The sequence below is a fragment of the Ylistrum balloti genome, unplaced genomic scaffold (genome assembly GCF_031769215.1).
Source record: "Ylistrum balloti isolate Yb309-2 unplaced genomic scaffold, AGI_CSIRO_Ybal_v1 Utg371552, whole genome shotgun sequence".
NCBI classification, from domain to species: Eukaryota; Metazoa; Mollusca; class Bivalvia; order Pectinida; family Pectinidae; genus Ylistrum; species Ylistrum balloti.
This window is the reverse complement of record NW_026782798.1, coordinates 114-541,540: the sequence shown is the minus strand read 5'-3', so window position 1 is coordinate 541,540 and position 541,427 is coordinate 114. Positions and strand designations below refer to the sequence as shown.

The window sequence follows — 541,427 nt, the reverse complement described above, 5'->3', positions numbered from 1 at the left end:
AGGGAACACTCTATCGCTAGCGCAGTACGGTATTTTTGCCTGAGCAGCTGTCATTTATAACGGCTATAAATGCTACATTACGACAGTTCCATAATTATGTTTACATCTTCTTCACATGTTACTGTCTGACCGATAATAACTTGATTTAATCTAAAATGAATATCATTATCGGCAGTGTAATCCGTCAAACGGAACAGCCATTTTGACTGTGAACCATCGCCGTTTCCACGTTCGTAATGATGAGTCTGAACATCACTTAGAAAACTGAAATTACATATTCAGTTCATATCGCGGCAATGATGGGCTATAGTGCAAATTAATTTGAAATAAATGGTTACACCCAACCATGGTCTGTTACATGATTTTAAGATCATTTTTTTTTAACTTTTGGTAAAACGCAATAAAAAAGAACCATCGAAAAAAGGTATTTGCGTTTATTGTCTAACGTTTAAGTGACAGATACACACGCAAGTCATTTCTGATTACATATATAGGTATATGACATTTATATCGCACGAGGACCATGCACTTTGCGACACAAAATGAGTTAGTAAAAGGTTAAGTTTACAATGCCTGCTTAGGAAGGAACAGCTAACACAGACTAATCTTCAACATAAATGCATGGCAGCTGAATGACAAAATCTACAGTTTCTGAATTGTGTGAAATAAACATTACTCCCAGATGAATTCAGTAATTTACAAATAAATTTCGTCAATACCACGCAACCATATGCAAAATCCAACCACCTTGCAAATCGAATCACCTTATATGAATCATTTTGAATGTTTTCTTGCTTGTTTTTAACAAACCCATATCGTGTCATCGATTCTTTTTATTGCACAAAAAAATAGAGGACTACGCTCTATGAAATATATTTGTCGCAAGACTTCTATTCTCGATTTCAGACTTAGTCATTATTTATTTACAATTATGGTTGAATAAAACAGCAAGCATTAGATCGTTTAATGATTAACAAATAAAATTGGCCACAAATGTAGCTCATTACATTAAATCAAACGCGTTTAGTAGAATATCAGACGTCATTGCGAAATGACCAAGTCCATTTCCCTATTAGACTTGCTGGAACGAAGGCAAAAACAAAACAAATGGTGAATACATCAGGATTTGTGGTGAAAAAACTCTAAAGAAAGGCAACATGAAGTAAGGAAAACTAACACAAAACGACGGGGATTAAGGAAGAGGCAAAACAAAAAGGAAAGCAACAACAGCTATTGCAGATATATATATACATATAAAGCAAAGGGAACAGAACTACATTACACTGAATAACACTGATACCTGTTTCAACTATGAATCAATTGTATATGTTCTCGCTCTTTCATCACAAATCGGTTTTCAATAAGGGTATTGCCTGTTACTGATATCACACCAATCCAATCCTTATTATCGAACGTTTGAAGAAGGTCAACAGGAAAAACCGCGTAACCATTGGCCGAGGTAAAATCTTTCCATCACAACTCTTTGATCACAATGATCTCACCATTTCAGAATTAAAAGAGAAAGGGTTGCTCTTTCGTTCCACAATTATCTAGAATCTTCACATTTTGTCCCCAAATCACTGACATGAACCGAATATTTGTTTCAGCTTTCGATGAAAAACATCACCGTTAATCAAACCTGTTATATTTTCCAATAAACCATTTCCGGTATATTTTCCATGTAAAGTTCTAAAAACTTATTATAGCCGAGTGAACACAAGCCATACCTCAAAGGATATCTGTTGTGGAATATTGTCAGACTGTGCCTATAGGCAACGAAACGTCGAAATCCTGAACCAGCCGCTGTACTACCTCGCCAAACTCGGTACTACTGGCAAAGGTCGTTATGCCGTTCCTGTTTGGTCTCGATATAATACATGTAATCTAGCTGTGTGTTACGAATGCCTTGCCCCATTACCTATTGGAATCTGAATGCTGCCAACAACGGTCTAAGCGTGAGTTCATTGATGATTACATAAAGGCCCATTCTCATTGATAAATGCATATAAAACCAGTTTACCGATGATTTTGTATCGAACGGAACTATATACAATAGGAAATCTACGCTGATGTAACGTTATCGACTAGGTAGCGAACAACGGTCCGAGAGTAACGGTATGGTGGACTGTCCGTGTGGTATAGTGTATCAGTAGATCTAGGGTGATCGGAACACAACCAGACACTTATGGCGTGGAGTATATATAACTACAGTTATTTTGACGTTTGTCAGGATACTACTGTGTATCAAATGAACGAAAAAATACAGTAAGGTTTTCCATTGCTTTCGGTTTTGACTTTCTGATGGAAACAAAATATTCAGTTTTCTATAAAAAAAAAAAACTGAATCTATTGACACATGCTAATTCTGACCAGTTTCATTTCGTGCCAAACATAGTTTCCCGTTGTTGGCAAAAAATAGGAATGGCAGTGACTATTTCTAAATCAAAGGCCAAACACCTAACTTGACAATGAGGAAATCGGAGTAGAATGACAAGAAATAACGAAGACAAAGGAAAAAGAGCGCAAGGACAACGGACAACACAAAATGATCGTAGTCGATCGATTACAAACTCAAAGCAGACAACATGACGGAATCATATACAACACAAATAGTTTTCAAAACATTTCAAAAGGTTGAAGGTTAATTTTTTATATAAAAATGTAGCCATGATGACAACATTGTGATACTTGTCAATGGGCCGGAACTCCTCTGATGTGTATCACTGAAACACGAATGGCATTCGAGGAGCAGCGAGGTTTAAAGTATCAGGTTCGATATAGCTATATATATTTCTGTTGATCAGTTATAATGTTATGCATACATAGTGCAAAAGTTCTATTTCAACTGCATTACAAAGAAATATCACATGGAAATAGCTATATTTGACTAATAGAAAAATGTCAAGTTTAATTTGAGCATGTATCTTGATCTCTGTATTGTTACACTATAAAGTAGCAGCGGTCTTAATAGCTGTGGCGAAATTATCAGCTGTTTTACAACTATTTGAAAATGCAATAAAGAATAAAAAGCTGACAAACATGTGACACCACACACACGTGATAAATGCACGTGGTGACCTTAATACGTGTGCAAGAAGAAGGCAACGCACGTGTTCGCAACCCCACACCACATGATATACTGTTTCATGCTTTGTTATATATTAGTTTTAGCGTTTATTTGATAACGCTGCCGTAACTGACTAATGAGACGTTTCGCCATACCCCATATATATCACCAGTAAAAATAGGCAGGCCAGCCACACGAGGTCATTTCACCGAAAAGTCATATAAAAATAGAGGTCAAATGCTGTGTAACACGATGAAGATGCTGTTCGAAAGACGCACATGTCTGATTAATCTTTGGTAGTTTTGTTTATTTTTACGCTTTCATTTCTTCGTTTATTTTGAGGGGGTGGGGTGGAATCCCAGGATGGGGTTGGATGGAGGCTGGATTTAGGTCAATATTTCGAATCTTTTAATTCATTGTATACTTTGTAGAGGAGGAATTTGTCAATTCATTCTGATATCTTTTAAGTGATTAATCGTTTTTTCCCTTTAAAACATGAATAAAAACCATTTGCATGAAACAAATGGACAAATGCATATATTATGAATATATCAACATGGCTTTGGGCGCCATTCTATCTTCCTGTAGACTGTTATCATATTTACGATAGGACAACTATGAAATGGTTAAAGTGAATACATTTCAAATATGTCTTTACTTTGTAATCTTGAAAATAGGCACTTCTCAAACAGTGCTAATATTTAGTTGGTTTAAATAGTTTAACTCCAATATTGATATATTTTACGTAAGACTCCTTACCTCAGATATTTGAAACAACGCCATATGGAGTCCTTATTAAAGTATAAGTTTACCAATCACTCTCACTAAAGACTGCAGAAATCTGAATACGCCTTTTTGTCCGGTCTACGCTGTAACTATATAGATGCTAGTGAAAACTCACCTGGCGAGACGCTACTGCTTTGTTTTCTACCTGTATTCGACCTACTTGTTCTACTACAGGTAAATAAACACACTTGTAAAACTCCTTGAGATAAACATACTGTGCTAATCCGAATGTCAAGTTAGACGAGGCTAAAAAACACTTCTCCGCCCCTATATTTCCGTGTAAAGTGGTTATCAACCACGCACGGGATGAAAACTAGGACACACAAAAACAACGAAAAAGTCACGTCTGGTGAGGTCACGGGTGTACATACTGATACCGTGTATACGCACGGTGTACTATCTGATAGCCCAATCTTTGTCGGAAAGTTGAACAGGACCTTCTGGCGGTTTATCTATTTCTCATGAATTCACTTACTGACCCGACTTGGAAACATGTACATATGTATATATACAATATCATACAGGTTACCGGTGTATATATACAACATATAACTGTCGGAAGCAGTCAATTAACTTTTTTTTTAAATATCCGTTGAACATGCACCAAGTTCCAGGTTTCACTAAGTATGATAAAATCGACCGCTGGTCTATTTCAACTTCAAATCAAAATGTTAGATAACACAAAAATAGTTCTGGGGCCTCAACAGTATTATCAGATATAAGTGTTGTCGAAGTTTTGTTGTGCAGCATTATCAATTAAAAAAAATCGAACATGATCGTGTGAACCTTTATAAAGTACAGAAAATATTCTTTCATGACAGATGTGACATTTGTTTGACTGTAAGTGCCACATCTCGCTTGACAATAACGACGTCATAATCATAACCATAGAAACAGTGGTAATGCACTCGATGAAAATTACGAACACTTTCTTTTCATTTGAGTTAAACATGATCCACCGAAAATAACATCTGAAAAAGCTTGCATGATTATCTTTAAACAACTCATGTATCAATCATATCAACTATAACTGCCATATAAAATTGTTTCGTATGGTTAAGTTATATTAGTGAGTAGATTACATTCGTCTCAAGAGTTGCTTTGTTGGCATTTATATAGTGTGTAAACGAAGTGTTGTTTAACATGACCATAATGTCATACACTTTTAATTGTGAAACAAGCAGACTTGTATCATAATGGGGTTCAATGGATTATCGCTACTAGTGGGTTTTAACCACAGGCAGACAATTGTACATACGTTTCTGATTAGTGACGGGGAAAAGTACAGGCGAAGAAGGGAGTGGGGAGAGGGTGGTGGAAGGCCATGGTGATCATAACTGACATGTATGGCACTGATTGGGGGCGATACACAGCCCAGAAAAAACCAGATACGTTACATCATTGGAATTCACTGCCTCCCCCAAAAATCCGAAAACGCCAGTGCCCTCACCTCCAGTACCGCCACCATATGTACGGACAAGGTACCTCGAGGAAGCAATAGTGCAGATTGTGTGAAGGTACAGAGAACACGTGGACGACAGATTGAGTATACCATGTATAATCAGAGTATTGTTGAACCCGTGGTTGACATTTTTCAATTAAGTTGATAAATACCAATGTGGTGTCGTGGCACCGCTGTTGTATACAATGCTTGTATTGATTGTGTGATGCAATAACAGCTCCGTATCCCTGGCACAAGGACAAAAATCTCATACTTTTACAATCGTACCAGACGGAAACAAAATATCGTACATTTTGTAAAAACCATCAGAGACAATGAATGCAAGTTGATAATGAAGGGAAACGACACTGCGTACTTTTCAGACATTCTTTAACTGGTCGTACGTGACATATGAAATATGTCTAAAAACCTGACAAGCTGACAGGTGCGATTTGTACATGTTTTAAACCAGACACAGAGAAAGAGGAAACGTTATTTTAATCCAGACATGCAGAGAAAACTCCCATCTGCCTTAAACGAGAACAGACGTGTCTAAAAGCAGACACGACGTATCTGATACCACACGTAGTGGGGGAATGATGAGTCTAATACTAGACTTATAAAAATAGAACTACTTGTCTTAAACCAAAGACACAAATACAAACAACATTACATGATAGACGGTAACTTGACTCTTGTCAGCGAACACAATTATATTTGCTCGCTATTGAGCCAAGAAACCCTCATTACTAAATATCTAATCTCTCTAAAGACGAAATGTAAGCCTCAAATAATCATACTGTTGACTTGATTAATATACGGACATTCCTCGTTTATATTGGATTCCAATACTTTAAAGTTCCGTCAGCTCAGGGTTACGGTCTTATTGTGATGTTGTATGCTCCATAATTAGAACTAACGGACTGAGAAAGATCAATCTTGAACATCCGCTCAAGGGGAAAGGATTCTTCTATATATCGTTAATAACACTGTCGATCAGATCTTTCGAGATACTATTGGCATACTCATTCAAACGATCTCTTTCTTTACCGACTTGCTTATTTGGTACTCTCTTTTGGAAGAGCTTTTTAAAACAAGCAAAGAAATAGATAAACACGTCAGAAATGAAAACCATAGACACGACATAACTTCTACGTCGATTATAACTGAAATCGCAACGAATAATGGTAGATTTCCCTTAGTCTGGACAGGTGTATGCACATGTCCAACTGTGTGAGATTCCCTTGTCCCACCCAACGATTGCGACTGTGGGATTCAGTTTCATAGCTATGTCGACACGTCATCCGTGCAAAGAACTATATAAGGGTAGACGAAAAATAACCATCGGCGAGCCGTGTGATTAGTAACTTAATAATCCCCCCCCCCCTCGGTTGCTATCTCAATTTCATATCTCAAATGAGTGAACTATGTTATCATTCACTTTGTGAAATTTCCGTTTTTAGATAGTAATAATTCTGCTTCCCAATCAATCGAGTTATAACATCAGTCGTGGTATAGGGTATTCCTTTATGATTGATTCCTTCGTCGAAAGTCTAAGACCTGAACGGCGATAGAAACAGAAATCACTGTCCCTAATTAGGACAGTAAATACCCCGAAATTGTCTATGTAAGTGGAACTTTCTTGAAACCAGAAAGGCAAACAATGGGCAATTTACCTTCGGTGAACCGAAAAAATAAGAATAAAGAAGACAGTGTGTATTGTTTCTGCTTGAACTTAATTAGAATTTCAGTACTGAGTATACCAGGTCACTCCACAATACATACCAATTTCCGTTAAAGTACATTTTGTGGTAAAAAATCCATTAACCAGTGCAAAATGAAGTTTGCTCCTTGAAATGTTCCCGTGAACCGTGCCCCTGTTAAGGTAAAGAGAATAATAAAAATGCACCACCAACAATTTAAAAAATAATAACGATAAAAAAAATTCTAACAGTATAAAATATTACACGTCAAGTTGACAGAAAAATGTTAATATAATTTTCGTATTCACCTCATAAGCTGCTAAATAGCCTTTCAGAAATCCAGTAAGTATCAGAATAATGAATCTCGTCCCGACTGCTTACAATTCAGTGTAAACTTATATCATGGTGTTATCGACCAAATCTGACACTCTATTTTTTAATGCCGCAGTTCGTGTATAAAACAGTTTAGATTTTTTTCTACCTAGTACGCAATAGTCATGGCACACGTCAATCAAGCGGTAACAATACCGAGCGGGAAAGACAGGTAACAGCTACATGTTCAAGTGACACGCAGAACGAAAAACAAATGTATTTAAACTGGATTGGAGTACTGACCTATTATGTTGGGCGCAATCATTTGAACTGCGATTTAAGTGTGATTAAAGGCCATTTTAAAAATAAATTGTTGACGTATAAATTATTTATTTTTGTCTAAAATAAGAAATATATGATACATTTAAGTCTGTATGTGGACTTAAGTATTTAATATTATTAACATATTGGTCATAAGAATTTCTATACAGCAAGTTCTATTATTTTTTTTCTTTTCTGCTAAGGTAAGGCTGCAGATGAGAGTAAATATAGTAAAAGTGAGTCCTTATCTCGATGAAGTAGAATATATGGTTAACAGCTGTGTTCTGGTATATCTTCGATATGTCGAAGTCAAATACTACGTTTCCCTGATACCAACTGCAATGTATCTCACAGTACAGTGGTGTGTCAATGTTTTAAAACTGTTCATGCCAGTATGAATGAAACGTAAGTCGGTTACATAAATCATAAAGGTCGTTCGGTGGTCAGGATGTACTAATTTAAGACATGTCCACATGTTATACAAGACTGGAAGAGAAGCGTCCATTGTCCTATGAACGCAACTCTCTACATTGATACAGGTAGTATGATGTCATACAGCACAATGACTTTTATACACAATATCTACATATGTGTATACTGTTATAGTGAATAGTTTCTATATCTCTAGACAAAATATCCAGTGTTGTTGTAACGAGAATATCGCTATATTTTGACAACATACTCATAAAATTTTCCTCGAGGTTTTAAATGAATAGTAAACTTACTCCTATGGGTGTTGTATCTTATGAAAATAAATTGCGACTAACACCTGTGATCGTAAAGTATGATGTCCAACTCAACATCTGATTGAAATATTTTAAGCACGTTCTAGAGCATCTCTATGATCTTACATATATATTTTGTTAAAAAAAGACTTGATATATGGAAAAAAAAGAGACGGTAATTGATAGAATAACATACTCACCTGTTACATGCTGCAGTTTCCGTATGATTTAACTCTTTAAAAATGAATGACGTTTTGAGTCACTGAGTCCGGTATTTCCCATGCAGTTCACCCATTAAATAGACTGACCTCAAAGGTTTTAAAGGGAGACGACCGACAACCCTATAGAGGCCTCGGCAAACAACAGAACAGGGAATTTAAGGACATACAAAAGACTAAATAGACGATAATACAACAAAGCCACTCCACGTTTTGGTCCATAATTCACATGTAAACGAGACGGATGGAAATGTCAGCCGCTAAACTATACCGGGGCCCACAGAGGGGGGAATTCTGGCTCCGATTTCAAGCACATCAATTACTTTGAAAGTGATTGTGAAAAGATACTGTCGTTGGGCTAAATTAGTGAAATGTTAAGCTGAATGAATGTGACAGGCAAATGTGGTCGAAACATTTACCACAAGTCGCTGTATGCTACAAGGTCACGGCAAAGGTCAGACAACGTCACAGCGTTTCCCTAACTCACGAAATCTTCTATTTCATAAAAAAAGGCACGGAAGTCGCTGTATTTTCTGCTGAAATATCAATTTCATACATATTCAATATATACACCGCGGAATGTTGACCTACACAATCTTTATGTACCAACATAACGCGAGACAGAAATGCGCCACATTTTTGCTACATTTATTAATATATATACATTGTTTTTGTATATTGATAATTTCCGATAATTGATTAAAACTGAATAGAATATTCCCATTGATCTAGAAGCTTTAATTCCAAAATCTTAAAAGATTATATTCCCGGCAAATTCTGCTGTTCTGGAGGGCGGTTACAATACACATGTAAACTATGTATTTTCAAGTAGACATCTAGAATAGTGATATACCATTTGGTCTCTTTTACTCGCCATGAAAGACATTTATCGTAATGAATATTCAGTGATTTATAGAATGGCGAGATGAAATTTTAGATATATGTACATAGATTTTAAATCTTTTGAATATGCATCAATTTTGGTCTATAAATATCATACAAAACATAGCTGCATGTTCATGTTACATGACTGAATAATGAATCGATATGTAGCCGACAAAGACTAAAAATCAATCAACTTTAATTTCATAAAATATCCTGCAGTGAAAGTCCGGAAATATTACAGACAATTGTCCATGTATGTCTGTGAAAGAAATATGACTACAGAAAATCAAGGCTTTGAGGAGCAGCTTTATCTCGTGCTTACCTTTTCAGCAATACCTAGAGAGAACATTTATAACATATATCAAATATTGATCGATCTCTGCACAAGAGAGATGATGATTACATGGCCTTTTACTTTCTTCTTTTATCACCTGAGCTAGTCTACTGGCACGCGCCGGTATGACATATACACACCTTTAATTAGACAAGCACTAGTATCACAATGCAAATAGCACGCAACGTCTTCTTTGTTATCAATGACCTAAGACATTTCATTCACCACGAATTCACAAAGTCGTTGTCTATTGTATGTAATATCAGTGCGAACGAATTGGGTCCGATCATGTGTTTGTTTACAAGAGTGTATGGGCAGCAACATTGCTGTGGGCAGACTTCTATCTCCAATACTCAAAACTCAGTAGATGATAAACCAAAGGAACTTTATGGAATATTTGATCTTTACAACTCTTGTTATCTATGAAAACATAGTACTTCTACACAAAAGTGAACAAAACATTTGGGAGAATATATATTAGCTCTCGGTTCTTTCCCGTGAAGTCTCGACTTACCCACATCGAAGTATTCCATTTCTAACATTCACTATGTCCAATTGTGATTTTCATTAATTTCAACACGAGTTCATTTCCTGGGAAAATCGAAGCCAACTAAACACAAGACAGCACTGGTTTCCTTTTTTAAAAAAAATGCACGGAATAACGGGAAGGGATGCCGGTGAGCAAATCAAAGCCGTCGTTACATTGACAATTACAATTTAATTTTTAATTCTATCTCAGGATTGAAAAAGGGCCTTTATCGATCCGTTCCTGTGCTCAATGCGTTTGTAATTACTGATGAAACGTCTTCCGCAGCTCTTCGGCAGAACAAGACTTCCGCTTCTATGCGTACACTGTGACAGAAGTGGCTAGGCAAACAAGACACATGATATCTGATAATAACACGGAATTATCCCGACTTGGAATCATGCAGGAAAAGTACAAACATAGAAGCAAGGCACGCTCTCACGTGCTTTTAAAATTGTATACGTGTCAACTCGCTGGCATGATCCAAGTGTGGAAATACAATCTTGTGCAGATAGGACGGGAGGGTGTGGAGATGGAGGACTGGAATACTTCAGTCAACCACACAATTCATCTCGCAATGTTTAGGTGTAAAGACATGTTCCTACGTTTTCATAGTAAATAAGTGATTTTTATAACAGATTCACCATCAATACGCCAGGTTACGTAGCCTATTTCTCAACATAAGTGACACATTAAGGCTAACAATAAGTAAACAAACAAATAGAAAAAAAAATTCTTGCATTTCATTATTATAATTCCTCTAGTTAAATTACCAGAATATTTCAACGCTGATCTTCTCAGTTATATTTATAAAAATACGATTGAATGTAATGTAAAATTCAATTCCATAAAAGGAAATGTGATAAGTAAACATTAAACCGCGGGAACGATTCATCCATGCGTGATGACAGTAATTTTTCCATGAGCCAGACATTAGACCGTCTACCTTGACCATATATACTTCTGATATGGTATGGATTAAACACCAATTTCCCTCGGAATTCCTGGCGTCGGGCACTCCGCCGGAAACATCTCGTATCGTGTCCATTTATAGACAGTCCCCACATACCTAACGACTAATTACCAGCAAAATCCGTCTGCTGACCGCCATCATTCTGTTCAGCATGCAGACACGCAATTACAGACAGCTTTTTATTAAAACACTTTGTCAGCTCGAGAAACATTCAAAGAAAATGAAAAATTTATCTTTAAACATTTAATTCTTACCCATGTATCGAAGTTACTGTATTGATCAGATTGAGAATAAAGTAGACCGGGTTGTATGTCCAGGTCCATTTTATGGCTATTTAACATTAGTGCTAGTTCTCAACAGGGACTGCAAGCTCGCCGGGAATTATCTTTGGCCCAATGTACCTGGTCAATACGCCTGTCTACCTTATTACAAGTAATATACACTCACGATACAGAACCGTTCCCTAGTGGCGGTTCCCTGGACACGTAATGTACGATGCTGCATAGGATCTGGAGGTCAATAAGATCAGATAGAACCGTATGATCAGATTGAAGAATTGGTGGGTGAAGTTGTATACATATCCATAAAAGCCATGAAACACTTCTATAAAGATTCTCAAGGAATGTGTCATTGATATTGCATGTACTTGAGCTTCCAATCGAGACATTCAGAAGCAAGAAACGAGAGATACTCTGTTTTCTCGAAAAACTGTGGAGCCTCGTGATTGTCTAATATGATGCCTTTTGCATTGATTGCTGTGCTATATCGTTCATACAACCGGTGAGATCAGTGATGTTATGAAACTTCTTTAAATTATTTAAAATAACTCTTTTTGACATTGAAATGGCCACAGATACTGGAGTTGTGTTCACATAGGAATACGACTCCATAGTCTTAACAAAACAATCAAATTTCGGAAAAGTTGTGGTTGTCACTACTTTTAAACCATTCAAGATACACGAATCGACAAATAAATAACAGCATCAATGCAGTTTTGAAATAAATATTTACTGACTTACTTGTGCACTAATTTACATCCCTATGTTATCCTGTCAACCATAAAAAGGTTAAATCTAAATTTCCCGGTACACAATCTTCACAGAAATGGGTCTATACACTTTTGTAAACATGGCGTTGATTGTCCCAACTTTTGAAAATTCGGCGTTGATTGGCTCGCTAAATTCAGAAGACCAATTTCCATTTTTGCTAAAATGTCAGCTTTATTAACTCTGTTGTACCGGGAGTAAACTTTACATGTATATATACCAAAATAAAAGGGATATATCTATCTGTTGATGTAGACTATCCCTAGTGCTATATCTTAGATGGTATAGTAACAATGGCAAGTTTCCTCGAAATCATGTCATTGCTCAAGGTCGATGGAATTGCATACCATGATCGTTTGATTAGTTTGTTAGAGGCGAGACAAGTGTCTGTGGAAATACAGCTGTATCATTACTTCATCGCATATTAATGTATTTGCAGGCATTATTGCGAAATCAAATTACACGAAAAACAAATAGTTATTGCAGTATAGCACAAATTTTGAGACAAGCCAAATAGACTCATTGGATGTATTAAAATTAAGTAGAACGAATGAAAACAGAATAATGAACATGTAAGAAAGCAATAAACCAGTTCCATTGATTTCTTGATAGCATCTCCTCTTTCGTCTACTTTAATCGGCTATATTGGAAAAGTTTTTCATGTCCCATCGCATGATGAACATACATTTCTCAAAGACCATGTCCCGTCACCAATTTGAAGACAGCATAACGCATTAGCAGGTCACGTTATCCTTGCTAAGTTTTAAACAGAGGACCCCAGGGAGTCACTGCCAAAAAAAGAATAGATGCTTACGCGCTGATAGGAAGAGAGGTGGAAACTCACATTCCGAAGGGAAATTCTTATGGTGATGAGTCCAGAAGTCACAGTATCTTTTTTGTTCTGTGGTTAAGTGAGTATAGATCAATCTAAACCATCTGATGGTCAGGCATCCCTGACATGTCGCGGCAAGACATACACACGACATAGCCTTTAGGTAACCTCAACCAATGAAAAATAGATTAAAGCTACAAATAGCTTCCAATCCCCAACTATAACAGTTTCTTGATAACAATCCAAACTATTGATCGATGATGTACATTTGTACGCATAAAGACCATACCGATAAAGGTAGTCACGTGATTATTACATGTGATTACATCCAAAAGTGATATTCAATTTGTTGTTTGGGACTTTCGTTAAAATGAATGACTAATTCAAAGGCTTATTTTTGTATTCAATCACTTGCTCAACGGAAAAGCAATTTCGTCTAGATTTGGTTGAAATTTAATTAACATGATTCATAAACGAAATAAGATGTCAAGGAAATTAAAAAAAAGACGACATGTTAGATGCTCTTGATTGGATTCCTATTCGCTAATCGTAAACCGCAGCACAACTTTTACCTATAGACGATTGTATCTCAAGACATATTGTTGAACGAGGGATAGAAAATATCTTTAACATTTTAAAGTGTGAAAATTAATTTCCGTGAAAACCTATAGGAAAATTAAAGATATAATGAAACTGTCACCTCTGATATACATATTTGTTGAAAGACATTTAATAAAGTTTCCGGAATTCTTTAAATTAAACATTTCATTTATACTTATTCACTGGCGACATTTTGTGGAGTCTACTGCTCAATTTCATCAACGTTATGAAATAGATTTTGTTTATCTATTTCAAAAAGGCGTTTCCTCAGTGCTTTTCTATTTTTTTTTTTTTTTTGATAAGAAACCTTATTATGCAATATTGAAAATAGGGAGAGAATAAGACTAGCTAAAAGATGTGTCCTTTAGCTGACAGAACGATATTGCAGACGGATAATATGATGTATGAACTAAATAAAGCAATTGTAGAGGACATAAAACGAAGCCTTGTCACAACCAAGCATGTAATAATTATGCGGATCAGAGAGTAATTCTTTACCGAGATCTAAATTATTTTATTCCACTAGACCTGCAGATAATGGTAATGATAACTTCTCTAATGAAGATAATGTTAAAAAATTGTCAAATCACTCAGCAATATATACTTATCTCTAGCAGATTGTGATATCTCTCTCTCTCCTGTTCTTTCATTCAATGTTAAATATCTCTCCTCACTCAAGCCCACTAGTAGTGAGAATTCAAAGAAGGACCCGGATGTCAGGAGAAAGTTGGATAAGGTACGGGATGTGATGAACTTTAGAATAGCTTGTCATTATGCATTTTGTCAAACCAAACTTAAAGGGAAAGGGCTTGATATAAGTTGGAAAACGTGTGCCTAATCCCATTGATTTTTTTCAATAAAATATGTTTAAATCAAAACCAAGCACAAAGACTTTTGTTAGCATCGAAAATTCTTCATCGCAAGATATGCTGTATGTAATTAACATTTGTTAGCATCGAAAGTTCTTCATCGCAAGATATGCTGTATGTAATTAATATATGGAAATGATGGAATATTTGTTTCTAGCCGAAATGCTATCAATTTTGTTAAACTATTGCACACACAGCCGAGATCATTACAAAATAACAGCTGAAAGAAGGTTTTCCTATCCAAGTAAAAATATTAAATTACACTTTTTAGAGCAATAAATGTGCTGTTCTTATGTCCAAAATCACGTACCGCCGAAAATGTTCTATTTCTTGAAATAAGTACAAAGCTGTTTAATATATATTGTTCTAATTTCATAAGAAGTCAATAAAAAGCTTCGTGCTATCCATACCAGTTTACACAGTATGCTGTTTTCATGTGATGACAGTATAAAAACACACGTGCCTTTAACTGTTGTGAGAGCGCAAAACCAGAAACAAACCGACAAGCCAACAAACAAACAAACAGATAGATATTATGATCAGGCAACATGCTAGAATATCGCGATACGCGTGCCTTTTTGTGTTGATGTCGACCGATCCATTATTACTCGCTTCACCCCTGTATATATAGGGGCGAAGCGAGTAATATATATATATAGAAAGATTTGTTATTTCGGTATGTTTTATATCAATGCTTTGTTTAAAAACCAAGGCATTGTTTATTTTCCATTATACTAGCATCTCTGTTTTTGTTCTGAAAAAAAAACCTCATCTGTTTCACCCAATAACGTTAGAATGGATCTTAAATCACATCTCACCGCAGTTCAGTTTGACAAGTGAACGACCAATTTGTACAAATCAGAGAAGTAAAAATAGTTAATTCAAGGCCAGCTATCTTCTGCTTTAATGGAATCTTTGGTTTTTATGTCGGAGTTATGACCCTATCTCACTTCGACCAGACGACTTCGTCAGTCAGGGCACGTCATCGCCGGGCTACCCTAAAACACAGGGGTTCGTTAGGTCCACACAAATAATGCTATTTCGTCGACTAAAATTTATAATATTTTAAACTGGAGTTCTTCATGAATGATTGCGTAAGGTACCTTATGGCAAAAAGTTATATAATCCATGCAAATAATTTTATTCAATATGATATTTTTTTTAAAAATAGAGTTGGTATTGATATAGCCATACAAAATCCCTGTGCAAATACCAAACATCCGTCTGTCTGCCTTATCAACCGACATGCTACAGCGTTGCAATGATCAGATATCCAGAACTTGTTTCAATGACATATCAAAGACCGAGGATTCCGAAATAAAAACAAAAAATGAGCGATGAATCTGATGGTTTATATATATATTTATAAATACATGTATGACTGTTTTGAACAATCACGAAATCTTCACACGAAATCAATCAAGACATTTTCTAATTTTATTTCGGTATCTTTCTGATATCAAAGAGAGAATTTCTTTCTTTTTTTTTCATCGCGAGATTCAGCAGGTGTTAGTCTTTCAATGACATGAGCAGCTCGTACTTGTTCAAGTTCGTGATTTCAGATCATCTGACGCTATCTATCTTCAGAATTGTAGTGAAAACGAAGATAAAACTGCATGAGTTTCTGTCTGTCACCTCTCACCTACCGATAAAATATTTGTGCAAATATGCGACTGTCTTAATTACATTTCTGAAGGAATGGCGGCCATGACATCAACGTCGACATTCCTCTCTGATACCGACCATGAAATAAAGATAAACTTTGAACAACTGAGGACAAAAATAGAAAACATTAAACAGTTTTTCTTTTACAAGCTAATCTAAAAAGGACAACTCAAATCATTTACAATCCTGAAAAAAAGTCGAAACATGCGACGAAGAGCAACAGGAATCCTATGTCTACAATGTGTTACAGTTATTTAAAAAGAAATAAACAAAACTTCCCTGTCACTTTGATAAAATCCTATTACATTATATTTAGATCTATTTATCTTCACCAATTTGTGTTTCGGTCGGTAGCAATGAAATTTTGTTGACAATATGACTAATTTGTTTATATCATAATCATGAACATGGGATGTATCTTCGTCCGTATGACGATATCTATTCCTCTGGATGAAGTGTCATTTCATGTAAAGAGAGAATCTCTGCGTGTTAGTGAAATGTTATTGCGTGTGAACGTATACAGATTCATTTATGAGCCTGATCTCTGCAACGCAACACGTACTTTCAAGCGTGGTCTTTCAAGCGATTGTGTATAACTTTTACAGCCCGAATAACAAACAGGTCTTTAATTTTGATTGCCCTGATAACTCATTATATAATATTCTATTTACAGAAACATGTTGCATGATTACATATACATGCAATGCGCTACAACGGAAATATTTTTCGAAACATTTTTGCTCTAATCGATTGATTGAGTGAGTGATTGATGAATTGATTAATCTGTCTTATCTAAGTGTCGATGACCATTTGCACATAATTATAGAACATTTCACTCCTGTGAGGGTGAAATAAAGGTATTTCCATTCGAATAAGCAAAAGATTAGGTAAGCAAACACAACGGTTAAGATCCACTTATCGCTTTATGACGTCACGTAAACAAAACAATGTATTAGTATAACAACAAATTGGATGCATATTAAAATGCCAGAACGGTTCATCCCCTTCGGTGTTCCTATCCAGAGTAACTGTTAACTGATGCAGTTATATTTTGTATGGCGTCGTAAAATGTGCTTAAAGTTATCCATTATTGAATAATCAGATTCTCATATTTGCAAACCCGTGAAACAAACTAATAAAAAACATTCTTTAAGTGTGGCATTACTGATATCTTTAATTGTCGATTAAAATGTATTGTGGACATATAAATCTCCATTCTTGATATTCCAGGGGATACGATCTCTTTCGCTCTCTGCACCTCTGGAACCATCCTCGATATTCTACAGGTTACGATCACCTTCGCTCTCGGCACCTCTGGAACAAGTCATGGCAGTATTGCAGATTAGATGTGCAATATCTTGTGGATAAGATGAAAAACTAGTTTTATTCTTTGATGTACATCAAACGAAAATCGGGGTCGCATAACAGTATATTGCAATGGCTTTGAAGTTGGTTGTTGCTCTTTTGTAATCTTCAAGAGGAGCGTATCAGCAGAGATCGAAAGTGATCGTAACCCCTGGAGTATCGAGGATGAAAAATTACACCATCGCATTAAATTTTGCCATTTCTCGTCTAGCTTGTTTTCTTTTCATACAACATGGAAGTCACATAATCTAAACAAGTCACAAAAACATTGCTAAATCCTTCAATTTCACTCTAATATCTTTAAATGACAAAAAAAAAAAAAAAAATCCTTGACCATGCTTTCGTGTATACCCACCAGAATGGGAATCTGGGACACGAGAGTCTTTCAGCCTCTGCTTCATTATCGTTTTTATTTTAGCTTAATTACCTTGATCTTTTCATCCTCCTACTTTCTCTAGATAACAACACCCTTACTTACTATAGTTGATTCGATATTCAAGAGCTTGATTTCCGTGCAATATGTCGATAGCTGACAGATAAACCAATAGCACATGGTTTTGACAGATGCAGGTAGATTGTAGGGAAGTTTAATGATCGTCATCATGATCTCATTGAGAAACATTCTCTTTCCATGTATGGTATGAAGTTTAACGTAAGTAACAAGTATACCTAGTGGTTCCGTTGTTGCCAACCTTGTTCTCATTTGGAGACGTAACATTACTCACTCCTGAACACCTGGTCTTACTGGATTTTTGTTTTATACAGGAGTCTCTGTTTAGATAAAATTTTACTCTAGTTTTAATAAAATTGATTTTGGATTATGATTTTGTTGACATGTTGGTATTTTTCCTAATTTTTTTTATTGGTCATGATTTACATGACGGATGTCGTCGATGAAGCAGAAGTTCGGCTCCTGTTTTCCCTACATTGTCATATGTTTTAATCTTTATTTAGTTCAGATTTTGTTTCGTCGAATATGAGTTTGAATTAAGATTCCGTTGACATATATGTCTTTTCTTTGTCGTTTTTTGTATGTTTCGTCTAATTAGAAGGCATATATTCAAACCTTGTCGTGCACACACATAATACTCTTACTAGCAGGTTGCCAGCTGAAAGCTTTACAAATGCTTTGTCTTTGATGCCGTTTGTCCTCGAAATGTACATATATACTTAGATTTGTTTTAACAAAATTGGTCACACGATGACGTCATAGGCATTGTCAAAATAAAGAATGGAGTTATAACTTCAATCACAATAACGTTAAAAAAAATACATCCTAGAGATTGTTTTTTCCAACCAAAATCCAGGAAATGAAATGATACAATTTCTTGGATAACATAATTTTCAATGTGCCTATTTTCCCGGCTTTATAGAGCCTTACGTAAATCATAATATAATATCACAGTAGTAGGAAAATAGTCAACATAATCAAAATAAACTTGGCACAATGTAAATGTACAGGGTGATGAACATCATTGTGTGTAGGGCACAATGTCGGTAAATGTACAGGGTGATGAACATCATTGTATATAGGGGCACAATGTTGGTAAATGTACAGGGTGATGAACATCATTGTATATAGGGGCACAATGTCGATATATGTACAGGGTGATGAACATCATTGTATATAGGGGCACAATGTTGGTAAATGTCCAGGGTGATGAACATCATTGTATATAGGGGCACAATGTCGGTAAATGTACAGGGTGATGAACATCATTGTATATAGGGCACAATGTCGGTAAATGTACAGGGTGATGAACATCATTGTATATAGGGGCACAATGTCGGTAAATGTACAGGGTGATGAACATAATTGTATATAGGGGCACAATGTCGGTAAATGTACAGGGTGATGAACATCATTGTATATAGGGCACAATGTCGGTAAATGTACAGGGTGATGAACATCATTGTATGTAGGGGCACAGTGTCGGTAAATGTACAGGGTGATGAACATCATTGTGTGTAGGGGCACAATGTCGATAAATGTACAGGGTGATGAACATCATTGTATATAGGGCACAATGTCGGTAAATGTACAGGGTGATGAACATCATTGTATATAGGGCACAATGTCGGTAAATGTACAGGGTGATGACACATCATTGTATGTATAGGGCACAATGTCGGTAAATGTACAGGGTGATGAACATCATTGTATATAGGGGCACAGTGTCGGTAAATGTACAGGGTGATGAACATCATTGTATATAGGGGCACAATGTCGGTAAATGTACAGGGTGATGAACATCATTGTAAATAGGACACAATGTCGGTAAATGTACAGGGTGATGAACATCATTGTATATAGGGGCACAATGTCGGTAAATGTACAGGGTGATGAACACCATTGTGTGTAGGGACACAATGTCGGTAAATGTACAGGGTGGTGGACACCATTGTGTGTAGGGACACAATGTCGGTAAATGTACAGGGTGATGAACATCATTGTATATAGGGGCACAATGTCGGTAAATGTACAGGGTGATGAACATCATTGTATATAGGGGCACAATGTCGGTAAATGTACAGTATATAGGGTGTCGTGATGAACATCATTGTATATAGGGCACAATGTCGGTAAATGTACAGGGTGATGAACATCATTGTGTGTAGGGGCACAATGTCGGTAAATGTACAGGGTGATGAACATCATTGTGTGTAGGGACACAATGTCGGTAAATGTACAGGGTGATGAACATCATTGTATGTAGGGGCACAGTGTCGGTAAATGTACAGGGTGGTCGACACCATTGTGTGTAGGGACACAATGTCGATAAATGTACAGGATGATGAACATCATTGTATATAGGGGCACAATGTCGGTAAATGTACAGGGTGATGAACATCATTGTATATAGGGACACAATGTCGGTAAATGTACAGGGTGATGAACATCATTGTATATAGGGACACAATGTCGGTAAATGTACAGGGTGATGAACATCATTGTATATAGGGGCACAATGTCGGTAAATGTACAGGGTGATGAACATCATTGTATATAGGGGCACAATGTCGGTAAATGTACAGGGTGATGAACATCATTGTATATAGGGGCACAATGTCGGTAAATGTACAGGGTGATGAACATCATTGTATATAGGGGCACAATGTCGGTAAATGTACAGGGTGATGAACATCATTGTATATAGGGGCACAATGTTGGTAAATGTACAGGGTGGTGGACATCATTGTATGTAGGGCACAATGTCGGTAAATGTACAGGGTGATGAACATCATTGTATATAGGGGCACAATGTCGGTAAATGTCCAGGGTGATGAACATCATTGTATATAGGGCACAATGTTGGTAAATGTACAGGGTGTGATAGGGGCACAATGTCGGTATCATTGTATGTACAGGGTGATGTCATTGGTAGGGGCAATGTACAGGGTGATGAACATCATTGTATGTAGGGGCACAATGTCGGTAAATGTACAGGGTGATGAACATGATTGTGTGTAGGGGCACAATGTCGGTAAATGTACAGGGTGATGAACATGATTGTGTGTAGGGGCACAATGTCGGTAAATGTACAGGGTGATGAACATCATTGTATATAGGGGCACAATGTCGGTAAATGTACAGGGTGATGAACATCATTGTGTGTAGGGACACAATGTCGGTAAATGTACAGGGTGATGAACATCATTGTGTGTAGGGACACAATGTCGGTAAATGTACAGGGTGATGAACATCATTGTGTGTAGGGACACAATGTCGGTAAATGTACAGGGTGATGAACATCATTGTATATAGGGGCACAATGTCGGTAAATGTACAGGGTGATGAACATCATTGTATATAGGGCACAATGTCGGTAAATGTACAGGGTGATGAACATCATTGTGTGTAGGGGCACAATGTCGGTAAATGTACAGGGTGATGAACATCATTGTATGTAGGGGCACAGTGTCGGTAAATGTACAGGGTGATGAACATCATTGTGTGTAGGGGCACAATGTCGGTAAATGTACAGGGTGATGAACATCATTGTGTGTAGGGACACAATGTCGGTAAATGTACAGGGTGATGAACATCATTGTATATAGGGCACAATGTCAATGAATGTACAGGGTGGTGATCATCATTGTATATAGGGGCACAATGTCGGTAAATGTACAGGGTGATGAACATCATTGTGTGTATAGGGCACAAAATGTACAGGGTGAAACATCATTGTATATAGGGTGATAAATGTACAGGGTGATCATCATTGTATATAGGGGCACAATGTCGGTAAATGTACAGGGTGATGAACATAATTGTATATAGGGCACAATGTCGGTAAATGTACAGGGTGATGAACATCATTGTATATAGGGGCACAATGTCGGTAAATGTACAGGGTGATGAACATCATTGTATATAGGGGCACAATGTCGGTAAATGTACAGGGTGATGAACATCATTGTATATAGGGCACAATGTCGGTAAATGTACAGGGTGATGAACATCATTGTATATAGGGCACAATGTCGGTAAATGTACAGGGTGATGAACATCATTGTATATAGGGGCACAATGTCGGTAAATGTACAGGGTGATGAACATCATTGTATATAGGGGCACAATGTCGGTAAATGTACAGGGTGATGAACATCATTGTATATAGTACAGTGTCGGCACAGGGTGATGAACATCATTGTATATATGGGCACAATGTCGGTAAATGTACAGGGTGATGAACATCATTGTGTGTAGGGACACAATGTCGGTAAATGTACAGGGTGATGAACATCATTGTGTGTAGGGGCACAATGTCGATATATGTACAGGATGATGAACATCATTGTATATAGGGGCACAATGTCGATATATGTACAGGATGATGAACATCATTGTGTGTAGGGGCACAATGTCGATATATGTACAGGGTGATGAACATCATTGTATATAGGGGCATCATATGTGTGATAACATCATTGTGTGTAGGGACACAATGTCGGTATATGTACAGGGTGATGAACATCATTGTGTGTAGGGACACAATGTCGGTAAATGTACAGGGTGATGAACACTATTATGTATCGCGAACAAACAATATATTCCCATGAATCCGCAGATTTACCACACATGAAGACACACTCAATGAAGACCGTATCAATAGTATGAATATTCAAGACGCAAGACTTGAAAGACATTGCGACACAAAATCAATTATTATCTTGTCACAGTCTGAAGAAAGATAAGCATTTGATGGAAGAAAGTGGCTGCCATTTGTAATTCCTGTTGGCTCGAGCAGTCGTGTACAGCTTTTCGCCCCCAACTTATCACTTACGTGCCATGTCTAATTATCGTCAAACCAAACTCTCGTGTTGTAATGCAACTTAACTCAATTATTCCCAAAGAATATTCATTTATTCTCGAATTTGTGTTTTTATTCTTAAACCAATTTCCCTCTGTCACTTCTGCTTTGCGAAATAAAGGGTTATGCAATTTCAGCACTTAAGATAGCTCTGTTGTTCGCCATGATCCGATGAGTCAAACCATTCTCGTCCAATTTTCATCCCCCTAGAGGATCGGCTGACACCAAGCTAGACATGAAATAACGATTTGTAGATTTTGTTTAGGAATATGATGGACAGCTGATGTAACTCTCGGAACAATATTATAGTCGTGGGGATACAATAGTAGTAAAACGGAGACGGTTCCTAAAATACGGATTAAGCAGCAATGCAGTTTAACTTGTATTTATGTCTGTGTTTTTGCTTTTTGTTTCAGATGATATGTTGTAGCAGATGTTGCTTGGCGACAGTCTGAGAGTATGTTGAGGTCCTGTATTTGTGATATTGATGAAATCCCTCAAAGCAAATTTGGAATATACTGCATTAAATTTTTTTCTAAAGTTTTAATTCTAGTGAAATTATTTAATGTAACAGCAAATTCATATTTCAGGACACTGAAAAATACACCCAAAAGCGTAATGTTCCACATAAAATAAAGTTTTATATATACATATGTTCATGGCATATAATTCACAAAGTGATAACATTAATGTAAGGCCGTATGTCCGTACTAGTATAAACATGTATTCATTTATTCACAATTAATTTCATCAAGTATTAAGACACAAACAAAACTAACACAATTTTCCGGCTGAAATTTTACAGTCTCACTAATGCGGTCAATTTATGAAATCGACAACATCCCGTATTGTTTCTATTTTAAATTTGGAATGGTAAAAATCTTAATTTTGTCTCCGAGCAACCAAGACACGGTAACAAAGTCTCGTGCGTTTTTGTTAACAACAGCGACGCCGCCAATCAATATGAAACATGCATCTTTTATAAGAACGACAAGACAAAGCCTGGTCTCACGTGCGCCACTTTTAGCACGTGACGTAACAAGACAATAATGGCAGCAGACGACAGCCAGGACGCACAAAAATCTAAGGAAATTGGATCGATTTTTTTTCAAATGTATTTCCAATTCTCTAAAAAAAATTTTATTGGAGGGGGAATGATGTCGATATTTTCGAGAATGGAACAAAATAGCAAAAACGGTTATCAGGTCATTATATATTTTGTGACTAGTCTGTATTTCACACCAAAAGGCTTTAAAATTATCTAAACATTTCCATAAGTAAATTTATAATATATAGAGACCATCATAACCAACACGAGGGAATCATAATTTATATTTGACAAACTGCTGACTCTGTATGACTGTCGAGGGCCTGGCCGAGGCATCCTGAACAGGTCTTGTGATGCATTTGTAATCTTAAAGTATTTTTTAAACTTTCCAGAAGTATAATAATACATCGTTGTTAATTTAATCACACCATCACAATCCAGTTGTGTTATTTTGTGTAATTTCTCCTTTTACGAAAGAACCATCAACTTCAGTCCCAGTTTGTGCCAGTTTGTGTCTCGTGGGAGACAAGTATAATAGTATGACTACTTTTGTGAAAACTGTGCAACTTCGCTATACAATAATATGGTTAAGTGTCTGCGGTAAATATCGAATCACATTTTGAAACGCATGTCTCTCTTAAAGTTATTCTTTGGAATAAATCCTTTTTTGTAACACATTCACTTCGGTCAATGTCTGTTATTACAAGACAGTGTAAGTATAACAAACAGAGGCCTAATTTTGATCAGTTTCAGAAGTCTGAGGTAATATTTCGTTCAGAAATGCACTCTCCTTTTATAATCAATTTTAATTTTTTTCGACTGCATTTTCCTTTGTGTAACACGCGGCGTGCTGCATTTTGACTACAATTTACATTTTCCTTGAAATATCTATATATCTGTTATACATGTAGTGGTATTCCTTCCAATATTCCAATAACATCTTTATCCTCTAACTACCCAGAATCGTTAATCTATCTCATAACATTAAAGTTTCCAGTTTACAGATAGGGTGATTATTCCAAATTATCTGAACAGTAAAATATTCGTATCTAGTGTTCACAATAGAGACCTGGGCCCGTATTCATGAAACCGTACTCATGCTCAAGCATGAAATTTATGCTCAAGCCTTATGTCTTGTTTAAGTTAAAAAATAATAAATAAAGCTGATTTTGCCAAAGATTAAAAAAAATATGAAAGGATTTCAAGTCAAAGTTATAATGAATGTTTATATTTGACATTTGTATTATTTGATATGATTTAGGAGAATTATCAAAAAGTTTGCTTGAGCACAAAATGTATGCTTGAGCATGAAAATAGCTTCATGAATACGAGCCCTGCAGGTTTTCTACTGAATGGAAACATGTCAAACTTAAACAGAAAAGTTTGGAAATTTATCTTTATTTAATAGACCAACACTTTGAAATGGTTTACCAGACAATGTTAGGCAGTGAAAAACCTGAATAGTTTTAAATTTGAATGCAAAAAAGAGATGTCCAACTTTTAAACATAAAAACTCCTTTGTCTGGAAGTTTTAGAAGATCTCATCATCGTAACAGTATTTCATTATTGTATTTTAAGTAACTCGTAATTCCTGCTATGTGTGTAATATGTTTTATACACATTCACGATGCAATAACTTATTTCATTTAAACGTTTTCTGAAATGTATCTCACTGTGTTATTTATATTTGTCAGTGATGTTTCAGTTTTATTGACTGTAAATATTGTACATTTCTTATTTCACTTATAAGAAGATTATTGTAAAATCGAAATGTCATTGACTATGAACAAAGTCTTTCATGCGTACATAGCTAACAGACAACCGGCAATACTAGCGAACATCAAACATATATAGCTTCATATCGCACAAGCGAATGGAAATTCATAACAGTTCCCCAAAGTCTTGGATAAAAATATTGACATTGGTAAGAAGCATCTCTTAAATATTGAATTAATTGAGATATTTAAACACCACGATTTTGTGAAGCAGAATTGTTGCTAACAGGAAATGAATAGGGAAATTGAAATCGATTATCAACAGCATGATGGAAAGTTATCCGTGTTTGGTTTCATTCCTAGTTGATATAGGCAGCTGATGTAGAAGAGCCGGTGGTGTCCTTGATTCCCAATACTGTTGGGATTATACAATGGGCATGATTTATAAATTTCTTGTTATTTAACTACGAAGGTAATGTAAAAATACATGTGATCTGTTCTGAAAAGATTTTTCAATAAATTCGGCACAAGTCGACAAAGAGACGAATATAGCCTTGCTAATAGTCTTTTTGAAGATATTACCAACAAACTCTACAAAGATGTTGTCACCAGAAACTCGATCATTGTTATGATTTCGTCCTCTGTTTATTTCTTTTTGACTTATAACGAACTTATCAGTATATTTACAACCATTAATTTGTACCTCTGTTTACCTTTCTTTAAAAAATACCCCAAAAAAAACCGAAAAACAAAATGTTCGTGAAACCTAAAGTCCTTTTTTTCAGTTTGTAATAGGGGTGTGGTAGCATACAGAGTGGAAAAGACAATTGATCTTAAAGAATTTTTTTCAGGAGGTGGTGATCAAGATAGGTCCATGATACTGCAAGTAAGAAGAAGTCCATTCCTGGATATAAATGGTACCATAGAAATGGGTCCATTTAGTACAGGTCATTTTTTTGTATCTAAATAAACAAACAACGTCAATCTTATGAAAGAAGAATTTAATTACATACACTTTTTGGCATCAATCTGATTAAAACACATATCTTAATTTACCACTCCAATACTTTCTTTAATGAATGGAAAATATTGGAGTGGTAAATTATGATCTGTATTCTAATCAGATTGTTTTTGACATAATACTCATGTATCATTACTATCTTTGTCATTAACACAACATCCACATTCCTTTGAGGTAACTTTCACACATTATTACATATTATAATCATTCTTGATAAATGACAAAATATTGACAAAGAAGCTAACAAGATGGAATGATAAAGGGCACAAAGAAAAATAAATGACACACTTATCCATGGACTTTAATCTAATTTAGATGTCAGACTTCTTGGTAACAAATCTATTGATTAACTTACTATGACAAAATATGAATTTGATTGTGACATTTTTGTTTTCATGAAGAATTTCATAGCAGTTCCAATTCTCGATGACATACTTTGAAAAGCAGCTTAAATATGGACAAGATATTGCCTACATGGTAATTTCCTATTAGAATATATTTTGATTTTCAAATTAATAGTTATGCTATCTGATCAGATAATTTCTAAAATGAAATCAATTTTGGAATAAACATAACATTGTATTTTCCAAAACTTACATAAAGATTATATTTTATTTAATATTATGAAAAAGGAAAACACAAACATGATATATCACTCAATCATAACTACAATTACACACACCTTGTTACCTTATATCTCAAGCAGGATACAAAAGGATATGTTTTACCATTGTCATATCATGAACAATGGGAAAAATGCATAATTTACGATGTTTCTTTACTTCTTAATGTAGAGCGTTCATATTGTTTTGGTGTGTACACAGATGTAAGCCTTTCTTATGGGTTATATTTTTTCTGTACATTCCAAAATAACAAAATAACTGAAATTCAGTTTTGTTCTGAGTGTACTACTGGTTGGTGGAACACTCTACCTTAACAAGAAAATATAAGTTTTGCTGCAAAAAAAATATATGCATCTGCATTCTTTATTTTAACTTTTATCATTTCCTTTTCAAACTTCCAGATTCACTTACACTGTGCAAAACTGTAAGCAAGAAATAGTACTTAGAGTTGATGATAAATTCACTGATGAAAAATCTTCAATACATAAATCTGGATGAAAAAACAAAGTTGTGCGGCTAACTTTGGCATTTCGGTATATAATCACCAGTAGCTCATCACAGTGATTGTTCCAGGTTGTTCAGGAGAGGCTGTAACCAGTTTGGTTTCACTGACCCACATCAAATGTAGGCGGGTAGGGTTTCTATGCACCATATTCAACAGTTTTCCAGTCTGGAAAAGAATACAGACTTTTTCTTAATCATCTGTATCTAATAAGATTTGAAATATGTGTCTGTAGTGTGGTAACAATTAAATGTCATATTTAATCTGCAGTTCTAAATGTCATGTCTAGCCTGAAGTGTAGTCGTAAAAGTCATATCATATCCAGCCTGGAGTGTAGTCCTTAATGTCATATCTAGTCTGAAGTGTCATCCTTAATGTCAGGTCTAGTCTGAAGTGTCGTCCTTAATGTCATGTCTAGTCTGAAGTGTGGTCCTTTATATCATATCATAAATAGTCTGAAGTGTGGTCCTTAATGTCATGTCTAACTTGAAGTGTAGTCCTTAATGTCATGTCTAACCTGAGGTGTAGTTCTTAATGTCATGTGTAGTCTGAAGTGTAGTCCTTAATGTCATATCTAGATTGTAGTGTAGTCCTTAATGTAATATCTAGCTGGGTTGAAGTGTAGTCCCTAATGTCATATATAGTTTTTAGTGTAGTCCTTCATGTTATATCTAACCTGAAGTGTAGTCCTTAATGTCATGTGTAGTCTGAAGTGTAGTCCTTAATGTCATACCTAGTCTTATGTTTAGTCCTTAATGTCATATTGAGTCAGTACTCTAGTCTTTAACATCATATCTTACCTGAATTGTAGTGAAGTCCTTAATGTTATATCTAGTCTGTAGTGTAGTCCTTAATGTCATGTGTAGTCTGAAGTGTAGTCCTTAATGTCATATATAGTTTGTAGTGTAGTCCTTCATGTTATATCTAACCTGTAGTGAAGTCCTTAATGTCATATCTAGTTTGTATTATGGTAATAAATGTCTTATCCAGCTTGTAGTATAGTACCTAATGTTATATCTAGCATGTAGCACTGGACAAAATGTTATATCTAGACAAACAATGTACATCTGTAGTACCAAATGTCATATGTAGCCTGTTGTACCAAAATGTTGGTTTTTCAGACAAAACTATGCTATTGTAAATTTGTTAGTGAGTATCACACCTACCCTGTAGTCCCAGATAGCAATTTTTTTCTGGTCACCTCCACTGACCAATCGCTGACCATTGATATGGAGGCATCGTACAACACCCAAATGACCTGTTAGCACATGTAGACATTTCCCTAAAACAAAGATAGGACTATTCAGTATCATAATACCTAAAAGTAACTGGTGAAACTCGTCCACAAGGAATAAAATATACTACCTACTTATGGTGTGAAGCTGGTTAATGTTGAAAACATTCCTAAATGTGGTCTTGTTACCTAAAAGTTTTCCCACATAGACTAGTGGTTAGTGTAAGGGAAGTGGGAAAGTGGGTTGAACAAACAAACAAATGAATCAGATTCTACAATGTGCCACCTATCACAGCAGAAATGATTTTCTTAATACCTTTTCACAAATTTCTGGTTGGGAAAATCTCTTAATCCAAAAGTGAAAATGCACTACAGTTGGCAAGTCTGTATAAACATTCTGGAACAAACTCTGTCATCTAATAGTTTAAGAGAAAATATTTTAGGAATTTTGACATGTTGCTGCAGAGAAAGATGTTTACAGAAAAAGAAAATATCTCACATAGGAATTAGCAATCCTTTAAGCATATTTTTAACTTTCACAGTGACTGAGATACAATAAGTCATGCAGCATGTTCTCATGCAACATCTCACATTATGTTTTGTAACTGTCTTACAACAGGCAACATTTCTGGTAAAAACATTTTGAACACGGGCATGATTTGTGTTTTGAGATTCAGGGGATATTTCCTTCTAGCATGGTACAAATCTTGTGTATATATTTCACAACTAAACAAAGTGTGTTTTAAAATTCACAATGCAAATAAAAAAAACCCAGACAGAAACAAAGAATACAGTTTTTTTAAGGAACCATACCACAGTTTTTGCATTGTTCTGTTATAGATGTATAAGTAAGTAGGAGAGACTGACATTTGATTTGCTGGAGCAAACGTCCATCTAAAACTCTGTGCAACTTTGATTTCTGCAATCTACTTCAGTTAATATCCTTACCATAAAATGACCAGTTTTGAGATATTTAGGAGATAATATGTGCTGGCTAGAGTTTTGATAACTCTGACTTTGCTTTCAATACCTCATAATAATCACTTTTTGTCAAAGGAGGGGTATGAACAACGGACGCTTTTACTTTCTGCATCTTTTTCAGTTACTAGAAAACCTGATAACATTTTCTACACTGTGTTGACAGCTAATAAATATGATGGAATGATTTTACCATCAGCATTTTAGTACATGGTAGAAATAACTACAAAATCAACACATCCTGAATATATATTTTACTAATCACTGAAGTTAAGAAATAGAAGCTCTCCCAAATGATGAAATAAAAGCTGATTATGTTGATGGAAATCTATGGGGAAATCTTAGTTGTACAAGTTATATCAATTTGATGTTCATTTATTGGGCATTCCTTGTATCCCATAATACTACCGTTTATATATGTTTCCTTTTAAGTCTACAGGCCACCTGGTTAGATATGATTTAATTCTGGGCTTATTAAAATCATTTAAAAAAGAAAACCAAATTTATTTTATTTTCTAATCCACAAGGTCTGGAAAAGATATCAAAATTGTTCTCTATTCTCTTTTATGTTTTCTCAAGTTAAAAAATAATTGGATAAAATCTCTACACTTTTAAAGCACAAAGTAGAAAATATTTCTGAAGCGTGCATGTACAACCTTGTTTTAGTGAAAACGGAGTCAAAAGTATGGTACACCTCCAGTCAGTGTGTGTAAAATTAATTGATAATTATTGAACCCGTGGGAAACTCTGATTTAAGCAACACAATCAACAACAGGAAAAAATCATGGAGATCACTGTTTCATGTCAAACATGAAGGCAATGCAATGTCAAGGTCAAAATTTAAATGTTTTAGTAATTAAATGTCACCGTGACCTGCTGTAATGTTGATGATAGTGAAGTACATCTAATCATGGAATTCTGTGAAATTGTATGCAGCTAAATGTGAGGTCTAGCTACTACATGTAATTAGTATAACCTACATGTGGACACACAGATGAATTAAAGAACAAACAGACATCAAATGCGTCTTATCACATTGAAAAGGACACAAAAAACTGCTACTAATAAGAAAACAGAGAAGAATACAAAAATGATTTTCTAACCCCATTAAGCTAACAGTGCTTTAAACAAGATGAAACAGTGACAAAAACACATGGAATTTAAGCATAACATTACATTCTCCCCATTCATAGATTTTATCAATTCTTGTGAATGGGTATGAAACCTTAATACTGGTTTGTATCTGTTACTATATCACACCTGAATAAAGTATTGTTATCCAAATCAAAAATATTAAAAGGACATGGTGACAACTATTACAAAAATTATTAAAGTTTTTGTCTGTTTCATTTCCTACACACAGAATCTGAGAAGTAGATGTTAACAGAAAATAAGCTTTGATATTGTTACTACAAACAAACTAGACTCACTTGACATAAGAATATCTCCTATTTTACACTTGGCACAACTTCATCCGAGGAAATGAGGGTGATCAATTTCGGCCACTAGCAAACAATTTTTGGGAAACATTGTTGTGGTCTTCACTTTGTTTTGATCAGAATGCTCGAAACAATCTTGATGTGATAATTTGTGGGTGGAAATGCAATACCACAGCACACACTGCTGCTAAGTAAGATTTAACAATTTCATTTATTTTCTAGTGAAAATAACAACAAAAATTATTATGAATGAAATCATCTGATTATTTATTCTATGTCATTAAGCAACGTGTTGAATTTACACAAAGAAGTTATCAGAACAGATTCTAAACATATAATTGTCTCCCTTGTAGAAATGATATTTTAGAAAAGGTGTAGATTGCAATGACATACAAAACTTCACCAAACTTTTTCTGATTTTTCATTTTGCACATTCAGGTGCAACGGAATTCATCACTTTCAATATAAGGGAATAACATATTCCACTTGATCAATCAATTAAAACTCCCATAACAGCTTCCTTTCTATGTAAATCTTAAGATGTTAATATCACACACTTAATGGTTTGTCCATCTTCTAAAACAATTATCATAAATGAAAGCATGTTCAAATATCATGAATATAAATTTGCATTTAATAATGGCACTTATCTATCAATTTATTCTTTGTGATCATAATTCTATATATAGAGACTCCTGAAAAAGTACAAGTAGAATAAGACCAGACATTCCAGAAAAGTAAACATCTTCTGCTTCATCGCCGTCACCCTCCATGTAAATCTTGGTCAATCACAATAAGTAATGTCCTTTTCCCAAATTAGCACAAGTTAAAAACAGCGGAACCACCAGGCAAACTAAAAGGCTTCAAACATTTCTAGCTTCATATCACATACACACAGAATTTGAAATTTTCACAAAGACATCATTACAACAACCATCAAATTTCCAAATTATCTTCATTGACCTGTATCTCTTGAAACCCTGTGTTGTGAGTTTATCTCAAAGGCTGTTGACACCTCTCATGAAAATTGCCATTTTGGAAAAGCAAAGATGGAAGTATTCATATATCTAGAAATTATATCTAAGTTTTATTTCCAACAGCAGAGTACCCAGTAAACAATTTATTGTATTTTGAGAATCTGTTATTGTAGAGAGAAGAATTGTTTTCATTCTGTAATACCTCATGCAACATATAACAAATTCCTGTGGACATACCGCCAATATGAAACAGGAATCAGCTTGTTTTCAAAAGCAACCAACATTGTCATGTTGAAAAACTTAAATACGGTAGATGTTCCAAATTTTGGAAGTTAAAAAAACTCTGCTGTGAAAAAGCCCACAACATATTTTCTTTTTCAGACTTCTGAATATTTTTTTTTTTTTTTTTTGAAAATCAGCTCAGTATAATTTGTTCAGTAATCACTGTAGTACAATCAGAGTACATAAATGAGCATAAATATATAAGGTTTGTGGAAAGCAATAACTGATTGAGTTCAGCAATGTGTACCAGTGAATTTTAAAAAATTTGAACTAAAAACATTTGCTCAAGTGACCCTTGCAAAATAATTATGTCATGTAATATAGAAGACATGATATAAAGTGGTATTAACTGAAATTTTTGGAAAATTGACTGCTTCTTAGCAGAGATCTATGACAAAGCTTTTACAATATATATACTGTATAATTTCACTTGAAATTATTTTGATGTTTAAAAATTCTATCAAATATAGTCATTTTCTAGTATTTTTCCAAAACACAGACAATTAAGTTCAGATTTCTGAGATTCGCTTGTGCACAATTCTATCAAAACTTTGTTTATTTACAACTTACAATAACCACTCTTATAGGACCAGAGGGAAGCATGCCTAAAGAAAACGCACGTTGCTGGGCAAATGATCCAATACCGTTTTACACCCATTCTGGGAATCGAACCCTGGACCAAACTAAGATACCTAGGTGAATTAAACACAAGAGAGTGTTACCACTTCCCAACCTGACAACCCTGTTGTGTACAATTGCATGCTTACATTAATATACAATAACTGAATGTTAGTTTATGTATCAAAGCATCTTGATACTTTTTTTATTTTTATTTTTTATATTTTCAGAAACTTACCGTACAACATACCTAAAATTACTAACATGGGGAGGGTTGAAAAAAGAAGTTTAAATGAGAATATCACTACCTGTCAATCATCCTGTCCCAAGGGATGGGGCATCCTTAGCTTATGACCCCCTGAGGGCTGTAGATATAAGTGGGGGTTGGACATGGCCAATTTATCTCTAATGAGGCTACTCTACCGCTCTTAAGCAGTAATGACAGCACTAGACTTACATATGTATGTAATTCTGCCCAGCAGAAGATGCAGTATGACGTCTGCTTCCGTAACAATACACATATGTTTCATTAGCTTGAAAGTCATCTGGTTTTGTAGTGCAAATAGAGTATTTAAATAGTGCAGCAGTGACATGAGTTTGTACAATATGGCTATTCACAAGGGGGTCTGGGACAGACAGAAAAAAAACCAACAGATTTAACAGTGGTGAAAAAAATGTATGTAAAATAGCTACCAACAAGGGGAGCAGATTTAAAAACAGTAAAAACAATGAAACATCTATCTGAACAAGACATGTGCTGAAAATATAATCAGCAAAACGCTGTGAACACAGGAACCAAGCGGTGCTGATAGATGTATGGATCATGTTTTAGAGAATAACACTGATTCCTGCAACATGAATAACAAATTATCGTATTGTTTCATAGCTTTTTCTTATTCTTCTAGCTGTGTTATTTGAACTTTTATACAAGGTAGTAAGTGTGTTTTAAATATCTTAAAATCTTTCCAGAATTTCATACAAAAGTTCCATACATCTTGTTTTTACTTCAAGCTATGTATTTTTACTTTAAGCTATATAATGAAACATATCTATCCAGTGAAAGGTTTGAAATGAAAAAAAAAAACAAAAATTAAAAAAAAAGATTGCATAATTATGTTTTTATGAAATTATGTAAATTCAATCAACTGGTAAAGAATTGAACTGAAAATCAAATTTTATTGTCTCAGGAAGTCTCCTTTTGAAATACACAATTTTAATATGGGTAATTTCAGTCTTTGAAATTATCACAAATAAAATACTGTGAAAATTTGTCTCTAAATTTACCATTATATGAATTTCAGTGAATCAAAAACCTATTCAACTTACTGTTAAATATCAAATGGATTATTTTTTCAAATAATCATTAATCTTTAATTTCAATATTGCATCAAATCACAGGGTACACATTTGTTCTTTTATTTTAATCTTCGTTTCAAATGAAGTGAAAGATAATTAAGGAAAAAACCCAAAAACAAAAAAATGGAATGTTTTCACTGAAATCAATTTAATGGCATATGTTTTTAACAAAAATTAAAAAAAGATTGTAGTATTATCAAGGTTTCTGCATGAAAGAGTCGTAACATTACATGGTAAAATCTTAGTCATCATGATGTTTGACATTTATGGTGATGTATCATGTACCCAATCTGTAAATTTAATTCCGGAGATTTATCCTTGCTTCTATCTTAAACTATATACTGTGTAAAGATGGCTTCCTAAGCAGAACCTTCTGCTTCTAATTCTGATAGAAAGTTTCTTTGAATAAACATTTCCTTTCTTTCGTCAGAGGACTTTTAAAAAATTTACATCTCTTGTATATATACTAAAATCAAGTGTAAAACCTGCACACTATGTTCTTTGTATTATGCTGTGTAATGCATGTTTACAGTTAAAAGTGCCTGCTGGGAAATATTATGATATTTTTGCTCCATAAAAATACATTATGAATATTCTGCTGTGATATTTACATAAAACTTAGTCATGCAGTAGAAATAAAGATAACTTTCTTGATACAAAAACAATCAAAAAGTGCACATGTTCTAATACATACAATTTTCTCTGTCAAAATTATCTGCAGACAGAAAGCAAAAGAAGAAAATTTTTTAAGTTATTAAAACACAATTTGTATTTTAAACATACTTCTCTCCTAAAACAACTGCAGGGGTATATGTTATTTCTAATGGTATGTCAGGGATAACACAGGAGGGAACCTACTGCTAATGCTTAAGGAGGGGGAAAGGGTAGGGAGGGGGAGGAGGAGGAGTTCCTGGCCTTTCTCGGGAGGAACACATGTCTAATTTATACATGCCAAACACAGCTGATTTACATGAAGGAACTGTCAGATTATTTGCCTTCATCAGGAAACCATTCAGACACCCTTGTGTCCTGCTATATATGTCTCCCCTACTATTTATAATGGTCCAATTTTATTTCACTAATCTATTGTGATGTATTGATAAGATAATGAAACCAGATCATTCCCCCCCCCCCCCCCCCCCCCCCCCAACTTTTTTTTTCAAAATTTCTGTAGTTATAAGAATTATCATATGTTACCAGAAACAGGAGACTAAGGAGGCCTGCATCGCTCACCTGGCAAATTCAGCTTTCAAGTCATTTAACAAAAAAAAATTTCTGAAATAATATCCTTATTGGGTCCCAGCCTTGTGGTCAAACAGTAGTCGTATCTTAAGCCCCTGGTGGCTAAGAGCAATTACTTAAAGTTAGTTCCTCTTCACCCAAGAATGCTCAATAGTTTGGACCAGATGAGCAAAAAAGTCTAATTCAAACTGGTGTAGTTTATAATTGTTCTTAAAACCTGATTAAACATTACCAAACTAATATTCAGCAAATAAGCTCATTCCTGGTAAAGTGTAACAAATCAATCCATTTAATTCATTGTTCAATAAAATCACCACTACATATCATTTTATTGTCCTGTAATAAACCAACCTCCTCACTTTGAGTCAAAAGTGATGTTTGTTACCTTGGCATGCACACGTCCAAGTGTCTAAAGGTACATGATCACATACCTAAGTGTCTCAGTAAGATCAATATATCCTATATTACAAGTCCATGACTTATTCTGCATCTGAGTGAGACAGCTTACCTTGTTCATTTTTACCTGTGTGATTAAGACAGTAAGATAATACTGATTTACCAAAATGATCCCAGAGAGTCAGATACTGGTGATATTAGTTCAGTTAAAACATAGTAAGATTCTTACCTGAGTGAGACCACAGTCAGATGGTACTGATTTACCTGAGTGAGACCACAGTCAGATAGTAATGTTTTACCTGAGTGCGGACACAGTCGGATGGTACTGTCATACCTGAGTGTGACCACAATCAGATGGTACTGACTTACCTGAGTGAGACCGCAGGTGGATGGTACTGACTTACCTGAGTGAGACCACAGGTGGATGGTACTGACTTACCTGAGTGAGACCACAGGCGAATGGTACTGACACCTGAGTGAAGCCACAGGCGGATGGTACTGACTTACATGAGTGAGTCAACATTCAGACAGTATCAACTTACCTGAGTGAGACCACAACTGGATGGTACTGACTTACCTGAGTGAGACCACAGGCCGATGGTACTGACTTACATGAGTGAGACCACAGGTGGATGGTACTGACTTACCTGAGTGAGACCACAGGTGGATGGTACTGACTTACCTGAGTGAGACCACAGGCGAATGGTACTGACATACCTGAGTGAAGCCACAGGCCGATGGTACTGACTTACATGAGTGAGTCAACATTCAGACAGTACCAACTTACCTGAGTGAGACCACAACCGAATGGTACTGACTTACCTGAGTGAGACCACAGGCGGATGGTACTGACTTACCTGAGTGAGACAACATTCAGACTGTACCAACTTACCTGAGTGAGACCACAACCAGATGGTACTGACTTACCTGAGTGAGACCAGAGGCGGATGGTACCGACTTACCTGAGTGAGACCAGAGGCGGATGGTACCGACTTACCTGAGAGAGACCACAGGCGGATGGTACTGACTTACCTGAGTGTGACCACAGGCAAATGGTACTGACTTACCTGGGTGAGACCACAGTCAGATAGTACTGTCTTACCTGAGTGTGACCACAGGCGGATGGTACTTAATTGAGTGAGACCACAAGCGGAAGGTACTGACTTACCTGAATCAGACCACAGTCAGATAATACTGTCTTACCTGAGTGCGGCCACAGTCAGATTGTACTGACTTATCTGAGTGTGACCACAGTCAGTTGGTACTGACTTACCTGAGTGAGACCACAGGCAGATGGTACTGACTTACCTGAGTGAGACAACAGTCAGACTGTACCAACTTACCTGAGTGAGACCACAACTGGATGGTACTGACTTACCTGAGTGAGACCACAGGCAGGTGGTACTGACTTACCTGAGTGAGACCACAGTCAGATTGTACTGTCTTACCTGAGTGAGACAACATTCAGACTGTACCAACTTACCTGAGTGAGACCACAACTGGATGGTACTGACTTACCTGAGTGAGACCACAGGCAGGTGGTACTGACTTACCTGAGTGAGACCACAGTCAGATTGTACTGTCTTACCTGAGTGAGACAACATTCAGACTGTACCAACTTACCTGAGTGAGACCACAACTGGATGGTACTGACTTACCTGAGTGAGACCACAGGCGGGTGGTAATGACTTACCTGAGTGAGACCACAGTCAGATAGTACTGTCTTACCTGAGTGAGACCACAGGCGGATGGTACTTACTTACCTGAGTGAGACCACAATCAGATAGTAATGACTTACCTGAGTGAGACCACAGGCAGATGGTACTGACTTACCTGAGTGAGACCACAGGCGGATGGTACTGACTTACCTGAGTGAGACCACAGGCGGATGGTACTATCTTGGGACCCTGAGGCGATCAGCTCCTTATTATATACCAAGCAGTACTGTACAAACATAAACAAACAACTGTCATAGCAATGAATTAATACAGAACACTTTCACCATGTCAATATAACAGCAAGACTTTTGAAAACTTCTGCAATAACATTTGTTGGTCTAAATCAATGTATTGTATTTGATTTACATTAAGTATTGGCTACCATAAATATTGACTGCTACAAAATACATTTTATTTCCTAATCTGAAAAGACTTTGAATATGACAAAAAAATTCTAAAACCTATTTAAATATCAGATCTGTATTCACTACAATATATAAAGTAAGACTCATTAGAGATTGGTACAGACACAAACAAATCTCATTTGATTTTCAACTAACAATAACAGAATGCCCAGGAGCTTTATGGTCTATGTAAAGTAATCCATATCTGCAATACATGGGTATTCTACCTTCAATGTTTTATCTTTCCTAGGTTTTAATATGAAATTGTGCAGGTTGGAGGTTTGATACCATTCTCTATCTTTCCTCTATAATTGAATTGCTCAGTTATCTACCAGAGGCATAGTACTCCATGAAGACAGACAACATTTGTTTACAGAAGGTTGTCTATTTCAAAAGATACTGCAAACATTGATAACAAAATACCCAAAACACCAGTATATTGTAAGTACATTTAAAATTTTTCATGCATTTTATGCTATCACAGCCTATTCAGCACAGGAAAGCTGTGTGCTTGCATTTGTTTGTTCATTATCTTTTTTTTTTTATCTCTGATGTATTTAAATATATAAAAAGTATCTATGCAAAAGTTAGACTAGCTGTAGGGAAATAATCTGACTCTAAATTCAAAAATCATATTTCACTGATATAACAAAACAAAAATTTAAAAAAATAAAATAAAAAAATGAAAAGCAACATAAAAAATTATCATTTCAATGGTATATACATGCATAAATCAAAGATTTTTTTTCTACATTTTAACAATTGAACAGGGGGTAATTTTTTTAAGAAGAAACAAAGAAAAATTAGATGACTACAAATCACTGATACATGTGCAGTTGTTATCAACATAAAGCTTTTACAAGCTCTTACCACTTCTCCAGAATGCCCTTCTAATGTATGGCTGCACTCCCCTGTTTCTGTACTCCAAATTCTAAGAGTACAATCAGCACTACCACTAACGGTTATTTTGTCATCAAACTGACAACAACTGACAACTGAAACAAATTCAAGGGACATAATTCAGGGGAGACAATCCAGTAGGTGTACTTTTGTTTGCGTGATTTGGGTATGTAGTGATTATTACAATGAAATTTTAAAATAAAACCCAATATCATCCAATACAGATATTACAATATATTCAGGGCAAGGTGTCTCATCCAATATTCAGGTGATTAGGTACATGTATTAATTATACAGAAAATAAAAAAAAAACATTCAATGTTAGTTACATTGTACACTTTATTTTCAATCGACCAAGACTGATTAAAAAAAACATACTTGTACATGTTACCCTAAAGCATGAAATAAATTTATATTCAAATGTTGCAATTTGGTCTGTGATCAACAATGATCTCACAGTATAAGCAGAGGGAACTGTAAAACTTCATTCGGTGAACAAAGTCTCAGAATCTAATAGTGAAATATATAGTACAACTCTGACATTTGTACAGCTGAGGCATTTATAGCAGGTCTTATCTGGAAATTTGTTAAAATTTAAAAATAATTCTGTACCTACAAAATATACATCCTATTATATACATGTATATTAACCGAAATATTCAACTTAATTTCATTCTTCTTTTTTTTGTTCACATGTTCGCAGACAACATGCACATGTGTTACTGGTGTGTTGGAGGTGTGGGAGGTAGGGAAAAGGGGTTTCAGAAATACTCAGAAGCATGCAAGAGTTATTCCCCTTGTTATAGGAAAATGTGTTTCGTCTCCAAATACAGTGGTCATTGTTAATTGATACTTTGACACCTAAGTGCATTCACATCATGAGAATCAAGTTTTTTCAGTAGCAATTTAAAGTTGATATCTTGTGATATCTTGAACATGTTTAATAATTTACTTTCTGAAATAAATTTCAAGTTTCTTTAAAATAAAATTGTATTGTTTTTTTTATGGTGTCTTCACCTTTTTCTGAGTTTATTTATTTAAATTGATCTAAATCTACATTACATCTGGGTTTGTTGATGAAGCAGGAGAGCATCTCTGATTCTCCTTATATTTGCATGTTTAAATGTTTCTTGTGATTATATTTTGCTCTGGTGTTTTCAATCAAAATTTTGTATTACAATTTTGTTTACATCATATATCAATGTATTCCTCTTGTCTTGAGTATGAAACATATCAATTGAATAAGTAGAAAACAATATTATATTAATTTCAAACACACTATATACCTTCTTCATGTCCTTCAAACTTATGGAGCTGTTTCTCTTTTATTATGTCCCACATAAACATGGTTTTATCCCAGGACCCGGTGAGAACATAGTTACCATGGCAACACAAACACTGGAAATACAGGCATTACAAAACAAACAACAGCATGAATTTGGTGTAAAATACATAACAAAGAAAAGGTGTGGTACAACATGTCTTGTAAATCTATTGATTATAGGAAATCTTTTCTGAAAGCTTAATTCCACAGACTCAAACAGAACGAGACATAAGTACATCTATATGCATGCAAATACCTATAGTATCAAAGTTTAACATAGAAGTAAAAGATTCAAAGCTTAATAAGCAATGCAAAAACAGCAAATAAATGTTTGTTTCAATTTCATTTAAATTTAAATATTAATTTTATCAGATATCTTTTCAGAAAAAAAAAACACATTCTCTAACTTATCATATGACAGAGTATTTCAGCTCTGTCTTATTTACAATTTGCCAGAAAAAGAACAACAATGTATACACACTGAGTTATAATGTTGTGGATTCATTAAGGCCATTGACATGTTCACATATACATGTGTTCTTGCAATCATAAGGTCACACCACTAGCATTACTCATCACTCACGAAAAAAATGTTTTAAAATCATTATCAACAAAGATAAAAAAAGAAAAAATGAGTATGAAAGTAAAAACAAAGTTATTTTGTTACAATTCTGTTGTAAATACATATGTTGTAAAGGTAATGGAAATTATCTAAGTTGTGTCCTTAGCGGTGATACAACACTTAATCCCATATCTATAGACCATCAAGTGGAGCAGCCACTTTGACAGTGTACCAGTGTTAATTCTACACCAACAATAATTATGTCATAATGATCACAGATTGGTTGTCATTTATGTTACTGTAGATTTAAGTTTATATAGCAGCACTGTTGTTGAAATATGTACAGTATTATACAATCATCAATTTGTAGATGTAAATGGACCTCCCACATTATGTTCAGCAAAGTAATCACCAGCTACTGCATAGAGACCTGTCTTAAAAGGACTTAGACTGACTGTTAACAGGGTCATAGATCAGGCAAACAAATAAATATTGGTTCTGTCAACTCACTTACTATGGAATTCAAAAATAAAATAACAGCATACAAGAATTGAATGAATTAATGGGAAACAGAATTTTGTGTAATCTATCATGCAAAGAGTGAATGTTGCAAAAATATGATTCACAGATTCACAACTACAAAAGCAGGCCTAAAATACATGCAGTAGAGAGGATAGAATGAAATCTGAATACATGGAATATATATATAAGAGATTAGAATTTCTGCCTTAATACATTACTACATCTGTTAAAGGAATTGCGGTCAGTTCCATAACAAAGTTCCATAACTTATTGGTAATTTGTACTCCATAAAAAATGTAATTATAAATAAATTGCCAATAGAAGACAAGTACCTCAATTTCATCTGTATGATCCTTGAAGACACACTTCAATTGTCGATCGGGTAGAGACCACACTCTTACCGTCCTGAAAAAATTCAGATAAATCAACTGTTTACAGCACAAAAACATCTTCATTAGTGTCATAACATTTTCAGTAATAAGCTATGTTCAGAAAACATAATCATTAAATTATCTGTCAGAATTGTGACTGGCTGAGTTCTTACTATTTTGTATATTACATCATTATTTATGAATTTTCCGTTATCACTTCTTCCAATAACATTAATCATGATATCACAATAAATCTATGTGGGAGACAATATGTCAACATTTTCTATTTTAAGAGTAGAAAGTTACTTTTTATGAATATCTGAGTTCATTCAAAAGCATTAAAAAGAAATCATCTTCTTTAGTTGATTCAGTTGTCTGATACTAGTCCTAGCTGATCTTTCATTCATTACATATATAAATGTCCAGATTCTAGAGATGGTATGTTTATTTGTTATTATCTCCAATCTCCAACACATGATCATTGAGATTACAACTTTCAAGACATGTAACTTACAGGTATCACCATTTTTTTTTAGTTGATCACATGTAAAGTTTGACAGTGAAAAAAAAAAATATATATATATATATATATACATCCTCAATGATCCAAGGAGTGAGCTCAATAAAAATATGTTCTTGGTAATAGCTTATTAAGAATGTAACCTTTACTTGGATTTAGAAGTATAATCATTGTTTTTTTATCTTTTCGATTTTATAAGTTTGAAAATTTTTAATCTTAAGTAGTCAGAAATAACTTGTAAGTCAATAGTTTTTACAAAAAAGAATCTAATTTACATATGCCTTTCAGCTAATACATATAATGGCAGTCCTGCCTGCTAGCCCCTTCAAAATGTTATCTGTATTGATATAACAAACAACAAGAAAGTAAAAGTCAACTTAGTTTGATTAAAAACAGGGTTTCTGTATTCAGATATCACTGGTGAGTTTTAGTGACTTACTTGTCGGTAGCAGCACTGATCAGGTAACTATTACCCACAATGCCTAAGTGTTCAACACTTCCTGCATGTCCCATCAGCGTAAAGATGACCTGACCACTAACTATATCAATAACACGTATAGCACTGTCCGAACAGCCAGTGATGGCTGTGTTACCCTGTAAAAAGGTCATGTCAAGGTTAGAGACAGAAAAAGGGTTAAAATGTTTTCAAGTTCGTTAATACATTTAACTTAAGAGGGGAACATATTTAAAGTAATGTTTGAAGTAATGTTTAAAGTAATGTTTAAAGTGCAATTTTAGGTATATGATATAAATAAACTGTCCTTGAGGGCAGAAGTACTTCAACCAGAGTTTTGAGGTCTGAGGGGGATTTTTTTGTTTACCCTGCATGTCAATTACATATGTAAATTGTTCACATCATGAAATTCTGAATCGTGATCAAGGATGTTTTTGGTAAATTAGCTTTAACTTACAATGAATAATCACTTAGAAAAAAACACAATACACTTATAAAGTGCCTGGTTTAATCTGAAAATAAATGAAAACAATATACATTGTAATCAACTATAAAGGGACTAACAAAACATACACCTGGTATGTAAACCCCTTATAAAAAACAATCTTGTACCATAGCCAAGTGACTACTATTACTAATTTCTACTGAAACTGCAACTTGTGTGGGACATGGTGGGCCTATTACCTGGAATGGGCTTATTAATGGATAAAAACCACATTGACCTATCTGACAAAAACGAAATTAACCAACCTGACTATTAGGTTAACCATGTATATTACATATACATAAATTGAGCTTCTTATTCTATGCTAAAAGCATTATGACATGTTCAGAATCAGAATATGACCCAGCCCAAGTATGATTTATTTGAGTACTGCATGATTAAGCTACATGTAAATACAGTTTGAGTAATGATATAACCTACCCTGAGTACAAGTGCATTGATGCTATCAGAATGCATGTGAAGAGTTTTCACTTCTGTACATGTGGCTAGATCCCAGACTATGAATAGTTTATCATCACTCCCGCTCACAATACTTGTACCTATAAACATAGAATTACATCAAAAAACATGATAAACAAAATTTTACAGGTTCTAATATTTTCAGATGACAATTATATTATAAGCTGTAAATAATTCCTTTACTTGATTCACTCACTATATAGGTAACTTGAATCAAGTCTATTGCATTATAGTTATCACTAATCCACTTAATTTTGTTACTTAGGGAGTAAATCCAGTCTAGCTTTGAATCACATGTTCACATGTATGAGTGTATTATGATACATAAATACATGTTTATTTTCTTTTCTTACCATTACAGGCAATTGCAGACACTTTTTGTTTATGACCTCGTAGAATGGGGCCAACTGTGTAACGTCCTTTAGCCCAGTTTTTTGACAAGTGTTGTACTCGTAAAAATATGTCTTTCCATTTACACAGGGGAGATAATCTAGTATCCTCTGGAACTGAAACAATCAATTTACATATTGGTGATGAATAACCAAGCAATGCTCTTCCTTGTTATGGCATTTACGAACAGTATAAATGACAGAGCTTTGCACACAAATATAATTTTGCACAGCAGCACAATTCTTGCTTTAAAAATCAGTCATTTATGGTAAATAATAAACATCAACAATACGATTCAATGCTTTTATATGTATGTTGATATCTTATGCAGATTAAACCAATACCTTAATCAAAACTTTTTTCATTACCAACTGTACAGTCCATCCAGAGGAGCAGACATTTTGAGCAGTGTTATTTCTATATCAAAAGATGATGTCATAATGATCTTGCTTTGGTTTTCATTTATGTTACTGTAAACTGTAATAATTGTAATTGAAATAAATTTCTATTAAGTTTATGTATAAGTGGCACTGTTGTGCAAAGATGCACTTCTATATAAAATATATGTACTTATTATTGTACAGTTTTGATATAATCATCAATATGTACATGCAAATGAACGAAAGACAATATGGTATATGTACACCCCTGGTATTATAGAAATAACAATAATATAAAATGTGCATGCAGTGAGAACTTGATAAAAAAAAAGGGGTGAATCTTACTGAACAATTTGAAGATAGGTGAGGTAAGAGAGACATTAGTATCTTTCTGTGGCAGTGAGCATGCTTTGATGATTTCATTGTTGACTCCATACCTCAGCCATCCTTTTATCATACACTCATGTAACCTGTTGAGATCAATATTGTATAGTATATTGTAAAACAATAGTATCATATCACATACATGTAGTAAGTTAACAACAACTAAGTTATTATAAGTCTGTGTTATGTTCTTGTTATGTTATAGTTTTACTGCACTCTGTTGTGAAACATCGGCCCTTTAATGCCCTATGGTGATACTACACTGCTGAACATTTTAGTCTTTCATAATATAGAACGTTTTTCAGCATTGATTTATACGTAAATAGTTTTACATCATTTAGATATCAACTATTTAAAGCATACTTGCATAAAATCCCTTCATTTTTTTCTTTTCATGTGATCTTAAAAGAATGAGGTATTACAAAACATTTTCTTATGTATTGCAGGGATTTAAGTGGAAATATACATTGATGTTCGAAAAACATGTATAAAGTACAAAATATAAGCTATATAAAAATTTAGTGTTTCAGTTTTGAGCTATGTTGATAATTTGGAACAATACTTTATCATCACTTTTACCTAGTATTTACATTGCAAATGCAATAAACACTGGTATTTAAAGTTTACCATATAGAATCTTTATTTGCTGCCTCTCTCCAACTAACAGATACTTTAGAAAACCTTCCAATATCCTTTACATTGAGGAAGGATATGATTTTCTCCACCAGTTCCTGGGGTAACTCTTCTGTGAGATCCATCATTTGGTGGACTTCATCTTAAAATTTCCCATGATATGTCTCGTCTCCCTGTGTCAACAAATTTGAAAAAAAATAACATCGAAAAGTTACACATAATTATGAGTAGTAAATTTACAAACAGAACATAATCAAATGTGTAGCAGAATCGGACTGGGTCACACTGATCTGTTCTTTTTACATAAGAGGAACATGTAAATTTGATCCTGCAGTAAGCCCAAGTTCCCAACCCCAAATTTGTGGCTCAAATAAGGGCAATGATTTCCACTGAAACGGTAACAGATGTGGTTTGGCTTATTACTAGTCAATTATAAGCTTATTAACAAACACATAGAGTTTTACCTGTTTTTACACATACTGATTTAAGAAATTTCATTCAATTGTAATTAAGTATTCTCTTCAAATAATGATTACCCATTATATTCCACATGTTTATTTCTTTAAATCATTTGGACTCAAAGTATTTAGACAAAGGCAAATTGATAGTGACAGCATACATATTTTGTTAGAAGAACGTTAAAAACCAATTATGTCATGAGAAAAGAGGGAGGTGAGAACAAAATATCAGGAATCAGTTATTTGCTTAGTGTCTTGCTATTGTGGATTAAACATATCAAAAAAGATATGTATACTTTCAGATACAACGACCATGTTTTGGCAGAGAATTGATATCAATGCTCCATTTCCAAAATTTTGACGAGTCGTATTGCTAAGATACAGTGGGTTCTAAAAGAATAGTAAGTACCACAGGAAAATCATGAATCCAGGATCCTTGTATTAAGTTCAAAAATCATTGCGATGTCTTTGTTCAAAGTTATGTAATTCTGACTGTTGCACGTGATGTTGACAATAGTCTAGTCTTTGGATGAAATGCATAAAGTTACAGAATATGAAATGCAACGTGCGACATTATATTATACCATGGACTGTATATGAAGCAAGTTGAAATTTTGTATTGCTAACTGCAGGCAGTCATCTGGTTATCGTCATTGTGCTAAGAGAACTTCTAAGTCAAAAAGTGTAACCAATGACGCGGGAAGAACAGGAAATGGCGAACTTCGTAAAGGGGGATAACTGTAGTTTGACAAACCGGAAGTTTCGTGGCAGTGTCAAAAACTGACAGGATTTGATGTCTGAAAATCTGATTAATGTGATTTGTGATTGATTACGTGTTTTGAACGCATTTTGGATTATTCAGGTAAGATGTATTCATAGCAATATCACTAAAAAAATACTCGATATAGTGGAATTAACGACCAGTCATTTCAAGTTGCGAGTTGATGACTGCAGAAGTATCATCAGTGATATTGGCTCGTGTTATACTGTAGTACATCTGTAACAGGTGCATTGACAGGCTATACACAAAAACAATGACCTTGGCTACTGTTGAGGTGATGGGCATCGATGGCCACGTATATAGGAGTGGCGGGTTGACCACTGCAATATGGCCTGGTACATTGTACAAGTACTGGAGCACTGGCAAATCTAGTAAATTTAAAAGTGACAAAATATTAGCAAATTGATGCAATAATATTAGGTTATTCAGATTGTTAACTAAATAAATATATCTGCTCTTTTTTCAACAAGCTCAGGTTTAAATACATTTCGGCATGGGCCCTGTTTCCATGGACATAGAATCTGTTCGAAGTCTGTTATTTCTAAAACTGGCGATAGTTGTCTTGGACTTTTGACAATAACATTTTAGCAGTGTATATATATTGGTAAACACTGGATGGTCCAAGGATGAATGTGTAGCAAACTTTCTAAGTGACCTCTCCTTGGTCCTGAGGCTGGTTGTGTATGATCAAATGAATCCAAGTTTGTTATCACCATTTGTTGAGAAACACTTAATCTTTCTTAAATTATGAAAATTTCCAAATTTTCTCAATAGTTACATTTCACTCAGATGTAGATGATCTTTTGGGAATGATCAGAATAACAAAATGGCAGATAATCAAACTGTAGTCAGTCAACCTATGAATAATTGTAGACTTTGAGTTGTAATGTTTCAATCGATCGCTATTTCCTTAGTAGTAAGAAATTTTTCTCTCTGACATTTTATATGAAGATGCCTTATAGTTTAGCATAATTAATTATCAGAGAACTGAATAGGAGAAAACATGACCAAGAGGTGGCCATCTTGGATTTTGGTGGTTTAAGTTTGTTATTGCTATCTAATTCTTGAGAAGAATTATTTAATCATTCTGATAACATAATGAATTATTACTTTTTGCACCTATATATAGCTCTGCAATATTGTTACAAACTGGAAAAATAGCTGACAAGGGCAAATTTCAAGTTATTTATCTTCGTAGAACAATGATAAAGATGATACAATAGTTGGAGCCAAGTTCTTGTTAAATATGATGGTATTAATTTTAACTTTGATCATGTAATTATTTCAGTTTAACAATATGATGCGATCTCATATTATTTCATGAATTAACCAGGGTTGTGAAGGCTCAGTCAGTAGAGCAATTGCCTATGCAATCTCTGATGGAAATCAGAGGTGTGGGGTTTGACACTCTGTGGCTATCCAGGGTGGTTTGTATTTCTCAGGAAACCGAGAAACAGATCAATCTGTGCACACATGACTGATAACTTGATGCTTTACGCTATGACATGCAAAGATCCTCCCACATGTTATTCAGTTAGGAAGACACCAGCAATTACAAGGAGGCCCTGCCAGACTTAGTTCATAACTGTTAAACTCGGTATACAAACAAACATGAACTATATCTGGTAGTGGTAACATATGTGTAAATTATCAATCTTGTCAAATTGTGCTATATTATACAGGTCTTGATGCACTCACACTCTCTGACTAATGTAATATCATATAGGATCTTGAATCAGTGTTTACTTCAAATTAGATTTTATGAAACTAATCTTAAAAAATTTCATTTTGCAATCTTTGCAATCGGAATTGAAACTTCAAGACACATCTATAAAATGACAACAAATAGAAGATAAGTTTTTGTCATGTAACTCAAAATCAGATGTAAGCAGTCATTTTGTTGTGTCATTTACAATACAAGATGCAACATCAATGTCCATATTATGACCTCGCAACCAATTTCTGACTCGCACAGCCAATGAAAAACGATCCAGGGTTTATAACACTAGTGACTTATATACTAAATAACACATGCAGTGAACTCACAGGAAAACAGTGCACAGAGAACTCGAAAAGATCCCTGTCAATATTTCATTTTATGTATATATTAGACCACACTATGAAAATCGGGGAAATCCTATGCTGTATGTAAACTTTGAAATAACATCACTAAATCAATAAGCATCAATGTTTCAGGTAGTGCTGCATCATATTGATAATACCACTTTGTTTTCGTTATACTGTTATCAGCATAATTTTCTTTGTTTGAATTCATGATCAGCTATAGGCAGCATGTACTGTATAATGTGTACTGGTATTTTATGTTCTGGAATATTGAAGGTAATGTTAAAGTTAATGCAAATATTGTTTGTTATTAACTTGTATTTTTTACATTGTACATGTATGTACATGTGTCCATAGGCTAATAATAATTGCTGATCAATAAGTATGATGATGTTGTATTAAAGCAGACAAATTAGGGTCGATAGCAGCTGTATGCTTGGCAAGTTAACATTCATATTTGAGAATTTACAGTTCTCAAGAGATTTTCCGTAAAGCCTGTTAGACTGGAGCTCCTTGGTAGCTGGTCGTAAGTGTCAGAACACATGTCTTAGTACGTGATGATTTTGAATTAATACTCTAAAATAATATTAATGAAAGTTGTCTTGTAATAACAATTGGTGCATAAGGTTTTGTTGAACGAGGTATTAAATAGGCAGGAGAATATTTGGATTAGAGAAAAAAAATCTGCATGTAAATGTTCTTATCAAAATTAATTCTATAGGTAGGTTGATTTTGTTGTTCGAAATTTAAAAGGTAAAACATATCTTTGAGGAATAAATTTGTCAAGATTTATTCAAAGGAAAATAGAATTATGTTAAATTGAGATATATGTGTATACATGCAAAAGGATCACCTTGTAATGTTACATTAGTATTGTGTAAAAATTATGACAACTTTTTGTTGTGTTAATTTCAGATGTTTTCAGCTTTGTTTGCTTTCTGACCTTCACAAAAACGATGAACTGGAATTCAACATTCAATATCATGAGCCGATAACAGCCATATTGATGAAACATTTCCAAGACAACAAATCATCTACCATGCATAAAAGAGTGACATCTGACGTATCCCTAACAACCTTGTCTCTGCAGGCATGCCCAGTAAGTAATCTGTGTTTTAATTGCATATGCACTGTACACAAACAAGGAGATTTACTGGAGATGAATTCCAATCTGTTCATGATCAGGAAGTGTCTGATGTATCAAAAATTTTTATTACTGATTCGTGTTAAGAATCAATGAAATTGTGTAGAAATGAAAAGTAATATTTCATAAAATATAGGTTTATCTGTGTATTGATAAAGTAGATTACTGTAGATATAGACTACACATAAATACTTCTATTGGTTTTTTATTTATAAGAACTTGATAATAGATTCATTGTGTAGTCTTCAACGAGAATTTGATGTAAAAAAAGGAAAAGGTTTTTATCATAAAGGACACATTTTTTGTCCTCATGATGTAAAAAGTAATCATCAGTTTCTCAGCTTTAAGCCTGTTCATATGTGAATCTTGGTGGTATTATATACATACTATCTGTATAAAAAAATGATGACTATGATGAATCATGTTACTGAGTAATTAGACATTGATATGAGTTTAAATTACTGAGTATGTTGTAAGGATTTCTCTGCTGTGTGGTACCCAAATCCAGTACATACTCAGGATAATCATTAAAAGGCACAACAGAATTAACTTCTTACCTCTTGTTGCCTTGTTTTCCTTTAATTTGATATTAAGTTTGTTTTCAAATGAGAACAAGTGTGTTGAAGATGAAATTAAGAAATAACTTCTGAATTATATATACCTATCATTGTGTTCTTTATAGAAATGTTATTTGGCCTTTCCTACAGTTGTGTTGTATTTATTTAACAGGACTGTGGGTGTACTTGTAGAGGATGTTTTTCTAGCCACTCAAGGTAAACCTGATGTTTATTATCTTTAAATATCCAAATTTAGATTATGTTTTATAAAGAAGAATTTTGAAAATTAAAAAATCCTCTTTGTGATATGCAGTCCATGTGAAACATATTCAGTTTTGATGACATTGAAAGTTAGCAATTTTTTTTCCATTTATATAATTGGTCAGCTTTTTTTCTGTAGAAAGCATTACTTTTGTAACTTGGCATTGTAGGGTCAGACAGGATTTTCAAAGACTGAAATGTGGTACTTATATATAACAAACAGATCATGAAGAACTAGCCTTGAAAAACTTGGGAATTTATGTAAAAAGGGTGCACCACATGGTGAATTGGAGGATTTTCAGAAAAAGTGATTCCTTATGTATTGTATATTAAAAATTATCAATATGTAAATCATGTAACCAATATTTATATACAGATATTGACAGCTGATATGTATATTATAGATTTCTAAATCATTTTATCATTAAAGTTAACAGAACTGGAAGATGTGATGTGAAAGATGGATTTTATTTTTTCTACAAGTTTCAACATGACAGTTTTCTCTGCTAAGAAATGTGTCACATTTGAAATGAACACACCCACACAAATACCTCATTGTTTTAATGTAAATTTATAACAGACAGATAGGCTTAGAAGGAGCCTCAGTTTGCCCAGCAGATGAGCAACACAGGTAACAGTACATCTAGAGGGACTTTTTTTGGTGCTTTTAACACCTTCCAGCCTCATGTGTACAAATTAAACTAAAAACAGTTTGATATCCTGAGTGCACTTAGTAGATCCTTCAGATGATGTAGTGGAGGGATCCTTCAAACTTTCAATATATATTCTATACACATGTATTAGAAACTCTTTTCTTGCTTTCATAAACCATGTATTGATTATCTATCCTATATACCTTCACAAAACAGTCTTAACTCTTTTTTTACAATACATTTAGATCAAATACTCTATCTGTTCTGCAACAAGTCCTTTGGACTGCCATATAATATTTGCATCAAAAGTAAAACTGGAAAAAAAATTAGGATGGGCTTATTGACAGCCAATTAGCAAATGATGTAAAAAATTCATATAGTTAAAAAATAGGAACTTTATCTTATTAAATCTCATGTAAAGATCATTTCAAAGTGAATGTACAGTCCATGTGTATTCAATCTTTCCTCATTTTTGGAATGTTTTTCAGATGTTGCTAATTTTAATAACTTTTTTCTCCCAATAATGATCTGAATTATATAACAAAAAACAATGAAATAAAAAAAATCCAGAATTCCTTTAAAAAGATATTGTCAATTTTACAACTTACTTAATGCAACAATAACTGTTCCTAATATGTGTTATAATCAATAGTAGATAGTTTAGTGTGTATGCTTATGAAATTAAAAAATTAAATTATTAATTAAAAAAACTTGTGTTTTATACATGTATCATGGAGTTGTACATTATGGAAACAAAGCACTCTTATAGATATAAAGTGAAGTGGCTAGTATATACTTTGTGTGTGCTGTAGATTATTCCAAGTCAGCACTTTTATTGCAATAAGGTTTAGCTGGTACTGTATACCAGAGCTGTAATCTATGCCTTGAGAGACTTTTTTTTGACAAACTGTACATTGCTAATCTCTATAGCCGTTCAGAAGCAAGCTTGTATATATAATATGAATTTATTTAGATAACATTTCAGTGATAATCAATACACTAATATCATTCAGTCTTGTATCATAGTTTCAGTGATATGCCATCAAATGCTTTCAAATCTTATTGTGAAATATCAAACCGTAGACCTATGACATTAAGTTGGTGCACATGGCTATGATGTATGTATTGATGGTGCATACATGTACAAGTTTTTATGATATAGAAAAAGAATTATTCAGTGGTCCGATATAAAAACTGCCATACCAAGTACACATATATTGTACAGGCAATCACACCGTATTGATAAATAACTCCTAAAGAAAAGTACATTCAGTTATTCACTTTATACATCAGCTCAGTAATATAAACATGAATTGCTTTAGGCCAAACAGATAAGAATGTGTGTTTCAACTTTCTGATATATAATCAATAAGTTCATTGTATATGCATGTCAGACTCTAGACAATTTATCAGGACATTTGTATCCAAGATGGATCTATTACTTCATGTAGCCATAAAAATCTTGCAGAGATCTGATGTCTTGATACATTCTTTTGGAACATGACATTCTACAATGTATTTCTTCAATCTTGAACATTTATTTGAATCTATTTTTCTGTAAGCCCAGGGGTTGTCACAAATTACTTCCTACAAAGTCCAGGTGTGTACTGATTACAGGACAACGAAATAGCTTCTGATTATAATTGTTCTGATCATTATCCAGTGTGGATGGGCTTATTAACAGACACAGGCTTATTCTCAGATTACCATTATATTGATAAATGATAAAACAGATGAAAAGCCATTGTTTAAATTATGATATTGATTTATGAATGAAAAAACGAAACTTTACACACACATGTATATTTTGTCATGGTTTTTATGCGATTTCATGTCACTTTCTGGTGATATGTCACTTGATGTTGAAACTAGATGAGGAAAACTCACACACTGAAACATATCAATTTAATACAGTTATTGATTTTATGTTAGATATATGTTTATGTCACTTATAAATATATCCAACAGGTTTCCTAGATGTATATAGATAGCTGCATGTAATGATCAAATCCGATTAATATGCCTCATGAATGAAGCAAGGAAATAGGTTTAAAAAACTGGGTTGATTTCACGGGTTTTGATGGAAAGCTGACCAACAAACAACACAATGATATTAGATGTATATATATTAGGGAAAAGGGAACTCATAGTTGATAGATAGGGTAACAGTTTAACATGTATTATACATATTTGACCTGTTAGAATTATAGAATCACCATTGTAACAATTCATACCACCGACATATTAAGGAAAAGAAAGAATAATTATGAATTTTGAAGCAAATTTATTATTTTGATAAAAGAGTTAAAAACCTGGATCATTTTATATATTTCGACTGAGAATTAATTTGATTGAGAACAATACTGCTTATCTTACATTAGCAAAACTCATTGCCCTAATAGAATGTTTAGAAATTTATTATCTGCATGTAGCAAAAATATCAAATGTATTTACATGATAAGTTCAGCATTGGCAGTGATAAGTACATTTGGTGTTGTGTATTGGAATATGAGACAATTCTTGTAACATTTTTCCATGAATATGTGAACCATAATTTGATATATACAATAATGAATCTGTTCCAGTCTGGATCTTCACCAGGAGATTGAGGCCCTGGAGAGTCAGTTAAGGAGGAGTAACAACCATATCTCACAGATAGAACATGAAATAATAGACAGTAAACAGATGGCAGAGTATGAGGTACTCAAACTCACCGACGAGCTTGCCAAACTCCGTGACCGATACGACAGGTAAAAATCATGCATAGGATATATTATCTGGTACAACGTGCTGCACAAAAGAAGACTCACCTATTTATAAATTTATACTCTGTCCTTTACTTATTCTGTCTGTACAACCATCTGTTCTTCAAAGTATTCACTACCTGCACATTCTGTGTCACCCTAATCTATAGTATGGTCCCTATTTCCCAGTCTGAAGTTTAATTTGTTACTGAACTACTTTCTAATCTGAGACACCTCTTAGTTATGGCCCTTTGTTGACATTATCCATCATATTTTCTTTTGTCCAGAGATTTTTTTTGTATTGCAACCTATATATATATCTATCCAGTTTTGTATTTGTGTACCATTTTGAGATATAATGTTGAAATACACAGTGCTTTCCCTTGTTTTGTCTTCATACAAAAGTACTCAGTAGGAAAGAGACTTAACTACATTTCATACTTTTCAGTTTTTTTATTTTGTATTTTGTTTTTTATCCAGTTTCTCTTAACTTGTTCCATTTCTTTAATTGATTTATGAAATTGTTAGGTTTAATCACATTGTATCATTTGTTCATTTAGATAACGCTTTCAATTCATGATAATCAGTTTCTTCATTTAATGTGTTGCAGGTTGTATGAAAGTCATAAAAGGTTGCAGAAAGTGAACCACGGATTGGAAGATAAACTCTTAAAAGTGGTAAAAATCTGACTTTGCATTTTATTTAACAATATTTCTTCAGTAAGCTGTTGGTCTTTTCATTTAAAACACTGATTCTATTGAGTTCAGTTGACTGCTTGTGTGAATATTTACCTCAATCGCTTTAACACTATTGCTATCAGAGCATGTCCTCTTCTCTTCATCTATGTACTGTAAATCACTATTTGAGCGAGTATTTAATTTCATGAAAGGTAAATGACTATCTTAGTTGTGAATACATGATTTAGAGGGTACCACACTACGAAAGTCATTTACTTACAAGGACAATATCAGCTAAAGTATATTGGTGAGGGATTTGAATTCGTGTACGATGCTGTTCATGAATAAATGCGAAATATATTCCCTTTGAAATAAAAAGATTTACAGTTATAAATTTACATCAGCTATGAATAGAATTAACTGAATTTAGTAAGCTACATAGGTTTTTAGTAAATGTTTTGTTTTGAATAAAATATTATGAAATCAAATTGTTACATAAGCAGAATTTAAAAAAATGCTGACAGAATGGATTTTGACATTTAAGTATTTTGGAAAAATTTAATTAAAAAGAAGAGGAGCAACTCGATTTTTTTAAAAATGTTGTCCTCATCATTTATTTAAAATGGATGGATTTGTGTGAAAGAATTTCTTCAACTAAATAGTGAACGTTTATTCAGATACATACCTTGTATAAGAACATTTGAAAATACCTGTTTAAATGCAGTTAGATACTCAAAAAATAATAGATGTTTTTTGTTACTTTGTAGGTCAATGGGTTTGAAGGGGATAAGATTGGTCTTCAGAAAGAAGTAGCCCTTATGACCTCCAAACTTGTTGAAGCTAAATCTCTCATCTGTGAACTGGAGGAGGAAAATGTGAGTACAGTGCCGCAGGTGGTTATGTATATAACGCTTGTTCAGTTCTATTGTGCAGATTTTATCATTTTTTTTGTGGTTCAGTGTGTTTTATGTCCGAAATTTTGAATTAACCCCAATACCATTTGGCAAGGATTTATTTTTCACTGATATCTTTAATATGGATCAAACAAAAACAAGATGAGAATGCTGACTGTATTGTATCTCAAACTCTCAAAGTGGATGAACAGAAAGGTATAAATATAGCAAAAAATTACATTGGTACTATTGAAAAAGTACAGTGAGAGTAATGTCTTTTTTAAGGATTGGTCTCTTCTGTTTCATGGTCAATCATTTCTATTGTCTCTCATTTCTGTTGATAGCCTTATGGGTAGTCTTTTAGAAACAAGTTACATTCTCCTCAATGTCTCAGTAATATTTTATTTCAGGTTCTTAAAAACATTATTTTTTCTCGGAAATTTGTTGGCTAAACTCTACATTTTAAATTGTCTGTAATTCATAGCAATTCAATTATCATGTTTACTACAAATTTTAATTAAATTTTAAATCCATCCCTAATGGCTGACTTTGTTATATACAATATGATTATGATACATTTCAGGAGCAGACCAGAAAAGACTGTAATTATGCTGTCCAGCTATTGCAGTGTAAACCTTCAAACTTTGTAGCCCACAAGCTAAATACGGTTTGTATCACAACATTTCACTGGGGTGTGGAAATGAAACTCAGGACAAAGTTCACTATTATTTTCATTTTAGTACTCCAACACAAAAACGTACAAAGGCAAAAAACCGTTAACGTATACAGTAAAACACGGATACTTCGAAGTGGATGGGACCAAGTAAAAATTTGACTAATCCTATCTGATGGTTTAACTTAGACATGTTTCTATGAACAGTGACATTGTGCATCAAAGGTTGGTCCTATTTTCCTCAGCTGTTTACTGGATACATGTCTCATAGACAGTAATGAATAAGTAATGAATAAATAAAAATATTTTGTAATTTTAAACACTAACAATATCTTTTATTTAGATAAACAGTTAGTAGTATGAATTTGAAACAAAAAATGTAATGCGAAACACTCGCCATTGAATTGCAGCACACGTGTGGATACACACCCACTTTCATATGCATAACTTAGTGAAATTGATACCTAAAGTGATACAAATATTGTACTAACATTGATATCTGTAAAAGTAACAAGTCCCATTAACAATATTTTAAAATAAAACTCAGTAAGTATGTACTGATGAACATTCTACATTGACATAACATCGATAGCAATGAGCTTACGAGGTGGGGCTCAGAAAATGTGAAGGCTGTGGCAATGTCACTGAAGCATAACTTTACATTGTAAGAGCTTAACCATAAAATAGAGAACAATTTGCTATTTAAAGAAAAATATTTGAAAAAATAGACATTCAAGGTATAAGTCGTTTAGTGTTTGTAGATATTTATCAAACTACATATTATTTGTATACATCTGTCTTTACGTGATGTGACCGTAATTTGCTAATAACTTCTTGTTTAAGAAATTTTAAAGAATGTTGTCAGGAATGTATGTGTGTTAATGTAACCTCACATCACATCATAGTTCTTGAAATCATGAAATGTTTCTTATCTTCAAAATTCTTTCATCATAGCTTCCAATGGAACTTCAGGAAAGAGTCAAAAGTCACATGACAAGAGAAGAAATCATTAATTGTGAGGACGCTCCGCAGAACGAATCAGCGAAATTGATTCGTGTGCCTATGCAGACATTCCCGCCTACAGCAATGGTGTATTCCATTAACAATAGTTCTCAGAAGTCAAACAAAGACATGAACAGAAACTCAACAGATTCAGTGCCAATGAATCTCATAGCCAAGGTCCTCACGCAGCCGGAGTCTAAACGTAAACCACGGCGAATGTACATATGTCTAAGATGTAAACTGGACGTTGTTGTGCATGACAAGGAAGTCCAAGTGTCCATGGGTCGGGAGATTAACAGTTCAAATGGTGGTTCTGGAAGTCTACGAGTCCACAAACTACCTAGTCGGATACGAACAAATTCCACAGAAACAGAAATATGAATTAGAGAGTGCCATCTTGTAAAAATCAATTCAATGACTTTTGTATGTTACAGGAGTTGAAGTCATTAATTTCAAAATTCAGCATAGTTTATTGTATGTTACATAGTTTCTCCTGTCTTGTTTTTACAGCAGCCTTTGACTGCATCAGCTGTGATTATATTAGTTAATATTTCTGTTTTTATGTCCCTCTCCACAGCATTCTTAAAGGACTCATAGATTTACCCATGTCCGTCCCTGACCTCGATCCCGACCCCGACCCCGACCCCGAAGATCTTTTGACAATTTCTTTGCAAGTTAATCAACAATGAAACTTATACACATAGGAGTGAGTTTTTTTTTTCCAATACAAATAACAGTAAATGTTGATACAGATAAATGGCAAAATATGACATCTATATAACAATTACACAGTTTGCTTTCTATAAAGTTTAACAGCAAGCCAGTTGAATGCATTCTCCTTTTTCTCTCTGACTATTGGCATTCACATAATCAATATACAGTCTTTTCTGCATGAAATGGTATTTTGAAAATGAACTATTAACAAGTAAAATTCAATCTTTTCATGTATATGGTCGTTTTTATGTAAAGGATTATTTCAACATATACAATCCTCTAAGTTATAAACAGCTTTGGAGAGTAAATTTACATTTTCTACGAATAAAAAGGATTGATGTATCCACTTTAATATCAAAATACAATACAACGAAATGTAAACTATCGTATTTTCATTGAAAAGCAAAAAGAATTAATTCTGATTGAAAATTTTAATTATCTTTAGTTGCTTAAATTTGAGTGTCCATAGTATCAGAATATTGTATCATTGGTCTTGATTTTGTGGTGTCGTCTTTGACTCAAAAACTGCAGGAAGAGTCCATGGTTGACAATGTGTTGCATTCAAGATCAATGAAATGAAATGGATGAAATTGAATTATTTTTAAAAGTATGGAGCCATTAATCTGAATTTGGATTGTATCTTTAGTGTCATCTCCTCTCTTGTGTTATGGTTTTAGAATGTAAGGCAATAAATCAAGTTAGCCTTTTAAATGTTCACTATATTTTGTCATGCACAATGTATAAGATTATCTAGTGGAAAATTTTCAGATACAAATATCAGAATATTTTGACATTTTTAAAACTATTTGTACCTGCACAGTAGTGATACCAGAGAGTGTTCATGTAATGTTTGATATAAGATGTGTTTTTTGCAATTTGTAAATATATTTCAATGATTAATTTATACATAGTAGGTAGAGTAAAACATGTATAAAGTTGGGCAAGTTATTGACTATTTCAGCCTGGAAAAAGGTAACATGCTAGCACATTCTTTTGTATCAGAGTCTGAATAGGTTTCAGTGCATTTTAAGTATATCAAACATTTCCTAGACGAGTTTGTTCAAGTATTGGGTATATAACTGATATACAGTGCTTCTATTTCTATAAATCAGTCTTTGGCCTAAGTTGATCAGCATGCATTGATTTTTCACTCTACATTTCACCATTTTACCAATTTACAGAACATTTTTCTGAATTATCTGTTTGCCTTAAAAGTGTTTAACTGTATTAGAAAACTTACCTGAATGTTAATTTTCTTTATTTTCTTATTTAGTTTTATCAGATGTTGGGTTTTTTTTTGTTTCATTTTCCACTTGCTAACAGTACTTGTAATTCTTTCACAATCACATCAGAGTGGACTGGAAAAAAACAATTTTCGTCTGCAAAAAGGTGATGTTGATCATGATTATGTAGCAAATCTTCACATCTTATACTGCCATCAGAATTATAATTTACTAACTGAATACTCATTATCTATAACAGTCATGATGAAAAATGGCTTAATAATAGAAAATGTTCATTAATGTAGCTGATGCCATTTCATTTTAAAGTGCTTTAGTTTATATATGAATTAAGTTGATGTGAAATCATAGTCATTTTTGTGTTTTTTTTTTTTTATATATATATATAATTCGCAACATGTACATTTATAATGTTTTATCTTTACTTGGTGTCTCAACTAATGTGGAGTTAAGATTATAATTTATTTATTGTTGTGTTTTTCAGTTGTTTTTGTTGGTTATAAGAATTAATGTATTTGTATTAATTTTGTGATAACCTGTAAAAAATGATAAAGAAAAGAAAAAGAAAGCAAAAATAAAAAAAACATGCAAAACTATTAAACGGTATAAACTACCCTGAATACAGATAACTATATTCCTCAAACTTGTCCTATGAAATTTGGTTATATTTTGCAATTTTGAAATACTCTTATTAAGGTAAATATGTCAGTCTGTCCATTCCAACTCAATTACTGTTTTAACACAACAAATCAAATATCTACAAGCTGCAGCTGATCAATTATCATACAGTGCTTTCTCATCTTAAATTGCATGAAAGATTAACACCAGCAAATGTCAAATGTGCTTGCTTAGTATTGCTGTATAGAAGTTTGAAATTGCAAAATTAGTGTGTTATCATGTCATAAGTCCCCTGGGGGAGACTAGAGTTTTGTGTAGTCTCCATTCATTCCTCCATGGCTCCATGATTTTGTCTGGCCCCAACCTTCTACACAGTTAGTTAGTTACAGGTTGTAATATTTGGATATGGGGTAATCTTGGTGAGATGGTATGTCATGTAAAGTTGGTCACTCTGACCTGTATTTTGACCTTTGACCTAAATCAAAGGAAAAGTTTGTCTGGGTCATGTCTTCTACACTACTAATCACAGGAACTTTGTTCTTGGGATATGGGTTCACCTGAGTGAAACAGTGTAACATATCCAAAGTAGGTCACTCTGACCTATATTTTGACCTGTGACTTACATGTAAGCAAATTCTTGTCTAGGTCTTCTTCACAGCTAATCCTGGAAATGTAATATTTAAGATATGGGTTCACCACAGGTAATCCTGGAAACGTAATATTTAGGATATGGGTTCACCACAGGTAATCCTGGAAACGTAATATTTAGGATATGGGTTCACCTTGATGAGGTGATGTGTGTTCCTGAGGGACTGTAGTTAACTGAATTATCTTCTCTTAATGGTTTTAAGTTGGTCAAGCTTGGGCTTATGTGGGCTTCTGCAGTCTTACTAAAACCGCTAGCTGTGCTTGTTTTGTTTGGTTTGTTTTTTAGTTTGTCTCAAACTTTTGGGGGTTACCTAAAATTAGATATTCTTTAATTTACAAAATCATGACACGAAATTTCTGCAAACCAGTTGGATGTGAAAAAATATTTCTGAAAAATTTGTACATTTTCATCTTTTCCATTATAAATGAAATAAGAGATACCTGTATTACCAATGTGTACCTGTATAAGGGTCAGAATCAGGTTGTTTATATAGTGATATTTTTTCATTATATATTGTTTTATTTTTGTTTTTTTTTTTGTTTGTTTGTTTGTTTTTTTTTCTGGTTTTGAATAGATAGAAAGTAAATAATATAGAATTAACAGTGAACTATGGAACTGTTAGGAATGTTTGATGCATTTTTTCCTGGTGCTAATCTTGCATGATTTACCTGTGCCAATGCTATACATGTTGTGTGTGTTTGATATTCCTTGTGTAGTGTAGACCGGGACAATTCTGATCTACCGGAGTTACTTTCCTTCGTTTTAGTCAGTCTGTCTTTGGTAGAGTGATGAACTTAATAGCTGAGAGGGGCCGATAAAGGACTTAGGCCTGCTAGTTGTAATTTTGTTTTGGACATATAGTCCATGATATTGCTGTTAAGGCGTAAACATTCAATATTATCATTGATCAATTTATCATAATTATTCTGCAGTGGTCGATTGGTTCAGGCGTCTGACTATCCTTACCACTAGCCCTCCACCTCTGCGTCATGGATTCAAGGATTACATGGGGCATTGCTTGGTACTAGCCGCACACCAGTGGTTTTTCTTTATGAATTTCAGTCTTCCTCAACCATTCATACCTGGTACATCCTGAATTGCCCCTTGATGTTAAAAGCAATAATAAACTATTCTAAATTGTGTAATAAGTCGACTGAAAGGCAAATGATATATTAATATAACCTTAAGTAAGCTTAAATCACACACCTGACTTATATATGGTGGTATCTTCACATCTTGTAGTAATATATAGGTATTCCTTTGTTGATATCAAATGTATATCATGTTTTGTAGCAACTTTAAAGGAGTAATGCCATTTCTCATAGATTCCTGCATAAGCTTACAAAACAGGTTGTGTTTCTCCTACCTACGTCATAAATGATCGCCAGATGGGCTATTTAAATATGCTTCTTTAGTCAAGATGATTAAATATAACATCACTTTAATGCAATAAATTCACACTGTTCAAACACATCTAGAAGAATCATTGTACATTGTCATAAAAACAATCTGCATTCTTCTTTTTAGTTTATATGTATATAAAACGTTTTTTCTAAATATGGTGATAATATATGCACATGTTGTTTATTTAAGAAAAAAATCTTACTTATTAGCATATATTGTTGTTGTATTGTTGATGTTATGAGTTTCAAATTTCTGAAAAAATACGTAAAATGTATGCTGTATGACCATGTATAGAAACACACATATATCTATCTATAAATACCTGGTAGCCATTCTAAAGGTTTGTTAGAGTGACATTCTAAAGATTTGTTGGAGTGACATTCTTAAAGTTTGTTGGAGTGACATTCTAAAGGTTTGATGGAGTGGCATTCTTAAAGTCTGTTGGAGTGACATTCTAAAGGTTTGTTGGAGTGACATTCTTAAAGTTTGTTGACATTCTAAAGAGTGACATTCTAAAGATTTGTCTGTTGGAGTGACATTCTTAAGGTTTGTTGGAGTGACATTCTAAAGGTTTGATGGAGTGGCATTCTTAAGGTTTGTTGGAGTGGCATTCTTAAGGTCTGTTGGAGTGGCATTCTTAAAGTCTGTTGGAGTGACATTCTTAAGGTGTGTTGGAGTGACATTCTTAAAGTCTGTTGGAGTGACATTCTAAAGGTTTGATGGAGTGGCATTCTTAAAGTCTGTTGGAGTGGCATTCTTAAAGTCTGTTGGAGTGACATTCTTAAGGTCTGTTGGAGTGGCATTCTTAAAGTCTGTTGGAGTGACATTCTTAAGGTCTGTTGGAGTGACATTCTTAAAGTCTGTTGGAGTGACATTCTTAAAGTCTGTTGGAGTGACATTCTTAAAGTCTGTTGGAGTGAAATTCTTAAGTTTGTGAGTGAAATTCAGCAAAAGTTTTAATAGAAGCAAAGTTTGTGGAATATACAGTAAAGTTTGTGACTATGGTACAGCAAAGTTGGTGACTATGGTACAGCAAAGTTGGTGACTATGGTACAGCAAAGTTGGTGACTATGGTACACCAAAGTTTGTGACTATGGTACAGCAAAGTTTGTGACTACGGTACACCAAAGTTTGTGACTATGGTAAGACTAAGTTTGTGACTATGGTAAGACTAAATTTGTGACTATGGTAAGACTAAATTTGTGACTATTGTAAGACTAAGTTTGTGACTATGGTACACTAACGTTTGTGACTAAGGTACAGCAAAGTTGGTGACTATGGTACAGCAAAGTTTGTGAATGTGATAGAGCAAAGTTTGTGACTATGGTAAGACTAAGTTTGTGACTATGGTACAGCAAAGTTTGTGACTATGGTAAGACTAAGTTTGTGACTATGGTACAGCAAAAGTTTGTGACTATGGTACAGCAAAGTTTGTGACTATGGCACAGCAAAGTTGGTGACTATAGTACAGTAAAGTTTTTGACTATGGTACAGCAAAGTTTGTGACTATGGTACAGCAAAGTTTGTGACTATGGTACAGTTTTTTGACTATGGTAAGCAAAGTTTGTGACTATGGTAAGCTAAGTTTGTGACTATGGTACAGCAAAGTTTGTGACTATGGTAGTTTGTGACTATGGTACAGCAAAGTTTGTGACTATGGTACAGTAAAGTTTTTGACTATGGTACAGTTGTGACTATGGTACAGCAAAATTTGTGACTATGGTACAGCAAAGTTTGTGACTATGGTACACCAAAGTTTTTGACTATGGTACAGTTGTGACTATGGTACAGCAAAATTTGTGACTATGGTACAGCAAAGTTTGTGACTATGGTACACCAAAGTTTTTGACTATGGTACTAAGTTTGTGATTATGGTACAGTAAAGTTTGTGACTATGGTACAGCAAAGTTGGTGACTATGGTACAGCAAAGTTGGTGACTATGGTACACCAAAGTTTGTGACTATGGTAAGACTAAGTTTGTGATTATGGTACAGTAAAGTTTGTGACTATAGTACAGCAAAGTTTGTGACTATGGCACAGCAAAGTTGGTGACTATAGTACAACAAAGTTTTTGACTATGGTACAGTAAAGTTTGTGACTATGGTACAGCAAAGTTTGTGACTATGGTACAGTAAAGTTTTTGACTATGGTACAGCAAAGTTTGTGACTATGGTAAGACTAAGTTTGTGACTATGGTAAGACTAAGTTTGTGACTATGGTACAGCAAAGTTTGTGACTATGGTACAGCAAAGTTTGTGACTATGGTACAGTAAAGTTTGTGACTATGGGACAGTAAAGTTTTTGACTATGGTTTAGCAAAGTTTGTGACTATGGTACAGCAAAGTTTGTGACTATGGTACACCAAAGTTTTTGACTATGGTACAGTTGTGACTATGGTACAGCAAAATTTGTGACTATGGTACAGCAAAGTTTGTGACTATGGTACACCAAAGTTTTTGACTATGGTACAGTTGTGACTATGGTACAGCAAAATTTGTGACTATGGTTTAGCAAAGTTTGTGACTATGGTACAGTTGTGACCATGGTACACCAAAGTTTGTGACTATGGTAAGACTAAGTTTGTGATTATGGTACAGTAAAGTTTGTGACTATAGTACAGCAAAGTTTGTGATTATGGTACAGCAAAGTTTTTGATGAAGTTGAAATGAATTTATTTGCTTTGAATACAAAGCAAGATTATTTTCTTCCCATCAAATACATGAACTATTACATACAAGCTACTATTTTGTCACTTTTGGAAGTAATGAAATCTTTAGCATACCTAGTACATGTAATTCTTTATTCATAGATGTTACACAATACTGGGGTATGTATGCATGTAATGTGAAATAACAATGAATGCAATATCATCCTCAATATCAGCACACTGCAAAATAATACAGTGATTAAAATCACCATGATTAACTACATATGCAGTAGAAAAACATTTGTTATTTAAGTGTTATTTTTTAAGTGAACATAAAGTAAACAATCTCAGGGGTTAATTTGCATAAGTTAAAATCATCCTCGTTTGAATTTGGATGTTTTTTAAGTAAAGGGCATGTTTCTGTGCATAAGACATACATTTCATTCATATAATTATACAAAATTTTCATATTACTGATAATATCTGTTGTCTTGGCCATCTTGTCAGATACAAAGTTGTTGATGTGCTAATATTATCTTTCTTTTTCATTTCTAACACTTTTTCACTTTTACACCATTGTTAATAATGTCATATTTAGATTTAAATAACGAAGCTACAGTACCTTTGTTAGTTGTGAGGGAAATGGACTTCTGTAATTAAACATGCTATTAATAATTAGGAATATACACTGCCTTTAAATTTTTCAGTGGAAAAGTATTGGAGTTCTTTTGTTTTAAGTAGTGATGATAGGATTTTCATTATTGGTTTTAATTCTCTCCAGATTCTTATAGGTAAATATTTGGTGTGATGTGTTGTTCAGTCTTATATCAAACATTTTTATAAACACATATTTTTCTTTTGCTGTACACTGTACAACATGAAACACTACACTTCTTTGGTATTAGTCGTATGCCAAATGATTTGAGATAGAAAAAAAATTAGATTTTGTATATGGGAAAGTTTCACCTGTTTTGCCCTGTCACAAATAGGGCAAAAATAAAACAGAGGCTAAAATTTGATGTTAAAGATGAAATGTATAATTTAACACTGGGCAAAAATCAAAAGTTTGACTGAGGGTGAAAAAAATCCCTGGGACAATATTTCTTTGCACAAAGTATTGTAAATTTGAAGTGAAATATCTTTTGTGGTATTTATTTTACACGTTAGAAATGTTTGTTTTTTGTTTGTTTTTTGGTTTTTTTTTGCTTTCTTTAAATGTATTTGCATAATAATTATTTTCCCAATGATATAGAAATGTTGTTTTGTTCTTTTTCCTCTTAAAGTGGCCATGAATGCTCTGTATGTTGATTTGTATTTGTGTTAAATTGACATTTCTGATAATCCTTGAATTTAGTTGGCCTACATATTTGACCTCAGGTGAAGATCTGTGGTGTGAGGGTTGATGCTCCTTATACACTATATATGGTAGTTTGGCATTTCTCTAGAAGCTGAGAAATGGACTGGTCAGTACTGAGGTGATCATATCCTTAGTCTCGACACTTTACTCTTATTACTGTGATGTCATTGTGTCAGGACTCACTCATGTTATTAGATGAGATAACCATAAGCTACTACAAAGAGACCATTCTAAAAGTGACCCAGGCTGTTCACGGGGCAATGTCTGATGAATTTAGGGAAAATTTAATCTATAGACCAAAAACGTAAATGGTTACAGAATATCTGTTAAAAAAAAACACAAAAATTTTGTGTTATAATGATGTTTGGAATTTCTCTAGTTGTAGTGTTTCCTTTACAGAGTGTGCCACTTTGTCATTGTGCTAAGCTTTTGAAATATCATGAATTGCACTAAAATAGATATAGACTCATTGAAATATGTAAGCACACAGAAGCTCTATCATAAGTCATTTTCACAAGACACATTACAATTTATTGGCCATTTCAATAGCATAACTCCCCAAGTTGTTAAAGGAGACAGAAATACAATGAATGGTGATTTTTCCTTGTTTTATGTAGGAATGTAAAGCAAAGTGGTGTAAATCTGTTCCCTCCAACAACATTAAACATCTTGCACACCTTGACAACGTCCTCACCTGTCTCTGAATAAATGTATGAACCATTAGATTTTGTGACAAGGTTCTGACTGTGACAAATATAGAATAAACATTGTAACAAGGAGGACTGGTGTTTGTTTTAATTGTTATCAAAGAAAAAAAATATTTAGAATGGCTGGACAATATAGATGAAGAAATTTCAGTAACCTTATTTTCATGTCATTTGAGAAACGGGCATTGTTCAGAATGAAGGCTGTATAGATTAACACATAGTATACTTTTTGTCAGTCCTGAGTTACTGCCCCTTAAAACCAGCATGGTATATCAGCTAATTATCTGACATGACACTTTCTAATTTCGATGAAAATTTACCCAACCCTAAATCATGCTAATGATATACATAATATATTTTGCATTAAAGCAGTTCCTCAGTGTAAATATTGTGATTATGGTAACTTGAAATTTCACACTGGCATACATTAATTCATACAATTTTCTTATGAAAAAATCAACACTTCGCTACATTTCCAGTTAATTTTATTATTCAAGATTACTGTTCTTTACTTCTACAACAGATTATTTTCATTGACACATACATACAAGCACCGTCCCTAAACACATAGAAAGTTTATTTGCGTATCAAAAAATATCATATGATTAATGAAACTGATAGTTTATAAAGAGTAGGGGATGTATGGTCATAATAGAAATATTGGTATGACATCTCATATACTGTACAACAAATTCTCTTTTTCTAAAGCACAAATTGTGCCACTTAAATGGTATTAAAACCGAAATATCCATCCATTTGACATTTTTATCTTTGCAGAGCAGGAACTAAAAAAAAAAGTAAATACATATGGAATTTAATTATTTTTCAATTAAAATTTGCAATTTCAATATTATTATGGCAAAATTTTCAGCAAAAATTCAGCACAAAAACCCAAATATGTTAACATTACATTACGTACCTAATGAATCTTTGTAAAACGTTAGTTTTGTTACATACATGTATAACATGATATTACAATAGTGACTGTTTTATTAATGATATGCAGAGATATTACTCTTTTGACACCGCAGGTTTACAGGGTATTGTGCTATTATCTGTCAATGCAACCCCTCGTCAGAAACCCAGAACATTCTGCTCTGTCATTTATACGATGATGAATACACCTGTGATAAAAGGAATCTTTGTTTGAATGGTATTACATCGTAGGTGTACTGACAGACAAGGTTATTGACCTGTGGTCGTGGTGATACAGTTCAGACATATTTTGCATTATATACAAACTGATGAATCTTACTTTGGTAACAATCTTAAACACCATCATCAGTACGAAAGTTCTAAAATTTGATAAGGTATTTAATTACCCTTCAGTTTTATAATCACTTAATTCTGTCTAATGTATCTCAGTGATCAAATCTGAAAAAAAATGACAAATTTTGAAAATCAACATATAACACAGTCGTCAGTTGTACATATACAAATTAATACAATCTTACAGTTATGCAACTCTGAGAGAGAATTTTTAGGCTTATTCAGGTAACATTTTCCCCAGAGTATAAAGTCAGAAATCAACAAACATCTACAGTACATACTACACTCAATATAACAAGTATCACTCTTACCTGGACTAGAACTTTGAAGTTCAACATTAACATCAACATCCTGCACGCAGGAGGGATTACCAAACTATATACATTAATGTAGTGGACATCATCAGATAACCAGTCTATCAATCAATATCGATGACAATTATAATCACATGATATAAGTTGATTAAGTGATAAGTGTCAAACTCCAAGGTGTCAAACTCAGTTAAAAATCACTTTTATCTAAACAATATATCAACATATACTCCAGTATTATTACAAAATTACAGTTCAACAATACTTTTAATATTCTAACTTTCAAGTTTGTCTTGAGATTCAATGATCTTTTTCAAATACTGAATTAAATACAAACCTTTCTGAATTATTCAGGAGTTATATAGTCTACCTTCTTAATTCATCTTTTTCATTTAAGATGTTCATCAACAGCTTAAATCCTGGACAAGATGAACTTACAACACTAACACAAAAAAAAATTATAGTAACATAACTACATTGTACCTGTATATGTTTGGCTGAATGACAATGAAAGCTGTTTTTCTAAATTCTATTGATACCCTATAAACCCCACTAAATATAAATTACATGAACTAAATTCAGATATTTTAAATGAAGAAATATTCTGAAAACATTAGAAAATCTTGTAAATGAGGATTCTAGTCTCTCTTTATCCTACAATGCAATACTAGTACTACTGTAGTGCATACATGTATTTCTGTGATGAAGGTGGCCATGTTGTCATCTAAATGTCACTTCTTGTCTGTCTTCTACTGGTTGTGTTATAAGAACTTCTATTCTAGATACATGCATTAGGATTATAACCATTATTGTTGTAATTCTAATACAGAAAAATATTGAATATACTTGTGTACAAGATGATTATTTATAAATCTTATCAAATAAAATAACATTAATATTTTTATATAACATATAGGGGGTAAAATAATTAAATTTTTATATAAAAAGCTAAAGCATATCACACTAAGACACCATCTTGACTAGAAGCTAATAGTATTGTAATCATATCATGAATGTATGCGCATTTCTACAATAGCTAGGAAGAATTGTCTTTACTGAGTGATATTGTAAAATTTTTTTTTTTAAAAATTCAATTTCTTTCATCTATATATTTTTTATAAAAATAAATACATTTTATCAAAGATTTCAACCACATGAAACTTCTTATTCTAAGTAACACATTTGAAACTGACAAATATTCCTTATTTAAGTATGTACAATCCATAAAAGTCATCCGTAGAACTGAAAACCAAATATATTGATATCATTTAGATATCAAAAATATACTCCTTCAAAATTACCAACAGGCAAGAAACACACACCATGTTAGGAAATGTACATTCCATAAAAAGAAAAAAATTCACATAATATATGTACATGTATGTACAAGATCAGATGTATATATATATAACAGTAGATGTTGATGTACATTGTACCAAACATTTCACGGGTAACAGCTTTATATATTCAAGTTCGATAACAGGACAGTGGATAAGTACACAAAGGAAATTATACAGCTGTATGTTAATTGCACTTTGATTTAAGGTACTACAAAAAAAACTAACAAACATAAAAACATACAGAAATATCACAGGTAGGGAGTTAGTACAATTTAATACAAATCAAAATAAAGGGAATCACACGACTTTTTGAGCTATCAAGTCTCCGTATACATCTGTAAAATGTAACATCAACAATATTATACAAAAAATAAATTTAAGTATTAACATCAATAAAAATTTGGTTTTTTAACAACAAAGTTTTCTTGTCAAATATATATCTATATATAGACGTACATGAATTAAAAACTTTGATAGTTCTAAATTTACCCTGATTAAAAATAAGGGCTTTTCCATAATTGATCAAAAGTTCGGGGTAGGAGGAAAGGGAGGAACTGTTTATTGTAGATTATGAAGATCAGTGTTTGTAAAAGGCAGAGTTAAAGAAAGCACAATTTAATCAAAATTATCATTTTTACCTGATATTTTAAATAAGTTATGTCATTTTCATGGCTAGCAGGATCCTTCTCTAACCCTTCAATATGATTTTTTTGGAAAAGCCCTAAAATTTAAACAAATTAACTAACAACAAATTCAAAAGGAACAAAGCACTTCACTGTAGGCCAAAATTTGCTCTAAGAGCATGTATTTGTACACAGGATTATCTTGTAAATTCAAATTCACAGGCATATTCATATATATACACATCCAACCATATACTTGTATTTCACAACCTGTCTCTTAAGTGTCTTTATAAAAAATTTCTTTATTTTTGACCTCTAACTCTCTTTCAAACAATCCATCTCCTTCATCCTGTGCCAGCCATTTCTTACAAACAAACTGACATGTCTCATATAGCGGTACTTTAAATACCAATTCCTTTTCTTTTTGTTTCCCCTTTTTGCCTTTCTTTCCTTTACCATCTTTCCTTCTTTTCTCGGTTTCATCATCTGAATCCTCTTCACTGGAAGAGTCTGATGAGTCAGAACTAGACGACTCTGAATCTTTCTTGTTTTTCCTTCTCCCATCCGTGGAAGCACTTCTATTCTGAGAGGAACTCCTTCTTTTTGAGCTTTTGCCTAGTGAAACTAGATCCTCTTTAGAACCTCTCCTCAGAGCACTTTGTGGACGGTTTCCTATGCTCTTTGTGCTATCTTCTAAGGAGTCTTTTTCGATTTGTTTCTTTTTCAGTTGTCGTTTCTTCATTTCTAGTTTCACCTTTTTCAGGTATTTCTCCTGCTCTGCTCTATGAATTTGACGAGTTATCTTTATCTGAAAAAATTAACATCATTCACGATAACACATCCTGTTGGATCTTTCACAAATTTGCAAGAAAGTGAACAATCTTGTATTTGATTCCAATGAAAACAGGAAATGGAAATGTTTAACCTTTTTGGTTTCTTACACCCCTGAAATGATTATATTTATTGATTTGAAGTGGTTGTTGAAAGATTGAAACCATTCATCTGTAAAAAGCTTGGGAAATTAAATTACTTAAAAACAAAAACAAATTGAAATAGATCGCTGCGAGCAAAGTCCTATATTCCTTAAGAATTTTCAGAGAAAGTATTCAAAGGTATTTAAGAGTACTATTTCTTATTTTTTTATGTTTATGTACCTCATCATCTCAAACTCATGTAACTCAAAAACTCTGTTTAATTCAAAGTATTTCACAAGTCCCCATCAAACTTAACACAAAACATTAGAACTCACATAAATCAAATACTTGGTTATGTTGAATTTTTTCCACAGCTCTGGTGACTTTGAGATAACAAGGTTTGGCTTTAGTTTCTGGATAACTACATTGTTCATGTACTTACATTGTCCAAGAACCAGCCAGCCCCTACTCCTGCATTGTCATGGCCAACCAAGATCTTTGACATACTGCCTACATCAACTGTCTCCATCTGTAACAGAATAGAAATATTGTTTAGAAATCCAAGGGCCACAACCCCATTTATTACAGTTTTAACTCTATCAATTACAAGTGGAAATTAAGAGATATTAAATTTCATATTCTACTACAAAATATCTTGGAAATAAGCAAACATTATATCATTACAAATACATCTTACTGTGAAATCGTCGGTCATGTTCCTTTCAAAATTATTCTTTGAGTCGTCTAACATGAGTTTCTTGGTAACTCCCTTTTCACCATAGATCTTGACAAAGACATTTGCATCTGTCCCTGCATATCTGACGTCCCCAGTTTTCACTGTTATCTGGTACGTGGTGCGCGCCCCTGTGGTACAATAAAGACATTAATTATCAACCCTATTTCAAATATCTTAAATTGGAAAAATGGATAAGAAATGAAACAAAGAAAAATACAAATTTTGATACTGTTTTCAAATAAATTTTTCTCATTACTTCTTGAGTAGACTTAAAAAAATAAATCCAAAGTTTTTTTTGTCTGTTTTGATATGATTTACACTGTTGATAAGTAACTTGATGCATGGAAGCCCTGACATTGTTGTTCTCACTCCAGACATCAAACAAAATCACATTATATGATTAATATCTTATTTTGTACAATAATGTACCCGTCACTTATTACTACTTTTTTAATTGAAAAACATAATATTTAATAGGTCAGACAAATGAGTTTAAGACAATTCAAAATCATGTGGGAGACATTATTCAAAATCAGATAATCTTTTTCTTTATTCAGAAAAATTTTATCATTTGAAATTCACAGAAACATTAAAACTCGGTTCACCCCTTTTATTGTTTAAAATCCTGTTTGATGTAAATAATCAGTAATGTAAAAATTTTACTGTTGTAAGCTTGAGGATTGATAAACTTTATATTCAAAATTTGTTTAAATTAAAGTTTGTTAACACAACAATATTACATTTCTACCATCAAAAGAGACACTGTATCATAATAACATGCACTACTTGTCTACAACTATCCATTAAAAGTACACAACAGAAACACCACTGATCTACTACATGCTTGTAATGGCATACCAGTTTCTCTTTAAACAAAATCCTTTAAAATTATTCTAAAATATATTTTTAAAAGAATATTTACACAGTATTTCTCCATTGAAAAAAAAAATAGAAATGAAAGATAGAGAGGTTGTCCTTGATAAAGCAAAAAATCTATTAACAGGCAGACAAATAAATTCAACACAATGAAAAGCTTTAACAATGACTACAGATGTAGATTTCCATGCTTTCAGAAGCAAGGGAGACAATCCAATTTGGTTTTACTGTCCTATTGCGATTTTCATTTTGTGTCACAGTGTGTGTGATAATCAGATAACTGGATGTTATTATAGAGAAAATGTACAATAATCACCTTATATACACTTTGTACATGAAACAAGGATCTGATAACTGTACAATTTATCAAAAGTAAATAAACAAATAAAACAAAAACACAATACAAATATATATAGAGTTCTTCAATGATTCTACAGAATGTTGAAAGATTATCTAAATTTACGTTTTGGTATGACTGGAACAATATTTCCTGAAAAGAAACAATACTGTACAAAGATAATGTCACAGAAAATGTTATGTTGATTTCAATAATTACTGGTGCACATGTCACTATCTACCAATCAGACAAGACCAGTACTATGTACAAACTACATGTGATTCTCAAGTTCTGCTAAGACAACTGGATATGTCCTTTGTGTCACATGCATCTTATGATCATAAACAACATGATAATTCACTACCAACACCAATAGTGCAATACACAGGGGCCTATAATTACACAATTTTTTTTATTATTATTATTTCATTGGTCACAGAATTAACTTAAATACAAATAATCACATGTTTATTGGAACTCTGTTAATCCAGCCATCACCTATTGGGTATTTAGTCTCTTGCAAGTGAAAATAGATGGCTTTAGTTTAATAACCATACAAAATTTGAACAAAAAAAACTTTGTCCAAAATCAATTCTGCCAAAATTTCAAGGTAACTTTGGCAACAGTGCACACAAAAATTCTGTAAGTGTACATGTATGTCTATCAAAATAGATATGAACTACCTCAAGTAACTAGAAACCTATGCTCATTACAGGCCCCTGTGCCTCAGATCCTGTGTGGATCCTGATATTGCTCGTGTCTAAAATTAGGTCTTGTGATTGATACTGCTGCAGGTGTAGAAATCCTATTAACACAATTTTCATAACATATTTTTCTATCAAGTCTAGTTCACAGACATTTTAGTATCAATGGGATCCATCACCAAGGCAATTCTAATGTCCTGATCAACACAATATTTATATGTGATGTAAATGCAGACATATACTAAAGAAAAATATAAAAGATTATAAGAATTGATAAATTTCATATCTCGGGTATTTTTTTTTCTTCCATTTTCAATGACTTTTTCATTTTGTTTCAATTATTGCCATACAAATTACACCTACCTTGTATTTTATTAAATATTCTGATATTTTACTTACAAATGAGATATGATAGCACAGACTTAATGACATTCATTTATCTATGAACTGCAAATACATCTAGAGTATATCACATGTGATTGATGACATGGTGAAGTGAGCTGCAGTGAAGTGAGCTGCAGTGAAGTGAGTTGCAGTGAAGTGGCAGCACCTTGTGTAACAAGACAACACACAGGGATAACGTAGGTGTGTGTATATATACATTACCTTTTTCATCTGTAAACATTTAAGTTTTAGTAAAATTTGATACCTTATGTTCAAGCTTTAAAATACTAGTATAATCACAGAAAACAGTGGTCTAAGGAAATATTTCTACCAGTAAGTATGTTTAAATGAATATTCCAGAAAGACAGGAATGTAGAAGGTTACAGGAAGTTTCTCAATACACCTGGTAAAGGATGTTCATTTTTAATTTTGCTGTGGTGAATTGTAAAGCCATCATATTTAATGTATTCAGTTAAATTATGTCAGCATTAAGGAACTGATGTCTAATCCATTAATGTACATATTTTAATCTTTTTTATCGTTAATTCTTTAATGCTAGTATCAATTCTTATTGTTTTGATGAGTGAAATAAGACCTTGGTAAAGAAACAAACATATAACATTTTACATGAATCCCACAACACATACATGTACCATAAAACATTGAGGCCAGTGGATTAACCAAATTACAAGTTAATTAAAGATTTAAATTATAAATATGCATATGATACTTGATTCATTAGCATGATACATATTCATGAATATAAACATATTGATATAAAACTGTTGAATCCCATTAAGTTGAATTTGATTTACATAACAAATGCAAATACTTTTATTTAGTTTTACAAAATTTAAAATAATTGAATTTTTTTTTTAAAACACAGAAGCCATATTTTAACAGTGATATTTTCCAGGTTTCTGTTCTGAGATTCCATTGTATAGTGACTGCCAGATCAGATATCAAATTATCATTTTAATTCAAACTTTTAAATAAGATTTGACTATTTCAAATTGGTTGAATAAGCAGTAAAAGTATATTAAAAATCTTGTTAGGAAAACAAAAACTAGAACGAAATCTGAATAATTGATTCCTACATCAATCAAGCGAAATTATATTGTATACATCATATACATGTACAATGATATACCTACTTGTGAAATGTTTTATGGCGGGCTTATTTTATTTTTTCCCTTGACTAAAAGGCAATTTACCCTCGGTTAGTAAAAGTTGTTTTAAAAAGTCCAATGAGAACTACAGCAGAAATATACATGTAATATATTTTGGAAGATGAAAGGAAAAAAATCAAATGAAAAGAAATTTGTTTTGTTTATGGAATATGTTTGAATTTGCATGTAATGTACAGACAGAGTCTTTCTCAGCCACTCACCAGAAGTAAGTTCCTTTGGAAGAAATTTCTGTGCCTTGATATCACGGTAGAGTTTTCCATCTCCAACATCTTTACCAATCCAGCCGTTGTATATAAAATAGTACCTCTGAGATCTATTAGAGTTGAGGTAAACTTCAATCTTCAATTGGAAAAGAGAGGCAATGATTAATAAGCTCACTTGTTAATTTGCACTAGATGAGATTTGAGTAGTATTTGACCACAATGAGATAAAGTTTGATGGTAAAAGGAAATATTTACAATAATGAAAAATAAATCACCACCACAAAGTCTAAATTTGTGACAGATCAAAATACAATGTATACAGAAAATTTCAAACCAAAGTAGGGTTAACTCCTTTATAATATAGTTACTGGTTGTAAGCAAATAACATGGATATAGAACAAAGCAGTTTTAATCTGAACACTCCAGAGAAAATATCCATCTCAAGAAAAATCACTGATCCCTTAGAGACGTAACACTTTTTGTGGAAAACTTTACAGAAGAGTCCTTCAATTCTGTTGCTATATTTTAAATGGATGACTAAAAATATTATACAGATTAATCATCATTAAAGGGATACACACCTTCATTAACAAATTAAATGATCAAAGATTTGGAGTCATATCTGTTTCCTCAGGTAAAATAAGACCACAAGCTCCTCTATGAGATAATTCTGTAAATTTTTATCTCCTTTACTAAACATTCCCATGGGAAATATTGTTTTCATTTATCAAAAATATAAAAATATATCTCATATCAAAATATCATATCAGGAATTAAAATTTCCAAATTAAACCATGTTCATAACTTGTAAATAATAGTATCCAAAAATGGGAGAGATTTCTGGAAATCAAAGCCAATATAAGCATGTACCAGTAAATTAAAGATGAATTGTCACATTATTGTACCTGTATATAATGATAGAAAAAAATGACATCTTGTTTTTCCTGATCTAAAATGTCTCCCTGATCATATAGTGTGTTTACTCTGATTTAGTGTGTTTTCCCTGATTTAGTGTGTTTACTCTGATTTAGTGTGTTTTCCCTGATTTAGTGTGTTTTCCCTGATTTAGTGTGTTTTCCCTGATTTAGTGTGTTTCCCTGATTTAGTGTGTTTTCCCTGATTTAGTGTGTTTACTCTGATTTAGTGTGTTTTCCCTGATTTAGTGTGTTTTCCTGATTTAGTGTGTTTTCCTGATTTAGTGTGTTTTCCCTGATTTAGTGTGTTTACTCTGATTTAGTGTGTTTTCCCTGATTTAGTGTGTTTTCCCTGATTTAGTGTGTTTTCCCTGATTTAGTGTGTTTTCCCTGATTTAGTGTGTTTTCCCTGATTTAGTGTGTTTTCCCTGATTTAGTGTGTTTTCTCTGATTTAGTGTGTTTACTCTGATTTAGTGTGTTTTCCTGATTTAGTGTGTTTTCTCTGATTTAGTGTGTTTTCCCTGATTTAGTGTGTTTACTCTGATTTAGTGTGTTTTCCCTGATTTAGTGTGTTTCCCTGATTTAGTGTGTTTTCTCTGATTTAGTGTGTTTTCCCTGATTTAGTGTGTTTTCCCTGATTGTGTGTTTTCCCTGATTTAGTGTGTTTTCCCTGATTGTGTGTTTTCCCTGATTTAGTGTGTTTTCCCTGATTGTGTGTTTTCCCTGATTGTGTGTTTTCCCTGATTTAGTGTGTTTTCCCTGATTTAGTGTTTTCCCTGATTTAGTGTGTTTTAGTACCTTGTATAACAAAGTCAATCAGTACCACATGTACAGTTCTATGTGAAAAAGTCAAAATGCTACATACGGGATCCATGCATTTGTGTTTTAAAGAAAAATCTTACACATGAAAAGGTATTTTTTGTCTTGTAGAATTTCAGATAAGCAGAGTACAATAAATCATTGAACTTTATAATTTTCAATAAAAATATTCATTAAATTCTTCATGAAACTTAAAATTATTTTCCCTTTTAGAATGTCAAAAAAGTGGAAAAGAAAGAAAAAATAGATTAATAGATGCTATGGATAAAAGCTACAATGGTGTCTTTATTTTTGCTAACATCATGACGAAACCTTTTTAAAGCAAAAAAATTAATACCCAGTGAAACTTCATGCTGTATATACTGCAGAATTGCCTTTGACTTGAATGACATTTTATGCAATCATACACCAGCTAATTACGATGTACATGTAGTTCTGTAATTTACCTGTGGTTACTACACAGAACAAGCTTGGTACATGTTTTACTTTAACTACCGACGAAATTAAAATTAACTCGTGGTACTTTATATCATGCATAAACAAATCATAAAATCATTTCATTTCCATGCATTCTTGAAAAATATCTCAAAATAAATCAGAGACTTCTAATATATTTACAACTATACATTTGGAAGACATTTTAACATACTAATGATAAGGTACCTACCTTCATATCTACATAAGATGGCTGTACAATAAGACATATACATGTAATTTTGTTTTAAGAAAATCAAATTATTTGAATGATTTTTCCATTCTGTTATATATCAATCTACAAGATACATGTATAAAATCATTCACATGTCACACTGAAATATCTTTGTTTTCTCTGTAGGGGAGGGGCTGGAATGGAGTCATTGAAATCATTTTTTTTTTTGTCACCTTTAGGATTTAAAAAGGATATTGTCCAAATTATCTACAAAGTTTCAAAGTCTGTCAACAGAAAACTGCAAACATGATGAATTAAAACCATGTACTGATACATATATATAAGTACTTACATTGCTGAGATACCAACTTGATGCAAATCCTTTGTCATCATGCTCAATCCTAGAAATCACAAATAGAAATCAAATACATGTACTGGTGTTTGTTTCGTGTACATTTCTAGAAGTAAACTACAAGTCAGATAACAGCTAAGATTCAGGTTGACAAACCACAATTTTATTACTGATGTAACCTGGGATGTATATATAATCTATCTTTTAGAAGAAAAATGTTACATAAACATAGCGGGGTTATGTTCACTCTAATTCATTTCCCGATCAGCTTTCCAAAAAATAGCGAGCCACCTATTCCTTCATCATACGTTCCTCATGTAACTTTTTGTATTTGTTGTATTTGAAGCTGTTTTTTTTGGTAAGATGCTGATAAAACAACAGAGAAAAAAGTCTTTGATTCAAAGGATTAAACATGTATCTTAGATTTTACTCTCTACCTGAGTTTTCTTAAATCTCCTAAAGATGGCACGGCAACTGCGAAGACATCAGTCTTTCCTTTCTCAAATGCCTTCTTCCCTGAAGTTTTGTCCACCAGAAGGATTTTCTTGCTCTCTCCCTCCGACCCATATAGTGTAACAAATATGTTGGCATCTGTTCCGGACATCATTTTCTTCCCCGTGGTTACTGTTATAACATACTCTGAAATCAAACATTCTTTTGTTTAAATTAATATTGAATGTGAACTGTTCTCTGAGTTTTTATCTCAAATATACTACATGACACATAAGACTTCAAAAATAATGATGTATCGTGACCGCAGGAACTAATTGTGGTGTCAGTTGTACAATAAAACCAAACCAAAATTTTATCAGTGTCAGACAGACTAAACATAACCTCTGTAATACAGTAATATACAGATCAATCTAATGACGGATCCTAACTACAATTTTTGTCCATTCACTGTATAGAAATTACATCATTTGGATTTTTCTTAAACTTTTTTGTGAAGATGAAGCTGTAAGACATTATGTCAAGATTAAGCTATAACACATTTTTGTTTAGATAAAGTTATAATACATTCTGTGAAGATAAAGCTATGATACATTTGTCAAGATAAACCTATAATACATTTTGTGAAGATAAAGCTATAATACATTTTGTGAAGATAAAGTTATAATATATTTTGTTAAGATAAAGTTATAATACATTTTATCAAGATAAAGTTATAACACATTTTGTTAAGATAAAGTTATGATAAATTTTTGTTTAGATAAATTTATAATACATTCTATGAAGATACAGCTATATCAATTTTTGTTAAGATAAAGTTATAATACATTTGTCAAGATTAATCTATAATATACTTTGTGAAGCTATAATATATGATACATATCATAACAAGAAAATATCAATATCCCAATATACATTTTTTTATTGTCGTACATAGATATATCTGGCAATAAGCCTGAGCATGGTGAAAAGCCTATCCATACATTTATTATTTTCCAAATTAACAGTAAATAACATTTCATTAATCTGTAATAAGCCCACTCATGACATTGAATCAGAAGTTTTTTGTCCTCATAAGCTTATTACTGGACAAATATGAACAGTAAATTTATTACCTTCCTGTGGAATCTGTTTCACCTCTCCCATCAGATCCCGTTTAATACAGTAGTCTGGGATGTGTATAGATAACCATTTTTGACAGAAGAATGTCCACATTTGTCCAGTTTTCATGTCAGTGACATTGATTTTCTCTAGATACCATGAATGTTTTTTCTCCAAACCATCATGCTAACAACACAACAAAAATTAACATTTAATAGTAAAGTGCTGATAAATAAAAAATCTACCAAGAATTTAAAGACTGAATTCACAAAAGTGTAGAGCTATCTATAAAACATGAATGTCACCATTGCCATGTATATAAGTATCATAGTAGGTTGAATTTGCTGAAGTTAACCTGTTGGCCGTGTTGATATGATAAAGTGTATAACATGATGTTATGATACTATGGGGTAAATATGAACTGAATCTGTTGAAATGTTCTCAAAATATGACAATGATTCAGAAAAAGGGTGATATCATGGATAGCAGTCTATGTGTATATGTTCCCTCAATAAAATATGGCAGGACATCAAAAACAAAGATGTGCAGAAAACTTCTTCCACATAATTTTTATCAACCTGCATCTCTTGAGTTCCTGATGCAAGTTTTTAATCAGTTGTCAACATCTTGCATGAATGTAATGGTATAGGTGAAATAATGAATCAAAAACAACACAAAAATATTGTAGGTTGAGGAAGTAGGGTGTTGCTATCTAGAAATAGAAAATCTGCAATTAACGAAATTGAAATCATGACACTTAAATCATACAGCTCGGTGGAAACCTGTATCTGTCGGTTTTGTTGTAGGAAGATATTAAGATAAGTCACTGATGCAGGAGAGAGTGTCATGTCCTAGATATCCAATGTTAGTGGTAATAACGATGGGCATGGCTTCCTACATGAACATGTGGAAGAGGTTTTTTCCCTTAGTTACAAAAAATATAACTGTAGATCTTTCATGTTCTTAACTGACACCAAAAGATTCCATGACATTTTCACAAAATATGAATATCTGATCAATAGAACTAATAGTACACATATATATAATGTATATTTTTATTACCTTACCTCAATAGTGACCATACGTAAAACTCCTAACCGAGGTCCCTTTAGATAGAACGTTTCCTTAGTGTTTCTTATGAAGCAGAAATTGGACGACCCTCGACCTTTTGTCAGTTTAGTTTTGTCCAAAACCTCTTTGTCTCCGACAATAGTAATGGATACCTGAAATGACCATTTACACTACTGACCTCCAATCAGATCAATATCTTAGGGATGGGGTGAGGTAACTTTTGCAGATGAAGTATATTTTGAAGGAAAAACTCAGTTAATCTTAACACAAGTTTGATAATGAAGACTTCATCAGAGATATGAAATAGAATGCAGCTTTTCATACAGAATATACAGCAGTTTTCTTTAAAGATAAATTGTAAATGTATGCAGTGATATTGATTAACTGAAGTTTGCTTGAAATGGATTAATAAACATGGCAATGAAAAAGCATGAAAAATCCATTTCATTCTGCAGAATATGGAAATTTTAATCATGAATTTGATATTTTAAGTTATTAGTTTGCCAGAGTCCAGTAAGGTATTGGTCATCCTCTTGGGTATTACAATTTCAATTTTTGATACAATAAGACAATCTTGTCTCATCATGACTTTTAAAAACATGTACCCTGGTATTTTAAATAGGAAAAAGAAAAATTATTTTGAGATTTTAATATACATATATTTCTTTGGTACCAAAAACAGCATTCAATATTTTAACACATTGTTTCATATATGTGATAAATAGACTAGTACAGCAGTAGAATTTCATGTTCAGTTTAAAAAAATAACAAAACCTTTGGGTATAGAATGTTATGGTTGCTTGAAAAATCAACACCATCATAATAAGTATGTTGACATAATTGACAAAATTCCCAAAATACCATTGTGACTTAATTCCTAAATCAATACAAAAATGACCATAATTGAATTATTCCAGAAGCCTTACTTACATTAGCTGTAGTTCCAGCTAAATCAATATCTCCTGTGTATATATCAACTTTATATAGATTTTCATGAACAGGAATCCTTTCTTCTTCCTCATTCTTCTTCTTCACCCTTGGACGAGGAGCAATATATTCTATCTTAGGACGTGCTGTCACTGGGCGTTTCTTCCTCTGAAGCAGAAAACAACAAATAGTACTAGATATTATCATGTAGCAGGAAATATCTATGCCCAAATAGGATTGTTTCTAATGAGCATAATTTTCTGGAATCGTAATGTAACACAGTAGAATTTTACTAAATTCAACAATGATGTTAAGTTGTATAATAGGCAGTAATGTAATAATAAGAATTAAACAGAGATTATAATAAGAAAGAATCAATGTTTGAATACTCAAGTAACACAAATTGAACAGGAACCCTTTCTTCTTCCTCATTCTTCTTCTTCACCCTTGGACGAGGAGCAATATTTCTCATTTCTCGTTAAAGAATCATACACTCACCTGAAGCAACATGTGTCGCTCATGTTCCTCCATTGTTGAACAAAAATAACAAAATTTGTTGACATATTTTGCTGAAAAGAAAAGGAAGAAAATTACAAAAACTGAGAGCAGTATTAATTGTAAATATATTTATCTTTAATAATTAAGCTACATCACAAACGTTACTCCTGAAATTCAATTTTAATTCTGTTATAATCATCAAATAAGTGGTTTTCCTGTTGTTACTCATCATTATAAAGTAAACCTAAATTGCAAAACTGCAAAGCATATTACATGTAGATCTTTTTTTCAAGGCAAAAATGCTCAATATTAGATACACTATAACTGCAACACCCATATTTTGCTATTAGCAAAGTAAAGCTTTTCAATAAACTTTCATTTCTTTAAGGAGCTCAATGATGGGTTTAATGATATTAATCAGCATTCAAGTCAAGGAGCTGCTTATTAATCAGCATTAAGCCAGGGAGCTGCTCAAGCTATGAAAGAGTCTACATCAACAGAATATTAGCAAAATATATCATAAGATTTATCATTGAATACTTAATAATTGATTTTAACAAAATTATCGTCTCCAACAAATAACTAGTGCATCTAATAAGGAATAAAAATTTTGTTGCTTTCAATAAATTAAATAATTGTGATTTGAAAGTTTATAATTCCTATATGCACTATAGGTTAAAAGCAAATTGAATTGTTTAAATATTGAAATAAGTATCTCTTTCCAGGCCATGGAGTGAAGTTTTCCATACAGTAATAACCTTCATTGCTGCGTGATATCACAGACTCATTATCAAAATCGTCTGTGATTAATCCTGGCTTTTTCAAATTGTCCAACACGACAGGAGTGGTAAACATTACATTGGTGTCATGCCAAGCAGTACGAACTGCGGAATCTTTAGCACCTGTGAAAAAAGTATCTTCATCAGTTCATTTCAAACTACACGAAATTATATGAAACAGATTACCTGAACAAAAGACACTGGAGTTTTACCATTTGAAAAAAAATAGTATACTACATAATAGAAGATAATCAGACACTTGTAGTGTGTGTACAATCTTCAAACCTCCACAATGACATTTCAAGCATTTAGCAGATTAAGCCCATAAGCAGTTTAGTAAATATAAAATAACAATGTCAGTAATAGGAATTAAGATTAATATTGATGCTATAGTGGACTGGATTTTTGCTTGTGTTGTTTACTGTAGATTTCTGAAACAGGTGCTAGTGGATACAGCAAGAGAAATGGTACAAGCCATGCGTACATGTGTGCGTGATGCGGGGTGGTTATTATGTAACTCCTAACAGTTACAGCCATGCTTATTCTATAAACAACAATTAAGTTCAAAACTCTTAGAAGCAGTGGTTATGAATGAAAAGTGTTATCACAGATCATCAACGAAACACTGATTTTCCCATTCGTCTTCGTCTTCTGAAAAGACATTCTCTGTGTGTACATTTCCGATTAATGCACGAGTGAAAATATATGTACCTTTTGTAACCGGTATTGCCTCGTTTGTCTGCATGACGTATTTCATCCTAGGTCCTTTTATGTTCATTGACTCCTTTAAATGTTCCTTGTTGATACGTGTATTATGACACAGCGCCTGAAGATCGTCACCATACAACTGAGTATCAAATGAACCAGCCCAGGTATCTACATATCGCTGTTTTGGGTCCCTGTAGTCCACAGACGCGGGCCGGTGTCGGCGTGTTGGAACAGCTTCATGACGATCCATAGTTTAAAATTCAGCCAAGAAGATCTTATAGATGGGTTGTTAGAATCAAAATCCCTATATTTCAGATTTGTTATCAGAAAATCACTGTTTTTCACTTGTGTAGATTAATGAGTGGTAATGTTGCCGCCATCTTGTTTACTGTTACCACAGGAACTTGTGCCAGAAATGAGTCGTGAAAACCGAGCACCTGTGCAAGTGTTGTCGTAAACATTTAATTTGAGTCTGAATTCTCTCCCCTGACACCGATCGATTCCTTGCTAACGGGAAAGTCGCTAAGATCTATTCAATACCTCTTATTAATCACTGAAGTGTATTTGAGATATAATACATACACAACTGGATTTCTAATACAGATTGTTGACTTTCATTTCTTTATCCCAGATTTTTTCTTCATAATCACAAGTTTGTATAAAAAAACCTACATATCGCATACAACACGTTATCTGAATTTCTAATACAGATCGGTGACTTTTAGTCGCAATATTTTGTATCATGTTTGAAGAAGAAAAAACAAATAAGCAAACTTACAAATTCCTAAATTCTAAATATTTATACTTTATGATTTCTATTATTTATTCAATTTATTAAGATCAATGTACTTATTTGCAGATTTCTGTATTCACATCAGACAGATTACTAGATGATCCGTAAGCTTCTAATTATTGCTTATAAGGTACATGTATATTTTAAATGATCGTCATTTTTAAAAGTAAAATAATAATCTTCCTGACCAGTTTTTTTTCTCTCTCTTTTAGAAATTGGACGGCTAAGAATTTTGTACAATGCATATATAATACTCCCAAGTATCATCTACTGTTTCATGTCAACTTTACCTCAATGGCATATGTCTAATGCTTTCCCCTTGTTGTAATCGCACAATGTTACAGTTACATCTATTTTTTTTCATTTCGCAGATGTATTTATATACATACATTGTACATTAAACACGGAAACATTTTCGAAAATTCAAATCTGATACATTCAGACGCATATGACGCATTTGTTAATTAATTGATATTGATGTTAACACGAAGGAAGACATTTTCTGACTCGTACCCTGTCCTGGCCTCTAATTCGCGATCTAAATATATCTATAATAGCCGAGATCCAACTATTCCGATTGCGAGTCATCCGACGTTTTCGTGTTCGTGACGTATGTCACGTGATAGATGTTGTGATAAAACGAAGAGAATATTACTTAATTCGGAAACTGCCATCTGTCTACGGGAGCGTATTCCGGCCACGTTGTGTTTTATTTTAACCCGAAATTTCGAGATAGTAACTCGAAAGTTCGAGTTAGTAATCCGAAGTTTTGAGATATTTACCCGAAATTTCGAGACAGCAACTCGAAATTTTGAGTTAGTAATCCGAAAGTTTGAGTTAGTAAGTTGAAATTTCGAGTTGTTATTACGAACTCAAAATTTCGGATTACTAACTGGAAATTTCGAGTTGCTATCTCTAAATTTCGAGTTGCTATCTCAAAATTTCGCGTTGCTATCTGGAAATTTCGGGTTAATATATCAAAATTTAGGATTACTAACTCGAAATTTCAAGTTACTAACTCAAAATTTCGAGTTGCTATCTCGAAATTTCGAGATAAAATTAAACACAACCTGGCCGAATACGCTTCCGTATCTGTCGGTGTTCTAACGATGTGATTTCGAAAAGTGATTTCATCAAACAATTTGTAACGACGCGCACCAGACTGCGATTGTCACGCAGAAATAGGTCAGAATTACTACTTCTCTTTTAAACGTGGACAAACACTCATATATCACATTTATCTTTGTAATTATTAGTAATTTTTTCCGTCATTACCGTGAAATTCGTTGTATAATCTTGTCCGATATTCAGGATAATTACAAAGATTCGGACTAATTAGAATCCATTTACAGAAGCTGTGAAGCGTGGGAGGGAAATCATGTCTGATTTTAGCAGAATTATGGTTGAAACATTTACGCTGCATTTCTATACTTTCAAAGCTCCTGAAAGGCGAACGAGTTAGTTTACCAAACCTATAGCTCAGTTCTGGGATGACTGAATGTATATCGGAAATTGGATAATATTTTTGGCTGCATATTTTAACCGCTCTGTGTCTTTCAAGACAACGAAACTACAACTGAAACAAGTTAAAGATGAATGAAAACGCACTAAGATAAATACATGTACAGGACTGATGAAAGGGACATTACTGAGTTGAAAATATTAAAGCGTATTTTTCTAAAGTAAAACTAGTAAATTTACACTAACATGGCAATTAAAGTCTAGAGGTATCCCAAAGTTCTTGAATGATAAAAACAGTTTACAATTCTAAATTCTGTAATGTTTGTAGCGGTGGCGCCCCCAACAACGCGACAATGTAACAACGCGACAATGTGACAACGCGATAGTACGGCAATAGTGTCTCTCTAATAACGCGACCGCTATTTTTAAAAAAGCTGGAATGCCTCGGCCACACAGCACAAAGGCCGAATACTAGAATTAGAATGTAGAAAAAATATCAGATCTCAATTTAGTCGTCTATTACGAATCATGCATATGGGACAGCAGACACTACACTATTATAACGCCCTACATTGTACATGCATGGTCTTCAAATTACTGTAGGTCGGCCGCTGCGATATAGGAAAATGGGTTATAACCGTTGATATATCGTAACCCTTAATAAGTGCCAGATGGGTCGGGACAGATTCACTCAATCAACCTATATAAGGCATTGTCTATACCAGCTGGTTATCCTACCATAGATGACGATGTTGCTTCGTTCTCGACAACCCCTGCTTTACTTCAAACTATGTTAAACATATGTCACGACTACAGCACGACATGGCGGTATAGATTTAATAGCGATAAGTGTTCTGTTACTGTGATAGCCAGATTCATTCCCAGAGAACAATCCTTCTGCTGGTTACTTGGACCCAATCCAGTTCAGAAGACTCTCTCAGGTACATCCTGGAGTCCTTATACCAAATAATCATGAACAATGATCTTAGAGTAAGTAATGCGCGCGCAAAGGGTAGGAAAGTCCTTAACGCCATTCTAGGCATTAAAGTCTTATCGTCCTCTATCAACGCTCTTGTATAGATCAATATATACCAGAAAGTTGTGATACCATCGATACTCTTTGGCTGTGAACATTGGTCACATCTTAACCGTACAGATAGTCGGAGATTGAACACTTTTCAGCATTACGCCCTTAAACGCATTCAAAATGTTCACAAATTGACGCGATCCAACATCGCAGAAAGCCTGCTAGGGATCCAAAGAATAGAGGCAATAATAGGCAAACGAAAGTTAATATTCCTCTCTTAACTGATTAACACAGATTATAAATACTCTGTCAAAAGATCATTTCTATACCGCTTGTATCCTTTACGAGTTTGGGAGACAACGTTAGCATTCGTATACATCGAGGCTTCATTCCGGATCTAGTTGCTATACTGCATAAATACAACGTACGATCATACATCGACACGCTCCAGCGGAATTGTGTGTTTCCAAAGAAGCGTGAATGGAATCGTATTGTTAGTAGAACCATCTCGCGCTTTGAAAACGTTGCTATAAAGACTCATCCACTTTCTGTGTAATATTCCAAGCTGGCACTCATTGCGTCAAACACACGTGTAGTTCCTGTGATATGGACATCGGTGACATTACCCACAATGTGAGTGTGTCATGTCGCTCATTAAATACCGTAAAACATGACTTTCTGTTTAATGTTCTCCTAGACTATTTTCTCCCGTTCTCATGTATTTGATATATGGATTTACGTTATCTTGTGTAAATTATTTTTGAGAGAGGGCTTGATAGGAGTTGGAAAACTTGTGCCCGATCCCACTGTTTATATTTGATACAGTAAAGATATGTTTCAGTGGACTACAACAGGCCTTATTCTTTTATCCGAACCTATTTGGTTTGTTTGTTTGTTTGTGTGTTTAAGTGTACACCTATTCAGCAGGCGCCAGCTCCATCCTTCAATCACGAAACCAACACTCTCCCACGCGTGCGTGTCGCTAAAGCCTGTTTCACATCAGCCGTGCGATTTTTTCGTCGTACGATTTCCGCCGCAAACACAATCGCTACCTACTCGCACCCGTCGCACAAACTGCAAATTTGCAAAGCGATCTCCGTACGTTGTTCGCACGGTTGATTCACGAACCGTACGGTGTTCGCAGGTTGAACGTACGAAAAAAATAAAGCGACGTGTTCGCACGGCTGTCATGCGGTTATCATGAGGCTGCCGTACAAATTCTCAAGTCACCGCAAGACTGCCGTAAGAATGAGCAAAGTTTCCTACGACCACTGCACGCCAAGCACGAATTTGCAAGACAGCTGTACGGTGTTCGTGCGATCGCCATTAGGAGGAGGAATTATCTCCTCTTGTCCAGATTTGGATATATGTACACAATGGTATGCGGCAACAGCCTCATTCTGCCTCATTCTTTTGTACACCTTGTCGACAGCTGTTCTCTGGGTGCGAAACCATCGAATGATCTTTTCCGCTATGAACAGAAATAAAAATGAATACATTATACCAATGATTATATCACATTTTTTGCTATCATTGTGGAAAAAATGACATGAAACAAATCGATACATATCTAGTACAACTACTTATTTTGCGTAAAAGTCTCTAGATACATTCGAACACGAAATCAACGTAGACACACAGTTTATATATGGTCGATCTGCTTTCCCGTGGAGCCAAACTTAATATGACAAGTTTATATTAACACTTAGGTAAAACATAGCATAATACACAGCAAATGTAAATTACAAGCATACCGGGCTCATTCAGTTGTGCAGCTCTGATTTCTAGTTGCTTGTCCTTATACTGATTGTCGGCGAATCTCCGATGACTTTTTTGGTAAAATTCTGGATGTTCGCTAAACCACTGCATATGTGTATTCTCTTGCCGTGAAGTAAAGGCATATTTGTCACTCCTGTACAAGCACGTGCCTTCTTCATCTGAATCCTGGGTTAGTGGTACCTCGGTTGTCTCGGATTCAATGGGGGGTTCAGCAACCGGATGTTCGTGCGATTACCGTGCAGCCTTCGAAGGAAAAACACAAGTATGAAATAGTACGATTGACGTGCGATGGTCTCAAGATAGCCGTACGGCTGCCGTGCGAACTCCAAAAATCGCAAAGAAATCGCAAAAATAATGAGCATGTTGAAAAACTAGCTTGCGACGTCTGCGGCGGAGTCCGCACGAAGTCCTGCGATTTGTTAAAAAATGTTCCCGTACGGCTGTCGTAAGGCTGATGTGAAACAGATTGGACGATGCGTTTATCGTACATTTGAGATAAGTAATCGTAAATTAGCTGTAATTTTTATCCATTAGTCTCTACATATTTAGTGTTAGCACAGAGTACTAATAAAGTATTTCAGTAACAAATTATTACTTTTGAAATTATATAATTAAATGTGTCGTATCAAATGTCAAACATAATCATGACAATGACTGCAAATTAAGAAATAAGATAATAAATGAACACTATTTACCCACGTTGTAAAGCATTTCAGCTGTTATGACTAATTCAGCTTGTTAACGTTCGGTTTTGGAAAAAAAAACAGACAGAAACTATATATAGAATATGTTTTGTAAATTAAGGTGCAGCTAACTTCTTTTCCATATACTATTATTATTATCATTATTATTATTTTCACAATGTAATGCTTCTTATTTTAATTTCTAGCTTGATTTCTTAACTTGTTAAACTCGATATGGCTGCTTCCGATCGTGCATTGTCAGTCAGATAATGTAATTTAACCATAACTTGTTTTCCAAAAGAAAAATAAACAATAAAAGAAATTATTAGTTTGAAATTGTTAATAGTTTTTGCTGATCTACAACTTGGCCCTACAAGTTGATTGATTTCCATATGTACAATTGCTAGATATGATAAATGATAATATATACATGTATACATAGACCTGTATTCAGAACTGTGTCCCTCTCTTGGTTGATATGCTTTCGTTTTCATTTGAGACAGACTATAATCAAGAGCGTATGAAAACAGAGCGCGATTTGATGAGAAATTGTTCGATGTTCGTAATTTTCACTGGTGATTTTATTAATGTTGGTTTTGTTTTCATTTGCAATGAACGTGACGTTTCTTACCTAGAAGGACCAATATTTACATGGCGGTAGAAGACTATTATAACACCTCTATTGTCCTCTAGTGTTTATATAATTACTTCGTTCTTAAAATGTGGGAGAGGGGAGAACTAATCTCGATGAAGACAATTATCTTTCGGACACAGGTCTGTCAATGTTCTCCATGCTAGTCTTTTTTGGTTCGTGTTTTGCCTCGTATTTTTTCGATTCTCAGTCTGGATTACGATTTTATCAACTTAATAGTTCCGAGTGCATTTGTACATATTCTTGATGAAATGTTGAATTTTCTTTGAAACCTTTGTGAAAAGAGCAAGCACCAGCATATTATGAATTTTGACTACATTTCAATATAATTGTTGTATATGATAATGATATAGTTATATTTCAAAATATACAAATCCAAAATTGTCAGTTGATATTTATGATGATTTTTACGCGTCGTCTATAGGAGTTTTACACAATTCAAGATTCGAATATTAGAGAGATGTATGTTCCGTTTTCTTTCGAACGTATGATGATGGGTGACACCCACATCAAAAGTATAATGATAATAATATATTGCTACACTTCTGCCTGTCTCCAAATATGGAACCAAGTTGAGCCACATTTAGAATTCCATGGTGAACTATAATGGGGGTCCCAGGGGTACGGTTAATCACAAATTCCGATTACCGGAACATCTTGTTGTATTAACCTCGAGTAAACTTTCACCAGCGATGTGGTAGCTTTTCAAATTTCAAGGTCAATGTGTCACTCCTACTAATTATAAGTGTGGGTTTCCTGGGTGATATCACTTCATATAAATAGTTATTACAAGGAGAACTGATGACGTTGGGTATTTACAGACAAAAATAGAAACAGCAGGCTTTTCTCAGTCATCGCATGCTTTATCAAGATATTGCCTCCTGGGTAATTTAGTTAGCGTCTCTTATATCCATATGTATTATTCCCACATTCACATTTTAACAAAACTTCCAAAAAAATCAAACTACCAAACATTTACACTAAGTCATAAAAACAATAAAATAAATATTTCAGCAGAAACGTACGATTTTTACCTTATGAATCACCATACTTTGTGGAACAAGAGTCCAGATGTGCGAAGTTCGTAAATTTTTCTCAAGTGGTGGTAACGGATGGATTAAGAGCATGTACTGACTCAGTCTGATAACAAGTGTTATTCTTATCATATAAATTAAACCTGAATGAAACATTTTGATACAATTCCTTTGAATTCTATGTGATTCCATTGATAAAACTGGGATGATATTACATGATACTTGACCTATAGATATATCGTCAGCTGTGTGTGGCCATAATATACTTGCCAGGTGATCGAAGCCAAAAGAGAGTAATATGCTTCAGCATTTTATTTCCTTATGTGATATGAAGTTAAGAGTGTTCGATGTTCGTCAGTATATTTAGCGGTTTTGATGATATTTACACGGCTCTCATTTTATAACGTGACATTACCTATTTCGGGTTGAATAAAATTTGCTAAACACCAAACCTTTCGGAACATTTGAAATATTTTATTCTAACTGTGCGTTTATAAATGTTTCGTGGGAAGACGGAAACATCGCAAGCTTATACTTTTACACAAAATGGTGCTTGGTCCATACACGTTTCTTTAGCAAGTCCTTCTTACCGCCTGTCATTTCTAGTTGGAATTCTCTGTCACATCTTGTAAAGAACGACCCTTCTATTTAAAAATATTTTAAAACCCCAATCACTTTTACAGTGGTACCACATTGGGCAGATACATCTTGTTAGGCTAAGTATGCAGTGTAGTTCTCTAAAGTTTTATTTGCACAGATGAAATCTTATTCATAGTCCTCTCTGTTCATGTATGGAAGCAAATGGAACCGCTGAACATTACCTAATACATTGTCGTCTCTTCTCAACTGCGTATACAAATATGCAGTGGAATTAACCACAACTGACCTTATATTGCTCGGGAACGAAGAGCTTACCGTTAAACCTATTTATTTGTTTTTTGAAATTTCCTTTTTGTTTTCACGAATTTGTTTAAAGGCAGCGTACAACATTTTTGTCAAATCATTATTTGAAGGGTTTGAGACCTATTCAAGTTTTGTTTTCTGTTTGATGAGAAGACATTACGGAGATAACTTCACTACAATGAGCGATGTGATTATTCATCTTCTTTAAGTAAGATTAATTATTTTGATCATAAACTTAACGTGAAACAAAAATGTACACACATGATTAGTTATAAGAACATCTATTCTATCGAATTTTACATATGTTTCGCCTTTCTAGCACTCGTCAGAAATTCTAAATCCTAAAATTTTAAATCTATGTGATAGGAGGGGCACCAGCCCCATGATTTGATAATCTTTTTTAAATTTCTATATATCAGGTTGTATCAGATACATTACCTTATATCTATATGATTATGTTATACTTTATTTGATTATGTCATACTTTATTTGATTACGAAATACATTATTTGATTATGATATACCTTATTTGATTACAAAATACATTATTTAATAATGAGATACTTCATGTCATATTATCAATATGAAATATTTAATCTCACTAAGTACCGAATGAATATTGTTACTTGAATGAATAACTTGGCTTGCACTATAATGATTTAATTGGTATTAAACGTATGAGATACTTGTATAGAAATGTTCTATTTAGTTTTATAACTCGCCTTCATATATCGTATACCTTGTCTGCAAGGATTTTCAGTAGTATTGTGGACACATAATACTGATATATGGAAAATCCCAAGTGTACTTCCTACAATTTGCGTGTGTGGGGTCAGGTAAGAACGCTATACTCACTGTAACTCAATAAACCGGACGTTTTAAAACTTCAGCTGACATTATTGTTTGACATTTCTTTTAGAAATCTTAGTTCCATAAAGTTTTTATACAATGTGGTCCGATAAGGATCTGCAGAATAGTATTACATTTCAAAAAGGTATGAATACCACATGATAAAACGCGACAAAATCTGCAGAGTTGCGAAGTTGTCTGTTTAGCTTTAAAGAGGTTTTAGGTGTGACTGTCTTCACTTGGTCGAGGGTGCATGCCATTTCTTTTTAATTTTCACATCGCTTTTGTTAACCTATTTCTGTAAGTAAGTCTGATGCAACTCTGTCATGTAATTTCTATTTTAATACATTTTTTACAGCTATGATCATACGTTTCCCACGATAATCTTACTACATCTGGTGTATCGGAATTGTTTTTTTTCTTATTTCATTCTTTTTCCGTGTATCTTAAACAGTCGTTAAGTGAACAAAAATCGCGACCCAAACACAAAATTGATATAAAGAAGGTAAAAATATGAACAAAAGATATATTTACATGGAGAGTCTTAGAAAGAATTGAATATCAGAGTGTTGCAAAAAATATAGAATTAATGTTTTAAAATGAGAAGCAGGTAAACAACAGCCAGATGATTGATAATATGTACGACAATGTATATACGACATATTAATTTCTTCTGACCAATATCAGCATTTGGAAGTTTATTTCAATTTTACACGTACATTGCAAGGATATAATTTGTTTCAAGATACTTAGACTAGTACTAAGACTATTTTATTTTGAATAAGATACGAAGATACTTTTATCATTACATGAAGTGGAACAACTTTTTTATGACTACAAACTTTATTTAACATTTTTCTCGTAATCACCGTTGTGTGACTAAAAATATGTCATAAAATCATAACGGTTTTACATTATTTAGATTGTTTTTTGTTTCTTCACTTTTAAAAGCACACATACACGCCTTCGGTTACACGTCATCACCACTCGAGATTTCCGCTTTCATTAAAAGTGCGTATGTCTGGTCTTAATTTGCATGTTGAAACGCGTGTATATATTTACAGTAGCTAACTGATTGGGACTGTCACTGAAGTTTTCTTTTTGCACGTGAAATAAACAGAACGGATTTTGGATCGTAGAACAACATTAACATAAGATAATGTTTAGTATCAACGTGACTTGTTATCAGCTTCAGTATAAACAAAATTGTACCAAATATATATATTTTCGTTGAGTTGTTAAGAATATTTTTTACAAGCGATGCGATAAATGCGATAAATACTCTTGTAAACAATTTACAATTTTTATGTTGTTGCTATTGATAATCATGTCGGCTTATTAAGTAATGCAATCCTTATAATATATCATTAAACACTGACGGACAGCAGAAAAGGTTTACCACACATATGTATTGTTATTCAGATATTCACTGTGCCGTATCCTAGACAGTGGATACAGAACTGAGGGGTGTGTTACTAACCCTGTTGTATCATGTTTGTGCGGAAAAATTGCACAATTCAGAGAAACTATCAAATTTTGTGGAAATTTCGAAATGACAGTTTCCGTTTGTGTCCTATATAAGAGCGTACCTCATCCGTTCAGAGATAGATCTCTTCCAGTTGGCAAGACAAAGACTTGCCAGTAACCACAGAGCAGGTAAGACTAACATTATCTACTACAACTATGTTTTGTTTGAGTTGGTTACATTTTTGTCTCTCCTGCTATCATAACTGTCTAGTATTATTAAGCCATACTTTCCTTTAAAACATAATTCTGACCTGTTAATTGTAATTTCTACATTTTTTGAGCACTATTTTGTCGTAATATATACTCTTTTTATTGTTTTCCACAACATCACATTATTGTTTCATTTTTTGTGATACTTTAATATTTCACTTAGCTTTATCATTCTACAATAATCAAATTTTATTTGTTTATATTCATAAAGTCATAAAACATTTTATTTTCAAATCAGCTTAATTTTTCATAATGAATGCTATTACAGAGACAGAAGTCAATTTTTAAAGCAATATTATATCTATGTTAGTCATATAAGTTATACTTGGCGCAAAGTTACAATGGTGTTTCCAAGAACCAAATGTTTGGGAGAGTTTGAGAAGTGTTATAGGATGATGCTACGTGCCATTCTTTTCTACTCTATCATGATATGATGATACACTTCTTTCAGCTCTGTAAAGTTTCCTTATATTTCTCGAACGTGGTCGTAAAGACAATGACAGGGTCACTTAACGTGAAGTTGATTTGATTTACAATTTCATTTCTTTGTGAACTGATTCATGTTTCCAAATCCTTTACATGTATTAATAATTTGTGTTATGTGAAGGTTTTATCTTTTGTGTTTCTTACTGTTGTCGCCATGAACATTATATTTTTATTTTTATGATCCAAGTTGTCTCAACGATTTCGTTGTTAAACGATCCACTTTGACATTTTAAAATCATTTTCACGACAAATTCAATTTTGCAAACGTGTAAGGTCAGAATGTTAAATGTAAATATTTATCATTATAAATATTTACTTGCTTTGTGACTTGCTACCAAAATTTATTACCGTACAGCGGGTCATTTTCACGGATCAAATTTTTGCGATTCCGTAACAAAACGTTCGAATTATGTTTCAAAGAATGAAAATTATTGCGATCCGTAAGGAAGAGAAAATCTCATTAATTCGTGTCCCATTACTTCACAGGTTAAAATTTCGCGGTTACGTTAATGTTACGTGAAATAGCGAAAATCATACCCCCGCGGAAATTATATGGTAATTTAAAATCCCTAATAGGATTACTTGTGTTCAAATGATCCGACGCATTTAAAACAAATGAAGCCAAGTGTTGCAAATTAATCCGATTATTATCAATGTTAAACTATGTCGATTTCAAAATTATCAACGTAAAATGTCATTATTCAAATTAGTCATCCTTGACGTCTGAAACTCAAACAGTGGATTCTATTCGTGCTAGTTATAGGATTAGTAAAGTGCCGTGATTTCCTTATTAAGAAGCGAAGTATTTCAATAACGGCCATGCACACAACAACAATGTAATAACATTTAGTCTACATTTTCAACATCAGCGTAGATTGTAGCTGCTTGCATACGTCACATATTCGTTCAGAGACCGGAAGTACTAAGAAGTTAATTCATAGCAAAATATATGTAAATATATAACTATTAAACAAATTCAGATTGTTTATAATTTATTACCTCTTGGCGGTATTTGATAGATAATTGAGCTAGTGAATTGCTGTCATTATGAATAATTGAAGCACTCATCTAATTTGCTTATAAATTGTTGAACTGTTGTAGAATCCTGCCATTCGTCTCTTGATAAACGGAGGAAAACCCCTTTACCATGGAACACAAGTTATTGTTTCTCATGGGTAAGTACCTATGTTAGTTTGTATATACAACAGCGTCAAATGTTCTAGCTACACAGTAGTTAGGGAGAAAAAGAGAGAAAAAAAAGCGAAATTAAAGTCGAAGAGACAATTTTTCTTATTCAATTTTTGATGAAATACTGTCACAATTTTCATAATTTATTACCTTGTACGTACACTGATCATACTTTTGCATTAAAGATAAACAGAGATAAGAACACACTTTTACATTAGTGTTGACGTCTTCATGCTTGGAGAGACTTGTAATTGATTTAATAAACGATTTTGTCTTGAAGAAATGAAGCTAAATTATATATTGTTTTGCGGCCATATACTGACTATTGATCCATAACTTTGAAATTTGTTTACCATTGATAATTTGAAAATATTAATAAAAGGGTATTGCCAGCAAACTGTTTTCAATATTTGAATTTTTATTGTATATGATGTGTATATAATATTTGTAATTTTCCATACTCCCGTGAATAGATTTTCTTGAAATTCAAAAAATTACTTTCTATCTGCGAATGCTTGTTATTCGTTGTTTCTGATTCTAAGATATCAAATAAAATTTCATTTCAGTCGCCATGATTGGCTTGCAGCAGGCACTAGCTGCCCAACTGGTAAATGCTAAAGAACGAGCGTCTCATAGTATCCGCAAGAGGTCACTGCGTGATGACATGTACGAACGCCGAGATGAACTAAAAGATATCACTGTTGATGAACTACTTGACCTCACTGCAGGAGAGGGAATGACAATATCACGTGAAGTTAAATCTGCACAAGGCACGACGGTGAGACGACTTCAGGAAACATATCATGGTGTTCCAATCTATGACTCGGTTGTTGCGGTTGAGGTTGACGAGGAGGGAAAGCTGACAGGCGAAGCAGCAGGGTTATTCGTCCAGGGGATTGAAGATGACTTGGAATCTGTCGAACCCCTTTTCTCTCCATCTGCAGCTCTTGATATTTTGATAGAAGAAGAAGGCGCAGAAAGTTACAGATCAAGCATCACTCGCTACTCAACCAAGCATTATGTTTATCTCGGAGACTCTGACAGGGCTCGTTCTGTTTACGTCGTATCATACGTGTTGACCAGAAAAGATGCTGTACCTAAGCGACCAGTCATGATTCTTGATGCCAGATCAGGAGAAATTATAAAGACATGGAATAGTCTCGAAACCTGGGATTGTGGCGGCAGCCGAAGACTGTACAAGGGTGTTGGAGGTAATGAAAAAATGGGCAAGATCCTGTACGGAGATTCTCCGTTTTGTCTGTCCCCTACGATTGAAGGCGATATGTGCATCCTCGAAAACAAGTATGTTCGAGTTATTGATATGGAACAATCAACTGATGACTCCAGAAACGAAACTGTAAGATTCAGATGCAGAAATGGCTACGACGATGAAGTGAACGGCGCTTACTCTCCAGTGTTAGACGCATTTTACGCAGGAACAGCCGTCGGTATGATGTTTGAAGAATGGTTTCACACAACACCATTACATTCAAAACCAGTTCTTCGTGTTCATTACGGACACGGTATGGACAATGCATTCTGGGATGGTAGTTATTGTAGTTTTGGTGACGGGTCTTCAACCTTCTACCCTCTTACGAGTTTCGATGTTGTTGGTCATGAGATAGGACACGGGGTGACAGAGCAGAGTTCTGGATTAGAATATCATAATGAGATGGGTGGACTGAACGAAGCCTTCTCTGACATTTTAGGGGAAGCCACTGAAGAATATATCGACTTCAGAAGTGACATGTATGTGGGTTTGGATATCAACAAGGGTGAAATAATGCGTTATTTCAGAGAGCCAGAGCTGGACGGTAACTCACCAGGCAATGTTGACGGGTATAGCACAGGAATGGACCCCCATTACTCAAGTGGTGTCTTTAGGAGACTGTTTTACGTCATCATCAAACAAAAGGGAGGAGTCATTCGACCAGTTGCCCATACCCTGTTGCACGCTAATCGCATGTATTGGAGAAGCATGACAGGGTTCCAGGAGGCCGGCTGTGGTGTGCTGAAGGCAGCTTACGATCTAGGACAGAATCCCACACCATATCTTCGAGCTTTGAATGACGTAGGCATAGAACCCTGCGATGTAACCGACCATATTCGCCGTCTCCGATCACACAACCCTATTTCTAGAATAACAATATCACCTAATATTAGACCTCTTTTTGGTTATGAGGTGCCAAGGTCAACCTCAGCCGTCTTAATTGAAGCCACGCACGACGTCAACGATGTTGACATAACGGTACGAGTCGGAACATGGGAGAACGACGAAGAGGCACAGAGCAGACTCGAACTTTTCATGAACGATTTTAATTCGCTGAGAGTAGAAGGTGTTTCAAGTGGTGATGTTCTGTTCATTGAGCTGTCAACTCAAGGTCATACTGAATTTTCTGGCGTTACTATCACAGCAAAGCCTGAGCCAAACTCAAGACGGGACTTAGATATGTCAAGGGCATACTGGGCTAAAGTTTTCGCAAAAGCGTGATCGGTTTAAGAACATTATTGAAACAGTGAAATATCTTTTTCACTATCAGTTTGTGACGTTTAATACTTTGTTGATTTTTTAATTAATAGATATAAGACTTGTACACTTTCTACATGTACATCATTCCTGTTGTCGAATATTTCATGCTTTTATTCAATGAATTTTCAATTTCCTAAAGTTTTCTTAGATTCTCTTTGAATGTGGTATAAACGTGGGTGATTTTTTTTTTACAATTTTTTACATTAAAAGGATATACTATTATATAAATTGCTGTTTTTGTTATCATTATACGCATATTATGTATATAGGTATTACAAACTAGTGCATTATGTCGAATATATATAAATAGAGGAAATCTCAAGTTTAAACGTATTTCTATTTCATGGTTGATCAAGTGATTGATGATATGTAAAGCAGAAAATGTTTTAAAATAACAAGTTATCTGCTGTTATAAATATATAGTTATCACATTAATTAGAATAATCTGCAATATTTTTGGATTAATTTTAGGATTCAGGACAACGGAATAATATTCTGACACTGTGATATACAAAAGTTACATGACAGAAATACGACAGAGTACTGACAAAACCCAATATTCTAACTTTTAAAATCAAAGATTGTATTATCCCTGCTTAGATTGACGAACGTTTGACAACTGACAGAAAATCTTGTAAATCATATAAATCTTGGTGAGATTAAGTAAGAAAGATCACGTTTTCAAATGAGAATAGATTAAACAACGACGAAACCAACAAGTATACTTATAAGAACCAAATACCTCTAACTTCATACTTCAAATGAAGTCGAATGTCTTAAATATGTGTTTGTATATCACCCGATAGACGAGAGAACGTCTTAGATACACGCCTGTGTGTCACCAGAAAGACGCGAAAATGTCTTATATTTACACCTTTGTATATGACTACCACGGCGATAGAAATATTTCTATTTATTTTTTGTTCCCTTGTCATTCAAATTTTTATACGCAGTGGTCCATCACGTTGTTAGCGGTACACGTCGTGTTCTTTAACGATAAAATTATTCATACTTCTTAGTCACCGCTAGTTAGTCATTTCTATATCGATAAAATTTCTTTGTACGCTTTAAGCAAATGTGACAGAGAAGGCACAGAAGGATTTCTCAGTAATACAATGAAATTGTCACGGATTTGATGTCAGATAAATGACCGCTCTGCTATTGCGCTAGTCAGTTTCTACTTAAAAACACGAAAGAGACGTGACAACAGCATTACACCTTTAACCATTGTTGAAGGTGTAACCAAACTTTTTGTATTATTTTTGGAACATGTGACAAGTTCTCGTTGCTAAAGCTGATCCGAACCATTAATACTCATTAAAAATATTTTTTTCTATTTCTCTTTCGGTTAAGATTGTGTCTTTATAGGCATGTCTTTCTACACTAGATTTGAAGTTTTTAATAGATGTACGTATCTTTGCTGTGGGCTTCGAATTCCATCCAGATTACAACCCTGAAATACGATCAGAATTGGGGCAACTTTTCTCCACGCGATCAGCAATGTATGTGTATATGTTCTACATACATGACGCATACAATCATGTAATTTGTGAGAATGTGTTAATGTTATAATGATATTTAGAATGATACACATTATCTAAAACTGGTAAGCTATATAAATGGATAATTTGATAAATGTTTCGACTGTCTAAAGCGTCCCTAGCTATAACTGAAGTTTATGTAAATGTCATTTTCATGATGGGACTTTAACTGAACATCGGATGCCTTGTCAGCAGCATGTTAACCCCTAATTCGCTAAATGCATCTTATTTTTGTATTGTAAGCTCAGGACAACACAGCACGGGATTTCGAGAGATGCAGGTTGGTGAAGATTTCGAGAATGTGTGGTCATTACAGTGATGTAATTGGGAAATATTAATTCCCTTGTACAGTATGGAGTATGCCTGATGACCTCGAAGTCGATACCCTTGTTCTCAGTTAGGAACGTGACATTACTTTCATAGATTGACCAAGATTTACCTTTTTGAACATATGGTCTTATTGTCTCACACCATTTTCATGGGTCTTCATGACTTTTCATAGGTCAAGGTTAAAAGTTCAAAGGTCAAATTAGATTATACAAGAATGGCAGCGGAGACATTCATGGCTGACAGACATTTTCTTCGTGTGGTTTGGTTTATTCATCTTCTGGCTTGTAGAATGCTTAATCGTATCACAACGAAAATATATAATGTAAATATTTCGTAATTTCTAATTTGCAATTTCTGGGAATTTGATTACTTACAGTTTGAAAAAAAGTAATAAAATGTTTGCCAGCACTGTTAGTAACATAAATCAACAAAAACTGCCAGTGTGATCCAACGACACACTTGAGATTTAATGCCCAATCGAAAAACGAAATCGTAGATAACGAATGTTTCTTAGGTATAAAGTTTAAGCCTGAATGGTTATTGTCATCGATATTCAATCAATACTCAGAATAGTTAGAACGCATTGAGCAGTAATATTTCCATTATGAGATGATGATATACATGCATTTGAATTGTTATGAATCCACAGCAAAAACACAAACTAACAAAAAAAGAAAAAAAATAACCAACATGACAAAATAATCATAATTCAAACTCAAATTCCATAAAACTAGGGTTAGATATGAACAAAATAATTATTATCTATTCGTTAATCTCAAAATACCGAGCGACACCTTTTAAAAAGGTCAATATCTCCTTATATAAAATATCACTCGTTTTGCTGGCTGATCTTAAGTTTTATATACGTGCACTACTATAACCAGTGATAAGTGTCATATTTCTTTAACAACATGAGTCATGCTTTAGCTTAATCACAAATTATTTGAAGTCATTATGTTGTCGTTATCATAATGAAAGGGATGTGCCATTTATATCATAATTAACATTATCGTCAGCTAAAAGCGTATTCACAAAACTTATCATTGAAAAGCCACACCTTATGTAATGAAGTGCGAAGTGTGCAATTAATATTTCAGTCTCCTGTTCGTTACATTTTTCAATAGCTTTTAATCAATATCTATCTAAGGCTTTGTGTTCAGTTTGACGAAATTGGCCATGTTCATACTTTAATGTTGTGATATTTTAATTTTCGGCACAAAAAACTCGTACAGACAGAAGTTTGAAACATTTAACCATTTCTGAATTCCTGGATTTTTACTTTATTAGATAAAGTTCCTGAACACTTTGTACATTATCAAGGTTTCCTGTATTTCTTTTTTTATTTTATAAATACTTTGCCCTCGTTAATCAAAACGAGTTTGAATTAAGACAAACATGTCGGGATTCTCTGTTCTTGTTGTTGTTGTTGTCGTCGTTGTTAATCTTGGTGATTAACCGTTATGTGAACCCGATATCACCTGAAATATTCACCATTACAAAGAAAACAAACGACATAGGTATATTGCACATTTATTCCCATTTTTGGTAAAAAGCTTATATGTAAATACATTTTCAAAATGATAATGGTGGTTATACTATTGCGCTTTCTCACAAACCAAAATCAAATCCACTCTTGAAAATGACATCTCATGATCACATACTGTTTAGCTCTAGCTCGGTCAACATATTTGGGTAATGGTTTTATACTTTTTAGTACATGTATGATATTACAATACATCAAACATCATAGTAGTGTAAACCGCTTATTGAAAGCGGTCTTAATAACGGGGTGGTTTTCATACTGAGTTGCAACAGATTAACCATTGACCATCGAGACCCGTTCCAGTACAACAGATCTGTGTGTTCAAATGCATTCGTTTTATTGGTATACTTAAATGTATTCAGTAAAACAAATTGAAGGAGGAGAGAGATAACAAAAAACAAAAAATAAAGAACTTACTCAATAAATTACCTGTTTCTGGCTTACCTTCAATAACATTTGTCTGACAACTTTTATCAGTAGATGCGTTCGTTACTGCCGAACTTTCAAATTAGTTTGGTGTGCAAAGACGTAAGTTATGGCTATATCCTAACGTGAATATACTAATCATATACATTACTAGATGTAATGGAATGAGGTCATAATTAACAGTGATATGGAGTACCTGGGCCTCAATCAAATACGTATCCTTACATATGAACACATTGTACATACAAATCCACTTTCATGATACGGAATATCACTCTACAAGTTATAATTACAGAAAAAAAACAGTCAGTTGGTTGTAAAGTAGAGCTACTTACAAACTCAATTTGAGTTACCTCCCTTGACGTATTTTCAAACTTTCCATGTTTGTATGATATAAAAAGCATTTAAAATCAGACGTTTCTTGGTCGTAATTGTATAGAATAATAGTTTTGGATTTTAAGACAACTGTAATATGAATATAGTAGGACGTGTCAGAAATAAACAATGTGAAGAATTGATCAGTTGAAATTTATTTCTTTTCTCGTATTATTTTCGTGACCTCTTTAATTATGCAGCTTAACCATTCAAAACAATGCCATATTAACTGCTAACGTTGACAGTGTAAATGAAATCGACATTTCATGAATTAATAAGAACATTTCCCTAAAAGAGAATATGAAAATACATATGGATCGGAAAGAATAAATAAGTGACAATATTGCAGGCGATGAAAAGAATTGTATAAATTGGTAAAAAATAGAATTATACAAAAAGACGTTAAACTCGGTTCAGCAGAAAATAAATAACAAATAGTGAAAAGCTGCTAATTCTCCACCTTCTTTGTATTCGGAAATTCGATTTGTTACATGATTACGTCAGGTATTTTGTTCTATACATTTTTGGTTAAACGGCGATCACTGCAAAATACCAATTATTGAATTAATATAAATATGATAAATCTATTTATATCAAACACTTAGTCCAACACCAAATCTGTGTATCTAAATATTACATTATACCTTACATCATATTAGAAAACCTACCTAAGATTATAGTACACTTTGAATCATTAACGTCACAGCTTGCATGATATACCTTCATAAAACAAAATTATTTTAATAATCGATATAGGCAATATCTAGACATCCCAATAATTCATATTTTACCAAAGTCGGTGCCACATCAAGGACAATTAGCAACATGCCAAACATAAGTAATCAAACAATCGATAAGAATAATGTTTATATAATATTCTTCACGTAAACCCGAACACAAATGTCTATTCAATTACTTACAATGTATAATATAACTGGGATCACAACTTTAGTGCTCTAGCTGTCTTGCTTTGGTGATCAATTAACTCAACAGTAATGTAGACAAACCATACTTTATGATATTATGAATGAATACCTTTTAATCTTCTGATAATCTAGTTTCATGAATGCTGGAATGGATATATTTTATACCACACATACAGCACTATCTAAATAATATCAACAACAGAAAAATGAAATAAAAATGTTCGCTTCGCTAGCTTCGTTAGTTAAGCTTAATAAAATACACCTTTTTTGGCAAATTATCTTATCTCGTATACATATACAGGCAGCTGTTTATCACAGTGTCTATCGCAACATACACAAATTTCTCGTCTATACACCATTGTCATATATGATATCAAACGCCAACATAGCTCACCACGTAACCAATTTAGAGTCGTTTTGTTTTTCAGTTAATACCAATATCTGTAACCTCCATATTCCATGTTTAGCTGTCATATCGTCGCCCTTGTAAGACAGAAAGAAAATCGTTTCCAGATGATATTTTCCTTGTAAGTTATCCATTTAGCAACTCTATTTTTCAACGACACCCATGCAATCACCATGTAGTCTCAGTTACAAAATTATATATCGGAAGAAGAAAAGAAACACCATGTTCCTGGTGTTCGAAATATGAGAGTGTGTTATTGATTTTTTTATGTTTAATAGTTAAAAGGCTTTCTAAACGGTTCATTAGATCGCCTACATTTTCTTTCCATTATCATGTGTCGTAGCAATGTATAACATTTACTGCAATGTTTCCTTAAGAAACATGATAACAACACTTTTCACGTCATTTGAATTATGTCCATCTGTCTGTACGTTATTTTAATCTCCTGATCTCGTGTACGTATTTCCTTCTATTACATTAGCCCTTTTCTGTTGCATTTGTGTTTGCGATCCTTAATTGTTCCAATGAGTTTCATGATTGTGTTGTCAGCCATCGAGGAAGTTATCTTCACCAATGAACCTGTACTTATTGTGCACCATTTTAGGGGACAGGAGAAGAATTATCTCTCGTATCATCACACTCATTGCAGACCGCCCTTAAGTCGTAAGTTACAGGGCAATTGCTCGAAATTCTATGGGCAAGGATCGTATCGGGGCTGAATTCAATTCAATGAGGTTAAAGATATTTTTCTTTTACGATATCAACATATGTTCCTCCATCCGATACTTTACAGTCATAGTCAATAACAGTGAGGGCTTGACCCCACGATGAATGTTCTGTTTCGCCAGTCTTGTAAAGCTTGATTTGGACATTGGTTTTCATGGTGACGCCATGGTCAAACTGAAAGTAGGTCAATAGATATTATAATTAGAGCATAAAGATATAAAGAAATATTGTTCAATTGTAACAATGCCGGATGAATGGTATTAGAATAGGTTACCATGGGACTTTGTCATTTCTTTAGTCATAGCTACAGCTACATTTCGATTGATCAAGCTTTACATGAGATTGTTTTGGACGTCAACAAAGCAATTTGAATCAAAAGAATCATAACTACTCTAACATTAAGTTGCAGACATTCTGGTGACACGTGTTCGATAGCAATAGTCAAATATTTCCAACGGAAGAAGATTTTATTCTCAATAGAATTCATATAAAGAATAGAGATTCTCTTCTTTTCCACAAAGGCGGACTTAATAATCCCTATCTGAATCGAGTATAAGATTTGTATTTGGAAGGAATTGTCGAAGAAAATCACTACGTTTCTTCGTAAATATCAATATTTGGTTATTGAAACTATAAATGTTCGCATTCCACTCAAAAAGATAAATAAATAAAAAAAATCATTTCTAATCAGTTTTGCTTTCTATATATGTTCTTTGTATATTAAACGTACCAACGTTGTCCTTGAGAATTTAAAGTAATTAGATTGCAGAGACATCAAAATTAAAACTTTCAATAAAAAATATAAACGAAATTTTGTACAAAGTTATTAAAACTGAACTCAAACTAAAGTAAAAACTAAGAAAGCGTTTGTGTTTTTCCCTTGCTATCTGAAATATCTGGGATATTCATCGTACTAATAAAAGTCTTAACTGGAACGAATTTGATAGCAATGTAACATTTCTCATCAAATTTATAGCTATGAATCCGTTACATCTTTTATGTACAAGCTGGCGAATACCGTCCATTATGCACATACATAAACACAGAAACAATAAGAACACTAAGAATATTCAAAACGATAGGTATTTCAATTCGTTTTATTGATGATATTTCATTAAACCCTTTTATTATTCTGTTATCATCTGAAAACAAAAACTTTATAAAATTACACTTTTCTGATATAGATATAACCTTCTCTGATTTGTATTCCCTTTCCTCTATTTGAACATTATACCCAACTTCCTCGAACTCGCGCTGCTTGAATATTAATATATCCCTATTCGTCGAACTGTTTTTATGGCCCTGACCGTGCTATTTCATATTCCTTGCTAGTAAATCCCGAACTCATCGAACCGTTTTTCATCGAATATCACGCATTCCACATTCATCCTCTCTAATGCATAAAATATAGTATTTCAATATTCAGTGATCGGCCTAATACATTTTCGACTTAAATTAAGATATTACCTCGAACAAAAACGGGAGGTCTTTCCTCTTGCCTCGGTTGTGAGTGTCAAAGTTCACAGTACTAAACTTCGCTTTGTAGTACATCGCATCTTCTTCAAATGACTTTGTAGGTGTGTCAGGTACAAACTCAGTCCTTTCACCATGCACCACTACACCCCTATAAGACAAAGCATGAACAGAATTACAAGAGGAAACGAACAAACAATTATCTGAAAGAAAGAGAGAGAGGAGGGAAGAGATTTGATGTCGCTGAATATATTGTGGTAGCTTCCATACATATCGAGTCTGGATGTTATCTGAAAGATTGCTTAGAATATCTTCACTCAACAACTTAAAATCATGCCTTCCAGATGTATCGCAACAATTTACCATCATACAATGTGACAAGACTACTTGACCTACGTCCTCGGAGTATTGAGTTCTATTATTGGAATTCGTTTTTGCATTTTTACCTGATGGTATAATTCAAGGAACAATTATTATGGATAGGGTTCGCCATATTTCCAGTCACATTCTTGTTTTACTTTAGAGACCATGTTGTATAAAGGTCGGGATTTAAATCTAACACCAAAAGCTCAATAGTCTCAATATTGTCCAAAAATACAACCAAGATAAGAGTGTGAAAACGTGATATTGAAACAGGATGCTGCTTTGGTTAGCAAGTATTCCATTGTCGAATTCCCTGTGTGATTTCAATTCGTATGAATATAAATCACTGTCTGATGTTGCTGTAAATAACGAACTCACCAAACCACACATTATTGTCATTAAATCTTTATTACATTTACAATTTCTGTAGCATTGTCAGCTTGAATTTTATTTCATATACTTCTGTAGAATAACAATTGAATAGATAATAAATCTATCTTTTCAGAAACTAGTCATTTTTTGTCAACAAATCATAATGATACAGGTAGAGACAAAACGTTTAGGTTATAAAAACGATCATTGTGTATCAAAGTGACTTATTGGTTAAGCTGAACGTACCATACAAGTGGTATCATTCATCCTGATATCGATTTGCTAACATCATTTTTAGCTGAGTGCAAAAAATAATTAACTAAAAAATTAAAAATATGTCACCCCAAATATTTTGAAAAAAAAACGAAAAAGGAAAGACACGATTTAGGAACAAAGATAAAATCAATGAATTGAAAGAATATATTTCAAATCCATTCAGGCGTGGTATATCTAGATCTATAAATAAAACGTTGTCGCAGTCAAATATTATTTCTATCCTCCAGTCTAAAAGGAATAGTGTACTGATGGCTTCCACAGTTATATTCTAAAGAAAACCAACGTTCTCAAACTTATTCTGATACCATGATTAAGCTCTGTAGTCGGTACCTTACATGCCAAACGCTCAAAAATCAAATAACCACTGAAATGTGTATTTGTGCAGTATATAAGAGTAGGTATTGTTCTATTTTAGGTAAAATATTAAAAGGGAAAGGACTATTGACGTTTTACACAGGGACAGTTCCAGACATACTCGATTCTCTTACAGAAGGGAGTTATTTCAGCCATCCATCAAACGTTGTGTGTAGAGAAACAACACAAGCAATTTCAATGCGGTAAGGCAACATTGACGGTGTCTACCAAATCACATTTCCAATAATTGTATACAGCATCTATACGACACAGTATGTTTTACCGAAGTTAATGTTACTACATATCTGGGCTTACTTATACAAATATAAATGGGTATTTCCCTTTAAAAAGCATAACAAATATACAAATATAAATGGGTATTTCCCTTTAAAAAGCATAACTATTATTCCGACTAAACTGACTGACTTCGAGGATGTTTAAAAGCAATAGAGGCAATCATGGTTGATAGTAAATCTGTGAAAGATAAATCGATAAAGAAATCGATTATTTTTGTTCAACGTAGGTATTGATTTTCTGACATTTCACAGACACAGTGTAGATCTTACTGCATCATCAATGTCATTGTTGCCACTAATGATATATGTTATGTGTTTTATATGTGCAAACTGATTGAGTGTGTATTTTTGTGGATGTTGGAAGCGATTGTGTGTGTGTACGCTACATTTTATGTTGTCTGTGAGGATGTATGTCAGTATGTGTGTTGAGGAGATGGATTATTGTGTGTGGGTATGTGGAGGGTGTTGTTTAATGCCGTATAGTTTATGTACGTTGATAATAAAACATCGCATTTCTTTCTTTTCCTGTTTAGCGATTGCATTTTTGGTCGTGTGTCTCTTGTTGGTTTAAAGTAGCACATATAGCAAGCAAGAGTGTGCGTTACTGCCTTCATTTAATGTGTAATCTCTTTAACTTACAATGTGTATAGTACAATGAAGTTTACTAGGTAATGAATGAAAATTTAGGAGTTTAAAATCGTGTTAGTGTTCGATCATTATTGCTTATATTTTGCGGTCGTTACATTAATCTAAAAGTACGTGAAACCTTACAAAATCGCCAATATACTTATACAGAATTCGAATACACTACAAACTTGTTTCAAAATTAATAAAATTCTATTCACTATACTAGTACATTTTCATGGGGTTAAATTTTTTTGTTTTTTTGCTTTTTTTTTGTTTTTTGTTTTGTTTTGTTTCGTTTTTGTTTTGTTTTGTTTGTTTTTTTTTATTTTGTTTTGTTTTTTGTTTTTTTTTCGAAAAGGTCTTTTCATGGGAGCTGTATCTCCTATGTTAATCATCCATAGACTTACCAAATACTGAAAGTTTTAGCATTTCACTTATTAATGGACGTACGAATTCATGAATTTAGGCTTACCCTCAAAATGAGCGAAACAAATATCCCCTCGCAAAAAAAAAAAAAAAAAAAATCTACAAAAAAAAAAAAAAAAAAAACTAATTCTCTGCCAAATAGGCTTTCCAGCTTATCACTGTATCATCTTCATTAAAGTTCCACTCTCTCAAAGTATTTCTGGGAGATAATAATGATACTAAAGAGATAAATCAGTTGTTTGTTATTGATTTCGTTATTATTCATCATGTGAAATGGACAACTGTTCAAACACTTTAACAAAGGAACGGACATGAAAGGAAAATTAATTACTTTTAGTTGTACAATTTTAAAGCGATGAAAACAAAAAAGTTCAAAGTAAAACGTAAACTGATGAAGACTGAAAAAAGTAACACGAAGGTGTAGATAAGAATTTCCTATATCGGTGCAAGCATGACGAATGTGGTACGCTGAAATATATTGGTATTGTCCTAATGTTCAGCATACATTGATGTATTAGACAAGCTGTGCTGGGTTTGTAATCACAATTTACGTCTGCTTTGAACCTTTACAAGTTTACCAATCGCAAAAGACAATGTCGGTCAATAGATCGATCGATCGATCGCCGTGTTCGAGCATCTCATATGCTATTTCTATTTAAAAGCAAGTGTTTCTCTACATTCAATATCTAATCATAAAATTGCTTCTTGCCACCGAATAAAAGTACAAACTCCTACAACGATGTCAAAAGCTACTTGATGCATCTATACCAATGGTTAACCAGTTTCAATAAGAAGTATTGCACCACGAAGGAATGCCGAGTGAAGATAAGGCTTGGAGCCATATGAATAATTGACACATCTCGTGTTACATCATGATAACACTGAAGGAACACCTAACTGGGTATCGACCGTTTTGCTCACTACAAGTGTACACGCTGCTATGTAGTTGTATCTTTTACATTACACTTACGTACAAACACAAAGTTGTTTTACAATGTCTATCGATACACTCTACCGCCAGACGCAATCAAGTTCACGGGGGTTATACAACACACTTCTCCAAAGAGCTGCTCTAAATTGAACATATATTTGTTATGCTGTGTTCCTTTCTTCTGTTCTGTTTACTGTTTACCAATAGAGCAAAAATGCGAATCAACCATTCTGATAATTGTAATCATGTGATAGCGAGCATTGATTTTCATAGGCGTTGCTGTTTCATTCATAAATATAACCTTTACGATGCCGCTTAAATCTTTACAACATATAATTACCAACTGGAAGTAATCCTCTGTAAGTTTTAAGGAACAAACAGACATTTTTGTTTCAGCTAAGCATATAAAGGTCTTTGGAACAACTGGTTCTAGTTTGTTATGAACAGTAAGCACGTCACCATCCGAATACGAAAAGGGATGTTTATAGAAAATTAGATAAATTGTATCTATAAGATCAGGTTATATTTCCATCCTTGAAAAAGCATAAGATTTTCAAAGTACCAGATTATCCTAGAGTCTATGACAACGTCGGATGAATGCGGTCTTTGAATCTGAAGAAGATAGATTACAAATAAACTGTCGTATTTTATTTGTTTCATAAGTATGTATGAATTATACACGACATAATCATAATCTATACTCAAATTCAATAAAACTGGGATAAAATATGAATAAAAGAAAATTTGACACGGAGACTCCAGAAAATTTTGGTTTGTGTTCCACAAATGTGTAGGTAGTTTGTGTAAATTTGTTTTATGGTTACAAAAAATCAATATGATGATGCATTGTAACTATGAATTTAAAAGCAAGAGAATGAACGATATCACTGTTTCATAAGTCCGACTTTGTGGAGAAAAAGTGTATCAAACAAAAAGTGTATGAAATGCTTCTTATACTATCTTTTCATTTATTTCGAGTACTGATTTTTAACATTGGTCGCTTTTCGTTAAGAATGCATTATTATTAAAAGAAAATAACCAAGATCACGGAAGAGGAAATGCTTTCATTTAATACTCGTTATTTTGTTATATCCTATTCCATACAATATAATTCAATGGCATACGAAAACTTGTAGCGACTAAAACTCCAATGAGATAGGTAGATCAACATATCTATTTATATATAACCACTATTAAGGTCAGTTTCATCATCAGCGATTTGATTTCTTAAATAAATTGGAATTTAAAGGTTAATGAAATCTTAATCATTAGCGAAATAACTTAAGCGACTACATATTTACTTTTACCAAATTTTATGCAAAGGTTAAGGACGAAAATAGTTAAGTTTGTGCTGTTCGGCTTTAAGGTCAAGGTTAATTCTAAAATCAAATTTGTTGAAGAAAAGATCCAAGAGTTGGTCCTCCAATCAATAATATCATAATAGTCGAATCGTGAGCTCACTACTTGCCGTCTCATGGGATTGCATCTAACTAGTTCTCAATACGTTGGAATCCTCGTTATTTGCAAAGAGGTTAAATTGCTGATGTTTTCATTTTTATTGCATAACGATACTGGTAAAGCAGCGGTGACTCATTCAGACCATTGTGGACATACGTGGTTCTTGTCTGCCTGGATACAGTTATGGTTTGCAGGTGTGTTCTTTATTGATTTTTCTGTTTTCCCGTTTTAGCAAATGATAATTTTTGTTATTATAGGAAATCGATTCTTTGTATGTAGTCATTAATAACCATTGCTTCTTGTTTGTCAAGTACAATAACGTTGTTAAAATCCATTTCTTTATTGATTGTTCTGACACGAATATTTGATCGGTTAATTTCTCTTCAGATTGCCAATACAACCTATATCGAATTTAAAAATAAACATGTACAAACATGGTGACAGCTGTCCAGATGTAAAACCAGATTTAAACATACAACATACAACTTTAGTAATGCGTTCTCATATCAAATATATCTCTGATGTGAAAATGACGATCGTAATTATAGATGGATGAATATACATTAAACATCAAAATGTTGTTGTAACTATTGTTGTTGCTGTTATTGTTCATTCTATTTTATGGCAATATTCACAGTAAGTACATCACCAAAAATAAAATTTATATTAGGATCACAGAAATTAAGAATTACGATAAAATTAAAAATCACAATTAGTCTTTTTCCTTAATGTAAGTAAAATCACTTCAGCTCTTTAAGTGTAAATTGACATGCTATTGCTTGGCGTAGTAGTGTAGTGTATATAAGCTTTCAATATAACATACTAACATGTTCGGAGTAGGGTCACTTGATTCCTTAAATTTGACCTAAAGGTCAAGCTTATTATATAGACTGTTTACGACACCGAGACTTATAAACCAAGTGTGTGTTCATGCATAGCAAAGAGTGTAAACATAGTACTGAATGGCAGACTAGAGCGTTTCCACTATTCACCAACAGAAAATGTTCCTAGCTGAACTGACCTAGTTTTGTAGTGCAGACTACAGTAGTACATATATATATATATATTCTTGTCTGTGTAAAAATAGCGCCCAAGGCCAATTTACTAAAGCAGTGGAAATACGTCTACCGTGTGTATACCCCAACAAAACATTCCATTCAGCCATTTACTATATATCATTGATGTTACACGCCTTTAATTGATATATAACCAAACGAAAATCGAGAGTTGGTACCGTCATCACGAAAGGTGCATGTGGTGAAATGAAAGTAGAAAGAACTTACCGTAGTATCATTGATGGTCTGATTGTTAACTTAATCCAATATTCAGTGTTTACATTCAATTTGACTGTCTGAGATTTAGAAAATCTCTCTCCGTCCTGTTTATGATAAACCGGTTCGTCATTTTCCTGCTTCCTCAGTGACATGGAAATCTTATAATTTTTCGCCATTTGTTCAATGTTTTAAAATAAACTCACATGTTATAAAAAAAGAACTCTTCTTTCAGCAGAACGCCCCCTTGTCGTCTGCTAGACGTATTCAGTTTAGCTGCGTTATCAAATGTCGTATGCTCATATCCAATGCTAACATGGATGCCTAGTGAAGGAGCACATAATCAGAAAATATCGCCTTGGAAATGTCGACGTCTTGACCTCACATGACCTCTCTGTTGTAAACTAATTCTAATTAGTATACAAGGGACGGTATGCAGTTAAGTGGTCGGCGATCAATATATCTGGATTAATCACGAATATCGAACACGCATGCGTAAACATCAACTGTAATAGTCATGCCGGGGCTATGAGAGTGGAACATTAATGAAGATGTCGCCTGTCATTGCCATGTCAGTTCGTCACCAATCAATATAACAGTCATGTTATGGTTACAGGCCGCTGTCGGCCAAACCGTTCCTAGCTGAATCGCGAGGCAATCCATAAAAAACACTTGCATTCATATCATTCAATGACTATTTGACTACATGTAAAACAATATGAAGACGCCTGTGCCATAAACAACCTGTAATCGTTCCCGATTTTAATATAATACAAATTGTTGATATAAAAGCCTGTCTTTTTTTCAGAAATCTCTCGTTGTTCAGACGACATAGCTGCCCATGTGACCAGACGTGGTAGTCGCTTTCAATTACATATTAAAATAACGTTATATTGTTTGTACCAAATACAAATAAAGTGCATCACAATTGGCGTCTCTATATGCTAAAGTCTAGTTGACTTCATGGTATTATTTACACTCTTAATGGTATATACTTTCGGGGGAGGTGGGGGGAGGGGGGTAGGGGGCGGGGTTAGTAAATTAATATCGTAATATTAATATATCTTATCTGTATTACTTATCACACACATAATCAATAATTGCCGAATTAATTTCTCGTGCACACGTAACTTAATCATGAAATGTAGATAGCTATGCCGTCGGAGACGGTTTACTTGCTATTGATACTACAATTTTCATGACATCTCATGGTGGAATTAAATTCTTTATATCATTTGTAAGGATATAAAATGTCTTGTTTATCACAGAAACAGTATGACATAGTTTCATCCCCGATTTAGAACCAATCTTTAGAATATTTTAAAATCGATGTTGATCATGAAACAAAAAGTCAAGGAGACAGAAATTAATATCTGCTGTGTCTATTGTTCAGTCATGTTATTTGAAAAGAATAATTTAAACATGAGATGTCTGGTTAATTGTTATTGTCTTTCTACATACTATGCTATATGTAATAATTGTCTGTCAAGAAAAGTCGTTTACTATCCCTAGGAGTAAAATGGCATTTAAGAAAGCGTTTATCTCGAAAATTACTATCTAATGTTTCTTCTATGGCATATTTCAAATATCCAAAGAAAAAATTCATCATAGTTAAATGTCTTAAAACTATTGAAATGATATACTTGCACAAACATGCTGGTATATTTAAGATACGTGATATTTTGTATAAGATAAAGAATGTGTTTATTACTTAATTTGACCATATAAACTTTTATTTGAAACGATTTTTGCTTATGACCTTTAAACACAATGCCTACTATTCTGAAGTCCAAATTCAGTGATCTTAGCAAATACCTTAATCGCAAAACATACGTTTCATTCGAGGTATTAAGCTTATCGCAACTGCGTTTGCCTGAAAATAGGCACTGAGACATTCAAGAATAGATTTGAAACAAGTAACTTGTTAAGGATTTCCTTTACTGTTCCCTTCATCTTTAAATCTTCGTCCTAGATAAGACCGTCTATAATAAGATGATCGAATGGTGCATACTGTCAAACCTAATACTTCAAATACTTTCGAATAGCTATTGTTTGTTTTAGTGAATCTTTGTCAAATGTTCATCTGCTGATGACTTTGGGGACGCAACACATCACACGGAATAACTTCGCATTGGAGAAAACAATTGATATTTCATATAATATTTCAGTATCTTGTGGCACGTTTGTAAGATTTTTGCAGGTTACAGGAAAAGTAAAGGTTTAAACTAATATAAAATACAACAATTGCTTATAGGCTGTACAAGTGTGACAATTGCATCTTTTATGCATGGAAAATGATAGTGCAAAATATTAGATAGCATTCTTAAAAGAAATATATGTTTTATCAGGATCTATACCTTTGGAAAATATCAATATAGATAAAAGAAGACGAGTTATTATATTTTCTATATTAAAGCTGGTGCACACTTCTAACTTAACCAGAAACCGCTGGCATACATCACTTATAAAACAATATCAAATGGTCTTCACTGTAGAATGATATCACACACAGAGAACAGATTTCACTTGTTTGTCTACATGTGGGAACATTTATACATAGATAATCTCTTCACATCATAATGAGACAATTACACCATGTTCGCAAGATGATATCAGACTGATAACGGCCATATAACATTCGTAACTAGATACCAATCAGGTGTCTTGTTAAGGACAGAGCCTCCAGTGTTGTATATATCGCTGCATGTGGCTACTCGTGCTGGCAGCTGTGACACGTACATGTCCCGCAGGGGAAAGCAAAACGTCTATGATATAACATTATTTGTATTATATTCGACGGGTTTTCGTCCGTATTTAGTAATAACACTTCCGTTGTTACCACTAAGATCATACAAAATAAACTATATTCCTGTGGTTTATCAATTTTCTGTCATAAACGTTTTATTATTGCGTTTTTGCTGCAGTACATTTTAACCGGTCCATATATTATCAGAGTCAATGTTTACTTCGGAAAGGGGATGGAAGGATCACTTCGGAATTTCTCTAATGACCTTTTAAACATTTTTCTATTGTTGCTCACATTAGTGTTGTTGTAACTGTTCCCATTTAATACGATGTCGTGACATTTTGTTTCTGATAAAAGTTTGTCAGTGAAACGGAAGGTAGTTTGAATGTATTTCCCCGTTAATGAATCATGCATACGCTGGAGTACGGACGCCACTATGTACCTCGGTCCGTCTATTTCGGACGAGGATTTGTATTGAATGTATTTCCCCGTTAATGAATCATGCATACGCTGGAGTACGGACGCCACTATGTACCTCGGTCCGTCTATTTCGGACGAGGATTTGTATTGAATGTATTTCCCCGTTAATGAATCATGCATACGCTGGAGTACGGACGCCACTATGTACCTCGGTCCGTCTATTTCGGACGAGGATTTGTATTGAATGTATTTCCCCGTTAATGAATCATGCATACGCTGGAGTACGGACGCCACTATGTACCTCGGTCCGTCTATTTCGGACGAGGATTTGTATTGAATGTATTTCCCCGTTAATGAATCATGCATACGCTGGAGTACGGACGCCACTATGTACCTCGGTCCGTCTATTTCGGACGAGGATTTGTATTGAATGTATTTCCCCGTTAATGAATCATGCATACGCTGGAGTACGGACGCCACTATGTACCTCGGTCCGTCTGAGTATTACACTCTTTAGTAGTTGAACGTTCAAAAACGTTTCGGCAAAGGTCAGCGTGATTTCTTTTCAACTAACGATCTGCCGAAAAGTGAGTTCCATTCTCCAGATAACACGAAATAATCAAATTATACCCGAATATGTTACTGCACGTTAGGAAAAGAGTAAATCGCATCGGTCGGAGGCAATAGATTTGTCCAGTGAAGATCTAGTGGTAATTATAGATAAGTACCGTTATATTGAAATATCACATATATAATTATGTATACACAAATTAAAAAGGCAATTTGAATGTAAGCGATTGTTTGAAAACAATTTTTGGTATTTTAATGATGCAAAAACTGTATTGTGCTTTCGAAGTCCAATTTGGGTTTATTTGGAAAATATTACGGTTACATATTGTTTGGAAATCACGTCAATGTAAAATATGTCAAGATATTGGAGCGAGTTTAACGGGCAAAAAAAAACCTTACCTGTTTAAGAGTGCACTAATGTCTCTTAATACTGAGCTGCAGACGTGTATGAGGTAAAATGCGAGAAGTTTTTGAGATAAATAGTAACATTTAAGACAACAGAGCAAACAACTTTCCAGAGATGTGAAAATATTAATATTAGATGCATGGATCTCAAGGTCATGCTAAACAATGAACCTATAGCAGTGAAACTTTGACATACGAAAGCGTTGACCTACATTATGTGTTTTAAGATATTTAAAAGGCTTATATACACTTAATCACCTAAGAAGCCCTGTATGTAATTACAAATATAACGTTCAAGTGTCACATTTCATGATGTCAATTATGATTTCATTACTTGCTTTAATTGATTTTGTCGTAGCGACCTCTGTTATATTTTGAGAACGCTGCATTACATATAAATGTAGATATGACCAAGCCAAACATTCGACTTGATATTCATCTGTGCTTTAATGGTGTCCCTGTAGTTGTTTTCTACGTTAATATCTGAAAGTAGCTTCATATCAACCCGACATTTAACAGTTACAAAAGATTCAGGGCAAGGTGAAATGACCTTCGTTTCCCTCCTTCCTATCATGACCTGACCTTGATGTTACTTGTGAATTATCTCTTTAATCTTTTATCGATCAAATTTCAGTAATTCATTCATAAGTTTTAGAGGGTTTAAGATTTTACAGCCACATTTTATCCCGCACTGACCAACTTTTTCACAAAAAAAAACAACACATTTTGAGGTGCTATTTTTACGATAAGTTTAATGTTGTCTTACGGTAAAAAAAATCTATATGAAATCAAATAATCAAAGAAAAAAAGGAAAATCCTCCATAACGAGATGTTTTATTAACGATTAATTTATATCGAAATAGTTTATGCACATATAACCGACCATCAGGAGCCTGCCTTGGGCGTGTTTACGACCGCATTATTTGATCAATAACGGACAAGGGGAGACCACTCGAAGATACAAAGCGTAGTTCGTGTATTATTTGAGCTGGTGCTTTGTATTAGGCACACAAACACAATTTTAGTTATAAAAATATTTGTTGACACAAACCAATAGCAGATCCTAGCATCAATTAATTGGGTCATTCAACTGCTGACAGGTGAGGGCACAGTACAGTTTAACTGATTTTAAATCCGACCTCCTACAATATCATAAACAACACGGTTTAACAAAATTGTGATGTTGATTGAAACTTCAATATTGCAGGTAGGAGCACCAATGATTCATATAGACTTCTAGAGAAGTATATTTATAAAACGAGAAATATCATCTTTGTGTTTAGGTTTTTATCACTTAATTTAAAGTGATTAAATAACAGGTCAAAGCAGTCTGTAAATGTTAATTGGATTAAATCATCTCAATATGAAAGACATATTTTTAAAAAATTATCAACAAAGGAATATTAATACCAGTTTGTTATTTCTTGCCGTAAGAATAAGAAATAAGATTATTCTTATACGAGTTACCTCTCTTCTTTCACTATCCGCGCTACTTGCAGCTATTGAGCAACGTCTTCTCTCAATTTTTGTTTTTTATTTGTCTCTGATTTAAACATGTTCAACATCTTTTCCGTAGAAAAAGATGGAACACATAGCACAGGATTTCCAATAAACGAACTCATACTGAAGTTGACAATTTAAACAAAACTGATCCATGTTAAACTGAGCAATACATTTCTACATTTTCACATTTAGCCTTTGGACTTTTGCTGAGCGGATTGTCTTTTTTTAAGATATTTTAAATAGGTGAAAATTTGCATATCAAACATAATTGTTCGTAAACTATTTAGAATTAAGAAAACTGCTACTGTGAATTTACCTTATTTAGCAAAATAAGATATTAACATTATAGCACGTTATCACTTTTCGGCAAGTCCAATGATGAGTTCAGTAATATTTTCTTTATATACACATCAGTACAGATGCGATAATTGGCGCGATAATATCAGAGCAAAATAACATTACCGCTTAAATATGCACGTGTGAAGTAATTAACAGCAAATAAATAGGTCTAACAGCCATTATCTAGTGACATTTCTTTCCGCTTAGTTTATCTTGACAATCTATTTCTGGCGCATCAACGTATACTTTGATAGGATTGAAGAATATTTCTGTCAGGAAGGAAAATAATTGTGTGCACTTTAAATTGATATACATATACAGTTTTGATAGATGAAAAGCCTATAAAATACATATTTGCAACTAATCATTATCTTTATCTTCATGCTCAGGACTTAAAATTCCCTAAACTATTTATCAACATAATTGTTATGTTCCGGCTGTCAGGAATACAGAGTGCTGTAGACATGGTCCACGTAAGAGAGTTCAAACGAACAAATCACTACATGATTTTTTTTATCTACAATGATGCTTTGTTTTAATTTGCGTCTGTTATGATTAATTCATATAGATATATATTTTCTCCACTGCTTAATTAGGGGTAATCACCCTACTTGTTTGTGAGTATTCACAAAATATGGTGAAGCTGCGAGCTCCGTTCAATAAAAGGCTCATAAATACACAACGCAACACGGATATGGCGAAGGCCTGCTTCACCGTTATTAAGGTGTAACAGAAAATGTTTTAATCATTATCGAAGTTTCAAATGCGAACACAGAGAATATCTTTGAATGAATTTGTAGTCTTTAAAGCGCCACAAAAGCTCCATATGGACGTAACTATATGCAGCTGGCGCCTCCATTTTTACGTCTCATCTGAGGATGAAAAGAACGGGCTAATACAAGTGACCGACTAAAACCAATACTATGATGTAGTGGCATTATTGACTCCAGAAAATCAGCATTACGCTACCATGGAGTGATGCTTAAAATTAAAAATTAATTTTCAATAAAGTAACATATTTGTGATCTGCAAGCAATTATTCAGACAATTATTAAGGTTCTGGTCAACCACTGATAACGGCCAAATCTTATACAAGCCTGTCTATCCATGACACCTTATCCAAAGTTTAAATAATATCCATTTATGTTTATGATTTATTCCTGACCATCGCATAAAATGTAATCAATTATCTCAACAACAAACAGGTATATATATTACCTATTAAAATTGGACATTTTAACTTCGGCAACGATGGTGTATGAATTATGGACCAATAACATTGCGAACAATTGTCCGGAGACATAAAGTGTACTAACCAGGGTTAGGTAACGCCGAGGTAGTCCTCACTGTTACAAACAAGACATACCAAAATAAAACGTTGTAAGCGACCAATGCAAAAACCACATCACTTTATATCACATGTTATAAACCGTAGTGAGACAGAATACAGGCTGTTGACGTGGCGTATCATCACAATGATCCACACAGTTAAAAATACTGAAATAAATAAAACATGATTCCTAATCAATGCAAAATATATAACAGTTGCCTGGGACGAACTTCCACAATGGACTAGGTATTAAAAAACAAGACCAATTACCCAGTATAAAATACATATGTTCATGACGATTTAAGTCGTGACAAACAGTTTAAGTCTTTTTTACCAGCGTAACAGCCAGGGTCTGACTTACCAATAGAGATTTCAGTGGTAGAACCCTTACTTGTGTTGCTTCATTTAAATGTTCAAGATACAATATTAAGTGTCCAGTATTTTAACAACTGACCAAAATACACTTCTAGCACTAGTCTAGGTCGGGGAGTATTACCCATTTGATTCTGTTGTGTGTTCATTTCCTCAGCGTATGACAATTCTGGAATTCCGTATGCATGGTTTTACGTATAAAAGGTAACTTGCCAAGGATCTTGACACCATTAAGGCACCATAGCTCCAGTTTCTTAATCTGAGGGATTCAATTATCTGTGGCGAATGATGCACCGTCTATACTGGAGGAGTAATCTTTGATTGGACACAAAGGGTCACCCTTCTTAGTGTGAAACAGGCAGCCAGCTTTTGTTGTTCTAAATTTCACGTAAATTAAACGGTAATGAACGAAACAATGACCTGTTGCCCTGATTAGTATAATGTGATGTTTATCACTTCTACCTGTATGTAAAGTGCCGAAAAGAGAGTAATATTTGCGTGGACTCGTCGCTAATCAATTCGAAATCAATATTTGTGTCTTGTAGAACTCAGAATGTGATGGGATATAGGAACGCAATTCCCCCTAACTGGCTAGGGCATGAAAAGCATGAATGTAAGTGACAGACATAAGAGCTTGTTTACATGGAAATGATGACCCCCGACAAGTTGCAGTGCTCAGTGAATGCAGAATAGGTTCCATAACTGGATACCTCGAGTCACATGTCAAGTGAGGAGGGTAGCCGTGTTGCAAACAGCCTGTATACTTACCGAACAAAAGGGTATTTTTAACAATCCAAGAAACTATTGAGTTTACGAACAAAAGACAAGAATAAAATACCAACAACTCAACAAATTCAATAAAATTAGGGCAAACTATGGAAAAATCATTTACGGGTTTGTTCCTCAGTCAACGACTCCTTGCACAAAAATCGTGATGATGGGAACAGGCCCTTAGATATCGAACCAACTGCGATATGTAAACACCATAAGTTGGTGGAAAGCTGTATGGTAAGCAAAAGGCTAGATGATGAGCATGAGCAATATATACAACTACAGTACAATTGTAACATAGGCAAAGTTGGCTAATGGCCTGAAAAGTGATCACACAAAAGAGAAAAACAAATCGCCAAGTATTATTGTCATACAGTTTCCTTGATGTTAGTTCCGTTGTTCATCACGTGGGTAGTTGTTAATCAAAAATTAAAATGAAACGTGTCTGTCACATGTCTCTATAAATACGCTCGCTCTGTGCTTAGAAGCTCTATAATTTCTTGACAGAAAACCAGAAGCTCGTCGCTGTATCCGACTGCAAACACGAGGTAAGCACACACACACACACACACACACATATATATATATAGATATCTTTTTGATATACTTATAAGTAAAGATTGGTTTTAAAATATTGGACGTTGTCCAACATACTACGACTACTCAGTCCATTTTAAGGATGGAATCAAAGTGTAAAATAAACTCGTAAAATAAGCTAAGAGTGTTGATATTAATAATGACAGGATACCAATAAGTTGAACGCTGGTCCAATTTGCGAGTAATCAGTTTAATATCGGGCTTTAGATATATATATATAATTGCTATTTTTCATAGACCATGTCTATTTCTCAAGTCGAAGTTAAGGGATTTCTTGTGAAAGAATGGTAGTATTTCAACATTTTCGAAAGTAAACAACCGTTGTGATTAGATTTGAACATGATTTAGTATTGATTACCAATTTTAAAAAAGTACCCTTCTCTCTTACATAATGACTTACCGACTGTAGGAATCCAAGCAGTTTAACACGATGATGCATTTGTCATTTCACTTTTTAAAAATCTACTTTTGAAAATTTTGACAATTTTTGAATCCTTGAATAATCTATTGCTAATCAATCTAGAAAGTTGTCTTAACTTTTTTTTTTTTTTTTTTTTTGGGGGGGGGGGGGGGGGGGGGGGGTTCAGATGATACAATTTCTAACAAGCATAATGCACAGTTTAAGAGATTAAACATCAGATGTTTCCACTGAGTCGTTTGCACATATTACCGTGTCATTTCACAGGCTCTGATATGTCGAGCTAATAGCGCATTTCTGGCCCTTTTTCCACACTCTGATCCTCATCATTTGATCGTCCGTACGAATTTCGCAATACCAATGACATTTTGGTCAGTAATATTCATCATTGCTTGCTACATCCGGATAAGCGGTGCACTCGAACTCGCAACATTGGTCATCATTTCACCATCACAGATCTTTTCCATGGCCGCTACTCATACTAAAACGTATTGGAATGTTAATGATATACGTACCTTTCTAAAACTAATACTTCGAACTTTTCTGACGACTTGCATTTATTTTCACACACTCTTTTTGTAAGTCGGGGAATCTGTTCTGGTTTAAGAATGTTAAAACTTCTTACAAAAGAGATTTCATTTGAAGCTCAGAAATCAGTTGATTTATATAAAACATTATTTAGTCTCCATATATTAAGCACATGGGGAGCTACTGCTGCTGCGGCACTTGGTGTTAATGGTATTTGTTTTACAAGGCTAAATCGTCTACTCACGATTGACTTTGTTTTTCCTTGGGATTTCTATTGGTGATTTACATTGATTTACCTACAAAACTCTACTTGAAAATAGCTTTGAAAATGTATTTCTTATTAAACTTGACAATTTATTCTGTATATTTTAGTATATGTGTCTGTGAAGATAAGATAGGCCTGATGCTAGGTGTAACATAAATTTATTATATTACCGAATAAGGAAAAACGATGGTCTTGGCGAAATGTTGATAAACCACAGTACTGTATTCATCCTAGAAACCATTGCGTTTTGGGTACATATGTAAAATGAAATTAATCACAGTATTGCTAGATCGCAACTGGAACGGCTGATACAGAAATTTGTGTAGATGTATCAAGCACCATCGGCATTTGGCGTCAGTTGCTCTATAACGTCCAACGAATGAATATTTACTACCACTATAAGAGCATGGCATCAGATTTGAGTAACAAATACATTTAATTTAATGCTGATGTCAAACATTTATTTCTAATTTTCACTATAGGTTTGCGGGGGCTTCCCTTGCTCCGGATTGAAGGCTATCGAAAGAGGAAGTTTTGAGTATGAACATGTTTAAGGCCACTACCTCTCTGCGACCACAGAACCCTCTGGAGAAGTCGTTTACTTTCCCGGTCTTGAAAAATCGAAAAGATTGTGGCATTCCCCGAAATGCCAAACGGGCTGAACCCTTTCCGACGTCTCTTCTTTCGCAATTTCTCCCGCCAATAAGTCAGCAAATGAAACTTGAACATCGATATCCAACCCCAAAGGACTTTAAACAGTTGACCAATCCAAGCACAAACCAATCTAAATCGGCAAAATCAAGGCATTACAATACGTCTAAGAGAAAAGGTGGACACTCACACAAAACCGAAGTCATCAATACGGTGAAGAGTAACCTTAAAATACCTTCTATTAATACAAAAGATTTTAGTTCAAACACGGACAAGCAAGAAAAACTTGAGACTACTTTGTCGAGACCTAAAACGCATGAAAATAGATTGCCACCAGATCAAATGAAGAAGAACCATCAACTGTCGGATGAAACCGTATATGCTATATACGACTCCAACACGAAGTGGCCGTGTCTTGTCAAGATGAAAAATTCGGATATAGATCGCATTTCAACGCTGTCGCATGGCGAAAGTGATACTTTGTCGAATGTGTATTCGACTGACGGATTCCAGAGTATTGATATAAGTATCGATCCAAAAACAATAAACGTTTTAAATGAAGATTTGTTAACACATAACGTTTTACTGGAATATTGAAAAAAAAAACTCATTACAGTCTACGTTTTTGTCGTTGATTTTCATTGCCTTATGGAATTCTACCAGACTCGATTTAGGGCAATAAAAAATTAGATGTTTTGAAGGATTTTTTTTTATTAATTGTTACTAGTTTGTTGAGATATTTAGAGGGCTGTGTCAGAATCACATCTAGATATTGTAATACCATTTGTTTTGAAGCGAGACACATTTTGATTCGTCACGACATCATATTTCCTAACGAAAAACTGAAAGGCATTTTGTGACTGTGTTGATATTTTGTAAATAGACATCTTGCATACTTAGTATAATATCACGTGCCTTTCAAAACAGAAACTCTTATTGAAAATAACAAGATATACAAAACTATAGTAGCTATACTGAGTTTTATACATCTTCACTCTGGTAATAACACTTCTGAAAATGTAAGATACTTGAAAAGCTCAGCAGCATAGCACGAATACAGGTATGACCGTTGTTTTGACAGACACGTGTACAACATATGAATTTTCATAGCATGAGTGCGAAGAATGCGTAATGAAATCGGTGAAGGTAGATAGTGGAAGATGGGGGATTGGAGATGGGAGTCGGCTGTTCCAGTGGTCATAATCTTCTCCGGTCTTTACTCTGACCTCTTGAAAGTATTACCATGAGAGTGCATTAAATACACGATCCATTACCAAAACTTTCACAAAAAAAGAGTTCTTTTACTTCAGACAATTTTTGCGGACAAAAACATTATTCACTAATAAGCGTGTTACTAGTAAACTCTGCATAAAACAGTTTCTATTTTTCGCAGTAGCATAAAACTTATTCTTGTCTATATGACAACAATCCAAAGGAAAAGTAAATACTGTTGTCGATAATGGTTAAAAACAACGACACTTTAGAAACTTGGCACATGACGTCACTATTATCACTGACCTAGGTATATATCTATTACGTGTTATTATTGACAACAAACTATGAAATAGAGTGCATTATAGTTCATATAGCAGTATAATAAACTAATATGAGTTACATAACCTTCTGAAATTAAAGATGACTATACACCCATGCATTTCTACACTACCTTATTTAACTATTGATCATTATATATCAATGCATGATTAGATATGCAATCTTTTGCATTGTGAATTATCAATATTAATATTCCAGTAATACATTGCATTCTTAAGAAACAGTAAATAAACGTTAAATGAACCAAAGTGAGGAGATATACAATTTTATAAAACTGTAAATAATCATGCAATATGCCAATGAGTGGTATACATCTTTATTCTAAAATCTGTAAATTATATCAATGCATGGTAAATAACTTATGCTAAAAACTGAAATTGGTCATATAACATATCGATGTGTGATTAACAATGTCGTAACAAAACTGTAAATAGTTATGGAATATACCAATATGTGGAATACATTAAAACAAAATAATTATGTGATGTACCAAACTGTGGAAAACAATTTTATCCTAAAACTGTAAATAATTATGTAACATACCAATATGTGGTAAACATTAACACAGATTGATTATGTAATACACTAATGTGTGAAAAACAATTTTATCATGAAACTTAAATAATTATGAAACATATCAATGTGTTGTATCAATCTAAAAATTGATTATATAATTAAACTTATTTAACCTTGGGGACTTCTAATGCAGCCAATACGTCAGCATATGTACTGGTATATTCCATAAATATCAATATATATTTGTCTATAAACTGAATCTAGTAAATAGCATCCACACCATTAGTACAAAACTGTTAAGCAATGCTCCAACAGTATTATTGATTAACCATGCAGATGTGACCAAACTAAAAACAGTATCCAACCCGAGAGGGCGAACCGTTACCATGCTTACAATGTATTGATCCGTGGAGACTATAGACAAAGATTTACCACCTAACGTTTGACAAATGAACGACAACGAAGTACGTGCGAAGAGCTTCGGTATAGAATTCATTAGAAGAAAGGTATGGATATTTTAATTTTTTTCTTATAGCATATCTCCTTTTGAGAAAGTTTTTTTAATTTATAATTTGCATATTAATTGTAATTTTGTAACATTTACAGGTGTAGTAACGAGGTTCATTCTGACTGTTGATGTATATTATACAAGATGTGAATACCATTGGGTTTGTTTTGCACTGAACTAAATGCCAAATTACATGCATATGTAAATGTCGGTATTCCTTATTCGGGTGTCGTTTGTATCGCCTCTGGTGCGAAGGTCGTGGAGCGAGATAGCCGTTACTTCATTAATACATGTACTAAGACTTGTGAAATAACATTTGTTATTATAACTAAGCCTACCTAATAGTTATATATAAGCAAGCGCATTTTCCAAAATCTTTTAATTTCTTAAATGTTGAGGTTTTTTCTTTGAGGTCTATATTTAGCTTTATTTCTCTCTATGTACATATGTACATATTTGTTTAATCCTGATGATAAGGAGAAGCGGAGACACATGAAACATATAATTTCGCGTGATTCTTTATTTTCAGATGAACAATAAATGCATACACATAATCTTATTGTTGGCTTTTATCAAACTAATGATTGTGTGATAGGTCCTCTAAAAAGTCAGTGCTATTTTTCGATGAAAACAGTGAGGTCGACGGTCACTGGTACAGAAATGCCCAGATACATAAGTTAAGGTTACCTGTGTATGGTAAAACAAGAAGGAAAATATATAAGAAAAGTTGTTGAAGGTCATACCTTTTTCAAAATGATTACACTCTTAAAATCTGGAGTCGAGAAAAAAATAAACACTCCTCAAAGAATTTTTTTAAAAGATTGCAATTCCAGATTATTTTTCACCGTGGTATGAATTTTAATTTGATACATGGCAAATTTTAGTCGCAAATAAGCTTGAATCGTCAGGAAAGTAAACATGGAACAGTCCTATGATGTAGCATTATGTATACCAGTAGAACACGACGATGTTTTCATGCAGCACAGAGTCACTTTGTTTGACGATACGAAAGTGTTTACGTAACGCTTTATCACATCCTGGTGCTGAATAGGATCCGTTAGAGTTATCAAATAACATTTGCCACACCCATAACAAAATCTGCTGTTGAAAAGCGGGATTATACTGTGTCACTACTGCCGCTGTCATTTCTGCCCGTCATCATGGATTGATGTTTACAAAATGACTGGCATCGTTTTCAAAACTATCGCGTGACGTTATCAGTTTTAGAGTGGTTTTCCGAACCAAAGAAGTGGACAAGCTGGACATTGGAAATCGATTGTTAAAATGGGGAAGCATAAAAACGAAAATGGAATTGTATAAAACACGTACAATCACTGACAAAAGTTTACCATTATATACCTTTAAAACTTCACGTTTTATATAAATGTCCGATATTCATCTGATTGGGCGAAATATAAATCATAGCGTATGCAAAATCATATTGAAATAGTCTTTCTGTGGCTATGGTCTCCATAACATAAACTATGTTTGTGGTCGATTACTATCTTTGTCTTCTTTTTACCTTGACTTTTTCTTCAATAATGATTCATAAAACTGTATCAATGGTTAGGAAAATGGTTATCCATATGTTATGCGTACATGACTTAAGACCAAAGGTTTGACTCTAGCCCGCGCGTGCCAGTAAATGTCCAAATTTTACTACCTGACATGCTTTTAAAAAAATTCAGAATTTAAAGTACAAATTCCTGAGTCTATTTTCTTCTTACTTGTCACCTTTCAAGCATTAAAATCTATAGGTGTTAAATGTTATTTCCGCTTGCACCAAAATTTAACACAGTCAGAAGGGAAAAGAAAGAAACATCTGCTCTCTCGCTCTTGTTCTTTTCGAAACTTCGTTTCAAATTGGTATGGCTTAAAACTTTATTTGCAATACTACAAATGAAATGTCAATGTGTCGTGCTTTTTATTTCAATTTGCATCTCGCTGTTCACGAAAGATTGAGTTCCAAAACTGTCACCATTTTTGACTTTCAATCATAATTTAAATATATCTAGATATTTACAAGTATTGGCGTTGTGAGGTTAATTGAGACTGCGAAACTTAAGTGTAAATATATACATTTAGCAGTGTCACTTTTCATATCGATACCCCGTCAATGATAAGTCTTCTTCATAATCTGGCAAGTCTCAGGCTATAATTAATTCTTTCGGTCTCGTTTTCTAAATATCACATAAAAATAGAAATTATACGATAACTGTTCGTAATTTCTGATATCCAAATTATATTGCAGTTGGCGTGTGGCAGCTAGAGTGTTGAACTGGTACTCCCAGCAAGCGATCCGAAACGTACACACCGCTGACCAATATTTAGGCCCATGAAGAAAATGGATATTGCTGATAACGTTCCTGTTTTAGTGAATCCAGAAGCCGACAACAAAAAAATAGTTCTGTTTAAATTTTGGCGATCTTTGACACCAGCACCCAAGAAGAATACCGAAATCACGAACACCTTTGCGAAAAGACAAGCAACAAGAGACCACTCCTTTCACCGGCGCGAAATTTGCATTCCGAAAATTATCTTAACACCACCCGTAGATCAGTCAAGACATGGAGGTCTACCAGGCCTTCATCGGAAACATCCATTCCATCATCACAATGTTTATTCGGACTCGTTTCGAGTCAATCGAAATAACAAAAGAGAGTGTACGGCCGCCTCAAACTTGCTTGGACCTCGAACAAACAAGGTACAATCAAAAGAAGCGAATACGAGATCTACTTGGTGTTCAAATGGAAACACTGGCTTGTTTGGATCGCCATTCCAGAAACAAATACTGAAGAAGGCACCACGTAAAGAAACTTATAAAGTTAAAACATCTCGAGACACAAATCATTCCGACGAGAAAAACTTTAGGACAGTTACACGATCTGAAACGACTAGTACTCAAGGCGATATTACAGGGAGGTGTAGTGTCTGGTCTGAAACGACTAGCTCACAAGGCATTAAAACAGAGAGATGTAGTACTTGGTCTGTCAATGTTGAGCAAAGAAAACAAAGTGATATTTCTCACGACGTTTTCGATACTTCATCAGACGTGGAGACGGTGTACGCTATATTTGGAAATGAAAGTGGAAAACAATCCTCTACAAAATATGTGAAATTTCATGATTCGAAGCAAACGTGTTTCAACGACTATCTAGAGATAGAACAATTATATAATGATTCATGTGTAGGATTTCAGGATGTTGACTTGAGTATAGATCCAACGACACTTTTGTTATTAAATGATAACTTTATCTAAAACAAATTTCTCACTTTCATATCTCATAGGCAACACGGAAACTGTTACTGTGAAATGTACATCACCCAAATATTGTAAACCCTTGATAAAATATGTAAAAAAATAAACCCAGATTTAAAAGATTAACATCTAACAAGTGGGATTCAATATGTGATTATGATGAAATGAAGTACAATAAAGCAAGATGATTAATTGAAGCCTTTCAAACTAATTACACCCTTATAAATAAAATAAAGTTATTTATTGATTCGTTTATTTATTTATTTTTAAATTTCCCTTTTCGTGATGTCAGGATATTTTTTGTTGACATTTTTATCGAAAATATTTTTCAACAATATTTTAGCAATGACAAGAAATATTGTTATTCAAAGACTATCGAGAGGTTTTTTCTGTGTCATAGTTTGCAGTAGAAAATAGTACTGTTAAAAATGTCAGTTTACTTACAGACATTTTTATGACAGAACTTTAGTAATAAGAAAATTAAATACCGACCCAGAATCTTATTTAAAAAAAAAAAAACTCAATAGAAGAAGGGCAAAACACGAATAAAAGAGAGATTTTAATGGAGATTGATACTCCTGAAAAAGTGCAAGTCAATAATGTCATTATCCGAAATGAGAACAACTCTAACCATCATCCATGCCAAAGAGCATCAAACACGCCATATCACGTATGGGGAGTATAACTAATATATTCCGGATGATGCCATTATGACGACCATCGAAAAAATCAGACACTGATGAAAAGAAAGAACATTTTATAGTTTATAAAAAGGGATTTTATTTTGGTTGAGTAATTATATTGAATTAAGCATACCCGTACTAATATTAATGTATATACGTAAATGATAAGCATTGTGAGTAGAGTAATGGGAACTCAACCTAATGGTTTCAATACATAACATCCATCAATCAAGATTCACAAATATACTGAAAAATGTAGATACAGCATTTAATAATGTTACTTGTTGACACATATAAATAAATACAGTCAAACCTAGGTCTTGAAGGTCATCTTTATATAAAGGTCATTTGTCTGTAAAGGTCGCGCTTTTGGTTCCCTATGTAATGTAATTTATACTAATTGGACCTCTATATTAAGGCCACAATTGAACAGATGCATAACGGCAACTTAATTTGGCTTTGGTGGCCTTTATAGTCATGTTTGACTGTAAATGTAAAAGAAACTAAAAACAGAAATACACATCTTCTATGAAACTGTAACACTATTTTTATAATCTAAATGTATATATATATATATATATATATAATTGTAATAAATCATTATGATTATTTTCTATCGGTATGACAAAATTGGAAATTACAGAATAGATTAAATATCAAAATAGAAACCAGTCTGTAGTGAGGTTTGGTTCCGGCTTACAATGTCGCTAATAGCCGTTAATAACAGTTATTGATGTTCCGAGTATCGATATGAGAGAAAAGAACCAGCAAAATCTTGTTTAAGGTTAACTATTGCAGCTTATGATGTCAACAGAAAGACTATGTACATGTTCCATGATACAATGCAATGATATAGGCATTATACACTTTGGTAAGTACTGTATAATTCTACATTTTCGTGGGGCTAGCTTTACGTGTTTTTTCAAACAAAATTTTTTCAATGATACTTCCATTGATTTCGTGGATATATATAGCTCAATAAATCTACTTCAAATTATTTCTATAGTTGGTTTACATATGATTTCTTAGATTAAGACTGTCTCCGAAGTCAAGGAAACTAAATCCCCACGAAAAATGATGATTTTACAGTATACACCATAGCGAAAAATGTAGTCTTTAAACAACATCGTAATATTATAATCGTAAATATTTTGACGATAATCTTTGATAACAAGGCCAGTCTGTTCAGATTACGCTGGGAAATATGGGGCGGGTTCCCAGGATGCTCTTCCGCGAGGTAGACAATACCACGATACAATGTAGCTACTGCAAGGAAACTTCACCTCAAAATGACCAAGACTACTTAGCTTTTCTAAAAGTTAACGTAGAAGCACTTATCAATTTGGATGTCGTTTGTTGTGATCGCTTATTACTTTCGTGATTTCTATGTAAGGACAATATCAGGAAATATATAACAAAGACAGACAAGCATCGCCCGTTACGTCCGTATCTACGTTCAATTTTACCTAACATTTATTTGAATTAAAGGTTTAAACATTGGCTTTAGAAAAGTTTCATGTATTAACAAATATTTTCAGGAACATATCACAATTATATATTTCATTCTTTTAAGAATATCATCGAACATGTGTTGACAAAATTTGTTTGCCTATTTAAATGAAATCGCTGCTATTAATCACGAATTTTAAAACAAGATAAAAATCTATTTTGACATCTTCCTTTGTCTTTTTATAACTGTCGTAGGTATGACGTCAATAGGTCTCATTAAGCATGCCAGTCGTTAAAACATAAGTCATTTGTTAAAATCAATATGGTCAGCTAAGCATCCTTTCGAAGCCATGCTTGAAAATTTGAATTCATTCGGTATCTGTAAGACGAAAATAGCAACATGATCATAATCCAAACTCAAACTTTCAAAAAAACAGGACAAACTATGAACAAAAGAAAAATTAACTATGAGCTTACCGTAGCATTGCAAGAAGATTAAGACAATGTGTTCTTGAAGAGTAAGCGTCTTCTGCTTCAGCGGCCACAACCGCCATTTAAATTTTGGTCAAATTATGTGAATAATGTCAAGTTCTTGAATAAGAAAACAGTAAACAACAAGGTAAACAACATACAAGCCATCGAGCTTTAAACAGGTCCATTCCTATATAGCACACAGATATAGAATATTTCTTAAAGAAATAATCAGTACGACCGCAAACCTTCCAATTAATTTTCATCTGACAGCATCTCTTGAGACGAGATACCAACAATTGCTGACATTTTGATCAAGAGCCATGATTCTTATAGCTTTATCAGTCGTTATAGTCATAACATATGGACATGAATGTCATGATTTCACAACACGATGGTTTGCTTTATTGTTGTGTTATGTCCTATTTACAGCCAGGGTCATTTAAGGACACGGCAGGTTCGGTTGGTGGAGGAATAATACAGTCGATCTACAATAAATGGACTAGAAATATGTTATATTTCACTAGTAATAATCGTAGACAAAAATTCATGGTTTTCATTTTTCATGCGTTTGTTCTACTACATATGATAACAAATTCATCTTGGTCAAAATAATTTACCAATTGCCAAATGTAAAGTAAACTTCAAGTTGGACAAACAATACTATTAAATACTGGCAATCATAAGGTTTATTAATAAATTCATTACATATCTATTAATATCATCCCGATATGTAAGACCTGCTGGTATATGTTCACTCGTTCTTCGCGTCCGTTATAATTTCATTAACGATATCATGTTCATGAAATAAAATCATTATCGAGGAACAGCTCTGAATGAGATCACCATAGATATTCCCCTTCTCCTTGTATACTTTTATATTCTATTCAAATGAGATTATTCCGGTCAATATGCATCATATCATTATTATGTTAGGCTACTTTTGTCCATGTTCTGTGCATTGTTTCCTTTGTTGGTAAATATTAATAGAAGGCAATATACTTCTTATTGATTATCTTTACCAATATACTGATATTAATTAATTTCATTTTCACCTTTTACAATGTTTGAATCTCCTAGTTCTATTTTTGGATGTCGATGCAACAGAATAAGCTTTTGATCTGTGGTCATGTTATTACTTTCCTTATGTGCATTGTGTTTCTGAACGTGGCGGTTGAAAGTATGTATTCGTGTCGATGTATTGAACAAAAAAGGATCTATTAATTGGTGGTCAGCTGACGACAGATATGACGCTATCAATACCATGGTAACTTGACGTCATTGGTTAATTGGAGCTTATATAAATCAATCGTGTTGCTTCGATTTCAGAATCAAGCCTAGTATTATTAACATATGACATACGAGATACATGTAGCTAACTGCATGGAAGTAATTTGGACCATTACTCAGAAAGAGGACTTGTTTTCCATAGTCAGAAATTGTACTCGTTTATTACGCGAATTGTTGGATGCTGGAAATCAATACCAATTGACGTCATTGCCTCAATCATGTTTAATCAGCATTATGTTACTTCTTGATGGGGATCGCCTAGAGGACAATAGCCAGCTTCATATCTAAACTGTAATTAGGATCTTAAATCATCTTTCTCTCTTTCTGTTGACGTCATTTATGTTATGTGACCCGGGTAGCATTGTAATCAGAATAATAATAATAATAATAAAAATAAAAACAGGATAAAAAACGATAAATAAATAAACTAATTATTACAAGATTTGCATTTGTGTTTTTGGGAGGTGGTGATATGTTCGTGTAAGTATTCTTTTGATTGTGTGGAAATAAATCCAACTTTATAGTGTTACCTCACTGAAATATACTGCTGACGTCCCACAGCAGCATATCCTATCACGTCAAACAATACTTACAACGGTCAAACCAGTGGTTACAGGAGATAGTTACTACCATTTCTAAAAGGCTCTGGTATGCCTTAAACAGGGAGCAAAGCCCAATGCATTCCTCACATGGACAAACAACAGCTACTAAAGGCCAAACGTGAGGACGTATCAACGGAGACATAAGGATGAAGAAAGATCTTTAGAAAATAGAAAAACAAAAAGATCCCAGGTTAAGTTATGCAATGAGGAAAGCTCGCACAATTTTTACTCCATAGCTGTGCTTTTCAGCACCCCAAGACCTTATCCTTGAGGATAGCCTCACATTTCTATATCTGTTTAAATAACAGCATACTACAACATTATTCCACATATAATATAGCATTTACTGAATCGTGAAATCCCGAAAAGAACGTTAAGTGTCCAAACGTCTTAGCGAACAACCTCTTACTCTATCCACAATAGAAAGATCGCCTTCATTTTTTAAAATATTGAAGATGATATTTTGGAAAAAAAGCATAATGATAGTCAATATTGTAATCATTAAATCCTTAGTCGTCACCGGGCAAGTTTTCTATCGGATAATTAATATGTACAATAGTCGTCACCGGGCAAGTTTTCTATCGGATAATTAATATGTACAATAGTCGTCACCGGGCAAGTTTTCTATCGGATAATTAATATGTACAATAGTCGTCACCGGGCAAGTTTTCTATCGGATAATTAATATGTACAATAGTCGTCACCGGGCAAGTTTTCTATCGGATAATTAATATGTACAATAGTCGTCACCGGGCAAGTTTTCTATCGGATAATTAATATGTACAATAGTCGTCACCGGGCAAGTTTTCTATCGGATAATTAATATGTACAATAGTCGTCACCGGGCAAGTTTTCTATCGGATAATTAATATGTACAATAGTCGTCACCGGGCAAGTTTTCTATCGGATAATTAATATGTACAATAGTCGTCACCGGGCAAGTTTTCTATCAGATAATTAATATGTACAATAGTCGTCACCGGGCAAGTTTTCTATCGGATAATAAATAAGTACAATAGTCGTCACCGGGCAAGTTTTCTATCGGATAATTAATAAGTACAATAGTCGTCACCGGGCAAGTTTTCTATCGGATAATTAATAAGTACAATAGTCGTCACCGGGCAAGTTTTCTATCAGATAATTAATATGTACAATAGTCGTCACCGGGCAAGTTTTCTATCGGATAATTAATATGTACAATAGTCGTCACCGGGCAAGTTTTCTATCGGATAATAAATAAGTACAATAGTCGTCACCGGGCAAGTTTTCTATCGGATAATTAATATGTACAATAGTCGTCACCGGGCAAGTTTTCTATCGGATAATTAATATGTACAATAGTCGTCACCGGGCAAGTTTTCTATCGGATAATTAATATGTACAATAGTCGTCACCGGGCAAGTTTTCTATCGGATAATTAATAAGTACAATAGTCGTCACCGGGCAAGTTTTCTATCGGATAATTAATATGTACAATAGAACAAACTGTCGACCTCTTTAAGCTGACTCTTCTCAAACGGGTTTTCTTCTATGAGCGATATAAAATTCATATTTGTCTAATTTTTCAAAAGGAAGCGAAAATATGATACCTTAATTAGTTTCCATTGATTAATGGGATCGTGGTTTCCATCCAGGTCTTCTATAATTTTACTTGATCGAATGTCTTTGACTCAGCATCTCGTCTTTTGTTGTAGATGACACTAAACTTCAACGTCCTTCCTCTTTTTGTCAAGTTCTTGCTATCTCTAATAAGATTTGTTTTAATTGAATCCCTACGAATCTCTACATGTTTGGCCAAAATCTGCCCAATTACTATTACTCGTGATCTAAGATAGACAAATAAGTTATTGGACCTTTATTTGACCTATATATAATATGCATATGAAACATGGGGAGGACACTTTATTTTCAATTCATTTTATGCTCACTGGGAAGAGGCTATATTTATACATTTTTGTAACTGGTTCTATAGGATAGAATTTATTCTTAAAATTACGAAATAAGCTAGGAAATGTTATCTATTAGTCGAAAGAAAAAAAGAAAGCTTAATTTTAACATTATTTATCAATTTACATCACTTTACAGCTAGACTTAATTCGATATCTGTAGGGAAACAGAAACAGATTATATCAAATTTGCATCAGAATTTTTTTTCTACCGTTAACACTTCATTGTTGAAATATACAAGATAACTCTGTTAGGCCAACATTATCACCCAACATCTCTTAAAGTTAACTGAAGCACGGCAGACAATTTTGTTTTCGTTCCGTTTAAGGTAATGGGGCCGTAGACTAAATATCTTTTGAAGGAGCTTAGACAACCATGTAGGCCATTAAAATACCTCCATTATGACTATCTATATTTCCTATTCTCTATTTGATTTGACAAAATCTGTTTTCACTTCAGTAAACGTCAAGACTGGAAAACTTTCCCGACAAACTGGAATTAGCTGTTTTGCTATTCTTAACAAGCCGCCCCTGACGATTACTTTCTTTTTAAGAAGCATAAATCGAAAAACGTGAAAAAGTCAACATATGTTTTCTTTTTTGTTGGTAACTGGTTTAAATAGTTTAAATAACGCGTCGTGCTGAAGTAAAATAACGTTTACACAAAAGTACACAACGAAATAGAAATCTTCAATAGCTCTGAGACATCCAGTTGTATTTCTGTACATATTTGTATCAATATTTATCTCAAATGCCACTATCAGATATTAAATGAATTATCATTTTCAGCGATTTAACAATTCAAATATATACTAGCTCCTATAAACTGAAAATGGTTTTACTTAGTTCTGAGGATCTGTTTTTAAACAACACACATCCTGTTTGCCCTTTGCTTGCTATCAAAAAGTATTATTAAAGATACGTTGGGTGCTATATCAGAACATCAAAGAAACCTTGACAGTAAGTGACAGTAAGATGTGTATAACCGCTTTCATAATTTGTTTACAATCAAACATATAAACACTTAACACTTGTTTGTTTACTGAAGCAGGGATTTGATGTTTGTCTACAGTTATCGTCCAGTGATCAATATGGACTTATTTACATGTATAACAACTAAAGTTCTATTCGCAGCGGGATCTCTTTTCATAGTTTTTGTATTACCACACGTGTCGTTAACACATTTCGGATTGGATACATTATTTTCCTGTTTATGTTTAAAGCTGCATGATGGATGTTGTTTTCACAGTTGTTTTTACGCTTCATAAGGTCAGGATTTGTTTTCTACACCCTCCCATCAAGATTTTGACGATTCTTTCGGCCAATTTCGATATTCCACAAGACAACATTCAAGAGGTCTCAACATCTTCTCTCCTAGTATCACTGGCAATACCTAGGAGACCCGAGGCTTGCCATGACTCAAATACCACGTTTTGATTAAATATTGGCACGGTTCCAAATAAACACCTGAATATAATGTACTTTTGAACATCATCCGATATTTGCAAATAATGAAATATCAATTTTGGGAGTTGTTCACCTCCCAGTCTTGACCAATTTTTATTTTTTACATTCGACTCCTAGGTTTCCATACTTTCAGAGGGAAATTGTACAAATGACACATTATGGAAAGGCATTTTGTTATATAGATTTTGAGTTAAATGAAGTAGAAGCAAACAGTTAAACTGCATCATACAGCTTTTTTGCCTTTCTAGGTCTCGTAAGTGATGCAACGTCATACAGCTGTTTTGCCTTTCTAGGTCTCGTAAGTGATGCAACGTCATACAGCTGTTTTGCCTTTCTAGGTCTCGTAAGTGATGTTACATTATACAGCTGTTTTGCCTTTCTAGGTCTCGTAAGTGATGCAACGTCATACAGCTGTTTCGTCCTTCTAGGACTTTTCAGTGATGTTACATTATACAGCTGTATTGCCTTCTAGGACTCGTAAGTGATGCAACGTCATACAGCTGTTTCGTCCTTCTAGGACACGTCAGTGATGCTACATCATACAGCTGTTTCGTCCTTCTAGGACTCGTCAGTGATGCTACATCATACAGCTGTTTCGTCCTTCTAGGACTCGTCAGTGATACTACATCATACAGCTGTTTCGTCCTTCTAGGACTCGTAAGTGATGCTACATCATACAGCTGTTTCGTCCTTCTAGGACTCGTCAGTGATACTACATCATACAGCTGTTTCGTCCTTCTAGGACTCGTAAGTGATGCAACATCATACAGCTGTTCCGTCCTTCTAGGACTGTTCAGTGATGCTACATTATACAGCTGTTTCGTCCTTCTAGGACTCGTCAGTGATGCTACATCATACAGCTGTTTCGTCCTTCTAGGACTCGTCAGTGATACTACATCATACAGCTGTTTCGTCCTTCTAGGACTCGTAAGTGATGCAACATCATACAGCTGTTCCGTCCTTCTAGGACTGTTCAGTGATGCTACATTATACAGCTGTTTCGTCCTTCTAGGACTCGTCAGTGATGCTACATCATACAGCTGTTTCGTCCTTCTAGAACTTGTCTGTGATACTAAGAGCCTACATGTTAAAGCTAAATAATTGAGGAGTCGATCGAGTGAAATGTCAAAATCTAGATGTTGATGCTCACTAGCCCCACAATGAAATATTTCGCAATTATCTTTAATGAAATCAAGAGCGTAATTTGGAAAACGTATAAGCTTTGTCAACTTTTTTGTGTTTTGTTTAGGGGAGAGGGGAGGGTTAATGACACCAAACATATATTAACATGCACTTGTACCTCTTGATGTTCTTTTAGAATCATCTAACATGTGATTTAAAAAATTTACGACCTCATGTGAAATATAAGGTTATAAAGATTCGTTATGGACAATATCCGTTTCCTAACCCGCCTACTAAAACGACGACACGTCTGTATGATGCGTTTTTCTTTATTGTTGATTCGGTATATACCTATATATGTTGTATATCTTACTAAAAGGGTATTGGAAAGACCTACTTAATGTATTTACTTCCGTGTCATTTCTACAATTTTATTGTAAATATTTCATCTAAATAGAATATCTCTCCGCGATACTTTTTGTACAGCAAAACGTTCAGTCCTACTGTCCTGGAACTTCACGCTAACACTCATAGACTTAAATAAAAAGCATTTAAAACGAATTGGGGAAAAAAGTAAATTATGAACAATGTGCGAGTTGTGTTAGCGATTTTCTTATTTTATGTTTGATACGTATATCTAAACAAATAAACAACGGTATGTGTGTCATTGTGTTCATCTGTTCCCCAGGAGACACGTAGTATCACACCTGGGTCCATGGCTGACCGATAATGTGACTGCGTGCGTCACAGTAGTTCTGTATTACATACACGTAATGAAATAGAGATTTACGTATTATCTATACAGATGACGTAAACGAGATGAATACAATGGTGACAAAAAACAAAATGAAAATTCTCACCAGAGAGACTAATTTCCCTGGTGACGATCATCATTGTTAATTATGTCGATACCCGAAGCTCTGTTCACATAACGTCGTAGATGAATAGCCAGACGCTTCATCTGTGTTTCGCATTCCTATGATTAAGGTCGCTGAATCACGTAGGTAAGTAAGTTGGTTGGTTTTTGAGGTTGAAATATTGATTTAATCTCTTGGGGTAACCAATTTTTGTTAAGATATTAACTATCTATAATGCTAAATAGACTTAGATTGAGCTTTTATGATATTTAAACACATTTTCACTTCCAACATAAATTCTGTTGTGATACGGTCAAATATTCTCGTTTTTTTCTGCTGTTCAATTTGCGAGTGATTTGCTTGCTACGTTGTGGATTTTTGTGTGTATGGTACTACTGTCATATACTTTTATTTTTTCACGGGCTACGATAGTCAGAACTCGATTGTGTTGGCATGATATGGACCAAGGCGTGAAACCATGGCCATGAATTGAAAATGGTGCAAAAACGTGTCAAAATGTGGTTTTCTCATTGATATGATCAAATTATCTCAAATTTGTTTTCGTTTCACATGACAAGTTATTTTGTGTTTATTAAATAAAACGTTTTACGATTCGTTTCATAAAATCTCGTCAGAAAAAAATCTGATCATGTATATATTTATGAATGTATATTTTCATTATTCAAACTTTTTAATTATATAGTTAAGATTACAGACGATTACAAAGTATGATTAGCAAAACGCATGCGAAATAATGTATACATTATTTCTATGACGATTTAAATGTTTTATGTGCACAAACGTAAGTTAAAAAAATGGATTTTTTTACAATCATGAAATTAGACATAAACAACATACAGTGTCATCTATAGCCAGGAACACACTGTAGACTTAATTACTAATTATCGACAACGAGTCAAACTATATGATTAATTAGTGATAGATATTGATCGGTAGATGAATTGGATAGAGTTTATAGAAATAAGAAACATAAAAAAAAATATTACATTAAAGCTTCAAGGTCAATGTGTTTACTTCCTTCATCACGTGTTCTGAAACGTGTTTAAGAGCAAAACTGACAAATCAACTTCTATTTTCCTATCAGCACAACAAGACAATGACTTCCTGATAGGGGTATGACGTCATTTAGATATATAAATTGTGATATCCGTTCGAACTCGGAACATGTTGCGATGATTAACACCACAAAGATTAACAAATATTGTTTAAAAAGACTTCAACGATTACATTTTGAATACCATTTTGTTAGTTATACACGTGTCTTGCCTTTTAGTTTGTTCGCTTATATGATTTTTAAATTGTGGGTTTGGTTTCATTGATAAAACTGAAAAGGGAAAGAGTTTATACCTACTCTTTGAATTTTTTCATTTCAATTTTATTTATTTATTAAATTATTTATTTATTTATAGAAATGATTCCGAAATAATTTATTTTCTGTTTATTTCAGTATTTGATAACATCTCATCGTTGCCAACAGAAAAGAGTAAGGGAGTAGACATCAAGAAAAAAATAACATCGTCAGTTATTGTCAACATCATTGTAACAGACACTAAACACTCTTCAGAAGGCAATTAAGATGAGTAATATCCTCGGGTCTACTTGGCCGATCCGAAAACCATTACGGGGAACGCGCACGCGATCACTTCGAAAAAGACTTTCGCTGTCAGGGAAATCCACAATTATTGACAAGATCCCGGATGGAAAGATAAATTTTAAAGAATGTATTCACGCTGAACAGCTGTCACCAAAAGCCACTCGGATAAAGCTTTCACCACTTCCGCCGTCTTATCCAAAGTCTCCCGACTTACAAATAAAAAGGATGAAACGTTTACCGGAAATTAAAAAGTATACTTCTTCGGACTGTGCATCTTCATCGTCAATCATCAACAGCAACGACACCAACGTCGACACCGAAACAACAGACACGCAAAGGACTGTAAAAATAACCTCCGCCCAAAGTGAATTAAAGGATAATAGGCGAGAAAACCTTGATATTTCATGTAAATACGAATACATCATTTCCACAGAAGTTGACTTTTTATGTTATATTAGTGACGAAATTGATAATGATTTTCAAGATGTTGATTTAGAAATTGATCCAAGTACTATATCAATAACATCTTAGAATAATCAAATACCAAGACATTAATCTTATATCAAAACGTGTTTGATATTTTTCTGAATTGATGACAAGAAATTTTTTTTCTGCGTGGCGTATGGTATACAATTGTACCAGGCGATGCAGTATCTCAGACTTCCTCACTATTGAGAATCTGTGAGTGCTGGCTTTTGTTTTTAAAAAAGTCCTTACATCATCTAAAAAGTGATTGTTTGAATATTTCCGTAAATGATTATAATGTTTAATCTTTAAATTGTAATAGGTACCAGGCATGTTGATATATCTTTACCTATTTCAACTTCATAAGCGTCATGTACAGCGTGCGATAAAGATTTAAAACTACATAAGCGGCTATGTTATTGTTTTACCGCTTGTGTTCTTCACAAATTAACCATGTGTGCAATTAAAAACAAGTTGTGTGCATTTCTATAGGAGAAACAGTCAGAGCGACAGATAGTTATCATTAGTAATCAATCAAAAGAATTAGATTTCACATAGGATAGGAAGAACTACCATTTATGTTACTTTCATCTTATTTTTAATACACTTTCAGATATTGATTTTTGTAGGTAGTCTGCACTCTGAAAATTATCCAATTATCTACTATGGTTTTACGGGTTTCGCTGATGTGATCAAAATATCAAATCGATTTTCTGCGAGTTTGCCGTCTTTTACCCTTTCGTTTAATCCATTAGTGATTATTTTCAGAAATGCATTTTTTATGCTGTTATTCATCCCGATGACGTCAATGTAACGGAAACGCCTTTCATCCTACTTTCATTTTTAATGGGTATATCGTAGATTGTTTTATGATAATATCATAAATTTTCTTTTATTTGAAGTTCGGATTGTATTTTGGTTTTGATGGTATTTTCGTTTTCTCTTTGATTTTGAATGTATCCATCCTCGAAATTTAATTATCCTCGTTCATCATCATTACAAAACATATGCCAATAATGCGAATTTGCAATGTTTTAAACAAGCTTGATCAGGGACTTGATGGTGTGATGTTCAAAAATAAAGTTTCAGTCATTGTTGCTTGAAAATCTCTCGGGTTGCCACGAAACGTATTTGGTATCTAAGCTTAGGCTTTTCGACCAGATGTTATCGCTGGCTCGGTTGCTTACTCAATGCGAGTTCAAGATTGTAGGCTAGGGAAAAACGCTACGGAAAAATCCTCATCGTTTTTGAGTCTCTACCTAAATAGAGATCTGGTAAAAGATTATGTCCTCTAGGGATTAAAATTTGTTATACAATACCTGAGAGAAATATGCATCTATTTGGCTTCATGAAAATGTATGATTTTAACACATTTGAATCGTTTATGGGTCGGATTTAGACAGGTGTAAAATGTCGGATTTTTTCCCTTAAGTGGGTAGTTAGTTTCACTTGTAAACTTCCGGTTGTTGACTTCTGAATGCGATGACAGCCTGATATGCCATTCAAACTACTAAATTACATGTATGCCATTTATAGGCTTTGACAGGTATGTTCCTATGAATATAGACAGTAGTTACTTATGTTGAACTTCAAATATTAATGCTATTAGCTTAAATGCTAAGTAATAATATATAGTGATTGTTTCAGATTGGGGGTGTCCTTTTACCTCCGGATCGAATAGTAATTTCCGATTCTGAATGTATCTCTCTTTAACCCGAACACACCAATGTGACATACATATATTTATTGGCATCACATGGTTCCCGGTCAAACAAACCTCAACCTCGTATTAAACACGGCATGATCTCTTTTATATAAAGGGTTAGGCTAGGTGTGAGAGTCAAACACCTTGGGGGTAAGTCATCACCGTGGATAATGAAAGGGGCAGGTGTTAAGTCATAATGACAATTTACCGCGCAGTCAACACCAGCACTGAAGCTAACTGTTACAGTCGATGACAAAATCATGTAAAGACCCCGTAATAATTGTATCCACCTGAGGGTAAACACATTTTTACCCAGTCTGAACGAGCCTTGCGCTTTACCGGCACAGTGTTGTAAAGGATTCATAAATACTCCTTAAACATCAGAAAAAGAAGCCCCAAATAATACTGCTGTTAATTTACAATCTTTTATATTTATTATGATTAACCTAGCCTGAGATGAAGATTTAACAAAATTTTTTAACTGCGCGCCATGTGATCATTTTCTGAGAAAATCTTGATTTTTAGTCAAAATAAATCAAAATGGCTGCAAATTACACCGCATATGTAAAATGGTATTTAAGAATTATTTCAACTACTTGTGTTTTATTGTTTGGAACAATTCGTTTAAATTACATCACCGATATATCGATATTAAAGTGAAATGTAATGTTCGACGATAATGTTTTTTTTACTGTATCTTGCCGTTTTTGTGAAATGTAGTCCAAGTGTACTACTGCATCTATCCTTATTTTGTGTGGCTTCATATAAATACTCGATATTACGGCTTTTGTGCGCATGTAAAGTTATTTGATACGACGTGGAACTGTCAACATATCTTTACCTCTATCGTTATTTTCGCCATTCCGCAATATGTTAGGCGTTTCCCCTCACGCAAGGGTGTAAAGAAAGATAACTCGTGGAGGACACCAAAAAATGTAAAATCAACTCTGACGAGAGACCGCTCTCATACAGCACGGTTTACGATATCACCTCATCTAAATAAGATATAATGATGAGTTTATGTGATATCATTGTTGTGTTCATAAGAAAATGGAATCCCAGTCTGACTGTAGTGAGATTATTCCTTGAAATTATCCGACGTGTTAGGAATATGTTTATAATTTACAGAAGTACAAGGAACTTACCATTAATTTCATTTTCATAGTAAGATATAATTTGATATTCCAAATCTTTTTAATATCATTTAACGATATTTTTAAGGAGCACAGGCACCAAATCGGAGCTCTTCAAAGACTAGTGTTTGGGAATCAAAGTCAAAGACTGGAGGGAGTCACCCCACTTCGCTTTATCTTTTCTGTGTCCGAGAACCCAGAAGCAGTATTCCAATGAAGAAATAATTTCGTTCAACCTAACCCTTGAAAATGTTCACGATGTGATCAAACGGCTACAAAAATGGATTTTTATTTTTTCGTTAATTCAAAAAAATATTTATGTTCGAGCATATTTTGCATCCTATATGTTGATCTGGATTTATTTGTTTTTGCATTGAAAATATTTTGATAACTTATGAACAATTTCCAATATATCGCCGATACTTGTAATAAGTATAAATATTTATTAGCGAATGTTACGCTCTATTAAGGATGTACCTTTTTCTTTTATCATGGCTTACACCAGATTAACCACAGAAAGTCAAGTTAGTTGGCAAAACCTACTTCATTCTGATTTGTCTCCCAGAGTGCGTTGCGATACCCCGCAGGAACGACAACTCTGGTAGTGATTGATACAGATAAATGACTGTTTATCATTACTATCGACGTATACGTCCCTGACAGTACCGATACCAGCTAAAACTAGATACATGTATATGTAAATCATGTAGGTATATCTGTTTATTTACAAACTGCGACGCTCAACATGTAGGCACATTTTAATAATGAAATAAGCATCAACAGTAATCTGTTTTTAATCTTAAGTACCGTGAGAAATTTCTAGTACGTGTCATGCATGGATTAGCAGAAAATACCTACTGATCTGTTGATCAATTATGTATCAGCAAATTTACTTGTAACTTATGCAAAAATTAAGCCTTCAGAGTGAAAACAAACTGTGAAAAAAACCCTTTCATTTCTGGTATATTGAAATGAAACCTGTAAAGATAATGAACTTATCCTCGGCATAAGCGACACAAACAGAAGCTTCCGCTCTGTTTGAAATGAGAAAAAAAACATATTCAATGTCATCGGAAGATGATATTTCGTTTCTTTTCTCGATCACGAAACTAACCAGTATATACAGGGTAAATAAGAAATAGTATAATATGCAAAATCGAATTTGGTCTAGAGTTTAGGGTCTCTTATTTAACATGACTATTCAAGATCTAATTCGTAAGCGATTATATAAATACTTTGTGAGGCTTCAGTGTTCCTCTCAACAAAGCGGCAAGTAAAACATTACTTTGTAAAATACAACAGATTAAACTTCGTGAAACCAAATCGTGGTGCTGGCATGGACATTGCTATCGAAACGCATCGCGAAAAACTGTTTTTGTTTCCCATATTTGGTAGTCATATCCGATGTGGTCTAGTGGTTAGGATTTCTGGTTTTCACCCAGACGGCCCGGGTTCAATTCCCGGCATCGGAACCTTTATTTTTACTTCTTTTTATATCATTCGTGAAAATGTTTGTATTGATTTTTTTATGTTGCTATACATAAAAGCAACTCAGTTTGGACAGAATAGTTATTTTGAACACTTTAATGGGTTTTAAGTTACATAGCGCATGTAAATATTTTGTCGATTGTGTATGCATTTACACAATAGCAGATTGTACACACAGTACAAGCGGTAAAGGTATATCCGATGTGGTCTAGTGGTTAGGATTTCTGGTTTTCACCCAGACGGCCCGGGTTCAATTCCCGGCATCGGAACCTTTAATTTTTCTTTATATTATTTAGTAAAGTGTTTTTATTGATTTTCCTTTAATTTTTCCATTTATTATTTTAAAATACAAACATGTATGTAAAATTATATAATATATATTTTATCGATTTACATTGTATACAAGTATATAGATAGCGTGTGTTGTATTTACATAATATCGCCATCTACACACAGCACAATCATGTTACTTATATCCGATGTGGTCTAGTGGTTAGGATTTCTGGTTTTCACCCAGACGGCCCGGGTTCAATTCCCGGCATCGGAACATATATTTTACTATTTTTGTTTATTATTTTGATTTCTTATATCTGACACGTTTTTGAAATAACAAAAGATTATTTTTGTCATAAATTGTTGCTCTATAAATGACCAAGAAGTTGATAGTTTTCCGATTATGCAAAGTCCGGATATATCTATCACTTAAAAGCTACTGTGTGTATATGTGTAGAAAAGAAATGGTAGTATAGAACACTAAACCATCCTGTGAAAACAAATGGCGGTAACTCTTGGAGATCGGAATGGAGTGATGTGCTCTGTTAGATGTCTATGGGAGGTCTGTCAGCAGCTAATTATCTGTTGATGAAGGTAGTGCTCTGAATGGTTATTATGTCATCGATACAATTATAAACAAATGAGGATATGAAACAATGTATGATGTCAGCCCACACAGTAACTTGATGAATTATCAACGAATGTTAATCAACAAAACCAAGAAAGTATTGTCGTTAATGACATGTTTACAAAAATATTATATTTCACTCAAGTTACACAAATATTCTACACTGATATCAGTCTTTGTGAAATACTTGAAGATAAATGAAATAGTTGCGTATTTTGAAAAGTCCTTTCCTATTTTCAAGCAATAAATATTTCATACAACTGTTCTTCCTTTGATCTATGGTTTTATCTTCTATGTTTACAGAAATAATGCAATTTGGAAAATGTTCAAACGTTTTTGTTAAAGCCAGAAAGGAAACAAAATTAAATGAGATCGAACTGCTCGCTTTATAGAATATCAATAGATCGATTTATTCCTTACTACATGTAAATACAACGCACTTAATCTACACAGACACACGTCTGTGTGTGTGGGGGGGGGGGGGGAGGGGGGGGGGGTACGGGGGAGTGAGAGGTGACATGGGAGTGAGAGGTTACATATATCTGGTATCACACATGATCATTGGTATACTCTGCTGTAGACCCTGTATATAAAGAAACACATATTTACTTATACGTTGTACATCTTAACTGAAGTACAAAATAAAGCAAATGAAATTTTTATAATCAATAATGACAACAGAGGAAACAGTAAAGATATTGAAATGGCTTATTAGTCCTTAGTCTATATTTTGTCGATGTGCAGTATCTGTATATGCATAGAACGAACGCATGTATGGCATGTACATAACAGCGCCCTCTACACACAGTACAATCGCTGAAGGTATATCCGATGTGGTCTAGTGGTTAGGATTTCTGGTTTTCACCCAGACGGCCCGGGTTCAATTCCCGGCATCGGAACCTTTATTTTATGACTTTTGTTTATCATATTACATCTGACGCGTTCTTGAAAAAACAAAAAAATATTTCATCATAAATATTTGCTCTATATATGACCAAGGAATTGACAGTGGTCGGATTTTCCTTTATTCAAAGTCCGGAGTTTACATGTATATATCACTGATAATATGCTGTATGTTTTTAGAACATTGCAAATGGCAAATATGTATATATATATATATATATATATATATATACACATTATTAATTATAGTCTACAATGCATAATTGAATATTTATTATTAAAATCTTGTATGTGAAATATTGTTCTGTTTAAATTATAAATTAAAAGTAAATCGGGAGATTCTCCTAATTATGATCCATTCGATCGGAAGGCGGGGCTTGGGAGTGAAAATCGGGAAACTCCCGACTAAATCGGGAAAGTTGACAGGTATGCATTCTCGGCCCCCATCGACTTTGGTTAGTTGGTTGTCAGGTTTTCCGTCTCCGCGACTCCGTCTTCGGGTATCGTCTCACCGACGAACGTCAGTATTCTGGCGACGTTGCCCATTGGCTGTTGCATTCTAGGAAGTTGTTCCAAATGTCGTCTATATAGATACATTGTTGATCATTACGATATGCACTTTTACCTCACCCAATCTCTAACTAATAAGTATACAAAAATCCTCATTAAATATCGGCTACAGTCCCTTAGAAACGGGCAGCTATAACGGTATTTCCAGAGCCCAAAGGTATCATCCTCTTTGTAATAGTAATGACATCGTGGATGATACAATTTTCATATCATTATATGAATACAAAAAAAAATTGAAGAGTTTGAGAAATCTTAGTAGATATTTGATTCAAGCTACTTCTAAAAGAAAGGTCTCTTCTTCACATTTAATCAAATGGTATATTATCTAGCTTAATGCTGCTGACAATCACTGTATATTATCTAGCTTAATGCTGCTGACAATCACTGTATATTATCTAGCTTAATGCTGCTGACAATCACTGTATATTATCTAGCTTAATGCTGCTGACAATCACTGTATATTATCTAGCTTAATGCTGCTGACAATCACTGTATATTTTCATTGGTACATGTATTTTCATGATGCTGTAATGAAATGTAATATTATGTATATTAATTTTGTAATCCTATATGCTATTCGTATTTTGAATAAAGAAATTGTAGTATTGAACACTAAACCATCCTGTGAAAACAAATGGCGGTAACTCTGGGAGATCAGAATGGAGTGATGTGCTCTGTTAGATGTCTATGGGAGGTCTGTCAGCAGCTAATTATCTGTTGATGAAGGTAGTGCTCTGAATGGTTATTATGTCATCGATACAATTATAAACAAATGAGGATATGAAACATGGTATGGTGTCCGCCTACACAGTAACTTCATGAATTAGTCACGAAAATTAATCAACAAAACCAAGAAAGTTTTGTTCATAATGACGACATGTTTACGACGAGTATGTAAGTTCCACAAATATTCTACATCGATTATTAGGCTTGGTGAAATACCTGAAAATAAATAGATAAAATGAAATAGTTGGCGTATTTTGAAAAGTCCTTTCCTGTTTTCAATCCGGGTATTCAATAAGCGACAAGATTTGTTTTAATTAGAAGATGGTGTTGTTTTAGGAAATAATGACAAGACTATTATATACCGTTTCATACAAGCTACTGTTTTCGTACCGGGATTTTTACCTGTGATTTACCTGTGCTTTTCACAACCTATTTACATCTGATTGAGACATTAAACTAAACTTTTTTTCAATATGTACCTGTAATAAACTTATATTGAACTAAGTAATCTATAAAAGTTAATAAATTATATTTAAGTAAATTATCATACATTACATCAAATAATAATTTTAATGTTATACTACCCGAAACACAACTTACAACTAAAGAGAATAATATCTGAAATAAGACTAGATTATACACAATGTACACACAGGAATAGTCTGTTGTAACCCTGCATATAATCTACAGTGAAGTAAAAGATAAAACGAATGGAAATTTTATAATCTTCAATGTCAACAGAGAAAACAGTAAAAATGACTTTTTATCTATAGTTCGGACTTCATTCGTGTCTATAGCTTGTCGATTTTCTTTGTGTACAGGTATAGAGAAAGCGTGTATGGTATTTACACCATTTACACACAGTGTACACACAGTACAAGCGGTAAAGGTATCTCCGATGTGGTCTAGTGGTTAGGATTTCTGGTTTTCACCCAGACGGCCCGGGTTCAATTCCCGGCATCGGAACCTTTATTTTTGCTTCTTCTTATATAATTCAGTACACCGTTTTTATTGATTTCTTTATGTTGCTATACATAAAACAACACAGTTTTCACTGGATAGAATAATTAATTCAGAGCAAATACATGTATGTAAAATTTCATAATATATGTGGTATCCTGGAATGAATATTCGCAAATGTCGTCTCGGAATGTTACAGTTAATCTTAACTTCATCAACTCTGATATCATAATGAGAGTTTGTCGAGTGATATCTTCAGTTTTTCTTACTGCGAACTTAGATACATTTTCACCTTTTGAAGTATTGAATTTATTGAGTTAAACATTTTACTTTGATATTCAGTATTTTACATTGTACTTTGAAGCATGGTTTTTGTCATCAAATTCTACATCTGACAAGATTCTTGCTTGGTTAGGTGTGGGGGAACATTCGGGACTTCCGGTTCTGATTTTGAAGCGAATGGACACCTGTCTGTGAACGCAGCTCCAATCTATAAACATCGGTGGTAAGCGAGGGTTTTAGACCCTTTTATTGTTGTTTGTTGTTAAACTGTGACATTTCTGATATCTATGAAATATTTGTGATGCTATATTTTTTTCCGAATTTCGTTTTATTTTACAAATACCCCACGGGCCGGTGGGTATTGGGGGAATGGCGACCCCTGAGCCTTCTCAGGCCACGCTTGGTGGAAAAAGACAATATTCTAAAGACAATACTGTTGTTGTTGATGTTGTTGACAATAAATCATTGAAAGTCAACAAGTTTATAGATGTGATATCAGAACTATGCGGAGAAGGATCTATATTTGCCTGTGTCCCAAAGTCCGGGAATTTGTTTGAGGTCACCTCAGAAGGTAGAGCAGGGATACATATTTTACTGGACAGAGTTGTGATCGACGGGAAAAGGTAGGAGTGTCACGACATCACTGAAACGTTCACGCTGGTAAGTTTCCTACATCTTTCAGCATATATAGACGACGATGAAATAAAAAAAAACTTCTATACACCGGGGTTGATTTAGTTTCCCCCGATTAAGCGGCGTTTCTACAAAGGTACGAATGTTGCGGACGGTACGTGCTATGCACGTGTGAAGTTACCCCCTACTCTTAAGCCATTGCCATACACAATGAAGTTTGGTAATGATGAGTATCACCGTGTGATACATGACAACCAAATGAAGGTGTGCTCGCTTTGCTGTTCAGATGAACACTTGTTCAAAGATTGCCCCAAGTTTGTTTTACTTGTGGAGGTCAGGGACACTTCCGTAAAACATGTAAAACAGCCATGTGTGCACTGCGGCGACGTCATGTACGCTTGTGATTGTGCGCGTGCAATTAGGTGTGTCGATACACTACGTGACCGATGTGGAAGGTATGACTGCATGTGTTTTGACACGGGCTGCAATCATAATGACCGTGAATCTGTTAGTGACATAGAGTCAAACGAGAGTCTTACTAAGGAAGATACGCAAGATGGCCCAGGTTGCGATCATGCTGATGAGGATATTTCGGAGGCTGAGTGTAATGATGCTGATGTGATATATATGGAGGAAACTGATACTGTCATCAAAGTGTCCGGCAATATTACGAAAGATTTTAGTGAAGATGATTTGGTGAGTCATGATTATCCGGAATGCCAAGAGGTAAAAGTCCTGGCTTGGACGGACTTACTGTTTAATTTTATTGTCACTTTTTGATTAATTGAAAAGCATTTTCTCGTGTTGTTCTAAGTATCTGGGATGACATAGAAATTAACCAGAAGTATGTGAAAATGGGTTATAAATCTTGGTAAAAAAAGAGGGGCGATATGTCTATGTTGAAAAATTGGAGACCGGTCAGTCTCCTTAATGTGGATTACAAGATCATAACACGAGTAATGTCCGAGAGACTTAAAGCGGTTTTACCGTCAATTGTTTCAGAATATCAATCTTGTGTTATGGGTTGGGGTATTTCAAACACCGTATTTAGTGTGCGGGACATTATATTATTTCTCAGGATAATTTTGAAGGGTATATCCTCAAAATTTACCAGGAAAAAGCTTTTGACCGTGTTAGCCATAATTATTTATTTAAAGTTTTGGAGAAATTTGGTTTTGTAAAACCTTTGTTGATTGGATTAAATTTTTTTACACTAAAATTTCTAGTTCTGTAAAATATAACGGTAATATGACCTGGTTTTTCCCGGTAAAAAACTCAGTCTGTCAGGGGTGTCCAATATCGGCGATGCTCTATGTTTTAGGAGTGGAACCTCTGGGTAGAACGATTTTAAAATCTCCAATAATCCTTGGTATTAATGTTCCCCGACTTTGAGTCAAAAGTGTATAAATATGCGGATGACACTATTTTGATCCTTGGCAATAAAGAGTCGATAACACATGTTTTTTAACCTATAAGAAGCTTATAATGTAGTAAGGGTTCGGGTGCTAAAGTTAAAGAAAAAACAGAACTTTTATGTGTTGGTAAAGGCATTGTAACAAATGAAGAGGTCGAAAATTTGTGTATAAAAGTATGTGAAAGAGTTATTTGTTTTCTAGGTGTTCATGTCGGTGTTGATCTAAATATGTGTAATGAGAAGAACTGGGTCAGTAAAGTTAGTTCTATAAAAAATATTTTAAGGTTATGCTCGCAAACGGAAAGCAAACTCTTCAAGAAAGAGCTACTGTAATCAGTTCTCTTTTGATGTCTAGATGTTGGTACTGTCTTACCTCCCAAACTATGCCTCTGGCAGTTATTACTGAGGTGAAGAAGTTGTGTATAGATTTTTTTTTTCAATAATGGTGCACACTTTGTGGCGTATGGCATTATTATCGGCGAACGTAATTGTGGAGAGTTAAACATATCTGACGTTGAATTAACAAAGAGGTCTTTTAGAATAATTTTTTTTTGTTTAAATGGTTAGTTACATCCTGTACTGCATTTTCGAAAAACGTGTTTGGACTTTTTTGACAAATACTTGTTTTAAATCTTAATGATGAAGTCATTTACTGTCAGTTTCCAGACAAGTATTTAAGGTCATTACCAACTGTTTATTAAGAAATGTTGAAGGCTTGGTATGCCTTCCAGACAGTTAATGAGGTTTATTATAGCAATAAGGATACAGTTTTCTTGTATGAACAACGGTTGTTTTTTAATTCAAAACTTGTGAACAAAGGCAAACCTATTTTCATCAATTCTTACAAGAAACTGATGCAGATTGAATTACGGATTCGACATTCTAACTAACAAAAGATCCCGGAGGGATCTTGTCGTCAAGCATTGTTTGATCTTTATTTGTACTTTGACAGTGGGGTCTTTTCTCTTCCTTCCATTATTGATTTCAATCATATGCATTTTAAAATTTTCTCATGGGAAACGGCTGTAACAAACTTCCATTGTCAAAATCCAAGATGGCCGCCTGATGATCCGTCGATGATTTCTCAAGAAATAATGATAGCAAATTATCGAAATCCCAGATGACCGCTTGTTTAAGGAACGACGGACGGACCACGGACGGACCTCAGACGAAGGACTATTTGAACAGCATGGCCTCTTTAGCTTGTCGATTTACAATGTAATGCATAATATAAAACAGCATTGTGGTATTTACATCATAGTGCAATCTACACACAGTACGAGCGGTTAAGGTATATCCGATGTGGTCTAGTGGTTAGGATTTCTGGTTTTCACCCAGACGGCCCGGGTTCAATTCCCGGCATCGGAACCTTTATTTTCACTTCTTTGCATATTATTTCGTAAAGTGGGATATCTTAAAAGGATTTGCTATACATATAACCACACAGATTCTCTTAATATTTTATTTGAATCACAAACATGTATTTATAATTACATGATATATATCGTGTCGATTTACAGTGTATACAGATATATAGGAAGCGTGTATGGTATTTACACAATAGTGCATTGTACACACAGTACAAATCGTGTTGGTATATCCGATGTGGTCTAGTGGTTAGGATTTCTGGTTTAGGCTGTGGCAGAAATTCAAAAAATGTTAACTCGTACTTCATAAACTTTGTTTTGAGTGTGGCACGATTTTGTATTTACAAAAGAAGAAATATGGTCATGTTAAATGAAGGTAGTGTTCCAATATTGCGATTCTTTAAGTTTACAGTCAAAAAATTTATCAACTATGCTTTTAATCACTATCGAAAGAAAAACAATGTTTCACTTTTCCGAAAATACTTTATTTGTGATAACAATATTGTATCTGTGATTGACGATCGTGTCTCAGTTAATTTGTAAAACTTTCGTCTGTGATAGTTATGGTTACTTTGTTATGAAACATGTGATTTTTCTTTTTACCTTTTATCTATTTTTAATACATGATTATGAAATGATTACACTGTGAGGAATCTCAAGGGCCCCAACCCTTGAGACCCTATTGCTGGGATAATAAAATTTTTATTTTTACAAGAAAAAAAAAAAAAGGATTTCTGGTTTTCACCCAGACGGCCCGGGTTCAATTCCCGGCATCGGAACCTTTGTCTTTTTAGTTCTCAAAAGTGTTTTCATTGATTTTGTATGTTGCTATATTTAAAATAGCACACTTTCCATTGACAAATAATTGATACACAGCACATACGTGTATTCAAAATTTCATAATATATGTGTGACCCTGGAATGAAAATTCGCAAAATATTATAAATAAATCGGACTATGAATTCTCTGAAAATGACGTCTCGGAATGTCACAGTAAATCTTGACTTCATCAACTCTGATATCATAATGAGATGTTGTCGAGTGATATCTTCAGTTCTTCTTACCACGGATTTTCTAACTAACAAAAGATCCCGGAGGGATCTTGGCGCCGAGCATTGTTTGGTCTTTATTTGTACTTTGAAAGTGGGGTCTTTTCCCTTTCTTTTCCATTATTGATTTTAATCATATGCATTTTTTAATTTTCTCGTAAGAAACGGCTGTAACAAACTTTCATCGTCAAAATCCAAGATGGCCGCCTGTTTGCTATTCTGCTTTCCATATTGGTTCAGAAATCAAAAGGGCACAATTCAAAACTAATGGAATCTAGAACGAAATTTGAAAAAAGATCCGTCGATGATTTCTCAAGAAATAGTGATAGCAAATTATCGAAATCCCAGATGACCGCTTGTTAAAGGACCACGGACGGACGGACCACGGACGAAGGGCGATTTGAACAGCATGGCCTCATTGGCTTGTCGATTTATCATGTAATGCATAATATAAAATAGCATGTGTGGTGTTTACATCATAGTGCGATCTACACACAGTACGAGCGGTGAACGCATATCCGATGTGGTCTAGTGGTTAGGATTTCTGGTTTTCACCCAGACGGCCCGGGTTCAATTCCCGGCATCGGAACCTTTGTCTTTTTAGTTCTCAAAAGTGTTTTCATTGATTTTGTTTGTTGCTATACCTAAAATAGCACACTTTCCATTGACAAATAATTATTTCACAACACATACATGTATATAAAATTTCATGATATATGTGGTATCCTGGAATGAAAATTCGCAAAACCTTAGCAATAATATTATAAATAAATCGGACTATGAATTCTCTGAAAATGACGTCTCGGAATGTCACAGTAAATCTTGACTTCATCAACTCTGATATCATAATGAGATGTTGTCGAGTGATATCTTCAGTTTTTCTTACTGCGAACTTAGATACATTTTCACCTTTTGAAGTATTGAATTTATTGAGTTAAACATTTTACTTTGATATTCAGTATTTTACATTGTACTTTGAAGCACGGTTTTTGTCATCAAGTTCTACATCTGACAAGATTCTTGCTAGGTCAGGGGATACATATATTTTATGGCATTGTTTAAGTGAATTATTTTTTATAAATCCGTCACCTTAAACTGATGCAGATTGAATTACGGATTCGACATTCTAACTAACAAAAGATCCCGGAGGGATCTTGTCGTCAAGCATTGTTTGATCTTATTTGTACTTTGAAAGTGGGGTCTTTTCCCTTTCTTCCATTATTGATCCTAATCATATGAAATTTTTAATGTTCTCATAAGAAACGGCTGTAACAAACTTCCGTTGTCAAAATGCAAAATGGCCGCCTGTCTGCCATTCTGCTTTCCATATTGGTTCCAAAATCAAAAGGCCACAACTCGAAACCAAGGGAATCTAGATACGAAATTTGAAAATGATCCGTCGATGATTTCTCAAGAAGTAATGATAGCAAATTATCGAAATCCCAGACGACCGCTTGTTTTAGGACGACGGGCGGGCCACGGACGGACGGACCACGGACGGACGGACCACGGACTTTTGTGGTGTTTACATCATAGTGGCATGTTCACACAATGGAGGCGTGGTATATCCGATGTGATCTAGTGGTTAGGATTTCTGGTTTTCACCCAGACGGCCCTGGTTCAATTCCCGGCATCGGAACCTTTATTTTCACTTCTTTTTATATTATTTCGTAAAGTGTTTTTTTTTCGTTGATTTGCTGTACATAAAACAAGACAGATTCCCTTAATATTTATTTTAAAACACAAGCATGTATTTAAAATTACATACTATATGTTCTGTCGATTTACAGTGTGTACAGGTATGTTGAAAGCGTGTATGGTATTTACACACAGTGTACACACATTACAAGCGGTAAAGGTATATCCGATGTGGTCTAGTGGTTAGGATTTCTGGTTTTCACCCAGACGGCCCGGGTTCAATTCCCGGCATCGGAACATATATTTTATTAGTACTCAAAAGTGTTTTCATTGATATTTTTATGTTGCTTTATCTAAAACAACACTTATGAGAACTGAAACGAACACATGAAATACCTTTCCTATACAACTGATCGATAGGATTTTCCCAGGTAATATTGCAGTCCAAATATACTCTACTAAATGCTGATACAATGTTCCTGTTGGGGAATTCTGTAATTTAGATAATAAGCCTTTCACATAGATATCATTGATATTTTGTTCTATTAATTCATACAAAGTCTTACTTTCGTAACTGTTATTCCACAAAGACCCAAATCCTAAGTTATTCAATTCTAATTGTATATATAATCCAACCATCTTTATCAACTAATCTCTGTTCATAATATGCTCTCAATATACATTTGTCTGTTTCTTTCATTTTAACTCAGTATTTCAATATTTTCATTTTCGAACAATATACATAGGAAGTCTACCTAATTCGTAATATACAAGGACGGTCGGGAGGTTGGTAGGTCGGGAGTTAGGTTGGTAGGTTGGTAGGTCGGTCGTTCCGTCGATAGGTCGGTCGGTCGGTCGGTCGGTAAGACGGTCGGTAGGTAGGTAGGTCGTTCTGTCGATAGGTCGGACGGTAGGTAGGTAGGTAGGTAGGTAGATAGGTCGGTCGGTCGGTCGGTCGGTAGGTCAGCCGGTCCTACATGTAGGTTTGTAGTTCTTTCCACTTAGAAATTTATCATATGCATTATGCTTTATTTAACATAAAATTGCCTCAAATTCACTTGTCTGGCATGAAGTCCTAATGTGAAAAAAATGATAACTTTCAATATCAACAGAGGAAGCTTCAAAAACGTTCAAAAGACTGTTAATATATACATAATGCATGACTTGTCAATTTCTGTAGCTACATAAATAACACGTGTGGTGTGACATTGATGGGATCAGCTGTTCGCGGGTTAATTATACGCACAATTCACCATGGATATACCTACTACACGCTATAGATATATCCGATGTGGTCTAGTGGTTAGGATTTCTGGTTTTCACCCAGACGGCCCGGGTTCAATTCCCGGCATCGGAACCTCTATTTTTACTTCTTTTTATATCATTTAGGATTTTTTTTTTATTGATTTTTATGTTGCTATACATAAAAAGAACACAGTTTTCCTTGGACAAAATAGTTGTTTTGAAACACTTTCATGGGTGTTAAATTACATAGTACATGTAAATATTTTGTCGATTAACAGTGTATGCTTTATATTGAAAGTTGTATGCTATTTACACAATAGCAGATTGTACATACAGTACAAACGATGAAGGTATATCCGATGTGGTCTAGTGGTTAGGATTTCTGGTTTTCACCCAGACGGCCCGGGTTCAATTCCCGGCATCGGAACATATATTTTTGTATCACTTAGTAAACTGTTTATATTGATAATTTCATGTTGCCGATTTAAGAGAACGTTAAGCTGTAGAAAGCAGTGTTTCGTTTACTTTTTGTTTTAGCTGTATGATTTTGTTTAAAATATTTTTTATATTCAATACAACAGATATTAAGGTTATTATAATAACTATTATTACAGTCTTAACGGCCCGTCAACACATTAAATGTCATTAGGGCCATAAAACAGTGAAACACACCGCGACCCAAAAAGGAAAATAACATCAAACAAACAAAGAGGTAAAAGACAAGTGCTAGAAATTTTAAATGGTTATATGTTTGATGCTTCTATTTTCAAACCTAAAGACAGGTTTTTTCACTCCTTTTGGAATTAAGTCTATGTCTTTGAATTCAGGGAAAAGTGCAACAGAATCTCAAATCAGGAAAATATACAAAACACATAGATATTCAAATTAAATCATATGAAATAAAGATCATACTAAAGAGATCAGTTGTTATGGATCTGAATGCAAAAATATATGTCCGTGTAAATCACCATTTTAACCTGTGTGGTGCTTTCTCTGTCTGTACACTATCATTATACACTTATCATACTTACTGTTTCTACATGTTCTCCCCTCGGATAACTTTTCTCGTATATAAATGACAATTATTATCAAAATGTTCATCTCCTGACACAAATATAAAATGTTGCTGCTGAAAATGAAGAGATGAAAATGAAAAGCTGCTGTGAATAGATTTGGTCATTGTTGTTGTATACCTTGTCTTAAAATAACACCTTCAATTTCATTAAATATCAAATTTATAATACTATAAGTTGTTAAAATAATTTTGATATGATTGTTTAGATATGGATATAGAGGGAGAGTGCTTGCCTCCATACATCATGTAACCGATTATTTGTTAAAGTAGAAGGGAATATCTTGTACCTTTTAACCAACATCAACTCTGCTGAAAATTGATATATCTATACATGTATATATATTTAGATCTATGTCCCTAAATACATTAAAATGGTTAATTGTCTGTTTAAACCAAGTTATTACTTAACAATTGAAATAAAGACATGTTGACCTCATGTGCTCGCAAAGAAGATATCCAACAAGTCATTTTGATGTTGGAATATAATAAAGTATTTAGTAGGATGAATAACGCCTTTCACATTCAGACTTAAATTGAGGTCATTGTAAGTACGAATAAAAAGGAAGATCAACATTTCATAGTTTATGCATATTTATTTACACCGATGGTTAGTGGCTTAGCAAAACCAGCTCTCACATCATGAAGAGCAAATCCGAATTTTCTTCCAGGCACGCCTTTAACACTTAACCAACCTTCAGTTATGGCATTTAATTTGCATAAACTGCCTTATATTGCGATAAAACATGCAGACTCTGTGTGTCAATGTTACAAAGATGACACTATTTGAAAATGAAAAACACGTGTCTTTACAGATGTGAACGTTTTACGGACGCTGTCATCGTCAGCTGATTACAATTACCCTCTATAAATTTTGTGACACAGTCCTGTATAAACACCATCTTCTTAATTCTATATAGAATAAGATATTTTTCAACTTGTTCAGTACATCTAAAACATGGCAATATAGGATACTTGTAGATATAGAGAGGGATAACTCCGGTGATACCATCTTGAAAGTAATTCCTCAACATGAAAACTACCGCCATACATCCGAAGTAATTGGCTTCCAGAAAATGTAAAGTTTCAACACATTTCAATGTATTTGGGGCGGATTTAGACAAACGTGAAGTGTCGAGGGTTTTCCTTAAGTGGGCAGTTAATTTCACTCAGAAACTTCCGGTTTTGACTTTTGAAGGTGATGACAGTCCGAGATGCCATTCAACCTACTAAATTATGCCATTTGTAGCCTTAGGCAGGTATGTTTCCATTAATCTAGACAGTTATTACTTGTATTGAACTTAAAATATTAATTCTATTAGCTTACATTCTAAGTAATAACATATCGTGATTGATTTAGATGCACGAGTCCTTTTACCCGCCTACCCGGCACATTGCGCTTACTGGCACGATTAACAGGTGCGCGCTGTCACCCAGCACAGACAGAAGACGAATGATTCCCGGAAATATCTTATTCATAAGTATTATATTTTAAATACTAAACAAGGAACAAATAGAAATTTCCCGGTTTTATTTTAATATTCGAAATTTTGGCATAAAGTTCCGCATTTAGGTCCAATATGCTGGTCTCACATGCCGATATAAAATAATTTGCTTGTCGATTTCTGTTACCCCAAATACATTGTGCCATTTACATGTATGTTATGTATACCCTGTATATAGGTACAGACAATACAAGCTTACAATGTATTATACATATCCGATGTGGTCTAGTGGTTAGGATTTCTGGTTTTCACCCAGACGGCCCGGGTTCAATTCCCGGCATCGGAACCTATTTTATTATATTATTTTATCATGTTTTTCCCTTTAAACAGTAATAATTTCGTTTTTGATTAACTCGATGAACTCAAGTACAACACATAACAAAAAATTCAGAAAATAATCTTCGATAACTAAAACTAAAGTTGTGGAATATATATGTAATGTTATGAGTGCTTGAATGAAACTTCCACCTTTCAATGTTACGTAAATATATCGGGTTTTTTTTAAATGGTCAGAATGTTAATACAATGGACAAATGTTACTTGGACTTAATGAAAATATTTCATAAGCATTTAATTCAGTAACTTTGGAAAGTTGACGGATATATATCTTTAGACAAACTATTTTCTCTTAACTGATTTTTTTATCTTATAAGTATCATATTTTAGAAAATCAACAAGGAATATATTGATTCCCTCTGTTCATCTTATTCGTAATTTCACATTGATTTTTTATCCTAAATACAGCATGTTTTGACTGCCACTTTGGAGAATTAAAGAGAGGTAACTCTGCTACGTACAAAGCCTCCACACATATCAAGAGTTACGCCTCTTCCATCATATCTCGCGTTATTAAACTCGACTTTCAGCGGAGATTGGTCAGGCAAGCAAATTTCTAAACGTTCAGAAAAAATAACACGTAATGACGCACCTAAAAAACGTGCATATCAATTTAATATATTCTGGCAATATCCAAGACAGAATTTATTAAAAAGGAAAATGGACGCTATACTGTAGTAAAGTCTGATTAAAACACAAATTTGATCTGTTGACTTTTTAATCAGATTGTCTGTGATATGGAATGTGAAATATATCAAACATATATGTGAAAATAAAAGCTGCCTATCTATAATCACCTGGACGTACACGCATCTTCCTAACTGATTTAAATCGTTCTTTGATATAGATTTGTTCTTTTTTGTATAAAAACCAAATACAAGGTATAACATTGAAAATGAGTGCTTTTTGCCTATAATAATATATAGGGCAGAAGATAAAGAGAGCTGCAAAATGCGAATTAGAATTCGTAAAATGATGCCCATCCGAAATCTAAGGACCTTGCACATTATAATCTACTGTTAATTAATATGTGTGGAGAAATGAACTTTTGTCATCATATTCTGCGGTCGTCGTTAATTATGTTCAGTATGTTGTAATAGTGCTGAAAACATTATTTGTAAGAATGACAGGTCAAAATAACACAGGAATTGAATGACCATGACAATTCTGTTACCATTTCATGAAGATTTGGGATAAACTTACATTGAACATAGCAAAAATACATACTAAACAGGCCGATTGTAATACGACTAACACACTCTTAATGTACACTTTAATACACTTCTTGGACGCGATAAAACATGAAAGTTCAAATACACTTCTTGCACGCGATAAAACATGTAAGTTCAAATACACTTCTTGCACGCGATAAAACATGTAAGTTCAAATACACTTCTTGCACGCGATAAAACATGTAAGTTCAAATACACTTCTTGCACGCGATAAAACATGTAAGTTCAAATACACTTCTTGCACGCGATAAAACATGTAAGTTCAAATACACTTCTTGCACGCGATAAAACATGAAAGTTCAAATACACTTCTTGGACGCGATAAAACATGAAAGTTCAAATACACTTCTTGGACGCGATAAAACATGTAAGTTCAAATACACTTCTTGGACGTGATCAAGCATGAAAGTTCAAATACACTTTTTGGACGTGATCAAACGTGTAAATTTCAATACACGTCTTGCACGTGATCAAACGTGTAAATTTCAATACACTTTTTGGACGTGATCAAACGTGTAAATTTCAATACACATCTTGCACGTGATATAACGTGTCAGTTCAAATACACTTCTTGGACGTGATCAAACGTGTAAATTTCAATACACTTCTTGGACGTGATCAAACGTGTAAATTTCAATACACTTCTTGGACGTGATCAAAGGTGTAAATTTCAATACACTTCTTGGACGTGATCAAACGTGTAAATTTCAATACACTTCTTGGACGTGATCAAACATGAAAGTTCAAATACACTTCTTGGTCGTGATCAAGCATGAAAGTTCAAATACACTTCTTGGACGTGATAGAATGTGTGAGTTTCAATACACTTCTTGGACGTGATAAAACGTGTAAGTTCAAATACACTTATTAGACGTGATAAAACGTGCAAGTTCAAATACACTTCTTGGACGTGATAAAACGTGTAAGTTCAAATACACTTCTTAGACGTGATAAAACGTGTAAGTTCAAATGCACTTCTTGCACGTGATATAACGTGTAAGTTTAAATACATCTCTTGCTCGTGATAGAACGTGTAAGTTCAAATACACTTCTTAGACGTGATCAAACGTGCAAGTTCAAATACATTTCTTGGACGTGATCAAATGTGTAAGTTCAAATACACTTCTTGGACGTGATATAACGTGTCAGTTCAAATACACTTCTTGGACGTGATAAAATGTGTGAGTTTCAATACACGTCTTGCACGTGATCAAACGTGTAAATTTCAATACACTTCTTGGACGTGATCAAACGAGTAAATTTCAATACACTTCCTGGACGTGATCAAACGTGTAAATTTCAATACACTTTTTGGACGTGATCAAACGTGTAAATTTCAATACACGTCTTGCACGTGATATAACGTGTCAGTTCAAATACACTTCTTGGACGTGATCAAACGTGTAAATTTCAATACACTTCTTGGACGTGATCAAACGTGTAAATTTCAACACACTTCTTGGACGTGATCAAACGTGTAAATTTCAATACACTTCTTGGACGTGATCAAACGTGTAAATTTCAATACACTTCTTGGACGTGATCAAACATGAAAGTTCAAATACACTTCTTGGTCGTGATCAAGCATGAAAGTTCAAATACACTTCTTGGACGTGATAAAATGTGTGAGTTTCAATACACTTATTAGACGTGATAAAACGTGCAAGTTCAAATACACTTCTTGGACGTGATAAAACGTGTAAGTTCAAATACACTTCTTAGACGTGATAAAACGTGTAAGTTCAAATGCACTTCTTGCACGTGATATAACGTGTAAGTTTAAATACATCTCTTGCTCGTGATAGAACGTGTAAGTTCAAATACACTTCTTAGACGTGATCAAACGTGCAAGTTCAAATACATTTCTTGGACGTGATCAAATGTGTAAGTTCAAATACACTTCTTGGACGTGATATAACGTGTCAGTTCAAATACACTTCTTGGACGTGATAAAATGTGTGAGTTTCAATACACGTCTTGCACGTGATCAAACGTGTAAATTTCAATACACTTCTTGGACGTGATCAAACGAGTAAATTTCAATACACTTCCTGGACGTGATCAAACGTGTAAATTTCAATACACTTTTTGGACGTGATCAAACGTGTAAATTTCAATACACGTCTTGCACGTGATATAACGTGTCAGTTCAAATACACTTCTTGGACGTGATCAAACGTGTAAATTTCAATACACTTCTTGGACGTGATCAAACGTGTAAATTTCAATACACTTCTTGGACGTGATCAAACGTGTAAATTTCAATACACTTCTTGGACGTGATCAAACGTGTAAATTTCAATACACTTCTTGGACGTGATCAAACATGAAAGTTCAAATACACTTCTTGGTCGTGATCAAGCATGAAAGTTCAAATACACTTCTTGGACGTGATAAAATGTGTGAGTTTCAATACACTTCTTGGACGTGATAAAACGTGTAAGTTCAAATACACTTATTAGACGTGATAAAACGTGCAAGTTCAAATACATTTCTTGGACGTGATCAAATGTGTAAGTTCAAATACATTTCTTGGACGTGATATAACGTGTCAGTTCAAATACACTTCTTGGACGTGATAAAATGTGTGAGTTTCAATACACGTCTTGCACGTGATCAAACGTGTAAATTTCAATACACTTCTTGGACGTGATCAAACGAGTAAATTTCAATACACTTCCTGGACGTGATCAAACGTGTAAATTTCAATACACTTCTTGGACGTGATCAAACGTGTAAATTTCAATACACTTCTTGGACGTGATCAAACGTATAAATTTCAATACACTTCTTGGACGTGATCAAACATGTAAATTTCAATACCCTTCTTGGACGTGATCAAACGTGTAAGTTTAAATACACTTCTTGGAAGTGATCAAACGCGTAAGTTCAAATGCACTTCTTGCACGTGATATAACGTGTAAGTTTAAATACATCTCTTGCTCGTGATAGAACGTGTAAGTTCAAATACACTTCTTAGACGTGATCAAACGTGCAAGTTCAAATACATTTCTTGGACGTGATCAAATGTGTAAGTTCAAATACACTTCTTGGACGTGATATAACGTGTCAGTTCAAATACACTTCTTGGACGTGATAAAATGTGTGAGTTTCAATACACGTCTTGCACGTGATCAAACGTGTAAATTTCAATACACTTCTTGGACGTGATCAAACGAGTAAATTTCAATACACTTCCTGGACGTGATCAAACGTGTAAATTTCAATACACTTTTTGGACGTGATCAAACGTGTAAATTTCAATACACGTCTTGCACGTGATATAACGTGTCAGTTCAAATACACTTCTTGGACGTGATCAAACGTGTAAATTTCAATACACTTCTTGGACGTGATCAAACGTGTAAATTTCAATACACTTCTTGGACGTGATCAAACGTGTAAATTTCAATACACTTCTTGGACGTGATCAAACGTGTAAATTTCAATACACTTCTTGGACGTGATCAAACATGTAAGTTCAAATACACTTCTTGCACGCGATAAAACATGAAAGTTCAAATACACTTCTTGGACGCGATAAAACATGAAAGTTCAAATACACTTCTTGGACGCGATAAAACATGTAAGTTCAAATACACTTCTTGGACGTGATCAAGCATGAAAGTTCAAATACACTTTTTGGACGTGATCAAACGTGTAAATTTCAATACACGTCTTGCACGTGATCAAACGTGTAAATTTCAATACACTTTTTGGACGTGATCAAACGTGTAAATTTCAATACACATCTTGCACGTGATATAACGTGTCAGTTCAAATACACTTCTTGGACGTGATCAAACGTGTAAATTTCAATACACTTCTTGGACGTGATCAAACGTGTAAATTTCAATACACTTCTTGGACGTGATCAAAGGTGTAAATTTCAATACACTTCTTGGACGTGATCAAACGTGTAAATTTCAATACACTTCTTGGACGTGATCAAACATGAAAGTTCAAATACACTTCTTGGTCGTGATCAAGCATGAAAGTTCAAATACACTTCTTGGACGTGATAGAATGTGTGAGTTTCAATACACTTCTTGGACGTGATAAAACGTGTAAGTTCAAATACACTTATTAGACGTGATAAAACGTGCAAGTTCAAATACACTTCTTGGACGTGATAAAACGTGTAAGTTCAAATACACTTCTTAGACGTGATAAAACGTGTAAGTTCAAATGCACTTCTTGCACGTGATATAACGTGTAAGTTTAAATACATCTCTTGCTCGTGATAGAACGTGTAAGTTCAAATACACTTCTTAGACGTGATCAAACGTGCAAGTTCAAATACATTTCTTGGACGTGATCAAATGTGTAAGTTCAAATACACTTCTTGGACGTGATATAACGTGTCAGTTCAAATACACTTCTTGGACGTGATAAAATGTGTGAGTTTCAATACACGTCTTGCACGTGATCAAACGTGTAAATTTCAATACACTTCTTGGACGTGATCAAACGAGTAAATTTCAATACACTTCCTGGACGTGATCAAACGTGTAAATTTCAATACACTTTTTGGACGTGATCAAACGTGTAAATTTCAATACACGTCTTGCACGTGATATAACGTGTCAGTTCAAATACACTTCTTGGACGTGATCAAACGTGTAAATTTCAATACACTTCTTGGACGTGATCAAACGTGTAAATTTCAATACACTTCTTGGACGTGATCAAACGTGTAAATTTCAATACACTTCTTGGACGTGATCAAACGTGTAAATTTCAATACACTTCTTGGACGTGATCAAACATGAAAGTTCAAATACACTTCTTGGTCGTGATCAAGCATGAAAGTTCAAATACACTTCTTGGACGTGATAAAATGTGTGAGTTTCAATACACTTATTAGACGTGATAAAACGTGCAAGTTCAAATACACTTCTTGGACGTGATAAAACGTGTAAGTTCAAATACACTTCTTAGACGTGATAAAACGTGTAAGTTCAAATGCACTTCTTGCACGTGATATAACGTGTAAGTTTAAATACATCTCTTGCTCGTGATAGAACGTGTAAGTTCAAATACACTTCTTAGACGTGATCAAACGTGCAAGTTCAAATACATTTCTTGGACGTGATCAAATGTGTAAGTTCAAATACACTTCTTGGACGTGATATAACGTGTCAGTTCAAATACACTTCTTGGACGTGATAAAATGTGTGAGTTTCAATACACGTCTTGCACGTGATCAAACGTGTAAATTTCAATACACTTCTTGGACGTGATCAAACGAGTAAATTTCAATACACTTCCTGGACGTGATCAAACGTGTAAATTTCAATACACTTTTTGGACGTGATCAAACGTGTAAATTTCAATACACGTCTTGCACGTGATATAACGTGTCAGTTCAAATACACTTCTTGGACGTGATCAAACGTGTAAATTTCAATACACTTCTTGGACGTGATCAAACGTGTAAATTTCAATACACTTCTTGGACGTGATCAAACGTGTAAATTTCAATACACTTCTTGGACGTGATCAAACGTGTAAATTTCAATACACTTCTTGGACGTGATCAAACATGAAAGTTCAAATACACTTCTTGGTCGTGATCAAGCATGAAAGTTCAAATACACTTCTTGGACGTGATAAAATGTGTGAGTTTCAATACACTTCTTGGACGTGATAAAACGTGTAAGTTCAAATACACTTATTAGACGTGATAAAACGTGCAAGTTCAAATACATTTCTTGGACGTGATCAAATGTGTAAGTTCAAATACATTTCTTGGACGTGATATAACGTGTCAGTTCAAATACACTTCTTGGACGTGATAAAATGTGTGAGTTTCAATACACGTCTTGCACGTGATCAAACGTGTAAATTTCAATACACTTCTTGGACGTGATCAAACGAGTAAATTTCAATACACTTCCTGGACGTGATCAAACGTGTAAATTTCAATACACTTCTTGGACGTGATCAAACGTGTAAATTTCAATACACTTCTTGGACGTGATCAAACGTATAAATTTCAATACACTTCTTGGACGTGATCAAACATGTAAATTTCAATACCCTTCTTGGACGTGATCAAACGTGTAAGTTTAAATACACTTCTTGGAAGTGATCAAACGCGTAAGTTCAAATGCACTTCTTGCACGTGATATAACGTGTAAGTTTAAATACATCTCTTGCTCGTGATAGAACGTGTAAGTTCAAATACACTTCTTAGACGTGATCAAACGTGCAAGTTCAAATACATTTCTTGGACGTGATCAAATGTGTAAGTTCAAATACACTTCTTGGACGTGATATAACGTGTCAGTTCAAATACACTTCTTGGACGTGATAAAATGTGTGAGTTTCAATACACGTCTTGCACGTGATCAAACGTGTAAATTTCAATACACTTCTTGGACGTGATCAAACGAGTAAATTTCAATACACTTCCTGGACGTGATCAAACGTGTAAATTTCAATACACTTTTTGGACGTGATCAAACGTGTAAATTTCAATACACGTCTTGCACGTGATATAACGTGTCAGTTCAAATACACTTCTTGGACGTGATCAAACGTGTAAATTTCAATACACTTCTTGGACGTGATCAAACGTGTAAATTTCAATACACTTCTTGGACGTGATCAAACGTGTAAATTTCAATACACTTCTTGGACGTGATCAAACGTGTAAATTTCAATACACTTCTTGGACGTGATCAAACATGAAAGTTCAAATACACTTCTTGGTCGTGATCAAGCATGAAAGTTCAAATACACTTCTTGGACGTGATAAAATGTGTGAGTTTCAATACACTTATTAGACGTGATAAAACGTGCAAGTTCAAATACACTTCTTGGACGTGATAAAACGTGTAAGTTCAAATACACTTCTTAGACGTGATAAAACGTGTAAGTTCAAATGCACTTCTTGCACGTGATATAACGTGTAAGTTTAAATACATCTCTTGCTCGTGATAGAACGTGTAAGTTCAAATACACTTCTTAGACGTGATCAAACGTGCAAGTTCAAATACATTTCTTGGACGTGATCAAATGTGTAAGTTCAAATACACTTCTTGGACGTGATATAACGTGTCAGTTCAAATACACTTCTTGGACGTGATAAAATGTGTGAGTTTCAATACACGTCTTGCACGTGATCAAACGTGTAAATTTCAATACACTTCTTGGACGTGATCAAACGAGTAAATTTCAATACACTTCCTGGACGTGATCAAACGTGTAAATTTCAATACACTTTTTGGACGTGATCAAACGTGTAAATTTCAATACACGTCTTGCACGTGATATAACGTGTCAGTTCAAATACACTTCTTGGACGTGATCAAACGTGTAAATTTCAATACACTTCTTGGACGTGATCAAACGTGTAAATTTCAATACACTTCTTGGACGTGATCAAACGTGTAAATTTCAATACACTTCTTGGACGTGATCAAACGTGTAAATTTCAATACACTTCTTGGACGTGATCAAACATGAAAGTTCAAATACACTTCTTGGTCGTGATCAAGCATGAAAGTTCAAATACACTTCTTGGACGTGATAAAATGTGTGAGTTTCAATACACTTCTTGGACGTGATAAAACGTGTAAGTTCAAATACACTTATTAGACGTGATAAAACGTGCAAGTTCAAATACATTTCTTGGACGTGATCAAATGTGTAAGTTCAAATACATTTCTTGGACGTGATATAACGTGTCAGTTCAAATACACTTCTTGGACGTGATAAAATGTGTGAGTTTCAATACACGTCTTGCACGTGATCAAACGTGTAAATTTCAATACACTTCTTGGACGTGATCAAACGAGTAAATTTCAATACACTTCCTGGACGTGATCAAACGTGTAAATTTCAATACACTTCTTGGACGTGATCAAACGTGTAAATTTCAATACACTTCTTGGACGTGATCAAACGTATAAATTTCAATACACTTCTTGGACGTGATCAAACATGTAAATTTCAATACCCTTCTTGGACGTGATCAAACGTGTAAGTTTAAATACACTTCTTGGAAGTGATCAAACGCGTAAGTTTAAATGCACGTCTCGGACGTGATCTAACGTGTACATTTAAATACACTTCTTGGAAGTGATCAAACGTGTAAATTTAAATACACTTCTTAGACGTGATCAAACGTGTAAATTTAAATGCACGTCTCGGACGTGATATAACGTGTAAGTTCAAATACACTTATTAGACGTGATAAAACGTGCAAGTTCAAATACATTTCTTGGACGTGATCAAATGTGTAAGTTCAAATACACTTCTTGGACTGGACGTGATATAACGTGTCAGTTCAAATGCACTTCTTGGACGTGATAAAATGTGTGAGTTTCAATACACTTCTTGCACGTGATCAAACGTGTAAATTTCAATACACTTCTTGGACGTGATCAAACGTGTAAATTTCAATACACTTCTTGGACGTGATAAAACGTGTAAATTTCAATACACTTCTTGGACGTGATCAAACGTGTAAATTTCAATACACTTCTTGGACGTGATCAAACATGTAAATTTCAATACCCTTCTTGGACGTGATCAAACGTGTAAGTTTAAATACACTTCTTGGAAGTGATCAAACGTGTAAATTTAAATACACTTCTTGGAAGTGATCAAACGTGTAAGTTTAAATACACTTCTTTCTTGGACGTGATCAAACGTGTAAGTTTAAATACACTTTTTGGAAGTGATCAAACGTGTAAGTTTAAATGCACGTCTCGGACGTGATCTAACGTGTAAATTTAAATACTCGTCTCGGACGTGATCAAACGTGTACATTTAAATACACGTCTCGGAAGTGATCAAACGTGTAAATTTAAATGCACGTCTCGGACGTGATCAAACATGTAAGTTCAAATACACTTCTTGGACGTGATAAAACGTGTAAGTTCAAATACACTTCTTAGACGTGATCAAACGTGTAAGTTCAAATACACTTCTTGGACGTGATATAACGTGTCAGTTCAAATACACTTCTTGGACGTGATAAAATGTGTGAGTTTCAATACACGTCTTGCACGTGATCAAACGTGTAAATTTCAATACACTTCTTGGACGTGATCAAACGTGTAAATTTCAATACACTTCTTGGACGTGATCAAACGTGTAAGTTTAAATACACTTCTTGGAAGTGATCAAACGCGTAAGTTTAAATGCACGTCTCGGACGTGATCTAACGTGTAAATTTAAATACACTTCTCGGACGTGATCAAACGTGTAAATTTAAATGCACGTCTCGGACGTGATCAAATCTGTAAGTTCAAATACACTTCTTGGACGTGATAAAACGTGTAAGTTCAAATGCACTTCTTGCACGTGATATAACGTGTAAGTTTAAATACATCTCTTGCACGTGATATAACGTGTAAGTTCAAATACACTTATTAGACGTGATAAAACGTGCAAGTTCAAATACATTTCTTGGACGTGATCAAATGTGTAAGTTCAAATACACTTCTTGGACGTGATAAAACGTGTAAGTTCAAATGCACTTCTTGCACGTGATATAACGTGTAAGTTTAAATACATCTCTTGCTCGTGATAGAACGTGTAAGTTCAAATACACTTATTAGACGTGATCAAACGTGTAAATTTAAATGCACGTCTCGGACGTGATCAAACGTGTAAGTTCAAATACACTTATTAGACGTGATAAAACGTGCAAGTTCAAATACATTTCTTGGACGTGATCAAATGTGTAAGTTCAAATACATTTCTTGGACGTGATATAACGTGTCAGTTTAATTACACTTCTTTGATGTGATCAAACGTGTAATTTTAGAATTGCTACAGTATCCAGGATCCACGACAGATGGGCGTTAGTTGTCTACAGTGATGAGTCAGAGGTACACATGTATTGGTAGGGCGTAATAATGGTACCTACTGTCCTCATTGTATAATCACGAGAGGCGACTAAACGTGAGGTCTCAGCATTTTCTGTCTTTGGACCCTGTCCCCTATCCAGAACAGTCTAGTCATTAAAAATCATAATTATAGCATCCAGATGAACGTTGAACAGCATTGTGACCTGCTGAAGTGTCTTGTTGATGACATTCGGCAATACTGAAATTAAAAGGGAGAAGTTCCTTATTTATTTTCAATTTATTTTGTTTTTTCTAGTCTTTGTATTCAATGCTTAATCAGCATTTGGTGTTCAAATTAGCCGCGGAAATTTATTTCATAGTTTTGAAAAAAGTGTGTGCGCGTTCATACTCTGTTTATGAGTTGAGTTAAAGAATTCTAACAAAAAAATTAGAGAGAAAATTTCAATTTATCAGCACAATAAAAAGCCTTATTAGCTGAATTTTCCGCCGACTTAGCAATCTGCCATGATGCAATATGGCGTCAGAATTGAAATCAAGCTGTATATAAAACCTAAATGATACTCGAAGCGATCCTTTAAAAAAGACTAAAATCTCCTATCATTAGTTATGTTTTTTTGCTTTCATGTTCGACGCGTTTTTAATTAAAATCAATCCAGACTCCATGTGAAACTAAAGAGTGTGTAAACTTTGACGTGGCTTTGTGCCGAGCTGTTGTAAGAAAAGCGCTCAGCGAGAAAACTAATGACAGATGACTTCAAGCTTGAGTGGATTAAAACATACACTTGTGGTAATGAAAGGGACGGAGCCGTTCGCATTTGCATCAAGCTCATCTTCGTGGTAAATTTGGCGTGGTAAGCCTATACACTTTACCAGTTGTTCTGAGCGATGGATGTAATTTGTGTTTGTTTCGTACAAAGTCTACTCAAGATGCAATTCTCATTGTCTTCTCATCTATGTCTCTTTGTCTTTTGATGTAAACATAGCTGTTGTTCTCGATGTAGAACAAAAACAGAAGAACACACCGTTTGTCATACGTTCACATTCACATAGAAATAAGGACTGCGCTGCAAAAGAAGAACATTACTTTTGTATACGCATTCTGTTTCAGCCATGATGGTTATGACAATTCGTCTTGTTCAATTTTATCTAAGATAGATAGTATGGTGGGCTGATCTTTACTTTGGACTCGCGAGTGATCTAGAATTTATTTTAAGGTTATTCTACCTTCCAAAGGTAAGGTATCTAATGAGATGTCAGCATATCACACAGAAATGTCTTTACCTAGTCAGAGCTGGTCGGTAGACATTCAGCCACAGTTATCTAACCGGAAGCGTCATGTACACTACTAAGGACAAGAAGCAAGACCAGGAAACTACATTAACGCTCAAGTGTCTTTGTGCTCATTGAAAATAATGTCGGCCTACCAAAGAAAATATATTTTCAAAGATTGCAACCATAGTAAAAGACTGTGATCTCCTCAAAGAGTTAAGGTTTCAATACAAATCTAAATACTGATACGGGAAAAATATCAGTGATCTATAGGAGATCAGCTACAAGAAAACTCACGTGATTTAGAAACGGGAAAACAGACATTGAAAAGTTAGAGGTGAAATCAGATTCATCTTGAACTCTCAAGTATTTACATAAAGATGTCAGCGACGATAGAGCGTTCATTTTCAAGAGAATAAACATTTGTTGTTTGCCCCATAAACGATCAATAGAATACAATAAAAAAAAAATGTAATAACTGCAAATATTCAGGGGATGATGTAGCACATCCGACTCGAAAGTGATACACAAGTAGAAAACGTGTAAAAACAATATGGTTTACACTTTTAAATCACCCTTGATAAGGATCTTTTATTATTTAATCATGTCATTGATTGGCCTATCAAATTCTTTGCGCCGTATCGTGGAGAGATAGGTATCATTATCAAGAATGTCCGTTCTGCAAATTGTTTCAAGCTACCTGTTCATTTACAATAAAAAAGACAGGAAGTAGTCGAATATTCTTTTGTCGGTGGTGTACATTCATGTTTGTTTTTCATGTACCTTGTGTAAGCAGAAAAAAAAACATGAATACATGTATTTGATAAAAAACAAGAGACATTTCTCCGAGATTGTAAATTGATAGTGACATATTTAAAACTGCCTGTCTTTTAATACATGGTCGTCGCCCGTTTCTGGGCCCATATTAATTGAATTGTCTCGCAAACAAATCCCGACTAGACCCTTTGTATTTATACAGACGCGACTAAAAGGTGCAGCTACCTTTCTTCCCATGTTTGAATCCAATACATGAGATTTTTATGATATTGACAAATTGTTAATGGATTTGTGTTTATTGTAGTTACTCGATCGTGCGATATAATATACTCCACAGGCATTCTCTTCAGCCTTCTCTCTGAAGCAATCTTGAGAAAGCAACATCTTCCTTCGGTTTCGATTTCATGAAATTGCCCAGAAGGGCAGACGACAGTTTGCTTGTGTTATCCAATTGTTTGAGACATTGTCAGCGGGCCACGTAATGATAGGAAATTCACTGGTTTTAGATTTCAACAAAATTCAATCTGCAATTGATTTTGTTACAGGCATGCGCAAGAACAATGACACGCTTTCTTTCGTTTGCCCTGCAGTCATGCACTCATTCCAAACGAGTGACGCCGTTTACTGACAGCTTACAAACGTTTGAAAACGATTGTGAAATACGATATTACGCTTCGACAGGGTTCTAGAGCAGACGACACTACACCAATCAACAGAAAAAAAAAGTAAAAAAAAAAAAAAAAAAAATAGAGGTCTGTATTCTCGTAGTCAGACAGATGCCATACCGAAAATCACCAATAAATCTTTGGAACACTGTTCATTGCAAAATTCTAAGACAAGTCTTAGAGACAGCGGCATGGGTGATTCAGTAAGCAGGGTGACGATCTTGTTTGAAATGGGTCTCTTCTCTGCAAAACACATTTGGTGATAGGTGATTTCGCGTGTAGGGACCGTAATTATATGTTTTAATCATCTCACGTGAACGTCGCCCCTCGACGGCTTGACCCTAATTGACAGCGATGAAGATTTACTTGCCCACGTGGTCAGCGGGGCACATAGTCATTTTCTGTTCTTTGTCTAAGCGTTTGAATATTGAGGACAGTTTGATGTTCGACGTTTCTTGGACTAATTGTAATCTAAAGACGTGTATCGAATTATCCGATGCAGTAAAATCTCAGGTGAGTTTAACGCATCTCTTTATATCTTTTATCTGACACCTTTATATCTATTGAATTCCAGTCAGAAATCCGATAGAAGACGCTTATTGAATTTAGCTTCCAGTTCTTGACCAAAGAAATGCATTGGAATGCGTTAGCGGAACACTTTCTCTCCGTCCTTGTCTTTAAGCAACGAAAACAAATTAACAAAAACAAAAATATTTACGTATATACATGCAACCGCGTAATGCTCTCGATCGAATATCCGGCATAAATAAACACAATTAACGTTTACGGTTATTACTTGTATTGAGTAATTACCCGTAAATGGTAATTGTGTTTATCACATTACTCTATTCAATAGCTTAAGTTACTTTTTGTTGATTATCTTATTTGTAAAAGACGAAACAAAAATTATTGTCATTTTCTAAAATTATGTTTTCATCAACTGTATTGTGATAAACGTTCCATCATCTGTTATTTCTGTTCTTGGTTCACATTAGTAATATTCAAAAGGCCTTCAAAACAACCTATTGCAAATATGAATACATAACTAACGCCTAAATGTCACAAGCCTTTTATTTTTGATAAAGTGAAACGATATGTTGAGCGAACTCAACGATCCCCATCCAGAATACCATGTAAGGTTATCCCTAAACTTATTGTATGTGCCATGACCCTATTTTCTGTTTCTTTTTTTCTTTCTTTCGTCATTTTATTGAAAAACTCGTGTCACTTCCGACAGGTTGAATTACAACAGTACACATGCACACGAACTAAACACGCAGACGTATGATCTCATCTCAGCGATGTGGTGTAGGCGAATGTATTCCGTATCAATTTGATCTCATAATAACCATACGGAGTATGACTGGATTTGAACAAGTGCTCCAATTCTAACAGTAATTTACTGAGCTTTGAAATAAATATTTGATGGTACATGCCGACGAATTTGACGGGGAAACATGACATTTTTATGGCAAGTTGAATCTCATATCACCCAGACTATTTCTGAGATGCAAACTTTCATGGGTTTTAAATTACTGGGTGAAAGTGTCGGACAGTCGAGGCGGGAAGCACGTGCATTCCACGACATAATTGGATGAGCTGCAGCTACTGCATGTGCGGTAATGGCGAAAAAGATCTCTAACGGAATGTCTCTGTACTGCAGGATTAACATATGGTGCGAGACACTCGCTGATAAATCAAACTTGGTTGATCGTGTTTGTCGGACGGGTATTCGTTGTCTGATTTGCGAGACAAAAGGATCCGCCATAACTATAGCAATCGGTAATAAAAGGAGAGACATCTCATCAAAAACACGTTGAACGAGAATGTCTGTTGGCCTTATTTGAGGTCTGTTGAATGGGCTTGTCGATTTATAAGGCTTAGCACGTGTTGTGTGATAATTAAATAACGTGATGCTCAATGATTGTCTCCCTTGACAATTAGTGGGTCAAAGTTTGTCAAAGTTCTAGTAAGAAATGTTACGAAATATGAATGATCATTGGACTGTCGTTTTCTTAACGAGAGCAGATACGTTTACAAAGAATTGATATGATTCTTTGTCATTCCGTGTATATATCTACATTTGGTCTCTTCCGTCCTATAACAACAGTACTAGAATGTCAATGTAATTGCTACTGGTTCAGCTGTAATGTGACGTCACAATGTGTTTGGACAATGTTTCAGCAGGTTCCAATTGTTGAGACTACTCCAATGGTTAAGATTAAGGTCTTTCCCTCCATAGGACTCAAGAGGCTTTCTCGGCATTTGTTTGCTTGTCACTTGCAATTATTTTGGCTATAATTACACTCAAAAAATGTTTAAATGATTCAATGTATAATTTTGTTACATACATTGTTATTGTCTGAATCCGTATCCATCATTCATGAATTGCGATCAACAATTATGTGCAGTGTTTTTCGAATATTCTTGAATTGTTCTTGGACTGTCCATGCCATATGTATCAATTATTGGCCTCCAACAACTCCATACATGTTCCTCAATGCAAATGTTCCACGAAAATCAGTCACAGATAGACATTATCTTAAACTGGCCCATGACTCTAGAATATTAAAGTTATGGATGAAATTGCTTTTTTTTGTCCGTCAGATATGTTTCAACCTAGGGGAAGATTATAAGAATTAAGAAGAGCAATTCTTTGTAAAAGACTTCGGGGCTGGTAGTCGGTTTGATATCATCTGTATACGATTGCATCGCTTCTTTCATTAACGATCTCTGATTATACTGTAAACGTGCCTATTTTAGCGGTAAACTTATTTTAACGCTTTTCGCACTTGAACATCACGACTGCTTCAATTGCAGGTTCTGTTTTCTAAAGCAGTTGCTGTGGGTGTGCCGATTCATCTTATCGCTAATCTGTTTAAATTATTGATCTCTTAAGTTTGTTATTCGCTATAATATGAATAGGACAAAATATGTACTAATGTATGCAAAGCTTAATTTTAGTCCCGTAGTTCTGTTTTATACGTAATGCTTATAAATGGTCGCTTACCACATTAGTGTGACCTCCGTAATGAGGCAGTTGTTTTTTAACAATTGATTTAACATGAACACTTTGTTCCTACGCAATGTAATTTACCACACTTCTCCGAAAACAACTGTCTATTAGTCAGACCCCTAAGGAAAACTATGGGACACCTAGAACACCGAAAAGGTGTCAACAAGGTGAACATTACGCACAACGGTAGACATTTTTTGCAGCTGTGGTCACTAGAATGTTTCATGGGATATAAACTTAGGTTGTGCCGAGGTCTTATTTACATGCACGGGATTCTGTAAATGATTCATAGAGTTTTATGGTAACTGATTTGTCGTTTGTCTTTTCTCATGATATCGTATACAGCGTGTTCACGATCGAAAATTTGTATTCTCGAATTCGAGTTAACGACCTTTGTCCTGCTTTGTTTGCATTGTGCCTGTATATAAAGTATGTATTTAGTATATTATGCTTAAGTCGATACTTGCAGTTAAAATAGAAGATAGTCTTTACTTCGATTGTCGACCTCTACGTTATCCTGACGTCATAACAAATGACAGCAATGACCGTTCCATGGCACGATGTATTGCTGGAATGAATAATCATACATATGATCTGTTATTTGTACACATTTAAACATTTTTTCTTATTCATTAAAATGAAGCATGATTGGATTTCGCTTTAATGATGCCGAAAATGTTATGAAAGTACCGTCGAACTCCGTTATTGACGGGGCCATGGAAAAACTTCGATATAACGGAGTATTCGATTGAAGTGAGTTCGACTGTTTTGTGTAAAGCTAGGCATACACGGACGAAATGCTTCGGATTAAATGGGGTCTTCTACTTATACGAGTTCGAAATAACGAGGTTCGACTCTATATGTCCCTAAACAAATAAGGGTATCGATTTCATAACCATATAGGTACATTTTTGTATATGTCAATATATATACATGACGAATCTCCAATTTCTGAGTATGAAAACTACGGCAATAGCCACTTAACAAAAGAAACATTGTTGAAACGCTTTTATGATTTCAATGCTAAACAGATGAATTTTATGTATTTTTAGTGTAACAAATAGACTTTGCGTGTAATAAAATCGTGAACAGAGCGCCAGCCACAGATTGCATGAGTTACATGTATCTCGTGTGTATCCCAGTTAGACGCATGGCACATCTTACTAATATCTTAGAATTAGGAAATACCTTCGTACATTTCACATATTTGATGTTTAATTTTATTTCCGGTTAATATCAAACCGTGTCTGTGATTATTATACTGTTAAAATCACTTACTCAATTTATCTATACATTTTTGTTCACTTTGAAAAGCGCATTATAGTCACACATACAGACGGTGGATTCATATCTTATCTCAAAACGTTATTTCAACGGCCACATTTTTTTTCCAGGATGTCAACAGACGATAAGCTTTGAATGTATGTTCTCACGTATAGTAAATAAATGAAATATGACCTGTTATGCATCCGGGTTTTAGCAGAAAAAGCTGTCAAATTATATATTCTTCCGCCATACATGTAGAGGTTACGGATAACTTTAAGTGTTGTTTCTATCTATATACTCAACATACACACTTTAAAAATTTTTTTTTCTCCCTAAATTTGAAAATAAATATCTGAAGACGTGATTTGATTATGTCATGTTCAGATACGGCCAAGGTTGTCTTAAAAGATTATGTTTATAAAATTCTAGATGATAAAAGAACTTCAACAACAACAGTGTTCCTTAAAGTCATAAATCTACCAGAAATACAGGCACGTTCACCGATTCCAGAGATTAATTTCCGGTATATAAGACTCTTTGGTGTGGGTTAAAAACCTTGAGAAAATCATATGTGTTGCCAAGTTCTTAGGTCTGCAAATTCCAGAAAATTTGTACCGGATGGTAAGCCTGGTCGGAATTTAGATAATTTATCTGTTTTTGACTTTGGTCATGGATAATTCCTTTCCAAAATATCAGGTGTTTGTGGTTAGAATTATTTACCTACGGAACTTTGGACGACATGTTTCTATAAAAAGCCTTTTTCTTGCAAAAACCCGGAACCTTACAGTCTTACAGTGCAAACATAGCTGAAAGTATTTTGAGCGTTTAGCTAAACACAAATTTGACGCATAGTCTCGCGAAATGTCAAGGTCAATTGACAAGAATGATAAGGAAGAAATTGACCTAATTCAGACACTTGCACTGCTGTCGACAATCAATGGTCAATCGGGATTTTGCTTTTATCGACGGAAAACACTAATGATTATACGTATGCCTGAAATCAACACCTACCATCAACAAATATCTGTTTAAAGTGTAATAGGTCATAATTGGCATTTTTGCAAAGAAAATGTAATGAATTGAAAATGAATGAAACAAAAATGAAGACATTGTACAAGTTGTTTAATATACAGTAAAAACATTCCTGTATACATGGAAATGTCTCTGCAGTGTACATTAAACTCGACTTCCATTGAAAAGACAATTGCTGATTGGTGACATCTTATTTCAAATTCATGTTCAGCAAATAAGTCTGGTGCCAACACTAAGTTCTCCACAATTCTGTACTTTTGTACTATGATATTGAACTATTTACTGTGGAATTAAAACCACTGTATAAGAGAAAGAAGCTGACCAATCTAAGGAGAAGCAGACAGGTGATAGCTACTTTCAGGCCTGAAACTATGACAATAAAATAATTTTAAAATGTAGCATTTACATGAATTGTCATCTTACTAGATTGTGCCAATTACTAAGACTTTCAAAACAAGCCGTTGCAGTGGGAAGAACGGTTAGATACATTAATATGTCAATCTTTACGATGCTACCATTTTAATCCAACCGTAAACGTCCAACCCAACCAGCTAAGGATTCCACTAGTTATCACATTTCGGCATGAGTGGTAAACAAGGGCATTGAACTTGTTTTATTTGAAAGAACTTGTAACGAATTAGCAATCTTAACCACACCAATGGTATTTTATTTAGGTTTAAGATGGTATATGAGCTATACAAAGGCTACAAATGTGTATCATTTTGGCGGAGCAAGATTTATTTCTAATACATTTGAACATGCTTACCATGGTTATATAAATTTAGCGATCGCTGGAGTGCCGTGCCGTGAACGTCTTTCGAAAACCGTTCTGGATCATCGCGAAAATATATGTCCCTTCAAAAATAACTGATTTACAGTAACATTGGATTTGTAATGAATTCTCGGAAAGTAAATGTAAAAATAACAAATATTAGATGAAAAAATGCTGAATAGGTATTTGTAATGAAAATACAACAGAGAAAGACGACACAAGAAAATAAATTCAAATAACAGAGAATCTGGAGACGGAAACAGTATAGAAGCTTTCATAAGAAGAGATGGTGATTTATCAGAACAACTTTTTGGTATGGCCAAAGCATTGATTGTAAACATGTACAGGTAGCGTTACAAGGCACAGTGTGTGGCAGAAATCAGTTGATAGGATAGTCAACTGTTTCACCAAATTACTCCGAGAGAGGGGGTGCGAGGTCCAGGGAGAGGAGCGCGCGTGCAGGGTTCGGAGAGGGCGGTGTGTAATGGAAATCTTATAATAGATAGAGCGAAGAGGGGGGGGGGGGGGAGGAGATAAAAAAGTACGTTTGATTTGTGAAAGTCTCTAACTCAGCTTCTCGCACGTGCCAGGATTACTTATGACTGTAGTAAACAGGTTCGAGCAACTGTTTGGCGTTCTCAATTAACCGGCACAGGCTTGTTCACCTCTACACCGTGCGTAAGAGGGAAACACTCCATCAAACGAACAGCTTTTAAATAAGGGAACTGCTTCATAACCACTACAGTGTCATTATCTATAATAAACACACGTATTCATTTTCTCAGCAAAATTGTATTCCAATCACCTGAGATAATAGAATGTGCAATACAGGTTTTTTTCTGCCATGGAGAGTATTTTTCTATAAACCTACAATCAAATTGTGCTTGTTCTTTTCTTTCTTTCTTTTTTCTGGGAAGGGGTGGGTGGGTGAGGGGGGTTGGGAGAGAGAAGGTTGGGGTGGGGGAGGTGGGGGATGGAAAGATGGCTGCCGATGAAATTCACGGAAAACTTTTCTTACAAGTTTTTATATGAAATAATGATCTTATTGATAAATATATTACAAAGTTTCACGTGTTCAGAACTCGCTAGATTGTTTCGTTGTTGTTTATCCAGACTTCATTTTGAGAACGTTACATTACTAAGATATAATGTAAATTTACATAGATATCATAACACCAGATATTATCCATCATGGTTCATTGGTTGGAACGTTAACCTTTTCTAGGTTGTTAAATTCATAAAGATATATTTCTTATGTGCAATTTTCTACTGTCACATGTGTAATCTAGCATTTTTCGTTGTAGTATCATATTACAAAATGTACTTGATGACCCCACAACATATCTCCCGATAAATCCATCAATTTTCACACAGTGTGCTAATTGATCTCAAGAAAGTGTGGGAAACTTAATGTCACAATAGAATATAGAATATATTGGAATATTTAAATTGAAGGTAGGAGTCCGGGTTGTCGGAGGGATTTTTGGAAACTTGTTAGAAGTATGGTATTGTATCTTACAATATTTCCTTTGAATGAACTCGTTAGGGTCATAGGTGTTTCAAATGATAAAATAACTGGTAATAGTGATGTTAACATGGTAATACGAAGCAAAATTACGATATTGAAACCGAAAGCCTTTTTCTGAACCGTGGGAAACAATCAAGAAACGGCAAAATTTAATGAACATTCTTATACTTACCGATATGTGAAATAATAATTCACTATAAACCACTCTAAATTCCTGCGATAAATCGGTCCGTGTAACTAGCGTTGTTATTGTTTTTGCCTGTTTGTAAACAGTTGCACATGAGGTACCGTCTGAAGTCGGACGGTATTACCCACTCCCAGACCCACTTGACCCCCTCCCTAGCGCAAGATAAAAGGGGAGATTCAGCCTCTGACGTCACGATCCGGGAGGTAAATCTACAGACAAAAGAGTTGCCGGATTAAAGAATAATTTTGACAAGGTGCCGCTAATCGACCACCATTTGCTATAGACAGAGGGGTTCTTTCGGTACTAGATCAGGATAAAATACTGTTTATAGAAACATATATCTGACGGTTTTGGAGAACGAAGAGAAAATTTCAACACGAGTATCTCGCGTATATTTCGATACTTCGATGTACGTGTTACTAATTCTGACTTTGATATGTCACCATTTGTGGTCCCGGAAACGCTTATCTTTCTGGTATACATACATGTGTGATCTTTTTTTCATGGCGGTCAATCATGTCTATTACCTTGTTTTGGCGTTTCCTGTGTTTATATTGCAGTTTTTTGTATTATTTTTATCCAATTATTTCTCATGCGAAACAATCATAAAAATTAAGATGTGTTTATGTCCTTATTGACATATTTGATTAGTGATTTTTAAAAAGATTAGAAGTAAGCGGTTAACATAGGATCCTTCGCAAAGTAATGGTCACTTTTCCATATTCTTCTTTGGGATATCGAAGAGATGGATCGCAGTACTTGGAATATCTATTTTTTTCATCCGTTTACATTCCTGTGACAGTCTGTTATATATATTCTCTCTCTCTCTCTCTCTCTCTCTCTCTCTCTCTATATATATATATATATATATATATATATATATATAGGAAAGCATGGAGAAGGGTACATAATCAATAGTTTAAGATGTTAAAAACTTAAACAGACAGACCACAATTGGGAGATGCGATGTTTGAAAGATAAAAAAATAGGTACTATATATATTTCTGATATAAATGGTTTTCCTTGTCGTACATAGAAGCGTTTACGTGTATATATATATATAATGAGCATTTTTATATACATTTCACATGTGTTATTTCTTTCTTTCATATTCTCCTTTAAATAATGTCTATGTAATATTGACATGTCATTAAATTGTTTATCACGAAGAGTTCATTTTCTGAGCATGTGTAACCATTCTACGTTAAAAATACATTATTGATCAAACATCTTCCATATCATAGTATTATGGGGAACGTCTTCTTTTAATGATTTAGCTATAAGAAATTTCCACTGTTTTATCTTACAAGAGTTATAACAGGTACCACACGAAATACTATCTGTTTCCGTAATTATATATAAAATGGCTTATCACTACAAAATGAGCCTGTTACAGAAAAAAACGAGATACAAACCTTTATCAATAGCATACAAGCTGTAAACAAAAATTTGAAATTAACATTTGTCGGTAGCCCAGGTCGACTTATTAATATAGACGCCATGTTGTACACATCTCGATGTCTCCTTATCTCAACGTGGACGCAGGTAACCCTCCTTATCGGAGTGCAAACCATCATTTAAATTCGTCTCACGTGACCCCCTACTGCGCATGAGCAATGAAGCGGCACGTGCATTGTGGTGTTTTAAAAAGAGGCTGAACATTTGGGCGACTCTCACTGGTTGATGTTGGTGATATATGTAATGGGAGGGGGTTTATAAATTATTTGATGTGTACCCCAGACCGTAAGGTCCCAGGATAAGAGATAAATTTAGGTGCATGGTGATTTTTATCTTCTATTAATGTCTTTTCCATGTTGTTTTTAGTAGAAGCAGAAGATTTTTATGAACTGTATATTATATTGATGTATGTGATTACTAAGAAAAAAAACCAGAAAAGTTTGGTGGGATGGAACAGAAAGCGTGATCATATCGATAGACTATGTACTTTATGGACAATTCCAACACAGGTGTTAAGTCGTTTGTTTCTAGTGTGTCTCATTTCAAAAATCTAATTGTATCGAATGACTTGGAATGTGATTTTGTTGATAGACTTAGCCCGTAATAGGATTTTTCTTCAAACCGAAGGACAGATCTAATGGCAGCTCCGAGGTCAAAACTCGAGGTGCGGGCCCTATGCACATGTTCTTTAACAGGTTTCCGTGCTGTTTTGAATTTTAGAAGCGAAAAAGAAAAGAAATTATGGTTAGCGTCAGGAAACAAAGATCATAGGCAGACATACTTGCATGGCCACTATACTTTATCCCGACTGCTGTTAATAACATGTGACGGGCCTCCCATAAGGTATTCAGTGAAGTAACGTAGAGTTTCTAAGGAGATCCCACTTCGAAAATGACCTTGTGTGTCCGTAGGGCGATAAATCACGGTCTTTGATACTTGGGCTCTAGCAAAGCCTCCCCGTTATTACGCCGTTACCACTGTGAAATACAGATATATATGTATATATACCGTTATAACAGTTTATAACTGGTCATTTAAGTTACAGTATCGATTTGTGAACATTGAATCACAGAAATCATGACCTGCTGAAGGTGTCACTTTCAGCTCTGAGCAAGACAGACATTAAAGAGATAAAAGGCGGAACTTCATTTCAGGTTAGCGTCAGAAACGACATAACAGACATTTTATTATAAAAATGCAGGTCTCTTCTGTTTCCCGCCAACCCTAGTGTCCAAGAACGACGGTTTTACGTCATCGATTCAGCCATAACACCATTAGGTGGCGACGAGAGTAAACACATTCTACCCTGCACGAGCCAAGACATGCACGTGCATCATGCTCGTGCATGTCCGTTCCATTTTGTTTGGTTGATGAATAAACTCATTTGTGTTCTCTTTATAGTTGTATTAAGAAGGAGTGCGGGCACGACTGCACAGTGTCTGGTCCTAGTGTCATCAAATGAAAGGCCCTTACTTGTACATGTCAATGAGCTTTTGATAGACAAACGCCTGCGTGACACGCACGTGCTTGTAATTAACATGGTCAAAATCTAGGGGTGCTAGAGTATTATGAAACCAATATTGTTCTTTGTATCATAATGCACATGTATTTCACGTGTTTTTCGCGTGCATTTCCTGGTGTGTGTTTGAAGCGTTACAATTAGATAGTGATTTAAATTGCAATGACATGTTTCTTGGATCCGTAATTGGAGAAAGCATCTGCTGTCTTACAATTAACGAAATAAACGAAGCTCACGTGCTCGCACGAGGCGTTAATTGCTTTCAATTGTATGAAATTATTTTCGTTTTTTTCATGCTCTGAATTATTCAGTCAACACAACATTAACGAACAAAAATATAATTTTCATTCCCTAAAATGGAACCAAGCACGCTTCAAACACACATACATATGTTTTTTTCTACTGTAAAAGTCATTTATCTAAACTGTATAACTTCGACGTATTGTCATCCGTTAACGTTGTACCACCAAACGGACTGAATATGACAGTATATCGAGGTTATATAAATCACTCATCCTTCTTCTATAATCTTACTGTCTGCATGTTGTGTACATAAAGATCACGTTTTTTCTCCTAACGATATTTTTACACTCTCTCTCTCGATATGAAATCAAACTCCGTTTTGATGCCAAATAGCCGCAGAGTTGAATGTTATATTTGTATTAACCTATGGTAACACTTAAATATTGACAATATGGAATGCAAGCTTTCATACCGATCACGGGAAACCCCTAATCTTTCGTTCTTTCTTTTCATCAAATTTAAGCGATAAGCCCCTAATAAGCAATTTTAACCCCTAACCTCGATCTCCAGTTCTTACGCTTGCTCGTCTTCTTTTATTAGAAAAAGAAAAAAAACATGATAATATTTCTATATACAGACGAAGAACAGCAGGACGTGAATAAACAGTACAGCATTAGGTTTCATAACAACAGTGATGTATAAGATTTAAGCGATACTATAAAACGGTAGAGCTGTTAAAATAAACACGTTTCTCTTAAAAAACATCTTCAAAGAATTGGCAGTATCCTTCACGTATTATCCTCAAATGAACATCTTTATGCTTGTGTCATCAGCAAATACCACGGGATTTGCTATCTTCAGAACAAAGATGTTAACCTGGTCTTGATTGGCTCCTGAATAAAGCACGCGCACGACATGAAATAAAATGGCGGATTTCAATAAAGATGTTTTACGAGCCGATACTGTTGTAGATTTTATCGTCAGAGAAGAACTCTCTTGTGATTTATACTCTGTTTTAATCTGAAGAGGAAGATAGTCATCTCGGTAAGTGAAGTTTGATTACCCGGATGAGATGTAAGTCGAAACAGACGTCAGGTAAGTGTTTAACTTCAACGTAAAAATTCAAGTTTTCCCTTGTTCATGTTTTTTTTCTACTTCTTTTAAAATATCTAGCGCTAAAGCGTGTTACTTCTTCACTTACCTTTGCTGTGAAGTTTTGAACAAGAATATAAGTGGTTTTTAAGTATGATAAGGTACAAAGGTATATCCTCATTTCTAAAAATATAACCAATGTCTTTCCTGTTTGTACGAGTGAGACTGAAAACGACTTAAAATATTGAATAAATCGGTTCTAAAATGAAATGGCAAATATCAGCGTAAGACATTTTTTGAAGGAATGAACTATCCACGAGTTTGTAGATTGCAGACATTGTATCAGGGATGTTATAGTGCACGATACCTGTACGCATAGCATAACGTCGCGAAGAAATCATCAACGAAAATAGCACGTGAGCTACCGTCATACATTGTGATGGCTTATCTTTTGTCCATTGTTAATTTAACTTGAAGCCTTACGACTTATAAGCTTTCGTAACAATATATAATTGATATATAGGTAATATGAAATACAAAAACATTATATCATCATGTATAAAGCATACTGTTGTACGTCGTATTTAGTTACTATAAATACTCTGTCCTTAGTATGTACTAGATTGACAACTTTATGGAAGATGGACAGCTCTTGTATAGCGTGGAATACATATGCTAGACTAGAACCATAAAGTGCAGTGACAATAATTACAATCAACATTATCAAATGATTAATGATGAAGAAAATATTGTTAAAGCAAGTAACAGCCAATGTATTTGCAATTTCATTTCGCTTTACATTTCAAACTCAAACAGATACCAGGAAGTCAATCTAACAAGTTTGTTTTATGATGTGGATTAAGGGATGATGAAGAGCACTGCTCATGTGAAAATCTAAATGATAAACGATTTGCATTATACCTTTTATTTTTCTTATTGTATCTTTCCGGTTTATCGAATTTTCCGGATTACGAAGTTTCCGAATTATCTCATTTTCTGGATCAGCAGGATTGAACAAAAACAATTTTAACATAGCCATTGATAATCATTTGAAAAGCTTTGGTAAAATATAACCAATTGCTTGATTTCACAGCTAAATTGAAGAAATTAGTAAAAAGATCATAAAAAAAACTTTACATTTATTCATGATGTCATCTTTAAGGGTATTTAAATATCTTTAAAAACTTTTTTCTGTTTGTAGTATATGCATATCTTGAGCCTCGTACAATTGATGGATTGTTTTCTATCTCTTAAATCATGCAAATATCAATAACAGATTTAAAAATAAGACCTAAGTAAACACTAAAACCGAAGAAAGATACGTAATTTTTAAGTCACATCTAAAGATTGTTTCAAGTTTCCTGGGCTCACACCCAACGTAGTGTAAACTACACTTACCATATGTTTCTATTGATGTAGAGTTTACGGCAAGTTAACTATAAAAAAACTCAATTTAACTTTCAACATACTGATTTATCACCTAGAATACCTATTCCAGATTTTTAAAATGGCATCGTAAAATTGTCTGATGAATTAAAATCTGTCAAACTTTGATAGAATTGTTGACATTGTAGAGACGAAGGGCAGATGTCGATAATCAATTTCCTCCCAAACTCTGACAATCTGTGTCGTAGTATTTATATCACAGACAAAGGTTAAGTGCTGTGGACTCCTTCATTTTAACTTCTTTAAAATAAATTATTAGGGATGAAACGAGAAGGAAGCACGTGCTGCATACAGGTGAGAAAGATTAATTCATTTCACATCTGAAGTACGCCTCAATATTAACAGGTGCAAAATATCACATTCCTTAGTGTAAATCTGTCTTTTTTTCGCTTTACTTCTTTTATCGATTCAAGATGTGCAAACCCGACTGTGGCAAAAGTGTTACATAATATCATTGTCTAAACCCGTCAGAATTGTTTTAACATTAAGAGTTCAAACACTGGGATGCTCCTCGTTTCTCACGTTTTGTTCCAAGGGAACGGTTCTATTATGTTGGAATTCTAATCACAATAACGTAGGAACTGTTTTGGCTCTCGATAGCTCTGAACCAAACATCACTATCTGTTTGAGATAGTATATGAAGGGAAACTCATACGGGGGTAAATTGTGTTACAACTGTTAAAATAATAATGTACATCATCACCTTCCTATCCTTTGCTTTTCTTCCTTTCAATTCCTCCCCCTCCCATTACCCCCTCCGGCTTCACAAATATCAACAATGGAGCGAGATGCGCTAATCCGGTTACCATAGCAACGTCAAATGTTTTGCTTTTGCCGATTTCTGCCCAATATATCTGTTTCATGTAACAGTGTTAACATATTTCCCCTCTCGTAAGATTTCATCCGTGTAACTAGTAATACGTCTCTGACCAAGTAGTTTCTGCACTATGATCAAAACATGCATACGTTTTTTACACACTGGCGAAATAAATAGTTGCATAGTATAAGTTATTTTTTAACAGTAGAGGAATCCTGCCGCAGTATTGCAAGGGTTGAATGAAAATCATACATCAAAAATAGCCTTCCGCACTTCCTGTCTGCGAGGAACTATTTTTTGTACAGTACCAGACGGCCGGCGGAAGGCTGAATGGAGGAGGGGTGAGGTGGTGATTGAGTAATCGCAGGTAAGTTTATACGCTAACTTTCTAATTTAATACATACAATGTGTTTTACTGGGGCGATTCATTTCTGATTTATTTTGACATCCGATGTCTAACGTAATTTAAAAAACGACAAAAACAAAATCACTTTCACTTACACAGCAACACCCCTTCACCTGCGCTAAGACATGAAGGTATTTTGTTGTGATTTTTTTGGAATGCAATATTTATCACCTTCAAGCACATAAGATGTGTTATTTATTATATATTTTGTAAGGTAAACACCGCCCGGCGTCCATATGTTATATGCATGCTCTTCGCCCCCCAGATTTCTCCGTTTTACCCCCTCCCGTCTCTTCCCTGTGTTCGCTCACACTATTTCATCTTCTTTGGTCAGGAAGAAGCTTGTTATTCTTGACATACTTATTTTGTCATTTATTACAAACGTTTTACATGTACTCGGGTTTTATTAATACATGCAATTGTCTTCAAAGCGTTGTGATAAGAGAGATGAAATGGACTGGAGGCATTTATAGCTCGGTACTGGATCACGCGCTCGCGCGAGATTCTGGCCAACACGCGCTCATACCTATTGCAGATTCTTTGTCTATAAAACAGATAATGATATCGTTGAATCTTAAACAATGGTGGGTTCTATCAAACACGAATTAATTTGTTACAGTTGTGAATGGTATAGGGTAATAACCGCGGCCGTTTCTGGGAAGCATTTTTGGCAGTGCCCCACAACCACCGACGGTAACCATCATTGCTTGTTCAAAGTCTGGCGTCTGGAATATGTGTTTTATGATATTTTCGCTATCACCATGATGTTATTCTGAAGCATCAAACATGATTTACATCGCCTGTCGGGATATCTGTATTTTTTTCTAAATTGCCGGTTCAGTATTCAAATAACAGTAATTGACTGATGGATTCGAACTGACGCACCTCTAAATGTCATGTTCAAAATTCAAAATGGTATGTGTTCTGGTAGTTAAAGAAAACCTTGATAATTTTGTTTGAAATCTTTGGAACGGTTGCCTTGAAAAGGGTCACTTTTACGTTGCTGGATCATTTCGACGTCAATGCATGTTATAGAATGCGAAATTGGTCTATCTTAACACGTAGAGAGATGTATCATTGTTAAATAGATTATTATATTATATGTTTGTATGAACTCTGGTCAGATAGTATAAAACAATATCGCAGGCAGGCAGGCTAATCAAAAGTAGCAAACACATAAAGGATGTTCTAGAGTAAACATTGACTATGATTATTTCCCTTTACTACGTTGTATTCAAACTTTCAAGGCGCATGCGCGGACATGTTTTGCCTATGATAACATCATTTCGAAAAGTACGACTGGATGATTGGCTAATAGATATGCTACTTGATTTTAGTTATCAAGGTTAAAGACGCAGAGAAGAACACAAGAGGAATGCACCAAGTTACAATATTTCTGTCTGCAATTTCTGAATAGTACTTATCATCAGTTTAAGTTAGAAGTAGATCGAACCTCTGTTTATAGCATCCATACGTGTTTAACACTTTTCATGTGATATATCAACATCTGGCTTTTCTATACAGTGAAATGGCACTATGGCGAAGGGAATTTTAAAACAAATCTCCATGTTATAAATACAAATCGAAAACATTAGTTTTAAGTCTAGACAGATATTCAAGATGTAGACTTAGGTGTAATCTTGAGTCAGTATAATCTTTAACACAATAACATTGTTCTCCATTCTAGTGGTAGGTTTCCTCCTGCTCTATTTATATTTGGTACCAAAACTTGCCGCCAATTGAAATATTAGCATTTTCGATCAAACTAGAATCGAATTCATTCATGACAGAATACGAATTTGTATGCACCTTCTAGACGCCTAAACACAAATTTCACGGTGTTTTTTGCTGCTAAAACTCATTGTTAACCCACAAAGTGCCAATTGAAAATGGTAAAAAAATAATTATACAGACAGAGAAAAGCCATATTAGCCCAGATACGTGCCCGAATTAACTTCGTGTCAATTTTGTGTCAAATGGAGTCTTAAGGTCGTGATCTCGCTAAACTGATCGATCCGCGCGGCCTAATCGACCTGCTAAGCGGGCCTTAATCAGTGCGACAATATAGTAATTGTTATACATCATTTCTAAATAAAGAAAACGAGTCCATTGTTACTGGTTATTCCAATTCAGTTGAAGAGCGTTAAAACGTGATGTGAGTTACATTTTATCTATAGTAACTAAAACATCCTGCTAACACTGTTAGATTGCAATGGATGAAATAATAGTTTTATAAGTAGAAGGGTCGCGAGAGTAATGTACAGAAGCAACTGTAAACAGATTGGTTTATTTTAAATTTAATGCTAACGAAACAGAAAGGAAAGGGGCTCACCCACTTTGATATCAGACAATGTAGATCGTAAGTATCTTAATTACATGGAACTTCCGTATATAAAGTAGATATTTCATGGTGATCTGACGTTATTCAAGGCAGACAGGCAGAGAAACATTCAAAACAGAGTGATATTAGTGTTCAGAAAATTTCATCTTCAGTAATGTGAATTTAATCTTAAAAAGCACATGGGTATTTGTATTTCATATGCGGGTTAATTTGTCGACGGTTCCATTTGTTATCAAGATATCAAAGTTAGAGATTAAGTTAAAAATGAGAAAATTTCAATTTTGGAAAATAATGAGAAATTCAGAGGCGTGTATTTGTAATCGTAAAGTCAAGACAACTGAAAACATGAATTATTTAACAGGACACATCTTTAAAATTATCTTCTCAAATATCAACACGTCCATTTAATCACAATATATCTCTACAACAAGCACGTTAACAGCGATGTTTCAGAAACTCAATAAGCACAAAAATTGGAAATAAAGATAAAGAGGCTAAGATACTGAACGTAACATCATGACATCTGTATGATTGTAGCGAACAGAAGATCCTTCATGTTTGTAATGACTGACAAGCGTTCAAGTGAATCTGACAATCTGGGTCGATTTGACGCTTAAACGAATACGATACAACGTTATCAATGTTCCGACAACGCCTTTAAAGTCACGTGACCTTGTCCTATGGAATTATAACGTGATTTATTGTCCATTGTAATGAGGAACGACTATCTATACCACAATAACGAACACACAAATTTCATTGTAGTTGAAAACTTGAGATTATAGACATATTACGTAACCCATGAAATCCGCTATCGGGGTGCCAGTTTGGTGTTAACGTTAAGTGTCTGCTGTGATGATATTGTTCTTTCTTATCACATTTAAATGGAAACAAAGTAATGAAATGTCGTTATCTTCATGATAGTTTTTATCTATTTTAGACACCAAAATGTCAATTCTGGTCCTTCAACTCTTCTTCCATCCATACAAACGAATTAGTAAGTTGTTCCAGGTTTGGATATATATTACACGTATTGGTGTCAGCATATTTCTTTATTTTATTATATTGTCAGAGTAAGATTCTGAAGGGAGCCAGGGATCCATTTATCCCTAATTTTACGACAAGAACACACACCACAGAAAGACTGTATATTGTCGTCCTATATAGCATGACTGTCCTATACTACAACGTTGGTTTGGACGAATACAATAATGTCTATTTATTTTACTTATGATGTACGTTCCCAGCCATCGTAAATAACGGCTGTACGATATGAAAAGCCAGTTGTACCATAACATACTTTCAAAATTTATCCACTCGTCAAGAGAATCATGGCGAAGGTTTGAATTTAGCATTGTAATGTTTTTGTTAAGTATCTGACTTACAGAATGCTGGTAAGGGAGGTCTTCAAGGAGCAGTTCTTTTTGTCGGGTTTTCAAACTGTAACGTATTTCAAAAAATACCAACACGTCAACATATTCATAATCCGACCTCTATTTCAATAAAGATTTATATGAGCATTCATTAAAAAATATAAGGAGAATAAAACCAGGTGTTCTGGAGGACTAAACGTCTTCTGCTTCAGAGATGATTTCCTTACTCATTCCAAATAAGTAATGTCACTTTCTCAAGTGACAACAAGGTATACAACGACGGAACCAAAAGGCAAACTAATGAGCATTAAACGTGGCCAGCTTCATATTGCACAAAGAATAGTTCTCAGTGAGATCACTATGACGAGCCTAATACTTCACTACAACCCTGGGATACGAGTTTGTCCATCAGTTGACGTCTTCTTACACGAATATCGCGATAATGAGAACAGGCATTTGAATATCGGATCAACTGCGACCTGTAAACACCACAGGTTGAGATGCATGAGTGTTGCTATCCAGAGATGGAAAAATTCACAATAAGGAAAATTGAAATCACCATGCTTGTCGTACAGCTTTGTAGAAATCTGTCCATGTTGGAATCGTTGTAGGAAAAGATCGAGATAAGCGGCTTTTGTAAAAGGGTTGTAAGTGTCGGAGACTAGAGTCTCCCGACAAATAATTGAATATATTCATATAAGTCATTATGTCCCGTCTGGCAAAGCTCCATTAATTTACTAAAAGAAATTTAAACTCAAGTGGAATATAAACTAAAGTTAAACTAAAAAATAAATTAACTAAGTTGTAGATAGTGTTCTACGACCTGAAGAGATTAAGAATATCCTATGTATTATGCACTAAAGTATTCAGAGATACGGAATTTTGTTTACTCCAAGCTAAGGCGCTTAATGTAACATAGGCATGTTGAAATATTTATAAACAAAAGTGCTTACACTAACAACGTATTGTTTTATCATAAACAAACTCGTTCTTGTCTACACTAAAACAATGTCCAGGGTACCTCGAAAGATACAAGCAGGCTCCATCAAACAGAGAACAGCGTATGTTTGAACAGCTTTCGTTGGTAATTCAAACGCGCGAATATCACATGTAAACGTCAGCGTTTAAAACAAACCTGCAAGTCAAACGTGTACAACACGTGTTTTTTAATCAAGATGCAACACCAGCTGCCGTAATATTTTAAAACTTTTTGCTCTGATCTGAATATCGTTTGCCTGTCTAAATGAGCACGTTTTCATTGACCATCGCCATGTGTAAATTTCGGAGGGAGAAAAACTCTTCTTTATTAGCTCTTTGCGCCTGCTAATAAAAATATGTTTATATACCGTCTAAGATAAGTCCGTCACAATTAGCATTCTGTTACTAGGTAAATGAGTCCATGGCACAACGTTGTCGAGAATATACACTAACTTGGCAAACCTTCTTAGATACACACAACTTCATTTTAACTTCAATTGCCTGTTGGGTACTATGATATGAGCAATCTAACGGACATTTTATTTGCGTAATAAATTTGGGTTAAAACACTAAGGGCAATAACATCAACAAAATCTAAAATGACGTTTGGAATGTCTGTTGGCGCGAACATGTTTTTTTGGACATTATAATAGTTGCGATAGGGACATATAATTCACTGAACGAAGGCTTCTTAAAATATAAGCTTTAACGTGGGGAAATGCACGAGATCCTTAAATATCCCTTACCTACCTATCCTACACTGTATGTATCCTTCTTTATATGGTCCTTTCTTATTTCTACAAACATTCTTCTAAATAAGTAAATATGTAAGTAAATAAAGGAAATATATTAGTATAGAACGAGAAATATTGCCAGGTATAAGTGCCAATATCAAAAAATAATGCTGTATTTTTGTTAACATATCTCTCAAGTTATTTAGGAAATGAAATAACGAGCATAACATAACTCATTGAAGCAAGCTTAGATAAAATCTATGCCTACGCTTAATTAAAACAAAACGTTTTACACAGAACATGCAGTGTACCAGTGGACGTGCATGTATATTACTGATCATTGGCGGATGTTTGTTCTAAACAAACACAAACTCATAAACACTTGTAAAGTTTTCCTGACAGAGGAAACTAATTACCATTTAAAATTCGCCACTTAAAATTAATTATGTCTTTACGTTCCTTACATATTTGGACCAGACTTCCAACATTTCATCATGCATATCGCCTAATTATTACTGACGTTGATAAGATGGTATACATTATACATAATTTCAGTTTCACTTCACGTGCGCTTCACGTGTAGCTGGCAACACCAAATTCAAAGGGCTGCCTGTGCTATGAAACAGTCCTACTGAAGAATGAAAAACTACAGACTTATAAGACATGAGCAGTTTATATTCATCTGCCATGGTATCCTGTTCAAGGTTTTTGACTATTTTTTTCGTTCGTGATAAATTCACGAAGCTGTTCCACATCTTGTTTTCTTCATAACGAGGTTGAGATATATACTGACCAATTTTTGCTCCTTCCTGATTCCGCTGTATTGTCTTACAACCATTTAGAAATAACAGCTGTGCGATATTATCGCTGTATGGGCTATAATGGTTAGTATTCTTTAGCACAACGTACAGTAATTGACAAGAGAGCGCGTGCTTTGCACGGGAACGACTCTTCTATTGGTTTCTTACAATTAGCTCCTATTCGAAGACAAGTCAGAACACTCGTGTTGAAAAAATCATGTCTTTCGAAGATAGGTCTATGAATATAATGACTAGACCTTCTTTACATTCAACGAGCCATTAACTAGAAATTAGTTAGTTTTAATATTTTCTCGCCAGTTGCTTTCACCATCTCTGTTTGCATATCGATGCCACGTGATGGTACGTGTTTGGTATTTTGGTATATTTTTTCCGCGTATGAATATGACAACATCATATTAACGGATGTCAGATTCCGGAATTAATGTTAGAGAACTATTTTTCCTACTGGTTCCTCAATCAACGTGAATGAAACTGATGCGCCTATATTATGTGTATTACCAGCGCTCCCATACTCCTTTGTATTATTTTGTCATAAACGTTGAGGGGAAGTTGTTTACTTTGACGTCTAATGCTAATTATATAGAAGTAAAATTGTCGTAAAGTTGTAATATAACGAGTGCATTGTCACTTTTTACCGTAAACTTACTGTTATATATCATTGACAGGTGTAAATGTTATTTTTATAACGCAAAACCACGCTGCCATATTATATACAAATAAGATTTAGATAATTATTGTCAGAGTGTAGGATGTATATAGCTCAACACCTCCTCACTGTTTAAAATAGTACGAATTTATGTCTATACATTTTGCATTACTCTAGTTCCTATGCACGTTCCATGTTTAAGCAAACTCGATAGCATTGCACCAAATACCCTAGCTTGTGTCAGGAATAACGTATTTATTTTGTATTTTTGCATAGTACGACAATCAAGATATTGTTGTAGTCTCTCCGAGGGATGGATTCAAGAGTTTGTCATCTTAATTGCTGAATTCCTTGGTTGACCTTTTGACCTTCAAGAAAGATTATGCAAAAAGGAACCATTTATTAACTTTTGGAAGGAATGTGCGAACATTTGTTTCCCAAGTATGTGATATCGTTAATGAAGAAAAATAAGTTTTTAATGTGTTGCAGTCTATTCTATTTTTAATCAGGGGTCAAGTTTAAGATAACTTGGGTTTCTTTGAAATGTCCTTTAACTGAATGTTCCAAACATCAACTCTTCTTTAACGCAGGCATCTTGTATTGAAAAAGAATTGTAGAGTGCTAAAATAGCCGCACATTAATCAGGCCTGCATGTGGGTTGGCCAGACTCAATAAATGTGATTTTCATGCAAAGAAATGAACTATATTACTGGAAAATAACTTTTCTTGTATGGTTGAATTTGAAATCTTACTGCGGATGTTGAAAGGCAGAAAAAATAATTGATTTACTCACTATTAAGTCCAGAACAGATATCCAGTGTCGTATATTAACCCCTTGCCTTCTCACTTAATATTTCGAAATAATCGTAAATGCAACATTTGCTAAGATAAATAACGGATAGGGATCGAGCAGCTTATCTTACTGTATTAACGCTGTTTAAAGTCACACTTCCTTCCAATTTTTTACATGAAAGCCCCTAGCACCAATTAGGATTCCTTGACGGCAGAAACAGCAGTATGATGTAGTTTTATTCATTATTCAGTATACAGAACGTACATATCACTTAGTATGTGTTGAAAGTGCATTTCTCAATATGTGTCTTTTGGACTACCCTTCGCATTTGGATCAGTATCAAAAAAGAAACTAAAAAACATCGGAACCCAACTTCCATTGGCTTTGAAATATTTAAATGTATGAAAGATAACTTTGGATTTTGACACGTTTCAAATGCATATCAATCCCGCCAAATGTACCAAACACCTGTTTTAGCAATAATACTTATTTTTGAAAAAAAATGGTCAAATAAATGAGATTGGTTTCAAAAATGCTGTTGTTTCTTTGAAGAAAATTTCAAAGGATTTTTTTTTCATATGACATCTCAATCGTATCTTCGAAAAATCTCGAGAAGATTTCTTGTAGCACAAAATAAGAACATGTGTATATTTTGTTCAAAAGGAGGAGTGATTTTTATCAGAAATTTATTTATAAATGACCGCCATGGCTGTTCCTATTTGTTTCACTCAACAGGCGCGTTTCCCTTTGAAACCTTATCTGAAGATATTTCCTCGTGTATGATACGAGATCTGTTCTGTCCAGTTTCGAATTAATTTTCTAAAAACAGAGTTTTAAAGGTTCCGCGACGTAAACCTTCCGAAGTCTTCAAGTCATAGTTTCACATATATGTTTAGACAGATGCTTCAAGATGTTTTCATTTAACGAGTGCAGATCAAATTGAATCAGAATCAGTGTGGCGCTTGATCTTTAACTGTTGGCTCTCCTGGGGGTTTAAAGAATAGTGGACGAGCAATCGAGTATTCCTAATTGCTGGCACGGGCAATGTGATTCCGTTTTTCTCTGTGCCTCTGGGATAACTTTAAATATAAACATTGCCACTGAGCATCAGCAACCATCTGGCTTAGTTCGAATTTCTGTAAATCCAAGTGTTTTATTTTAGAGGATACGTGTGTTTTGATAAAATGTCCGAGCGGAAAAAAATCACTGACGCGAATTCTCAAGAGAGTAACAATCTCGACAATAGAAAACGTCTTAGTATGTTTTTGAGACAATTAAGTGATCACAACTATTAAAAGGTTTAGCTCGCTAGATGTTTATAGCTTCGCGAACTTTTGTTTGATTGATGTTGATTACAGTCCAGCCATACATTAGAAAACGTCGCTTCGCCTTAAAAAATCCCAGTTTTATTTTCTCTCATCAAACCACTTCGGAACAGTTCAGGCCACCTTTAACATAAATGGTTCTACAATATCTCTAATTGTTTAAAAGCTTGAAAGTCTGCCTGGAATGTGAGTGTATCGTTATTCAATTTGCAATAAAGTCACGTGTCCTTGATATTTCCCAAACTTTCTTTTACATCTGTTTGTTATAAATTCCATTATTGTACAGTATCATCATTTCACAGTGGCCAAAACATATCCATTCCATGGCGAAATATTGATTGTTTAAATGGAAAATTGGGTATCCGTTATAAACAGACAAACGGACATAGAAAAAAACCCTTTTAAAAGGGAAACCTAAAGATGAAAGAACTCGAGTAAAAGCCTAGCTGCAGACAGCGTTTCTGCCTCCTTCGTATAAACAACGCTACTAATAAGTTTGTTTCTAAAACCGTGTGCCTGACACTGAAGTGATAATCATTCTTCAGGTAATTTGAAGTTGAATTACATTTATGATTTTTGAATATGTATTTTGTATTTTCCTTCCCAAGAAACTCACAACACGCATTAAGTGAATACTTCTTTTAAGTTTTTACACGTATTTAGCCAAAGACAAAGAATTAGACTGCATGTTGAAAAGTCAAATATTTTCCCGAAGTTAATTTTTTTGTACTTTTCAAAAATGTATATACATTTGCTATTTCGTGGGCATGTGGGGAGTATAGATAAAGATATATCTATTGGTATTAATTTTAACAGTTTCTTGGCATAAGAATCCATGATTTAAGAGTATTCAAGAAATCGTCCAAAAACAAATCCACTGCGAAAATTTATGAATTTACAATAAATACTTTATCTTAATTAACTTTAAGGATACTATGGTATATCTATATGCCATGTCGAGCTATAATGTTAATGATAAAGGCGTGTGTACAGATAAATATCTTCGTGTACTCTATCATGTTCTACAGTAATTGACAACAACACCAGACAAAACCTCTTTATATCTGGTGTGAAAGTTTTTTGTTGACATGATATACAATAAATCTCTTCATCGGAACTTCAAATTTTCCCGGAGGTCCCCATCTTATCTCTTTGAGTTCTCATGAGCTTCATCCTAAAAAAATACACACTCTGGAGCAGAGAGATTGCTCTTTGTAAGACTTTACTTCTCGAATGCATTGCAATGAGCGAAGGACCTCTGCAATATTGCACAGTACGGACAAACGAAAATCCATTGTGAATATAAATTCTGTCAAACGAGATTAAACTTGTATCTGGACGTCTGAGGGAAAGAAAATAAGAACGGTACTTGTTCCCTTGTACCAGTTATTTTGATACCCAGTGTTGTATCTTTAGATTTGAAACCGCCATCAAAACAGCAAATGCTTCTGTCCTTCTAAAAAATACACACCACAATATGGAGATATCCTGGAAAAAGCTTTGATAACCCTTTAAAACAAAAGTTTAATCACCAAAATAAATTTTAAAAAACAAAACAAAAAAACAATACATAGATTGGCACACGGAGGGCTTTTAAAACTATTTTGGATTTTAAGTCTTTTTATCACGATAAGAATGTAATGACTTACCATACAAATAACACTTGCCAAATTAATTTTCGATCTTTCTTTCACATCCAATTTTCCTGGCGTTCAACCTATGTTCACAAATCAGTATATATATATGTATTACTTTGTTAAAAAGTAAACTATAAACGCCCTGTTGGAGTTATAGGAACAGGTCCAGTTTTCGATGTTAAACTTCACTCGCTTTGGCAGAAAGCAGCGAAAGCAGATAGAACCAGACAAGACAATGAATGGTAGTATATACTGTTCTTTTTGCTAACGAGGAAACGAGATAAGTAGTTAATGTGTATATGTCTTCTATGGACCACTTTGGCAGCCTTACCATTGAGTTTTAATTTGTCTCCATAGAATTAATTCAATTTATGTCAAAGACTTGAGAATGAGTAGGCAATCCCGTTTAGTAGTTCCAATGGTGTTTTTGGTGAATCGCTCTCTGTTGTGATCCCCAATGGGATGGGGAAAGCGGGCAGTCATTTGTCCACTTGTTCTCTTCGTAATTAGAAAAAATGTCTCCTGCGTGATTTACCCCGATATCAACCTCACTCTTTCCTAACGATTATGTTCTCCCAATAAGTCTTTTAAATGTATTCGGCATTGATTCTGTGGAAATACGTGTACAAGTATCCTTATCTATCAGAGTTTCCTTTACAGAAAGCATGGTTAGCTTGAGTATATCATTGTATAGGAACAAATAATGTTTTAGAATGAAAAGTGTTAACTGTGCGATAACGCACACAAAACATTTCCCCCTCCCCCTCCCCTCTCAAAAAAAAAAAAAAAAAAAAATATTTTTTCAATTTGTCTTTTTGTCCAGTACAAATTTTAGCACAGAATAGTGTGGAAAAGACAGCTTGTCCTTTTTTATAAGTATGGTAATATGAAAAATGATGATAAAAAATATTGCTATTTTAAAATTTTGTATGCCGAAGAATGGAGTTAACGATTTGATACATGTCAAAGCTCCTTTGTCTGTACCCATCTATGCTCTTAATCTGTTGAGCAATATTCTGTTTCTTTGTGGGATATGAAGCCGGACTTTTTTTATACTCGACAGCTTGCCTGCTGGTTCCGTTGTTGCATACTTTGTTCTCATTTGAAATAGAGACATTTCCTCTTTTGAATTGACTAACATTTACATAGCGGATGTCTCCATGTAAATCTGTTCTGTTCTTATTTTCATTCAGTTTTCATCGAATTTTAGTTTGTATTATGATTATGTTGACATGTTGACAGGTTTTGTTGTTTTCTGTTTACATGTTGTATTTAAAGAAAGTACTTGCGTTCCGTATGGTTTTTGATGTTTTTTTTCAAAAGCTGTCGAAGTTGAACAGGCAAGAAGTGTGGACAAGACAGATAAAACTGTATTGATATAAAAGGAATCGGTGAGAAGGAACGCCCCTAGGTAGATGATTCTATAAGATTTGTAACACTTTTTACACATTTTTATACATCAAGATAGATTCGCATACTTGATACATTTGCGAGGAAAGAAAGAGGGGGCTTCTTCATGTCAGCGGATGCCATCCAGTGACAATTTATCGGACCATTTGTGGAAGTTTCTTCTTGCACTGTATTCTCAACTCTGTCTTCATGTGATTTTCGTGTATTTTGTCAAAGGGAGGCTTATTAATTTTCGTTCAGGCCAAGGGTCGAGGGAATTGAATAGACAGTCTAAATTGTGCTGTCATGAATTGAACAATATAATATTGTACAGTTTTGTATCAGTTGATTCACAAGAGAAGGCTCTTATATGGAATGATGTCTGATATATGTGGATGTTGCGTTGATGTACCAGTAGCCAACAAATCCAATTTTCATTTTTATTTCAATATCCTCACTCCTAGAAAGGCAGAAATGCCATTTCTGGAAACAAAACAACAACCAAAAAATGCTAGTTCGAAGATAGTTCACCATACATTGATATGGCCGTAAATGCAATCTCCGTTAAGAGAACTATTTTCCCCCTTCAAAATGCATGTTTTTCACCCATGCTATAAACATCCGGAACACAGCATGTCGGGTTAAATAATCGGCGCGTTCGATATTGAATTCGTCTTTGACGGAACAAGAAGGTACTTAGTAGCTATAACTGACACTTCGTTAGCTCGAACCTGTCATATTGCTATAAAACATGGAGTTTTAATGGTCGCTTTTATGGTCGGAAGTTCTCAAAGCTAATATTAGTTTCGAACGTAAAAAATAAACGATTTTTAGTTATTTACAACCTAAAAATCTCGCGAAATGTGAGAGATTAGTGAGTGAGTCAGAGAGATGTTTGTAACATTCTATTTGAAATGCTATTAATATAAGATTTTTGTAAAACATTTCAGCGTGTTTTATTGACATTGTTTGATCCAAATCATACAAAGTTATGACAGACGTTGCTCTGATTTAAACAAGATGACGGGCAAGACTGTTTGATTAGGAGATTAAAATTTGATAATGATTCACAATCTATAGGTTTATGGTCGAGTTTGTGTTTAAATTTTAAAACACAATTTTTATTTAGCACTATATTAAAGTCATGACTAAGACAAAAATATTACACGTTCGAGAGCACGTGTGTGGCAATTACATAAAAACATGTTTGGAAAGTGCACGAGATGGTATCTAAGCTGCAGGTTTTCAAATGTTGAAACATTTAATTAAACGCTGTTCGTGAATTGGCTGGAAGGTTTTATGACACCTGTTGTTTTGAAATCAATCTAGTGGTATGTTTATGTAAGATAATGAACATTGTTATATTTAAATCTGATTAAAAACTATTTTCTTTGTGAAATAGAGCAACATAATATGATTACTAATGTGAAATAGATTACTGTACATGTATTTCATAGCTCGGTTGTATACCCACTTTGTGACGTAATAAAGTATAAGTGCGGGAAACTCATCTTTACTAACTTACCTAATGTATGATGCAAAATTTGATGTGGAAAACGAGTTAGAAATTGATTGTTGTTTTACGAGTCTATACCTATCGATGAAGTCGAAGACGCTCATATATCTGAAACACATGGTCTTACGCTCATTAACATTTATGCACTATGATCACCTAGAATCTAAATTTGAGGACATTTTCAGCAACACTAGCAAAGTTTTCTGAGAAAAATCGAAGTTGAGGAATAATTATGAAACTGGAGTCTTCCGCTTGCTTGTAATTTAATCAACAGCGGAAACATACACTTTTAGACTACCTTTGTAAAAGGCGCCCTCTTATGGGCGACAGGATCTTTAGACTAAAATTAAACATTAAGTTTGAATTTAGCATACTATTGTTGAGCTATGAACTATCGGAACCCGAAACTTCCGAAAAACCCACAGGCGTTCTCCTATACATTTGCTATCTCTTTCCCTTAGATCATGCTCCATAATTATCTATAGTTTTTGGGAAGACACGAACTCGCCTAGAGATGGTATACGATCTTATTTTACGGTTATAATTAAGTACCTGGGAGGGTGTGACCCCTCCCGAATCAACAATATACCGCCCCTCTCTCTATATATATGTTGGGGTATCAGAGAGGGCAGCATCACGATTCTTAAGTCAACATTTCCTTAGCACTGCTTGCAGTATATTAGGTGTGTAGATTATAACTAAGCTCATCATCTGGCTGTACGCTCCGTTGCATCACATCACAGAACCACCATACGTAAAATTACTTGCCTTCCCATCTTGTTTCGTGCTTGTAAACTCCTTATTCATAACCCAGCATGTACTCAATACTTAAAGGGCGGACACTGTTATTAGAAGCAGATGGCAGCACTACAGCATCTCGTTTTGTTATAAAAACTCACAAACGGTCCATTCTTTTACTGTCTTTAAGATTTTTTATAAGGAAAAAGAACTTCCACCACAATTTAAAAGCATATCCAAAGAATGCATTTAGCATTTAGGATTGAATTAAATCGTATCTGATGTGATATTCTCGTGAACCCTCTCTTGCCATTAACGTCTATGTCAATTAAACACTTGTAATATAAAAAGTAAGCGGTCGCAACGTCTAAACGCAATGGTGACCTCGATGCTTACGCAACCTGTAATTAATTTCAATGGTTTCTTTTTTAACCGAGATTTTGTAGAGCGGCTGTATTGACACTAATGTTTTATCTAAAGCCTTTCCCCTATAATGTGCAAATATCATTGTTGGAAGAAAGATTTTTTCTCCTCAGAACTCTCAGGAATGAAAGCGCAAGTCACTGATTTTTTTCCGGACTACAAGAAGGACATATGTACATGTAGTACTGAAAATGAATGACTTTATAGATTAACTATTTACACATTATTACACATTTAGCTTGTTGTGAACAAAGTGATAGCATACTATGTAAGACTGCATGATATATTGAATAGTAAATTGCCATGTGTGATTATTTTTTATTAAAGATTTATGATTTTATGATATGAAATTTGTTAAAATCTCGTTTTCAAACATGCTACAAACTTAAAATAATCTAGACGGAACTGCCTTGATTGTATGACAAGTTAGGATCTACACCGTTATACTTGTACCATTATAATTATCACTCGCTATGATTGAATCAATTACGAAGAGAACAAACATGACGTATCAAATTATCGTTATTTTAGCACTTAACGAGAGATAACAATAATTCCGGAATTTGTGTGTACCGCCCCTGACTTCGGCTCCCCCGGACGCGTATTAGACAGTTTCTCACCTCCCCTGCTACAGAGGCTGAAGAAGGTACATTAAAGGTTGCCATGTGATACACGAAGCGAGCGACCGGGTCTTTTTCCTCTCTGTGTGTGAACATTTTTTGCCAAATCGTTCTGTGTTTGGGATGTATGACTCTTTTTCAAAGGAATTCTGATATTTCTGAGATGAAAATCTTGGTAAGTATTTAATAAACGAACACTATTATCGTATTCATAAAATTTAATCAACTACATCATATAAACCTGTTTAAAATGTAATTATAAAGTTGTGTAAAACATAATTGTTTTTTTATAAGATCGTGAATCAAAACTATAAATAATTTATCAAAATCAACGAAATGTTTAAAATGTTTAAAATATGTCACGGTCCTGAATAAACAGTTTTCACTGCGTTGATCCACACGTTTTATTTGGAATATTTACATATTCTTTGCCAAAACTCTCTATAGATTTCTGTTTGTGTTTACTCTGCTGTTCGACATTTTAGCTATATTTCATTCATTTATTTACATAATGGGTTAAAGGTTTCACGATAACAGACGGATGCGGTACATAACACCTACAATTTCGTCTTGTTTCCTATTTTATGACTGATGGTTTATCTTTATATTGCTTTTCTCCGTCAACAAGGAAGGATGTGTCCTGTTCGACAGCACTAGTAACACAGTTTTCTGTATTTTATCTTACGGTATATATAACCTGTAGATATCACGGATTTTATAGCACACTGATGTAACAAGCTCTGAGAAAGGAACTATTCTGGTTTCTTTCGTTCTTCTTTCATTTTTACTTGTGTTCCCCAATATCCTAATTTCATTTTGTCTATGTTTTGTTTTTCCGGAAAAAGAAATAAAATTCTGCTATTGTATACTTTCTCATAAACTTTGAAAAAGTGAAAGTTAAAGAAAAATGATGAATATCGCTAAGAAGATACAAAATCTGCTTCACATATGTAAAGTGTTAAAGCACCATCATATAACCAGGCTGTTATACAGTGTAATAACACTATCATATACTCAGTCTGTTATACAGTGTAATAACACTATCATATACTCAGACTGTTATACAGTGTAATAACACCATGATATACTCAGTCTGTTATACAGTGTAATAACACCATCACATACTCAGGCTGTTATACAGTGTAATAACACCATCACATACTCAGCATGTTATACAGCGTAATAACACCATCATATACTCAGTCTGTTATACAGTGTAATAACACCATCATATACTCAGTCTGTTATACAGTGCAATAACACCATCATATACTCAGTCTGTTATACAGTGTAATAACACCATCATATACCCAGGCTGTTATACAGTGTAATAACACCATCATATACATAGGCTGTCATACAGCGTAATAACACCATCATATACTCAGTCTGTTACACAGTGTAATAACACCATCATATACTCAGTCTGTTATACAGTGCAATAACACCATCATATACTCAGTCTGTTATACAGTGTAATAACACCATCATATACTCAGTGTGTTATACAGTGTAATAACACTATCATATACTCAGGCTGTTATACAGTGTAATAACACTATCATATACCCAGGCTGTTATACAGTGTAATAACACTATCATATACCCAGGCTGTTATACAGTGTAATAACACTATCATATACTCAGACTGTTATACAGTGTAATAACACCATCATATACTCAGCATGTTATACAGTGTAATACCACCATCATATACTCAGTCTGTTATACTGTGTAATAACACCATCATATACTCAGCTGTTATACAGTGTAATAACACCATCATATACCCAGGCTGTTATACAGTGTAATAACACTATCATATACTCAGACTGTTATACAGTGTAATAACACCATGATATACTCAGTCTGTTATACAGTGTAATAACACCATCACATACTCAGGCTGTTATACAGTGTAATAACACCATCACATACTCAGCATGTTATACAGTGTAATAACACCATCACATACTCAGCATGTTATACAGCGTAATAACACCATCATATACTCAGTCTGTTATACAGTGTAATAACACCATCATATACTCAGTCTGTTATACAGTGCAATAACACCATCATATACTCAGTGTGTTATACAGTGTAATAACACCATCATATACTCAGGCTGTTATACAGTGTAATAACACTATCATATACTCAGACTGTTATACAGTGTAATAACACTATCATATACATAGGCTGTCATACAGTGTAATAACACCATCGCATACTCAGTGTGTTATACAGTGTAATAACACAATCATATACCCAGAATGTTATACAGTGTAATAACACCATCATATACATAGGCTGTCATACAGCGTAATAACACCATCATATACTCAGTCTGTTATACAGTGTAATAACACCATCATATACTCAGTCTGTTATACAGTGCAATAACACCATCATATACTCAGTCTGTTATACAGTGTAATAACACCATCATATACTCAGTCTGTTCTACAGTGTAATAACACCATCATATATCCAGAATTATATACATTGTAACATTTTACTCTCTCCCGCCTTGATGTTTTTACGACTTCTTCTTTCGAACAATTAAACAGATTTTCATTAGATGTGATACATGTTTGTATAACTGTAGGTAGTTGAGATTTAGAACTGTACATGTGAAAGGGCTTATACTCTTGGAATAAGGGTTAAAGCTAAAATGTGATAATGTGAATTTGATTTCACTACTTCTCACCAATTCGATCAAACGATCATGTTGTTGTGATCATAAGAAGGGCTGTCCTGTAACCTTGCCCCGCCCCTCTGGAATAGCAAAACATAGATAGTAGGAATATCCCCATCCCTGTAACGATATACACACTAGTTAACTTAAAATTTTTCTCTTTTCTGTAGCATCATTTTTATGAGAATTTTTGTCATTTTTGCTTAAGTAGTTAATAATTGAGATGTGCCGACCTTTGTAGCTTTCCAAAAAGTATATAAGACAGTTCTGTTAAAAGTAATTAATCAAGAATGAATAAACAGGACGGTATGCATTAGAAAAGCGCCATTTCACTCTTTAAAGACAAGGTAGGAAGTGTGCTAGCTATTATTTACGACAGTTGTCGATAAAATGATTGTGCACTTTTTCAAGTGTGCATCTTTGCACCCAAAGTGAACACAGCCGTACAAAATCTAACAGAGTAACTAACCTTGATGATACTACAACAACAGATATGTCATTTTCTCTTATCTGTAAGGGAACTCAGTCTGTCCCTCCCCGAAACAGAGCACCAGGTGTGAAGGGCACCCTCCCCATATCAATCTTAAGTCACGAAAAATGTCAAATTGTACTCTTATATACTGAACGGTGCGTAGATGCCTCGCTATGATTAAGGACCTTTGATAAGGACCGTCATTACTGGGAATGCTTCTGTGTAATTTCACGTTCAGTCAAAGACAATATGGCTTTTGTTAGTTTTTTTGCTCCTGTCTGCAACGAACAATTTTCGTTTTTTCATGGCATTACGACACATTAATAAGCTTGATAAGGGGTTGGGGATGGGAGGGGGAGGGAAAGAGAGAGTAGGGGGGGGGAGGAAGGGGGGGTGGCTTGTTTTGATTGTGGAAATTACTTTTTTCTGCGCATCATATCAGTAAGATGATATGCTGTTTTCTTTGGAACTTCCTTAATCTGTCACCGTATAATATGGAATACCGCTTTTCATGACATTTGATTTTCAGTGAAATCGTTATTATATGATATCACAAATGCCAACAAATTTAAGATTGTAGAATTTTGATTATGTTGAATGAAGTGTCAGAAAAATAAACATTTTTGTGTGTATTTATATGTAATTCCACACAGCTAAATCAACAATATTTAGTAATGCTTTTTGACAAACTTCGTCGTATCGAATGAAATGATTTCTATTTTTAGTACAATTTCTTTATAATTTTGAGCTTTATTAAAAGATTTAGTGCAACCACGGCATGTGGAACAGAATAGTCTTGTTTCTGTATTCAGTGAAATCATTTCACATTTACTGAAATTTCTGGAACTCTTGTTATACTGATAAGAGATATATATCGTAAAACCTCTCTAGAGGGACCACCTTGGGTATTGATCTCAGTAGCGGGATGTTCTGAATAGCGAGTATTACAAAGCATACAAACTTCCTTAGTGACAACTTTGTCCAGATGTTTCAATGTTAATAATGTAGGAAGTCATTTTTACATATTTTAATGCCACCATCAGGATTCGAACCCTGGACCTTTGGCTTACTACAGTCTGACGCTCAACTGATCAAACTAAAGAGATTAATCAGTAGAGCGTAAGACTATGAAGCCAGATGTCCAGGGTTCGAATCCTAACGGTTACATGAGAGGAATAATGACTTTTGTTCCAATAACATTGAACAAACAACACGGCTATCCGAGTAGCCATTTTGACAGATCTGACACCAGGTAGATTTACACTGTGGATGAAATACCATGATATACCATATAAATTGTGATTGGTCAGTGGTCTGATCAGAGAGGTAGAATTCAGTGCAAATCTGGTCTTAATTGGGAAGTGGTCTTGTTCGTGAGGTGGTCCTTATGGTGATGCATACAAAACAAAGACACAAAAAGGATTTTTTCAAAGAATTCAATAAAGTGTTAGTATGGTGATCTTTAAGCGGAGATTTGTGACTGTGAGTCCAGCTGGTCGGTTTTGTCAGACTGTCAATATACACAGAATTCTAATCATTTATTACTTTTAGTAGATATAATCTCACACAAAAAAGATTGAACTTGAAACTTGAAAATAGTGTAGATATTCGGGCGTTTGTCTCTATTTCAACACCGGAACTACGTCACGAAATAATAATGATAACAATAATAATAAAAACAGAAAAATATACGCGCTGAGGAGAGGTACCAGAATCCGATGGTAGTCGTGATACTACCACTATTGAACACAACCACTGTTGTAACTTTACCTGGGTTACACAAGTTGGCGCGAGAGCAACTGTTGTAACCAATACCCATAATTTTAGTAATCATCACTATACTCTTCACGTCCTGTCGGGGAATCGAACCCCGGACGGCTAAATGAAAGGCGGGTGCGTTACAATCTCGCGACCAGACACTTACTGTGTGTGAAATTTTGTGTTTAATGGTATGTTGCTGTTCATCTCAGTGTTCTGTAGACAGTGATAACATTTCGTATAGGATTTTTTCTTTATATTGAAAATACATTCTAACGATTGATAAATACTACAGGTGCTAAATATTTAATAAAACTATATCTCACAGCATCTGTGTCCATCATGGTCTTTCAGTGGTAGGGCACAACTTAAAGGGCCCAGTGGGAACCTAGGAGAAATACTCAACAACGGGTTACAAATACGATTGCACCCTTTGCTGTTACCTGGTTACAAAAGTGTGTCTGTTTACATTACGCTTCAAGTTCATGAAAGTATAAACATTGTATATGACCGACATTGCCAATAAATTAGTTAACGTTGAACTCGTGAAAAAAAATCTAAATCTTTTATCTAACTGTGCCAATTAGAACTACCAGGTTTTGCTTCTGGAAAAAATTATCAAAGTTTAAGCCGTTTACAAAAAAAAAAACAGTCTATACGATTTATCACAGGAAAATGAGTGTATCGGCGAGACACTGAGAAGTATGATTGCCTACAATATCTGCCGCGACACACGGCATACGTCAAAGCAATGTTGACTGGCGTGATTGAAGAGAAATATGATTCATTACAATAGCTGCTAATGCACTACCTCAAGACAGTAACAGTCAAACATAGATATTACTGCTCTCGAGATTCCTCCCGGGCATGCGAATAAATACATCACGACAGATGATTGTACTTAACACGTGCATCGTTCACCCGTCAAATTCTGGACGTCATCTAGACTAATTGTGTATCAATGTAAAAATTGAGCATATAAAGGAGAAAGTATTTTCTTTAAATCAGACAGATTTTGATGCACAAGTGTTGAGTTTTTGCTTATTGTGACCCTGGAATTGTGGTATAATTGAGCAGATGTGTTTATTTGCTGGGTGAGTTACTAGTTAGTAAATTACTTTAATCAGTCCGTTAAAACCAAAATGTAACTATTTAATTATGTCGCTTTAACTTCTTAGACTAAGCCTTACGCCTCTGAAAATAATTTTACCAACATGACGACACTATGCATCCCACCATTTTATTCGCAAACAAAATGTGATGACTTTGAATATAACATTTGTAAAATATTCCTTTTCTAAACTGGTTTTCTAAACTTAAGCTATTTGTATCAGTATCTTTAATGAATGTACATTTTTATCAGTAGACATGCTTTTCAGTTCAAGTCATCAGAATTATGACAGTATCGATGTTGTGAAGAAATGGAAATTGATCGCTGTGACTCCTGTGGAATCTATTATAGAGGACATTCGAAAAAACACAATGAAACCACGGTCTAGGCTAAGTACCATAAAAAGCATATGTAATAACAGAGTTGTAGATATTTGGAACAGTCTACCGGAAGAAATGATAGCTGCAAAAAGTCTAACTCGTTAAAATAACGGCTAAACAAACTCAATTTTCACCTATATGTTATATTGTTACCCGATCTGACAGCTGATCATACAAGGCTACACTTCCAGTAGCCTTAAGGGTTTAGTTTGGAGTTTAAATGACATAACTGACATCATTGACATACAGGGTCTCCTCTGGAGGAGTTTCAATTCACGCTGACTTTTTGAAAATGTTTTAATCATAACTCCATATTGTCTTCAAAATGGTATATAGGCTGTGTCTTAGTTCATTTTGATGTTCCAATAATACCATATTAGAGTTTACAGAAGTCGCCAGAAGGGTGTCATAATTATATAGTACAGGGAATACTATTTACCCGGTTTACTTTTATAGATACACTCAGTTCTCTTGTCTCTGGCTATTTTTGTTCTTGTTGATTTCGTCCGTATTTTTTGTTACTTATTTTAGAGAAGTATGTCTGATTGAAATCATTCGATGATATTTTCGAGGTCTTGGTGATTACACGTGAATTACCCTAGAGTTTGTGACCTTCACATTCCCGATGTCTCTAACTGTGTCATTGATATTTTTGCTTCCTGAATACAAGATTCTCATGACAATATGACGAGGTCAACATTCCTACACGTCAGCACGCATGCTTGCGTTCATACATTTTGTCCTTAATCTGAAAACCCATTCATCAATGAACTCACGCTCATCTTCTGTGCATCTGACCTTGACATTGTATACGTGATCACTATCGAGGACAGGAGAATTCCGAAATTGGGAAACAATGATCAGGGTCCTGCAAGCGTTTGGGATGATTGGTGTTTTGTTGGGAAGGCGTATGTCAGATATGACACACTTCGCACGTGCATTATCATGCTGGCCCCAAGGGTATGTATCCAACCTGATAACTAGACACATGGAATGCACGACCGATAGTGAAAACGACAGATACAGGAATTGGACACTCGGCTGTCCATGGTGATTGTAGAAATTATCAAATCATTTATATCTCGGAGCGGACTATCAGTATAAAATGGCCGCACTCTTGTCCCCTAAAACCATGGTAGTTTATATACTCAAATGCCCATTGTACACGGTAGTTCCATAGGGTCAAACCATAATTCAATGATATTTGCATAAATTGTCTTATCGTGTTCAGTGTTTGACCGACGTTAGGACTGTCAGAAACATTTCCCGCAAAAGAGACGAGTTACATTTCCGTCTGTGACATTTTAGTATCATGTCTGCATACATTTGTATATTTGTACTTTTCTAAGGTCTCGATGTTGTATTATTTTCATAAGGGCCTGACATAAAATCGATATTTAAATCATCATGTGTTCATCATAAGTAAAATAAGTTGTACTAAGCCTGTTACTTACAATGCTAAAATAATTTGTAAAGCAGCATTTCTAACTGAAACGAGACTTGATCTTATCCACGCAGTCAAATACAAACGACCTTGTCGCTTCTAAGATGGGAAACTAAATCCGCTTATAAAACGGGTATACTCTGTAATCGATTTGAAACTAGTCAACTTAATCACGTGACGAAGTCATCGGTAACATTACATCCTATATGATTATGTTAATGACGTATTTAATCTGGTCGCATGGTCATTGTTGAATTGATCGTGGAAATTGGGGCCCTTGCTGTTCGAAATGTGTTGGTGACGTCGTCAAGTGTCGCCGGGGTTTGTAACATGAATCACAATTGTGTAGTAAGGTTAAGAATACGTCACAAGATGAATGCCATCTTATCAAGCACCTATCGGATCCAGATGAACAGTTTACGAGCTGTGTCTAGACATTGTTTGAAAAGAAGGATCACTTGTGTTTTCAGATTCTGTCGACTAAATCTTAAGTGTCGTAATGGATTACAAATTCTTATTTCATAAATTTTATTGGTGAAATTAAAGTAAAATACTTCTCTTGTCATTTGCTCGGGTTGGAAAACTATAGCGGTCAAATAACGTCTCGGTTTCATTGTAAGAGTGTGTGATTTACGTCACTAAAAACACGAACTTTTCTATTCTCGGTACTCCACGAGATTTGATGTATGTAAGTTTACGATAGCAAAATTAGCATTCCTCAACCAAATTGATCAATCAGGTAAACTATCATTATCCGCCGTAGACGACTTTATCACTGATTCGTTCCTTACAATATAATAGATATCGGTCCAGTCAAGCCTATGGCTGACTGTGAATTGGTCGTATACAAGCGTCAAGTGACGTTGAGCAAGATTTACGTGACATGGTGAGGTCAACTCTTGTCACATACATCAACAAACATAGTAGACCATGTTGTATTAGAAGAATATAACTTATCGCACTTATGCATTTGATGACACGTACTAACACGACTTTGCTTTGTGATCACGTTTGAAATTACCCATTTGTTTGTTCTGGCCGGAGATTTGTGCAGACAGATGAAATCGGGATACTGTAATTAAAAAAATAGAAATTCAATTATCGAAATTTTGAAATTTTGAAATTCAGAATTAATTATCGAAGAAATTCACAGTAAAACATACAAACTTAACAAATATAAAAAAAGTATGAGTCAGTTGAAGTTATAGAAACAAGAAATCCTAAATATCTAAATTGAGTTTCAACACATAATCATTTAAAATGTTGGTATATGAGAATGTATTTCAGAAGGATTTCTTGTTGGTTGTGTACAGCAAGCGAAACAGCAAAATTCCAACGATTTTTTTCAAGGGAGGTAACTCCTACGACACTACACAGTTTTTTGATATGGTTAAAAGGGATAGAATGACTATGAGCAGAACGCATTCGTACCGAAGTGAACATCATTGAATCCATTGACCAGGTGATATTCATTTTTTGTAACTAATCAGCACAGTTAAGTGTCATACAAAAGAAATGTTGTCTCGTGAGTTAAATTTAGAAGTTACGATCATGTCTTTCGTAACGAACCTAAGCCGACTATTACATGTATGAAATCATTAGCTGGTCTTTGTAACGTGGGGAGTCAGTAAGGGTTCATTTGATAGCGCCGAAACCATACATGTGCAAGTATTAGAATAGCTTGGTAAGAATCATAGACCTCCCGCAAACGTCTAAAATAACAAATCGTCATATTAATTTTGTAGTAATTGATGGGGGTGTTGTCTGAGGACGGTGTAATGCACGTGAATGGATACAAGTAATGAGGAAATCGACACCTGATTTGTTCATTTCTTATGAATGAGTCTTACCTGAATTATACTTTAGCATACAACTTACACTATATAGTCCTGTACTAGTTTGAACTATCCGAGTATGTTATACATTGTAAGTATCGTACTTGAAATGTATTTGAATAACAAACTAATTTCAATATTATCAATAATTATACTGTTGCTAAGCTTATTATTAATAATAAAATATTAATATCAGTAACATACTGATAACCACCTATAAAAGATATCAATATATGATTTCAAAGCCATTTAATTTATTATTACAATTTTGGGGGCTATTTTTCATGTCACGATTTTAATTGATAATAAATTAAAACATATTTTTTTTATAATAAGTAATGTCCTTCATCTGAAAAAGACATTCATACTTTGGCCCGATCGTTTCAGAATAGTTCTGTTTTGAAGAACTTTTCGGTTTTCAGGACATCAAGTACGAATGGCTTTAGGTGCATTCCGGTCGTCGTTAGTCCATAAAATTTGCTTTCCTACCCAGTCTTCTTCAAATTGTAATTCCCTTGATAATCCAGAAAAGTCATTTCCTACTCCAACGCAGTGATTTTGGTTGGAGTCATTGATTTTTACACACTTGTCTTTAGTACAGAAAAGAAACCTTCTGTAGGAGATAACTCTCTCTGAGACCTCATGGATTGTATTATAAAGATCATGTTAGATTCGATAAGAATTTATTGCCTATTTTTAGTCTATAATGACGTTATGTACTGATATGGGGCGATAAACAGATTTGTTTACAAACGTGCATGACATCTGTGCTAACCTTTAGTGAAATTAACACAGAGCAGGTTGCAGAAGTTAATGCCCTCTCGACCTGTATTTAGTAAAATTACGATAACTTGTATACGTATGTTCAATTTTAGGGGACTTAGTATCATGGAAGCTGACAGAAAGAGGTTTGGAGGAGTTTAAGTGATGAAAACCGGAAACGATCACGTCCATTGGGTGGAGTAATGGCCGCCAGGGGGTCTGCATCATAATCACTAAAACGCTTGTTTGGAAAATATGTAGGAAAAAGGTAAGTGAGATGGGGATTTGGAACAAGTCTTTCAGCTGACAAGTTGATCTTCTGTTTACTCTAGATCAATTCAACGATTTCAGAGCGCTACCTGGTGGCCACTTTTTAAACATAGGATATCTACTTAAACCCATTAGTAATTAAATCTACATCCATTTCGATATACAAGTCTTCTGAAGGCTTATGTAATCGACATGCAGTTTGACGAATGACATATTGCCAATCTGCCGGGTTTTTCTCCAAAATATTTACAAAATACTGAAAAGCTCTTCACATCCCATGAATTTTGACTGACAATATCTTCAGACTTGGTCGTAAACTGCTAACTGAGGTAGCAAAATTATCCCGGTCCTTGAGTTTAAATCAATTGATTTGTGTATGATTTTTAAATTATGTAAATGCTACATAAGAAAAGCTGCTTGTTGTTGATGGTTCTTGTATAAATATTTCGTGACTTAAGTCGGAACATTATGAGCATAATTTTACTTCCGTTTTAATTTCACCCTCTCGCCCTATCATATTTGAGATAGCATCATGAGATAAAACAATATAGCCTATTTCTATGACAAAATGCCATAATGCATTTTATTTATTCTGATATTCAAATATGTTCTTATCGGAACTGAAAACCAAATGATTTAAGATAATGTTGATTATTTTTAATCAGTTTATGAGTAACATGTCCTCAAAGCCTCAGAATTAATTCTTTTGGGAGGAACAAAAATAAACCTTTCATTTCTTTCCAGCGTGCCTATACCTAATTTATTTTGGAATAAAACAAATATGGTCCTTCAGAACAAGTCGTAATTGTGAATTAACGATTTCTTTGTATCGTTTGGATTTTATTTCTAATATCTCGGAACATGGTTAGCAAATTTCCAACAAGAATTTCAGCAAAACGACAACCTCTGCCACTGCATTTGTCCGACACTGTGTGGCAGTTTATTTAAATAGCTACTGTAATAAACACGGAATGTTGATAAAGTGCATGCAAAGTACACTAGACATATAACATCGTACCAAGATGGAATTTTAACTGGAAAACACTTTTCCGCCTCTGTGTTTCCGAACAAACGCTAGTAAGTCACCGACAACACGAATTGGACATATTTGGGACTGCGTTTTTGCAGCTGGTATCCCAAGGTCAACATCAGATTTCGATTAAGTTTTAATATACTTTTGTATCCGATCAGATATCAGCTTGTAATCGACACCGCACACAGATTACAGGTCTTCACGCGTGCACATTCCATTCAAATATATAATATACAGAAACGTGTTTATTTAATTGATTTTCCGGTCATAACAAACATAATTATGATTTATTCAAGTGCTCTTGATGGATAGACCGATTACAAGTATTTACAACCCGTATTTATGTAATACACGTATCTACAATATGTCACGTGTTTGATAATTTACATGTTACCTTGTTTTTTTTTTCAAATAACTTTCTATCAAACTTCTTCTTTACAGTCAGTCTCGTCAATCAAATTTCTCTAAATACCGTGCCAGATTTCTTAAAATTCAAACCGGGAAAATCCACCAGAAATGGATTTGTGGAGTAAAAGAAAAATTGATAAATTTCTTTTCCTGCAAGTTCCTGTTATCTGTATACAGACCTAGTACTGGTGATGTTTGGATAACCTATACCGAATGACCGTATCCAGCAACAGAGGAAACATAAATGAAAAATAGGTTTTGTTTGCAAATCTTAAACTTCACGTCACGATATATTTGCTTATGACATGCATTCAATATACTTGGACTCGACAGAATAAATACTTGTGTAAGTCTCGTGTTCGCGTGTATGACGAACTGTGTACTATCTTCAGCTGTAGAACTTTCTGAAGGAGATCTTAAGCCTATATAAGCACTCTCATTTGGGACTTTTTCACACGTAATGTTGAAAAGTAAGGATCGCTTATAACATCATTAACGTACCAAAGAAGCGTTTGTTACGGTTTTGAGCTGATAGTCAATATTTGCAATGTTATAAGCGGCCTATACTTTTTTTTATACTTCCGCTTTATTGACAGGTAATGCCTGAATACAAGTGCGTCTCAATCTGATGTCTCTAATCATACAGACTTTTTTATTGGAGTGTTTTGAGGTCTCCTTATCGTGGATGGTGACTATATCGGTAGAGCAAAATGTGGAAGGCACACTGCATGCTATCAAAATCAGTACATTTGAAAATCAAATAGTCGAACGACCCAAAAACATTTCTAATAGCGCAGGGCATTACGGGATCATCTCAGATTCCTGAGAAATACTAGTCACCTTAGTAAGGACCAAACCACACACTCTGGCTAAGTATATAAGAATATGGTATTTCATGTGGTGCATCACTCTCTAAAATCGAGCAATCTTGCCTTATTTTACGAGCACCTTATAATTGGCACCGTTAAAATGTTGGACATTTGTACATAGAAAGACTTTTTGATATGTCAAGAAAAGGCAGAATGGAGCATTGAAAATATAGGCGGATGTGAATATTTGAAGTCACTGAAGTTGATGGGTTTGATATGTCGCGACAGACATATAATTGTTTGTTTGTTGGCTGGTTGGTTGGTTGGTTGGTTTTTGGTTTGTTTTTAAACAGACGTCTTATCTCAGCATCTCTTGATACATTATGTAAACAATATGATCAAAATCTATACCGGAATGTTAAACGCTGTCGAACACATGCATGGAACCCGATACACTGAATACTATCTATAGTGCAACAAAAACGTTCTTGATGATAGGATGTCCACACTTCCGGGTTGACGATAATTTTATACACACACATTGGTGATTGTCAGTTTCACTTCGATATTACGAATCTCGGCCATAAATTCGGAACGTTTATTAGTTGCGACGTGATGACTGTAGTTTTCGTCGCCACCGTTTCGTATCACAGCAGATGTTGGTCGAGCTGAATGTCCACACGCGCGGTCATAATTGATGCCTTAGAATGAGAACTGACGGTGCAAGTGCGAGCCAGGCTGCCCACAGGTCAGTTCTAGCGACCTTTCTGTCTCGTCACGCCGGCTACTTTGCAATTTGATTCCACGCTCGCGCCTTGTAACTAGTATTCGTTTCGAGCTGGTGGGCGGATAAAATCACGGACGTCGTCTGTTGTAGAAAACTTGTCAATGGTCCATTTAAGATCTATTAATGAGCATTCATAGTTATAATTATATAATTTTCGGTCGCTGCACACGGCCATCTGTATAAACTATATTTAACGCAGTAATTGTTGATTTTAATGCAGTCAAACATATCATGTGCATTTCAGTCATGTCGTACAAGTATATTACACAAAGGTAAAGCTGTCCATATATACTTGAAACAAATTCCAGGAAATCATCTACTCGAAGACGTTATATTTTATAGAAATTGTCTTTTTCACGTCATGAAAACAATAGGTGTTAATAATTAAAATGATATGATATTTTCTCGTACAAGTTGCATTGAAATGCACAATCGGTATGTAATGCTTAACTTGCATGAGACTGAAATGAATACTGGTAGAAAGAAAAACCCCTTGTAATTCCGGATTTATTTCTTGGTGTGTTTTAGGTCTAAAATTGGAAACTGTTTATAAACATTTCCTTAATCTAAAACTGCTACTAGGTGTATTTAGTGCCTGTTTCATTATAAATAGATGACAATAAACAGTTTTAACTGATTTCATCAGTTTGTTTATGTCGATAAAATCTTTTCCTCAGAGAGTGATGAATTTTGATATCGTCAGTTTCACGAATAGAAATTTCAAGTGTTCGGATCTTTGCTGTCGGTTGTTACAAAACAACTGGCATGTTATCGATGTTCAGTGAAAAAAGGTTTATGTGTTGTTATACACTTCTTTGATAAAACTTTAATGTACATGAGCAGCTTAAGGATAAACAAATCTGCCAAACTCGTCTTAAGGCACATCTAGCCGATGACCATCTACCGATACATCATCATGGCCGGCTTTAAGCTGGTCATCTCATCATGACGAAAACACCACTGTATTATCATATCTTTGTAACGTTTAACACGAAAATATCAAGTATGAATCATACGAAATTCATTTTACAATAGTGTTGATAAAAACATCCTATGTTTTTTTTTTCTGTCTCGCGGAAATGGAATTGCATGCTTGTACTGGGTAGTTGGAAAAGTGATACATCATTTCTGAACATCTTAACCACAGTTGTTTGACATCTGCGAGGCCGCCCGTTATCGCAGTCACTTTAGTAAATCTGGCTTTTTTATGTGAAATTCAAGGAAATGGTTTTCCTCGTCAACTGGAGGAACATTCACTCGGCTGAATCAGACGAGCAATGTAGAAGAAATCAATCATCTATGCGCTGCCGACCGTGGATTTCCAAGTCTCTCCGGGAAAACCGGATAACAGATTAGAATTGAGCTTCACAAATGTGCACTTGTTGTCTTGTTATTACACTCTACCTCATTCACCTCTTTCGGTCCTCTGAGCGTTTTATTTGGTTTGTTTATATACTGTATATATGTTAAAGCATCCCCGTGACTCAGATGATTAGATCGTCAAACACGTGTTTTATTCATCACTGTTTTCATTTCAAAGTTTATTTTCTTGATGGGCCAATTTCTACAGTCCTCCCATTTGGTAGATCTACTTGTATTATTCAAGCAATAATGTTCACACTTACTTCCAATATGAAGTTATACATAAATAAACTAATTTCAATGCAGATTTGTAAACAATACATCTAAGGCGGAATAGTGATGAGAAAATTATAAACGTAACCGTTTGTACTGTTTTATATTCCATTTTTTGACAGTAATGATAATACTGGTCATTCGCGAAGCTAGATTTTTTACCATTAGATACAAACTGTGAATGTTTTTGAAGGTAGAAGTCAAAATTTCCATATGCCAAAATGTCATTCTACTAACTAGATCTAAATCTGTTTAACAACAGGCTTATCCATCAAACCACAGTTATCTTTTTCACGCTCAATTACGCACGATTTATGTATGATAGATAGGGCGCCATGCAGCAAACAACAACAGAAGTCACAAACAGCCTCTTCAACATTCATGATCAGCTGACCACTACATATCCCTTTGACCGATAAAATGACCAAATGACCGCGCATTCCCTCGAGCGTCAAATAACAAACTCCCTGCATGCGATCTGTCTACTGAGTGTCGACTATTGCAGCACGCGAAATCAACATCAATAATTGTCCATTTAACGTAATTTATAGTTGACAAAATACTTGTGGATCGTAGAGTTGAAGATGAATAGTGTTACAGTACACGGCAGCTTAAGACAAAAGGGCGAAGACAATGTGTATCTTGATTACAAAGCGAATTGTTTTCTGAAATAAAGAGGAAAAAATATACATTGCATCCTTGCAGTGTTACACTGACACTTCAATTTCCTTCCCGAAGAAAAAAGAAGCCTTTTTTTGTTTCTGAATGTGACAGTGGGTTTACGATAGTTTGATTTCATTAAACTTTTACTGCTGGAGTAGTCAGATTATGTAATGTTGCTTGCAAATTTGAATTGTTCGTTGTGTTAAATTCTCTTGTTTGTGGAATTGGGTCACTTAGCGAGTGAGATATGGAAACTAAACGTAACCAGATCTGTATGATCAGTATTCACTATCATGCACATGATTTGCTTTAAGTTGTAGATGTATTTATTAGCATTCGGTGCGCAATGCATATACATGTACACCACCGTATCTCTTAAATTCTAATTGACTCTAAAATTGATACACAGGAAAAACCCCATAAAATTCCGGGATAAACCAGATATATAATAGGAATCTAAACTACATGACGTCACTGATAATTGCATATGCATATATTTTTTGCAAGATTTCTTATCATAATTGTTTTTAAGGGAGATAACTCATTTTGTTCTGTGACCGTTATTACATTTGCAAATTTGTTAGTTTAAACAAATTTATTGAGATAGACAAGGGATAAGGCACAAGTTATTGCAACTTATCAATGCACATTTTTTTAATCTACAACAAAAAATATAATTGAAATCGTAAATAAATATGGAACTTGAAGTAATTTTAAGAATTACAAATTAACAGTTTTGGTAAAGATGACATTTTCACTCAAGTTCATTTCTATATTGGTTATACTAATGAATCATCATTTTACTTTCCCCGGAAGCAGAACCTTGCTATGACACCATTTTGACATATTCTGATGTTGTCTGGTATATATATGAATTATATTGTCAACAAAAACTTCAAAATCTGTTTAAAACAATGACGCACATATCTATATATTTGTTTTCTGAAGTCATGCTATGCTGTGATGGAGTACTATCCCTGTCAAGCATTTAAGTGACGTGTGTCATTGACTCTGTTTTAATAATTTGACAGATGCGATGAATAGTGACATTTCAGAGAGATCGACACGATATCATTGTAGGATCTCCTCATCGCAATCTCCTAACAACCGCTGTACAATTTCCATTTCCGCAAAACCCCATAACATCCCTTACTTTGCATAAACCAAACGCTTTCTATACCCCGCAGTTCAATTGTATGGTGTCTTCGTCATTCAAACGCTTTCAACGAAGCTGATGGCAGTGTCCTTCTGTATAATTTTTCATTTTAGAACTCAACCACATCATATTTAATTCAGAACATTATCCGAATTTGAAGCTAATAAATCTGTTGATATTTTTGTGACCGCGCCGAATGTCAACATAATTTTAAAGTATTCTTTTGTTACAAGTTTGAGAATTGCGATAATTATTGTAGTAAAACACGAGTCTTTTCTCTATCACACAAACTCTTTGTTATGTATGAAATGTTGATAAGATCTAGATTGAAGAGGATGTCACTCGCTAGTAGGACTTTGCTTTATTGCTGTAAATTGACGATAAATGATTTTGTTAATGTGAAATGTCGATATTTAAAGAGATTGCCCCATGATGATAATAAAACACGATGAATGTCAAGTTCGGCAAAATATTGAATTCGTTCATAACACACACGGAATAGGATTTAACATAAAAATAAATAAATAAAAAAAAATCACACGTGCCCGCATGTGGGTGTCATGATACATCGATAATGACTTCATATTTCAGTAATAGGTCACTTTTCTATTATGCATAGGTCGTATTTGCTTAAAACACTATTGTGTTGCAACTTCGTGGCCCTGCTCGTACATTACTGCGTCATTAAAGCACGTGCTTTCAGGGGCTCTAATATCAGAATTTCATTATTAATGAATTCCATTATTTCGAAGGGAAATATCTATCTTTTTAATCAAGTTTTATTTCACGAAAGCAATAAGCCAATACAGAAAAGTACATTTGGTTCATTAAAAAGACATAATGGATATCCCTATTTATAAGACATATTTGTGTACATAAGCGTGTTTTGGAAGGCGATTATAGAAGGTGTGAGGATTCGATAATGAGCCACTGTATATTAAGACACCTTTCAGAATTTTAAACGTTTCCAAGGGTCATTTACCTCTAGACATCCAAGTTATACCTATATCTCTCTAACAAAATAAGTAAACATTGAGTTAAGGAAAGCCGATACCGATAGTTTAAGATAAGAACGTAGTCAATTAAATAGGATACGAAACTTTCTTCTATCAGAGTCATATCTCATAAAGCATACATGTACATATTATATACCTTAATCATAATCTACATATTTTCTTATCGACCAAAAGATATTTCTATTACAAAAAGATTAATCGTGTATTAAATTCTTGTTTCGTTTGCAGAAGACGATATTTATCAACACTGATATCAATACCTTATTTCCAGAGAGGCAATGAACGCCAAAAAAAGAGCCCAATCCCTATTGCGTCACGCCTACACACATATACGTGTACATGTGTACTTTCTTGAGAGAATGAACAGCATTTCTAGTCGTTAGTAAGACATCAGACAATCTTGTCTAACCATTAGAATGATTATGAATGTCCTGTTTTAGCATTCAAGAAACGATGAACGTCACAGATGGCATCCCTGTCTTCTCTCTGTAAAACGATACAAAGGAAACTCTTGTAAATAGGGCATCCGCTAGAAAGTGATATCCTAGTCTGAGCGTTCATGAGACAATAAATGACATATCTTAATGTTTGGAAGACAAAAGATATCCCTGTGTACCCATTAGATAAACTATAAATATCCTGTGTAACAAATACAACAAAAACAATGGCGGTACATGTAAAAAGGAAAATACCTGACAAGCTCCGGACATCAGAGATCGGATGATGTTATTTACGTTTGTTTTAAGTTAGTAGTGTTCATTAGAGAAAAAGAAACAGGAAGTAGGAAACACTAAATCATCAGCTGATGTTCAGGTATCGACCTATATCTGTTTACAATCGCTTCACGGCAAGCTATAAGCATGAATCAATCATTTCACGCGATTCTTTCTTTCTTCTTTGTTTTCGTTTTTTGTTTTTGTTTAGATTTCATTTTGTTACAAAGATAAAATAAAATATCAAATAGCGTTTGCAACTGCTAATAACGAAAGGAGAAGAACAAGGTTGAACTTAATACTGATAAAAAATGTCCTGGAGATGTAAACGATATACATGCTAAGAAAACCTTATACTGACTATTGGTAGAATAGTACTTTTCCTCTGTTCTACGTCAGAGAACTCTGATAGAACATATTTAAGAAAATATCTGGAGTCTCAGTTCTTGGTAACATGAAAATATTTGGAGTCTCAGTTGCTGGTAACATGAAAATATCAGGAGGCTCAATTGCTGGTAACATGAAAATATCTAGAGGCCCATGTGCTGGTAACATGAAAATATCTGGAGGCTCAGTTGCTGGTAACATGAAAATATCCTGAGGCTCAGTTGCTGGTAACATGAAAATATCTGGAGGCCCATGTGCTGGTAACATGAAAATATCCTGAGGCTCAGCTGCTGGTAACATGAAAATATCTGGAGGCTCAGTTCCTAGTAACATGAAAATATCTAGAGGCCCAGTTGCTGTGATAATTCAAACTGAAATGAGACCATTACTTGATTCCTGTTCATTCGTCTCTTTATTTTGTATTGATATTAAAATGGCCTTATGAGAAGTATACAAAACTTGAAGCAGACTGTACAATGTTGCCGTTTCTTTTTTAATTGACTTTGCAAATTTGTGTTTTATAAATTCTAAGAATTTTAGAACCTTGCGTCAAGATAACAGTTTAAAAAGTGAGATTTTGAGACTAAAACAAAATTCATGCTTTTTAATTACTATTTATTAATTACTAATTGAAAACAACTGGCCATCATATATTGTACAATATACCTTATCATTGTATCATTGCTTGGTAAAATGGCCCTCTGGACTTGAATGCATTTCCTGTAGAACTTTCTTTCCTCATCACTACTGTGCTATTAAAAAAATCTAGTTTTTGATAAATTTTACCTTGTCAATATCTGAGAAGAAAGCAAATGTCACTTAAAAATGTAACGTTTTTGAGAACATGTCATTACTTGATCGGGTTGGTAATTGGATTGATTGATGGGTGTCGTCGATGAAGCACAAGACGCTGAACCCTTCCAGAACGCGTGGTCATATTCTTCTTGTTCTTTCTTTGAGTTTAGCAAAGTTAGTCCTCATTTCTTTGAAATAAAATCGTGTTGACAAGCCCTTATTTTCTTACGGTTATTATGTTCCTTTTTTAAAGAAAAGAAAATCTGTCACTTTACATTCGTCATCAAAAATTTAATGAACACATGAACTCTAATGAAAAAAACATACAAACAAGATAGCAACGAGACGAACCTAAGTATGCATGCACTCAATAATCGAAAAGTAAATTTAATACTCTCAGCCGAATGTTCATGACTATTTGCGGAAGTGAACACGTAAGACTTGACATTGGTGATTCCTATTGTCTAGAACATTATAATGTCGTTTTCAAAGTAAAATTTAATTCAGTGATGAAGTCCTTAACATTTACATTACATACTGTGGGGATTGATTTTATGTGTGGGGAAACGTATCTTTTCTTAATTTCATTATAATGATAAAATTCTTCTCAAACATACTAATTAAATTCAACTGTATTATCAGTTTTTGTTCCAAGGTTAACTTCAATACAGGGACAGACTTATTACGTTAACGTTGAACAATTATAAAACGCAAGAAATGTTAGTATATCTACTTGCTAAATCATGTTTCAAATATTTTGAATGAAAACCTATCCAAACAAATTTACGCTAGATTGCAATACTATATGCTCAAATAATTAACTTAATGCTAATAACCTTAAAAGCATTTTCATTCAACAAATTCAAAATTAAAACACAAAAACCGAATTCCACTTCTGGCTGAACTTGAACAGATAAAAAATCACGGTAGGGGTGAATAGAAAGCCTATATAACTGTTTCCAACCTCTGTCATTTCAATTGTTTGGAATTGATTGACCCCATTTAAAGCAAATCTGTTTTCAGCTTCAAGAAATGAAATGGATAAAACGTCCATGGTCCATGGAACATTTTTGTCTCGCGGAGAGTTTTCCGTTTCTGATCTAGTGGTTGGATTTCCGTTTTGATATTCGCGGAAGGATATTTGTCGCCCTAGACCAACTGCAATTACACATGAGCAGGAAGTGTCCCTGTTAGCTTCGGCCATTTTTCTTCTTTTTCTTCTAATTAGACAGACTTTATATGGCATAATTATCACTGTGTGATCCATTACTTACGGTATTTGATCAAACACTAGAATTGTTTAACACGCGATGAGGTTTCCTTTCGTCCTCCAAATAGAACTAGGCTGATGTTGCTTTTACCACAAAAAGCCGTAAAGTGGTCTAACATAGCGTGCTAGCGAATCCTATATCATAAGAGTATGTACAGTATTCTGAGCATCATAAATTGTGTAAATGTGACAAAGAGATGTCACTAATATTTGCATTAACTGACCTTAATTTCTTCTTTTTCCTCCCAGTTTTTTAAATGTATGAGGCTGGCATGTCACGTGATTTTGTTATATTTCAAACATGTATAAATGCCGCCACCTTTTCATGACATAGGTTATTTGGTTTCATCTTTTGATAATGCAACGGTTTGAATTTACTTCAACAGCTATTGATATTGGTACATTTACAAAACAAATACGTGTCGTGTATGACGTCAAAGAGTTCAAATTGCGCCATGTAACCTCCAGTTAAGTGACCTTTATGAGTCGTAATTGATGACATACTTGAACACATTTTCCGAACAATCGAAGCGACTTGGTGATAGACATTTTATACGTGTTTGGATCGTTTGATAAATTAATGAAACAAATTTATTTTCAATTCTGATACAAATTCGAGAAATTAAGAGGAAGTGTTATTCACCCAATTGATAATTGATTCGTTAGTTTAATTATCGATAATGGGTGCTTTGCGTATTTTCACATTCTCGTACCAAATATCTCCCAAGATCCAAGACGTTTAGAATTCTACTTAAAGTACAGTCAACCTTTTTCAAAGTGTCATCGTGTGATGTTTTCCATGCAACATTTGTATTTCAGTGTGAACTCTACAATTCTATCGATGTCCCGTGGAACTCTTCAAATTAAATTAACACACAGCACACAAAACTTTAAAGTCAGCATTCATTGGTACGATAAACACGTGTTTACCATCAGCTTTTACGCCGAACAATGAACTCTTATATACGGAGGTAGATAAAGGTCAAATCCAATGTATTCATTGCATACATTGCAAATACACCAGGGCAACATACACAAGTAACATGTCAAAGTCGGTATTTTTTTTTATTTCAATACATGCCATAAATTCACAAGGGAGGGTGTAACAATGGACAAAAGCTGCCATGATATTCTTGGTCATGTGAGTGTTTGTTTTGTCCACCATATTCAAACGTTCGATAAGACTGGAATAAAAATGGAAGAAATAGTATTTGCTGTATACGAATAACAAAACGGAATTTCAATAACTATTTTCTTTATTGAAATAGATTTGACATTTTATCAATTAGACGATTCATGATAGAATCAGACAACACTTTCATTTAAATACTCATTTGAATAATTGTGTCTCTTCTGGTAGCCAGCGCGTGACCACGTGCGTCTGATACAATCAGGATCACTATATTGTAGTGATTTATAAGAAAGTAGCACAGAATAAGGACAGCAGTTAATAGAATCACGTACAAACGATCGTCTGATCAACCTTAGTTATCGTTTCTATCTTTCCTGTTGTAATCTCGTTTAGACGAGATCTCGCCTGCCAGCCTCGTGTACCTTTCTCGGGCTAACACGCGCCTCCTCGTCTATACACTAGCGAGAAAATTAATTTCTGAACTCTAGTGATGGCGCCTCCGGTGATAATTAAAACATGCATCTCAATAACAATTTCTGTAGTTATTGCACATACAATAAACGATGAAATTACCAAACCATGTTTGAATGAAGTTTACTGACTTGTTTCAGTTTGAATTATGAGAAACTGAATTTTGCCGAATCAGTCATTAGAGGGTTCTCTATATTTGGATTTTCGAGTCGGAGACGTGTTTCTGTAAACGAATTAATGCAAACGCAGTCAAATGTCAGTAAACCTGTGAGAATAATACCTATAGCTGCTTTTCAGATCTCATGATGATGTTTAATTGAATACATTTTTGTCACTTGTGGCGCTATAGGGGTGGAAGTGAAAACTTGCAACAACAGCCGATAAGAGGCAAAAATTTAACAAGATAAAGACGTATTCCAACACAGGACCTTTAGTTCAAGGCTAAGGAACCAGACTAAATGAGCATTGATTTATTACAGACGAAATAGATTTATCAGCCTCCAACCTACTGTCACGACAGTTTGGCCCGGATTATATATACTGTTTCCTGGAAATACATAATGGTCTCATGGTCCAAATACGTGATCGTTAACGTGCTGATTACAGGGCGGGACATATCCGGAATTTATGGAGACTTAATCCGAGGGCAATGTGCTTGGAATTTCGTCAGGGTCACTCGGAAATATTGTCATTGTATGATTAATCAGTATGTGTTTCACCATCAATAATAAATCACGTTTATATTAGAACGAAAGAATACGTCAGATTTATTTAAAGGAAAGGCAGTTTCTTGTATTTTAATCTTAATATCGTATCGCTTTGAGAGGATATAGCTATTCAACATTTGACGTGTAAAATAGGTATGCCAATATCCACGGTATCATATAGTGTATTTTTTAATCGGCCCATACATTCCTCTGCTATATACAGGGACATGTGATACGTGCGTTGACAGACGGAAAGAACAATGAAGACAGAAAAGAAAGATTTGATACTGAGGAAAGTTAAATAGATTTTCTTTGTCTCTTGCACCATGAAACGAGGTAGAGCACATTTCTTTCTTTCCCTGAAACTGCGCGTGTTACCACTACTCTTAATAAATAACTAAACCAGTGATTCATTTTTGAATTTACAACTTTATTCAATAACTTACTTTTTTCAGATTTTTGAAATGATTATGTCATTGACATTAGGAAGTCGTAAATATTTTACTGAAAACATGTCAAATCTCTTTGGACTTTAAATATTGCTTTTAGCTTGTGTCAAGATTTAACAAACGATAAAAAGTTAAGGGCCTATATTAGTTTTCGTTCGCCATTCAGATTAGTTTAAGAATCTGGACTTAGTATCGCGGTGTCTCTATGTAGCTGGTCTATAAATGATATCATGTGAATAACGCTAGAAAACAGCTTGGGCTCGCATATTGTATCCATCTCGATCACTCTCAAATAGACCAAATTTATTGATACAACAAAAGTTGTTCATGAAAGAAAGAAAGAAAGAAAGAAAGAAAGAAAGAAATTATTGCGGAACTGCGATAATGAAATAAAAAAATAAAGATAAGACTTTTTAAAAGGTTTTTACATGAATATCAGAATTATTTATCTTTGGAATTCGGAAATTTATCCATTACATGCTTAAATAAAATTTATCTTGAATACTGCTATGTTTTTATATAATTTTATATCGTGGCTTTTAGTTTGTAACATTCCTGTCAGCGTGTCAAGCTGATAGTTAATATGAGGGTTCCATTTCGATACAGCAACCTTATTATAACCCGCACGAACATGTCAAATCTCGTATTTTCTTTTATCTGTAATTTCTTTTTTCGAAACGTAGAGATCTTTGTAAGCTTATTAAATTAGAATCCTCCACTCCTAAAGAATGTCCATTCCTGAATACAGTTCTAATATTAGATATATCAATGAGGGTTAGTTTCCAGAAATGTTAAGCGAACCAGGCGTACACTACATGTTATGGCTTGATATTGTAGAACATGCACGTGCATTTGCATTGGATCAGATAAAAACTGCTTATTTACGTTTTTGCGATCTCCGACTATAATTAAGGGAATGGGTTTCGGAAAAGTTGACAACTTATACCGAGAAATGTGTGGAGCCGAAGTATCCCATAACTCAGTTTTAGAATCTGTTGAAATCCACGAAAAAGCTCGTGTTAATGTAATTATCTACCTATAAATTCAGGTCTGGTATCAGATAAAAATTACATTGTATCATTAGTAAATCTAAAGGCGTTTACTTGGCTTCATATTTCGCCCGTATATCTCTGCGGACTAGTGTATATTTGATTATAATCACGTTTTCCCATTGATTTCGCGCTATCGAGGTCTTCCTCCTGCACTGTCGGAAATCAGTTGTCTATTATATTCTAATTTTTTTTTTTTTTTTTTAGATTCGATTCCTCATGAACGACTAGCCATATTCTAGCAATTCTTTTATGATGAGTCAGTAAAAAAAGTTGTATAAAATATGTTGTACCATCAGGGTATAAAATAGCAGGGCAAAATAAGGGAAACAAGGATATCTTCATGATGACTACTACTCCAGAATGTGCTAACACAATTTAACCAAATAAAGGCTTAAGAGTAAAAACATCAGATGAGAAAGAGCGCCCCTTACGCTTTCTCATCATGGAAATGGCAATTGGACCACGCTCCATTTAGTGTAAATTGTTGTATACTCGTTTGGAAGACATGAGAATGTAAATAACAAAAAATGCATCTCTGTACTGTTAGTAAAAATGTACCTATAACACTGAACTCCCATTTTTGACTACCGGACACTTTGTTAAGTTTGGTTAGATAATCTTTGGAGTTGGACTCTGAGACTACAATATGACTGGCAGACGGATGTGTTCGCGTCTCTCTAACTGACGGGCGCGTTCATATAGCGCTGTCGCCGATTCTAATCCCCAAGTTAACTCGTGTTTGTAAAGTATATAGAAATCGAGATGGACATTTTGTACCGGTCGTCTAGGTTCAATTTCAACCCTATTACCGTCTTATAATCGAGGCTTTTAAGCTTTGAGACTAGGCTTGTCACATTTATGACCATATCCACAAAAATACTTTTCACGTGAAAAATGCAATGTAGCCCAATTGCAGGAAGATGAATTTACCGTTAGACAGACGTGTGTGTAGCCATGAGCGGATACGACAGGATGTTCCGACGTTTAAAACGACATTGATGTTTCAATTTACGAGAAACACTGGTATCTCATTCCAGATGTCTATGTATACGATTCGACGCTGGGTGTTACTTACATAAGTCTCACTCGAGAAACGTCCGTTACTGATAAATGGACGAGTTTTGTCTAAATGTTTGTCTGTTTAACGGGGCTGTTATGGCGAGTGTTTGCTGTAAAACATTGGTCGAGACCTGACGAGGGCTCTTCAATGAAGATTGGTATGTCGGAAAGTGGACACTTCACCAGGGGTATAGATAAAGGGTAGAGTCCCTAGTTATTGTTGGAGAGTCATGATCTCGAGAGCTGTGAATGACCACTCCGCGTTATACCAATGAGGGCAATTAACTGACCGATCCGAGTAAAGGGTCCTCAATCCTCAGGTTTATTACCGTAATTCATGGTCAAGTAGAGTATGGTTACTGACAGATATATATTTCTTTTTTGTTTGTTTGTTTGTGCTTTTTGTTTTGTTTTTGTGAACGTAAGTTCGTGATTCGCTAAATCCGCGTGAAAAGAACACCAAGCATATTTGTGACATGTAGAGTGCGATTTTAAAAAAAAACCTACACACACACACTCACACACACAAAATCGAAAATAAATCATGGTACATACAGACTGTTTTGAAAACATTATCTAATGGAATTTAAGATAACTCACTTATTTTACATGAATGCTTCAATCTATGGCTATTATTTAATCATCCTGATCTGAAATTTAAACTCGCTTTTTAAAGTTTAAATATCTTGGAATACCTTTTGTGTATTTACAGAGAAGAGTATGCCGGAAGTCGGTTACACGGGTGACATGATGACGACAGCATTTCAGGGAGACTAGTGAATCATTCGTAATCACCGAGAAGCTTTTTTTCGAGGTAAGCATTCGTCAATAGAAAGCAAACACATCTAAGATCAGTTTTGATATCAATATCATCAAAGCTGCTTGATACTGTCGAAAATTGTCTTGCATTGTAACAATTCACAGCAAACATGTGTTCGATTGAAAAGCCATGCTGTAACGTGGTTCTTTGTAGAACATATAGTCGTTATTGTGATTCAAGCAACTGTTATTCGAAATAATCAAAAATCTCAAAAAGGGAATTATTTTACATTGTTCCTTTCTATAGTGTTTATGCACGTTGAGAAATTTGTCAGACATGAACTAAGACCCGATGCCTGCCATTTTTGTGGACTACAATTTTCACATGTAAAGGGTGAATGCCACTTAATACCCTTAACCTATCTATGTATATATATTGTAAACTTTGGTTTGCTTTAAATGTGACACCTTTATCAAAACGTTCAATGATGGAGACTTGTTGACAAGTCACTGTTTTCCTGTCTTAAAGATACAATCTTATCATTTCTTATTTTCTTTCTGCCTGTTTGATCCATCCACCAGGAAGCTCGTAATATTTACTTAGCACATTTACAAAATTTCTGTATAAGGTGGATATCCTCATACAAAGGATTTGTCGAGTCAATATCAGCTTTTGCATGTATATGTCAAAACAATGTGCAAACATTACAATGACGCGGCTAATGCAGTATCACGTAGACGCTTGTATATTGCGTCATTATAAACCATTACTATTCAAATTTAAATCAGATTTATCGATGTAGCAGATTGAGATCGGAATGTTCCTGGATCAAGCCCTGACAAACTTCTGAAGATATGTCATGCAGATTGATAAAACTCAGCCCAGTGTAAACATATTGACAATATGTAAACTGTTCCGTGATAAAACCCGAACTGCCTGGTACATGTACATATATATCCGTGTCAATCTTCAGTATACGTAGTTCAAAAATGTTTTGTAGCTGATATCATTATTTACATAATTACAATGTCGATGAAATATTTTAAAACCATATTGATATATATGCCACTTTACAGATAGCGCGTACTCAATAAAATGTTATTACGTGTGTTTCTTTCCGACCAAATTATCACCGATGCATATTTGATCGTCTTCAGTATTTTTATCTTCTGAATGAGTGATCACTTACGGTTTATATGCAACTTAACGTAGAATGCCGGAAATCTGGTTAAAAGTTATCTCCTCTTTAAATGTCGTTGGAATACATATATATGTATCTGTCTAATGGTATTGAAAGTGCAAATATGACATATTAGCCACACCTGTCTGATTGCTGAAATTTTGTTGAGAGTCTGCATAAAATTAATTGAAAAAAAAAAATTTACGTGCTGGCCAAAATTCAGTTTGCAAAATTTTCGTTTCATTTTCTATCATCTCTTTATTTTAAACATTTCTTTCTTTCTCTCTTTTTTCTGTCTTTGTTACCTCCTTAGTCACCTGTCATTATTTTACCCTACAAGACCAGTACGCGATCAAAAAGAAATGCGACTGTGTTGTTTTGACCGCTGGGAATATCCATCAACATTACATTCATGAATCTTGTATCTAATCTTATATTGTGGACGCGAGGAGTCATACTGGTCAGTAAGGCCTTTGACCGGACATTGTCTCAGTAGGTGATAGCAGACAACATCATGATCTGCAAGAGAAAAGCAAACAAACGAACAGGATTTTATACAGTGATTTGTAATCATATGTATTGACGACAGTTTTTTTTTTCAGAGCAATATCGATTCACTTCAGAATCGTCCAAGAAACTACGTGATATTACGAGATCAAACTAATTATAAACTTCTAAATTTACTTGACCCGGGAATAGTCCAGATAACACAAAGCGCGGTCAGAAAAACGCTTTGCATTAATTTGATCAAGTTTGTTGAGAGTTTACAAAAAGGAAACGTGGTTTTCTATTGTTTACAAGGTTTAATTAGATTGAAGGCTGATTTGAAATTAATAAAGAAGCATATGGCTCTACTGCTACACGTGTCACCGTATCGAGACCTCGTGACCAGACAAAGTGGTAACGTTGAGTAATTTTAGACACTGTTCGATAACGTTGTATTTATCACTGTTCTCATCTAACGTTTTTAGTCAGTATTCGGGAAGAAATTTTATGGGATACCCGATTGAAACGATAAATCATGGTTTCCATTAATTTCGCCCAAGTGTCAAAATAAGCGTATTGTTGAAAGTGATTTATCCCTGGTTTATTTAGCTCTTGACAGTTACCTGACATTTGCGTTATTTGGGTACTATATTATTGTTAAATTAATATCTCACAGATAAACACTAAATTGATGGATTCCGGTCGTCTCCTTCACGCACAACAACATCTCCTCTTAAGATTTTGATAAGGCAACCAATAGACTTAGAGAAGCGATGGTTTAGATGTTAGTTGGCGAAAATTGAAATACAAAGGGTTTCGGTTTAAATTGATATCATATTCAAGATTTTCCTAAACAGCTATGTTGTTCCCGATCTCTTAACTTCCCAAACAGATCATTCCTGTTTCATGTCTGTTTGTCAAATACAGATATGACAAAGGTAACGACATTTAGCCGCCAGAGTAGGTTCACTGTCGAATTTGTCACCGGCATGCTGAAAATGTCACCCTATGTTTATATAAGCTTCCATATCGTGTGATACGTTGACCGCTTACAGGGACGTCTCTATACATTACATGCATATCAACATTCAGGCTTCCACACTGAAGAGCCCGTTGTAAAGATATTCAGGACAATGTAGTCGATAAATTAGTTTGCAATGTCCGTCAACAAGACAGCACTGACAATTGAACAGTCGACCGTGGCCCAGAATGTACACGTGTGTTGTAAATTCCCATCGGGTTCTTCTTTCAATGAAAACATGCTAGAAATTTTGATTTCTGGTTGTCTTTCAATCAAGACAAGAATGGAACACGTATACCGTCTACCATACATTAGACAAATTCACAAAAGGCTCCGGACCCGGACTTCATATGCGACAATGTGGCGACCCTTACTGGTGCAATAATTTGATTTAGATATATATTTGCACTTTAAGTAAACCCAACACGCTAACATGCTATTTGGAAACGACGCGAGTTGGAAATTTGCAATAAGACTAACACATTTATTCCCAATTGCTTCCTCTGCTAACTTGTTCTAATATTACGGGATTTCATTCATTTAAAACAAATTGAGATATCTGAAATTCATTCCAAACAAAATTTACACAAATATTTTATCGTGGTAGATTTATTGTATGTTGTATTAGCTTCTACGGCAAGCAGGAGGGATGTTCCATCAATTTAATTTGTAGAAATGTGAATCCTCTTGAGCCGAAGTAGACTAGTCTGGAAAGGTCATCCAGACAAGGCATATAGTATCGGTGACATTAACACTAGAAAACACAAACTTGCCAAGCAGAGGCTTCGCAAACGCGCCATTAACACCTTACGGTACACTAGGCGGTAAGCGGTTTTAAATCAGCTTGGATTGAAACTCTTGGAATTTCGAGGAATGTTCACTCCGGTTTGGAGGACATGGACTTCGGGCGTTTATTACTTCCATTACTACGAATTCCATGCACTTTTCCTGAGAATGTACCGTCATTGAGTGACAGAATGGTTGTCACATGAAGTCAATTGCATGTCCTGTACATCACGTGCGCACGTGGAGCTTTTCACGATTTCTGGTGGTAATGCCTTCCAGCTTTGATAATTGCTATTCTATACACAGTTTGTAGGAAAGAACACATGAAATATGCTTCGGTATATTAAAATGTAATATGACATGCCATAACAAGTAATTGGCTGTTTGCAACAGTTTTGGATATGGGACCTCCTATGATCACATACGTTAGCACCTAAGTTCGACATACTTCCACACACATGTACAGTATGCAGTAAATTTCTTCTGAAATTGATAAATTCCTTGATACTTTCGGAAATCAAATACTTTTTTTTATTCTCAAATATCTAACACTCATTAATATGACTGTTTTATCGCAACCATAGAACGTCAGTCTTAACCTTTGATTTATGACCTTCAGTCTTGACCTTGGACGAATTGACTGTAGTCGAGAGTTACGTTTCACACCTGGACGTGGAAGCATTCAAATTTGGAGAATTTCGTTCCGGATTCCGAAACAGCATTGAAAACAAATGTTTATGATGATGTGTGTTAACTTTGTATGCCAAAACGCACAGTATTCGTTAAGCCCGGATGATAAACAACACTCTTGTTACTGAACAGAGGTCGATGCAATGGCCTTTGTTATGGTAATTTCCCTAACTGAAGACAGAGGACTCGAAGACAGGCTCACGTGGTTTCTCGTTCAAGGACTAGCAACATTACAAAACACCAACTGTTTCCTAAATAATTGGAAGTTCAATCATGTACCTCACTTTATTTGTTCTTTAAGCTCAGCGTGAAAACTGAAGGAAAATATTGATATAAACCCAAATTTTCTGTGTTACACGTGTCTTTCGTTTTGGATTTTACAGCTGAAGGAGGGATTTTAAAGAAAAACCAAACATGTTTATCACACGTGTTTCGGACAAAATTGTCGACAAGTATTACATAATTAAATCCCAATGATGACCTAATTTTGTCTCCTGTGGGTCAGTTTGTACGATAAGTGGTCATTTGTTATTATAAGCATCTTAACGCTGACCAGTTGGACAACATTCAAGTTTGTGACAGGTCTACGTGTCAACAATATATATAGACACATGTATTCAGTAGAGTGTGACAGTTTCGGCGTAATACGGGTAACATCTTGAAAGTCTAGCTGAGAACTTTTGTTAAAAGCAAACCGTTATACTATGTGGGAATTAAGTAGACTGTTCCTTAGAATATGAAAATAAAAAAGTTCGATTCATTAAGCCAGGAAGATGGTCACAGACGGGTAATTACAGGTATGATTTTCACCTGCGTCCCGCCATGTTCCCCTACAATTACTTGCCGGCTAATGACGAATAACGACGTGTAACAGTTACTTTTTTGTTTGACGTTTTGCTACCTGGTGATACGCTACCTGGATTACCACAAAAGTGAAGACAGTCACATCTAAAGGTGATTTTTGTTCAATGGTTCATTTAAAATGATTTACGGACATCTTGAGATCCTGAATGCATCATAAATTCTAAGCAAACATATAGAAGTTATTCATTACCTTAGGAGTATATCGTTGGGTAAAAGGTACGTACAGGATTTATTGTACTGACACGAGGTGATTCCGGAGTACCAGTGCATACAGACTTTGGATTCCCTCTAGGACTTTATGCCGTCTAGGTAATTTGGTGTCGGAGATTTCGGATGTATTCACCAATCGGTAAAATAATGACAAATCATGCAAATAGGACAGACCCTAAAGGAATCATACTGTCACGTGTACTTTTCACCACGATTTGTCGGCTTCCAATACGTCCTGACAACCAATCATAAGTCGATTGTTCGTACTAAATGACTATATAATTATGGAAATCATTTCTATGTTGACTACTTAATGATATGCAAATAGATGCTAATGAGCAGAAAAAAAGTATCGCCTTGGGATCTATTTACACTCGGAGGTCAGATAAACTCTTGTTTCAGGTGTTGTTTCTTCTTTGTATTGGATATATACTGGCTTTGTTCTAAATGTGTCGATACTTGGAGAAGCTTGAGGTGAAGAGTTAACAAATGGTGTGAGAGTTTCCCAGAGAGAGAATCTAATGGCAGTGAAGAATATATTCAGCATCTGTACTCACTTTGCTAGGACAGGTATATGGATGTTTGCTGGTACCTCTTGTCAACAGACATTTGGTTTCAGACAATGTGTTTGATCTGGAACAGCTTACGTGTTCAAGCGGTCACAAAAGCTATAGCTGCTTGAAATACCTGAATCCTGTGTCCCAACATTCTACATCCATGGACACTAGTATAGGGTTTAGCTAGCTCATGTTTTTATGTTTGAATTGGCTATCGTGAGAGTTTACAAACATGAAAAGTGTAAGACATTCCATTCGTGGACGGAAACTGACCAGTGACAATCCTGAGTCGTTGGCCAGGCAACTGGACATTGAGGTAGCGAGATTGGACGATATGGTTCGCACCATGGAGAGTCTGGAACGACAGTGCCAGTTACAGGTGGTGGAGGTTATCCCCGGGGCTTGTACTGATAATCCGGGCTTTATACAGGTATATTGGTTGTTGATACACACATATATATATTCTTCCTTTCTTTTTTAAACATTGATTTATAGGTTAGATACATACCATACCACTTTATATCGTTTGAATACGAATAATTGATATATGAGTCTTAAAATTCCATTATTAATTCCAACTGAACTACCAGATTTCGCTATTCTCTATTCAAATAGTCATATAGTATATCCACCTCCTTCCCCCATACACACACATCTAATCCTGCCCTCCCACCATTCCGACTCCACCCCCCACCCCTCCCCCCCCCTTCCACATTTTAACCTCACCACCTCCTACCCTACACATCTTAACCTGGCCACTCCCATCTCCACACATCTATAACTATACTTAGCCCCCCTCCCACACACACCTTCACCCCCCAATACACACATCTACCCCACATATACACACACACATATCTAACACCCCCTGCCCCCTGCTCCCCCCCCCCGACCAACACACATACACATCGACCTCCCCCTCCCCCTCACCCCACTCCTTCCAATATCACTACAATATCACGTTAACCTGTGATAACCCCTGCCGTCTTCCTACCATCAAAGACCTCTGGTCTTCTTATTTGTTCATAAATGTACTTCTGACCAAGCTTCATCATCACTTTCCCCCATCATCTCTTTTTACCACTCAGCCTACTGTCTGAATTTTCCTTTTAATATACATAAGAGTGCATATTCAGTTTCGCCACTACCCATCACCCCTAAACCTTGTCCCTTTCACCGCTGCACCATCCTAGTAACCTTTAAGACTGCAGATCGATTGTGAAGATTTATTACTTAAGAATTTACGAGTGCAAACTGTGTTAGACAACACTCGATTACCGTTGAAATATACAGACGATTCATTCAGAAGAGTAAGCTTATCTAGTAAAAACTTGTATCCAAGTTTAATGTACTACACTATAGTACTACAGTGTTTCATGTATAAAGTGTCGGTTCGTGTCTTTTCGGTTATAATTTCGTTCATCTTCGATATAAAGGGAATATATAATGGAAAAATTGATTGCTATTTATATCCGATCATGTGAGTCCATTTTCAAAGACATTAAGGAGTTATGATAGCAACTACACAATTTTGACTCATCTTACGAGAGAAAGAGTAAATATCTTCACTTCGTTTGAAAAGGTCTATACAGTAACGGCGCTGTCTAAGATTTACGCCACGTGAAATTTTCGAAAGATTAAGGGGAAAGGGTGACGAAATTGGGATATAATATATACACATATAAAGTAAATATCCCTCGCTGCAAAAACATATTTAAGTTCGTTGGTATGTATTGGAAGAGGTTGTTTGGAAACTTAAGGAGTTGGTTGCCCCAAATATTATTCTCGCGTAAAACCCCATCACTCAATAGTGAACTATCGAAAATATACACATCACTAATGTATCAATTTCTGCAGTATTTCTCAAGTACACAAATGTACATTTGCTGTTCGTATTATTCTGTACAAACAGGGATTAACGACCTTACTCTAAGGTTATTTTTTTTTCTGTTTATTGTGTTATCAAATGTTAAGCAAATTAAATTGTTCTATAGAAAGGTCTTAACGATTCTCCAATAATAAAATATGACATTTGGCTTGAAAACACCGTCGATCTGTTTTTGCGTTGTTCTCCGCCAGATGAGTCTCTCAGAAATAGATACTATCTGACTCTAGCACGATCGATCGATAAGTTTATGATATAATTACTAGAGAACGTCACTTTAAGGCTGTTTCTATAAACATCAGTAATATTCAGCGTCCATTCATTAGTGCAAGTATTGGAGAACGTCATGTGTACAAGTAACGTAATAAACAGAAACTTGGGGAACAGTATCGCCGCCTTGTCTCACACACCTGTATCAATTTATCATAATTACTATTTATGATCTTTTTAATATTCCGATTGCCTTGTACATGTCAGACATTACAGAATTCAATTTCGCTCTTTTATGGCCTATCTTTTATTCATAAAATTTTGTCGTATTGGCGTTTTCGTATTACAACTTGGCTTCTTATATTTATTGTTTGTTGTCTGGTTCTTGCAAGTTATTGTCTTTTACGAGCTTATTGTGAAAGAATGGTATATCCATTTTGTCAATTTTGTATTCTTCAAGTTGTTATATGTCATGTATTTTGTTTCTTTATAGACCTCTATAATCATTTTCCATATCGACGTTCGACATTCCTTCAGTTTAATATCACCCGTTACTAGCTTGGCGCAAAGCATAATTTCAGAATTACTGCAATATATCAAAACTTTTTAAGCTCTCGCTAGAAATCATTGATAACAGTCATATAAGCATGCTGAAAATAGAAGCACTCGGATTCTTAAATACTGAATACTTCAACGTATCTAAACTTGTAATCTTTTGAAGAAAATAATTTTAAAGTGAAGAGCTCCCACCACGGGAAACAACTCCAAGCGTAATTGGATTTGAATTTTTGCCAAGGTAACTGACAGCAAGAAATCATGATTGCATACGTAGATATTTCGTGGGTGATCCGCTCACAAATTGCATAAGCTTTGTATTTAACGGACTCTAGATAGGAAGATGTGAAAAACAGATTGTATTTATCGAAATATTTGTAAATTGGGGCACTATCTATGATTTCTGCGCAGATCAAATCGAGTTTTTTTTTTCGTATTTTCCAATAAAAGTTTTTGTACTTATGCATAAGCATATCTGTCTGTAGATATTCATATAGACATGGCGATATTTGACTGGGATATTGTATAAGTTTGTGTAACTACAAAATCTTGTGAATAATTTGTACCACAGTAGATTAAAACTTTTGATATCCGCTGAAGTGGAACATGTATATCATAAGATTTGAACAAGCACCATCAAAATACGACGCCTTGATACAGAGGAATGATAAAATTCAATTTTATGGATAAAATATCTGACTCAGCCTTATACGTCTTAAAAAAGGGATTTTTTTTAAATCTTGCAAAATTGAAAATATCGCTATGAAACGCAAGAAGGTTCGGTTTATCTTGAGAGACGAACGTAAATTATTGAAAAATTAACGGAACATTAAGATGTGACAAAAAATTGTTATTGAGGGACAAGGCTTGTTATTATTTTCTCCAGCCTTGTGAAGCCTCTGGTATGTAACATCTGATTTCACTTACTTCCAGTGCAGCATACTTTATAACTCGATTTGTTTTGCATCTGTTGAAAACTGTTCACAGTTGTCTGGTCAAATCAGGTATATAGAATAGTTAAGATAGAACATAGTGCACAACTGTGATACAAAACATGACAACAGAGTTACATATCTGACAGTTGACTTCCGCTCAGGGCATCATTCAACCAAATGTTCAGAATGAAATGTACATCGGGGTCGTAAACTTGTCCGTTGTCGCGGTACCCTTATGTACGAGTGGTGAGACATTGTAAATAACGCAATAGTCAGACGCCCGGAGTCTTTTTTGACAAGTGTAATCGAACTTACCTTGCTGGAGGTACAATTAAAGCAGTGTGTGTCATTTTAACATTGTCCTAATGCGCAAAGTTTTCTGCTATTACTCTTGTTGAAGGTCATGTGCTCTCCCGGTAACCATCTCCTAGTTTAAGGATGTATGTCACCTTATTTGAAAAGTTAAAGAGCTGAATATATCTCAGTAGATTTCATCAAAATCACCGTAACCCACTGTAGATTTATGATGTTTTAAGACATATAAGAATTACTTTCGTGTATAGGAAGCAAAATATAGTCTGTGGTTGGTTTTGATATCGCAGTGAACAACACAACTTGGTAGGCGTGCATGTGCGTACAGTGACACAAAGTTTGAAGTATGGCTTCATAGCCACAGCGATATGTCACAGCTAAAGTTTTTCCATTTGACGTCATAGCCTCATGTCGTCATATACGTGGTTTACTTTTTTTGTATCTGCCTGATAAAATGCTGATATCACGGTTGCTATGAAAGGATTTGTGATAAACAGAATATTTCATTCGTTTCCATTTCATAATATCATCATGATTTTTTTTTTTCGTTTTACCTTACAAGAGGCTCGATAAAATGTAAATAAAAAGCCAACATTTAATAAATTACCTAGCGATGGAACCTCATGTATCATCCTCTCTATACGGCATAACAATTAACCTTTAAACTAATGACCTTTCAAGCTTCATTATACAGTACAGAGCATCAGACCTGTTCGCTACACTCCAATAACACGATGTACTGCGTACAGGTCGCGCGGGCATTCAAGATTGGCAATAAGATTATAGCCAAATTAGATTTTTTTAAAGTGAGATGAGTCGACAGTCAACGGCATGTACCTGAAATATGTTGCACATTTGTGAAAGAAAGGAATAAAGTGCCTGTATTGTTCCGGGCTGTGTTAAAGTTAGTACTTAAAAGTAACAGTGTATCGCTTTCACGCACAAGATCCATTGAATGATATTACTATATAGATTAAGTGAAAGTCGCCCACAATTTTAAATCTCCGCTAGAAAACAAAAGTAACAGTGAAATAACCATTAAGAACATCAATAATTTATTGAGATCATCTGCACGTCTTCAAACCTGGCGCATTGGAGACAATCTAATTTGAAATCTCGTGGATAGAACTACAGTGACTAGCAGACAGAGAATGAATCTTATTAAGATCTGTGTCAATGACCGGAGAGCTGTCACAGGCATGTAAGCACAGAAATATAGGCAGCAAAGATATAAATCAATCAGCAGATTCAAGATGACGTCAGACGTGACGTCATGTCTCGAACTGTACACATAAACTCGTATTGTGTCATCATTTGATTTTTAATGACAAGTTCTGATAGTTTTAAATCGTTATGTGTTATTAAAACACATATTACACTACAACGCTACAAAGTAATGCAGTTCTTAAATCCATTTTAGCATCCTACTGTGTAGTGCATAAAGTTGTCATGCGCAGGATGTACTTGTCTTGGTGGGTGGGGTGGGGATAGATACCTCAGCGAACACATCAAAGGTCTTTGATTTTGCAGATTAAATAAAATGCATGTGTTCTAAGGTATTCATGTTTTAGATAAAAGTAATGGAGCTTTTACAATGCGAGATATTCACCCTGTTAAATCTGCAGTTTCCAGTATTCTGAAGAAACACACGATTCCATTACATAAACCATTTAAAATCATGTTGTGCATGTTGTTCTGCATTCTGCTTCGATACTCTGACATTGCCATATTTGTTTTTTTTTAAGATAAAAAGAATGATGACAAAAAAGTCTTATAGGAAATTGACGCAAGCTTCAATGTTAACTGAATGTTTCAACTTTAACCCAAGCAAATAATGTTACTCATGTACAGAACTATTCCGCATATTTGGAAACGTTCAATGTATAACTGTCCGTATTGTGGACTAGTATCAGTCGCGTAGATAGACACATGACGTGTCAACAGAGTCACGAGAACGTTTTATCTTACCACAGCTTTGTGTAGATAGGGAGGATTGCCGTTAAATATCGGCGTTACCAAGGATAACTCAAACAGACAAATATTCATGACCGGAAAAGTAGTTCAGATCACAGTCATTCAGAAGCTTAGATGCACAGTCCAACAATCTCTTTATCCGTTCCCAGTATTTACGCAACTAATACCACCCTGAAAAGAAGACAGAATTTGAGCCTAATCAGAATGGAAAAAAAGAAGAAATGAAATAAGCGAAGAAGTAGACAAATGTGAATACACAGTTATTAAAAAAATTCGTAAAGTACGAAGAGAAGGAAACAAAAAAAGCAGAATTTGTTTTCCAAATGAAGTGCATTAAGATCGTGTCGTCTGAATCTGTATGGTTGAAGAAATACCTTAGGGTCTGAATATATTTTGTGGTTTTTTTTTTCTTTTTTTATCATGAAACAATTAGATTTACTCCCCAAACAAAACAGCTGAAGATCCTTAAGGTCCAATTAAGACGCTTGAGTCATACACAAACAGACCTTTTTTTCAAGAAGCACCCAACTATTGTATATCAATAAAGCATACGATGCGAGCATCATCCATGAAATTGCTTTATCTTGGTGGTAAACCCAGGCGTGTTACGTGCCTAGGATCGTGCAGGAAGCCAATTTGACCTGCGGTATAAACATATTTATATTTTTCTCAGAGAAAAATATCTCACCTCTACGTTTCTCGTTAACCTCATAAATACGATAGAAATAAGTGCAGTTTAACAGAGAATTATACAGTGAATGCTTCGTTCCATCTCTAATGTATTTTGACACGTTTGGTACTCCAGGAGCAACTTTAACAGTCTGAGTTACATAACAGAGTCAGTAAATATGGATCATGCGTAGTTAGGTACTTAAATTGCTGTCAGGTTTACACATCATCATCTAATATACATTTCACACATCGGAACTTAGACATCTGAAAGTCAATAGGGAAATGACGTTTGTCAGTTACTACACAGATAGTAACAGGCACTAGAGTTAAATTTGAAAATAAGGACTTACAAAAAATATGGGAGAGGGGCAATTTTACTTTCTGTCTGAACACACACTCAACACACTGACGGGTTATTTTATAAGTTTTGTTTCTTTCTTTACAATCGACGTCTTGAAAGCGCTTGCATCCATGAAAATGACCCGGATGTCCGCACATCGCTCTAGTAATTATGTCGGATTGCTATGAATAGTGAATAGATATGAACATTTCGGGAGCAAGTTTAAAATGTTTGGCATGTCCTAAAGAACGACAACACGACAATGGTATTAAGGACAAACTATGACATTTGTTACTTATGATATTTTCTCTCTAAATAAGTATTCAGTTCTCTGAACGGCGTGAGCAAAAATGTCGAGGTTTTAATATTTCGGTGAAACGGTGTTTAGAAAGAAACGAATTTCTGTTTTCATCATTTTGAAATTACTTGAAATGTTGTTTGAACTCAAAATCCGGAAAATATTTATAAAATGCAAACTCTCTGGCACAGTTGCCTACTATGTATCTGAATCAAGAGAGACTAATAAAAAGTAATCCTACAAAATCATGGAGATTTTATTTCGTTTTGGTTATTTCAATCTGACGATAGTATAAATTGATACATCAAAGTATTGTGACCTTTATTTGCGACATCGTATGAAGATTGGTAAGTGTAAGATCCAAACACATAACCAGCTCCACGTTTACAATACCAAGTCTATTCCGAGAAACAAAACCGGATTATGTTATCCGAAAACCAATCTATATATGATAGATTTTCAGGATCTAAGTCTTCTGATAACAGGAAGAGATAATCATTTTAAGAAGCGAGGATATGAAATTTAGTCTATTAAGGAACTTTAGTTTAAGGAATAACGCACGGATGATACTTGTAGTAAGTCTCTGAAAACAAATCAAGAGTACGCATCATTATAAAAGAAGTCTATTTTGGAGCTTTAGTTTAAACACTAACGCACGCTGGATAGTAAGCTTTAACTATCTGAACAGCGAAATCAGAAAAATACCGGATATCTTAAATGATGCACTTAAATTATCCGGGTCCTATTGTGTGATTTAATGTCCAGGACGTGCATTGGTAATTCGAGGTAGCAACACGTTCATTTTCCTTCAGATAAAATTCACCCATAATTTCAATGGAAGTTATGTACTTAGCGCTCCCTACAAGATATCTCTCTCATTCTTTAGGGTGCGTCTAAAGTTTGAATGTACTTTTAAAGAAGTTCTTATCTGACTGCCTCGGCTCCTTTGGGAATTGAAACTGCTGTCATGCAGCGCGTTTACACCGTCTGATTGTGCTATTGGTGCACTTGTGAAAGGCTTTGTCGCCCTCTACGTTGTATCTTCCGGCTAAGGATGTACGTGACAGCAATATTATACATTTGTAGATCTGTTGGAATGCATATCTCTTTCCCTAAAACAAAATTATCGATTTCACAAGTGAATGTGTCAAACAAGATATATTTCTAAATATAACGATAAATATTGCTATACGCGTTGTCTTAAAAATCATTACTTCCGGTCCGGTATATATATTTATTAAGAATGACAAATTATGTTATGCGCATGAACCATATCTATAGATTTTGTGATAACTGGTGTCGTTAGATCTGATGTAAATCGGTTGAAAATTTACAATTAAGTTTAAAATATGATATTTTAGTATTCTGTTTCTAGATACATTAGAGGAAATGTTGGTCAAAGTCATCGCCGAGTACCAACTAGGTCTAATTCAGTTCTGTCGTATACAATTAAGTTTAAAATATGATATTTTAGTATTCTGTTTCTAGATACATTAGAGGAAATGTTGGTCAAAGTCATCGCCGAGTACCAACTAGGTCTAATTCAGTTCTGTCGTATACAATTAAGTTTAAAATATGATATTTTAGTATTCTGTTTCTAGATACATTAGAGGAAATGTTGGTCAAAGTCATCGCCGAGTACCAACTAGGTCTAATTCAGTTCTGTCGTATACAATTAAGTTTAAAATATGATATTTTAGTATTCTGTTTCTAGATACATTAGAGGAAATGTTGGTCAAAGTCATCGCCGAGTACCAACTAGGTCTAATTCAGTTCTGTCGTATACAATTAAGTTTAAAATATGATATTTTAGTATTCTGTTTCTAGATACATTAGAGGAAATGTTGGTCAAAGTCATCGCCGAGTACCAACTAGGTCTAATTCAGTTCTGTCGTATACAATTAAGTTTAAAATATGATATTTTAGTATTCTGTTTCTAGATACATTAGAGGAAATGTTGGTCAAAGTCATCGCCGAGTACCAACTAGGTCTAATTCAGTTCTGTCGTATACAATTAAGTTTAAAATATGATATTTTAGTATTCTGTTTCTAGATACATTAGAGGAAATGTTGGTCAAAGTCATCGCCGAGTACCAACTAGGTCTAATTCAGTTCTGTCGTATACAATTAAGTTTAAAATATGATATTTTAGTATTCTGTTTCTAGATACATTAGAGGAAATGTTGGTCAAAGTCATCGCCGAGTACCAACTAGGTCTAATTCAGTTCTGTCGTATACAATTAAGTTTAAAATATGATATTTTAGTATTCTGTTTCTAGATACATTAGAGGAAATGTTGGTCAAAGTCATCGCCGAGTACCAACTAGGTCTAATTCAGTTCTGTCGTATACAATTAAGTTTAAAATATGATATTTTAGTATTCTGTTTCTAGATACATTAGAGGAAATGTTGGTCAAAGTCATCGCCGAGTACCAACTAGGTCTAATTCAGTTCTGTCGTATACAAATTGTGAACGTAATTCTGAATAAAACTAAATAAATCAGTTCCTAGTCATGGAGTTCAGATGTAGCATATATATCGTATGTTTAACGTACGCAATTAGTGACATTCATGATGTCCGACCCAAAATTAACTTGTTTTTTTTATTATTATTATTGTTATTTAAGATCTACATTTCAAAAAAAAAAACAATTGATAAATTTACATCGATGTTAATGTAAGTTCCTGTCTTTATTTACCGTTTCCGATGTGGCTCAGAAATGAACCATTCTGATCTATTATAATACATGTTTCATCACGCCGATATTGAAAAAAATGTAAGTTATTATAATTGTTAATCTGAAATGATGTGCTATTTAAAGACATTCTAAGCCTAACTACTCTAGATAAAGAAGACGCCCGTTATTGCACAGTTTTAATCCTGGTCAAGCGGATTGCCAACTGAACAAAACGTCCTGAATAGGGTGGGCAATCTCACAAATGTTCAGTATTTATAAGACCCGTTATATTTACCGTGCGCCTAATCTGATCTCGTTCGTTGACCCTCCCCTTGGTAGTCGTGTTCTTCTTCTCCACAAAAGCGTGGTCTTAGGAAGGATTTATTTACGTGTGGTTTGTATACCCAGCGTGACGGCTGATCCTATGTGTATTCCATGTAGTTCTGTTTTTGAAGACTGCTGATTAAAATCAATATAAAAACATCGTAATAAAAGTAATGTGGAAAATTTTCCAGTCGATCTTCTTAATTGGTCTTATTTTATTGAAAACATACAGAACATTTTAATAAACCTATTTAATCGTCATTAAAATAATAACAAATTTCATGGGTATGTCAGTGATACTAAACAATGAAGAGCCATTTATGGCTTCAGAAACCTTATCCTCGCTGAACCGTTCCATTATCTTACCGAACATTAAAACAAGATAAGCTCATTGAAATCGGCGGAAGCATACCCGTCGACCTATAATGATAAAATGATATCCGTCCTAGGGATGGTAAACCTCGCGAGATTGTGGTCACCTCCCATGCCAGTGTGTTCATGCCGGGGTAATATTTGGAGTATAGTTGTGATAGGACGGTGTTGCATTGATTTTGCATGTAAATTTTATCACGAGCTTTCTTTATTTTGATACACACCTCTTGTTATGTACTATTGCATTACTCTTTAATTCCTCTTCCAGATTGCGTTACGGTTTTTAAAGAAAAATTCTGATCAAAAATTAAAATTATACCAAGATACATATACAAGGTACATACTCTGATTTGTTTGCAATGATTATCACAATAACCGTTTTACTTGTAGTACGTGCAGTATGTCAATAACATATCTACAGTAATAACTTATAGACGATCCTGTAATAAAACAATGATCTTGAAATTTGAAATTCAGAAATCTTAAACATCATGATGAATATGACTGAAATCTCGGTATAATTCTTTTGTTTCCTATTTTGCTTTACACGTGTCCATCAAATCTGTATGACCTTCTTCCTCTTCCTTTATTTGGTTATCCCTATATTTAGCTTTTCTGCATAAACATTACAAAGGAACAAGATTTCACTCTAATGATATTCACATGAAAGTGATGTAAATGGCGTTTATCCTTGACCTCAGAGTTCTGTCATGTATCTCAACTCGCCAAGTATGATACAACGCGTTTTATATCATATATGTAAAATTCACTTATAAATGACCTTGAGAACTATGCATGACCTTGTCCTACTCTGTTGCGTGTCTGATATGTTTCTCCGTCCATTGTGATACATCATTAGAAAGTATAAACATGAAATTTAGACATTGGATGACAGACGCCCCTTTGGCAGGTCTGCGTTTCGGAAGAGAAGCCCTCTTTAGACTAAATCGCTTGACGGCTTACCAGACCTTTCCCGTTCCTGTGAAACCCTGAACATGCCACACAGCGCCTGGACACGAGACCTATAATTTTATCCGAAGAAGAAACGGGGTTCTATGTAATTGTCCGAAATGTAGGTTACCTCGCCTGCCATTAATTAAGGGGTCCGACCAAGTCGATGTAGGAAATAATGTTCCAGTCAATTTATCGTGAATTTCCATTGTATTCCGGACCGGAATAGAACACATAGAATAAGAAAGAACAAATTGTTTTTAGAAAGGTATATCTTAAGCAGAAGAAGTAAAATTTAGATTGACACCACAAAATACAAAAAAAAAAAAAAAAAAAAGAGAAGTTAAGCTATTGAATTGAACGAACACTTAATGAACAGTTAACTAATGGAAATCATCAGGGATGTCGGGAACCAATCGGAAAGGATTTATATCCTTCATGGTTCCGTGGTTTTATCATTAAAATATAAAACGTTTCATTTAAGAGCTGAAATACTTCATCCCGAAGGTAATATCGTACATCAAACTTACCAATACATCACATTTAGATATTGCAAACTTTCTGTCATTTACGATTTTTTCCAATCATGAAAAGATTCCTTTAAAAGATAAGTAGTTATGGCAATTTTGACTTTTGTTTCTATCAGTCAAAGGCATTTGGATATTTCGATCTTCTGTGAAATGGTCGATTAAAGAATTTCAAATGTGAAGATGTTCTCCTGAACGATAAGTCGTTATGGTCATTTTCATTTTTTTTCTCTGAACTAAAACGACGATAGGGCTATTTTGAAATCAGTTTACGCGTAACGTAGACTTCTAAAACGGAAATCATTTTCACGACCATTCGGAACTATCTATGGTGCTACAAATGGCTCAACAAACCATGTCCGAAGGTTATCCGTTAATGTCCATTCACTAATGAGGTAAGCGACATTGATGGAGTATAATTCTACTTCCGTTATCGCCTTGAGAAGATTACACAATGCTCCACTTCCAACAGAGTCTCAAAGGAGCCAAGTTCGCCTACATTTGATATATACTACACCACACCTTCGACGCTATAGCAATGTTCTCTTGTGACGAGCTACCATGAAGGATCTCCGCCATTACTTCCTTCCGCCAGACGCTTAGAACCTCGAGGAGCCGCCATTCAGATTCATTTAGTTGTGCACTCAAAGCACTGTTCATTTACTAGGTTGATCTGCATCATTGCTACTCTTAAATATCAGGAATGTTTCTAATGAACGTGTTTTGGTGTCATGCTTTTCTAGGCTGTAGATAAGAAAAAAGTAATATATGTATCTTTCGTCTTCATTAAATGAATTTCTTCTTTATTGAAACGAATTTAAAAATAAATCAATAACGCTTTATTTATGGATGTTATGGTTCAGAAAAAAAGGTTTTCTTTCACTTGCTTCATACTGACGACAATCAATTTTCGTCTTCATTAAATACATTTCTTCTTAACTGACATAGATTCAAAAAATCAATATCACTTTATTAACGTTTTTTCACATTTTACATACTGAAGATCCTTTAATCAGAAACATTAAACCACATATTTTCACCGTTACAACTACATTTCCTGAAGGTTAATGAAGTAATTTAACTCAAGTCAGCAATTTTATCAATTTTTGCAACGTCGACATATCGACAAGACAAGTTGTCAACAAAGCACTGCGTTGCTCTCACTTCCATGTAGCCACAAATTAGATTATGTGCTGTGCCTTTTAGCACGTTCATTAGTTTCTTCATTATTCTTACATAATTAACATTACCAGATACATCAGGCATCATCAATCACACAGATCTCACATGATTGTGATAAGTATTCTTATCGAAAAGTTAAGGAAAACGTATCTTTGAGTTTTCGCTAAGCAGCCATATTTTAATAACTTTCAGATTTTACTGATTTGAAGCTTTCACGCCGGAACATTAGTACTCTGACATTTGCCATAGTATTAGTGTCGACATTCCAAATTACATAATATGAATCCCACTGGAAATATTTAAAAGTGTGAACAAAATTTTTCTTCTTTAGAGGTATTTGACAGGTTCTGTTGGCATAGTATAGATTTCTTTCGTGTTGAAACCCTGACGTTTATGAAGTTTCATCTTTCCATGTTGGCGCGCTGACACATATGACTTTTCAAGGTCTTGTCAAAAAAAAAGGATATTGATAAACGAATGAAGAAGACTGTATCACGGGAGAATACATTCAATACACTACCCAAGGCTTTTCCTGTAAAGCTATCACGTTTAGGAACTCTTCTTTTTGTACTTCATGGTTATGTAGCGTCTGATGTTTTGATAAAATGTCTATTATGAAAGACATGAAAATAAGAAAACACAACAGACCTTCTTCCACTTTCTTTGACACGGTATGATTGATCGTCAAACTTTATTGACGAAAGATCGTACAGAGATTTGCTGTCCCAGCTTTCCAGGCAAATCTATCAAGACGGATCTGTGTCCTAAGACATCAAGGTGAAATATATCATCAGACATAAATTCATCAAGACGTAATTGTGCTATGTTGTAAGACCTTCAGCTGGTTTTTCTATAGCAAGACAGAGGCAGAAATGTTTGTTATTGTATCTCCGATAGTATCGGTGTACAATTCTATTTTAGAAGACACTTTAAAGTAAATGCATTTTTACATCGAAAATTTCAGAAAGTCAAGAGGGTTTTGTATATTTTCTAATCAGTTTATACACTTGGTATAAATGTGTTCTCAGATATACTTCGTATTTTATTAAGTATCTATAGAATCGGTGTCAGTAGCAGTCTGCTGTCATTTAGATATTTGATTGTACGAGACGAAAAGAAGATACAGTCTAAAATGAAAAAGTCATTCATGGCCGTATGAATGCATTATCTTCTTGTTGCGTTATATGTGTTCAGCTTCTGTCGCCTGGTAATGATTCTTAAATACATCATTTGAAGAACTGATAATTCTGTATCTTCAATGTATCATGACAACACTGATTCACATTAGTCTCACCAGATAAACATCGATGTAAACTTAATTTCTTTAACAACAATTGCAAAACAAGCTATCAAGGTTATATTAAATCACTTTTTTTCTCTTTTTTTGCCCGGATGGCAGATAAATGGGGGAGGGGGTGTTCTCCGGGTGGCTAGGTGAAAGGCGAGTGTCTTACGCATAATTATTGTTCACATGATGCTAGTAATCATAATAAAATTTTATATCCAACTTACATGAGAATCAATTCATTCTAAAAGCAAGTATTATACAGTATGACGAACAGCACACCGTGAAAGTCGTCAACGTCTGGTTAAACTAGCAGAGCATTTGTATCTAAAAATTGAAGACATTTGGAACCAGTTGCTCTATAACTTACTGACGTTTAAGACGTGAGTAAACTGAGTGCAGCAACCTAACCTCATATCCGTGTGTTGATGGAATCGCACGTGGTGGTACCACCAGAAAAGGAGCATTCATTTTACCCGAGGTAAAGAGAGACACCGTTGATTGCTATGCACCAAAGCATTGTACATGTAGGTAACCTACCCACTACAAAATCAATTGATGTCTAAAATGTTTCCATGGATTCTGCTAATGTCTACACTACTATGTGACTGTTACCGAAGCAACACCATAGAAAATCTATGGAGTGGGAACATCTAGTTATATTATTTCCCACCTCTTGATTGCGGCATTTTGGATAACGAAGCCATAATCACAGTATCTAGCTGGGTAAACTTTCCAAGCCTGAAGCCAGGGTATTAGTTAAGCATTAAGTCCTGTATAACAGTACAGTATCGATCAAACAGAGAAATTGTGCGTCGAGATAGTCACAGACAGAGTTCGGTTCAGAATATGTACATCTGACGTCTGCTTATTCGATCAACTTCCGCCAATTTTGGTCTGTACGAGCGTGCTTGTTTTAACACTACATATTGGTCAAGCCAATTCTTACATGGTCAACGTCGCGAGACCTAGACGTTAAGGCTTTGTTACTACTTAGCCGACTCGTCTGACATGTCACGTCTAAATTAAAAAGTTGCAGCATGATTTTTTTATGTCTGGGTATCGAACGCGCCGAAAATGCCAACTCGATTGAGACACCTTCCTCTGAACGATAACGTTGTTAACTATCCCTCATACACCGAACTTTGTTGCGTCACCAGACACTGTAAGGACAGTTTCAAACAGATATTTATTTCACTTCATCTGCACTATCATTCGATAACATTATATCACCATATACATGTGTTTTGTTCATAAATCTGAATACTTGTAAAGTGTCTTTTATAGATAATAGTCTATCGGAGTTTCTTTATACTGTTGTTATGTTTTCCTAATTTGGCTTTTCCGCCATTTTATCATATGTTTCGTTTCGTTCCGTTCCGCTGCAGGGAATTACAAAACAATTAATGACTATGTATTATTAAAGATACTAATGTAATTATCAAGGTCAAAGTCTTATGGTATGAAACACTCTGTAGTCTTGAAAAATAAATTCTATTCAATTTTGATAAACTATGTTTTGTGATCATATCCCTCCTCCCCCTTCTACTCCCCCCTCCCCCAACGTCCTTAACTGCCAATTAAATCATTCGAAAACAGAAGATTCTGTTTCATTTTAAAATCAACCAGGTCTCTCTCATGACAAAGAGTATAACCTGTTTTCACTTGTCCCTGACTCTTATGTCAGTTTCGAGGTCAATTAAGACAGATTATATACGATTCTGCATCGATAGCACACAGAAGTTGATATAGGAGCTTAACGACGAAATATAAGGCCAACCGGTTAATAATCCTGTCCAATGTTCCACAAGGCTTCCTCAAGAGATCGATTTCCTCCTCTCGATGATGGTCTGGTCATCTTCGGTCAACACGCAAGAGATACTGGAAAAATATTTAGACCCAGCGTCTTGCTTGGTGCATCGGTTACGATGCATTTGATTGTAAAATTTAAAATCGCATTAAATATTTGCTCTTTTGTTAATTCGGAATATCCGTTGAAATTTCATGCATATTTCACGCCCATCTCAACAGTCATTCTTCCGTAGAGAACTGATTATATTCTGTTTATAAACATCATCAAAACAGTGTTCTCTTTCCAGAATAATTGCTTCTATTCCATCAGTTTTGAATGAATGAGCATTACTGGATAGTCCTTGGCGTAAATTCAGGTGGCGTTATAATCGTCATAGACGGTTACATAACGATCACGGGCATGGAACCCTGAAGTTGGATGCCTATTGCACAAAAAATGTTTCCGATAGAATCGAGCAAATTGACTTTATTGTCTAAAACCATGAAAATCATGCATTGTGGTTATCGTTATCCGCGGCTGTTTACTTCACATAATTTGAATGAACAGAGATTCGCGTGTCATTGAAGACGACAAAAACTCCCCGTGCTCATCTTGGAATATAGCACTTGAATTTGTCCTCGGAATGATAAATGGATTTTATCAGTTTCAGTTAGAAATGTATTTGCCTGTAGATTTGTTTGAACCAAATGTTTCCATTTGCTTGTTTGACAACTGAAGTCTCGCATCGATATACAAATGAGAAATTGTTGTCATTGCTGTGTGCAGCAACCTTATCTTCGACAAAGGGATCATCTATTTTGTTTGTGTTGTAACTGTATAGCCTTGGGATTTTCATGACAAAATCGGAGGGAAAATCGAGAATTTGATCTTTAAAAAAAGATTTTCAGCATAAAGTTACAGTTTGCCTGCAAAAAGTGAACAAATCATGTCAAAAGGCCAGTGCTGGTTTAGTTGACCATGTGACCTTCGAAAAATGTATAGCGATTGGGTATATATGTTTTTCTGTGGTTGAAAACCGGACTACTTGTCCTGTTGACAATGGGGTAAAATTATCAACGTTGCCGTGTGGACTATCCAAACAAAAGGTGAAACATTATCTATATTACATAGATACAAACCACATATGAAATTAAATTTCTAGGGGATTTTTTTTGTAGATTTTATATTTTATTTTCATATATTTGGTGTATGGAAATAAACTCGTGATTGCTGTGGGCTTCAATAACAGTATAGCTGACAACGAAATATCATATAATGCATCACGATGATCGATTGCAAAGAATCAATTTCCTAGGATTGTTATAGATGTCGTTTCAGAGTTCTGGTATTAATTAATAAAACGACCAAGATTTCGGAAACGTCTAAGTTACATGAGGTGTGACTAATTGTAATTGGAATACGTAAGTAAAACATCAAGGTCTATACACGTGTGTGTTGTCAAGCATGCCTATCATAACACGTGTGGATACAGAGACATCTTACTTAAGTTTCCACATCTGTGTAGCTCTATGAGGATACACTCGTAATAATAGGACCATTGCTACAGTTCTGTGTGTTATTCTTCACCCTACAACAATCATTATTATCGAAGCGTGAATGCTGGAACATAAAACTGGTGTTAACTACCACAATGTCTGGTAAGGAAACTGGAGATGATTCCCTGGATAACAAAACGCAGTAATTGGAATGGAAAGAAGTCCATGTTTTACTGACGAATATATCCACCCAACATGGCCCAAAGCTCCCATTTTCTTATCTGTTGCACGATATATATGTTAACACTATAATACGGGTTTCGTCTTTTAACATTGTTCGGATGCTATTTCCTTGATACGAAATCTAAAATCATTTATGTCCGTTAGCCAGCTACAAAGCTAAGGCTTCAATAGTTTAAGTCAATATCGCAAGTCTTTGCAACAAGGATTATTTTATCTTATGAATCTTGGGGTTCGTTTGTGTTAGCAAAGCAATCCTTATGTGGCATAAATATACATCGCTTGTCTTGCCAATCGAGTCAGGTCCATTGATTCCATGTCGCCAATTCGTGCGAGAAATAAACGTCTGTGATTTACACGTCCAAGACACAAGGATATATATATATGTGTGTATGTGTTACTAATGTCTACTTACACGGTATTGACGGAGGACGGTGTCTCCTTTACAATGAGGTATCACGTCTGAGGAGGAAAAAGCCACTTGATGAGAATGAGTAGGTATCTAGAGACCAATATTGTTTCAGAAAGACAAAACACAGATGTCAGATTTGCATATCTGGACATGGCGTATTAGTAGCATAGAAGATATCGTGTTGAAGAGAATTTCCAGGATTTTAATGGAATTGGTTCATAACCCGTTTCAAATGAACTCTGATAATTTGTTCGGGGATTTTTCCTGGCTTATCTGTCTGATTTTATCGGAAACATTATTGAATTGACTTTGCTGGACACATCTGTCTCTGGACAAACGCTTAAACCGACTTGGCAATGTAAAGCACGTGCATGCATGCGCCGCCGCCAGATATCTTAATGGGATGTTCGTATAAAAAATACGAGAAATACATCGAAATGCATATGCCATTACGTACAAACTTTAATGACATGTGTCTGATTTGGAAAATTTGATTTGGTAAAGTCATCTGTGTACTGAGAGGGAAAAGTGCGATTTATTTTGAAGACGTGATAATGTTACAAAGGTAAAATTGTTGCTAATAGCTTCAGTCAGTACATTTGTGTGGTTATCGGAGGTACTACAGTGAAAGGACTCCGCTACATCACATATAGGCTACCAGAGATCTATAAGGTATGTCTTATCAGAAGATACCATTTACGCCATTGTTGAGTGGCGACCCTGTGATGGATGGTAGTTCGTTGTTGTCTCAGCAATGACGTGCTTTATATATTCCTATCACAGACTGGATACGAAGAGGCTTAATTAAAGCTGTGGTGGACTGTTATCAGATGACCTGTACTAGTATATACCCCACAGGTAGATGATTCTCTTTTGTATTACCCAGTCTTATATAGATGTATAAGGAGCAATACTGGATTATAGAAGTTGATATATTGAACTAATTTGTGTGGATTATTCATTGTAAAACTAAAGAGAACAGGTACTGTGTTCATGCAACGCTGTGTGGAATACCTACAGCCAATCGAGGAGAAAAGTTAAGGGGAGATGCAAACGGTTAGCGTTGCAAGAGGTATAGTAAGCAAGTTGTTCGTTATCTTTTGTGTGTAGTCCGCTAGAGCGCTATAAACAGTGATATATTGGAGTAAGTGGAAATTTTGGAGTATTTTTACATATCCAGATCTATCGTCTGCTGGAGTCGTCTGACCAACTGTATGGTGTCGTCTGCTCGTGCCGTGTGTACCCAATCAAATTTGCCATTCAGGCCTATAATTGCGGAATTGTAAATTCGATTCTTTGGGAACGTGATAAATAGTGTTATTATTGGATTTTTCAGTTTTAACTGATGTTTACCAATTAGGATTTGCAAGGTAAGTAGTTAAAGTTAATTATTAATTTATATACGATGTGAAACGAGTATAGTTACTTCATTTATCATTTGGCTTTACTCTATCTAATTCCAAATTTATATCAAAATTAATATTCTCTTGTCTTTTGTACAATAATTAGAACTACGTGATATGATTCATAATCCGAATGAAAACGCTTTTAAAAAAAGATTAACAAAATAGCAATGTTTCGGAAATAGATATCCGGGCAATCGAAACTCCTGATCAAGGTGTTTTACGCATGTATCACGTATCTTCAAAATCCTTTTAGCATAACAGATATCCGAATATTTCAATAGTTTAGATAATCTTTCTTATCTTACCGAGTACATATGATTGGAAATCTGCAATAAGTTGTTTAATTCTGTTAAAGGCAAAAAAAGATATATTAATATTCTTGCAACTTTTGCCAATATGTTTCAATTATTGTTTGTTGCAATGCTGAACGCTTTTGTTGTTTCAAAATCACTTACTATGGATTTATTCATGAGCTTGTTGTTCTATAACCGCAGTGGTGTCATCAAGTACACAAACTAAAGTAAAAACAAGTATACGTTTTGATCGATCTTGTACAGCCGTATTTTGTTTCAGATTATTTTGGCGTTTTCTGTTTACGCTAATGGCATCACATGCAGCATGTATCTCATGCATTTTAAATTTGATATGTCAAATATTGTGTTGTCAGGTTCAGCAGTTTCGTGGTAATTGGATTTGAACTGCCGATGTCCACATATATTCTGACGTAAATTCTGGTTTCCGTCGCTTAACATGTATGCCATTTAACGTCATGATCATTAGTTGATTTCTTGATAACAGTCTAGATATCTCGAAAGGAGTATCATGAAATACCTACTAATTAGTAGAAACCCTCGTTTCTACGACTCAGATGGGTCACACAAAATGAATGGCATTGTCAAATCATGACAAATTTATGTCTTTGAAATGATACCATTCCTGATCTCGAGTATCTAAACTTCAAGATGTATGCAGAGGATTCCTGACAACACGAAATTCGAGATATCAATGAATTCAAATGATGCTGATAGCGCTGCACGACTTGGGGCACTGACCTGCCTTACTAGGCACATTTCAGTATGGAAGCGTTCATAAAATTATTTACTGGTGTTCTACTGGACATGTTTTCTGGTCATTTTGCCGGAAGACTAACGTAGAAGACATTGACACAATAAAATGAGCTCTTCTGCATTGAAGGTCAATGACATCCATATAGTTAAAGTCGCTTGAGTAAACCGATTGTTGAAGGCTATGTACGTAGTTAAGGTGTATACACGAAAGCTTGAAAGTTGAAATATCCATCCATCGTTGCCCTAGTTTTCTTTTGTCGATATTCCCTACCTCAATTATGTATATGTTATCTTTATCATTTGGGGCTTTATCTGCAATTTTGATATGTGCAACTAGCGCTACAGACATTTGGATGGATAAGTTGGTAATGCTGCTGATATCCATCATTGTTTGATAACAACAATGATAAATATCAATAATGATAAAATAATCTCAGGTTTGATGCAGTGTATATCAACATTTTCATTGTTTATATATTCGGTTCCACACCACTGTCGTGTAGTCTCGCGTACTGAACTGGTGTGTTTTTGTTCATTATTTAACCTTTTCACACATGACATCAAAACATGATAAAGTCGTCTTTGAGAAGAACGCCTCGTTTCTCCGGGAATATGTCGTACTGCTAGTAAACCGTCTGTTCTACTCCCAAGCTGGGATTTTAATTTCAACTCGCCGCTACGATATGTCTCATCGCTATGTTTACTTAACGGTGACTTCAGCGTGCTTTTATCTGCAGTACATCCCTGAAAGGTAACCTGTCTAATAGCAATTTCTCTAAGAGAAAAGGCGAGCCTAAATGCTGTTGTAGATGTGAGACCACTCTACATAAAGACTTGCGTGTCACTTCCATAAAAAGGTTGCTCTTAGCACTGTATGTGTCTTAGTCCCTCAGAACTGTGCATCAAAGACCATTTTCACGTAAACCTTGTATAAACTGCGATTTTTTTTTCTGTCTTTCTTTTGCAATGCATATTGCTTTCCAATGGTGACTTGCGAAATGCTAGTTTATGTGGGTGGTTCCTAATCCAGATGCTGTATTCGTACTTTAGATCATTGTGATAATGGTAAATATGACGTGAAGTGTGCTTGAGAACAGCGGAGAAGCAATTAATATTCAAACTTTCATTTGCCAAATTATTGTTAACAATAACAGCCATCTTTTAAATGCTTGTTTTAGTGGTACCGGAGATTATTTCTAAAAGTTGAATCTACTACAGTTTATCTTGCCTATCTCAATGCCCTATGGAATACGATATACCTGCTCTGTATGGTCTTAGACCTTTCAAAATAAACAGGTATCAATTGATATTTTACGAGCATTATGTTAGAATTGATTAAACGTCGGGATACTAAGAGGCCGAATTGAACAGGTGTTTTTCCTATCTTCCTATCATCATTTGTATTGCCATATTTTAAAATTTTTCTGCTCACACTAGGTACAAACCTCTTTCTAGAAGACGAGAAAAAAAGCCTGTAGCAATACCGGCCTTGCAGCACTGTCTTCCTCAACAGCATAAAGACTACCACAAGGGCTTCTAAGTATGTAAATCATGATTTTTATTACCTGTCTCATCTTTTACTTCAAGGTTTAATGCTCAAATCCGTTTCTCTCTCTCGAGTTTATGGTTAACCCTGTTTTCTCCTCAGCAATTCAACTTCCATTCGACAGTTCTTTTCCGCTGTTTTTTCCCATCGCTTAATGATCTTGAAAAGTCCCGCATTTTATGTTGAACATGTTTCCTCTTCAGAGTTTAATTCCCTGCCAAGAGGTTTTCTTTAGAATGGTTGTTTTTCGCTCTAAAATGTAGTTCAATCTGTGCTGGCTGCTAACTACACAGATCCATAAACTTCAAAGTATCAAGATAATTGAAATGGCCAATCTTTTGCTGATGATGAGAAAACAGAAATGAATTTCTTGATCCAAATACAGCCATTATTACTCGTGTCATTGCAATTTTATGTCACTTAATTTGAGAAAGAACACAAATATTTGATAAAAACGTTACCAAGGAGTTTATGGAAGATTACTTGCCAAATATATCGGTGCCTACTGGTGTGCATTTTACAAGTCATTTTCACAACACTATATGATCATGATCTTACCGAGTTCAACCGTGTATTCTAACATTGCAAAACATCTTTTAACATTTCTTGCAATGCTTGCGCATTCTCAATACATCTATTATTGGGTTGTGTTGTTGAACAGACAAACGCTTTATTGATCTACTGCGCGCGGATGTGTCTTTCTAGCATTCAACGTGAACTCTTCTTTATTTGATATGGTATATATCGCCCTTCTATGCAGGAGAGTTCTAGGTCACCTCGCCATGTTTCCAGTGTTAAACTCCATTGTCATTGTCCGAGATAGCGGAAATATGTTATTTTCTTGTCAAATGCTTGATTTCATCTCCACGGCAATCTAGTGCGGATATGGTTCAACACTTTGTGGTCGCTCGAACATCTTAGCTTTTTTAAAAAGTTGATGTCTGGGTAGAAAGTGATATGACAAGGGTAATTATCTTAATAAACCCCGTCTGATGAAACCATGCTAAGTGTTTCTTATACACGTGTTGGCCTAGCTGATGGAGCGCCCTGACACAGCCAATTATCACTTATGGTGAACACGTGACATGTGTCTTGGACAATTCAAAGTCAACAACTAATATTGATTTCCAGGGGTTTTTTCTCTTCTTATTTTCCTATTTTACGTTTAAACCAAAATTTCCAAAAAAGAAACGTTGTATGTTGAATGGTAATTATTGACTATTTAAAGTTTACGAGTACCCCATGTTTTAATAACGATGATCTCTATTGTTTATGTAGACGTCATGACACTTATGATGACGTAATAATGATTTCAATCTAATGACGAGTGATATGTTTTTGGATAAAACGTATATAATTTCGACATATATTATATCTTTATTTTTACTTTATCTTATTTCGTCATTATGTAAACATAGATGCAATCTCCCCTAGGCCTTCAAGGATCAATCGAATATTCACCAAATCTAGTTTACAGGCCTCCCCTGCCAGTTTTTCAGTCGTTTATACATGTACTTTCAGAAGTACATATACATGTACCTGCACGCTAAGTTTTCTAGATGTACCGGAAGAAGATACCACCTGGATTATTCAAAATCTACTCTATCTAATTAATAATAAAAACATATAATTAAAACGTTCGTAATAAACATATGCTGACTGCATCTTGTCGAGATCCTCTGGCAAAAAATCAAACTCACAAGTATCAGCACGAGGCCAAGACATGATACACCTACCAAATCATTCAACACATTATAAAATGGAATCTAGAATATTCGGTCTCCGGATTATTTGCTAATCCGTATATATATTGCAATGTTCGGATTAACGTGGTTATGCTGTACACTATATACGGAATATGGATCAATCTACGATCAAACATTTTGCTTGGTATCATCTTCATGTCTTTCATACAGTGTGGAAATCTTGTAAGTATGACGCTGCTATTTCGAACTAGTCTTACTTGTATCCATGTCCTGTAATCAGTTACTATAACTTTATATATTTAGCGGTGACCTTATTTTAGCTCATTTTGCGCTAAATATGTTGCGTTAAAATATTATCACGGTAACACAACTTACTGCATGTCGTTAATGCAGCAACTATAGCGAGTACGCGAATTCATCATTGCGCTTTATTGTTCAAAGTTGAAATTGCATTAAAATTCTATTGCTCCAAAATCAGTACGTTTACAGTAGTTGACAGCACATGGAAGCTTGCAAAAAAAGTAACAATATCATTTTTTTCATTTGTCAATAAACAGTAACAAGATAAACACACACACACACACACACACACACACACACACACACACACACACACACACACATATATATATATAAATATATCAATTATCTATGGACTGGTAAATTGCATTGTTTAACTCACAAACGGTATAAAAAATTAAACAAATGATTAAATCATTTAACTTTTTATGTTATCTACTATGTAATGTTTTCTGAAATTTAGCAACTTCGACAACAATTTTGGAATGTTTCTGTATCCTTAAAATGTAAGTCGATTAAACACTATGATGAAGTGTCAAATCAGCGTCAAACAGATGTAGAATTAATGATGTAACAGAAATATTATCTGGTTGGCGTATTCTCTTATTAGGTTAAAAATGGCAAGACTATTAATAAAAAAGTACGATACCTCTACTGCTGCCTGAACATTTAGTGTATCTACATAGGCGCTGATAGATATATGTATTGATTTATCAATAACCTGCGGCCTTCAGAAGATCCTACAAACCTTACGGCTGCTCCCTACCATCACGTGCCCTCGTCATCTAGTGATAGGTAAATTGAATCTGAAGATGTCTTCCTTTTTTATGTAATTTTCCAGGATTATGCATAAGTTATGATACCCACGAATGAATGCTTTATATAGAGTTAAGTATGAGATCCATGCAATTCGAAAATCTCCTTGACATTTCCTGCTGCATGCCACCTTCCCACAGCTTTTGCTACTGTATCCGCGTTGCGTGTTGTTTTGTCAAGGTCATTTAGAACCCGATTGCAGTATTTTATGAGCAAACTGCCTTTAATTTTCCTTTTTTACAATAACCTTCTTTTTACCAAACGTATTTGACTTTTTAAAACCATGACAGCTTTTATATCATAAGAACTTTCATAATCATCCACATGATACAAAACCTTTTCTAAATTTTAAAAGCTTCGACAAACTCATCTTCCATACGCAGGACATGACAGAAATTCCATTTTCAAGATTCATTCATTTCCCAGAATGCCATGTTTATGCAGCCATCGTCTATCGCATTATAAAATGGTTTAACTTGAAAAAATGTGATTTCATACAAGGTCGCGTTTCTCTTTTTCGGTCATTGCTCTCTGCAAACTTTGCGATGCTTTGGAATCCATTATTTCATGATATAGACCGTTTTGATTAAATCTAGATCGATATGACCTACTTTCACACCTTTTATCTTTTCCTCATTATTTTTATATCTTCGTGTTATTTTTTCTTATTGGAACATCGGCCTATATTCTGTGTTACTTCCAGCACGTACAATAAGCCATTCTTCTGTATATAATGGTTCCCCAGAGAGATCAGAGATCAGCACTTCACGGCCATCGGCTTCACTATAGGCAATGGATCTGGTATTGTAGAATCGTAATATAGTGTCATAATGATTTCTTTGATCCACTTTCTTCCAAAACCACTTTACGGACATTTTTCATTAGTAAGCAGATCGCCAGTACTGAAATGTTTATGTGAATTTGTGTATAATGATATGAGGATACTAACAGACAGCCAGTTCTAAATAAAACTAAAATGTAGATAATGTACAAGAATATTAAGAACGCTAAGCAAAAGGAAACATAAAAACAGTTCTTTAATCTTAATGGAACCAAATAGTTTATAATTTAGCACTAGTACTACGTAACCAAAGACAAGAAGAAGTTATAAAACAAATACACACATGCACATCCCGAATGGAACCAAATAGTTTATAATTTTATCATTTTGTACTTGTATTACCCCATCCCCTTCTTTACACCCTCAAAAAAGAAACATTTTAAAGAAATAAAGTAATAATTTTGGTTATATCACCCGTACAGGACAAGCTGATAATTGTGTTGATTGTCTGTCTCGTAAAATGTCCCGAGATCCCGGTGTATAAGCACGTGACTGGTGAGAATTACAAAGTATAGACCTACTTAGATGTATATTATATATTCATCCTACGGATATGTCAGTTGCTTGTCGGTTGAAAGGATCCGGTATCACATCTGGTTTATTTTTTCTTCTCCGAATACTTGTTTGTAATAACCCTTAGTGAACTCTACAACCGCATTGTGACATTTCAGCTTTTGGCACTATTTCTATCTAATATTTGAACAAAAATGTGTCGAATTGATCGCCTCTCGAGAAACTCGAAATGTACTAAAACCGCTAATAGAACTCCATTATTGGTAAAATAATTCCTGTTGGAATACGGAATTCAAAAATCCGCGATAACATACAGCAGACTGTTTGGGTTTGTTCTATATGAACTCTCCCCCGGAGAATTCTAACATACCCACGTACAAGTCGTTTTTGTCCATAATATGACAAAGTACCATTAAAACCGAAAGAATCTCTTAACTTTCCAGACATAAGAGGTTCAGCGTTGACCCTGAACGTGTGTATTATTTAAAAGGAGGTAAAATGTCCGAGTCAGCCAGAGAACCTCTATATAAATATTTTGTTAGGCTATGTTTCATGTCCGCAGACATTTTATCGATCCGACTTGTTCTTGCCCCGACAGTTTAAAAGATTTAAACACTTTTGTCCCATGATGATGGTCGAACTATTATATGGTATATTGACAAAATACGATACTAGCAAGTGTCTATCACGTAGTGCGTTTCTTCAATATGACATGAACTGACCACGGGGTCACAGCACATGCGCACGAACTTTGAGTTAAAAAAGGTTCATTGTTTAGCTGAGTAAACAGAAATATTAACCATTATTTATGTTTCTATTAATAAAATAAGGAAAATAATATTTTCTTCGACATGCTAGCAATTATTTCAAACAAACCAAACATTAAATTGATAGTTATCATCCGTAGAATGAAACCTTTTACAGTGATCACGCTTCCGTAGCTGCTGTCTTCGTCATACAAGTGATAAGCAGCCTTATAATGCTCAACAATATTCATTTACATTCGTTTTGACGTATGTATATTTATAAAGGTAATCGCTGCAGTAAATATGCATTTTTTGTTCCAAGTATTGATATTCCCTGCCATTTCTGAAAGGCATGCGGCGATATATTTAGCGGGATTGACAATGATATCGGCATACGGTCTTGTCACGGTGAATGAGAAAGCGAAATTTCTACTGATACGATAAGTTTCTTTTGAACAACCCACAGATATCTGTATATTTATGAGTAATAGTTCCTATATTCGAAAATATCATGCAAAATTTGTATCACAGACGGGTTCCAAATCCATTTAGTCTGCCTATGTAATAATCCGTGACGTATGTTAGTTGATATCCGATGTTAAATTCGTATGAATGTCATTGTAATCGATAACAATTTTATATATAACTGTATTAAGTTTATATATTTATGGAAAGTTTTATCAAATTCGACATGCCTTACATTTCTGTATATGCTAAATCTTTATATATCCAAGAAATAATGCTTCACAAACGATAGAAGATTATATTAATTTCCAGTCTACATATCTTTATGCACATAACCTGTTATCTGTCATCGAGCATTCGGCTTTGTAAATTTAACTGAAGTACATAATAGTACGATCACGTGCTGTTTTATGTTGAATGGGTAAACGTTTTTGATAAATTGTGTTTGTGATGTGGATTTCAATTACAATTAACATCCGGTTTCTTGTGGAAAATGGTCTGTTTGGTTAGAAACGGGAAATGGTATCGACATGATGTAAATATCTACTTTAACATGAAAACATTCAAAACGCATATGACTTTTCCCCTGGAAAGTTTCGCATGTTGATCAATGGTTGTAAGTTCGAATGCCGCTCGTCAATTACAGGTGAAAACGCCTTCTCATAAGTGTTGTACTTGTTTAGATACTCCTATATCGAACCAAATTAATTATTGCTAATCAAACTGTATAACTTAAATCTGAATAAGACATGGGCTAGGATACGAACAGAAGAGAAATTCGCACAGCGGTTTGTCAAAAGGTGTAATGAGAATAAAATCAGTTGCTGTAAGTATTTTCTTCTTTTCGATAACACCCATCAGCGGTAGGTACTAATAAAATAAATCACAAGAAATGCCAAATTCTAAAAGTGAAGTTGAAACATATATATTGGAGCACGTGGCGGTGCTTTCCGGCAGTGATGCACAATTGGAATGAAATATTGATTATCAAAATAATTCATTTATAAAACAGACTTTCATTGTGGCAACACGTTTTACTTTAGTCCAAGACCAAAAGATTGTGAGCATTTTATCACTCACAGAATTTAATGTATATGCTCTGAATTGTACTAGCGGTGTATGGTATGCATGTATGTATAATTATCCAGCGACCGGAAGCTATGCACATCATGGCACGAACAATGGATTTTACACGTTGCCTTTTTCCGGTTTGCGATATTGTCGGGCATTGATTGTCATATCAGGTGTTTTTGAAATCATAATATTGATAAAATCGCTGGAGATATGCTTCGAGATTTTATACCATGCAATAAACGACTTGAATTATTGAACAGCGCGAAAATTGCTTTTTTGCTTCTAAAAGAAAAATGAAACAGCTGTTGAAAAAGACAGCATGTGGTATCTCTATCATGATATGGACACCAAAATCCTGTTTCAGTCAGCAAAGATGTGGACGGAAATCTCGCTATGTAGTACACTTGAACAGCGCTGAAAGAAACTGCCAGCCGAAAAAAAATCTTTCATCATAATAAAACCAATGCTTTAGATATAAATCTCAGAAACACCATCTTCTATAGTAATTTATGAAAAACCTATATCTCCAGATTTCTTTATATAGGAGTAGATTAATCTACAAAGTAAAATATCAACTTTATTATTTTTTTCATAAAGTGAAAATTTGACAATCATTTCGTTTTATCGTTTCTTTTCTACCTTTTGAAGAATAATATTTTGAAGAAGAGTTCTTGTAATAACCTTCGACAATCCATAAACTCAAGCGACCATGAAATTGAAACTAGTTAAAAAGTTTATAGTAGTTTTTTATCAATCGTTCAAATCTCAATTTCTTTTTCTACAAATATCAAGGGAAGCTAGTCGATTGTGAGGATGCATCAAAATAAAAAACTATCACGGGGCTGGTAAAACCATTAAACAGGCAGTTAGTGAGGCGAAGTATATTCCCCCACGTGCGCGCGTGTCCCTTTCGATCGTAAGATAAACGGAAGTCGACAGTTTATTTGTTACACGTGTCGGTCGAAATCTACATCTTCATCACTTTTTAATGCAATAAACACGTGACCCTCGCACCTGCATATCACGAGCATTTAATATCATATATATTGTGTCGATTTCTATCTTGCACGGTCTAGAGGCGAATGTATACGTCATAATACAGAGCCTTACCTATGGTAACAGTACATCTTGATCAATGTAAACCTAGACAGATTAACAGATATGATATCTTGTGAGTAAAAGACTGTTTTCGATTAATTTTGTAAACATTAAACTCGACAAGAGACTCAAATGTTTCGGTTTTACTATTCAAATCAGGTTTACGATGTATCGAGGCAATATGTTATAGATGTGAAAACTATCTGTTGCGGAGATGTTTCAGCTGTATTTAAATCGCATTAAAACCGAGTTTGTTATGTTTCTATACGCAGTGTTACCCTTCCCATCCAATCCCACATGCCCGAAATAGGTTTATGATATGATTGTACACAAGTGGCAATACGGCAATGATAGTATGGGGTGTGATAACGCTACTTGAGAACCCCTAGGTGACACCATTGGTTGATATCACCAGACTCTTTGATGGTACCGAAAAATGGTGTGAGAATGTTCATCAGACATCTAGGATGGGAGTATCGTAGCAACTCAAATAAACGCCCTTGCGTTTATCCCTATCGTACATATAGACTACATGCTTCTTTAAGAACGGTTGGATGCTTTAGGTCAAGACCGGTAATGAGTAATTTCGACAATGATGAGGAAAACATCGGTCTTGCCCACAATACAAGCACATGGAGGCCATAACGATAAAGCACTTCTGTGTTATGTCTCCCGTTAGAAGTTTAAAACTGTGCAGAGTTTGATGGGCTAGAACAACTGTTTTTGTGTCCAGAAGCAGAAGAGCGTAGCCATCCAAACGGAGACTACTTGAAGATACAGGAGATAAGTGTTTCCCTCCCAATCCCATCCACATATCTCCACACTCTCTCTTATCTTGTCCTTATGACAATAATTGTATGCTTAATAAAAACATACCCTCATAATAAATCCGGAATTTTACTCAGGCCTTTGGTTTTAATTTTAGTATGTAAATTACAAACTATTAAATAGATCATTTCCTGTGCTTCTTGTATCGTTTACGATTCAGAGAAAAATTCAATATTATAATTAACGTTTATTTTACGGTTCTTGGATACACTAGTATAGTTCTGCTATATGTTCAGATATGAATCGTTCATCAAAAGATATCTAATTGGAACGTAGCAACCGAACCTGAAAATGTATAATAGACATTAAGGCAGTACAATAAAGGCAGATATTACAAGATAACATAGCTGCATGCTTGACTACATTGTACAACCAAGTAGGGAGCACGATTGTTCATACATCTTGGTCCTAAAATTGAACATTGGTATATATATATTGAAACAATTGTTCTGTCTATTTCTAAATGTATCATGTGCACTTTTTCGATATTTCCTATTCATTAATGCTATTTTTTTTATTTATATAAAACCTTTATAAAACAGAGCGGCGACATGTGTACGTCTTGAATATCTTGGATCATTGTATTGTTCTTCACAGACAGGCAGCTTTCAATATCTTATTTTTAACGTTAAGGGGTTTTAAAAGATATTTTCAGAAATGTTTGCTGTATTAATATATAATTAAATGAAAGTGTTTCATCCTCCAATGATTGGTCGGTTGAAACAGGTGCGGTACCAATCTTGCATAGAAGGTGCACTGATCAAGCATTTCATTCAAAATTGAAAATGATATTTCATTGAACCCAAGGGTGAAGTGATTTTATCAAAGTTTACCTGAACAAATATACACTGTATATAATTTGAGATTGATTTGACCTGTTTAAAACTAATCATTTTTTCAACAGCATCAAATACCAATTCCGAAAATAAAGAGTTGCTGACAAGACACGATGAAATGAATAAAGTAGAAATATGTTGCAGGATTCTTTGTGTAAAAACACCACTAATCTCCGTGACACTCGGACGAACAAGACGGATCTTAAGAAAACATGTCTCGAATATCTGAGAGGAAATCTTAATTTACAAATAAACATCGACTGCGCATTTGTACATATGTGGCTTCTGGGATGATTTGAAATACGTATAACGGGTTTTTGTTTGCTTCATGTCGCATCTGGGAATATTAACACCGAAAATTATTACATTGACTTAAAACGGATGGTCTTTCATCACGTTACGGCGTGTCTTAAGGGTAACATAATACTTACCAGTTTACATCGTTTTACAGATAGTAAGCTCTGTTGTTCCCATGTTGGTACAGATGTACCTATAGCAAATGTCAATACGAGAAAGCAATGATTTTGAAAATTTGGTTATAGACTATGTATATGAAATCCAGGAACTTTATTTGTTGTTTTCAGGAAAATTCTTGACAGATGTCGATAACTGTTTTAGTTTTCAGCGGTTGATTTGGTTACACATGTATTCCTGTTTTTGTTTCTGAAAATTTTGAAAATTCGTATACCCATAATTTAAATACGTGTTTGAGCATCTTCCGTAATCAACGACTGTATTATTTCATTCCTTCATTCAGTAAAAGTAACAGTTTAAATAACATGACCTTTCAAATCAGGGGTGATAATGGGGCATGTTTATATTTATTTCACATTGATAATTTGGATTTTAAAAAATGAATAAATGAATTACGGTGAAAAACAGATTTTTTAGAGTACACAGTTACGGTTCCTACAGTGTTGCTGCTAACAAAGCTGTGTAGATTTTGTGTTTTGTAAGTACATCTTTTCTGGACACGTATACTCCTACTTTCTCCGCTCCGTTTCGGAACATTGCCTCGTTCTAGCACAACCAGGTGTGTGTAATTCTCTCTGTGTTACTGTTCCGGCAGCTGTGATTGACTAACTAATGAACGTATTTACACCCCTAGCTGATTTCATGACTGCTGACACGTGCGGATTGATGACCAATAGGGATGCACCTGGTGGTCCTCGGTGGTGTCCACCTTCGCCAAGGTCCGAGTGGCCGAAGCGTGATCAACATCATTATGTTATGTTTATTTTTCATGTTTTTTATATGAGCTAGAAGTCTAAAGCTATGATTCATATTCATCTCAAATAAAACATTTCTTTTCGAAAATTGTAATGGTGAAAGAAACCATGTAAATGTTGTCGAAAACCTTACCGCTGCTGTGTGTAATTCATACGCAAGATTTCAGATCGAGAAAGAGATAATGAAAAGTGTTGTCTTTTGACAGTGCTTTGTGAAGTGACTATATCAGTTCTAGGGGAAATTCTAGTATCTTGTGAAAAATGAGCTTTACTCGTCGTAAATAATGGTAAGGGAAAAATAAGAATATTTTAGAAAAATGGTTTATTGGGATGTTAAGCTGACCATACTATGAAGGCCATGTCTAGGTATGTGGACCTGCTGCAACGGGAGTAATAATGATGTATGATGGGGTCAAGGCGTTGTAAGGAACGGTGATAAACGACTACAGGTACGGCCAGACCTAGGCAATGTATGGACATGCATACTGACCTTGTCCATCGTAAATTGTCGTAAATTAATTTCCCTCGCTCTTTTTGTTGAAAAGTGTCAGGTGTTGCGGTGTACATTCGGCCTTGTTACAGGTCACGCGGTATGATAATCATTTCCAAGCGGTGGGGGAATGTTGAGAGGGTAGGTAAGGCCTGTTCGCGGGAAATAGTCACGCGCCCGGGAATCTCAATGGGCAGAAGAGACGATAGATAAAAACACAAGCCTTGTAAGGACTCGGATCAGTAGGAGTATCATTCTTATAATCCAAACCGCTCTTGAATTAGACAGCACTTGATCGCAAGCAAGAGGAGTTGGAGTATGAAAGCATCATGCAATTGAGTTTCGAGAAAGTATAGTCTCGATTTGTGATTTCTCTCAATATCTCCTTCAAATATATCTTACAGTTTTTAAAGAGTATATTCTATAACATAGAATGAAACTTCTTCATTCAATCAATTGACAAATTAGTGTGAATTATATTGTTATTGCCTTTAAAAAAATACAACTGACATGTTTACGTCCATCAGTTATACCTATCAGGGCATCGTTACGTCTTCACAATGAAGGAAATCTAACGTGAATGTTCAGTATATTCCTGGAGGGGACCTGTCACAACAGCAAACCTTTAAACTCGCGACATGTACGTCAACATATAAAAAGTCCGTGCTGATGTCGTCACGCGAACCGCTCCGGCTTCATCCCGCATCACTGTAAAAGGCTGTAGCTTATAATCCGCTTCTCTGATTTGGGTCACACAGCACTTACGTACGTTATGCATGCCTATTATGTCCATCCGAATGGAGATTGTTCGGAACATACTTTGACAGCGTCATGCGCTTTTCATTAAATGCTCAGCATGAGATACCACAGGGACTTTAAAGTACTGGTGATATTCTTAGAAAGCAAGTCTAGTGGTTTGAAAAGTGTGTTGGTGAATGCTTAGAATCTGAACGGCTCGATTAAGACAATAGTGTTGCATATTGTAGAAAGATGTTTATATTCAACATTCTGATAGTAACATTACATTGTCTTTAGTTCGTCATGTTTTGTTAATAAGAATAGAATTTGACAAATTTCAAAATAGAATCATGGTTCTATGTATGTTGATATGATAAAAACATAACAATGTAGGTATGGGCATTGTATTTGTTTTAAACATACTGCCGTGTATATACTGTAGAATAATACATTTTCGTTGACTCTTGACTTCGCGAATAAATCTTGCTCTCTAAATTTGCTATAATCCATGACAACCTATTTATCATTTCATGGACATGTCAATTCGTGGGTTAACAGTGACCACGAATTGAACAAAATAAAACCCTGCGGAAATGAATGATTACAAGATTAATTCTGAATGAGATTATTTCTTAAGGAAAAGTTGTGTTGTGGTCAGTTTTTGAACACAATTTGCTGCCTTAAGTTCAGAACATGTTTGCAAATCCAGATGACCTCTTCAAGGACTTCTTTAATGCACGTACGATACTGCTTCATCAAAAGATGTCGACATGTATATTGAAGTGATTTCCCATGCTTGTTTGTGTGGAAAGATCAAACACTTCTATATTCACATTGCGAAGTTTTGTCAAATTTGATAGTCAAAACTGTGGGCAAGCGCAATTGAAAAATAGAATAATAATTAATTTTGAGACTATGTCCTTCGTTTTTCTGTGATGAAATGTGATAATATTTGTGTGATGAAAGCAGTCTGGATAACGACAAAATCTGCATACTTCCTGAATTTACTATTCCTGTTCTAGTCTGTACTGATCACCTACTGTGAAACACTTACACGTGACAATTACTGACATGAATGCGACCGTATTATGTGTGTCAAGGTCATCACGGCGGCGCTATTAAAGCAGATATCACACTGGTTCCGAGAGTTACAGATCCCTCCGGGATTGCGACACATACTTAACACCAAAATGAAGTCGCTTATAGGTAAATAGCCATTTATTTCATTATCGGGCTTTGGTGATCGATATATGACTTCAGCTGCTGGCGTCGCGTGCTTCATGGCGGGAAAACTCTTTACATGTACATGGACGGCATAGCGTATCAATAAGGTCATTGCAGCCCTTTCGTGGTATGTATGGAATTGATCGCATTGCATCCAACCTTCACAAAATCAACATTCAGGACTGTACCATGGGTTTTATATATTTTCGCTAACAGTCTTTCGGTGTTAAAAACGTGTATTTCATCACGATATCGACGAACTTTTGTGATTATTTGTGTTCCAGTAGATAAGCATCCTCTCCTAGACTATGTTACAAGATATATCTATCCTGTGATGTTACAAATGTTTACTACGGTGATATTAAGATTAAGTGAGAAATTTTCTATATGTCTTCCTGTATTGATGAGAGTGATATCTTAATAAAAACACGACCTTGACAGAAAAAAAATCCATTCTGTGAGAGATGAATAAAAAATTACCACACATAACTCGTTCACGTGCAGACTAGAACTGATATGAAATACAACATGATGTGATGGATTTCACCCAAGTCTCATTCTTCACACCCGTGCCGCTTTTGGGAATGTCGAGTTTCGGAATAGACAGCCAACTTCGTGAGATATGATGGAATTAATTCCTATTCTACAACCTCGATACCATCACACTATTTATTGAAATGGTACAAATTCCCATCCAATTTTCTCTCTCTTGTCATTACAACGGATGGTTTGCCGTTCGTCATCGTCCATCTCGACTGGACTGCCCTATCCCTATTTATTACCTTTTGTCACCTTTCTCCTTAAACCCTGGGTCAGACGTGATTCCAATAAAGACAATTTCTTGTGATCAATTTTTTGGGAATACAATATATTATATACATATATCTTTTTTATGTCCAAAAGGGAGAGAAAAAAACCAATTCACAGAAAAAACCTAATTGTTTTATAACTAAGTAAAAAATATTTCTAAAATAACTAACATGTAGGTTTTGGTAACGTTTTGTGGTCAACATTATGATATCGTTGGGAAATATTGTATTTTTTTGCGTGGTATTAAGCTGTTTAATACTCATCAGAGTGATTCGTTGTTGTCATTTTTGGAACGCGAATTTACAAACAATAGACGTGTACCCTTCCGGAAAACATGCTCCCATCCTCCTTGTACTTTTTAATGGAAGTCGTCGTTGAAATAACTTTTTTTTTTTGGGGGGGGGGGGGGGGTCATATTTTGACCTTGTTCGTCGGGTGTGAATTTTAATTAAGATTTTCTTGGAGTGTCGATATTTTTGTTGATTTTATGAAAAAATGATGTCCCATTGTTTTGTATACAGAAACTATTTATTTTGAAAAACTGTTTTTGTGAATGTAGGTGTCATGGCTGCCATGTTGATTTGTTGGAATTCGGAACCATTTTCCACTATTAATGTCTGCTATATACCTGTCAATAAAAATACATTTACAAAGTTTAAAAAACATAAATCAGTGTCATTTGACGAGTTCAGCCCATATTTTATTTAAATTGTGTTTTGCGCTGTGACTACATGTAACAGAGACGTATATATCACACGTCTCTGATGTAAGTAGTATTTTAATGAAGGTCAAATGATTCCTTTGGGTCGTCGATGTCCCGAAAATACCGCTTAAATATGAAGAAAATATGAGTCATCATGACCTAAATATACTTTCGAGGATAGAACTAGATGTATGTCGTCCCAATCTGTTTCTCTCTATTTTAGCCTGTTTATAGTCAAATGAAAACAAACGATTCCGTATTTTATATGTTTGAAAGTATCAAAATATTGCTTAATGGCATCATTTCCGAAAACATTACCTGAACTCAACAGATATATTGTACACCATAGTGCGGAAAATGACTTCGACAATTTGTCGCCATTTTCAATGTTCTGAATGGCAGTATTATCTCATTCGCCTTGACGACTCGCTGCCGGCAGGTAGAACATTGTTAGTCCCAAGACGTTCAGATCTTGTATGGAGTCGACAAGTCAGCAGACGACAACCGATACACGGGAAATTGTTTTCCTGCCTGAATGTGAAGTCGTCATAGAGTCGTCACAGAACCGAGACTGGAGTCTCCTGCCGTTGATGAGATATAAAGGACTAACCTCGTAAATGTGACCTACACGTATATGTTATTACCAGCTCTGATGCTATAACGTCCATGATGATCTGATTTAACACTGAGGCCGTCATTCTCCCTACCATTCGCTCGATTATCTGTAATTGGGACAAACCATTTTCTACGTCTTTTGCGTGTTAGATACAATGTCCGCTCTAAATGTAGGCGATTGAACGATCTGTTTTAAAATAACTATATATATACATGTATATATTTTTAATAAGTCATATCGCTACTTATCTGTTGTGAGCGTTTCAAATCTATGTTTACATGAGGCTTTTGTTCAACATGGCCGCCGTAACGTAATTTATTGTGGCTTGAACGAAAGGTTATCTCCCTTTTATATCACTCTCCTGTCTCCTCGTAGTCTCCATGGTCTGTTGCGTGCGTCTATTTAAGCCTACATTACGCGAAATTCCACAGAATCGTGTGGCGAAATCTCTCACATTTAAATGTACAAAATGTATAGATATGTTGCATAGCATAATGGAGGCATTGCGTGCATATGACTACAACGTAATAGAATATACTGGATTTCAAAATCCTTACAGGTACTTTCCTAGAAATAAGACTGATTTATGATTCAAATACCATTGCATCCATTTGAGGGTGTGTCTGTGTGTGGTTCCCCTCCCCCTCCCCCATGCCATATGGCCAGAGAAAATTTAGCTGGTCGTCTTACGTTTTATTTGAAAGTTCCGAAAGAACCAATATGCATATGTACGCACACTTAATCAAAGTTTGCAAAAGACATTCGTTTCTATGATAAGCGTCTGTTTTGTTGAATACCACTATCTCATTGCAATCGGTCAATAGCGGCATACTGTTTGATACTGCATTCTTCAATTAAAACATTTTGTTCAGGAAACATATTGTTCCTGAAGATGTCTTCCGTTTTAGATTGGTGTTACGTCCTTCGTCTAACTTCTCATTTGCACTGTCTTTGGGCTTTAGTATGTCGAAGCTATAGGTGTATTTGTCTCTATCTTAATTCAAACGCAGTCGTAGCGTGTATGGAACTGTCAAACACTTTTACAACCATATATAAATCTCCCAACAGCAATCTACTTCGATAACAGGATATCTAAAAACTAAGTACTCAAGTGTCATCATATCTCCATCCACGTCCTCAACTATTCTGAGTGTTCTATTGAATGTGCCTATAGTTTGTGTACTCTCTGCAAATTGAAAGCTAATACGCGGTGCCCGTGAAAGTGCGTATATGTCAATGTATGAATGGAAGATGCGATAAAATATTGAGAAGATTGTCGAGCTCTTGTAGTCCTGTGAAACGGATCCAGTGTGAGCAGGTCGTCTTATCAGACAGACTATACAAGGATTCACGTTAACTCCAGAGCAAAGCTCAGAAAAAGAAATATCGAACAGAAACTGCTTATAAAGCATTTATTGTGGAATCAAGACGGATATATGTAGAATGGCTTGCCGATCATCAATCAATCTCAAGATATCGATCTGCCGAGGAAGAAAGGGAGTGATCAATGGTGATCGATTTTGTATTAGTTATAACGCACCATGTGTGATTAGTGAAGCTTATATTTATGCAAATATAAGCGTGTAGTTAGATATACAATGTAAGTATGTGCGTGCCTACAAATTGTACATCATTTCCAACTGAACTTTAAAAACAAAGAAGAATGGTAATGATTTATTTTTTAACTTCTTTTTTTTTGTTCAGCTTCGCTCAAAAGTCGTTAAAGATTATGCACAAAAGTGCTTATAGATGGTGTTACGACTAAAGTATCGTATAGAGATATACTTAGTTTTACACAAGATGAGTTTTTCGTCTTGGAGACCGGCGTGTTCCAGAATTCGATACAATTGCAAATTTGTTAGAAATTTACATACAGCTATTTATGTTGAACTTTGAGTGATGAGATCTATTCCAAGACGAATTCTAATGCTATTTCTATGTAAACTCACAATGGAAAATTGATCAACTTCGTGGATGGTGATTGAAGTACATAAATACTTTCAGAAATGTGTTTTTTCGGAATGTGTGAGATCATTATACTTTTGAGCAGGGATGTATAAACGGAAAGCAGGCGAAATAAAGCGCAATACGAAGGTAAGCATAGAAACGGTCATAGAATGTTTTTAAATGAGCAACAATGAAGGAAAAAAGCACCGAAGAATGTAGACATTATGCAGAAATAATCGATTTATTGATAAAGAATTGTTCACAAATGCAGATTTTTGAAATTGAAAAGTTGAAATTTATAAATGAAATCCAAAGCAAAACAATTTCAGTACTAGTACAAATCAACACCAAACCAATGATTGGTGGCTGTATATATATATATATATATATATATATATATATATATATATATATATATTTATCAGGAATAAAACCTGATGAATATTACTGCATGTCGTAAGATATGACGTATGGAAGCCTACAGCCCAGAGAAACGAGGATGGTTTCTCCAATGCCTTCTGTCCTTACCATTGTCCCCTTCCCTCCCTCCAGGTCGAAAGAAACCAAGACTGCGATCTGAGTTATTGTATTTCAATACCTGTCGTTACGGGTGACTTATCGGGGTCTCCCTGCAGCATCTGACCGTTTTTGTATAAATAAGCAAAACTTAACTGAATGAAACTGATATATATTGTCAACACATAACTTTATCTGTACATCCTTTTCTATTTTCTGTCTTTTGTTATTATTGTGTTTTTATGGGGTTTTTTTTGTTTTGTTTGTTTTTACTGCTGTACTCTTCATGGATATCCTTTCTCATATGACCTTGACAGGAGTAAAATGTGACGCGATAGTTGTTAAACACAGCTATCTTCCATTACACCCATTTCCTTGATTTCTCTTCAGAGGCAAGCTTTTTTCCTTACTTGTGGTCTTTGAATGTACATTACATCATTATAATTGACATTAAATCTAGTTATACTTCCTGTGTCATCACGTGACTGACAGGAAGACGAGACCAGATATCACTTATGTCGGTGTATCCTATGGCAACTAGAAACATGTCATTGGCTGCCGTCGAAAGCATACACATTTGACTCTTTAATGAAAACTATTCTTTCATTGCGATCTAATATTATATCTGGTAATGTTTCATGTTTGTTGTACTTTATACCCATGTTGTACTCCGTACCTCTATAGATTTACGACAAATGACAAGATTCCAGTTATCCTTTGATGTATGCTGGTACAGTGCTTGGAATCTCTTACTTCCGCTTGGAAAATATTCCTGTTGAAATTCATTGATCTTGAGGAAAGGGAATCGGATTTCAGTCGAGCCTTCGTTATATTAGATTTACGACCTGAGAAACGTTATATCGTGTGCCAGTTTTAACTCTGTCGCTTCAGGAAGGAAACCCGTACAAATCCTAATAGAATTTGTATCTATTGCAATAGAAATTAAAATTGAATTCGTCTACATGCCTTGGGCTTGAATTAAAATGACATACGCTGAATCCATATCTTGTACAAACATCTACAATCAGAGATAGCATGTATCATCACCAGGGCGTCTGTTACACAATACATGGAAAGGCATGTCACGCACGACAACTTGACATTTGATACATATATTTGCTATTTTTCATTTTCTTCTTGTCATTTGTTATTAGTATTTGCCGAAAGTTTGTTTACAATTGGTATTTACCAATTATCAGTTGATTCTTGTAATCTTCTCTTCGTTATTTGTTACTTATCATTTAGCATATCTACTTTTATATTTTTTTTAACTAATTCGCAACTTTTTCCGAAACTCGCTTTACAATCAAGGCATTTTTAAAGACCATGTTTTTCAAATTTGGTATGTCTCCAAGCAGAAACACATATTTATATGTGTGTTTTCTTTATTAATCATAGGCAGAGATGTCACAAGGACATATTTATGATTCACCATTTTCAACTTATTTTCTTTTAATAAAGCAAGATCCTTACCTAAATATTGATGTTTTAATATATTTAGAATAAGCAATTCATTATTGGCTTTGAAATCGGAAAACCTTACACTACTTTGGATCTTCCATGGGTTGTGAAAAGCCATCAACACAACAATGTCAGCAGCATGTCTGGTCATTTCCGCTTTACCTCGTGGTCTAACAAGTGTTTCACAATCTTGGTCGATAGAAATCTTTAATAAAAGCGTCTTTATATTTTTTTAAATATTTTTCTATTTTTTTCTTTCGGGATGTTTTGCAACAGACTTTATCACCATAACCTACCCTAGCATCCATCCTGCACGTGCCAACCCACACAAAATATGATACATTAAAGTAGTTTTTAATCTGCGAACAAAGGAAATCTTTCTTATTGTCAGCCTGGGAGACAACCCGCATCGTTTTCCTGCAAGTGTTTTTATAACGTAAGTGACGGTGTAAATTGAAGGTATAAAGTATATGAAGAAGGCGAAACTAAGCGATAAGCATAGTAAGTAATAATCTGCAATTGACTGCATTATAACGTTTCGCTTACCTTCGGTGTCACCTTACAAGCAAACTGAAAAGTGCCATGAGTTTGTGGAAACGGTTACTCAGAGTATTGATAAATGTAATAACAAGTCATAAAATATTCAAAGAAGAAACATGTAGACGATAATTATTGTAAGTAATGTTGTAGAGTGCATTATACATGTTAGGTAGGCTAACCTTGAGAAATATCGACCAATCATATAAAAATGTCATCAGGACATTGCAATGGTGTGCGTTGGGAAGAAAACAATGCAAAAATATACATTGAAGAAGAAATTTACCAATAACTATGGTAACCAATGACATGCAATAGACAGCAGTATACTACAATAAACATGTAATACGGCCCATAATTCTTCAATAACACCGACGTCTATCAAAGCCGTAAGACACTTAAGTGGTAGATATAGGTAAAGATAAGACAGATAGAAAGCAGAACAAAGAAAACGTATGAAATAATTAATCACCATTATCAACTTAACGACGTACATAAGACAGTATTATGGATAGAGTATGTTTTTTAAAACTTCAATATCACCGACAAAGCAATAACAACTATTGCGTACGACATCAAATCAGATTGCCTGGTTAGCACAATACATTGCAAAAAAGAAGAAAGAACATGAACAGTGAAGTTATCTAGTTTGCGACTTCGGTAAACTGCTTACCAGATGAACCGACAGTTCGTTGACCTTTAAGACTAGTGTCCTGCCAAGCCGTACAGAATCGTTTAACACACACGCACACACACATTTATATAACACTTCTTATGTAACAGACGCCCGCATTTTCAAATCTTGATTGGTATTGTTTTAAGTGCGTTAATTTGTCATTAGGATCGTTACATAGGTTCACACAGAACGCTCACTTCAAAGTTATGTCGCTTTAGAACCGAGGGAGTTCAATAAAATTAAAATTACATCAAGGCTGACAGAGAAGTATTTAGTGCAGTGGTCTCTTAATTAGCAAATCGGAGAGACGAAAACATCATCTGTTGATTCTTCTGATTCATTACAGTTCACGTGACCTCTATTTTCTTTTTCACTTACCATTGTTGTCTCTTTAGATGTCTTTTATTAGACTATTATCAAAATGATAAGATGGAACGTCATGTTGGCATGTATACTTTAAAACATTTCAGAGTGACAGCACTTTAAAATGTAGAAAAAAATGACTTTCCATCTTTTTTAAGCTTTGGTCATCAGCCGTTTCTTGTTATGTTAATTTGATTGTGTCATTCTGAGCGATATGTAGAAATACAGGAACATAAGTTTTACTTCTTTTAATAATAATTCACATCTTTGTCTATCGGTTTGTGGGACCACACTTTGAAATCATCCTTCTGTTCAGTATCCGTAAAATATTTTACTCGTGATTACGTGTCACCAAAACAACTAACAAATTAACAATTATTTGACGTCCCATATCTTTACTCAAGAAATTACAGCTGATGAACTGATGGAGATGCACAAAGCTGAAATAAACCAGTCTAAGTGAGCAGCTCTGAGGACGTCTGTGCACACGTAATAGTTGTGCGCGTCGTTCACTATGTGCGTGAGCTCATTAAAATGTCATTGCCTGTATTGAAATGCCGAGGAAGCCATATCTAAACTAGAGTAGAACATTTTACGAATGTGAGGGCAATTTCGGATTGGAATTAGGATTCGACCGGGACTATATGAACGGCATCCAAGATTGAAATAAGCTTAGCACTTTAAGATCTCGTCTATCTGGATTTGAAGCTTAATATATCGGATTGAAGTTGTGAGGCATGCTGACTTGGATGGCTTCTTCTGAAGTGTCTGTCATGGTTTTCTTTTTCATCTTCAATAAAATGTGCTGTTGTTAATAAATCCCGACCGGTACGTACGCTTGACAACAGTTTAAGATAAGTGTATCTGTCTTTCCTATTCTATCTAAAGCCTTTGTTAATTATAGATCGCTTGACATTTCCAAATCTATTGGTAAATCTTTACAGCACCTCGTTCGAACGTCTCAAAGCAGTGTATTACAGTATCACTCCCGTTATGTGTTTCCGGAAGTTTGTCGTCATTCGGAACTGTCTCAAATAATTATCGCCAATGCTTTGATGTTGAGTCATGCTAGTCGAGCACTGCCTGCAGCCTGACATGAGTGAGGCTGAGTAACATTCGGATACCTCTTGCTTGATCGTATGATCTCTTGATATTCGGACACCCTTGTGAGTCAGGCCAATAGATCGAGCAACAATCGGATGTCTCTCTTTTCTTCCTTTGATTCTGTGCCATTCGGACACTTGGCTGGAAAGTCACAATACTTTAATCATGAACTATAAATAAAATGTCTGACCCGAACCATAACAACATGCTATATATTCTACAATGTTACTTACCGTCACAGGAAAAATTCTATACTATGCTTATTTATAATGTCTGTCCTCTACTCAAGCTTTACTGTAGATCACGCTACGGTGCGACATACACGCGGAGGCAAGGTAGTTCCGTGCCTGCCATGAAGCGTTGCACGCAGAATCAATGCTATCTCGATATCTCTCACTAATTTACTTACGTCTACACTACGCTTGATTCCTGAACTTTCGAGAGAATATAGCAAATCACACATTTTATAGCCTAACGTTGGTTTTACGATCCCGAATCAAACCAAGTATTCGGTCTCACTCGAACAAACGATCTGACGAAACGATCTAGCTGTGTGCATTCTCATAGAGATACAATCCTCCTTTGTCAGACTGACTTACTTGCTACAATGTATAACGAAGCTAGAATCGGTATACTGTTATCTTAGATATTATACCAAAAGCAATGATGCATATTTATAGGTGGTTTGTAGAAGCAATCTTAATTTGCGTTAGAATTTATCTTGTCATTATTTTCAATAGCTCGTAATCGGGATTGTATTTTAGTTGATAGCAATCTTGTATGTTTACCTAGTATAGGGTTTCTTCTTAACGTTTGTGAGACTTCTTTCGCGTTTTAACATACCATTTCTCCTTGAAGGTTGAATTTTCTCTTCAGCTCTGGAGCTTGCTATACCATAACGAATGATGGTTCTATGTTTCTGAATGTAACCGCTAAAAATAGAAACATATACCCTGAAAATAAAGAATAACAAAAACGGTAGTCGATTTTATAATACCACAGAATATCCACCTCCTTTACATCAAGCTTTTGAGAAAATCCGTGAAAATTTGTTCCATCGAATAAAAAACAACATTTACACTTACCTAATTATCAGGTACATGTATGCCGTGAAGATATTTTCACCACTCAAATTTGACAAGCTTATCGAATGTTGCATCAATGCCGTCAGCCTTGACACCTAATTTTTTTTCGTAGTCATTCATGTCGTGGACAATGTTTGGTAAGGTCGCGAAGATATATTTCATCCAATGATTTGCGTTACATCCAGGTAATTATGACATTGTGATCCTTATTTGTGGTTCTTTATTTTCGTGTTTCCGAGTAAGTGCTGAATAGTAGTTACAAATAATATGGTATTGTCAACATCCAACTACTCAAATCATTTAGTGTGATACTTAACCGCTTGGAAAAAAATGAACGACAAATTGTTCTACAATGCGGAAACAATACATGGCCACAAAAATTAATATGCTTGCAGTATACATGTACGTTACCTCGTGTAATATTGACGCCGTAATAACCTCGCGCCTACATGGTCAATAGGATCGAAATGGAGATGCTTTTAGTAAGGTCAACATCCCAAACCCCTGTTTGTCTGGCTCTCCTATACCACAATGAGACGCTGTAACAAGGGCGAGCCGTGATGTGATGGTCGCTAGTGCAATATATTTCAAGAAAACCTCATAGAGACCATTTTCTCGACCTTATCCCACGCAATTTGAATCTTCCCTGAAGCCTTTTTCGCTGAACTGCTTCATACGAAGGTATACCAATAGTGCAATACTGTGATGGAATGGGATTTTAGTGTACTTTAGAGGAAAAAGTGCTGCGTCTTCACTTTTTTTTTTTTTTTTTTATTCTTATATATCAGTATTGACTAACACACTGGTGACTAAAGCTAACAAATAAAAATGGAGACTAGACAGAAAAAAAAACTATAATTGAAGAATATCGGGACACATGCATGTTCCCCCTACAGTGAGTGTCTACGTTTAAAAAACACAACTTTGCCATGCTTGAATAACTTGCTTCTTTTAATATCACATTATCAAATACAAATACTATCTTACTGTTGACAGAGACTTCATTAATCTGCTTGTAGCTCAGAGTGTCTTGATATAAACTCCCAAGATTAATTGTCCGACGGATTCATCTGTAGTAACTCTCAACTCAATTTGTGTTTTCTAATCTATCATCTTTGACAGATGACAATCAATTCATGAAATTGCGTTCCATCCTTTTAGGCGAAGGAAGGAACGTTGATATTATTGAACTTAAGGCAATCGGTGCTAGTCAGGTTATGTAGCTTTATAAACTAACCTGACAACAGAGGATTAGAGTATGACCACAACACATTGACTAACAGATCAACTTTGAACATTAATTTCACATCAGGATGTAGATTACAATTGTTACGATCGGACTGAAATTGACATTTCAATCGTGATAGTTTCAGCAAAGGAACGTGTATATAAGTTTCACTTGTAGTGTTACAAAGTTTTCCTGTAAATTGATCCAGAAAATTGGGAGAATACATTGAAAGTGAAATAAGACCCTGTCGCTATCACCGGAAGCGTTCATGAAATACATACGCAACCAATGTTTAACTTTGACCAAACAAATATTCACAAAGGTATCAGCGTATATAGCATTTCTAAGCAAACTGAAATCAAAATATGTCAAAAAGGGAAGATAGCGAAATAACTAATGATCCATCGGTATTTTGTTTACGTAGGATATGATGCATACTGTCCTGGCTTCAAATAAAAACGTCACCGTGACGAATGCCACATGCGGTACCGGAAACGTTTTATTACTGTTTTGTTTCACTACTTTTCATAACCATACATCGAATGACAGGCGGCTTGGATGGAACATCAACCGAGCCTCGGACCACCGCCTGCAAACAAAATGCATGGTGACAATTTTACAGCGGACTTTACACTTTCATCCATTCGCCAAATAGTGAATTGTGGTCAAGACGTAATAATTTGCATTCCTTTTTGATAAGGGAAACAGACTTTTTCGAAAGCTCGCGAGTACAGTTTTCACTTGCTATTTGTCTTAAAGATTCTCAAATTATATTAATAGCAAACTGGTGAATGTTATACCGTACATACATGTCAGTTTTTCTCCTTTCTACTGTTCTCTTTATTCCTCAGTCTTACTTCAACTCATAGTGATCAATATTAAAAAGGTCATCAAGATGTTATCTTACCTACCGCAGTATTACAAATCTAATTCGCTCCTACACATATTTTCGTGCTAGGAGTCTGGAAATCGTAAAATTGTATATATAACATACTCACTGATTTCATCAGTGTCGTATTGCAGTTTGAGACTGGTCGCGTCACCGCTTTTCTGAAATTTCTAAGTATCAGTCTAGATGACAAAGATTGCAAAGTCAATTTACCTTTTTCATGCACTGATGTTTTGTGCCAGGGTTCTTTTTCACTATATTTAATACCGCTTAATGTCACACTTCTCTTTCGTTCGATTTTATCGCCGGGTATTATAAAGCAGTCTACCTGAAAATGTTTCACCTGCATATAGCACGAGACGTGCATCTGAATACAAATCGTAACATCTGTGTTATGTATAATCTGATAAGTCCTACAAACCCGGAGCGTTATGTCAACGGCCTGCATCGTCTAGACCTCGGACGCGATGCTTGAAAAATTCTTCATCTGCCGAAAACCTTACTAACTAGCCTACATGTGTAGTCGTCTACCTTGGAGTATATTCTCAAATCAAATTTAGGAGTCTCAAGTGACGAACCAAAATACTCTTTAATCAAAGTGATGGACAAAAAACATTCATCGATCAAAGTTACTGAGGTAATACTATTATAGCCTCGCGTACTCCGGTGAACGTCTAGCGCTGTTGTAGACCACTTCCGGTTGAAGCAATGGTCATGAGAATCGACAACTGACCGGACACGTGATTGTCTTTCGTTTTCTGTTTTAGTTCTTTCGGTATATTTCCGGATAACATGGTGAACATATTTCCTGTAGGCGAAGACGTGAAGCACTTCATTATCAACCGTTTTCGTTGATGTGCTTATCATCTGTCTTTAATGCTATACTACAATGACGATGTGCAAAGTACAGTGAAATTGTGTCGAGGAGCTCAAAATTTTGATTTAATGTACTCTTATAAGTTTCATAAATGGTTAAATATACGGTAAAAGTCGTTCAAGGAAAATTAGATTTAGTCATAATCCAAATTAAATGGTTTTATCTACTTGTTCTTGCAGGATTCCCGGAAATGCAAGATGGAAAAGAAAGGGAAACCTCGGTCGTGCATCCCCGTGCCTGTCAGTCATTCCCCTGTGAAAGCCACACCTCCTCCAATCATATGTAGCGACGGGACAATCACCACCTCACAGGTGAGAACTTTTGATTAATTTAAACATTTCAGAAATTACATGTTATTATTTACAGTACACTTCTCCGTCGACTTCCGGTATACATGTACCGGTACTGGTAATTATCTAGCGGTACACCGAGTGATAATGAAACGGACTTTTCTTAAACGAATGTTATTTTGTTTGCAAAGAACATTTCGATCAACATTTTTTATAATACTAACATCGCCTGCCCAGTGTAAACTTCTAATTAATCAACTAATTGTACCCATACTTGCAACGTTATGCGATATCGACGTTTTAGTACAAATTCAAGTTCCATTTTTCCGTTTGTAATTACAGAAATTAAGTATCATACGTGAGTTTCATTTTCATATGAGGTTTATGAAACCAGTCTTTGAAATTGACATTTACAGGTCCTCTGGAAAGGTAAAATGTAAAAACAAGAATGACGAGTTTTAAAATCTCATAAGAAACGAATTTAAGATTCTGTTTATCAAATAACTTTTTCAAAATTCTTAAAACTGGATTTTAATTCATCTAAATTGGCAATATTATCACTTTATATTTCTTCTTTGGTGATATGATGACATGGAGTTATGACGTCACAATGACAGGAAATTACAGCTCCGACAAAACATGTATGCAATGGTTGTTATTAAACTGAAAACATGATGTAGTTATATGATAATGTTGTAATTTGGCATTTAAGAAAGCAGCAACTGTATAATATAGTTTACTACTACCTTATTTGGCTTTACTGCCCTGTGCCTTTTGTATAATGTTAGCCAATATCGTTAACTGTATGACCCAGCTTATTACCTTATTTGGCGTTATTGACCTAATTTCGTGTCTTTTATATCTTGTTAATAAAAGTCAACTCAGGACCAAACTGAAATTTAACATAAAAAGATAAAGTGACCATGGACGTTAGTCGATTTAGAAAGTGTGTTTGGCGTACTGGTCGTTGCTGATCTGAACAGGCGACATTTTATTACCACCTAATTAAGACAGACTTAGCTCGGTTTTGATTTATTATTGAAAATTTAGATCTTTTATCATATAGGGATTAATGCGCTCGTGATTTCGATACTCTCGCTAATCAAGGTTTAGAAATTATCAGTACATGTATTTGACTTAAGAAGAGACATATATAACACATGTCTCTGACTTAAGTTAAAGGGAGGACCATACATAAGTTTACTTTCAAATCGAATTTCAGCTAATTTTCTATGCACCTTTATAAACACAGCCGTACACAAGAGCATCAGCACCGATTTTTGCTATTTCGTCCACGTGACCGGCGGGAATATCGCACTCTCGCTCTCATAGTTAGAAAAAAGAGACACGACTACAGGTTACAATATGAATGTCAATCAGAAACGGGGATATGGGGACACGACAGTTTCAGTATAAGACTATTAAGGACATGTGTTTCCTCGCTGATTATATGTACGTACATGGTTTCCATTTGAATGATCAAATGATCCACGCTTATTTGTTCGGCTATGAAATCGTTCAATATTCAATTTGATTTACTGGCAAGATCATTTGCCTTTCTTACCAGAAATAAACTCTTCAAATGCAGTTGAGTTTATAGTTTGCACGTTTCCACACCGAATCTGTTAGTTGAAATACATCGACGATATTCTTTTTAATTCCACGGTAAAACCTAAAAATCCCAAAGATTTCCTATGGGCCTAATATTTCCCATCAACAAAACTTTCATTATACAAAATTAAGCTCTGAACAGAACATTTTGTGATTAATGACCCGTTTTATGCTTCAAGGGGAATAACTCCCACATGTACAGTAACAGTCTCTAAGGGGCCGCCTGCGTTACTAAGACAGACAGTAGACAGAACAGATGGTTGATGACTGTGGTTTCTACACCAATGATCTTGTTACTTACACACAGAGCTGATGTGTGGCGTCCACCAGCAGTTATCAGCTTCAGGTTATTGTGAAAAATGAATACAAGAAATACTGTCGGTGATTATGGAGAATTAGCAGAATCATCCAAAACTCAAAAGTATGTCCTTATTCTATTCATACTGGCCACGATTACTAAGTAGTGAAGATATTTCTTTAACGTTCAGTTTTATCAAAACTTTTGACAACTATTTTGAAGAGCAGAAATTACTTTTTAAAATTTCAGTGCTAGAATATGATATATCCTTCACTGTTTCTAAAGTAATATTTGATATATATGTATGCAGATAGCGAGAGAAATTGGGGATAGGAATTGACCTAAGGGATGTGTATTTCCGGTGGGTCGGAAAGAAACCACTGATATGACATTAGGGTTGAGTGTTTAATATTCCCTAGGGTGGGGATAGGTTGTGGGTGGTCACTGGGACCATGTAAGCCACAGAGGGTTGGGGATAGGATTGTGGTGTACTTGTATGAGTCACTGAGTGCATGTAATAATATCATTATTCAATCCCATGGGGTAAGGATGTAATCATGTGATATAGTTGGTTTCTGTGATAAAGAATTCCCCGGGGATGGGGATTGAATCACTACAGTGTTTGTCAGATCAGTGATGTTTAAAATTAAAAGTATATTATAAGTATGTCATGTAGATTTAGTACTGATAGATTATCAATTTTTTAACAGAGGTTGAGGGAACTGGTTAGAGGTTAAGTAGGGTCAATATGTCAGAGGTCACACAATTGTACAGACATAAGAAGAGGGTTTGGAGAATGGTGAGAAAATGAAACAGAAACTATTATGACAAGTTATATATTATAAAGGTGGAATATAAAGGTTCTAGATGGTGAAACGGGCAGGAGATGCTCTTTAAGTACGCAACCAATAAAAAAATTGAAACAAAACCCTGCAGTAAGGCCCAGGCCTGAGGGGGTCAACACAGGACTTAGTCAGAAGGTGGGCTTATTACAGAACAGATTGATGATATGTGTAATATCATTTCACTGAACAGCAATGTATTTGATTAAGTATCAGGGGATTTTATAAAGTCAATTGAACTCGAGTAAATTGAATAACTTGCTTATACCAGACAAAGACTTATTCCTGGTTACACAAAATCAAAATTATTTTATACAGATAGTTTTCATGATATATAAAAGTATATGTAATGCGGAGGTAGATATGATCTACTTATCTGTTTGGTGAAGCTCAATCTCTGTATACATGTATATCCTTGGGCATGATCAAATGTTCAATTTCCTCAAACAAAACATCATACGGAGTAGATGATATGGCTAATCTTTGTTACGTAACCTCACCACTAGACACGATGTTGCTTTAATGCATCTTTGTAGCTTCTTGAAATAACAGAAATATCCATTTATGATAAATCTTTACAATGCGGGGTACAGGAAATTTCAATTAGGCTTACTGTTTTATCATTAAGAGACATCAACCTGGATTGAATATTAACAAACATATCAATACTATTTAAAATGCACATTTTGATAGGGTCAGCTAAATATGGTTACCAAAAACCTGGGAGGAAATTTGAAAAAAAAGGGAATTTATAGAGTCAAAAACTTAAACCCTTTTACATGGTTACATGGTGTGTATTTTAAGCTAAAAGCAGTTAGAACTGACTCTAATTAAATTGAAAATTTAAAAGACGTAAAATTTCAAGAACGTGTGTTGGAGAAAAAAAAGATAATTGGATATTTGTGTCCATCGAATATGAAGGTCACTCATGCTATTGAGTTGCTCCAACATGTCGACAATAGGACGATCAAGTTGACATTGATTTGTGCCTTTCCTCTATGTTAGACTTACATACTGCCAGTGTTGATTTTCTTGTCTGGATTTTTTTGTCATCCAAACAAATCAGGATTTGTACAAAATGACATACCACCTGCCTTTGTTCAAACATTGCAAGTTCTCATTTCCGTAACTGAATGTATAGGTAATTGAGTTAGAGCATCCTAGAAGAATGTTTTGTATTTCGAAGTGATAAGAGTTGGACTGTATTTACCATATATGGATTAGGGCAATGTCACGTCAATTTCAAACATCCTTCGGCTTTGTCTAGGTAGAAATGTCTCATCCATTTGTCCTTGGCATCTGAACGGAATTTCCTTTCCGTGGTATTATTTATCCTTCAAAGTTTAATGTTATTTTAGAGTCACCTTGAGCACTCCAGAAGAAAACTGAATATTTTTTCGGAACAATCTAGTGTCATCAGAGTAGTTTTATAGTGTAATTTGTTACTTGCATGGGAATCTTTTTAAACCAATATCAAGGGAAAGTATTTTCTAAATCTGGAACCCAGTATTGATTTGACCTTCAATTAATTGCCTTATTTTTCTTCCAAGATAAACTTTTTTATAATATACATTTGAATGGAATCATGTGTGGGAACATCTGACACAAATGGTAATGTAACAATCAACCTAACCCAATCAAAGTTTGATTGTTTACGCAATTTCCCTTCAACTTGATTTTGATTATTCTAATCTGCCTAGCTGTATAAATAGATAAAAGCATGTGGGGAAGTAACACTGCAATAGACCAAACAATTGATGAACTTCCTGTCTAAGTAATTCTATCATGATCCTCAAATATCAGAAATACATTTAAAGAGAACAAGTTTATTGAAATTTGATATTTATAGATATTTACATATTTTTATTAAAATGTCATTTAACATTTTATAAAAGGTTATAAAATAATGGCAAATAATTTTGTTCATGACAGTGTAGAAACCTACTTATGTGCCTTTTACAGCACATGTGATATGCATTTGAAATACTGTACTTTGGAGCGCCACAGAGAGGCTGGAAGAAATTCACTAGCACAATGGTCAGAGGTCATCTCTCTGACTCTGTAAGCATCATTAGATTAAACTGATCTCATTTGTTTCCTCAGCTCTGATTGGTTCAATTGAATAGTGTTATTACATAAAATTCCAATTCAATTTAGAAATAAAAAGATTGTCATTTGATAAAACTAAAATAAAATTCACTATTAGATTATCGATTTTGATAAAAAAAATAAATTACGAATTGCAATCGACTAAAATAGATCATTTGATAAAATTGAAAAAAGAATTCTGTCACCTTCATATATTTTTTTGAGAGACATCTGTGTATTTATTTCAGGGTTTCCCGTGATTGACTTCTTAAGTATTAATCCTGGTTAAAACTTTGTGTAAGTAGGGATTACTAGTAATCTATATACACTATATACAGTGTACCATTCACAATACAATATCTATCATATGACCCTTAAACTGTGTTTAAATGAAGTATATCTCATCTTGATAATTCTTTAAATCCCTTTAGATTCCAATTTCTTAGGAACTGCAGGCTAAAGTGTTTATTTTCTCAAGATCTTTATTAAAGATTTGGATCTAAAAAAGATAACTTTATAATACAAGTGATTTGATACACAGAGTTGTAGCAGTGTGGAGATATTTAATGTTTGTAGACTAAGTCCTGTTTTTAATATCTCATTCATCATAACGCATCAAAAAATGTTTACCTGTTAATAATGTACCTGGAACAAACAAGTTTTACCTGTCTTTAGGTGTGACATCAAAGGTAAGTGTTGACTATCTACCTGTCCTTCAAACGTCCCTTCAACTCTTCCTGCCTGTGATGTTTGGGAGGGCCTCAGGTTCACTTATATCTAGAAGGTAGGATTATTACATATGATTCTCATTTTCAAGAATGAAGGGGGAATTAATCCAAACCCATAAACTGTTACATTTGTGAACTACTTTTTTTGTGTACAACATGTAGATATGTATGATACGGAACTAAAATTTTCCATTTGATTCATTCAGTGTTTCACTTTTATCTGAAAGTTACATAAACTATGAATAAAAAAAATGATGAGAATTTTCATCACAAAAAATCCTGTTGGTTGAAAAGTAAAAATTATTAAACTCCCATAATTAGTTAAAAAAGATATAATTTTCATGTTTTTCTACAAAAAATTAATGAGAAACCTAGTGTACAGTTGTCTTTGAATGTAACTCAGTGGAGCAGAGAAAAGTGGCCTTTATGTGCAGTTGCTCTTTATATAGAGGTTGATTCATAAATTCTGTGACCATTTCATGGCTACATTTTTTTTCAATAATTTAAGATAGATTATTCAGTAAGATGTTATATTAACCTGCTATATCTATAGTTTTGTGTTAGATGAAAAATACAGGAAAAATGATAGTATACATTTCAGTAAAAAAAACACAAATTTATAAATCCATGTCATTAATTTCTGTTTTAAACATCATTTCAGAATCTCATTAAAGTAATATTATTTTTTGAAATGTATAAACAGCAAATTAGTTCCAACTATCGCCTGGACTTGAGATCATAATGTGATTGGTTATCTGTTGGCACTTTCACTCTAGCTTGGATCTAATTTTCGTTATCATTCAAATCTTCTGTGAAATATTCCTGTTTGACATCTGTGTTTTCTGCTCTCTACTGCTCTAAAGTCAATATCTGATCGTATTACGTATTGCAAACTAAAGGCAAAAATCTTTGACCTTCACAGTTGGGATTTTCTGGGGTCGTTTAACCGGAGAGAGAATTTCCGATCACAGCCGTACATATTCCCTCGTTACAATGGATGTTCATTTGCGATTTACTGAACCATGATCAAGTTCGATTACGGCAGTAATCAGTTCGTTTTTGAGTGTATGATGAGTGCTTGTAGGACAAGTCTTAGGGAGCAATTTGCGAATAAACCTAATCTTATTGTCTGGACGTTGTCCAAGAAGTGAAAATGACATTTGGCTTAGCACCAGAGATGTTCTAATGATATTAGTGCTTTGTCTTGGTGAAAATTGACAAAAAAAGAAAAAGATATGTTGGCATAAATTTTGAGTTTTTGTGTCCAATTGAATAATCTGACAAGCATTTTTTTTGTAGGTTTGTCATTGTTGTAAACGTGCTTTAATCACCTCTAGTAATGCTTTTTGGATTATCTAAAAGTCTAAAAGGGAGACAAATAAAAAAAATAACATCTTTCAATCATTTCTAATTTCCATTGTCAGTCAAACCCTTTTGTTCTTTCTTAGAAAAATTGGCAGAACTTTGGAAATGTCTCTAAATTAGTCTGTTAAAAAAATAGTGGAAACTTCTGTTTTCATTCAGTTTCTTTCATTTTCTTAAATAATCTTTTTTTAAAACTTCGATAATTTGTCTTCATTACAAAACAAAGAAACTCGAGTAAAGCACAGAAGGTTTTTTTTTTGCCCTTGTACCATATTATTGAAGATTGTATTTCACTTTAAAATCCTTTATTGTCTCTTCCTAAAGGAACAAGCACATTTAGATATTGTAGATCTGATTTTTGAAAATGTGTTTTATTGTTGAACTGTGAAAAACCAAGCATCTATGAAAGGGAGAATTACATAATTAGCAACTGCCAGAGTATTTTTTTACTAAATTACTAAATTAAAAAAAAGAAGGCAACAATTTGAAATTAAGGTGTTCTTCATGTTCAGTCCTCAAAAATGAATGCAAGTATTCTGAAAACAAAATCAATGCATTGGCACACACTTTACTGTAACTACTTAACAAGGTATTCACGACAGAATAACTCGTTTTGACTGATTTGTAGACAAGAGATCAAGTGCCCTCTGACCTTATGTTTACAAATTTTTCTTGGGTGTTGTTATATATTGCAGAGTTTTTGTGCCTGCATGTCAAGCATCTTTGTGATCCCTGAGGGGCAGATAATTAAGATATTTTTGTCTACCTATTCAGACAGCCTTGTGGTGTAATATTATTTGAGAGAGAAGAATCTATATCACATGCTGGTATCCTTCCAAAAAGGACATGTTAATTTCTATTGTCAAAAATATATTCTTTGAATTGATGAGCTAGGATTTGTGTTTGCAAGTACTGAGGTATACCTAGATAAATATTAAGTTCATTAACAAACTGTACATAAAGTGCTTGGAGAATCTAAGTATGCATTGAAGTAAACATCTTTATTTGAATTTTGAAAGGAATTTTAAAAAAATTTTAGTAAATCAGAATATATTTGACACTTTCCAAAATTATTATTAAATAGGAATTATCTTTATCACTTTCCGTGTTAATGAGCTCACTGCATTAATTGTCTTTCTTTGAGACTCTGTGGACATAGTGAGTGCTGTAGCATTGGTCCAATGACTGCTGTGCACAGCATAAGGATCAGAGTTCAAATCCTCCTATATGTTGAACAGTAGAGATAGCTATTTGCAGTTCCACCCAATGGTTAGATGGTATCTGTTTGTGTAATTCTGTAATCCTGTCCATCATAGAGTTGTATATTGCATAGTTTGGGTACAAATTTACTAGGAAATAAACAGCACTTCATTAAAGCAAGCCCATGTACCATTCTACAGGCATTCCTGAATGTGCAGTATATGAAAACTAGGTTAGAAATTGTATTTCCTTCAGATAAATTTCAATGAATTTTATGAATATTCATGAAGATTTCACATATCTGATACTGGAGACATCAATTAGCTTGTCAACAACTGAAAAACAGATTGTCCCAGATCCCAATCTCATAATGTTTTCTCTTGAGGTTGAATCAGATAAGCTCTGAGATACCAAAAATCATAATTGATAATTCCACTTTCAGACTCTTCCAGAATGTAATATGTAATGAATATGAATGGTGGATAGGGGGTAAAGGTCACGATTTATGTAAATTTTACTACACCTTAATCATTTTCTCACTTTTGTTGACATGCAAATTGCATGATCACATATTATGATCGTGTTCTGTTAGATCCTGAATTAATGCTATTAATTTTGTTCCCAACATTCAAATGTAAATACCTCCAATAAACCTCATTAATTTCTCACATTATCAAAGAAAAAACGTTATTGCAATTTCTTTTTCTGTGACGATAACAAGACATGTTCAATTAATTATCTCGTATTTTGTTTCCTTGTCATGGTTCCATTGAAAATAACCACTGAAGTGTGAATGCTCTTTACAAAATTATAATGATTTACGCGGATATCTTATGGTCTGCTGCTGAATAAGTTGCAGACCTGAAAAATATTAAGAACTTATGAGCGCTGATGAAATACAGATTTTAAACCAATCCAACACCAAAAAAAAGTAATCAGTATTGCAGATTTTTTTCCTTCTTTTACATCTGTCTGACTACTAATTGTTATGAACACAAGGTCAAAATCTGTGTCACCTTTGACATAACCCGATAAAATAGGAGACAAATTAATATCCGGAAGATTAAAAAGGAAAGTCGTGAATCATTGAAAAACATCATTCTAGGAAACAGATTTGATTTTGGTCCAAAATCAGATAAGAGTTAGTAATTTTTGGTAATATGTCTGAGATTGGTTGCCATGGTAACTGTTCAATGGAGTGTGTAGGACTGGAAAATCTTGTGTTAGATTTGTCTTATGAATATTGATTTTAGGTAATATGTCTTCAGGACAATGTAATTTTAAGGATATTGTATGCTTATTAAGAAAATGGTATGAATAATGATTTATTCTGAAATTAAATTTTTGACCACAAAGGAGATTTTGTGAATCCTTCTAGTTTGAAGTCTGGATTAATTGGTTTGAGTATTTGTAAGAATTCTAGTTCCCCACTGTAACTTGTATTTGGGATATCATACATCAATTTCCATTTCACTTGATCTCACTGAATCTTTAGCATACAAAGTGTGAAATTCTCAACAATGTTCATAGAGAATAGAATTTTGTTTTTGGTTTGATCAAAATATTTTGTGATAATTACAACAATAAAAACATGGTGTCATGGTTGTTCTTGTGTCTAGCCTAAAATTATGCCACATCAGCAGATTTTTATAGCTGTCATTAAATTACTTCAATGACACGTATACCTTTGTGTGGCGACATTACTTCATGTTGTCAAGGAATGAAGATAATGTTACAAAGGTTTGATACCTATAATGTAGATATCACCAAGGTGTTCTCATAGAAAAATATAATTATTTGATAACAAAAAAGTATGATGCCAAATACTGGGAGCATGATATAGCAATCTGTTCCTAAAAATATCATTTCATCAGATTCAAAATGATTCATTAATAGAATATATTTGAGTAAGTAGCATTATATCATTAATCTGCTTAGTTCCTATTCTCATTAAAGTACATAACTGTTTTCTGAAATGATATCTTCATAGAAATTGATAATTAAGTGATGTGATAGGATAGTTATACAGAATTATCTTTTTTATGTCATTTTTAGAAATTGATTTAACGACGAGAAATTGATTAGTTTGTTCTCAGTGTTGGTAGGATCATGAAGTGGTACAAGTGTTCTTCACAGAGACAAAGACTACGTTACTAAAGGACGCGTGTAGCCAGCTGTCTGAAACGGACAATATTTCACAGGGAAAACACCAATTTAATTCTGAATTATAGCATCTGAAGTACTTTGAAGGAAGTTCTGTGACTTCATCATGGCCGACAGCATTGTTAGTACAATTATCTGAGGGTCAGTTCAATAAAAATGACCTCTCATGTCCAATTTGACCCCACTCCTGCATGAACCTAATAGCTGAACCATTCATCATAATTGTTGATAATGAGGAAAATAATGACCGGACCTTTGGTCCGACATAAAATCTGTCCCTTTAACAATGATTTACGTGATTGAATCACAAGAATTGCTACCCAAATGACCCGCAGTTATAAATGAATGGCTGAAGATTTTACTTGATGAAGCAATAGCGTTTTCTTGCCAATTCAGAAACATAGAACCCCTGCAGGGTAAACCAACGCCCACAGCAGACGACATGCTTTTCCACGTGTCATTAGAAAAATTAAATAGTGGCTGGTGAAATTTATTAATGGTCAATGGCTTGGGCCGTTTGACTCAACAATCGTAATTCAGTTGTCGTCAGATCATGTTATTGATGTAGTGAGAGACTCACTGGGCCCATCAAGTCAATATTTGTTCGGTAGATGTAGCATACCAAACAAATGAGACAAATATATATATATCATTGACATGTCACATGATCTTTTTCTGGTTTTGATTGTTGTTTACTTCTGGTGTAGAGATACTCTATTCAGTTTACTAGTCGTCCAACACCGTTTGGATTTCTTTGACATGATGACATCTGAAACACCACACAGTATATAGTCAATTTTGTGGTGGGTGCACCATCACTATAGAATGACAAAGCATGCACGGAAGATATTCATGTCATCGACAATAAAGCTATTCCTACAAAAATGACAAAAATTAGTTTTAAGGTAAAGAATATTATCTGAATTGTTCAGAGTTAGCTGCAAGGTCCTGTGAATACATGTACCTTACGATTTGATCTAGTCTACCTAGCAGTACGAACAGGAATGAATATACTGGGAAGTAAATCTAAGAAGGCTGGTGTACTTTTCAAAAATAAGAGATTGTAATTTAGAATATGATTGATTTGAAAATGTTTACATTTTCAAAGAAAGGTCAATAGGTGAGAATGAAATATACAATAAACTACCATGACAAATAAACACCTCCATGTTTGGGCGTAATGGCATTTGGCTATCCCTACTCGTAATCTGTGTAATGTGCCAATTCACTTGAGACATTTGGATTTGAAGATTTAACAATCCCTTTTTACAAAAGGTATTGGCAGTGATTAGTCAAAATATAAGTATATAGGAATGACTTAATTCCTATTTCATTCTCTTGGAATTTGCATAGTCATAATTTTTTCATATTTGACATATGTCAGAAGGTTTAGTGTTTATCATATTTGGTCAAATAAATGTTCTTCCATTTGTATTTTTTTCACTATTTGATGGAAAAATGAACAATTGAATTGCTTTTTGAACATTTTCTCCATTTAAATCTCGAGTATCAGGTTGGATTATGTCGAATTAAGATATTTTGAAACATGAATGTTTACATTTTAACATGGGAAATGTAAATTTTCTCGACGAAATAGAATAAAAAAAATAAAATGACAAAATGAAAAATTTTAAAAAAAATCACTTATAATATTTTACACCTTTCTGACTGATCAGTTCTTGTCGTGAAAGATTTGAGTGTTAATATTGAGGGTGTTTATTATGAAAACTGTGGTAACAAAATATGAATGGGAAAGACTGTGAAATCTTAAGATCGTCATATTTTACATTCATACTGGAGTCGGATTATCAGCCCACATAAAGAATACATTATAACTAAGCCAAAAATCTGTGTTTGGGAAAAAATGAAAATGCACTTTTAATTTTTGTTTGGTTGTAAACATTTACTTAAGTTTTGCATGTTTTGTGGTTTAGCATTACAAAATCCCCACGTCAAGTGCAGGTGTTAAAAGTATCATCAACTTGATAGCAAAATTCTACAAATTCTTCACAGGTATTTATTGAAAAGGAAAAATTATACCATAGGTATAACTTTTAAACTTCTAAATAGTTATTTAAAACTATAGTGATATAGCAATAATTTTTGATATGTGAAATAGACCAGTTCTATGAAAAATGTAATGAATATACAATCTTCAAACTAACAATGCTTTATTCTACTTAGCTTTATGTACGTAAGTAGTTATTTACTTACGTATGTAAGGTATATGTCAATAAGCAAGTTTGGCCATGACATCCGGAAACTCCTATCCTTACAATACGTCTTTTTTAAATGTTATTCAGTTTGCATCGCGAGGTGCTGAAAAGTTGACAAACCTTGTCAATGTTGAAATTTGACATGTATTGTGCCGGTTGACAGTGGCACGAGGTTATACACTGAGGTCAACTATTGTTAAAACATTTTGATAATACAAACAATAACTGTCTGTCCGCTGTCTAGGAAAACATCCATAAAAATAATAAAAAAAAAGTCCCAACCCGACTGTGTGAAACAGTTATAAATGTATATTTTTTAGAACAACAGGCATGAAAATTTTATATTTAGACGTATAAGCAAACTTTATGCCCATAAATGACCTTACTTTGGGTCATGATTGTCACATTAAATTCAGAAAAGGGCGTAATTCTCTTTGGGAGAGTGTGGTAGGGAACAAACAATTGGTATTGTTGAAGTTAAGGGTCAGAGATCTGCTTCTTGTTGTCGTCTTGTCATTAATGCCGTGTTGAGTTTGCGCCCCTCCTACACAGATAAAAGCATGGGGTCAACATGGTAAGTTAGATTTATACAAGATAATGTCATATTTAAAAGTATACTTTACTTTTTTGTAATTTTATACAATAATACCTTTTTTATGTAAATTTGTCAAATTTGTGCATAAGATATTAGAATGAGTCAAAACTTGACTTGAACAAACAGTGCAAACAGTAGATATCACTAGATAGCTAGCCTTTCTATGTACTGTTCTTTGTTTGGCTGTTAAGTGAGTCCATTTTAATATGCGTTTAGTAATTCATGGTTCGAGAAATGAATATTTGGGAGTTTTTGATACATTGTGTAATCAGTTAATGTGAAAATATAACTTGAGGTCTGCATGTGTATATCTCAGTAACTGAACTAAGTTTCTAAATAATTTTGTGTTTGCCATGAAATAAATAAAAATAGTTAAAAATGAAGATATGAATTAGTGATAGTGTTATGGTTCTATAAATATAAGGGTTCTGTCTGATATGTCCTGATCTTTTAGGACAGATGGTTTCTTAAGAAAATAAGTGGTTTAAAATTCCGTATAACATGGTTTCTTTATTGTAACTGGTATTTCAAGAAATATTTTCAAGTCTGTCATAGATATTTGATCCTTCAATACAGGTTGTCATTCATGACAAGTCTCGATACAGGTTGTCATTCACAACAAATCTCTCAATACAAGTTGTCATTCATGACAAGTCTCGCGATACAGGTTGTCATTCATGACAAGTCTCGTGATACAGGTTGTCATTCATGACAAGTCTCTCGATACAGGTTGTCATTCATGACAAGTCTCCCGATACAGGTTGTCATTCATGATAAGTCTCTCGATACAGGTTGTCATTCATGACAAGTCTCGCGATACAGGTTGTCATTCACAACAAGTCTCGATACAGGTTGTCATTCACAAGTCTTGATACAGGTTGTCATTCATGCCCAGTCTCTCAATACAGGTTGTCATTCATGATAAGTCTCTCGATACAGGTTGTCATTCACAACAAGTCTCGATGCAGGTTGTCATTCATGACAAGTCTCGTGATACAGGTTGTCATTCATGACAAGTCTCGCGATACAGGTTGTCATTCACAACAAGTCTCGATAGAGGTTGTCATTCATGACAAGTCTCTTGATACAGGTCGTCATTCATGACAAGTCTCTCAATACAGGTTGTCATTCATGACAAGTCTCGCGATACAGGTTGTCATTCATGCCCAGTCTCTCAATACAGGTTGTCATTCACAACAAATCTCTCAATACAGGTTGTCATTCACAACAAGTCTCTTGATACAGGTTGTCATTCATGACAAGTCTCTCAATACAGATCACCATTCATGATAAGTCTCACAGTACAGGTTGTCATTCAGAACATTTCTCTTAATACAGGTCACCATTTATGCCTGGTCTCTCATTACAGAGTGTAATTCATGACCTGTCTTTCAATACAGCTTGGTTGTTAATTGTGACAGGTCCTTCGATATAGCTAGGTTGTCATTTATGACTTGTCTCTTAATACAGCTTGGGTGTTATTCACGACCGGTTTCTCCATACAGCATGGTTGTAATTCATGACAGGTCTCAATACAGACAGTATTTTTCTATAGATCATGATCTTAGAACAGGTATTGTTTTATTATAAGTATGTCTAAAGAGGTTCTCATAATAAATCTATAAAAAAACATTTATTAAGAGATAGAGGGTCTCTCATAACACTCAGGGATACCCAAGGTATATTGATGGTCATTAAGACAGGTCTCAGCACAGGCTGTAGCTTTCTATATAAAAACTTGTTAAGTCAAAGCAAGTTCTTTTCACTCTTATCGAACATTTCGCAATCCATATGGAACTTAGTTCATTATGTTTGAAAAAAACCAAGTGTGGTGTGATGTAATGAGAAGTGCATCTGTTCTGAAAATAAAATTTCCTTAAAACAATACAAACTGTTAATACAAAATCAATAAACAGTGTTATTGTAATAGTTTGACTCAATAGTTAAATATACTGCTCTATCAATTATACTCAGTGTAAACGTTGTCATCAGATATACAATCGTCTCAGCTAACCATCCATTGTTGTGTTGAGTGTCGTGTTTCGTATCGTATTTCCTTGCGTCCTGTAGTTCTGTACAATGGAACATGACATTGTGTCACCCTGTGCTTCGTCAGTCACAACAAATTTTTCGGTCAAATAGAGATTCTCATTGTTGATATTGTCCAAATTTCATTAACGTTTTTGTTTAGCCATGTGTCGGAGCCCAATGTCAACCCAATACTATCTCACAAGCACTTGACAGAAAATTAGGGCATCAGCTACCCACACTAAATTGATCTTCTATTGAGGAGAGTTCCAATTTTGAATTGCATAAAAACCAATTAGAGTAAATATTATGATAATTATCAACTTTTAAACACATTTAAAGGGATTGATTAATTGTTAATATAGATTATAGTGATGACTAATGCCAAATATAATTACTCAGAAGTTTGTACAATAGAACTGCCTATTCTCTGAGAAATGCCAGATTTTGTACCCAGAAACACTTCTACAAGGATTTGAATGTTTAAAGAGTACTTCCACTTTTACATAATAATTACCCTTATTTTGTGTTCAAATATTAAATGTTAAATTGTTATAATTGCATCAGCATCTTCAAACAGCAATTTGATGTTAAAAAAATTAATTAAAATAATTAAAAAGAAATGATGGACTTTCTTGTAGTGAAGATTAAAATTGTATAATGTGTTAGCTTTCCTTTTGTTTTTGTTCTTATCTTTGGAAAAGTTAAGGTTTTACAAGAGTTTTGACTTTAATAAATATTGTTATAATGTACAAATTTCCTGTTGTTACGACTCAAGGTCCACAAAAATTAAAAACCATGAATACGTTTAATCCTTTTCTTATACAATAATTTTTTTCCTCATTCAGAAAGGTTGCACTGATGTATGAAAGAGAACTCTTATGATCTGTTTGCGACTTGTATGATAAATCTTGGCACTGAATTGCCCATTCTGATGAGTACAAAGATGCCTTTAGAGCAGTAAATATTGAAAAATACATTTTTATTTATGAGTTGCAAAACCAATTAAATGAGTTAGAAGTGTGTCTAGTTGGTCAGAAAATTCACTGATGCATATGTATGGGTGATCTCGGCTGTACACAAATGATTGACAGAAATTGACAACTGGTTGTCTATAGCCTATAAAACAACTTGGCAACAATGGCGTCTTTAGGTACAAACCCATTTGGGATCAGCAAATCAAAAGACGTTGACATTTGGAACAAAATTGTAACAAAAATGTCTGTCATACTCCGTGTGTAACATTGGGTCACACAGCATAATTTAATTACGGGTTAGTTCATTGTGGTTTATGTGTGTTTCGTTAGGATGTCCCAACACGACGTATGACGTATGTTTTGTCCGATAAAACTGTCAGTTGTAAGGGTATACTTTATGGTAGATTGTATTTGTCCACTGGGAGGCATATGTCAGTATATATATGTATATAAGCTTGTATCCTGGTTCTTGGTATCATAGCGGCATTCCAACGGTACAATTACGATTGTCGTGTCAGAAAATAACATCGTGATACTGATCTGTCAGCTTTCAAATTGCTCAATTCTACATCCCTTAACTTGACTATTGTTACACCTGTGACGTTCAATTGTTATTGAATGGGTCGGGTTATGTCCAGTAAACAATAACTTACTTGTTTACAGGTGTGAATTACGGGTGGGGGTTGTCTAGTGTTCCCTTTGGCCACTTGGGGTCAGGACAATTGTCTTTGTGGGAGCTCACCTCAAACTGGTTGACTCTCAGGGGTTGGGGAGGATCTTGTTACATACTTGTGTAAAAATGACAATTGTTTTGGGAGGGGGAGTACTCTGTGTCAGAAACTTAATATCTTCGCTAGAGGTTAGTATCAACTCTTTAGTGACGTAAACTCTTGGACAGGAAGTACGTGCTTGTTTCTCAATTAAAATGTAATTATGCTGAAAACATTGATCATTAAAGATAACATTAATTTTTGTTAAAAAATACCCTTAACCGGTAAATTGCAGTTTGTCATAACAAATTACGTTGCAATTTTCTCTTTTTCTCTTAAAGTTGAAAGACTACGTGTTGGTATACTTCAAACAGGCTACGATTGTTGAAGGTCATGTGAAGGTCGTAGGTGCAGCGTTTCGGTTGTTGAACACACATGCGTTAATGCACTCTAAAGTAAACACATTATGTTAATAAAACAACACACTTAAATCATACAGGTGCAAAAGTTAAGAAAAAAAGAGCTGTTTCATTGAGGAAACGATTTGACGGAATCAATACCCTTATATAAACTATTGAGAAAGATTGCTTGGAAGTGTACTTCAGCAGTAGATTTCTAAAGCATTGTTAGCACATCATCATTACTTTGAAATGAAAATAAACTTTTCAGTTTATCTTTAAATGTACAAAAAATTGTACAATGATATTTTCAAATCCTTGCTTCGATGCATATGTAAGATTTTTTCACCAAGAAATTTCTCTAATGTTAAAAATATTGTACAAAGTATTTTACCTGAATGGATTGTTAAGCTAAATATGATATTTCAGAATGGTTGACTTGTACTTGTAGCAAGTTTCTCAAGAGTTTTGATTTCCCAAAGTCACTCAGGAATTGCTGGTTTTGGGACAATAATTTTTTTTTTGAAATATCAAAGAATGATGAAAGTTTTAGAATTTAATGGAAAATGTATTTTTTCACCAAATACAACGTATCGAGAATCATCTTAAATTCTGGTTTTATTTCAAAATTCCCAAGAAACTGGTTAGAACATGTTTCTCCTCAATGCACTAGAGAAAAAAAACTAAAGTTCTTTAACTGCACTTGATCCCTCGCTTGTAGAATTAAAGGAATGTCATTTTCTGTTTTTTACTATCTGTTGACATCTTTCTGTCACAAAGTCGTTTTGACATGCAGTGATAATCAAGAATCACTTCCACAATTAGTATATGAAACTGTAAACAAGAGCTGGATTTTCTGAATGATGAAGTTAACAAAAAAAATTCAAACCTGAATTAAAATGAATGGGGAGTGAGGTGGTATGACAATAGTGTGTTGATTTCAATTTGTGACAGATGTATGGGAAACTGATCTTATTCAAGTGACACTTGGCTGTCAGATTTATAAGAATGATGTCTATTTACTTGTAATGTATATAGTGTTCTTTAATCCGACCACCATTTTACACTAGTGAGTATAAACGTAGTGCCAAACAAATTGGGTGAAAGTTGCCATAGTAATGTGATACTGACAACAAGGTGACACTTCATCGTCATAATTTAAAAAAAAAATAAAAACCTACTGAAAGTAAAGTTACGGATTGTCAATGGATTTCGCGAAGACCACCCACGCACACGCATAAAGTTCATAGGCAAATTCACTTCAATGTAGACTTTGAAGAGGGGAGCATTTTCTTTAACGTTCATGAAAAAAACATGACTGCACTTTCATGCTTATGTGAATTTCACTTCAAATCCAATGATTAATGGTGTGATTCTTACTTTGTTCATGAGTCTTGAACGAACAAGCTGTAAATGAATGCGTATCCCAACCCTGAGCTCAAATCCTTAGTTAAACATTAAACAGACACCGTTGGCCAGTTTTTCCAAGTGACTGATGAGTCTAAATTGGCTACTGTCATTGAAGTTTGGCAACATTTTAGGTAAAATGGTACGGTTAATTATGTTCTAATTACAATATTATGGAAGATCAAACACCTATATAGGTGTTTACAGGTATACCTGAGCAGGTAAAGTACAGGTATCTCGTTACCATACCTGATCTCGTTGATACCATTCTACACCTGTAGCTCTTTGTTATACACTAACATATATGATGACAAATCATGATTTTGCTTTTAAACTGATCAAAGATTTGAATCAATATATAAGAAACAGTAGCTAAATTCACTTCCCTGCAGGGAACGAATTCGCATAGGAGGATTGGGAAATTTCTGATTACTCTAGCTTCATGGCTTTCTCTGATTTTCTGTTAAAGATCATTCATTATTTTTTCACTATCAAACAAGAACTTGAAATAAACCTTAATTAGTATTTACTTTTTTCAGTGACTTTTAGCCTTGCTTTAATTACAGATTAATACTTAGAGAATACCAACTTATAGACTCTACCAACACATAAACTCTACCAACACATTGACTCTACCAACACATAGACACTACCAACATATAGACTCTACCAACACATAAACTCTACCAACATATAGACTCTATCAACACATAAACTCTACCAACACATTGACTCTACCAACACATGAACTCTACCAACACATTGACTCTACCAACACATAGACACTACCAACATATAAACTCTACCAACATATAGACTCTACCAACACATAAACTCTACCAACACATTGACTCTACCAACACATTGACTCTACCAACACATAAACTCTACCAACACATTGACTCTACCAACACATAGACACTACCAACATATAGACTCTACCAACACATAGACTCTACCAACATATAGACTCTACCAACACATAAACTCTACCAACACATTGACTCTACCAACACGCAAACTCTACCAACACATAAACTCTACCAACACATAGACTCTACCATAGACTCTACCATAAACTCTATCAACATATAGACTCTACCTACACACAAACTCTACCAACACATAAACTCTACCAACACATAGACTCTACCAACACATAGACTCTACCAACACATAGACTCTACCAACACATAAACTCTACCAACATATACCAACATATAGACACTACCAACACATAGACTACCAACATATAGACACTACCAACACATAGACTACCAACATATAGACACTACCAACATATAGACTCTACCAACACATAGACTCTACCAACACATAGACACTACCAACACATAGACTCTAACAACACTTAAACTCTACCAACATATAGACTCTACCTACACATAAACTCTCCCTTATAGTAGGGTGGTGGGCAGCCATTTATTCTGATAATGCAATACACGTGGATGGCTAATTACCGGACATGGGTTGTTGCCTACTTATATGTGGTCATAACCTATTTGTTCTTGCTCTCTATCACAATAAAAACTGACTAACAGTGGTATCAGTTGAATTTTGGTATGGCAGTATGATCTACAAGTGTGAAGAGGGATACTTGAGGACCAACCTATGTGTTAGGGGAGGTTAATGACAAGAACAGCACATGGTCCTGGGAAGGTTAATTAAATGAACAACTAAAGGTTTTTGGAAGTTCATGGCATATACAACGAATTGCCCAGAGATTGGAAAAAACTAATTATGTGATCATTAAGGACCATAAGAAACCAACACCATGTGATGACTTTAATCTTAGCACAATAGCAATTGTGGACAAATAAACGTAATGATGCATTCAAAATAATTTCCATATTAAGGACATCTAGAAACTGCAATAGCCATATTTTACCCAATATTTCTAGCGTGACATGTGCTAAAATAAGTTTATCGACAATATATGTCAGTTCACGGTATGATTTACTATCTTAGTGTAGCAGATTTTGAATAGCCCCAATCTCATAATAACTTCATGATTCAGCCAGGTATGCTAATTAGGCATTGTCTTCAGATATATTTTAATGTCAATCTGTCATTTGAATTTAAATATCTTGACGAAATATAGACTTATGGGGGTAATTCATGTACATGATGCATGTCATGGACACACGAAATGTCACTCAACAATGTATCTTGTTTCAAAAATACCACCTACACTTTCAACAGCTCTGACATACATAAACTGACATGGATGTTGTCTTCATTGCTCACTTTGAAAGTTGAATTCTCCTCAGGAGGTTATGGGCCTTGGTCTTCTGTAACAGGCGGAAGTCTTTTCTTTGATACATTGACAGATGACGGGCCACAGAGACAAGCAACATTGATGTGTGTAGTAATTGAAACTCTGTCCATGTTAAACAACCTGTTTTATGTAATTAGTATTCAATTGATTTATGTGCAGCAATGTTGCAGACATTCCAAGCATTGCTGTCATTAATTGTTGAACCCATCAGCTGTATCCTTGATACTCCTCCAAAAGTTGATGCTCTTGAGAATTCAGTCTTGGTCTTGAATCATTTTTTGTGATTTATCTTGAAAATCTGAAAAACTGGACAGTTTGAAATATATGTCGAAAAATTCTGCACAGTTTGTGTGTAAACCAGATACGTCCGACAAACAGGAGTCAGTTTTGGGAAACCGGCTTTTTTTGTTAAGTGTTGCTCAGGATAGGTGATTCTAACCATTAGTTGTAGTCTGTTATCAGTTTAATGTAGTTTTGTTGAATATAAAGAACTGGGTTTTTAAATTTTGAGGATGATTTTCTCGTTAATGATGCAAGTCAGTTCACAGATATAAAGTTAAGGCTTACAAATACATTTCCATATTTGGCATGAAAGCTTGTGCTTGTATAGGATATCACATATCAGTAGAATTCTGGAAAATGTTTAGAAAATGTTAGGAATTCCAGGGCTTAGTTTAAGCTGGGTCGTTAATGAACTGGGCTCTAGTTCAGATGTAATCTACACTTTAAAACCTTATAATTTCTCAGATTCTGTGTAATATTCTGACATCTTGTCCATTCCAAGAAAAATCTGCTATACTCTTCTGAAGGAAATTATCAAGGAAGACCTGTATTCTCTAATATTCTGTCTTGTTTTCAATATAGGCAGGTTCATGTGATGAATATGCTGATGTTACATGTCAGATAAGACAGGTTTTAGTAGTTATGTCTTTTTTCAACATCGTATATATCATCTCAAAACAAATTACATTACTGATAATTACTTCATGCACATATAATACACACCTGTTTACACCTGTGGATGTTATAGGATTCTTGAGAGATATTACCGTCAACTAAATACATCAATTGAGATAATCAGATTTTTTGTCGAGATTTTTCTCCGTAAGGTAAGTGTGTATGAGTATTATAACATCGAAGTGCCAATACACAAATGGTTTGGCCTCTTTGATCATCATTCATCCTCTCCCGTCATGATGGTCATGATCGCAGCCTTTTATGAGAAAAATGTAATTTTCTGTCAACAACAATTACACACAGGAGAGTTCCAATCATGATATTATCACATCAATTATCTCCGCCTTTGATGAGAAAAGACATTGACGTTTTTTTGATACTTATCTAAGTAATGAAAGTACGACAGTGTTTTACTTACATCATTCCCATGATACCTTGTATATAAACAGTCGTATACTGATCGTTAAATACGATGTACATTGTATATTAAATAAAAATGGCCCCACGACAGACACAATGTTGTAACATTGCTAGATTGTTATCTCCATGGTAACGTAAGTGTTATTGACTGAAAGTTTGCAAGTATATTGAGAGTCCGCTGAGATATATCTATAGGGTGACAAATCACTACAGGAAGTCTTGTAACCTTTTTATGCCAATGTTTTGCTCCGATTCATATCGCGGTTGGCAAGGACACTCTGGGGTCAATCTCTTAATTGTATGACAAATGATGCAATGAAAGCAAAATTGTAGGAGAAAAAATGTCTTCATGCTGTATTTATCGTTATATCGCTGGTTTTATTTTAATCATAGATGGGGCCATTTGAGTATTCTGCTTTGAGGAGACATGAAGACATGTTTATTTTCGTAACTTATTCCTTTCATGAATATTTGTTACGTTATTTAGACTATCAACTAACATTTATATACAAAGTGTCGTCTGCTCATCAGAGCATATTATTTAATTTTAAGAAATTGAAAAAGAAAATGTGTAATTTGAGTTTCTCATTTGTAATTTTTTGCTGTGAAGAAAGCGTCATTTGAAAGATAAAAATCTGCCCTAGTCTTATTTTGATCTTTGTCAGCTCTATAAGTTTGGAAGATCGTTATCCAGGCTTTGCCTACATACATTACCATACATTAAAGAAAATGTAGACATTTATTTGAATATGTGTACACAAGTTTATGTATGTATCTATTCACGGTTCAAGTCTTTTACGAAAAGTGACATTTTTTTTTCCGGCAATGAATGTTTATAAAAACCTGTAAAGGTCTGGGTCTCTACAAATTAGCTGCACTTTATGACAAAAATCTCCTGACTGTGTTCTCGGTCACCACCAGGATCTGACAGAGTTATAATTATAGTATGTAGATTTGATTGTCTACATGAAGGCTTTAATAAATCATTTTGGCTGTAATACAAACTGAATACTAGATGATGGCTATCAAGCTAGACATTTCTTGTAGAAGGAGAGAGAGGGGAAGGGGTAGGTGTTCCACTGGAATTCTACTTTGAATCTGTGAGTTGGTTTAGGGATTGTAAATTCTAGTACATGGTTTCTGACAAATTTCAAGTATCGAAAAATGAATGAAATAAACTATCATAATGTTATGGTTGCATCTGTTAAACATGTTAAATTTTCTATACTGATACCCTGTCATGGCAAACCTAAACCTTTTCCTAGACCCAACAGGATGTCAGATTAAGCAGGTTCTAGTATGTGTGGGCATATCCCTGTGTAATCTGACCTTAAATCATTCTAACATCCTGTATAAATCATGTTTAGTCCATTTCTAATTGTAATTACTGAAATATGTTTTTGATATGAGTATACTGATAACCTGTCTTGACTCGCCAATATCCTGTATTGAACAAGACGTCAGATTAGACAAGCTTCACAGTCCATTAATTTTCCTTTCTTTAAAAACTTATTAGAGTTAAGAGAGAACTGCTTTTGAATGATTTTCCCGGATATATCATTTCTTATATTACCGAGGAGAATCTTGATAAAAGTACATTTTGAAATTAAAGTTTCATGTTCAATTTACATCGGGAACCTAAATTAAAATTTGGACTTAGAGACTATTAGGTCACTGACATCTACTACTTAAGATTTCCTCTTCATAAGGAGTGAATGAATTGATTGGTCAAAAGAAATATACTCGTTCTGAACGATCTTAACAAGTCAGCTGTTTATATATTGTACTTGATGGAGATATGTTTCATGACCTGAATTATTTTTTTTTAAAAGCATGTTACTGATGACATCACTGTAGTTTTAATTGAATGTATTCATCGCTATTTCTATTGTTAAACAAAAAATTATACGGCATGTTTCAAAATTCTCTTCTGCTCTGATAAAAAAATCTGCTGAATGTACTTCTAATGAGCAGCAATTTAATTTTAAAATATTCTAATTAAAATTAATGTAAACAAAGTTAGATGGTGTTTTATGTTGTAAAGAAAATCATTTTGGTGATGAATGGGTTTGTTAATTTGAGATATGGATTAAATTCTCTTTATTTACGATTTACCAAGCGAGAGTTTAATGAAGTGTAGGTTGATAAATATGTAGCTAAATGTTTACGATGAAACGGCTCGTAAACAGTGATAGAGAAATGGTAATTGGTAAAAAAGTTGGATTAGTAGTACATGCTACCCAACAAATTGGACACTGGGACATCAATTACTGAACTAAGACCGAAATGCATTTATCATTTTTTGGCCCGAAGGATATCACAATAGAAGCTGTAGATTTGCTAGAAAATCTAATAGAGCTGACATTTGCGGTATTGCGAGAGTTCCTGCTGTGACGCAGATTAATTTTTTTCCTGTATTATTTCCATAATTTGTACTGAGATGGCTTCTTAAGAAAGTTAACACAGCATCTATGCTGCACTAGTTAGGTCATTAGCTGTATGGTGTAATATTTAGAATAAAAATGTCTAAGCTAATTATGATAATATGATTGGTGGAAAAACGGAGCATTTTTAACAAGCAGATGTCACCAAGATGGAGATACCAATGAAGGGGCTTTGTCAGGGATATTCCCTGTGCCCTTTGCTTTTTCTTTCTGATATTTCTCCCCCCATGAAAGTGGCAGATCCAGAGTTCCGCCTTGTTTGCACCCTGCAGTGTGTCAACATACACTGACAGAAAGATAGATGGAGAAAAGAAACACAAATCCTACTGAATCACAAGCTATTGAATAGATGGATACGATATAGAATTACACGTTAAATAGATTAGAAAGTCTAAATAGATCCTATTGGTAATTTCATTTCATGGTATGATTATCTTCAGATTAACTTCATCTTGCCTTTCGATGCTTGACCTTAATATTAATGTTGATGTGTGACACACTAATTTTAGATGACAAATTGTCTTGAATGGTAAACTGTATGTTGCTTGACTCTGTACAAACACAAATAATTTGGCATAAAATATTGTCATCTAAAATGGCACGTGGCTGGAGATTTGATGTTAAGACACAGAAACATTTATCTTGGGTACTCTGCCCTTTCTACAAACATTGCCATGATATCTCTTTCAGTATAATTGGCCAGTAACATTAGCATCAAGACCCGTCTGGCGTTGATTTGTATCAAATTGAGCGATTGTGTCTATTCCTATTTCACAAACTCATTTCAGGGCTATTTTCTCTTTCTGATTTTACAAATTGTGCAATTTAATGATCTGAAAAAAATCATATTTCAAATCATAGATGGAATGACAGAATCTCAATTAATTTGAACATTAATATGTCATATGACAAATTACATTGCACTTCATAAACATGATTATGTACAATTGTCATAACTTTATCTTACAAATTATCACATTATTTAACACATGATTTCCTGTCCTCAAGGCAATAAGAGTATAAATTGATAGACAATATTAAACTCCATATCATAATTTTACCATTTACAAAAGATGCAAAAAGAAAAAATGGAAGTCTTTGCACATGTTAATTAAATTACTTTCTTCATCAAAATGTCTCTGAAAAACTTCAAAATGTTTTGAAAGTGTCAAATTTTTAATTATTGCAGCTAAAATTTACCTGCGATTATACTTTTCTAAATTAAGATGAAGGGACAAAAACGTGTGGATATAAGCCTCGTAGGAAAAAGTACTACATTTTATTCCTACAAACTTCTATAATAGATATGGATGGTCTTGCTTTAGTTCACCTAATCTGTTTTGCTTTAACATCAGTTGCCACAAGGATTTTCTTTACTGCTGTGAAGGACACATACCCTGTGGCAGGTATTAATAATGACAAAGAGGCTGTGTATAGATTAGTTAAATCACAGCTACAGAAGGTTGAAGTCTCTTACAAATAAAAAAAATTGAGACCTTAGAAACACAAGGATTTTAAAGTTCAACAAAGTGTACTTTTCCTAAAATTAAGATAAATAAATATTTTTGTTTTTTATTTTTAATTAGTTGATGTGTTTTTTAAGATATAGAAGTGTATGTGTGTATGTGTGTGTGTGTGTGTGTGTGTGTGTGGAGGGAGGGAGGGAGAGATGAAGGAGAAATGGAAACAGATTAATTTATTTTTGCCAGACAAACTTAAAAGGCAAAATGACAAATGCATGTGTTTAAATATGTCTTTTTCACATTAATACTTGTGATTTAAAGGAGAAAAGGGTCAAACAAAAAATGGATGAATTTTGTCACAAGGATGTGAGATCGGAATTAATTTCAAGGATAAAATAAAGCGTGCAGACAGCGGTTGAAGATAGAAACCTTTTATGTTTCTGATTATTGTAATAATTCATGCGGGATTTTGCTTTCTTTTGTACAAAGCATCACATGCATTCCCTGTTCAGAGTGACCTCGGACAACAAAAGCTTGAACAATGAGATGCTAAGGAGTGCCCATTATAAGTGACTAAGATGGCCGCAAGTGTCCATTTATAAGCAGGTAGCTGATATTGGCTTATGCTGGACAAAGGAATGGAGAATCACAGCTGTTTTCATATAATGTTCTCTGTCCCCGATCAGAGTTAAATCTCTACTAATAATCAAAACCAGGGGTGGGGTTTTACACACTGTCCGTGGCAAAGGATTCTGGGTAATGTAATTCGCCATTTCCACATGGCGTGAACTTTGACAGAAGGCCGTCGGCGAATGCGGTCAAGGTTTGTGGGTTTTGTTTTTGCAAGCATGTCAGTGATTAATTGCCATGTTTGAATTTATTCTGAATTTCAATTGTAGCAAAAAAAAAAAAAAATTAAGCAATTGAAATGGAATGTCAGAATTAAGAAAACTTAAAAGTAAGTTACAGATAAACAGAAAATGGTTCATCCTAGTGACTTTTTCATAGAGTCCTAATTTTCTGTTATATTGATAGATCTAAGTACTATATGAAACATTCTGGTGCAAAAATATATCTTAAAAATATACTTTTTATTCTTATCCTATGTGTCTGCCTTGCCTTCTTCAGTTATATATGTAAAAAGTATCTTGAAACCATTAAACTAACTTTAACTGTCGTTGCTTTCAAGTTTCCTTCATTTTAAAAATGGAATTTCAACATTAAACACAATTTAAATCTTTTATGTATTTTATGTAAATTTCTTTTTACCCTTTTTGAAAGATTTTATTCAATTCTATGACATGAGAAAATTTTGTTTCATTTTTCCTGCTTAGAATTATCAAAGCTAACATCCCCCTTGGTTTAAGTGTCATTTTCAGTTTTCTTTAAGATTTGTTGGATTAAATTGTCTGCCTTATATCTAAACGCATAAAATTGAGTTTATAGTCTACAATAATAGTTGTGTCTATACACTAGGTACACTTAATATCAGGGGGCTGTATAAGTTATAGCATTCACAAATCTGTTGAGAGAGTCAGGAGTTAAGAGAAGGGAGGGAGAGGAGAGGGGGAGGGGGATAGAAGGGGGTAGGCAATGACAGGGTAAAACGAACAAAGGTTTTGAAAAGAATGAAATTGATGATAAAGCTTAATGCCTGCAAAAAGATGGGTATAAAATTTGTAAGAAACTGTTTGGATACTAAGAGGTGAAAAATGATCTGATACAATCCTAATTTACTTGGGGAATTTTATTAATGCTGTTGACCTTCTGAAGGTAGATATAAACATAACAAGTTTACCTACATACCAATTCATATTAAAAATCTTCAAAGAACTCGACAAGAATCAAGTGTTTCATGAACCAGGCCAAGCTATAAATTGAGGATAATATGTGTTTCATGTGACATTATGAATGCACAAGTTTCGGGTCATCTGTTAAAAGCTAGAAAGCCTATGGGAAGAGTTTCATTGGGCGTCTGTTTGTTGGGGAGGTGACACTACCACTAGACAGGTGAGATGAATACCAGGTAAGCTGTTGCTGACGATAACTGGGTTTTTTTTACCTTGCCAGGTGAGATGGCATGTAGGATTATTATTGTTACAGCGTAAGTTTTTGGCCAAGCTTCGGTGTGAGATTGTAATAATTGTTTTCAATCTATAAATGTCTGTTATATATAGTTGTATTGGGTACAAGAAAGGCACATCTTAAAAGTCAAAAATAGTTACTGATGATACTGAGTATAAACATGTAAGAATTTGCAGGTTAAATTGGAAAGACGATGATTTTGCTATTAAACAAAAAAATGAGGACATTTTGATTTTATCAATGCACATGTATTCAACATTCAAGTTTGTTTTCAGTTTTTGAAATAAACGTGGTGCATTGTAAATTACAGTTTCTTAAGTTTAGATTTTAGAAATTATTTTTATATGTACAAACTACTTTTAACCAATTATCAAAAATCTGTAAAACATCAGTTTTTATATCCGACACTTTCATTACCTTTAAACATATGGGCAAATGCTGTCATAATGTCACCAAAAGTTTCACAGCATGAAACAATTTTTCTGTAAATGATTTCAATTATGGGGTGAAAAAAAATGAAAATTTTGGATAATACTTGATAGTGAGATTAGATCTGTTAGCAGTGGGATAGAGACAGGTTTTAAGTCTGTCCGGTCAGCACCGCAACCATGGACACAACTCTACCACCCCAGAGAGGAAATAGGATGTTGTGTTTTCATTTCACTTTATCTGATGAAATGAAATTATATGAAATGTGAGCTATGTGGTGTCTGAGCTAGCCAGATCATGATAAAGGTGTTATTTATGCTCAGATGTCACACACAGATGATGCTCAGAATTTTTTTTCGTGACTTTAGAGGTCAATGTCCAGTCAGGCATCTTTGTTGTTTTCAGAAACCTTTGACAATACTTACTATATGAGACTCTCCCCAGTCTTGATGTTTTTGGGCCAAAATTTCAGTAGTCAAATCTTTTTACAAATCTCACTTTCAACCATATTAAGTATTTTTCCAATTTTGTCATTTTTTGGCTACAAGAATTCAATTTCCAATCAGATTTGAGCAATGTATTTTCATTTTATTTATTTTTCTGACCACTTAGTCTGCTTTGTTGTAATACCACAGCTGTGAGGCTGTGAGGGTAGAAGGAGGGAAGGAAGGTAAAAGGTGAAGAGAAAGGGATGAACATAAAAGGGAAGGAGGGGAGAAAGGTAAAAGGTGAAGAGAAGGGGATGAACATACAAGGGAAGGAGGGGAGAAAGGTAAAAGGTGAAGAGAAAGGGATGAACATAAAAGGGAAGGAGGGGAGAAAGGTAAAAGGTGAAGAGAAAGGGATGAACATAAAAGGGAAGGAGGGGAGAAAGGTAAAAGGTGAAGAGAAGGGGATGAACATACAAGGGAAGGAGGGGAGAAAGGTAAAAGGTGAAGAGAAAGGGATGAACATAAAAGGGAAGGAGGGGAGAAAGGTAAAAGGTGAAGAGAAGGGGATGAACATAAAAGGGAAGGAGGAGGGAAGGAAGGTTAAAGGGAAAGAAGAGGGAAGGGGATGAATATAAAAGGAAAGAAGGAGGGAAGGAAGGTTAAAGGGTGAGAAGAAGGAAGGGGATGAATATAAAAGGGAAGAAGGAGGGAAGGAAGGTTAAAGGGTGAGAAGAAGGAAGGGGATGAATATAAAAGGGAAGAAGGAGGGAATAAGGGTAAATGGTAAAGTGAAAGATAGATAGTATTTTGTTTTGCAATATTTAAGCCTTTTTTCAAAAGTATAACATAATACATGCCAGTTGGTCGACTATGACTGAACCCTCCTGAGACCTGATTAAAAGCTAGATGTTTGTTGTGTTTTTAGTGGCAGTTTGTTTGGAATGACTTGTCCATTTAGGGGGGGGGGTCATATATCTGTGATGTGGTTTCAGGATTTTGTGGAGGAAACAAAAGATTTCCAATGGTAATTAATGGAACAGGATTAAAGCGGGGAACAAAGAATCACAAAAATTGGATGTGAGCATAGGCCCTATAACTATAAATTCTGAAATGGACAAAACCTGATTGGGAAAGACTCCTTTAAACGAATACAATGACATTGATGTTGAATGACAGTGTTTGGCCTAAAGGCTCCAGATTCTATAACTACAGACCACAACTTGCTCTTTGAGACTTATATAAACACTAATGGTGTAACTATTGGGATGCATTCACATTGTATTATTTGTTAATTTTGAAATCTAATCAACTATGTTTTGGTTCAGTTGTTATGGAAATCTTGGTTGAAAAATTCAATTACTAGTATGTTGAAACAAAAATGAAAAGTTGTGTTGGGATTCAACAGTCCCATTGAAATTTTGAATGTTTAATTGAAATTGTTTTGGTGAAAAATCCCCAAAATTTGCATTTCTGGATTATTTCTCTGTTTGTTGGGTTTATCACTTCATGAACATAAGAATCTTATATTAGTAGATGGTGGCTACTTCACTGAACAATATATGGGAGGCCTTTCAAAGCAATTAGGGTTAAGTGTCTTGGCCAAGTACACAACCACACCAGCATAGACTGGTCTGTTTTTTGGCTTCTTAAGAAACTCACTCTGCCATGGGTAGGGACAATTGAACCACCATCTGAAATTATAGAGGCCAGTGCTCTGACTGAACTATACTAGCCCCCCCCCCTACCCCCCACTTTTTATTTTTCAGGAAATTCTGAAAAAAAAACTCCCAAAATTGCAAACAATTTGATCTAAAATTAAAGGAAAGGTTTTAATTTTGAAGTGAGATTGCATTATCAGTAACAACAAAAACTTCATTGTTTAGCACCACTTCAGCAACTAGACATTTTTGTGTTTATAAATAAACATTGTATATTAGTTGACCTTCACCTTGTCATACACTGTAATCATGTGATCTTGACCCAAACAAGTGACACCAGAATGGGGTCATTTGACACTTTTAGCAGGTAAAATGAAATTGTAGACTTTATATATCAATCAGATGACAAGAGGAAAATAATAGCACTCTTACATTTGAATAAAACTATGATTTTTATACAGTATTGTATAATATACTTCTCAGTAAGATTAACATACATAAATAACTATGGTGTCAACAACATGCCCTGGTGTAGGGTGTTACAAGTTAATAAAGTGTCAAGAAATCTGAATTTTTTATGGATAAGTAAACGAGGTTTTATGATTTTTACTAATGAATGTTTAGAATAAATTATGCCTGAGTTTTACATGTAAGTTGACAAGAAAAAGACATAAAATTACATACTTTAGAGCTTGTTGTAGCTAGGATACAAATCCTCTCAATCTAACATTAGTTATCCTTAAGTTTGTATAAAGTACTCCAAATATATTGATTGTTTTATTGAAACAAATTCGATATTTTTCATACTTGTATGAATTGCAACTCCTGTTTTTTCTCTTAAAACAAACTATTTCTATGAATCTGTATCTGATTTACATCTGTCTTTCTGTCCATCTGTCTCATATCACAATATGAAAAATATCGGTTTAATGTAAGGAAGATTTTCTTGTTCATTTAAACTGTTTTATCTGACATACATCTGAATACAAAATAGTTGTATGAATACAAAGGTTGTCAGAATACACAAGTCTCATTTTATAGTGATCCATTTGAAAAAGTATAACAATTTTGCCAGATTAGAGAGGATATAAGATTCTCAGACACTTTTCAGTACTTTTGTTAGCACAGTTTTTCATTAATTGAAATTTTTCTTTGTATATATGTATTAAAAATTACGTGGCATGTCAGGAAAATTTAACATAAATTGTATTCGCAGCTTATATGAGGCAGCCTTGTGTTGAGTGATTTGCTGTCTGTCTGAAAACATCAATAAAAATATTGGAGATTTCATCGGTTGGAATGCTTTCTCCCTTTTTCGATGATAGGAGGAGTACAAAAAAAATTTGTAATCATCATGTGCCGAAGTAATTACTCATGTTGTAATGGTGATTTGGAAACATCTTGACAAGTAATAGCGGTTTATTGTGACTTTACAAACGGGTAGGGGTTTAACCCGAAAGATGTTTAAGGCATTAGTGGGGCTCAGTAGGTGTTCCCTGAAAGGGGACACAGGGTGTTTATTTCCCTATGTATTAGGGAATGAGAACTCAGACCCTAAAAACCTGAGAGGGAATTTAGAGACTCGCATTATAATGGCAGACATTGATTAATCGAAAATGTTGAGAATATTTGAATTCTACTGACAGAAGATCCTGATACATTAGGCATTAGCTATCACTTTTTATAAATGACATTTTCTTTCTGACTAAAATTTCGTTAAAATCCTAAGTAGACTATTTTGGGATCATTAGAGATCTCCACTCACAAATTAACCCTTGTATAATTATAGGTTGTACTTCTAAATTCTCTAAAGCTAATTGATGAAACATTAATTTTTTTTCTTCTTTTTTTCTGTGATATTTGGTTTCAAGTATGTTTTGTATTCTTTAGAAATTTGTTCGAAAGCATATTAGAACTGTCGAATGTTATGATTCTGAAGGTAATGGTTTTGGCTCTTGGCATGATGGGTAAAAATCAAAAGGCAACTGGAATGGATACATATTTCTAATAGAATCGAAATATACATAAAATGTGGATATTTATTTTTCTTCAAATACGTAACTGATGTATAACAAATTCTGATTGGAGAATATGACCATCTTGTTCGATACAACTCTTTGCATTGATAGCTAATACGGAAATAAATCATCTATCAAATAAACTGTTTGAGGCTGGCCAGATAACTGCATGCGTGTTGTTTATGACATGTAAGACTCTATTATTCTTGTGTAAAACAAATGCTATGTGGTTTGATATCGCTTTGTTTTCCATAGTAATCTTAGTCCTAATGAAAGAAGCATCTCTTTGACCTAGATCATAGTTATCAGCTCAGGGAAGATGAAAGACTTGTAAAGAATGGATATATGTGTGTAGTTAGGGCGTACTTGTCTATATAGGTATGATAACACTTCAGGCCTTAGGTAAGTAAATGATATACATCTATTTATTCTCTGATTATAAAATGTAATTTGTTGACCAACAATTAATGTTTTCTTTGTTCTATGGCACACAGAAGGGTAGATTAGATTTCAAATGAAGTTGGTTAAGTGGTTCGATGAGGACTTCAGACAGACACTCCATAACATCAGACAGACTGCAAACAAAACCTCTGATGTAACGCGAAATGTCTAATGTCTTAGTCCTGTGAACGTTTGACATTCAAGATTAAACAATTAGGGTCGGGTGTTTTTATCAAATCTCCTCAAGTTGACCTGAACAGTAAGATAATAGTTCAATATGGTATATATCAGCAAAGAAAATCCAGTTAGGACCAGAATCTGTGTTTCATGATGGCTTTGATGTATCATAGTATATACACAAGGTGGTGTTGTGTTAGAATGAAGATTCACAGATATCATAAATATAGATGTTGAAAGAGTTTGAAGTTGTAGGTCTCTGAGTGGGAATCAAGTTACAAAGAAATAATTTCACAATACAGAGACACTTTGTAGTGACCTATATAATACAATATCTACATATTGTTGATATCCCCCTCCCCATCCTCCCTCCCCCTCAATCAATGCGGTCTTTTCTTGTCCCTACACTATTCTATCTATTTTCTGTATCATTGATATCTCCTTTTACTGATGGCTTTTATTTTCCTTTTGAAGAATTAGTTTACTTATAAAAGACAATGGATTGTGGTAAACAAGACAATATTGAAAGTTTGATTGATTTAAAAAAACACTCTGCTTTAAATCTGAAATAAAGTAAACTGTTTGGACAGAAAAACTTCCTCACATGTACTTTTCAAAATCAGTTTCTTCAAAGAATTATAAAGAATAACTCATTTCATTGTCTCAAAAAGTAATGGAAATTTCTAATTTTGGCATTAAATTATAAATTAGCAGGATTTCATTATGATGTTGAACAATTAATTAGCACATTTAAATTTTCTAATTCATTTTTGATAAATTAATCAGTTTTAAGTATTAAAGTACATGGATACATCTGGAGGGGATGGTTTTACTAAGTGATGTACAGCATGGAACAATCGCCCTGGTGAAAACTTGGACATAAACAGTAACAAGGAACACAACACAAACAGATTTATGAGACAAATCGCTGAATTGCTCGAATGGAAAATATTGTTTTGAATTGGCGATGCAGATGGGTTTTGACGTTAAAGGTGCTAAACCAAGCCTCTGGGCTACAATGTTAGGATAGGTGACGGTATGGTTTTGACCAAAAAAACGTGATAGAACGAATATGACCCAACCAATTATACCGAGATGGCAGATTGTAGATTTCTTTTAATTATCGGAACTGAGGTGTGAAACCGGCAAGTAATCATTGCGACAAATTAAAGTACATTGAAGAAAATGAAATTACTGATGAAGATATTCATTAATGACTCCCAGCTTGAAGATTAACAGAGGAAAATGGTCGTATACAAAAAATAGATTGCTGGTATTGTGGCTTTTTGGTCCAATGTTGATGAGAAAGGCTAGGCGTAATGATCTACTATGATAAATGTTCGCTGATGTGAATTTAAGCCGTAGGATTTTCCTTTGTTACAGTAAATGGCTGATTGTACTCAAGTCCGGGGATAACAAATCTGTAATGTTTCCTAATAACAGTCAGTAGCCAAATCGGCTATCTAAGATTCGTAATTTGATCAATTTCCTTCAAACTTGTGAAATGACTGCATTTGATATTGACACCATATAAAAAGCAGTTGTACTTTAATGGGTTTCGATGCACTCTATTAGAAAATTATATGATTAAGAAAATTCATTAAAATTTCTTGCCACATTTTGATTTGGAAAAAAAAAAGAAAAAAATACGCAAAAATACTTCTGCCAATTAAATTTCGCAAAGCTCAGCAGATTTGGCAATTTGGCACAGTCAAAGTTTACCGAAATTGCAATGTCTTATATTATATTGTTTAACTTTTTTTGTACGTGTAACCGATTGCATTGATCCTTCTGTCAGATATACACAATGTATTTAAAGCAATGAATGCATTTTGGGTGCAATTTTGAATGATGTGTTTGGAGACCCTTGTAACCTTAAAGTACGTTGTATACCTGAACTAAACACTTATCAGTGCCCAGACTTCGCCCTATGTCTGTGTGATTGTCTGTCTTATCTGACTCCACCGGGTGTTGTCTATTGCAAAACAATTGATGTAGATATATCATTTCAACACTGTTTCACAATATCATTTACCCCTTATTAGTTTTAAATACATGCTATTATTGTTAACTAAGCCCACGGTGCATATCCCTTCTAAATAAAACTTCTTGTTTAAATGGATTCTGTCAAGTTCCTTAATAACCCCAAAAAATGATGCCATGTAAAGATTTTCCAGTCCACTCCCCATGTGCTATAGCCTGTATCCATGTACGAGGTATATATAGATATATATAGACTTTGACATTTTTAAAATCTGAAACCAGTGTATGTATGATTAGAAAAAAAGGTTCAGACATTCCAAACTACAGGGACTTGATCGGGGAGATCAGTGAAATAGATTACCCCACACAATACCGTAATTACGTAAGTTAGTTAACAGAGTCGCTTCATAACTTCATGGATCATAGGATTTATCAGCTCATAATGTCCATCAGATAATTAGTTCAAACATGTTAACGATGTTTTTTGTTTAATTGTGGAATTTCATTAAGGGGTTGGATGTTTGATGAAAACAATGCTGTGACAGTCAATTCATATGTTTTAAAAGATCAAATTTTTAAAAATATTTATTTACATGGGTAACAATTAAATCAAATATGAACACTACGTTAATTAAATTATAAAACAATACAATAGTTTGATCTATCAGGACTTAAGTGGGTGATATTGTGAATTATTTCAAAATAGATTTACAATGAATGTATTTTCTATAGCATTTGAAGAACTTGTCAGATAGGAATTAAATAAAAAATAATTAAAAGAATGTTGAAATAGTCATTGTCATTATCTTTTGAAATGCTTCAGAATTTAGTGCAGTTATGAGAGATGAGTTTTTATTCATGATATATATGTGGCTTTAATGACAATTTAAACCATACTGGTAAATACATACATGTAAAATCCCCATAAAAACAAGCAGGTCCTTACAGATTTGACACCTTGCTGTTTGGAATATAAACAGTGCTTTTCCCTCCAAAACAAACATTGTCAAAACCAGAATGTCAGTTTTTATTTTTTATACCGTGATATATAATGGGCCCAAGTATATATTTCTTCATAATGAATACAGGTGACATTTCTCAGGTGAGACAGTGACACCTCACTTGACAAGATGTCTGTTAAATCAGGGTGTCAGAAAGACAAATTACCTACATGAAAAAGACTTTGGCCATATAGTACAAATTTCAATATTTTTTCCCATATTCTTCTTCTTAATTCACATAATAAGAAATAACTGAAACTAAATTTTGTTTTGGAACTACCTTGATGTGATTTACAATCAAAATTCACCTAATTGTATAAACTTGATTAATATCAAATTTTGAGTTTTGATATTTTATTGGCGAATTCATTACGCACTATTGTGAGTTAATGCCCTTGATCAGTGATGTACTCACCCCTAATGTTACAACAACACTCATTTCCCTTTACCAGTTAATATTTCCATTAGTCAATTATACCAGTCCTCTTTAAAATGCCAGATCCTTACCTGACAGATGGCAAGTAGCAAGTATTACTTCAATCATATGTAATATATTCAAATATTTGAAATGAAGGTGCGAGGTTACACTTTTAAATTTTTTTCGTTTCTTTTGTAATTTCAGAATGACAAAGATGGTTACACAGAGACAGTTAGTGTAAAGACTGCGGTACACATGTTTGGTGGGGAGGCAAAAATCCGAAAGTTACCAACACCGTCTCCAGAAAGATCCCAAAAATCTGCTACAGTGAAAGAGCTTCGAGCCATTAAAGAAGGATCAGATTGGGTCAAACGAGGGGGGCCATCACTCCACAACGGTGAGGATATTTGTATGGATTACTCAGCCCCCCAGGATCACGATATCATGGATTATCCCATTCGTGGAACATTCTCGCCACTTACTGACGGAGGCCAGGTTAAGTTTACAGATGAATCTGCGACAGAGTTGTCGTTTGTTTTTGGTCGGCCTGCATCTCCAGTCAGTGATCGGAGTATGCAAAGGTGTATGTCTCCACCAAGTGCGAGGAATCAACAAAGATGTCTGTCGCCTGAAAGTGATCGCAACCCCCAAAGGTGTAAATCTCCTCCGCACGAAAGAGGTCTACAAAGGTGCATGTCGCCACCTAGTGGGAAATATCAACAAAGGTGTTTATCACCTGAAAGTGATAATGATCCCCAAAGGTGTAAATCTCCTCCCAAAGACAGGGGCCCACAAAGGGGAATGTCACCCTTAAGTGATCGTGGCCCCTCCCGTTGTCGCTCACCTCCGTCTCAGGAGAGACGTGCCTTGTCCCCATCTTCAGATGTGACCCCAGCCAAACGTCCAAGTGGAGTCTATGAGAATTCATTTGTGTGTTCAACCCCACCGTCGGGTAAAGGAGTCAGCTCTAAATATGCCCCAGGGATATATGACAGGGTTGTGGTTCACCTACCCCCAACGGGGCGAGGGGAGAGGTCAGGTCCCCGCGGAGGAGGGTACTGTCAACATTGTAATAACTGTCTGATCCACTTTAAGCGCCAAGCCTTCCGTTTGCTCTGCCCAGAGGGAAATCGAATCAGCCCTGTTATCAAGGTAAGTCAGGAAAATACTTTTGAACATTACGACAAGATTAGAAACGCAGCCTTACTTATTGATTTCAGCTAAAGGCTGTGGCCATTCAGAAACTTAAGACAAACTTAGGACACATTTGTTGACATAATTACAAACTTGGAAATTCAGGAAAACATTCAAAATTATGGAAAAAAATTGATGATATTTTTGTCAGTCAATTTCACAGTAATAAGAAGATTAAATGATTTTCCATCTGAAAGGTTTCCATGTACTTTAGGAAGCTGTATAGACAATTCTGGCTTCAGGTGTACAAACAGACGTGACTCTAAGTTGTACCTATGTACTCAGGTAACTTGTAATTAACGACTGTTGGATATACAGGTATTAGTATTCAGCTGTTCTTATTGTCACACAAGGTCACCTGAGGGGATCAGTCACTTTCTTGGCATTTTCTTCGTCGTCTTCCATATTTCTGATAGATGAACAGCTGTACTTCCTAATAGTACTGTCATTATTACTAACGTTGACATATTGTGTATAGTTTTCTTACTAGCCGTGGACTTTGTTGTACAGAGTAGTTTTATTGTCCATTGTAGGTGGTATATTATCATAATTGTCGTTTTCTTGTTTTATTACATTTTGCAGGTGTGCCTATTTTATCAGTTACTAGATTTATCTTGCAATAAGCCCATGTTTAGTAATAAGCCCCTGTCTGGTAATAAGCCCACACACATTTGCAGTTTCAGCAAAAATTAAACCAGCCTTCTATGAATTAAGGCTGGGTCATGGGTAATTGACTGCCTTTGCTTGTCCCTTAATTAGCACAATGGAGTCTCATTTCAGGGGAGACCACTTGAAGTAATCATTGTTCTTTCTGGTTCAAATTTAGAACACTCTAAGAGGCTTATTCATTTTTCATGAAATGGTCCTGTCGTTTCTTAAAATAGCATTCAAGGCTGTGATACTTTTCAATATTTCAAACTCTTTGTGTCTTAAACGATCTTCCGGAGTTTCACAAAATGTTAGTCAATCTAGATTTGTCAAAACTACTTGTACTTCAAAATATACTCTCTGGTCTTTGCTCTTCTTTGAGTAGACATCTCTTGAAAAAGGAGGGGTCAGTATTGAGTTTGAACCCTATCCCTGAGGTCTTAAGCCAGACATATGATAGGGAATGAACTGACCTGCTGACTATTTGTCTGTTCTGTACGTGTCTTCAGGGAATTAAATTATACATCAGTGCAATGATGTTTTTGAACTGTATGTGTGGTTTGTCTCTCTTTCTAAGCTTTTGAATAGCTCTGAAGACTGGTAAAAAATGGACTGTACCTTACTTTGAACCCAAGATTAAAAAATGAATTGACAGCTTGCACTGTCAAAGGTTTTCTATCGTAGGTTGAGATTTTCATTCACAGATAGTTTCAAGGTGTTGAAATTGACGATGTGTACTGATATATCTTTGTGACTGTTAGATTTCATCTTATGAAACCTAACAATCACAATGACACAAGTTTACTTACTTCAATTTCAGTATATTTACTTTAACAGGAACAAAGCATTAACTGATTTGACTGTGAGTTCATATATATACATCAAGAAATTTTGTGCTCATGCAGATGATGTCTTGTCATACTTGCTATTTTGTTACTTTTACAATGTCATTGTGTTGGTTTTAGCTGTACAGCAAAGTTTGACATCCTACACAGATAAAATTAACTTTGTGAATATCTCGAAAATACATCTCAATGATCATCTCAATGTGAAGCTCTGATTAAGATACTGTTCAAACAGATATAGATTCTTAATACACCATTGATGAACTTCTAAATTGTACTTATAAACTTCATTTTCTGCTTCGGCTCATTTGCCAAACCCTAGAGTAATAAAGGCAATACAATGATTGGTGATTGGGAAAAACTACCCAATCAAAGATCAATGGATGCTCTGCAATAGCTATGTATACTTTAAAGCAGTTTAAAGACTACCAGGCCTTGGGCTATCACGACAGACATTGTAAACAGGCAGTAATTTGTGAAAGAAGTGTTTGATGGGGATGAAAATGACTACACGATTATGCTACCTCTTATAGTTTAGTTTCCTTGGTGAGTAATATTAGGTCTGTATCAGCTAATTTATAGACAGTGTTGCCATACTTTTGAGTCCTTTTTAATCAATGGGTAAGAAATCACTTTAAACATCTTTTATGAACATTTTTCTTCACAAATTTCATTCATAAAATCATGCCTTTTGTGTAGTAAATTGCAGTTTCAAGAGCCTCGTGATCCTTTCGTTTTGTCCAAGCCGAATTTTTTCATAGGCTGACAGACATCAAATAGGGCCGTTATCGTATACTAGTCAATTTACGATGAATAGAAAAAACGAATTTTTACGTACAGAATTTGAAAAAGCAATTCACAAGGCAACCATGAATGTTCACGGTTCACGACTTTTATACTTATAACTCATATGAAAGTGAAGGAGTGTTGGCAAGGAAATTCTTTTGGATGACGTGTTCACGGTCGTCAGAAACACTGAAGCATGGCATTTTATATATATTAATAAAATGGTATCTATCAAAATCTGCTTGACTAATTTGTTTTGAAGTCAATTATGTTCAACATTTCAAAACGATGAATGAAAAGCAGTTTTGGGGCAACTGTCGTTAATAGTTATGCATGTTGTTGAATCGCATTGAAAGTCGTATCAGTCATGAACGTGTCATGGGAGGATTCGGTACTTGGGATGGCGAGAAAATGAGTGATGGTTCGGATCGTTGGTGAGCGAGTGCTTGTCATCTTTATACCTACATAGGATATATACTTGTTTGTGGTTTTTGACAAGATGCAGAAATATTGTGTTGACAGGCCAGACTTTTAAAAGTAAACAGTACAAAGAAGAGAAAATTTCTGTGGTTACAAATTAAAAGGTATCAAATTGCTAGTGATACTTTTTCGTTAGCTGTATTATATAAATGACATACTACGTATATAGGTTTGAGTGGCAATAAATCTGACACTAAAAGAACATGTTTGGTTAATTGGTACACTTGAAACATTGTGGTAAGAAAGGAAGCCATAAAGATTCATCAAATATATAAAGTAATCTGTGGTTTTACAGCTTAACGTGTTTTAATATAATTACTGCTAACATTTGGTGTTTCTCTTCATATTTGTTAGGCAGAACTGCTTTCATCTATACATAGAAAATGTTAATATAGCAGAGCTTTGAAAATTGTTATTAAACAGTACACATTGCACTGGTATTTCTATTGTGAAACCTTTCAGATTTTCTCTTTTCAAAAAAATATATAGGAGTGCTCAAGCCTTAATGAACTACATGAGGATGGAAAATACTACACTTTGTAATTAAAAAATTTGTTTTCAGTCCAAATTGACACCTTTTAAAAATTATTTTAAGATCTCGTAACTAACCTTGTCAAGAAAATTTGGATATCTTTAGATGTCCCCAAAACATTCTGTTTAAATCGATCTGAATAGTAGGTTCTTTGCTTTCATTGGATTTAAAGAAGGAAAAAAATGATTGAACTCATCTTCTGTGTCTCTACCATCCCAATACCCAGTATTATGGTCCTGAAAACTCGTGTCATGTGGTGGGACCACAGTCTTCACCGTCCCAATACCCAGTATTATGGTCCTGAAAACTCGTGTCATGTGGTGGGACCACAGTCTTCACCGTCCCAATACCCAGTATTATGGTCCTGAAAACTCGTGTCATGTGGTGGGACCACAGTCTTCACCGTCCCAATACCCAGTATTATGGTCCTAAAAACTCATGTCATGTGGTGGGACCACAGTCTTCACCGTCCCAATACCCAGTATTATGGTCCTAAAAACTCATGTCATGTGGTGGGACCACAGTCTTCACCGTCCCAATACTCAGTATTATGGTCCTGAAAACTCGTGTCATGTGGTGGGACCACAGTCTTCACCGTCCCAATACCCAGCATTATGGTCCTGAAAACTCGTGTCATGTGGTGGGACCAAAGTCTTCACTGTCCTACTACCCAGTAATATGGGGTGTGACACTAACTGTCTTCACTGTCCTAATACCCAGTAATATAGGATGTGACCCTAGCTGTCTTCACTGTCCTAATATCCAGTAATATAGGGTGTGAATACCCAGTAATATTGCTGTCTTGTCTTCACCATACCTAATATGTGACACTAGCTGTCTTCACCATATTACATGGTGTGTGACATGACACTAACTGTCTTCACTGTCCTAATACCCAGTAATATAGGATGTGACCCTAGCTGTCTTCACTGTCCTAATATCCAGTAATATAGGGTGTGACACTAACTGTCTTCACCGTCCTAATACCCAGTAATATTGCATGTGACACTAGCTGTCTTCACGTTCCTAATACCCAATTATATGGAGTGTGACACTAGCTGTCTTCACCATCTCAACCCCCATTACATGGTGTGTGACATTAGCTGTCTACACCATCCTAATACCCAGTTATATGGTGTGTGACACTAGCTGTCTTCACCATCCCAACCCCTAGTTATATGGTGTGTGACACTAGATATCTACACCGTCCCAATCCCCAGTTATATGGTGTGTGACACTAGCTGTCTTCACCATCCTAATACCCGGTTATATGGTGTGTGACACTATCTGTCTTCACCGTCCTAATACCCAGTAATATGGGGTGTGACTCTGAGGAGCTTATAGGCCAAATACAATGAAGGTGTTTCTAGTTTGTACTTTAACTATTAATACCTGTTCCTGATGAGTGTCATCCCATTATGTTGGACAGGTGTTGTGTTTATATTGTTGGTCCTGTACCTGGCACCGACCACCTCTGTAGGCTAAATGATCACCCTCTCCCAATACAATCTCTACTGCATTATCATTATACCCACCCGAAACACTTTTATGTTATTTAGAATTTTATTTACTGGAAATTGGTTTTAAACAATTACTGGACACACATGTTCGTTCAAGTATTGTTATGCTTTTTAATTTTAGCCCTTGTGTATAAAGATCTCTTTGATAAATAGCAAGATCTTGGTTCGTTAACATTTTCAAAATTAGATTTTAATAAGAAAGGGCCTGCAGGTAAACGGTTATCTACCACTTAATTTTCGGGCGATCTGTCCATTGAAATTGACAAAGATCCATCCTTGGCTTTAGTGATAATCACATTCAGGCATGTTTTCGCATGGCGATTTATACCCAGGGCACCTGTGCTTGGCGTAAAGATGTCTGTTATTATGCCTTAGTGATAATCCTTGCCCCAAAACATACGCCCAAACAATAGCGGGGTGTCCACTTATTTCTATAAAAGGTGACCACAAGGTCAGACCTTGTTCCATGTCCAGACATGCATCAGTCAAATTGAAAAAATTGAAAACTTGTTTCAGGATGCATTTTAACATTTGTTTTTTTTTGTCGCTGAAAAAGCACTTATCTTGATTTACAATCTATTTGTTTTTATATTTTGCTGAAGCTGTTGAATAGTAAAGAAGTTTTATGTAAAACATGAGTGGGTTAGTGGGACATCTGGATTTTTGGCAACTGAATTAACGAGGCTTGACTATGCCCTGAAACTGTATGATTTACAAATATGAACATTTGAAGTATATAAGCCAAATATGTGTACTTTTAATTTTAAAAAACACACACACACCCACAGACACATAGAAATGATCTTTGATGTATTAAAAAAAAGGATGTAAAATCATATAGAGTGTTTTGAAATATGACATCCTTTGGATGTGAAATCTGACACCTATTCAATGATATGAAATATGACATCACTTGTTCATGAAATGTGACTTCTTCATGTACACTTCTTTCAAGTTCTTATGAATATTTCTTTACAAGCAGCATCCATTCTCCTCCAACATTCGAGAAAAAAGAAAAAACATCTGTATTAGTTTTATATAAGCATTACTATGTGTTTGATGGATTGAAGCATGTCAAGTTTAACAACATAGTGAAACTTATCAAAAGATTATGAAATATTATCTGTAAATAATATCATTGATGTCAAACTGATGCAATGCTGGTAAATTTGATTTTTAAACACCTTAGGAGGAAACAGATACTGTGTGACGATATTATAGTTTGTAGTGAGTCTATTTCCCATGAGATATGGTATCTTAGCGAGATCGAAAGACAGTGTGTTAAGCCCACGTTTATAGGGTATTCTATATCCAAATTACATTTTAATTGAATCTATCATAAAAACCTTATGGAATTATTCATGAGAATATGTTTACCTTGTTTGATGGGACCAGGTGAAAGTATTGTCCAAACATAACCTTTGACCTTTTTCATTTGGCCTATCATACAGACTCATCTTGAAATAAGGCACCTGGTAGAAAATAGGAATTTATTTTAATATCTCTGTCACCACATGTTGATTGTGGCTATTGTTTACTCAACCATAAACTGACCGGTATAAATCTTGTAGGTGGACAGCATGCATTGTTGGGGAGACTGCATGTATGGTCAAGCTGTTCAACGCTTAAGGCTTGACCACAGTCATGAACAAGAAAAGTCTGGTCATTAAATCAGAAAGCTTTGTCCAAGGTGACACATGGGCTCCTCCCTAGAGGGAGACAAACTGCTTGGCTGATACATATACTCCAGTTATGGTCATGAAATGACCAGTTTCTTTCTCCAGGGGTGTTGTTTGGCAAACCCTTGAAATCAATTACCAGATTACAAATTTTCCTTCTTACAATGCCTTTCACTGATAAACAGAAGAAATTTTTTTTTCAAAAACAAAATGATTTGTTTCAGAAAATTCTGGTCATTTATTCCCAGACAAATAAATATATTTAATCCGTTTTATGCAAATAAATGTTTCCAACTGTATTAAAGAAGTGCCCCATAATGCCCCAGGATTTCCACTGAACAGATATAAACACAACTGTACAGAGTGGTCTAATTATATTAGGTAGACATTAAGAACAAGGATTTTCTTCTAGACTTAAGTGTTGGATTACTTGCCCTATGCCACATGATATGTTGCTGACAGTCCCTAGGCCTTGTTAAGCCTTTCCTTGGATTACATTTTGCTTACAGACAGCCAGAACTAGACAATTCTCAAACATAAAGCCCAAAATGGTACTCAGGGTTTTATGTGAAACCTGTTTTACCTGAATCCTTGTAATTTACCAACCTGTTAAAAAAATAATATGTCTATGAGACTTTGGTTCAAGTTTACTATGGTAGAATGTGCATTTGCCAAATCTGAAAGCGATGTTCATCAGCAACTATACAGATCTGACCAAATTTATTCTTGATTTAATCTTACCTTTATTTGGCAAGAAGCTGTGTTTGGATATAAGCCCATCTGCCATATCTGTTTTGGTTCAAAGAAATTTCCAAATATGGTCAATTAATGATATTTTTATGGTAATATACCTCTGGCTTTGAGTAGTAATGTATTGGCCTCTGGTGATTGCCTGGTGGTGCAGGATCAGCATACTTCAATGTAATTCCTGTCTTTTGCAACATATGAGAATTTGAAGTAACTATATCTCTTTATCCTGAACCTACATATTCTCTAACTTGTTCTTAAAGGATTCTAGAGTAATCAAAACCCCTGCCTTACTTAGCTGAATCAGACTTCAGTATCAGATCATTGTTGAGAATTTACTTATATCAAATGACAAGATACATGTATATCATTTAGATTGAAAAAGAAGATAAAAAGACTTATCAATAAAAATATGGCTTTCTTGATAAACAGTGTTACTGTTAATGAATATTTATTGCATTTGACCCGTTAATTAGAGTGATCAAAGTTCAAAACTGCTGGTCAAAAGACTGGCCACGAGATGATGATATTGTACTATCAGTGTTGTACAACATGACAAAACACCATTCAAAGTGATTAAAACACAGAGGCAGAAGTTCTCATTTAAAAACCAAAAATTTTTCAAATTGCATTTGCATATTTTATTAAAGGGAATGTTGAAATTTCAAAAATAGATATGTTAAGATTTAATTAGTGGTAATTTTCTTCATGAAATATGAAAGAATTAATCAGGGCTAGAAGACAGAAAGTACTAATTTTACCTGGTACTTGGATGTCATGTACGTGACAAATTCTTAAATAGATCCATAATTTGTCATTAGTTCGTCATTCAATATATGTTGATATGTGTTAATTTATATGTTGAAGACATTTTTTTGTCATTGTTGCAGTAAAAGTAGCTACAATAGATATATTTAGTCGCAGTTGTAGGTGACAAATTGTCAAATTATGTAACCGTTAATTATCGTTGTTATTACTATGCTGTTGTACTATTGCCGATGAGGCAATTTACAACTAATGCAGGTGTTTCATTGGCAGGAGTTCTATTTGAGACAATTAAGCGAGGAGTTTTGGTGGAGTGTTCATTTTCAACAGTCTATAGTAGAATTGTGCATTAAGTTTATAGTTGTTGTAAGAGTTTAATTAATTTGCATTAGTTTTATGATAAGATTAACCAGAACAGCAAATTATTAATGGTTATTTGTATATGATTGCATATGAATTTCAACATTAATTTATGAATAAGCTGCAATAGGTGGAAATCTCAGGTTAAGATCTGAAGTCTTGGCTTGATGCAACCTACCAATGGCAGTTCATGGTCTCAAGAACCTGAGAAACATACTGGTCTGTGCTGTCATGATTGTGTCCATGGGCAAGACATCTGGATGTGGATGTGACGGGCCTTTTGTATGGTGTTCACTGAAGTTGTCACCACCTACATCAGGAAGACCCTGCCTCAAGATGATCCTGTCTGTCCATGAAGTAATAAACCAACAAAAAATCAAGATTATTAGTAAATAATTTAGTGAAGAACACCGAAGTGTTTGTTGAACTGGTCAGCTGGATAAACTGGCATTGATTTATTTATCTTTAAAATCATGGTGTCAGTTCTGTGAATTTTCATATTTTGATGATTTTTCAAGCTTTTCTCAATGCCAGAGAAGTAGTCAGCTAAGGATTTATAGCAATTTCTATACAATTTTTCATAGATTATGAAAAACATCTGTATATCCGACTTTTTACTGACTTTGCAAAAAATGTCTGCACACTGTGGAAATAGATACCAGCTCCATTCACAGATATTGAAACTGTTTAGTTTAGCTTGTGATATATGCAGCATATCTGAGATACACAATATGTCGGGGTCACATATTTCCTTCCCTGTCGTTATGTGGAACTATTTACCTGCCCGCACATGCCATCTCTTTAGACAATGTAAAAGCAAAACGTAGCATTCTTCCATCACACATAGCAATCATTCCGAGCTATGCTCTAGGGGCTGTAGTAACTATGTACCAAAGTCATGCACCTCGTAATGTTGTATCAGATCTGTCAGTGTGCATCCACAACAACACTCCGAGTTTTGTAGCGATAAAAGAATAAACAAATAAAAGGATAAACGGAAGACTGCTGTTACCATAGCAGGAGGTAATTCACAACAAACGCACAGTGCACGCTGGGGCACATTTCTGCTTTCATGGTTAATTTTTGTCAATTGCTGCAATCAGTGACATCTGATATCACAATTCATTCCCTATCTTACGCATGTAAAACGCATGCCAATGCATGCCAGAGAGAGGCTGCATTACCACAGCGGTGTTTTCTTCACGCTCTCGGCAGTTCTCATGCAATCCTCAGCAATTATACACTAACGGCTTAAACTACTAATATGTTTACTGAAAACCAGTGATACAGTGAAAAATATCAAGCTTCAACAGTATTTCTGATAAAAAAATTTAATCGAATTTGGCAGTACACTCACAAATTTATTTTCTGGTTTTAAAGTTAATGAATAAAGCAAATGTTTTTCTGGTCATACCTTCATAAAATTGAATTTGACGGAGCATTTGGCTGTTCTACATATAAGTTTATTAAGGCAAAACTGATTGTCTGCTCTGAAATTAGGTGCCAATTATTTAACACTGATGTACAGTAGCTAAGATTTGGCTTGATTGAGGATATAATGTTACCTTCACCTCAAACATGGTTTGTGTTGAGTGATCTCCTTTGATTTTGTTCATGTCCATTTTCAAATTAGGATCAATGTGTTAGTAATTGGTAAGAGAAAATGATCAAGAATACCAATTTAAGAAAAGTCCAATACAATTTTTTTGCCATAGTATGATTGAGTTAGAAAAGATAAATATATTTTTTCCATTGTTAAGTGGAAAGGTCTTGTAAGGAAGGGATTGTTCAGTGGAATGGTCTTGTAAGGAGGGTTAGTGGAATGGTCTTGTATGGAGGGGAGTGGAATGGTCTTGTAAGGAGGGGAGTGGAATGGTCTTGTAAGGAGGGGATTGTTCAGTGGAATGGTCTTGTAAGGAGGGGAGTGGAATGGTCTTGTAAGGAGGAGAGTGGAATGGTCTTGTAAGGAGGGGGTTATTAACTGTTTTGGTCTTTTGAGACATGTTATTCTGTACAATGGAGGGTGGTCTCTTTAAGAAGAAATTGGTAACTGGGGTGGTCTGTTAGTAAAGATTGTTCTGTGAGGTGGTTGCTTCATTTGCGAGGCCCACAGATGACCCTTGTAAAAGAGGGTAAGTGATTAGAGGTAGTCTCTTCAGATAAGATTGTTTTAAATGTTGGTGATCTCATAAGAAATTATTGTTAAATATGAAAGAGGATTTACATATTTGTTTAATGTAGTAACTGAAAATGAACTTTATTATTTGTAAAAGAATGACAATAACTTCAGTCAGGTGATATATGTCACTTAAGTTTTTTTAATCTTAAGTGTCTGGTGATACAAAGTATTATGAAATTTGCAACAAATCTTATACAGCTTGGTAATGTAATGTTTTGAAAATGTCAAAAGTCAAAGCTTTTTATATAGGATTGGGCTATAAATGATGTAATAACTTTGTTAGAAAATACTAAATGATAAGAAATGTTGATAAAGATTTAGAAAGGTCGTCACCGTTAAGGCCTAATGTTACTTCTAATTGTGAGGTAAAAAGTCTATGTTTCTCCATGATTATATAGTAACACGAAGTTAGCTGACTTTTATTTCATTACAAGATCCGTTTTAAGTAGGATTTATTGGAAAATGATATTACACTGTGAGATGTGTATCTAAATGCAGGTGCATAGTGGCTTGTCATTGTGTTGCAAATTCTTATATGGTATTCGTAAAAATTAAATCTTTGGATGTTATTTCTTCTTATATCTTGGCCAATCGATCTACCACATGTAAACTTGATATCACTTGTTTCTTATATCTTTGCTTCAATTACATGTTACATTTGGTGACTTTTTATTTTTAAAATATATACATCTCATGATCTGTTAATATGATCCGAATGCTTGCTCCGAGACGTTGGTTGCCATTTTGATTTGTAACACATTCTGGAAGTTGTGATTTTAAAAGCACTTCAATATCACTCAATTTTCCGTAATTGTGGAACTCGTATCCTTCACATTATAACAAATTAAATTTGTCATCGTTAAAGAATCCCTAACCAATCGTACTTAGATCGATATTGTTACTCTGCAAAAATTAATGTTCAAACTCAGGAAGTATTGCTACATTGAATACCACAAACATCAGCGTCCTTGGGATATCAAATTTGTATTCAGTAGCGTACACGACCATGCTAACAACATTAATCAAATCCTTTTTAGCTTGTGTCCAATATCGCATAATATTAATTGTCCAGAAAAGTCCATTTGTATCGGGCAATCTGATTGGATATACGTCATTGACAACTGTTGCTCTCCTTTGAACTGCAACACATCAAGTTCCTTCACGGGACAGAAATATGATTATAACTGCGCATTTCGGTGACTCACTATATTTGTCTTACTATTAAGGGAGGCCTGTTGCATGTGAAGAACACGGAAGCAATCATAGAAAATTTTATTTCCACAGCCAGTCTTCTACAAGGAATCGACACTTAACAGAACAAGTTGTGGCTCCAATACCAAGGCTGATGGCTTAAGCTTACACAGGGTTCCAGCCGATACTGGCATGCAAGCCACATATGGCTTTTTGAAGAGTAGTTGTATAATTTATGATGTGGTCATTTCAACCATTATGAGAATCGAATCATTGCTTTGGAATTGTAGCCATCGATTAGTGCTCCAGATTTCCTTTTATCTGTGAAAATCTCCTTGGTGTATTAGATACAGAGGTACTAGCTTTTGTAGTGTTTGCACTTCTGAATACACCACTCTCCTAGCAACCTTTTCAAAGTCTCCTAGGTGTTTTTGTAATTCAGTCAGTTCTAATAAAATGGGCAACGACAGCTGTTTAGTCAACACATTTTTCTAATGCGCTTTGGAAAGAAATACTTGAAACTTTTTTTCTTTTTTTTTTTTTTGATCCTATGGCATTTAATTGAAATACATTGAAATTGCATTAGCCTCTATAGAAAACTATCGTTAACATTAGATGATCACAAAACCATGGGTAATTTACACAACAGATTTTGTTTGTTTTGTTCTGTTCTTGTGAATGCTGGCGTATCAAGTTAATCAACTTTGAAAATCTTTCAACAATTTTGATAGATGTAATTCTACATTAAAATATATGTTATGCTAGACACAGGTCTGCAAACTTAAATTTTAAGTTTGATTTCAGATACCTAGGTTTGAAAGCTGGATTGTAGGACACTGAATCATAATTTCAGACAAAGGTCTGAAAAATTAATTTCAGGACAGGTTTAAAGTTTGATATCAGAAACCTAGGTTTGAAAACATATACTTATTTAACACTGAAATCATAATTTCAGAGGAAGGTGAAGAAACTTAATTTCAGGACAGACTTCAAATTTCATATCAGATACTTACATTTGATAGCTTAATTGTAGGATACTATAATTATAACTTTAGACAAATGTCTGAAAACTTTATTTAAGGACATGGCTAAAGTTTGATATCAGGCATCTAGCTTTGATAGCTTAATATCAGGGTACTGAAATCATAATTTTCTGATACAGGTCTGAAAGCTTGATTTTAGGCATTGGTCTAAAAACTAACGAAAACTCTGTTGACCTGCTTTATACCTCATGCTTTTCTTGCGTATAAAGAATTTTTTTTTTTTTTTTGCTTTATTTTTCAAATTTTTTAAACAAAATACTAATTACATCAACTCCAGGCTATGCATTCCATTTGCCTTTTTGAGGTGGGAATTAACAGACAGCAACTAGCCGTTTAGGAGATTCCTGTACAGTAATGTTCATGGGGACCCCTATACTACACTTGACAGAGTGTCCCCCTTCATAAACAAGAGTCCCCTCCCCACCAATACTTTTGACCTTGGTGACTAGACAATCCCCCTCCCCATCTGCCATCAGAAGTCCCCCACTAAAAGACCAGGTACTGATTGATGTCAATGGCCTTGGACCAATATGACCCGAATTTTGGCAGAGGTGGTCGCATTCTTTTCCTCCATCAAAGTTGAAATTGCATTGCAGAATAATTACATTTCCTTGGGGCCTGTTATTCATCACTTAAATGAAATTAAACCCTATTCTTTTCCTTCATTTAAAGCTTGCTTCTTTTAAATTCAATGACAATCGCCCATGTATGGTAATAAGATTTCCACACCCGACCATCCATCAGGGTCGGCTGTGTGTTTGTCACCAATTGGAGTGAGGTGTAACTGTAACAGCTCCTCATTATATTAGTGTAGAAAATGTATTATGACGTTTCTTGTCAGCCTCCGTATCTCTGACGTCTTAAGATTAAAAACCATGCTTTCTTTCACATTTTCTACTTTACTATTTGTGGCCTTCACCTCAAAAATAGTACCTGTCTAAATATGTACCTGTTTGAAAGAATTTTTACTTCAAAGATGCTTTGGTTTTAACATTACCTGTCCTAAACACAGAATTCTTATAAACAATATACATCCATTTTGAACACTTTCAGTTGGAGCTTTCATTAAGATTTTGCAGTTCAATTTTTGAGAATATTTGAAATTGCAGATTTTGAATAGAATAACTGCCTGTCAAATCTTTATCACCAATATAAACATAATTTTACTAGAATTAACAGAAGTTCAGTTAAATCTTCCTCATAGAATTAATTATTTCAGTAATGTACAATTTTTTGCCATACAAAAGTTCTGCAAAGCATTTGTAATTGTTGAAATATGAATATGTAAATGTTACAATAGAGTTGGAGTCAAAAAACGAAAAAAAAAAACCCATCAGTTGGGTACAGAATTAAAAGAAGGAGATAATGTGACAAAGGGACTTGATGGAAGTATCTAATAGTCGCGAGAGGATCCCATTAGGTCGTAAAAGACCTTGGATATTGTAACAGGATACATATTTTATCCAATGAATTTTATGTGTAACCATTTCCTAATTTCTACATTGTACCAATAACCTTCTAGCCAAGAGTATTTTCTTGAAAATGCGACAAATTGATTTTTTTTCTTCGTCTGAGATTCATTTATCTCAGAATTATGTCCCTTTGTTGTTTAAGGTCCCATTCCACCATCATTGAAATAAAAGGAAAAAAATATAATATATTTCGTCGCATTACCCCCATAAAGTATAATTGGACTTCCCAAGTCAAAGGATAAATGCTTCCATCTTGTTTAATGAGGGAGAAATGACATTGAATAATTAATATTATAGTCGTTTCTTCCATGTTTCCCTGTAATTTCCTAGATAACATCATTAGATGATGACCTATCGAATGACAACGTTAGAACCTGCTTTTCTTCAGCTGACCTTGTGAAATTCTCCCCTATATGATGCAGAGCGATTATTTTCGACCATGTCACTATCTCATTAGCTAATGTCTGCCCATGTCAAATGATAATGCCTCTTTACTGAAGTTCCATTAACTTGAACATGAAAACTGGTGAATCAATTTCCGAAAGCTTTTTATTTTGTACAAAGTTTCAGGTTTTTTTGCTCAAATATGGCCAATAAAAAATCAATTTTCCACCTAACATACCCTCATAAAGTTATTGAAATAATTTAAAAGTTTCATTTGATGTCATCTCATCACAAATGCTTATTGTCCTCAGATTTGTGTATGTGAACTCCGTCATCTGTAATCACCCTGAAAGCTTTCAAAATTAATTATTCTTTAGGAAGTCCTTTGGTAATAACTCAATTCCAAACATGGAACCTGTACAAGTCAATTTTCAGCTTCTCTGATAATCCATTTTAGGGTTCTTTTATATCTATTTTGTTGGAAATCCTTGCATCCTGAGGATAACGGACAAAGTTTCCCTTTAGCAGCGGCTGTACAAATTGTAGGCTTGTTTATTTAATGATTATGTGGCGGGTTGACTGGTTTTCCGTCTGTGTCTTTATTGCATAATGTTTGTCTGTGTCATCTGCAGTGTTTGTGTTTATTTACATTGGCGATTGACTCAAAGAAAATAGCAAGAAAAATGAATTTGGACAAATCCTCAGAAACCATTGTGGGTTAGGGTTTGGTGACATCAGCGACCTGGTACTAATAGATTGCACAATACTTCTGAGGCTGACCTGCCAATCAAAGCTCCTGACAACAGTCCCCGTGGGACCCAGAAGGATCACCAACAACTCACAATGCAAAAGAGAGGCCATCAGTCCAGTGATCCACAAGGAAAAATTAGAGATCAGAAAATTGGAACCTTTAACAATGGAAGGGGTATGAGACCTGGTCTGGCTTGAGGGACAGGAGCATTTAAGGAGTCTTGTTTTTTTTTTTTAGGCCTAATGGACTCCGGATATTGATGGTCTACCTTCAATGGTGCATAAGAAAATAATGAGTTTTTTCTCAGAATTTGGTGAAAAGTTTGGTCTGTCTTTATCCATTGTTTCTGTTTGATTGAGCACTGGAGACGAGTCCGTAATCTAATGGCCTGTTTCTCACCTTCTGGTCAAAATGGCTCCCACCATTACTGGAATTCCAGTGCACATGGCTTGATCGTCTTGACGATTGACCATCTGGTCACCAATACTTATCCATATAATCTGTGATGTTTTTTTACTTAAGTTTAATGTACCGGAATGTTTGTGGCTGTACAAAAGGAATCACATTGTCAACTCTGCCTGTCGGTTACTTTCCAAGTACATTTACACCAACGTGTACTTAAACACAAAAGAGCTCCACCTCTTAGCAGCATGACTAATGCAACGTACTTCCCATCCATATACAATTTTATCATATTGATTTGATTTCAGCCAAGGGGCGATATGTTGTAACTGTTGCCAATGTTATGGTGTTAGCATACATTCAAAATTTACATAGAAGATTATTACGGAGACTTCTATCAATTTTCTATCTCTAGCAGTGTAATGGTTAGGGATGTATCATGTGAAAGTGACATCCTGGAATAGTGTGCTTTTCTATTCCTTATATTAAGCTATCCAGCAATTTGTCCATTCTGAACCCTAAGTATCAAGACATGTTTTCAAAATCAAACACCATACTTTTAACCCCATCCTTGTCAAAAATACTTTTGAATAATCCCTTTTTATTTTGACATCCTGTCTAATCTGTCTTAGCTGTGTGTCTGACAGGATGTCAGATTGGACAGGTTTCATAATACTTAGGTATTCATTGCTGTAATAGTTCCCTTTAACTTAGATTAATGAAATGCAAAACCAGGGACTCCAATAATTGTCAAATATGTCCCATAGCCAGACATGTATGAATTTTGATTTTAAAAAATGTCGAAATGATTTTAGATATTGTTAATTCTCTGTGTTTGAGTGTTCCTCTCGAATTCAGTGCTACTACTATGTACTGTCTCTGACTTGTCAGTGTGTTGTCCAAATTGTGCACCCCTTTCTCTGCTTCATTAATCCTTCCCCTGAGTTACAACCCCTCCCCACCCCCTCTACACACACCCCTCCTCAAAGGACACTAACAGGTAAACATGAAAATATGTGATAAGGTTATCATACCTCCCCAAACACTCATTAACATAATAATTATCATTAGATAGTGAAGGTGTTTCACATCTATCAAACTTAAAAAGCATTGTTAGCTTTTAAAGACACTTTGAAACGTTAAAATAAAAGAAAACAAACAAGTTATTATCAAATGCTTCCTGCAAATAATTTTTTGGCCAAAGATCTTGTTATGGTGATAAAATTAGGTTCTATAGGAAAATTTTCTCAGGAATTCTATTATAACATGGATAGAAACTTTACATTTCAGTTTTGTTGTTAGCTTGAAAGCTTGATATACTTTTGTAACTGTTAGTATTAAGGGAAGGTCCTGTATTTTTCTTTTTTTTTCTGAATCACCTGACTCTCCCAGTGTGGTCTTGTGTCTGGCAGTCCGAACCCAGATAAGATGTGAAAGTTATCAACACCTCAGCGAACCACAAAATTAACATACATGTCCCCTACTGCCTCCAAATGGCATTTCACCACCCTGCTAAATTAGCATTAATTCCTGTGTACAGTACAATTTTAACAGTGTTACTTAGCTTGAGCTAACATTCCAAGATTAAAAGCAAAATTAATATTAATTCAGAGAATGACCTCCTTCACATGAAATATTACTTGACTTGTGTATGTGGCAACTTATCTGTTACAGAAACAGAACCTAACATTGATTAAGAAAAACAGTAAAATATTACTTAGCATGGATATTAAGCTAATCAAATCTGTCATATAAGTCTGTATCAGGATGTGCCCCCTCCTGAAGTTGATTAGCCCCTCTCCTGGTATCAGCGCCATCTAGTGGTAATTAACAGAATCACACAGCTGATGGTCCCAAGCCACTATTCCCTTCCCCTTACTCTGACAACACATCAAAATGATTTCAGACAAAAATTACAAGGCCTCCATATTTTTGTGCAAGATCAGATTTTGATTGCTGCAGTGGTTGATTTGTGGTTAAATGAAACAATCATTAGATGAATTACCCTTATAATGTAAACAGCACCCTCCTGTAAATCAAAATATACTCACAGGTTTTCTCTTTCTCTTTAGCTTCTACAGAGAGCTAATGAACCCCATGGTTCTCTGCTAAATTAGATTTGATTGGATGGTAACAGATTTGTGTAGGGTGTTGACTTAGTGGTGTACAGCTGTTTATTACTTTAATAAGTTTCTCCCTCCTCCTCTGCCTCCTCCTCCTCCTCCTCCTCCTCTTTCTCCCCTTTCTGTTCTTCCTCCTTCTCTATTCTGATCTTCTGAAAAATCAACTCTATCTCCCATTGCTCCAACAGCTAGTGGAATTGAGGTCCTCTGTATAAATATTTCATTTGTCTGTAAAAGAAAATAACTTAACACCTCCCCCTTCTTTTTTTCATTTTTTAATAAAATTAACAGTTGTAACTGCATGGTTCATGTAGTTGTGGCATATTTCGATATTTTGGAGTTGATAGGTTCAAATCCCAGTCTTGTTTAATTGTATTTTCATTCTTGATCCTGTTGTTACTTTTATTATCAAACTTAATGTAATAATCAACACCAGCCTGACCTTTATTTTCAATTGGTTAATGCTTAAACAATGTAAAAAATCCTCACACTCATTTTTCTTGGAATCAAATTCTCAGAGTTGATCAAGAAATATTTTGGCTAATTTTCAATCTTTTTATCAATATTGATTTTCTTTAAATCTAATCTCACTGCAAAACACATGTTGCTGCTGGGAATCCATGATAATTAGAAACATAGAGATATTATTGATAAACTACAGAGGCTTTACCATTCGTGGTGGAATCTTCTGATGTTAGCTCCAAGTCCCAAACATGCTTGTCACTTATAAAGTAGTTAGGACCGATTCAAACATATCCCAGATCCCCTCCGAGTCATCTAAATGTTGGATGCCTTTCTAAAACACTTGAGTTAGTGGCTGGTTAATTGTAGCTACTCAATTGATCCACAGGTACTGGACATTCTCAGACCTCTGGTCAGTCTAGCGTGATCGGGCAGTCGGTCAGTGGTTTGATGATGGTCAGTGAATTAATTCTATTTATGTCCTTGGACTATGAAGTCTTAAGAGATAGCTATTGATCTGATCAGCTGACCTCTTTTATAGTGCGGTGATCATTTTGAATGTAATGCACATGCAAACTGACGCGCTCACCAGAATATCAAATATAGTCAAATCTTGTTTATCAAATCATCACTTATGCCATTATTCCACTATCCAGCTGACGTTTTTTGACAGATTTTCATTTTTCTGTGAATTCGTAGTCAAATAACAAGCGGGTTCACTAAAGCCCATGCACTTTTACCATTCAGTGACAACAAGCCTTAAATAAAAAAAAAATTGACGGCTAGCTTAAAAAGTTTCCAATGAAGATGAATTAGTTTTGCATCATAGAAATTAGTTTATGAAACTCAGCATTGTATCCAAATTAATTAGATTTATGATCTCCAATAACAATTTGTTGGTTGGTTTTTGAAGGAAAATAAATCTTTCAAAATTTTGACTCAAATCAAATCTGCTTCATTAATTTTTACCTAAATATCCCAATATTTTGTAAATAAGATGGATGACGAAGCTAGGTATAGTTAAGACATTAACTACAGACTAACACTACTAATTAGAATGAAAGATAATTAATTATACAAATTCACACCACAACAATATCAGGGTTAAACAAACTAGTATGTCGGTAAACGAGACAGAAGCTATTACATAAAACACAAAGAGTTAAAATTAGCCTTCGGATGGCTTTAAGTAGAGAAGTTCAACAAGATTTTCCTGTGACACGTCTCATGTATTTGTATTTAAATAAAGTGGCTGCTATGTTTAGGTTGGTGTGAGATATGATACTACATACACTTGAGTCTATAAAACCGGGTATTTACACCATTACTCAGGGGATATTCTACTTCTCTTAACAACTAATTTCCTCTCAATATGTCAGCTCATTTCTAACCCCAATCATATTATTTTACATGCCATCCTGTTTTTCTGTGAATGTCATATTGTAGTTATTTCACTGCGATGAAAATCTAAAGTGCAGGTTGTTTTCATGATGCGGTGTCAATCAGAAGTCTGTATCATTTGAAATATATTGTATTTGTTGGAGACAGCAATGGATGATGTAAATTTTAGACAACGCTGTCTTACCTTACCACTTGATGTCACCTCTTATATACTGGTAAGTTTGACTTTGATATATGTGTATGTTAAATTTTAAAAACGTATTATATCCCTTAGTTATCAGGGAACATCGATACTGTGTTGCTCGGTCTAACTCATTCAAATTGACATAACAATTCAATTAATCACCATTTGTTGATGTCAGCAATAAAATGTGATTGATACCAACATAAATTTCTGAATCAATTTCAGTGTAGATTTCTGTGTAAATTTCTGTAAGCTTGCATTTTACTGTTTTCTCTTTAAAACATATTCTTTGTGCATATCACTGACAACTCTGCAAAACCTTCTCTTTTCTGTTCTAGTGAAAGAGGCAAAAAGATACATATTTTGTACTCACAGATAATCAGCTACAGAGTTACTTTCAAGTGTAAAATCTTCATGAAAATCAATGTGTTTTGAGGACTTTAAAAGATATGGACCTAAGACCCCAAACAGAAAACATTTTATAAATGGTAGCTCTAATTTGTATTGTACTTTCTACATTTATAGTTCAAAATGTGGAATTGATTTCTTTCAAAATCATGAATTTTGTACAAGTTTGAAATATTTTTTGGCTCTAGATAAAAATTGTCATCACAATCTCAACAAATGTCACAATTCTAAGCATTGTGTAGCATTTTCACTTCCTCAAAATGATAAAAACTATTCAATTAAGACACTGTCACACAGGCTGCCTTTTCCTTTTCTGTATAAAGGCTCCTGTATTGATGGATGGGGCACCCTTACTTGATAGTAGTACATGGGAGACAGAACGGTGATTGATGGTAATTACTGCATGGGGCCAAGTACTAGTGCCCTCTGGTGAATTATCTTCCAAACAACAACAACAACAACAGTACCCTTCCCCTCCAGGTTGTATAACCCTGCCTCAGTTTGCCCAGTTCTCTGATTGTGCCTAGTCATCAGAAATGCCTAGTCCTCACAAAAGTGCCCTCATCATTGCTTGCACACATGCCTGCATAGCAACATTACACTAGCTATTTAATGTCTAAATTTGACTGATTGTAAACCAGACAGTTAATGTACTAGAGTAGAGCAGTATCTAATGCGTATTATGGTATATAGCAGTGTCCACTTCCAACTTGACCCGTATGCTCCATTACCTTTCACTTTCCTTCCTAGTAACAGTTCCTATCATTGTCAATATATTACACTGTAGTGTTAGGCCTATAGGTGCTATTTGAGATGAATCTGATGATTAAAGCTGCCAACTCCCACCTCACTCCCCCACTCGACCCAATCGCCAGCTGTTCAGGAGGTCACACTATCCCCCCTTCTATATCGTACACACACATCTCCTTGGAGTAGATAACCCCCAGAGTGGTGCCTTTGTCGCCTAGTCAGGGGTATCATGTTCCCCCAAATGCCCCCTCCTCCCACATATCTCCCATCAGTGTCACTCACCTTCCCATTTTATCACCGAATCATTGTGTTAAACCCGAAATCGTCACAAACAACTAAAACCTTTCTGTATGAAACTGACCCTCATGTTCATACAAAGTCTTGTCTGTATCCTGTAACACGTTTGGTATCTGTTTAAACCCAACTACTGGAACACAAACTGACCACGTTAGAAATGCACTGCTTTAGTGTCTTAGCTACTTAGGAGTAAATTTGTTGGAAAATTAGCCATGGTCCACTGACTTTGACTACAAGAGAAGCTGGATTGGTTTACCCAAGCTGTGTTATCGGGAGGGGGTCATTATGTGGTGTCTCGTTCCTAATGATCTCTGGAGTCCCAGCACAGGCGGTGTGTATAATGGTGTTGCCTTGCTGAAAGACACTAGTGTCCTCTGGACCCACTGAGGCCAAAGCTATGTGAGGCCGGTATTCACCTTTAGTAATAAATCCATATACTGGAGAGAGAAAAAAAGAATTTTGTTAGGAAGTAAAACCACCCAGGCTGGTACTGGAGGTGACATCCAAGTCTTAGTGAGGTTTGATCAGTGAATTGTGTGATTTCTTTATTGTGTTTGTGTGCTGTCGCTGCAATAATTGGATTGTATCTGCTAGCTATGTACAAAAGGCATCTTAATGGTATGGATCATTGGAGGTAAAGCGCACAGTTCAACACTATAGGAAAAAAGTGGATTTTTATTGTGTGTGTGGTTCATAAAAAACAGGAATTACGAAAGTATATGTATGCGCATGGCTGTTTTTGGAGATATTGGAAAGGAAATGGAATGATGAAGAAATTCTTTAAAATCTTACATTCTGCAGTTTTACTATTGGTCCATAAAATGTGTTGATGAGATTGATTTATCAGCTTTCTTGTGGACATCATTGACCTTCATAAAGGTCAGAGTTCTTGTAAGTATTTCATGTTTACAGTTGTTCCTTGATATGAGAGTAGAAAATATTTTCTCGTCCAAATATATTTTCGCTGTCATTAATAATACATATATATATTACTCATGGATGCATTGTTTTTAAAACACATTAATATTTAATACTGAAGATGAATATAATTATGTCAATTTTTTGTTAAGATAAAATCATTTGTCATCAGAAAATCTAACATCCTATTGTAGTGATAAATCAGCTGCCATACTTGACTACCAGACACGTTTGTAGATCTAGATAATTAAAGAGGTGTGAAAACACATAAAAATGTAATTATTTGTATCATAATTCTGTGGAACATGATACGAAATCTATAGTCTCCATTCTACGATTTGTGCATTGCTCATAGTTCGTTTTTACATAACCACTAGGTGTGAAAACTTTACCATGAAAAATTAATTTGGCATTCGTAAGTTGGAGATGAGTCGTCATGTCTGACCTAAATATTGGAAATATGATATTTGTATGATATGCTTACCAATTTCTGTTTTCCTTTTAAGTTTTCTGTAATGTGTTATTGACATGTTAACTGTGGCAGAAATGAAACCCAGGAGTATACCACAGAAGTGTAACAAAATACAATGTGGTAGCGACATATAACGATAACAGAAGTTTGAAATTCAAAACTTTTTTTTATTGAAATATGTGATTCATGAATTTCCATATTCATTATGAAATGCCCTGTTTGGCTACAGAACAACTGATTAAATGATTAATTCGGTGGCGTTTACAGTGTGTAGCCACAGAGTGGCTCATCTTGAGGCTAGCCATCGGGCTGAAATTGGGACGGGACACAACAGGACCAAATTAAAATGGATTACACATCTTAATTAAATTATAGTTAAAGATATTCAATTATGTAGGGATAGAGACATGGCTATATTGGAAATAACTGACTTTGTGCCTTTACATATTAATCTGATGTCCAAAACTTGTTCCATCTGTTCCTCTTGGAATTTCTAATCTGCTAGTATTCCGATTTTTTTTTTTTTTTCAATCTCATTTGTAAAATTTGCAGCTTCTCTATGAATTCTTGAAATACTGATGTTCTTTTAATGGTATTTTTACAACACTGGGTTTCTTTTTTAAATAGACTCCCATGATTTTTCCTTAATAATTTTGATTCACTACAATATGTACCAAAGTAGCAATGAAGAATTGCTTTCAATTATTGGAGTAGTGTATGCACAAATTCTGGTAAATGGAATAATTTTTCATCATTTAGTTGCAGAGGTATAGAAATTTTCGTAAATCATTAAAGAAGGGGAGACAACTAGATTTTAAAGTGTGATAGCCATGATGACGGAATCAATGAAGATGTGTTAATGTTTTGTCAATCTTTGTCAAAAACACATTAAGTGGTCTCTAACCTCTGTGATATAGATATGGCAATAGCTGTCTTGTATCACCAAACTGTCACTACAAAACATCGAGGGCTGTTCTTTAACCTGTAATGTAAATATTTTATCAGAGTAAAAGATACTTGGTTTGAAATTTATTGGAAATTATTTCTACTTTGACATGAATTAGGCAATTAAAAGATCACTGTTATCAGTTTCCTGTCATTGAGTTAGGCAATTGAGGATATCTGTTGTCTTAGAGTTAGGCAATTGAAATAGAACTCTTATCAGGGAATATTTTCTTAGAGATTATGTGTGGTGGCACTTTACATAGGAAACAGATAACAAACTGCTAAAATATTTCAAAATTACACAAAATGACACTCAATTTGTTTCTGTTCCATTCCTCTTGGTGATAAGGTTTAACTTTCAGCAGGTGAAAAATTTGGAGCTCATTTAAAGATTATCATCAATGCTGACATGATCCAGATGAGTAAGTGACTTGATAATATGCTAATTAAGTATTGTAACCTAATGTCAATCAAATCAGCTCTTTTCAGACAGATGCAAAAATTTGAAATGGTTTCATTTACATCAGATAAGTATGCTTTTTCATTGAAAAATGTTATGTAAATCTAGCTGTTGGCCATCTAAGTCTTACAAGTTGTGATATTAGAAAGGAAAAATAATAGAAATGATTGTGGTCACATTAGACAAGTTTGTTTGTAATGGTCTTACAAGACAGACGGTCACATTAGACAAGTTTGTTTGTAATGGTCTTACAAGACAGACGGTCACATTAGACAAGTTTGTTTGTAATGGTCTTACAAGACAGACGGTCACATTAGACAAGTTTGTTTGTAATGGTCTTACAAGACAGACGGTCACATTAGACAAGTTTGTTTATAATGGTCTTACAAGACAGACGGTCACATTAGACAAGTTTGTTTATAATGGTCTTACAAGACAGACGGTCACATCAGACAAGTTTGTTTGTAATTGTCTTACAACAAGTGGTCACATAAAAAAAATTGTAATCATTGTGGTCATAAAAGACAGGTTTGTAGTGGTATTCTATGACAAGTGGTCACATTTGACAGGTTTGTAGTGGTGTACTATGACAAGTGGTCACATTTGACAGGTTTGTAGTGGTATTCTATGACAAGTGGTCACATTTGACAGGTTTGTAGTGGTGTACTATGACAAGTGGTCACATTTGACAGGTTTGTAGTGGTATTCTATGACAAGTGGTCACATTTGACAGGTTTGTAGTGGTATTCTATGACAAGTGGTCACATTTGACAGGTTTGTAGTGGTATTCTATGACAAGTGGTCACATTTGACAGGTTTGTAGTGGTGTACTATGACAAGTGGTCACATTTGACAGGTTTGTAGTGGTATTCTATGACAAGTGGTCACATTTGACAGGTTTGTAGTGGTATTCTATGACTAGTGGTCACATTAGACAAGTTTATCTGTAGTGGTCCTACAAAACAAGTGGTCACTTAAGACTGTTTTGTGAATGATCTTTTTACAGGGGTGGTCTGACTTGACAGGGTTGTAGAGGTCAGACATGACAGGTTACTGTGACCTTTGATGAGACTCATCTCATTGGAATGGTTTATCCCTATAGTATTCTATCTACTAAAGGAGGTGTGAAATCCTTTATCTGTTTATACAGCTAGATAAACTGTAGTGTTGGGAAGGTTTTATCAAAGAGAGATAGTCGACCATGGCCATGGCGGTATACCTACAATAGAAAGGGCATCTCCTATCAGTAGGCATACAGTGGGGTGTTGGCACTATCAAATCTATGTGTATGGGGTGTTGAAGTATGATTCTGATCACATTACTCTCTCATCCCCACCCTCTCTCCTTCACCTCCTCCAACTCCTTCCCATTTAGTTATTCTTCTTTATATCCCTCTTCTTCTCTGCTTCCCTCCCTTACCCCCTTTTCTCTTCGTCCCCCTCAGGCTTGGCAAACTAGGAATATCTTTCATTATCATACTGGTGATGACTTGACCTGATCTCTTAGCCATAAATATATCAAGTCTCATTTGTCCCCTTATCTCTCTAAGGAGTTGAGAAGCTTCCCTCAAGCTAGAACATAACACACACACAAGCAGCACATCACACAGGGTGTCTATCTCATCGTCACTGCCCAGGGTCTCTGCATTCTGGAAGTGATTTCAGAGATTACTGAGAAAAAGATGCCACACATTTCCACATGATGTGCATTATGTAGACTTCTATTGTCAGTGTAATACCAAAATGTCTCTGTAACAAGCAGAGGTGTTCAGAATGTTTGTAGTAATCGGTGGATGTGATCACCATGATATCTCCTGGCTGATGTGGTTATAATGTTTGATATATTAGTGGTTACTTTGGTCATTATGCTGTTTTCTCAATTACAAGAGGTTGGGGAGAAAGAGGTGACCTTCCAACACAGGTGCTTCCAGCATTTGTTTTCTTAACTCACTCACTTAGAGAGCTCTACAGATGGGAGATGAACAGAAATGAACAGAAATGAACAGACTCCTGAGACAAATATTAAAAGTACAGATGGTATAGACATTATGTATACTTTTAGAAGACAGTGAATCAGTTTGTACTAAGGTCCCTGATCCAAGGTCATTAATTAAGACAGAGACGTGATCCAACAAACCGTTTACTTGTTAGATGAACCTGTCAGTACAGAAATAACATTACGTTCCACATTGTCTTTTTTTACTGTAATTTCAATTATAGATCTCTGTGTTTGGCTAAATGTAACTTCCTGAATGATTACTGATGCGTTTAATTGTTGTTTATAAATGAACTTTGAAGAACTTATTCTACATTACCAGGCTGTGTAAAGATAAAAGTTTGTGTGCACTGCTGTATTTATTGAGGTATTTTGTACATATGATAGCTTTTCTCATTAACGAAGCATAATGGCTGAAAAAGATATAAATTTCTGAAATCTTTTTACCTGTTTGAACTGAGGATAATGAATCAAAATACCATATTGCAGTACTTTGTAACCTAAAAATATATCATTTTGATTTTACATCTGTGAATATATTCATCAATAACTAATATGTTTTGAATGTAAAACTTTGGTCACTCAGCTAATTATTTATATAAATGAGTCAAGTTAGATTCTGGCTTCAGTTAAACTTGACAAATCATTGGTGATATTCAGACATTGTTTTACAACATTACACACATTTCCAGACATGGTAGATTGTTACCCTGAGGAGGTGACCACTGAACCTTTGAGGAGATGACCACTAGAGCTGACCGACGTGGTCATAAAAACCTTCAAGGATTATGTCTTTTTCCAAGACAATAAAAACTCTTCAAACCAGCCCACAATCTTACATTGCATCCCCGAAACATCTCACTTCTCCCCCTCCCCTTTTTTTTCTCATTCATCCGTTGGAGGGATTTTCTCTTCTCCCAAGAGAGAATTTACAGTAGAAATTGATTGTTACAGAGTTTACTAGGCAATAGATCTGTTACAATCTTTTCCGGCAGTGATTCAGCCGGGCCTGGCCAATCGCCTGTCACATGCTGGAACTTTACACAAATTCTGATCCTTCACTGAGAAAACGTTGCAGCAGAAAGCATAAACTTGATCAGTTGGCAGAGCCTGCAGTAATAAAAAGAATTACCAATAAAATCAACTTGTTTTTATTTATGACCAGATTTATGAAAGGCCGCAGTATAAGGAAATTACGACCTGATTTATGTGCCGAATTCATCACCAATGAATAAGCAACGTCCTTCATAAAATTCAATCACACGGTGGAAAGATTCATATTAAGAGCAAGCTATCCTCTGCTTGTACAGGAAAAAGTAATTACTGCATTCGTACAAGTGTCGGAGATATATTGAATTTTTAACAAAATTTATGTACATCTAAAGAAATTTGCAATCGGTATGATATATGCATTTGGTCTTTCATATTTTAATTAGATGGCATGTCATACATATCATAAAAGAAATTTTATTACAAATTTCTCACATAACATTTTCTTGGTATGTATGAAATTTTCATGCATGGATGCTAATGATTTTTCATCTCGCAATTGAATATCAGATAGAATGTTTGGAATATCATCCATTTCATTCAATAGTGTAATTGATTTCATCCCTAAACAGTCAGACTGTGTGAGTTTGAAATCTAACAACCATCTGCATTTCATTGAGAATGTGTGTCTATGACATGAGAAATGTCCATGACCTAGTTTCAGGGAATACCATTAGAGATTTAACTGTAAGGATTAAATCATATAGTTGGAGAGAACTGGTCTTACAATCAAACTTTTATTTACTATATATAGAAATACCATTTCTTGAAGCCAAAATAACTGATAATGATGATTAAAAAGAATTAGATATTTTTGAGATTTGAGACAGATGAAAGTATTCTGAGATGCAATCTCTTCTGCTGTGAAGAACAATCTCCAATGTAGTTGAAAACAGATTGCTTGTGGAAAATATCTGTATGGGGAAATGATCTTTAAAATTAATGATAAAGAACTAAATTGATCACATTTACAATGATCCATGTTTCCAATATTGTTGGATTTACCACCTGTGAAGACAGGTGATTCCATTTAACATTGCTCTCAAATTGGAGGTGATCCCTTTTTACCAAGAATTAAGTCTGATTTTAGTTATAGAAAGCATTATACAATAGATTACTACACATTTACAATATTCATGTTTTGGAGGCATTTGTTTCTGTTAATATTTTTGATGGTAATGTTTTAAAAGATCACAATAAGGAAGGATTGGCTGATGTTCCTTTTGTAAAAGTGATGCATTTAAGACAGATTGATTGAGGAACACTTTCGACAGGTACTTTAATGATCTATCGTGATACATGTTCTTTCTACAAAAATTTATATCAATCCAGTATGAAAGCTATCTGAAGGGATGACCTAGACACTGATCATTGTACTCTGGTCAGATAGAAATCAAGACCACAATGACTGGACAAATGTTCATTTCTAAAGTGTATGAACATAGGAGTCACGAAGAGATTTTGAAGATGAACATGTCAGAGCTGTAGACATGTACATGTCATCTTTGCTTTAAACTGGTCAGATGGTCCCTTTCACCTGGACATGCTTTACAGGCACTGGTCAAGGGTGCCTTCCTTTTCATATGTCTATTGAAGTTAACTAGACAAGCTGATGGGATGGACACCCTTTCACTTGGATAGACACAACAACAATTGAATTAAAGTGGAAAAGGGGCTGCCTTTCAATATCTAACTTGGCATTACAAGTAGGGTCACTACTTTTACATGGTCAAGCATTAAGAAAAAACTTGTCAACAGAAAAGGGGTTGGGTTCTTTCTTTCTTAGACACTGGTCAGCAAAATTCCAGTTGGGAAGACAGAGCTTCATTGGTCAGATGATAGACCTGTCATTACTTTAAGCTGGGTGGTCAAAACTGACCATACCAGTTAACCACAGGGGTCTATTGAGGGCCAAATTGGCCACAGTTAGGACAAGAATAAGGGTAATTGGTCAAAATTGGTCTCCCTAGGTGCAGATTATTCCTTTTGTAAAGAAGATGATTTTCAGCAGACACTTTTTTTTTATTTATCATTTTGACATATGATGACTTCTAAGTTAGAAGTTTGACCTGGATTTTCTGGAACTTGTTTAACTGAGAGATGTTAAGATCTGTGGGTTTCAGCTATTGTCAATTCCTAAATGACTGTCTTGTTTACATTGCAATTGGTTTGTGTTTTAAAAATCATAGTTTATTAAATATTCCAGAAAGTCGAAATCTTAATGAAGAATTCACTTACTGTGAATTTGACCTACTACTTCAGATGCTGTCGAGACAAAAGTTCTGACAAATTATGTTTGTCTTTTGTAAAAACATCAGTCAAGGAGAGAGGACAATAGGTGGTAAAGGTGATGGGAGAGATAAAGATTAGGTGGTGGGGGGGGGAATTGGGCTTATATCTTTTAATTTTAATCAATAAAAGCTTTTGCCGATGGGACCAAGCATTGGTGAGAGTGTGGTTGTGCCCAGTAAGAGTTTGAAGTCCCTGTTAAGGTTGGTTTTCTTTCAATTTGTGACCTTAATAACATCCATGTATCTTTTGTTTACCTGACATTCTACTTTCTACCTCTGGGTCACCATGGTAAATCAATGGTTTGGCTGTGTGCCTGACAAGGACTGACCTCTCACCTGACAGACTGTGACTAGAATAAGCAAGGGGAGGTAATTACTCAAATTGGATATGTAAACCCTCATTACTACATGTAAATGTTGATACCTGCCGGAATCTTGCTCTGGGCCAAAGCCAAAATAATGCTGAGGTATCCACGCAATTAATTGGATAAATTCCTGCATGTAAACACACACTTGGGAGGTTGAAGGTGGAATGTACATCACTATTACTCAGACACTAGAGTTATTTTCTAGTCAAATTCTCATAAACAAGGGGACAAAATTAGGGTATGGGGTCACCTTAACCTGCAGGTTACGTGATAGAGATGTTCAATATAATGCAGACATTATGTCAGGATAAAGGTTGTCTCTATGGCCACGGTGGTAACAGAGCAATGTATGTTCTGTATCGGGAGCCCACCTGTTCTTAGAGATGTCATGAGGGACGCAATTCACAAAAAGAGACACGTTTCTCTCCTGACTGTCTGTCTATCCAGAGAATCCTGTCCAGAGAGACCACTTGTCAAAATAATCCTTCTTTTCTGTAAGACAACCTGTCATGAGAGACAACATGTTAAAAAATTTGACATGTCCTGTGAGACCATGTATAGAACAAGACCACCTGTTTTTAGAGACCATGTATCCAAAGAGACCACCTGTCCTGAGAGACCATGTATCCAAAGAGATAACCTGTCCTTTGAGACCAGGTATCCAAAGAGACCACCTGTTCTGAGAGACCATGTATCCATAGAGATAACCTGTCCTTTGAGACCAGGTATCAAAAGAGACCACCTGTTCTGAGAGAGAATATGCTTTGTTAAACTTACTATATACAGAAAACCTCCAGTCCTGAGAAATCATGTGCCCTGTTAGAGACCAACTGTCCCATTAGAGAACCTGTAAGGAGAGACCACCTGTAAAGATAAACCACCTGTAATAAGAGAGACCACCTAATATCAACACAGTTTTCCTTACAGAATTTAATATATTTGGTCTCTTGATACAGGGTCTTCCTATCGATGCTGATTCAGCAGATTTTTTACCTACAGGGGATTTACCAATCTACAGTTTACAACTTTCATTGACAGTTCACAAATTCCATGTAACTCTAGAATCAGAATGAAGGTTAGATCTCAGAGGAGACAGATAGCCAACTTCAAAATAAACTCTCACCATCAATTAGCATCTCTTTAAGATTTTTTTTTGTTCTGGGAAAGAACAGTTCTGTATATCAGTCAGAATTTCTTGCCACCTTTACCGAAAATGTCAAGTTGGTTTTCCCTCATTCCCTCATCCCTGTGTGTAGAATTCCAGATGAACCTTAACGATAACAAGCAAGTAATTGGCTTTCTATCTGGGATTTTGTCTGGCCGATACAAGTGTCTTCTACCCCAACATGGAACAGACATGATATGCTTACAAATTAGTCTTGTAAAGACAAAAATAAACACTTGAATTATTGTTTTTGCTTGAAAGCATCACACACAAATTGATGGAGAAAATGTTGAAGTAGGTTCCGTGTAGATCTGGTTATCAGAACACCATGTAGGCAGGGTTATCTACATATATAACATGCAGAGTTGGAGATTCTTATTGACAGGTTTCTCAATTTGTCTTCGCTGCTCTTCATTTATTTTTGTAGGGCCTGAATAAGCTGATATCGAGGTAAATTAAGACTTATCAGGTCAGAGTAACCAGCTCTTGGGCTTCTACATATATGCATATTTAAGACATATAGGTTATCATTCACACATGTTTTAGGGTCTTTTTATTTTATTTCACAGAGCGCTGTCACTATTTTAACCTACAGGATTATACTTGAGATAACTTAGTTGGTTACTTTTAATTAACAGTAGAAATGAAGTATAACCTAGTTAAAGGGGTCATGTTAGTTCATTTGGTAATCATAACCTCAGTTAGGTGTATGATTCAACACTCCTTATCTGTGATGACTCGTTTTCTTCTGGAAGCTCAGAAACTGACAAATCTGCTGTCGTGGTCATGACCTACCTTGGGCAAGATACTTTACCCTAATTGCTGTGGATTGCATGTGACGGCCCTCCCTTTCGTTGATCAGTGAGGTAGTCACCAGCTGCAACAGGAGCCTCTGCCTCAAAATAACTTAGTGGTGGGCAGGGCGATACACCCAGCAAAGAAATTTGAAAAATAGTTGCTGAAATGTTAAAGTTATATAAATCATTAATGCTTTCAAGATAACATTAGACAAAACACCATGCTGTGACCCTTCTCATAGAGGTCACCTTCAAATAGCAAATACCTCTATCAAGAGGCCACTACCATTTATTAGAAACATTTACATAGAGATCACCACCATGTCAGAATGTTTTTTTCTTTTTCCAAGACAGATATATTTATGTAGAAATGATGAAAAATACTTTCTTAACATTCTAGAGAAAACATGTTCAGACACACCACAGAAACATATGCTTGAATCCCATGCAGCCCCTTTTACAGAGTATTTACCTATTTCAAAATTTATGTTTGTACCTTTTGTTCCTGAAAAGTGGCAGTTTAAATTACCAAAGGTTCTAATAAGTTATTAAAACCTTGATATATTTACACAATTCTGATATCACAACTATTGATCTTTGATGGTCAGACATGTGACAATTCCGGAAACGTCGATAAGAAATAATGTAAGGCAACTAGAGATTTGCTGAGCAAATATTGATATAGTAATCACAAGACAATGGCACTCAATGAAACATAATTTACACTCTCTGTTGTATTTACATTCTATTCACATCGAGCGAAAATCTGCAGACTCCTCGGAAACAGAATGACTAGTTAGCAACTTTTAAGGGAGAATAAATCAACATTTCTCATTACTGTGAAAATCAATGTGGAAAAGAAAATTACCTTTAATCATGAAATTGATTGTAAAACGACCATTACCTACAACAGATGCTGCTGCTGCTGCGGTAAGGCATTCAGGTCAACGATTTCTCTTCTGTTACCTGAACGATCTACTCACCTGTCAACGTAAATAAGGTGCAAACTAATTTAACTTTCCCCGGTTTCTGTTATAATTGTGAATTATCAGGGATTTTTTAGGGAAATCTTACTGATAAAAAGCCTCAGACATTTTTTTCTCTTGATGGGAGAGTTAACAAGAATTGTGGGGCTTCACAGTCGGGAGTCTCTTCTCTTCTGCACGCAGACAGCCTGGAGCATCGTCCCGGCTAATTAACAATGCGGTAATTCACAGCTTTTTTGCATAGGCTTAGAAACAACTTCACATAAAAAACTGCTCTAGCAGAACTGCTCACTACACGCATGTAAATTTTCCGATTTCAGAAGTCGTCTGAGGCAATTATTTATCGTAAGCTTCAAGGTCATCTTACAAGGTCATTGTAACAGATTATACTTAGAGTCCTTTGTAAGGAAATGATTACAGAAAATATTTGGAATTATTATCCTTATTTGATTTCCCGATAGGGGAAAAATATTATTATACTAAATGTTATCTTGTTGATGAAACATAGTGAAAAAATATTTTCTTCTAGATAGATCTATGTATATGAAAGTGTATCATCCACAACACTACACAGGTTACAATCACTTTCACTCTGGTAACCCCTGTAATTTTGTGGATGAAAGGATGTTGACTACAAACCTTTCCGCTATGCATATTGTTTATTATGGCATTGAGTCCAATTGGAAGGCATCGTTTTTTAAAATTAGAACAAATTTGATAACTCATCTTACTGGATGTAAAACTTTTAATAACTCAATTTTTATGAGTACTTTTTGAATAAGAAACCTGTAACTTAGCAAAAACCAAAATTACTTTTATTTTATACTCCTTACTTAACTTTAAATTTTCCTTTGTCGTTAATCCAGAAAATTTATAATTTGCATATTTTCTTTGATAGAAAATTTCCTGTAGGGAAAATTCAGAGTGAAAACATCATGTGACAACAAGTCAACAGTTTTGATTTAGTTATAAATGTTAATTGAAGGTGTATTCTCTTAAAGTTGTGTGTGTGATCCCTATCATGAACCTGAAATAGAGTAGAAAATTGAAAGAGCTAGCAACTTGATATCACTAGAGAGCAAAGCTATATTACAGAGCAGATAGCAGAGCAGACGGCCACAGTGTATTATTCTCTGCAGTTGACGATATCTTCAGCCACTGGGTCTGCAGTAGTTATGGTGAACTATACCTGCAACTCAGTGAAAAAGATAATTAATTCTTACATTGTTTTCCCTTTTTTTCAATTTGTCTTCATCTGTTTTCTTCTAATAAATTCTAAAATAATTCTGATGTATTTGGCAGCAGGGGAAAACCTAGTGGCCATAGGACAAAAATTTGCCAAACATAAAAAAAAATCTTCAATTTGATGCCAAATAAGCTGGTGTCCCTAGAGGGCGAGGTTGAATCACAGATGACGTACAACAATAGCAGGCATTGACAATGGCGACCGTTATTGTCACTTAATGAATCGCGGCCGTAATCCCGTTAAATTTTCTTCATAATGAGAATGCAACCGCACCAAGCTCAGGTCATACCATAGAAACAAAACTTTGGTCATAACACAGTTGGACGCAATCAGAGATTTGATAGCCTGGGGATGAAGTTCTGATGGACGACGGATCTTATGCATCAGCAGTTTAGAGGTGGGGGGTAATGAATGACAATTTTCACAGTTAAATATGATGAGGCGACGCCATAGATACTGCTAGCTGCATCTCATTTTGAGAGTTTGGACTGGTCTAATACACACAAAAAAGGTGACCTTGTGTCACGAAATAAGTATTGAAATGAGCTTTTGGGAATAGGTTGATATCCATGCCATTTAATGGTTCTTGGCCGCTTTAGATTTGTATAATGCTAATCCTACCAAATCAAAATTCCTAGTTAAACAAGCTACCCTCAAACATAGTCATTTCGACAGATCTTGTGGTGCCAATTAAATGAGGGGAAAAAGGAAAATGTCTTTTGTCTAAGATCCACTATTTCCGATGATAATGAATTGAATAGCTAATGAATCAGCTGTCTCTTGGCATACGAATTGGTCATGGAACAGTGTCCAGGTTTGAAGACTATTGACTTTTAACTTATCTGCAGGTATGGGAAATGTATTATTACCAAGCATTTCTTTTTTCTCCAGTATTTTTTATGGAGGATAGAATCATGAAATGTATTTTTGTATACATTAATAGTTTTTTGCAGTATGGAGTAAATGTCCTTAGGTATGCTATATACCTAAAGGATTACAGCTGGGTCGTTAAGGTGACGGGGCACCTGTGATTACCGGATCAAGTGTGATTAAGTCCTGCAGCATAACAATTGACTACTATGATATCCTGTCCCAGACAGAGAACCATTTTCTGATCTGCTAACAGTGTCAAAGACTGCAAGGGATTTATTTCAACGTTTATGGATTATCTGCTTTTTGATGTCATTTTAAAACCATTTTAAAGCATATTTATTTCCTAACTGCATTTTGCATCCGATTTTCATAACCTTAATTGTCTCGTCTGCAACACATTTTATTGCCTGCACTTCTGCCTTAAGTTAGGGTTTCTAGGGTGACAATTGTGATAGACGTTCGTTCATCATCTCATAAAGATTCTGTTTGTAGTTTGAGCACAATCAAAATAAAATCATTTGGAGTAGAAATCACAAAATCATAGTAATTTTCAGGAGATTTTAAATGACAAGCGAATACAATAGATAACAACAAGGTTGTGAAGAATATTTTTCTGTTTGTACAAGTCTTGTTGACAGTGTAGAGTCATGTAATCATCTTCTCAATAATGGGGATTATTAAGTAACATATTGAAAGGAGACTCAAGATTGCTAACGTAAACCTAATCTATTAGTATCTCCCGTGTGGATTGCTGGATGTTTATTTCGTCATTATGACATCTCAAGCTGACTAATTGAAAGAGGACACCCTTAATTAAGTTACATCTAACACCAGGAAGCAGGTGAGAAGTGTCCCTCCATCAAAGCCAAGGTAGATTTTACGGACAATGTCCATTCGTCAATATTACTTGTCCATAGGGCTGATCCATTGTGGCCTAACTGTTACCCTGACACCCCCTAAGGGTCAGACAGACAACGTGTTTGTGCCCTATTGTACACACCTATGTAGGGCCCTCCCAAAGCTTTTGTCCAGTTTTACTAAGCGTCCCTCCTACTGGTTTTACGCTATTGTGATCAGTTTTTGGTTATTCAGCAACTTGTTTGTCTACACTGGTCAGTTTTAAGTGGCAGTCACCTGTGTACCCTAATTTAACTGTTTTGTCGCCCCAGGAATGAATTTATTTATTCAACACCACCCGGTTTCAATAGGTGAAAAGATAGTCATTTAAATGGCATAAACTTTTGATTGGCACCCGGAAATTTATCACATGCCAATTCTGTTATGTTTGAGACTGTAATCATTGATTTTAATTCGGACATGAGTCAAGATATCAAGGTCTGATAGCGTTGTCCAGATATTACTGGACTTAGCGTTCTCCTGGGAAATATACAAGGCCAGAATTTATAGCAGGTCAGTTGACAAATTTTCTAAGGATATCTGCAGGAAGGATTATAAACAGTGCTGTTTAAATCTTGCTGGACATCTCCTAATAAGGTAAACCCTATATTTGAAATACTATAACTTTCAGATAAATGTATACAGGAAGTTCTAGCTTACTGTATATTACTTTGAAGCTTTGACCTTTGGTATGTAAGAGGCAGGAGCTTTTAGTTCATTGGAAGTTTTTTAATTTGACTACAATTGTTGACAGCACATCAAGTATTTTAGCCCATTAATGACCCACTCTGATGTGAATGTCAGCCCTTAAGATCTAAACCATAGGAAGCTTGAAGTGTTTTTTTGAACAGTGTATGTTATGAAACACTGACATAGTAATGCATTACATGGTCTTTGACAATTTGTCTGTGCAATATGTTGTAATCATGTTCTTGACAATAGTCTTCAACGTCTCACATTTATAACTATTTTATCAGAAACTAACTTACACAAATTGACATTAAATTGTTTTATTGCCATTATGATTTAGCACTAACAGCAAAAAAATGATGTCTTAATTATGAACAGAAGTATACCCTTCTGGTTCTCTCATATCGCATAGCACTTTGAACTTCTAATACACCTGTTCACACCTAAATTGGTTGTTTGATACAGGGATGACATGTGTAATGCATTTATCCTCTTGTCAGATTTCCTATGAAATATACTTCCCTTTGTCCTGTTACATGTGAAATGTACATTACCTTTGTCAGATTACACCTAGAATGTATATTGCCTTTGTCAGATGCTGCTCTTCAGATCTTGTTTGTCTGCTGGTGTTTACACATTCATACAAGCCAGACAGGCTGTGATCTTATACCAATTCAAAACATTAACACTTGATCTGACCTTCCTAAGTTTAGCTCCCTAATTCTATTTTGGCAAGGTCAGTGACAATGAAATCATTTCCACCTTTGATCTAGAATAGTGATATTTGATGGTCATATTTGTCTATTTTTATTACTTTTATTATATTCTCCACCACGATTCTGTACCTTGTTACTGGCTTGTACAGTAATATGATAAGGTTGAAATGTTTGAAATTTCATTGTTTTGAAATGAAATGTGAATAATGCATTCTTTTCCAAACAAAAAAAAACATCTTTCTGTTTTTAAGTCTGTCAACTGTCTAAAACAACCATGAAAACTTTTTGAAATACAAGGACATGTTTGCATATAATTCAAAATTGATGTATGGGAGTTAATTCAAATCATTGTATGATGTCACCTGTCTTTCATAAGATACTTCCCAACATATAACCTATAAACTACCTATTTTGTACAGCTGTGTGGATTAGGCTGTCAGGTTAATAAGTGTATTGTATTGTACAGGGACATATAAGAGTCGACTGAGTGCATTGTGAACTCGGCAAGTATTTCAGACATGCTTTAAAAAATATGTAATTGTTCAATGAAAAAAAAATGGACTGTGACTGAGTGCATATAAGTGGAATATAGGTAAATACTTGTCTGTATCAAGTTACGTACCTGGGGTGAAAAAGTTGTGTTAGGAGTCAGTGGGTGTGACATTGATACCTTCTAATATATATCAGTATATGGTGCTTCACCTTGACATAGTTTTTGGTCGATATCATGATCAAAATTGAATTATCTGGAATAGAACCAGAAATTCCATTGTATGATTTGTAATGAAATGATCAATTATTATCTAGAAGTCATATTGTCTGATATGATAAAATGAAATTAAAAACATGGATGCCTTTATGATTCAATAAAAGAAAAAATATTTCATTACCCTATGAAATAGATGTTAGGTTCTAATCATGCCTGTTATCATTGCAGATATTGAAATTATTATATTCAATTCCAGAAACAGATGCATCATACCAAATTTAGGATAATTGCGAAGATATTCAGTACATCATTGATCGCCTTGAGCTTGCCGTTATGATTTGTCTGCTTAAAATTTACTGGTATATAATTGAAGATTTGTTTGAAATATCTCCACCCATATGCTTGCCTGTGGGGTTTTCATATTGTAGTGACAAGAGAAAACATAGGAACTACTCTGCCCTACTCAAATACTTAAAATAGTTCAGGAAAAATAATTACAAAGATTTGTTTTTTTTTTTAGATTTGTGAGCAATTTACAGAAATTTGCAAATTTTATACTTCATTGATACAGAAACTTTCTGCTTACAATTCATAATTGATTGAAAGTTTATGATGTCATATTTGCATGACAAATGCATTGAGATTCTAATGTGTGTGGTAACCAACAGAGGTTCAATTGTTCACAAGAAGAAGTTCCAATGTTCATAGAAACAGGAGGTTTAAATGTGTACTGTAAGACTGTAACCAGAGGTTCCGTTGTGTATGGTAACCAAAGGTTACTATGTGTATGGTAACCAGAAGTTCCAACTAGCATGGTAACCAGACATTTCAATGTGATTAACAGGAAGTTTTGATATACATGATATGATTTCAATGTATGTTTTAACGAGAATTTTCAAAGTATGCTTATAACCAGAAGTTCCAATGTAGTGAATGTATGTGTGTCTAATGTGTGAGTTTCTTATCTATACAGATTGTATAGAGATTCAAAATTTATAAGGTTTCAAAGTGCAGACACTGAAGTGTCCTGACTACAGAGGTCTGACTTACACAAGTATACAAACGATGAAAATTCTTCAAACGAAATTCCTTTGTATAGAATACTGATGATGATTCTATTGACCAAATGTGTGCCTTTAAAATGACAACAAACAGGAATGTCTTTCATTGGCATCTGTTCGTTGTTTTAATATTGACTTAAAGGCTTTATAATGTTTAGATTAGAAAAGTGTCCAGCCAATTTCTGAATGAAATCAAACACAGCAACAACTGGGTGTGAAATGTAAGTAAATTACTGGACAAAGTAAGTAATATATCTTATTTAAATAGCATTTTGGCCATTTCATAGATCTTTTAAGGTGGCATACCACCAACAAACATACTATTGTTATTTCTAAAAATGGGAGAGTTCGCAGCTGATGGTACATGAATTTAACCACCTACGAGTTTGGTTCAAAACTGTTAAAGGTAAATAAAATTCCTTTCAGAGGTCAGAAGCATTCCTTTCTATTAATAATGGCAGTAAACTAAGGCCCAGCAGTTTTGTTTTTCTGAGGAAATCATTGTTTTTCTATACCTAGTACATGTTGTTTTTGTTGTTATGCAAAAGTCAATGTACATACATGAACTTAACAGGTGCTCGAGTATAATCTCTTTGAATCGTTATTGATGTGAAATTGATCTGACTTTATCTTGATTGACGTTAAAGTTGCTACTGTGTTAAACAAACGTGGAAATTATACAAATGTTAAATACCGTTACATCTGTGAGGGTGAAACGTTTTAGTAAAATTGACAAAAGTAAAAGTACATGTGTTATAATTACTTCAGATTTTGATAGCTACAAAGTTCTGATTGTCTCGCATGTTTTTCTCTATATTTAGATATTAAAAGACTCATTTTTTAAAATAAATGTTTCCATTTTTCCCTGCTTGAAAAGCTAATTGCACAGTTGTTAGTTTCTCACAGGGAAGAAAAAACAACAGAGCTCTTCCTGTGTGGCTTAGATGCTCAAGGTCAGAACTGAAACTCTTGGAAATAAAACATTTCAATTTTTTTGTTGAATCAATTTTCTGGTGGGAAGTTTTTGATATCGACCTTGTCTCCATTTTAGGTTTTTTCAAAAGGATTGTCAGCTTCATAAGTTGCAAATTGAATCAAACTCTCACTTTTTTTTTCTCAAGTTTAACCAGAATTATGTAGGTATTTATATGACTTTTCCAGAAATGATTTTGAGTCCTAATCCATTTGATTAAAGTTGATATCTTGAAATGATTGAAAAATTTAAGTTGATAGGCCGCAAACCTAGCAGTGCTTAGAGTTGTTTCAATAATTTTAAAACTTCATCAGAATTAAAAACAATTTAAGGTACATATTATCTACTGATTAGGTCAAATGAGTTGTGTAATGTTTTATGGTAGACTTAAACAAAATTTCATCATCAGAAGATTATTTTTTACTGTACAGAGGGTAGTACTTTCCAATATCTTTTTTCTACAATGTTCAAACTGTTGAGTCACTATTCGTTTTATTAGATCAACTTTTATCAAAGATGTAAAATATTGAATTAAGGAAACAGTGGGGAAGAAAGATCATCTCATACAATTTTATTGATATAATTATAGAAAAAACATCTTCAAAGGAACAAACATATATTGATTTACGATAGAAACCTTTGGTATAAATTCAAAATTGCGCCAAATGAAAAATCAATAGGAGCAAAGTTTACTAGTGTAAAAGAAATTTATAGATAATGAATGAAGTCATTTCTTTTAAATTTACTGATATTTTACAGTACATTTACAATGCTTTATAAGGATATGTATTATTTACAGTCATTTTTGTGTGACTTTGATGTCAAAAAAAATCATCTTTGATTTACAAATAATCACTTTCTTTTGACATATTAATTTGAAACTGGCTGTAAGTTAATAGCCATATTATTACAGCTGAAATTATCTTCATCATTATTTTCTAAATTTGAATTGACAATTCTTCTTGTGAAAGGATTTCTTTGGTGTTGCATTAAGACATGTTTATGTCATTAAAATCAAGTTTGTCGAAAAAACGATAGAGATGCAAAGTAGTCATGAATCAGTAATGTTGGAGCATAAAAAACATTATTAAAAAATTTTGTAAAAAAATGTTCATGAAATCAATTCAAACCCTATGGGTGCTTATGTTAGAAATTGTAATTCAATTATATGCTGGAGTTGCCCGATCGCTATCTACCTATCTAGGACCTCATTGTACCCAGTTTGGTTTCTAAAGGAAGACATCCCTTTTGTGATGTTGTCAATAGATAATTAACTTTTCCGTTAAATTTTTATTGACAGGTTTTTTAGTAAGTGTAGAAAAGTTTTGTGATAAATGAGTTATTTCAACCGGCCATCTAGAATTACACATGCCTACAATTGATCTACAAACTGTGACAGAATTATTTAAATTGATCCAAGCATGTAGAATTTGAACACGCAATGTCGATGAAAGTGGGTTAGTTATATATGTCTGCTCAAGGTTAGAGGCTACTTTCTGTCCATAGTACAGAGACTATTTAGAGAATTATTTGTACTTTTAGATTCAAACATTTTTAAAGACTATCAAGATGAAATAAAGTATAGTAGAATGTTTCCAGATCATCTAAACTATAGCAAATTTATACTCGTCTAGACACTAAGTACTTTTAGCCTTAACACAGACAAATCCTAACGACCAGTATCATTATCATCGTTTTCATCAAAGTAAAGATGTCGTTTTAATTCATTTGAGGCCAAATACCAGAGAATTATAGAAAACACCTGTCTCATTTGAGGAAATTAGCCTGTCCATGAGTTTTAGAATGAGGAGGTCAAACATATGTAAAATGTTCTTCATTACTATCATAGAGTGAGACCACCTGTCTAATTAGTGATAATTAGGTAATGCTTATTATCACAAATACTATCTGATCAGGGTCGATGTCTGCTTTCTCTTTTTTCAATATAGCCCATTGATAAAAACGTTGATAGGACCCAGAATTTGATTAGATAAGCAGCGCATTAATTACATCATTTGATTGGACTGTGCTAATTTCTATGGCAACTGTTCAAAGCAAGCAAGAGGGCTGAGGTTTGGGAGGTAGTAGAAGATTTTCCAATATTTCTCAATAAACACGTCAAATTTCTGACATATATGCTTAGTTTGCACTTTCGTGTTTTTTATTTTCCTTTTTAAAGACATGGTATGAATTTTATAAATTCTGGTTGCTATCGCAGTTGACCTTCAGAAAGGATTTTTGCAGATTGTTTGTACAGAGATGGCCTCTAAGTGAAAGTTTACCTGTGTTTGTCACTGGTAAGAGGACATTGTTTTCTAAAAGGTATATGGTACATTTGCCTGGGACACTGTTTGACTTTGCCAGGTTTTTCTAGAATTGGACTTAATTTGAAATCAATGTTTGAATCATTCTGTCCATTTACCTGGTACAAGTCACTAGTGATATAGATATATCATATGGATAGCTAGCTGTGGAGATACCTAGTGACGTCTTGTTGGCATATCTTCGCACTTTACATCATCATGCAACTCTTTCTAACCTTTGACAAAAGATAACACAAATGTTCATAATTTCATTGGTTATGAAATAATGATATACTTTAAAATGTAAGAAAAATCATGTGAATATTTTTTCAGAACCAGTAATAAATTGTTTGCAACATGATAAAATGTCATGTTATAATAACTAATTAGAAAAAGAATTGCAACCAGCTGTACATTGTCCTATTTTAGTATCACAAGTTTTACTTTAATGAAATAAACTTCTGATTTATTTGTCTATATATGTATAAAAATGCAGGTGCCTCGTCAGATGTATTATTTGACTCCGACATGGTTTTTATTTAATGATCTGTGTAGCAGGTTGTATATATATATCCACAAGGTAATGAACCTTGATTTATAAAAGTGTGTGTTTTCTTGATATATTAGATAAAATGGTGTGGTGTCATCAGAAATCTGTTTTGGGGTTTGGATTTATTGTCAATACCCTGGTGAACACTTTGAGGTTATGTCATTATTTGGACTTCGTATAAGATTTACATGTTAGGCTTTTTCCTTAGTTGATAGAAATTCACATTTCTCTGCCAGTTCTATTTTTTCAATTGTACACACATTTCTTACTGTGAAAGAGTTTAGGCCCCTTGGCATCCTAGATTCTTTCACTTCATCAGTATTATTGTGTGTCATAGAATTGATTACGGAGCAGAATTAGAAAAAAGCAATGAAGATGTGTAAAGAATGTGAAATATGGTCTTGAAATGCACTAATTCTTGACTATAATAAACCTTTATATCTATCTGAATGCAGGATTCTCTGGTCTAAATTCCTACTTCCTAATGTTTGTTTTGTTATGATAAGCTGAGATTTAAAATGGAAATTCATTCTTAACAGAGACAGGATATAAGTTTTTAATGTATAACTGTTCTTGTAGAGATGATAATGTTCTTTTGTATATATAAATTGTGACGGATCACATAATAGAGACATTCATAATAGACAACTCATTTACGGATGAGAAATCTACATATGTTTCCGAGGGAAGAGCATCAATTTCATGAGGGAATGATGAAGTGAAATTGTGACAAATTGTATATATAATTCAATTCACTAGAAGCCATCAACAACCATTGAGTGTTTATAGTGCCTGCATGGTGGTAGCTCTTGGCCCTGTGCTGGCGTTGTCATGGCGTCAATCGTCTGACACCCATCCTTCCTTCCGACTTGACATGCACAAGTCAAATCAGTTTCATTGACATTTTATAGGCGTAGCTGTGATGTCATGAAGATCTGACATGGAGATATGTTTTCAAACAAAATTAATTGGTAATTGAATTATTCAAATGAGCAAGCATATTTGATAGCATAAAGAAAAAGGTATAAAAAAAATAGGTCAAGGTCTTTGTTGTCAAAGGTTTTTGGTTTGTTTGCAGTTTTACTACTAGGCCATCGTTGCCTATGTTTAAGGAAGATTTTCATATTCAGATGTCTATTACGTCATCAGTTTTATATCCAGTGTAAACTGTACACTCTATTTGAAACAACAGGAATGTAGCAAGATGACCAAACATGTAAATCTATAATTTTATCCCAAATACAAGCAGGAGAATTGTTCACTTCAGCTTTTGAGTGTGAAAACAAGGTGACTTGTTAAAAAAAGTCACTTCACATTTCTGTTAATACCAGCAAACAACAATTAGTATAGATTTTTCATGTTTCACAGAGTTAACACTTGCTTGCTAATGGATAATTTTGGGATCAGGTTGCTGATTCTGCAGAATTGGTTTTTGGGGTTTTTTTTTTCATTCATTTCTTCTTTTTTTTTATTCCAAACCTTTAAATCACAGTTAGGAGATTGTTTGAATGTTAAAATAGAATTGATAATAGTTATTACTAGAAGTGACATCGCTTAAACTATACAACTCTTAATTATTGACAACAGCTAGGGTATAAACAGTATTTATTGATATGGAACCATCTTTCTGAACTATTAACAGAAATTTCCGTTGAATTACAAATATATAAATGTTTGATATAAAGGCATAGCAGCGAAACTGTTGTGTCATCAGTTTTATCTGGAAAGGCAACTGACATTTCAAACCACATTCTGATCCTCCTGAGGGACTTTGTTATTGGAACTATGAAATGATAAATTTTCATCATCTATAAAACACGGTTATATCTGTTCCTAGTAATGTGATATTTAGTAGTTATTGACTAGAAAAACATCTAGAATTGACTGATGGGTTACGATTTCTTGAAACTTGAATTATGTTGTTGTCTCAAAATCAGAGTAGGCTCGTATTTCACTTGAAACTTAAAAATACCAAATTCTTGATGTAACGTTCTTTATATTTCATGTGATAACTCCACGTTATTTTCATACATTTAAGTTGTGGCATTTATTGTGTTTTATGGCAAAATTATGGATATTTGGCATGTGATTGAATATTCAAATGACTGCAATAGGTTAATAAGCTAATCTACATAATTAATTGTTATCTGAATGACATATCTCATTCTGTTCATGTTTTCAATGTAATTTTAGCTTTTATAGCCGATAACTGACCTTTTCAAATGTTCATTATAACTGCTGTTTTCAATATGAAAACTTGTTTATGCAGAAGTCAGCTAAATCAACCGACCAGACATCGAATAATTTTGTTCTGTTGTATATTTGGTCACTTGATGATCAAACAAGAGGAAGAACCACCATGAGCAAGCAGAACACATTTTCCACATAACATAAAGAAATATTATCAAGTGTAGTCACATTATTCTTAAGAGAGACTTTGTTCTTTCATTTTTCAGGCTCCTAAAGATTTTGAAAGAATTGCCGAAAAACTTCAAGTGCCTGAAAACTCTCAGAGATTTCTGAAAAGTGCCCAGTGTGATGTTTGTAATACGACTGTGTCAGGTCTAAAGCGTGAAGCTATTGCTATGGTACAGACTATCCAACATGCCCAGTCCGATGGTAGTGTGACCACCAACAATCCTGCCCAGGTGGGCTCCGTAAACTTCCGTCCTCAGCAACGAACAGGTTCTGCCTCAGCAAACCCCCATGCAAGGTAAGTTTGGACTTGTCTACTTTTGTAAAAAATTGCCTTTCAACTTTGTTTTTGACTTATTTACTAACATTGATTTAAACAATACTCTTGGAGATGCTTTTAATTGTAGAAAATTTCCATTCAATCTCTGATTTTACAGAAACCCCAATATTTGTGTCTATCACTTAATTGAGTCACACTGTCATTTTGACTGCCTCTCTAAAACCTATTCATGTTGGCTTTTTCAAGTCAAAAGAGCAGAACCCTGTTTCAGGTATCAGCTTTGACTAATTCTTTATGTTGAGGATGACAATAGTTCTACTTCTATGTAAATGTTGGATTGCCAGTCTGTTCAATGGCTGTTCGCAATCTTAAGCATTCAAAGGTTTCTTGCCATAACCACAAAAATTGAATTCTTTAAATCCATATAAGGTAACAGGTACAAAATACTAGAACATGCTGTAGCATTGAGTAATAAAACGTAAACAAAATTGTAAAAACCAGGTTTGACTCCAAAACATTAAATACATTCGTGAGATCCTGTTTCTTCGGATTTACTATAGACACACTTCAATTTCACATCTTTCGCCTTTTAATTGCTGTTCATTTTGACAAAAGACACGATAATGATGGGAGAAAACTACTTGAGCTGTGAAAGGGAGGCACTTTTCTTAATCAATAACACTTTGAATATTTATACTCCTTTTAAGAGATCGCGACATAAATGATCTAGTTTGCTTAATGTAGGCAAAAAGGCGTGGAGCTATTCCGGCAATAAATACCGATTTTTGCGACAGGAGAAGCCACATATCCTTGTGTATTTGTTAGTTACAGCCGATCTGTCGCGGTATAACACTTCATTACGATTGGTTAAGTCAAATATCGGAAAACTTTTCTGAAGTTAATCACCAGTTGGTCTTGTATTTGGATAGAATAGTGCAAAAACACAAACAGCAAAATGAGTCGGTGTCTTAATCTTGTAGTGTCAGAAAGAAACAATATGATAGATCAGAGCACTCAAGTAGCCTCATCAAAAATTCATGTTTCAATTCAGAAGTCAGATCAGTTGATCATTAAGTTTAAGTCTTTTGCACCTGATCAAGATGTGTCACTGTCAGTCTTATGTTGCTCTTCCTTCGACTGCAGAAGATGTAAAACACTTGATGATACAGTAGTAGAATGCACTGTAAGAGATTTTGTCGCTGACTCCAGCTTTTTTTTTCCAGCCTTGTCATATTTCCACTGTTTGATTCTAGGAATTACTGGAATCATGCTGCCGGAATTTGATACTGATCTGTAAATGGTATTTTAAATGATCAAGTTAAAAGCTGAAATCGCGGTAACTATTTGCTCATTAGCATCCTCAAGTGTTCCTCTTTTTTGATGGATTCACACTTGTTGAATGAGCATGGCTTTTACAATTTATTGATGGAAGGAATTTCATGCATAACAGAGTCAAGTCACAGTTATGAAGCAAGGAACTTGGGTATAAGAACCAGACACACTTTAAGCATTTTATTGATTTGAATGTCACATAAAAAAGTGACCCAAATTCACGAAAATGTGTCAAATCCTTTTAAATCAGAAATTTTTAATATGCCTTTGACAAGAAATATATATTGATTTTCAAACAAACCATTCTGCTTGAAATAACAATTAGGAATAAAAGAGAACTTGTAATTGTATCATATGATGTTCATGAAAGAGACAGACTAAGTAGGATTTTTTAAAAATATTTCAAGCTATTTATTGATATTTCCTGCTTTTTATAAGCTTTTTATCCCATTCCTTCTTTATATGGCTTCAATATTGCTCAAAGGAGTTTTCTTGATACATAACCTATCTTGTCGTCCTTCAAACAGATAGCATTGCATAGGGAAAAAATGCTGTCAAAAATTATTTACCAACCAGAAATTATTGATTACACAGTGTACAAATGGATCTGTTTAGAAAGGAGAGCTCATTGAGGTACACCTAATTACATTCTCTTTAATACGCTAGTAGTTCAGGGAATTGTGCCGATACCCTGACATATAGACCTGATGTACTGCCCGCTAATCTGCATACTAAACCCTGTCTTCTTCGACACGTTCATCAATGTATATTTATAACCACTTCTATCGGTAAGTCTCATGAGAGTGCTTGAGAATTTCTTTCGTGTTTGCACAAAATGGCTTTTTCAAGCTGTTTTGGCTCATGAATCTTGGACCCAAATAGGTGTAGTGTGTTTAGTCATACATATTCCATAGTCTTTTAGGTATCGTGTGATGGTATTACTCACGCAACTGTAACATACATATATATATACTCTGTAAGAATGATGTCATACTCACCGTCTTCTCTTGTTACGCATTCTGGCTGGGATTTATTTAGAAGTACTTGTCATTACAATAAAGTTGGAAAATTGATATACAGTATAATAAAAAAGGGGTCTTAATGCTTTTCTTTAAATAGGGAGGAATATCGGACATGCGTAATGGGATTTTCCAATTTGGCTTGCTGATGGTGTAGGGAATTTTGATAGAATAAAAATATGTAGATTACCGCACGATCTTTGACATTTACAATTCAATCTAACAAGGCCATCTGACCTTGTTCAGGTTCTGGATAATAATATCAAACAAGGATTTCAGATTCAGTTGATAAAACAGAATTGGATGATTTAATGTTTAATACATCTCTCGGTATTCTGCCGTTTCGCTGACTGACAGAATATTTAGAGATGAAATTTCCCGGTAAATAAATGTAGAAGAAACCAACATTCATTGATTTTTGAATAGAGTTATTTCCAGCCTGAATGAAAGAGTCAGTGGAGTCAAGGTCACTGAAAAGCTTCTTGACAATATTTTAGCTACTTAGATTTAAACAGTGTACATTTTAGAATTTAATCTTAGAAAAGGTTGTTGACTTTTGAATACTTATTTTGATTTTAAAAAAAGCTGTTGACTTACAAATTGTGATTTTGGTTCAGAAGAAACAGTTTGATATTGCCTTATAAAAGCCTTCAGATGTAAATGGAACCAGGGATTTATGATAGTGTAGTCATAAAATTTTACTGTGCTTTTGAGAATTATAACTTATGGAGGATTTTCATGAAAAGAATACAGTACATGAAATTATGTATTTTGACCTTTTGAGATAGCACTATCTTTTGCCGCCACAGACTATCGACGACTAGGGACCTTGAGTGCTCTGCGATCACCGATTCTAATGCACATGTGTCAGAGTTAGAGTATACATATACTGACAATGACTTTTAGAAATACGGTGACATTTCAGGTGATGAGCAAAGGCTAAAAATGACCTTGGGTTAAATCGGTATGATAAATGTCATCCATTTTATGATGTTGTAGTATTGCATTTTTGTATAAATTTGCATTGAATAATTTATCACCGCCTTTTTCCTTCATCAGAAGTGGAATAGAAAAATATAGAGCATTTGATCAGAATAATCCAAATGGGATTATAACAAAGGTTCTGGCTTCAGAGGACAGCATAATGCTTCTCATACCTTTTTCACTTGATGGATTCTTCCTGATCAATAGCTTTGGACAATCCAAAGTACCTGATAGGTAAGGATCGAAATATTGGTATCACAGCAAAATGTTTTTAGCATGCTCACCTTAGTAACTGATGATTTTCCTAGAGTACTTTAACAAATAGCGAGACAATACACAGTTTAAATACATGTATTTCCATTCAATGTCTCAATTTGAGATGATGTTCATGGATATAAAATTATCGCAAAGCAATGTATTACTCTTTTGAAAGTGTTGATGAAATTTTCTCTGTGGGTGAAATGTTCATATAGAAATGGTTCACAAACAATGGAATCGTGTTTCCATTTTTAAATTGCAATTGCCTCTGAACTTTCATGAACAAAATTCTGAGGACAGGTATTTGGCAGTCTCTCATGTGCAGTAGCACTGTAATCTCAAGTATATGTTACTGTCTGCTTTCGATTAAATAGCTGACAAACTATTGTCTACTTGAAGATTTACGATTGAGTTTAAATAAAATTATACCTAATTGACATTATAGCATTACACACTATTGTAGATTGTCAACATCACTTGAAAGAAGTAATTTTATCTTAATGAATACAAATATTTTAGCTCTTGTACGATATTCAATGTGTCCCTTGTATAATGATCTTGTGTAGATAAACTACGCGGAAAAAAATGGATACTAATTAACCAAATGTTTGAATAGGGTGAGAAAAATAGACTGAAAACAGTGTAATATATCCAGTTTATAGCTCTCAGAGTGTTTGCCTTACGTCAATGCTGAACATTGCAGCACTGTGCAGACGACACTTTAACATGTTGAGTGTATTTGACAAACAAGACGAGTCAGCTCTGACACAAACGCTATTATAACATCGACAAAGAACAATAAATCTCGCACATTTCACTTCTAGAATGGAAAAATCATACATAAATCTCAAGCACTAAGCCAAAATTGTTTGAAGTCGAGAAATAATCAGTTTCACAAGTACCTGTCAACGTCTCAAAGCTCAAAACATGTGCAAGAAAGAGAGATTCGGTAGATTTTTTTTCCGAACCAAGAGCTTAGGTCTACATTGAAGGGCAGCTTGGTACAATCATTATGTGTGGAATCGTGGGTAATTTGTCATCTTTGATCTATTGAGTTGCATATAAAAAACTTGTATAAATAGCTAACAGACTCAATGCAATATGTATTAATTGTATGCTGTGGAACCAAGGTGAAATATGTGACCTTGAATGACCTTGAAAATTGACAGTGTAAGAAAGAACTTGTGAGGCAGTGAGTGCTTCTCAGATATATATCTCTATGTACTAGTACAGTTTTTGTTTGACATAATGTAGCAGATATCTTTCACTTTTGATACTTGGAAAGGCTTACAGTTCAAATCATGTATTTTGTTATTAAAACTAGGTAAGAGCAATGGAAAAAATCAATTACTTTTACGATGACAAAAATAAATTATATTAAAAATATTTTTGTATATTATGTCCCTTTCATAACTTATCAAATTTTTACCTGTGTAAAAGCCAAACTCTGATTTCAAACAAGGTAGTTTCCTGAACTGTAGTTGTCAGGTGTGATTAACTGATGAACTTTGTTGCTGTGAATTATGAAACTTCATCTAGATTATTTGTGCTTACAAATATATGTTGTTTGAATGTACAGTTCAAACTTCATATCATCAGTCATTACACTAAAAAGTAGCAAAATTCAATATCAACTTTTTCAGTTTTCTTTCACTATTCTTTAATAATGTTCTTTTCTTTCATAAGTCATTATTACATTCCATTGTATACTGCAAGATTAAAACATTCTACTATATCAAATGCTAATGACATTTACCGTAATTGAATATATATGTGTTGAGGGGAGTTAAATCCTTGGTGTTTATTTAGACTGTGACACTAGAGTCTGACAATGTCGTTATTATCTGTTTAATTTCTCATTACCAATTAAACTTCTGGTAATTACTAATGTCATCCAGTATAAATATTCTACTTAAATAAAAGCCACATCCGATGACTTTAAGATTAGATCCTATTCGCGGAAGTGAACAGACTAGGTTTAATTCTATGTTAAGTACCATTCATTTTAAAACAATTTTGAGGCTATCTGAGCTATCAGGATTCGAGGGGGACCTTATCTTATAAGTCAAGCAGTGCAAAATTTATGAATTACGCAAGATATCTAACGGCCTCTGTTATGAATGCATATTTGAAGATGAAATTCGAAACGAACCACAAAAGGCGACCGTTCTTTGAAACAGTGTTCATTTTATTGTCAATAGTTTTTGCTAGTTTTATTATGTAAAACTTTACGGAACATTTTCACACGTAAAACTATAAACTTTTACAAGGATAAGGTGTTGTTCTCCCCGCAGTTTTGAGTGAAAGCAAGGCTGTTTCAAGGTTTAATATTTATCATAAACTTGTGGTTCTTGGTGACTTAAAAGGGTTTTTTGGGGGGGACCCAGCATGGGCATCAGGCAGAAAAAACCTTATTATCATCTCTGTCTAGCTTAGTGTTATTAAGATAATACGGTTTATTGTCAATTTGTAAAGTAACTCTCAGCTCACCTCTAAAATTTGCCCTTTTTAACTGTGATTTTATATATGTTTAAAGATATGATAAGATGTTGTGGGAATATTTTTTTAGAAATGATGGTGACTTATGTATTAATAAGAAACATTGAAAGTGTCTGGGGTGGTAGCCTATGTGAGCTTACCATTCTCTACGATTATCATCAAATTTAACATTGAATAGATTTCCTTGCTAAATTCTTTATTCCTTTATCGGAAGATCTTTAAACATAAAAGCCTAGCTAAATAATTCATGGACTTGTTGCTATTGGTTGTTGTAGCTATTTGTATGGAGATTTTTTTCACTAGCAAATGACATTTTTTGTAGTCTAAGAAATGTTTTCAAGGAGGGTTGGTGAAAATGTGAAAATACCATCGAGGTCATTGACACAAACAACTTTAGAATGTTAAAGTCTCTGTTACTGCCTGGAAAAAGATCATACCAGATAAAAATTTTATGTTTCCAACTGAAAAATTAATAAATCAGAGATATTAAAATATGGTGCAGTTTACATCAATAATCTTTAAACCTTCCAAAATTAACAGTCTATCACAAAATGTGATCTCTCATTAAAAGGAATTATTTTGACAAGTTTAATTTAGTGATAGAACAAAGAAAATCTATCTGTCTCAGAAATTTTTATGTGTACAAAATACTGTCTTGTTTTGAAAGACTTTATACAGGTACAAAGTAAGCATTGTGCTACCAGAGAGATGTCAACTTTTAAACAAATCAATCAAATTTGAAGTAGGTATAATTCATTATAATATAATGTACTATCAATTTACACTGGAAACAGACTTCATTGTACATAAACAGCTGATATATTGGATGAGAAGCTCCTAAAACAAAGCTGAAATAAAAATGATGAATGTGTCTGTTTAAAAAAAAAGTAGTCAAAAGGATGAAATTATTAGTTTGTTTGGTGTTCTTAGACAAGTGAGAGCGTCTTGAAATTGTCATTATAACTGGAAGAATACCAAAAAACTGTTACTGAAGAAATAGTTATTAAAAATATTTACAGTTAAATTAATTCATATTTTATTCAAAGTAATTCCTACTTTAGATCCTTTTTTCTACAGCTCAAGCTGTTTACACTGTAACTTATGCATGAAGCAATCTTTTTATTTCAGGGATTTTCTGAGTGAATTATTCTCAATGTTATAAGCTAAAGGTTGTGTTGTGAGTGATTACTCGGTTTGTTGTCCACTAAACCACATCTGAGAAGTGTTTTTTATCACATATATTGTTAAAAACAACGCAATTAGTCTCGGATATCAGAAAACCCAGCCAATATTCAGTCACGGGAGATTTGGAGCTTAATAACCTTCTTCCTATACTCTTTCAAATCTTGCGGCTTGAAGACAATCAGAATGTGATTCAATTGTCTGCAATCAGTGATGGAACGATTGTAGTGGTATATCTATAGGATGCATCAGCTTTTCTCAAATCAGGTGTTTCACAAGTGCTACTCAAAATTTGTTTTATAGTTTCGTAAGTGACAATTACTAGAGTTGCCCTTTTTTTCAAAATCAAAGATCTTTTTGATAACATCGGGTGTGGATGGGATCCCGTATTCATATTGAACTCTTAGGAATGGTAGTGTAAGAAAATCGTGCTTTATTTGACAGTAGATACTTAAGATCGGGCAGTAAAGAATTTGATTATCAGGCTCCTGGATCTGGAAGTGTCCATTTTGCGTTATAAAGTGAATTGACGGTGACTGTGTAGCATACATGATTTGGACAGTGATATTCGTATGACCTGAATTTGCCCTGTGATGTTTGATTCATTGTTCTATTTGACAACACACTAGAGATTTTAAAGAGTTCATTAGCTGTATAAATTGTAACGTGGAATATGTATTTTTCAACGGAAAACCGTGAAGATCAAACGTAAGTAGATATGTGTGAAATGTTTTGACCTCGGAAAAATCCATTTGTTGAGCTTGCACTGTTGTGCTTAGCTAGAGAATTCTTTAATTTCGCTCATCAACACCAGTAAACTTCACTAAGTTTTATATAACAAACTATCCAAGATTGTTTTTTTTTTCCAATAGGATATGTACATGATTCATGTTTACAGTGATGTCTATTACACCATTGAAATATACACTGAATGACACCTTGGATGTATATTGCATAGATCAAATTTAATCCAAGTACTGTTAGCTTGACAAAATTTTTCAGGAGATAATTTGTTGTTGCTATTTTGTTTACTGTTTTCTTTAACATCCACAAACACTTTAACAAAACATAATAGCACAGTTACAGTACAACACAACAAGGAAATTTACCTTATATTATCATTTTGTATGCTATGTTGCAAGATGACAAGTTGTATTAGGTGAAGGTTTACAACATTGGATTTGAAAATAATTAATAGAACATGAAAACTTCATGGATTAAATTTCTTGTCATTCTTTAGTTAGTATACACAAATTATGGCCTTGGGTTGGTTTAATTCTGGGTATTTTCTTTCTAATAGAGACGTAATTGAGATTGACATCTGTCTTCAATTTTTGTGTTGCTTTTTTGTAATAAATACACCATGGTACCTTTCGATAGGTGACACAATAAAAATGTTCTATTATAATGTTCACTGTGATAGAAATCTTAGAAATAAAATGTCTCTTTGTAGACATGTAACATCTTTAATGACCATTTTCTGTTGTTTGCTTTAAGAATTGCTGAAAAGTATTGTTCAATAATCATTAATATTCTATAGGTTTCGAACAAACATAGATTAGGCTCTATCGGAACACACACACAGTGACAAAGGTACATTCTTGATCTCATCATGTGGAATTGTCTAATATTTGAATAGTATTACAGGGTCTTTTGATCTTGTATAGCATACCTGTAGCCGACTTTATCGGGATAAAACATGATTATTACCTCCTCTGTATATTTTCAATTCCCCAAAGTCATCCCTAGCACATACAGGAAAACTATATTAGCACACCTGCAATGACAAATTAACAAAACTTTTTTTTTTTCCAAAATAAATCTATGAACAAAGGAGCACAATGTTCTGGGGAGATAGAGGTAAAAAAAATCTGAAATATTTAACTCTAATTATTTATTTTAACGTTTCATGAAATAGAAACAGCTTGTTTCCCTCTGTTATTTATGATAGCATAAATCTAAGGAAAAGAAATAGCTCGAAGATCAAAGCGAAATATTGGGAGAAGTTGAATCGGACACCAAGAGGTCACTATTGTGTAATTTGTGCGACTCTTGGTATTCATGATGGCCTTCTAGCGATGGGAGGATGATACTGTTTGAGCGCTATCTTCTTCGAATCTCTTCAACAAACGAATTTGTAAAAAGTCACCTTTGTACATTTGCACAATAAATCATGACAAAAATTTGCTTAATTCACACTGACTATGACTTTGTGTTCTTTAATGCTATTTTCTGCTTTGTTAAGTGTACAGTTGGATTTTTTTCATGCAATTATCAACAAAAAATGGATATTTGAAAATAGAATCTTAATAGCATGCTTTAAATTTTGATTGATTTCCAGCCTGTATAATTACATCATGGATGGTAAGCTTGGTTCACAATGAGTTTAATCATTGTGCTGTGGAAAATTAACAAAATTTTTTAAATTCTCAGAATTAAATTTGAAGAAATAAGAATATCTGCTGATTATAAACTTTCATATTTTGCACATGTTCAAAGATTTCAATAAAAATAAAATGCTTAGGTTATATAATTTTCATAACTGGCTTTTCAGAGTCTGGGTCAAAATTCTTAATAAATAATTTCTTTCTGTGTCTTTCAATAGCATTAAAAGAGTGTATACTTTAGAGCGTTTGTTGTAATATGCATATCAAAACTGCTGCAATGTTTCTAAAATACTCTTAAGTATAATTTTTAAGACTATGCAGTGAATTATGATCAAGTTATGTATCTTTGTGTTCTGTAGTTTTCCTATTGGATAGAGGCCTTAGCGGCCTTCGGTGGTTCACGTCAACCATGTCATGAAGATCATGACCAATCACTTTTTCAAAATTCTTCATTGGCTATTTGGTGGACATGCCCTCTTTGTCTGTAGTGATCTGCCTCTCCACTTAACATATCACGTTAACCCTGCACTTGGGATCCCACTATTTCCATCTATCACAAATATACAGCAACATTTTGACACTTCAACATCTCTAACTCTACGGATACCAAAACAACGTACCTCATCCCCCCAACCACCCAACAAGAATACTTACTCCCCTGAACATATGCTATTGTCATGTAAAACCTTTGTAGCAATATTATATATTCAGAGTTTTTTTGCGTGATTACTTACCCCACACCTTGTTTAAAATGCAAAATAATGTGCATGTAATTTAGATCGCTATTTCCCAGGTGTGTGAGGTTGGTTATACCTACATGTCAGGTAAACGTGTCTGTGTCTTTTCAGCAGCTCGTTTACTCCGATTAGGACAAGTTCAAAGATCATTTATCAGAAAATCAACTCTCCTCTGATATTGCTCTAACAATCTTGCAGAAAAATGGAAATCGCATATTAACTAAAAATGTATTGATACTTCACAAAGGTGTTTGGTGTTAACACTGTGTGGGCTTGTATAATAATTAAAGTTGGTAAATGGGAAAGTTTTATTGATAAAAGATCATAGGCAGTTACAACATTTAGATTGTTCAATTTCAAATTATTTTTTTTTTTGAAATTCAAAAGGAGATTAAAATTGTTTGATGTCAATGTTGTATGATTGAAGTCATTTATAGGGTAAAACATACAGCTAGGTGTTGATATGAAAACAAGGCGTTTGTCCCTGTTGATGTTTTGGATCAGACCAGGTGTAATTTTGCAGGTAATCTCCTTAAAGGTAATGCTAAACTTATATACCTGGCTTTATAGTGTATTGCGCATATGCCACACACCAATGATAAACGTCAATCGGCCTCTACGCCTCACATCTGTTAACATGTGCACTAGATCAAAATAATTGATGCTTTTAAAGAAAATTTAGGCCTCAATTGGAGTTAAATTGAGGAATGGTTGTATGAAATCAATTTTTTGTGGTGTATTTTTTTTTTTTTTTTCGCTGATTTCCGGTGTGTTTTGTTCGATGAACACCTGTGCATAAGAAGTCAATACTGGATTTACTATATAAAAAAAGTGGCCTTAAGTGTGTATAAAAATATCTACACATATAAGACTGTCTCACGCTGTCAGAAGTTTTGGAGTGATGCCGACAGATCACAGATTGGATACTTGCTCATTCAAAAATTACATTGGATTTTTCACAGCATGTCGTGCTTGGATTCTGGGCATATGACAGGGTAAGATGCTAGGCTTAAACTTATTCTTGAAAGCCAATTTTATGATCTGAAGAGGTTCATTCAGTTTGGAGATGTAAGTTTTAAATTTGCTCAGCATTAAATGATTATAACTAAATCTGTAGGTGGTATTTTTAAAACATTTTATTTACTGAAGGTTGATACAGAAAATGTGGTGATTTAGGTTAGTAAACTTCTATCTTCACCTGTCTATAAGTGTATATGAAAGGTTCTTCAAGAATTTTAACATTAAAACTCAAGTCCTTTACATACATTTTGTAATCATACAATATTTTCCTGTAACAGAACTATCAAATTTAGAAATATTAATATTTGCAAACTAGAATATGAAGTATTGCTGGTTTATCTTTCTGTTTTATTTTTTTTTAACGAGATTCCATACAAATTTAAAAAATGCAGTTATAACAGATTCTCATGAAATAGTTTGTGCTGAAACAGTGAGTACTAGTAGAAATGATTCTAATGAATTAGGTCAGGAATGTCGTTGAGTGTGATGTTTTTGTTTTTGCTTAAATCGTTTGGCCTATGTGATGTCAGTTATATGATTATTTTCATGTTATACCTGTATACTGAGGTGTCAAATATCTGAGTCGTCCCGGTAAACATCGTCAGAACCTGCCTGACCTGCTGTTCTCCGTAAACAGTATAGATATTAGGTGTAATTTGGATGGCGTTAAAACAAACACACGGATCTCAGTTAGTGGGTGTGTTATGTCACATAATTGTCTGTATCGGTGATTGAATGGCAAAATCCAATGACTGTGATCACAGATGGGAACAGGAGATAGGACTTAGGCCAAGTTTACAGAAAACTTATCCAACCTGGCTGGCAAAATATTTGCTATTCAATTTCACAACACCAGGTGTGCCAAATTTAACACAATCATTATTACAACTTTGGGAGTATGTTTAAAATGACACCAGCTTTATATGAATGAATATTTGATCTGTTCTTTGATGTGTTTGACAAGAACACAAAAAACAGAACACATTTTTGGATCAGGTAATTTCCAATTTTAAAAAAAAGCAAATTTTGCTTTAATATTTCGTTGACTTGAATAAATTTTATATAATTTTTTTTGACAGTTGTATGAATGTAATCGAGAGTAGTTTGATGGAGTACCATTTTATTATGACTAACTTTGTAAACATTGTTTGATTGAATGGAAAGTATTTAATGTTGAATCGTGGGAAGTTCAAGTGAAATTGACATTTCATGCGTTATGATGGGTGTCATTTTGTATGGGGGTTGTTCAGGTTGTTATATAGTTGGTGTCTGAACACCTGAAAAATTCATATCAGGATACATAGTTGTGGAAATGCAAATGAGATTTGGACTGACAGTTTACAACAATGACATCACAGAATTCACCTTTCTGTCCTGTTTCTCAGGTACAACAATTTATGACTATCATAATTCAAAAGAAATTTTATAGTACTTCCATAAATGAATGAAATTTTCATTTCAACCGCAACATTACAATTATCTATAACATGAATGAAATTCTTTATCTTTAAAAAATATGAATGGTCTGTCGGTCTAGTTTATAAGATATACATGTAAGTAAACAATAAAGAAAACATATACTTACCTGATGATAGATATCTAGAATCTCTCAAAGTGAAAATTCTTAACATTAAAGGGACTACATTATCTGAAAAGGAACATCCTCGGGTATATGAAATTGATGAGATTGGTAAATGACCATTGAATGATGGGTGAAAGCCGACAGGTAGAGATGAGAACATTAGGTGTGACAAGTCGGTCATCAACATTATATCAGACCACAGTATTTTAGCCAATATAGATTGAAATAATGCATTTATACAACCCTCTGCTATTCATTTTGAATTAATGAATTGACGAAAATTGGGTAGAATATTTGTTTACATGTAGATGAATCAACACTAAATTAACGGATGTTTGTCAAGGATATTTCACAGTACACATGGGTTTTAATGTGTATTTAAGCTACACCTTGACTAGACCCTGATCAAGTATTAAAGCCGACGGCTAGTATTAGGGGAGTACATTATAAGTAGACGTCTGATAAGTATACACGTATACAGGTGTATTAGACAGGTATACAGGTGCATTGACTCGTTAGTGTATTGACCAGGTATATGAGGTGCATATGATGGGATTATATGCTCGTTAGTGCAGACCACACCAACTTATACAGGTAGGGTGTTTATATATTCTTAATGTCAGTAATAATCGCCTTTCTATCACATATGCCATAAGGCAAAAGTGTGTCAACTAGTAGGTAAGAAAATGACAGTTTTAAGGCAGATTAAACCAAAATATATGATAACTCAATATATGATTAATGTATGGTCTAGTTGAAAATAACTTAAATGTGACTGTTTCACCAATTACTTATCTTTTAATTTCCATTATTTACAAGTAAAATTTCTGTTACACACGTTTAAGGCTTTTAAGACATAATGTATGAGAAATGTGATATCTGAAAATGTATTCCATAACAGTCCACACTAATTTACACAGGGATTTCAAAGGTTTGTGTTTCCTTTGATTTGGTGGTTGTATATTTTTGACATAACTATCTTGTCCACATGAATTGTGGTTTAAATTGTATTTTCTCTCACAAACTACACCAAGAGGACCTTAATCCTTATCAGCATCATCAACATCTCCAGACAAGGGGAGATAACCCCTAACAGGTTATACTCCTTTTGTCAAAGGGAGTTGATTAAGTGTGGAGGTTGGAGGGATTACAGATTGCATGATTTTCTGTCAAACTGTTTATTGCTGTTTGGACAGGAACTGATGATACTCTGAGTCATTGAACCATACAGAAAAGTTTGATACTGCAAGGGTGTATGAGAAACTACCACAAATCCTTGTGGTAAACTGGAACAAGTCTCCTTGGTAACATAAAGCCAAAAGGATTAAACTGATATAAACTATCCTTCCCAGTAACCCATCATAACTTTATCTCTAGATCTATCCTGGATTTAAAGTAAAAGTTTGAACTTGGAGATGTACTTTGTAACCTATATAGATAGTGAAGACGAATGCAGATCACTAAGGTACAGGACTTAGGTTAATTAAGTCAGTTTGGGGAAAAGTTATGATTTTTTTTCAAAGATAGACGTAACTTGAGATTGCAGTTAAATCTTTGTATTTTACATTTGTTCAGATTATTCCTGATTACTTTCTCCTCTTTGATAGAAATATTCTGTTGTTTTATCTTGGATTACGATATCTGCCAGTTCCTGCCAATTTTATGGGAAAAAAAATGTTCTCACTGTTCTTGATGGCGGAAAATATTTTCTAGATCTGTAACTTCTACTTTCTATGATCAATCTGAATCAGATTTGAAAAAAAGCATTTGCATCCTTCTGGTTAATAGCCAATGTTTAAAATTGGATGGGAAGCAGACACTGTGACTGAAATAGGTCCATAGATTGATTCCTGTCCAATTCTGCTAAATGTTCCGACCAACACATTAAAATTCATAACATAAAGGAAGTCTATGAATTTTGTCCAAATTGTTTGGCACTTGATGCACAAATACAGAGTATATAATAGTATAGTCTTTCAGTGGAAGGATGTTTAATTTGTTAAATTTATAGTTTTCTTTTGATAGTTTATTTTTAAAGTTATATCCTGTCCCAGACAGGTTTTTGTTACATGTGGCAGTCTTTCTACTAACAAGCTGTTAATGCTTTAAGTTCAAATTTTAACAAGGTAGATTTTTCCCGTTAAATTTTCTTTCACTGTAATAGTCATAACCTATTTCATGCAGTCTGTTATTGTCGAGTGAAGTAATCCTCATTTAAAAGGGTCTATATCATGGCAAGGCTAATATGGTTTTTGGCATTTATAGCTTAAGACCTTGTCAGATGAATTTATTTGCTATCTCAACAGGCAGTTTTTATGGTACATTTTCCGGTATATATATATACATATATATAAAAAAAACTGAATTGAGAGAAAATTGAATGCAGTGTTTTGTAGAGGTTTTTATACTGTGTTTGTATTAAAATTCAAACTGTTTAAAAAGACAGAATATAATGCTAATACTGATACAGCTGTTGTATACCTTGATCCAACAGGTAAATTTAACTCCTTTGTACAGGTAAAATGTAGAGATTTGCACCTGAAGTTTGTGTATCTCGGGTTAGATTTCCGAATTACCTGCAGGACAAATTAGCATGTTTTTTGCTGTAGTTACAATTGAGTCTGAAATCTAAAAAAAAATGCTTCATTATTTACTTGTTGTCCGTTAGCTAAATAAATAAAATGTCACAGACAGGAAGTCGACCTTGAAATTTGGGTGTATGTCCTTCATTAACATTCATAAGATGAAAGAGATTTAGTGAAGTTGTGTGGATGTACTGACGAAATGTGAATATTTATGGAGTCAAACAATTTTTCAGGCTTTATTTGTATCAGATTAGTTGGATTAAAAAAAGAATGAAATTTTATTGGTATGGCTGTCTAGCTCCAGACAATTGATAAGACAAACAGGAAATCATAAGCAATATTTGTTATAGGTTTTTTCCCTCTTCCATCAATTTTCGATCAATTCAGTTTGTCTTCACTTCCTTCACTAAAGCATGTTGATTTTGAGTTTGGTAAAATTGATCATATCATAGTTAATATCATACTGATTCCAAAGGTGTTCATGTGGTTACTGTAGACAGGTGCTCACTTTACAGAGGTTGTTTCTTGTAAGCTCATATGTACGCCCTTAATTCAGAATAATTGTAACAGTTATCAATTCCGAGCACAAACACGTAACCTTTAATTGCTATATTTAGCATGAGTATTTAAATTTGTATGAAATTGATTTTAATCAGATTTCAAATTGAACAGATTTAGATAACGACACAGTAGACGGTCGTCGTGTCATATGGTAGAGTTACACTTCCTGTTGACAGTTTGTGTCGAGATAGTGACAAACCTTCCATTGTCAATGTCCAAGAGCTGCCAGTTTAAATGATTCTGCTAGTTGGTATCTAATACTGAGATCTGACAGTTTACCTAGTACAGGTACCACGAGTGTTGTGTCAGCTGGTACCAAACGCTAGTGTCAAGTTATTTTTACAGAATAATACATTGTATAAATACATTTCTTTCAAGTAAGAACTCCTTAAGAATACTTGACAGTTTACTAACACTGGTCCAGTCGTAAGAGTTTCTTTTTTGTCAGAATTTCTTTTATTTTAAGAAGTTTACTTTTTGAAAGATTGAAATGAAGGTTTTAAATGATACCCTTTAATATTTGAACAAAAACGAAATACGAATATCTATTGAGAATGTTTTTGACTTTATATGAAACATACTATGGCAAATTTCACTATTTCTTTCAATTCAACTGCCAATGATATTCTCTCACGCCTCATTTAATGTCTAAGTGAATTAGTGTAATGAACTGGTATTGTTTTTGATGAGATCCATATTTAAAGAAACATATTACGAATGTGACAAGCATATGAAAGCTATGAAGATTAGAGGGTATGACGACGACCACCGTCCGAGAAAGACAATTAGATTGTGTGTGACAATAATTGTACAAAACTTATCAGACGTTACATCTACTGATTTCATTAACAGCAATCACAAACAGCGTCTGATCACAATGATTTTCACCACCCAGTCAGTTCCAGAGTTGCACAATTCGCATGGAGTTATGATAATACATAGCAGTACTAAATTTACCTAGCTGTCATCAAAGTGAAGTTTGTAAAGAACCCATAACCATATTTATGAGGTTTGTAAATTATTGCAGCCTTTGTAGACAATGCATGTGACGTGAGGCGTTTTTCACTGATTTTGCGTTGTCTGATCAACATCAGAATTCTTCAGCCTCTCATATGAGAAGCCATTGTGAAGTATTTTCAGAGCTTTGGCTTGTAAACTACAGCAATTCTGTTCTTTGTTGTCTTTCTGTCATAGACAAATTAATTTTCAAACAAGAATTGTTTATATAAATATGATTTATTAGCATGGGATCACTGATATCACTAGGATACCTGTCTGACTGGATTAGACAATAAGACCCTTGTGAACCATCCAGGTGAATGAAATTTACCTGTAATCAAGGCATAGTTGTAATCTCCACTACCTGCACAAATACTCATCGTCTGAGTCAACACTACCTTTTGTAACTAAGTGCTCCATAAGTAGGAAGAAAGCCATAACTAGCGGAAACGATTGATACAGGCCAGCGAGTCTTGTAGTCAGTTACTGGAGCATTTACCTGTTGTAAACACGAGGACCATTTATCTGCCTTATCAGCGAGATGCCCCAGGTATCAATACCTTAAATGTCGCATCAGTTTCCCTTGGGTTTTATTGACGAGATTTTCAATGTATCAATACATCCTTTATGTAGAGATGGCACAATACTCCTCAGCTGATAGTGTTTCAGAGGACGTTAAAAAGTTAATAAAGAGAGTCTGCTGATGCTTGGCGTACAATGTGCAGCTGTCGTCACTTTCGTCCCTCCTGACCTTTCTCGATTGACCTATGGAAATTTTCAATACTCATTGTAAATATCCGGTTATTAAAATTTTACCTGTAATTTATGTCACCAATAACGGATCTGAAACTTGTATCTCAAGTATTGATCAGCATCTTAAACGAGACATCACTGCGATGTCATGTATCTTGCTCCAGGCTACAGGTGGGCCATTTAGTCAAAGATTGCAGGTGTTTTGATACTGACATAGGCTTCGTGCATAAAGAAGTCTTGTCCTTCTGTCTGAAAGGGATAATATCTGCTGAAAGGCATGATTTTCCTTCTTATTCTGATAGATTTGGTCAGTGTCACACAGAAATATCATTATTTGATTCATGTTATAAAGAAATCATAAAAGTGATATGATATAGAATATATTTATCAGTTAATCAGTTTGTTTCAGAGGTATAATTGATTGCTTGTACAATATAAATCATGATTTTGTGAAAATGACTTGATGTTTCTTGCAGTTTGTAGTCAGAGGGAAATGTACTTTGGCCGCAAAAGTCACTAAATATCTAGAATATATTGGTTTAACATCTAGGCTGTATGAAATGAAATTGGAAAACACAACTGCATTGTCTCACCAGTAGCATCCTCATTTTGTATTTACAGGTATATGAGGCAAGGTAAACACATAGGATACATGCCTTCTTCACCACCAGGTGTGTCGGCCCAACACCACTATGATCAACCACCTAGCAATCGCACCAGTCCCAAGAAATACAATCAGGTAAGAAATGTGTGCTCGTTAGTGGAAAGTTTATGATATATTTACCTGTATAATATCTGTCCAACCACATACATCACACCTATATATGAATTTGATGAGACATCTAGATGAAATGTACAGACAGATACAGTTAAACCTCCTATTTTGCATTTAGTGCTCTCTATATAAATTTGCTTTTTGTACCTATTTCAGAAAAGATATATTCACATTTCAAAAACTAGTGTGTATATCCCCTCTATTTGTAAAAGTATGCAAAATGATCATTGCTATCATGCAAAAATTATTTGAAAATCTCCAGTATACCTAGCTGCATAAATGGACACCAATAATGACAAATATGTATTCACAGTCAATTTTTGTGATACAAATAATTTTTTCTAAATCATTCTCAAATCCCTACAAGTATATATAACAACACAAGAATGATGTAAGAATGTAGTAGAGATTTGTTGAGGAAGCACTGGGTTCTTTCAAGAGATGGTTGAAATGGACATTTCATCAGCCCACGTTGTGTTGTTGTTCTTTGTGTTGATTGGTGCACTGTATACCATCACCGCCATCTAGCTGTCGCCTGTCGTCATAACTGTTGTTTATTATCAAAGAAATCTTCTGATCTGTACAACATCAGTGCTATTCTATAACCAAAGGAAAAAGCTTACACAACTCCGAGCGCAAGTCCTGAATTATTTAATTCAACAAGATGGTTCTGTTACGAACCTAACTATTGGGCTCTTGGGAGAAATATCGCAGGATGAAAATACAAACTGTAACTAGTCCCTTTGGTATTTTGCATATTCCTTGTTTGTGGACTGACATGGGCTGAGCTAGACTTCAGAATGGCATCAACTGTAGGAGTAGATTATTCTACTAGATGTTCAGGGCACACCGTCTGAAATCTTAATTGTTTCTCAAAACATCAGAGAGGCAAAAACAACGCAAAAAAGCCAAACCCTTATTAGTTTTTAGTTCCAAACAAGAAATTTAGTAAAACTGTGGTCGTCTTGGAAACCCTCTTGGGAGCAAAGGATTCGGCTCGATGGCACCAGTCTTTGCTTTTGGATTTTATATCTCTGTATTCAAACATTGCAAGTTATATTGATCGAGAGCATCCAGGCTTTGAAGCCAGAATTGCTGGTTCCAGGTTACTTTAAAAGCAAAGAAACATCTCTATCAGGCCTCTAAAAAAGATATTTGGTATGGAAATTAATTAGTGAATTTTGATTAAGCGCTGGAAACAGTTTTATAGACTTTTTGAATAATTTTATCGTTGTGATTAGCTTGCATTTTCTGTAGGGTTTTGGAAATGTGTTGCAGTAAGGGATATTATTCAGAAAAGGTTATTTACTATTTACATGTTTCAATCTGTACAAAATCTTGAATCATTTTTATTTATGGTTATTTATATTGAAAACCTTATATTATTAGACATTTTAGATTCGGGAATATTTCTGATGGAATTGGAACGAAATACTGTTAGGTTCTCAGGAAAAGTTTCTTTTCCTTTCAATATTTCATAAACTGGTTCCAGAGGTTTTGAGTATCTGGCCAAACCTAATCGTGATCATGATTTCAAATAGACTTAACTTAATGTTTTAACATCAAACGAAGGTCAACTCAAATTGTTGGAGATGTTACGACCAATTTAAACAATGTTTTGTAATGAGACAGCAGCTATAGGCAATAGTGAATAGCATTTTGAGCTGGAGTCCAGATGATATTCAGTACTCGAAGGCATTAACAGCTTTGTAAAGTCTAGAAAATATAGACCAATGCATCAAAACAAAGTTAACAATAGTCACAAATAATGAAACTATTTTTGACTGTTTTGATTTACCAATCATCTCCATTCAGATATGTTCCTTTTCCAGCTTTCAGAAACAAACTGTCAAAACCAGTTTGATGTTGGTGATGAATTAAAAACTCAGACTTCTTAAGTATATACAAAAAATACATGATTTACATATTTATTTTCATTTCCTTGTGAAATACTGATTTCCGACAAATTTATCATCAAGATGGATCTCTTATATAGATAATTCATACCTAGTACATCACGTTTACTGAATTGCTCATTAGTATTCAAACCCCTGGTTACAAGAGCTTTTCTGAACTTGAATGAAAAAGTAATCAAGCATATTTCCCAATGCCTTCCTTTGTCTAGAACCTATAAATGTTGTTTTTGATTTATAGCTATTTTATTCGGTGAAAGTGATGTTTAATACAAAACTACTGATAGGGTATGAGAGATACATATCTGTATTTGTTAAATCAACTCAAAATAGAACAAAAATCATTTTCTTTCCGTAATGTCAATGAAAAATTTGTAAAAGGTCTGAAAGATATCTCTGTGAAATCAAAACAAAAAATCTCAACTAAAGGTTTTATTAAAGGTTTAGAAGGCAAAGACTTGCTGAAAATGTCTTCATTTTGATGTTAGCAAAGATTTTGTCCAAAATATAACAGGATGTTATCGACTTTTTTAAGGGGTGGGGTAAAGGGGAGAGGAAATGTTTTTTGTATGAAGATCAGCTGATCGAATCAGAGAAAGGAAAGTTTGCAGGATTTGTACAGATGTTGAAAACTAAATGTGAACAGATGGGTCTAATACATATTAAGGGGTATATTCTTTGTTTCATCAACTGTCAACTCCCAAAAGACAGATTGAAAGATTGTTATCTGTTACAGAGATCTGGCCACAACTGGTTTATCGGATAATGTCCTATCTAGGTAATTTATTCACTTGTCCTATCAAAACAGATTTTTCTTGTTTTCATGAATCTACATTTCATATTACTGTGTTTTAGGTGCATTAATAAATTGCTGTATTAAAATTAATTAGAACACAAGTAAAATAAGAATCGGTCCTGTTTGCAGTTACTGAGAGGAAGAAAAGAGAAGGGGGGAGAGGGGGGGCAAACCAGTTTTAAATGCTACCTCTGTATAAAGGCCACTTGTTTTTCTCCTTTGGGTGCCCTTTACAGACAGGTCAAAATCTAGGATTCATAAAACCCTGCACAGTCACTGCTTAAATGATAATGAAATCCTATACTTAATTAGTGTTTATTTCTATTCTTTTGTTTCCTTTTATCAGTAAGACAAATAAACATGTTCTCGAAGTCATTAGAGATTGAAATCACTAATAATGTCTTTGTTTATTAATCATTTCTGGAGACTACATTATTTTAATCAGGGTTTCGTATCGAGAATAATTTCTATCCTCAGGTAAAATTGTACATCTGGGACAGGTGTCGCTTTTAAAATTTGGAGGTATAGCATATGGATCATGGAGAAACAAAGAAGGTTACATTTACCTGTAGGCAATAATTCAGATTGTTTGTAAACAAACTAAATTACAGGTTTCAATTACATGTAGATGCCAAATGTTAAAACATCTGTAAATTATGCCCTCACCTATATATTGGATGGGAGGTGTTAAGGGGTAGGGGGGCATGTAGTGTGATGCTGATGTTCTTTTTTCCATCCAAGTCATAACTTGGGAACTTCTCAATGACAGATTTAGTTTGTAGTTTCTATTTACTCCATAGCAACATGATATCAAACTTTATGATTACTTGATGGTATTCTTGATAAAATATATAGAAGCAGCTCATTCATGTCTTAATGAAATTTTTTTGTTTATGTCAATGTTTTTTATTTCTGAAGAGTTATGTCCTTTTATGATATACATTGCTGGTGTGGGAGGGGTGATATAACTTGGCTTACAATTCTGGTTTTTATCATCATTAATGTTCTATGTTATACAAAACTGACATGTTATTATAGGTCTTAAGTAAATTATGCTGATTTTCTCATTTGCTTCGATGTTTTCGTTGCAAAAGCAATCCGCCTATTTTGATTTGATTTTCTGTTTGACTTCCGATTGAGCGTAATTCATTTGTCACCATGTGCTGCACATGGAGAGGATTAATGCGAACCGTGGGTGCAATGATTACCGATCATCTGACAAACGGCTAACATTGTCAGTTTTCACCATGCAGTTTGTGTCATTTATACAATGCAAATTGATTTTGAACAATTAGCAATGTTTGAAAATGCTGATTATGAAAGCATTAGACCAACATAAAAGAAAATGGCTGTATTATCTATTCTGATTATCTGCCTCTGGCACTTTGAACTTGGTTTCTAAACGTCCTCGAGCGGAAACAATATTGTACACATTGGAAATATGAGGAGGAAGCATATTATTCGGACTTTACAGATGCGGCAAATTTACACAAAATTATGACTTAATTAGTATTTGTAAATCATATTTCTATGATGTAACGAAGCGTTAACATTATATTTAGTGGTGATTAAGGCTGGAGACTTTTGTAGAGAAAACGAAACGATGCATAATTTAATCTAACATGCACATGCTCCACTTTTAAATGGTGTTGTTCTGTGGGGGGTTTACAAGATAAGGATTCAGTGTTCAGGTGTTGTGTGATTACAATACGAAACAATGTTGTATGAAATAGCTGAAATTGGTCCTAATGTGATAGCATTATAGCACAATGGAACAGTAATTTTCATAATGAATCCTGGCATATGTTTTGTTTGTTGTAACAAAAAGATGAAATTATGATTAAAAAAGTTCTCATCAGACTTCAGAAAGTGTCATTTATCTAATGAAACAAGAAGTGTTTCTGAACTGAAATCTTATGTGATAGCCAACAGATCGTTCAGTGGGGGAAAAATCAATCTTTCTATTAAATGTATTGAAAAGTTAAGGGTCTAGAAACATGTGGATGGTTACACCAGTGAGTGTTATATCGAGTCAGCTAGGTGGGCTGGGAAATTATTATCTCTGAAATAGATGCTACTCCCTCGCAAAAAGTGACGATACTTGATGGTCAACATGTCAGCTAAGGTTAGACAGGTATATACTTGTCCAACCATTGAGAACTTTCTTCAATGCTTTTAGCCATGGTTTGTGACCATGCAATGGTTGACCATGGTCATACATGGTTTACTATCGTCATAGAATTGACCATAGGCGTTGATGATTGTGAAATTACAAATGACCATGGTCAAATTAGGTTTATGCATGTCAACCGTCATCACTTGAGGAAGGCAAACAGTCTTTAAAGACATGTTTCAAGACAGAGTTTTTGAAGACATGTTTCAAGACCGAGTTTTTGAAGACATGTAACAAGACATTATATGAGGACATGTTTCAAGATGAAATAAAAAAGCCTCTTTTCCTGTTTCAAAAACAAAATGACGTTTCACAGCAAGGATAATATACCATATAATAAATGGATTTAATAATCTCTTTAAAACAAAGTCTTATAAAAATAAATGATTTGTCAGGATAGGCTCAGAATAAAAACATGATTTCTTTATAGAGCAGTTTTAGGGTGTAATATACAAATTCATAGATTTCCATGTATGTGACAGGATGCTTGCTACATTCGTAGATTTTAACCAGAATAACTGACAGCCTGTAGCCACTAATAGACAGGTCCTGAAAGCTGACATGTTTGCTTCATATTTTTATATATTCAATATTCACATCTGCAGAACTGTGGATAAAGCTAGTGCCATGTGGCCAGGACATGCTAATTTGTGAGGCCTCTAAACATCCATACGAATCTTTTGTCTGCGCCATGTTGATATTTTAGATCCTGCCTAGGTCGTCATTACATTGTTCGATGGTGACGTTCAGCTCGCTGACAGCTTTCAATGATAAAAATAATCAGAAACGAAAAAATGGATACCACTTCCTGTGGCTAAATTAATGTTGATGGATTATGCACAAGGGAAAGCAAAATTTGCATTCAAGTACAAAGGTGTCGTGTTTGTTAAACCGGATGTCCATTTCCCTGTGTCCAGCAGAAATTTATGCATGAATGATTCTGAGTAAAAAGGAATTGGCTACATGGCCTTATGACATGTGCAAAATGCAGCCTCTAATTGGTTGACATGCAACATTCGACAGGGATTGAATGACCTCAATACTGACCAGTGGTCAGTGATTCATGCAGAAATGACCATTCATGCTTCTTGCACATCAACAAAATCTTGTACAAATCCAATTAATGTGTTAGTTATGGATGTTATCAGATTCAATGAAGTTTCTTTTAATGGGTCAATCCATTTCAAATTCTATGAAGTATTAGCAATGATAGTGAAAAATTTAACAATACTTTCATAATAATCATTATCATTTGGATTTCATGCATATGTTTTGTGTATGTGTGAAACAGGGAAGATTTCTGTAGACAAGACAAAAGTTGACATAAAAGGCCCTGAACAAGTCAGTCGTCTTTCTTTGACAGACATCAGGAAATCGTCTGGATGTGTAAAGGTCAACCTTACATTCTTTCAAACACCCACTCACATAAGTGTGGTAATTGATTTCAATGATACATCCAAACTTGCATAAATTAGATTTTAGAAAATGAATTAGTGCTTGTTCTATTTCATTAGTATGCTAAATTATACAAGAGTGTATGTTTTGTTGGTGTGTAATTTTCATCAATGGCATTCAATGAATGAATCATTTTAATCCGAATAAAGGAAAACAGTAAAAGTCTACATTAGGATTTGTCTTTATATATTTTTTATAGATAAGAACAATCTATTGCCAATGAAAATGTTTTAAAGGACATATGTCCCTCTTACTTCACAAAGTTATCTTTCATAGATAACTTGAAGTAATGTTAAGTTATGCACTTTCTTAAACAACAATATTCATCCAAAAGAACAAAATTTTCTGCAGATTTGAGAAAGATAGCTGCAATCCCTTTAGCGTTTTTTCCAATGCTTAATCAATCAAAAATGATTATCATTAATTCTGAACAAATATTTGCCTCTGGTATCATTAATGGTCGTCCAAACTGAATAGCACAGCCACCTCACACTCCATAACTATTCATTTCTACTATAGAAAACATTTCAGAGCTGGCTACATCCTTTCATGAAACTTTTCTCGTTTCTATGGCAGTCTGACAAGCATTGTGTTTAACAAGATCGTACATGTAAAAAGTAAACATCAATATTGTTTCACAATAGCGGTGTTAAACTTGGAACATGTTGCAGCTTCACCGCTAGAGTTCTTTAAGTATGAACAGATCCATTAGTAAAATTAATCAGAATCTCTGTTAAATGGGTCATTTATGAAGGTAAACATCAAGAAAAGTTGGTCAGGTGCAGAATAATTAAAAGGAAGGAATAAAGAACAGAAATTTTTACTGACATATGTGATGCTATATTCCGGAAATTTGACACATCAAGCCATATTGTGAAATATGAGTCAACAGTGTTTATTATATGAGTTTCGTACTTGGTAAGTGCATTAACTGTATCTGGGTGTATGGGTACATCGGTGATATCATACAGCACGAAAAGTTGACATTTCATTGTCACAGACAAGACAATCAATACGCATCGCTATATATCGGGTGTCCGGGGATGTTACCAACTTCCTGTATCTATGGGATTCGAGGACAGTCCCGTTTTTTGCTTTATTGTGTGTTTCAGGTACAATACCTAAGAGCCCTTTCAAGGGTACCATCACTGTTTGCATCTAAGTGTGTGTATTTAAACGGTTGAGTGACCCGACACAGGTAGGCTATGAGCAGCCCTCTTTACTTCAGATCTCGCGCTACAGTGCACACATCGTGGTATCGTTACATAGGCGCATTGATCGAGGAATGCCTTGGATGCTAACATTGTGTTTAATCGTCAACCACGACTTGCTCTCTTTCATACATACAGTGTAAAGTATGTATTCAGAAATATAACGCGAATTGAACATGTCCGGGATATCGAGTAGAGCCGTCATTGATTCCTAGCCCAGCGACAGGGTCTGTGTGCTAGAATGTTGGTGTATGAGACAGTTAAGTTCCAGCACTGTGTATATACCCAAACATATGCTACCTCCAGTAACATGCGGAGTTCAAATCTTTAAATTGGTGACTTGAATCACGGTGGATGCGACTATTCATACACTGAGGTGTTACATACAATGGATGGATATTTTGTGAATGAAGAAGATTATAAAAGTATAGAGGTTTCATCGGTGTCCTGGATAGTACCCTCGGGCAAGGACGAATGTCACTTTATCATCAGAGGTGTCAAAGATTAACCTTCTAATGGACAAGTGAAATTGGCACAGCTGATTCGCTTATGATACCTGTGGATTTACTTACCTGTATTGTGACTGTAGCGAGTTACGTGATGGAATATCTTTCATTCGGAAAGGAAGTATTAAAGAACCCATTGGATTTTTAACTTTTAGAAATCAACTCTAACAAGTGGTTTGTGTTGGTGGTATATTTAAGTTGAATATTTTCAAAAGAAAATTTTTTAATGTTGGTAAATTTCTTACAACCATGGATATAAAGTAATGTTACACCATTCGACAGGAATTTACAGAGGTGTAAACTTGGAACATTAAATTTGGATCTGTTATTGAAATGGATCACTTTGCATAGTCTGAAATTGTAGTGAGATTGAGCGTCACAGAACATCATTGGCTCTATCCATTGGGATGTGTTTATATGGTTTCCTGAATGTACGCATCATGATACAGACCTTAGCCGAATAGAGTAGATTTTATCAAAATTTTGATAAAAATTTGAAATGCACCAGCAACAGGTTTTTGAAAGCAAGCAGGTAAGAGACTTAAATCATTTGGTTGATAATTTCATGCTTCATTAAAAAAAATTCTGCGTGTAGTTTAAAATCTTTTTTTAAAATGGTTCTGTGTTATTACTTGAATATGTGCAGCAGGTAATATGTGCTCTTAAGCAGAGCTAAAATCATAGTTTTATAGTTTCAACGATTTTGATGATTTCACGAAGATCAAGACAGTACACATATATTTGTTGTAAGGCTTGATTCATGTGTGTGGATGGTATCATCTTGTACCACACTCGAATGATCATATAAAATATGAGGAAAATGTGATATTTTATGTATATGTAATAAACATGGGTTTTCAGACTATTGTATCAAAAGAATAAAAGAGACTTCTGAAGATGTTTCATATGATAGAGGCCGAGAAATTGTCAAACACCAGTCTAATCGTTTTAACGGGGAAATGAGAAGACATTTTATACATTTTGTCGAGGTGTGTTTAAATGAAATGCTTTTCAATAGCGATTTTGGATTATGTGACACTGGAGTGTTGATCTACATCGCTATCAACAAGTTATGGAGTTTATACACCATGGTATTGAATCTGACTTTATTTGTTCAGTAGCGACTATATAAACAGATTGCCTTGAAATAGTGGGTTGTCCTCAGAGGTCATAATGAGAAATAGGTGATTTTGGTATGTAGGAGGTGGCTTAAGTTTTCTAGGTATCAGTTAGAGATAGATTTGGGGTCAGGGATGGGTGGGGGTGGATAGTTCATATTATAGCTTTGTAGGATAGTGGTTAGAGGTTGCAGGAGGGTTCGAGGGTGCTAACAAAGTCTAAAGGTTCATTTGATAACAGTTATGTATAGGGTCTGGTGGGACTGGAAAAATAACAAAGGGATATAGGATGCAGAAAAAGGGGTTGGCTTATTGAAAAAGCATTTATAAATATTGTTAGTATTCATGATGGTAGGGAACTGGAGGAGGGGGTTGGAATCTTAGGTGTGATAGAGGTTCAATAACGCATGGAATAGTACTAGATATTTGCTATTTAAGAATGAAGGATGGTGATCTAGGCCATAATTTGTTTAGTTTTGAGGGTATGTTATAGTTATTAGGGAACTTGGGGAAGGGTTTATAGACTTAGAATAAGAGTATGAATAGAGTTGGTTTATCTTTCTGGAATATTATTCAATATTTTGTGAAATTAAGTGACAATTTCAAGATAGTATACGCTAATAGATAGAAGATAGTGCAGAGTTCTCCGAGATAATCAATGGTTGTAAAAGCACTGTGTAGCGTTGACAGTTCATCAGGTGTACGCAGTTCCTTTCGATCAACACAGCTGTGACATAGCGTATACAGTGACCTTATAAGGTGCATACTGCAATAAGCGTAAAATGGAAAGCACTTCATGGTTTGGCACTGAACTTACGAGGCCTATTAGCTTGTATATATGTACTGCCAAATAGTAGGGAAAGATGTGGCCTGGTGAGATTAATGCAAACTAAACAAGCTTTGGGACCTACAGAAATATTTGGAAACCATGTCGTTTACTAAAGGGAATTCACTCTGTACAGCACACTTCCGATTAGCTGTTGGTTGGGCTAGAATTTGAAGGATTGAGTATTGCCTTATTCCAGTGATGGTTCTTTTGACATAATTTGAACTGGAAGTTACTTGTTCATGCTAAATCAATAGAACCTAATTCTGTGTGTGTACTCAAAGGGTGCGCTCAATTGACATGCTGTGATGGAGGGTGCATTTGTTTGGCAGTATATAAGGATGTACTTGCATTGAATGGGAATTCAGAGGATTGATGAATTGGATGGAGTGTGTTGTCTATAAACCCATTGCTGTTTACTTTGTAGAATTTGAAGCCAAAGAATTAGATACATTTCAACAACTGTTAATTCTTATAGCACTATAAATTGTTTGGTGTCAGTTCTACAGTCTAGAATTATGCTCATGACATTTGGTTGTATTTTCTTTAAAATGATTACTTCCTTGACAGCTTGGCTCACTTACCACAAATATATTTCCATGTTAATATTGATTTCCATTTTGTTTTTTTGGGGGTTTTTTTCCTGAATAATTCCATCCCACCATATATTGCCAAAACCACAATTTAATGCCAAAACTTCATGATAGGACAGTTGGTTACAATGCTAGGTTTTACTTGGATTGATGTCATTGACAATCAAGTTTGACACAAGTAGAGATTTCTCAACTTTTTGACTGTTTAGATCTCCATGTCATGATGATTTGATCATAGGACTACATCCTACAGAATCTTCCAAAGATTCACAAATGTCACTTTTTGCTGGATACTAGAAGCATTTCCATGGCAACCCTGAAAACCATCTTCCTCATTTCATCTTGTCATAGAAAAAATGTTATATGGATGATAGCATGACTGTACTTCAGAAAATTAATTGAAAGCTGATCAGGATGAAGCATGTCGAATGAGGAACAGGCCAATATTGAGGTCAAATTCTAAAATTGAAGCAATCACTTTGGCTACATTTAGTATTGATTGAGAACTGTTCCATCCAATATTGGTAGATGAAAATAAGAATATTGAAATTTTGAGCCACGCGTTAAATTTGTCAAACTTTTATTTAAATTATAAATAAACAATTGCTTTTCAACTAATGAAGATATTAAGACTGCAATATCTATACTACACTGAAAATCACATAGGATATTATATTGAATAAAACTGCCACATTTGCACCTTTGTTGGGTTTCATGTATCTGTGGGACTGGCAGTGAAACCACTGCAGTGTTGCTGCACTGTGAGAGCACTTTAACTAAGTGACACGATTGCGTTGACTGGAGGTTTGCATGTCTGGAAGCAATGGACCATGACCTTGTAACGACCAGGGTGTAATCTTGTGCCTATAATCCCGTCCCGCTACACCCATACCACCCCTCAGACACTGCTAAACAGTTTTGTTCTTTTTATGTAACAATTGTTCACACTCGACTGAACTGTATGAAAAGAAAGTGAGGTTTTATGATTGTGGATGATGATAGACTCTCCTAGCAAAAAATAGATGTAGCACAGTTGAGGGAAATAATAGTTTCGGGACTGCAACAATTATGAGTTAGTCAGTTGTATATTAGATTCTTTATTCAGTGTCGTGGTATGATTAAGTAGGATGGGTGAAATGGTCCTCGTCAGTTTTGCTCCACATGGCCCTTTCTCTGATGGAGGTATAAAGGTATCAACCCAGATCAAGGTCGTAAGAATGTTTGCCACACAGGATGGTGTGCTGGTTTGGGAGCATATATTTGTCATTGTAATTTTTCTTTACATACATACTTTTGAAAAATTTAGCTTGTTTTGTGTGAAAGTGAGATATCATGTCAGAAAGTACCAGAATTCTTTTTATGCTGGAAATAAGTTAATTAAGATATCAATGGGTGAGAATTTTATACCAGTAGTTGATTTTGGTGCTTCAGCATTTAATTTACATAGATCATACTTAATGACAAAATCGTTATTTCAATGGAAGGGCAAATGTAATATTATTTTATTACAAAAAATATTAGTATTTCAAGCAAGACAGATCATCTTGCAAGGCATATTTTTAACACACAAATGAATGACAATGTTTAAAAATTATATTTTGATTTATAACTACAGGTGCACATTGTATGGTAAATTGATAATTGATCAGGTAATGAAATGTCAGTTTCGTGAATATGAAACTGACGTGGTTGTACATCAATCCTTGTTGATTGCGTGTGAAATCTTAATATCACATGCACCTGACACAGGTAAATACCTGAGGATTGTCTGTCTCTCTGTAAAATGAGAGACAAGTATAAACCATTACTAATCTAATGCATAGAAATTTACACAGCACATGCATCTCGTTAAAGGTGAGCACAGGTGTCATTAGATTTTCTCTTCAACGTCTAAATGTCACTCACTGAATGCCATCAAACAAACTCCAGACAATAAACACTATATTTACACTCAAATTAAAGCATTTATTCATTTAGCATTGGATTTAAACACTTACTCAAAACAGTTAATGCAAAGCACCACAATTCCTAATGGACAGGTCAGGAAGGTCATATGGAAGGACAATGGCAGATTGTGTCAATATTTTTAAGTCAATAAAAGTGATCAAGATCATTTAGGAACCTTTTTGATTTCTACTGTTAATTAATCGGCTAGACATTGATCGTAAGAGGTTTCCACACAGGTATTCATTTATCAAATATCAATTAGGTGATAATTTATCAAAAGGACTAGAAGGGCTGTCTACTTGGGCCCAATAATGTGTGGGTGAGGGGGTGATAAGTAGAACAGGGAGATAATTAAGTTACAAAGAGAAGGGGATAAGTACTCTTATCTTTGAAATATGACCCCCAGTTCCAGAGTCCCTGAGATATTCCAAGGTATTGCTTGTGAATTATGTCATAAGGTTATGTAAAGGGTATAATTTGAGCCCCAGTAAGGTGGTTTTAGGTCCCTAGGGGCCAGAGACACCAAACTGGCCAACAGGTGTCTCAGCAGACAGTATATGGTACACACACTGTATCAATATGTGAATAATGCATTAGATTGTGTGGATGGTAAAAGCATTGTCAGCTTCAATGAATACAAAGGCATATTCAATGAATTTTTCAAAAGATTTTGCATCACATGTAAAATCTTATTTGACTTTGTTGTACATTTTCTTAATATCAAATTAAGGAGATCTACAAATTCATTGTATATTTTTAAAATAAGAAATTATCCAAACTATATGTTAGGTTAACAAAACAATATAGTAGTTTAACTCCATATAGGTATTATATATATATATAACATAATTGTTATTCAAATAGTGACATTAATCAAACTAATTATGCAGGAATCTTTGTTTAAAGCACATTAATGAAATACATAAATACTTGTAATTGGCAAGTGAGAAGCACGAAATGGTGAAAGTTGAAAGTGTTTATATAAATACAATGGCTGTTTGATAGGGTGTTTATTTCACTGTGAAATAGCACAGATACATACAACGCCAGGTTGTTTTATTTATGCATGTGATTCAGAGGCTGGCAGTTAAGGTGTTGTTTAAGCTCACAGGAGGTTGAGGGGCTTCTGTTTATTTTTGAGTCGGAAATGTTTGATATGTAGACTTTTTTGTTTATCTAAAAATTAAATCTTCACTATTTATATATCTACTTGTATAGCCCTTCACCACAAAGGGTTAGATTTTCAGGCCCCTGGCTGTACTTCTTTCCTTGCCAGCCTTGTAGTGTCTAGCAAGCTGGGAACTGACCAGCACCCTACACCTGCCTCTCATAACTTGTAAGCCAGCCCCTGGTTTTATGGACATTATAAGGGTTGGTATGGCCATGATAATGACTGGTGTCCAGTGCAATCAAAGTGATATCTTACTTCACAGTGTGGTCATCCTTACTGGTCAGCTGTCACCTGTGTCCACAGGTCAATGGACCATTGCATTGCTAATGACCTACAACCTCTGTTAGGTGAACCACTGTAAGTTGACCTCTGACCTTTAAACTGTAAGCTACTACCAGCAGTAGTGTGTGAGTATACATGTAGAAGACATACACACTTCAGGATGATAGCGTGCATGGATGTGTTTTTATTGTGACTGTGTGAAAACTTCAAAGTGCTACCTGGATTTTTATAAAGAAAGAAGATTTGTGATTCCATTAGTAATGAACACTTTGGATCTATATACACATGTGAAAATTATTTTTGATAAACATGGAGATTACCTTTTCTTAGACATTTGCTGGATTTTAACTGCATCCTGTGGTGAAATTATTTGTGAGGATCATCTTGTATCATAATTATTTGCGAGGATCATCTTGTGGTGAAATTATTTGCGAGGATCATCTTGTGGTGAAATTATTTGCGAGGTTCATGTTGAAGTGAATTTAATGAGACATATTAAAGGTTGGAAACATGTACTATTTTACACATTTTTACTTTGTGTATATTTTACACAAGACCACACATGTCACAGATATGTAAGAAGTCAAAACATATCTGGTTTTAAAATTCATTCTATCGTTTACTTCAAGTTCGTGCCATTACTTTTATAGCTTTTTAATAACTTTGTACTTTGTTGCACAAAAAACATCTTTACGATAAAAAAGGTGCTTGACATTTGAGATATTGTGGTGCAGACATGTTTATTTAAAGTTTATATACAATTCTTTTTATCAGATGAACTTTTAATGGTGCAAACATTTAAAAGAATGTCACAGATAGGCAATAATTATATCTACATCCATATACTTGACTGTTAATTACACATTTGTATTTCTGACATTTTGAAATACGATGCATGTTTCCTGTAATGTAGTAAGTGTCGATATCCACTGTATCAATTGTTCAACGTGTACGTATGTAAATTTCTTATCATCATTTGCATATATTTAATTTACTCATCGCTTAATTGAGCATTCCTTTGAATTGACGTGGTTGTCCTGTGCCCAACCTTTCACAACTTTATGTCATTATGTCAAATAGATCTTTGCAAATCTGAAGCTGTCTTATATTCAGGTGTTTTTGTAGCTTTTGAATTTCTGGCATTAGAAGACAGCTTTTGTTGAGAAACATGTAACTTTACTGCAGTTAGTTGTTCAAAAAGTTGGCTTTGAAGTATTAAAGGTAAAATTTCATGTTGCATTTAAAAAAAAAAAAACCAACACGTGTTTAAATTTTGTGCTTACTTCAGCAAAATAATTATGTGCTATTGAAGTCTTGTATTTGAATATTGAAAACTTCCATGCCCCATTAATTTAATAAATCTGTTTTACCTGTATTTTTTTTATGGTTTGATATGACTTCACCGGCATGTGAAGTGTATTCATAGGTTTTAAGTACATGTATGGAGCTCTACACTGACCCCCTACCTCTGAAATACTTTTTTTTAACCATGTGTTTCTGGTTTCATGTTAACAAAATGCACTCATACAACTACTGAAAATTTTTTGAAGAAATTTAATACGTTAATAAAATTGTGTCCTATATATTTTTTTGCGTAATCAAATTTTTGGTACAGTCATATGTCTTGTAATTATATTTATGTATATATATGTGATCATGACAGTTTGTATTGCTGTAGAAAAAAGTGGTGACTCAAACTTATTATCGTAGAGTTAGTATGAAATAGTGGAAAAGTGATTCTCTTGGAACATGTGTTTGCACTAGGGTTTTGGGGAAGACTTTTTCTCATACAAAAGTCAAGGGCAATCAAATCTCATGTGTGAAAATGACTAAGTGTTTTGTCAAAAGTGATTCAAGGTGTTTGAAATGCTGTATGTTTTTTAATCCTTGCAGATGATTGCGGCACGACCGTCGGGCGGAGAAAGTCGGATGTACACCTCCGAACTGTATATGATGGAGGGTGGACTGCCCAATGGTCATCCTGTGGTCCCCATGCAGGGTGGTGGTGGTGGTCAACATGATATGCAACTTCAACAACAGTATGTTCAACAACAGATACAGATGCATCAACAAGCTCAGTTTCATCAACAAGTGCAGCCTCAGCAACATATGGAAGTGGTTCCCCACCCCGGGGGAGTACACCCCGGGGTCAGCATGGCAATGCAGTCACACTCCCTACCCCAAGGACACTATGCAATGCAGATGAGCCCAGTCCAAGGAAAGCATTATGTGACGCCCCCCTATATGAACTATACAGTGCCTCCCCCCCAACATCAACCTCCACCCCCTCCCACCTCCCCGTCAACGCCCTCTCTGAGCAGAATGTCGTCCCCACCCCCAGCAACATCAGCAGCGGCTTCGTTCTTTGCCAGGTAAGTCGTCTTTTGTTATCTTGCCAAAAGTTGTGCTATAAATAAATATATGGCATACATATACAGAGCGAGTGCTGAACTTTTAATTTTTGTTTCAAATTTTTTGGACCATAAAACTCTTTTCATTTAATGATTATTCATGTCATCTAATTTTGAAATTATTGATAAAAACTACCATATGGGATCCGAAATGTCCTTGAAATAATGGACTGAATTGAATGACAGGAGTTCAAAGTTCAGTCATATTTACTTTAATGCAGATATGCGTAAATGAAAAGCATTCATCATACATGATTTAAAATTCAATGGAAAAAGAAACGAAATTGCAGAACCAGCTTTAGCATGTAATATGGCTTTAAAAAGGCAAATTATTCAATAATTCTGTCTTGAAATGTTGTTTTCATGCAAAACATGCATTACAAATCGGAATATGAAAATCTGTGTTATTGAGTTTGTAACTTAACGCTGTCAGGTCACTTAAAATGCAGAACGGGTCGTTTATGCAGCTTTTCTTGAGTACCGTGGATTATAGCTCATATCAGTGTGCATATGATCGCAGGTAATGCATGTGCGATTTGGCAGACGTATAGAAGAAATAATACAAAATCAAATATGGTTTCGTTTCATGTAAATTATTGCATATGGTGCATTCTAGAAAAAGTCTTATGAACATTTTTGTTGCAAAATTTTTCAGTTATTTAGATTTGTTACATTTTCTGTATATATTCTGATAACTTTTCCACAATTCATATGAAATAAATAGATAGTGAGAAGACTTATTGTCACATAGCTTAAGGGCATTGTCCTAATGTTGAAGTTTAAATAATTAATGATACTTAATTAATTACAATGGATATTCAGCCTTAGTAAACCCCAGGAGATGGACACCTGCGATTGTTGAACTCAGAAAATCAATCGAATTTCTGAAAACATATTGACAGATTGAAATGGATTTATTTACATATAAAATGTGCTACTATTATAAGCTATATGGATTAGCTATAATCGGTATAGCACCGAAACATCGAAAAACACAAAAATTGGAAGCGGTATATTACAAAAGATTATCAATTTTTCATCAATATGAGGATGAATGACTCATTCTGCAATGAGTATAATTAGCACAGGTCATAATTATCTACGCGATAAGAATCTTTTGACAGGAATAAATCGAAGCTGGAACTATCGGGGAGGGGTTCTTGGGACACACAACTCCCATGGGAGGAGGCATGTAACTGGCTCCAGCTACTTTACTACTTTTGGAAAGATGATGTCATGCGATTGTGCCGCTCCACCGATCATGTGATACCCAATCAGAGCGATGTATACTTCCTGACTGTTAACCAATATCTAGTCAATATCACATGACAATTAAGAGCCTGATCAATCAGTGAATGGTCTGTTTGTTCGATTCTATCGAGATGCAAGTCGGAACATCTTTTTAAGCAGATGATTGATAAGGAGTGTGATAGTTTTTGCCGATTTGAATCCTAGATTGATTGCTGTTGTATCAAGACATTTCATTGGTCAGATGTTGTATGGTTTGTTGATTACGAGCCAACAATTCGAGATCAATGTTCAGCAATTTCTGATGTTGAAATGCACATCTCTGAATCCGTCAAAAGTGAGCTTTTTTCTTGTTTATCAGAATTTGTCAATGTCGAATATCTTTAAAATCAAAGGAAAAAACAGGCTCCTTCTTAGTTTTGGATCATTGATTTCTAGTTTATTCACACAATCAATCGGTGCTTTACTTTTAAATTTGGATACAGCTACTTAGGTATGAGGGAGGTTGTGTTAAGTTCTTAAGATATGAAAGAATCTGTTTATGAAATTAAGTTTCATTTCAAGTTTACAACTAACCAGCTCAATTAAGCGTTCAAATCACTTTGCACTGCATAGTCCTAAAAAATTCTTGTTTAGATACAATTTTAAAAATTGCAGTTTCGGCAAGTCACAAAATTACAAACAGTGTGATTCCAGTCGTGAAGATGTTCTTTTGATAACAACAGGAATTTGTTTAACATTTTTGAATCCGTATCAGCTAAATGACAGCTAGAAATCAAACAGTGTTCAGTAGAACATTACAGGTTTCTCTTTGTATTTGAATCAACCTAGATGTTTAACATAGAGGGGATGCTATCCATGATTTCCCTGTCACATTGTTCATTGACAAATCAAAAGTACTGATGTACATAATCTCTGTAGGAAAAGTGTCAGCTCAAAGTGTCCCCAGGCAGATTGACCTACTGTTGTGGTCGGCAGAAGGTATGAATGAATTTACTAATAAAAATATTGGGTGTTACGATAAGAAGCAAGGCCTCTGGGCTTAATACTACATCTAGTGTTTACTATTTCCAACCTTGTTGGGTTAAGTTTGACATGTTCAACTGTTGAAATTTATGACTTTTTGCCCTGAAGAAAATGTCAGTTCGTTGAAATTATACATTCAAGATGTCATTCCATCTTAACATTCACCTACAGTGTCGAAAGTTATTTTTGAAAAAAGTAAATAAAAAATTTTGTGGTCAACCATGAGATTAAGTAGTGTGATAGGCTAGAGTTTGACGGCTGTTGTGTCTCATGGTGTGTCAAATCTGTACTCTTTGACCTTAACTCTGTATTTCATGTTAGGAAATATTGTCATTCAACATGTCTTCCCCCTTCCAAGCTTATCCCTCATTTTTCTCTTCTGTTATGAAACTGCTGTGTAGACACTTTGACATTTTAATGTTACTTTGACACACAAAAGGGAGTCTGCAATCTGTTCAGCAGAAAATGCTCAAGGAGTCGAGGTTGTCTCCCTTGGATCATTCATTTTGAAGAAGTTGCTAAAAAGATACCAAAACTTACTTTACAAAGGTACAAATAACCCAAAAAACAATAATTTTGGTCACTCTTTTGGTTTATATTTTTTTCCTCTGGTTATCAAACAAATTTTCATCAACATGAAATATTCACATTGTGTGTACCAAGAATAATTCAAAATATGCTATACATGGTTAGGAATTTTCTAAAATACTGTTATGTAATACCAGCTAAGAACTCAGTAATCATATTTAATGATGTTGTCTAGACATCAGTTTTGTCATAAATACCATGTTTTAATAATTGTGTAAAGCTGTTTGTTCTTAACATGGACAATGGTACCAAAATGTGGACCAGGGACCCTAAATCTTTATTACATGGCAACACCAGGGTACATATTACCTCGTTGTAGTGTATATTAAGATATACTCTGAATAAAAATGCTTTGTCTTTTTATCTTTATTGAATGTCTTTATTGTGTCTACTATGTAAACATTGTGATGAGTATGATAAGATATGAGGAGGTTTATTGTAGCTTTCAGTCAATAGCACTCTTTGTATACATAGTCACTATGTGAGTATTTCATACAGGAAAATTCCTATGAAGGATTTTTTTAAAAATTTTTTTTGTTTTGATTTAAGTTATATTTAAAGTTACTTTATGATTTTTAAATACATGTATGAAGAAAAAATTTTAAAATCTTTGCAACACAAGATCACATATATATATATAGTTATGGATAATATAACACATTTGTGACTACATGACATTTTCATTTTTTTCTTAAAAAGGGAAGAAAAAAAACCACACTGAACATCAGAAATTTCAAAACTGATCTCAAAATGAATGGATTTGAATTCCTTTTTCTATTCACACAGTGTCAAAAACATATCCTCCCCTGTTGAGCTGTATGGCAGTTTGAGATTGGAAAGTGTTTCCCGGAGCCTTCTGGGGTTTCCTGTTGCTGGTTGTCCAAGGCTTATGAAGGGTTATCCATGGTGCTAATTTCTGACAATCAATCCAATTTTGTCTGATGAAAATCTGTCCATCACTTAGACTGATCATGTGATTGCTCGATGTGAACTTTAACCTTGGGTTCTGTGTACTCCTGTCGAGTGTGAAAAGCTGTTTAATTTCCTGTGCACATGCATATGCATGCGGTGTCATAGAAAAGGGGAGAGTTGGCATAATAGAGGTCACTGCGTTATTGTCGAGAACTATAAATGGGGCCATGCCGTGCTATCATATATCCTTACTCATTCACAATAGCATCCCATTCAGATAATCTTGATATATGATGACACATACCAATATAATTCAAAGGAAAATTAGTTGCCATATTGCCATTTACTGAAATAATCATTCTTTTTTTTCTTTGATTTTTTCCAACCATGTTTCCGTTCATTTTTTGTCCATCCTCATTTGTATGAAGATTACTAAATGTCAACCACGCCAAGTTTGTGGTAGATGACATGATATGCAGGACAGATAGGTCTAATTTGTGATGTTTAGAATTCAGTTAATTTTTGATTTTTGTTGATATTTTTTATGTATATTCTGTTGATGGAAAACTTTGATATTTTAAAAGGTGGTTACCAAAGATCTGCTCATTAAAGTGAAAATACCATGATGTGGCCTCTGATTTTCCAGAGAAAATATCTCAAATATGGGAATGATTCAAATGTACCTTTTTAAAAGAATATTTCATTTATTATGCATGAAGTTTCAGTTTTCTAAGTTTGTACTAAAAGGAAAAAAAATGGCATTATTTGAAGGGTTTTTAATCATACTTATAATTGAATGGCAAATATCAGCTAGAAATGTCTGTAGTGTGATTAGAGATCAGAGTGATGACTAATTATTGTCGATTCTTCGCTTTGATTTGGTTGTCAAGGGAGATTGATGGTCCGTCTCTATACACTGTTGCTGGGGTGCTTTCTCTTCCATTTCTGAGCTGGGCTTTACTATTATATGAATGTTTTTGGTTTTGACCAGTATTGGTCAAGGTGACCATTGGTCAGTCAGGTAGTTTACCACCATTGAATGGCCAGTTTCCTATTAATCTTTTGACTCCAATTGGTCTTGTCAAATTTCTGACAGATGTGATAAGAGAAGCAATAGTGATCCTGTCGAGGTTTTGATGACAGTACAACACTAATGGCCTAGAAGGCTACTTTGCCTTTGTATTTCTAATATGATAAAGTTGTGCCGACAAATAATACTCACATAATGTTCTGACTGCAGGCGGAATGGACAGCAAACATGAAACAAACACCAAATTGATGATATTGTATATGTCAATATGTGTCTGGTTAGAATAGTACAAAGTTAGATAAGGCTGAAATTGACAGAGAAAAGTTGTTGTAATCAGAACCTAGGAGAAGAAATGGATGTCGATGTTTATAGCATGTACCTTACAAGTGTAGATATCAAAACTGATAGGACCAAATTATTGATTGATAAATAAGTTCAAAGAGAAATTTTGTGAAAATTGGTGAATATTTTCTGTGATTGAAAAAATTATTAAAGAACAAAATGATATTGGGAGATTTTACAAACTAGATAAAGAAATATCTGGGTTAGAAATATATATATGATTTGAAAATTAGAAAGGAAAAAATTCTAATGTAATGTTTTAAATTTTCCATTTGCCTATTGCTGATTTGCTTTAGATTGAAAGACATAAAGAATTCATTGTGTATCAAAGCTAATGTTTACTTAAATGGAGAAAATGTAAAAGTTAGAAAGAAGAAGAAAGATTTAAATCAAGTGAATTTTCTGGAGTTCACATAACACAGAGGATGGAGCCCTATGAAATAAAAGTTTACTGTTAGGAGGCTCATATAATCACTTATATGTACTGATGACCCAAGAGACATGCCACACAATTAATTAACATCTATAGCCACCATTGTGTTATTGGGGTTGAGTCCTATGACCAGTGACTGGACATATGACCACTGACCAGCAGCTGGAACTCAATATAGAGAAGTGGAAAACAGATAGAGGAAGAGAAATTGACCTAGATATATGTTTATGTAAGTGGGGATAGGGATCCAATTCTAACAGAAATATCTTAGTGAAATGAATCTGAAGGGAGTGGGGAGGGGGAGGGGGAGGTCAAACCTCCTGTGTCTTAGTCAGTGTTGAGTCACCGTTACACCTCGTTACATTAATTAGCAAAGCTTCACCGAGATAACAACTTGATGATATTATTCATATTTCCTATTAAGATAAGTGACGTTCATGTCACAGCATAATACTACAAATTGCCCATCATTAGATGTAAAGTTGTAGGTTCTGCAAGTAAATAACGGTTTTTTTATACCTTTATCCATTCAGTGCTTCTATAAAAACAAGCTATTTCTCCTGATGAAATTTCTTATTATTTTTGTACTTGGAGAAAAAATTAGTTCCACCTGTTGGAAAACCCATCTTGTTCGTATTAATCAATTGATGATTTTTACATTGAAATACATCTGAATGTAATCGACTGTTTTCTTATAAACACAACAGTCCAAATTGGGTACAAACTTCTTCTGAAGTGTTTGCCTAATTGTGGAAAAGAGTTTTTAAAATCAAATTGTTTGATAACGGATAAATATGTTTTCAAAAATCTTCTGTCAATACTGTATTACTTCAGCTAACTTTAGACATTTTGTAAATAATCTTTCTTAAATCATCTATGGCTTCTGTACAGTTCATTGCGTCTGGAAAATATCAAGTTCGAGGGTGGATCATATTTTTGAAGACAGAAGTCATTTTTGTGAAGACAAAAGTCATTTGTAAGTTAAATGGGAGTAGAGTATGGCATTTGTCATGTCAAGACTTCGGGTATCAAATTCTCGGGGCTATTGATGATGGCACCAATTATAAAACCATCAAGCTGAACTGATGTATTCTGTGGAGAGCCATCATAGGTTGATATGGATGTCCATTTCTAGTTCAGGACATTGTAGAAATACATACCGCTTGTACTCATTACCACAAATAGCCGTAACATTAATTAACTAATTGGGTTAAGTGATGGGCGTTATGATTCAGGTAGAGTCGTTCAGGTGTACGGTTACCTGACAATAGCCAAGCCTCATTGTCAAGTGATAGACTTCAGTATCAACCTCTAGAGGGCGCCACATAAACCATATGCCCCCTGGCCCTCTTTAGTCTGGACAAAGCTTTATAAGGACATTAGCATTTCAGCTGTGGTCAATATATAGGCATATGGTCCACAGTTGGTCACAAGTAATTAATTATTAATTAATATACATTCATTAGTCAGTCGATTTTTAAAGTTGGTGTTTCTAGGGGATAATGGCAATTTATTAACTTGCATGTCACACTGAAATTAGCAAGGAATACATACAGGACATTGATTCATTATACATTACTGATATCTTTGTCTGCTTTACATCTGATTTATGGATGGTTTTACCTATTGAACCCTCGGATCTGAATGTCAAAAGTTGAAATGAAAGATGCACTTCAGACAAAGCTACCATCAGATTGTTCTGTATTTTGTGGTCAACCGAAAAGATGAAAACAAAAAAGATAATAAAAATGGCTTGCATTGTCTTTAATAAATAATTAGTAGTTTTGTTTACGTAATGATTTTTGTTTCCTACACATTGGTGGATTGTTATTGTTTATTTGATGATATTTCAAAATTTCATGGAGTATTTATCAATAGATTTGTTATTTCAAAAAAAAAATGTATTCGTTGTTACAAATGTTCCTTGAGTATTTGTTAAGGTCAATTTTAACTATGGAATACACATGTAAGGCATTCTGCTGGTTACTAACTGTAGAGGTTTTTAGTAGACTCGAAACGACACTTTATATCCAAAAACTCATAGAACTTACAGTAACGAAAATTTTCTGATAATTACTATGCGTGTAATTCAATATTACCTGTAGCACGTTTAGTAGATTTTAACGACTGGTCTCTTCAATAGCATCTCTTCCTGTAGGATTGTCCTCGAAGAAAACTACTGCCCTGTCACAGTTAACGCACTGTGTAATTTTCAAATCATTTGGTTGATAAAACGACAATTACAAAATATTTTTCGTGCTACAGGTACTTGTTGTAAGATTCTGGGACGTTTTATGAGTGAGAACAATGAGAACAGCTGTGTAGCTTAAATAGAGTTCAGTTCACTTCCCGTTGTTCCTTAGATAGGTACACTATTATTGATGTTTTATAGTCTTGGACTCTGAGTAATTTTTTGCTCAAGGAATGTTTATGAAACATTGTCATTAATATTTCAATTTAAAAGACGTTAATAGATGGGCAAGAATTGGAAAAATATTTAGGATAATTAATTTTTCATCGATAAAAATAAAGTCACTCTTAAGATCATGCTTTGTCAGAATCACTCTCATTGTTCTCAACTGATTATAAAAGTGATTGATATGTACCTTTCTCTTGGAGTTTTCAAATTGATTTTTCAATATGTCCAATTATTCAAATTTCTTTGCAGTGTTGGACTTGAAATTAGCAGATTTGCATTTCATTTCAACAAATTTCTTTTAACATGATAATTTCACTGTAATCTGTTAATCGATGGGTTTTCTCGATGTTTGGCAAATAACTGGTGCTTTCTGATGTAAATTTTTTTTATCTAATTTGTATTTATCCTCTTTGCCTCCCTCCTTCCCTCTAATAGTGTTTGCTTGAGTTTGGAAGCGACATCTCTCTAGAGGAATACGTTGATTTGTGCAATGGAGGGCTACAATGCATGTCAGTGAATACTAATTGGGTAAAAGTTGACAGAATAAAAACTTGCGGAGACAAGAAAAGATTAGGGAACAAGAACAAACGTCCTTCAAAATTATATTTCGTTGTCGGTTACAATTGACACATGCAATGCCGGCTTAATGATTTGCATGTTCAGGGGAAATAAAAAGAAAGGTAAAAACTATACAAATTGACGGCTAATGGCACTGCATATGATGCATGTGACAGAATTGTCATTGATGGCCAATATCGCGGATATATAGATGAATATCCGAGCCATCAATTTGCCAATTAGATTCACTTTTTCGCCACCAGTAAAAAGGAAATTTAATATTTCAGTTTTCAATGATAACATGTTTGTCAAAAAAAAATTTTCCATATTAAATGTTGTTATCATTTAGGGTGGGTAGCACTTTAATATGCTGCTCAGCAATACCATGTATGGCTAATGCCAGCTGACTTTTAACACTGTCACTCACCCTTGAAAATTTCATTCAATATGAAAGTTGAATTGCTTCAAATCAATTTCATTCATGCTCAAATGACATGTGATTTGATGCTTGTTTATTTCAAGAATTGGATGTGATTCATGATTTGAAATTGATTTTTTTTCAATTCAGTTTCATGTTCAGTCGATATATCTTATTAAATCTGCCATTTTATGATTATGAAAAGTGAAGGGTTTCTGTATACACCCTATTAAACATCTATATGTTGCTGACATATTTATGTGTTTAAAGCTGAATTTCACAATTCAGGTCCTCTACCTGTCTTGAAATTCACACTATATATATAAAACTTGTGTACCTTATAGTAAGTCTAATTGAACAATGAATTATGATAAAAGTTCATTAGCCTAAATTTAATTGAGGGAAAAATGCAGAAATAGATTCTATTTTTTTTTATTTTTCTTTGTTTGTAATATACATATATATGTTCAAATGCATATATGACAATACTGTAATTTCACTTTTTCTCACAGCCAAACTTGAATATTGTAATGCCTGTTGCTTCAAAATATTCAAACGGGAAATCTGCATTCAATCAAGGGCTCTATCCAGATTCTAATAGGGGCTATCAGAATTTGAATATCTGTCAGTTTGAAATATGACCCTGCCATGCAGCAAATTCTGTTGCTATGTGCAGTTGGGTGAAGTTGTTTGATGGAGTCAACTTGGAATGCATCATTCGCCTGCATGCATATTGAGGAATGGTCATATGGAAACACAATAACTGGATGTCCGTGGCAAGGGGTCTGACCAGTATAATTAAGACATTAATCAGCGAACTGTACATACTCTTCATATCTTACATGTCATCCAATTCACAGAGTTCATCACAGTATTGATCTCGCTGAGTGGAATGACAGAGATGTGGACATGATTCCAAGTCATTGAAACTCTTGTGATATCTTTGCCGAGTGAATCTTCCTAGATGAATTTTTCATGCCTTGCTTAACCTGAAATACCACTGATAAGGCGTCTCTAAGCAACAGGAAAAAATGAAATTTGTAGTAAACTCTGGAAAACGTAGCAAAGAAATACACCACATTTTATTTTCTACTGCAATCCATGACTTCACAGAAAGTTTTTTGTATGTGAGGGGGGATAACTCCTGGATTTTTTTCTGTTTTTTCATAATGATAATGTTTTCATTGCAAACAAACCTAGAGTCATGGTAAAATATAATTAAAAGACATCAAAAAATTTACTATTATATTGAGTATTATCCGTATCTTTTATAGATATATGATTTGGGGAAAATTTCATCCATGGATATTTTCTCTTATTTATACATAGTCTGCTTTAAAAAGTACCCAGTTCTTCTGAAAAACAGATGTGGCTGGATCTAATACCAGAACAGACATATACACATCTTTGAAATAATTATAGAATCAATCAACTCTCACCAGCTTGGAGATGCTGCAGTGTTTTTTTCCATCTTCTGTGTAAACACCTGATGTTTTATGGAAGACCTATGTCAATCTGCAGCTGATATAGTCCTGAAGTATCCAGTATGGTTTTGCAGATAATTTCTGACAGACTTTCTCTTAACATTAGCTGTATAACTGTAAGGGTAATGTAAAAATTATCTCAAACTATCTTTATGTTCTTATATCATGAATTGGTATTAGACATATTGGCATATATAATCTTAATGTTAGGTATCCCAAAACTTATCTCCTGTATTGACATATATAATCTTAATGTTAGGTATCCCAAAATTTATCTCCATCAGTTTTAAAAAATCTTATCCAGAATATAATGGCTCTCATATGTGTGTTTTCACCTTGGATTGGACACCTTGACTCAACTGTTGCAGGTGGACTTTTTCACATGGAAACAGTGTGTCCCATAACTTTTAAAAGTACATCACCCTATATAAAAATGTTAATCATGTGTTACATGAAAGATATTTTCTGTCCTCTAAAAGATGACAACTATTTAGATTATGACCAAAAATTACCACATAATGCTCTCAACTCTAATAGTTATTTATAAGAGTGCCAGCCTTTTCCGCCATTTATTATTTCTTTATGTATAAAAAAAAATTCCAGATTTCTGTAGACATGAAAGAAATTAAATGATCTCAGTAACTAACTGCAGAATTCCTGCTAATTAGTTTATGTTGACAGAATTTCTTTTGAAAACTTTTGATATGGGACACTTGCTAAAATCATGATTATAGTCTATTCAGTCCCATGGGGGTGATACTATGACATATAACTGGAAAATGGTTACACCCCTTTCTCTCTGCTCTAGCCCCTCTTGGCTCAGATCTCTCTTATGTTTAATTAATGGAAATCAAGATAACTAAACCCAGCTGTCAACACTGAAACTGAACCCTTACTAATCAGGATTTGTCACTCAAGTTACCTCCCCTTGAATCTTCACTCTCCTGTCTTTGGAGTAAATTGATGGTTGTCATGGTAAACATTTTGTCAGTTTAATGAATAACTTTTTTTGCAAGATTGTTAAGCAAGCTTAATTAGATATGATTAGCTATTTTTTATGTCATAAACTTGTCCAGAATATGGACATAAATTTCTTTTACGACATGGGTGTCAAAATCATATGTACTGGTACTACCCTACTTGTGTAATTGCCCAAACAACCTAGGATTCATATCTGTTAAGAACCATTAGTTATTTGTAAAAGGAGACAACATCTAGAAAACTTACATTGGAACAAAGAACTCTGTTTGCCATCAAACTCATATATTTGTATTCATTTAAAGTCATGCTTCCTCACTTTACTTTTTTAATGATATCTTGAAATAACAGATTTGAAATAAATTTCATAAAAATATGTAAGCTGCATTGCATGTTATTTATTTATTTAGCTATACATTGTTACAGGTATTTAGATTTAAGTCCTATACTTCCTATCAAAACCAGTATATAAGGTCAGATGGTAAAGTAAGGTATTTGGGTTGTATGTTTTTTCTCAAAAATAACCATCCTGGACACTGGCAGAATTTATATACCATACTTTGATTCTATCTGACAAGGTTATAGGGGTGGCATTGGAAGGGGGTATTTTCAACCAAATTGATTTAATGGTGGACAGACAACCTGTCCCTTCCTGCTATCCAACAACAAGTATGAAACACAAACTTGATGGTACTTAATGAAGAAAAAAAAAACTGATAAAGCTAGGGGAAAAAATGAGACTCCCCGGAGCTTGAATTGTCACAATGCTCCTCCAGACACAGGAGAGCACTACACAAGGCAGGTAACAGATCTGATCTGGTTCTGCTCAGAGTTTGATTCATGCTGACAGTCAATGGTGATACCTTGTGCTGTTAAAAAGACTGCAAGTGTTGTGCTGGTCTGTTTTGCGAAAGCTGTACAAGAATTTGGCACTTGGATTCCGTTTAGGTCAGGGAGGGGCTTTAAAGATCACTCTGACAGGTTGCTCGCATTTCAAAAGGTTACCGAGAAACAGCATGCCCTCCATGTTTTTTGTCGTATCTGTCATTCTGTCTTATATATTATGCTGTGACATGCAGGGCCTTTCTTCCAAGAGACGATTACGCTATACCCGTTGTTGTGCGGCAATGGTACAGGAATGTGTGTGTATATACCAGTTTTAATTTCTAGATACATTATACTTACAAGTTTTTCAACATTGCTAAGCATTCATAATTTCTTTCATGGTCTGTATTTTTTCCATTGCCCTCTTGTCCCGCCTAATCAATAAAGCAATGTCTTATCCCCACATTGACATATATATTAAACAAACATGGCTGCCTTGGGAATGTGGACCATTAAGTCACTGATGTCAGTGTGTCAGGATAAGCGTAGGTCACTTATTGATATAATTAAAGACACACTATATACTCGTCATTGTTCTAGTTCCTAACTACTAGCAAAAAATTACTGTTCTGACAGAACACATATGTAGGGCAAGCTATTAAGTCAAATGGATGTCAAGATACTTTTACGTTTAGAATTTGCTACCTGTCATACTTTCTTGAATTTAAAATAAACAACAATAAGTACATTTCTATTAATAAGCCCACACATCTCTCTTCCTGCTCTGTAGTAAAACCAGCAAATACTGTGCACTGTAATAAGCCTACCCCTGATTTTGTCAAAGTTGTCCCCTCATTATGATACAGATTTCATGTGTTATGAGAATGAAATATTGTCCTAATTGGTATTCGATATATGTCATGATGTTTCAGGTCTCACAATCATAGATGTTTTGGTATCTTGTAGTGGCAAATAAAAAGGAATTACAAACGACATTGTCTTTTAGTGTAAACCTCAGTTATCTGCCGTATCAAGTCTTGATTTTACGGTCTTCTCGGTACTTGTAGAATCTACTATCCAGGATATTTGATGACAGAATCTTTCGGGATATTTTCTTGACAAGCCAATCTGAATGTTTGGTCGCTCCAATGAGTGCCTTGTTGGAAGCTTGTAAGACCATGCAATACAAACATATGCCTTATGATGGATGGAGTGTCAAAAGTCTAATTTAGCCCTATCATACTTGACAGTGATACTCTGTAGTTTAGTTGCCAGTATGCAAATTAGAAAGTGACAGAATAGCCGTTAGATTCTCAACATTTCTCCCTGTCATGATCACTAGCCGCAGAAAACGGCTCTCATCTCATCATGCCATTGCTGTTAGCCACTTGATGCTCGATACTGGCTCAATGTAGAGCTTGAAGCTGTCAAAGAAAATGGGTATTTGATACTAGAAATACCATCGATTGCATATTGCAGTAATTAGGATGTTTTGGAGTGTAGTTGGTGTTATCAATATGGCTGAGTTTCACTTCTAGGTTAGGTTTTGAAGTTCTGCTATGATTCTGTATAGCCTGTCTGTGTGTATACTGAAGTTATGAAGTGTATGAAAGACAGCTTGCAGTCATAACAGCCATCTAGACCCAGATAAGTCAACTTGTATATTAGCCATATGCTTAATTTATTAGCCTTTACATCAAGTCTAATTTACATCACAGCAATGATGTCCAGTTCCCAATGTTTCCTGTCAACTTTCTTGTTTGGTTTGTCAAGGTTTCTGAGAAAACGCTTCTCTGTTATTTTCTCCTTGTCACATTTCATATATTGTTTTGACATTTTAAAATTCCCTGACATTTCTATTTTATCAGTTTGAGATAAAACTCAAAAGTTACCCATGGTAATCCTACAATATGCCCAGGATAAGATGTAAACTTTTTCTCAATCTGGACCAATTACATGACAATAAATTAGCTTTTTTTTGTAATTCTACTAAAAGGAGTAGATATGGGTGAGTTTACTGATTTCCAGATCAATATAGTATTTACTCAGATATAGCCAATGTCTATTTGTTTTTGATATTCCTCATTTTTTCCAATCAGTTTCAAGCTTTTGCTGAAATGAAAATATCACTATACTCAGCATTTCTGATCTTTTTCTTGGTTAATTGAAACTTATCACTAGTGTATGTTATATTTACAGGTAACAGATGAATGGCTCCACAAATACTAATTTACACAATAATTCAACCCATCAGGTCTTCAACACACATATTGCTCTGTCGGTAAACATTCAAAATTTATACACGTACCCAGGTGAGCTTTTACTTGTAAAGATGAAGGATATTAAGAGTTTATAGATAAAAAATTCTTATGAAATACCTTCACCTAGGATGGTACCTATCAGATACTGCCAGATGAAGTTAGTTTAGCGGCCATATGTTATCGACTGTGCAGTGTATAATAAATTGCTTGTAAACATTACCTTCTACCAAAAAATATATATGAAATATTTGTCATAAATATGATTCTTGAGCAAAAGCACACTGGAGATAATGTCAAAATAACACATGGTTTGTGGTAAGATTTGATTAGAAACAAGATGATGGGAAGTAGTCTTGCTTTACAGCTTACAGACAGAAATAAAGAGAAAAAGGGTGGAGTACTAAACAGTTTTGTTCAGAAGGGGGTAGGACGGTACACTGAACAGCCTGTGTGGAGGGGGTTGGATGGTATGGCTATAGTGAAAGGTGGAGTGATGCTTAAAACATTTGGGTTATAGGGTTTAGTGTAGCCTATTAGTGCCAAGGATAGCTGGAAGGGTCAGGGTTAGGATGGTAGCATTGGTATTGAAATGGGTGGAGTAGGGTGGTGCTTGGAACAGCTAGAGCAGAGTAGACAGCTTAACAGGAGTGTGTAGGGTGGTGTTTGGAACATCTAGAGTGGAGTGGGTAGAATAATGTAGGGTGCTGTCTTCAACTGCTAGAATGAAATGGGTAGGGTAATGTAGGGTGGTATTTGGAATAGCTAGAGTGGAATGGGTAGGGTAATGTAGGGTGGTGTTTGGAGCAGCTAGAATGGAATGGGTAGGATAATGTAGGGTGGTGTTTGGAACAGCTAGAGTGGAATGGGTAGGGTAATGTAGGGTGGTGTTTGGAACAGCTAGAGTGGAATGGGTAGGATAATGTAGGGTGGTGTTTGGAACAGCTAGAATGGAATGGGGAGGGTAATGTAGGGTGGTGGTTGGAACAGCTAGAGTGGAGAGTGAAATGTGGAGGGTGGTGTCTGGAACAGCTAGAGAAGTGGATAGGGTAATGCCTAGATTTGATAGAATGAAGAAATAACAATTCAGAAAGAAAGTGAGGTATCTTCATCTATACACTAACTTACTCTATATAACAGGAAAATTGAATCGCAAAACAACCTACTAGACCATAACTCTTTACCTTACTCAAAGAACTGCCCCTCATTGCATGATGACATGGTATTTATGCCAAAGGCTTGTTACATACTTTACCAATCAATTTCATCAAGGTCAAGGCTGAGATTAGCATCAAATTCCTACATGTCAATTCATTTAAAATCATATTAAATATCACATGATGTCATTCATGCAAAATATGATATGAATTCTGCACAAGTCTGATCTTCTCTGAGTATGAAAGTTGTTCCTTTGAAAAGATTTTAAAAAGGCAAGCCAACATTTGATATCCTTAACCTTGAAACCTACAGCTGATTTGAAGCATTGCTTGCAGTATATAAATGTGCACATGTGCAATTTAAAGATCAATCTAAAACAAATCAATTTGATCAATGTCAGACTCGGATATTTCTGCGTAACATCTCACACTTGGCTGAAGCGTTATTGCTTGGAGCTTGAAAGCCATTTCAAATATTAGTCTATGTAAAGGAATTAATTATTCTCAAAGAATCTTTCACTTAAAAAGAATCGTTTAATAACGTATTTATGAAAAAGCTGTTGAAAGAATTCAAAAGTTATACAAACAAAAATGTCATGCAAAACATTTCAAAAGTATACATACAGTGAGAGAGTTAGCTTTTGAGGAACAAACTTAAATTTTCAGTAAGAAACCTTCAAACAACAAACACAGTTTGCATTTTCATCAGAACATATGACTGATGAACTTTTTGAGATGAGAGATAAAGAATATCTTGGCCGGTTTTTGGGTAACGTTGCATACAGTTGTAGGCTTCCCCAGGATAATCAGCCTCCCTGGGTGACACAAATTTACTGAAGTGAAAAATACCCTATATATATCTACTTTACCCACTGACTCCCTAGGTGGTTATTGCGGGTCTGGTGTGACCTCATCCGTTGGGGTCTTTGCTCTTTTAAACAAAGGTCAAATGTTTATGTGTTGATATTTGCAGTAGAGCTTCCATTTCCTGTTCGTCTGTAGTAGGTCTGTCTTTAATGAGACCTAGAACTCACCGAAATCATAATCTTTGTGAAAAAGTAGATTTTCTGTCCTGATAGAGTGATCCTGCTGTTAAAGTGTTGTATGGCTGCAAGGTTTTATTCATAGATTTGAAAAATTTTGTTGCATGATTTCCAGGCGTTTTTAATTACGTATAATTTCATCGAACAAGCAAAGATCAAAGTACCTTTTGCTCAATCTCCAACAGGAAGCACGTTTCCCTCCTGTTCTATTTTTGCTCATTTTGATGTAGATAAATAGGTAAGCAATGTTTATTGTAATAAAAAGGAATCTTCAAAGCTTGGGAGTAAAGTAAGGGCAAAAATTACAAGAGTTTCATTTTTTCTCACGATGTGTTTTCACACAGGGAACATTATATAAAAATTCTGTACTATTAGTTAATTATCCAAACATGTATCCTACACATGGTTTACAATATGGTGCAAGGCCATTGGTGGATATGACTGCTAAGTCTGCTAATTTACTCTTTTTGTGTACATTTTGGAAGATGTTGGGAAAATGCAAACATTTTAGCAAGACTGACAGACATGAAATTGCCTGGAAGATAGGTTAGATAGGTAGATAGTCTTGCCTCAAATCTTTAACTGATTAGCACCTCATTTTGGTTCCCAGTTATCACATAAGGTGTATCATGGTGAGTTTTGGTAGCAAAAATAAATGAATCAACTTGTCTTGTCAACAAAGGTATATACTAAATGACTAAAGATACTGTGCCCACATTGTTTCCAATGATAACCTGTAAACACCAAAACCCAGCTTGACACAGGGTCTTGAAAATGTTATATGGCTACCACACAAGCAGAGACGAAGGTTGAATTGATTGGAAGGCGATTAGTGTCATTTCTGATGAGGGCAATGTTGTAATGACCAATAACAATGTCTGAGCTTGGGACAGTAACTTTGTTTTCGGTTGCGAGGGTCAGTAGACTTTTAGTGGAGAGTGACCTTGATTGACCTTGACAGTTTTGTTGTCCCTGAGTTTGGAGTATGCTCTCAGCCTAATGGATGAAGTATTGGCACTAATACATCCTGTTAAACCGTCACAGTAGGTGAAGTGCTGGAGAGAATAGTCTGGGGAAAAACCTGCTGTCATCTCTCCTTCCTGCCTTCTGGGCGTTATGGAAAACATCCAGGTAGGAGGAGACGAAAACTGTGGTACAATAGAGAGCTTAAAAAACAGAGGCAATGGCCTGGAAACTCGCTTTGCTTCGTTAACTTAAAAAAGTAAATCTAATTATTTCCTTTTGAAAGGAAAACAGTTTGAATCTTGAAATTTTTCAATATCACTATAATGTTTAATCCCAAAAAAAAGACCAAGGATAAGAAACATATTTTTGGAAATTTAATTTTTTGGAATTTTCAGAGTATGCCTAATTATAGAATTCAGAAATAGATTTTTGTTAAGTTGATGGAGCTATGAACAAAGTCTTGCCCAGTGCTGTCAGAGAACAGCAGGAGATCGAAGCTGGTGAAAACGTTTTTTCTAATACTTATGGACCTTCTATCATTGAAGGCAGTTTGTTGTACATATGGAGCGAGATAATTTTACTCCTTCTTTCACAGCATATCAAATTCTTTGCCAAAGATTAACCAAACATTGATATTTAAGAGGTGTTTTTGATATATATAATCATAAACCTTTTGATGTTAACAGTTTTCCCCAACCTTCCTTATTACAGTTGGAAATTTCTTGTGATAACAGACAATATTGAACAGAAATATACACATGCAAGATACAAATCATTTGACTGAGTAGAGTTCTATTGTATCGTTACTTATAACTAATTTGATTTTTTGTGTCACAAGATAGTCTAGTCGCGGGACAGAATTGAATTGTTTCCAACGATTGTGATGTGATATCGGGACAATATACTCTCCGGGATTGTTGTCCTGGTCATAGAACATAAACCTCTATTACAAAAGTTTGGTTCGTTGGTGACAAATCCCCAGAGACATTTAACCCTATATATAAGTAATTTGAGTTTATACTTTACCAGGGTTGTAAAGATTTTGAGTACATGTATGTTATCTTGGACAATTTCATGAGGAGAAATTTGCTTGAACTTATCAGTGACCTGTGAGCTATATATCCTGGAATTGAATTAAGCATAGTATGTATATTGCGTGTTAATGATATTTGAATCTATATTTCTTCATATCCAATAATACCACTCCTGTGAAGTTAGTTCATCGATGAAAATTTCTGAGGGACATTACTTTGCACTCAAATTTTTAGCATCTACATCCTCAGATTAGAGATATCCAGGACCCTGGAATCTTATATATCTATTCTCACTTGGTTGGTCGGATTGTTATTTATTGATGGAATCGAGAGGAGTTTTCATCATTGTTAGCTGTGGGGTCTGTTAGACCTATGGCAAGGCATTCATCTTCTATACGATACACTGCCACATGTTCAGCCCTATTGATGACAATTCAATGGCTCTAGGTACAGGCGATTGATGGCAGTACCAACAACATAGTACAGTCTGCTGTTACCATTTCAACACTATTCTATTTATGGCTCGATGACCAGTGGTCAAAGAAGCATTATTCGAATTATCACTGGACCGAACATAATGGATTTGTGTATGATTGAACAATATTACAAATGAGTAATTCCAAAAGAAAACAGGTTTAAGGAAAAACAACCTATATTCACATCGTATATGGTCTCCAAATGGATGACATTTTTTGTGAAATAGACATTTTCTTATAGTGAGTGCTTTCTTAGATATTGGAGATTGGATTATTGTGGGCTGGCACGTTAGCATCGATGCACTCTGGAGAAAATGTCCAAAGCGGAATACCATAGCAACTAATTTCATTGCTGGAAGTTTCTTTATTTACTAGTTCTGACCTGAAAAAACAGTGCCCCCTGAGAACATACTTTGATGAAAGATTGTGTTGGTTGGATTTGGCTTGACAAAGTGAAGGAAAGTGAATCCAAGTGTGTTCTACGATTCAATCAATTTGATTTTGAAACCTAGATTTCATTTCACTGTGTACTAGACCGAAGGGTACTTGGAAAAAGTCTTTCAGTACCAGTTTGAACAAATCACCAACATTGATTGATTAGAAATTGATGAAAATCTTTAAAACAAATTAACCACGAAAATTATCAAACAGCAGTATGAAAAGGAGATGACCACATTTGAGCGCCATTGCCTCAAAAAACTCAATAAACCTTTTACTAGCTGTAGGATCTAGAATTTTTTTGTATGTGTTTAAATAGTTACTAAGGTTTATTTATAGAAATAAACAAAAGAAAAAACAACTTTCATTTTGTGGAATGGCTCTACAGTAAAATAATAATGTTGAACATACATTTTTCAACCCTGGAAGCTGGATTTTTCTGTTTTGTGTAAATATTCTAAAATAGATTTATTGGGAAACTTGCCAAGACCATTAGTACAGACAATACAAGTTTATGTGGAAGGAAGAACTCATTTAACATTTGGACAAATTTTTGCAATGAAGCAATTTTTTTGTTTGTTTTATGTAAACATTTGATAAAAGGTTATTTCGAGAGTATAAATTGTTTGATAAGACAATACAAGTCTTTTTTTATTGGGCAATATTTTTGTTGCATCAGACCCTGGACTTTTTTTGTGTTTTGTGTAAATGGTTTATCCAGTGAATGCATTTCTACTTAACAGCCCACATGACAGATAAAACGTTTTTTAGAACAATTGGATTTTTTATGTTTTTTTTTTTTAAAGTTCAAATCATGGCATTTTTTCTCATTTGTATAAATGCTCTTTAAACAGCTATTTTTAAGTGCTTGGAAACTACACTTAACCCAGACACAACAATAAAATCAGTCCGTATATTGTGACACCTGTTGGTCATGGGACACTGTCCATTACTGTCTGGCTAACAGTTGGAGTGGTATTGTTTATAGAAATTCTAGGACTTGATCCCAGCAGCCTGACTACCTCCCTAGGGAGTATCATATAACTTACAGCACTGCCTCCATAATACTACTACTGCACACACACACATACACATTTATACCTAGGACCAGGAACTGCACTTAGCTACTGTACAATACACAGCAAAGGCTCAGTCAGAGGGCTAACCCAGGCCAACCAAAACTTGGCAGTACTCCGGGTGTGTAGTCAATCATTGGACAAGAAAAAAAAACACACTACTAGTATTTCGTGGAAGTCTATACAATATATTTCATCCATTTTCTTGTCCCTATTGGAAACCAAAACACAAGAAGGGATTCCAGTAATGTGATGGTTTAAAAGAGAGCAGACGAGAAATATTGTGTCACAAGATGTAATCAGGAAAATCACATTTTCTTGGTTGTGTAACTTTTTTTTTATGCTGGCTGTTTACATTTTGATACCTGGTAGATAATTGACGTGTTTTGAAAGTGGATTACAGCAGAAGCTAAGGAATTTATTTACAAATGCTTGAAGATGAGCACTCCAGCAACCGTTGGTAATAGGTAAGTTGTAGGATGTTGGCCCTGGGACTCTTTCTACTTGTGTTCCTCCTAAGTGTTGAGAGAAGAGGGGTGGGGGAGGGAGTGATGATGGATATGCCTTCTTGCCAAAATAAAGTGGTTTCTAGAGGTGAATGCTTGTTTATATCCTTTAGACAGATTGGAGATAGATAGTGTCATTGTAAGCCGTCAAAGTAAAGCATCAGATACTCATGTCAAGAGTTTAAATGAATCTGATGTATAAAAAAATGAGAAAAACATAAAACCATTTTGAAACCATATTTCCTTGTGTAATTATGATGTATCTATGTTAATATTCTTCTCTCTGATTTACAAGGTTTCAATATGTGTTCAGAAGTTAAAGTTTTTTCAGTAAAATTCCTTCAATTCACATGAAAATGATTAAAAATTAATATTAATCTGATGTGATAAAATAGTCTGTAATGTTTTTGCAATGTTATCTATTTGTTTCAGATTATATCTATATCTTGATGAACATAGACAAAACTGTTTGAACCTTTCCCAAGTCTTTCTGAAACAGTTGCCTTGGTTTGATTATACATGTATATTACTTGTATTGATGTGGTGTGATCGTTGATACATACACAGGCAGATGATGATAAGTTTTAGGCTCGTACATAAATCAGACACATTCCTTTTTCGTTTGATCTCTGTACGGGAGAGTTGTATGTAAGTCTATAACACAGGACATAGTTTTTGTGTGTTTAGGACCTGATGGAATGGCATATCGACATCATTGTCATGTATTAAGGGGAAAAAGACACACTAACAATGTCAAAAGTAACTCAACACAACCTCTGTAATATTGTATATCAATTGGGGAACAATATCGTAAAATATATACTTTTGTCTCTGTGTTGTCATATTACATATTCAATGACAAAATTGCGGCCAATTTGTGAGTGTATGTGCAGTATTACCAGAGGGGATGGGTCCTCTCTCCGAGGGGCTTTGATCCTATAGGAATGAACCATAAGGATAAGATCTAAGAATTCTTGGCCAAATGAATTGATAAATAGTTATTAAAAGAAAGGTTGCAATGATTAAAGGATAAAAACAACATCATCACAGTAATGGGAGAGGAAGTATATATTGATGTCTGCAGTCATTCATATGGACATATAAACAACACTGGTATCTGAAAAAGTGGGGGAGGATATCAGGGCACCACTGCCTGGGAGAGTTATGCTGGTGGGGTTTTTTTTTCTGGAGGTCTGTGACAGAAATATCACTGCAGTGGATCATATACAATATTTATTTTGGTTTAAAGCAAATAGAAGAAATTTTAAAGTCTTTCTCAATCCACATGAACGTAATAAAACTGTCCCTGAATGAACACCTGTAGGGACTTCTACTGCCAAAGTTTACAAGTAATGTTTGTAAAAATAGTTGATGAAACCGTTTATTGTATAAGGTTTTTGGTTTGCACGAGGTTTAATGTATGAACAGGTTTGACAGTAAAATTCAAAGCATTTATATATAAAATAGATAATGATTCTAAGAAATTTACTCCTGAATGAAGGTTTACTGTGTCACAGAAAGTTGACAGTGATTTCCTCTGCTAGGCTGACAGCTCATTATGGTAGAATTAAATTCACTTTTATTTCATTAATTATATGGTAATTGTCAATCTGACTGCAAGTGACAGGGCACGAATATGTTTTCTTTTTGTTTCGTTTTATGTCATGAAGTTCTAAAAACTCCTTCTGCAGATAGCATTCTGTGAAGTCAGAATCTGCTGAAACACAGATAGGATGAAGACAGTTTTGTTGACATTAAGAAGTGTTGATGTTACTCATTGCCAAAGGCTTGTAATCTCTAGATCAAAATTCATTACTGGTAATGTGTATCGTCTTCAGCGAGCTACAGTTTACCATCTTGATGTTAAAAATGCTTGCTGTATAATGCATTGAACTTTATGGCGGGAAGGAATCAGCGAAATAAATATCTATGGGCTAATAAGAGATAACGTTGTCATAAAAAATTTATGTTATATAGCTCTCACAAATGCTTAACAATTTAATGTTGGGTTTAGATAAGAATTTGGACAGAATAACCATGGATTCTGGTACAAACTATCTTGATTGGAAGTCACTAAATCATGTAACTCACTTCCGTTATATCCTCGACACAAAATTACGATGCTCTATCTCCAGACACAATCGCAAAAAAGACAGAACAACTCTACATAAAAAAACGGTTGTTGAGAAAAGTCTCTATCAAAAGTTCCATATGTCAATCACTCATTTTTCCCAATGATTAGGTGCCATTGTGTGGTCATATAGATAAAGGATGGGATTTGCCATAATAGATACACTGTGCTCGCAAAGTGACGGTTTTCAAGCTTACATCAAACGTTGGTGGTAAATGTTGTAGTGTGACATTTCGAGCCTACTTTCTGCGCTCAGAGGCATAAAATTTAATACAGAATCCCGATGGAGTGATCCATTTCTGTGATAATTAAGTGATTTTTTGTTGATCAAAGGAAGCATCTTTACTGTTGTTTCAATGTTTCATCGGAAACTCCGGTCTCATAAATCAATGAAACTCAAGTTTCTACTTTCCAACTGGCCATTAGTTTCAGAATGTGAATGACTTATCTATCTGCGGCTCTGTTGAAATGACAACATTAGCCAGTGTGTATGTAATAATTTAGATAATGTCACAAAAAATGACTGGTCTGTTTTGAGGGGCTAATTGAATTTCGCATCAGCTGCAGACTTAGTTGGTATGTATATTGATTGATTGCGGAAATGACCAAACAAAAAATACATATGAGCATATTTCAATGAAACGTGTTTACTGGCCTGGAAGAAAAATGTGCTATCAGAGGAGAGGGGAGATATGTTTTGTGTGAGGATATTATTCAATATTTCAAGGGAAATATTTTAACGAGAAGAGACAAGACCTTGTTTATCCAAAGCTGTCATATTTTACTCTCTTTTGATACATAGTGAAAAGATTCAATTAAGTTAAAAGTATTTCCTTCATTAACAGGGCAATATTTCAAGGATCCTTTGTCAATACAAAATGGCCTGACTACAATGCTGTTTTGTTCTTGTCACTTTTGATGAAATAAAGACAAATTCTACTTTTATTACTAATGACATATTCAGCAAATAAATGTGTATTTACTTTAGAGAGTAACTGAAAGAAACATCAATAACTTGTTAGTTACACCTCGCATGAAATCCATATTTCCTGAAACGAAGGTCAGAGAAATATTTTTTCATCTCATTTACTTATAATTTATTGCTGGGTATAGTTACAGATTATTTGTAATTCTATATCATAATTTTACAAGTTCAAAGACAAAGATTTGCTTATAGAGATCTGGATCCTGTCTACTCTTTGATGGTATAACCTTTTAAAAGCTTCTCAATGATAAGTCAATGAATGATGACGTCATACTTGGAGGATTTTTTCTGCATACATCAAAGTATACATGGCTTTTAAGCTGTATGGATAAAAGTTGAAGATATCAATAATTGGTTGCTCTAGCTGACCCAATGTTGAAGTTTAAGGTCGATTTCCAGATATAAGATTTTTTTTTTTTTTTTTGCATGCGAATTTAAATATAAAGATTTCATCACTGGTTGATATTCTTGCACTAAGTATAAATGGCAAATACAAAAACTCGTGACTCATATAACAGAGGTGGTCTTAGTTCAGAAGATTGATTTAGCAATTGCTGACAATGTTCCAGAAAGTGCAATATATATGGGTGGGCTTATTACCAAACATAGTAATTTGGACAATGGTCTGTAGCAATTGCTGACATTTCTATTTTAGCTTATTACCAGGGTTGGACTTATTGATAGACACAAAAGAAGTATTGTCTTCTGTGTAAGCCAGGCTATTGGCTCTGGTAGCTTACACCTTTCATGATCTAAGTGTTACATAAGGCAACAGTTATCTCCCTTCGCAGAACACCATAGGTATCATGCCACCAACCGTGAGTGAGGTTGGTGATTACAACCAATTATCTTGTTGTGGTTATGAGGAATCTGGTAGTCAAGACAGCTGGTCAGCCAATCAGTGGGCAGAGAGTCCTGCTTGGTCAGTTACTGGGTCCATTCCAAACATGTTTTGTGCATTTGATTCTTATTGGTGAACATCACACATGTTGACTGTTAAACAATGCATATCTACTGTCAAATTCTGACATTTTGTATGTATTAAACATCTACACACACATGTATATATACCCAGAAATGGCTTTTATACATGGTCGTTACCAATATGTCAGAACTCCAATATAAATTTGACATGGAAATCAATTAGATTATCTTTCAAACATCAACATCAACAAGACTACTTTGAAATAGTCTTCTATTTTATTTTTGTACTTTTTCTTCTTCCTTAGAAACACAAAACAAATTTGAAATTTTACACCAATGGCTTAATTTGAAATTTTCTCTATGTACATAAGGTGTTGCTAAGTAACCTTTTCATAATTGTCAGAAACATGACAGTTTTTCATATGATATTACTCTTTTATGATAAAGCTAATTAGATATCATTATTTCTGATGAAGTATCTTGTTAGGGAAAATGGGATATCAAAATTGCCCCATTTCGTATTTAGTTTGTATAAGCATTGTGCAACGTGATTGAATTTGTGAATGTTCGTCATGAAAGAGCATAACATATAATAAAAAAAATGTATACTTTTAGGTTCCAACTTAATGATGGCAAAAGAAGTAGATCACCTCAATATCTGATTCACCTAGACAAGGGATATTTGTCAGACAAAATGTGCCGAGTTGTTTGTATATTTCACTCTTAATGAATCCGTTCTGTTAACATACACTATAGAGAATTGTAGAGAAGATGGTAAGAATATTGCCTACTTGTACCGTATTTCTGCCAGTAATTATCAAGATGTTTACCTTGGCTTATTTTATGAGACTAACTGTAATAGCCTTTCTGTTATCCGGTAAAACAAAACCAGCTGTATACAGAAAACTATTACAACTCGTGCTGTTCATAGATTTGTACCTTCAAAAGAGGACCATAACACTCACATGTATTACTCAATATCTAAATGCTGTTTAGTGATGAAACTGAAGCCATCAATTTAACAAAATGCAATATGACTATTGATTCATATCATGAGGATTTTTTTTTTTACATTTTTTTTCACTTTTTTTTTCTTTTTACATTTGTGTAGTATTTTAAAAATTTTCTCACTATTTTTTGCATTGGTCAGCAGTTTTGAGATATCTTGGAAAGTTTCCAGTTCTGACAGATTTTAAATATGACAGATATTCAACTCAATATGCACCAAGGGTACTTAAGAAATTTGATTGATTGCATGACCTTTCAATATTTTTTCCAAAACAGGCTTACCGTATTACCCCTTCAATAAGCCCTTACTTGTTAATTAGTGATTTTATTTACATTATTATTGTATTGAATCATAACACTACTTGACTGACCGCTAATAAGCCCACCCCTTCCTTTGAGTAAGAAGTAATGATGTGTTTGCCTAAAGGACAAGAAGATGTATTCATGTGGTATTCATGTAGTATGATATTTCTATACTTCCAGAGCAGCACAGAAGTTGAGCAAAAAGAAGAAACGGCTACACCAGCCTCCAGAGCCAGAACCGCCACCGTTTCCGACCAAGTTTTACGAAATCATTCGGATGACCCCTCCCCCAGCCCCACCATGCCTCTTACGAATGGCTGGACGATTACAGACACCTGGAGTAGGAAAGGTAAGTCTTGTTTGCGACATTGACCAATGGAAAGAGTTGTTACAGATAGTTTACCAATATAGGAGTATATGCACCAATCAAAACTATTGTAATATTTGAAGTGTCTTCAGTAATGTGGTATCAGAAGTGTACCAATCCAAGGTATGTAATAGAAACAATAGAACCAATTTTAATTATTCTCAGGGCAACTTCAGTACCATCATCATAGGTAATTATAACAGAAATCTGTTGTCCAGCACTATCTTAGACTGATCCAGTCTAATCTCATATGAGGCATCTTGATAGACTGACCAACTGTCTGGCCAAATTGCCTGTCGTGAATGTATGGCTACTGGTCATGCAGTGGTTACAGTTCAGGACTCAGGGGGTCATCCCCACCCAATAAAAAACAGAGCGCATGGATAAACATGTCATCACCACCGCCTGGGAGCTGCAACGTAGTGTTATCTGTCTAAGTGAGCAAATGACTTGAAAATCATTATTGTCTTTGTTTTTGAATTCAAATTGTTATGATTTAGCAAAACTCACATTGACTTCTCATGAAACCATTGCTTTTTAATAATTTTGTTTCGTCAAAATGAAATTCAGTTCCATTGATATCTGAAAACAATTTTCTTCTCATAAAATATTTCCTAAAATAAGAATTTGAGCATGAATGGTTCGTGATGGGCACACCATTGTCAGTGTTTCGTGGTCTGATTCTAGAACTAAGGAAAAGTTGTGTTTGAGTCCCATACAGTGTTACATCACAGCTGGTCAGTACATCTGGACAAGGTCCAATCACCTCTGGAAGTGGACTGTGGCCAGACTAATGGACAAGACCTATTTTATAGCCACCACCCGCTGACCAATGCTCCAACTGGAATGTAATAGCATTTCAAAGAATAGACCACAAAACTTAATTTATGGCTTCCAAGCCTGGACTTAAATGCTTTCAGTGGGCTATACTGACAGATACAATTAAGAGCATGTGTTTTTGTCGCTCTGATAAGCATCTCTCCTGAAGTTTAATTCAATACCCTATCCTCACAGTTTCCAAGACTGCTTTCAATTTACATCTACTATTTTCTTATTCTTTGATAGTTGGAGGTTCCTGATCAAACATTTTCAGTATTTGTTTTAATTTTTAACAAAACACAATTCAACACAAAATTATTGTTGTACAATTTTTCTTTCACTTTTCCAATTTAAACATTGAAACGACCCTTCTATGCCTGCTTTGCATCAGATTATAAGCATTAGTGTTTTCTCATCCATGTTTCATCACAAAACATTTCATCTCTTTTGAATCCTATGATATATAGATATATATACTTGCGATAACGGCACCTGTTGTCACTTTCATGTCCAGTTGACTTGAGGTTTTGACTTAATGGTCTGGCAAATTATCCCATACTTGAAATTGACTCGATATGAAAAACCACAGGAATTTTTATCTACTTTCTCAGACTTGTGGTTTTGGATATGCATGTAAAATTTCAAAGAGTTAAGGGTGTAAAATAGCCAAATTGCATGCATTATTTAATTTGATGCACAATGTAGACTTTCAAAGAGATTGGTTTTAAAACGGCTGAATTGCACACATGGTTGCTAGGATGAACATGTGAAGATTTCAAAAGGCTTTTTAGCATCAAACTGATCCAAATTGCGCACATATGCACTTAAAAGTACATAGATATCAAGCGATTCCGAGTTTTTATCGCTATTGGTAAGGCTCTTAGAGTAAAGTCAATTAGGAATACACTATATATTAAATACACATTGCCAATTCTGTAACTCCAGAGTGTAATTTGATATATTTTAATGTAAAACATACAATTAACGAGCTTAACAGAAAACATCACTAAAATGTTGTTAGTATGGATTTTTTTTTCCATAATTTGCACTGTTTGAATTGTTGCTATGGTGAAATTGGAAGGAAATATTCAGTTGGCACTGATTCTGAAATGTATATGGGCTTATTTTTGGGTGAGGTTTATGTAGAATTAATGCTGAGAACAAGAGAAGGTCTTACTGTTTATTCACACAATAAAGCTTAGTAAGGTTCTGCTTGGTTCCAAAATGTTACTGCATGATCAGGTTTCACCAGAAGGTCAGATGTATTTGCCAGAGGCTCAGATTTCTTCGTGAAGACAGAATGAATACACACTTTAGAAAGATAGAATGATGGTTTTTTAATTTGAAGACAGAAAGTGTAAAATGCTCATTGACTGAAAAGGTTTTGTTTTCGTTCAGGAGTGCCAAAACTGTAACTATAAAGAGATTGTTCAAGCTAAACAGTGAGAGGTTTTACATCATTTAGATGAAGTGTCAGAAACAGGAAGTATTCTCTTTTCTTTGACACCCAACAACATGATACGTTTGTGTGTTTACTTTGGATAGACTGAGCCTTGCTGAAGAACCCTGACTATCTCTACAACTACCACCACCTCAGTTTCCCCCACCCCTACTTCTACCCCCACCCCACTCCCTCCTATGTATATCTCTCCCTTCTCTATACATCAATTATTTGACTGTTTTCTTCTATTCTTTATTCTCTCCCTTTCTTTCCATTGTTTATTCATTACTTCTAAATTCTAGTTCAATATCCCAAATCCAGTTCTCTCTACTTCCTTCATTTCACTTATTATTATCTTCCTAAGTGCATGGAATATTGACTTTTGCTAATCAGCCTTATCAAGAATTTGATGGAGATTCCTCTCCCCTACTACTCCCCTCTCCTGTTCTTACCATCCCCCCCCCCCCCACTAGACCCCCTGCCTACCCCCTCTGTTTACCTTGTTGACATGGTGATGTTGATCTATCTATTCTATCACTTTGTCTGTCAGTTAAGCTATGATACACTGCTCATCAATAGTGTCATAAGCAAGAAGAGGCTCCTAAGGGAAAATAACCAAACTTATCCACACTTCAAAGAGTTTAAAAAATTCCCAAATTCACAGTAAATGAGGAATAAATTCTATAAAAATCAAAACTTATGACATGGTTTTCAAAATACTTTAAACAAATGTACTTTATTTTTCTTATGATGATTGAAAATCATTTTAGCAAGTTTTTTTTACCCTGGTTTGGTCCCTAGGGCATTTGTCAGCATGGAAGAATATGAGGAAGGAATGGATGGAGTTTTGGGAGGGATGTTTAACCATAGGCAACAAACTGTCTAAAACATTGATAGGTTTCCAAGCAAAATGCAGAATTGATGTGGGGGGTAAATATTTACAGGGAATGTGAGACGAGGAAAGTGACAGCATGTTTCAGAAATTTATTTTTTTTTACAACTGCTACTTGATTGTTTTAGGGGAAAGAGTCTCAGAATTTGTCAGTCTCTAATGGCAATTATACAGAAACACATGGGGGGGATGAAGCGCCACCTAATGACTTCAATACATCTTGGCAAATCTTTGATGTGTTTTTCAGTAATCAGTATACCATTACTGCAGAATTTGCCACCTATGAAACAATATGATACATGTTTTCATGAAATCTACACTTGCTTAAACTTTCTACCAATTATTTTACGTTATTCTAACATCAGGTTAATTTCTTTTCTTCGTTTTCTAGAAGAAATTTAGTACATGTTGTAGAAAGTTTGCACAAAAATGTTTGTAATTTGCTTTTGTAGTCTATTTAAGCTTTAACTGAAACAGATTTTGATATCGTGTGAAAGTTATATGAAAATTAATGTTTTTTGTCAAAAATGGCAAATTTATTTGTACCAGTTTTCTGCAGGTCATTAGAATTACACTGTTACAAATTAGCTATAGATTATTACAGCCCAATTTTCATTGGATCAAAAGTTGGTGGACATTCCTGTATTTGTAATAAATTTTCATCTGAAGCATGAGGTGAGAGTTACGGAACATTACATACAAATTCAATTACTTACAGCAGCTTTCTGAGCCCCGCCATTTTTTAACGGGACTTGAATCTGTTCAGCTGTATGAGCAGCATATGTTTGCACAATGTAGGTAATACAGGGCTACACGGCAGAAAAAAATTAACCCAGATGTTCAGCATTATAATTAACAGGAATTACTGGAAATACTAAAAGTAATTGTCGTAGAGACTAATTGTGTGAGAATTTTATCTTAGCATAAAGCAGCTCTATATTATCTAACACTTACCACATGTTCAGAAAAACTCCCAGGAAAAAAATGTTTGTCCATTTATATACATATTGATATCAATGTTTCTTATTACGAAAGAAATTATTAAAAATTTCTTTCTAATTCATCAAAGAAAGTGGGGTGTCACTCTATTTGGTATGAATCATTTAAAAGTGGTTATCTTGAATCTTATACATTTTTGTGTAATAAGTTCCTACAAAACACATGGTCAATTAAATATAATTTGACATGTGTAAACTTTTTTGGATAGTTTAGTAATGATTATAATAGGGGGAAAAAATGATGTTTTGCTATAAAATTATTATTTCATTTTCGGCTGGTGTTTTCAAGGATATACAGAACACAGTGGTTAGAAGAAATATGGAGCCTTTTTGATGACTGTTTTATGTTCACTTTGGAAAAGTATTTGTGTCCCAGGTCAAAATGACCACAAAAAGACAATGAAATAGTTAAACACAGCTTGTTTTTTATTAACAGTTTTACATATCTTTGACAAGTTTAGCTTTTGAAGTAAAATTCTGGATGAGTTTAATTACAAAGCTGATGTGGGGAGACTGTTATCATTATAGTTTAGGTTTGCAGTTGGAGATAAAACTGTCTACAAAGAGTTGTGTGCATATTTCTCCCAGTTTTATTCCTGTTATCTATAGTGGACAGTGGTCAGAATCTTGATGAGTGGTCAGATAAAACAAATAAAATCACAAATGTTCAGTCTAATAATCCTCTAATTATAAGATGGCTCCAAATGATGGCTCCAGAACTACCACATCAAAAATTAATCTCCTCCCACCACATTCCAACATGGCTTTATTTACAAAGGAAACAGGAATTCTGGAGACCCAGACATTCTCAAGCCATATACACAATAATGTCCATGCTTCCCAGCTCATGGTCACCAATCATAGACTAATCAGTTCAGAATTAGTACCAGCCATGGGAACTATTGAAGTTGAATTATGCCAGTTTGTATGTCAACACGCTAGGACTAGGTTATGCCCCTTTGAAGTGGTTTCCTATATCTGCCCCTCAAAATTTGATAGGTCTAATGAGGGCCAGTACAATCAGATCTAGATACCAAGTCTTTCTTGTTTCATTTATCATCACCATGGTAACAGGCTTGTTTGTTAGACCCTAAGCTTTTACTGTAGACAATGACTTTCTTCATCATACTGCTGTATCAATGAGTTCATGATTTCAAGAAAATGTAAATTCTCCTTTAAGCATATTTCAAGAAGAGAAAATGAATTAAGAAAATTGTCAAAATATATTTTAATAAAATTTTGTTAAAAACTTGTTTGATTGCAATGAATTATGAATCATAAAATTGTCAAATTCTGATAGATCAGAAATTTGGATTTCCAGAGTAGCGTCAGTTTTTGTCTATAACAGGACCATATGTTATCGGGACTGTAGGGAGAGGCAGATAATCTCCCATCAGTGTTATCAGAACCATGTGATCTGGTCATAAAAATGTATTTCTGAATACAGCCAAAATTTTATTTCTCATATAATTAAAGTATAAGTTGTCACATTACATAGACCATATTACAATCTTTCCTGTTTCTAATTACAGCAGAGTCCCTTAGGTTTTACTCCTGGTGTTGGGACCACCGATTGCTAGGGAGAAATGGTTGTTAGGGTGGTTAGCAACCTGTAGGTTATACGTCCATTATGTAACACTTTTAGGTTCATGATGTTCCATATGTTGATAATATCATCACCCTGTGGTGTTTTTTATGGCAAAACTCTCAAAAATAATTTCATGATTTCCAGAAATATCCCCATATAAACTACAGCAGCTTTTGTGATTTGGTAAGTGAAGGATTATGGAAGACATCGTTTTTCTGAACTTCGGTGCATTTTGAAACATGAGATAATCAGTATGGATAATTCTTTAACCTGTTAATTTTCTTCCAGAGTGATACCAGGACTTGTGGAATAGCTGAAATAGGACTTACTTCCAACTCTTTTACATGTATCATGATACATTTCACTAAATAGTAGAACAAAGATTGCAAGCTTTTGAAGATGTTCAGATGCTGGTGCAATAATTAATTCTATTTTGCTTAAGGTATTTGCTAGAAGATAATTTGGACAAAAACAATATCGATTATGTTGTATATATTTCATCACAGTAAGTTCTACAAATCAACCTTAAAATATTTTTTTTCAAATGATTCAACTTCCTGCAGAGTGAACCATTGTAAAACAGCCCAACATGCACCTGTGCATCAAAATGGCTGCTATTTCTGGCCAGCCTGATCATCTCACTGCTTTCGCTTCACACCTTGGCTGTTATGTAAATGTTATATGGCACTCGTGGTGTGATATAGGGTGTCAGGAGGAAAGTTCAGAGGAAACTCCTTTTTTGTGCCAGAAGGTCAGAGGTCGTTTGCTTAGATAAAACATAGGTGGCTCCCCCTATAACAGGTGCACCCTTGGGGACAACTTGGGAGGCATCTGCATAACTCGTCTTCCGCTATTAAGAACAGTTATTTTTATAAGTTTATCTGATAAAACTTCAAATGATAATGAAAAAAAGTATTACATAGCAATTTACATGGTTTTGCATGCAGCTTGTGTGTTTTTCATAAAGAATGAAAAAAGAGGGGTTTTCATTTAGATAAGGTATCGATAGTATTTCATTAGGATGTTGTTTACTAAACTTACTGCCAGAGTACAGTTATCTATCTTAGATAAATAAGTTCCGGTGCTCTGCTCTTGTTCTCGTTTTGGAACATACTAGTTCTACAAGCTTAAGTATAAACATGTAGCTGTTTTCCTGTAAAACAGACAGGACATGATTCTATATAGAATGACGATAACATCTGATACAGGGGGAAATGTTGTATGCTTAGAAATGAATTATGCAGCATCGACTTCTGAAATTGTATGACGATGTGTCTGATTTAGCTTAAAAAAGTTAATTGATGAAAATTGGATTGCAAAGAATCAAAATGGTTTTGTAAAATTTTTTGTGGTTCTGATGAACATACTAACAGATGGGTTTGAGGATGAAAAAAAAATATGGTATTATACTTTAATGCTGTAACAGCAAACGTTCACTGTTTCATGCAGTATAAATCGATTAGTGAAAAGACTCGCATTCTATTTCTTGCATATCATATGAATGTCATATTATTTCTAATTGATGTACATGAGACGTGTGAATTTTTTTTTTTTATGAGGAAATTTTTTTAAGGTGGAAAACAAATGGAGTTCCTTATGTTAACATTACTTTTGACTTAAAGTCAGTGGGTGGGCTTATCACAGGACAATACGTTATTGGTAACAGGATAATAATCGATTGGTGAATCTGCTGAATTGATAATTCGCAGGTAAGGAATTAATGCTGGGTAAATGATGAAATAGGATATAAGTTATCCAGTCTTTATTAAAGCAAATACATGTTTTTTTAGATTTTGATGATCTTGATGGCATTGTGTGTGTTTACTAAAATAATGATAGTAAATGAGAATCAGAGACCACCATATATAATATGTGTTTGCTAATAAGAATTGATACGGTAACTTCAATTGAATAATTTCCACCAGTATGCAATAGATTGTTACCAAAATTAGGAAAATCACTTTTGCAGAAGCTCCTTCATCTTTGTTTTGAATGTACAAATAATAAATGTAGCATGAGGCAACTTCATATAAAAAATGATGAAAAAATATGAAGCATAACATTCCTAAATTCCATGTGATTTATTTACAAGGGAAATAACGAATGATAAATATGAAATTCTCAGCTGGAAACAATCCCAAATTATATAAATGCTATTGGTTGACATTCAAATGGCTCGTTTTGGAAATTAACTGTTTTTAAAAGAAGTCTTTTCAAGGACTATATAACAGTTGTGAAACATTCTTTGAATATAATTCTGGGCATGTTGTACCTAATTTTTCGTAGTGCTGTTTGAAATGTTGTTTTAAACGATTTCCCTTCAATCTGGTGTTATTGACACTACAGTTGTTGAAAATTTCCTGCTGACAAAATTTTGACAATTCATAGCATTTGAATAGAAAAACCACCGTTTTGTAATTTGAATGGAGGATTTTTTTGTAATTGGGTGAGACCCCCCTCGATGTTAATGACTGCTGCTCCTATTATCAACTGCTCCTAAATACTTCATAACAGTTTAAATGTGTGATTGTTTTTGATTGCTGTGAGATAATTACCAAGTCTTGGCTGCATGTACAGGAAGAGGGTGGGGCAGATGTCGTTCTAGTGCAGATGGAGGCAGAGGAATGGTTCTACATTAAGGAAGTTAAGAGACAAATATTCAGGGGGAACTGGTAGGATGGCTTTTCTTTGGCACCAGAAAGTTCTTAGTATCTACATGTGTCATTTTATTCAATGAACATTTTTGTGAAAGAAATTTTCTGCTTTAGAACAATTTCCCCATGTCAGATGGAATGAAAGTTGTAATTAACAGGCAAGCACTTAGCCCTTTTCTTCCTGTTTCAGTCTTTAGGAACTGATAACTGTCTCTTCGGGTTTTTTTTTACTTCCTTTTTATTAGGGACTGTATATTGTTCCCTTTCCAAACTCTCATAGGAGCTTACAGCACCCTCTCTTTTGGGCTAGAATTACATCCTTTCTTCATTCCCCCTCTCCTTCTTTTCCTTAGAAAGTTACTGACCCCTTCCACACTCTCTCTCTCTTTCTCCCCCTCTCTCTCCCTCTCTCTCTCTCTCTCTCTCTCTCTCTCTCTCTCTCTCTCTCTCTCTCTCTCTCTCTCTCTCTCTCTCTCTCTCTCTCTCTCTCACAGAGCTACAAATGTCAATGTAACTTCTGTTTATTTCATGGTCAGGTGATAATGGGATAATGGTCTCCCATGTTTTTCCATACCTTACCCCTTCCTCCTACTCCTCTCTCCCCTTGTCTCTGCCCCAACCCCTCTTATCCATGCTGGACAACTTGAAAACAGACTTCTTTCCTCCTAGGCTGCCTTACCAGACCCAAAGTTTGTGTTAAGAATTATCATCTAAATTCTTACACTAGCTTATTTTGAGATTAAATCTAGAATATCAAACATATCTCAGAAACCCAAACTGTGTAGTTCAGTTTCGTTTTTTAATTTTTATATTCTAGAGACAAGGGCCAGTCTAGTTTCCTTCCTTCACATCTCTTTAGAGACTACAACTCTCTGTTGAAAATGGCAATGTCCTCTCTCATTTTTCTTCCATTCCTTCCCATTTGTTTCAGAAGCCGATAAAACCTACCCACCTCCACCAGTGCTCTGTGTTCCAGGCAGCAATAAGGACCTAAACATGGGCTGATTTATATGCCTAGGGTCTCTCCCCACTTCAAAATTCCATCTTTGAAGTTTCTATTGCGTAGGAATTTTGATATTCCAAATAAAATGTGCAGATGAAAATGTAAAATTATGCAACCAAACTTCCTGCCTCAAATGTGTGGTGTGCTTGGTATTGTTTTAAGGGGCCCTGTTGCTAGGCAGGGGGTCTGGTTGCCATGCAGGGGCTCTTAATGAGCCAGCACCAGAACTGTTTTTATTGACCCATCCATTTTCCAAAAAATGAAGGGTGTGGGAAAATTGTCATGATGGATAGAATAATTTTGGGGTCAGATTTTTATTGGTCATTAAAAGTATACCATAATTTGGTAAGATTATAGTAAATTTCATTATAAAATTGTTCTCCAAAAAAGAAAAAGAATTGTCATGATAATTTATTATGGTTGCTATGGTAACAATTTTTTTTAAAGTAACTTTCCACAGATGCTTGTAAGGCAGACTCAAACACATTATAAGCTATTTGAGTAATGAATGTAAATTGGGGTGGGAAAAACTGTCATTTTTGACCTGTTAGAGATACAGTGGTTAGCAGTCTAAGGCTTAATGATAGACATAGAGGTTGTGTATATCTTATATAGCTATATAGGATGGATGAAAATCAACTGTTACTTATACAGGAAGCTGCTACTGGGATTTCTGATATCATGTTAACTTAAAACATTTTGTATTACCAGGAATAAATTAAGATCAATTCAAACATGAATACATTTTCAACTTTAACCTTCTTTTTAAATGCAGAATTTTATCAATAATAATCAGTTAATGGATTGTTAGGGTGTAATATGGCAGAGTATTAAGCAAATCAACAATACATCAAAAATAAATTGGGAGATTTTGATGGAATGTTACACTGTTACATTAATAAGATTTGTTTTACAGCAAGGTTTTAGGATTAATATTTAGTGGGTTTGTCCCATTGAAGTTTTCAAAGTCAGGATCTCCATTAAAAGAATTATGACAAGATTTGAGATTAGTTTTGAAGCACTTTCTAACCAGGAAAGACTGTCTGGCACCAAGCAAAGACTGCTGAAAATCCACATAACCATAGCAACACAGGAAACCTACTGCAGAGGTGTAGTATGGGTAATCTACTTTGAGATAGCTGAAAATTAACACATACTCACTATGCAGAATCTTAACGAGAGAAGATAATTGCCTTTCAATCTCCAGAGCTTCATCTTCATTTTTCACTGCCATAAGAGTTTTAATTCCTGCTGTTGGCAGGAGAATGGTATACAGTTTCCAGTGTACCTGGACTATCAATGCATCATAGAAAGATTTATATATATATACCCCATGGCTTTAAACCATAGTTCTTAAGTTCATGTGACATCTCCCATGATCCAATTTTTTCCACATGCTGAAAATTACATGAAAAAATATCGTAGAGGTAGCATATGGGGTATTAATTGTTTCTTTGGTATCAGTTTTCTTGTAGAATGTCACTTAATCAGGGATGTATTTGAGAAATGTGGTATGATATGTTTTTTTTCGGATTCTGGTGGATATAAAATTAAACCCTACAGCTCGGTTGAATTAAGTGTTGGATTGAGTTATGAAACAGCCTTAATGCAAATGGATATCAGGGGTTGGAAACTTGATATGGAAATACAGAAACATCAGACATGGATTCCATTTTGTATGCAAACAAAATATTGTTGATTATCATAACAATACAGTGTAGCGACTTGCAAATATGCTGTAATAATGTTTGAGTAAAATGATTGAAATATGCTGATTGTGAATTCTGTCAATGCGACACTCTAGGGTAGCCGGATAGATGTAACAACTTAAGGAGAGGAAACCTACATGTCCTGGTTGATTCCAAAGCACCATCTGGGCCAGAGAACGTTAGAAACCAAAAACATGGGAATATTACTGTTCACAATGAACTGTAGCGTTTATATACAAAGTATGTGTAAAATTATTGCACTATTAAGATATACTTTGCACATTGTGGTAAGCTGATAAGCTTTATGCTTTGTTTTGTACCTCCGCACACAAGAGAGATATACATATATTGTTTAATACCTCAATTAGGTTTTAGATTACCAATTTGAATTTTCTTAGTTAATTTAAAATCAGATAAGCTCCTCGAAGAAATTTCGTTTTTGCCAATAGGGATTTGGAGGTCACATGGTACGTCTTGAAAGAAAACAAGGTTGTTTGAAAATCTGAACTGTCAAACACTAAGCTGAATTAGTAACCTCTTCATACAGAAGAGCCTTGAATTAACTCACCTTCTCACACAGATAAGCCGGAGTTATTTCACCTCCTCATACAGAAGAGCTTTGAGTTATTGAACCTCCTCATACAAAAGAGCTTGAGTTAACAGGACAAGAAAAGTGAGCTATTTCTAGCACTGAAATGCAGATTCAAAAAAGTTAAAGCTGCCATTTTAAGACTTATTATCTCACCATAGGTGGTGAAAAATGCCTTCTATCACTGGAATGTTTGATAGGTACTACAATATACTATAGTAAGTTACAAATATCTCAAATTTCTTCACGTCACAGTCTACAACTGTGCATTTGAAAAAAACAAACATGACATATTGACTGTCGCAGTGTATGTCAGTCAGAACAAAATGGAAAGTGAAATCTACAGCATAATTGTTTTCTCAAATCTATTTTTCCATCTGACATTTCTTGATAATTAAAACATTCAAAGATATGTCAAAACTGCATTTCATTTTTGAAAGGTTTGTAATTTTTTGGGGAACCCAATCTTAATTGTGATCATTTGAAAACAGTCACTATAGAAAATTTGAAATTTTTTTGTAATTATTTTTTTTTCCCCTCTCAAGAATTTGATATGATGTTCTTGTCAGTTTGATAAATCTTATAGATTATGTTCAGAAATCTTTTGGGAATTAGAAGACAAAATTCTTTACTATAAAATCTGAACTTGGAAAATAGATTGATGCCTGAAAGATGTGATGAACAGCTTCTGTTATCTTTCACTAAACTGACTATAACTATCGCAAAGTTTGTATTTGTCGTATTTCAATCAGAAATCATATTCTCTTTAAAAAAATGCAATGTCAGATTAACATTTATTCTGCATAGATCAGCATTTATTTCTTGAAATTTCAAACACGATCCACAGGAAAATTTACCTACGTGGAAATGAGAATGGGCATTCCCAGCAACAGGCGGGAAATTACCATGATATCAGTAGACAAGTTGTTTATCGAAGCGGACATTTCTGAGATTATTTCCGAGACTATATTCATGAGAAGCGAGCTTCCTGAATCGCTCGTGTAATCGATAGAACAATAACTAGAAGGATCATAACACACCAATAATCATAATGATAAGTATTGCCTTTCAAAATTGACTGCTTTTCGCCATAAAACCGAGCTGGAATTTTCTTTTCCAAGTAGAATTCGATGTTTAGGATATTGTGAGTAGAATCACTATGGGCCATAAAAGCTCCATGCCATGAAATAGGCAACCATTTCTAATCCACCCAATGTGCCAATCAAAACATTTATGGTGCTATCAAAGCCATAATTCACAAATCTGACTAGAAATTATTAGGAAAGCATGGATTATGTTTTGTATGTATGGTAGGTATGTCATGATCACTAAAGAACCAGGAAGAGAAAAAATCGGACAATTTCAATGCAGCATTTAAGCGAGATAAAAGCTAGAGTAAGAAGCCAAGTGAATGAGGCTTCTCTGTATGATTGGCTTAAGTTGCTGTGGTTGGAATAATCAATTACAGGGAATATTGGTTCGTCCTTGAGTAATGTCTCAGAGAAATGCCTTATGGGAAATGATTCAAGAGGACTTTCATATGACGAAAAGGTCTGCTTCTCGGCAATATATTTATAATGGTGCAGTGTAACTGGTAGATGAGCTTTTGTAAATGTGGGACTGAGGATAGTGTGAAGTGTCTTGATACAGAAAGAATGTAAAATGATTTATTGGAAATTCACTATGATCACCTGCCCATGCCAGGCTCATAGCAATCACTACAATATATAGTTTCTAAAGCAGGTTATATTTTGTTTATGAGGATGTTAGGTAGTTTGCGAGGTAAAAGTACATTTTCACTTAAAATAGATCACTGAACTGAAGGTGTTTTTATGAGTATAAGTATGTTACACGAAACGAATAAGAAAACACGTTGAATTGAAATGTTAAAGGTTAAGTTTTTATACAAATGAATTAGATTTTTGGACACTAGGCATGTTTAAGGGGATAATAATTGTATACATATTGAATAAATATGTACTATATACAGAACACAAGTAAGGCTTTCATAGCACACTGCTTACATACAAAAGGTATATTTATGAGGATAATTACTGAAGGTAACTCTAACCACCCATTATACTAGGGGTGCGTTTATGTGAGTAAGTACGTTAGAGTATATAAACAGCAATTGTTAGAACTCTCTGAACTGAGGTGTGCTAATGAGAGAAATTATGGTATAGACATAAGACCTGGATCTATAAGCCCCCTGAAGACATGACACGACCCCCTACTTCCCCCAATAGTTCTTCTGTAGCTGTCTAATCAAATAACACGACTGTCAAGATATTGTTCTGTCAGAAATAACAGGGAGATACACTACATGTAGATATTGTATATTTTTGATAAATTCCAACATATAATGATTGACACAGCTGGTGTTAATTTCTGTGATAGTCATATACATACTAGATAGTAATGGAATTGCTCTGTGTGATAATGTGATACACTTAATAAATATTTCACTTTTGAAATATAATTGACTCATGTACTCTATATACATTTCCTTTTCTCTATAAAATCATGCAGTAAAGTTTCAATATATGACAGTTATGGTACTTAAGAGTAAAAATAATCCCTTAACTGTTTTCATTTTATCAAGAGATGAATGAAACAGAAAATAAACAGCAAACATTTTCGTGATGTCATTAAATCACAATGAAGTTTTCTATGGCAGCCAAAAATGCATTGTTGTTTTAAGTTGTTGGATTTGCTTTAAACGAAATCTGGGTTTCCATAGTAATAATTTTGAATGGAATTATGCATTGGATAGGTTTCAAGATGTTGTGCCACTTTCGAGAGCTGAAATGTTTCTATAACAAGGGAAATTGGAGATTATAACTTATAAAAACAAACATGAGTTGGGTTAGGATATAAAGCCTCTGTCAGAAAGAGGCCAGATTCTTGTGGGCTAGCATAGATTTTGTATTGTGATTGAGGGTATCTAGTGGAGTGATATAATGCTCGGTATATGAATGTAGAAAATCACAACTTGAACTTGCTCCAATGAAACGGAGTGCAGGTGCAGGAAGATATGGGCATGCAATGATACGAAAATAACTCAGATAGGTTTTAATAGATGCAGTGACCTTGCGCTGGATAGTATAGGACAGAGGCATGCATATATGTTAGGATCGAGGGCTGCTGTCGGCGAGTTATATGAATTTATCAAGACAAATGTCCCCAGTGAGGATTAGAATTGCTCCCATAGATAATCGGTTCTATCATCAGAATCTTCGACAGTAGCCACATCTAATCAAGCCCTGTAAATTGTATTACGGAAAAATTGTACACAGGCTTACAGAAAAGCGGGACATGATCCAATGGATGTAGATAAAAAGCATTCTGCCAAATTTCATCTGCTTGTATATGGACATCTATATCATATATGCTGGATTACCATATCATCAGTGTTCTGTTCGGTGTACAGTTCAGGGTGTCGGCTGATTCCCATTAACAAAACCATTATGTCGAGTGTTTTGAAAAAGTTAATGGGTTTTTTGCACGCTAAGGAAATTCAAGTTCCATTATATTTTTATTGGTGACAATTCCACAAAATTGATATTTATATCTCTGAATATAGAGTTATGAAATATACATTTGTCAGGATTCAGACATGCAGTTTGTTAGAATTGTGTAGTAAATTATACATTTCTCTCTTTTTTTTTACTTGTGGTTTTGGACACGCAGTGCAAAACATTATACTTCCTCCGAAGCTGCAGCAGTTATTATTTCCTAACCTATGTGTACATATGTACGTTACCCTCCTACGGGCTTTATATATCAGCTTATTCTTAAACAGATGTGAAAAGTCGTCAGACTTCTTCGTAGTTTTCACAACTTTGACAGATATTTAGACAAAAGAATCCATGCTGTCTTAGCTAAAAAGACCCAAGCCGACCCGCGGTTGACATTTTCCACATTTCTATGTCTATATTACCAATTATGAAGATGGGGTTGTAATAACTGTCTGTATGCCTCACCCTCAAAATCGCATCATTTCAATTAGGGCAGTGGGTAGCAGCATTAATTTTCCTGTGTTTTGTTTTCTGTAAACTCCCTAGTTTATGTCTGACCTTTGCTAGAAGACATACACAGAGGCCATATTTGACATATGAATCTATATGCTTTACCTATCTGTATTTTTTTTCTTGGAGCCAGTATAAAACCAGAGGGTTTACTCTGGACAGCCGGTTTTGATTTAAACAACAGAAAAACTCTTATCCTTCAAAAATTATGTTCCCTTAATATTTCAGACCCTTAAGCTTCCCAAACCCACTACTTCCCTTTTATCATTTGCTTTGTCTAAAGTACACATGGACTTCAGAAATTCTTTTTCTGTCATAAATGTAACTGCTTGAGGTAGGACAGTGCCCTTTCTTACTTAATTTTTTTTTTCGTTTTGCCCAATTTTCATCTTTTATTATTGTTGCTCCCCTCTTCCCCCCCCCCCCCCCCCCCCCCCCCACCCCTCCCATTATCTTCCCTGATACTGTTTTGTCTGAACTAAGCAGTACAGTACACACACAGCCTAAGGCAAGCACCTGATGTCTAGTTAAAACCAACTAAAATAACATCTATTACAAGGAGAAGTGCAGGATGCTTTAGTTTCTGCATCTGGAGAAAAGGATTTGTTATCAGCAAGAAATAATCTTCATTGACCATCAGCAAATTCAGCCATGTGACCTCTCTCTCCCTGACTGTGTGAGAGAAAATGTTAGATCATATCTTTAAAATATGCTGTTGGCATTTTCTTCACATTGCAATAAAGGATTATTTATGAGTCAGTGAAAAACATAAATTCATATTTTTCATAAAACAGAAAATTTGAATGACGCACACTTCATCTACTTCAGCGTCCCACACTTGACCACTTATAACCTTTGATACAAGTTTGTTTAGGATTTTAAATCCCCCACCAAGCTGTCAAGGTAAAAGACATTTATAAGGTTTTTATAAACAATTATGATGTTCTTTGATATGGCAGAAATGAGATACTTTCAAAAGATATGAACGATTCATGATCAGGGTTGATGAGCACTTCTGAAGTGTTTCAATATCATATATACAAGAGGTGTTTAACGTTTAAAGGTTTTCCAGTCGAAGGTGTGATAAAAATTCTGGGTCATTGAAATGCTTTTCTGATGAATTATGAATGACTGGTCTAATTAACTGCTTTAGATAAGTGCAAATCCTTCAGTTTTGAAATTAAAACACTTTGCTGATGAAAGAGAAGATACAGCCGGACTCTTGAATGGAATGATAGGGCAGAAGAACTCTTGAATCCTCTCTGTATTGAGTATCTTGACATCAAGTGTCAAGAAGATAATGATGTTTGTGACTGCCTTGCAGTGAAGGTTTACAATTGTTTTTTGATTTGCTGGAGGTTAATCTCCAGGATCTTTTTCAAGGAAATGTTAACTTAAAAAAATCAATAAAGTCATATTTTTTTCAATTTTTTTGTATTCAGTATTTTATATCTTCTAAAATTTTCAGATTCATATGCTCTTCTGACCAATTTTTTTGTATCAAGCGTGGACAGGTTTTGTTTTAAGTATCTTAAGAAAAAAATCAGGACTGCAGTTTTCTTTCATTGAAGCTAACAACACATGGTATGATAATGTGCTATATCGCCAAATGATAAGAAACATACACACCCAGATACAACAAACACTTCATCTCTGTATATTACTTAGGTTATGCACTTGAACTGTTTCTCGCCTGTCGACAGTTCAAGGGGACAAAACCTCTAACACCTGGGTACAATGTATTAACAAGTACCAGGTGTAAATTTCAGTTGTTCCTTTACACAAATATAAAGCATTTTTTGATGGTATCTTGGTAATTGTATGAGAATTTCAGCTATTGTTTGTATGTCAATGTGACTGTTAGTGATTAATAGGTAATGTTTTCAATTTCCTCCATCGCTGAAAATTACAATGTGACAAGAAAAAATATGTTGTCTCACGTTTTAATAGTATACATGTTGTATGTAGAATGTAATAGGATTACCTTCAGTACCTGTTTCATAAAGCAAATTATTTTCGGTCGTTTTCTGGAAGGACTTGATGTTATTTTTATGGAGGCACACCATTAATGTTGCCCATTTATATATGAGATTTGATTGGTTAATGTATGATATTACCCATACTGCATTGCTGTGATTCCATAATATTCCATCCTGTTTCCCCTCCTATCTACGATTATACCTTTATTTTCAATCGACATAGTTTTAAGCAGTAGATGACTTCTGGATGGCTCTCTAAGTACCACTACACATATGTTAGTGGAATATGAATGTGTAGAGGAGAGGAAGGAGGGGGTAGGGGAGATAGATCAGTTAAAGAGGGGCCAGGGTAGGGGTAAAGGGGTAGGGTAAAGGATGAGTTATTGATGCAACATTGTTATGCTGTTTTGCCACTTCCTGGAACTCTTTTCAGTTACAAAGTTTTGTCCTCTTTAATCAGAGCAAATATTTCATTGAAAGACGGATGTATACTGTTGAACAATTTTTTAATTTGTGGATACCATAAATCCATGAAATGATAAACACATAAAAGTTGATGTGGATTAAAGTACTAGTGGATTTGGTGAGCAAGATTTATCCACAAATTTAAATGCCAGCGAAAATGTATATTCCTGGAAAACCATGAAATTAGAGCCCCACAAAAATATATAACTGTACAGTAATAAATTTCTCGTGATCCTCAAAATCTGGTAGAGATTGGTTGATTTTGATAATGGCCTTTAATAGAGTTGGTTCCTTCACTACAAAGAAATAACTGCTGTCATGTACCAGATATATTCCAATATCTTTAAGATCTTCACCGAAGTCTTTATTATTGTGACTGTTAGTGGCAATCTCTCATGACAGTAACATTCTACACATGCTATAGATACAATAGAATTCTCTGACCAATCTCTGCTGCTTGATTATACTTATGCTTTGTCCTGCTTTAAGGAAAAACATTTTTAATTGAAAACAAAATCAAAAGGTCAGATAAATCCATTTGAAAGTAGAAACAATAAAAAAGAATGGCCAATTTCATTAGATTTATACCACATAGACACGCATGGAGACTGAAAAATGACAAAGCAGACATTTTTGTGAGATAAACCCTTGGGAGCATTTCTTACTAGATCCTGCATGCTCCTTCAAGTTTACCTGACTTGACCATATTAGGAATATAGCCCGCGTGACGTCCAACACACCACACGCACAATGCATTTATCACAACTTAGCCTGTATTGATAAACGTTTGCCTGACTCTTTGAAAGCAACGTCTAAACATATTATATATGGTAATGCCTTGGAGACTTCCTGTATTCCTCGTAACCATTCGAGGGGGAAAATGTTAACTGAAATTGAATTTGATCAAGACCAGGCTCAATTTTCATCTTTGAATTTTATTTGTAGATTGTCTGACAGACGCTTTAATTATCTTTGCTCCCTCGTTTATATCCTTCTGTTTCTTCTCTGACATTAACGAGTGGTTTTTATTTCGTATTTGTGCAAAATGTTTTATTCGAAAACCATTGGCAATAAAATGAAAGCCTACGTATCAGCCATACAATACCATGTCATGTATACAGCCTATTACATTTGTTGAAATGAAATTTATATGAGTTGGGTGATTGAGATTCGATTTTATCGTAATGTTTTTATTTCATCTCGTATTCCTAATTATAGGTAATAAAACATATTAATTTCACAAGTATTACAGATAGAATTGAGCTTATTTTTTATCAAAGATGGAGCGCTTTACACTGATAAACAATATTCCTCTTTTCATTATGTCTCTGGTGATTCAACAGTCTTGGAGCAACATGTGATCCTCGAGATTGAAAGTTTCATCAGAAATAAAGATCTCTTTTTTTTTTTTTTTTCTTCAAAGAGACTTCGCAAAAGTTCTTGCTTTATTTCTGTTACACACAATATGCTTCTGTGTCCCGGAGCCCCTTACAAATCTGATATTCTGCTGATGCAAACTTGATATAAGTTCACATGTCAAATGCCTCGATGGCATTTCATTGACAAGATAACTAAATTGTTGAATATGTTACAAGTTTATTACTCTTCCGGGACTGTTTGATTGGGAGTCTACTCAATCCTCCACATGCAACACCGTTATTTTGTATGCAGCACACTGCTCCATCCTTCTGGTCGTTCTCCGGGGACCATCAGATCTAATTATCTACTAATTACGAATTATTCAATGGCTATAGAAAACACCGAAGACGTAGCACATCAAGCCGAGTGCACCCTGATGAATGCTGTTGTAGAGCGGATAGGTTTGAGGGAGTTTCATCAATTGGTTTAACCAACGAGTGCTACCAATAATGGTTCAAAATGGAGTCAGGTCGCCATATAATCTGAAAGAGAATTCTCAGAATAGAGCTTGTTCAAATTGTCTGGAACACTTTCTGTGTATTTTGAGCAAATTTCAATTGACTACAATTCTTATTTATCTCGGCAAGTTTTAATGATGTCCATGTTACCACGTTTAATGTTGAATTGATTGCTTACGGTAGGAATTGGGCAGCAAAATGAGGAGGAAATTGAGAAAAATTTGTTTTCATTTGGTTGAATTCAAAGTCAAATTAAATCAACTAAAATCATCAGAAGCATTTATCAGTGAGTTAGCAGATGGTATTGTGGTTTCCCAGCACTAGCAAATAGTTGTCAGAAGGAATTCTTTAAATATTACCGGAAAGTACACACATTTTTGTGTAAGAATCAAAATTACGTTCATAGGGAATGATTGTAAGCTTTTCAGTAGTACAATACGTCAGGGTGACAGAATTTTTATATCTGTAACCTTGACTTATTGAAATGCTTTGGTGCTTTCATTGTGACAATCTACAGCAACTGTGATGCTTAGTATGCATTTGTCAAACAGGAAAAATAACTTCAGTAGAAATCATATGAAGAATCTTTAATAACAATTTAAAAAAGAAGTATTTGACTGCAAGACTTGTCTTGTAGCTTCTTACAATTTCCTGTGCTTTGATGGACTCATCTGGTCACCAGAAGGGTCACTCGGGGGGTCAGAAAGATTTTTGCAATAAGAACAGGAAAGCTAGACATTTTGTACAAGGCTTGTAGTGATGAACAGTTCATTGTTATTTGTACAGAAATCTTACAGTGAGCTTGCAGTTAAAAATTATAATTGCATGTAATTTGATATGGGTGTATTTGTCACAAAGTTTACCAAAGAACAGATGGATGTCATTTAGCAATTAGTTTTGTAGCACGGTGTGTACCCATATTTTTTGTAACAAAATCATAACTTTTCAGTTGTAAATCTATTTACTTATGGTGTAACATGACAAATAAAAAGATCTGGATTATCATCTTGAGTTTATTTTGGTCATTTCAGGTGAAGGTCATGCTAAAGATTTGTCCCTCTAATCATTACGGAGAACAGGGAAACTCCTTCCTAGCCATCGACCCCCGCAAAAAACAGGTGACCGTTTACGATCCTACTGCAGCCGGTTTCACCACTGCAGCCCATCGAAGGACTGCTACAACAACAGCTCCGAAAATGTTTGCCTTCGATGCCGTCTTTTCACCTGATGATTCACAGGTAAATAAATACATAAAAATATTGCATAATTTCAAAATAAAAGTCTTACATTTTGAAAATTGATATAATGTTTTATGTACATGTACAGTCTGACCAATAACACAATCACTTCTGAAAAGAAAACAAAACTGACAAAAACAATAAAACTGGTATGTAGCACTCTTTCACCACCTACAAAAACTAATGGAAATGGTAAAAGAGTTTGGAAATCCCTTGAAGACAAAAGCATCAAAGACCTGCCAAATCTTGTTCATTAATCATGTCTTAATGACCCTAGATTAGCGTAATTTCTGCCCTTTTATTCATTCAGGGTGGAAATTTTCTTGATTAGTGGTCTTTCTCAGGTTTTTCCTCAATGGAAAATAATAATAATTATTGCTCTTGTCCTAAGTATTGTGGACCTTCCCATCAGCCTTACCTACATCCGTTACTGTAGCCCAGATAAAAAGATGTTTGGGTTTGATGTTTGTTACGAGAAATTCTATTGATGTATTTGTTCATTTCTTTGTTCTGTTCTTTAAATAGACTGAGGTGTGTGCCAGCAGTTTAACAGAAATCATCCAGGGTGTTGTCAATGGTGCTGATGGATGTCTGTTCACCTATGGCTACTCAAAACTTGGTAAGCAGATGATCAATTTTTTTGTGAAAAAGTCTTTAAAATATGGAAGATTTCTACTTTCATATCTGATCTGCCATGAGTTAAAACATGATTTTGGACAAAAGGAATGAATGGGCTTATTACAGGACAACATTTCAGTGTGGACATTTTAATGAATGAGATAATATTGGTATTCTAATTAAAATGTATTCTTCATCAGATGTTATGATAGCTCATATTAATGTCATTGCATGCTATCAAAGTTACACTGGTTTTGTACAATTTTTTCATCAACATGAGGAAAATTCAAAACACCATCACTTTTACGGTTTCTTTTTAAGAAAAAGATATTCCCATTTGGGAAAACCATACCTCGCTTTCCTTTTGTAAGATATGTCTTGAATTACCTCCCTTTTACCAAACCTTCCTCCATCAACAATTATTAAATGTTATTGATTTGAATTAAAATGAAATTCCAAAATTCTAAAATGATAAAAGTGCGTTTGAACTTGATAAATTTCCATAATAATCTGATGTTTTATACATGTCAGTTTAATGGTCATTGAAATCATCACAGTTGATAACAAATTGTTCTGTTTGTCCCACGGCTATGTCTATTCTATGCCTTTTTTCATGAAACAGTCTTATAGAAGCATGCAAGGCAACACTTTGGTTGAAATGCTTCACACTTTGGTTGAAACACTACTTCCCGTTCGCACTCTTCAAGATCACACCCAATGTCCAGATTCTGACAGGCTTTGAATTAAGTTAACGAGTCTCCATATTAGAAATTATTAGCCTGCGTCTTGCTATTACTGCATCTCCTCCTGTAATCAAAGTTCCGCAGCAGATCTGGTTGACAAAAAAAAAATTAGAAAAAAACAAATCTGCAACGTTAAAGTACAAAATGATACTTGCATGAATACATAACAATATCATATTCAGTACTGTGAGTTCCATCACAAATTTAAACCATCAGTGCTAATGCTTTGCATGAAGAAAATCCATTTGCATTCCCATTGAGAGTTTTTTTCTAAGAAAAAATAATAAAACACATATCGTCATTATGTTGATGTGTAGAAAATTTCCCATTAATGATTAGAAAACTGCTGGTTATAATTCTATTTGTTTTTCTGGTTATTTTCTCTCAATTTTTTATCAAAAGAAAAAAATCTCAAGGTGCATCCACATCCGTGCCATTGTGCAGTAAAAATTTAGCCTTGTCAAAATCAATTAGCGTGATGAAATTTATACATTCGCCATGTTATAAAGAAACATAAAAAGCTCAATGGTTTTAGTTTCATAGCCTCTGATAAACGATGTATCATTTGTAATTCAAAATATCAAGCAAATTTTTGAACAATTTATTTGGCTATATTTTTTTTTAACAAAACTTGATATCAAAAGATTTTTTTGAACTAAGGGATGGAATGGAAATCCCAAAGAACATTGGATGTATGAGTCAGAATGAAGTTGTGAATATTTGTCATATTTGCAATTTTACAACATAAATTGATCAAAAGAAATTTCAATATCGAACTGTTCTTTATAAAAATCATTCTTTGTTACAAATTTGCTTCTTTATTTCTCAGCTTACAGAATTTTACATAAAGAAAATGATGTTAAAATATCATTACATTCAGTTTAGACAGGCTTCATGTCCCTGTTTTGTTAAAAGGTACTCGCTAAGTTTTTTCTACTGGTTTACCTCCCCTTCCTGAAATCAGAATTATGAAAAACTCAATTTCATTTATACTTTTGATGTACTATGGAAAATGGCCAGTCTACATTAAACTTGAAATATCTTTTAAAGCCATGCTACACTTAAGTTGACATAAATTATTAAGGATTTTCAGTATGAAAAAAATTGACGTTATTAAGTTATAATCAGACAATATAGAGATGCACGGCAATATAAAGAGAATACTTTGAAGAATGGCGATATAGATTGCTTACAATTAGGTTTGACAGTGTAGAGATAAGGCAATATAAAGGTTAAAGGTAGTGTAAAACATTTTGTATTGTAAAGGTATTTGACTGTAGTAATTTAATTGATATTATAAATGGGAATTATCTATATGATGAGTCAAAGAAATTTGGTTATATTTATATGAAAATTTGAATTATTTACCAACCTCAATAAATAATTACCAATAGAAACTAGATATTGACATCAACTGCAAAATAATGGATCTCTGAAGATGGACTTCTACTGAAACATATACATCACTTGTGTGTGTATATTGGTCACATATGATTGCAATTTGTGAAACAATAACTGAATTACTAGAAACTGCAGTATCACAATTCTCTCCTCTCCCTGTTGGTCTGGCTGATGAGCTTTCCCTGCTGTGATCCTACAGGGAAATAGCTGCTTTGGTCCTCACTGATAAACTCATCAGAGTACTTCTGGACAAAGGCTAAACCATTATGGTCAGGGGATGGATGTGATTTTGATGGAGGGTTTTGAAGCTTCCAAGACGTTTACTAATTGTCCATGAAAATAGTTCACTGCTAAAATGCTTCATTTCTTAGATTTCAATACACTTGGTCAAGAGAAATTGAAGCTTGCTCGTGTATGACTTATTGGGATGGTAGACTTTTTTAAAGGAAAAGTAGAGGTTGGAAATATGATCTTTTCTTGGGATGAAATAATATGTCAACCATTTGTTATTCAATATGAGCATCAAATGAAGGTAAAAAAGTTCATTGATGAACATGTGTATTCAACACCAAATGATCTATACATTTTTTTTTCATTTAAATAGTTTGTTTAAAACTTATTCAACTTTTTTCATGTTAAATTGAAATGATATTGAAATTAAAACATTTCAAAATGTTGGTACAGGTAGATCAAAATTATTTTCCTGAGAAAATATCAATATTTGTTGTACCTAAAGTTGACTATTGTGTTGAAATCTGCCTGTTCTAGATCAAACTTAAATTGGTTAGAAGCAATGTATTTAGGAACAAGAAAAGTGAGTTAATGCCTGGAAAAATATAGGCACAGGATAGATTCTTAATTTACTTTGTAACTTATTTCATAATTATAAAACGTGCTTCTGGAGTAATTAGCATCTAAATGGAAAAGGTAATGTTCATTAGCACTTTTTGCCCCACCTCCTTACTTTGGAAATGTGCAATTGTCACTTTGAAGAGAATTCTCCAGATTATTTTCTTATAACAGACTGCACGAGTTGGAATTTTCATGCAGAGTCTAGTTAGGCACATTCCACGATACGATCATGTGACAAATGTTGGACATTTTGAAAGCATACTACACAACATTTTGTGCGTTGTCATTATATAGTATCACTACTATTGATACTGTTAGCACAAAGAATTAAGGAAAACTTTTATCCTTGGCTGATTTTGACATTTACCAAGATAATAATAGCCTCCCTTGTCATTGGAAGTCTTCTGGCTTGCATCGGCTGTCAAGTTAACGCTTGGAACTCACCCTGTACAGGGGGATGCGTCACACTTGTGTTGATTGTGGCTTTACCCCATATTTTTGGTAATTAGACGTAGCTCCCATGTATTAAACTGTCAGAATAGGGACCATCTCCAAGCTTAATATTTTCCATATGCCAGTGCAACATTTTGATTTCGATATCTTGACTTGACACATATATCTCTTGTCAACGTATTGGGTGTAAAACATTAGTTCTGCCAATGATTTGAGTACAGTTTCAACATTATCAGGAGAAATCTTGTATTCTCAAATGAGAACAAATGTATTGACACAAGTTTGAATATCTCTGGCATGATATATACTGTAATTTTTCCTTAACACATGTCACTGAAAACAAGAAAAACATAATGATCATCCATCAATGCTGATGAATGTTAGGTATATTTTTAGAGTTTTGACAGAACACATTCATGTTTCTTATATGAATCACATGACTAAACCTTTTGAGGCTAAAGTTGATTGAATTTGAATATAAAATAAAAAAGTTAATTTGGATGGCTGGTTGCTTCACGTTCTGAACCCTATGGTCAACAAGTCACTCATCTCTTATGAAGTTAGATTTTATAAGAAAACTTCAGATGAGTCAGAGAATCCAATCTTCACCAAAAAGTGTGGAAATCAAATTATCCACCACAAAAACGACAGGCCGTTGTATTGAATAAATGAAATATAGTGAAGTCGATTAGTACTGTGTCTCCTCTATACACAATTGTCTACCCCTGCATATTGATATGGTGTAGCGATATTGTTTTCTAATTCAATTTGTCGCGCTCTGTTGCTTCCCATTTTGACAAGACATTTTTCGTCTCTCTTCAAAAACATGTGTCATCTAGTGGGAGATGAAAAGACTAATTATGCCATTATTGAATAGCCCCCGAAAGGGAACGATCATGTTTTTATTGTGGCAAGTTTTCCTTTAATGAAATAAATTAGCAATGTCTTAAGGCTCAGTGCGAAGATAGAATTCCGACAGAGTTAAGGAACTTAGAGGAGCACGACAATATAGCTTATTAGATGAGCTTAAGTATGGAGGAGAAGAAAACAATTAAGTGATTCGGTATAATCCAGGAATACTCATTACAATAATGAAAGGACTGTGTCCATATTGGTCATACCTCCCAAAGGGGAAATGCATTTCTGGCTTGTGTTGTTTTCGCTGGCTTTGCCAGTGCTTGCATGTTGCATGCTGAATTAAAGGTCCACAGAAATGCTCTAAGAGAGAAAATCAAGTCACCATTAAAGCAGTGAAGCGTGTCAAATGACCTATCATTGTCATATTCCAAACGAGTTTGTGCGATGGTATGCTAATGCAAGAAATTAGAGAGTTATTATATAGTAAATGGCCACAAAAACCACATGTTACTTGGGCAGTGCTGATTGGGAATGATTCACAATTAGTGATGAATTCATGTTTATGAATTCATTTCATTTAGAAATGTTCAGAATTTTCGCATGATTTTGTTTTAGAGAGAATGATGAAAGTAGTCATTATCATTTTTTTTCACTTAATTAAAGAAAAAAAAATTCAGTCATCAAAATAGAATGTTTACAATGTTCATAAATGTATTGATGTGTTCGTTTCTAAAACTTGGAAAAACATTGTAATGTTTGACACTGTTTATGTATTGGCACTGTTTTACATGGTTTGTTACTATGAACAGTCTATGTAAAAAACTTTTATATTTCCGTCTCCCTGTGATAACTTCACAACAACAAATCGTAAAGTACAGATCAACACTTGTATAATTACAGGTAAATCATATACAATGGTAGGCCAGGACCAATCTGCACAGACATTAGGCATTATCCCCTGTGCAATTGCTTGGTTGTTCCGTCTCATCAATGAACAAAAGGAAAAGACCGGAGCAAGATTTTCTGTCCGAGTTTCTGCAGTAGAAGTGACTGGAAAAGCTGAGTGCCTCAAAGATCTTCTCTCGGATGTTGCTGCAGGTAAACTGACTCTCTTCAACTCAACATTTATTTTTATTATACCAATTTTTCCACAATTTCTTCATTTGTATCACATGTGTTTGTTTATAATGTCATCATGAATCTTCTCCACAATTATCCTGAATTATTTATCATTTATCCTGAAACAAGCCAAAAGGATCAACACATAAACTTTGACCTGAAGTAAAACAGCATTTGATGTAGAATTTGTTGACCTTTTTTTTAGTTAATCAAAACCACAAAAGATGTAGGTGGGCTTATTACCAGGCATGGACTTATTGCTGGTAAATACAAGTAATGACACACTTGGCAGCGTGTTTGGGTGAGATGGGGGGTGGGGAGGGTTTCTTCTGTTAAACAATTGGCATTTCTGGTTTTCTATCTCTTTAAGCAAAATCGAAATGCTGATGAGGCAACTCTGTTGGAACATGCAACAGTTTAATGCTTTGATGACCTTGACCTAAAAATGTGAGGTAGCAGAATTGATGGAAGATTCACCACATAGGTTCACACTTTCCATCAGCCTAACACTGGCATCCTGCACTTTACAATAAGTCTGCAATATTTAGTTATGAAGTAATGGAATTAAATTGAGCTTGGCCGGTGAAATATTCATGAAGAAAGCACCTACAGTCGGTTTTCACCATCCAAAATAGATGTGGAAGACCGCAGAGTATCAGTGTGACATTTTACTGTAGTCGTGTCCTTAGAGAGAAGTGGCTGAGTCATGCTGGACATTGTTGTTGTACTTCTATGTAATTACATATAAAATAAATATACTTTATATATATATATATATATATATCCCTTGATCTGCAAGGTGTTTCAAAAAGAGGGAATTCACATCACTTTTTAGCAATCAAGTACCAAATAAATATCCCACACTGAGCAGTATTGTAGACCAGAATTACCTCTTGACAAAAAATTTCATCACACATGTCTGAATAACATCATTACGAAGCCTCGATACACGTCAATTAGTATGGGTATAGGAGCTACTGGCCCTGATTGGATGACAAGATTCATTAGCAAGGTTTAGTACCAAATTGTAATTGGTTTTACTGTAAAGTAGTTTTTTTACCTTGAAGACTTAAAATGCAAGGCAGTATGCATGGGCAATACAATTTTTTAACTGCGACAATTGCAGCCGCTTGGAATCAATATAAGAGCTGCACTCTGTGATAGTGTGGTGTACCTTTTATAGACTGCAGTCAGCCTCAGCAGCAGTCACAGAAGGGCTTGCTTACACACAGTCTGCAACCTTCATCTGTATTCAATTCTACACCATCATTACATAGAGGTTTGATTACTGAAGGCTTGGTTTTGTTAGTGTGGCCATGGTCAGAAATCCTAAGTGTCAGGCTGGACACTACAGTAGACAATAAGATAAAAGCACCAGGTCTCTGATTCAGACATTTTCAGTTTTGACGTGATCAGGGCGCTGATTCAGACTCTTTGAGATGTTTGAATTAGATGTCAGTCCCTTGATTTGCAATTTTGAAGATTGGTCTGCAATTAGACATTAAGATCTGAATATTCCAAGCCAGCTTCAGTCTTCAGTCTAAACTTGTATCCAATTCAGATGTTTGAACCTATGAGAAGCCTGAAAATTGATATCATCCGTCAAACGCTGGACTTTTTAAACTAATGCCACTTTATGAAGGGTTCCAATGAGATATACAACCGTGGCATTGAGAAAAAAAAATCCACATTTAAATCTCTGAGAAAATTAATGAAAAGGTTTTATCAACATTGTTAGTTTAGGAAAGAGGAATAAGATCATCATTACTAGCCATATTGATTGATATATTTTTAATTACTAAATGGACTAGAAAATGAACATACTGTACAATAGGCTTATAATTAGTTACTGCAAAAATAAAAGGAGAAATATTTTCATTAGGGCTTCGGCTGACTGCCAGCATACATTTTATGTGCCATAGACAATGCTAATTGATTGTATACATGGATCAGTAATTACCTCCCTTGGATGTGACGGATGTTAACACACTTTGTGTAATACTTAGACATAAGGCAGTTATTGGCAGACACTGGCGTCTCACTGAGGTACCCAAACACACAGGTACGCCAACCATGTTCCATAAACAAGACAATTCTTGGTGGTTGCAAAAAACAACAAAAACAACAAAAAATTACAATGCAGTTCTCAAATGATTCATGGCTGTCGAGGGTCTTGTTATATGTTGTTGGTTTATAAATGACGTACCTGGTAAGTCATAAAACCACAAAATCATGTTACAATTGCTTTAAGGTTGTATGATTGTCACAGAATTACAACCCAGAGAGTGTTGAATCTACAAAGCATTAGAACTCAACCTTGTGTCTTTGCCACAATTTTCCCTGTTGAAATGTTGGTCTGATTATTTGTCAGTTGTTTTGTGTTTCTAGCTATCAAAAGTTGATTTCTCACCTCAAAAGTGAAAGGGAAGTGTTTGAACAGCTGCTTAATGGTTTCCCTAGGTTATTGATCATAGTTTTTTTTAAGTGTCTTAGCAAACTACCAATTCTAGAAAAGGACATTAATGTATTTGTGACTGAGCTGAATTATTGCGCAGAATAGGATTCTAAAAAACAGACTTCCGAAACAGAAAAGTTTGGAAATTTGACACCTAAGAAATAACAGAGTATAATGTTATGAAGTGTCAAAAGTTTAAAAAAAAAAGTCAGGCCAAATGTACTTCTCAGCTAGGGACACGAACCATAAATAACTCAATACAAGTCAATGATTGTACAGATGTCCGAGGTCATTACAAAGTCTTATAGACCAGACTACCTGTTTACCAATAGCAGACCGATGGAATGCTGGGCAGTGATTGGTTACAACAGAGTGTAGTTTAGGTGTACCAGGGCCATTGCTACCCCCTGCCCTGAACATGGCGATCATCACACTGTTAATGCATGTCGAGGTACCGACAGCTAGCCCCTGCTTCTAACTGGTAAATGGGTTGAACATTGCCTCATAAACATCAACATGTGCCAGCTAGGGCTCAACTCTGGGATGTAAATTACAAGTCCAGATCCTATACCTCCCCACACTTAGGCTCTAATCTGTTCACCTTCTCAAACCCTGATCTACTCTGGTACTCACCAGTCACCACCAACACTGTGCAAAGATTTTCTCTCAGATATTTCCTGACAAGGATCTTGCTGTGGACAGGTGTATGGTTTTGTAGATCACACCGAGAATTAGTTAAGAATATGTGGTAACGTTAACTTTTGGTGTCTTGGTTTATATGGAGAACATTAAAATTATGTTGAGAATTATTTTTGTGACAACTTATGATGGATCTTCAAGTTACTAGCTGTTCTAATATTCTATGTTGCTTCCATAAATAGGATAATGCATTCAACTTGTGTATTGATTTGTTGATTATTTGCAAATAATGTTTATCTCAAGGAAATTGAAAAGAATCTTTTGTTTGTATTGTGTAATATAAATAATAGGTGTTTGTCAGGTTTCTAATTATGGTGATTTTGTCGACAGGTGTTGAATCAGGAAGTGGCACTGCCCCTGGAGTTTACCTGAGGGAGGATCCAATTTGCGGCACTCAGCTCGAGAATCAGAGCGAACTACGTGCCCCAACAGCCGAACGGGCCACATATTACCTGGACGCTGCCATTGCAGCACGAACAAAACTAGGTATGATATTGTTGAAATTTTACTTACAAATTTATCAGTTTCTTTTTAAATGTTTTTCGAAATTTAATCTCAGTGAGAAGAACTTCTATTGTTTATAAAGCTTGTGTGGAATTTGTTAAACAAAAACATCTGGTATTAAGTCATTATCAGACACACTTGAATAAGTTTTTCGTTGTCTGGTTTCACAATTTGTTTCTTGTATGAGTTTGAGATTTTTTTAGTTTTGGTTACATTGATAAGTGTCTGTATAGTGTGTGAAGTAGCAGATATGCGTGCACAAAACATGCATAGTACAACAGTGCTTGTGTGGCAGAGAAAACTGCTTAGCATGTTTGTAGGAATAGGGAGAGTCTATTAGCTAATGTTATCTGTGTAATCTCTCAAGATATGGCCCCGATATCAATATCATCGTCTGGACAGGCAATTTATCCACTATCTCCCAATAATTTATCCAGTATCTTTATGTGATAAGCAACCCATGTTTACTGTGAAGTAGCTGTAAATTTTAACAGCAGGATGTACATGTTTTAAAAGATTTTTTTTTCAAATTTCAAAGATAAAATTTATCTATCCTGTGTTTGGTTTTGATATGATTTTGTTCTGAAACATTTTTGATACCCCATTATCATGATTTGGTTATGTTTTGTCAGTTATATCTATGTGTTTTGTCACTTTTAAGATGTTGCCAAAGATAAAACATTTGACTGTATTTTCAGCATGTATACAACCATCCTTGAAATTCCAGGGGTTACAATCACTGACGATCTCTGGTGCAGAGCTTGTCAGTGATCTGAACTCCTTGAGGATAGAATACAACACCAAGTTATGATATAAATCAGTAATACATGGAAAATTTTCTGAGCATGTTAACTGTACTGAAGCTCAAAACTTTTTTAAATTCTTAACTTTTACTGAAATTAACACGCAATATCCACTAGTTGACATCTTGTATTCATCGTACCATTTTTTTTAACTCCAGATGTTCCTTTTCCCTGTCAAAGACATTGCTCATCTTTTGAGAATCTTTGATGTTAATTTGTTAGCAGATATTTGCCCTATTATATCCCTTAGTCGTAATGGAATCTGTGACGACCATTAGACATTGGATTAACGTCCTCATGCTTGGACTGAGTTGGTCGTTTTATGGTTTGGCAGAAACCTCGGCCTCTGGTTATCCTAATTCTAGGGATATTATTTCATTGTTGTAAAACTACAGACGACTCAGTCACCGTCGACTCGACCATGGAATCAAGGTTTAAAGGTCACTATGCTGCATTCCCTGAAAAAATCTTTTGTATCCTTCGAGTCAATTGTTATTGGGACCCATTTGGGAAATATAGGGGTTTTTGGATGTGACTAGAAAGCCACAGAAACATAAAAAAATGTTATTGTACAATTCTGATGGGATATGAATTATGTCTTTGATGCGGAACATAGCTCGGAGATTAAAGGACAGAAGGAGAGGGTATAGAGAGTATGACTAGACGTTACAAAGGTACTATTTAGTGTAATCCATAACAGATGCTATCTAGATGCATATAGCATCTCTTTAGCTTTATGCTTTTGTTTTCATCCATCAATTATCCATTTAGTCGGGGGAAAAAATGATGAAATTGGGGCAAATTTAAAACAATTTATGGTCGAGAAAGGCAATTTTATTCAATCTCTCCATTGGCTACAACAGGTTTCTTGAGAAGTTTCATTGTCGTCGTTGTTCAGAAGCCATTAGTATTTAAGTGGTTGTGTCCCTCAGGGAATATTCCAATGCTTACAGTAAAGAATATAAAGCCCAATGAATGATGCTTCATAACAATATTTTAAAGGCTCCTGGTATAGCAAGTCGTGTGAGCATTATTGTTTAATCATAATATAAAACTCTTAAGATGGGGAGAAGTTGGCATTACGGGAAAACATTATTGTAATGCAAAGATAAAACTTCAGTGTATCTGTTTGAACCTGAACATTATTTATATTGCTCAAAAAGTGGAGTTTGTTGTCGGGAAATCTGTTTAATGCTCTTTTCAAAAATCCTACGTAGAACTGAAATAAATGATTTGGTCTTTGTATCTTTGTGATTAAATTGTAGACAACATTTTTCTTTCACTTACTTGGAGCCTTTGTCTGTAGATTTTACAGATAATATGGAGTCTTTTCCAAAAACATAATTGTGTAGTCAGTATTGTGGATCATAGGATTTTGGTGTTTTGTGCCATTACAGACGAGGAAGAAAGCCGGTCGTCACACCTCCTGTTTACCTTACATGTATATCAGTACCGGATAGAAAAAGCTAACCAAGCTGGTCTGCCTGGAGGTAAGTACTTATATTTGTTATTGGGCAGGAGCTTAGGAAAAGAGGGGGTAGGGGGAGGGGGGAGGTTAATCTGTTTTGTTGACATTTCATCCAAGTTATATTGCAATATAGGAACTAAAGATTGATCAATTGTGCAACTATGTAGACTAAAGCAAAGAAGAGTTATCAAATGTGTAGTATCAGCAGGAAAGAATATTTTACCATTTAGATAGAAGTAGACTACCGCAGAACTCGGTAGTGGATGTGGTAGGATGCTTTTAAAAAAAGAGTAAGGACAAACTTTCGATTTTGGTGTATAGTTTCTTAGAAAAGTATTTATAAGGCTGTGGTTGATTGTACGGTGATAAAAACAGTGTTTATCGTACACTTGATACTTGTTGCTTTCACATGACAAATGCAGTAATTATACAGAGTTCCAGTGCACGATAGATCGACAAATGATTTCTATTGAGAGTTACATCAACACCACTATATCAAGTTTTGAGGCTGAGACAATAGCAATCGCTAGTGTCTCTTATACAGAGCAGATCGTGGCCGATTAATCTGTCAGCAAGGTGGTAATTCAAGTGTAAATAGGGAGAAAGGACAACCACAGAAATTTCTATCACTCAAGTTGTGCAAGTTCATTTGGACTTTGCTATTAGAGTGTTACAAGCAGAAACAGGGGTGGGGGCAAAGCAATGGAATTGTACGCTAAAAAGCACTTTAGAATAATGTTACAATGGCAACGATTGCGGTGTGACAACACACAATCCGACACTAATATTGCTCCCATCAAACAAGATTTTCTGGCCTGTCTATAAGCGGGAAATGTGGAATTGGGTGTTTAATCACAGCACTTGTGTAAGTTTCAATGACCCTTCGTCACTTGCACTCCCAGGACTCAAAACGTTTGTAGAGATGCATTTGACGACAAACAATATTCCCCAGAGACGAGGAGTAAATCAAATTTCACTTTTCCAATGCCAATCACGGAACAGTTTCATCAACTGACAAATTGAATTTTGAAAACTTGAATTGACAGTAAATTAACCTGTTGGTAGCAGAACACTGCCCCCTACACTAGTTCTATATTAGACTGGGAGTCAACAGGTTGTTTCATGGGCTGAGGCTGCATAGGCATGCAAGGGTCTGAAGGGGGGAGGTTCCCTATGGGGAAAACACAATATGACCAATGGTGTCTGGGGGCTAGGACCACAAAAGCAACCGACAGACACACTAGTGATGTTTAGTGATGTCTCCTATATTCTGTCTGATACTGCTGGATTGATTTGCTATGGAAATGAACGTGTTATTCTGTTTACAGTCAAATTAGAACTCCAAGCAGTAAGAAACACAATAGTTTGGATCAATAAGACTTAACACTGGGGCTGATTTCTGATAGCGATCACAAGTCTGGAGTTTGTTGGCAGAGGAAAAAAGAATGTTGTTTGTTCCTTAGAAGTGATGAAAATTTGGCAATCTATTTTCCACTATGTCTTTGATAGCTCACACTTGAATTTCTGTTGACTTGCCCCACGAGTCAGATTCTGTAGTCATTTTAGCACAAATGACTTGATCACTTTGAAGACAAGGTGAAAGGTACAGGATTCTGTGAGTTTGGCACTTAGGCAAGAGATAGGCAAAAAGGAAAATTAAGGTCTCCTTCAGGATTTTACAAAGTGGAACATGTTTTCAAAAGTGAGAGAGTCTACTAGCTTCACTTGCACATGACTCGTTATTTGGCCCCAAATAAACTTTTAGAAGATCAATATTATTGTTTGAAAAGAATTCATGAGTCATAGAAAAAATGTTTAGCAACATGTGCATGACACACAAATAAACGTGCATTGCATGTGCAGAGAACCTTTCATCAAATATAACAGGAAGGGGAGGGACCATTATGATAGGGGGTTCCGTTTGGTGAGGAATCTCACTCTCTTGTGCAAAGGAAGGCTGACATTCTGTGCCTTGAGTCTGTCGAGAATATGCCATACCTTTGGGTTATAATACATATTGGTTTGCATTAGCATGTGCAGTAAAGCATTACTATGGGCGTAAACTCGAAAGGCAATGTCTTAGAACTGTTCTGGCTTAGCTCTTATCAGGTTCTAGATCAGATTGCAAATTTAGGTAAAGTTAGAAATTCAAAACTTGTGTTTAGAAGGAAAAAAATTTAAATGACCAGGTATGTTGAAAGTTTTAAGATTTGTCTTGAAATAAGATGCAAACCTCGTCCCATTTTTTGAAGGAATTTTAGTAATTTTATCTTGATCTTGTCATTGGTGATTGCTTTATGTCACAAAAACAACTCTTTTTTTAATTATCCAAAAAACCTATTTTGCAGAAGATAGCAACTGAGGCAGGTTGTGACTCACTTAAAGAAATTAGATTGTACAAATAAAAAAATGGAGTCTAAAGAATTAAGAAAGGGGTTATTTTTTAAAGAGAGTGAATGATTGAATTAATTTGGTTATTTCGTAGGTGCAAACAACATACAACATCATAGAAATTCATTGATAGACTGGAGCAACTTTCTATACATCAAAATTTTCCTGTTTGAAAATCTTAATTAATCTTCTGTTCAGTTCACAGGAAAAAAATAGATATTTGAGATGTGTTTAATGAATGATATTTAATTTGTTTTAATTGGTCCCACTCAGAATCAGGAATCATGATCTCTTCTCTAAAAAAATTTTCTTCAAGAAAACGATACATTTTAGAAATTACCATGTTCAAGATGAAACAATTACCATGTTCAAGGTGAAAGAATGACAATGTTCAAGGTGAATAAAAGACAGTTGTCAAGGTGAATTTTTTTTAAAAATGAACAAGATGGAAAATGAAACAATGGGAAATATTTCAGAGTTTTACTCAAAGATCTTATAAGTGTATGAACAGGAAAAACTTCTATGTATCATGAAAATATTCATTTCACAATATTTCTGTTGACTCAAGTGGCACACTCGAGCTGAAGTTTAAATGATAGTAAGTGAGATCAAGAGAATGTTTATGGCTGCTTGTAAAGAGAATATAATGCTTAAACAGCCATACAGAGTGAGGGTATCGAGATCTAGGCTGCTGTGTTGATTAATCCAGCCTTCCTTGGTCTGATGAAGTAATCAACGACTCTGTACGTAGCACATAATATCAATCTGGATGGTAATAGTCTACGTAGCCATCAAAACAAATCTACTTTATTTATTTGTACACATTTCACAGCCATAACAACCCCATGATGTCGGGTGCGCAACAGAATTCATCATTTTTTTCTCATTATTTCTTACCTATGGTGTCGGATCGGCATCGTAATTGTCAACGCGCAGTTCTAGAACAAGTTACTTGAACTAATGTTTTCAAGCTGTACACAGGGCAGTCATAATCCGTTCTATGACTGAAATGTAAGTGTGTTTCATTAGAGTGTAATTTGTGGGTGTCAAGTGTATATATGCCAATACTGTGGTGAAAACAGTCTACACGCTAATGAAAAGTACGAGTTAGCATAAATTTACTAAACGACAGTTACAGTTTTGAATCTTAATGTATTACTCATCTCACGTATTATTTCTTTATTATGTGTTTAAACGATAAACATCTGTTTCAGTTTACTGAAATTAAGGGTGTATCTTCCTCGAAATTGTGAGATATATATCATTTTGATTCTGTTATGATATTATCATGTGGAAATCAGAAATTGTCATTTTTGATAGGAAAAGCTTGAATCATCTGACTAAAGCACTCTGTTTTAGTCACACCCCTAAAACCTCAATCTGTATATTGTGTTCCCATAAAGAACACATCAACAGTTTTGTGATAAAACTGGTATTTATATACTGTAACAAAATTACAAAAAATTTGGACAAGATATGTATGTTTGTATTTCATTTATTTATTCATGTTGTGAAATGTTTCTCAGTTGTTATTTTTATTTTTCCAACAGTTGCTGGTGGACGGAGCCGTTTGCACCTGATTGACCTTGGAAGTTCCTCAAAATCTAAAGATCCTGGAAATGTCTCCCTCAGTCTTTCAGCTCTCGGCAATGTCATCATGGCCTTACTCAATGGTCAACGACACGTACCTCACAGGTGAGCCATAGAAAACGTTTACATTGACCAAAATCATCTCACAGGTAAACTATATCCAACATTGTCTCCTGTGAAATACGACAGAGTTGTGTCCCTTAAGGTATTCTCTGTAGAAGTGCATTGAAAATTACCTTCAATTATAATTCATGCTAAATTGAAGAAAGTTAAGATTATCTTCATTAATAAATGACATCTGCCAGTGTACTCTTCAGAATTGGAGATTGGAGATTTCACACTAAGGTAGTATATATGCCCCATAATACGTCTTCTTTATCCTGTTCATAATGGACCATAGCAGTAGAAATATTTTGGAAGACATGAAACTAAACAGAGTAATAAATTTTAAAATCTGCCTTTTTTAAAGATGTTTAAAATTGAAAAAGGAGTGACGCTAGAAGTTTCTTTTTTTTTTGGTTTTCGTCAAATTTGACTTCAACCATATGTGAATATCTAACAGTGGTAGGGATTGTTCCTAATGACTGAAACAGATCATCAACACAACTATCAGCTGGCCATCAACTGTTATAAATACATATTACAGCTCTTTCCCACACTTCATTTTCAAAATTCAAAACCCAAATGAGATGATTTATGGTTCTGAACTTAAAAAAACTGTCATGTATATGTATACAGTTACTCCACACACTGAAGTCACAAAATATATATGCATGACATTCGACATGAAGGTGATGTGGTGAATTTGGCGTTCTGTTTCTGATTTGTGAAGCCCCACAGAGGTAATTGACCTTATTGCACCAGGGTGTTACATGTCCTTGTAAATAAAAAACTCGTACATCACAACCCATTACTGTAATCCGATAATGTCCGAAAATTTCTCATATAACAAATTGACGGCATTTTTTATGGTTATGGTATTGCAAATGGTCGTTAGAAAGAACATCCCTTCAATTGAAACTTGTAGAATCGCAAACATTGCGACCAGGGGAAGAGCACGCAGTTTCCACAAAAATGGATAGAAATGTGTTTATTTGTGGATTGCAAAGCAAATGGCAGCAAGTTTATCTAGATGATATTGTGAAATATTTATATCCACATTGAAGTTGCTTTGGCCCCTATACTCATTGTGTATTGGTGTGAGGTTTTCTTGCCAACCATGATGTTACTACAGAATATTGGCACCGTCCATCAAATTGACATGTTTTATTGATGAAATGGACAAACATCAAGCCTCCAGTCCATGGATTGCTTAATTCCTTTTCCCTGGAAATTCCATATTTCATAACAGAATACATACACAGTATACAGATAAATGGTTGTTGTATAAATTTCTATCCAGATTGATATTTTGATGAATATGTAAAGTTTCTAACACTGTAATCTATAAATGTCTTTATCAATTTTGATTTATTTTTTCCTTTTCAAAATAATGTATTTATTTTGTAATTTAAAAAGTACTTTTATCCTAGATTTAATCCTCTTTGCATGACCCCTAAGTCAAGATATTCTAGAAAGCGTTTCTTGAGAGCACTATTAGATTCTCTGATCAAACACACACTAAACTAAATCAAATTCAATTGATGATATATTAATTTGATTATGTAAAATGTTTTTTACAATTTTCTCTTCTTTATTTTTTCTCTGCGTTTACAAATTCCTTTCAAATTTATATTTCATCCGTGCTTGCTACTTGGAGAAACCATGATTCCACCATTTGAAAATTGGCCAACTTAACCAAAGATCTAAATAAAACATTTCATTCAAAATATTTTTTATGCTTCTCAAGTACATTGATTTCAATTCTTTGAAATTATGAAAGAAAACAAAATGAAGTTGTAAAATCTCAAGTTTTTAGCAAATAATGAAATTTTCAAAATATAGATAAACCTGACACCTGATTAAGCTAACAAAGCTTTAAAGAAATGTTCTGGTGATGGTAATGTTTCATAATACCAGAACATCTAGCGACCTCCCTAATAAAGGCAACATATGGTTTTGATATAGGCGGTAAGATTTCAACTGCCTACCAAAATTATAATTTTAAGATTTGATTAAGAAAGTTGCCTTAATCCATTCCACAAATTTAAAAAGGAAATGAAATTTTCTTACCAAAGTAATGAAGATTTAGTTTGATTAAAACAGCACAACCACTAGCAATACAATATTGTTCCATGTATTTTGTGTACAGAATTGTTTCATTAAAGCTCTTACACCCATCTTAATGTTTGGAATAATCCAAAACATGTGCCCAGGAAAATCCATTATGAAGTTACGGGTCATTGACTTTTTCTTGTCTTTTATTTGATTTCTTCATATTAATGCAGATCATAAGAATGTTGTCATTCAGTTCTTCTTTTAGAAATTCAAATATGTAGATTTCTTTTTTTGACATATTGCTGATTTTATAGCTGTAGGTTGTTTTTATTTAAATTTTTGTTTTAAATTTTCAACTACTGGTAGTTGTCAAAGGAATTTCTCCAGTTTGTTTAGTAAATATTTTTGTGATAAACTTTAAATGTTAAGATTTCTGTATTTTCTCAAGTTGGTATATGAAACATAAAACATGAATACATATATGGATATTATATAATTATGGTCAACTCAAATATTCCGAAAAACTTACAGTAAGCTTACATATCTCAACATCGTTTATTGGAAATGCAATGAAGCATGAAAATTGTCCTGCTGGACAATCTTTCATCACAGAAAATATGATTTAAAGATTTGTGATTCCACAGGGAAAAAATGCAGAGATTGTATCATAGTCGGGCAAGCTAAATACATAACGACAATTTTATTGGATTCGGAATGAAGAATGACGTGCAGAAAAATAAAAATTGGTTTGACTCATAAACCATGAAGTTTATGCTCTACGCTGCCAAAAAAAGTCACTGCCATGATTGTTCATCATATCATCTGTGCTTGGTGACGAATGGGTTTGCGTATAGCTAGATGTGGGGAACTTGATAATATGGGGCTTTCTCCGAAATCAACAACTGTTATTTGTGGATAGAGGAGAACTTTGAGTCATAAATCTTAAACATATTAATTATCAATTAGAGAACATGTACAGCTTTCTGACAGGGCCGGTCAATAAATCGGAGATGAATGTTCTCCTGTTGCTCCAATGAACCTCCATATCTGGAGAGTTCTCATTCATCAACACTGTTTTATTAGGAGACAAATTTGTAACGGAATAAGAGCTTGCAATCTCAAGTTTGTTGAGGACAACGATAAGTCAGTTACTTCTAACAGCTCGGAAACAATTCAAGTACACTAAAAGAAAAATCAATAAAATTGGTATTTTTTTCCTTAAGAAGCAGAAGACTTTAACGATTCTGTTTTATTCTATCACGGATGCTATTGATAGGTTTAGATGTGTTAAAATAATCTGAGAACTTGTGCTTCATGAAAATGTTTTTACTTGGTGTTAAATTGAGCACCTTGATACAAAACTTGTTACAAATAAAACCATTAAGTGTAGAAAAGATATGATTTAATATTCCACTGCGTATAATTAAAAACAGATGTTTGTCTCTACATATAATTATTGTGTAAAATAAAAATTGAGCCCATCAGAACCATGGAGGGAAAGCTCAATCATATAAATACCACTTATATGTTTTAGCAAATATTATCAGACATTTACGACTAAAACAACCTGATGCGCTCGACTTCGTGAGTGAATGTATTGATGGAAAGCGATTTAGATTTCTATGTCAAATAAGTTACATGTTGGTCTATGCGGTTGTGCCAAAATAGCTGTGAACATCAAATGGGTGAGTTATGTAGTGTTAATGTAGAGAGTATCCACTTGATGGTGCTCGCAGAAGGTCTGAATCAAAGCTTGGGTTGTAATCGGGGCTCCTGAAAATGGGAAAGGAAGTAGGACCTGGAATCTCGTAATATTTCCCTTTTAATTTGGACCCTAATTACATCTGCGTGGATGAGAAAGTTGAGAGTTAATCTGATACAGATGAGTGGCAAGATGTTCATTTCGCCTGTTGCTGGGCTAGGTATCGGCAGGGCCCGGTTCCCAGACAAGCTCCACTCACTCTGTGAGTCCCCCTCATGGGTTCTTATATACAGAGTTTGGTGTTGGAGCAGTGCAGTGTGTAAAGTGGAGGCATCAAATGAAAGACGGGACTCCATTAAGAAAAAGGTGTTCCCATGATGCTAAGCCTAATTCTAATTTCCGTAAGCTTTTTTTTTCAAACTTTTTTGTCATGATTTGTTTAATTACTATGGATGAAAGAATTTGCTGAAACTGTGTTATATAATTTCTATCTATTTTTCAGGGATAGTAAAGTTGCCCAGCTTTTGAGGGACTCTCTGGGAAATATTTCCTGTAGAACATGCATGATTGCCCACGTGTCATCTGCTGTACCACACTATAACGAGACTCTTCAAGTGATACAGCTGGCCGCTAAGATACACAGGATGAGGAGACGAAAGACAAAGGTAAGGCTTTAAGTCTTAAGCCTTCTTCCTAAAACATAATGAAAAAACAAGATTTCTGTCGTAGCTATTTCCTATTCTAAAAATTCAAAAGGTGGCCAGAAAACTTTAAAATAAAGGTGAAACAATATTTCTGTTGAATGTTTCTAATTATACGATGGCATAATGTTCATTGTGTTTTAATGAAATTAATGATGTTTTATTTTCTGTCTTTTACAGTTTTCTAGCACCAGTTCAGATGACAGTTCAACAGATGATGGAAGATTGCGGAGACCATTTCGAGGATTTCGGATGGGAACACTTCGTGAGGATATTTTATATACATCTTCACATTCAGACCCGGACTATACCTCAAGTAGTGAACAGTCTTGTGATACTGTTATATATGTAGGTGCAAATGGACAGTCACTTAGTGACCGGGAGCTAACAGATCATGAGGGACCACCCAGATCAGTTCCTAGAACAAACCCTCGGTTGCCAAGGCGACCAGGAGGATCAAGATCATCAGGTGATGAGGGGTCAAATTCTGACAGTGGGAGGAGCCATCACTCTGATTTTCGCATTAGAAAGCCAAACATGGGGACAAGTATAGAAGGTGCTAATCTTGCTAGGATGCCTTCTCGGATGTCAACACCAGTCAGGGAATTGTCAGCGAGTGCTAGTGAGCATGCTCAATCACCGCCTATGTCTCCAAGTGTTGGAGGGGTGCAACTACCTCGAAAAGCTAACGTGAGGACCAAATTGGTCCAGAAGACCGAAGAAGGTTCAGGTAGTGCTAATAAAGTGGACAAGATAACCTTGTCAACAAGAACTGCAGCCATGAATACTAAAATGGCCAGTGGTAGTGAACAATCCTTTCGATCGGAACAATGGGTAGATGGCCCAGGAGTGGCTATCTATCCAGAAACACCGAAAACAGGGGAACAGTGGGTTGACGGGCCACAGGCTTTCGTCTTGAAACAAGAACAAAACAAAAACAAACATCTTTACAACCCGAAAATGGATGCCGAAGAACAATGGGTTGATGGACCCAGAGAAATGATGCAAGATTCTGACCACAAGGAAGGACGGAAATCATCAGGACATGGGAGATCTGATCGTAAAACACGTGAACATTCTCGAGAGCATTCACGGGAACACTCCCTGGAGCCAAAAGGATCATCACCAAGCCATGGTCCTAAGTCTGGGGTCAAGGCCAAATATCCAGCAAACTGTGAGTTGAAAGAGCGCCCCGACAGCATGGCTAGTGCTGACAGTGCGGCATCTGTGACAGCTCAAGCAGCAGATTCAAGGCCAACCAGCATGCACAGCTCTGGTGCAGCAATAGATACTGAGCAATTAAAGGTCGACGAATCTGGTCAGCCAATCAAGCCATTTGTTAGAGACTGGGTAGAAAAACATAGTGCTTTGAAGGCGGAGGGGAAAATGGAAGATGTTAGTATAGGCTTAATTGTAGATTCTGAAAATCAAGTCATTGGCAATTTGGAAACATCAGCTACTGGAACATACAAAAGGCCTAAACCTGAAGCACGGAAAAAGATACGTTCTTCAACACCAAAACAATCCCCACATCACTCTCCACGAAATTCACCTGCTATTGGTAGAAAAGGTACGAAAACTTCTAATGAGTCAACATCAAAATTACAAAAGTCTCAATTACCGGGAAATGCTAATCCAACACATCGTGTTACCGAGTGGCTCCGTTCAGTTTCCATGGAACAGGAAATGGAGGTGGAATCACAGGGACATTGTAAAAACAAGAAGTCATCTGACTGCACACATGATACATCTATGGACGTATCATCCTGTAGCAGTCTTCAAGATACAACTATGGAGTCACAGGATTTACATAACCAGTCGGGATGTAGTGGGGATGGACAGCCAGATGAAATGGCAGAGTGCAATATTGCGGACATCAGTTTCGACAGCAGTGTGGATACTACAGAGTTCAGTAATGTACTGCTGTCAAATCGAGAGTCCATGTACGAAATTCAAATGGATGAACAGTTGGAACGAAGTGCTGAAAAAAGCACAAGTGATGTGCCAGATGATGAAACCTTCAGTAGTGTGTCGTGCAATAAAGACAATGAATTAACCGAGGGGGAAGATGGTGACGAGGCTATGGAGGATGAACCACTTCTCCTTCGAGCTGATGGAATGCCTCATTCCTCTACCATAGAAAGTATAAAAACTCTCCTAGCAGAGCCAGTTATTTCTAACGAACAGCTTGTGTGTGAGAAACTGTGCAGTTTCGAGTGTACACCATCAGACTTAAGGGATGAAGATATCCCATGTGGCAGTATGAATCAGCCTCTTCTTAGAAAACCGGATGGTGCATCAAATCCAAATTTAATCAATGAACTCAATTTCGAACGAAAAATGGATGGTGATTTTGTGCGAGGGGACTACATCATCAATACTGTCCATACAATTAGTGCTAGTCAACCAAGAATGGATATGGATGCCAAAACTATGAAAAACGCTACCTCAAAATATGCAAGTTTGCCGAAACACAGTGAGGCCCTTACAAAAGCTCTTGAGGGTTTAGGCAAAGAGTTATGTGATTCAAAGCGATGTACAAAGTCTAAACCACCCCTTCCATCAAAACCTTCATCAAAGTCATCAATGCATAGCCCCAGTCCGTCTCGCCAAAGCCCAACAAAATCTGGTGGCTTAAAGGAGAAGGATTTATCGACAAGTCCAAAGTCTGTTAGCTCAACTTCAAGTAAAAACTCTTCCATTCCCTTGAGTGGTAGTGGTAGAGGTCGCAGTGACAAGGACAAATCTGTGCGGCTACAGTCATCGTCCTCGTCACAACGATCATCATCTGTACCAGTTACTGGTAGCCCCTCAAGCACATCAACCATTCGGAGTACTTCGTCTAAATCATCAAAGTCACAATCACCGCTCAGTAGTCGCCTACCAATTTTCTCCTCCTGCAAAAACACCAGGAAGGGGAGCAAAGAAAACAAGAGTAGTAGTAAGTTAGGCAATGGTAGGATTTCCGAACTCAATCGTAGCTCGAGTCGAGGGACAGACTCAGACAGTGGTAATGATAGTGGAATAGTGACCAACGAAAAGAAACTCTTGTCACCATATAGCACAGTGACCAAACCACGGACACCAAGTCACTCCAGCAGTGGACATGGCAGTGACAACAGTAGTACTGTCAGTGCCGAGCTCAGGTCACAACTTGGGTGTAAGTCGGATAAAATTCATGGAGGAACAAGCAGTGGATATGAGAGTATGTTACGGGACAGTGAAGCAACAGCGTCTTCATCAGCTCATGAGGACAGCAACAGCGAATCCTCAAACGAGAAAAAGAAAGGTTCAAGACGGAAACGTCCAAGTAAGTACTAATGAGTGGAAACTTCATTTTGCGAGATAAAATTGGTTTTTCTTCCCCACCCCCTCCCCAGTGTTTTTAAAATATTCAGAAATTTTACTTGAATTGTTGTTTTTTATTAAATTTAGTTTTAAATTCTCACCCATTAATAGATTTGCCAGTCGTGTGTTTTGGTGGAGATAACATTTCATGATAAAGTATATTAAACCAGATTACCAGACAATAAAAATATTTGGATTTGAACCAGGACACCCACAAAATACTGCATTGTTTACAACAGTTTTGAGATATCCCATATATCATGCTCGTGTTTTCAAAGTGTTATACTCAGAATTTAAACTTTATATTAGCTTGGGAACATTGTACAAGGGTTGGTGTCTGGAACTCATCAACGTTTAATAACTGTATGATATCAATGTGAGACTTTTGTGAAGGGATTGGGTTACCTAATGTCAGGAGAAACTACTAGTGCAGAAATAATTAGATTTCTCAAAGGTATCCTCCGATTTAATTCGGGGAGAAGAATTTGTTACTGGTGCAAACACAGGTTGAATTACACAATAAATTCCTTGCTGCTCTACGTTCAGTCTTTATGAAATTATTTGATTAGCTTTTTGGCTGAAACCTAGCCAACGGTAAAACGACTTTTGATAACCAAATTGGTTGCTGCTGGGAAAACAAGGGGGCAAAAGAGCTCAAACAAATTTGGCTCCTACATTGAATTTATGATATTTTAACTTGTAGTAGTAGAAATGGTTGTAATATGTAGTAGAAGTTGTAGTAAATTTGTCAATTAAGATTTCATCCTCTGTTTAAATTCCTGGATAAATTCACATACAAATTAGTGTAGCATTCATTATATTGCCCCATTCCCAGTGCGAAGTAGGGAGTAATATTTTGCTTGTTTGGTGATTAAAGCTTAATGCCTGTTGCTCTCCATTATATATATATATTTATTCAAAATTGTGAACACTTTTGATATTGGGAAAGAGGAATCCAAAATGGGTAAAAAAAACCATAAATAAACACTTCTTCATTAAATCAAGTCATTAACGAATTTAGAGCCAAAAAACTGACATGAAGCTGTTTTAATAACTTCAAATTCACAATGGGATAGTCCTTAATTCTGCAAGTCATTAAATGCTGAGAGAGAGAAATAGTTTGTGTTCTTCCTGTTTAGCTTGAAAAACAGCTGTTTGTTAAATGAGAAAAAAACTAATCAGAAACAATTCTGCATAAATATTTGATTTCGGATCGTGACATAGATGAACATCTACCAATCATAAAAATACATTATTGCTCCTAAAATTGTATGCTTTAACGACTGTTTTTATTAAGTTTATTCAAACGAGTTAAAATAAATGGAATCTAGTCAAGTGATTTAATGAAATTCTATTAGGTATGTATGGAAAGATTAACCAAGGAAAATTGAATTACAGTTAGATGTAGGTTAATGACAAAACATAATAGAGAAATAAAACAATTTTTCAGGTTCACGTAGGAGTCGCTCCGTTCCTGCTAGGACGTCAGAAAGTCCTGAAAACCGGAAGCAGAGTCCATCTGGAACATTAAAGACAAGTCCTTCTCCAAAGGCATGGGTTGACACGAGGCAAATACAGAAGATCAAGGAAGAACCATTTGAAATCAAACACTATGATGTTGGTGATGTTCAAAGGCTAGGGAGACGCAGGGCCGAAGATGAGGTAAGGTTTTCAATGCTGAATGATTTTTCAAGATCAGTTAAGAATAAAGTGTAGATGTTCAGGAAAAATTTATTTAAAATTTATGAATTTTTGTTGTATTTTTCCATTATTGCCTTATGGATACTTGAGCATATGTACTTAAGAAATATTCACTAATAAAATCATTATTGTGAAACATACTACAAAAGATTCCGTTATATTCCACAGGGAAAAGAAATGGAACAGAGAAAAGAAAAACTGAAGGAAATTCTCTCTAGGCAAGGCCAGCTAAAGCCAGATAGCCCTGATATGAAAGACCAGATATTAATGGAACAACATGGATGGAAATTTGACTGTAAATTCCTAATGTGTTTTTCATGTCGATCCAAGTCAAAGAAAACGGATGTGTAAATGTTGTGCTTTGTTTTTCCAACGTGCCGCGGAAATTGTCATGGTGATCACTAGAGGGTGCCAATTCAGTGACGTTGGACATGACTAGATAGTATAAACAGTTTCGTTAACATCGTTGTGAACTGAAGACACTTAGTGAGGTTGACGAGAAGTAGGGTTGATTTATACTATCTAATCTCGATATTTACAGTACTATACTAGTAACTATGCCATGTTGGTTTCAACTGCTGACTCAACAAACAAAAAATTGCAATAACATAAAAAGATGCAAATCAAAATCTGTGAAATGAATTTCATTTTTTCATTGTATACTAACATCAAAATCATGCAAGCACATTCATTTCTTTATATTTTGCAAAAGATTTCTTCATTTGGAGATGGACAATATCCGTACTATGTAAAATTTTGTAATGAGTTTGTATATTTTTTATATATTTTGAATTTGCATATGTCATTTTTCTGTGAATCATTTGAATATTAATTTGTGTTATTTTAAGAGGTGCTTTGCCAAGAAGGAAACAGTACCTAGACAAGGCGTTTGTGTCTTACCAAAAAACTCTCACTGCCAAACAGATTATTTCATGGACATTTTTACTTTGTATATGTGCTATGTGTGGATGTCCAAATCTGCCTTAAATTTAATCATTCTTTAACAAGTAATGTAATGATTTATTTTTTACAGGAATACCCCAGGTCTTGTATTCATATTGTTACTTTATTAACATCAGTTTCGGTTTTTTTCTTTTTTTAGTATTGTGATAGTAATTGTCAAACGATTCAAGTCTTACATCTGTATTACATACTTTTTTTCAAACATGATTTAGGACAAGAGAAAAATGTTAAAAACTTTTAGCAGGTATGACCTAATAAATTTCTACTGCCAGCTTATGGTCGCAATATGCAATTAACGACAGGTGTAAGATACTTAAAGCATTGCAGAATTCTTTATACAGTTCCATTACTGCAAAATACAAGAACATTAATTCTGGTTTAATAGATAGCATATGTTTCTTTATGCATAGGCACAGACTAAAATCAGGAAAACCCACAATATTTGCATTAATACACACTGGTATATAGAGCGTTATAAAAGCCATCAGCTTAGACGTTTGGTTTGGTGTATAAACTATTATTATTATAAGGTAGATTTTTACGAAGTGTATATTATTGAGACCACTGAGTACCCTGTACAATGCTTGTGTATTATTTATTTGTACATTTTTCTCTCCTCCAAGACCAAATAGAATTATTATGTTAAATAGATCATCAATGTCAAAATAGACAAAATATATTTGTAATATTTATACAAAGAGTTTTGTTGTTTGTTATCCACAATGTCTGCTTTACCATACTTATCCTTCAATAAGTCTGGGTAACTGACACATAAACTCAGTGTACGGAGATCAGCTTATTACAGAACCATGAGATGAAATAGAATTTGGTTATAATTTTAATGACCAGCATTCAATATGATGTGGACTTATTATTGTGCTTGGGCTTATTGCCAGATAAAATACAGTATAAAGTGTTTCAATGCAGGCAAAACTGTTGTCCTCAACACAATAAAACATTTATCATTTATATTCCAATTTCTAAGACTTGGTTTAAATTTGGAAAAAGGTAAAATGAATGATTCAAAGACATCTTGAAAAAGACATTTTAAATGAAGCTGTCTCCCTTAAACATGGGACAGATTTCAAATACCAATTTTTATTTTTCTCTGTTTCAAAATAGATATCATATATTTCAAATCTTGTTATTTCATAACATTTCCAAAACAGAAACAGTTCCTTTTCCCTTATTATTATTTAAATAATACTTTTCCTGCAGAAATGAAAGTGAATGTTTTATGTAATTCTGTTTTTGGGGTTTTTTTTTTTTTTTTGGCAAAGTTTACAAAAATGGGGTTTACAAAGTGCAAAATTTGATATTTCTGAAGTTGATATGAAACAGAAGATATGCTTAACTGACAAACAGAAAAACATGTTTATGTTTACACATCCAGACACTTAAACATGAACCCCAATTAAAAAAAACAAAGATATATAAGTATCTAGAAATCTGTTATGTCTAGTTTTCAACATTCATCTGTAAAACCAATAGTCCTACAGTGTTCAGCTTTCCTTCACAATTCTTGTTCACATGATAACCATGAGCTAATTCTAAACTCTGAACAGGGCAACTTATCAGAGGTTTTGTTGTTCAGTAGATATTCTTGTCTCTGACAAATTTATCAGATGAACTAGAGCTCCCAGAGTGACCTTCATTTCCACCATTGTATAATCTTTATTAGTTCTTTTCTTTTCCCTTCTCTTCTTTCCCATTCCTCAAAATTCAGATGGGCACAAATAGGAGACCTACATATGATCCAGCTTGAGTTTCTAAGATATAGCAATATCTACAAACCTCACAATCCAAGAAGCTGTCGAACAGCCACTATTTTGTTCTAATTGGTCCAAGGATTGACAATGCACATCTAATTACAGAGAACCTAGACATGAATTCAGAGAATGAGCCTTAACAAGTTTAAACTGTCAAAATCCAAAATGGCCACTTGTCAGTCATTTTTCCAACCAGTCCCACAATAGACCAGTAAGTCAAATGTATGAAACACAAGAAGGATCCATGAACAACTTTCCAAAAAATCAATAACAAACATTAACTTCAAAATCCAATATGGCTATCTGACAGCTGTTTGTTTTCCTGATCAGTCTGAAAATTAAAGGTACCCAAAATCGGACTAATGGGAATCCACATATGTAATTTGAGATAGATGAATAGCAAATTTTCAACATTTTAAATAAAATGTCACCTGACTGCTAAGTTGTCTTTCGGACAATTCCAAATCTGAATTTTGATGTTAAATATGACAAAAGATCTATCTAGTACTTCTGAAGAAATATTGATAACAAATATTGTTTCAGGTCAGAGAGACCACACAAATAAATGCAAGACTTTGACCATTGCGAAGACTCATTTAACAAAGATTTCTTTTCTGGAGCTTAATTACCAACTAGTAGAACAAACTTTTTTTCAATGCTGAAAATCAATTATCCTTAACTTTTTTCGAGAAACTCAAACATGTCAGACTAATGAGGAATTACTATGCAACACAGCTAGCTTAGATGTTGTCCTTGCATTTGCATATCAACAACCTTGACCTTTAGATGACATATGTTGTAATCAATTGATAGCAAGATACAATCTGAAATTAGACTAATGAGTAAGATTGGTAAAAATAACTAATTACTGGATCTGATTTGCCCATCCTTGAAATCTTTAAGAAATTTTAAGTAGATTGTACATGGCCTTGATCCATGACCTTATCAAGATAATCATGTATAGAATTTTATCAAGTTTTCTTTAAAGCTTCAAATGTGCATTATAGTATTTGGTTTCCAATATAGTGTGTTAAGTTAAAGTCAGTGTGAATTGAACAACTACCAATCCTCTATGTAATTTAGCTTGAGATTTGATGGGGGGATAAGATTTAAGTTAAGACCTAGAAACATTCACTTTGGCTAAAGATGTACAATTTTCAATAACTTCAATATCTAATCCTGGTAACTGTTGATTTTATGAAAGACATAGATACAGGAAAGTAAAAGGCCTGAAAATTAAGAAGTACAATTCCTAAATAATGTCCCTCAAACACTCTATAAAAGTAACAGAAATTAAACAAAGGAATCTAATTGGAAAAGGACAGTCATGTTTGACTTTTGACCAAGATTAATGACCACTGCAGAAGCCAAAATACCAGTAAGAACCTAGTGTATATAAGCTACATCACACTACCCTCATTAGTTTTGCTATGAAAAAGTATGAATATGCTTCCACTTTGACAACAATTTGTGACTTTGATTCTTGAGTAATTTTCACAAAAATTCCCATGGCCTACCCCCACACGTTCAAAGTATCAGTTATTTTTGTCCGTTTCTATTTCCTTGTTAATAATTCTGTAGGAACTATCAATTTTCTAATTGATTAAACAAAATGTCATGAATTATGCAGTATGATAAGTTCTAAATAATTGATGTTTGTTTTCACTCTTCAAAAGTGGTGATTTAGGCCAGTACAACAGTGGATAATAAATGTGTTGGTGTGTTTTTGGGAGTCCTTCAACAATCCAAGTTCAGCCAGATTACTGCCCACCACAAGACATCCAATTTTATAGGTGAAGGGTAGGCAACTCTTAGAAAGAAGAATTCAAATACTTCATTTTTGATATCACAGAATTTATAGCTCAAAACTACCTGTTAAATTGCACACAGATTTAATTAACAAATGCATTAATCATATATCAAATATAGATCTTTTTAAAAATCAAATAACTTTGAAAAGACATTAAGAAATAAGAACAGTTTGCAAAAAGTTATCTTATCACAGGAGAAGATTTTATACCAGTCCATATGGCAGTTTGGCTGTGGGTAAAGGCACATGGTCAATGGTATGGTAACATACAGTGGGCAGTTTGATGTCCTTGTTACAGGGGTTAGCTGACCAGTGACTATCCCACTCAACCCTGAACTGATTACACATAACCCCTGCCTGGCCTGCTGGTGGATCTGTCATGTAGTTTTCAAAGAGAAGAGGATCCCCACTGTTTTCCCAGTACCACTTTTGAGCATCAGTGTTAAACACTGTAGCTGACAACCAGACACTCGGCACCTTTGCTCTTGTCTCTGCTGATCAATAGAAAAATACAAAATAATGATTGACACATCTTATGACAGTACAAGAGTTTATGGTAAAAATAATATTGGAAAATATATTCAGAATTAAAATTTCCACTTATGAAGCTTAAAATGTGACCCCATTTTAAAAAGTGTAACAAATACAAGTGGCCCAGTCAGCCTTAATCACTCACCAGTTCTGCAACTTTGAAAGAAGACTTCCAGGTTTTTGGGGGTTTTTTTTTTGCAATTTGAAAAACCCTTAAGTATGATTTCCAAAGAATGATACTAGACTGACACCATTAGTTTGGGCTTATGAGTTATTATAAAAATGTTACATGTTTGACCACTGTGACCTTGAAAGCTACACATTACAGGTTTGATAACAGTACCATGAGCCTCTTGGTTATTGAGAAGTACTGTAATTTGAAAAATCTAATACACTTGACCCCTGTTACTTTTAAAATGGGTTGAACAAAATTGGCAGTTCTTATTCCAACATGCCAAATACCCATTATTGGAACAGTGGACAAATTTGTGCTTATTCTGTAGATGTTTGAACATAACAACATATCTCAGGTATTCAAAATAGGACAGAATATTATTTTACTTTTTTCAGGCATTTCAAAAGTGAAACATCTTTTCAAATCTTTTCATTGTGCTAAAGATATTTATGCAAAAGGAACAAAAATCAAATTGGGATCACCACAACACCAAGTGAAATGGATCTTGATTAACAAAAAAAATTAACAAGGTCAAACAGGTTTGACTTGCAAAAGAAGTTCACATGTATCACAACTTGTATGTACACTAGCAAAATAACAATAGGACAGCCCATCTGCACAATGCCAAAATCAAACTGATTACTTTTATCTCTGAAAACCAATACATGAAAATATGAAATAGAATACTCAAATCACTTTTTAAGTTCCTTTTTTTGTACGTTTGGTGTAATAAAAATATAAAATCAAAAAATCAAAATGGGGCTTGCTGTGAAGTGAATAACTGGTAGTCCCCTGTCACTGCATGTTACGTCTTCCTGACTAACAAAGTGTTATACCTATATACATAGGTATCACTTTTAGTCTGTACACATCTCTCTACAGGGTACAGCTTCCGTTACAAACAACAGTCATGCTGGTGTGTGGGAAAAACAGTGGTTTGGTAGTGATGTTTAATCATCCTGAAACATTAGCTCCTTGAAAAAAAGCTACTGCATGTGTTGGTGGAACAATAAACACCCAGTCACAAGCCATGTGCAGACGACATCTTGTGGCAATTAGCTGTGGTGTAAACCACGGTTCGTACAATGCATATAAAGTTTTCATTAATTTGTTTAAATTGCTACGTAGGGAGTTACGCAGGACTGGATTTTTCTTTCATCATTTTTATTTTTTTTATTTTGGTGCAGATGGAGGCTGAGAACAATTAAACATGAACAGAAAATGAGGACAATGTTCCTGTGCCTACTCCACTCCTCCTTTAAAGTTATTTATTTCTATAATTTCTGCCAGCATTGACTGTCATAAATATGCAGAAATCAGTCAGCAGACACATTGTTTTGATTCTATATTTTCTGTAATGATTGCTGGTTTAGAGATCAACACTTCCTACCTGCTTCATTAACTGAACCACTTCTAAGACCAGTTCTTTACACAAAATCTTGAGAGATTTTATGAAATCCAAATAGAGCTATCTCATTACTTTCTATCAAGCATGAGCATATTTTTTATATTTTCAACTGTGACTTTGACCTTATATTTCTAGATGTTAACATTTTTTGCCACATTTCATCAAAACTGGACTGAAAATTCTGAAAATAAGGCCAGCCACAACCTATACTTCTAGTTATGAATCAAGTCACAGCAACCTTGACCTTTAACTGCCTCAAAACCCAAAGTAGTTCGAGATCCTAAAACTTTCTCCCAAACTATCTCATTTATCCTGCAATAAGGATGATGAAATAATGCTGCTTTACAGCTTTTCTAAGCCGCAACTTATATATAGGTGCACTTAATACCAGACTTGGGGTTAATTGCAGGGTGAATCAAGAATAAATGCAGCAGAGTGATACCTAAATCAGTGAGATATGGACATCACTTTAGAGCGACATGATCAGTTCATGAAATCTGTAAACTTATTCAGCCATTTCTTTATTGTAATTATTCGGACCTTTGGGGAAATGTTGATTGATGTCACTGTACCCACAAAAATAAATACTTGAAACCTTGTTCACAGCAGAATACAAGATATTCGCAAAAATAGACTTTGATGGCTGAGAAATGTCTATCACACTATAGGAACTATGTTAAAAGACCTAAATTCTCCTTCCCAAGTCCTCTATACAAATCAGTTGATGAATTTCTATGAATAGCAACAACAATAACTATAAAATTGACTCCAAAGCCTTCAAACATCCAGTCTTTTTATACATGTCTCTGACTGCTTTTATCAACCTCTCAAAAAGATATGAAATACACTGTTCACTACAGCTAGGATGAAACTTGATGTCTTACTAATTCTGATAAGATGCTATAAACAAGATTTCTATAATAAAAAAAATTACCTAAAAGGAATATTTGCAGTGACTGCTGCATTTTCCTTGAGGTGACTTCAGGTAGAGCTCCTTTGTGATTCTGACAATGCTGCCTGGCCATGTCGAAGGTCTGAGGCTTGGGTAGGTACATGAAGCAGTAGAGATCTACTAGTTGGTATCCAGAGGGACAGGCTGGTCCTTTTATACCAATATCATAGTCAGTTAGTCTAAACATTATACTACTAGCTCAAACCATAGTTTTAAAACTTCTTCATTTCACAACTGTTAGATATTTAAAAATGTCATTTTTGATATCCATTTTTGTCAGTTTTTCGAAGCAGATGAACAGAAAATCAATTGAATAATGTAAAATTTATTATATCAGCCAATACTCAAATGTTATCTCCTAACTTGAAGAAAATTTTAACAGAGATGATTCAAACATTTTCACTAGGCCCTAATAACAGAGTTTTAATTCATTTTTTGCAACTGGAAAAGCTTGCAAACCCTTCAAGTTGAGCAGATTTTCAAACTTACCTTGCTTGTCAGCCAGAGCAACAGGCATCTGTACAAGAAAAGTTACATTCACAAAGAACAGATCAATCAAACATCAGTGTTTAGTGTGGTAAAAATAAACAACAGACTCTGCCATTGTGCCATCACACTACAGCAATTCTTATCAATTACCTCTTCCACTACTCCATGGGAGCTTGTAATTTTGTACAGAAAAACATCTTAAACAAAAATATTTTTCTTATTCTTTATAACAAACTCAGCAGTTTTTCTTCATCACCTGTAGAAAGAATACTAGGTATTTTATTTTTCATTCTTGTTCATTTTTTTTTTTATTTTTTTCTCTTTTTTTTTTTTTTTTATTTCTATTGAATTCATGTTTTGCATTTAAACACCATGATGTTCCATGTTGTTCCTTCATTTTTAAGATAGAACTGTTATGCTTTTATTTTTCATTTGTGTTTAGTAGCAAATCAGAAAACCATGGAGTTTCAACAGAATGATTAATATTTGTTTTGAATACATGTATTACCTTTGTGTTTTGGTTGACCCCTCGTTTGACTCTTTCTACATGTCCTTGTATCGCCCTTCTTTCCCCTGAAAGATATAAAAAAAAAGCTTTCAGAAAAAGCTAATGAAGACAGAAGATTATACACATAATCTTCTTTTAAAAATCAGATGTGTGATCAAAATCTGTAGAGAATAAAAAAAGAACTTATAACACCTATGTATGTGTCAAAATTGAAAGAAGCACTCTCGAAATATTGTAGCAATACATAGTCCCCCTACCAGATTACTGTCTATCTAAATCCTTATCTTATACCCCTTGCAACATAGTGCAGAGGAGAGATAATTTAATGAATCAGCATGTGTGACAGACAGTCTGAGGAAATGTATGAGCAAGGCTGAGAGAGAAATAATACAAGCAAAACTATAGCTCCCATTGGTTGGTAGGGAACTAATGAAAAAAATTAAGGTAGAATAAAATCACAACAACAGACACATCTTCACTTCATTATAATAATTGCTTTAAAGATTCATTTTATATGACATAGATACTTTGAAGAGTTGTACTTAAAGGAATGTGATGGATAAGAAGTTCAAGAGTGAAAGAAGGGGCTTAACTCTGGCAATACAACTCAATTAATATATACACGTTAGTTTCATTGTTATGCAACATCTGCTTTGGTGAAAGTTGTGTTCACTGGAAAAGGTAAAAGGCAGAATGATTGGTGGACTAACTGTAGAACAAAGGGAAAATTGAAGTCCACTGTAATCAGACTAGTTAGAGACTAATTAAAGAACGGTACAAGAGACCAATGGGCCTTAACTGCCACCTGACAATAAAAATCTGTATATGAAAGAGGCAAAAAAGGCCTAAGATAAATTGCTCAACTTCTCTACAGCTTACATAGAAGACATTGTTGGTTCATGAAGACATTTTCTGAATTCAAAAAATGATTCCCCTCTATCAATGATGTTTCAGACCACATTTGGCTGAAATCCACTAAAGCATTAAAAAAAATAGTAGCGTTTCAAAGCAAAATATTGTCTTACTAATCCTTTTGGGGCCCTGCCCCCAAATCACAAGGAGCCAAATCAAATTTCTACATTTTAGAAATAACTGCCTATCTTGACTGATGAATCAGGCCAAAGCTTGTTGAAATTCACATAAGCAGATATGATGAGTAGGATTTTAAATCTAATTTCAACACTTCCCCCTCTCAACCACTAAGGGTCAGATCAAAATTTTGAATTTAAGAAATGATAAGCCTTACCCAACGATGCATCAGACGAAAGTTTGTTGATATCCATTCAGGTATGAAAGAGGAGCAGGGTTTTAAAGAAAAAGTTTACGCACATATTTTCTTATGATCTATACTGAAAGTTTCTTACTTCTTGCATGGTGCCTTCTGTGATGCCTTTTTCCTGCATGGTGCCTTCTGTGTTGCCTTTTTCTTGCATGGTGTCTTCTGTGATGCCTTTTTCTTGCATGGTGCCTTCTGCGATGCCTTTTTTTGGCATTGTGCCTTCTATGATGCCTTCTTCTTGCATGGTGCCTTCTGTGATGTCTTCTGGCATGGTGCCTCCTATGATGCTTTCTTCTGGCATGGTGCCTCCTATGATGCTTTCTCCCGACATGTTTTCTCCTATGATGCCTTCCTCTTCTATGTTTTCGCCTATGATGCCTTCCTCTAACATGCTTCTTCCTTCCACGATGCCTCCCTTTTCCACGTTTCCTTCCACCAGGAGCTTTTATACGGAGACATCTGTTCCCTTTTCTTAATGTTCCCATTGGACACATAATCCTTGGCTTTAGTCTGCCCTTCTGCGAATCAACATTGTCAAAAAACAAAACTAGAACTAGACTTTATTACATTAATGATTTTTCTAAATTGAATGAAAACAAATGTTTGGCGAAGTTTGATTACATCAGTTGATTCAACCTTCGAAATTTCATTTTTTTACATAAACAATCATTGTGTTATCTCATTATCTACTAATCTAAAACCTATTTAATGTACAACAGACCAGGCATACTAACTGATATTGAGAAAAACTTGTCAGCCAATTTTCTCATAATACTTTTTGAATGACCATATTATTTGTTCAATAGTAAAACATACCTTAACTTCTTCGTCTAGTTTATCTAAAGTTCTCTGTATGGAACGATCCTTGTTTCGTAGTTCCTTAAGCTCAGATTTCAGTGCTTTCAGTGATGTTTTCCACTGGCTAATTGACTGATCCACATAAGGAAAAAGAAATACATTTCACATAGGATTTCATCAATTTCATTTACATGGTTCAAATGACATTCTATATACCATGTATAATTATAAGCATATTACATGTAAACAACTACATTTGAATTGTTTTCTATCCAAATTTAGTACATATACCAAAACATGTAAACCCATTTACAGTCTCAAAGAGGTATAGCCACTAACCAAATTTGCTCAAAAGCAGAATCTTAATTCAGGTCCAACATATAAATGAGATTTAAACAAATGCAAAAATAAAAATTTCACAAGCATTTATACCTATTTCATCAACTCAAATGAATAGATTTGAAATGCACAATGACGTTCCATAGAACTTTCTCAATTAAATTTTGATTACCTCCCTTCATCCACAACACCAGTACAAATATATAAAAGGTCTGTGTGTCCACAAGAATGTCTCATTAGCTGATAACCTTACCCAGATTGAACATTTGATAATAGTTACAGAAATTTGTCCTCCAGTGACCTTTTATCACCACTGGATACCATTTTCAAATGTGTTTCCAAGCCAAAATATATTATCAATTCTCCCATTTTAAGCTATTAAGCTACCGACCCAATTCTGATGTAAAGAGAATACTCTTACAGCAATTGATGAATTGATTGTATAAACCCAATGAATCCTACTGTCAACAATAAAATGCTATTCCTTGATAAGATTAGTAGAGCTCACTCAAAACACTGTCACACACAATAAATTGGCACTACTTCACTGCTATAGTTTAAAGATCCTGTTGTGTATAAATTGTTTACTAGGAAATTTTATATCATCATTTGATAGAAATTATAAATTTCATTTATGATATACAATGATATTATTTTGTTTACATTCAGATACCCTCAACAAATAAATTGGTTTCATCATCTTCTGATAAGTCGGCTATAAAATTCAAATGATTTTTGTCATTATATGGCATCTATTTCAAGATTCTGTTTAAACTAAACAATCCTGTTTAATCAACCTTTGAAAGTGTGAATAATTTAACATAAAATCCTCAAACATAAAACAATGAAGTAACTTTATCCTTTGCTTCATCCACCAAAGAAAATTTAGTACTGCTACAATTTTTTTGTGTAATACGTATCAAATTGAAAAGACTAATAAAAACCTGAAAACAATTCTGTAATTTATCTTACCTTGCCTAGCAAAGACTTTGCCACACTGACAGAATTTCTTTGAGCAGCATTTTGATTGCGTTTCATTTGCATGTCCATATCTGCCAACTTTCGGTGGAGCTTGTTTACTGAAGTGACCAGCTTCCCATAAAGAGCTCCAGTTTTTCCGACCATACCTGCTGATGCCTGATTTTTGTCTATCTTGACCTGTTTAATTAAAAACAAATGAAAGATATATTCCATTGAAAGCAGCTATTGTGTAAAACTATACCTAAGCTTGAATTCCAATTTCAAGATTTCACTTATACATGCATTGCTGTTATTTCTAATAGTTGATTCAATATAATCAATATGCAAATTCAGAAATTCAAAGCATGTATTAATTGGCTCACACCACTTGGATTAAAATGATCTTCCTAATCAGCCAATCTCTTTTACAACCGTTTTGATCTTCAGTTAATTTAAGCTGTATGATTAAATTTAAACATAATGACTGACAAGTATCGAGAATCAAACCCAATTAAAAAGTCGCTGAAAGTTCATACAAAGTAACCCCATAAAAAATTAAGTACATATAACTTAACTTCTGATATTCATTTAGTAACAAATAAACCAACATGCCTATACCAGAAATTTAGACATTTTCTATAAGATAAATATCTTACTTTTAGCTAGATGCATCCCGTATTGGATATGAAAACACTTGATTACTCTAGTACAGCATATAAAATAGGATAGTTTCAATATCTTGTCTTTCCAACATACTTTCACCACCTCTTGCTTATTCAGAAAAATAAAGACTTTTACAAGTTGGAATCTGATTTTTACCACAAGCTTGTTCATCCTTTGTAAGTCCCCTGATAGAGTTTTGACATGACTGGACAGCTGAAGAAGTGCTTGTTTTTGGATTTTTTTACTGTTATCTTTGGTTTGTATTTTCTTTTCCATCGTGGATATGGAGTCTCCAAACTGTTTCATCCTAGCCGTCAGTGTTCGTTCCTTCCTACTAATGGAATTTAGCGCTTTCAAAATGGTTGTTGAAATTTTTGTCATCTGCAGTATACTTGGAATTTGTGACTGAAAGAGAAGATGAAAACAAAGATGAATCATTGCTTTATCACAAATGAAATAAAATTCAACTAGGTGGCACAAAAATACTATGAATTTTAACTATTTTGGTATCTTTGTTCACAGCAAAACGAATGGATTGTAAGAGAAAGGAGTATTAACATAAAGATTTTGTTTAAAAAGATCCCAGTCTCCTTCATGCTTATTTTACATGGCACATTTTTCAAGCAATTCTAGGTTAGTTAATGATGAAAATTCTGTGTTGTGAACTAAAATTTCTTCATTCAAAAACATGTTTTGGGAATGGAACCTAGATAAACCTTTGTCTTCAGAAGTTCCTGGACTGAATCCACTAGATCTGCATTAGTAGTTCGGATACCATCAACATTTGACTTGAGACTCTGGACAGCCATCTGTACATTGGTCAGATCTTTGATGACCGAAGCTACAGCACGCCTATTACTCCTCATTTCTCCTTCCAGTCTAGAATTGGTCCCTGCCAGCTTTGATAAGACATGCTTTATGCTAGTAACATCTTCCTGCCATCTTCTATTCTGTAAGGACTGTAAAAAATTAATCAATATTAAGATTATGACATGCATTTGTTGAACCAAGACAAAAAAATACTAGACCAGAAATAATTTTTGTGGTTCATTCCATAGACAGAAATCATACTGGAATGCTGTAAAAATTTTATGGAAGGATAATTTTTTTGACCAGTTACTTGTTTGCTAATTTGATCATCATTTATTTCATATAAATAAAAACTCACCATTGGATCAGAAAGTTTTGCCAAAGCTAACTTGATATTGTGTATAGATGTTTGCATACTAAGGATAGTGCTGTGCATATCTCCTCTTCCTTTGCTCTCTTGTCTAAGCGTTGAGGTCAACCTGTCTACAGTGTGCTCCATACCTCTAAGTTCATTCCAAAATGATTTCTGTGATCGAGCCAATGTGGACATTCCTTTGGTGATCCGAAATTGAGTATGCTGCATGTTATCTGGATTCTGAACATGTACAGGTTAATTACACAGAGTAGTGCTACCATTGCCAACCATGCATTTTGGTTTGTTCTCTGCATTTCACAAAGACTATATTTCTTATGTTTGGCATTTTTTGAAATAGAAAAAAAAAATTGTTGGCAATTCAAAACTTTTTACCTAGTATCCCTTTTCAATTGGGCTATATACAAACACAAATATATTTATAATTCAGTGTTATATTTGAATTGATTTCCCTCTGTTAAACAATTTGTTATAAATGAAACTATGTCCATGTCGCTAACACATCCCATGGTGACAGGTGGACAAAAACATAATAACACTAAATAGTCTTGCATATCATGAAATCACTTGCCAAAGGGATAGGCAAGATAAAGGCTTTCCATCTGCCAAATCTTGATCAAGAGGATTTTCTTGTATATCACTGTACAAAGTACTAGTTCAACATCCTGATTTATTACTTACAAAAATCCTCTTATCGTGTAGATAAGAAGATAGTCTGTTTAGTTTTCTGTCTAAGTTTGTGTTGCTTTGTGAAACTTTGGAAAGCTGTCGATTGATGCTGTTGTTGAATATTTTTACGTCATCCACATCACTCTTGAGCTCTCCTGCCACATGAGTAAGCCTTTTAACATTTGTCCCAAGGTTTGCAGTTGAAGACCTGACTGTCTGTAATGTTTTTGCAATGGTTCTTTGTGATTTCTGCAGCTCCAACAGATCATTGCCAATGTCTGATACTTGAGTGTGCAGCGACCTCAAACGACCATCCAAGTTCACTATGGCCTTGACCTGTTTCACAGATTGTTTCTTCAAGGCTTTCAAGTTATCCGTCTTTTCATCATCTGTCTCTTCCAAATTTTCCACTTTTTTCTGTACATTCTGAAATAATAAAATTATATGACATTGTGTATAACTTGATGTTATGATACTCTCATGGGATAAATATGAACCAAATCTGTTTAGAGGTTCTCAAGACATTGATATTGATTTAAGAGAAAAAGGGACAGAAAACATTATTGCAGCAGATGGACATAGATTTAAACATAATCGCATCCCCCCCACTCCCCCATCCCCCATCCCCCAATAATACAAACAAAGCTGTCCCCCATAACAACTTGTTTTAAATACACAAAGTTGAAATTATTTGAAAACTTCACAAATCAATCTTTTTACATCTTACTTTTAGTCTGTTTATTGATCTTTCAAGATCTTCAAACCTGCTCCCCATAGATGACTTGCTACTGCTACTTGATAAACCTGTCTTAGTTCCTGAAAAACAACGGTTTTACATGTTTTAATAAGCAGTACAGAAATACATATGGTTCTGGTGTACCAAAAGAATTAAAAAAATAAATATATCTCAACATTTTTAAACATCCTTTTAAATACAAGGTTAATGGTAAGCATGTCTTTTAATTTCATAATACATGATTACATCACTTTAATTTTATATTCGATAGTCTTGTATCATGGTTCTACTAGGTAAAAGTATGGTAAATCCATAATTTTATTATAAATCATTATCCCCCTCCAATAAAATTTAACATGAAGACGAAGTAAAATATAGGATAAAATATTTCAGTGTTAGTTCCAAATGATCTTTAACAAAGTATACCAGTTGTACCTTGATGAATATGTAAACTTACCACTGGGTTGTGTGTTGCTGCTGACTGCATGTTTAACATTAGGATGATCTGTTTCAGACAGATAGCAAGTCCTGGTATCATTAATGAACTTAAAAAACTGACATTTGATGGTCTTTTCAGCAACACATGCACTTGCACATGTATCCAAGGTCAGGCCATCTTTTTTGACAAGTCCTGGTGTCACCAAAACCTCGGTCTTTCCGTGAAAAATGGCATTAGTCAGTGCTGCCTCTGAATAGGAAAAATTATATAATCACCATTTGTTCAAAATGATGCAGAATGTGCAAATTGAGATGTGTGTAATGAATGTTTATGTGTGTAAGTTTTAGTGCCTTGCTACATATTATCTGGTATTTGTGTTAATTGTATGTTTTAGGTGAATTGTTGCCATCGTAGGATTACATCATACATTATGTCAGCTCAATAAAGTGTATATAATTACTTAGCTGCCCAGTGGCCGAAAGGTGTCTTTCTTGTGATGGCATAATAATTTAGTTCCCAAAGACACACTTTCATTGTTGCAGTTTCAGCAGGTTGAGCCTTTGATTAAATTACACGACTTGAGTATCATATGAAATTGATAAAGACTGCTTGCAGCCCCAAACAACCCCTTAAACATGCTGGGGCAGTATCAAAAGGTTGAGTCTTTAAAATTACACCATTTGAGTATGGAATCTGACTGATAGAGATTGCCTGCATGTCTGAAGAATCCCTTGAGCAAGCCAGATGTTCCAGAGACCTCACCTAGGATCAGACAATGTAAGTTGTTATAACACTGAATGGACAGGACTACCTTCTTCGTATTCTCATTGAGACAGGGATTTAATATCATCCATTTCTGTTGCCTGAACACCAGATTCACCATTTCACTGGTGATAGGATTGGAGATGTAAAACTCCTTGACAAACCATCAATTGATATTACATGAGAAAATGGAGGTCCAAGTTGATTTCTGTCTGAGATTACATTGCAGGAATGTGTTATTTCCACGATTCTCCACACTATCCTCCAACAAAATCCCAGGGATAAAGAGGGTTATGTATATTTCTTGCCATTTAAATTCTGTTAAGAAACAATAGTAGTATTGGCATGGTTGTTTTGTCAGCAGGCCTACCCAGTACATTTACCTGGACAACTCTCTGACCAAGTACTTGTCACTATTACCTAGTAGCACTCATTTATATTTCCCTGCTTCTGATTCTCACCTCAAAAAAAAACTGAATCTAATTAATCTAAATGAACATGGCCCAGCACCTTACATTTTATTCGAATAAGTGTGGTGGTGGCACAAATAGAAAATAATGCTGATGTTTACGTACAAACACATCATCATATGTACCTCTAAATATCATTATGGTAACCATTTGGTCTGTGGTGTGCATTCTTTGGTTGTGATTTTGGATTTGTTGTTCAGAAAAAAGCATGCATGCTTTATTCCATTCGAAAGACTGCTATTAATATGCCAGAGATTCGAGTCTCAATTCTGTCAGAAAGCTAGATAGTACCTCCTAAAGTGTGATACAGATAGTATTTCCATAGCAATTAGTGCATTTTTAACTGTGCATGCATGTTTTATTTTTAAATTTACATCATAACAAATCATTTTGTTTCAACATCACGGATTGTCATAACTTACCGAATCCACAGATGACGTTTAGAAGTATTATCAATGGGAATAAAATTTGCCCTTTTCTTTTGTACCATGGTCGGTACATCTTATTTTCATGCTACGTCCAAAGATCAGACTTTTGTGTGTTCTGTCGCTTTTTCGTCGTGGGGAAAATGTTTACAACTTCACAGAAAAACGTCTCTCTTCGTCAATATCATTTTCCGGTTATGACGTCATAAACGTCATAGGTCACGTGGAGTTTAGCGGTGGAACCACGTGTGTTTCAGCTGTGTTTGTCTGTTGACTTAAGTATTTCATTTTTCATTATTATTTGTTTCTAACAGAATGCGGAATCGGAACCCCCTTATTTTAAGAAAAGTAACCGATATATTACGAAAACCCTACTCCTTTCTTGTCGACAACCATTTAAATCGCCCGCCTAAAAACTTACCTCAATCGGCGAAGTTATCAAGTTACATTGCCAATAGTACATAAGGCCCGTGAGAAATGGCTACACCTATGCTTTCTAGACACCAATGTGTTTGGCTCGATGTTGCTATGCTGGTGTTAATCACAAATATTGATTTGAAAAAAAAGTAGTTGAAAAATCGAAGAATTGTTATCTGAAAAGGAGAATTTCTCGATTTGTTTAATACTTCTTCAAATGACTATTATCTTATTAATTTCGTTACTTATGAATATAGTGCCAAGATCAACTTTTGAAAACAAAATCACGTGAACAATATACATTTTCAACGGATAAGTCTCCTGTGGTGAATTCAAGGGCAACAACTCAAAGATCATTGTAACCATTCGAGTGATCCCAAGAAGTCTTCGGTAGAAAGATGTAAAAATCTAGAACCTAAAAGGATTTTCAGATGTGACTAAAAGGAATCATGATAAAATATTTCATGTTAAACGATGTGGTATTTAACAACAATCGCTATACGACTGAAAGTCCATTGTCATTTAACAGCCGACAAGATGCAGATGTAGTATCTGAATTTAATTCGCCGTCGTTTCTGTCCCTAGTGATATTGTAATTAAATTACACCTATTTAAGTATCTTTTATAAAGCAGTTTAGTGGTATTGGATTTAGGTTTGAACCCATCGCTGGCTGTAATAAACATTTTATAACAACATTTAATAATCTACATATATATCTATGTAGATATAAAATCGTTTACATTGAGCAAATTACGCAGTAATCTTATGGTGGGATATTTATGTAGACAGTAGAAGTTTAGAAAATATTTAGACATTAACACGATTTAGATAAATAGATTTAAATTTATCAGTCTTGATGTTACTATAAAACAGAAATTGATTTCAGTTGTTTTCACAATAAATTTAGAACAAACATCTTTGCACGATGTGTAATTTTAATTTGTATGATTTAGAATGGAATTATCTGTTGTGAATTATTTTTCAATATTAGATTGCGGTTCTTAATTTTAATATTTTTTATTATTTGTTATTATTTATTATTATTTGTAATAATCGCTGTATGTTTGATAATTATTTCATAATGGACGTGACAGTTTTATCAAATAGAATATTATTGAATTGTACTGGATTGTCTTGTACCATTTCTAATGTTGTATTATACGTCGTAGTGTCACACACACACAACAGTTCTGTATTTACATTACACATACATACGCATTACACACTTAATGTTCATTAACATAATTTCATTGTTTTAAATGCGTATACTTGAGTGATGACAGGATACGCTCGACTTAATACGATCTTACATGTATACAGTATATTTCTGATACACATCACACTTGCAGGCCGGTCACGTGGTTCGAATAGGTTTAATAGTGGGGTGTGAACGATCTATAAGGTACATGTTCCAGAACACATCACTGGGCGGTTTATTATAAATTGGACGTAGTTGGCTACTGGCGAGACAGTCAACCATGGGGGTGCTAGGAGCCGCAAGTATGCCGTTTATAGCTGGCGTGGCCCTTTTAGGGTCCGCAATTCTTCATATCGTGTGTTTTATAGCCCCTAACTGGGCAAATGATGGAACTCAGTCCCTGGGGCTGTGGCGATATGGAAAATGTAGAGATCCAGATTTTCATAACTGCTACAAGCATGACCATGTGGATACACAGTTGGAAGGTTAGTAAACAAAACCTTTAAATACAATAACGTTTCATTATTTTTCTATCACCGACAACATGAAAATAAATCACTGTGTTCCTTTTATGAATCTATTTGATGAAGAAAATGTTTGAAGTAGGATAAAATTACATAACTTCTCGTTGAGTTTTATTTTTCTCTCCGTAAACATTATTGATATCTATTTCGTGTGTACATGTTAAGGATGTGTACAATTGTTTATCTTTTTCGACTAAATTAGTGTTCGTGTAACTAAATCTATAGAGACATGATGATTGAGTGCAAGATATTTTTCTTTCCCGGTGTGCATGTGTACAGGAAATGTAAATACGAGAATTCTGGACCAAGTTCAGACTTTTTCACAAGCCTCCTTTATACTGCATACGTATCGGGGGTTATGGGGAGCAATAGAATACTGAAATTTTAAAAAGAAAAAATAATCCTGTGTTCCAGCAAATTTTCACCCGTTAACACTATTTGATCACCTTAAATGTGTGATGATTAGGGCATGCAGTTTATAAGATTCACGATATATATATATATACAAATCGTAAGTTAATGTTAACAGCCAATAACATTTCATTAACTATAGTTTTAATGTAACAACGACTGACTCATCAAGTTGCCGCGGGCTTTACTCCGCCCTCTCGGAATAGATTGAATTCCGGATTATATATATATATCTTTCCACTGAAGTGTCAATATGCGTTTCCATCTCAGCGGACCGTAATTCATGAATGGACAGGAATCAATATCACAACCTAGATTACACTGCATCACAGTAAATAGTGTATATCTGGATTAACTCCAATAGATGAAATGTATGATGAAGATTTCATTGCATACGTGCATTCGGTTCACTTGGCGCGTTGAATGAAACGCCGAATTACCCGCGTCAGCTACACTTCACGCTGAACACTCTTAATCGAAGGACGAGTTCTTTTTGTTTATTTAAGTCTCTGTTCAGAGGGATTAGGCTTCTGTACATCGGAAACTCAGTGAAAATATTTGACGACTGATTGTTACACTTTTTCAACCGTCCATTTTTTTCCCTTTGGTGTGCATTGCGTCGTGCCAAAAATGCGATCCGTAGTGTAAATTCAGGAGTCTAACAGCAAAAAGTCATGTTCTGACGCAAATATTTCATTTTGGTGCAAGTGCGCCTGGACAGGTTTTCTTACACAGGGACAGACATTCGCTTTGTATCACAAGTGAATCGTCATCGATGTAAGCTTGATGGATTGTCTTTTAACATAACCTGTTAGTTTGATTTTCTTTCGTTCTTTATTATGATTTATTCTTCGCAAAAAAAAAATCACATTTATGATGATGCAATGAGACACCGAAAACACAAAGTAGGATTCCAAGGGTTTAATGGGCAGCGAGGTTGAATTTTAAAAACAGGACGATTACGCTACAAGACTGCTCCCTGTGGAATAATGACAAATAACGTACATATTTCAACCAATAGTTACGAAAAATATAGCGAGCGATGTACATTCAACTTGATAGTCTGTCCCTTGAGCGCTAAAATTAAAATGGCCAAAGCTTGGTTAACTTAAATAGTGACCAAGAAAAAAGTTTCTGGGGAGTATTTATATACAATATATGTAGATATGCAATTCAATTCATAATTTTTTTTTCAATACATTCTCCATCGTTATATATTTGGAAGTGTCATTTTTAAAAATTGATGTTACACCTGAAATGAAAGTTTAAAAGTTCTCGGGTCCTGATAAATGGCGTCAAAGGGTTATCACCTGCTGGTCTAACTTGTGAATAATTGGAATTTTTGCCAGCGTATCAATTGAAGTAAATGCGAAGGATTAGCATATTTAACTACCATCACACTTTTTATAGGGGACATTTTTCTTGATGCCCTGCTGTTTGAAGTAGTTGATAAGTTTCGGTGACATTTTAGCTAAGAATCGCATCACAGAGAATGAGGTGACGCCCCTGTGACTCACAGAGAGTCGATGAAAGCAAACTTTCAAAGTTTGAAGTTGCAGTTTTCATTCCACAGTTTTACGAATTTCCCATCGCTTCAGGATAACAAAACCCCTAGAATGTCTTATTTCCAATGCGATCACACATTAGAACTACCGCTTGTTTTTGGTACAAGATTTCAATTGATGTCTGAATTTAAAAAAAAAATGACTTTTTCATTTGCGAACTGGTATTCGTATGTATATTGCATTGTAAACTCGGCGAAGATATTTCTATTAGTAGTGAAATCTAGAATGTGTATACTTATCACTGTTTTGGGCGTTGTCTTGACGACACAGGTAAAACAGGTTTCAGGCGGAAAAGGGTTGGGTTTTGATCATGTCAAAATATGTTTATACTAATCGGGTGTTCGTTTCGTTGTAATGTAATCGATATTGAAGTATTTGCATGCGTTGAACTGTTGACGGACTGCACCTACAGATATCGTCAGAAATGAAAACATGCATTTTCATTACTGGTCCATTAAACACTGAAAGTCAAACCCACACATACGCACGCATACAAATCTACTGAAATAAAGACGCTTTGTTCACTTTCACTTTTCAATGCAGTTAATCATCGGGGCGCGACGCACCTCATCACTACATGCAACCAGACACAGGGGCTTGAGAATTTGGTTACAGTCTATGTAAGCTTGGAATTATCATGACATGCGTTTGAAATTCCTTAGAAGCTTTAATTTGGGGTTAAGACTGGTGTCATTTCAACGAATGCTGATCGAACACACTAAATCATCAGAGATATTTTGTCAAGATTGGCCAAAATTGACATAATGACGCTAAAAAATTCTCAGGTCCGTGTCACTGGAATATATGTGGAATTCTCTAACTAAGCAACGCTAAACGAATACAGTTATTGCTACACAATTAAAATTACAAATATATCCTTGATCTGGATCTGATTTGTGTATAAACGGACAAGGCAGCGATAAATGGTGTAATTAACAGTAAAGGTATCTTGTTTGAATTATTTGACAAACTGATTTTAAACAGATAACTTTTATCATTACGTACACTGGACTCTGTTTTTGCTAAACGAGATACGACGAATTGTCTGTACAAAACTAAACTACTAGCGAATGACTTGTTTTTAAGTCGTATCATATGTCTGCTTATATCCTGGGGTATAGGGTTGAACTGCCAACGTCTAAGTAATGTCGCGACGAATTAACTATAAATGGTTTTATGAAGTGCAATATGTTGAAAATTCTGACGTATCTCGATTTTAAACTCAGACAAGAACTTAATCGTTTTAACAAAACCTCTAAAGTACGGCTTTAATTCTCTAGGGATCCTTAAACATTGCTGCAAAGGTCCCACAGATTTGGTGCAAATTCCAAACTTCTGATTTTGTAACCAGGCTGTCATTATTCAATATCGCTTGTATAGACAGTGCTATTCCAAGTCCATGTTTTCAATTCTAATATCGAGTATCCCGTATCCATGACAATGAATGACTTTGAGTTGACCCTATAATCAGGTTTACTGATCCTGTAAACATGTATTTGCATGACTGATTTTAGCACGAATTACATGTAATACTACTGTTTCGAACGCGTTATATTTCAGTCGGAGCGGTCACGCGTGATTAAATCTCTTCGGAGTCGGTAGTTCTGGTCGATTTTTTTATGTATTCGCTTTATTATCGGGTGGGAATGGGGGCGACATGGGGATGACACAATTTAAATTAGTATATTGTGGATGGAATTGGTTTCAACGCTTCTTGGCCGTGGCAGTTTGTATTTCTCAGGAAGCTGAGAAACGGACTGATCTGCTATCGTGGTTGTGTCCTTGGACAGAATAGCATACGGCGAGCCACCCGTATGTGGTTCAGTGAGGTTAAGAAGTAGTCACCGGCTTCAACAAGAACCCGTCTCAAAATGACCCTGGATGTTCTGAGACCGATTAACTCAGGAAAGAAACAATATTGTGTAACTGAAATAGATTCTGGCATTGCTCTCACCCCGGCTGCAACATGTCTTCTTCATTTAGATTCGGAGAGTCAAGAAACCTCCCTTACATTTGATCTCAATCAGTCTAGTTATGTTTTTCTCCTACACTTTATGACGATACTGAAACATGTTGATAATTTTCTTCTGACACCACCGAAGGCACTTACAACTATCAAGTTTATAATCTTTGTCCTATTGTTAACTTCCGTCTGCCCTTTCATGGGACAGTCGGATGTCCTAATGCCTTCATCATTTTATATGGCAGAGATAGAGATTTATTGGTTTGGGACGAACCTTATTGGGTACAAATCTACGAAAAACGTATTTAAAATGAATGTTTTGAATGGGCAAAATGTTTCAGATTTTCATAAGGCCGTCACTGTATAAGAAGACAACACACGCCATACCACAACAAAGTGTGTAACTTTCCAATTTGAAAACACAATGGGTGCGAATTCATTCTTCACTGGAGTATCAACAGAAAACTCTGAAAGTCGAGCATCATTAAAGCAAAGGAATGTCGTTCATGTATGAAATGATTAGTTACCCGTATGTATACGATACCATCTCTACCGTGAAATCGCTACAGGCATGTACTTGTAACAGACAATGACTGTTTATTGTAGATTTAGTGTGATAACGGCTGTATATTCACAAATTAAAGATAATGTCAATTTTCCAAGGCCTTGCCTGTCGTTTTACTCATAGTGTTAAACTAGAAAAATCTAATGAAACGTGTAGAAATAATTATCGCCCCTAAAGTTATGTTAAACATGACGGCGACCGTTTTAATTACAATTATAAATTTAGGAAACTGTGACATTCCAATTATAGTTTCCTAGTTTGCCTAATTTTCTTGACATACCGCACACATCTCGCCAGAGGTGGCACGGCCGAGGCGTCACTGAAAGCAGCTAGGAAATAAAACCTTGAACACAGCAGTTATTTAATACGTTTTAATTTTTCTTGTTATTGATTAAATAAACCGGACATTTCTTGAAGGAATCTCACTGCGGATTGACAAGCATAAAAAGTTCAACCCGACGAACTACCTGGAACGTAGCATATGGTGATACTTTGTGTAGACATCTTGTCAATGTATCTGTTTTACTGTCAAATCCAAGAGATTTTTGGAATCTTATTTCCTCTATTTACGTCTACAGCAAATCTCAAATGTACTTGTAAATATCCACCGTGATTTATATATATATTTTTTAGATAGTTCTTTATTCTATATATGATACAAGTGTATCTGTAGAAACAGCCGTGTGACTGTCATGTTATTATAATTTGGTAGTACACACAAACGAAGTTGATTGAACTTTTTAATACAAAATTTACACATGTAAGACGACACAACATCAAAAGTATTAACATCAAATGGACTCCTTCATTTCTTTAGAAGTAGTCGAGGGCAATTTTATATATTGTTAATCTATGCATAGACACAATTTATAATGTTTTGAAATCTTCTCCGTAAAATCACAACCCCCGTGGCCAGTCAACATGACATAGAATACGAACGAAAGTGACATCGACACGAGATGTCAATTTCCCAGTGAAATGTGAATTCATGTCGATGACCCTCTAGTACTAAGAAGGCTACCCTTTGTGTTTGTATACATGCGTGAGAAACGGGTGTAGGTTTCATTCACAAATTCTTCTGTGTAAATTATATACGGGCGTGTCAAATTCAATCGAGAAAAAAAGCTGTGAATGAAGTTGTTAACATATGTATGGATTAAGACTTTTTGTTGTAAAAGTTTTGATATAAAAAACACGGATATATTACAATATATACATACAACATTCTAGATTCAAGCTGTGGATTTCGTTCCCATTTCCTTCGTTCCCTCCATCCTTGCACGTTAAACTACATATGATTCGTTGCAAAGCACTATATATAAGGGGACGTTTAATTCTGTGTAATGAAAGATCATAATTTGGTATAGTATGATGTACTATGTACATTGGTTCTTTTCCCAAATCAGGATTTCAATCGCATTATGATCTTAGTCAAAGTTAACAATCTGACAAAAATCTCAAGAACAGTCCATAAATGGTATTGCTGTTATACTAGATATATTTTGTGAGGTTTTAATTCCGCAATAACACATCATTAACAAATCCGCAAAACGTTTATAAAGTATTTGTTTAAAATTTAATTCGTTACATAGAAATAATTCAAATATCGCTTTATTTCCATTAATATATAATGAATTAAACTTCACAATTTAAAACAGAAAGGCTGAATTTCAAATACATTATTTTCTGCATCGACAGATCGGTTCTTTTGGTTGCAAGACAAACTAACACTCGTTTTACTTACAGATTGGTTCCAGGTGGTACGGGCCATGGGGTGCCTGGCTGTGATATGCCTTTCTCTACCCCTCGTTATACTGCCAGTCTACATGTATATCGCCCTCGGCATGTACTATCGGAGGATGATGGGCTTCTTGGCATTCTGTAGCTTCTTGGCAAGTAAGTAGCTATCACGATATCAACATTTGAATGAAAACTCTCCTGTTATTTCCTCTCTATAGTGACATTTATGGAGCACTCTGTGTATCGATAGTCATCGATATAGGGACATTTTTGCATAATTTAGTATAACAACAGTTCAACGAAAAGTGACGTGATATTCCCTCAATGTAGTGACATATATGTAACACTCATTAACTATTTCATGGCGAGTCGTTTTACTGAATTTAGGAGCAGTGTTATGGAAGTATCCAAAACGTATTTAGCATGAACTATCCCGTGTTTAAGTCAACATTTTAGATTGGGAAGAATGATACGCCCCTGCACCAACACACACTCCCCCGCCCGAATTATTGACTATAACACGTTGTATAAGGAAGGCATTCTGTATAACACATCAGTCCTTTACTGGCAAAATTATATTCGTTTGAGGCATAGACAATGATGGTTTATCACAACACGAACGAAAAATTATTGAAGAAATATTAGTTATCAAGGAGTAAAGTTTTCCCCTTTTATTTTGATGTTAGGAAAAATGTCAGAAACATAATGCGTGATGTTAGCAAGTCATTTCATAGCAATACACAACTTGAGTTTGCTTGTGTGCGTTTATTAGACGATGCTTTCAGTGTCGTTTTAGTCATACAGGGCTATCGGTATATAGAGAATGCATGGTCAGTGTCTTCAAATACAGCTTGTATTTTAAGACACTGACCATATATTTTATTTATCCTGCAACATGGATTGAAATTCAGAATATTGAAACTTCAAGTTTTGTTGTTTAGTCTGTTTTTAACTGATGTTGACGCTACGCTGAATTTTACCTGATGACACACACCGAAATAATTGCTTCCCGCCAAGATATAGTTCGAAGTTTTCATCGAATATAACAGTGATTTTATTAATTTTCTTAGAAAAAACATGTTCAGTACAACATGTAAAATAGCTATCTATATTTCTAAACGTAATATTTAAGTAAATTCAGAGAGTAATTATGTCGCCAATTTTGTCTTTCTTCACCCTTGCTAAACAGCTGATGTTTTAAGACACTGACCATGTATTCTCTTCGCGCGCGTGACCCCTCGAGCTGACCCCGTCGCAGGTATGATCGATATGCTCATTTTGGTGTCGATTTCATACTAAACAACTGAATGGCTATTCCTAATGATCATGTTTCACGCTGGAAAGGTTCGACTATCCTCCGTTCCTTACTTGATACAGAAGTGACATGTTTGTATCTACATTGATGGATAAAGGTTATTATCATTAGACGTTTAAGAGGTTTCGGGTAGATACTGTAAGGTGAAAATTTCATTTATCAAATACAACAATACCCCAGTTCAAAGATGTGAAATCAGCTAAGACCCTCACGAACTTTAGCCTTTGGGACTGTATTTACAAGGTGTCCCCAATCCCAACCCTTCTGTACCTGTTCTGGCCCTTAATAACAGGTATTATCTCCCGATCCGCATCACGCTGACGCTGACAGGTGTAAGTTGTACACATTCTAATATAGGAAGTCCGCCCCCATAAAACCTCTGCTCAACATCACACGTGAGACAGGTAAACACAGTGATGTCTAGAAACTTTGACTATGAACAATTTTGAGTGTACACAATCTAGCAATTAACAATGTTTAATGAGTCGGGACATCAAATTTCTATATTTCACAAATACATGTTTATTGTGTGGAAAACAGCATGCATGGCATTGCTCTATACTATATCGTTAGCATAAATATATTTATTCTATGTAAACATTTAGTGAAATTAATAACAAATTTTCATAATGAAAGGAGGATATACATATATAAATAAATAAATAAAAAACAAGTGCCGGTAAATTCAATGATATGATGTACAGTCATATCCACATACTTCCTGTCGTAACCGCCCATTTCAGGTGCTGAAATACTGCAGTTGATGTCAACAAAAGTTGAATAGGAATGACACAACCCTCATTTTATTTTTCATTTTAAATCAAGAGTGTGTGGGATGGGAGTATTGACAAAATCTTCAAACGAAAATGTTTGAGGTACACGCCTAATCCTATGTCCCGTGTAAATTTATCTGAACAGGTGCGAATAAATATATCACACGTCCTTTATATAAATGACAACTCATAACTTCAAACAATTTATCCGGTGAAAACTAGTTATGATGAATTGTATTAATCTAAGGAATCGAATCTATGTGCAAATGTCAGCTTTTCAAAAGTAAGCCAGGTCCATAATTTCATTTTCTCCTTTTATTTTCAGCACTTAGTATAGCGGCCGGAGTGGTGATCTTTGTTGTCGGAGCTACAGACGAAGGCTGGTCCTTAGAATGGTGTTTTATCGTCGATATCGTCGCCGGTGTTTTTGCTTTCATTGGTTTTGTGGTTTTACTGGCTGTTCTGCTGACCAGACGTCCAGCGGATCTGAAACCAACTTACTATCCTAGTACTATTCATGTGGACCCTGCTAAGCCGAAACTTTATCTTGTGCAAACGGAGCCATACTGATATTTTTTATAAACATTACATTGTGTTCATTTGTCACGCTATGTTTAACCAGGGACGTCCCTGGTTTAACCTGCTGTATCCAAATAACTTCAGATGTGATAGAAACACGAAAGTCCAAAAACGAAATTGTCGTTGTAAACTCTATGGATTTTTTTTACTTCTTCCCGTCATAGACACTTCGGATAATTAAAAAAAAACGAAGAAGAAGAAAAACGAGACTAGAAGTATACATACAGAGATGTTATTTTCTTCAAGATCAGAAAACATGAACTTTATACGTAGTTCAGTTGCACGGTTGCATGCTGTCACTGAAATGAACACGGATAATTTACCAAATACATTTCATTTTTTTTCACGCAAAGCAATGTATTCTGCAAGTTACTGGCCGTATCCCAATACCTAAATTTGACACGTCTCAACCAACGAGATTGCAGAGCAAAAAAGGGGCGACATTGGACATTAAATGCCGAGGTACTTAAATCTTCATATATAAAATTGCAAATGAAGAGAACCAGATAATTAATTTCTCAGAGACCTAGGCAGGTGTCTGGAGATTTGTTGAACATGTTGAAACTCAACAGTTTTATAGAAAATATAAAAAATATTTTCATATTTGTGAGTAATCATCAAGTTACACACCTAAGGGATGTGCCTTGTCAGTGTACTTTATAAAAATACAAATCTTTCTGGAAATAATTTAAGGTTTGACAGTGTCATTTAAATATCAAGTACGAAATTTCATCGTTGATAAAGTTTATGTTAAGTTTATTATTGTAATACAAATACTTTTATACAAAGCTGTGCATTTAATATGAATTAAAACATTTTGTTTTTTAAGGTATAATTTCCTCTGTAAGTTGTACATCTCTTCTCGGTATTGTGATTATTGTTGACCAGAAACATTGACTGTTTTTATGGACGTAGCACTCCGTTATCAACATTCTGTAGGGGAAATGGCAACATCACAACAAACGAAGTACATGTGCATACATTAAATTTAAGCATATACGTCAGAATAAAGTACATACATGTATATAAGTTAGGTTGAAGTACATACATGTATATACGTCAGGTCATGTGTCTGAATTAAGCACATACATGTATATATGTCAGGTTGAAACACATACATGTATGTACGTCAGGTTGAAGCACATACATGTATATACGTCAGGTTGAAACACATACATGTATATACGTCAGGTTGAAGCACATACATGTACATACGTCAGGTTGACGTACATACATGTATATACGTCAGGTTGAAGCACATACATGTATATACATCAGGCTGAAACACGTACAGGTACATACGTCAGGTTGACGTACATACATGTATAAACGTCAGGTTGAAACACATACATGTATATACGTCAGGTTGAAGCACATACATGTACATACGTCAGGTTGAAGCACATACATGTATATACATCAGGCTGAAACACGTACATGTACATACGTCAGGTTGACGTACATACATGTACATACGCCAGGTTGAAGCACATACATGTACATGCGTCAGGTTGAAGCACATACATGTATATACGTCAGGTTGAAACACATACATGTACATACGGTAGGTTGAAGCACATACATGTATATACGCCAGGTTGAAGCACATACATGTATATACATCAGGCTGAAACACATACATATACATACGGTAGGTTGAAGCACATACATGTATATACATCAGGCTGAAACACATACATGTACATACGGTAGGTTGAAGCACATACATGTACATACGTCAGGTTGAAGCACATACATGTATGTACGTCAGGTTGAAGCACATACATGTATATACGTCAGGTTGAAACACATACATGTATATACGTCAGGTTGAAGCACATACATGTACATACGTCAGGTTGAATACATGCACATAGGTTGAAGCACATACATGTATATACAGGTCATACGTCAGGTTGAAGCACATACATGTATATACATCAGGCTGAAACACGTACATGTACATACGTCAGGTTGACGTACATACATGTACATACGCCAGGTTGAAGCACATACATGTACATGCGTCAGGTTGAAGCACATACATGTATATACGTCAGGTTGAAACACATACATGTACATACGGTAGGTTGAAGCACATACATGTATATACGCCAGGTTGAAGCACATACATGTATATACATCAGGCTGAAACACATACATGTACATACGGTAGGTTGAAGCACATACATGTATATACATCAGGCTGAAACACATACATGTACATACGGTAGGTTGAAGCACATACATGTACATACGTCTGGTTGACGTACATACATGTAAATACGTCAGGTTGAAGCACATACATGTATATACGTCAGGTTGAAACATGTACATACGTCAGGTTGACGTACATACATGTATATATGTCAGGTTGAAACACATATATGTATATACGTCAGGTCATGTGTCTGAATTAAGCACATACATGTATATACGTCAGGTTGAAACACATACTTGTATATACGTCAGGTTGAAACACATACATGTGTATACGTCAGGTTGAAGCACATACATGTACATACGTCAGGTCATGTGTCAGAATTAAGCACATATGTCAGGTTGAAGCACATACATACATCAGAAAGAAGCACATAAATACCAATATGTCTTGAAGAGTCACATGTGTCAAATGGATGACTCTAAACAATAGCGTCGACTTTTTCTTTATTCCAGATTTTTGTTTTATTTTACACAATCCTAATCAGTGCACTCTCGACCCATCATGTCAAGTGAATAAAGGGCAGTAACTCTGGGAGTACTTCTCCATCAAGAAACAATGTTGCTGAAAATATACATCAGTTCACCAATGTGCAATTATATAAATATTTATGTAAGAACACATGTTTACAATTAGGCCAACAAATTTTTGACATTGTTACTTTAAGCAGCTGTACATCTTCCAAATACGAATGTCTCAATCTATGTATGAACTCTGCTTCTTCACAGTAAATATTGCACAAATCTATGAGTATTAAGAGACGTAAAGATATTGCCTGGGTAGTACTATTTCATCATTCATCATAATTACTGACTTTTAAATAATTTCGTGCTTAATGATAACAAAATTGACAACAAAATCTTTCAACGAAAAAATATTTTGAATCCCAACACTGTATCAGTGACAAAATATTTTAGGCATATTTAAGTGTCTGTAACAAAGAATTTAGAATTTAACAAAATATTTAACATATAATCATGAAAATAAACCTGAAACATAGAAATAATGAAGACGATTGGCAGCTTTAATGATTGACTGAAGAATAATGAAAGGTAAGCTTAACAGGATATCATCAAATGGCAATGAAGATTATACTTGGTCCCTTAAGTACGTTTAAATAGTTTATATAATTCCATTGTCCAAGGAACAGTGGCCACAAACCACTGGATTTTGTTCGGTCAACCAGATTTAAAAAAAAAAAAAAACCAGAGGCCCATGGGCTTTAATGGTCATCTGATTAAAATGACCAATATATCATAGAACAGCAGAAGCAGTCGTTTAGAAAAGTTAGAATATCATAGCAGTAAACCAAAAAAAAATTAATTTCAGTCTCTCAACATTTCAGCTCCAAGCAACAGCATATATGTTTTTCAATATGGTGGCCATGGTGGTCAGGATCATCTCAAGATAATTTCAGGCAATATTGAGCTGAATCCAACAAGTTGTGCAGGGAAACCATGATTACACAATCATATTACAAAATGGCCACCATGGCTGCCATATTAAACTTTTAACAAGGCAAAAATTAACAACAATATATCTGCTTATTTCCTTGACATTTCAGTTTTTTCAGCTGTATGGTGCTAGCAAAACTTTGCAAGAAGTTTAATATGTGTTTTCAGATGGCAAATAATGGGCCATACTGGACTTCGGATTGACCATAAAGATAAAAAATTTGGTCAGGACTATCTCAGGATGATAAATTACAGCTGAATCCCAATGGTGAAACCTAAGTAGAAGTTTTCAAAAATGACCTAAAAATTAATTTTGCCAGATCAGATAATTTTATATAATGTTTAAACTTACAGTACCAGTATGATAATGACAAAATTGATTATAATAGCCTTCTTACATGACAAAACTTTCAAAATACCTTTTTATGACCAATGTATTTTATGACTGAGTTGGTGACACTGGTACAAGTATTTAACAACTCTCAAACATCTACAATTCTCATCTATCTACATACAATGTCTAGGATACAAAGTTGTAGTCATTTTTACAAAGTTTTCTAGAGGTAAAGTATTTATATCTACATACCATGATGTCAGACAATTCTAACACTCTCTTTTTAACCAGGATGGTGCATGCCTCAGAAAACCTAGATCCACCATGTGATCAATGGCCTATTGTTAAATCTCAAACAATATTTTGATTTCTGTGAACAAAAGAACAGGTGTCTACCTGTTTGACCAAGACCTGCACTTGAAATTAACATCACTAACCTTGACATGTTTAAGAAACATACACCTTGTCTGTTTCATGACATCATCACCTTGACCTCCACAAATATGGGAGTTGTTTGAATACTTGAGGGATCAAGACACTAACATCTTTTTACCTACAATAGCAGCAAGATAGCATTATTAACCTTCGTCACAGTAAGGTCAGATGACATCAACAAACCTTGACCATGAGTTGAAAATATCCATATTGAATACTGTATAGACAATATTCAAATTTCCACATGGTTTTCATTCTTTCACTGAACTTTGACCTCTATAGATGAGGTATAGAAGTTGTTTGCAATGAGGTGACAGGTACAGATATGTCTCAACATCTAGATAAGTTGGACTTCAGCGCTGACCTTAACCTATTTTGTTGACCTACATCTCTCTTTGATTAGATGTCATCCTTGACCTCCACCTCTGACAATACTGAGTGAGGTATATTGCTAACCAGTGAGTCCCCGAGGTTGTTCCAAAGTTTGTACTCCATGCCAGTCAAATATTCTTGTACTGAAAAAAAATCCAGAAAACAACTTTATTATCCAAAGTATTCTAGTGTGATTACCTTATCAAGGGAGAATACAAATTTAACTTAACCGATGGTTCCCCACCTAAAACATCCAGATTAACAAAAATGTTAAATGTAAAAACATACCTAAGATTTTTTAAAAATATATTTGTCAATTTGATCACAATGTATACAAGGGTAAAGGGTTAGGCTTTCAGTCTTGTTACCTTAATTCACTCATTTCTTTAGATAGATTTTTTCTTCGAAAATAAAACAGATATTTTCCCCATACCATTGATGGAACTTCTCCTGGACTGAAATAGTTTGATGTGACGTACATTTGAACTCACAGAGCAACAAATTCTGTGTCAGAATAACTGAAACAAGAAATGCTTGACCTTGTGATTCTTTACATACCTGTGGTGAGTTTAAACTTCACATTGGGAGACACTTGTACTGACTTAGGGTCTATATGACATCCTGAATGAGTAAAATCTGGGACTTTGAAAAAGAGCTGAAAAATAAAAAAGAAAAGGAAAAAAAAATAAAGAAAGATATGAACTATCCTATATTTTATTCCAGAAAATTAATTTGGAAGTATACAAGTTATTTAAAAACAGTAAAACACAAGTTGCTCCAAACACCTCATACTAGGTAAATGAATCAATGAACTCTTGTTTGTTAGGGGATTTTTTTTTTCAAGCAAGGCCAAAAATAATTTCCAAACTGTTGATGAATCTCATTTCCATATTTATTGCTGTTCCGCTAATATACAAACCAGAGTTATATCATTGTTCAGTAATAAGCCCACCCTCTGACTTTGAGTCAGAAGCTATGTTTACACCCCACAGCAAATTGCATATTGATAAACACAGTACTTAGAGGATGAATTCTCAAAATCTGGTTGTGTCCCAAAGGAAAATCATGAGTCCAAGATTCGTACAGCTGGGTTTCAAAAATCATTAGTTAACTGTCTTGATATGGATTTCAAAATACTTACTTTAGCGTACGAGTTTTGTCCCACACAGAAGGAATCTTCATGAGCCCCTGGTGCTTTGTTGTCTGTGAAATTGACTGTAGCATTCAGACCTGCCATCAAGGACTTACTTGGGAATTTCTGACCTTTAAAAAGAAATGTATTTCACTCAGATAGCCCTACATATATATCGTACATATCTTATATATAATTAACAAAAAAGGAAACTCAACACTACAAAAATTTGTATGAAAGATTTCCATATGTTGCAGTCCATCAATATCCATAATGATATGAGTTATGAAATAAAGAAAATTACTGACATTATCTATTTTAGAATTGGCATCGTTAAACATTAAGTAAAAGAGGGAGGTAACTCCAGCACAGATTACAAATAGAAACAGTCAATAACACAATAAAAAAAGTTTACAATAGATCTGTTCTCATAACAAACTTACCAACATTCCAGACCAGTATCCGACGATCAGGGGAGACCATCACACTTCCCTGACTTGGCGTCGCATCATATGTCCCTATAGTTCCTCTGCATTACAAGATAACAGGTCAAAGGTCATATTTATATATATAAACTTTATATAAAGTATGGTGACATGATAAACTTTAAAAAAAAATTCAGTGCAATTTTGATTTTCTAGGCAGTAATGATGCCATCCAAATCATAGAGAGTTAAAACAATGAAATCAACAGATATTAGAAAGAATTTGTGTTTTCCTTTGAATGATACAGAGACACTTAATCATAAATGTCACTAGATTCTATTCACAAAAAATATTCAGCTAATGAATCCGACTTTTATGGCTACTGGTACAAACCTGTTGTAAAAAGGAATCTGTAGTTCACAATACTCCAGAGTATTTTTCACTCTTTCACTCATTTTTAACTTCACACTCAGTTTGGCGGTCTTTCCCTCAATCTGAAAAAAGCCAATACATTTCATTTAACATAAACTAATACAAGTTCAATGTATTTCACATTTCTTGATTTATGGAAACATATATCGTTAGAAGCTTTCAGTTGAAAATTGCTTTTAATTAATTAAAGTATTACCATGATTTTAAAAAAAAACCCCAAAAATCATTTAATTCTATAGCATCTGTGTTACAGAACATACATGTTGCTTGAAAAATTGTTGGTGACACAAATATGATTAGATGAAGGAAATCTATCATTTTAGGAAGACAGCGGGTACAAAATACAGATAGTCTGTTGAACTGGTAAGAGGTGTAGGGATCTACAAGACATTAATATGCTTTTAATCATTAAATGTTATGATCATACATAAAGAATACTGAGACTGAAACAAGTCCTCAGACTCGAGGGTTTGTGAACTATTACCCTCATTTCGTATGAGCCTTTTATGGGAACCTCCTTCAAACTGGACACAGTGTAATGGCAGAGAATGAACATCTCCGTTGGGGGTATAAATCGAACCCGTCGAGGTGTGGCTCGCATGTCTGATGGATCACCTACAAAGGCAATAAGACGAAATTTGTAGAAAAGTACAAAATATCATAAAGAGCAGATACACACTTTATATGATGCAGACAAGTTATCTATGAGGCTGGGCGAGGAAGTAAAGAAAAGACAGGATCAGTATACATTACAGTGAGACATATCATGATGAACTTATCTACCAAGAGTGTGGAAGTCTTATTCAATACTTTCAGCATCCCTTTATCCTAAAAATGAGCTGGAATATTATGCAAATACGTTGGAATGCCTTCAACAATGATCAACAGAGAAGTGATGTTGGAAGGCAAATGACTTTCATATTTTGAGTTATCAGCTTGAAATGAATTTCTTATCTTTTCACTTTTACAGAACTTGGTTACAACCTGAGAATTTCTCCTAATTCATTAAGTTTTGGTTATCTCTTTATCATGAGAACTGGTTTACCAACATGTGAACATCAACCCTCTACACTTCATGTATGTTAAAACATAGCTTTAATATATAATTACAAAGATCAACGGTCTAAGGGAGATAACTCTTTGATAAAACTATCCTTGGTTTTGATTATCGACAAACAATTTGAATTGAAACATTTGTATTTTAATAATGATTTCATCAAGAAATTAAATTAAAAAAATGAGAGTTTACAAGTTCTTTTAATTTCTCAAAAAGTATGTCTAATAAACATAAAGAATAATGTTCCTTTTAAAGAAATAAAAGAAAACATGGTTATACATGTAAAGAAGTGACCTACCCATGTTGATAGCCGTGGCATCAGCACTCTGTACACATGGGTGTATGATGAGATGGTCAAGGGGAAGATTGTTTCCGTCTGGAGTATGGGACACACTGAGTGTAATATCAGGCTGCGCACCCTCCAGTTCAGCCTTACAAGAGATTGACCCATATAGATCCCATACATCTGGAGTTCCTTCCTTGTTGTACTAAAGGTAATACAGATATACACACATTTGTAAATAAAGTAATTATGACTGGATATTTATATCACAATTTTAAAGATTATTCAAACTTTCTACACATTTTGTCTTTAAATATATCCACACAATGTACTACGTATACAAATTGTTGATAATAGTCATTTCAACAGTAATGTAACCGTAAGACTCAAACCTGTAAATGTTTGAATCTGATAGTATGTCACAATATGCAAGTCTTTACTATTTGGTAGTTTTTAGAACTTAGAAAAAACCATTGTTATTACAAGACTGGATGGACATCAGAATAGTCAAGACTATGGTGAGCATCAGTTTGTTAATGAATGATACAAAGCTATTCATGTCATGATATCCACCATACTGTATATATAGGAGTCCACTGACAACACTGTGATGTCCACACAATGTATATATAGGAGTACACTGACAACACTGTGATGTCCCTACACTGTATATATAGGAGTACATGGACAACACTGTGATGTTCCCACACTGTATATATAGGAGTACACTGCCAACACTGTGATGTCCCCACACTGTATATATAGGAGTACACTGACAACACTGTGATGTCCCTACACTGTATATATAGGAGTACATGGACAACACTGTGATGTTCCCACACTGTATATATAGGAGTACAGTGACAACACTGTGATGTCCCCACACTGTATATATAGGAGTACACTGACAGCACTGAGATGTCCCCACAATGTATATATAGGAGTACATTGACAACACTGTGATGTCCCCACACTGTATATATAGGAGTACAAAGACAACACTGTGATGTCCCCACACTGTATATATAGGAGTACACTGACAACACTGTGATGTCCCCACACTGTATATATAGGAGTACACTGACAACACTGTGATGTCCCCACACTGTATATATAGGAGTACACTGACAACACTGAGATGTCCCCACACTGTATATATAGGAGTACATTGACAACACTGTGATGTCCCCACACTGTATATATAGCAGTACACTGACAACACTGTGATGTCCCCACACTGTATATATAGCAGTACACTGACAACACTGTGATGTCCCCACATTGTATATATAGCAGTACAGTGACAACACTGTAATGTCCCCACACTGTATATATAGGAGTACACTGACAACACTGCGATGTCCTAAAACTGTATACATATGAGTAAGTAACAACACTATTATGTCCCCACACTGTATATATAGGGGTACACTGACAACACTGTGATGTCCCCACACTGTATATATAGGGGTACATAGACAACACTGTGATGTTCCCACACTGTATATATAGGAGTACAAAGACAACACTGTGATGTCCCTACACTGTATATATAGGGGTACATAGACAACACTGTGATGTCCCTACACTGTATATATAGGGGTACAAAGACAACACTGTGATGTCCCCACACTGTATATATAGCAGTACACTGACAACACTGTGATGTCCCCACACTGTATATATAGCAGTACACTGACAACACTGTGATGTCCCCACACTGTATATATAGGAGTACAAAGACAACACTGTGATGTCCCCACACTGTATATATAGGAGTACACTGACAACACTGTGATGTCCACACACTGTATATATAGGAGTACACTGACAACACTGTGATGTCCCCACACTGTATATATAGGAGTACAAAGACAACACTGTGATGTCCCCACACTGTATATATAGGAGTACACTGACAACACTGTGATGTCCCCACACTGTATATATAGGGGTACAAAGACAACACTGTGATGTCCCCACACTGTATATATAGGGGTACAAAGACAACACTGTGATGTCCCCACACTGTATATATAGGAGTACACTGACAACACTGTGATGTCCACACAATGTATATATAGGAGTACACTGACAACACTGTGATGTCCACACAATGTATATATAGGAGTACACTGACAACACTGTGATGTCCCCACACTGTATATATAGGAGTACAAAGACAACACTGTGATGTCCCCACACTGTATATATAGGGGTACAAAGACAACACTGTGATGTCCCCACACTGTATATATAGCAGTACAGTGACAACACTGTAATGTCCCCACACTGTATATATAGGAGTACACTGACAACACTGTGATGTCCACACAATGTATATATAGGAGTACACTGACAACACTGTGATGTCCCCACACTGTATATATAGGAGTACACTGACAACACTGTGATGTCCCCACACTGTATATATAGCAGTACACTGACAACACTGTGATGTCCCCACACTGTATATATAGGAGTACAAAGACAACACTGTGATGTCCCCACACTGTATATATAGGAGTACACTGACAACACTGTGATGTCCACACAATGTATATATAGGAGTACACTGACAACACTGTGATGTCCCTACACTGTATATATAGGAGTACATGGACAACACTGTGATGTTCCCACACTGTATATATAGGAGTACAAAGACAACACTGTGATGTCCCCACACTGTATATATAGGGGTACAAAGACAACACTGTGATGTCCCCACACTGTATATATAGCAGTACAGTGACAACACTGTAATGTCCCCACACTGTATATATAGGAGTACACTGACAACACTGTGATGTCCACACACTGTATATATAGCAGTACACTGACAACACTGTAATGTCCCCACACTGTATATATAGGAGTACACTGACAACACTGTGATGTCCCCACACTGTATATATAGGAGTACACTGACAACACTGTGATGTCCCCACACTGTATATATAGGAGTACAAAGACAACACTGTGATGTCCCCACACTGTATATATAGGAGTACACTGACAACACTGCGATGTCCTAAAACTGTATATATAGCAGTACAGTGACAACACTGTAATGTCCCCACACTGTATATATAGGAGTACAAAGACAACACTGTGATGTCCCCACACTGTATATATAGCAGTACAGTGACAACACTGTAATGTCCCCACACTGTATATATAGGAGTACACTGACAACACTGTGATGTCCACACACTGTATATATAGCAGTACACTGACAACACTGTAATGTCCCCACACTGTATATATAGGAGTACACTGACAACACTGTGATGTCCCCACATTGTATATATAGGAGTACACTGACAACACTGCGATGTCCTAAAACTGTATACATATGAGTAAGTAACAACACTATTATGTCCCCACACTGTATGTAGTTTAACTGTTTATATTCTGTAACATGCTTAATACTCATGTTTACTGAAACTAAATCAATAGAGTTTAATCTTCTAAATTGATTGTATTTTTTTCATTTAACATATTTATATGTTTACAGAACATAAACTCCTTGATAATTCTATAACCCAAATCTGACCTTATTTAGAGGGAATGTAGCTGAATGTGTTACCTGGTTAGCACGGATGTACTCAGTGACTGTGAGGTAGACTTGGTTCTTCCCCCTGTGTAGTACGGGCTTCCAGGCGGGTTGCTAGAACAGACGTCAACAATGTCAACAATTATTACACTTACAACTTCTAATAATGGACAAACAAATCCAAACATCAACATAATTTTGTTAAAGAATTGCATGAAACAAAGTACATACTTCCAACACTTAAATAATGATAGAAGTGGCTGGAGAGAATTACTTGACTACCTAAAGTTTTCTAGTTCACACATACTTACATACCTTCTGCGCTTTTGATAAGAGACTGGGTTTATTTTGCACTTTAGACATCACTGTGTCAGAATTAACATCCACAGGTTTTCCAAAGGGAGCAGCAGTGTTCAGATACACATTCAGAAGGCTGCTTTTCAGTGCAATCTACAACAAACACAATGATAGCTTATAAATGATCTTTTCACAGATTTTCACAGTTAAGGAAGTCCATCAGTTATTGAAATCAAAAAGAATTCTACTACTGCAACAAGTCCTCATAATGGTCACCTTTACAAAGTAATTTTTGTAAAATATTACCATAGACCTTTATATAACACTGGGGGAACAGGGTTTAATTCCCCTTATGGATGTGAAAAGGCAATGAGGTCATCTGCTTGACAACGAAAGAGTAAAATTTGTCATAAATGTATAGAACACACAAAACTGGTGATTTCCTTTGAATCATCCTCAGTCTAAATATTCAGGAAAAACATCACTTTGACTAAGTTATGACAAATAAAAAAAGATTTGGTAAAATCAAAACCCCTTCCTACTTTTTCAGGTAAGAGTACAATAGAATTTTCATTTGCTTTCACTTATCATTACCGGTAAGTATAAAGAGCCTGGTAATAGATACATACATCGCCCGCTGTATACTGGCGCAGATAATCTGACAATCCACACAGTAGAGAAAAGCCAAGAGTGACACCAGGACTGTAGGGACAGAAATTCAATCATTGTTAATAACCAAACTCAATTCAAGCTCTACTTACATCTGTTTGAGTGTCTACTTACATCTGTATAAGTAACTACATACACCTGTGTGTGTCAACTTACATTTGTGTAATGTTTACTTATCAACATCTACTTATTCATGTGTAAATGTCTACTTACATCTCAATATCAGTGTCTACTTAAATCTGTTTAAGTGTTTACTTACACCTGTGTGAGTGTCAACTTACACCTGTATTAATGCTTTTATACACCTGCACAAATGTATACCAACACTGCAAAAAGTGTCTAATTACACCATTAGAGTGTCTTCTTATACATGTGTGATGTCACCTAACACATCAATGAGTGTCTACCTAAACCTGAATGAGTGTTTACTTACACCTTTGTATACATGTAGCGTTTACTTACACCTTTGTATATATGTAGCGTTTACTTACATTTGTACAAGTGTCAACCTATACCATGAGAACAAATGTCTACTTACACCTGTATTAGTGACTACTTACACCAAAATAAGTATTTACTTACACCTATATATGTGTTTACTTACATCTGTATGAGTGGCGGTCTTGTGCTGGCACCCTGAGTCACCAAGGGGAGACAACAATACACAATCCCTCTCTGTAACAGATGCAAAAAATATAGTTACACAACACATTTAACAAATCTGCTTTCATTTGCAATATATGCAACCTATATATTACCTAAATGAAAAAAGATTATAAATTTTTTTTCCTATGATATGATAAAGCTTGTGCACAAGATGAAGAAATAATACCTGTTCGACTACAACAACCGGCCATATTGGTCCCCCACTAGTCATCACCTCGTAAACAGGTTTCTGTTCAAACTTCTCACATGTGTCCCTGGCAGTGATGAACTGTGAAAACAGAAAGCAATATAAATATGAAAAGTCAAAGGCAACAAATTAAAGAAAACATCAAAGGATTTCTTTCCACATCTTTATATCATAATTGTATTCAACCCTTAAACTATAACCAAAAAGCAATAATAATAACAACTTTACATTAGCCCTAACAAAAACTAAGAGGAAAGTAGGATTATTTGTATTTTTGATATATAAAATATGTATTTTTTACCTTATCAATACCATCCTTGTGGCCAAGCTCGAACAACAATCCATTGATAAAGTCAGGGACAGTGGGAATGGCAATGTAGTTGTCTTTCTCCAGCAATTTCACTTTCTTTTCAACAAGTGGAAAGTGCCTATTTGTGAAATAAGGCATTAATTATACAGTATATTAGTGGTGAATCAGTTTTAATTTTACTTTTATTTCTCTTTTTGAACTATTGATAATCGAGTATAATAGATGATTTTGCTGGGCAAGTTTATTTTCTATAAATGTGAAATTCCTACTCGCTGGCTAGTAACTAATTGTTTATGCTACATGTGAATTTAGTACAGTAAGATCTGAATAATCCACGGTACACAGTGACTTTCATATATCAACAGAGACTTATCTAGATATTAATACTATTCTTTTTAATTTATACTAAATGTAAGTCTGTAGTTATATGCATTTTCAACATCATACAGTGACACTTAATTCTGTGCCCTAATAGAAATTGAACTTGGGTCTCTAATGTGATAATGCAGAGCTCAAGTAAATGCTCCGTCCCATGGGTGACTGAGGATGTATTTAACACAATGTACAAGTCACACTTTCACACTTCTTCCCCTGTTTTTCTTGAGATTTTCTTCATAACAAGCCAAGATTCTATATACTGCAATCGGTAGGATTTCAAATTTCTCATTGAACCCCAATGTAATAGAATAGGAAAAGAAAAAAAATCCCTACTGAAGGTTCCGACCGGAATCAAACCATGATTATCATAGGTCTACCAACCCAGCTACTAAAGCATGCTCCGTCAGTTGAGTGACAGATCAAAGCCCCCCGATCTGCTCCTTTCACAAATCAATATTGCAAGTTTGTTCATGTCAAATGCATATTGTCATTACTTAAATCAAACAGTTTACACTTATACAGCAAATGAAGTTCATCAAATATCATCATATTTTGAAATGATAACATTACAACATACAATATACTACATACTTACCTAGAGAAAAGCAGACGCCTACTTTCACTTTGATCAGGGTGGGCACTTTTGATTGAGAGGATCCAGAGACCTCGAATGCTCATGATGACGAAAAGCACGTTTTCGAAAATTCTTCATCGAGTATAACAAGCATATTTAAACGTAAACGAACCCATCGTCTGTCCACGATAAATACGCACTGACGATCCTTCCATCGACCTACATGATTGCCTTAAATAATAAAGTCCACGGTCGGTCAGGAAAAGATCATGTAAAGTCGGGTGTTAATTTTCGTATTTTAACTTTTCTAGAACATGGACGAACTAGATACAAAAATGACATCACGTTTTCTTTATTTAAAATCAAACAAATAATTTGAAGTTGCAATATGGTCTGTGCTGCAGCTGTGCTGTTCTTTTATAAAATATTTATTGATTTTCCCCTGTGGAAGGTAAACGGTGGCAAAATATTCTATACCCTCCTAAAAAAGGTCCGACGTCATACTCATGCTATTTCAATTTCGACATTCTTTGGCTGGCTATAAAGCCTCTATCATTATAGATATATATATTTAAAATATAGCTTTTGATTTAGAGAGAAAATATCGCATAAATTCGGGCAAAACACTTTTCATGTGATATATATTTATGGTATTTATTCTCGCGACACCGCTCAATCTCTAAGACACCGACACGGAAGTGTAAATAAAGCGTTCCAAAGCTACGTGTGTGGACTCGTGTGCGGACGTGACCGACAGTTTGTAGCTTATTTGCTTCGCAATGTCGGAGCAAGACGCTACAGCTGGTCCTCCTGCTGGAGGGGGAGATTCTCCATCCCCAGGAGACACTGGTTTGCGAAAAAGAAAGGGCAAACAGAAGAAGAAAGATTCTAACACGGAGAGCCCTGCACATGATCAGGAAGAAAGCCAACCGAATCCTGTTCAGCAGCCACAAGTATTGCCACCACCACAGGCTAATGAAGATATCGTTTATGTCCCGGCTAACAGAATTGTCTTTGCTGTTCCAAAATGGTTGTTAATTTTGGTTACAACAGTATCTGGCATATTTTTTGTTGGGTTTGGAGGTTACATGGGAGATGTTTTATGGAAAAAATACTATGGGATAAATGAAGGTTATGGAGACAGTGTTATTGATGCTGTGAAAGTTTCAATAGGAGAAGAGGCCACAGAATTGTTCCTCAAATTTGACATCGATAAAGATCAGAAACTGTCAATTGAAGAATATGAAGCATTGTATCACAGATTGGCAGGCAGCGGATTCAATGTGAGTACTCGATATACATGTATCTAAATGTGTATTGCGTAATACCTCATGTTGAACTTATTTATTGTTTCTACTCAATGTTGCCAACCTCTATTCATTTAATTTCAGGTTATGTTTTAAAAGGTCATTAAGCAACTATCATATTTTCATGTATTTACATGATGTTCTTTCTTATGTTTGAACATGGTTTTGACTATAATAGATAAAAAAAAACAGGTTTTAAAAATTAAAAACATATAAAAACGCTTCAGATGTTTCTAAGTTTTTTTCTCTCTCAACTTAAGCAGTTCCTGATATTGGCCAATATCAGGTTGATCTTGATAAAATTGAGTGAATTGTTGACACTAAAACTAAATATATTTTATCCAAAACAGTGTGATGTGTACAAACAGTTTAAGAAAATAATCATAATTTGTTTGTCCTTGGTGAAATACAGGGGTTCCTTCATAATATATCTGAAAATAATTAAAAGATTTAATTCAACAAATTGATCACCTAATAAGGCCTGAACCTTTTCTTACTTTTTTACATTTTTTTTTTCATTTTTCAAATTCTAATTTGGTTCTATATTTAACAGTGCATTGGTTATTGAAAGCCACATGGGTCATACATGTAGATTTCCTCCAGTATTCTTGTTTTATAGTGGAAATTGCTTCTTCTTATGTGTTACTAAATTGTACCTATACCTAGGAAATACATTGAACCTCACTGAATCTAGAAGGACACTTTACCTCCCACAATGAACCTCACTGAATCTAGAAGGACACTTTACCTCCCACAATGAACCCCACTGAATCTAGAAGGACACTTTACCTCCCACAATGAACCTCACTGAATCTAGAAGGACACTTTACCTCCCATAATGAACCTAACTGAATCTAGAAGGACACTTTACCTCCCACTATGAACCCCACTGAATTCAGCAGGACACTTTACCTCCCACAATGAACCTCACTGAATCTAGAAGGACACTTTACCTCCCACAATGAACCCCACTGAATCTAGAAGGACACTTTACCTCCCATAATGAACCACACTGAATCTAGAAGGACACTTTACCTCCCATAATGAACCTCACTGAATCCAGCAGGACACTTTACCTCCCACAATGAACCTCACTGAATCCAGCAGGACACTTTACCTCCCATAATGAACCTCACTGAATCCAGCAGGACACTTTACCTCCCACAATGAACCTCACTGAATCCAGCAGGACACTTTACCTCCTATAATCTGAATGATTGTCATCGGTGTTATTCAAAATGCTATTTCTCCCAATATCTACAAGTACATTAGATAATCTAAAGACTATTATTCACCTCAAAAACTAAAAGGCAATGTGGTACCTTTGTTAAACTACAGGCAATCCTGCTAAAATTCAACAAAGTGATCCCTTTCAGAATCTAAGTGACAATGCTCGTGTTAGGAAAGGAAATAGTTTGTTTTATTTTAGAGGCCTTGCTCCCTTAAACTGAAGGAAAGATTCATGAAAACTACATGTGAAAAGACTGACATAAGAAAAAGGAAAAAAAATAAAAATCATTTCATGATGTGTACACAACTTGGGTACAAAATTTTCAGTTTTGATCAAAACAACTACAATGTACCAGTAAAGATATATTAATCGCACACTGACAGCTCAAGGTCAAAGGTCATTAAGAGTTTTTCAGTTTCATTTTTAATTAAATCAATAACTAGTAAAGGTAGATAAACAGTATACTTGCAGCTCAATGTCAAAGGTCCTTTTTAAATTTTTTTAGTTTTGTTCAAAACGATAACCTGTAAAGATAGATAAATAGTACAATAGTTCAAGGTCAAAGGTCATTTGAAGGTCATCATCATGTGCTATTCATTGATCAGATCTTCAATATACGTGACACATATCATGTATCTCTGTTCCAGACAAACTTGGTGATTGGGCAATTTAAAATATGTGGCCACAACTCACAAAAAATCCTTTAAATAAGTATTCGGAATTACTTGGAATTCCAAAATGAAAATCATGCTTAAACATTTTTTTTTTTAGGCTAAACTTACAGTTTCAGTCTTTGGAACTAGCTGTTATTCCTATTAACCTAGCTCTCAGCTGATTAGTGGAAATAGTCCAACAGATTATCAGTGATACCTGTTGGCAGTCGTGTGCTATAAACAATGCTTCCATCTTTCAAAACCATGTCATGCATGTGTACTCTTGTTTTGTATTGATATTGGAATATCTAATTAGAAAATTTACAGCTGACAACTCATCTAGATTTTTTTCCTTGAAATATCTCATTTGAAAACTTATAGGTAACAACTCAACCAGAATTCAAACAGGTCATTGATGACGATGATGAGGTGATCACAGTGAGATCCCACTTCAAACCACTGGTACTGGAGACAATGACCAAGGATTTGGATGAGACCGTGAGTAAAATGCTGCAGAGAATCAACAGTTTTAGATTGTAGTTTGAACTATGTACAGAAAGTTAAACAAAGAATTAATTAAATAAGATGTTCTTGTAATCACAATAGTATCTTGACAAAATTAGGTTCTCGATAAAATTTACAGATGTCTTAAATGTTTATTGCAACTACCAAAGTAATCTATTCTGCTATAAGCCCGGGGGCCCAACACTTTTTGTTGCTCAAAAAATGTTCAATTAAGGTACTGTTGAGGAAAATACAATTTCATATCATAGTTTGAAAGAAATTGGTTGGAAACTGAGAGATAGATCTGGGCAAGGTTAACATTATCAGTTAAACAAATGACTGTATATACAGTGAAATCAAACGGCCAATTAGGAAAACACTACTGTAGGTCATGATGATTAAGCCTACCAAAGTTGAAAGAGATTGTTTAAAACAATAGAGGGAGATCTCTGCAAAAATTGAAGTTTACAATGGACAACACCATACCATGATACAGCTCATAAAATATTTCTGACATGACTGAAAACAAAGCTTACATAGGAATTTTTAAGGGTTTCTTCAGTATCACTATTATTATTCAATAATATTTTCCAATGTTGCAAAGAAAATACCCCATATTTTCTTGTAATAAGTACAGGCCTATACATTATTCATTGCACAGAGTTAGGGAATAGCTTATTACATGACAATGAATTAATATTGGTGCATAAATTTACTGAAATACAATTATACAAAGGATGGGCTTATTATCAGGTATGGATTTATTGCTGAACAAAATGGAGGATTGTTTCTCATGTTATTATAAACCTAAAAGGTTGTATAGATGTGGAGTATATATTGAGTAAGGCGTTTATATCGGCCTGTGTGGTTGGAAGCTGATACAAATACCGGTATATACTGTTACCTGTGCTGACATGTATTGACAGTAAACCAATCTTTTGTGAACTTAGACTAAATTACTGATAAAATTTACTAAGGATGGGTACATAGTCCCATAGTCAGCACATTCTATCATTTAGCATTTAACATTATTAAACAAAATAATGAAATGTCAAATTTGAATTTTCTTTATGGAAGGTGTCTGTCATCTTGATATTTGACCAGTGGCATGTTTGTTTAAACATGTTGATGAAAAATTATCATGTTTCTCAACCTGAGGATAGATTATCAAGTTGCCAAACACAAGTCTTGGCGAGTGTTTGACAGCTAATCAATTTTCCCTGAGGACTGAGATCCCACTATCTCACCCTAAAGGAGGTGAATCATTATTTTTCACCTTTTCTGTTTTCCTTGTTTGAGTGCAAGACAAAGTGTATTGTGTTTAAACAATAAAATGTGGATAGGGTATGAATAGTGATGAGTGATATGTGATGTAATCTCACACAAAATTTAATTCTAGTGTAAATACAAATAAAACAGCATATAAGATTATTCTCTTGATATTTTACACATATTTTTAGGTCATCTGACCGAAGGGTCTGATGACCTATTGTGATCGCCTTTTGTCCGGCGGCATCCGTCGTAAACATTTTCAACTTCTTCTCAAGTTCTGCATGTCTCATTGAGCTGAAATTTACCTGAAATGATCGTAACATGAACCTGACCAAAGTTTGTTAATTTTGGGTTGGTCCGAAATCCAACATGGCCGTCATGGCCACCATCTTGAAAACACATTTTCGACTTCTTCTCAAGATCAAAATTTGAAATCTTGTGTTTAATGTCAGATGACCGTTAAGGCCCGTGGGCCTCTTGTTAATATTGTGTTGTGGATTGAATGAATTTCAATCTTAATGATAATACATGTCTTTAATTTTGAGGGTAACATAAGATTTCAGTAGCAGATGTGTATTTGTCTTACCTAATGAAAGTAGTTCCACTTTCGGGTACACCAATGTGGGTTTACCTGACCAGGGTAAGAGAAACATTGTGCTACCATTTCTTTTCAGTATGTTGGTGGTGGACTTGATGCTCTGGCTGGACTGAAGGGATGGACAAAACCTAACATTGAGTGGACCAACCTTGGTGTCAAACATTTCAAGTCATTCTTCCCTAAGAAAGAGATTCAAATGTCCAGTGTGGGAGATGTGTACTTTATCTATCAGAACAGCCCAGGTATTCATGGTACAAACCACATGTCCAGTAATCGGTACTACCCCCCACAGCTGGAGGAAAGTCTTGTTGTTATTCATCGCATGCTCAACATGTTCCATGCTCGTCCATTTCTCAGGAACCGCTTCCCTCCTCAAGGAGCTGTGGCATGTGTTCGGGCTTTTAATGATGAATATGTTGACATAGCTTTCAGGTATAATTTAATATAAATGATTTTTTTTTTCTGGTAAAATGATGTTAATAATTTTTAGTGTAACTGGTAAAATAATGTTCAATGTCTTTCGTAAAATCATTTTTAGTGTAACTGGTAAAATAATGTTCAATGTCTTTTGTAAAATCATTTTTAGTGTAACTGGTAAAATAATGTTCAATGTCTTTTGTAAAATAATTTTTAGTGTTACTGGTAAAATAATGACTAATGATGTCTAATTATTTCTCCAATTTATTATTGGTAACTTAGCTTCCTATTTCTGAAGCGATAATATCTTACATTTCCAGTAAAATGTTATTGATTATAAAACAAATGCCCCGTGTTAGAATTCAACATTGTTACATGACCAAGTTGATCTCTCAGTGCAGGTGCGCACTATATAAAGGAGGATTTTAAGGGCAGGTTTTACTATTTATCTATAACATACATGCTGGGTGATCTGTGACTCATCAGTGGTAATGTGCACACTGTCATCTAGTAACCAGGATTAAACTCCACAACCAATCAGTATTCCTGTTCTCTTGGTATTCTGGTTTTCTCCCAGTTACCCCCAGTAATAATATCTGTTTCCCACTTGTATCCACGCTAACAAGAGTGATTAATATCAGTTGATTTGTCATTTGTCATGATTTCTTTTTTACCTCAGAATTCATGGAGAGTTCCAGCTGAATGAGCCGCCATTTTATCCATTTTGGTATACACCCGGACAGTTCACAGGAAATTTGGTGATATCACGGGACCGCAAACGGATCTTACATTTCCATATGTATGTGCCCACAGAAAACAAGCTGAATATAGGTAAGAAAATTGTTCCTACAAGTGGAATGGTGGAAAACATTTGAATAATATACCATTGTTTTGTATGTAGAAATCAGTGGAAGTTGAGATATTAGATCAGATGAAAATAGAATAATACTGTACATTGATTGCTTGTTTTTATCTTATTTCACTTAAAAAAAAAGAGAGTAGTTTTAGCAGGCAGTTTTTAGTATTCAGTCATCAAGGATGAATATATAATTGAAAAATTCCAAGATTTATGATTGAAATGTTTGATCATCTGAAAGTGACACAGATCTCTATATTTTGATGATTTTGTCATCTTTGAACAAACCTACTTTTTAGATTAAAAGTAAAATAGTGTTGAATGTTGTGTAATATGTATAACAGTGGAGTCTGAATGTCGGGTAAATAACTTGAATTTAATGCAGTTATATTTCAAAAGTTTTCAGGAAATTCCAATACTTCTGCAATGCTGAATGTAAAGCAAATAAATGTAAAGTTAATATATTATCATTTCTAAACAGTGTTGCTTGATTAGAAATCTTCCATGTTTATTTCATGCGGATTATTTTCTTTTAATTCGACCTGCCATTAGATATTTAAAAATTATTTTTTGTACTGTACAAAGGAAATTGCAGAATCTTGTTTTTGTTTTGTTTTTTCAGAAATGCATTTTGATGTCTTTCTTGAAGAAAATGAAATTTTTTTCATATGTAAAACAAAATTTTGAAAATTAACCACTTGTAAGATATCTTTGGAGTTGCATTAGAAAACAAATATTTTAAAATTGGTTTGGAATTTCAGATATCAATAAGCAGTGAGAAATTTTAATATGCTAACAATTTATTTTTAAAAAGTAATAAAATGCATTAACCTTTTGTAGATATGGAATGGCTAAACGGACCACTAGAAGGAGAAAATATGGAGGTCGATATTGGCTTTCAGCCACAGATGGAGATTACGATTACAGCTCCATCTGTACCTCTTACTGCTGAAAATTTGGAATACCAAAAGGACTTGGAAGTTCAAGCTGACAATACCATGGAAGACAAGGTCAAGAACATCAAATGGAAAGGGGAGATAACTATGAGAGAGGCCAGGAAAAAGATGGAGGTGAAGATGTATCCATTCAAACAGGTGAGATCATGCTAAATAAAATTTGTTAACTTTTTTTGTGATATCGTCTTTTTAATTTATTATTTTATTGTTTATCTTTTAGGATACAATAAAATCTCCAAAAGTAGATATCTTGACAAGGAGATCTGTTTATAAAAAGAAGAGTTTCGTAATGACTAAGGAAAAATACATTCCTTTTGCTCAAAAGTTTCAGTTAAACTGTAAAATTTTGAATCATTGAAATAAACAACAGTACTGTATAGCATATATTGTAAATAAACATAACAATGATTGGAAATCACATTGATTCATCAATTTAGATAATACTAAAATTAAACAGTGATGTTTCATTAACTGAAAACCTTTTAGGTGGAATACTTCAACTTCACCCAGTCGTTTGAGAAAGCAACAGAGGAGAAGAAGCTGGTGCATTCCATATTACTTTGGGGTGCACTAGATGATCAAAGTTGCTGAGGTTCCGGGCGGACTCTCAGGGAGACTTCCCTGGAAAGTCCGCCCGTTGTCTCTCTCCTTCAGGAGAGTTTCATTAGCAGTTGGTTCCTCATCGCTGATTTGAAGGTAAACCAGAAACATTATCTTTGTCATTGTAACTGATTTCTGATCAGGTACTTACTAACAGAGGTTTCAGAAGATGGTCCTTGTTTCTGACGATTCCTTCAAAAATCCCAGGGAGCCAAAATACATGTACAAATCCTGATTCAAAGTATGATGGTGGGCCTATTACAAGACAATGAAAAAGCCTTTGTAGTTAATTTTGGTAAATACTTATAGGAGTGGGCTTATTACTGGATAGAAGTTGTGAGAATCATATCACATAAGTGACATTAATATTTGATAGTTTTTCGTGTTAATTTTTTTCCTACCATCAGCTGAAATTATGTTCATCATGTCCAGAAAAAAAAGTCTTGCAAGGCAGAAGACAATTGGATCTCATATCTTTTTGCAGGATCTTGAAAAAGATACTCATCAGCCAGAGGTTAGCAAGGCTGCTAAGCATTTTCTGTCAAACTATAAATTTCCTGTAATGATGATAGTGTCTCTTCCCAACGGCACCATCATCCACAAGGTCAATGCCAACGAGTTTATGGAGGAAGACGCACCCATCTCCTCCGTTATAGAGTATGCGTAAGTATTCTGCTTTGGTCAATATTGTATGGTGAGGGTTGATAAATCCATGTTTCAGCTTCATCTAAAGTCAATAGCTGTAAATGAGAGGGGTGATACATGGACTTATTGCAGGTAATAGAATGATAGTGTTTTTTATGGGAATGACATTAAATAGATAGTACATAGACATAATTTAACAGTAAATAAATAGTACATAGGCATAATTTAATGACAGGATATATAATACATGCATATGTAGCCTGTTTTAATATAAAGTAAATATGAAGTGGAGAATTTTGGGAGAACATTTATACCTACAATTACATCAGCATACCATTTTGTACAGGTCAAATGGCAATATCAAAATTGTAGAAAAACCATTAAGTATATCTCATACATTTCATTTTTGAGACATCAATGAAGTAAAAATTCATTGCATTAGAAAAACCTGTCAATTCTTATTGTAAATTTTTTGTACCACACTTGAAGAAATTTATAATGCTTGATAATGAGGCTGCACACCAATTTTAATTTGCTACCCCAAAATATTGCTTTGTGCTAGTACTGGTCAATTGCTTATCATTGTGTTATTCAGTTACTCCTTCAGTGTATTTTAGGTTGTGTGCAAAATATAGGGGAACAAAATGGGAAACATATTGCATTCTGTTTTTCTAAAATAGGAATAATTGCATGTTTACATTTTGTTTGATTAGTTGACTACATTCTGATATTATCGCCGATGTGTTGATGGTCATTCTAACTTGATGGTATTAAGTGTAGCTTCCTTGTGGTTCATTTTCCAAGCAGCAAAGTTATTATAACAAAGAAGTATTCTCTGTCCTACCATGCCAGCTTTATCAAAATAAGCAGGATTCTTAGAAAGGAAACTTACACATGATCAGCTTTATTGTATAAAGATTTTACAAATATGATTTTATTCAGTTTTTAAAATATTAATACCAAGCTACTAACTTGATCTCAAAGTTTTATTAATTTTGCTAACATTGGTGAAATAAAAACTAATTGATGTAGCATGTATTTATTATATGGGATATTTTTAACCATACAAGTGTAGCAAGTGACATATAATATCATACTCCTAGATTTTAACTTTCTTTTAGCCATTTTGATACTTACAAGTCTTGACTTTGACATCATATCGTAAAAGTTTTCTCTCCGTTTGCAAACTGTTTTTGACAGTTTTGTTATTAATATTCTACAATCTGATGACAAGGATGTATTTGTAATTTACCTGACAGTTTTCCTTGCATCTAGTTTTTCTATTCTATCATATTTCATATCAATATTTATAGATTAACTAGTTAACAGCTCCTTTCTATAAATCAGCATCTGTCTAGTAAATAATCTTTGAATGTTTCTTCTATATTTCTTTAACATAGAAATGCAGTCAATTTTCTAATCATTTAATTCTACATGTAAATGAAAAGATATTGAAGGCATAAATCCAGCTTTAAAAGTTTATATTGATTTTTTGCTTTAAATGCATCTAAAAATCATCCATCAAATAGCTGATATCTTAAAACTGTCAAATTGAGGGGATGTAACTCTTGGGAATCCTGGAAAGGTGCTGACATGTTGTCAACTCGAAATCCGTTCCTGTTTATCTATTATTTTGGTCTAGAACAGTATTATGTTTGAGTGTGCTTAAAAGGGAAATGAATCACAAAATACCAGTAATATATGCTATGTATTACTAATACTCGGTGAAATGTTGATATAAATCAAAATTGGTATTCACATAGTGATGTGTTATTTTCAAATTTTTTTAATTTGACAAATTTTTAACTTCAGTGATAAAGATTAGATAGCATTTTCACCTTTGAATGTAGAAATAAAAGTATTCTTAATTTGCCATATCTGGTAGTTTAGTTGGTACTGGGTGGTGGTCATGGGTTTTTTTTAAGGACGGAGGGACCAATGCATGGCTTTAATTCACATACTTCCAGGGATAAAAGTGATGTAGTTGAAACAGCACCATATGGCAAAATATTTGGCACACGACGTATTGGAGGGAGTGCTAGTAAAGATGAAGGAAGCAAAGAAATACCGGAGGAAGAAGAATTAAAGGATGGGTAGGTATTAGGATGCAGTTTAGCCCTGTAGATTTAATTATTATGAATAAGTACAAGTTTGTCACTTAAAGAAAAAAATGTCAAGCAGGGTTTTATAGTTAGATAAGTTTATAAGTTCTAGAATTAACTGCTGATCAGCTATTTTTTTCAAGAGACTTAATATAAATTAAATGGTAAAATCACAAGAATAGCAGTTGACATTGAAATTCTTCAGAATCCATGAATCCCTTTCTCAACAAAGGTGAAACAATAAATCATTTCATGTCTGTTTCTTATATCTTAATATCAAACAACAAACATATCAATCAAAGTTAAATTGGACAATTAAAAAAAATGTCACAAGAAAGTTTGATTGTTGAATCATATGATTCTTTTGCTTTAAACTGCATGTGACAATATGAGAGACGGAAGCATGCCAGGCTTGGTGCTTTACAGGAAACATGATATGTATAAAAAGCATGATGCATTGTGCTCATCAATGAAACATTTATATATTTAGTTGCAATAGTATGTGCTGTAAATCACTTTTGATGGCTTTAACCTGAACTTTGATATAGAATCACTGGATTATCTATAGACACACACAATTAAAATCACGATTAGATATAATGCTTTTGGCACTATTGCTTTCTCTGTAAGGTGTAGTGTGTTTTACAGGTTTGCCTTGTACTTATCTTTTAAACTTGTATACAGTATTTGAAATAAATTGTCCAAAAAAGAATGCAATTGTTCTAGGAATTTGAACATCTTACTGAATACAATACTGATTCTAGGCTTATAGGTTAATATCTTAATATCTGCTTTGTTTCGTAAAAATGAAGATATTCTAAAGGAGAAGAATGTCACCCATTGTAGTTCTGTAGTGGAAATCTTTACAATTATAGCACTATGATAGGTAATGTTCTGGTTTTGAGATACTGATCTGGTATAGTCAATAGTAGCTTTTTAGATCTGGATTACGGTACCCAGAAGCTTAGACAAAGTGCTAGATATACTGCCATTACTGCTTACCCATCATAAGTGTTGTAACAGGTATGTTCATAAGGTCAAAGACTAGCTGTAGTACATTACAGCCCTTACCATTAGTTTACTCTCTACATACACCCAACATAGGCAAGTATATCCAGGTGTGCTAAGGTATATATCCGTATGTTTATCCATCTGTCTGCCTGTTTCTTCTACTTCTTTGTTATATAAAGATTTTAATGAAACATTAATTTATTTCCAGTTAAGATTGACTATCAAATATAATTTACTGTCAGATTTTAGAAAATTAGTTGTTTGTATGATTTTCTTCTGTTTTTGAAACTTGTTGAATCACTGGAATTCGTCATAAGAGTCTACAGATGAGAAATGTTGTTTTGGCCTAGGTACTGGCTAGTAATGTCTGGGTTTACAGAATTTTACAGTATTTTCACATGGTACTATGGCATTTGATGCTGAGAATGGTATTGGAAAAGATTGCATGAAATTGGTTATGGAATTTTTTTAAGCATGTTACACTTGGTGATGGAGGTATGTTTTCCCGTAGCACTTCTGTATAGATTGTGTCATTTAAGGTAAAGGTCGGCTAACAGCAGGTCAACATTTCCAGTGAACTGTTTTTGATGGGATGGACTTATAAACTGGAAAAAAAATGTAAATTAGTACTGTGTTTTTGTCCAAAAAATGAGGTTATAATGTTAATGGTGTTTTGTTATTTAGGCTATTTAACAGAATATTGTTACATTCTCACATTCGACCTCAAGAAAAAGATAAAATGGCCATGTCCAATGTGCAATAAACATTTCATTGAAATAAAATTCTGTAAACTGTATGATATTTTGATGTGAAGTGACCCTAATTACAAGTTCCTCTTTCACCCTTAAACAGTCCTTATAGTGTTTGAAGTGCATATATATATGTAGCCTTGGTATGAAATGGTCAGATTAAAATGGTTTTTTTCACAGGTGATCTCTTAATATAGGTGTTCTCTTTACACAGTTGATCTTTCAATAGAGGTGATCTCTTTACACAGTGGATCTTTCAAAATTGAAGGTTCCATGTGCTACACCTTGTGGATAAGATGAGACAAGTTTGATTCTTGATGTACATCAAATAGTTTTTGTGGTTGTATAACAGTAAGTTGTACTGGCTTTGAAGTCGGGAGTTGCTCCTTTGGTATCAGTCTGTGATTGGTCCATTTTTAACTCCAGAAACCTGCTTTTGCCAATCCAAGTTACTTCCCTTGTGCCTTCAATTTTGCTATGAAATGTTCCAAGGGTGCAGAGATTAATAGTGAGTGTAAACCCTGGAATATCCTGGCTGGGCTTCGTCTACTTTTCATTCCTCATTTCCAGACGTAGTCTGACTGACATTTTCTATGACTTTTTCTGTTATTCAGGTTCCAAGATCGCCATACTACACAATACATGAAGTTTTTGAAAGAAGGTCTACGTCGAGCAGAGCCATATGTTGACCAGTTGTCCTAAAAATCCAGAAGAGTTGAAGATTCATTCATCATTGATCCTGAGGCTCTGATTAGAACATCATCATAGGAATCGTCCACATCATTCATCACATATCTTAAAACCATGACAGAATATTTAAACCTGAGTGTGTAAAAGTGACATTCATTTGTAGTTTTTTTATGTGTTTGAATGTAAAATGTTTGAAACATTTTTATGGTAAAAAGATACTTTTTAGTATTGTTTGAAAGTGTGAAATATGTAGTTTGATATAGTTTTATAGAATGTAAAGTAACATGCATTTATTAAAAGCTAAAAGGGTTTTTTTCCCATTTTTTTTTTTTACTAAATACATATTAACATTTCAATTTGAATGAAATTAATATTCATGCAGTTTTACTCCAAAAAAATCTGAATACCAAAATTGTTCCATGTTGAGCTTAAAAAGTAAAAAAAAAGATCTGTGTTGTTCATGATGACTCTATATCTAAAAACAAATTGTTGAAAATGTTAGATTTCTTATAAAAAAGTGTTAGATTTCTCACAAAAAAAGCATTAGATTTCTTCTAAATTGCTTAGATAGATATAATGTTACTCTTTCTGGTTTTGTTTTTAACATTGAAATCCTTTTGTCAAAATGTTTAGAATAGCAGTGTTTTTTGCATTTAATGATTGATTAACAGAGTTTTAAGAACTGTGGTCCTGTTATTACATGTTTATTGGTCAACAGGGTTTTAAAAACTGTGGTCTTGTTATAACGAAACCTTTAAAAGGAAAGACTTTGATGTGTAAATGTTGAAAATCTAACTTTCTAATTTGATAAATAAAAATATTCACAAAATGCTTTTTGAATATATTTGACTAGTTTCCAAATTTATTCTGTTAATATTGAATCCAAAATTTTCCAATAAAGGGAGACAAGTATCATTTAATCCTTTTTTTAATTTAAATTGAATTATATTTGATTCATGTTTACCTTATTAATTGAAATCCAATAAGAACATTTACATGTTATCACCAAAACATTATCTTCCTCTAAAAGCAAGAAGTTGATATGCAATAATAACAAGTCTCAGGTATCATAGACATCTATAAACATGTAATTATCACCAGGTGTAAAATGCAACATATTTACGTATGTCTTATCATACTGCATGTGATGACTACATACAAAAAAATATTGTTCAAAATAAACATTGATCTGTTATTGTGGATAATATAGGTATATAGATTGTGTATACAAAGAAAGAATAGACGAGGAGAGAAGGATAATTGATTATTTGGAGATGCTCTATAACCTACTCAACATCAGGTGAACATATTGATGGGAGAATTCTTGCCGTAGGAACTGAAAGTTACAATGATTTATCTAAAGGATTTATGGTACATTAACATAAGTTTTCTGTTTAAAACAAGCAATAGACAAAGACTTTCATGCCTCTGTCATTCATGTACTTAGTTCTACGTTTCTGTGGAATTATGACATACTAGCAATAACAAAGAATGTAGGGTAGTTAGATAAAAAAAGGGAGATTAAAAATGAAATAAAAAAGGGGAGAGAATTCTGCCATTAGTCAGCGTAAATGTATAAGGTTGCATGAATCCATTGTAAAAGGAAACGATAAATACATAAGATATGTGCAGTGTGGATTTAGAAATACAAGTTAAACTTTCACATAATTATTTTCCAGGTGTATGAAAATGAAACAAAACTGAGCGTGGTGTGTTTATATATTTGTTTTCAAATGAGTTGTGATAATTTATATCATGCTTTTGTAAAAAATCTGCTGATACAGATTCTGTTAATGATGCTCTTGTTAATTGTTGAGTGTTTGCAGAAGAGATCTTTTAAAATGCCTGAAGTTTCTGCTATAGGTATCAATGTGATACCTACTGTGATTGTAATGTACACAGGAAATCTGCTGAAACAAAATACGGTCATATTTTTTCATTATGAAAAATACTATTTTAGATTTGACCTTAATAGATATAAATTCAATTTTTTTATAATTTTGTAAAAATAATGCTTGAAATGCATTTTAAATAGCAATTTTGTGAAAATATCTGTTTGTAAAAAGAGAATAGAAAACTAACTATTTAGTTGCGACAATCAGAAGCATGTCTGAAATTTTGCATACAATTTTGAACTACCATAATGATTGTTATGTATCATTGTTTAAGAGTCTCCTTACTTGGCCAAGATAGAATGATCAGAAATATGTTGGTGTAAATAAGATAACTGAAGAAAACATTCATTATATGGTGACTACATGTATAATATAGCTGTAAATAGCTGCATAATTATACGTTAAATGTGTAGAGAGATCATGTAAATCCACCTATCAAAAATAGCTTATTAAAATGTTAAACTGTGACTCCAATTTAACTGTTATTGATCACAATGGTGAGTTACACACAAGATAAAAATTGTGTTGTATTTACATTAGCAGTTTTTCATATTTTATTTTGAAAATGTTGATTTTTGACAGAGTTGAATATATTTTGCGAATCTGTTCCTTTTCTAAGACAATCTAAAGATTAAACCAAGGAAAGAAAGCAATTTTGTCACAAGAAAATCTAGTATCTGATAAGTGCTGTAGTTTTTTTATTGTAAATTATATTGAACATAAAATAAAATGTACATGAAACTTGGCCAATGAACCTAGTTAATATAAAAGATGATATGCTGTGCTAAAAAGTGTATTTAATCTAAGTCACATGCTGGGGAAGAGGTATTTTTTCACACATTCCAATGATAGAACCACAGACTTCGATATCTATGTCTAATTTTGTGATATAAGTCGATCACACTTTTGTTTGATGCATGAATGATGGATTCTTTTGACGAGGTACCTGCATGACGACATGTTCAAAAAGGCTCGTGCTAGAATATGTCTGATAATCTTGTATCGAATCAGATTGGAATCCATGATTGATGATCAATCTTGACGTGTGATTACGATATATTTTTTTACTTTGTCATTAACCAGTGATTAAATGTTTTTATCTTTACATTTTTTGTCTAATAAAGTTTGTTTTTTGTACTGATGTTATTGATTTTTTGTACCTATATTCTAGTTCCAGAGCTTTTTTCACAGAATAAAAAAAATATTAATGTTGATTTTCTGTCTAATGCTTAGGGACTGAGTTTTCTGCCTGTTTATCTTGAACAACATTATATAACATCTGAACACTAGTTTCCTTCTCTCTCTGTATAACTAGTATAGATTACTGGGTGTCACAAAGGTGGATCTACAGAACAAAAATGAACACCCTTTTAAGTTTCAGGAAATCAGAACAACTGCTTTGAGTGACATCAAAGGACCTCTTTCAGAAACAATGGAATTTTGCCCACGACCCGATTTAATTCAAATCATGTGGCATTTATAGCACCCCAAAACACTCCCCTGAAATAACACTTAAAAAATTCAAAAGGCCCATAGGGCCTGAATTATTATAGAATTTGTGACATTTACTGAGGGTATAAGGTAAGGTTTAGAAATGGCTCCATAACAAGGCAAGGGTTCATCACAAGACTTCTTATAACCACTTATTTTGTTCATTGGAATCTATTTGTCATTTTAAGCAAACATTATTTGTCAAATTTGGCATCAGAAAAAAGTTACGATCAATTAAATAAAGAAAAATGTGATTTTTTCTTGATTTTTAGGTCATCTGACCCGAAGGGTCGGATGACCTATAGTCATCATGCTTCGTCCGTCGTCGTCCGCCGTGCGCCGTGCGCCGTCCGTAAACTTTTCATTCAAACGACTTCTTCTCAATAATTGGAAGGCCCAGGCAACTAATATTTGGCCTGTAGCTTGCTTTGATGAAGCCCTACCAAGTTTGTTAAAAAGAATGACCTTGACCTTCATTCAAGGTCACAGGGGTCAAATGTCTTAAAATCTTCAAACGACTTCTTCTCAATAACTGGAGGGCCCAGGCAACTAATATTTAGCCTGTAGCTTGCTTTGATGAAACCCTACCAAGTTTGTTCAAATGAATGACCTTGACCTTCATTCAAGGTCACAGGGGTCAAATGTCTTTAAATCTTCAAAGGACTTCTTCTCAGTAATCAAAAGGCCCAGGCAACTAAAATAAGGCCTGTAGCATGCTGGGATGAATGACTACCAAGTTTGTTCAAATGAATGACCTTGACCCACTTTAAAGGTCACAGGGGTCAAATATGTTAAAATCTTTAAACAACTTCTTCTCAATAACCAAAAGGCTCAGATTGCTGATATTGTGCCTGTGGCATGCTGGGATGAAGGGCTATCAAGTTTGTTTAAATGAATGACCTTGAACAACTTTCAAGGTCACAGGGGTCAAATATGTCAAAATCTTTAAATAACTTCTTCTCAAATACTAGAAGGCCTAGGGGGCTAATACTTGGCCCATAGCATGCTGGCATGGAGCCCTACAAAGTTTGTTCAAATGAATGACCTTGGCCCACTTTCAAGGTCACAGGGGTCAAATATGTTAAAATATACAAAGGACTTCATCTCAATAAGCAAAAGTCTATGAGTGCCGATATTGGGTCTGTAGCATGCTGGGAGGAAAGGCTACCAAGTTTATTCAAATGAATGACCTCAACCCACTTTCAAGGTCACAGGGGTCAAATATGTTAAAATATACAAACGACTTCTTCTCAACAAGCAAAAGTCCATGAGTGCTGATATTGGGCCTGTAAGATGCTTGGAGGAGAGGCTACCAAGTTTGTTCAAATGAATGACCTCAACCCACTTTCTAGGTTTGGCTTGCTTTTTGTCAGATGACCGTTAAGGCCCATAGGCCTCTTGTTAGAACAAAGTTTGATGTTAGGAGGAGTGTTTCAAACTCTTCCAGTTTCGGTACACCCAAGCGCTTTTAATATGATTTGGCTCCTTATATTTGCTGTTCTTAGCCAAAAAATTGAAAAAATTCGTGACCGTTAAGTTTGCCAATTAGCAGCTTAATTGCATGGAGTCAGAATCTCGAAAATGACATCATGTGATTGATATGATGTTGTGATATATTTCTTATCTTTGTTTTTGTTCTTCAAAATATGACAGAGATAAAAAAAAAAGAAGTGTAGAGATGACATTGGAGAAAAACATCTTTGTTGAAATAGATACATATGAATGGAATGAAGACTATTCTTGACATTTTAAATATGATTTTTAACACAACCTGTAGTGGCTTGACTAAAATGAGAGGTAAAATATTAAAGTATTAGATGAAGTTTCAAACCCAGTTCCACAAAAACTGAAGAAATAACGTTTTTCGCGGACAATCTAACCCAACCGGCCATATTTCTCTACATTTTATTGAAGTTGCTGTGGTTATTAAATTCATGTTTATTTCAATAACTGGTCAGGGTTTGTTATTTGCTCAGACTGTAATAAATATATGTAACGGTAAACAGTTTCAGTGCTTTTTGACAAGATCTTCAATCTTCCATATTTGGATTGGTTTAGTTACAGCGGCTGGCGATGATAGTTTTAAAACAAATATAACCTTGACTGATATATAACCACGTGACAAATATGAATTATGACGTTGTGAATCATTTTCATTTGTGACGTCACAATACAATTCGTATCTAAGCTCAGTTTGCCGCACGACTATCACGAAAATCTAGTTATTTCAGATATTTGACAAGAAAATGGGATGTAATAACTCTAAGACGGATGAAAATACACCAGATAGACGGGTTTTCCCTTGTTGGATAAAGAGGAACAAGGTACAAGTATTGTTAAAACAAATAATTTCTAATGAGGGACATTTTTGAAATGAATGAACTGAACATAATTCCCTTTGTATGTATCTTCTTGA

The 541,427-nt window shown here is 34.6% G+C and overlaps 11 protein-coding genes and 12 non-coding genes across 26 annotated transcripts; 18 read left to right on the top strand and 5 right to left on the bottom strand.

Moving 5' to 3' along the window:
- Window positions 1-27,931: 27,931 nt before the first annotated feature.
- Window positions 27,932-46,068, bottom strand: LOC132562961 (F-box/WD repeat-containing protein 7-like). The gene is made up of 11 exons (XM_060227738.1): window positions 45,935-46,068; window positions 45,269-45,393; window positions 44,507-44,659; window positions 44,115-44,233; window positions 43,175-43,329; window positions 42,177-42,249; window positions 40,723-40,834; window positions 39,407-39,531; window positions 38,283-38,358; window positions 29,059-29,174; window positions 27,932-28,060 (listed from the first exon to the last, which is right to left on the bottom strand). Exons 1-11 carry the CDS (start codon window positions 46,066-46,068, stop codon window positions 27,932-27,934), a joined length of 1,317 nt encoding a protein of 438 aa, XP_060083721.1.
- A 4,181-nt stretch (window positions 46,069-50,249) lies between these two features.
- On the top strand, window positions 50,250-58,356 carry LOC132562963 (tight junction-associated protein 1-like). The gene is made up of 8 exons (XM_060227740.1): window positions 50,250-50,342; window positions 51,117-51,160; window positions 51,786-51,836; window positions 54,444-54,608; window positions 55,213-55,279; window positions 56,047-56,154; window positions 56,756-56,839; window positions 57,800-58,356. Exons 1-8 carry the CDS (start codon window positions 50,250-50,252, stop codon window positions 58,226-58,228), a joined length of 1,041 nt encoding a protein of 346 aa, XP_060083723.1. The 3' UTR covers window positions 58,229-58,356.
- Window positions 58,357-71,005: 12,649 nt separating this feature from the next.
- LOC132562952 (lipoxygenase homology domain-containing protein 1-like) lies at window positions 71,006-84,591 on the bottom strand. Its single transcript, XM_060227729.1, has 13 exons — window positions 84,345-84,591; window positions 83,613-83,756; window positions 82,855-82,925; window positions 82,360-82,524; window positions 81,426-81,581; window positions 80,373-80,544; window positions 79,245-79,446; window positions 78,808-78,856; window positions 76,070-76,208; window positions 74,902-74,910; window positions 72,340-72,506; window positions 72,085-72,171; window positions 71,006-71,536 (listed from the first exon to the last, which is right to left on the bottom strand). The coding sequence occupies exons 1-13, from the start codon at window positions 84,589-84,591 to the stop codon at window positions 71,006-71,008; spliced, it is 2,139 nt and encodes a 712-aa protein (XP_060083712.1).
- Window positions 84,592-95,033: 10,442 nt separating this feature from the next.
- Window positions 95,034-99,644, top strand: LOC132562940 (elastase-like). The gene is made up of 3 exons (XM_060227714.1): window positions 95,034-95,178; window positions 96,847-96,920; window positions 97,500-99,644. Exons 2-3 carry the CDS (start codon window positions 96,893-96,895, stop codon window positions 99,422-99,424), a joined length of 1,953 nt encoding a protein of 650 aa, XP_060083697.1. The 5' UTR covers window positions 95,034-95,178; window positions 96,847-96,892; the 3' UTR covers window positions 99,425-99,644.
- A 3,208-nt stretch (window positions 99,645-102,852) lies between these two features.
- LOC132562938 (CB1 cannabinoid receptor-interacting protein 1-like) lies at window positions 102,853-114,001 on the bottom strand. Its single transcript, XM_060227713.1, has 3 exons — window positions 113,596-114,001; window positions 107,204-107,360; window positions 102,853-105,910 (listed from the first exon to the last, which is right to left on the bottom strand). Exons 1-3 carry the CDS (start codon window positions 113,760-113,762, stop codon window positions 105,746-105,748), a joined length of 489 nt encoding a protein of 162 aa, XP_060083696.1. The 5' UTR covers window positions 113,763-114,001; the 3' UTR covers window positions 102,853-105,745.
- A 27,818-nt stretch (window positions 114,002-141,819) lies between these two features.
- Window positions 141,820-142,368, top strand: LOC132562951 (uncharacterized). Its single transcript, XM_060227728.1, has one exon. It carries the CDS (start codon window positions 141,820-141,822, stop codon window positions 142,366-142,368), a length of 549 nt encoding a protein of 182 aa, XP_060083711.1.
- A 4,172-nt stretch (window positions 142,369-146,540) lies between these two features.
- Window positions 146,541-146,612, top strand: Trnae-uuc (transfer RNA glutamic acid (anticodon UUC)). The gene has a single exon. It is a non-coding gene; the product is annotated as a tRNA-Glu (tRNA).
- Window positions 146,613-146,825: 213 nt separating this feature from the next.
- On the top strand, window positions 146,826-146,897 carry Trnae-uuc (transfer RNA glutamic acid (anticodon UUC)). Its single transcript has one exon. It is a non-coding gene; the product is annotated as a tRNA-Glu (tRNA).
- Window positions 146,898-147,103: 206 nt separating this feature from the next.
- Trnae-uuc (transfer RNA glutamic acid (anticodon UUC)) lies at window positions 147,104-147,175 on the top strand. Its single transcript has one exon. It is a non-coding gene; the product is annotated as a tRNA-Glu (tRNA).
- Window positions 147,176-148,356: 1,181 nt separating this feature from the next.
- On the top strand, window positions 148,357-148,428 carry Trnae-uuc (transfer RNA glutamic acid (anticodon UUC)). The gene has a single exon. It is a non-coding gene; the product is annotated as a tRNA-Glu (tRNA).
- Window positions 148,429-150,622: 2,194 nt separating this feature from the next.
- Window positions 150,623-150,694, top strand: Trnae-uuc (transfer RNA glutamic acid (anticodon UUC)). The gene has a single exon. It is a non-coding gene; the product is annotated as a tRNA-Glu (tRNA).
- Window positions 150,695-154,313: 3,619 nt separating this feature from the next.
- On the top strand, window positions 154,314-154,385 carry Trnae-uuc (transfer RNA glutamic acid (anticodon UUC)). The gene has a single exon. It is a non-coding gene; the product is annotated as a tRNA-Glu (tRNA).
- Window positions 154,386-155,950: 1,565 nt separating this feature from the next.
- On the top strand, window positions 155,951-156,022 carry Trnae-uuc (transfer RNA glutamic acid (anticodon UUC)). Its single transcript has one exon. It is a non-coding gene; the product is annotated as a tRNA-Glu (tRNA).
- A 978-nt stretch (window positions 156,023-157,000) lies between these two features.
- Trnae-uuc (transfer RNA glutamic acid (anticodon UUC)) lies at window positions 157,001-157,072 on the top strand. The gene has a single exon. It is a non-coding gene; the product is annotated as a tRNA-Glu (tRNA).
- Window positions 157,073-157,296: 224 nt separating this feature from the next.
- Window positions 157,297-157,368, top strand: Trnae-uuc (transfer RNA glutamic acid (anticodon UUC)). Its single transcript has one exon. It is a non-coding gene; the product is annotated as a tRNA-Glu (tRNA).
- A 988-nt stretch (window positions 157,369-158,356) lies between these two features.
- On the top strand, window positions 158,357-158,428 carry Trnae-uuc (transfer RNA glutamic acid (anticodon UUC)). Its single transcript has one exon. It is a non-coding gene; the product is annotated as a tRNA-Glu (tRNA).
- Window positions 158,429-158,671: 243 nt separating this feature from the next.
- Trnae-uuc (transfer RNA glutamic acid (anticodon UUC)) lies at window positions 158,672-158,743 on the top strand. The gene has a single exon. It is a non-coding gene; the product is annotated as a tRNA-Glu (tRNA).
- Window positions 158,744-161,107: 2,364 nt separating this feature from the next.
- Trnae-uuc (transfer RNA glutamic acid (anticodon UUC)) lies at window positions 161,108-161,179 on the top strand. Its single transcript has one exon. It is a non-coding gene; the product is annotated as a tRNA-Glu (tRNA).
- Window positions 161,180-215,761: 54,582 nt separating this feature from the next.
- LOC132562946 (kinesin-like protein KIF26B) lies at window positions 215,762-480,480 on the top strand. Its single transcript, XM_060227723.1, has 18 exons — window positions 215,762-215,846; window positions 232,103-232,204; window positions 286,299-286,430; window positions 323,461-324,408; window positions 369,781-370,037; window positions 388,539-388,656; window positions 404,577-405,055; window positions 431,841-432,009; window positions 453,101-453,307; window positions 453,833-453,926; window positions 459,133-459,330; window positions 462,836-462,991; window positions 465,210-465,302; window positions 469,222-469,366; window positions 473,623-473,785; window positions 474,002-477,131; window positions 478,620-478,831; window positions 479,039-480,480. The coding sequence occupies exons 3-18, from the start codon at window positions 286,317-286,319 to the stop codon at window positions 479,219-479,221; spliced, it is 6,666 nt and encodes a 2,221-aa protein (XP_060083706.1). The 5' UTR covers window positions 215,762-215,846; window positions 232,103-232,204; window positions 286,299-286,316; the 3' UTR covers window positions 479,222-480,480.
- Window positions 480,481-483,616: 3,136 nt separating this feature from the next.
- Window positions 483,617-496,274, bottom strand: LOC132562942 (uncharacterized). The gene is made up of 14 exons (XM_060227718.1): window positions 496,196-496,274; window positions 494,560-494,790; window positions 494,094-494,182; window positions 493,379-493,792; window positions 492,683-492,919; window positions 492,231-492,473; window positions 491,671-491,919; window positions 490,864-491,049; window positions 489,571-489,684; window positions 488,840-489,272; window positions 487,476-487,540; window positions 486,968-486,995; window positions 486,461-486,628; window positions 483,617-483,906 (listed from the first exon to the last, which is right to left on the bottom strand). The coding sequence occupies exons 1-14, from the start codon at window positions 496,272-496,274 to the stop codon at window positions 483,617-483,619; spliced, it is 2,826 nt and encodes a 941-aa protein (XP_060083701.1).
- Window positions 496,275-498,094: 1,820 nt separating this feature from the next.
- Window positions 498,095-507,240, top strand: LOC132562962 (uncharacterized). The gene is made up of 3 exons (XM_060227739.1): window positions 498,095-498,299; window positions 504,589-504,738; window positions 506,996-507,240. The coding sequence occupies exons 1-3, from the start codon at window positions 498,095-498,097 to the stop codon at window positions 507,238-507,240; spliced, it is 600 nt and encodes a 199-aa protein (XP_060083722.1).
- A 2,687-nt stretch (window positions 507,241-509,927) lies between these two features.
- On the bottom strand, window positions 509,928-522,266 carry LOC132562941 (AP-5 complex subunit mu-1-like). 3 transcript variants are annotated; one of them, XR_009554781.1, is made up of 15 exons: window positions 522,056-522,266; window positions 521,074-521,200; window positions 520,752-520,853; window positions 520,524-520,594; window positions 519,880-519,952; window positions 519,269-519,403; window positions 518,987-519,067; window positions 515,410-515,599; window positions 514,539-514,669; window positions 514,016-514,116; window positions 513,641-513,726; window positions 513,207-513,328; window positions 512,624-512,720; window positions 511,696-512,208; window positions 509,928-510,034 (listed from the first exon to the last, which is right to left on the bottom strand). XR_009554781.1 is itself a non-coding variant. In XM_060227716.1 (15 exons), the coding sequence occupies exons 1-14, from the start codon at window positions 522,136-522,138 to the stop codon at window positions 512,093-512,095; spliced, it is 1,515 nt and encodes a 504-aa protein (XP_060083699.1). In that variant the 5' UTR covers window positions 522,139-522,266; the 3' UTR covers window positions 509,928-510,034; window positions 512,081-512,092. The 3 variants fall into 3 exon arrangements, 2 of the variants coding, with proteins under 2 accessions (XP_060083699.1, XP_060083698.1); XM_060227716.1 differs by having other exon boundaries at window positions 512,081-512,208; XM_060227715.1 differs by having other exon boundaries at window positions 509,928-512,208.
- A 538-nt stretch (window positions 522,267-522,804) lies between these two features.
- On the top strand, window positions 522,805-535,904 carry LOC132562945 (selenoprotein N-like). Of its 2 annotated transcripts, XM_060227721.1 has the most exons (9): window positions 522,805-523,317; window positions 525,607-525,723; window positions 527,676-528,031; window positions 528,696-528,847; window positions 529,713-529,966; window positions 530,315-530,524; window positions 530,913-531,091; window positions 533,041-533,166; window positions 535,550-535,904. In XM_060227721.1, the coding sequence occupies exons 1-9, from the start codon at window positions 522,814-522,816 to the stop codon at window positions 535,635-535,637; spliced, it is 1,986 nt and encodes a 661-aa protein (XP_060083704.1). In that variant the 5' UTR covers window positions 522,805-522,813; the 3' UTR covers window positions 535,638-535,904. The 2 variants fall into 2 exon arrangements, with proteins under 2 accessions (XP_060083704.1, XP_060083705.1); XM_060227722.1 differs by lacking the exon at window positions 533,041-533,166.
- Window positions 535,905-541,427: the final 5,523 nt, after the last annotated feature.

What these genes read in the sequence shown, in the direction of transcription:
- LOC132562961 (XM_060227738.1), bottom strand. Translation starts at nt 46,068, where the DNA reads ATGATGGATCTCACAGAAGAGTTACCCCAGGAACTGGTGGAGAAAATC. An exon ending in ACCTATCTTCAAATTGTTCA is followed by an intron (nt 44,660 to 45,268) that starts GTAAGATTCACC and finishes TGATTGTTTCAG; the next exon opens with TTCCAGAGGATACTAGATTA. An exon ending in AAGGGCATTCTGGAGAAGTG is followed by an intron (nt 38,359 to 39,406) that starts GTAAGAGCTTGT and finishes ATGTTTGTACAG; the next exon opens with TACTGCTTGGTATATAATAA.
- LOC132562963 (XM_060227740.1), top strand. Translation starts at nt 50,250, where the DNA reads ATGAAACATTTCCAAGACAACAAATCATCTACCATGCATAAAAGAGTG. An exon ending in CCAGCAGATGAGCAACACAG is followed by an intron (nt 51,837 to 54,443) that starts GTAACAGTACAT and finishes AATCTGTTCCAG; the next exon opens with TCTGGATCTTCACCAGGAGA. An exon ending in TAGCCCACAAGCTAAATACG is followed by an intron (nt 56,840 to 57,799) that starts GTTTGTATCACA and finishes CTTTCATCATAG; the next exon opens with CTTCCAATGGAACTTCAGGA.
- LOC132562952 (XM_060227729.1), bottom strand. Translation starts at nt 84,591, where the DNA reads ATGGATCGTCATGAAGCTGTTCCAACACGCCGACACCGGCCCGCGTCT. An exon ending in GGCAATACCGGTTACAAAAG is followed by an intron (nt 83,757 to 84,344) that starts GTACATATATTT and finishes CTTTTTTCACAG; the next exon opens with GTGCTAAAGATTCCGCAGTT. An exon ending in GATATCACGCAGCAATGAAG is followed by an intron (nt 82,926 to 83,612) that starts GTTATTACTGTA and finishes TTTTCTTTTCAG; the next exon opens with CAAAATATGTCAACAAATTT.
- LOC132562940 (XM_060227714.1), top strand. Translation starts at nt 96,893, where the DNA reads ATGGAACACAAGTTATTGTTTCTCATGG. An exon ending in CAAGTTATTGTTTCTCATGG is followed by an intron (nt 96,921 to 97,499) that starts GTAAGTACCTAT and finishes ATTTCATTTCAG; the next exon opens with TCGCCATGATTGGCTTGCAG.
- LOC132562938 (XM_060227713.1), bottom strand. Translation starts at nt 113,762, where the DNA reads ATGGCGAAAAATTATAAGATTTCCATGTCACTGAGGAAGCAGGAAAAT. An exon ending in AGACCATCAATGATACTACG is followed by an intron (nt 107,361 to 113,595) that starts GTAAGTTCTTTC and finishes TTTGTCTTATAG; the next exon opens with GGGTGTAGTGGTGCATGGTG. An exon ending in ACCTCCCGTTTTTGTTCGAG is followed by an intron (nt 105,911 to 107,203) that starts GTAATATCTTAA and finishes ACCTACTTTCAG; the next exon opens with TTTGACCATGGCGTCACCAT.
- LOC132562951 (XM_060227728.1), top strand. Translation starts at nt 141,820, where the DNA reads ATGAGTAATATCCTCGGGTCTACTTGGCCGATCCGAAAACCATTACGG.
- LOC132562946 (XM_060227723.1), top strand. Translation starts at nt 286,317, where the DNA reads ATGGAAAAGAAAGGGAAACCTCGGTCGTGCATCCCCGTGCCTGTCAGT. An exon ending in TGAGGAGACGAAAGACAAAG is followed by an intron (nt 473,786 to 474,001) that starts GTAAGGCTTTAA and finishes TGTCTTTTACAG; the next exon opens with TTTTCTAGCACCAGTTCAGA. An exon ending in GACGCAGGGCCGAAGATGAG is followed by an intron (nt 478,832 to 479,038) that starts GTAAGGTTTTCA and finishes TATATTCCACAG; the next exon opens with GGAAAAGAAATGGAACAGAG.
- LOC132562942 (XM_060227718.1), bottom strand. Translation starts at nt 496,274, where the DNA reads ATGTACCGACCATGGTACAAAAGAAAAGGGCAAATTTTATTCCCATTG. An exon ending in CAAAGTCTTTGCTAGGCAAG is followed by an intron (nt 489,685 to 490,863) that starts GTAAGATAAATT and finishes TATGTGGATCAG; the next exon opens with TCAATTAGCCAGTGGAAAAC. An exon ending in CAGAAGGCACCATGCAAGAA is followed by an intron (nt 487,541 to 488,839) that starts GTAAGAAACTTT and finishes TATATCTTTCAG; the next exon opens with GGGAAAGAAGGGCGATACAA.
- LOC132562962 (XM_060227739.1), top strand. Translation starts at nt 498,095, where the DNA reads ATGGGGGTGCTAGGAGCCGCAAGTATGCCGTTTATAGCTGGCGTGGCC. An exon ending in TGTGGATACACAGTTGGAAG is followed by an intron (nt 498,300 to 504,588) that starts GTTAGTAAACAA and finishes TTTTACTTACAG; the next exon opens with ATTGGTTCCAGGTGGTACGG. An exon ending in ATTCTGTAGCTTCTTGGCAA is followed by an intron (nt 504,739 to 506,995) that starts GTAAGTAGCTAT and finishes TTTTATTTTCAG; the next exon opens with CACTTAGTATAGCGGCCGGA.
- LOC132562941 (XM_060227715.1), bottom strand. Translation starts at nt 522,138, where the DNA reads ATGAGCATTCGAGGTCTCTGGATCCTCTCAATCAAAAGTGCCCACCCT. An exon ending in ACAAGGATGGTATTGATAAG is followed by an intron (nt 520,854 to 521,073) that starts GTAAAAAATACA and finishes CTGTTTTCACAG; the next exon opens with TTCATCACTGCCAGGGACAC. An exon ending in GATACTGGTCTGGAATGTTG is followed by an intron (nt 513,329 to 513,640) that starts GTAAGTTTGTTA and finishes TTCTTTTTAAAG; the next exon opens with GTCAGAAATTCCCAAGTAAG.